The 555,643-nt window shown below is 39.4% G+C and overlaps 3 protein-coding genes and 2 pseudogenes across 12 annotated transcripts; 2 read left to right on the top strand and 3 right to left on the bottom strand.

Annotated features, from left to right (window-relative positions):
- Nucleotides 1-22,540: 22,540 nt before the first annotated feature.
- Nucleotides 22,541-58,805, bottom strand: CEP78 (centrosomal protein 78). Of its 10 annotated transcripts, XM_050761119.1 has the most exons (18): nucleotides 58,277-58,781; nucleotides 54,826-54,998; nucleotides 54,657-54,729; nucleotides 53,214-53,317; nucleotides 50,635-50,809; nucleotides 47,527-47,640; nucleotides 45,936-46,000; nucleotides 45,418-45,529; nucleotides 44,025-44,042; nucleotides 42,237-42,369; nucleotides 41,021-41,066; nucleotides 39,251-39,379; nucleotides 31,242-31,319; nucleotides 29,902-30,068; nucleotides 28,693-28,864; nucleotides 28,334-28,381; nucleotides 27,533-27,794; nucleotides 22,541-23,391 (listed from the first exon to the last, which is right to left on the bottom strand). In XM_050761119.1, the coding sequence occupies exons 1-18, from the start codon at nucleotides 58,527-58,529 to the stop codon at nucleotides 23,381-23,383; spliced, it is 2,133 nt and encodes a 710-aa protein (XP_050617076.1). In that variant the 5' UTR covers nucleotides 58,530-58,781; the 3' UTR covers nucleotides 22,541-23,380. The 10 variants fall into 10 exon arrangements, with proteins under 10 accessions (XP_050617076.1, XP_050617077.1, XP_050617079.1 ...); XM_050761120.1 differs by lacking the exon at nucleotides 28,334-28,381; XM_050761122.1 differs by lacking the exon at nucleotides 28,334-28,381 and having other exon boundaries at nucleotides 27,533-27,619.
- On the bottom strand, nucleotides 52,232-52,965 carry LOC126937578 (U1 small nuclear ribonucleoprotein C-like). The gene has a single exon (XM_050761127.1). The coding sequence runs from the start codon at nucleotides 52,941-52,943 to the stop codon at nucleotides 52,464-52,466; it is 480 nt and encodes a 159-aa protein (XP_050617084.1). The 5' UTR covers nucleotides 52,944-52,965; the 3' UTR covers nucleotides 52,232-52,463.
- A 31,479-nt stretch (nucleotides 58,806-90,284) lies between the features above and the next one.
- On the bottom strand, nucleotides 90,285-91,720 carry LOC126937575 (argininosuccinate synthase-like; annotated as a pseudogene).
- A 31,598-nt stretch (nucleotides 91,721-123,318) lies between these two features.
- Nucleotides 123,319-123,984, top strand: LOC126937321 (putative synaptogyrin-2 like protein; annotated as a pseudogene).
- A 106,520-nt stretch (nucleotides 123,985-230,504) lies between these two features.
- Nucleotides 230,505-554,139, top strand: GNAQ (G protein subunit alpha q). Its single transcript, XM_050761126.1, has 7 exons — nucleotides 230,505-231,216; nucleotides 347,372-347,556; nucleotides 454,062-454,216; nucleotides 471,497-471,625; nucleotides 474,552-474,681; nucleotides 541,752-541,905; nucleotides 548,891-554,139. Exons 1-7 carry the CDS (start codon nucleotides 231,081-231,083, stop codon nucleotides 549,079-549,081), a joined length of 1,080 nt encoding a protein of 359 aa, XP_050617083.1. The 5' UTR covers nucleotides 230,505-231,080; the 3' UTR covers nucleotides 549,082-554,139.
- The last annotated feature ends 1,504 nt before the right edge of the window (nucleotides 554,140-555,643 follow it).

The following is a 555,643-nucleotide window of genomic DNA, read 5'->3' as shown; positions in this document are numbered from 1 at the left end:
TAGGCCAACTCCTTCAATTTCTGGTAAGAAAAATGATGCAAGGAGGTAAAGTGATGCTGCGAGGCTGGGCCAATTCTTCCACCTGTGGCTTCACACATGGACGTCCTGGAACCTACTGACAACATATTTTTCCATTTCATAGAAGGAAAAGCTGAAACTCAAATCAAGGATTTGTCCAGGATCACCAGGAGTCTGTTCTGGGCTTTGAACCATGGAGAGAACATCAAATCACTGCATTTCTATTCCAAAGAATACAACCCTTTTTGTTAGGCACACTGCCCTGTTTTAAAAATCACTTAAAGTTGTCAGTAAAGTCATTGAAATTGTCCCAGAAGAGAGCAAGCTCTGAGTAATACAAACTGAACCTGAGCAATCAGATGGGATCTAAGAAGTCAAGGGTGTGAGCCAAGGAAGCTGTTGCATAAGTGTATGACATGTCCTGCCTTGCCCTGCTGCCTGGGGATGCTGCCGCTCCCTCAATAAAATGCTGCATCCTTTCCAAATGGGAGACAAGGGCCTCAAAGAGTGCTCCTGTGGCTTTTTATTCGTGATGCCCCCCTATCCTGCCACCCCCAGATTTTATCCAGAGTCTCTTAAGCAGCCTGGGTTACGGTTTTCCATTTTTCTCTGTACATTTCCTCTTTTCATACTCAGCTAATTCTTACCTCTCATTGTCTGTTTAACATCAAGTTAGTTGTGGCCATTGTCCTGGACTTCAATGTTTCTGCGACTGCTGAGTGCCATAGGGAAATGTCTAACCATCCTAGGGATATGGCTCAGTGGAGAAGCTACTGGTTTGCAATAAAAATCTTGAGATGTGTTTATGTAGAAGACCCAGTGAACAGAAGAGTCTCTCTCCTTCTCTACTGGTTGAACTTGACATGTTTATATACTGTTTAGTACCTGAAGAAACATCTGATACTTTGCCTTTGTTTTTCTAGATCTCCTTCTGTAGGAAAAATGTTAATAGCATTTGTTGTTCCATAACGGTTTTATCCCTTTTAAGGTTTCCTGAGGCAACTGTGACACATGATCACTTTCTTTTTTTTTTTTTTTTTTTTGAGACGGAGTCTTGCTCTGTCACCCAGGCTGGAGTGCAGTGGCGCCATCTCAGCTCACTGCAAGCTCCGCCTCCCAGGCTCAAACGATTCTCCTGCCTCAGCCTCCCGAGTAGCTGTGATTACAGGCACGTGCCACCACGCCTGGCTAATTTTTGTATTTTTAGTAGAGACAGGGTTTCACCATCTTGGCCAGGCTGGTCTCAAACTACTGATCTCGTAATCCACCCACCTCTGCCTCTCAAAATGCTGGGATTACAGGCGAGAGCCACCACGTCTGGCCACATGATCACTTTTAAATGTTCAAATACTACAGAAAGTTGGAGTGTAGAAAGGGAAGAACCAGAAAGTAATTCACCCAAGATTAACCACACATTAATGGTGGGAGTAGAAAGCAGATCTTTTTCCTTTGCTCTTAGTCTAGGGTTCAAGATACTTTTCCTGCTACTCCTTGTTTTCTCATGAAAGGCAGGCAATAGCCTAGTCCATCTTCAGAGGAAAGTCTCCTCCACCCTATAGGAATGCTGGGTGGCCTATGTCTAATGCCCTGAGCTGTATCCCTGGACTCTTTTAATTGAAAGTGACAGATATCCAACTCCAACCAGCCTAGGCAGAAGAGAAATGTATCCATGCATGGAACCTGAAACCAAACCTCAGGGTGAGCAGACAAGGGTAAGGCTGCACTTCTGGGTCAATCCAAACAGAAAACCAAAATGCTGTGAGGTGTGCATCTCTGTATGCTTTATTTCTGTTTTGTTTGTTTGTTTAGAGACAGGCTATTGCTCTGTTGCTCAGGCTGGAGTCCAGTAGCATCACCACAGCTCAATGAAACCTTGAACTACTGGACTCAAGCGATCCTCCCACCTCAGCCTTCCAAGTGGCAAAGATTACAGGCACATGCCACCGCACCTGACCATCTGTGTATGTCTTTCTTTGGTTTGGTTTGATTTTCTCTCTCTTTTTTTTTTTTTTTTTTGAAATAGGGTCTTACTCTGTTGCTCAGGCTGGAGTGGAGTACAGAGTGGCATGATCTCAGCTCAATGCAACCTCTGTCTCCTGGGTTCGAGCAATTCTTCTGCCACATCCTCCCTAGTAGCTGGGATTACAGGCGCCCATCACTGTGCCTGGCTAATTTTTGTATTTTTAGTAGAGACAGGGTTTCACTATGTTGGCCAGGCTAGTCTTGAACTCCTGACCTCAGGTGATTTGCCTGCCTCGGCCTCCCAGAGTGCTGGGATTATAGGCTTAAGCCACCGCACCCAGCCTATGTCTTTCCTTTCTAACTGTGCTTCTCTCTTCACATCATTTTATCCACTCAAACTGGCATTCTCCTCAAGCCTATAACCATGGCCAGTGATTGTATCATCTTTGCTGTGAGAGAAGAAGGAACTCTCTTCCCTTGTTTCCAGGTTAAACATCATCTCTCAAGGACTTCAATGCCTTTGAGTCACACACCCATCCTGTACCCAAGAAAGCAGAGCAATCAGATTGGCACCCACTGAACCACAATACTGAAGTGAGGTGGAAACAGTTCAACCCTAAAAGGGGATGCTCTTGGCAGAAGAACCACAGATGGCTGGGAAGGCAAACGCTATATGCACCTCCCCTTCCCTCCTCCTTTACACAGCTCTGCCCAGTGACTCCATCTCAATTTTCATCAATGATCTGAATCCTAAGGTGTTTTGCTGATGTATGCTGTCTCCCAGAGAGTCCAGTTCATCATCCACACAAGTAGACTACTTAGAATGAGTTACGAGCCCAGCAGAAATCTGAGTTTCAACAGAAAAATCAATAGTTAACATTTTATCCCAAACCAAAGTGCCAGGTAATATTACAAAAGCAAGAAGTTTTTATTTTAAAATCACTGAATCCTTATTGCTCTGAATTGCACACGACCTCAAATGACTGAACTCAGAAGACCATACCTCATTGAGAAATATTTGCCATGCAAGAATTCTTTATCTATCCAAGAGCTTTAGCAAAAAGCCCATCTTTGCTGCACTCCCTGTCCTGTCATCTCAGATTGAACTACTGAGATTTATTAGTTTTATATCTCTGACTAGGACAACTCAAAAATAATAAATATTTCACCTCTTTCTTTTGTTAGGAAACTACAGAATTGTTACTTCTGCAGAAATCTCAATGAATCTTCACTTCCATTTATGAATTGCATTGTTACAGATATTTTTCAGCCACAGGATTCGAGCTTCCTCACATCTGACTAGTTTCAAATTATATGAAGGCCAGCAGTAGTGAACATTCAATGCTCTTCCCTCCACACTAATGGGGGCTCCTGTGTTCTGAGCTTACTGCTTGTTGGCCACAATTGGTTGCTTCAGGATGGATCTCCTGATCCTGGGGGTGTTCATCAAAAATGTTTCCCAAGATTTTTAAAAAATTGTGGTAATAAACACTTAACATTAAATTTACAACCTTAAACATTTTTCAAGTGTATAGTCGTGTTAGGCACATTTACACTGTTGTGCAATCAATCTCTAGAACTTTTTCATCTTGCAGAGCTGAAACTCATTAAACATTAAAGCTGAAACCCATTAAACACCTCTCCATCTCTCCTTTCTCCAGCCCCTGACAACCACTATTTTACTTTCTGTCTCTATGAAACTGACTACTGTAAGTACCTCCCGTTAAGTGGTATCATATAGTATGTGTCTTTTTGTGACTGGCTTCTTTCACTTAGTGTAAGGTCTTCAAGGTTCACCCATGTTGTAGCATGTGTCAGAACATCCTTCCTATTAAAGGCTGAAAAATATTTCATTGTATGTATTGTATATACCACATTTAAAAAATCCATTCATCCATCTGTGGACACCTTTGGGCTCTTGTGAATAATGCTGCTATCGACATGGGTGTACAAACATCTCTTCGAGCCCTTGTTTCCGGTTCTTTTGTATATATACGCAAAAGTGGTGTTACTGAATCACATGGTAGCTCTATTTTAATATTTGTTTTTTGTTTGTTTTTGCATTTTAAAAGTTTAAATAGACATAAGTTCTCACTTTGTTACTCAGGCTGGTCTCAAACTCCTGGCCTCAAGTAATCCTCTCAAAGTGCTACAATTATAGGAATGAGCCACCGCATCCTGTTCTATTTTATTTTATTTTATTTTTTTAGGAAACTTCATGCTTCTTCCCATAGCGGCTACATCATTTTACACTCTCACCAACAGTGCACAAGGATTCCAATTTCTTCATATCCTTGTCAACACTTATTTTCTGTTTTGTTTTGTTAATAGTAGCTATCCAAATAGAAGTAAGATACTTTCCCAGGATTTTTAACTGGAACTGAGAAAATCAGTTTTTCCTATGACAGAAGGTATGCTGTGGAGGTGGTACTCTAGAGTTAACTGTTATGTTTCTTTTTCTTTTTTCTTTTTTTTTGAGTCAGCATCTCACTCTGTCGCCCAAGGTGGTGCGATCACACACAGCTCACTGAAGCCTTGACCTCCGCAGGCTCAGGTGATCCTCCCACCTCAACCTCCCAAGTAGCTGGTGAGAGGTGAAGCCAGCTGGGCTTCTGGGTCGAGTGGGGACTTGGAGAACTTTTCTGTCTAGCTAAAGGATTGTAAACACACCAATCAGTGCTCTGTGTCTAGCTAAAGGTTTGTAAACACACCAATCAGCACTCTGTAAAATGGACCAGTCAGCGCTCTGTAAAATGGACCAATCAGCAGGATGTGGGTGGGGCCAAATAAGGGAATAAAAGCTGGCCACTGGCGCCAGCAGCAGCAACCTGGTTTGGGTTTCCTTCCACCGTATGGAAGCTTTGTTCTTTCGCTCTTTATAATAAATCTTGCTGCTGCTCACTCTTTGGGTCTGCACTACGTTTACGAGCTGTAACACTCACTGCCAGGGTCAGCGGCTTCATTCCTGAAGTCACCGAGACCATGAACCCATCAGGAGGAACAAACAACTCCAGATGAGTCACCTTTAAGAGCTGTAACACTCTCTGCGAAGGTCTGTGGCTTCACTCCTGAAGATGGCGAGGCCGCGAACCCACCAGAATGAAGAAACTCCAGACACATCTGAACAGCTGAAGGAACACACTCAGGACACACCATCTTTAAGAACTGTAACACTCACCACAAGGGTCTGCAGCTTCATTCCTGAAGTCAGCAAGACCATGAACCCACCGGAATGAAGAAACTCTGGACACATCTGAACATCTGAAGGAACAAACTCTGGACACACCATATTTTAGAACTGTAACACTCACCGCGAGGGTCCACGGCTTCATTCTTCAAGTCAGTGAGACCATGAATCTGCCAGAAGGAACCAATTCTGGAAGGTGTGTGTCACCACACCTTCCTAATTTTTGTATTTTTTGTAGAGACAGGGTTTTGCCATGTTGCTCAGGCTGGTCTCAAACTCCTGGGCTCAAGTGATCCACCTGCCTCTGCTTCCCAAAGTGCTGGGATTACCGGAGTGAGCCACCATGACCAGCCACTATCATGTTTCCTGACATGAATTAAGACGATCCACGTTGAGTGTTTAGGGTACTAATTAATACAATCCTTCTCCCCTCCAAAGTTCTGAATCCCACTGAAACCTGTTCACAGAAGCACAATAGACTCCAATAAAGATGGTAATAGCAGCTTCAGTCCTTTTTAAGGTGGATTGGAGACTATGACTGGAAGCCAAATCCAGGTTGGTCTTCCCATTCCTTTTCCCCCAGCAAATGGAATTTACTTACAAGGTAGTGGCAGGCCTGCTATGTCCCACCTTGCAACAGAGGCAGAGAAGGCCCCCATGAATCAGCTACAGAAAATGAACAAAACCAAAGGGAAAACTGCATGCTACTTGGGGACAGGCAAGATCCAAAAGAGAACCAGAGGAAGGAGGCCCGTATGCCTAATGAGCCTTTGCCAATCTCGGCAGCCTGAATGAGTCATTCCTTCGTCCTGGGAGGATATAGGGAGTCTGATAAGAAGAAGGCTTCGTCCCCAAAACATCTGAGGAAGCCAACACTCATCTTTATGGACTCAGACTGACACCTGAAGAGAAAGGGAAATGTCCCTCTTCCTTGCCTCCCCAGTGTTGCTTATGTTTGGCTTTCTTAGTTTTTGTTTTTGTTTTGGAGATAGGGTCTCGGTCTGTTGCCCAGGCTGGAGTGCAATGGTACTATCACCGTTCACTTCAACGTCCACCTCCGGGACTCAAGCGATCCTCCTACCTCAGCCTCCCAAGTAGCTGGAATTACAGGCATGGACCACCAGGTCTGGCTAATTTTTATTTATTTATTATTATTTTTTAAATTTTTATTTACTTTAAGTTCTGGGATACATGTGCAGAATGTGCAGGTTTGTTACATAGGTACACATGTACATTTTAAAACTTTTTGTAGAGATGGGATCTTGCCATGTTGCCTAAGCTGGTCCCAAACTCCTAGATGCAAGCAATCCACATGCCTAAACCTCCTAAAGTGCTGGGATTCCAAGCGTGAGCCACGGAGTGTTGGCATGCTGGCTTCATTTGGCTTTCTTAACCCCTGTGGTGCAGCACAGCCAGATGCAGCTGTTGCCCCTGGGTAAGGGTGCTGAGTGTCCCTAAGCCTTCCCCCTCACCTGGAAGCCTGCTCCAGACCGTCATCATGACTCCTGCAGGAGTCCTCCTGAGGTCAGTGGTGGGACGCTGAAGGTTCTGAAATGGGTAAGAACAGAACATTGGTTGCATTTACGGAAGGTCGTAAATGCCCTAGACGGGAAATTCACTCCCCAATCTGTTCTTCATCTTACATTTTCTCAGGTAGGACATTCAGTGGAGCTCACTGGAGATTATGCAGTGAACTCAAATGAAGGCATAAAACTTCTCCAAATAATAAATGCCAGCAATATTAAAATGCCCTGATTTGAACTATATGAAATACTTCACATTATTAAATTCTCAGGGAGGTATTAAGGTCTTAAACCAAATGTCATTTTTCTTGAAAATTGAGGTCTAAAGAAATTAAAAGTCCAAAAATGATTCCCTCTCCAATTTTTTTTTTTTGGTTTGGGGTCAGCCAGAGGGCTCATTTAGCCATGGTGGTAGACTCTGACTCCTTCTGCACAGCTGCAGTCCCCTGCAGAAGAGCCTTAGCTGCAGGCTCTCCAAAATGCCACTCAAGATCTTGGGCAGCTGTCCTGAGTCCATGACTTGTGAACTTAACTGGGAGAAATCCAGTCTTGTGAATTCACTCCTGCTGCTCTGGGGCCCTCCCCAACCCTGGCAGAAGTCCAGGGCTGGCTGAGGCCTGTGTTCCTGCTGGGATAGCTCTCCTCTGAAGCTGCTGCTTCTCAAAACCATTAAAAGTAAACCCCCTTTTAAGAGGCATCTCTGCCTCTTTTGAGGTAAGCCTTTCCCAGCTGTAGCAAGTACCTGCCTCATCCACATGAGACTGTGAAGTCCTTGGAGAAATGAAGTTATTTCTCATTTCCCTGGGAGTTTCTCCTGATAGGAGGCTCACTGGTGCTTCAGCCTGCAGGGCTATGACAGATATCGGAGGCCAAGGACCAGCAAGGCCAATGCTTTCCAACTAAGGCCAAAGGCATGAGGCTTTCCTTCTAGAAAGAACAGGTGAGACAGAATAGCCAGAAGGGTAAGAATCGTGTTATTGTAGAGAAAAATCACAGTTTCCTGATGACAAACATGGCGAAATCCTAAATGATTACAATTGTTGTAAACTGTGAAGATGATTTAACTCAGATCTGTGGAAAGTTTCATCATGGTGCTCTTTAAGAAAGCAATCACTTGAAAAGCATGGCAAAATCACAGGCAATTGACAGTTTTAGACCTGAAGCTCTATTTTAAAGTGAAAGGTCTAAAATGTTAACCCCAGTAAAAGATTCAGGGCAAATCTACTGGTTTTTTTTTTTTGTTGTTTGAGATGGAGTCTCGCTCTGTCACCTAGGCTGGAGTGCAGTGGCTTGATCTCGGCTCACTGCAAGCTCCGCCTCCCGGGTTCACACCATTCTCCTGCCTCAGCCTCCCACGTAGCTGGGACTACAGGCACCTGTCACCACACCTGGCTAATTTTTTGTATTTTTAGTAGAGACGGGGTTTCACCATGTTAGCCAGGATGGTCTCGATCTCCTGATCTCATGATCCGCCCGCCTCAGACTCCCAAAGTGCTGAGATTACAGGCGTGAGCCACCGCACCTGGCCCAAATCTACTCTTAGTAGTGAGAGAAAACACCGCACGGTAGCTTGTCTATTATATTCAGCATCTAGGCCTTAAATGCTATGGACTTCACATGTAAGATGACTGATTTCGGGCTGGGCTTAGTGGCTCGTTTACTTGAGTGTGAGCAGAAGTGTGGACCTGGGTAGAACTCACTGCTGCAGTCTCTCTGATATATAGCTCTGATCTGATGTTATAGTCGGTGACAATAAATATTTGTGGAATAATATTTGTGCGGGAAAGATGCAAAGGTCACACGGTGAAGAAAACAGATTTGGAAGTCAACAGATCCTGCTTCTGCCTTGTGCTACTTGAAGCCCTCAGCCAAGTGAATCAATACCTCTTGGGCCTCATTTCTTCTTCTTTAAAATAATAACACTTTTTACTCCTTATAGGTTTTCAAGATTTGGAATAATATACAAAAGTGTCTCCTATCTGGTTACAATAAGGAACTCAATTCTTAGGTAAGATTTAGGTAAAGTTTGGATTTAGTATAAAGAAATTAGAGCTGATTATTTGGCAAACTGATTTTAGTGTTTTCAAACCCTACTCAAATTTTATCATTTTTAAGCTAGGATTATCTAGCTTTCAAGATTTTGTGGAGTTTTCTTGTTTTCTTAAAGAGATAAAATGCCTTCACATTTCAAGGACTTTGAGGACCATCTTTCTAACACATTAAAGAAACCAACTAATCTTCACTGGTCTCTCTGGAACAAGCTAATTATTATTTAATCTATAAGTGGGTCCTTATCTATTTCTAAACTACCAAGTTTGCCTTTTTTTTTTTTTCCTTCAATTCACAGTGGTTTAAAATGTACAAACTGTACTAAGAGAACTCGGGCATTCTCTGAGCCCTTTCAGTCCCTGTCGCTCACTATGTGCCTTTGTGAGCAGCCAGGCGTACCTTCCGAGCACCTCAGTAGCAGGGCAAAGTCTTCTGATTTTTTAACTTTTTGACCAAATTGTATGTGAAAACTCTCAGGTAGATGTATCAGTTTGAAAACTCAGGTTTTCAGTGTCACAAAAGGGTTCTGAAAAGGGAAATCTAAAGAGAATTACCATAAGACTATGGAGAGTTAAATAACTCAAGGAAGTAATTTGCAAATGCAGAAATGACTTTTAGCCATAAAATAAAACAAATGTGGGAAAGACTTGCATCGTGCCACGAGTAGCAGTTTTGTCAGGGGTAAACAGAGCAGATGTTTGAAACACTCTAGCCAGTGTTTCCAAACCGTAGGACATGACCCATTAGTGGATTGTGAAACATACTTCGTGGGTTGCCAACACAATTTTCTTTAAAGGCATGGAATAGAACAGAACATGAATTAGTCACTAGAAGTACAATCAGAGTTGTTTGATTTCATTTTTCCATTAATTATATGTGCACACAGGGAAGGTGGGGCCAGGACTACTACTTTTTACTTTGCAGAAAACTTCATTTTTACTGTGGGTTGTGGTTAAGTTAAAAACATTTGACTATGCCATGTAGGCAACTCCAACACTTCAGGAATACAAAGCTCTGAAAAGAGGTTGTGTAGCAAAGCTCATTTTCATTCGCATTGATAAGGAAATAGGTCAGACACATTTTTGAAGAAAAAAATGGACAGAGCATAAAGGATAGCAGAGTACACATTTTCATTTTCTATGATGAAAAATAATTTTAAAATTTGTCTGTTCTACATAAAAACATGTTTCTTTTTTTTCAAATCAAATAACCTAGAATCAAATGGAGTAAAATGTGAGAAGCCCCCTTTATTCCTCCTTCAGCCAACAAAACCACTGTCAACAGCCTGATATGTATTATCACAGACTCTTTTCTAGGGTGCACACACGCATATATGCTACGTATAGGTAAACAGGTTTTAACTATACAAATGTAAACAGGAGTGTGTGCCTACTATGCAACTTCCTTTTCCTGTCAATGTCTTAGAAGTATTTTCATGTCCACAGTAGAGAGCTATTGTCTTTAGCTGCTGCAGTGTTATATGTCAGAAATTGGTATGTATTAATTCAACAATTTCTGCATTTCTGTACATGTATGCTGTTTCTAATTTTTTATTATCTCAAAAAACACTTCACACAATCTTGTATCTGACTCTTTGGGCACTTGTGTCAATATTTCTTTAGGCTGGATGCCTACAATTAGTCATTAGATCAAAGGCTGGAGACGTTTCACATGTTGATACACATTGTCAGACTGTCCATCCAAAAGTTGTACCAATTTGTACAATGACTGAGAGTACTCCTTTCCTCACATTATCTCCAGCACTATTACTAATCTTTAATATCTGCCATTTCAATGTATTGAAAAATAGTATCTCCTGTTAACTTCAATTTTCCTGATTGCTTACGAAGTTGAATGTTTTTTATGTCTGTAGTCTGTATTTCTTATTTGTAAAATATTTCCATGTACTTTGTCCTATTTTTGTTTGTAGGTGCTCTTTATATTAAGTATCTTAAATTTTCTGTTCTATTACCTATATTTTCCCACTCTTTTATTTATGAAATCTAATTTTATCAAAGTTTTGTAAAAAGTGAAAGGTTTTACTTTTTAAAAATATAGTCAAATCTATCATTTTTTTTTCATGGCTACCGGGTTTTGTGTCTTGGTTGGGAATGCATTTCTTACACCGCATTTATTACAATTTTTTTCCAATATTTTCTTCTAGTTATTTTTAGATTTCCATGTTTAATTCATCTTGATTTTTTTCATCCATGATATGAAATAAGAACTAGTAGTAAATAACCTCAACATCATTTACTGAATAGTTCAAACCCTTCTCAACTGACTTGTGATGCCATTATTTAAATACCAAGTTCCCATATATATACATTGCCCTGTTCCTAGGTTCTCAGTTCTACATCTGTAGGTGATTATTCCTTACACTAGGGTAAATGAACAGCATATTTACCCTAGCTCCATGGATTGTTTTGAGATGTAATCAAAATTGCTTTATGCCTGATGTCTTTCAGATTAATGTGATAATCAAGTTATTACTTCCATTTAAAAAGCTTTACTGTGGTTCTATGAAACTGCTTTGACTTTATAAATTAACTTGGTAGAACTGATATACTTATTATGTCGGGTCTTATACATGGTATACCTCAATTTTTGTGTTTCTTTTATACCCTCTAGCATAGATTGACCATTTTATTTATATAGGCCTTACATTTCTCTTGTTAATCTTATTTCTAGATAATATTTACTTCTTGTAGCTATTGTGGATGTGAGTCTATTTCCTCATACTTTTTCTAACTGGTTATTGCTGGTGTACACACTTTTCATACTGGTGTGTTGGTGTTGTGCACAGCTTCCTTACTAAGCTTTCTTAGTTGTAATAGAATGCCAGTAGATCATCATGGGGGGTTTTTGGTCCAAAAAAAAAAAAAAAGACCCCGTATTTACAAACAACGAGAGCCTTTATCTCATTTTCCAAACTGTACTTTTTAGTACCGTTTCTGTCTTCGTAAAAACTTTTCACCAAGTTTGTTTCCTGTAGATTTCTGTTAGGTATATTTAATCAAGCCAAGAAGCTAAGCTAAGGAAGTTTCCTTCTATTTCGAGATTGTTAAGAGTATCAGAGGATGTTGAATTTGTCACATGCTCTTTCAGCTTGTGAAGATGACTACAATCCTTTAATCTGTTAATTTAGTGAGCTACAGTGAGTTACTCTTGACTCAGTCTTGCATGTTTTGGTATAACTCTTACTTGAAAATGATATATCTGTTACTACACTGCTGAATTCAAACTGCTAGTTTTATTTTGGATTTTTGCACCTACATTAATTGAATATGGTTTAGTTTTCCTTGTGTTTTATTTGTGCAGTTTGCTCTAAGGATTATGCTAACCATATGGAATGAATTAGGGAGCTTTACATCTCTTTCCTATCCTCTGGAATGGTTTACAAATAAATGTGCCCCTGGAAGGTTTTTCTTTTTCTTTTCTTGAGTCAGAGTCTCACTCTTGCCCAGGCTAGAGAGCAGTGGTGGCATGATCACAGCACACTGCAGCCTTGATTCCTGGCCTCAAGCGATCCTCCCACCTCAGTCTCCTGAGTGGCTGGGACTACATGCACGCACCACCATGCCTGGCTAAGTTTTTGGTTTTTTTTTTTTTTTTTTTTTTTTTAATTTTTGTAGAAATGAGGTCTTGCCCAGGCTGGTCTCAAATTGCTGGTCTCAGCAATCTTCCCCCTTTGGCCTCCCAAAGTGCTGGGATTACAGGTATGAGCCACCACACCTGGCCCCTTGAAAGTTTTTCTAATTATATTTGTCTTTTTTTTTTTTTTGGAGAGTTTCCCTCTTGTCTCCCAGGCTACAGTGCAATGGCGCCACCTCAGCTCACTGAAACCTCTGCCTCCCAGGTTCAAGCAACTCGCATGCCTCAGCCTCCTGAGTAATTAGGATTACAGATGCCTGCCACCACGCCCAGCTAATTTTTGTATTTTTAGTAGAGACGGGGTTTCACCATGTTGGCCAGGCTGGTCTTGAATTCCTCACCTCAGGTGAGCTGCCCACCTCGGCCTCCCAAAGTGCTGGGATTATAGGCATGGGCCACCGCGCCCAGCCTCTTTTTAAAAATAAGTTCTTGTCCTATTTTCCAATTTCTCCTAAGATGTTTCATTTATTTACATTTTCTACTTTTTATCAATTTTTACAATCCATATTTTTACAAAGTCATCACATTTCATCTAGTCTTTCAAATCTATTGGTTTAACACTATCCAATCATTTATAGTAAACTATAAATAGTACTCTCATAATTAAAAATATCTCTTCAATTTGTAGGCATCCTCCTCAAATTATTCCTAATAGTGGCAATTTTTGTTAATTCTTGCTTTTTTTATCATATTTTACAAAGGTTTATCTTTCATTTTTAAAACCCTGTGTTTCACTGATCAAAATTGCTGTTTTATTCATTTCTGCTTTTCCCAATTCCTCACCTTTCTTTTGGTTTATCTCTTTCTTAGCTTTATGTTTTTAATTCATCTCTTTTGTCTTCTTACTTCCTGGAAAGTAAATCAAAATCTATACAATTTCCTCTAACACCTATTTGGTAGAATTCCTCAGCTTTAGAGAAGTAGTTTTTATTAATTCTAAATAATTTGCAATTTGTTTTGATTTCTCCTTTACATGAGTTATTTAGAAGATCATTTTAAAATTTCCAAGTGGACAGGGGTGCCCAAGATGGCCAAACAGGTTCAGCTCCAGCTCCCAGCGTGAATGACACAGAAGATGGGTGATTTCTGCATTTTCAACAGAGGTACCAGGTTCATCTCACTGGGGCTTGTCGGACAGTCAGTGCTGGTCAGTGGGTGAAGCCCAACCAGCAAGAGCTGAAGCAGGGCGAGGCATCGCCTCACCTGGGAAGTGCAACGGGGAAGGGAATTCCTTTTCCTAGCCAAGGGAAACTGAGGCACACAACACCTGGAAAATTGGGTAACTCCCACCCTAATACTGCACTTTACAGTATTAGGTCTTAGTATTAGGTCTTAGCAAACGGCACCCCAGGAGATTATATCCCACGCCTGGCCTGGAGAGTCCCACGCCCACGGAGCTTCCCTCATTGCTAGCACAGCAGTCTGAGATCTAACTGCAAGGTGGTAGCGAGGCTGGGGGAGGGGCACCCGCCATTACTGAGGCTTAAGTAGGTAAACAAAGCCTCCAGGAAGCTCGAACTGGGTGGAGCCTACTGCAGCTCAAGGAGGCCTGCCTGCCTCTGTAGACTCCACCTATGGGGACAGGGCATAGCTAAACAAAAAGCAGCAGAAAGCTCTGCAGATGTAAATGTCCCTGTCTGACAGCTTTGAGGAGAGCAGTGGTTCTCCCAGCACGGAGGTTGAGATCTGAGAACGGACAGACTGCCTGCTCAAGTGGGTCCCTGACCCCTGAGTAGCCTATCTGGGAGACATCCCCCACTAGGTGCAGACTGACACCTCCCACCTCACATGGCTGGGTACACCTCTAAGATGAAGCTCCCAGAGCAAGAATCAGACAGCAACACTTGCTGTTCAGCAATATTCTATCTTCTGCAGCCTCCGCTGCCGATACCCAGGCAAACGGGGTCTTGAGTGGACCTCAAGCAAACTCCAACAGACCCGCAGCTGAAGGTCCTGACTGTTAGAAGGAAAACTAACAAACAAAAAGGACACCCACACCAAAACCCCATCAGTACGTCACCATCATCAAAGACCAAAGGCAGATAAAACCACAAAGGTGGGGAAACAGCAGTGCAGAAAAGCTGGAAATTCAAAAAATCAGAGCACATCTCCCCCTCCAAAGGATCGCAGCTCATCGCCAGCAATGGAACAAAGCTGAACGGAGAATGATTTTGACGAGTTGAGAGAAGAAAGCTTCAGTCGATCAAACTTCTCAGAGCTAAAGGAGGAAGTACATACCCAGCACAAAGAAACTAAAAACCTTGAAAAAAGAAAGGAAGAATGGATAACTAGAATAACCGATGCAGAGAAGTCCATAAACGAACTGATAGAGATGAAAACCATGACACAAGAACTACGTGACAAATGCACAAGCTTCAGTAACTAACTCGATCAACTGGAATAAAGAGTATCAATGACTGAAGATCAAATGAATGAAATGAAGTGAGAAGTTGAGACAAAAAAGAGTAAAAAGAGATGAACAAAGCCTCCAAGAAATATGGGATTATGTGAAAAGACCAAATCTACGTCTGATTGGTGTGCCTGAAAGTGATGGGGAGAATGGAACCAAGTTGGAAAACACTCTGCAGGATATTATCCAGGAGAACTTCCCCAAACTAGCAAGGTAGGCCAACATTCAAATTCAGGAAATACAGAGAACGCCACAAAGATACTCCTCAGGAAGAGCAACTCCAAGATACATAATTGTCAGATTCACCAAAGTTGAACTGGAAGGAAAAAATGTGAAGGAAAGCCAGAGAGAAAGGTCGGGTTACCCATAAAGGGAAGCCCATCAGACTAACAGTAGATCTCTCGGCAGAAACTCTACAAGCCAGAAGAGAGTGGGGGCCAATATTCAGCATTCTTAAAGAAAAGAATTTTCAACCCAGAATTTCATATCCAGCCAAACTAAGTTTCATAAATGAAGGAGAAATAAAATCCTTTACAGACAAGCAAATGCTTAGAGACCCTGAAGGAAGCACTAAACATGGAAAGGAACAACTGGTACCAGCCATTGCAAACACATGCCAGAATGTAAAGACCATCGATGCTAGGAAGAAACTGTATCAACGAACGAGCAAAATAACCAGCTAATATCATAATGACAAGATCAAGTTCACACATAACAATATTAACCTTAAATGTAAATGAATTAAATGGTCCAATTAAAAGACACAGACTGGCAAATTGGATAAAGAGTCAACACACATCAGTTTGCTGTATTCAGGAGACCCATCTCACATGCAGAGACACATACAGGCTCAAAATAAAGGGATGGAGGAAGATCTACCAAGCAAATGGAAAACAAAAAAAGGCAAGGGTTGCAATCCTAGTCTCTGATAAAACAGACTTAAACTAACAAAGATCAAAAGAGACAAAGAAGGCCATTACATAATGACAAAGGGATCAATTCAACAAGAAGAGCTAACTATCCTAAATATATATGCACCCAATACAGGAGCACCCAGATTCACAAAGCAAGTCCTTAGAGACTCACAAAGAGACTTAGACTCCCACACAATAATAATGTGAGACTTTAACACCCCACCGTCAACACTAAACAGATCAATGAGACAGAAAGTTGCCATGGATATCCAGGAATTGAACTCAACTCCGCACCAAGCGGACCTAACAGGCATCTACAGAACTCTCCACCCCAAATCAACAGAATATATATTCTTCTCAGCACCATATCACAATTATTCCAAAATTGACCACATAGTTGGAAGTAAAGCACTCCTCAGCAAATGGAAAAGAACAGAAATTATAACAAACTGTCTCTCAGACCACAGTGCAATCAAACTAGAACTCAGGACTAAGAAACTCAATCAAAACTGCTCAACTACATGGAAACTGGACAACCTGCTCCTGAATGACTACTGGGTACATAATGAAATGAAGGCAGAAATAAAGATGTTCTTTGAAACCAATGAGAACAAAGATACAACATACCAGAATCTCTGGAACACATTTAAAGCAGTGTGTAGAGGGAAATTTATAGCACTAAATGCCCACAAGAGAAAGCAGGAGAGATCTAAAATTAACACCCTAACATCACAATTAAAAGAACTAGAGAAGCAAGAGCAAACACATTCAAAAGCCAGCAGAAGGCAAGAAATAACTAAGATCAGAGCAGAACTGAAGGAGATAGAGACACAAAAAACCCTTCAAAAAATCAATGAATCCAGGAGCTGGTTTTTTGAAAAGATCAACAAAATTGATAGACCGCTAGCAAGACTAATAAAGAAGAAAAGAGAGAAGAATCAAACAGATGCAATAAAAAATGATAAAGGGGATATCACCACCGACTCCACAGAAATACAAACTACCATCAGAAAATACTGTAAACACCTCTATGCAAATAAACTAGAAAACCTAGAAGAAATGGATAAATTCCTGGACACATACACTCTCCCAAGACTAAACTAAGAAGAAGTTGAATCCCTGAATAGACCAGTTTCAGGCTCTGAAATTGAGGCAATAATTAATAGCCTACCAACCAAAAAAAGTCCAGGACCAGACGGATTCACAACTGAGTTCTACCAGAGGTACAAGGAGGAGCTGGTACCATCCCTTCTGAAACTATTCCAATCAACAGAAAAAGACGGAATCCTCCCTAACTCCTTTTATGAGGCCAACATCATCCTGATACCAAAGCCTGGCAGAGACACAACAAAAAGAGAGAATTTTAGACCAATATCCCTGATGAATATCGATGCAAAAATCCTCAATAAAATACTGGCAAACCGAATCCAGCAGCACATCAAAAAGCTTATCCACTATGATCAAGTGGGCTTCATCCCTGGGATGCAAGGCTGGTTCAACATACGCAAATCAATAAATGTAATCCAGCATATAAACAGAACAAAAGACAAAAACCACATGATTATCTCAATAGATTCAGAAAAGGCCTTTGACAAAATTCAACAGCCCTTCATGCTAAAAACTCTCAATAAATTCAGTATTGATGGAACGTATCTCAAAATAATAAGAGCTATTTATGACAAACCCACAGCCAATATCATATTGAATGGGCAAAAACTGGAAGCATTCCCTTTGAAAACTGGCACAAGACAGGGATACCCTCTCTCACCACTCCTATTCAACATAGTGTTGGAAGTTCTGGCTAGGGCAACCAGGCAAGAGAAAGAAATAAAGGGTATTCAATTAGGAAAAGAAGTCAAATTGTCCTTGTTTGCAGATGACATGATTGTATATTTAGAAAACCCCATCGTCTCAGCCCAAAATCTCCTTAAGCTGATAAGCAACTTCAGCACCAAGTCTCAGGATACAAAATCAATGTGCAAAAATCACAAGCATTCTTATACACCAGTAACAGACAAACAGAGAGTGAAATCATGAATGAACTCCCATTCACAAAAGCTTCAAAGAGAATAAAATACCTAGGAATACAACTTACAAGGGATGTGAAGGACCTCTTCAAGGAGAACTACAAACCACTGCTGAGTGAAATAAAAGAGGACACAAACAAATGGAAGAACATACCATGCTCATAGACAGGAAGAATCAATATCGTGAAAATGGCCATACTGCCCAAAGTAATTTATAGATTCAATGCCATCCCCATTAGGCTACCAATGAGTTTCTTCACAGAATTGGAAAAAACTGCTTTAAAGTTCATATGAACCAAAAAAGACCCCACATTGCCAGACAATCCTAAGCCAAAGGAACAAAGCTGGAGGCATCACGCTACCTGACTTCAAACTATACTACAAGGTTACAGTAACCAAAACATGGTACTGGTACCAAAACAGAGATATAGACCAATGGAACAGAACAGAGGCCTCAGAAATAATACCACACATCTACAGCCATCTGATCTTTGACAAACCTGACAAAAACAAGAAATAGGAAAAGCATTCCCTATTCAATAAATGGTGCTGGGAAAATTGGCTAGCCATAAGTAGAAAGCTGAAACTGGATCCTTTCCTTATTCCTTATATGAAAATTAATTCAAGATAGATTCGAGACTTGAATGTTAGACCTAATACCATAAAAACCCTAGAAGGAAACCTAGGTAATACCATTCAGGACATAGGCATGAACAAGGACTTCATGTCTAAAACACCAAAAGCAATGGCAACTAAAGCCAAAATTGACGAATGGGATCTAATTAAACTAAAGAGCTTCTGCACAGCAAAAGAAACTACCATCACAGTGAACAGGCAACCTACAGAATGGGAGAAAATTTTTGCAATCTACTCATATGACAAAGGGCTAATATCCAGAATCTACAAAGAACTCATACAAATTTACAAGAAAAAAACAACCCCATCAAAAAGTGGGCAAAGGATATGAACAGACATTTCTCAAAAGAAGAGATTTATACAGCCAACAGACACATGAAAAAATGCTCATCATCACTCCCCATCAGAGAAATGCAAATCAAAACCACAATGAGATACCATCTCATACCAGTTAGAATGGCTATCATTAAAAAGTCAGGAAACAACAGGTGCTGGAGAGGATGTGGAGAAATAGGAACACTTTTACACTGTTGGTGGGATTGTAAACTAGTTCAGCCATTGTGGAAAACAGTGTGGCGATTCCTCAAGGGTCTAGAACTGGAAATACCATTTGACCCAGCCATCTCATTACTGGGTATATACCCAAAGGATTATAAATCATGCTGCTATAAAGACATATGCACATGTATGTTTATTGCAGCACTATTCACAATAGCAAAGACTTGGAATCAACCCAAATGTCCATCAGTGACAGACTGGATTAAGAAAACGTGGCAAATAAACAACATGGAATACTATGCAGCCATAAAAAAGGATGAGTTTGTGTCCTTTGCAGGGACATGGATGCAGCTGGAAACCATCATTCTCAGCAAACTATCGCAAGAACAGAAAACCAAACACCGCATGTTCTCACTCATAGGTGGGAATTGAACAATGAGATCACTTGGACACAAGAAGGGGAACATCACACAGTGGGGCCTATTGTGGGGAGGGGGGATGGGGGAGGGATAGCATTAGGAGATATACCTAATGTAAATGATGAGTTAATGGGTGCAGCACACCAACGTGGCACGTGTATACATATGTAAACCTGCACATTGTGCACATGTACCCTAGAACTTAAAGTATAAAAAAAAAAATTTCCAAGTGGACAGGCCTTTTGTTATTATATTATACAAAGAACACATGATCTGTATGATCTTTGAATTTTGTAAGTATTTTTCCTTCATACAAATCATTTATATGAATGTTCCATTGGTTTTCCAGGAGAATATGCTTTGTATTCATGATAGACACAAAATATTTATGTTCAATGGTATCTTTCATATCTTGATGGCAAGAGGGATGAGTTTTTCAAGTTCTAATATTACTATACAGTAAAACTAATTTTTTTGAGAGTGTGCAGTTCTATAAATTTTAACATATGTATAGACTCATCTTACCACCACCACAATCAGGATACAGAACTGTTCATCACCAAAACAAACAAACAAAAAACAAACTCCCTTGTACAGCCTCTTTGTAATCAACTTCCCCCAGCTCCAACACCTGGCAACCTCCAATCTGTTCTGTCACAACAGTTTTGTCTTTTCAAGAATGTCATATAAATGGAATCATACAGAATGTAGCCTTCTGAGACTGGCTTTTTCACTCAGCATATGATGTTGAGATTCATCCAAATTGTGACGTTTGCCATCATATGGATGCATCTCTATCCATTCACCTGTTGGAAGACATCTTGGTGACTATGAATGGCGCTGCTATAAATATCCATGCACAGGTTTTGTGTGAACATAAGTTTTCATCTCTCTATATACCCAGGAGTGGGACTGCTGGGTCATATGGTATGTGTATGTTAGCATTTAAAGAAACTGCCAAACTGTTTTGAGTGACTCAGTCATTTTGCATTCCTACCAGCTGTGAGGAACTCCAGTTGCTCTGTGTATTTATCAGCATTTCAAAATGTTAGCCATTCTAGTAAGTGTGGGTGCAGCAGTAGACCCACTGATTCTGAAAAGAGATGTGTTAAAGCTTCTCATTATAACTGGTTTGTCCATTTTTCCTTGTATTTCTAAATTCTCACCCTATAATTTTAAGATGTTTTTGTTTGTTTTGAGACAGAGTCTTGCTCTATCGCCCAGGCTGGAGTGCAGTGGTGCCATGTCAGCTCACTCCAACCTCCGCCTCCCAGGTTCAAGCGATTCTCCTGCCTCAGCCTCCCAAGTAGCTAGCTGGGATTACAGGCATGCGCCATGACACCCAGCTAATTTATTTAGTAGAGATGGGGTTTTGCTATGTTGGCCAGGCTGGTCTTCAACTCCTGACCTCAGGTGATCCGCCCACTTCGGCCTCCCAAAATGCTGGGATTACAGACGCGAGTCACCATACCTAGCCTAACATGATGTTTTTAAATTGCAGATATAGTTTTTAAAAAACCTTCTGCAACACTGTACTTATCAGCCAAAAGAGTCTTTTGTCAACCCTTTACCAATTTTCACGTTGGGTTCTATTTAGTCTGAAGTTAGCACAGCCACATTTACCCTTTAGCATCTGCCTAGTATATTTTTGTCCATCTCTTTATAATCTATGGCAGTGTTTTAGATTGTGCAAATAGCACACAGTGGGATTTCGTGTTTTTACTCAAGCCTAAAGATTCCAGAATTTAACCTGTTCATGTTTATTATGAGTAAAAAACTTGACCTTGCTATATTGTGGATTTTTTATTTATATGTAGCTTCTTTTTCTTTCCCGTCATGCTGGATCTAAAAATTCCATTCCCTCTTTCCAGGTAGTTCTGTAGCTATTAAAGTTGTTGACATATATTTGCTTCCCTCTCTTCTCATGGCAAATGGCAATTCTGCACTTCCCTGGTCTGCTGAACTTGGGCACAGCCATGCAACTTTCTTTGGCCAAAGAAATGTGAACAGAAGTGACATATGTCACATCTAGACAGAAGCTTTAAGTCACAATATATGCTGCATCATACTCTCTTTCATTGGACACCGGAACCAGCAATGTTCCAAATATTGACGTTCCACCAGCCTTGCTCCCAGACTGAGGGTGATATTGAATAGGGGCCTCTAGCCAATCTGCCAAAGGCAAATTGCATGGGCACAAATAAACCTATGTTGTTGAAAGTAATTAAAATTTGGGAGCTGTTAATGCAACATCATCTAACCTATCCTTACTAACATACCCTTAACTTTATATGTATTTTAATATATTTTTTCAATCAATACCTAGAATCAAACACTACCTATATCCTTCCCATGAATAAGACAAGATCTAGGACAAGCTTTCATTTTCTATGTCCTGTCCTGCCTCCATTCATGTTCAAACCTAGAACTTTAGTTGGACTTTTTCACATGTCATTAGTATTTATTTAGACTTTTTCTGTCTACAGTCACCTCTGGTGATTATAGTGGATTTGCAGGTCACAAAGCCAAAAGTAGTTTGTCTCATATCTTTATCCGTTTATTTGATCTAAACATCTTTCATGGGGCTGGGCACAGTGGCTCAGGTCTGTAGTCCCAGCACTTTGGGAGGCCAAGGTGGGAGGATCATTTGAGGCCAGGAGTTCAAGACCAGCCTAAGAAAGAACCCATCTCGGCCAGGCACAGTGGCTCACACCTGTAATCCCAGCACTTTGGGAGGCTGAGGCAGGTGAATCACCTGAGGTCAGGAGTTTGAGACCAGCCTGGCCAACATGGTGAAACTCCATCTCTACTAAAAATACAAAAATTAGCCGGGCATAGTGGTGGTGCCTGTAATCCCAGTTACTAGGGGGGCTGAGGCAGGAGGATCACTTGATGGTTGCAATGAGCTGAGATTAAGGAGGTTGCAATGGGCTGAGATGGCACCACTGCACTCCAGCCTGGGCAACAGAACGAGACTCCGTCTCAAAAAAAAAAAAAAAAAAAAAAAAAAAAAAAAAAGAAAAGAAAAAGAAAAAAGGAAAAGAAAGAACCCATCTCTACAATAATTTTTTAAAACTTAGGCATGGTGGTACATTTCAGCTACTTGGGAGGCTGAGGTGGGAGGATCATTTAAGCCCAATGGTTCCTGGTTACAATGAGCTGTGATCCCATCACTACACCCCAGCCTGGGTGACATGAGTGAGACCTTGATTAAAAAAAAAAAAAACAACAACCACACTTTAATGGATTCATTGTTCATTTTGGTTAGTTACTCTGAGGAAGATTTTTTCTAAGTAATTTAGTTGCTGATGAAATGTCTAATACCAATTAATATCTTCCATTTCATAAATTTAAGCTTCAACTGAATCCATTCTGCTGTGTAGTCCATCTTCTGAGTGTTTCAGTTTTATAATCAAATTTTTAATTTCCAGTAATCTGCTAAATAATCCGCTAAATATTTTTTCATGGCATCCTATTCTTTATGAACGTAATTATCTTTATGAATTGCTGAAGATTTTGATTCATTAATTTAAAAATTTCATGTTTCCCCTAGTAACTATCTTCTTGAACAGGTTAATTTTATGCCTCCTTTTATGTTACTGGTTTTCTTCAAATTTGATGATTTTTGGCTGTCCATATTTACAAATGAGGGCCTAAGATTAAAGTTTGAAGTATTGTTTTTTCATCCAGATGGGAATTCTGGTTCACTTTCAGTGAACACAAATGATTACAGGCACTTATATGGTGATTATAAATGGAAGTGGCAGATCATCATAGTCAGAGATCGATCACGTGGGCAGCTTAACTTCAGTTCCTCTTCATAGCCATTTTGGGTAATTCCCTTATTCTCTGATCCCAGCATTTCTTGGGTCAGAGCTCCCACTTCAGATGGCCGCTTTCTTAGCCTGGTGGCAAACTCCAGAATTAGATGCTCCAAAGATGAGTGGAATGGCTTAGCTGTTCCACCCTTTAATTAACTGGTACTTAGATCATCTGCTTCTTATCTTCCAGAAATTCCACACTGTTCAATTTCTGGTTTTCCAACTCTGCTATTATTTTTATTTTAATATTTCTCCAATCATTTCAATGGGATTCTAGAAGAGTAAAAGAATGTGTTCAGTCATCCACGTTAACGTTCCAGCACGTAGTGTATAATCAGAATTTTTCAAAAAACCAATCATCTCCTATCATGCCGATCCTCTGAAAATCAAGTGTTACTGTCTTGAGATTAGAGATTCTCTAAATACCCATTTGAAATTGGACGAACAAATTATTGGATATAGAACTGGATGGGCAAGTTAAGAGTGATGATTTTTGACCACTAGTAACTATGTGTGAATTTAAGGCAGGATGACAAGCTCTTTGCTACAGTATCACATCTGACTGTTTTCTGAAAAAAGTCCTGTTTGCATATGGATTGTATATGTTATGGTAAGTACTCAGTAAAGGTGCATAGTAATTTCTCAGTAAAGGAACATACTTGTACCTTTCTCTAAACCAAATGAAAATATCGTATTTCAAAATTAAATGATATTATTTCAGGTATATTGAAAGTTTAACAATTATTTGCAGGGCTAAAATTGTATATATTAAGCAGCAAAATATCCACATTTATAATTCTTAATGTTATGGTTTTAAATGTTTGATAAAATATATGTAAAATATGGAAGAATTTTAAAACTATAATTATGTGTATGTGTGTAGGTCTTGTAAAAATCCATGGTTAAAGAAAATTGGGGATATCAAGTATAAACTCATTTAACTTCCAGTTCTTCCCATTTTTGTCTCTGTTCACACTTCCCAGGATCCCCCAACTCTACAATAACTTTTACATATTTTACAACGTGACCCCATCCCTGCTTTTATTTTCTTATCCGTATTTCTTTCCCAGATTCTCTAAGTTACTTATCTAACCATTTTGCACTCATCTCAAGTTCATTAAGAATTCAAATATGTACATCCCCATCTGTTCAGATCTGTTTCTTTTAGTCTAAAGAACATTAAAGTATCTCATGCTCCCTCCTTGTCTGAGATCCTGCTGCATAAATGAGCCTCTCCTTCTTTGCTTGGTTCCTTCCTTTCACCTTACAAACATTTAAGTCTTTTTTACTCTAAAAACTTCCTCTTCACCTAACTCCATTTCCTCTTACCATCCAAACTCCTTCAAAGAGTAGCCCTACACCCAAACTTCATTGTCCCCTCAGGGTATTCCTGCCCTTCAATTTACTGCAATCTGGTATTTTCACCAACCAATTCAGTGAATTGCTCTCATTAAGGTCACCTGGGACCTAACTGCCAAAATCCCGTGGACACCTATTCTCTGCCAGGTGACACTGTATTCTTCTTCCTTCTTGACACTCTTATCACTTGTCTCTCTCAGAATCCTTTCTTTGCTTAGCACTTAAACTTTGACAGTCCCCACAATTCTGTGTTCTCATCAACTTTACGATTTTAACTACTGCTTATATGTGCTGATGACTTTCAAATTCTTTATTTCCATGTCTTCACATGCACATCCAATCATCTAGCAGTCATTTCCTCCTGAAATTTACAGGTGATGTATTCAACCTGTCCCAAACTAAACTCTTCTTTCCAAAGCAGTTCTTTATCCCATATTCCCAGCCTCAATGACACCACCACCCAATCTTAGTCACAGAAACACAAGTCCACCCACTGCCCTTTTCCTTATTTCCCATAACCAAATCTTATTTAACTGCCAAAATAAGATTAAAACTTATTCCCTCCCTTCATCTATACCTTGTTTTAGATCCCCTTCTCTTCTTGCTAAGTCATAAGTTACCAAACTGGCATTTCGTGGCACCAATTGTTAGGCACTCCTATTTAAAAAGGATTCTATAAACAAGTATATTTGAGAAGGGCTGCATACCATATCTTGAAGGCTGCATACCTGTCTTGAAGAGTCAGAATGAACATTAGCCTCTAGCACCCCTGAGAAGTACTACTAAAGAAACCTGCGGCCGGGCACGGTGGCTCATGCCTGTAATCCTAGCACTTTGGGAGGCCAAGGCGGGCAGATCACGAGGTCAGGAGATCGATACCATCCTGGCTAACATGGTGAAACCCCGTCTCCACCAAAAATACAAAAAATTAGCCGGGCATGGTGGCGGGCGCCTGTAGTCCCAGCTACTCAGGAGGCTGAGGCGGAGCTTGCAGTGAGCCAACATTGCGCCACTGCACTCCAGCCTGGGCAACAGAGCAAAACTCCGTCTCAAAAGACAAAAAAAAAAAAAAAGAAAGAAAGAAACCTGCCTAATTCTATTTATGCATGGGTCTCCTTTATGTTGGTCTAAAAATTATTTCAGTAGGAGAAGAAGTGGGAAGATAAGTCCCATTTACAAATCAAAGACAAACGCTCTTCAGAAGAGTGTGGAAAACTGATCTCCATACTTCTTTAATGTATCAGCCTAAAGCTAATGATCTTAAATGCAAGCCTGAGCATATCATTTCCATTCTTTACTAGCTCATTATTTACTGAAGAAAAAGAACCAGCTCCATGCAATGTGGATTATAAAACCCAATCTCGTTCCCCTAGCTGCCTCCTTGAGCGACATCTGCCAGTGCCTGATGACATTTCGGTAACTCTCAATTACTTGTGTTTGTGGTTCCTCAAACACACATACTCACACTTACAGCTCTGTACTTCTACTCATGCTATTCCCTCTGCCCTGAGTATCCTTCCCCTTCATCTCCTTATTCACCAACCTCTAATTCGTCCTTTAAGACTTAGCTTAGAAATTAACATGACCTTTGGTCTCTTTAGTTGGCCTTTCTTGGCCCCACTGCTCTCCTCCTTTTTCCCCAAACACTGACTAAACTCCCTCAGCATTCCCACCATAGAACGTAATATACAGTATTACACTATCTGCTTGTGTGTCTCCCCTTCACCCGACTGTTAAAAGGCCAAGATTACATCTTGTTCATTGTTTCATTCCCATAACAGTCAATCCATGATTAATGAACTCAGTAGTAATGTAGTAGCCCTTTTAATAACAATCAGGCAAGACCATCCAGAAGAAATCCAACACTCCAGCTTTTCTCTCATCTCATCTCTCAAGTCATAGTCTGGTTGTAGGAAAGGACTTACCTATGCATATTTTACCAGGGAGGGATATTTACTCCAAAGATTTATGTCCATACTCTTACTAACTCTGCCTTTAAAAAATTCTACCTAGGTGTGCTTTCTGATAGCGCCACTCTTTTCTACTTATAGTGTTCATTGGCTTTTTTCTTGGAATCATCCTTAAGTGGTTCCTCTCTTAACAGTGAAACACAATAGCTGCTTAAAGTATGGGTTCTGGTTCAGATCCCAGCCCTACCACCTATTTACAGCAGTGCAACTTTGGGCAATTCACATAATCTGTCTCCTCAGGCTCCCCATCTATAAGATGGGCATAATAATATTAATAGTTCCCTATCTTATAGGGTTGCTATAATCCATGAACATGCTTAAGCATCTAGACATGTTTACTGCTCTGGTTATATATTAGAATATGTCAATGGCTTCTGGCCATGTGATATATATTTATTTCCACATTTAACCAAATGGTAAAATTATTCCATTTATTCATTCCCATCCCTTTCTATTCATCATATTCTCCTTTGTTGTTCTGTTTTCTCCCTCCACAGAATATTAGTTCCTTGAGAGTAAAGGCTTTGTTTTGTCCACTGCTGAAAGCCATAGCACCCAGAATGATATTATACATACTAGCCCCTCAGTAAACAATTGCTGAATGAACGTTGTAAACTATCAAAGGGAAAAATAGACCAAAAATTTCATTATAATAAAAAGTACAGAGAAATCTTCCTTTAGTGGCTTCCAATCCTATATTTTAAGACACCATATGCCATAATAAAAACATAAGAAAATTTATTAAAATTTAAAGGCAAAAACATAATTTCAAAATATTTAGTCGTATGAAAGGCGTGATAGAGAATGGATGCTTTCTTGAAATTCAAAATCAGATCCAAGAGTATCACTTTCAGAATGTTCTAGTGGACTGGATTTACTTTTATTTGTCTTGGATGAAACAGTCACTATTCTATTTTCTTTCTTGACAGAAACAGATTTTTTCAAAGACCTACTTTTAATTGATTCATTAACCAAAGAACTAGTTTCCCCAGTTCCTTTGCTTTTCCGGTTTTCAGGAGAGTCAGAGCAGGAATGCAGGTCCTTTCCAGGGTGTTTCTTACCAGAGTGTTTTTTGGTATATTCACCTGTTTTGGTCTTTTTCTCTGAAGAAGATCTGCTATTTCTGGACAACTCCTCTTCTTTTCTTTGACTTCCAGTTCCAGAAGTCGCATCTGGTAAAGGAGAACACATTCTAGCAATGAATCCCTCAAAAGACTCCTGCCGCTGCTCAGCGGCTGGGACTCCCAGGTTGTCGTTGGAAGTTCCTAAGGTCTCTGGAGTAGAAACTGGGACAGGGAAGGAGTCGAGAGGCAAAGGAATTCTAGCATCACCTGTAATTTTCTGAAACTAGAAGGAAAAACAAAACAAAAATTTAGTGACGAACAAAGCCAACCATTAAAAAGTCAAGTTCAAAACATCAATGTTATTCTGTGATCTTAGAAGATTTCCAGGTCATTTTTCCCCTAATTATATCTTGCCAAGTGATTGCCAACTCAACTTAGCTATATCCAGAGGTAGGTCCAGCACATTTTCAGACTTTTGTGTTTTGCGTAATTATTACTAATTTATCACTCCCTCATTAAAAAAAATAGAACCTTATTCTATAAGAAAATTAATTTCTTTCCTATCCTCTATGCACATGTGAGCAGTATCCAATTTGTAAGCAGACTGAGTTTTCAAGTCGTCAGTTGCCAAGACCAGTCTGAGACTGGCTGAGATGGGAGATGGGGGCTCCAAGTAAGGCCAGAGGAAAAGCAGCAGGGGATTCCTGTGGCAGACAAGTTTGCCCCTCCCATTCCCATAACTAGATGATGCGTATAATATACTGCCTGTTTGTTATATATGAATTACTTATTCTGAAAAATTATCTATATCAGTACTTGTACCTTCATTAGTGTTCCTTCATTGTAAGCTGACTGCATACAAATAGAAACCTAGATGAAATATGAATAGAATAGACATTTATAAAATTTAAAATTTAAAATATTTTCTCTACTCTTTCATTTCTTCACTGAGGATAGTCTACTTTAAATCATAAATTTTCAAAATAACTTTCTTATTTTTTATTTACAACAATACAATATAATGAAATGGGTACAAACTTACTAATCTCAGTCTTGGAAAGGACCCCAAAGATGCTTCTGGTCCCCAAGTATGTGAACAGATCATTATTCTTTTCTCTCTTAGTAATTCCCTTTTTTGCTAATCACTTGTAGAATCACTAAGTTCTGTTCTATTCACTTACCTGGATATTTTGCATCTGCCCTAGGGCATTCTGCTTTGGTTCTGGTCTTTCATCTTCAAGTGCCTTCTTTTCTTCTTTAGGTGGATTACTAACAGTAGAAGTCATCTGGGGATGACCTAGTAATTGAAAATCTGACTGATCTATCCCAGCCATTGTGGCAAGCTGCCCAAGCCTGGTCAAGAGAAGAAAAGGAGGAAAAGGCAAGGATTACTAGAATCACATAAGAACAGCTTACATTTCCCGGAACCTATGACCATGAAATACTTCTAAAATCTTAAAACCCATTATCCTACTCCAGACCACACCCCCATCCCTCCCAGTTTCTCAGATCTTCCCACATTTATCCTCTGAGATGAACCAAATCAGATCGTACAATCCTTTAAGCACTGTTTCTTCCCCCAACAATGTATTAGATACCTCTTGACTTCATTTCCTTACTTATTCCCTATTTTACATACTGTCTCAGTAGAAGCTGCATTTTCTACCGCATACCTACTGCCTCTCACCTTCATCCCCACACATCTATACCACCTTTCCTCCAGTCCTCAAGAATGTTTGTTCCTTCCCTCACCAAACTGTTCACCTACAAAACATAACTCTATCAATTATCTACCTCCAACTCTCTTTCAGTATCTTCTTTTAGCAAAATCATTCTTGGTTGAGGACCACTGATCCATATCTCTATCTATATCTACCCTGCAGATTAATAACAATTTTAATGTCTAAGACAAAGTTAATTTTAATTCAAATTTATTTAACAAGCAAAGTGAATAAAATAAAAATTCCTATACATTCCTGAATACTTTCAATTAAAACTACCTTCAATTTAGTCTTTAACAAGAATTACCCTTAACCAATTACTCTATCTACAGCTTACTCTTTTTTTTCTTTTTAAGAGATGGGGTCTTGCTATGTTGCTCAGGCTAACCTTGAATTCCTGGGCTCAAGTGATCCTCCTGCCTCAGCCTCCCAAGTAGCTGGGATTACAGGTGCAAACCACCAAGCCAGGTAAGTTTACTCTTTCATATTGGGCAGGTTTGTCATTTCGCATTTCTTTTAAAATTAATTCCACATTTAAAAAATCAAGTGTATTACTTATAATTACACAGTAAATATGACTTCAGGAAGCTATAAAAATTACTCAAGTTCCTCAGCAAAACACCATTAAAGTCATGGAGGGACGAATGTCATAGGGAGAAAGTAACTAACCCAGCATCTTTAAGGAGATCCAAAAAAGCATGAAACTTCTGAAAAGAATTCTCAATGCTGCCCAAAACACCTTCATCATCCAGGATCATATTTGTCAATGACTGTGCATGAAGGGCTTCAGACAGAGAGAAATTTATATTTCTTAACTGGGCATTTTCATGTTCCAGCTATAAAAGAAGATTGAAAATGTGTGACATCATTTTCTCTCATTATCACCAAAATAGTTTTTATGAAACTAAAATAAAACATTTTAAAAATGTAATTAATTTGCAGTTAATCTAACTCTCCACCAGTAAAGACAGACCATATTACATAACAATCAAAACCCGGAGATAAGTGGCAAAACCTCCTACATAAACAATATAAACAGTATTTCATTAATGATCTTTCAAAAAGATCACATTTCTAACAGGTTAAATACATACCTGGATCATTCTATATTTAAAAATTAGCTGTGTAAGGTTTCCCTCAAATTAGACAACGAAATAAAGAGTAAGCATATTACAATCTGGCTGTTAAGAACTAATTTTTGCCAGTAAAATGCTTAATAAATTTAAAAGTCCTATTTCAGACCCAATTTACTAACTGTACAATTACCAATATTCCCCCTTTGCTTCTTGAAAATATGTACTCTCCTGCACACCATCCCCCTTTATCATCTATTTATTTAATACTACACATAAGTCTAACTCTGGTATTTCTCAGAAAGGCCATTGTGTTCACAATGCACCTTTTGCCTTATACAATCAGGTGCTCAACTTTTACTGAATGATTAACTGTCTTACAAACCAATGCATATACTTTCAAAAATTCCTCCTTAAACTTGCTTTGTAATAATATAGTTATATAGAATGTTCTAGCTTATGCTGTGCTCTTATGCACATTCACCTAATTTAGTCCTCATGGTATAGATTTTTATCTTTCATTGCATTCTTACCAGTTTTCCATTATCTTTTACCTTATTTATTCATTTTCCTAATTCACCATCAGTAGATAGTCTCATCCCCATCTTTTATGTAATTGTATATCAGTATAAGCCTAATAAATGCATTCTTGAATTGATGCATCATGAACAGAAAATAAGCTCCAGTCATATAAAAGCACAGGAAAAGAAAACAAACTACAAGTTTTACATTTTTAAAAAACATGCTTTTTGGAATACACATCACATGATCACCAAATATAAGTAAATACAAACATTAACATAGTGTGACCAATTTGCAATATACTGTATTGTCTCACTTTAAAGTTTATAAAATGTATGTATGTATGTATGAGTTAAAGTTAAACCAAAACAAAAACAAAAAAAACTCTCAAAAGGTAAGAAAACTTTTATTTACCTCACTGACTCGCTTATCAGCCTTAAGCCTTATCACTCTTTCCTCCTTTAACTGCTTTAGGCACTCCTCCAGTTTTTCCTAGTATTAAGTAATAAAGTAAATATTGTAATTAATTCCCAATACGATCCCCAAAACTCTTCCAGCTATTGAGCTTACCAAGTGTTTAGGGACAGAGCCAGAAGTGAACTCAGATATCAGGATTACAACCTACTGCCTGTATAATATCATACCATGCTAGGGAAATTAATTACCAAAAACATATCAAATTCTCACATTACAGATTTAAATCCCACTCTTTCCAAAATAAATTTGTGATAGCTCACCATAGAAGGCATACACATATGTTTATTGAGTCAGAAATAAAAATTAAGGCTATGAAAAAGAAATTCTATTCTTATTTGTGGATCCATTATAATAGGAAGCCCTAGTAACACACTTAACACACCTGAATTATGTAACAGCAAATTAAAAATCAAGTAATCAATTAAAAGGGATAGGGCTCTTTCTGGTAAAGATTGAAATACAAAAGGAATTAGCCATGATGGAGATTCTCCAATTCCCTCCAGAGTGAGGGAAGGAACTCTACTATATACCTACGTTAGGAAAGGAAATTGGTACCACTTTCTGGAGTCGTCTTCAGTAAATACTACCAATTCTATGTCTGGGAATTTACCCTAAGGAAATCACCAAACATGCGGACAAAGATTTATCTACCAACATAATGTCATAGGACTGTTTGTAACTAAAAGCCTCCAAATTGTGATTGTTTAAAAAAAAAAAAAAGCACATTCATATGATGAAATGTTCTATGGAGCCACTAAAAACAATGATACGGGTCTTAAGCAGAGTTAATGAAGGTCGTTTTTCTTGGGAGATGGTCCATAAGCTAAGTAAGATTCTCTGATGTGGAAGAGCATTCAATGATGTGACAAAATATTTTGATACCTTTTTGAGATAAAAGTGCAAATTACAAAATATCCAGGTGTGTGTACCATGCAGAGGTGGTTTTTATTTCCCTCGATGTTTTTCACGATTTTCAAAAATTTTCTCAAAGGGCATGTATTTTTACACTCAGAACACGTTTGAAAAATCAGTAAATGCCCTAATAACTACAAATTCTTTAATGCTTCATTATCAGTTAAAGCCAACCAAGTTTTTATGGGAAAAAGGAAAAACAAATTGCAAAATTCCTCTACTTACTGTTTACATAATGGTTTCAATATTTAGAACTGTTATCAAAGAACTTCTAACCAAACATGCAAATAAGCAAAAAACTTATCACAACTGGAGAAAGAAGACTAAAATCCTACATTCCTAACTAGTTCTAAAAATCACATCAAAGCACAATTACATGAAATTGTTTCTCCCTCTAGTGGAGGAAGTGAGAACATAATGTTACATTTTTATGAAAGCACCCTCCTCAGTACTCCTTTGAAGAGTAATTCAGGTTCCTTAAAGAAAATAAGGAAATATGAAACGAAACAATTAGAAAGTAAAATCACTTAACATTCCACTACTTAAAAATGACTAATGATAAAGTGTTGTAGTAATTTTCCTCCCTGACAGCTGCTCCTCTTCCTCCCTTCTATACATGGAAGAGTTGATTTTTTTTCTGGAATGCAACCCCAGAAATATCAAATGTTATACTGTACAACAACCCTTGAACATCAAGGGCTTGAAGTATGCAGGCTCATTATATGCAGATTTTTTTCAACCAAATGCAGATCAAGAACAGTATTCTGGCTGGGCACGGTGGCTCACACCTGTAATCCCAGCACTTTGGGAGGCCGAGGCGGGTGGATCATGAGGTCAGGAGATAGAGGCCAACATGGTGAAACCCCATCTCTACAAAAAATATAAAAATTAGCTGGGTGTGGTGGTGCGCACCTGTAATCCCAGCTACTCGGGAGGCTGAGGCAGGAGATTCACTTGAACCCAGGAGGCAGAGGTTGCAGTGAGCCGAGACTGGGCCACTGCACTCCAGCCTGGCGACAGAGCAAGACTCCGTCTCAAAAAAAAAAAAAAAAAAAAAAAAAAAAAAAAATACAGTATTCTCCTATGCAAAACCTCATACAGAGGGCTGACTTTTTTATATACCCTGGTTCCACAGGCCAACTGTGAGGCCTGAGCATACATGCATGGATTTGGGTACATGCTGGAGGATGGAGTCATGGAATAATAACCTGAGTAAACTGAGGGAAGACTGTATATCCAATTTTATGTTAGACATTCTTCCATTTAACATTGAATCAGAGAACTCATAACTTTGACTTTTTTTTTTTTTTTTCTTGAGACGGAGTCTCACTCTGTCGCCCAGGCTGGAGTACAGTGGCCCGATCTCGGCTCACTGTAAGCTCCACCTCCCGGGTTCACGCCATTCTCCTGCCTCAGCCTCCCGAGTAGCTGGGACTACAGATGCCCACCAACACGCCTGGCTAATTTTTTGCATTTTGAGTAAAGACGGGGTTTCACCATGTTAGCCAGGATGGTCTCCATCTCCTGACCTCGTGATCCGCCTGTCTCAGCCTCCCAAAGTGCTAGGATTACAGGCGTGAGCCACCACGCCCGGCCAACTTTGACTCTTTTAGTGGGCTACAAAATATTCCACTGAGCCAGCTTATTAGTTCATGTAATCATTCCTTTATGGCTAACAAGACTGTTTTCAACTTTTCAACATTATAAGATAAAATAATCACTTTTAAGCATGAAGGATTTGTTCTCCCATATTTAGAATAATTTTCTTGCAATAAATTAATAAAAAAGGAATTTTAGGTCAAAGCAAATAAACATTTTTAAAGCTTTGCAATACTTACATCCAAATTGCTTTTCGAAAGATTTCTAAGATTTTATACTGCTCCTGGCAATGAAACAGTCTATCACTTGGATATATCACCTCTACTCTAACTGTTGGCTTACCTTCCCACTTAAAGTGCAAGATATTCAAGAGAAGGTAGTATATTTTATTGTTTATCCCCAGCATCTGTGTCTACCACAAAGCAGACAACCAATAAATAATTGCTGAATAGAGAAAATCCCTGCCAATATAAGATTTATGTGTGTGTTAAAGACAGAATGTGTGTTTTTCTCTAATAGATAAAAGGTTACTGTCTTCCTTAAATGTGCATTTCTTTGCTTACTAATTAGTACTTAAATTTCTCGTTTAGGTTATTTTTTGGAAATTCAGATTCTCTGAGAAAAGTTCTGGCCTTACCCATCAGCTGTATAACCTTGGGCAAGTTCAATAACTCTAGGTCTTAATTTCCTCATCTATAAAATGGAGATAAATTCATGTATCACAGGGCTCTTGAAAGGAGTAAATTAATTAACACACACATAAAACCAAGAAGAGTGCCTGGTGTATATAGAGTATGTTCAATCAATGCAAAATGAATAAACATACAAATAGAATTAGTAGCGAAGAGCTTAAAATGGAAGTTAATCGTCTCCTCCTCACTCACACACACAGTTTCCCAGAGGCAACCATTTCTTCAAGCAGGTTTTTTATTGCAAAATATGCTAAACATACTGAAAAATACATAAAGCACACTATCAGGGAATACTCATGTAGCCATAAACCCAAGTTTGCAAGTACAACCAGCCAGCATCTCTGTAATCCCCCATATCTTCTACTCATCACAAGCCCCTCTCCTCCCAGAATTAAACACCATCCTCATTTTCCTAATGATCATTTCCTTTATATGCATGCATCCCTAACAATCTAGTTTTGCCTACTTCTAACTTTATGCAAAGAAAATCATAGCGAATGCAGACTTCTGTATCTTCTTTCTTTCAACATTGTTCTTACAATTCATCTGTTGTTGCCTGTAGCTCTTGTTCATTCAATTTTATTACTTTTATAATTTTCTCACTGTACAAATACAATCTAATTTTTAATTCTTAATGGACATTTAGGTTGTTTTCAGGTTGGGCTATTACAAATAATGCACGTGGACCCTTTTGCATCTGTTTTTCTGGTGCATGTACCCTTGGATGACTTGTTGGGTCACAAGGTATTTATATACTTTCAATTGACAGACAATGCTAAATGCTTTCCAAAGTAGGTGTGCTGACTTATACTTTCAATATAAGCAGGGTGGAAGATTCTTATTACACTCCAGGTCTACAATACCTGCCACTACAAAATTTTATTTTTTGCCAATCTGATAGGAGTGTAGTTGCATCTCATACGGATTTCAGTTCATTTTTCTCTGATTACCTATATGGTTGAATACTTTTCCATATTTATGGGCTACTCGGCTTTTTGTGTGGGGGAGGTTTAAGTCAACCATTCTTCTTTTTAATCCTTCTCTAGTTCTAAATAACATACTATTTAACTACTATATGACCGAATTTCAGACATTATTTACTAACTTTCTGCTTTACTAAATAAAAGTTTGGTTCATTCTTACTTATTTGCTTACTTATAGCCACTCCTCTCAATAAAGTTATATCACCATTAGTTTTTCCATTGGTCATGATCTCTTCAACTTCTAGTGATATATATTACTTAAAAATCTAAATTGTTTTATCAACTCTAAACTCTCTCAATGCACTGCTTTGTAAAATAAGGACAACATACTTTTTTGTCCCTTCTTTCCACCTGTGTCCACCTTCCAAACTTAGCTTTTACACTGTTAAAATTAATAATATTTATATTCTGTTTTATATGCTGAGTTGTTTGTTTTTTGAGAGACAGATAGATCAGTGTTTAAGAGAACAGGCAGAAAGCTTAAGCTCAAATCCCTGATCCAACTCTAAATTTAAGTCCAGCTTGGGCTTACTTAAATTTAGCTTCTTTTCTGAAAAGTAGGACTAATCGTAGTAACACCTACCACAGGTTATTCTGAGGATCAAATGAATTAATATAAGCAAAACACTTAGAACAGTGTCCATTACCTGCTAAATGTGACACTAGTTATTATTGCTATTACATGCAAATTGATAATCAAAGCCGCAGACCACAGCAGTATTCCCATTACATGATTAAATTAATACTGCCTACTGCAGAGTTATATTGTATCTCCATGTATATACAGATTACACTGCCTTCTATACAGTTTCAGTGTCACAGCCCTTGTATAGCATGACCGCGTATTTTAAGTTGCCCTGGACTGTTCCAGTTTACAACCCTTGTCTTGATAGTGTTAACAGCACCTGCTTACACTATTAAAAAGTGTTCTGGTTTGTACAACAAATTAGATAGGTGGTCACTGACTGCTGTGCCACTGAAAAGGGCGGACAAGCTCAAGTGGAATTTTTCCCCTTTGTACATCAGTGGTAGCTCAAAAACTGCCATAGTTTCATTTGCTTTATCTTCCTGCCAACAGAACTTTCTCCTCCTCTGGAGTTTGATTCCCTCCCTTCCTCTTTTCTTCTCTCTCTTTCCCCCTCCCTTCTAATAGTGCCTAATACATAGTAATATGCTTCAAGGATTTTTTTAAGCTCTGAGTCACACAACCAGTGGAAGCCTCTCAAATCCAGACCCGCTGCTCTCCACATTGAAACCACTGATCCCTGATATCCTATTATCTTCCTTCTTGGTTTATACCCTCATTTTGATGGACTATGTTTTCAAATAACAAGAAAAAGTATAGCACAGGAGGTCCAAAATGTCCCATTCAGCCCCAACTTACGATTGACAGTTTGGCTGGATGGAAAACTCCAGGTTGACAATTATTTTAAAACTTTGGAGGTAGCTTTCTAATTCCAGGATCCATGGTAGCTGATGAGAAGTATAATAAAGTCTGGTTTTTATTGTTTTTAGGTGACTGGTATTTTTCTCTCGGGAATTTCTTTCTTTTCTCAGTATCTTGAAATTTTACAATGAAGACTGTCTACTTATATGTGTCTATCTAAGGCAAACTTTCTTCTGTTCTATCTACTGAGAAATTTCCTTAATTCCTACCGAATTTATTTCAACCATTATAATTTCCAAGCGACTACCCTTGCTTTCTGCTATTCCTTTTTAAACGACACCCTATTTCTTTCTTTTTTTCTTGTTTTTTTTTGAGATGAAGTCTCTGTCGCCCAGGCTGGAGTGCAGTGGCACTATCTGGGCTCTGCCTCCTGGGTTCACGCCATTCTCCTGCCTCAGCCTCTCGAGTAGCTGGGATTACAGGCGCCCACTACCACGCCTGGCTTTTTTTTTTTTTTTTTTTTTTTTTTTGTATTTTTAGTAGAGACAGAGTTTCACTGTATTAGCCAAGACGGTCTCAAGCTCCTGACCTTGTGATCCACCAGCCTCAGCCTCCCAACACCCTATTTCTTTTTTACAGGCGCTGTATCTTTCATACTTGTACTTAACAAACCTAAGGATGTTAAGTAGGGTTTTTTCTTAAAGTATTTTTGTTCTCTTAATTAGCTCTGGTCCTACCAGGACATATTTTTCATCTTTTATTTTCCTTGTCATGTTGTGAGTTTTATTCAACTATCAGGTGAATCATGGTTATTTTCTATTTAAGAATAAGGGAGCGGAGGATCACTGGGAGCTGATGACTGGCTTTTCCTATGCATGAAGAAGTGGGTAGCCAGTATGGCAGGATATCCTCAGCTACCCTTTTCTAGGGTGCAAAATCCACACTATCTACCCTAGTTCTCCCCAGTTACTTTACTGTTTTTCAAAGTCAAATGATCTCATTTCAGGAGAGTGCAGGTAAGGCTGGGAGTCAACTCTTCCACATACAAACTGTCAAGGAGCTCCCTCTATGTTAGTCACGTTTCTAGTTCCCTTCTCCTTTTTCCTATATGCATATCTGTGTATGGAGCCATTTCTGGAGTAGGGATTAGATTCCCTCTGAGCTGTAGGCTTCCCCTGTGCATATTCTAGGCAATGGTTTTCCTCTGTTCTACTGATTCGGTTTCATACTCATTTCCATCTGTCGCCTGTATTTCAAAAATATGTTGAAATCTCTTCAATTCTCTTGATTATTGTAGGCTTACATGTGTTAGAAATTTTGATAACATCATTTTAAAGAGTTCTTAAAATAGAAAAGAACTGAGAAAATTCTCAGTGCCTCTTGAATCAGAAATTCCCAAGTTGTATTTTGTAACCTTCTTGGTCTCCTCAGTGGCTATAATCATTTTTAGAATACAATTTCCTAATCCCCAGTGAAGAAAATAAATACAACACATTTAAAACAATAATGAACATGAATGAGACATTCTAGGATTTTGTTTTTCCTCTGGAACTTAGCAATAAACCACGCAGGTGCTACAAACTATAGGTGCTCATTTATAATAGGGACAATTCTACATTATCTATAAATTTTTCCCTCTAATGTTCTATCATTTTTATAATTATCTTAAAATTTTTCTATATAAATACTATTAATTTTAATATTAAAAATGAAAATCAGGCTTCATTTTTTTGAAAATCAAAAAGTGATTTCCATAGTCACATAAAAATAAGGTAATTGCCCTTCCACCATGTGAGGACATGGTGAAAAGCCATCTATGAACCAGAAAGCAGGCCCTTGCCAGACATCAAATCTGCCTGAGCCTTGATCTTAGACTCTCCTGCCTCCAGAACTGTGAGACATAAATTCCTGTTGTTTATAAGCTAAATGTAAGTATATAAAAAAGGGATAATTATTTCTATATTTCTAAGTTTCATATAAAAGAAAATTATATTAATTCTAAAAAATTAATTGTGGACTTTCTAGCACACACAAAAAAGTTAAGGCCTCCCAAAGAGCCCTAAATCAGCTGGTTACATTCATTCAGGGCTTAATTTCATCGAGTTTATCTTATGATCATTAAGGCCTTCCCTAAATCTAATATTCTATAATTCTAAGGAAAGGAAAATAGATTACTGATGACATGTTTCAATTTTTATTTCTTAGAGTACAGATGTCCTTCCTTTTACCTTGTTCTATGATAAAGAACCATTCAAGGGATATGAGATAGAAGGATTCCCATGCAAGCTGTCCAGTGCCTAATCAAGCTTTCACCAGAAACTAACTAGAGTTTGAAATAATCTTCTCCATATCTTTAAAGTGATAGCTTTGTACCTGTAATGCTTCTTGTTTTATGCTAGTTTTCTCAGGCACTTCATGAACACTCTCTGAAGAATCATCAACCTCTTCAATTTCAGAGGATGAAGGACTCTCTACTGTCACAGTCACAGGAAAACCTGGTTGCTTAAAGAAAGAGAACAAGATTGTATAATAATATAAACCAAATACCAAATACTAAAGGACATCTAATCAAAGTGATCTTTCTGAAGTGTTAAGTCATTCTCTATAAATGTCTATCACTACTCCTTAGCCTAACACAATCAATAACAAAGTAAAAAGACACTATTCTTGCTATGTCATTGAAATAATTCTCTCATACAAGGTTTATAATTAATACTAGAATCGCCCATTTTTTTTTTTCTTAAATAAAATCTTTCTGAAAAGAACCTATATTATTTTATTACACTTTTTTCACATAAACCAAGCGAGGAGGCAGGGTAAACATTTTTTCTCAGATCAACTGCAGATGAGAAATCTATTCTCTACCATCACACACAGAGTCTTAAAGAAAGTATGATTTTTAGGAGAAAAAATCCATCAGTGGAGGCCTCACAAAGAAGGAAGAATAATTTAAACTGTGAATAATAAACACTAGAATGGTCTGTAATCCCAGCACTATGGGAGGCCAAGGCAGGAGGACTGCTTGAAGTCAGGAGTTCAAGACCAGACTGGGCAACATAGCAAGACCCTGTCTCTACAAAATAAAACAAAAACTAGAATTAAAAAAAAAATTAACCAAATACATGCACACAACTAAAACTGAGACATCAAAAACCTCATCTTTTCCTCATTCTTAAGCCAAAAACTACTGTAATAACAATGCAATTCTCCTATCAAGTTTCAATGCCACTGGAATGTTGTTCAATATGATATTTCCAAATATTTCAAAATTGACTGTGTCACAATCCCATAAAAAGTCCACAGATCAAAAAGAAGAGTGCCGGGATACATAACTGTACAGAAGAGAAGTCACGAGAATGCAGTATCTACCACAAGCATAAATCCTGCAGTACCTGAAAATCCTAGATGGTAGAATGAGATGCACGCCCATACTTTTGGCTATGCAAGGAGCAGTACCGACACACAGGTGCTCCTTCATCTCAGTAGTGCTACCTTTTACAGAGAAATTACAGTCTCTAAAAACAATTGAAAAGGAAAACCTGATACTCTGAAAGAATTGGCTTGCTCTAATACCATGATGCAGAATGACAGGGAATGTGTTTGATCCTGACAAGGGAGGAAGAAAAACTCTGAGAAAGCAGAGGCTTTAGGACTGGTTGCTTTATTGTGGATTTAGAATCTGGAATTTTTATATACATTTATATATAATTTATATACATATTTATATATATATAATTTATATATGTTTATATATACATATAATTTATATATTTTTTATATACATATAAAATATGTATCCCCAAAAAACATTTCTTTTAAACTTAAGGACATTCTTGACTATGATAACTCCATGTGCCAGGTGAGAAATGGTGGTCAAATTTGTTTCACTAGGGGCAACAGCTAATTTGCAGACCCAGAGAAATGACTTCCTGTCTACATAGATGAAACCACAAGGCCTCCATTGTGTGACATAGCCACACGATTATACTGTGGCACTGGGAAAACCCAGAAAATTTTAAATGAATTTACTTCAGGGAGGGAAATGTTTTTGTAAAACTCTATTCCGTTTAAAGAGCACAGAGAATGATTTTCCACCCTTCCCATTCCAACCCCCTACATATTATAAACACGGTAACTACGTACCTGCAACTGATTATATATATCACGTGTTTTGATTAATGGGAAACCCCTAAAGAGATATTGATAAATTAAGTTATATTTTGATGTAAATACACCACCAGTTAACACTAGGTAATAACACTTGCTAGTATTATGTAGACTATCCATACATAACTGTGCATAGAAATAAATCACCTCCAGATAAGGGCCTGGAAAACTCTGCTATGGAGAAAATTAAACAATTTAGCAGAATGGCTTTGGGATAAGTCTCTGAAGATGCATGTAGTTCTTATGTTCAGGATGGTTCAGATTTCCAATTTAACTTCTTTAACTGGTGATATTAATTGTTCTCTAATTCACAACTCCTTGTGACCAAGATGGGACTTGAAATGAGTAAGTATCTCAAGAAGACATGAAACTGCAGTTATTAAATGTAAGTGTAAAGACCAGGGCCTCAGCACTACAGTTTATGCAATAATAATTCACATTACCAGTTGTAAAATAAGTATAGTCATCAGTTGCCTAATAAAGATTATACATATTCAATTTAATCTGAGCAACTGAACAGATATTTCACATAGCACCTATTTCCAGTCCTATTTAAAATCAGTTCTCTGTCTTCTTAAGCAATTGTTAATCTCCAATTTCTTGAATACTAAAAGTCATTTGAAAACAATTTATAGTAATCTAATTCATTTATTAAGCATAAAATTATAGTACAACATTTTAAAAACATTCTTCTGACAAAAATTACTATGAATAGCTACCCCCTAGGTAACTGGCTAAAACTAGTTATATCTGGTTTGATTCACTAAATATGATTCACTAAAATGAGTTAGGCCAGTTGGCTAAGTTAGATTAAGTCTAATCAACACTCTCCTATGCTTTACAATGCCCTTTCCCCAATCTTAAATATCCAAATTCCTACTTCTGTCCTATAGGACTTGGTTTAACTGCACATGCTTTAAATGAAACCTTTCCTCACCTGCACAACTGGAGATAATTTCAGTTTCCTCTGGACTCCCACAAGGATACAGCTTGCTGTGACACTTAATAACTTGAAACCCTACTTAAGATTATTTTTTGTTTTTCTTCCTTAAAGGATTCATGAGGCAGAAGCCACATGAGTCATTTTTACCCTATAGACATAAGCAGAGAACTCTCACATAATAGAAGCTCCAAAATAAAGAATTTTGAATCCCATTTTTATCCTAAAAGATAGAAAATAAAAATACCCTACCTGTGCCTTTTTGCACGTTCTGCAGTACGCCATGGCAAGAAACCAGACACACCAGGTGGTAGAGGTGCGGGCGCATATTCTTTACCAAGGGAGTGTTTTCTGCCACTACTTACAGGTTTCTTTGTAGCCAATCCTACTTGAGAAAGTGTTAAAAAGAAAGAATTAAGATGCACTAAAGGTCTACAGATTAATTAGCACATGTGCATACTCTTAAAAGAATACCAATGGGCACCTGACAATGACACCAAGGCCATTAAATCAGGATCAATTTGTAAGTATCTTTTTACATAGGCCACTAATAAATATAAGAATAAATATATTTTAATATATTTAAATATAAGTAAAAAATGTAATAAATATATAAAAATTAAAAATATAAGTTGTCTAGAGTAACAAGTTATCACTTTAACTAAAATATAACTTTAATATATGAGACATGCAGAGCATGAAAAAGTAAATAAAACATGTAACCCAAAGAATGAAAGATTATATGTGATACATTTCATTATGCATTATGCAGAAATATTGTTATTAAATCTCAGAATATTTTTGGCATTCCTGAATCTCAAGGACAGAACATAGACATACCCATGACTCCTACCAAACAGAACCTTCTGAATTGGACCAAAATTTCAATGTGAGATTAATTTTATCATGGAAAAATTATCCAAGTTATAAGAGTGAAGGTAGCTGGACTAATTTTATAATGTAAAAACTATCCAAGTTGTAAGACTGAAGGTAGCTGGGTAGTAGGTGAGTCAATGTTGCCACCTGTATGTCTGTCCACCTTCAGTGTTCATTTGCTTTTATAGAATACAAAACAAACACATGAAACCTATTGGATAAAAGAATGAAGCATAAAGTCTTATCCTACATTTCAGTATTAAAGAGTCAAGTATCTTTTTATGAAACATTTGGTAGCAAAAGCTAGACCTATTAATATTTTATTTAAAACAAATTATATATTAAAATTCACATTTAAATATATGTTTCTGATATCGCTGAGAACAAATAATACAAGTTTATTAAAATGGTTATATTTATCCTTCCAATCTATTTTACTATGTAAGATCTACTTTAGCAGCTTTAGGACAGCATCTACAAGAACGTGTATGTGGTAATACAGGACAAATATTTCCCATAGTGTAGCTTATTGATAATCACCACATCATGTTGTGCCATTTCTCTGGACAAATTTATATACCTCTTAAAATATATAGGAGCTCAGTTCATTGTATGCTGTTATTAATATAATTATCCCAAAAAAAAGTTCCTGTGTATTGTTTGTGGTGTGTGTAGAAAGTAATGCAAATATAATTTTTTTTTTTGGAGGAGTCTCACTCTGTCGCCCAGGCTAGAGTGTAGTGGCACAATCTTGGCTCACTGCAACCTCCACCTCCCAGGTTCAAGCAGTTCTTCTGCCTCAGCCTCCCGAGAAGCTGGGATTACAGGTGCACACCGCCACACTCAGCTAATTTTTTGTATTTTAGTGAAGTTGCCCAGGCTGGTCTCCAACTCCTGAGTTTAGGCAATCCACCCGCCTCGGCCTCCTAAAGTGCTGGGATTACAGGCGTGAGTCACCGTGCCCAGCCACAAACAGAAATTTTAGTTAAAACCAAACTAATTTACTTATCTTGTTAGATGATGAAAAAAATTATAGTGGAAGTTTCCTATCTTCTGTCTGCACACGTAATTGCAATATGAATGTAACATAATTTACATAAATTATATAACCCCTATACTCACTGACACCTATTAAATATATAGCCAGACACTGATTTGGCTTACCTCTGTGTCTCCAAATAACTGAGGCAAATACAAAAAAAGCCCAAGAAATAAAGTTACTCTTAAAATAGCTCAGTGAGCTTGTAAACTTCAGTTACATTTCCAATTTCTTTAATCATGCTAAGAAAAAAGATTTTTTGAATTCTTATTCAATGATGTCCAATTATATACCACTAGCTACTAAAATTATAGTATTTCCAATGTTTTATATTTTATGTTAAATTGTTTTATATCTTAGCCATTTTTAAGCATACAGTTCAGTGATATTGTCAAGTGATAGCTTTTAAAAATTTCAAGTAGCATCCAAATAAAAGATTATCTGGTATTAATTGTTTGGTGATCGTAATGTACAGGGTATGTAACTAAAGTCACCACAAACCTTTTTCTGGGAAACTGGCAGATTATAAACATAAAAAAATTATTTTGTTTCCTCTGTATTAGTCTTCATGGTTTTACTGTTTCAAAATTCAAAGTTACTTACAAGAAAAGGTCACTTTCATATTAGATTTGGCTTAACTTATTCCACTGTCACTCATTCTTATCAGTAAAAAAAGGCTACTTATGACTAAAGATAATGTGTTCTAGAAAATAAAAGTTAAAGACTCTTTAAAAACAAAACGAAAATATCGGTAGAACTAGATTATACCAAATTTATATATTCAGGAGAATGTGAAATTTATGTCATTAGTTGATAAAGAGTTTATAAAGTTTTCTTTCATTACTCTTTGTCACAAAATTATAGACAATTTCAAAATTCTAGACTGTTATTTGGCAGATTAAATAAACTATAAATAGCAAACATTTACGGAATGTTTGTCTAAAATGTTCCATCTCTGGGTAATAAACTTACCTGCAGTATTGTTTTATAAGGATTACATACGATTTAAGGTTTTTTCATCATTGAAAGAAGCAAGGTGCTACCTGATTCAACAACTTTGGGTAAGAATTTGCAAGGAAGGAGGAGGAAACAAAGGGAAAAAAGGGAACTGGGAAGAGATTTTGTTTTCTATAGTATGAAAGGATAATTTTTCATTAACAACAACAACAAAATCATACAAACGCACTGCTGCTAAAACTGTCATCAAAGTGCATCCCAAATTTCAACTGCAAAGTATCAGAAGTAATCATCAATCAGAAAACATATCTAAAATCATCAATGTTGTATGAAAAACAAATAAGGGTAATTTTTAAAATGGAAGCACTAGCATCCCTTTCCTAATGATTCATTTACTATTTCTACATTCCATAAATTCTCATAATCAGAATAATTATAGTCCTAATAATATGCACAGAGTCAAAATTGGTTGTTACCGTCAATATCATAAATGAGAAGAGATTTTGATTTTAACACACTAGAACACTAGTAGCATTAAAAAGCCAAGACCAAAAAGGTTACCAATTCTAATAGTAGCTTTTCCTTTGTGACCACTTCCTAGAATTATAGTTCTCTTTTTCTGTTTAGCAGTTTTGGATGGTTCCTTCACTGATGGAGAAGTTATCCACTGGTACTAAAAGAGAGAGAATAAACACTACATTTCAGTTACAGATCATTTATGAGGGTTAGATCTTAAATGGAAATTGTTAAGATATTCTAAGTTAATAAAAGGTTTGCAATCAGCAGTTCTGGGACCCAAAATTAAAGAATCGTATGGTATTTACAAAAACAGAAAAGACATTTGATTTGACTGTAAATTTAAGATGGCAGAAAAGTGCCTTAATAGTTTCATCTTATTAAAAACAGACAAAAAGCTGGGTACAGTGGTATATACCTAGAATCCTAGCTACCTAGGAAGCTGGGAAGGGGGAAGATCGCTTGAGCTCAGGAGTTTGAGGCCAGATTGGGCAATATAGTGAGATCCCAGAAGAAAAGCAATTAAATAAGAATTATTTCTAGAGAAATAAAACATGATATACCTCTGATTTAGCACTGCTTCCATTCTGAAGAACTTTTTTGATAACTGCTTTCATCATAGAATGATCTAAAGTAAAATAAAAATTGAAATTATAGTAATTGTTTCCCAATGAGCGGCTATTCCCATTTAAAAACAAAAGCCAACTAATTATTGCTTTTCCCATGAAATTAAATATGAATTCCATATAATGTAATTATATATCTTTTCCCCCTTTGATTATTCTAACTTCTTCCTCAAAAACAAAATAAAGTATGCCAACATGCATATTGTCCCTATGGCTACTATTCTGGCAGCAGCAAAGATCAAAGGTAAACACTTTGGAACTAAAATAGCTTTAGATACCTCTGAATAGGAAATCAAAAGCCTAGACACTGTCCAGACACTTAGATGCCTAAAAGGCACCAAATATACACAAATCAAAGTCATGATGCATCCCCAAAGCTGCTCTTCTCCATAGCCTCCTTTTCTCTATAAACAGTACCACCCAGTTGTATGCAAAATCATCTAGGACTTGAAAACAAAATTATTATTTCCTTTATACCCCACAAGTCTTGTTAGCTACACCCTGCTTCAACCACTTTTTACCACCTCCAATCTTCCACCCTAAGCGAAGCCACAGCCGTCTCTAACTTGGATCAGTGTGAGTCTCCTAACTGGTCTCCCTCTTTCCCTTTTATAGCTCCCTACAAGTCTACTCTCCACACTAAGTCATCTGATTGAATTACTACTTGGAATATAACCCTTACCAGCTCAAAATCCTCCCATGGTTTTCAGCTCATTTAGAATTATCTAAGTCCTTACCATGACCTTCAAACCTTACAAGATCAGGCCCCTGGCTGGTTGTCTGACTTCGTAGCATACCAGGCTCTTCCTCACTCAGTGCTCCCACCATGTTGGCCTTCTTGCTTTTCCTTAAATACTCCATCCACCCTGCCACCTATGTACCTACATATTCATTGCTTCCTCATCACTGGAATGTACTTTATCTGCATCTTTCATTGCTTGTTCCTCTCCTAATCAGGTCTCTGCTCAAATGTCACTTTTTTAGTGAAGCTGTCTCCTAACAAACCTATCTAATATAGTCCCACCTGTCCCTATTTGTCTTCTTACCTTAATGTATTTTTGCACTTCCTACTATCTAAATTACATTACCTATCTGAGTTCTGATATAACTCCCCCACTAGAATGTAAGCTCTAGGAGACCAAGACTTTGTCTAGCTGGTTTACTGCTACATGTTTAGTGCCTAAACCAGTATCTAGCAGATAGAAGTATTCAAAAATTACTTGTCAAATCAACAAATGAATGAAATACTATTTCCAAGAATTCAGAAGTTCTATAGGAAGAAAATAATGCACTTGGTGGAAGCAGATTTATTATCTAGGTTCACTTCTATTCAGAGTAGCAGCCAAGAGCAATATAAGTATAACTCTTTTCATCAGTAAATTATCTACTATAAACATAAGAAAGTGCAAGATTAGAAAAGAGTAAGATTAGGAAAGCAAACACATTATGTTTTCGAAACTGTCAATACATGAGAAATTATTTTTGTTTTGCTATTTGTTAGTCAATAAAAAATATTGTAGTGACATACCAATGAGTGGATTTTTTCTTATATCCAGAACGACCAGAGTTGTATTGGTTTCAAGGGCCTCTAGCAAAGCCTTTGCTCCTTCATTGGTGAGGCCGCACTGTTGCAGGTCAAGAGCTTTCAAGAAAAGACAAAAGGTCACTTGCTAATTCTATACAGATTTTTTTTTTTTTTTTTTTTTGAGATGGAGTCTCACTCTGTTGCGCAGGCTGGAGTGCAGTGGTGCTATCTCGGCTCACTGCAAGCTCTGCCTCCCGCATTCACGCCATTCTCCTGCCTCAGCCTCCCGAGTAGCTGGGACTACAGGTGCCCGCCACCACGCACGGCTGATTTTTCTGTATTTTTAGTAGAAACAAGGTTTCACCATGTTTGCCAGGATGGTCTCAATCTCCTGACCTCGTGATCTGCCTGCCTCAGCCTCCCAAAGTGCTGAGATTACAGGCATGAGCCACCTCTCCCGGCCAATTCTATACAGATTTAACATACAGACAACTCCCACTTAATCACACCTGGAAGACTCCTGCCCAAGACTACTCATGGCCAGTTTTCAATCTTGGGTATCGAAAAAATAAAAAATAGAAAACCACATGCACACACACAAAACAAAAAAGAAACCCTCTTCTTAGATGTGCCATGATTACCCTCCCTTTAGCACCAATAAATTACCCAACATATTTTACAATTACAGAGTTGAAAAATAACTCTATATAAAACATCACAGGATGAATATCTGTTCATAATTAACAAGAATGCTAGTGACAGTGTAAACCTCATAGGCAAAAACTGGGTGGAGCTCAGAAATTGCACTAGATTCATCATCAAATTCAAATTCAAACTCCAAGTGACTCTCAAAAAATGACATTAAAAAAGGGAAAAGAAAATAGAAAAAGGTAAGAACTGTTAGTTTTAGAATAAAAATGACAAAGAAAGAACTCTAAGGGGATAGAAATAATGAATGCAAAGAATGTGTGAATAGAGATTATATACTAAAAACCTATCAGGAAAAAATGATGGTCACGAACTCTCCCTCAAGTAAAAGGTCAAAGAACTAAACAAATGCTCATGAATACTAGTAACACTGAGGCTGAACAATCTACTCATTTAAACCCAAAAGGATTATCACAAAAGTACAGGTATAAAAAAAATTACATCAGAGCAAAAGCACTGTGTATACCATTACATTAAAAGAACTGAAGTCTTTCAAAACCTCATGTTATGGACTACATGTCTGTATTCCCCAAAAATGCATATTGAAACCCTAACCCCCAAGAGGGTAGTAGTATTAGGAAGTGGGGCCTTTGAGAGGTAGTTAGGTTTAGTTGAGGTCTTGAGAGTGGAGCCCTCATAATCAGATTAAAGTCCTTATAAGAAAAAAAAAAAAAGAGACTACAGCTCTCTCTCACCACCATTTGAGGATACAAAAGTCTTCCATAAGCTAGGGAGAATGCCCTCACCTGACAGCTATCTACTGGCATCTGGATCTTGGGCTTCCCAGCCTCCAGAACTGTGAGAAATGAATGCCTTCTCTTTAAGTCACCTAGAATATAATTGTCATATGCTTCTATAACAGAGTATAATAGAATATACTATGAAGCCCTAAGACACCACAAGACACACAGAAATAAGTCAGATATATGGATCTGACAGAATATGGTACAACCTTTACAAACTCTTGCTGCAGAAGAATGAGCATAGGATGCAATTATCCAACTAGCCAAATTAATAAAAATAGCCAGTAAATCTCACTAGTAAATCAAATGAATATAAACTAAAACAATTAAATGTGATCATGCTTCTATCAGATTGGTGAAGGTCACATTTTTAAAAAACCCTTAAAATGTGCAGACTCTGTTAACACAGCAACTCTCCTTCTAAGAATTTGCCAGAAGGAAATAATAAGAGACACGGACAAGGACACGTATTAAAGTACTGTTTATAACAATGATAAATTGGAAATAGCTTATATATCTAATAGGAATGAATAAGCTAAGTGTTCTATGGCATATTAACATAATGGAACTCTGAAGAGGCACTAAAAATGATATGGTAAATGTAAACTTATTGATTTAAGATATGCTATACTAAGTGAAAAAAGTGATAAAATTCACAGAGCAATCCCATTTGCATTAAAAAAGAAAAAGCAGGGAGTTCTCATTTCTGTAAAGTTTAAGGTTTTAAAATAGACACAATCCAGCATTTATGAGACTATAATATGGCACAACATTTCTGGAAGGCAAATTGGTGACATGTATCAAAAGTCTTTAAGAAATACATTATACTGAGTTACTTGACATTAGTAATTTATCCTACAGAAGTAAATTCAGGCTGGGCGCATTGGCTCGTGCCTGAAATCCAGTACTTTTGGGAGGCCAAGGCGAGAGCACTGTTTGAGCCCAGGAGTTTGAGACCAGCCTGGGCAACACAGCAAGACCATGTCTCCACAAAAATACAAAAATTAGCCTGGCGTGGTAGTGTGCACCTGTAGTCCCAGCTACTCAGGAGGGTAAAGTGGGAGGACACTTGAACCAGGAGTTTAAGGCTACAGTGTGGTATGATTACGCCACTGCACTCCAGCCTGGGCAACAGAGAAAGACCCTGTCTCCAAAAAACAAAAGTAACTTCAATGGACACAGAGATGTATACATAAGGAGTTTACTACAGAGTTGTTTATAATAGGGGAAAAGCATAAACTGTCTAAATATCAAATAGCAGGGAATTAAACTATTGTGCCTCAATGTAATAGAGTACTACGTGATACATCATTAAATAAAAAAAGCAGGGTTACAAAATGGTAAGTGCACTATAGTTCTGTTCTTGTAACTCTAAGCACACAAATACACGTGCAGGAAAAAACAATACTGAAAGTATACACACCAAAATGAACAGTTTATCTCTAGGCATTGAGATTATATGTAGTATTATTTTTTTGTTACTTGGTATCTTCTATAAAGAATATATGTAACTTTCATAAAGGCTTAAAAGCAAAATAAAACCTATTAGAAAAAAGAGGCTTTTTTAAAAACCTTAGGACAACATTACTGTGCCAAGAATGAAGCATATTTAATATCAAAAAATTCAATATTTTCCATCTTACAAGTTCATTTAACTTACCTCTCAGCCATAAATCCTCACTGAGAGAGTCTGCAAAAGCACTTGCACCTAGGTCACCAATGAGTGTGTTGCAATTCAATGTGATACGTCTTAAGCCAGCCATACAGTCAAGATCAGGTCTCCTATAGCGAAGACTCTCAGCCCAGGTTTCTTCATGCCTTCTCATGGTCTGATACTTTAAAGATTTAGTAAGATGAAATTAATACACTTGAATAAAGAGATAGGAACACCAAAAGGAACCAAGTACAGCTGATTACATCAGAGTTTTACACACACACCAGGTACATATGCCAGGTGGGTTAATCTGAGAGACTGATTAAATAGTAGATTTTGAGTGAGGAGTCCAGTGACCCAGATCCTAGTCTGCCACTGACTAGCTGTGTGACCCTAACCACTAATGACCTGTTACTGATTATTTTACGTAAACTGACAACTTAGTTAACTTCTAAGAATTTTATTTTCTTTACACGCCAAGTGAAGGTATTGGTTCTAAATTCTATCATTGCCAAGCCTCTAAACTATATCATTCTGTCCTCTAGTGGTCTCTAAACACTTGACTGGATATCCCACAGGTAAACATTACACATATATGTTATTTATTAATAAACTATATACAGGAAGTTCTACATACATATTTTATGTATATTACAAACCAAACAGAAACAACAGATATTTTTTAAATGATATAAAAATATAGAGGTTAATATTTTCTTCTCCTAACCCAAGGGATCTCACATATTTCTTAGGGTATGCACACCAAATTTAGAGGCCTAGAATATACAAAGCAAGGCTGATATGCCTTAGGAAATTGGTGGTTTGAGTTTTAACCACAGGTACTATCTTAAAGACATAATCACTTCTCTATATCCATAAAGTAAATTTTGGTAACAGGGAACACTGATTTTAAGAGAAAAAAAATCTTATTACATTCTAAAACAACAGAAGATTCAAAGTTCCTATGACTCTGTCAAATGAAAATTGTGTCATTTGCTATTCATAATAACTGTATAAAAGCAATAAGAGGAAATAACAGCAAACACTTAGATAGCCAAGCACTATTTTATACACATTAGGTCATTAAATCCTAAGAATGATAGACACAGGTTTTCTTACTATACACATTTTACGGATGAGAAAAGTGAGGCACAGAGAGGTTAAGTAATTTGCCCATGGTCACAAGTTATTAAATGGGAGAGAGCTTGGGTTTTAACCTAGGCCATCTGGCTTCAGAATCCACATGTGTAACCATTATCTATCCCAAGGAGAGTGGGCTTGGGCTGTAGAGGCCCCAAAGTAAACATTTTCAGCTCTGTCGGTCATATAGTTTCTTTTGCAGCGACTCAACTTTCCTAGTGTAGGGTGTAGCAATAGTTAATATGTAAACAAATGTGCATGACTATGTTTCAAAACTTTATTTACAAAAACAGATCACAGGCTAGATTTGGTCCACAGGCCATAGTTTGACTACCCCTGGTCTATACCATCAAATTACTAAAAAGGCTTCATGTCACATTATTATGTAATTTTATCCTAAATACAGTAGTAATAACCACTATAAAGTTAAGACACCTTTAAAATTATTGTTTTACAAACCACATTTTTTTTTTAATTGAAAGAGTTGACAATTTTATTTTCACATTTCCCAATATAAATGAAAACTGCATCTTTTTTGTCCCACTTCTCCCCTCCAAAACTATTCTCTCTTTGATAGGACAGGGGAGCAAGTCTTCCCTATGCTGTTTAGAAAACTCAGTATCACAGCAGCATGATCTCCTGGTGAAGCAGAACAGGTAATATAAAACTGATACAATGAAGCCTCCCCTCTATCCTTATCTGTCTGGTCGAGTCATTCCGGGCCGAGTGGGCACCATCATGGGACGGGCAGGAGGTCTCATCATTGGGGGCCCAGGCATCATTGGCATGTGGCTTCCCATGGGCGGCCTCATTCCAGGAGCAGGTCCCACTGGCATCATCCCAGGAGGAGGAGGGCCCATCATTGGCATCATGGGAGGGCCCCCCATATGGGGTGCTGGCATCATACCAGGGCGAGGAGGACCCGGAAGGCTGGGGGGAGGTGGTATCATCGCCCCTGCAGGAGGAGGAGCAGAGAATGGAGTAGGAGGTATCTTTCCTTGTTGAAATGCAGCCGTTGTTTTATCAATCAGGCTCTGAGCCTGCTCTTCCATCCATTTCTGATAATAGTCTTTCACGTTCTCTTTGTGTTTCCTTCCACTGCAGTGTGTCTTTCTCACAGATGGAGAGTCATGGGTGAGGTATGTATCACAGTAGTCACAATAAAACTTGGGCATGTTGCTCTGCAGGCCGTTGGCCACTCCACAAACCACATTTACAGAAAAACATAATTATTATGTTTTAGATCTCCTATTTGTAAGATTAAGCATACTACTTTTACTAAATGGTAGAACTCCAGTCTGAAAATCGGTCATATTCTTTAAACAAAACTAAAACTGCAATCCCTGTATGTATCAAAAGACAAAAATAACTGCTGTCTTGTATCAAAATATTAATGTGTGGCAATCATATAACACATTTTCATGAAAGTTGGAACATAAAGTTACCTTTAAGATCTTGGCCATGTGATCTGCTCCCTGCCATGTCAGATTACATCCTGTGAAGTTGACCGTCTTAAGAGTGATAGAGCTCTTTATACCTTGACAAATAACTAAAATGGAAAAAAAACCATATACAATAAGACGAAGAGTCTATACAACCTAGTCAATCTTGATTTATTTGCTCTTCTTGTATCTTTTCTATTTTATAGTTGTATTCTTAAAATCACTATCTACAATCTACCTAGGCAACTGATTGGTCCATTCTAAAATATGTCAGTAACAAAGTGTTACTCCAGTTTATTGCAATAGCTCAATTCTATTTAGATGCCAAAATTGAATAGACTGAATATTGCAACCTTACTCCCGACCACAGTACAGTTCTACATACTTTTTGAGACATCTGAAAGAAAAACATAAAAAACACAAAACTCTTCCTATTTTCATTTCCAACAGCAGACCTCAATCTGTTATCAACCAACAATTCAGTGTCAACTATAAACCCAGAATTGTATTAGGTACTACACTAGAGCACCTAATGTACTAGAACAATAGAAGACAGAGGCCTTTAAACTCTCTGCTCCCTCAAATTGAAATGCAGGCTTCCTTACCCCTCCAGACCACTATTCCACACAATGAACACAGGTCAAGACTTCAGGATCCCAACCAACAGTCACCTTCTGTGAATATTTCCAACACCCCACCCCCTTCCCCGAGTCTGCCAGCCTTTTATATGCTCCCATACAGCACTTTCCCTATATTTCCTATTTTGGAACATACCATAGCGCATTAAAATTGATTGTATATATGTTTTAATTATTTAAAATAATGATGATTTTTCTCTTTTTTTTTTTTTTCTTTTTAGATGGAGTCTTGCTCTATTGCTCAGGCTGGAGTGCAGTGGTGCAATCTCGGCTCACTGCAACCTCTGACTCATGCCATTCTCCTGCTTCAGCCTCCCGAGTGGCTGGGACTACAGGCGCCTGCCACCACGCCCGGCTAATTTTTTTTGTATTTTTTTAGTAGAGACGGGGTTTCACCATGTTAGCCAGGATGGTCTCGATCTCCTGACCTCATGATCCACCCGCCTCGGCCTCCCAAAGTGCTGGGATTACAGGCGTGAGCCACCGCGCCCGGCCTCTTTACATCTTGCTATTTCCTTCCCATAAATATTTCTTGAAGAAAAACTCTAAAATATGAACAAACACAAAAAACAGAGAACACCAGATGGTATATATCTGTGTGGTGTGTGGTTTAACACAAACGTAAGTAAAGTTAGTTCAGATTATATTCAGCATGCCAAGCTTTCATGGTAGACTTGAGACTGGACCAAGGTTTGAACAAGCACATGAGGCAGTAGTAAGATAAAGGTACAGATGGGAATTAACATGGCATGTAGGGAAACATGAAACCGGCCTGACAGGACAAGAGTTAAATGAGATTTAAACTCACTTTCTAAACCTCCATCTCCAATTGGACAATTTGCAAGAGACAGGTGCACCAAAGAAGTCGATTTATTCAATCCCTTTAATGAGGGGGAAAAGTTAAAAATGTTATTGAGGTTTTTTTTCCTCCAAAAGCAACTATCAAATGTCTACAGGCCAAATTAGACAAAGCTTACCTTTGCTAAAATAGTTAAATCCCTCTCTCTCAGAATTAGTCCATTTAGCTCCAGGTTCTTTAGCACACTTGATATACTTAAACAGCCTTTAAGAGCTTTACACAACTGGAAGGTCACATCTTTGTATCTTATCGCAGGAACACGACTTCTGCAAAATTTATTTATGTCAGAACCTAAAACAAAGATAAAGGAAAGTTAGTGACTTCAATCATACAATGTATCATTCAAAAACATCTGCTCTGTGCTAAGACACAGAAATGAGCCATGTCCTTAAAGGCCTCTTAAGGACAGACACATGTAAACTCAAGCCACATGAGATACATCAAACTACCTACATAGAGGTTCTCATGGAAGCAAAGAAGTTGCACTGAAAGGATGGCTTCAAGATAATCCTGAAGCTGAATCTAGAAAGGTGAGAACAACAACATGTGGTCAGAGTGGGTGATGCATTAACCAGAGGAAACAGCAAGAGCAAAGTCATCTAACTCTGACACCTGCCGGGCACTGGAAAACTGCAGGTGGATCTGACTAAAGCCCAGAACTGTAGCAGGTAGAGTCAGAAATTTACAGAGAGGCAGGGAGAAGCAAGCCTGCGAGAGTTGACTTTTACCTCACAGGTGATGAGGACCAGGGCTACCACTGACACATTAAGGACACCCCTAGCAGGTCAGAAAAATGTACCTCACTGTTGGAGAACCAAAGAGATAAAGGAAATGGGAAAAAGCTCCCTTTCCTCAAAACCAACCCCAGGAAGCTTAACAGAACACAGCTGGGATTTCAGTGCCTCTGTGCAGAACACAAACAACCAATACACACCGGTCCTGCGTGGGCATGCCACTTTAAGCATGTCTTTTCCTTTTAGAAAGATCACTTGAACCAAAGTAGGCAGATGAACTAAGAAAAACCAAGCTCGGGGGCAGCAAAACTAGCTAGGAGCTTCTGCAATAGTCCAGGCAAAATGTAATTAAGGATGGACAAGCAATATGTAGGTTAAAATCTACAACCTAGACCCACTGGATGCAAGAGATAAAGAAGGTTCAGTGAAGAATATCTTGACAAGAATGATCTGTAATACCTTTTTCTTACATTCAGTGCAAAATATTAGGCAAGATCTAGTAGGCTAGCCTTGACTCTGAGGTCCCTCCCATCTTTAATTTCTTTTGGTTCCTGTTTTTTTTTGTTTATTTTTTGTGGGGGGAGGGTCATGGATAGGGTCTCACTCTGTTACCCACGCTGGAGTACAGTGGCGAAATCATGGCTCACTGCAGCCTCAACCTCCCAGGCTCAAGAGATCCACCAAGCCCAGCTAATATTTTTTACTTTTTATAGAGACAGGAGTCTCACTATGTTGCCCAGGCCAGTCACAAACTCCTGGCCTCCCAAAGTGTTAGGATTAACAGTGTGAACCACTGCACCTGACTTGGTTCCTGTTATTATTTTGATTAAGTAAAGTCCATTCAGAGGTACAGAACAGTTCCTGCACCTGAATGAGATGTAGAGAATAATCTGACTTATTTTCAGAAGCAGATGTGTTGAACTGTCCTTGCAGAAGAGATGGTGCTAACTCCAGAGCCTAGAAAAGGGCCGAGCACACAACAAGCGGTCAGGTTGTTTTTAAATAAATCAACAATCATTTCCTGTCCCAGATCACACATCCTCCCTCTCTCTCTCAGCTTATAAACATATTCACATCCATATCCACTTAAAAAACACCTTTCAGACCTACAATTATCCGGATCTTCTTTGTGGATAATCTACGTCCCTCCCATGCCTTCAAATACCTGTCCTCCCACAAAGCCTAAATCTTGGTTCCAGATCTGCCTAGCAGACATATTTGGATGCCCCACAGACCCCTCTTAAAACATTAAAGACAAACTGAGATCCTCTTCCCACGCCCAATCCAACCCTTCTCTTTTTTTTTTTTTTTTTTTTTTTTTTTTTGGAGACAGAGTTTTGCTCTTGTTGCCTAGGCTGGAGGGCAATAGTGCAATCTCAGCTCACTGCAACCTCCACCTTCTGGGTTCAAGCGATTCTCCTGCCCCAGCTTCCCAAGTAGCTGGGATTACAGGCGCCAGCCACCACGCCCGGCTAATTTTTTTTTTTTTTTTTTAGTACAGATGGGGTTTCGCCGTGTTGGTCAGGCTGGTCTCGAACTCCTGACCTCAGGTGATCCACCCGCCTTAGCCTCCCAAAGTGCTGGGATTACGGGCGTGAGCCACAGTGCCCGGCCCCAGCCCTTCTTCTCTATACCTTAATTTGGGCCATTAGATTACAACAATTCACCATCCTTCCAAATTTAATTTGCCTTCCACATGGAGGTTAGAGTGAGCTCCTCTAGAAATTCCATCTCATCATCGTACATTGGTTTCCCAAAACCTTCAGGATAACCCATGACAGGACAAACAAGGACCCTCCCTGTTTCGCCCCCACAAGGTTTCCAGCCTCAACTCTCTGCTCTTTCTCAAACCCTAAATTCTAGTCCTGTACCTCAGCTTGCCATACTCTCTCCTAATTCCAAACCTTCGGCACAAACTGTTCCCTTCTGTTACCTAGCTAGCCTCTATAGGAAGCTGCCTCCATTATGCACAAAATGCTAAGTGCTCAAAGGAATAAAAGCATTTTGTCATATATCGTGGTTGACCTAACATATTTTCCGAATAATCAGAGTCTGGATCCCTAATTATACCACCATACATTTACAAATGGCTTCTATTTGTAAAGCACTTTACAAACTTCTTATATATACCTTAAAAAACGAAGACAGGCCGAGCGCGGTGGCTCACGCCTGTAATCCCAGCACTTTGGGAGGCCGAGGCGGGCGGATCACCTGAGGACAGGAGTTCGAGACCAGCCTGGCTAACATGCTGAAACCCCGTTTCTACTAAAAATACAAAAATTAGCCGGGCCTGATGGTGCGGGCCTGTAATCCCAGCTACTGGGGAGGCTGAGGCAGGAGAATCACTTGAATCCAAGAGGCGGAGGTGGCAGTGAGTCCAGATCCCGCCATTGCACTGGATCCAGCCTGGGCGACAGAGTGAAACTGTGTCTCGGAAAAAAAAAAAAAAAAAAAAAAAAAACGAATGAAGACAAAGGCTGACATATATTAATTTCCTACCTGCTTAGTTCTCTATCAGGCAAATTAAACTCATTCAATAAAATAGGTAACATCTGTCAAATGTTTAATGACGTCCCAAACTGTGCTAAGAGCTCTGCAGGCATCAGCAGCGCAGGGAATCCTTGCAAAGGCGCACATAACCTGGGTCTCGTTATTAAGCCCATGTTACGGATGAGCACAATGAAGCCCTAGAGACCTTAAGCCACTCACCTAGTTGGTGAGTTTCCAGGCCGCACACCCCGTCTATTGCACACATACCCCGGCAATGGACACCACCCACCTAAAAACCCACTTCACCGCACCGACAGAGGGGCCCTGGAGGCGGGAACTACAAACCTGTGTCCCCCAGCCAAGGCTGGAAGAAGCTCTTGATGGAGATCAAGGGTAGGTCTTTATTGATCTTGAGAGTGCTCAGCAGAGGTGCCCAGTCCACCCCGCGGAGGCGGTCGGCGTTGAAGTCCAGCACGCCCTCCCGGAGACATGCGCGTACGGCGGGCAGCGGCACCGAGTCCTGCAGCGCGCACAGGTACTCGTAGTGCGAGAAGAAGTCCGCCGCGCTGTCGCGGCGCAGCTTCACCGAGTCGATCATGGCCCGAGGGCGGCCTCGGGGGATGCCCGCCGCGGAGACGCCGCCCGCGCCCACCCAGGAACCCTGGGTCGCCGCCCGGCCGCTCCGGCACCCACGGCCAGGCGGTGGCGGCAGCCGCGCACCGGGCTCAGGAGGGGCTATTCGGTCGGAAGACGCAAGGCCAGAGCCCCACGCTAGGCCGGTCCCTCAACGCCCAGCTCCCGCGCTGCCTCCCGCCCCGCGGCCCAGGCGGTTGGCGCCCGCCTCATAGTCCTCTGAGGCGCCGGGATTCAAGCCGGTGGGCGGTGCCGTGGAACGGTGCGCGAAGACGTCAACGTGCTCGCTGTGCGTCGGCACGCAGGCCCCGCCTCCTGAGAACGGGCGGGCTGGCAGCGACCCTAGATAGTGGTCAGGAGAGTGTGAGGGTTTACGAAAGTGTTTACTGATCGATCCAAATAAAAGTGAAATGTGTGGTCGGGTGCGGTGGCCCACCTCTGTAATCCCAGCACTTTGGAAGGCCGAGGCGGGCGGATCACCTGAGATCAGGAGTTCGAGACCAGCCTGGCCAACATGGCGAAACCCCGTCTCAATTGAAAATACAAACATTAGCCGGGCATGGTGGCAGACGCCTGTAATCCCAGCTACTCGGGAGGCTGAGGAAGGAAAATCGCTGGAACCCGGGAGGCGGAGGCTGCAGTGAGCCGAGATCGCGCCATTGCACTCCAGCCTGGGCGACAAGAGCGAAACTCCGTCTCAAAAAAAAAGAGAAGAAAAAGTGAAATGTGGATGTAACAACGCACTTTTAAAAAATAGTCTAAACATCTGAGGAATGTGTCTGTGTTTGCAGCGTCCAGCCAGCACAGAGATTGCTCTCAAGGGATGTAGGAACGACTGATTGAACGTGAACTGCGGTCATTAAATCTTTTATGTCTGTGTTAATGTCTACAAATAAGCCTTAATTTCTGTAGTTGCTGCATATCTCACACGGCTCCTGGCAAACTGAAGAGTGTTTCATGAATTCAGGACTTCATTGTGTTTGCTGTGAATCAGTTTGTTTTGTACTGACGATGATGTTGGCTAACTCCCTGATAACCAGTACTTATTTGAAATAATGTTCTCGGGATTATTTTAAGCACTGTGTAAGTATGAAATCATTTCATTCTCCTAACATCTCCTCAAAAAATATACTATTATATTCTACTTTACAAAAGGGGAAACTGAGGGACAGGAAAGTTAAGTGGAAGCAAAGTGGAAGAATCCAGATAATTTTATCCGATTGCTAGAGCAATGATATTCCGCGGGTAGAGCCTTAGACATTGTGTTTATCGCATTCCTCTTCCACCCACTGCATTCCGGATACTCCAACTTACTACCAACACACACACATGCACGCGCCTCTAAAATTCCGGAGATGTGGTCACCAATGATTTCTATGTGCTACGTGCTCAAATCATAGTAAGCACTTGTATATTCATAAACCAGCTTAAGAAGTGAAACATTACCATTCTTGTTGAGGAGCCTTGTGTAACCACCCTCCCAATCACTACTACTCTCTAACTGACCCTGAGATAACTGCTCTTCTGAACTTGGTATTCATCATTGCAATGTATGTCTTTATGTTTCTGCTACATACGTAAGTAAGCAGTATATAATATTCTATATTTTCTTTTCCTACTTTATTTTTCGTTACCTTTACTAGGTCCATCCGTGTTGACATATAGAGATATTTATTTATTTTCCCTGTTGTGTATAGGAGTTCCATGTAGAAACATGCAGTAAACATACAGTAATGTGTCTGTTTTTCTGTTGATGGAAATTTAAATTGTGTCCAACTTTATGATATCCAGTTTCTTGCTAGTCTCCAGCATCAATTAATGTAGTGTCCCTACCTTCTTAAAGCTCCCTCTTCCCTGTTTCCCATGAAGCCACCTGATTTTTTTTTTTCTTTACCTCTCGAATTTCTTCTTCTCAGTCGTATTCTTGGGCTTCTCTTGCTTACCCATTCTAAATGTTGCTGTTCGTCAGGTTTCTACCCTCAGCTTTCAGCCTTCTGACATTGTACAATTTCTCTGGGTGTTCTTGTCTTCTGCTCAGCTGTAATTTCCCCACTGTAGACAGATGACTTCTAACACAGATAGTTCTCTTCCTCCATCAAATTGCCCCCCAGAAAGCCAAGATTTCTCGTTGCCCTCAGGATCAGATCTGTATCACATAGCTTGACATACAGGCTTCTTCATAATTTGACTACCTCTGTTGTCTCTCTCCTTGCTACGTTCTTCCTGGCATGTCTTCTCTAGATACACAGAACTGTTTGAAGTTTCTGATGTCCTATTGTTGCTGTCTGGGCCTTTTCATAGGCTGCTCCTTTATTTAGTGGGCTAACTTCCATTCTTTTCCCAGCCTTGGTTTGGGGCTTCCCTAAAAACCTGTTTCTCTCTAACCCTCATCTCTCTTCTCGTGCTTGTTTAGTACCTCACTACTGTGCTCCCTGACACCCTGTAGCATAACACTTAGAACATCCAATGATAAGCCTCTTTTTATATGGTTTTCCTTCCATAGTCTGTAAGCCCTTTAAAGGCAAGAACCATGTCTCATTCATGCTTACATTCCCTATGCGTAGCACAGCGTTAGCACAGGGGAAGTGCTGAATAACGACTAATTGTAGGAACATTCTTCCCTATTATCCTCACAAGCTATTGTCAGCACCCTGTGACCACTGCCTGTGAATGCAGCTCAGAGAAGACTTCTTCATAGTAATAATCATTTAACATATTCATTTAAAATTTATGTTTCCTGTGCTTACTTATTTTTAGGATGGCAAGATTTCCTTCAAGGACTTGCCTGATAATCTCAGAGTTCTCTGCGTCAGTTAAATTGCGACTTCATAGTTGCTTCAAAAAAAAAGTGGCTTCAGTTCTCCTTTCAGCATCTGGTGGGTTCACCCACACGCTTCCTTGAACACCAAATGAAAACTGCCTCTCTGCAGCACCTCTGGGATCCTCTGACAAACCAGGCTCACACCTGGCCCAAGACAAAATGCCTTGGCTTCCTTGCAGGTGCATGACTTGGGAGGGACGTTCTACTGGTATAAGAGATGAGCTCTCCTCCTTCAGGGGATCTGGTGAGTGTTTGAGTAGAATACAGCTAAATGGTATCGTTTAAGCTCTTATTCGCTGTGCTCTGCTCCCAGTCAATCCAGACAATGTTATACCCAGACTTCCTAGCTCACTTACCTTTCCATAAAACTGCAAGTTCGTCTGCTCATCTCTAACATTCATCCTCTTTGTACTTGCCTCCAGAGCAGTGAGGTTTGACGGATCCAGGCACAGAGCAATGTCAACCTGGCCAGCAACATAAGCTGTCTTATTTTAACGGACATGTGGTCCCCATTTCTTTTTCCCATTACCTTCCTTATGGCTACTCACAATGGCTGTTCCAATTCCTTCTCCTTCATTCTTTTCATGTTGCCACTTGATATAGTTTGGCTGTGTCCCCACACAAATTTCACCTTGAATTGTAATAATCCGCACATGTCAAGGGCAAAGCCAGGTGGAAATAATTGAATTATGGGGGTGGTTTCCCCCATATTGTCCTTGTGATAGTGAATAAGTCTCACAAGACCTGATGGTTTTATAAACTGGAGCTCCCCTGCACAAGCTCTCTTGCCTGGCGCCATGTGAGATGTGCCTTTGCTTCTCCTTTGCCTTCTGCCATGATTGTGAGGCCTCCCCAGCCATGTGGAGCTGTAAGTCCATTAAATCTCTTTCCTTTATAAATTATCCAGGCTCAGTTATGTCTTTATTAGCAGCTTGAGAACAGATTAATACACCATGACACTTCATTCTACATCCCTGCTCTGTCACCTGAACAGGACACCTCTTACTTCACCAGGGAAACAAGTTCCAAATGTAAACTTTCTTGTCTTCTTTCTTCTGACTTTAGCTGCCTTCCAATCCATGCTCCACACTGCGGCCGCCACCACCTCCTCTGAAGAGAAGAATATGTGGTTCTGGCTCATGAATCATGTAATGAACCCAGCCGAGACGCTGTTGGACACAAGTCTCCTCCACTCCTCTTCAGACATCAGATGAGTTTTCGGTACTTGTTTGGAAAGTTCTCTGGGTAACATAACATGCCGGTACTTGTAGTGCTCCTCGAAGTACTTTTCCGGGTAATAGATCTGCTGTGGGCCATCCTGCTGGCACGCTGCAGGAAATGAAAGGCGAGCGCTAAGAGGGGAAATGAAAGAGAGTGCGAAGAGGGGAAATGAAAGAGAGCGCGAAGAGGGGAAATGAAAGAGAGTGCGAAGAGGGGGTGCAGAAGGCAACATGTCCCCGTCCGGCCAAGGCAACGATTGATTTGCGAGAGACTAACCGGATCCCGCATCTCTTGTGGGTCCCCATAGACACATAGCAGATGAAGCAATCAGACAGGATTTTTATGCTCAGAGAGCTAATATGAGACCTGTCCCCAGTGGAGATAGGCACGTGTCCAGAGAGGGGCTTCAGCACTGTGCTCCCCCCCCCAATGCCTGTCCACATGGGAAAACGTAAAGGCAGAAAAGCTAACCAGCTGAATAATGGTGAGGAGACGACCTTTTCACTAGGGAAACTTGTAAATGCTTTGTGCACAAACCCAGGGCTCACGGAGGTATTAACCCAGGCACTATCATTTAGTTTGCCAGGGTTATACGGAGAGCACAAAAGCTGCACCTCAGCAGTTGTCACTGACATTGAACACACGGGAATGGGACTCCCTGCAGTTCTATACCACCAAACCTCACATCTCACACTAATGTCAGGGCAACCAGTGCGTGACTTGGCGGGCACCTTCGGAGGGAAGAAAAGCCCTCAGCATCCTCATAGCCCAGCTTCCTCACAGCCCAGCTTCATGGACCACAGATTTCTTTAACATAGCATAAGCAAGTGGATGATTGTTCTAGATTGTCACTAGTGTTATGTCAAACCATATCACTGAAGTCCATTGAAAGCTCTCTTTCTAGCAACAAACACACAGGAAAAACATTTGCAGCTCTTGTTGCCTTTGGATATATGCATTCCCAGAATAAACTCCTTCCTGTGAAACTAACCCTAGCACTTAGTCTGGGCAGAAAGGAATTCTAACTCCAGTACCTTTCAACATGCGGTTAAGAATATGCTAAAACTTAGACAGTCACATACTGCATTATGACTTTTCAGCCAACAATGGATGGCAAATATGATGATTATAATGGAATTGAAAAAGTACACAATCATGTTTTATGATTGTGTCTATGACATTACTGTACACTATTGTAGACTTTATAAACACTGTACACCTCACGTGTCTGTGGTGATGCTGATATTAAAAACCCTACTGTCCTACCTATGAATGTATAACACATACAATTACATATAGTATATAATACTTCATAATGATAATAAATGACATGTTACTAGTTCATGTATTAACTATACTATGGTTTTTATTGTTATTTTACAGTATACTCCTATTTTTTAAAGTTAACTGTAAAACAGCCTCAGGCAGGTCCTTCAGAAAGTATCCAGAAGAAGGCATTGTTATCATAGGAGATGACAGCTCCATGCATGTTATTGACCCTGGAGACCTTCCACTGGGACAAGATGTGGAGGTAGAAGACAGTGATATTGATGGTCCTGACCCTGTGTAGGCCTAGGCTAACGTGTGTGTTCATGTATTTGTTTTTAACAAAAATTTTTTTTTTAATTTAAAAAAATGTAATAGAAGAAGTTTGTAGAATAAAGATAAAAAGAAATAAAATATTCAAAGTATTTGTGGTGTTTTTTTGTTTGTTTGTTTTTGAGACAGAGTCTCACTCTGTCACCCAGGCTAGAGAATAGTGGCTTAATTTCGGCTCACTGCAACCTCCATCTCCCGGGTTCAAGCAATTCTCCCTGTCTCAGCCTCCCAAGTAGCTGGGACTGCAGGCACCTGCCACCACGTACAGCCAATTCTTTTTTTGTATTTTTAGTAGAGGCAGGGTTTCACCATGTTAGCCAGAATGGTCTCAATCTCCTGACCTCGTGATCCGCCCACCTTGGCCTCCCAAAGTGCTGGGATCACAGGCGTAAGCCACCGCGCCTGGCCGGCCCTTTGTGTTTTAAGCTTAGTGTTTTAAGCAAAAAATCCAAAAAGTTAAAAAAAAATTAAAAGTTTATAAAGTAAAAAAGTTAAAGTAAGCTAAGGTTAATTTATTATTGAAGGCATTTAAAAAATTAACAAATTTAGCGTAGCCTATGTGTACAGTGTTTATAAAGTCTACAATAGTGTACAGTAATGTCCTAGGCCTTCTCATTCACTCACCACTCACTCACTGACTCACCCAGAGCAACTTCTAGTCCTGTAAGCTCCATTCACGGTCAGTGCCCTATATAGGTGTACGATTTTTAATCTTTTATGCCGTATTTTTACTGTCACTCTTCTATATTAGATACACAAATACCACTGTGTTACAACTGCCTATAGGATTCAGTACAGTAACATGCTGTACAGGTTTTTGGTCTAGGAGCAATAGGCTGTACCAGATAGCCTAGGTGTATAGTAGGTTTTACCATCTAGGTTCGTGTAAGTGTACTCTGTGATGTTCAAACAATGATGAACTCGCTTAATGATGCATTTCTTAGATCCTATCCCCATTGTTAAGCATGTATACATGTACACAATCATGTTTTATGTCCCAGGATACAGTTTGTATTTTCTAAAAATAACCATAGCACTATTTCCAGTCCCTCATTGTCTTCCAGAACTTTGCTACCCTCCACCAAACGTTGAAGACGTATTACCTTTCCTTTAGAGTTGGGTGGAATCCATTGCTGTCTCGGTGACCAGAATGCAGCAGACATGAGTGCATTCATTTCCTAGAGCTCCTGTAACAAAGTGCCATAGATTGGGTAGCTTAGAAAAAAAAAAAAAAGAACAGAAATGGATTCTCTTACAGTTTCTGAGGTTAGACATCTGAAATCAAGGTGTCAGCAGGGTTGGTTCCTTCTGAAGCTGCTTAGAACAACAGAAATTTATTTTCTCAGAGTTCAAGAGGCCAGCCGTCAGAAATCAAGGTATTCGCAGAGCTGGTTCCCAGCTTTCCCTGGAGGCTTTGAGGGAGAATCTTTTCCTTGCCTCTCTCCCCTTTTCTGCTGGTTGCCAGTAATCCTTGGTATTCCTTGGCTTGTAGATCATCATTCCAATCTCTGCCTCTACTGCCACATGACACTATCCCCCACCTATATCCTGTGTCCAAATTTTCCTCCTCTTATAAGGACACCAGTCATTGGATTAAGGCCCATTCTAATGCAGTATGACCTCATTTTAACTTGATTATATCTGCAAAAATGTGATTTCCAAATAAGGTCACCCCCAGGGGTGAGAGTTCCAAGGTTAGGTCATAAAAGAAAATCCCTCTTCTGCCTGAATTTCTCTCCCAATAGATGATCACCATTGGAACGCAGCTACTATTTTATGGGAAAGCCTAGAACATATGAAGAGGCCACATGTAAAAGATCCAACTGACAGCCCCAGCGAAGGCCCCAGCCCACAGCTAGACATTTAAGGGAATGGGCCTTCAGATGATTCCAACCCCAGCCTTTGAGCTGTGCCAGCTGAAGCTGAGTAGAGCAGAGAAGAACCACCCCCACTCACCCCTGCCCAAAAATGCAGATTCGTGAGCAAAATATATGTAATTGCTCTTTTAATCCACTAAGTTTTAGAGTGGTTTGTTATGTAACATTCAATTACTGGAACATTACCCAATGTCCACTGCCCTACATGAGACCTTTGGAATCTCCTGTGGTAGGGTCACCTTTTGTCATGCGATCACGACCTGGGGATCTTGCTGTGGGTTTCTTTTGAGTTCAACCATCCTTCTCTCTGGACATAGTATGAAGCAGTTTGGCTAGATACATAGGTGTTACCGGCTTCAGCCTGGCTTAAGTAAAGATGTAGCTAAGTACTGACAGAATTTAACTACTTCTTTTGCTGGTGAGGTAGCTCTCCCAGCCTCTGGAGGACCAACCAGTGGCACAGAAGCGTAACTCTGATACTTACTAGTTGTGTGATCTGAGCCAAATTCCTCAAATTCTCCAAACTTTCTTTTCCGTCTGTAAAATTGGCATAATGATAACCATCTCATTTATGTAAGCTTGTAGCTCAATGTCTGGCTTATTTTAAATGTTCAAGAAGTAATAGGTGACTGTTTTAATTGAAAGTTAAAATGTTCAAAAATTTTTTCCTCTTAATATGTAAAATAACCTCATTAATGGAGGTTGTATAAACTCGTAAAACATATCCATACTTAGTAACCAATTGTAAGACTACGCCACTCTGGAATCTGGACTTTTCAGCATCAAGTAAGGGACAGTAAATATTTATAACAGCAACATAATCCTTGTTGCCACAGCTCACAAGGGCTTATTTATTAAAACAGGTGGCATTAAGCCAAGAGTGACTATTAAATTTGTAAGTTGAAAAGAATTTTCTTTGAATAGCGATAGTCCCCTTACTAAGCAAAAGAAGACCAAAAAAAAAAAAAGGCCTACACCAAACACTTGCGAATTTCTAACTAAATAGTTTCTTTTTTGCGATGGCAAGATTTATTCCTTATACTAGAAACACATGTGAGACCATGAGACTATGAATCCATGGTATGGGTTTGAAGATTGCAGAATTAACTGGACCTAGGGAGCACTTAGTTGATCCTTGGATCTCAAGTGGGGGCCAAATTTAATGCTTCTGAGTAATGTTATTTTTATATATGAGATTCTATGTACTATTTACTAGTAATTTTTTTCAGCTTTGTGCATGCATCGAAAACTCAGTCATTTTACAAATTGCAACATAAATAGGAATTCCATCCACACAGTTTTTGAAAGAAAGACGTTTCTTTTAGCGAAGTCCACTCAATTTTGCTTGTTTCATTTTCCTATTTGCAAGTATATACTAAGGAGAAGCCATTCTTACTGATATTGCTGGCCTTTTTCAAAGATCCTTCCCACTTGCCTCTTACAAACTGAGGCTCTACTGACAAATGGCTTTTTCTTCCTGCATTCTGTGGAAAGCTCACGGATGCTGAATGCTAAGTGGAAGGCAACCAAAACCCAAATTCACAAATCTGTGCACTTGAAAATGTGCCGTTGGAGTCAATCCTTGTCTGGAGCCTGGAGGAATATACTCGATTCTGTTGCTAGGTGGCAATGTTCCTTTACCAAAAGGGTGGTTATTAGCGTCTGCTCTAAAACAGAAAGGAAAACGCTGCCTTCTTGACCTCTCCTTAGCAACTTTTTAACCAGACTTCTTGGTTTAAGACGACAAAGAGACATCAGTAACAGCCTGGAGTACACAAACGAAAACTTATTCCCCTGGTCACTGTACCTTGGAAACCTCTGTGATATAAAGCACATGATTGCTTCCAATGACTGTAAAAATCCTCTCTAGGCTGGGAGTAGAAGTCTATTCCAGGCCTTAGTGAACAAGTAATATAATCTCAATGTCCAATGATCAGTGGTATAGTATTAATTTTATTTATGAAAAAACAGCCCTTGCATTGAGATTCTTTTTTAAAAAAGGAGTTTCTTCCATCCCATTATCAGTTAGGGTTACCAGATTTAGTAAATCAAAATACAGGACAGCTAGTTAAATTTGAATTGCAGATAAACAATGAATACATTTTTTAGTATAAGTATGATCCATGCAATAATTTGCAACCTACTGCTACTAAAAAAAAGTATTTGTTATTTATCAAAAAAAGTTCTGAATGAATGGGCCTGGTACCTACATTTTAACAAATACTTATGGTGTTTCAGTACAGATAATTCTCAGATCACACTTTCAAATAGCAAGAGTCTGAAGCTGTGGGATCATGAATCTCTTTGAGAACCAAGTCTTTTCCCGGAAGGCACTCATATAAGCTCAGTACTCTCACACTTCAGTGAAAGAACTGAAATTCAGAATTGCCTAGAGCCTACAAACCTCATGAACCCCAAGTTAAGCACTAGCCTTAGTAATCTCAAGTGGTTTACTGAAAAGCTTAGGTCTTCCACAGAAGTGAGAGGAGAACAGGCTCATTTTGAGCCCTCCCACTTGGCCTACTCCTTGTCCTTCCCAACACTTCTCAGCACAAGGAGCTTTTTTTTTTTTTACTTTCCACAAGAAATAATATCCTGCAACAGTGTGAGTTCCCTCATACTGTTATGAGGGACATACTTTTTCCGTAGTGCCTCCCGGTTAGCTCTGTAAAAGGATCGTTTGGAAATAGGGTCTGCCTGAATGAAGCCTAGAAGCTGTAAACAAAATTCATCTTCATCAATGATGCAAGTAAACAATTCTGGGCCAAGCTGAACCACAGAGAGGCCATCTTAAATGCCCATCAAGCCATAAAAGGGTAGCCAGGAGATTGAAATGTTACACCCGTGTAAGGCAGGGAAGTAATTCTGTAGTTAAAATAAAATAGCAGGCTCATACACTTGAAGAGGGTTATTAAGCAGAGGTTCTCACCTTAGCTCTGTGAGAACTAGTCTTGCAGATGCCTTGAGAAGGCGTCGTCTCAGCGTGGGACTCTGAGGGCCTTGGTGTGCTGACCCTGTGGCAGAGCCATTGCCCGCTACACACTAGCTTTGGGTGGGAAGTGTAGAAGTTGCAGTGAAGTCCCGCACTCATGGAGCAGCTGTGGTGCTGAGAAAGTGTCTTAGAAGGTTGTGTTCAGAGATAAGGCACCCACGATACCCTTCTGAAGGCCCTTTAAGCTGCTCATCTGGCCACCTGTAAAGCATCTAAGGCACCCTGGCCCCAGGTTGGGGATGGAACCACAGTAAGGCTGTGGTATTACTGTCCCTTGGAACTGAAATAGTGCTGGGTAAGATGGCACTGGGACTTGGTTGAGTCACTAAGGTAGAAGTCCCAAGGCCCTCCATTAAGTTGCTCCCACCTGAAAGTCCGGGCCTCGTGAGGGTAAAAACTGATACACAGGTGTCTCTGAAGCTGCTGGAGCTCCCGCTGGGCTGGACCACAGCCCTTCCGTAACCTCGGCACTCTTGCAAGAGAAGGCAACCCCGCTGTATTACACTCTCATGGGCTGGAATAGGCCTGAGTCCCAGGCTTCAGCGCTTTGGGTTTATAGGGATAACCACTTCTCCAGATGTACCAAGGTTAATTTATTTCAATGACTCTATTGGTTAGCCTCCTACTGGCTCTCAACCCAGCCTCATGGACCTCTTTAATTCATAAAGGTAGGCTGGCATGGGGAGAGTATTGCTCCATTTTCCTTTGGAGCTAAAAGTCTTAGTATATCTTAATTACCAGACAATGGAGTCTTCATTCCTTCTTTAGATTTGCCTAACCAAGAAAACCTCAGAGTAACATTCCAAGAGCAAAGATGAACATCTATCCTGAAAACAAATAAACAAACAAACAAAAAAGCTGCTTTTGACTACAAAGCTATAGCAGGACACTTTCTCTGCAGTGAAATGACTGAGTCAAAGGATACGGGCATTTGAAAAGCCCTCTTTTGTGTAACCACTATGTGGAATAAAGACAACTCATGTGATGTAATTGTAAAACAATTTCTTATTTCCCAGTGCCTCCTTAACTCTTTCGTTCTTCCTCTCTCCTGACTGAAAACTCCTATGGATCCAGGTGATGATCGAAACTTTAATCTTCATTCAAAGGTAAATCACCCTTCTTTTCCCACTGTGGTACTGTTTCAGGACATGGTCGACTTGGCTCTGTCCTACCCACAGCACTTTCCCTCCATCTGCCCATCAAGGCTGTCTTGGCTTCCTCAGGCTGGAACTGGGAGGGTGGGAAAGGAAGTGAAAAGGGCAAGAAAGTTCTTATTTGATTGATGTTGTCAGTGGATGGCTTCTGCTTGCTGGAGCGTGAAGCTGTTTTTTTTCTCTTATGTGCATTTTTTCTGGGTTCTCATGAAAGCTGCCATTGTTGGGGGATGCTTCTCTTTCCATTTCTTTGATGTGGGCAAATGATGTCTCTTCTAGCTGGTCACTGGCAGCTCCTCTGGCGACCTCTCACCATCCAGTGACTCATGGCTAGCTTCCTTCTGCTGATGTTCGCTTAGTCTTCAGATAGTCCTCAGAAAGATTCTTGATGCTCCCAGACCGCCTACCTCTCAAGAGTGGTACAAACCTCTTCCTCAGGAAATACACTTTCTTTGGCCACAGCCACCTCTCCTAGATCAGCTACTAAACACTTCTATCTCATTGTGTTTACGTTTCTTGGTGGGAATCAGATACAAGTATAGTCCTGTAAATCAAGCTTGTCCAACCTGTGGCCATAAACTTTTTAAAACATTAGATTTGTTTGCGAATTTTTTTAAAGCTAATCAGCTGCTGTTGGTTAGTGCATTTTATGTATGACCTAAGACAATTACTCTTCTTTCAACGTGGTCCAGGGAAGTCAAAAATTGGACACTGCTCCCTTAAACTGAATGTAGTACATCTTGAATTCTCTATGTGGGCTTCTTAAAACCATTAAGTGGGAAACATCTTCTATTCCTCACCCTTGTTGAGGTATCTAGCACTCCAACATCTATCTCCAAAATCCTTCTCCCAGTTTCACCTTCAACTTCCATGTACTTCATCCTCTTCATATTTTTAATGTGTGTGAGGGATGAGATCTGTCTTTGGTGTTCAGATATTTCTTTTGAAAATTTGTATTTGGTTTTAGCAACTCACTTTGAAATGCAATATATATTGTATCTTGATTCCTCAGTCAAAATCTTCACGGAACAGCCAATTGCATAAGAAAGATTTGCTCTTGTCACATAATCATAATTTCATATCAGGTATAAACCTGAAGGATTTGCAGGTGATATCATTGCAGCTGCCATTTACTAGCCACCCACAATATTCATTTACTCATGAGAGATTATTCATTGGTGGCCCTATGGAAACCAGATCCTCATTTGATTTCTCATTGATGTCGTCATTGCTAAATCTTTGAAGGTAGAGATCAGCTTTTCCACTTCTTCCATGAGCTTCTTCAGCTCGTCCACAGAGGCATAGAAGTAATGAGAAAACTGGTTGATATGGTTACCATTTTGCTTATGCCTCAAAAAATTAAATACAATGTGTTTATTAAAGCAAAAGTTGACTGATGACTTACATATAATAAAAGCCATACACATTTATCACAAAAAGCTCAAATTGCAAAGAAAATTAGAAAGTGGGAAAAAGTAATGCATGGTCCCAACACCCAAAGAGGTAATGAGATAGTCTTTTTACTTAATTGTTTTCATTTTTTTCATAGATGTAATAATAATGTACTGATCCCTGGGTCCTGCCCCAAATATTCAGATTTATTTGGTATGGGTGCATGTTCTAGACTCAGTGTTTTTCAAAAGCTCCTTAGTTGATTGCGACATGCTTAGTTGATTGCTTGCTCTGGGTGCCTGCCATTGACTTGTTCTCCATGCTTTTTCTGTATTCTTGGTTAATTAGGCCATGCAGAATGGATCGTAGAATCCACTGAGAATCAACTGTAATCATAAGTGTGTGTCAACATGAGAGGGAACCAGTCTTCTAATTACCAGTTCATACTGGATGCACATCTACATCTGGCCACTCATGATGAAGGATAATGATGGATAGGGATAAGTCGGTTTCCTTATCACCATGAGGACAGCCTGACTGCTTCCCCAATCCCCAACTCCCTCAAGGCTGGCATCAGAGACTAGTTAGCTTTCCATGTCGGAGGATTTACTGCAAGTGATATCACTGTGGCAGTCTGACTCTCTAGGGGTCACAAGTCATAGTTACAAGGGTTTTTAAAATCCAGTGACAACTTTTAGGTTGCACTGAACTGTGAGAAAGGATTTGGAAGAGTCTTGGGGCTTATTTTATGAGAAGTCTCAAGGAACCTTTTATGGTTGGTTGCACCCACAAACAACTTCATAATCAAAATGACTTGCTCCATCATAGTTTCAGAAACCTTGGAGGGGAGGACAGAAATGATCAGGACCCTTCTCAATGCTTTCTCTTCTCAGGAGGCTACGTATCAGAAACAGATGTGTTAGCCCTCAGATCGATGGTGGGAAAACGTGTCAGGAGACTCAGAATGGAAATACACGTGCTCACATCGCATACTGGTTTTGCAGATAGCTTGTATTATAATTTGTAATAAAATTATGGTAGTTAGCCCAGCTGCTAGATCTTGTTATTTATTAATAAAGCACACATATTACATAGTATTGTAGTATTTTGTCAATGGTATTTCAATGTTACTGATATAATCATAGGTTTTTATATTGTATTTACAAACATAAACAGGCTTTTGTTTCATATTATTTTGATGAGTGATGCATGTCATTTTCGTTTTTAATTTAGAGGTGATTTTGGAATTGGGAGGAGAAAACTAGCAGAGATAACTAGGAAAATTTACATTGTTATAGCTTCTATTTTTTAAATTCTATACTTTATTTCCTGTGTTTCCAGGATACTTTTTCATCTGATATTATGGCTTACATATGCTCATTTGTTGCCACATTTTAATTACCTTTCCCAGTGAATAATTATTTGCTTCCAGATAGTGGGCTGGTACGATTCCCGCTGGTTCTATTTTGAAACCAATGATAAGGTACATTAGCGAGGCTCAAAGTTGCTCCCACGAGACTGTTTTCCTTTTCCCATGATGTGGCCTCTTCTTTTCACAGTATTAGAAATTGTAACTCAGGCACAATGCTTATTAGCTTATTCTCTTTTCCCTGGGTCACAGATGGAGATGTGGTTTTTAAAATATCTCATATTAAAAGTTCCAAAATCAAGAGCAGGGTGATGTACCACCACCGCCAGGTTGATATTCTAGGAATAAATGTCAAGAATAGAGATAGAAATTACGTATTACAGGCGGCCTCATCATAAACATTCTCAGGGCTGTTTTTCTTGCGTAACGTGCTGCAACCCTGCTCCTGTACGATTTTCTCAGAAGTACACAAGCGAGAATGGCGTCTTAGAGCTTTGTTCTACCAGATACAAGAGAAAACGAAATTTATATTAGCATTAGTGAAAGTTAATATTAAAAAAAAAGTGCAATATGTTTCTTTTTGTGCATTTTAATACCTCCCCATCTAATGGAGAAAACTGTATTTCCACTACTTGCAACATCGAATGCACCACCATACACATTCATCATGATGTATTCCGTCATTTGTGAGTCCTGTGTAATTCCCTTGCAATTGTCCTGGTATGATACAAGGTCAACTCATTTCCTATTCAACATATTTGGTGAGCTATCTAGAGACAAAACAAAGTGTGCAGGAGCAGATTAGTATGTCATGCTATGTAGCTAAATAGTTCTTTTTTTTATTATTATACTTTAAGTTCTGGGACACACGTGGAGAACATGCAGGCTGGTTACATAGGTATACATGTGCCATGGTGGTTTGCTGCACCCATCAACCGTCATCAACATTAGGTATTTCTCCTAATGCTATCCCTCTGCTTGCCCCCCTGAGAGGCCCCGGTGTGTGATGTTCCCCTCCCTGTGTCCATATGTTCTCATTGTTCAGCTCTCACATGTAAGTGAGAACATGTGGTGCTTGCTTTTCTGTTCCTGTGTTAGTTTGTTTAGAATGATGGTTTCCAGCTTCATCCATGTCCCTGCAAAGGACATGAACTCATTCTTTTTTATAGCTGCATAGTATTCCATGGTGTATATGTGCCACATTTTCTTTATCCAGTCTATCATTAATGGACATTTGGGTTGGTTCCAAGTCTTTGCTATTGTGAACAGTGCTGCAATAAACATACGTGTGCATGTGTCTTTATAGCAGAATGATTTATAATCCTTTGGGTATATACCCAGTAATGGGATCACTGGGTCAAATGGTATTTCTAGTTCTAAATCCTTGAGGAATCATCACACTATCTTCCACAATGGTTGAACTAATTTACACTCCTACCAACAGTGTAAAAGCATTCCTATTTCTCCACATCCTCTCCAGCACCTGTTGTTTCCTGACTTTTTAATGATCACCATTCTAACTGGCATGAGATGGTATCTCATTGTGATTTTGATTTGCATTTCTTTAATGACCAGTGATGATGAGCTTTTTTTCATATGTTTGTTGGCCACATAAATGTCTTCTTTTGAGAAGGATCTGTTCATATCATTTGCCCACTTTTTGATGGGGTTGTTTGTCTTTTTCTTGTAAATTTATTTAAGTTCCTTGTAGATTCTGGATATTAGCCCTTTGTCAGATGGATAGATTGCAAAGATTTTCTCCCATTCTGTAGGTTGCCTGTTCACTCTGTTGAAAGTTTCTTTTGCTGTGCAGAAGCTCTTTAGTTTAATTAGATCCCATTTGTCAATTTTGGCTTTTGTTGCCGTTTCTTTTGGTGCTTTAGTCATGAAGTCTTTGCCCTTGTCCTGAATGGTATTGCCTAGGTTTTCTTCTAGGATTTTTATGGTTTTAGGTCTTACATTTAAGTCTTTAATCCATCTTGAGTTAATTTTTGTATAAGGTATAAGGAAGGGGTCCAGTTTCAGTTTTCTGCATATGGCTAGCCAGTTTTCCCAACACCATTTATTAAATAGGCAATCCTTTCCCCATTGCTTGTTTTTGTCAGGTTTGTCAAAGATCAGATGGTTGTAGATGTGTGGTGTTATTTCTGAGGCCTCCGTTCTCTTCCATTGGTCTATATATCTGTTTTGGTACCAGTACCATGCTGTTTTGGTTAATGTAGCTCTTTTGGTTCCATATGAAACTTAAAGTAGTTTTTTCGAATTCTGTGAAGAAAGTCAATGGTAGCTTGATGGAAGTAGTGTTTAATCTATAAATTACTTTGGGCAGTATGGCCATTTTCAAGATATTGATTCTTCCTTTCCATGAGCATGGAATGTTCTTCCATTTGTTCGTGTCCTCTCTTATTTCCTTGAGCAGTCATTTGTAGTTCTCCTTGAAGAGGTTCTTCACATCCCTTGTAAGTTGTATTCCTAGGTTTTTTATCTCTTTGTAGCAATTGTGAATGGGAGTTCACTCATTATTTCACTCTCTGTTTGTCTATTATTGGTGTATAGGAATGCTTGTGATTTTTGCACATTGATTTTGTGTCCTGAGATTTTGCTGAAGTTGCTTATCAGTTTAAGGAGTTTTGGGGCTGAGATGATGGGATTTTCTGAATAAACAATCATGTCATCTGGAAACAGAGACAATTTGACTTCCTGTTTTCATATACGAATATCCTTTATTTCTTTCTCTTGCCTGATTGCCCTAGCCAGAACTTCCAAAACTATGTTGAATAGGAGTGGTGAGAGAAGGCAGCTTTGTCTTATGCCAGTTTTCAAAGGGGAATGCTTCTAGCTTTTGCCCATTCACTGTGATATTGGCTGTGGGTTTGTCATAAACAGCTCTTATTATTTCGAGATACGTTCCATCAATACCTAGTTTATTGAGTGTTTTTAGCGTTAAGGGTGTTGAATTTTATCAAAGGCCTTTCCTGCATCTATTGAGATAATCATGTGGTTTTTGTCATTGGTTTTGTTTATGTGATGGATTACGTTTATTTACTTGCATATGTTGAACTAGCCTTGCATCCCAGGATGAAGCCAACTTGATCATGGTGGATAAGCTTTTTGATGTGCTGTTGGATTCAGTTTGCCAGTATTTTACTGGGTATTTTTGCATTGATGTTCATCAGGGACATTGGTCTGAAATTTTCTTTTTTTGTTGTGTCTCTGCCAGGTTTTGGCATTAGGATGATGCTGGCCTCATAAAATGAGTTAGGGAGGAGTCCCTCTTTTTCTATTGTTTGGAATAGTTTCAGAAGGAATGCTACCAGCTCCTCTTTGTACCTTTGGTAGAATTCAGCTGTGAATCCATCTGGTCCTGGACTTTTTTTGGTTGGTAGGCTATTAATTACTGCCTCAATTTCAGAATTTGTTATTGGTCTATTCAGGGATTCGACTTCTTCCTGTTAAATTACATCTACTATTGGCATCAAAACTCTTCAGGATCCATAACCTCTCTCTAATCTTCCCAATACAACCCTACCCACAGCACTGCTTCCAAGACCATCTATGTTTTTCTGAAATGATGTACAAATTTAAGTTTAGTTATCAAATTTGCTTTATATTGTACTTCTATTTATATTGACATTAAGCACTCCAGGCCTGGGCAACAAAGCAAGACTCTGTCTCAAAAGAAAGAAGGTTGGGCATGATGGCTCATGCCTGTAATCTCAGCAGTTTAGGAGGCCAAGGCAGGCAGAGTACCTGAGGTCAGGAGTTCCAGACCAGCCTGGCCAACATGGAGTGAAACCCTATCTCTACTAAAAATACAAAATTAGCCAGGCATGGTGGTGCATGCCTGTAATCCCAGCTACTTGGGAGGCTGAGGCAGTAGAATCGCTTGAACTTGGGGGGCAGAGATTGCAGTGAGCGGAGATGGCGCCACTGTACTCCAGGCTGGGCAACAAGAGTGAAACTCCATCTCAAAAACAAAAAATAAAAGAAAGAAGCCCCAATTTTTCAGATGTAGTGATACATTTTCGCTCACTACTGCTTCTTTTCTTCCATGTGTTACCCCCCTTTATTCTTCCTGGAGCACATTCTTCCTTACTTTTTTATAAAATAATTATGGATGATAAATTTTATGGAAAACATTTCTTCAGCAATCATCCTTAAATACTGCTTTAGATTAAAGAAGAACTATGGACCAGAATTCCCACAGAAATTTGAAGACATATTCCTTCTCCCTCTTGCGTACTGTACTTTAAATGAGTTACGGGTCAATTTGATTCTTTCTCCTTTGTACTTTTTTATTCTCTCTGAGTAACATAGGATATTCATTTTATACTTAAAATTTTACTAGGCATTTGTAGGTATTTTCATTATTTTTTAAGGTATTTTTAATTATTTTTCTTGCTCACCATTTAGTAGACAAACGCTTCTAATCTGAATATTCAAGGCTTTTTCCAAGGCAAGAAGAATTTTCTATTCTTTGATTCTTTCTTTCTTTCATTCTACTCCTAAAACTGAGACATTAGAACACCAGGGATCTATCCTCTGAGTCTATCTTTTCTCTAACATCTTTCATTTTTTCTCTTTTACACATTCTGCACAAATAAGGTAGATTGACATTCCACTTTACTAATTCTGTCTTCAGCAGTGTCCCTCAGCCCTTCATCGAGTATAATGTGTTTCAGCAATTATGTCTTTAATTTACAAAATTCCCGAGTGCTTATATTTCACAATAGCCTTCTTTTCCTTGATAACGTATCTTGCCAAGTTCATCTAAAGTTACATCTATATTCTTCATCTATTCTCTGTATTGACTCTACTTCCATGAGGATTAGTTCTATTTGTTGAGTTTGGAGCCTCTTTCATGCAATCAATTTTCCCATGAGTAACTCTTTCTCTTAACTCCAACTGTTTCTGAGTTTGGCAATATTCCAAGGCTCTTGTTGTAGTATTCACTTTTTTCTCATAGGAAGTTGAGAGTTTCTCCCCTGGGTTTTGTCATCAATCTATTTCCTCTTGGATCTTCCAGAAATCCCTGATGGCTTTTGAAGTATGGTGCATATCTTCAGGCCTGTACAATACACAAGTGTAGGTTTATGGTTGTATATGATTCTTGTTTCTATTTATATTGACATCAAGCACTCCAGGCCTGGGCAAGAAAGCAATAATAAAAAATTATTTTGTTTTCTCTTTGGTTATTGCTTCTTGCATATATTTGGTCTGAAATCCCACAAGGAGGTGAAGTGAGCATCCGGGAAGGACCCTTTGATTCTTGGCAGTAATGTCATCATTACAGCATACAAAATCCCTCCTTCCCAAAGCCCATGCATATGGACTACCAGTGAGGGTCATGTGGATAGCTACATAAGAACTAGTATTGGGGGCAAAGTATCACATAGGGAAGAATGAGGTCCTTGGTGTACCTGTGACAACTGATACTGTAACTCGAATTAATATTAGTTTTTAGGAAAAGAGATACTTTGGAGTCAGAAAGTGCTCATCTCAAAACAGAGCTTCCATATATAAGTGTTTTAGGTCTGGCAAGTGGAGTAATTTTTAAAGAATTTTTCACCAGAGCTTTTTTCCCCTTTATTTTATTTCTCAGGCAGGACGGTGGGCCAGTATTTTAATCTGTAAAAGCCATTTCATTCCTAAGGACTAGAGAACACTAATGTGTGAAATATTTGGAATTTAAATTCTCAGTGCACTAGAATGGTAGTTTCAAATCTAGTTTCTCTTTATGCTGTTTTGAAGAGAAGGCAAGGAAAAGAAAATCACTGTGGAATTCAGCTTTGGATTCATGTGGCTTGTCCTTAGGTCCTGGAATTTACCACCTGGCCCCTGCCCATCAGGGTTTCCACCAGCATATGATCTCGTGCTGGTTCTCACTTGTTCATTTCATAAGCGCAAATCTTAGATGTGAGCCCAGTCTGTGGGGTCAACTGTGGTGGGTTGGAGCTGGGGGTTGGCATGAAGGTGATCTTGTTTTAAATAATGAATGTGTAAAGACAATTGGAAACCCGTATATTAGTCAGGTTGATGTAGAGGAAAAACTCAGTGTCATTCTTAAAAGTTCAAGAGCTGAAGAGGAAATTTAAAAGCCTGTGCCCAAACACTGTGCCTCCAGGATGCAGGTTTGCTTCAAACCCCAAAATGGAATGTGATTGTCTCATGAAACAGGTGTTGGTCATACAGTCATGACAGGCAGAATCTGAAACATGTCTTCTATTTTCTCTCTCTTGTTTTATTTGTCTATCCACCTTTCCCAAGAAAACATTGAGTGCCTGCTATGTTCTTTGACTGCCAACAGCAAGGTGGTCTGGATTACACCATGTGCTGAGATCTAGAGAAATAACTTTGCTTGGAAGCAAACTGCTGTCACAACTCCTCATTCGCTTTATTTTGTGGGCATAGGCTAACCCACTGATGTTCTTGCAAGTTCTGCTGATCCTTTTGAGTGTCAGAAAACCAGAGTGGTGAAACAAATGGGTTTGGATTAGCCCTGTTTTAGAGGTGTTTGAGGGAGCTCCACCCATCCCAGTGGAAGATTTTCCAGGTCACAGCTTCTGAAAAAGGAATTGAAACTCCATCTGAGTTTAGCAACTCCAGCTGAAAGCGAACAACATAAGAAGTGAAGATGGTGAGAATAACAGACCATAATTTCTTTCAGATTTTAATTTCAACCAAAGGAGATAGATTCTGTTTCTCAGCTATAATTTCTCTCTAGTGAATTAAATGGGAGAAAGTTCATATTGTTTCAAGTTTGGGGTATTCTTTATTGCATTACTTTGGCTTGTGGAATAAACTCCAATGAGCTAGTCTGAATATCATGACTGTGCATAGGAAATAGAAAATGGAATAGGAGTGAATTTTTTCCTTTAAGTACTCTGCAACCTTTAAGTTAACTTAATATCCCATTGTGATTCACTTCGGGGTCTTTTGGGGGCAATAGTTAAACAGATTCTAGGAGGGTTCTAAGGGACAAGAGATGATATAATATAATGTCATCTAGTGGGTAGAAGCCAGGTATAATATTGGGGGAATTTCTCCAAGTCTGGTGGAACCAAGCTACTTTACAATACTGTTGGGTTCTGACCAATTGATACTGTTTGCCTGGGACTTATTTTTTCTTTCTTTCTTTTTTTTGGGGGGGGGTGGGGGACAAAATCTCACTCTGTCACCAGGCTGCAGTGCAGTGGCATGGTCTCGGCTCACTGCAACCTCCACCTCCTGGGTTCAAGAGATTCTCCTGCCACAGCCTCCCAAGTAGCTGGGATTATAGGCACACGCCACCACGCCTGGCTAATTTTTGTATTTTTTTGGTAGACATAGGGTTTCACCATGTTGGCCAGGCTGGTCTTGAACTCCTAACCTTGTGATCCACCCACCTCGGCCTCCCAAAGTGCTGTGATTACAGGTGTGAGCCACCATGCCCGGCTGCCTGGGACTTTCTTAATTTTAGTGTCCCAGAAACCCTCACCCTATCCCTGTATGAGTGGAGGATAGCTCACCGTCCATGGACCTTAATCCCTGTTTGCCATCCCTGGGGGATGAGAGACAATCAAAAACAAAGATGAAAGTAGAGGGGACACTTTAACTATCTCTGCCCACCTGTTCCCTCAGAAGGATAAAGGGAGGGGTTTTTTAGTGGTCTTCTTCTTCAAATTATTTATTTATGTATTTATTTATTTATTTTAGAGAGAGAGAGAGAGAGACAGAGTCTTGCTCTGTCACCCAGGCTGGAGTGCAGTGACACCGTAACAGCTCACTGCAGGCTCAACCTCCCAGGCTCAAGGGATCCTCCCACCTCAGCCTACTGGGTAGCTAGGACTACAGGCATGAGCCACCATGCCTAACCAAGAACAGAGATTTTAGTCAACATGGTAAGACCCCCTGGGCTTTCATCAAGTGATATGTTTTTTTGTTTTGTTTTACTTTGTTTTTGAGATGGAGTCTTGCTCTGTCACCCAGGTTGGAGGCTGGAGTGCAGTGCTACGATCTTGGCTTACCGCAACCTCAGCCTCCCCGGTTCAAACAATTCTCCCAATTCTGCTGCCTCAGCCTCCCAAGTAGCTGTGAATATAGGTGTGTGCCATCATGCTCAGCTAATTTTTGTATTTTTAGTAGAGTTGGGGTTTCACCATGTTGGCCAGGATGGTCTCAAACTCCTGACCTCAAGTGATCTACCCGCCACGGCCCTCCCAAAGTGCTGGGATTACAGGTATGAGCCACTGTGCCCGGCCATCATCAAGTGTTTTTTTTTTGTTGTTTTTCTTTCTAGACGAAGTCTCGTTCTGTCCTCCAGGCTAGAGTGCAATGGCACGATCTTGGCTCGCTGCAAGCTCCACCTCCCGGGTTCATGCCATTCTACTGCCTCAGCCTCCCAGGTAGCTGGGACTACAGGCACCCACCACCGCGCCCAGCTAATTTTTGTATTTTTTTTTTTAGTAGAGACAGGGTTTCACTGTGTTAGCCAGGATGGTCTCGATCTCCTGACTTTGTGATCCACCGGCCTAGGCCTCCCAAAGTGCTGGGGTTACAAGTGTGAGCCACCACTCCCGGCCCATCATCACGTGCTTTTTTACTTGTGGGTGGAAGTACTGCATTCTAAAAGTCTGCACCCACAAAGGAACTATTCTCTTGCTTTCCTGCCTCAGAACAAAATTGAATCTACTTCCCAGAGACCCGCCAACCATTCTGTTCCCCTCTAGTTTCCAGGGGGATTTTGGCCCCCAGGGGACATTTCTCAATGTCTAGAGATATTTTAGGTTATCACAACTGGGAGAGTTGGGTGTGCTACTGTCATTTAGTGGGTAGAAGCCAGGTATGCTGCTGAAAATCCTACACAGAACAGGTCAGTACCTCCTCACCTCCGCCAACAAAGAATTATCTGCTCCAAAATGCCGTTAGTGCCGGTTGTGAAACACTGCTCCTCACTTTTTTCTATGCCATGAGATTATGTATGTAAGTGAACCGGGGTATGGGCCATACTTTCTTTGCAAATACACTTGAGTGTGTTGCTTACATGTGGGGAAGCAGGAAGTCTTACTTAGGTTTCCAGGTCTTAACCATGTTTTTGAACATAGGTTTTGGGAGAGCCTTGCATTGTCTATCGTGTCTAATGATTTAAGAAGGAATAATAGGTTTCCCTTTTGCTGGTTATTCTTCATATTTGGTTCCCTCTTGATATGATATCCCAAATCTCGTACTGAATTGTAGCTCCCATCATTCCCACGTGTTGTGGGAGGGAGTCGGCGGGAGATAATTGAATCATGCGGGTGGTTTCCCCCATACTGTTCTCGTGGTAGTAAGTCTCACGAGATCTGATGGTTTTATAACAGGAAACCCCTTTTGCTTGGTTCTTATTCTCTCTTGCCTTCCGCCATGTAAGATGTACCTTTTGCCTTCTGCCATGATTGGGAGGCCTCCCCAGTCACATATAGCTGTGAGTCCATTAAACCTCTTTTTGTTTATAAATTACTCAGTCTCCGGTATGCCTTTATCAGTAGTGTGAAAACAGACTAATACACCTCCATTGGGAATTCCGCAGGGAAGAGTGATGAATATCAAGCTATGACATGGGTATTCCTTGTTCCTGGGCTATAGGACCATCATAATATCATGAACACTTTGCCTCCATCCATAGCTCCTCCTCTATCCATGTAGCATCAACCTTTCTCTCTATGCACAGTCTTTCCTACGAATGGGAAAACATGCTCATATTTCCTCCTACTGTTTAACAAATAAAAAAATGTTTAAAGCACAATAAAAAGCCCCTTTTCTTGATCTCACATCCTTGTTCTCTTCTTCATTTAATAGTGACGTTTTTAAAAATTAGTTAAGAAATGGCAAATTTAACACAACCAATAAGTGTTCCATTAATATGTGGTGGTGGATGAGGTGAACCTGTGCTCAGACACAGACCAGATATGTGGCCACAAGCAAAGCATAGGTTATTGCTTTCATGCAGCCTACTCTTAGTAAATACTGCTAAGGATGAATTAAAAAATTAATCAGTTGAATCACCTTTCAAAGCTCTTGCTAAAATCTGGACGTGGAAACATTAAGAAAGTAAGGAAAATTCAAAAGTTCAGGATCTTCTGGGTTGGGAACAGATACTTCCAACTCTGAAAGCCAGATTCTCATCTTCCCTGGCTCCCTTACAACTAGGACACAAGCATGTGACCTACAACTCAGCAATCAGGCCCTCGGAGTCAGACTTTGACCCAGTAACCAGCAACACAAAGAGGAGTCAGGGAATCAACGACTGTGCATAGTCAATTATCAGGATTGATCCTGTGAGAGCCCCCTCCACCTTCCAGAGGCAGTAGTGATGTTTTCTTTAGCCAGGTCAAAGGTCCAGAAGCAGTGATGAGACCTCTACTGGCTAAGTTTCTTATCCAGTAGTGGAGGCAAGTGTGGACTTTGTGGGATCACTTTTGTGGACTTTGGATGTTTCTTGCTACATAGCCTCTAGACCTGCTTCTTCAGCTTTCCTGGATATGAAGAAAGCTTCTAAATATCATTTAATACATTAGTTTCTGATTCAATTGTCCAACATTTGTTTCTATTGTTTGCCACTAAGAACTCTAATTGGTACCCAGCTGAAGCTCCTTGGCCAAGTGGCAACCAAATGTGGTATAAATAAGACATTGTCAGGCCCTGTTGCAAAAAGGGCAGTCAAGCTAATTGTTGGACAGCAACACCATTTTTGATTAATTACATTTTGTCCCTGATTTTTCCTTCTCTGTTCGCTTCTTCCCCACTTGTGGTAGCTGTATCTGTTAAAATAAGAGTGGTATCAAAATTCTTTTTTGGATCTTAAGGTGAAATTTCTTCTCATCCCTTAAGCTATACTTAAGCCTTGGGCACATCGTAATAGATGAATAAAAAGAAAAGAAAAGAAAGGCAAAAGTAATAGGAAAATAAAGGAGAAATGATAAGAAATATGGATGTAAACTGCTCAGAATTCAATATTCTAGGTCAGGTGTCTACAAGCATTTATTGTAAAGGATTAGTAAAGGGTTGCTATAAATATTTTTGGCTGTGTGGGCCATAGGTTTTTGTCACAGTGATTGAACTCTACCATTGAAACATACAAGCAGCCATAGATAACACTTAAACAGATAGGTACTGTTGTAAATAAAACTTTATTTATAAAAGGAAGTGGTAAGCTAGATTTGGCCCACTGGTCATTGTTTGTTGACCCTTGGTCAATGACATGGTAGGTGCTAGGTTTTTTTCTGTTTATATTTAGGGTCAATACTCTTATATTCATCCATTCATCCATTCTGGAATCACTTCTTGAACACCTATTTTGTCCCACCGTCCAAGATTTCTATAACTGAAGGAGCTCACATTCTGGGATGGATCAGGTGGCAGTAGTGCCATGTTGGTGCCCTGTCTATGTTCCCTCAAACTTAACTCTTCAGTGCATGCAGACCCAACTTCCTACTGCTGGCACCTTCATTTCTTTGCCTGGGAAATTTCTCTGGTCATGATTGTATACAGTTGTATTCCTCAAAATATTCCAGTGTACTCCTCCTGAAGCTGGATGGGCTCTTTGACTATTTTGAGCAACAGCATATACAAAAATGAGTCCATGGACTATTTGGCCCCAGACTGGAAAGGGTTAGCAGCCTGTATTTCCCATTTTGGGGAACATTTGCTCTTAGAATCTAGCCACCATGTTGTAGAAAGCCCAAGCAGTCACATGGAAAGACCCATGTGGAAAGGACTGAGTATCAACTTGCTAGCTTTGACAATAAACCATTTGGGAAGTTATCCTCAAGCCCTCATCAAACCATACTAATTAAAGCTGTGTAGAACAATGGTAAACTATCCCCACTGAGCCCAACCCAAACCCCGCAGATTCATGAGCAACATGTACGCATAAAAGGTAGTTGTTTTAAGCCTGTAAATTTTGAAAGGATTTTAATGCAGTAAAACCCAGGCACTCACCCTAGCCTAAAAGTAGTTATTATCAGCTGTTAACAGATGAAGGATAGGAAGTTTAGAGAAAATAAGCACACCTTGTTCCAAGTTCTTCACAACTAGTAAATTACAGATTAGGATTTCAAACTCAGGTTTTTCTGATCCTAAGGCTCAGAGTCTTTACCTTGTTGCCTGTCAAAACCAGCAACTAAACTGAAAAGAAATGAAATAAGATAAAATGAAAGAAAACGAGGTAATATGAGTCAAGTCAACATGATAGGTGCTTGCCAAGCCAAGGTTGTCCAGTGTCACTTTTTTGGGAAATGTTCCAGAATGTTGCTATCCCCACACTTTGGTCCTGCCTGTGTTAACTGTATGCCCCCGTATTTAAACTGCTGTCCTAACACTTATCACATACTTTATTGTCCATCTCCACACTTGGGTGAAGCTCTTCTAGATTTCTTACGTCTATCACTATGCCTGGCCTTGTTGCAGATATTCAATAAATATTTTGGGGATGGATGAATGAATTATGGAATAGATTGTGGATGCACAAAGAACCTTATCAATTAGACTAGAGATACAACTATTAGACATGTGCTGTCTATAACCTGGAGAACAATGCAAATATGTTTAAAGAGTTCATAAGCTCTCCCACTCCATTCGTCCCCACCCACACCTGCCTCCCCAAGGTAATCCATGTTAATAACCTGGTTGCATCTCTCCACACCTTTCTTCACAGTCATACAAATTTATAAAACACATTGTATGGTTTGGGGGGTTGTTTATTGTTATTCCAATGTTAGGTTACTTTCTGTTTCTCTGAAACTTGTAAGTTGGATAAAAAGCACAGGTTCTAGAGTCAAATTAATTGGGCTTAAATTCTGTCTCCTTGTTTACGAGCTCTGGTATCTTTGGCAAATTATTTAACCATCTTTGTACTCAGGTTTCTTATCTATAAAGTAAAATAGGGGAAATAATGGTTCTCATCTTATAAAACTGTAAAATGCACAGCACTGCCATCAATAGGTAAGGATCTAACTCTTTTAAAATAACTGCATAATATTCCACAAAGTAGAAGTACCAACATTCATTTGACCATTCCTAATGATGGCCATTGGTTATTTCCAGTCTTGTTACTGTTATAAACTTTGCTTCAATAAACATTATTGGACTTAAATCTTAGTGCTTTTATTTCCATAGAATATATTACTCAAAGTGGGATTTCTGTGTCAATTTAATTGAATGGATTTGTACTTGGCACAGGGAGAGGTATATCTCAGGGAGAGTGATATGGTTTGGCTGTGTCCCCCCCCAAATCTCAACTTGAATTGTAGCTCCCATAATTCCCACTTGTGGGAGGGACCCAGTGGGAGATAACTGAATCACAGGGGCAGTTTCCCCCACACTGTTCTTGTGGTAGTGAACAAGTCTCACAAGATCTGATGGTTTTATAAGGGGTTTCTGCTTTCACTTGGCTCTCGTTCTCTCTTTGCTGCCATGAAAGACGTGCTTTTGCCTTCCACCATGATTGTGAGGCCTTCCCAGCCGTGTGGAACTGTGAGTTCATTAAACTTCTTTTTCTTTATAAATTACCCAGTATCCGGTATGTCTTTATCAGCAGCATGAGAACAGACTCTTCGAGGAGTGTTCCAGGAATGTGGTCAGAGACTGGGCAGTCATTGCCCATAGAAATCACATGAATTGCCATGAGTCATATATCCATCTGACTTTTGGTTTAAAGTTCACATAAGTTCCTTTGGTCTAGGATTCATGAGAATTTTGTCTTTTTTTGGGGGGTAAATTTATTTTAATCACCATGCAGTCGAGAGTGTTGAAGAAATGCTCAAAAACAAAATCACACTGGAGCTACCAGTTTCTCTAGCTTAGTAGAGTGGCTGTATAAAATTTAAAACTCAGAATGAAATCATAAGCCAATCCCCTACAAATTGGGTATACCACATTATTTTAGATCTCTTGTTTTATGTGACTCAGTCTGTAACGGATCTTCCACTTGGGAACCTATTGGTAATTCAAACAACTCTCAATAAAAACGTGTGTTGCCTAATACAAGATCTGTGTCCAGTGATTCTTCAGCACAATAGGCTCTTTTTTTTCTAAATGGGGTTCTTCTCCTTCTGTATTTTTCATTTCCCCTTTCCTTTGTACTTAGATGTCAGATCCTTGGTAGGCTCATAGTACTATCACTGAGACTTAGAAATAGATTATTTTCAAATTGCCATTTCTTTACCACAAAAGAAGCTTTTCTGATTTCTGGGCATTAAGCACTTCCAAAGGTCCTGAGACAGAATATCCAATATTCCTCGGCATGTTCCTGCTTATCACTGATCTTCCCTCCTAAATATTTTTTAGAAATATTTATTGCTCCCCTTCTGTGGGACAAAATTGATCTGGCTTCTTTCTGCCACTTTCTAATAGAAACGAATACCAATATGCCTCCCAAAATAAATAGGCCTCAGGCACCCAGGCACACAAAAAAAGCACTCAACCATACACAGGTATTTGAATCTGTACTCAGCAGCAGTTTTTTGCCAGTGTACAAACAAAACAAAGAGGCCAAGCGCAGAGTCCTTCTGACTTACTCCTGGCTGCGTTTTGTCAAACTGAAGCTGAGAACATGGGACCACACGTACAAGAAGTATGAGAGAAAATGAGGGATTCTAACACACTGGTTTACTTTACTATTTTCTATGAGAGACTTCAATCATAGACATATTCTTTAGTATTCTCATACTAAAGACTCTTTAGTATTCTAACAGACTGGTTTAGTTTAGTGTTTTCTGTGAGAGACTTCAAGAACAACAATATGGCTTCCAGAAGCTTGGCAGAGCCCTAAAATGGAGGACTGGTATTATTTGCAGGCACGCACCATCATGCCCAGCTAACTTTTGTATTTTTTGTAGAGACAGGGTTTTACCATGTTGGTCAGGCTGGTCTCGAACTCCTGACCTCAGGTGATCCACCCACCTTAGCCTCCCAAAGTGCTGGAATTACAAACGTGAGCCACCATGCCTGGCCTGCTTGCTTGCTTTTTTTTTTTTTTTTTTTTTTTTTTTTTTTTTGTCTAAACCTCTTATTTTCTTGACCTCCTTTCTATTTTCACTCTGACTTCAGGCTCTCCCCACATTCCCTTTACTTTTTTTTTTTTTTTTTTTAAACCTGCTTATTCTCACTTCTGGTTTCTGGTCTTCAAGGCAGAAAGGAGGGAAGTTGGGAGGCTGCCCGGGCCTCTTCCCACTGCCTGATGCGTGCCTACTGAGCACAGCTCTTGAAAAGTTCCTTAGATTAGGTCTCTTTCCAGGATGTCTTTGTCTCAGCCCAATTGTCCAAATTGTAAATAGACTTAGCAGCCCTTTTGAAATACAGACAAATGGGCCACTCAAAACTTCTCTAATTTCTTGTGAAAAGACAAACTCTTACTTATGCCAATTTGTTTCTTCTTATCTTTTCTAATTTCCCTGCTTTTCCAGGCCACTTTGTACAGATGTAAAGAGGATGCGGCATTCTACAAGCAGGAAGAATAAAATGTCCATAATGAAAGTCCATACTGGCTTTCCAAAAGGGTTGCATACATCCCTTTAAAAGCAAAACAAAACAGAAAGTTAAAATAAAAGGAAGGACAAAGTTGTGTTAGGTAAAGACAAACAAAAAACAAAATGTGTTACAATATTTAGTTAAACATATCAGAACGAAAAAGCAAAAAATTAAATTAAACTAAGAAGGGTTTATTGAGAAAAGGTAGGATCCTCCAAGAAGATGAGAGTTACAAACCTTCGTGCCCCAAGTGACATAGAGCCAAAATACATAAAGGAAATACTGTTAGGAATGCTTAGAGAAAATGAAAAAGGCAGGAAAAATGTGCAATTGTAGCAAATTGATCTGCTGGGTGCAGTGGCTCACACCTGTAATCCCAGCACTTTGGGAGGCCAAGGTAGGCAGATCACCTGAGGTCAGGAATTCGAGATCAGCCTGGCCAACATGGTGAAACCCCGTCTCTACTAAAAATACAAAAATTAGCCGGGCGTGGTGGCGCATGGCTGTAGTCCCAGCTACTCTACTCGGGAGGCCGAGGCAGGAGAATCGCTTGAACCGGGAGGCAGAGGTTGCAGTGAGCTGAGATTGTGTGACTACACTCCAGCCTGAGTGGCAGCGCGAGACTCAGTCTAAAAAAAAAAGAAAAAAAAATTGATGTATGAAGTACTCAAAATTTAAATAAGACTATAAGACATTGCAAATTAAAATATCCAATTAGTAAGAACGATTTAATAGCTGTATTCTTAACTATGTTCTCAATAAACAGAAAATTATGTTCTTGTTTTTTTGCCTTTCAGCCAGATCCGCCATCTTCCAGTAATTCGCCAAAATTACGAACACAAAGGGAAAGAGGAGAGGCACCCGATATATGTTCTCTAGGCCTTTTAGAAAACATGGAGCTGTTCCTTTGGCCACATATATGTGAATCTATAAGAAAGGTGATATTGCAGACATCAAGGGAATGGGTACTGTTCAGAAAGGAATGCCCCACAAGTGTGACCATGGTGAAACTGGAAGAGTCTACAATATTCGCCAGCATGTTGCTGGCATTGTTGTAAATAAACAAGGGCAAGATTCTTGCCAAGAGAATTAATGTGCGTATTGAGCACATTAAGCACCCTAAAAGCTGAGATAGCTTCCTGAAACGCGTGAAGGAAAATGATCAGAAAAAGAAAGAAGCCAAAGAGAAAGGTAAGTGGGTTCAACTGAAGCTCCTGCCTGCTCCACCCAGAGAAGCACACTTTGTGAGAACCAATGGGAAGGAGTTATGAGCTACTGGAACCTATTCCCTATGAATTCATGGCATTGTAGGTGTTTAAAAAAAAGACCTCTGGGCTGTTCTTTGAATAGCCTTGAAAAACATGTAACTCTGGACCAAACATTGGGCTATTTAAAAAACTCAATAAATTCTAGGGAAATCTACTAAGTTACATTCTTTGACAATAATCAAATATAATTTAAAAGTCAATATTAAAAGGTATTTATATGTGTATGTTTAAGTCATACAACTGGAATTTAAAAATAGTTTTCTAAGCAAATTATGGGTTGCAGATTTTACAAAGCTAAATTACCAGTTAATTGTAAATCAATGATTATCAGAAGCCCATGTACTGTCAATAGGATATAGCCAAAGATACAGAGAGAAACACATTTATTAATAAATAGTAATGATTAAAAAATAAAAGCAAAACAAGACAAAGAAAGGAAGTGATCAATAAAGATATGAGAAGAAATCAATACAATGAAAAGGAAATTAATAGTTCTTTTTTTTTTCCTTTTATTTGTCATTTTATAGCTCTCCACCGCATCTGCCCCCCACCCTTCCCTTTGATGACGACGTTTGCAGGTTTCAGGGGGACCAGGGAACAAACAAAGCTGGGGCCTGGCAGCCGCACTACTCTGCCAGCCGGGGAGAGCAAGTCACAATTACAAATTATCACAACAATTAGCTCCTGTACTTAGGGGATCTGCACATTGAGGAGGCCCCAGCTGCTCATTGTACAGGGGTCTATTTGGCAGTGACCTTGCTCTGGAGACGATGATATTCCCTCAGCCTGAGGGAACTGATGTTGACCAACCCGGTAGCATCAGTTGGCTCACAATTACCCTGCACTTCCATGCTCACCAGCTCCTGGTTGTAGATAGACAGTGGGACTCCCGGCTGAGGATGTACACCTGGCCCTTGAGGATGGACTCCTGCATTTTTCCCTTCCACTCGCTCCTGGAACTTGGCGATGCAGTGGCGGACAAATTCACTCTCAGGGCTGTACCAGAAACTGGTACACACCAGCTCAGCAAATTCCAAGCCCAGGCCTTGTTTGATTTTGCGCACTTCCCGGTCCATGGTGAAGTCCTCGATGTCTAAATGAGCGTGGTAAATGATGGCGCCTGCTGGGGTCTCATAGATACCTCGGGACTTCATTCCAGTGAAGCGGTTCTCCACAGTGTCAGTGCGGCCACGCCCTGCTTGCCCGCGACTTCCTTTAGGTACATGAAGAGCTCCAAGGCGGTCTGGTGGGTGGTGCCATCCTTGACATTGGTCACCCTCACAGGGACCCCTTTTTAAAATTCAATCCCGAGAATATCAGGGGTGTTGGGGGCTTTGGCTGGGTCATGGGTCTTCGTGTAGAGACCTGGAGGCGCTTGGTTCTTGGGGTTCTTCAGGATTCCAGCCTCACAGCTGATGTGCATGAGGTTCTCGTCCATACTCCACAGGTTCTTAGGAGTGACCAGGATAGGAATCCCGTGTTGCTTTTGTGTATTCTTCCACCAGGTCATTGCGGTCATTGAACCGGTTGTTCCTACACCCGCAATAAAGGGAACAATGACCTTTATCTGGGGGCCCGATGAGTAGCAGGTGAGCTCAAATCGGACCTGATCGGTCCCCTTTCCCGTGGCGCCATGGGACACATACCTGGCCCCCTCCCGCTGGGCAATTTCCATTTGTTTGCAGGCAATGCAGGGCCTGGCGAGACAGGTGCCCAGGAGGCAGCGGTCCTCATACACTGTGCTGGACTGCATGGCTGGTCAGATGAACTCCTCCACAAACTCCCTGCTGGCATCCTCAATGAACACCTTTGTGGCCCCAAGCTTCAGTTTCCTCCTGGCTTCCTCCAAGTCTTCCTCCTGGCCAATGTTGGCTAGGTAGGCAATGACATCATAGCCTTGTTCCTTCAGTCACATGAGGATGCAGGAGGTGTCCAGGCCGCCACGATAGGCCAGAACATGGAGCCTTTGCTGGACATAGCTATGTCTGGGATTGGAGGCATGAGTTGCTGGCGTCTGGAATCTGTCTTCATGGTGCAGTGAACCACTCAGGCTTGGGCAGCCCTGGCAGGCAACAGAGCAGCGGAAATTAATAGTTCTTGAAAGGAAACTAAATGCTTATTCTTTGATGAGTATAATAAAATTAAATAGACAAACTTTGTTAAGATTGATCAAGAACAAAAGGAAGAAGGGACCCACACATAAACTCATTAGGAAGGGAAATAGAATTTAAATGCAATCAAGAACATTTAAAAATTAAAAAGAATAATATGTTAAACTTTATGAAAATAAATATTAAAAAATTTAGAGGAAACAGATTACTATCTAGAAAAATATTAATCACCAAATAAAACAGAAGAAAGGCCACAAATAAAACTGCAAGATAAGACAGGCACGGTGGCTCATGCCTGTAATCCCAGCACTTTCGGAGACCAAGGCGAGTGAATCGCCTGAGGTCAGGAGTTCGCGACCAGCTTGGCCAACATGGTGAAACCACGTCTCTACTAAATACAAAAAGTTAGCCAGGCATGGTGGCACATGCCTGTAGTCCCAGCTACTCCAGAGGCCGAGGCAACAGAATCACTTGAATCTGGGACCGGGAGGTTGCAATGAGCCGAGGTCGCACCGCTGCACTCCAGCCTAGGCAACAGGAGCGAAACTCTGTCTCAAAAAAAAAAAAAAACCTTCCAGATAATCAAAACTTCATCTTCTTTCTAATAAAAGGCCCCAGACATAAATGGTTTTATAGCTGATGCAAACAAACTTTCAGGAACCAGGTAACCCCTATGTTTGTAAGCTCTCTCAGAACATTATTAAAAATACAAAGTTCCCCCAAATTATCCTGCAAGGCTGGCATAACCCTGCTACCAAAGCTCACGAAGACAATAGAATTAAAGGAAACAAACAGAAATTACAGAATAGTATGACTTATGAACAGAGGCGAGAATTCTTAATAACTTTCTAGCAACTAAAATATAGCAGAATATTTTTTAAAATGCTTCTAATTAAATAAGTAGATTTTCCACTATGAATTTAAGAATGGAAATCTAATAGTATAATTCATTACGTTTTTGAGCAATAGAAGTGAAATTTATGATTATCTCACTAGATACTAGGTAAACATTTGATAAAATTCGGTGTGATTCTTTTTTGTTTTATAAATTCTAAACAACCTGGAGGAAAAGAAAACTTCAGGCTGCGTTCTCTGAAAGCAGATGCTGAGACTGCGTTCAATGTGCAAGATATGTATTAGGATTCACTCCCTGGGGAAGGGAGAAGGCAGCAGGATTTGGCAGAAAGAGAGAGAGAGCCCGTCAGTGGTGTCCTGCACTGAACCTATAAAATCTGGCTTTTATACCCCTGCCTCGATCAATAATTGGATGCCCGGCACTGCATGAAGGGTGTACTCTTGGCTGAGGCAGCTCCCTGAAGTTGAGGAAATCCCCAAAGGAATTGTAGCAGCAAGTCCTTCCTTGAAAGGGGATGGGCAGTGCATCTCCTACCCATCACTATTCGATTAAAGAAAAAAAAAAGCAACTTAGCATCACGTCTAGTAAAGGTAGACATGTTGATCCTTACACCACCACTATTCATCGTAGAAAATCATAGACAATGAAATAAAGCAGAAAAGAAAACTGGTATGAGGTACACATGTTGGAAAATAGGAAACAAAATTATTATTTTCAGGCAATATGACTGCATGTACAGAAAACCAACCCCCCAAAAATTGAACTTTTATTTGTTCCACAAGATACACAGAATACAAAATCAACAGACAAAACTTTTCTAAGTAGCTTTTCTAAATACCCACACCCCCAATTATCATCTGAAAAAAAATAATCATTAAGTGTATTAAATAAAGTTTTTTTAAAAAGCTTTAAAAACATTTTGTTAATATGGTAAGTGAACTAATATGGACCCCTCTCCCTCAACCACAAGCACATTGAACTGCTGGATAAAATATGGGTTTAAAAAAGTCAATACTTAACAGCTCAAAACAAAGAAGAAATTCTCCAGAGAGCTCAGATGGAATACAGTCTCTAGAGGCTGCCAGCACCCACCAGGAGGAGCTGCAGTATGATGTGAATGGCCACCATAGCACAGCTCCCACGGGGGTCAGATTTCCCTAGATTTGGGCAAGAAAACAGCCTTGTTGAAAAGGGTAAATTCTAGATAAAACCAGGATTCTGGAAGGGCTGCCACTTCTGGAAAAGGAGAGCTGAAAACAACTATGTCCCTGGTTCTGGGTGACCAAAAGATCACTTGGCTCTATGAGCCTCCAGGTAGGGGTTAAACACGCCTACTGTAAGAAATCAAAGCCCCACATTTGGACCATGCATAGGGTGGAATAAAAATGTATATTACACATTTAGTATGGCATTCCTCACATTGAAATATTAATATAAAAACATGTTTCAGGCAAGGCGTGGTGGATCACGCCTGTAATCCCAGCACTTTGAGAGGCTGAAGTGGGTGGATCACCTCCCACTTCAGGAGTTGGAGACCAGCCTGGCCAGCATGGTGAAATCCTGCCTCTACTAAAAATACAAAATTAGCCAGGCATAGTGGTGCACGCCTGTAGTCCCAGCTACTTAGGAAGCTGAGGCAGGAGAATCACTTAAACCCAGGAGGCAGAGGTTGCAGTGAGCCGAGATCATGCCATTGCACTCCGGCCTGGGCAACAAGAACAAAACTCCATCTCACAAAAACAAATAAATAAAACAGGTTTTGGATTAGGGAAGCCTCAGCTGAAGTAAATATTTAAACAAACATAATAAAAACACAGACCACTTTTATGGCTCTGTGTTTATAAAATTCCCACCAGGGAAAACAATTGCTATGCTCATTATAAGAAAATTACATGCCTCATGGGGAAGTGATCAACTCTGAGACAGTCAAAAGATAATATAGGAGGATTATGACCCTAAGAATGAAAGTAATAAAAGAATCTGAACAATTCTTTAAAAGAAGTATTTATTAATATTTATATAGTTAGATTTTCCTAAAGGAATAAATGCTATAATAGATACTATTGATTATTTACCGAACAGCTATTTCTCCCAATTTCTAGCTTATCACAGATGTTATTATACTTTTTTTTTAGATTTTAAAGCAGCTAGAGCTCCAGGGGAGCCTGGGTTACTGCCCAGTCAGAGGAGACAGATTGTGATTCGTGTAAATCAGTTACGGTAATTCCATCTCTTTATAATTTAAGAACAGTGTGCAGCACAATTGTAGTCAACAAGACATGAGGAAAATCTGCTGTGAAGTTTGTGGAAAAGTCTTCTTGGTTCATACACATGGACATTTGAAGTAATATCCTCTTTCTGCCACTAGACAACCTATGTGAGGATGAGGTGCTTGGAGCTGCTGCTGCAGCTATCTTGTGAACCATGAAGGGAAAGGCCCAAGGCACTGTCAAACATTAAGGATGGAGAATAGAAACATGGAAGGACCCTGAGTCCTTGATGATATAATGGATCCACTGAATTTAACTACTCTGGAGCTGCCCTGTCTTTGAAATTTTTATTGTGTGGAGTATACTTCTTATAGTTCAAATAATTTGCACTTGGTCTTTTATTACTTATAGCCCAGATCAAAACAACTGATAAATTGTACCAGTAAAAAGAGGATAATGGAGGTGGGGGTGGGGGGGATGAATTGGTGATGTTTGTAAAGAACCAAATAATACTTATAGAAATGAAAAATGTGAAGTGTTGAAGTTATAAACTTGTTGGGCAGATTAAACATCTGACTACTCACAACTCAAGTGACAGCTAGGTAAACAGAGGACAGATCTGAGAATGCACACAAAATACAGCCTAAAATAAGAGAAATATGAAAGACAGTGGTAAACTGACAGATAGAAGGAAAAGGTCTAATTTATATCTAAGTTCTCCAAAGGAGGAAAATAAAGAGAATAATGAGGCAATATTTACTTAATTAATAATGGGAAATTTTCAATAATTAATGAAATACATCCATTTCCAGATGAGAGGGAAATTATGAATCCTAAGCAGGATAAAAATACTTCCTCAATGGCTACATCATAGTGAAAGAGAAAAGAGGGAAACCTTAAAAGTAACCAGAGAATAAAGTAGGATTATCTATGATGAAAAATATAATGGCCCCCTCGCCAACAAGTATCTTCCTGACTCCACATACCACTGGCCTTCTTTTGAAAATCTCATTAGAACGCTGATTTTGTTCAGATGTTGATTGAAGACTTCTTGATCTCAGGAAAGGTACACTTCATGTGGGAGAGGGGCTCTTGCCAATGAAACATGAGAAATTTCCAGCCATGATGAGATCATTGGTACTATACTCTCATGGCTAAAAAAAAAATAAAATAAAATCTATTGTGACTGTTTTTAGACTTTTTTTTCAATAGGTATTCCAAAACTGTGATCCCTGAGAGAAGGGAAATAAATACAATGAGACCCATAAACACCCTGGGTTTCTGTACAGACACACGTTCTGCATATTGGTGTGAGGACAGGTGGCCCAGACAGAGCACAGCAGTATCAATGAGGTGAGGAGAAAGAGGCTGTAATTCAAGAACCCTGAGATGTCCAGAATTTTCCTGGAAGAAGAGAGTGGTGTTGAAAAGAAGATCCAGAAATCTGCATAGTACGCCAGACACTGAACTGGTCATGCACAGGGTTACTACACATGCCCAGAAAAGAACTATTACCAGGGAAAGAACGACTGTCAGTGTGCTGTGAGAAGAACAATTTCCAGGGCTAGTGAAAGGGTCAGGGACATTTGAATCCTGACCACCCTGAGCAGAGAGAATGTACTGAACACCCAGAGTACGCAATAGAGGCCTGAGAAAGGCCATAACTTAGGAAGAGGGCTAATTTAGCATGAAAGAGGGAAGCACCGCTTTAGACTTTCCCAAACAAATCTTGTAAAGATGACTTGGAAGGATTAAACTAATTCTCAATAAATTGCCCGCCTTTCAGAACAGAGCTCAAAACCCTGTTAAGGAATCAACAAAATCCAGATACTCAAGAAAATAGCAGCTAAAATCCAGCATACAATACAAAATTTCTACTTATGTGAAGAAGTAGGAACATTTGAACCATATCTAGGACAAAAATCAATAAAGTTTGAAGAAATTGCCGAGAACAGCTTGGTAGTGGAGACCCTAATTCAGTGGCACTAGAGGAATTAAAAACACATGCATAGAAATACAGGGTGTGGAGTGGGAAATCAGGGGTCTCGCAGCCTTCAGAGCTGAGAGCCTCAAACAGAGATTTACCCACATATTTACTGACAGTAAACCAGTCACAAGCGTTGTTTCTATAGATTATAGATTAACTATAATCTATAGATTATAGGAAACAAAGGGATGGGCCAAAATAAAGGGATGGGTTTGGCTAGTTATCTGCAGCAGGAACATGTCCTTAAGGCGCAGATCACTCATGCTATTGTTTGTGGTTTAGGAATGTCTTTAAGTGGTTTTCCGCCCTGGTGGGCCAGGTGTTCCTTGCCCTCATTCTGGTAAACCCACAACCTTCAGCGTGGGTGTCATGGCCATCACCAACATGTCACAGTGCCCCAGAGATTTTGTTTATGGGCAGTTTTGGGGCCAGTTTATGGCCAGATTTGGGGGCCTGTTCCCAACAGAAATCATGCTTGAAAAAATTTTCATGTTTGGTGACAAGGATAACCCACACATCCAAAGAGTTTAATGAACCCTAAGCAAGGTAACCATGAAGAAAACCACCTAAAGTCACACGATACTCAAATTGCTGAGGACCAACACTAATTTGAAAATCTTTTTTTTTTTTTTTTTTTTTTTTTTAAAGACAGAGTCTCACTTTGTCACCCAGGCTGGAGTGCAGTGGCGTGATCTCAGCTCACTGCAAGCTCCACCTCCCAGGTTCACACCATTCTCTTGCCTCAGCCTCCTGAGTAGCTGGGACTACAGGTGTCTGCAACCATGCCCAGCTAATTTTTTCGTATTTTTTTAAGTAGAAATGGGGTTTCACCGTGTTGGCCAGGATGGTCTCGATCTCCTGACCTCATGATATGCCCACCTTGGCCTCCCAAAGTCCTAGGATTACAGGTGTGAACCACTGAGCCCGGCCTGAAAATCTTAAAAGTAAGCAGAGAAAACAGTTTATTTTTTACTCTTTTTAAAAACATTTTACTTATTTATTTATTTATTTTGTTTACTTGACAAATAGTAATGATAGATGATAGATAGGTAGGTAGATAGATAGATAGATAGATAGATAGATAGATAGATAGATAGATATAATGGGGTACAATATGATGTTTACACATGAATATATTGTGAAATGATTACATCAGGCTAATTAACACATCCATCACCTCACCAGCTTACTATTTTTGTGTGTGTGGTGAGAACATTTAAAATCTACTCTTCTGGCAATTTTGAAATATATGACACATTATTATTAACTCTAGTCACCATGCTGCATAATAGATCACTAAGATTTATTCCTCAGGTGTAACAGAAACTTTGTACTCTTTAATGAATCTCTCTCCTTTCCCCATCTTCACCCCCAGTCTCTGGTGACCACCATTCTACTCTCTGCTTCTGTGAATTTGACTTTTTTAGATTCCCCATGAAAATAAGATCATGAAGTATTTGTCTTTCTGTGCCTGGATTATTTCACTTATCATAATGTCCTCTAGGTTCATATGTGCTGGCAAATGACAAAATTTCTTCTTTTTAAAGCTGAATAGTATTCCATTATGTGTACATATCATATTATCTTTATATCTCCATCTATTAATGGATATTTAGATTGCTTCCATATCTTGGCTATTGTGAATAATGCTGCAGAGAACATGGAACTACAGATATCTCTTGGACATTCTAATTTCAGTTCCTTTGACTATATACCCAGAAGTGGGATTGCTGAATCACATGGCAATTCTATTGCTAGTTTTTAAGAACGCTCATGCTGTTTTCCAAAATGGCTGCACTAATTTACATTCTCACCAGCAGTGTACCAGGTTTCCCTTTTCTCCACATCCTTGCTGACCCTTATTATCTTTCATCTTTTTTATGATAGCCATTCATTCTAACAGGTGTGAAGTCTTACCTCATTATGGATTTAAATTGCATTTCTCTAGTGATTTGTGAAGTTGAGCATGTTTTCATCTATTTGTTGGCCATTTGTACGTCTTCTTTTGAGAAATGTCTATTCAGGTCTTTTGCCATTTTTTTACTGGGTTATTTGTTTTCTTGCTATTGAATTGAGTTTCTTACATATTTTGTATATTAGTTACTTTTTACTCTTAACAGCGTCTTTGGATGAACAGAAGTTCTTAAATTGAATATGGTCCAATCATCAATATTTTCATGTATAAATTGTAGTTTTTGCCCACCTCAAGCTCATGAAACTGTTTTGTTTTACAACAGTTATCATTTTATGTGTTATAGTTCCTGAGTGCTTGATTTTCATTCTCAATATTCTCATGTTCCCAAGACACTTGCTGGAACATCAGCAATAATGTACACACGCCTGGTAACAGGAAGAAATGGAGTGGGAAAGACAAAATGGTATACCAAAACATCTACCCATATTTGAAGCATCTGTCCCAGAAATCTCTCCTATCAATGTCTACATATAGTCTACATGCAGTTACATGACCATAGCAAGCAGCAAGAGAGCTTTTTAAAATTTCAGTTAAAGGTATTGTTCTCTTAAATAAAACTTGCTTCTATTATTAAAGATGGGAGAAATGAATATTGGTGGAGTCTTCTGGCTGTTTACTGAAATCCAATCTTACCTTTTCCTTGGCACATGGCTGTTTAGCTAACGGTTACTTTCCTAGCATATTTTATTGTTCTCTGTGGCCTTGTCATTAAGTTCTGGCCATTGTAATGTGAGTAGAAGTGGTATGTGCAACACTGACTTTACTAGTAAAAATAAAATCTTTTACTTTGGTAATTTCCTTTTCTTCTTCCTGTGAACTATAATATAGATATGCCTGCAACCCAGCTAAGAAGATGCATTTGAGGAAAACCCTTTAAAGATGGAAAAGAATTAAGATGAAAGGAAAATTGGTTTTCTCATGTAACAAAATAATGTGAGATCCCTACCTCATACCATCTAAAAATATAAATGCCAGAGGGATCAAAGATATAAAATGTGATAAAACAAAATTTCAAAGACTTTCAGAAAAAAATCTTTATGGTCTCTGGATCAGAAGAGATTTCTAAATAAAATATATAAATAAAAGAAAAGATTGAAAATTTTGACAACATTAAACTTCAAAATTGCTTGATGATAGAGGAAAATATAAACAAATTTAAAAGACAAGATAGGCTTGTGGCTGATCTCTAATATGCAAACTATTTTTACCCAATGACAAAAATTAAATGGCCTAAATAGAAATATAGGCAAATATTTGCACAATCAATTTAGAGACAAGAAAATTCTAAATGGCCAAGGAACAGCAGAAGTTAGCTTGGCCTTGCTGTTGATCAGAAAATGCCAATTAAAGCAACAAGGTATTTTTCCTCATAACAAAGATTGTAAAGATTGCAAATATCCAATGCTGTCACAGAACAAGAAAACAACCTCACTATAAATACAGAAATCATTGCATAAATTGGCAAAGATTCATGCTACAAGATATTATGCAGTTATTAAAAGAATGAGGTAGCTTCATATTTAGAGATCTGTTTCTGATCTTTTTAAATGAAAAAAGCCTAGTACAAAATAACAAGCATAGAATGATATTATTTTTATAAAATCAGACAACCCTCCTTCTTGTAAGCAAGCAAAACAAACCTCTGTAAATGTGTGTAAAAGAAAAACATTGGTTGATATTAAGTGGGTCCATTTACCAACGTAATTCCTGCATTACGGTATGAGAGCTTTCAAGCAGCTATGAGCAATGCACTTTTTGGCTATTGGCACTGCTATCTCAATTACTTGTTTTCCATTATTTATAAAACCTAATATACAAGTTTTGGCTTTTATGGTAATACCATTCCCAAGGGCACATTGATAAAGTAGATGAGGCCTTAGCCAAGCAACATGCACAGGCTTGGATGTTGTTAGTGCTTCTTTGATATTTGTATAAATGCTTCTGAAACCTTTCAGCAGAGTCAGTGGGCAAAAATGTGCTGCCTGTGCCTGTTCATATCCAAATCTTCAAAAGTTGAATCTGTTGAGAATTTTGTTCTCAAAATCATTTTTATGTTATTCTGACGTTGCAATAAACCAGCTTTTTAAAAAGGCTATTAATCTATGAGGCAGAATCTGCCATGTAGCCAAATCACTTTCTTTCAGTATGTTTGACACTTGGATAGAAACATTAACATGTTCATGCCATTTAGCATACTATTATTTAGTGCACCAGTAATGGCTAAATGCTTCTCTGTGTAACACTTACTCCCGGGGAGATTCTTGAGAAGAACAGAATTCATTACGTTCACTGATGCTGTGATATTAGGAATCAACAGAGAAACACAGCAATCACAGGGAGATACACAAGCTGGAGAAGGACAAGGACACGGGCCGCATAATACAATAGAAAATACGCTCTGCTTGCTGGGGCTGGAGACCTGTACTGTAGACCCAGCTGTGCCATTCATTGTCTAGCTCTCTATGCTGTCGTCTTCCCATCCAAGAACAAGGAGCTTGTCTTAGATTGTGGCTTTTTAGGTAACATTTCTCTAATTTGTAGGCTTCTCGGGAGTGATTGTGGGAGATGTACGTTAGTACGTTAGAAGTACTAATGAAGATGGGGCACTAATCTCAGGTCTGGTGAAACCAGAACAGCTCTGCCTATCTTTGCTTTTTTTTGTTTTGTTTTGTTTGAGACGGAGTCTCATTCTGTCACCCAGGCTGAAGAGCAGTGGCTCGATCTTGGCTCACTGCAACCTCCACCTCCTGAGTTCAAGTATTCTTCTGCCTCAGCCTCCCAAGTAGCTAGGATTACAGGTGCCCACCACAATACCCAGCTAATTTTTGTGTTTTTAGTAGAGACGGGGTTTCACAATGTTGGCCAGCCTGGTCTCGAACTCCTGACCTCAAGTGATCTGCGCCCCGCTTGGCCTCCCAAAGTGCTGGGATTACAGGCGTGAGCCACCATGTCTGGACTTTTGTTTTTTATATTAGTGTTCTATGTAACATTTGGTATGAAATAAAGTTTGAAAACCCCTACACCAGATTATTTACTTGCTCTCAAGCAGTCCTCAAAATTCTGTGGTTTTAAGTACAGATGGAAGATGTTACCGTGGACTTTCTTTAATGTGCAGTCTTTACTTTGTCAACAGGAATGTTTCCCAAAGTACATTCTTTGGAACTCTGTTTGATGTTAATAGAAAAAAAGGGACGGGGGGGCTATTATGCAGACAAATATGTCTCATAATGTTTTCATTGCAGGACTTCTGAGTCCAATGTGACGGGATCCCTTAAGCGCTTTTCCCCACATTTCTTTGTACTTTATCTTTTTGATCTGATTCCCACTGAACTCCACCTTCCCACACTTTTCCACTATGATCCCAGGAAGCTGGAAGTTAGGACTTCTACTTGTGAATTTGGATGCTGGACGGGGGACCACAATTCAGTCCATGCCAGGAGTCATTTGTTACTGGGACATAGCCTAGTGTCTCCTCATATACCATCTACCTGCTTGCAGACACCAATATTTGGAAATTACCTTTGACTTCTTTCACCCTTCACACAAATATATTAGCACGTCCTGTAATATTTATCTTTTGAAGATCTCTATAAAATGTTCAGTATCTTCATTCTCACAGTAGTTAGCTGGAGTCATCCACAAGGAGCAGTCCTACATACTCAATGATGTTTCCCATGCCTCCAGTCGAATCAGGCTCTTTCTCCCAGAAAAGAGAGCTGGGAAACAAGGATGCTAGGTAGCCCCAAGTGGGCGTGTGCAGTTGAACATGATGTGATGAAGAGGAAGCTGTGAGCTGTGTGCAGGTGGCACAGAGAAACAGTTTCTAGGGAAAGAGAGAAAAAAGCAGACACAATGAGAAGGGAGAACAAACCATGTGCAGGTTGGGAGAGGGGGAATGTAGCTGTCTCTGTGCCTGGTAACTTTCCTGGTCCAGATTGCCTTTTTTATTTTCATCTTCTTCTTCTTCTTTTTTTTTTTTTTTTGACAGAGTCTTACTCTGTCACACAGGCTGGAGGACTGGAGTGCAGTGGTGCAATCTCAGCTCACTGCAACTTCTGCCTCCCGAGTTCAAGCGATTCTCCTGCCTCAGCCTCCGGAGTAGTTGGTATTACAGGCACCCACCTCCATGCCCAGCTAATTTTCAGATTTTTAGTAGAGACGGGGTTTCACCATGTTGGCCAGCCTGGTCTCAAACTCCTGACCTCAAGGGATCCCCCCGCCTCAGCCTCCCAAAGTGCTGGGATTAGAGGAGTGAGCCACCGCAGCCAGCCCTACTCCAGATTTCAATCCCTGGCTGCACTTCTTCCCTTGCCTCCATGTTTCTGTCCTGGTTTCGCTCCTGACAGCCCTCTTCCTCCTTTCTGGCATTCTCTAGTTCCACTTCTACCTTGCTAAGCAGTGTGCCAGTGCTGAGGGCAGCAAGACTCTTCCTTGCAAATCCTTCAGAGTCAGAATTCCATCCCACCATAACAGTACTTCTAGGGTCCATCACGAGTATATGTATTGTCAAGGAATTTTATGAAAATTTTCCAAAACTATATTCCATGAAAAACAGAAATTTCCAAAACTTGAAAGCAGCATTTCTTTCTTGCTACTTAGTATAGGATGCATTGTGTCCCCACAAAAGAGATATGTCTAAGTTCGAATCCCCAGGACCTCAGAATGTGACCTTATTTGGAAGTAGGGTTGTTGCAGATATAACCAGTTAAGATGAGGTCGTATTGGAGTAGGGTGGGCCTTTATACCAACATGGCCATGTGAAAACTACTTGAGGACACGCAGGGAGATGGAGGCGAAGACTGGAGTGGTTCATCTACAAGCCAAGGAAGGCCAAGGATTGATGGCAAACAGCAGAAGCCAGGAGAAGCAAGGAAGTTTTCTCCCCTAGAGACATCAGAGAGAATACGGCCTTGCCACTACCTTGAATTCAGACTTCTAACCTTCAGAACTGTGAGAGAATAAATCTGTGTAGCTTTCAGCCACCTATGTTTTGGGACTTTGTTCCAGCAGCCCTAGGACACTAATACCCCAGTGTTCTGGAGGTCCAGGGCTGGGAGATGCCATTCTCTCCTCACTTGAAGGATACTGAGTCCTCCCTGGGCCCTGCCACTCACCATGCAAAGACCAAGGCAAAAAAGATGAGAGTGCAGGTAGATAGGGGGAGGGCAGGCAGCTCCTCCTCCCTCCTGATCCACAGCAGACCCCTTCGACTTCTAAGAAGGAAATGAGGAACTTTGGTTCCATCCAAACCTCTAACTCCACCTTGCTTCTCTGTTCTCTTCTCCCTGACCCAAGTGTCAATACCCACTGCCACAGCCTTCTGTGTCTAAGTTTTTAAATAAAATTAATTAAAGGAGGTTTGAGAATATCACACTCATCAGTATATGATATGGAAGTACAACCACTTAAGATAATGGAGAAGTAGCTGATAGATTTGGGCCCAGTGGCTGAAAGCCATTTATTCATCCCAGGCCATGGGCCCCTTAACATCTCTCAGAGTTGTCTCCTAGGCAGCCTCCCTCTCCTTGCTCTTTCCCCACAGTCCTGGACTGCCACCCTTCTTGGTTTACTAGCTGCACTCAATGTGTCTTAGAAAGCCACTTTCTTTTCCCTGTAGAAACCAAACTGTGAATACACTGAGTCAATAAATGTCCTTTTCTGGCCGGGTATGGTGGCTCACGCCTATAATCCCAGCAGTTTGGGAGGCCAAAGTGGGCAGATCACCTGAGGTCAGGAGTTTGACACCAGCCTGGCCAACATGACAAAACCCTGTCTCTACTAAACATACAAAAAATTAGCCAGGAGTGGTGGCAGGTGCTTATAATCCCAGTTACTCAGGAGGCTGAGGCAGGAAAATCACTTGCACCTGGAAGGCAGAGGTTGCAGTGAGCCGAGATCACGCCACTGCACTCCAGCCTGGGGAATAGAGCAAGACTCTGTCTCTAAATAAATAAATAAATACATAAATGTCCTTTTCTCTGGGAACTTCCAGATCCCTGGTGAACACCTGCTCCCTTGAGTATTGAGAATAGATTTGAAAAGAGTGAGGAAAGAAAAACAAAAAAATAGTGCATCAAGTATAAGCCTGATTACTTCTCCAAAACTGGCTGGACAGATTCCAAGTCAGATCACCGGGGTAGGGCTTCCAGGTGTGCTAACAGGCTGCGGCTCCTCTGACTATGTCAATAGAAGAACTTCAGGATTCCAACAGCCACCTGGCAACACCAGTGTTTTCTCTGGAGTAATCTGATCCTGCCATAACACAAGTAAGTAGCAACAATAACTAAAGCCAATGCAGATACAAAGACTCTGGAAGGAGACACAGCAAAATGTTAACTATTGTTTTCTCTAAGAAGTAGAACTAAGAAGGAGTTTTGCTTCTTTTGTTCATAAAACTTTCTGAATTGTATGACTTTTTTCTTTTTCTTTTCTTTTTTGTTTTTATTTTTTGAACAATAATAGGTTTCTATTTTAAATCAGACAAATAAAGGGGTCTCAAATTTGTAAGGCAACCACTGTCACCCAACTCAATGTAGAGAATGGGTAATATGATGATTTAGCTTAACCAGAAAGAAAATTTCTTGATTAGCTGGTAAATAAAAACAAAATAGAAAAGTGGGCATTTATCTGCCCATTTTACTAGCATTGATTATTAGATTGCTGTGTTCATTACAAGGCTGTAGACTATAAGCTTATCATGGATATACTGAAAAGTTTCTATGGTTCAAGGTGCAGAACATATGACTAAAATGGCTTAAATCATAGAGGTTTATTCTCACATAACCAGAATGTGCAGGTAAGGAGCACTAGCTTCAGCTTCTCTGCTATTCTTTTGGCCTTTCCTGATGGCCTCAAGCTCCCCATCTTGCTGGGGGTCCTGCTGGGGCACACGTCTGCCCTCCTGCAGGGTGCCCAGTCCTCAGCACACTCCTTGTTCGGAGTCTGTGCAAACATTGGGTCCCTCCGCATCACCCAGTTGTGGGAAGGAGGCTCCCTCTGCCTGGTCGTGGTCTGGACTGTTGTCCTCTGCCTTTTGTAGATACCTGGATAACGTGATCAATGTGACGAGCTGATGGGTGCAGCAAACCAACGTGGCACATGTATACATATGTAACAAATCTGCACATTGTGTGCTTGTACCCTAGAACAACTACTGTGGTCGTTCCAAGCCTTATGCTTTTGTCAGGGAAAAAAGCAAGAAGAAGGGGAGGGCTTCTACATTATTGAAGAAGAAAATCGTTCCTAGAAGCTTTCCTAGCACATTCCTCTCAGTTCTTATTGGCCAGAATTGGGTCACTTGCCCATTCTCTGACAGCAAGGGATGCTGGGAAACAATATCTGGCATCTTCCGTCTGTGGTAAAAAGCATTCTCTTCCCACTAAGGGTCATCATGAGCACAAAGAGCAGAGAACTTGGAGGAGGGAATCCAGAGATAAATATACCCACAAGTATTAAGTCCTTTATAAAATCTTTTATAAGCATCTGAAATGTCTTAGCCTGAGTAAAAGAAAACTAAAGATCAGATTAATAACATGCTTCAACGGTTTGACATTTTTATATCATAGTTATCTGCCCACTATCATATGCAAAGGATGATTCTTAATGCTTTAAAAAAATATGAAAGTGTGAATAAGGGAAGGAAAAATAGCTACTACATGCTCACCCTAAGTCAGGCACTGTCGCAGGTGATTTAAATATTTTATTTCAGTGACTCCTTTAAAGGAGCTACTGGATTTATTTTATAGATGAGGAAATGGAAGCCTCAGGGAACTAGAGCATTTTTGCCACGTTCCCTTCCTGGGACTTTACACCTCCTACCAATTCTACAACTAGCAAGACCTCTTCTAGGAAAAAACGCAACCAGATTACACAGGTATACATAGAATATGACTAAGTAAAACTGTGAGTTTATGCATTGATAAAAGATAGTGGAGGTAAATATGAATGATCTCAAAGCTGGTTAGGCTTTGATTATTCTCCCTTTAAATTTTCTCAATCCAGGCCGGGCATGGTGACTTCAGGCCTGTAATCCCAGCACTTTGGGAGGCTGAGGCAGGTGAATCACTTGGAGTCAAGAGTTCGAGACCAGCCTGGCCAACATGGTGAAACCCTGTCTCTACTAAAAATAGAAACAAACAAAAAATCAGCCAGTCATCATGGCACCTGTAATCCCAACTACTTAGGAGGCTGAGGCAGGAGAATCACTTGAACCCAGAAAGCAGAAGTTGCAGTGAGCCAAGATCACACCACTGCACTCCAGACTGGGTGACAGAGTGAGACTCCATCTCATAAATAAATAAATAAATATTCTTAATCTTAATGATGTTTTAAGAACTTGTCTGGAGGTTCTAGCAAGGGAGTACAGCTACTCCCTTGACAGAAGCTATACCCTTGACAGTAGTACCTAGACAGTAGAGCTATACCCTTAACAGAAGAATGGTCCTCCTCCATAGAGGATCAAAGCCCTGATCAATCCCAGGGCTGTGGTTGGGATGCAGCTGGAGCAGTAGAAATGGGACACCCACCTAGCTAGCCAGATCAGCTGAATCAACCCTGGCAATCAATGAGGTGACAGATGTCACAACCAGATTGCCCTCACATCCCTTAATGGTGTTTTGAAAGTTGAAAGAACTTTTGGAAGTTTTTGTATAGGTCCAAGCTAAGTTGTAAAAGCACTGGAATACTATGCAGCCATAAAAAAGATGAGTTCATGTCCTTTGCAGGGACATGGATGAAGCTGGAAACCATCATTCTCGGCAAACTATCACAAGTACAGAAAACCAAACACTGCATGTTCTCACTCATAGGTGGGAATTGAACAATGAGAACGTAGGGCAGGGAACATCACATACCAGGGCCTGTCGGGAGGTGGGGGCTGGGGGAGGGATAGCATTAGGAGAAATACCTAATGTAAATGACGAGTTGATGGGTGCAGCAAACCAACATGGCACATGTATACCTATGTATCAAACCTGCACATTGTGCACTTATACCCTAGAACTTAAAGTATAATAATTTTTTTAAAAAAGACGTAAAAGCACTGTGCTTGGCTAACTGGAATAGTTTATTTCCATATTTATGTTGTTTCAATGATTTAAAAATAGGAGTTGTTACCTTATATACATTATGTTCTTATATTCATTAGCATATGATACATCCCATTATTAATACTTTAAATTAGTTTGATGAACAGTTTAAATATATACTTTTTGCCCAGATAAGTAAAATACAGTTGTTTAAAAGGTTGAAGTATGTTATTTTTCCTCTTAAAAATGTATTCATGTAAATTATAGAAACTTTTGCAATTAGAAAGAAAAAAAATCATCCATTTCTTACATGATATGAAGATACTGAATTTATCCAGAATTTTATTTTTAGTTTTTTATAAAAGACTGTTTACTTTTTTTTTTTTTTTTTTTTTTGAGACAGAGTCTCGCTCTGTCGCCCAGGCTGGCGCCCAGGCTGGAGTGCAGTGGCCGGATCTCAGCTCACTGCAAGCTCCGCCTCCCGGGTTCACGCCATTCTCCTGCCTCAGCCTCCCGAGTAGCTGGGACTACAGGCGCCCGCCACCTCGCCCGGCTAGTTTTTTGTATTTTTTTAGTAGAGACGGGGTTTCACCGTGTTAGCCAGGATGGTCTCGATCTCCCGACCTCGTGATCCGCCCGTCTCGGCCTCCCAAAGTGCTGGGATTACAGGCTTGAGCCACCGCGCCCGGCCTTTTACTTTTTTAATAAAATAAAACATCTATAATGTTTATAAAAACAGCCATCTACTCCCCACACTTCTACTTCCCAATTTTTGTTCCCCAGGTGCAATTCTTCTAAATTTAACTTTTTGTCTTCTATTTTAAAAGAAAGGTTAGATATTATCTGTTGACTTTCTCCTATGGAAGACAAAAGTTCACACTTTTGTTTCTTTCCTGCTCCTTGCCTCCCAAATATGCACTTCTCCTCCCTCAATTATCCCAACAGAATTATATCACAGCTCAATATGTATATTCCATATGTATATTATTATGATTGTGCAAATAATATTCACAACTAAGCCATGAAATTAACTTTGATTACATTTTCTTTATTGTACAACTTTTTGTATTACACAGTGTAAATATTTTCCTTGATTTTCTGCTTGCTTCATGTTCTATGTTATCATTAAAAATTTATTCTTAAATTATCTGAAAGAAGCATAATCTGAATTTAATTAATTACAGCAGGAAAATCTGTCCACTTCTTTTCCTTTACTCTTTTCTTTTCCTTATTTTGTTGTTTTTGGAGTCACTCTTCCTGAAGCCCTTTGTCCTCCACCTCCAATCTAGACTCCCTGGTCTCCTTTCAACGATATTTGGAACGGGTATAAAATTCTAGGTTGAAAAGTCACTTTTCCTTAGAATTTTGAAGACACAGTTTTATTATTTTCTGGCTGCCTTCTAATTCCCATTTGTATGTATGGACCTGATTTTTCTCTCTGAAAGCTTTTAGAATTGTAGTTCTACCCCTGATAATCTAAAACTTTGTGATGATATCTTTTGATGTGGAACATATTTTTCATCTGAACCCCCCAGTTTGCTGGGCACCCCCCAGTTTGCCCTTTCACTCTGAATTTCTATCCTTCAATTCTGGAAATTCTTATTTGGATAATTCCTTAATAATTTTCTCCTCTTTACTTTCTCTGTTCTCTCTTTCTAGAATGTCTGTTAGATGTCGAATGTCCTGTCTGATCTTCTAATTTTCTTATCTTTTCTCTTCATTTCTGTCTCATTGTCTTTCTGTCCTAATTTCTAGAAGATATCCTCACTTTTTCTGCAGCCATTCTATTGACTTTTACATATCAGCTATTGTATCTTTAAATTCAGTACAGCAACCTGACCCCATTTTGAATGTAATAACTTTTCTCCTATCTCTGAGGATATTAATGATTTGGAGTCTTCTTCTGGTTTTGGAATTGACTACTTTTGGTATTTCTTTTTATTCGCATTTGAGCTGGTCTCTATGCTTAATTGCAGGGGTTGTTGTCAAATGGCTGGTGATTCTTGGTTTTCCAAACATGTTAATATGTGAAGGTCTCAAAAGCTGACTGGAAGCTCTTTGTGAAAGTGGGTGATGGGCTTTCCTAGAAGACAGCCTGGCTATTCTGTGAGGGAATCTCCACTTGTCAATATCTTAGGCCTTTTTTCATAAGCCAGAATAGAGAGGAATTCAGCCTTCAGTCTTAAAAAAGTATATGATCTGACAAGCTGTGTTCTTGGAGATAAGTAGAAGAAAATAGAACAGGAGTGCTCTTTCAGTCACTTAATAGCTCTCTTTTTCCACTATGACCCATTTGATAAATTATCTGAATACCTTGACTTCCTCTAGTTTAACTTTCTTCTCAATAAATCTTGTCTTTTACTAGGGATTGTCTCCTGACTATGAAGGTAGCAAGGATACATAAAGGGTCTAAATGTTTTTAAAATAGACTTTTAAGCAATTCTGAACCTCTGCCATCAAAGATGATCAGCTTTATCAATTCCTCAGCCTTTATAGAGTGTGGAGGCATGAACTGGCCTCCTTATTTCTCCCTTATTTCCTCAGCTTTCTCTGGTTTTTCAATTCAGTTACCCTATCTGCTTTCCAGAATCTAAAATTTAAATAAAGTCTCTCATCTTCTAGCGTCTCTAACCACATTTTCTTTGACCTCTTGGTTTATTGTTTGTTTGTTTTTAAACAACTATTTTATTGTTATTTTAGTCTGGTTTCAAGAGGCAGCAGGAAAATGCTCGCGTTCAGTTTATAATATTTAACCAGAAATCTCATCTAATATTCCATATGCTTTTGAGTTTGGTTTACACAGTTTTAATCATATCGAGGAATACAATTTAGTATCCTGCTTTTAAAATGTATCATTTATCATGAGCATTTCCCAAGATAATGTGTCAATACTTTTTGAATGCTAGGATGACATAGGATATTTATAAAATTCCTTCTTATTTCAAGTATATAGCTAGTCTAGTCTCTAATAAGCCACTGTGTTCTTCTCTCTCTCTCTCTCTCTCTCTCTCTCTCTCTGGGAGTGTGTGTGTGTGTCTGTGTGTTAGATATGCACAATAGTGTGAGTAATGCTACCAAATCATTTGAATATGGCCAATGAGTTACAGAATATCAAATAATAATCTCCCGTCTGTCGTATAGTATCATGGAAATAATGTTCATGTTCCTTGAAGAGGGAGAAATGAATTTCAGTTCATTAAGCATTAGGGAAAAAAGTGATCTCTTATCTAAGAAAAAAACCTCACACTCAGTAATTAAAAGCAACCATGAACTTGCCCTTAATGATACGGGAGTGGTGAAACCTACTAATTTCACTACTTTGCTCAAACACATGGAGAACTTTCTACACATTGAACATATTTCTGAGTTTGAGCAAAAAAAAAATCGAAAGACAGACTAAAGGTCCTGTTTGGCTTTTAAAATATCCAAATTAGCACACAGGTTGCTTAAATATCAGTATCAATTATGTGTGTGTGGCAAGAGGTGTAAAGGTTTCTGGTCTTAGGCTCTTTTGTAAAATAAACTCTGTATTTTTGTACCCACTTTAGTTTTCTGCTCTGACTGCTCTCTGTGCACCAATCTTCCAATCGGTCTGTTAGCATTTGGTCCTTTCACATTTGATATATAGGACACACACAACCAGATACTTTTTAATGCAGATGTATACAGTCCTTTTCTATAAACGTTATATACATTCCCAGGAGTCAATATGTGTCTGATATAAAATTATGGTCATGGAACATCTAATACAGCTTTCAAATCATTAAGACTCACAAAATTCTAATCAACAATAGAAGCATGGGCCCTGTTTATATTTACCAGATGCCTGAAAACAACTGCTTCCACTCCTGTTTTCCTCCATTTACATGAACAAACCATCTTTCCTAAAGTCTGAGACTTTTTCCTCCTAATCAAAGAGGTGGTGGCTGTTGGCAGTGTTGCCTGTATTTTGCTGCCTTACGCTTGCCACGTAATATAATAAAGGGCAAGAGTTCTGAGGAAAATAACAGACAATCTTTATTCAACTGTGTCTTCAATGATGACACATTGCTATCTAGAAAGAGCTTTATTCCATACTAAAGCTATTTACATATGTCTGTTCCGTCAGTCAACATCAGTAAAATGAATTCAGAAGTCATTTGGATGAAATTAAACAAAGACACAAATAGGGTGAATGTTATAAGAGAATATATTTTACAAACTGCCTCAAAAATGCTTCCCTCATGCAGATTACAAAATTGGACTAGAAACAAGGTATAAAAAGGATGGGGAGCTTCTCGCCGAGCAGACACATGTCTGTTCAATGTCCCATTCTTCTAAAAACAGAGCACTGGCAAATTCTGCCCTGTTGATCACTTTCTTTCAAAGTGGCCTGTGGAAGAAATGAGGGGAAAGACTAACTTGGACCTAATTCTTAAGAACAAGGAAAAAATTATCATGAAGTAGAATGATAGAATTCTGAGTACTATCAATGTGAAGAGTATCAGGATGGAGGACGGGAAAGCTGAGAAATAATCATGCATATCCCTTAAGACTATAAGAAAGTAGTTTAAAAAGATAGAAAAAGCTGGGCGCAGTGGCGCACGCCTGTAATGCCAGCACTTTGGGAGGCCAAGACGGGCAGATCACGAGGTCAGGAGATTGAGACAATCCTGGCTAACATGGTGAAACCCCGTCTCTACTAAAAATACAAAAAATTAGCCAGGTGCGGTGGTGGGCGCCTGTAGTCCCAGCTACACAGGAGGCTGAGGCAGGAGAATGGCGTGAACCCGGGAGGCAGAGCTTGCAGTGAGCCGAGATTGCACCACTGCGCTCCAGCCTGGGTGACAGAGCGAGACTCCGTCTCAAAAAAAAAAAAAAAAAAAAAAAAGACAGAAAAAAAGATAATCAAATGCCCAGGGAATAAGGGATTCTATAAATAATTTTTTTTCCTGTCGAATCTGGAATGTTTTTAATGCAAAAGAAAGTTCTTAAATATACTTGATGGTATAGAAAGCCAATTGTGAGTTTATACTTTAAAAGAATATGTAGAGAAGTTATTTCCCTTATAATGCTTGAATTCCAGGAAGGTGAGACATAGATTAGTATACAATTGCAACAGTCACACTTCTTACGTTAGGAGTTTTTACTAGTTATTAAAATATCCTCCTCATTTTTTTTTCCGGCCATGAGGCACTAAGAGTCTGCAGTTAACCTCTCACCACAAAAAACTAGGAAGAGGAATGAAATTTAGGAAATACCTATATTCAGACATTCAACAAAAGTAGCAATGAATTTTGATTCCTGAAAAAAGAGAAATAAAAGAAGTGAACCCTACCACTGCCTAGATTTTTGTTTGTTTGTTTTTTGTTTTTGAGACAGAGCCTCACTCCGTCCCCCCGGCTGGAGTGGGTGACGATCTCAGCTCACTGCAAGCTCCACCTCCCGGGTTCATGCCATTCTCTCGCCTGAGCCTCCTGAGTAGCTGGGACTACAGGCGCCTGCCACCACGCCTGGCTAATTTTTTTTTCTTTTTTCTTTTTTTTTTTTTTAGTAGAAATGGGGTTTTACCATGTTAGCCAGGATGGTCTTGATCTCCTGACCTTGTGATCTGTCTGCCTCGGCCTCCCAGCACTGCCTAGGTTTTTTCTCTCCTTGAACTGTGACACAGAAAGAGTTTGGCAATCTTCATTAATTAAGGAGACAGAGATTATATTTCAGGCAACTAGAATTTGTTGGGCAGAGTATCCAAGAGAACAGATATACAGAGAGAATAAACTCTATAAATTCACGTAGATGTTTCCTCACATTTTGACAAAATATTTATCTGCAAATGTATATGATGAGACCCCATGGAGCTGGGAAAGAACAGCTCTGGAGGAAGAAATAATTACTGGGGAACTGTAAGATGAACCATCCCCAGACTCACGCATAAATTATTAGTGTTTCTTACAACCAAACTGGAGAGACACCGTTGAGTACGTTTAGTACCACTCAGATACACCTCAGAAATGGGATGAAAGAAATTAGTTCCAGAAAAAGGCTCTTCTAGACCCCCTCTGAAAGAGTGGATCTTAAAACAACCTCAAAAAGTTAAAGCCACATTGCCAATAACCTATCTATCAGAAAGAAAATATTCAACATTTTTAAAGGAATACAACATTCAGCCTTAACTATATAAAATTTACAACGTCCAGCATCCAATCAAAATTACTAGACATACAAGGAAGCCCAAAAATGGGAACTGTGTAACCAGGAGAAAAATTATTTACTAAAAATAGACTCATAAATGGTAGAGATAATATAATTAACAGAGTAGAAGATTAAAATAGCTATTAAAAATGATCAATGTTAAAAAAGGTAACATACAAACATGATTAGGAGAGAAATTGATAATATATAAAAATAAATTAGTCCGGGCGCCATGGCTCCCACCTGTAATCCCGGCACTTTGGGAGGCTAAGGCTGGCGGATCATCTGAGGTCTGGTTTGAGACCAGCCTAACCAACATGGAGAAACCCCATCTCTACTAAAAATACCAAATTAGCTGGGCGTGGTGGCACATACCTGTAATCCCAGTTACTCGGGAGGCTGAGGCAAGAGAATTGCTTGAAGACAGAAGACAGAGGTTGCAGTGAGCTGAGATCATGCCATTATACTCTAGCCTGGGCAACAAGTGTGAAGCTCCATCTCAAAAAATAAATAAATAAATGAAACAACTATAAATAAAATCAAAGCAAAAATCACATTGAAAAATATATTAGATAAAATTAACGGATTATAGACATTGCAGAAGAAAAAAATCAGTAAACTTGAATGCAGGCAAGTTTTTTGGAGCACAGAGAGTACAGAGAAGACAAAAGTACCAGGAAAAAAAATGCACAGAGCATCAATGAGCCCTGGGAAATATAAAAAGACTAGCATATATATAACTGGATTCCAAAAAGAAGAGGAATGGAAAAGGAAGAAAAAATATTGAAAGAAACTTTAGTCAAAATATTTCCAAACTCTATGAAAACTAAAAACTATAGTTTTAATAAAATCAATGGACAGCAAACAGAATAAAAAAAACTACCATGAGGCACATCAGAATCAAATTGCTGGAAACAAATTGATAAAGAAAAAAATCCAAAAAGCTGCTTGAGAAAAAAAAGACTCTGTATGTACCAAGGATCAAAGATCAGAATGACCTCAGATATTTCTTCATATGTTCTGCAAGCCAGGAAACACTGTAGCAACATATTTAAAACAAGTAAAACACTGTCAACTGAGATTCTATAACCAGTGAAAATATCTTTCCAAAATGAAAACAAAATAAAGGAAGTTTCAGAAAAGCAAACGCTGAGAGAATTCACTGCCATTCGTGAGGCTCTTGCTATATGCAGGAAGTTGTATGATATTTGAAGGTAAAATGTGACAAGATAAATATTTTATCGTAAACCCTAGAACAACCCTAAAAACATAAAACAATATGTTATGTTTTAATAATCCAATAGTGGAAATAAAGTGGAATCATAAAAATACTAAACAAAAATGTGCTGCCAAGAGAAGGCTGGAAAAGAGGGAAGAAATAAGGAACATATTTAAAGAGAACACAAATAACAAGATGGTAGATTCAGATGCAATCATATAATCAAATGTAAATGATTTTAAAACTTCAGTTGCAAATCAGAGATTTTAGACTCCATAAAACAAATCATAGGTATCTACATAAAAACTACTTTAAGTATAAATATACAAATAAGTTAAAGGCAAAAATTTGGCAAAAGATAAACCATATAAACACTACTGAAAAGAAATTTGGAGTGGCTATATTAATATGAAAGTACATTTCCAAGCAAAGATAATTCTGCGGATAGGAAGCAACATTTTATAATGATAAAGGGATCAAATCAACATAAATACTTAGTAATATTAATGACTATGCACCTACAATTAGAGACTTAAACTATGTGAACAAGAAACTGACAGACCTGAAAGAAAAATAAAGAAATCCACAATTCTATTGGATGTTTTCATAATTAAGTAATAAAACAAGTAAAATATCAAAAAGGCTATAGGGGAACACTGTTAACAACTTGACCTAATTGACATTCATAGACTATTCTACTCAATGACAGGAGTAGAATGTTCAAATCAGATGGAACATTCACCAGGAAATAACATTTCCTGGGCCATGACGCAGGCTTAAAATTTTTCTAAAGATTGAAATAATACAGTGCATATTCTCTGACTTCAAAGCATGAAACTAGAAATCAATAAAAGGATGATAGCTTAAAACAACACCCTTTTACTAACCTATGGTTCAAAGAAGAAATCACAAGGGAAATTAGCAAATATCCTGAACTGAACATTACCAGACGCAACATAGCAAAATGTATGCAATACAGTTAAAACCCTGTTAAAGGAAAATTTTAGCATGAAATATTGATATTAGAATAGAAAAAAAGGTAACATCAATTATTTAAGCCTCTATTTAAAGAAACTAGAGAAAGAAGAGCAAATGAAACCTGAAGAAGGTTAAGAAATAATAATGAGAAAAAAACAAATGAACTAGAAGACAGAAAAATAATAGAAAAATTGAACTAAACCAAAAGTCGATTCTTTGAAAATATCGGTGAAATAAACATCTAGCCAGACTAACCAGAAAGAGAGAAACCACAATTGTTCAATATCACAGATGAAAAAAGGGACATCACTACAGATGCTAACAACCTTACAATGATATCAAAGGAATATTGTGAATAATTTTATGCCAATAAATTAAATATCTTAGATGAAATGTACAAATCATTTGAAACACACAATTGCTAAAGCTCACTCAAGAAAAAAAAGAATAACTTCAGTAGCCCAATATTAATTGAAGATATTAAATTTATAGTTTAAAAATCTTCATACAAAGAAAACTTCAGCCCCAAATTGCTTTACTGGTAAATTCTACCTAACACTTTCATTAAAAATTTCACCAATCCTACCGTAACTATTCCAAAAACTAGAAGGCACACTTCCCAACTCATTTTATCAGGCTAGCATCACCCTGTTATCCAAACTAGACTGCAGTATTACTAGAAAAGAAAACTACAGTCCAGTATTCCTCATGATCATTCCCTAACAAAATATTAGCAAACTAAATTTAAAAAAGGAAAAATAATAGTTCATTACCAAATGAGGTTTATTCCAGGAATGCAAGGTTTGTTTGATGTTTGACAATCAACCAATGTAGTTTACCAGGTTAATATATTTCAAAACTCATGTAATTACCTTAAGATATACAGAGAAAGTATTTGACAAAACTCAACACCCTTCATGGTAAAAACTGTCAGCTAACTAGGAATAGAAGGGAACTTCCTCAACCTGAAAAAGGACATCCTAAAAACACCTATAGCTAATATTACATCTAGTGGCAAAAATTGAAAGCTTTGCACCCAAGACTGGAGAAAGGTAAAGATGTCTGCTTTTACCATTTTAATTCAATTTGGTTTTGGAAGTCTTAATGCCATAAAACAAGAAAAAGAAAGAAAAGCCATACAACTTGGAAGGAAAGAATAAAACTGTCATTATTTGCAAATATTATCATGCTCCTAAGGAATCTTAAAAATTAAGAAAATATATTACTTAATATAAAGTATGATTTTATGTTGTAAATTACAATTTATAATTGTCATATATGAGCAAAACATCATATATTACATTATAAAATTAATGTTAAATAATTATAAAAATATAAATAATTATAATTAAAATTAATAATAGGAAATTCTTTTTCTTTACTTTTATTTTAGGTTCGAGGGTACATGTGCATGTTTCTTAGATAAGTAAACTTGTGTCACAGGGGTTTGTTGTACAGATTATTTCATCACCCAGATACTAAACCTGTATACCTAACAGTTACGTTTTCTACTCCTCTTCCTCCTCCCACCCTCCACCCTCAAGTAGGCCCCAGAGTCTGTTGTTCCCTTCTGTGTGTTCATGAGATCTCATCATTTAGTTCCCACTTATAAGTGGGAGAGCACACAGTATTTGGATTCTGTTCCTGTGTTAGTTTGCTAACGATAATGGTCTCCAACTCCATCCATGTTACCACAAAAGACATGATCTTGCTCTTTTATATGGCTATATGGTATTCCATGGTGTGTATGTACCACATTTTCTTTATTCAATCTGTCATTGGTGAGCATTTAGGTTGATGTTATGTCTTTGCTGTTGTGAACAGGGCTGTAATGAACTTTCATGTGCATATGTCTTTATGGTAGAATGATTTATATTCCTCTGGGTATACACCCATTAATGGGATTGTTGGGTTGAATGGTAGTTCTGTTTTCAGCTCTTTGAGGAATCACCATACTGTTTTCCATACTGGTTGAATTAATTTACTTCCGCCAACAGTACTTTTCTCCACAGCCTCACCAACATCTATTTTTTTTTTTTTTACTTTTTAATAATAGCATTCTGACTGGTGATAGATGGTATCTCACTGTGGTCTTGATTTGCATTTCTCTAATGATCAGTGATATTGAACTTTTTTCATATGTTTGTTGGCTATATGTATACCTTCTTTAGAAAAGTATCTGTTCATGTCCTTTGCCCACTTTTTAATGGGGTTGTTTATTTTTTCTTGTAAATTTGTTTAAGGTCCTTACAGATGCTGGATATTAGACCTTTGTGAGATGCATAGTTTGCAAATATTTTCTCCCATTCTGTACATTGTCTCTTTGCTCTATTAATAGTTTCTTTTGCTGTGCAGAAGCTCTTAAGTCTAATTAGATCCCATTTGTCAATTTTTGCTTTAGTTGCAATTGCTTTTGGCATTTTCATCATGAAATCTTTGCCCATTCCTATGTACAGGATAGTATTGTCTAGGTTGTCTTCCAGGGTTTTTATCATTTTGGTTTTATATTTAAGTCTTTAATCCATCTTGAGTTGATTTTTGTATATAATTAAGGAAGGGGTCCAGTTTCAATCTTCTGCATATGGCTAGCCAGTTATCCCAGCACCATTTATTGAATAGGGAGGTGTTTTTTTCCCCCACAATGCTTGTTTTTATCAGCTTTGTTGAAGATCAGATGGTCATAGGTGTGCAGCATTAGTTCTGGCCTCTCAGTTCCATTGGTCTGTATGACTGTTTTTGTACCAGTACCGTGCCATTTTGCTTACTGTAGCCCTGTAGTAAGTTTGAAATCAGGTAACATGATGGGCCCAACTTTGTTCTTTTTGCTTAGGATTGCCTTGGCTATTCAGGCTCCTTGTTTGGCTCCATATGAATTTTTAAATGTTTTCGTTTTCTAGTTCTGTGAAGAATGTCACTGGTAATTTGAGAGGAATAGCATTGAATCTATAAATTGCTTTGGGCAATGTGGACTTTTTAATGATATTGATTGTTCCTATCCGTGAGCGTAGAGTGTTTTTCCATTTCTTTGTGATATCCCTGACTTCACTGAGCAGTGCTTTGTAAGTCTCATTGTAGAGGTCTTTCACCTTCCTGATTAGCTGTAATCCTAGGTATTTTATTCTTTTTGTGGCAATTGTGAATGGTATTGTGTTCCAGATTTGGCTCTCAGCTTGGCTGTTGTGGATGTATAGAAAGGTTATGACTTTTGTACGCTGATTTTGTATCCTGAAACTTTGCTGAAGTTGTTCATCACCCGAAGAAGCTTTTGGGCTGAGACTGTGGGGTTTTCTAGACATAGAATCATGTTGTCCACAAACAGGGATAGTTTAAGAAAAAAATTGTAAACGCACCAAAACGTATGAGTTTCACAAGGTCAATATATGAAAATCAATATTATTTCAATATAAGAACAATGAGCAATTAGAAATGGAAATTTCTTTAAAAATAGCATTAACTATAGCGCAAAAAACATGAAATACTTAAAGTTAAATGTAATAAAATATGTTAAAACCCGTATAAAAGTTGATTCTTTGAAAAGATCAATGAAATAAATATCTAGCCAGACTGATCAAAAAGAGAGAAAGCACAATTTTTCAGTATTACAGATGAAAAAGGAGACATCACTACAGGTGCTAATTACCTTAAAATTATAATAAGGGAATATTATGAATACCTTTATACCAATAAATTTAAAATGACAAAAAATTACTAAGTTAAGAGACCTAAGGAAAAGGGGAGATATACTATGTTCATGAATCAGAAGACTCAGTATTATTAAGATGCCAATTTTCCCTAAAGTGATCAATAGATTATCTCCAAACACAATAAAAACAGCAGTAAAATTTTTGGTAGGGATATTAAGCTGGATCTAAATCTTATATGGAAACACAAGAAACAGAATAAGCAAAAACGATTTTGAAAAAGAACAAAGTTGGAGATATTTACCTGGCTTAAGGCTTACTATAAAGCTTCAGTAACCAAGACAATGTGGTATTGGCATAAGGATAGACATTTGTATATGTTTAAATATTTATATCTATATCTATCTATAGCTATACATCTTCACAGAACAGAATACATACCTGTCAATCGATGTCTATCTACCTACCTACCTACCTATCTGTCTACCTAGTTATCTATCTATCTAACTATTCATAGAACAGAATAGAAACTCCAGAAATAGACCTATACAATTGATTTTAGGGGGGGGGGGGGCAAATGTTCTAAGGTAATTCAATGGGAAAAGTATAGTTTTTCAACAAGTAGTAATAATAATTGGGTCCAAAAAACGAGCTTCAACCCTTATCCTCACACCATATACCAAAAATAATTCTATATAGATCATGGAGCTAAATGTTAGAACTAAAATTATGAATATAGGCTGGGTGCAGTGGCTCATGCCTGTAATCCCAGCACTTTCGGAGCCCAAAGCAGGTGGATCACTTGAGGCCAGGAGTTTGAGACCAGCCTGGCCAACATGGTGAAACCCTGCCTCTACTAAAAAATACAAAAATTAGTCAGGTGTGGTGGTGCATGCCTGTAATCCCAGCTACTCAGGAGGCTGAGGCATGAGAATCACTTGAACCCAGGAAGCAAAGGTTACAATGAGCCTTGATCATGCCACTGCACTACAGCCTGGGTGACAGAGCAAGACTCTGTGTCAAAAAATAAATAAATAAAATAAAATTATAAATATTCTTGAATAAACTACAGAGGGAGATTTTGTGATTTGGGGCTAGGCAAAGATTTTTGGTAGGACACAAAAAGCATAAACTTTATAAGAAAAAATGGATAAGTTGGACTTTTAAATGTTTGCTTCTCAAAAGACTTTGTTAAATACATGGAACGACATACCACAAATAGGCATGAAATCTTTACAAAATATATATGTGATAAAGAATCTGTATCCAGAATTATGCAGGACTCTTACTATTCAATAACAAGAAGAAACTAGTTCAATTTTTTTTTAATGTACAGAAGATTTGAACATACGCATCACAAAAGCTATACAAATAGCAAATGAAAAGACACTCAATTTCTTCAGTTATTAGAGAAATATCAACTAAAACCATAATGAAATACCATTACATATTCATTATAATGACTAATTTTTTTTTTGAGACAGAGTGTAGGGAAAAGAAAGCGCTCAGACTGTTTCTGTGTCTATATAGACAGAAGTAGACATAACAGACTCCATTTTGTTCTGTATTTGAGATGCTGTTAATCTGCAACCCTACCCCCAACCCTGTCCTTGCAAGAGACATGTGCTGTGGTGACTCAAGGTTTAACGGATTTGGGGCTGTGCAGGATGTGCTTTGTTAAACAAATGCCTGAAGGCAGCTTGCTGGTTAAAAGTCATCACCATTCTCTTAATCTCAAGTACCCAGGGACACATACACTGCAGAAGGTCACCGGGACCTCTGCCTAGGAAAGCTAGGTATTGTCCAAGGTTTCTCCCCATGTGATAGTCTGAAATATGGCCTCGTGGGAAGGGAAAGACCTGATCGTCCCCCAGCCTGACACCCGTGAAGGGTCTGTGCTGAGGAGGACTAGTATAAGAGGAAAGAAGGCCTCTTGGCAGTTGAGATAGAGAAAAGCATCTGTCTCCTGCCTGTCCCTGGGCAATGGAACATCTCGGTGTAAAAACCCGATTGTATGTTCTATTTACTGAGAAAGGAGAAAACTGCCTTAGGGCCGAAGGTGGGACATGCTAGCAATGCTGCTCTTTACGCACTAAAAAGGTTTATGGAGATGTTTGCATATGCATATCAAGGCACAGCACTTTTCCTTAAACTTATTCATGTCACAGAGATCTTTATTGATGTCTTACTGCTGACCTTCTCCCTGCGATGATTCTATTATCCTGCCACTTCCCTTTTTCTAAGATGGTAAAGATAATGATCAATAAATACTGAGGGAATTCAGAGACCGGTGCCGGCGCGGGTCCTCTGTATGCTGAGGGCCGGTCCCCTGGGCCCACTTTTTCTTTCTCTATACTTTGTCTCTGTGTCTCATTTCTTTTCTCAAGTCTCTCGTTCCACCTAACGAGAAATGCCCACAGGTGTGGGGGGGCAGGCCACCCCTTCAACGGAGTCTCTATCTCTGTCGCCCTGGCTGGAGTGCAGTGGCGCAATCTAGGCTCACTGCAAGCTCTGTCTCCCAGGTTCAAGCCATTCTCCTGCCTCAGTCTCCTGAGTGGCTGGGACCACAGGCGCCCACCACCATACCCTGCTAATTTTTTGTATTTTTAGTAGAGAAGGGGTTTCACCATGTTAGCCAGGATGGCCTGGATCTCCTGACCTCGTGATCTGCCGGCCTCGGCCTCCCAAAGTGCTGGGATTACAGGCATGAGCCACGGCGCCCAGCCAATAATGACTAAAATTTAAAAGGCTGACAATAACAGCATAGGCAGGAATATGGTGCAATTGGAGTTCTCAGACATGGCTGGTGGAAATGCAAAGCCACTTCAGAAAACAGATTGGTCATTTCTCATATATTTAAACATATGCTTACTACATCACCCAGCAATTTCACTATTAGGTATTGACCTGACTTAAATGCATACAGATGTTCATACAAAGAATGTAAAGCTTCACAATGGGCTTTATTCATAGTAGCTCCAAACTAGAAGCACCCCAAATGTCCAACAGGCTTAATGAACAAACAAATCTTGATTATTCACAAAATGGAATACTAGTAAAGAACAATAAAAAACAATATGATTTATGCATAAACATAAATAAATCTCAAAACCATTAAGCGCAGTAAAAGAAGCCAGACTCAAGAGACTATCTACCTTATGATTCATTTTTATGACATTCTAGAAAAGGTTAAACTATGGTGACAGAAATCAGATCAGTGGTTGCCGAAGAGTGGAGGTGTGAGAACAGAGTCGAATGTTATGTGACAGAAGGCAATTATAGTGAGTGATTAACATATGCTATACCTTGACTGTGGTGGTGGCTACATGACTACATGCATTTGTCAAAACTCATCAAACAGTACATTTAAAAAACATGAATTTGGCGGCGGCGACGGCGACATGGAGAGCGGGGCCTACTGTGTGGCCAACGCGGGCGGCTCCTTCCACCTGCGGCGCTTCCTGACGCAACCGCAGGTGGCGGCGCGCGCCCTGTGCAGGATCTTTGCCTTGATCGTGTTCTCCTGCATCTATGGCGAGGACTACAGCAAGTCTAAGCAGATGTACTGCGTGTTCAACCACAACGAGGACGCCTGCCGCTACGGCAGTGCCATTGGGGTGCTGGCCTTTGAGGCCTCGGCCTTCTTGGTGGCCGACGCGTATTTCCCCCAGATCAGCAACGCCACTGACCGCAAGTACCTGGTCATTGGTGACCTGCTCTTCTCAGCTCTCTGAACCTTCCTGTGGTTTGTTGATTTCGGCTTCCTTACTAACCAGTGGGTGGCCACCCAACCGGAGGACGTGCCGCTGGGGGCCAACTCCACGCGGACAGCCATCACTTTCAGCTTCTTTTCCATCTTCTCCTGGGGCGTGCTGGCCTTCCTGGCCTATCGGCGCTGCAAGGCTGGCGTGGAGGACTTCATCCAGAACTACATCGACTCCACCCCAGACCTCAACACTGCCTACGCCTCCTACCCAGGTGCATCTGTGGACAACTACCAGCAGCTGCCCTTCACCCAGAATGCGGAGACCACCGAGGGCTACCAGCCGCCCCTGTGTACTGAGTGACGTTCGGGGTGGGAAGGGGGGCAGAGAGGACCCTCCCCTCTGCCCTGGACTTTCCCACGAGCCTCCTGGAACTGCCAGTCCCCCTCCTTCGCCTGTCCCATCCTGTGCAACTCAACACACAGCTAAGGAGCCTCCCAGCCTGGGGGGCTGGCAGAGCCACAGTGCTTGCACCCAGGGGGCTTTAGTCAGACACACTCTTCCAGGGCACTTTTAGGAAAGGGTGTTTAGCTAGTGTTTCTCCTTGCTTTTAATGACCCCAGCCCTTCCTGGAGTGGCTAGAAGCCAGCAGGCACCCATGTGCTACTGACAAGTGCCGCTGCTTCCCCCCAGCCCAGGTCAGGCTGTGGGAGGCGCTGTTTTCTGCCAAAGACGCGGGGGAGCCCTCACACCTGCCCTGTGCAGTGGGGCAGGACCAGGCTCCTGTGTCCTCACTCAGGTTTGCTCCCCCTGTCCCCACTGCTGTATGATCTGGGGGCCACCCTGTACCAGTGCTCTCTGGTCTGCCTCCCATGGCGTGGGGGTGGGGCTCGAGACCACAACACTTCCTCCTTGCTCCCTCTCCTGGCAGCAGGGAAGGGCTTTGCCTGACAACACCCAGCTTTATGTAAATAGTCTGCAGTTGTTACTTAGGAAGCCTGGGGAGGGCAGGTGCGCCCCATGGCTTCCAGACTCTGTCTGTGCCCAGTGTATTATAAAGCCTTGGAGGAGATGCCCGGCCCTGGGATGCTGTTTGAAGATGGAATAAACGTTTTCTCATTAAAAAAAAAAAAAAAAAGAACAAAAACATGAATTTTATGTTTTGTAAGTTATACCCAATAAAGCTGATTAAAATTTCTAAAAATATTCTGTTCATTTCTACCTTTTACTCCCTCACATTCTGTAGTAGTTATTAGTGCTGTTCATCAAAGATTCCCAGCTCCCACTTTCCAAGCACATAATAGGTTTGTACTTCTTGGTTCTCTTCTGATTGGATGGGGCCATGTAACTAATTAGGGCCATTGAGTTGTGAGAGGAGTAATATCACTTCCCTATGGGAAAGCTTACATGACCATGCAACAAGTTCCAGGACCCTCCCTCTCCCTAGGCCAACAACCAGCAATTTTGAGATTATGGTTGCTCTATCAGCATGGGCTTTGATAGACTCCAAAGACAAAGTTTCCTTCTGAGCTAAATAGATATGAAACATGAATAGGAAATAAATTCTTGTTGTTTGAAGCCACTGAGATTTTAGGATTGTTTGATGCCACTGTATAATTTTTCTTTTCCAGGATGATAAAGAAAATGGTACCCAGAATTGCTGGGGGTGCAATTTAAAGAATTATATACAAGTGTACATATGTAGATAGATACTACTTATATACATGCTTAGGAGAGGCAAAGAATTTTTTTCCAGTATGGGAGAATGCTTTCCAGATTTATGTGAGGGGGAAATATATGTTTAACTGTTACCTAAGATAACTTGGAAGGTAGATTTGTGTTCTGAATTAGTTCATAGGCCTGGGGAAGAGGTTGAAAAACAGAAAGCACTTGTTAATTATTGTTATTATTATTATTTTTATTTGAGATGGAGTTTCACTCTTGTCGCCCAGGCTAGAGTGCAATGGTGCGATCTCGGCTCACTGCAACCTCCGCTTCCCAGGTTCAAGCAATTCTCTTGCCTCAGCCTCACCAGCAGGTGGGATTACAGGTGCCTGCCATATTAATTATTATTAAATTAATTTGAGAAAACATTAAAATAAAGGCAAGAATTCAGTTTATTAGAAGAATAAAAGAGAATAGAGAGAGTTCAGAAATTCAGGGACTCGCAGATTTTGAAAAAGTAACTCTTTCTCATCTGCAATTGGCGAAAGAAGAAAGCGGGAAGACCTTTGGGTGAAAGTCCAAACAAAAATTTGACACCTCAGTTTCTTTTAACTGAATAATAAGGCTCAGGAAAAAGATAATGAAAGCATGACTTTCCCACCAGAGCCTGACAGACTCATGTACCCACAAGCAAATTGAGAGAGTTACGAGAATGAGAAAGCCTAGGAATATTGCAAATGTAACATGCATGTCTAGAAAATAACTTGAGTGTGGCTACTGGCACATTGGTGTTGATAGGAGTCAAAAAGATAAATAGTTTGCTACACTTTTGGAAGCATCATGAAGCAACAATTTGGTTAGGGACTTGTTCTTCACATAGAGGGCACATGGAACACTGATGTAGTAGACACTTTGGAGTATGCCTGTTAGGGCAGTTCTATCATATGGCCACACATTTTTTGACCCTCTTTTTATCTGTGCTTGTTACTGCTTCGACCAATAAAGCACAGCAGAAGTGACACTATGTTCCTTGTTCACTGGAATACTCATTTTTAGAGCCCCGAGCTGCCGTGTAAGAGGTCCATCTTACCTGAAGAAGCCCAAGTCAAGGAGAGGCTACTCATCTAGCTGTTAGGTCGACAGTGCCATCTAAGCACATCCTGCAGCCATTTCAGCCCAAGCATAGAATATATGAGTGAAGAAACCATCTCAGAAGTGAATCCTGCAACCCAGCTCTTTATCAGCACCCCGCCATTCCATCCATCCCAGTCCATCCCAGCTGAGACCCAGACATCATGGAGCAGAGAAAAGACTGGCACACAGTGCTCTTTCTGGACTTCCGACCTACAGAAACCATGAGCAGAGTGAAATTTTGTATTTTACACCATTTGTTGAAGTGATTTGTTAGGTAACAATAGATGTTATGGGCTGAAAAGTGTGTCCCTTAAATTTATATGTTGAAGCCCCTAGTACCTCTGACTGTAACTGTATTTGGAGATAGGGCCTCTATAGAGGTAGTTAAGTCAAAATGAGGCCATTTGGGTGGGCCCTAATCCAATTTGACTGGTGTCCTTATAAGAAGGAAAGATTAGGGTGCGCAGAGAGGCACCAGAGATGAGTGAATACAGAAGAAAGAGCATGTGAGGACACATTGAGAAGGCTCCCATCTGCACGCCAAGGAAAGAGGCCTCAGATGAAACCAAACCTGCCAACGCTTTGATCTTGGACTTTCATATAGTTTGGATATTTATCACCTCCAAATTGCATTTTGAAGTTTGATGCCCAGTCAGCCAGCATACTTGTACTTGACTTATACTTGTAATCCCAGCACTTTGGGAAGCCAAGGCGGGAGGATTGCTTGAGGCCAGGAGTTTGAGACCAGAGTGAGCAGCATGGCAAGATACCATCTTTAGAGAAAAATTTAAAAATTAGCTGGTCATGGTACCATGCACTTGTAGTCCTAGCTACTTGGGAGGCTAAGGTGGGAGGATGCTTGACGCCAGGAGTTCAAGACTTCAGTGAGCTACGATTGCACCACCACACTCTAGCCTGTGTGACAGAGCAACACCCTGTCTCAAAAAATAAAAAGAAAGAAATGCAGCCAGGTGCAGTGGCTCACGCCTGTAATCCTAACACTTTAGGAGGCTGAGGCGGGTGGATCACTTGAGGTCAGGAGGAGTTCAAGTCTAGCCTGACGAATATGGTGAAACCCCATCTCTACTAAAAACACAAAAATTAGCCAGTCATGGTGGCATGCACCTGTAATCCCAGCTACCTGGGAGGCTGAGACACCAGAATCACTTGAACCCAAGAGGCAGAGGTTGCAGTGAACTGAGATCGTGCACCACTGCACTTCAGACTGGGCAACAGAGCGAGACTCTATCTCAAAAGAAAACAAAATTTTTCCTCAATATTGGAGGTCACGATGAATGGCTTGGTTCCGTTCTTGTGGGATTGAGTCCTTATTCTTAGTTCCTGTAAGAGATAGCTACTAGAAGGAGCCTGGCATCTCCTTCTCTCATTCCCTCCCTTGCTTCCTTCCTCTTACCATGTGATGTCGGCTCCCCTTCACCTTCTGCCGTGAGTGGAAACTCCCTGAGGCCCTCACCAGAAGCACATGCTTCCCGTACAGCCTGCAGAACCATGAGTCAAATAAATTCATTTTCTTTATAAATCATCCAGCCTCAGGTATTCCTTTATAGCAACACAAAAAGACTAAGACGGACTTCTAGCCTCCAAACTGTGAAAAACAAATTTCTGATATTTAAGTCACTCAGTCTGTGATACTTTGTTATGGCAGCCCTAGCAAACTAACATATACAGATAAGTGGAACCACTGCCAAGCTCAAGAAAAATATTTTCTCCCCCATTTCCAGCCGACTCTGCCAAAAACACAGAGACTCCCGTATCCTTTCTTTTTAAAACTGTGACCTTCATCCTTAACGTTTACTTAAAATCTAGGCTTGGGCTCATTACTAAAGCCTAAAGAATGGGATCCTCTCAGATGGAAATTGGTTTTAGGATTCAGAGAGAACTAGGGAATTTCCTCACTGTGGGCCCAGGAGTAGAAAAATCAGAGGTGAGCTCACGGAGCAGACGCTAAGGAATAAGCAGGTAAAACTGACTGGGCAAGTTCTGTAAGATTTTTCCATTTTCTAATCTAGAAGAACTTTTTTGAGGGGCAGCTATATTCAGTCTCTTCTGAGAGATAGCCGAGCGTCCTTATTGTAAACTCTCAATCTTGATTAAGTTAGCTCAAGTTGGTTTCTATGACTTGCAGTCAGGAAATCCTAAATAATCCAAGTGCCAGCTTGGGCCCAATAACTGTGGACATCCTTGGGATGGAGGCCTGGACAGAAGCATGTGAGGGGACCCCTATTCCCAGCTTTCAGCTCACCCCTAACATGCCCAGAGATGACTGGAGAGACCTTTGGGGAGGTCAAGAGGTCTTACATGAGCACTTGGGCAAGATGGGTCAGACAAATATCAGTTATTACGGTAAATGTGACCTTATCCTCACAGCCTTCAGAGGCCTGAGGAAATTTGAGTTACAGAGAGATAGATGAAAACAATTGCAGAAATCTGTGGCAAGAGTGCCAGGCAGACCAAAACCCAGAATGAGCTGTGGTTTCCAAAAAGTGCTGAAGAAAAAAAAGTCACTTCAGGAAGAAACACAAGGCAAATTGAATCCTCTGGCAGTGTACTATGAAATGGCTGACCACAACGAAAAATCAATCAATCAGTCAAAAAGTTTTTCAGGAAGAAGCTTCATGAGCCAAAAAGGAAGGCCTCTGATCCAGCTGCTAATAGGAGAGGAAAAGGAAGCAGACCACAATTATTCTTTGTCAAGCCTGACCTAAGGCTGGTCAGGCTACAGCAGGCCCAGACTCCACAATGGATTGGTTCTGTGATGGGATGAGGAGAAGGAGAAATGCTGGAAAGCCTGGCTTGGAGAGAATCCAGGAGGTCAATACACTAGTCAGCAATTCAGTCCTAGCCAATGACTCAGAAGCTTCTTGTCCCTATGCAGTGACACATATATCCTGATAGAGAAGCAAACATGTCCTGATAGGCACATAGACCCTGATAAAGAGCTACATATTTCCTGATATCAACAACACATATGGTAAATTTAATGATCATCCCTGAATACTCACATCCTAAAGAGGACAATATTTTTCTGCACCACTGATTCCAGGCCAATCCATGAGATTAGCTCTGGCCAGTGAAGTGTAAGCAGAAGTGGCATGCGTCATTTACAGACAGTCACTTTTAGACCTGGTGTGTGATTTGCTATTTCTCCCTTTTCTCAACCACAAGACTGGTAGTGTTCTAGATAAAGGCCTATCCATCAGCCTGTGTCCCAGGGTGAAAGGAATATGAGCAGAGCTGCAATGATTTGTAATAATCATGAAATGTAATGAGAAATAAATCTTTGTAACAAGGCATTGCAATTTGGGGGATTATTTGTTACTGAAGCATAACCTTGTGTATTAGTCCACTTTCACACTGCTATAAAGATACTACCTGAGACTGGGTAATGTACAAGTAAAAGAGGTTTAATTGACTCACAGTTCCTCATGGCTGGGGAGACCTCAGAAAACTTAAAATCATGGCAGAAGGCAAAGGAGAAGCAAGTGCCTTCTTCATAAGGCGGCAGGAGGAGAGAGAGTACAGGGGAAATGTCAGACACTTATCAAACAACCAGCTCTCGTGAGAACTCACTCACTGTCATAAGAACAGCGTGGAGGAAACTGTCCCCATGATCCAATCACCTCCCACCAGGTTCCTCCCTCAACATGTGGGGATTAAAATTCAAGATAAGATTTGGTTGGGGACACAGTCAAACCATATCACCTAGCCTCTCCTGCTCTTACAACCTGCGAAATCAATAGCATAGCACGGTGATGAGAATAGAGCATTTCTCATTACCAAGAGGAATCTGCAGGCTTCAGGGGATGGCAGGAAAATTGTATTACAGGAAGTACTGGGGCAGCCCATCAGAAGTTCAGGAGTAAGATACACGTGAGAATTTGTTTGTAAAAGCACAGCATCAGAAATCCCCTGAATAGCAAATATATTATTTATTTTTACTCCAACTGGAAAAATAATGGGCTGATGAAGTCGAATAAAACAGAGGTTATATTGTATTACTGAAAAGGATTTTGTTTGTTTTGCTTTGTTTTTTAGCTAGGTTTCAGGCCAAAAGGAGATAAAGAAAAGATTAACCTTACTTAATTGAGGAAGAAGCTAAATGGTGACAGATTATGAGAAACAAACTCACCCGTTTAAAACCAAAGAATGGACTCAGAGACCCAGAGAACAGTGAAAGTAAGACTTTTAATGACAGTTTTGCAAGACTGGGTGTTTGATGGGCAGGCACACCCAGCACATTTTTTTCGTTTTTTTGTTTTGTTTTTTTTTTTTTTTGAGATGGAGTCTGGCCCTGTTTGCCCAGACTGGAGTGCAGTGGCGCAATCTTGGCTCACTGCAAGCTCTTCCCCACCCACCCCGGGTTCACGCCATTCTCCTGCCTCAGCCTCCCGAGTAGCTGGGACTACAGGCGCCCGCCAGCACGCCCGGCTAATTTTTTTGTATTTTTAGTAGAGACGGGGTTTCGCCGTGTTCGCCAGGATGGTCTCGGTCTCGATCTCCTGACCTCATGATCCGCCCGCCTCGGCCTCCCAAAGTGCTGGGATTACAGGCGTGAGCCACCGCGCCCGGCCCAGCACAGTTTTAACAAGCACTTTATCCCCTAGTGTGCAAGTCCCTCCCCCAGTGCCTTATAGGCTGAGTACTATGGGGTCACAATCCTCCCGGATGTTGCCTATTGATTGTTGGGTAGGGGCTTTAGGTATTTTCTTTAGGGTTGTCTTGCTGCATTTTGTTGCAGCCCACAACGCATTGTGATCCTAGTTAGCTCAGGGGCTCTTTAAGTGTTTGACTTACACCTAAGTAGCTGGGCAGGCTGATAAGAACAGAAAAAGTGAGCTATTTTGCAGGTTAGTAAACTTTATCTTAGACTAAACTGTTTTGGTTTGGGTGACAGCAACCAAGGTGGGGGCTGGGAGCTGACAAGCAGGCATTGGCTAGCCAAGCAGGGGCCTAGTATATCTTGTTTCCTCTGTAGTTTGCTGACTTAAATTGATTTAAGGCACTTTGTCTTGGAAATGGACCGCTGTATGCATTGTTTCCTTCACAGATGTACCCACAATCCCTATAACTACTGTTGGTTTTGGATATAGTCTTTTGGATGTAGGACTCAGGTAGTCCATTGGGTGTGACTCCTTTTCACATACAGTTTCTGTCTCCATTATCAAAAAGCCAGTTCTGGTTCCCTATTTATTTTTCTATTCTTCACAGCAGACTTACCTTGCTTTAGGCTGCTCCCTTTCTGAGGACGGGAAATGTGTCCCTGAACCTTTGCTTGGGGGCAAGATCCCAATTTCCCTGGGTCCAAATGTCCCTTTGCTGTCTAGCTGCCTCTTGGATTCTGATGTCCCACATCTGGCTTACTGCCCACTTGTGAAGACACCAGTACCATCTTGGAACCTTCTGTCTTCCATCTCCTTGCTGGCCCTTTGCCTGGAATGAAACAGAAACGGTTGGGACCCTAGGTCACCATTCTTTCCTTGCTAACCTGAGACTCTGTATTTGTCTCAACATTCAATCTCCTCTGTGTTGCTCCTACCCAGTAGTAACTCTTGTTTCCAGCTCTTCTCTACCACTATGAAGCTGTGCTTGTCACATCAGAATGACAGCTGATCTAAATTAATGGGAGACTCAATCTTTAAAATGACCTCAACTCGTTTTCATAAGTTATCTAAACCAATAGAAAAGAAAAGACTCCAACAGGAAAGTTTACCTTTTTTTTTTTTAAGAGATGAGGTCTCACTATGTTGCCCAGGCTGGGCTCTAACTCCTGGGTAGAAGTGGTCCTCCCATCTCAGCCTCCCCAGTAACTGAAACTACAGGCTTGAGCCACCACATCCAGCAATGAGGAAGGTTTTGTAGGCACACTCAAAAGTGGAATGCCATGACTCCATGATGGGGAAGATCCGGCCTATCTGTTGTTCATAAGAAATGGGCCTGAGGTATAATTGGATTGACCACAGGAACCAGTTGTGTAGCTGCCAAAAAGCTTTCCAAAGAAAACAGGAATTCATCTGTCTTTAAAATATTTTTGCCTATGTCTGGAGGAGGCTGTAGGCTCTTACTTATGAGGTTGAGGTTGGTCAGAATGGCTCGATTAAAACATTGAGACCAGTCATGGTGGCTCATGCCTGTAATCCTAGTACCTTGGGAGGCCGAGGCACCAGATTGCCTGAGCCCAGGAGTTTGAGACCAGCCTGGGCAACATAGTGAAGCCCGGTCTCTACTAAAAATACAAAAAATTAGCTGGGCATGGTGGTGCACGCCTGTACTCCCAGCTACTCAGAAGGTATGAGAATCGCTTGAATCCAGGAGGCAGAGGTTGCAGTAAGCCGAGACTGCACCACCGAACTCCAGCCAGGGCGACAGAGTAAGACCCTGTCTCCAAAAAACAGAAATAAAAAATAAACATTAACTTGAGCAATGCCATAAAATTCACATAAAGTTGGAGGAACTATTCTAGATTAAAGAGTCATGAAAAACAAATGCAAATGTGAGATCCTTTATTTGATTCTAGATTTAAAAAATAGCAGAAAGCATTATTTGCATAATAGAAAAATTGTATATGGTCTGTACCTTATATATTATTAAGTGTATTAAATTACTGTTAATCTTCTTAAGTGAGATAATGATATTGTGGTTTTGAAGACAATGTCCTTGTTCTTAGAAGACACACACTGATGTGATTTAGCATGAAATGGCATGATGTTAGCAATTTACTTTCAAATGATTCAGCAAACATTTTATATATGTATCTTACATATGTATAAAATCTAGGTGAAGGGTATATAGGTGCTCATTGTACTAGCCTTCACATTTTTGGCAGGTTTGCAAATTTTAAAGGGAAAATTTTATCTTGAGAAACCGTTAAGAGATAATTTTTGCTTAAAGAAATGAAGAATGAAAGAAGTTAAGATTGCTCTGTTTAATTATGTGAGGAACTACATCAGAAAAAAAGGGATGAGATTTCAGAATGTCTCCAGAGAGCAGAGGTAGCATCTAGGCACGGGAGAAACCAGAAAGTAGATTTCGACTCAAAAGAAAGAAAATGATGTAATAAGACTCTTGCTCCTTGGCTACAGCCAGGCACTCTAGTAGCAGAAGAGAAGACATAATTTTAAAGTGAGAATGTGTTTGTCACTAAATATGATCTTTGCATTTTTATTACCCAAGAATGACCAGAAAAATCCTGGGAGCTGCCTGATAAGGGAATAATTTCCCCAATGAATAAGTTAAAGAAGCAGTGAATATTTGATATGGTTTGGTTGTGTCCCCACCCAAATCTCATCTTGGATTGTAATCCCCTAATCCCCATGTGTCAAGGGAGGGACCTGATAGGAGGTGATTGGATCATGGGGACTGCTTCCGCCATGCTGTTCTTGTGAAATTGAGTGAGTTCTCACAAGATCCGATGATTTTATAAGGGGCTCTTCCCCCTTTGCTTTCTCTTCTCTCTCCTGCTGCCATGTAAGACATACCTTGCTTCCCCCTCACCATCCACCATGATTGGAAGTTTCCTGAGGCTTCCCCAGCCATGCAAAACTGTGAGTCAGTTAAACCTCTTTGGTTTATAAATTACCCAGTCTCAGGTGAAAGTGTAAAAATGAACTAATACAATATTCTAAAAAATATTCTTGAGTAGAGCTTGTTCAAAATACTGAAAGCTTTTGTTCATAATTTAATTATTATACACTATATTAACTGATTTTCAAATGTTAAGACAACATTGCATTTATGGGATAAATGCACTTAATCATGATGCATAATCACTTTTATATGTTGCTGAGACTCATTTTCTAATATTTTGCCAAGAATTTTTCCACCTATATGCGTGAGAGATATTGATCTATTGCTTTATTTTCTTGTCTTTATATACATACCACTTTTTGAGTTGGAAACAATATTATATATGTGCACCTTGAGATCAGGAATACAACAGTGAATACCATAGACCTGGTTCCTACCCTCAAGAAGTTTACAGTCTTTTGGGGAAAGTCAGAAATAACAAAAGAAAATAAATGTATGTATTTGTACATTTGCAATTACAGTTGTGATAATACTATAAAAGAAATAAATGATGTTATATGATTTTTAAAGTGATGGAACCAAGTAGGGAGGGGTAGGGGGACTCTCTTAAAGGGATGATAAAGAAGATCTCCCCAAAGGAAACTAAAGAATGGGTCAGCTGGGGCCAGGCATGGAGGCTCACGCCTATAATCCCAGCACTTTGGGAGGCTGAGGCGGTGGATCACTTGAGGTCAGGAGTTCAAGACCAGCCTGGCCAACATGGTGAAACCCTATCTCTACTAAACATACAAAAAATTAGCCAGATGAGGTAGTGGGTGCCTGTAATCTCAGCTACTTGGAAGACTGAGGCAGGAGAATTGCTTGAACCCAGGAGGCAAAGGTTGCAGTGAGCTAAGATCACACTACTGCCTTCCGGCCTGAGTGACAGAGTGAGATGCTGTCAAAAAAAAAAAAAAAAAAAAAAAAAAAAGAATGGGTCAGCTGGAAAAGGAAAAGGAAGTAGGGGTGTGAAGTGTTTCAAACAGAGGTAACAAAAGGTACAAAGGCCCCAGGCAGGAAAAACCTTGCAAATTAGAGAAACTGGAAAAGATGTGTTTAGACCTTAAGACAGATAGAGAAGGAAAGACAGACAGCTCAGGAAGGACATTCTAGGCCACAAAGGATTTTATATTTTATTCTAAGTGTTATGGGAATCCATCAGTGAATTCAGAACAGGAATGTGGTTGGCAGAGTAGGTTTAATTATTTTCATCTTACAGATTATGTTACTGAGTCTCAGAGAGGTTGACTCATTCAGGATCATAGAGTAAGTGGCTGAAAACAAAAATAATTCAACTCCTAATGCAACACTCTTTGGACTATTACATTTTGATTATTGTTCTTTTTTTTTTTTTTTTTTTTTTTTGACAGAGTCTCGCTCTGTCGCCCAGGCTGGAGTGCAGTGGTGCGATCTCAGCTCACTGCAAGCTCCGCCTCCCAGGTTCAGGTCGTTCTCCTGCCTCAGCCTCCCGAGTAGCTGGGACTACAGGTGCCTGCCACTGCGCCTGGCTAAATTTTTTTGTATTTTTAGTAGAGACGGGGTTTCACCATGTTAGCCAGGATGGTCTCGATCTCCTGACCTCGTGATCCTCCCACCTTGGCCTCCCAAAGTGTTGGGATTACAGGCGTGAGCCACCGTGCCCGGCCTGATTATTGGTCTTAATGATGACCTCCACTTGATGCTGGGGACTCAAACTCGAATTTGTCATATCTGCCACTTGTGAGCCATTTGCTTAAAAGGCCCACATAGAGGGGAGCCTGAAAGCTGGTTACAGTGAGCCTTGGCATCGTCTGTAGATTTCACTTATCCATTCTGCCCCCAGAATACAGAACTAAGCACTTTTCAGGAAAAGATATAGATGGATGAAGGAGATGATCTTTATAAAAATTAATAATAAAATACAATTTTTCCTTTAATGGTGAAATCAACTTAAGATTTATTTTCCAAAATGGTAATCCAGCACCAACATAGGAAGATAGAATTTTGAGTATTGCAGGCATAAGTGTATTAAGGGCTGTGTGAGTTTATGGGGACTGTTAGGGGCAAGACTTGGGAAGATGAGCTATTTTTCAGACCTAAAGATTAAAAAGCTCTTTATTGAGGGCACAAGAAGAGAAAACTGGATTTTGCACTTAGGAAATTTAGACTTTGTCAAATACCACAGGAATGCTATGAGGGACCTAGAAGGAAGGCACCATGGTGGCATTATCAGAAAAGTGGTGATTTGCTTCTTGGGAGGCTACAGCTTTCTCAAGAGACTGCAGGTGAAACGCTACTGGACCAAAGGTCAGAAAACCAGGAGTCCGAGTAACCCTTCCACCAACCAAATGTGTCACCTCGGGCGAGTTTTCTGGTCTTGGCTTTCTCATTTGTAAAGCCAGAGTTTCAAAATAGTAGGTCTTTGAAGATTTTTTCAGGTCTAATATACTACAATTTAGAACTTAGAATTCAGTTTTCTAGCCTGTGTATTCAAACCATACTGTCAAGTCTAATTTTTTTTTTTTTTTTTTTTTTTTTTTTTTGAGATGGAGTCTTGCTCTGTCACCCAGGCTGGAGTGCAGTGGCGCGATATCGGCTCACTGGCAGCTCCGCCTCCTGGGTTCATGCCATTCTCCTGCCTCAGCTTCCCGAGTTGCTGGTACTACAGGCACGCGCCACCACGTAATTTTTTGTATTTTTAGTAGTAACGGGGTTTCACCATGTTAGCCAAGATGGTCTTGATCTCCTGACCTCGTGATCTGCCCACCTCCGCCTCCCAAAGTGCTGGGATTACAGGCATGAGCCACCGTGCCTGACCTGTCAAGTCTAATTTTTCAAACAATAGAAGAATTCAATAATTATCTAGTGATTTTGAGCATAACTAGCTAACCCAAATAAATGATGGCAAAATGATTGATTGAATGTTTCAGACTGCCACTAATGCTTGCTCAAGTCCTGGTATTACTTTAGCTAAATAGTAAGTTTCAACTCAATTCAACCCCAAATCTTCAATGTTATCCTTTGTTTCTTCTTCTTCTTGCAAGGTCATCCCAACTTCTATAACTATTTCATTTGTAGAGAATACAAATGGAATTGGAAATATCTGTGGGAATTTAAAAATAGAAGTGGCACTTTGGTTTCCTTTATTTTCACATTATTTAAGACACAAATATTTACTGCAACCCCTTCCAAAACACACAAAACATACATCTATATACACACGCATTGACCAACACCTAGATCTCTTCATATTTAGTAAAACTTAACCTGTTCAGTGGTCACTAAAAGATTTCAGAGCCAGAGACATGAATGATTAACGATTGGCCTAGAGGGGATATTCGACTGAAAGTTTGAAAGGCCCTACTTTATATTCTAAAAGGTATTGAATTTTGCCCTGAGCAAAATGAAAGTGCTAACTGAAGAAGTCAAATGGTTTCCTGGATGGAAAGATAACTTCCTATCCTGTCTCCTATGTCACTGTGTGGTTCTTAGAGGCCAAATGAGATGACACATTGACAAACATTGAGACTGATCTGACCAAAAGTGACTTAACAGATTTTTCAAACATCATACACACTTAAGCCCAAATAAGGGAAGCCTGCCCACTACTATTTGCTGGAAATTCTTGTATAAATAGTTCAGTGTGGCTTTTATTCTTTGATGCTTCTAAGGGTTTTTCTGGCACTTGAGGAGTTACATACCCATTCATCTGTCAAAACTGTAAGAGGAACATTATTCAAGAGAGTGTTCACATGTCTGAATAAATGCAGCAACATAAGACAAGTGAAAAATGGCTCAGTCCTAAATGCCCTAAGCATTCTGGGAAGCGTGTGTACATTTTAAAACTGATTGCTTTTTTAATTTTCTGTGTATCATGTTCATGGCTTTTTAAAAAATTTACTGATTTTCTTGATGAAGAGTTTAGCAAATGCAGAAATTGAATCTTACTTTCCAAATGCTTTGATTGCTTCTAATTGCCTTTAGTTTTTTTATGTGTGTTAGTTTAATACCACAGAAAGCTTTAGAATCATTAGCTCTAGAAACATAAGCCTGCCACTTAATCACACAATGAGTGAATCACTGGCATCCAGGCTGACCAGAGAGCCAGACCTGGAGCTGTCTGTTCTAAGGCTCAACTGGGAGATTCACCTGTCTTAGCCTGCTCAAATCACCTCTTGTCTTAGTGGAAATTTTCAGAATGCCCTCAGAGCTATAGATTTCCAACATGGTATAGAAATTCATTAGCCTACCACAACTGACTATTCTAGGGAGTGGAAGAAGTTTTAGTTATATTCATTTTCTGAAACAAAAAGAACTCTTAATGGCCTCATGTCTATCTATCTCCTCTCCTTTGCTACCCTACCCAAGAGCAGCAATGGTATAATGCGAAAATAGCCCCCAAAATTACATGTACCAAAGATTATGAATTAGTCTCGTCTTAAGAGCACAAACCTCAGAATTAGACCTGGATTCAAATCCAGCCTCCCCACTTTTAGTTTTGGGCCCTAGGAAAAGTTGTTGACTCTCTGTTAGCCTCAGTTTCTTCATCTACGTAATGGAGGAAATAATCTCCACTTCAAGTGGTTGGTATAAGAATCAGATAAGATAATATATAAAAAACAGACAGCTCCTGGCAGGGACTAAGTGCTTTTTTATTTATTTACTTTTTTCTTTCGAGACAGGATCTCGTTCTTTTGCCCAGGCTGGAGTTCAGTGGCATGATCACAGCTCCCTGCAGCCTTGACTTCCTGAACTCAAGGCATCCTCCCACTTCAGTCTCCCTAGTAGCTAGGACTATAGGCACGCATTACCATGCCCAGATAATTTTTGTATTTTTTGTAAAGACGGGGTTTCTCCACATTGCCCAGGCTTATCTTGAATTCCTGAGCTCAAGCAATCTGCCACCTCAGCCTCCCAAAGTCCTGGGATTATAGGCATGAGCCACTGCGCCCGGCCATAAATGCTTATTTAATGGGAACTATTAATGTTGTTGATGTTGTTGCTATGGTTGTTGCTAAGTTCTACCTGCGAATTATTCTATACTCCCAACAATCAATGCAAGTCTTTGAATCTTATCAGTGGAAAGGAGTTTAAAAATCTTATCCCCCCAATCCACTTAATTAACAGATCAAGAAACTCATGTTTCTGTAAAATATTCAAGAGGCCACACACTTGTCCAAGGTCACATAGAATGACCTGCAGGATGGCAAAGTCTCTTGATTTCCAGACCACAGTTTATTCTGCATGCAGTGCTCATGTATGATACTTTGATTGTTCTTTGGTACATGCAGTATTATTTCTCCTACTTTCATATCTTTCTGATCACTTGCAGTTTTAGTTCCAGCTTGCTATTATGTGGAATCTTAGACCAATATATGCATCTGAAAAAATTTGAAAACAGTGCAAAATAATTAGAAGGCAGAAAACCTAATCAGAAGAGAAACATTTTGAAAATAGTGTGTAAACAGTGCAAAATAATTTAGAATACCTATCCAAAGAACTGTTGTAGGAGAATAATGACTTTGTTATGAATAATGATAAACGGTTTTCTTTTAGATTTTCTAAAGAAATATTTCCAGGAAAAATGGTGTTAGATGCAAAGTCTAATATACATTCTCCATACACGTATCTTTGTATATATTACCAAAAAAAAACCTATTTTTAAAGTTTCATTTTTTCTTCTAAACGTTTCAGCTAAACAAGAATGAAGGTTTTGGAGAGAGGAAGGAAGAGAAAGGGACCTAGTGTTATTTTTCTCCTGCTACAGGAGGGAATTTACCAAGAGATAGAAAATAGATGGCTTATTATTGGATTCTGGCTAAATAGTTCTCATTGCTGGAAGGACTTCCACTGAAGCCCAAAGCAGAAGAGGGAATTAAGTAAGTGATTCTTGCTTAAGCTGAATCTCAAGTATCTTGCTGGTAGCTAGAACATTAAAGAGGGAGTCGAGGAGAAGCTATGACTCCATGCTCCTCTCTTGTGCTAGCACTGGCTCAACTTTGTTCTCTTTGGCTGGCAGCCTCCTGCCCTCAGTGCCTCTAACCCACCCCTGCCCTGGGAGAAGGGGCATTGCCGAGGATCTCTTTTAGCCTATAGGTGCCCCCTAGGAAACCTTACTGGACACAGGACAACAGTCATAATACCGCTATGGTTCCTGGATTCTATTAAGAAAGATTCCTTTTATTCTTATTCATACAGCAAAATGTGCTTGTCATAAATAATATAAATAATGTGAAACATGTTATAGAGAGTAGAAAGCTAAGTACTCTTTGGCCACAGTACTTAATGTTTGCTTTTTTTCACTTGACGTATGTCTTGGAACCCTGTTCCATAGTCAATAGAAATCTACCTCATTTTTAAAATAATTTTTTTCAATACTTACTTTCAATATAGTATTCCATAATATAAATGTGCAATAATTCATTTAGTCCTTTCCTGATTGAGACAAATTTCTGTTCCATTCTTATTTTTCTTTACTAAAAATAAAGCTGCAATGACCATCCATGTTTATTTACTTTACAAACATGTGTGAATATTTAAAATTCTTAGAAATGGAATTTAAGGACTTGAAGGATATGCTTATTTTAAATTTAGATAGATATTTCTAAATTATTATTTTAAAAAGCTTGATTTACACTCTTGGAAGCTGTGTGTGAAACTGCCCATTTCCACCTGATAATACTGGTAGCAATCTATTGGATTTTTAATGAACTGATTAGTTGGTAATAAAGTGTATCTCACTGTTTATTTTGCATTTTCTTTATCACTTTTGAAATTAAGCATCTTTTCATATTTTATTTCTTAATTTTTTGTGAATTGTCTCTTCGTTTCTTATGCTAATTTTATATTTTTATATCTTTTCATGATAATTTTAGGTGCCTTTAGTATATTTTGTATATTATATTTGGTTTCCTATATATTACAAAGACTTTCACGGTGACCTTTTATTTTGGTGTCTTTTGTCACGCAGATCTTTGCATTTTTTTGGCATGAAATCTGTTGGTCTTTTACCAGTGGCTCCTGGAATTTGTGTCTTTCTTAGGACAGCCTTTATCAACCCCCAACATTATAAAAACTGATGTGCAGTATCTTACTCTGGTTCCTTTCTGCTGTGTGTGTGTTTTTTTTTAATTTGATGTTTAGAATGTAATTCATTTGGATTTTTGCATATGATATGATATAGGTATCTATTTTTTTTTTTTTTCAGTATCTACAAAGTTCTCAATATTTTGTGTGGTTTTTTTACTGCTGTTGTTTGTTTGAGACACAGTCTCACTCTGTCGCCCGGGCTAGAGTGCAGCCACATGATCATGGCTCACTTCAGCCTTGACCTCCCAGGTTTAAGCGATGCTCCCCTCTCAGCCTCTCAAGTAGCTGGGATTATAGGTGCGAGCCACCACACCCAGCTAATTTTGGATTTTTTGTAGAGAGAGTTTCCCTGTCTCTATATGCCCCAGGCTGGTCTGGAACTTTTGGGCTCAGGCGATCCACCCACCTCATCTCAAAGTGCTGGGATTACAGGCGTGAACCAACATGCCTGGTCTCAGTATGGTTTTTGAACCGTCTGTCCTTTCCATGCTAAGTTGAAATGCTATCTTTTTATATTCTAAGTGTTCCTTTATGCATAGCTTTGTTCCTGAATTGCTTTTTTGGTTCCATTTGTCCATGTCTTTATTCTGAGCCAATAAAATATTGTTTAATTAATAAAACTGTATATTTTGATAACTGAAAAGTCAGGTTTTCCCTTGTTTTTCTTTTCTTTTTGTAAATTTGGTTGCTTGTTCTGAGGTATTCTCCGTTTTGAACTCTAAAATCAGCTTTTCAAATTCTATAACTCTCCTGGTTAAGATTTTTATTAGGATTGCGTTGAATTTATGGATTAATTTGAAAAGGTGACATCTTAGGAATATTCACTCTTTCATCTGGAAACATATGTAGCTTTCTGCCTTTTCAGGTCTTCTTTTATGTCTTTGATAAGATTTTATAGTTTTCTTCATGCAGACCTTGCACAGTTCTAGGAGATTGTTTTTTAAGTCTCTATTGCCATTGGGAATGAGATCTGTAGAATTTATTTTTCTGAAGAGAAAGGGGTAAAAGAAGAAAAAGAAAGCAGGAGTTGAAAGAATATGATAGAGAAGAAAAGAGAAAGAAAAATCAAAAGGGGAAGATGGAATGGTACAAAAAAGGAAAGAGGAGAAAATTTTATTTTTATTGAGTATCTATTATGTGACACACAATGTGTTAGAGGTGTTCACGTGCATCATCTTGTGTGTACTTTCAACCAGCTGGCTTGTTTGACAAAACTGAAGTTTAGAAAGATCAGCAAGGGATTAGGGAACAGGAAATGGAAAGAGAACAGGTTTGGAATGAGACCTGGGAACGGATCCCAGATTCTGCTCTCACCAGCTGTGTGATCTTGCTCCCTTTACCTAATTACATTCCACATTTGTAAAACTTGGATAATAGCTGCTGAGGTGACTGTGAGGACCAAGTGAAACAGTGTATCTAAAGTGCCTGCCACATAAGGAACTCATCATAAATGCTGGTTCCCACCCATCAATCATCTCTTCTGACCCCGTGGCCTTTCTGCCCCTTGCACCAGCCTGCCATGGAAATCCAAGTCTGCCCAGGACAACATGGAGCCTTAATATAAATGTGCTATGAGATGTTGATTCCATGAGTGCGTAACACCCAGGAACACATACCAGCAGTTCTTAAGAAACACGATAGGAAAGACAGTTGTTACGAGTTGTGATTTGATTTGAAAAAAAGTCACATAAGCCTGAAAAAAATAAATCACCCATTACAAAAGAAGGCATTGTTGAAATGTGGATCCTTATTTGAGCCTAAATCCCCATTGAGAAACACCCTCTATTTCTACTCAAACAATAGTTTCTTGTTTGGGAGACAATGCTGGCTGCATAGTCCTGGAAAGCATCAAATCCCCATGGCAATGGCAATGGTCTCTCCTGCAACACTGAAACAGTGTCTGGAGGAGCAACTGCACCACCTGGCCAGGACCTCAGCCATTGGACAGAGGCTCCAGTCTCAGCCTGAGCTACAGGAACACAGAACTGGCCCAGACATCTTGGCTACACCTTATATTTGCTGCAGGGATCTGACCATCCAGAGGAGTTGTGCTCATGAAATGGGAGCATGAAGTAGAAAGAAAGATAAAAATAAGACATAACTGAAATGCCCCACATGAATGTTCTCTTGGAAGCATGTACATTTGTTCCCAACACCTCTTGATCATGAAGACAATTCATGAGCCAGCCTGGATTTAAATCCTCCCCCTCTGCAGCTGGAGGCTCTTGAGGAAATTTGCTCACCTCTCCGAACCTCATTTACTTCATCTGAAAAATGGGGTTAATAACACAAACTGCAGGGAATTGCTGTGAGAATGAAATCATACAAATATAAAAATGCGCTCTATAAAACCAGAATTGTTCTTTCATCATATAGGGAATCGCATTCAGAGCCTATGAATGTCTTCAATGCTTCTGGGTTTCACTTTTCAGGGAGAAATTTGATTTCTTTAGTAGCCAAATGTCATATGATCCTAGGACTAGTAAATGATGTATGTGATAAAATGTTTTTAATTTTTTTTAAAGAAGTGAACTCTCTTAAATACTGAGCCTGGTTTCCATACATGACTTGTAGCCTGATATTGACCCATTGGATCTATATTCAAATTGTATCCAGAACCTAATCACTTCTCACCACCTCTTCTGCTACCACCTGGTCATATCAAAGCCATCACCATCATATTTTTCCTGGATTATTGAAAGTAGTACCCTAACTGATTTCCCTACTTCTACTCTTGCCAGAAACATATTTTGAGCAATGGCAGTATCCTTGGAATAAATGTATCATCTCCCCAGAGGAGAGCCTTGGTCATCATTGATTGAGTGTTTATCTATTCAACAAATATTTATGGAGCCTCAACCAGATGCCAGCACTGTTCAGGCTCTGGAAAAAAAAATACAGCAGGAATCGCAACAGGCACATTGTGGAGCCTTATGGAGCATACATTCTTGAAGGGTGCAATGACCAATAAACAGACAAACAAGAAAAGCATACCCTGTGCCAGATGGTGATGCGTGATGTAGAGGAAAATCATGCGGAGTAAAGGGAGGAGAGGGGCACAGGCACAGTGAGTGGGAAGTAGGGACTGTCATTTTAAGTATAGTAGCTGGAGAAAGCCCCCTCTAACAAGCTGACATTTGAGTAGAGACCAGAAGGAGAGGAGGGAGTGAGCCCTGTGGTCAGGTGGGAGGAGGGAGAGGGGAAGGTGTTGTGGACAGAGGAAACAGCAGGTGCAAAGGCCCGGAGGCAAAACGAAGGGGCCGGAATGGCTGAGGCACAGTGAGTGAAGGGAGAATAGAGAGAAAGGGGCTTACACAAATGGGAAAGGGATCAAGGTGGGCCCTGCAGGCCATCACAAAGACTCAGGATCTTACTGAAATGAGTTGGTAAAGGCACTGGGAAATTTTGAGGGGAGAAATGACCATGATCTGATTGACTTTTTAAAAGAATTATTTGGCCACTCTATAGAGCAGAGGTTCGCAGACTTGAGCATGCATCGGGACCATATTGGAGGTCTTATTACAACACAGATTGCTGGACCCCAGAGTTTCTGATAGACTAGATCAGGAGTGGTCCAGGAGAATTTGCATTTCTAGCAAGTTCCCGGATGATGCTGATGCTGCTGGTCTGGTGCCACCCTGTAAAGACCACTGGTGTAGATAATCATTTGTAAGGGGCAATCGTAGAAGCAGGGAAACCACTTAGGGGGCTATTTGAGATAATCCAGATGATGATGGCTTTGATCGACCAAGTGGTAGCAGAGGAGGTGGTGAGAAGTGACTGGATTTGGAATACAATTTAAATATAGAGCCAATGAGATTTGCCAAATGATCAAATGTGGGGCATTATGAGACAAAGAAATGAATCAAGAATTCTAGATTATGCAACTAGATGAATAGAATTGCCATTTAGTGAGATAGGCAAGAAAGATGGTTGGGGTGTGGAGGAAGAATTTAGGAGTTTAGTTTGGGAAATGTTAAATTTGTTATGCCTGTTAAAGATACCCAAATGGAGGTGTCAAGTAAGCCTTTCTTTAAAGGAGTCTGGAATTCAGGGGAGAGTCCTGGTCTGGAGATAGAAATGCAGAGATCGTCAGCATACAGATGGTATCAGAAAGCCTGAGCTCATCTCTGGAGGGAATGAAGGTAGAGAAAAGGTTCAAGACTGAACTCTACGACAATCCAATGGTTAGAAGTCCGGGTGATGAAAGGAACCAGTAATGAGAGAGAAGTGGCCAGAAAAGTTAGAGGAAATCCTGGACAATGTGATGCCCTGGATGTCAAGGGAAGCAAGTATTTCAACAAGTTCAGGCTTCTTTGCTACAAAGCCATCCTGGCATAACAATTACCACCAAGAATCCACTGTGAAGGAGGCACTACTGGCTGTGATAAGCTATGCTACATTTTGACCTTATGAAGAAACAATTCCAACCAGAAAAGACGGTCACTAAGATAGAGATTTATTTTCTTTTTCTTATATACTTTTGAGCTGATTTCATTTTGGCAACCAAAAAATACAGCATTGACCCAATTTAATCACTGAAATAGACTGGACTCTTCTTTCACCTTCAAGTGTTCTTTGTAATTGACATTTTTCCTTGAAGCAAATACTCCAATTCTGAGAGATGGAGCTATAAATCTGAGTGGTTATATTTGTGGTCAGACTGCTGGGAATTTGTATGGGTAAATTTGATAAATGCTTCCAGAGGTACAGTGCAGGCACTGTTTTTCCTACCCTTCTCCTTTTATTCTCTAACAGTGGTTCTTGGAATTCTCTGTTTATTCAACAGTAAAAACAAATTAATATTTCAAATTGCTCATTCATTATCTCTGTGCAATCTGGTCTTTAATTATTTACTTTTTCTAAACAGGTTAGGAGCAGCCATGCCTGTAATGGCTGGCTAAGACTAGAGGTGGAGCCTGGATGGGATTTGGGGTTGGTGACAATAGGTGGGAAGAACAGGATCTGGATTTCTTTTGGAAGCCTGAAGCTTTGGGAGCAATCTATTATCAGGGTTGAGATAGGTTCTGCCATCCATCCATGTGGGTTGGTCTAGCCAAGTAGAGGACATGAAGAACACATGGCCCAGAGCCCCATGCTGCTCATCCCGATGAGATACAACTATAAGCACATCAGCTTTGCTCTCCACACTGAGGCCCCAGCGTTCTCACCACAAAGAACTGTCAGGCTTGCTTCTTGTGAAAAATACAATTGCTGGCAACTCAAGATGCACAAAGCAGGACCATTTATTGCATCTCTTATCAAGGCATATCTGATGACAAGTCAGCCTTACTCAGCAAAATCTCATTACAGAAAATTCATCTCACACAATTTTACACTCCTTCATTTTGTGAGTTACAACTTCAAGAGACTCATCTTTAAATTTAAGTAGTATATAAAAACATACACCACAGACCATGTATTGCTTCTCACTGTAAGGAAAAATACCACTTGTTAAGTCAGCTTTATTTCCCCCAAGTAAATTAGGTAAATAAGACAATGCCCAAATCTGTGCATTGCAACTCTGCAGGTGATACAACTGCTGGGGACTTGACTTCAGAAGAAGGGGATGAGGACAGCACATTGCTGTATGCTATTTCTCTGGGGAACGGTAGGTGCTGGTATTCGGCACCGCTGCATGTAGAAGCTGCGCAAGCACAGGCTTCATGGAGCTATAGTTTGCTTCTCTATAAGGAGAAAACAGCTGTTTGTTATTCAGGTTTTCTTCTCAAATGAGTTATTGAAATACTTATGGCTTGACATGTAATCTCTCCATGTCTTGTTCGTTCAACAGGCAATTCTTTTACATGTCAGACACTGATCTATGTATTTGGAATATGTTACAGAAACATAGAAAGATACAAAAATTCTTGCTGCCTTGGAGTTCACGTTGGGGGAGAAAAAGTAATTAAAAATGTAATAAATAGTTAAATTATATAACATGTTGGAAAGCCATAAAACACCATGGGAAAAGTGAAGCGTGATAAGAAGTTTGGAAGTACAGAGAGAGCAACAGGTTGCAATTTGAAGTAGAGGAGACAGAGTAGCTTCATTGAGAGGGTGACTTTCAAGAAAAGATTTGTAGGAGGTGAAGTAGTAAGCTAGGTGGATTTCTTGGGGAAAATGCTCCAGGCAGATGAAAGAGCCAGGGCAGAAACAAGTTAGGCACATGTTAAGAAGAGCATGGAGACCAGTATAGCTAGAGTGGAGTGAATGAGGGAGAGAATAACAGGAGTTGAGGTCAGAGAGGTGATGGGGCCCTGCTTGTAGAGGGCCTTGCTGGCCATCTGAGGGACTTGGCATTTAGTTTGAGTGAAATGGGAAGCCTTGGAAAGATTTTAGGCAGAGAGATGATATGATCTGAGTTACATTTTAAGAAGATCATTCTGGTTTCTATGTTAGAAATAGTCTCTTGGAACACAAGTTTGACAGCAAAAAGACTAAAAGGAGGTGGTAGCAATACTCTAGGTGAGACAGGGTGATGACTTAACCCAGGGTGGGAGTGGAGGCAAGTGGTACGAGTGAGAGGGAGGTCAACAATGACACCAAGGATTTTTAGTATGAGCAATTCGGAGCTTCTGTCATCTGAAGTGGGAAAAGCCTCTAATAGAGTAGATTTGTGGGAGAAGATGAGAACCCCATTTTTGGACATGTTAAGTTTAAGGGGTCTCGGAGAAATCTCAGTGGACATATCAAGTAGGCAACTACATATATGAGTCAGGGATTCAGGAAAGATGTTGGTTACAATATAAGAAATTGGAGTTCACTGGCATATTGACAAAGGAGTTTATTAAGAAAGTGAGTACAGGGTAAAAAGAAAACCAAGGACTGATTCTTGGGGCAATCCAAACGAACTGATCTGGGAGAAGAGGGAACTACAATGAAGACCAAGAAGGAAGAATCAGTGAGATATGAGGTAAATAAGAAAGAGTGTGATGTCCTGGGAGCCAAGTAAAAAAAAAAAATGTATTAAGGAAGAGGGTGATCAGCCATGCCACTGGATTTGCAGATATATATCCTCCTCTATAAAATTTAGGTCCCATGTTATTTGGATATTGGGGTACCCTGTTTAAATAATTTCCAATTAAAAGCTTTTTATTCATTAAAAAATAAAATAAAGGCTGGGCACAGTGCCTGACACCTGTAATCCCAGCACTTTGGGAGGCCGAGGAGGGCAGATCACCTGTCAGGCGTTCAAGACCAGCCTGGTCAACATGGTGAAACCCCATCTCTACTAAAAATACAAAATTAGCCGGGCATGGTGGTGGGCACCTGTAATCCCAGCTACTCGGCAGGCTGAGTGAGGCAGGACAATTGCTTGAACCTGGAAGGTGGAGATTGCAGTGAGCCGAGATTGTGTCATCGCACTCCAGCCTGGGCAACAAGAGTGAAACCCCGTCTCAAAAATAAAAATAAAGTAAAATAAAATGCAGGTAGTGATAGTGTCTGCCTGATAGGCTTAAATAAGATACTGTATGTGAATTGCCAATCACAATACCTAATGCTAGTATGGGCTAAACTATACCATTTATTATTTTTATTCCTAACATCTCCGAGAAATCACTTATCACTATAAGGCTGTTCACTTGCCAAGCTAGCCCCAAGAGGGCGCTCAAAGCCTTTCCTTCTTCCCCATTACTTTTCTTACAAAAGAGAACTCAAATTTAGATGTAGGACAAAATGGACTCTCATTGGCAACTGAACAGTTTTGCAGCAAAGACTGGAAAACACAATGCAGCAAGTGTCAAACTTCAGTGTGGATAAGAGTTACTCGAGGAGCTTGTTAAAATGCAAGTCCACGGCAGGCCCAACAGATCAAATAAATCGGAAGAGAACTTGTTTTCCCACCCCAGATAATTCAAATATATGTATTCTCCTGATGCTCTAGTATGGGGCGGAGGGTGGGGGTGGTAAAAATAATAACTAGCCTGGAGTAAAACTTCTCTTCCTCTTTTCTTCTTGGGACCTTGAAATGAGTTTTGCTCCTCCTTTTTTTCCTCTCTTCCATGTAGCCAGTGAGGTAAGCCATCCCTGGTGCTTCCTTGGACTGGGAGGTCCTAGCAGGACCAAGATGTTTCTACAAAAAGCATACATGGAGAGGGCGGCTTGGGCTAGCTTTTGGGTTATCGCCATCAGAGGACACAAAGTGATGCCTGCCAGTCCACATCTGGCCCCCAGATCTGTTTTATTTGACTTGAACAGAATTGGCCCATCTTTAATAAAATTTGAATTTGTTTACAACATTTAAAACTCAGGAGATTTCACATACAAACCCAGATTTCCTGCTTCTCTGGAACAAGAAGAAGATGTGAAACCTGGCCCCGTGTTCCTACATGGCAAAGCTGCTTCCTTTAGATGGCCCTGGACTCTGAATCTGCTGCCATCCCCTTCATTCCTTATTGTTCTCCCCAAAGTCAGGTGTCAGTTACTATTTATCATCATACGTACACTCCTTTTTTCCTTAAAGTTGGAGAAAAAGAAACATTTCTTTAGAAAATGAGGATATAACAAGAGGAGCTAGTGTTTTCAAAAATAAATCTTCTTATACCAGACTCCTTCTCTTGTTTACGTTATTGGCCTGGCTTCTCTAGGCATTTAAGTTTGCTATCTCAAGTCTAGCTCTTAATCCAGAGTTGAAAAGGTGTCCTTATATTAAAGAATGATGTGGAATACTACAACAGTAAAAAGGAGCAGAACTAGTAATGCACAGCAAAATTAATGAATCCCAAAAGTTAGGCTGAGCAAAAGAAGTCGACACAAAAGCATAATACTATATAATTCCATTTAGATGAAAAATTCTAGAAAAGTTGAAACTAAGCTATAGTAACAGAAAGCAGAGCAATGGTTTCCTAGGACAGAGGTTGGCTGCAAAGGGCATGAGAAAAAGTTTCTGGGATGATGAAAGTGCTCTATCACCTAATGGTAGTGGGACTTATATACAGAGATATATATTTGTTAAATCTCATCGATGTGCACTTTATATTATATTATTATTATTATTTTTAGATAGTTTCTCTCCTGTTGCCCAGGCTGGAGTGCAATGGCCCGATCTCAGCTCACTGCAACCTCCGCCTCCTGGGTTCAAGCAATTCTCCTGCCTCAGCCTCCCGAGTAGCTGGGATTACAGGCATGTGCCACCATACCCAGCTAATTTTGTATTTTTAGTAGAGACTGGGTTTCTCCATGTTGGTCAGGCTGATCTTGAACTCCTGACCTCAGGGAATCCGCCCACCTTGGCCTCCCAAAGTGCTGGGATTACAGGCGTGAGCCACCGCGCCCGGCCTGATGTACATTTTAAATAAATGTTTTTCTTGCACGCCCATTATACCTAATAAAGTTGATTTTTTTGTTACCTGATAGAATTGCCCAAGGAAAGAGATGAAATAAAATGGGCCCTTGCCTAGGGCTCTTTTTTGCATATTGCTGTCCGGAATTTACTATAATAGGTGGCAGGACATGATTCAGAATTTCAAGATTCATAGGCATTGTGACCAATATTTACGTCTCCTGGAGATGTAAATAACATTTGGCAGAAGGCAGCTGACCCAGTTGAGAGTTGAGTTGGTAGAGGAGGTATGGATTGCGGCACAAGTTCCCCGGAGACTTTAAACTGCTGCAAGACCTGCTATTCAGTCTCCTTCCAAGTGAAGAGAGCCTCCCGGTGGCCCTGGAAGAGGAGCTAGTAAGCTGGATGAGGTGCTGGCAGAAATGTGGGGGCTTTTCTTTGTTCCCTTCTTTTCTTCCTCCTACTCCTTCTTTGATAAACTCACACTCCGGAACCTCAATCCACAAAGGCATCTTTTATTCGTAGTGGGCGACATTCCTTGGTGAGAGCAAAATCCGGTCTGGGCAACCCTGGACATCCTCCTGGAGGACCAGGGCAGGCTCACCTCCAAATACACAGGGCTTTGGGGTGTAAGCTTTTGGCTTGGTTGTATCTGACATTGCAGGCAAATGCCCCATCTTTCCTCCTTTCTTGTGTTTCTTAGTCAGGATTGAGAAACTGACTTGCACTGTAAAAAATGCAAAGCAATAGAATTTTTATGGTTGACTTGGCCAACTTACAAGAACTTGACAGAGCTCTCAGTAAATTCAGAACTGAAGAACTCATTACGTGGGAGTATTAACAGATGCTATGGGTACCCCACCCATATTCTCTTGCCCTTACCACTTCCTCTTAAGCTGTTTGCTTTTCTTTGCCTGCATTTCTTTGCCTGAGGGTTTTCCAATGTGGTTGTACCATTGTGCATTCCCACCAACAATATCTGAGAGTTCCAGTTGCCCCTCTTCTTCAACAGCACTTGATATTATTGTCAGGTTCTTTTTTAAAGTTATTCTAGTAAGTGTAGCATTGTCTCATCATGGTTTTAATTTGCATTTCCATAATGACTAATGATGTTGAGCACCTTCCATGTTTATTGGCTACCAATATATCTCCTCTAGTGAAGTATCTGTTCAAAACTTTGCTATTAAAAAAAAAAAAAAAAAAACAAAAAAACTTGGTCTTTTTTCTTGAGTTTCGATAGTTCTTCAAGTCTTCTGGCTTCAAGTTTGTTGTCAGATGAGTGATTTACAAGTATTTTCTCTCGTCTGTGGCTTTTCTTTTCTTTTTCTTTTTCTTTTTTGCGTTTTCTTTTTTTTTCTTTTTCTTTTTTTTTTTGAGACAGGGTCTCACTCTGTCTCCCAGGCTGAAGTGCAGTGGCTCAGTCTCGGCTCACTGCAACCTCCACCTCCCAGGTTCAAATGATTCTCCTGCCTCAGCCTCCTGGGTAGCTGGGACTACAGGCACATGCCACCACACTCAGCTAATTTTTGTATTTTTAGTAAAGACAGTGTTTTGCCATGTTGGCCAAGCTGGTATCAAGCTCCTGAGCTCAAGTGATGTACCTGCCTCAGCCTCCCAGGGTGCTGGAATTACAAGTGGGAGCTACCATGCCTGGCCCATCATTTTGTAACGTCTTTCATAGAGCAAAAGTTTTGCATTTTGATGAAGTTCAACTTATTGATTGTTTTTCTTTTATGGCTGTGCTTTAGGTATCAGATCTGAAACTATTTGCCTAATCCAAGCTCACATCCAGATTCAACACCTGTTTTGGATTCATTTTGAGTTAATTTTTGTACATGGTGTGAGAAATGAATCAAAATTCATTTATTTGCCTAATTCTTCCAGTTATTTATTGATTATATATTTCATATAAGTTCTTTTTCCACCATTATTCCACTTGTTTCTCCTTTCTTTGCTCCCCAGGCATAACCAGTCTCAAGAATTTTATGCATATCCTTCTGATGCAGCTTTTACATATTTGGGTATAAATATGTGTCACTAAATACATATAACATAGTATTTATTTTTACATGTTTTAAGCTCTATTCATCTTGATACACATAGATCTAGTTTATTCCTTTTAACTGCCATATAATATTGCATCATATGAGTGTACCACTTCCATCTCTTTATTGATGGACATTAAGGTAGAATCAATTTTTCACGAGTACAAATGCTGCTACAATAATCATCCTTGTACATGTTCCTTGTGCTCATGTAAGAGTTTGTCTAGGATATATAATGGAAATTCAGTGGCTAAGTGCTAGGATGTGGGTTTTTACTAAAACGGCTGAACCAACTGGCAATCCCACAGCACAGTATGATTTATAGTTCCACAGCTTCACCAGATCACAAGACTCTGAAATCACTGCCAATACAATAGGTATGAAATAGGTTTTTTAAGAAACTGGCATTCATCTGATTACTAGTGAGATCAAGCATCCTTTTAAGTGTTTATTGTTCATTTCTGAATTGGCCTTTTCTGTAAGTTTCTTTCTCACGTAAGTTTTTAATTTTGGTAGATATTTCTCAGTATTTTTCTATATAGAACTTTGTATATCTTGTTTAAGCAATACTTTTCTACTCTGAGCTCATAAACAGATTTTCTTATTTTTTCCATATATAATTTTTCAGTTGAGTAATTGCCCCCAAAGTTGTCTACTGAGATAAATCTTCATACAGTGAAATACACAAACCTTAATTACAATGTTTTGTCAGTTTTGACAAATATATACTTATGTAATCCATACCTCACTCAAAATATAGAACATTTTCATCACTCTAGAAATTTTCCTTGTGCCCCCTCCCAGTAACTCCATTCTCTGAAGCCACAGCTGTTCTGATATTTTTCTAACGTATATGCCTATTCCAGAAATTAATGTTTAGAATCATATAATATGTACTATTTCGTGTCTGGTCCAGCTTTTTTCACTCAATGCAATAGTTTTGAGATGTATTCATATTGATGCATGTATCAGTATTTTATTCTTTATTGCTAAGTAAATGTATAGATGTATTAGTTTGTCCTGCTGATGGACATTTGGGCTGATTCCAGTTTGAGGCTGTTATGAATAAATTTACTATGAACATTCCCATACAAGGTTTCTTGTGGACTTAGTTTTTTTCTTCCCTTACATAAATATTTAGGAGTGAAATTGCTTGGTAGCCACTTGCATTTTAAGTTCACAGGTGACGGTCACTGGGCAAATGGCTTTGACTGATAGCACTTGGTAAATAAAAACCAAGAAGTTTTCCTCTCTTTTTCTCTTCATTTTTTTCTGCCTATTCCCGTCTCAGACTCCCTCCCCTCCAAGGCCAACAGCTATAACAGCAATGTGATTCTAGATTATAAGACATTTATTGGAGTCTGGGAACACTACTTCAACTTGGAAAACACTGTTTTATAAGGCAACAGTTTTCAAAGTTTTGCAAAGGGAGTGAAACCTGTTTTCCAAATGAAATCTTCTGAGGAGCCCCAATATTTAAAAAATGCTTTGTAAATACGGGGCTACTTTAGTTTTGGGGGGATGCCACTCTGCTTGTACCTACCATACCATCCTTGTTAAGCAACTCCTTAATTTCTATAGAACATATTTTGAAACACTTTGATCTAAAGAAATTCATATTTAGGCTGTGGCTAATTTTGTGTTGTCTGAATTTTATGGGTGTGGGTTGTTATGATATTTTATGTGTTCAGCTGATACTGTGAACGTTTAGAAAAGTGACATACATGAGAGAATTAAAATTGGAATTCTCTAACTCTGGAGATTCTGAAAGAGCGACTTGTTTCTAATGGAAGGTTCCCCTGGCTAGAGCTGCCAAATAAGAGAATTTGGTGTTTAAGTGGGACTCCTCTGGATTTTGTAAAACTTTAAATTTTCTATGATAAAGAGAAATGGAATCGTCAATGAGATGTATGTGTGGGTGTGTTACTGAGTTATCTTAATACTGTAACATCATACTCATGAAGACAATATATTGTTTTGCTGTAAAACCTAATCAAGTAATTTTTTTGTTATGCTTAGTAGATGGGAAAGAGACTGGAAGGGCCTCCTTTGTTTAGTGCATAACATGACTTAAAGTCCATAATGTGACTTGAAGTGAATCACATTCGAGAGCATATTTCAGATACATTAAAGCATCATTCACATATGGATTTGACAGCCTGAGTTGTCCAAGTCGCCGGTCTCAGATAAACAAGAAGACTGATGGTACAGGTTAAAAAAAAGCTGTTCTCTTTTGACATTCAGCTGATATTCCTTTGTGAGGTAGTAGCAACCATGTCAACTCTGGTTGGTCTACAGTGCAGCTGGGTTAGTCCAGGAAAGATCAAAATAGAGGGAATATTAGCGCCACATGCGAACCCCTAGGGAGCACTGAAAGTTTTATATCTTCCCTCACCACCTCATTATCCCCTCTAGGGGTGGATATAGGTCAAGGACAAAATATAGGTGGATATAGGTCAAGGATAAAATGGACACCAAGGATGAATTTAAGTCACTGTACTAGGGAACAGAGTTCTAGTGGGAGGAGAAAAGGGATTATAAATAAAATAGAAGTGAGGCAAACACACTCTTGGACCTCTTTGGGAGTGTTTTACCTTAGAACTCATAAAGATACATGGTCCTTAAGCTCCTTTTTATGCTTGAAAAGAAGTGCCCCACCTTTGAAACATGGTCTGCCTATGCTCCCACTTGGCTCCCATTCAGTTCAGCTTTTTGCCTAGGGTTTGTCCTTTTCTGTTTGTCTTATTCCTTGTTCCTGCTCTTTGCTCACTTATCTTGATTTCCCTGACATTCCTCTACATTCTTGACGACTCAAGTTTGGGTTCACTCTTCTGAACCTCTCCTTTCCTTGTCAACTCAGGAAGCAGCTTCAATTCTACTTTGTTCCCCTCTCCCTGACCTCAGACACTGGCATTAATGCACCTGCATAAATGCCTCACTTGCCTGACTCTTCTTGATTTAGACACCAATAGGGACTTCAAATTCCATGAATACTTGTAGCAAATTTTGAAAAATAAGCACTGTCATTGCCCTTAAAGGATTACAATAAAATACCAAAATAAAAGATTGAGTGTGACATCAGCAAAATCATGTAAAGCAATTCTTTCTTTTTTTTTTTTTTCCTTTTTCATGAAACCCTGCTCTAGCACAGGTAAAGCAATTCTTATTCAGGGTAAATCTAACCTGGTTCACTAATCCTAGAGTTATCTGAATTCATTTATTGCCTTGGACTCATAAGATAGCTAAAATTAATTAAATACTTAAGTAAACTGGCATTGTGGTAGCATTTATTCGAAAAAAAATTTGATCTGTAATTTCAACACATAAAAAAAGTTAAATTAGAGTTATAGCTGTATAGCAGAAAGGATTCTTTGAAAACACTTTTAAGGAAAAGGTAATTCTCAAATTTAGATTTAAATCAACAGAGGATGTATATCAGCATTCAATTATTAATTTAACGAAATGACAAATATAATATTATTTGCGTTTTGTGGGGTTTTTTTGTTTGTTTGTTTTGTTTGTTATTTTTTTTGGTAGGGACAGGGTCTCACTATGTTGCCCAGGCTGATTTTGAACTCCTGGCCTCAAGTGATCTTACCTCGGCCTCCCAAAGTATTGGGATTACAGGCATGAGCCACCACATCTGGCAGATAATATTATTTGTGATTATTATTGTGGGATCAAAAAAATTTATCAAATTCATCTAGCCCTTAGATGAATCTCTTAGCCCTTACAACAGACGTTGGTAATTACATGACACACTTTGTCAAATTGAAGCTTGAACACAGGTTCTCCTCCTAAAACCAGGAAAATTAGAGCTACTAATATGGTCTGTGATGATTATTTACACAACTAGGTGCAATGAAATGAGAGAAAACCATTTGGAATTAAATTTACCGATTATTTTCGAGATGCCATCTAGCAAGTTATATTTCTCCTCCCCCTTTAGTTTCACCTAAATTAACATGCATTCTGAATTTTCGATAAAATGTCTTCTAACGATTTTCTGTAGGCCCAACTAAATAATGATAACTAACTCCAAATATGTTATTTAAGGTGCAATATAGACTGGGTGCAATGGATCTCACCTGTAATCCTAGCATTTTGGGAGGCCGAGGTAGGCGGATCACTTAAGGCCAGGAGTTTGAGACCAGCCTGGCCAACATGCTGAAACCCTGTCTCCACGAAAGATACAAAAATTAGCCTAGTATGGTGGTGCATGCCTGTAATCCCAGCTACATGGGTGGCTGAGGCACAAGAATCAAGTGAGGTGAGAGAATCACTTGAACCAGGAGGTGGAGGTTGCAGTGAGCTTGAGAATGCACCACTGCACTCTAGCCTGGGCAACAGAGCACAGACCCTGTCTCAAAAAAAAAAAAAAAAAAAAAAAAAGGTGCAATATATTTGCTCCCAGGATACTACTAGAAGATCAGAGAGTTGAATCACAGCCTTGTGTCTAGTTCCTGAACTGTTTCAAGTCAAAAGAATTCTAGCAGCCTATCAACCCAGTTTCAACTGGTTTGTACCAGGTTATCTCGGAAAAATCTCTTCTCTATTCAGTTCTTGTTCAAAAAGACTCCTAAATAATGATTCAAGCTCAGTTTGAGGAGGAACACCATGACCATCTGGACTGGTTTTCCGTTCAAACCCTCATTTAATTTCATCTTCTCCCTCACATGCTGCAGGACCTTTATTAGCTAACCAAATAGACTTTAAGCTGTTGAACAAACATGAGGTTTCAAGTATCATAAAAGATAAATCAAGTGCTCGAAACCACAGCATTCAATAATTTTTGCAAGCACACATTAGAAAAAACAATACACTTGCTTGTTTTTCTTTCCCATGTATTTTTTCATGAACTGTCTCTTTCACCATTCATAGAAATTTGCTTATCAACTTTGATTCTAGTTAGAACAATTTGTCTAAAATTTGTCTAATCTTTTTACATCTGCAGTGTCAACCACCCCTATTTTTCTTATAGTTCAAACATTATAAAAGATACTAGCATGTGTTATCTAATTTCCTGATCTTTCCCATTGTGACATCCTGTAATAATTGCAAAATCATAGCTAAATACCAATATTATGATGCCATTTATTGCTTTACAGTTTGTTAACTTGGTGGTACAAAAAACATTTCCAAAAAAATATATCTACCTACAAAGTTAAAGAGCAGTCACAGGGGTGTAGAATTTTAAAGTAAGACAAGACCTTACAAAGAGCAGTGAGTCCAACATCCGCATTTTACAGATGAGAAAAATGAACAGAAAGTGTAAATAACTGGTTCAAGATCTTTCAACAGTCTTCAAAATATTCTTTATTGTATCCAAGAAAGTTATAGCAGCATCTCAACATAGCCCAGCTCACTCCTTAGTTTCAGCATCTCCCCATGCCTAAGATTTAATCCATCATTAGATCTTACTCATTTCACCTATTGATATCTCCCACATCTGTCTCTTTTTTCCATTTTCAACATCACTATTACATTTTAGGTCATCATTGGCTTCAAGATAATGTCTACACTGCTTACCTTAGTAGGAGCCTTTTGTGGGCTTATTCTTGTCAATCTCTCTACTTTTATGTCTTCACCTCCCTCTTTCATTCTATACCCCCAAAAATGATTAACTACTTACAGTTCTTTGAGTAGGCCATATCTTTTTCATTTTAGTTCCTTATACTTGTTTTTTCAACATACAGTTGCTTCATCATCTTCTTTCATCCATTTATCGTTTTGGTCTTAGCTGAGATATCTCTACCATTCAACCTATTCTCATTTGAGGCCCTTTTTATGTATTCTCATGACACCTGTATTTTTCCCTCTTACAGTATTCAGGACAGTGTATTGTAATGATCAGGTAGCTTATCAGATCTACATTTAGACAAGGACAGATTACATCTTGTGAGTTGTTATGCCTTCAGAATCTAACCTAACCAAAAATAAGTAGATATTCAATAAAGAATAATAGCAACCACATCAATAACAATAGCTAATTTTTATTATTTATTTCCTGTGTAAGACACTGTAGGAAACTTGCTACCTGCATTATCAGTACTGCTTTCATGATGGTTAATTTTATGTGTATAGTTGGCTGAGCCATGGTGCCCATATATTTGGTCAAACACATCTGAATGTTGCTGGAAGGTATTTTTTAGATGAGATTAACGTTTAAATCAGTAGACTTTGAGTAACAAATGTGGGTTGGCCTCTACAACATGTGTTGGCCTCATCTACAGTTGAAGGCCTTAGGAAAAAGATTGATCTACCCCTAGGTAGAACTGCAACATCCAGTTCTTCCATGAGTCTCCAGCCAGCTGGACTACCCTGTAGAGCTTGGACTTTCCCAACCCCATGATCATGAGAGTGAATTCCCTAATATAAATCTCTCTCTGTCTCTCTCTGCCTCTCTCTATGTCCTCTCTCTCTCATTCTCTTTTCATGTGTATATACACACACACTACATATATACATCCTTTTGATTATCTAGAGAAATCTAATATACATTTCCATAGCCCTGTAATGAAGATAATATTATTGTTTTCATTTAGAAATGAGAAAACAGAGCCACAAATAGGTCAATAATTTAATTTTCCAAGGTCATTTATCTAGTGTGTGGAGAAACCAAGACCTGAATCAAAGTCTATTTGACCATAAAATTAATGATCTTATCTACAGTATGCTAGGAATAAATGAATTATTAAATGAATGAATCAAATGCTAAATGATACTAGCTAATTACTCATGTCAACTTCATAAGTAGTTAAAAGTAATATTTCTAATTGCTGTAATGATTCACAATCTTCTATCTGAAATATATCTACAAAAAATCATCTAGTCACTCAATCTGTTGTTTTACTGATGAGAAAACTGAGGCACACTGTTGCTATCCAGTTAGTGAGTTTCTTGAGAGTTATAAATTACAGGTCTCTTGAGGGTCAATACTAGAATCTTTCTATTAGGTCAACACAACCTCTTGCATAATAACATTTGGTCATCAACTCCAATTTTCTATGAGAAATCGATGATGTAAGCAGATGTTTCTGGAGCAGGATCCTGGGGCCACCATGCTGCTCAAATCCAGGGAGCACCATTTCTTCTCTTCTTTCCAAAAACAACCAAACCAGAGATCTAATACATGAGAATTCCAACGTAGCCAAGGCATCCCTCAAACCACATTATGGTTTAACATCTGGGGCAAAACAATGGCGTAAAGAGGAAGAAACTTCACAATACAAAATTGGACTCACTGAATTCTTCACCCACAGTTGATAGCTTCCCTTGTTCATTTTTCACAGACCTTAGAACAGAACTCTGAAATTTTATCCATCACAAAGGCTTTTCATCTTTTGTTGACCATTAGTGTAATGGTGCTTAATGGTGCCTGTGACATTTTCAGTCTTCACAAAATATACACTCAGTGAATATTTATTCAACAAATGCCTATTCGGAAATGATGGTTGAGCCTATTTGACTGATGGAGGTTTCAATACAGCAGGTAGTTTCACCTTGACTCCCCAAACATGTTTTTTCTCTCACAGCCATCAACATGAGTGCCTTAAAGCTGCCCAAATATTAAGGAGAACTCATGAAGATATGCCAGGAGGGGCATCTTCTCTGCCTTCTAGAAAAACACATTGCGATATTTTCTTCCTTGATTATTCATTACAGTGCTCTTTTCTATAGTATAATGAGATCTCTGGTCTTTGTGTTTAAGAGATAATGTAAGTGTGGTGGGAACAATGAGATGCAGTTACGAGAAGAGGAAAACTGATAGCAGTTTGAACTCTGGGGAGAGAAACAGGAACTATCTCAGGGGAAATTTTATCTTTCCTTTAGAAAGATGCTTCCATGTTTCTGTTGGTGGTGAAAGAGACTAGCAGGGATGGAGATATTGCATAAAGAGGAGGCTCAATTCCTCTCCATGATAAGATAATAGTGAAATCCAGATGGGCTCCTGGTACTTTGAGAGAAATAATTGGGACAAAGGCTTACAGCAGAAATGATAGGTTCCCAGCCTGAGTAACATGGCAAAAGCCCGTCTCTATGAAAAAATACAAAAATTAGCCAGGTGTGGTGGTGCCTACCTGTAGTCCTAGCTACTCCGGAGGCTGAGGTGGGAGGAATGCTTGAGCCCAGGAGGTCAAGGTTGCAGTGAACCATGATTGTGCCACTGCACTCCAGCCTAGGCGACAGAGCAAGACCCTGTCTCAAAAAAAAAAAAAAAAAAAAAAAAAAAAAAAAAAAGAAAGAAAAAAAAAAAGGAAAGAAAAGAAAAAGAGAAAGAGAAAGAAAGAAGAAATGATAGTTCCCAACGCATAGCCAACATAGCAGTTGACAGAGATATGAAAAGTGGCAGCCTGAAAGAGATTCTCTCTGTCAGAGAAGGGCAAGGATTTTAAGACCAGTGATATCCACTCTCCACTGTTGGTTGTTTCTTATCCTGAGGTATAATTCATCTCCATTATCCCTACCCTTAATAAAACCTGAAGCACACAGAGTATTGTGATAGTTGTGCTTCAGGGCCTGATGGAGAGGGAATGAAAGAACGTGGAAACACAGAGCTGCCCAGAAGCAAGCAGAGGGCATGAAGGGGAGGCCAGAACATCGTCTCAGAAGGCAATGTGAGTGCATCACCCTGGTAATCACTCTCCAGAATTCACAGGAGGTGTGGGACATTTCACCATTACCCAGGAGAGCTCAAGTATAAATAAGGGTTACTCGAGCTGCCTGGAGACCTTGAGGACTTTCTATCTAGATAACACAAAGTATCAGTTAAGATGGCTGTATTAGTTCATTCTCACACTGCTATAAAGACATACCTGAGACTGGGTAATTTATGGAGAAAACAGGTTTAACTGACTCACAGTTCCACAGGCTGTACAGGAGGCATGGCTGGGGAGGCCTCAGGAAACTTACAATCAGGGCAGAAGGCAAAGGGGAAGTAGGCATGGCAAGAGCAAGAGAGAGAGAGAAAGTGAAGGGGGAGGTGCTGCACAACTTTCTTTTCTTTCTTTCTTTCTTTTTTTTTTTTTTTTTTTTGAAATGGAGTCATGCACTGTCACCTGAGCTGGAGTTTAATGGCATGATCTCGGCTTACTGCAACCTCTACCTCCCTGGTTCAAGTGATTCTCCTGCCTCAGTCTCCCAAGTAGCTGGGATTACAGGTGCCCGCCACCACACCCAGCTAATTTATTGTACTTTTAGTAGAGACAGAGTTTCATTATGTTGGCCAGGCTGGTCTCAAACTCCTGACCTCGTGATCTGCCCGCTGCGGGCTCCCAAAGTGCTGGGATTACAGGCATGAGCCACCACGCCCAGCCACAACTTTTAAACCACCAGATCTCATGATAACTCTACCTTGAGAACAGAAAGGGGGAACTCCACCCCCATGATTCAATCACCTCCCACCAAGCCCCTCCATCAACACTGATAATTCTGATTCAACACGAGATTTGGGGTGGGGACACAGAGATAAATTGTATCAACGACTATTGCAATTTAAGGCAGAATTCTGGGTAATTATTTACTTGTCTCACTCCACAGCAGTGAAAAAAAAAAAATCCTTCCACTGAGAAATAGAGAAACAGGCAGAGACTCGCAGAGAGAGACAGCTAGGGAGAGAGAATATTCCCTCTTGGGGAGCTTGGGTGTCTCTCTTGCCATAGGAGAAACAGGGATTCCTTTCTGCCCATGGCCCTCACTTTCTACTTAATAACCAGAAAACTTCTCATCTTTCTCTCCTATAAGAGAATGATAATACCTAAGTGCAAGATTGTTGAAAGAATTAGAGCTAAAATACTTTTCATAATGTTTGGTACAAATAGATACTCAATGAGTGCTATCTAATGTATTTTCTAGTACCATTTCTAAATAAAATAATAAAAAAAATAGCAGTCTGGCCTTCTGAGCATGAAGAGAGCTGAAGGAATAAGAAAAAAATATTTCTTTGCTTGTTTCTGGAACCTCTTTTTGTCCTTTGGAACAATTAAGGAAAATAACAAAGAAAGGGACGGGGTGGAGGGGAGGCACTCTAGAGTATTAGGTATAGTGAGTTTAGATTCTAGTTTCCAGGAGTTGCTGTGAAATACTTCTGTCCTGGGTTCACACCATCAGTCTCATATTCACTAGGCCAGATCATCTCAGTTTACATAGGCATTATTCTTTTGTATTTCTGCTCTACTTCTCTCCTTGTTGGGGTTGTAATGCTGGCCAACATTTTCAATTAGCTTGAACAGCTATTAAAACTCATCCATTAAAATTCACTTCCCCACAGAGCTAAAGAGTAATTTTCTGCATAAGCCTCTTAGGGTTGTTACAAGGATCAAATTAAAGAAAGTGTGAAGAAGCCTTGTGCAGGCTGTTCTGCTGAGAGGGCAGAGAAGTAGAACATGACCTTTAGAATCAGAACTCCTTTATTCAAAGCCTTCTGATTGCTTCCTTTGTAGTCTATTCCTTGATTTTCTTGCTTAAAAAAATAATGATAACTACCATTTATTGGATGGCTTCCATCCCATTGATTAAATTCTGATCACGCTATATGGGTCAGATATATCATTTGGCACTCACACTCTTCCTAAGAAGCATGGTTCTAATACTTTTTTAGGTTTACAAATGAAGAACTGATGGTCAGAGAGGTTAGATAACACTTAAAATCACATAGCTATTGATACAGCCATGAGTCCAACTTTGATTTAGTTGGACTTCAAAAAGTCGTGCTGCTTAGTCCGCTGTTGTAAAGACCAAGTGAAATAATGTATGTGAAAGGCCATTTTAACCCGCAAAACTTTATGGCCTTGCTAGCAATTATTATTCTAGTTGAAAAAGCTTATCCTCAAGTGAAACAAGGTATTCAGAATCAGCCCTGCATAGGCAGAAGGAAGAAAGAAAATTCAAACTAAAAGGTCCTGTGCCTTAAGTTAGTTTATATAAAAAACAGAAGAACTCTGTCTTGCTGTAAGCAGGTACACTTTTTAAAAGTCATAGATTCATTATTATCCCATTGAATGAATATTCACTGTGCCGCACACTGTATGAGATAGTGTAGGAAATGGGATCTAGTTAGGAGAGAGGACAAGCAAATATGAAAAACACAGGGATCTGCAAAACAAAGCAAATTTTCATAACACAATGCTAAGGCACACACAGTGAGGCCAACTTTGGAGGATTAATAACGATGTCTTATGGAAAATTCTGGAAGGTTTCGAACAAGGAAGGTTCAGTGTGGGAAATTGTGGACATGGCATTGGGCACACAAAATGGCCCATGTCCCAACACCGGGAAGATGAAGGGATGGAAGAAGGGAGCTGATATATAAGAGCAGCTAGGATGAGTTAAACATTGTAATGTTTGCTTTATTTGTGTTGTCTCATATATATTTCATGACCACCCAGGAGGCAAATGTGTTCATTAATTCATCCATTTTCCTAACAATTATTTATTAATGTCTATTATATGCCAGGATTTGTGTGAAGTATCAAAATATATAAGATGGATAAGAAACAACTTCAAGAAACAGCAAATCTAAACACATAAGATTTATTTTGATATCTCCATTTTGATTTTCTCCATTTCCAACGAGGAAATTGAGGCTCAGGGAAGTTATATAATTTGCCCAAGTTCACCCAATACAGTAAATTATTGCCCGAACTAGGATTAGAACTGATGCTCACATCTTCATTTTCATGAACTTAATGTGAGCAAGAACTTATGCCATGGTAAAAGGTGAGGTGCCTGCCACTTGCTTAATGGGGCGAAGTGTGAGGATTCAGCAACACTTGGTGGTGGTAAAACAAGTATTCCTTCCTTATTCTCAATAATTGTGCTCTGAAAGGTTACATAATGAAGAAGATATTTTTAAAAGTCTACTTGGTAACCTCAAGTACAACCTGGAAATATTGGCTTGATATCATGGATCAAGTGAGTTAATATCACCAGACATCTGCTGTTTAAAATAAGGAAAGCATTCGGTTTCTGTTTCTGAGAGAGGATCTAGAATGATATGGCTTTAGATTGACTAGACTTAGAGTAGTTTCCTGAATGGAATGAAAAACTTGTGATCATGGGCTCTGTGGTGAAACGAGTTCCACTGAATGCAAGTGACAGAAACTCATTTCAACATACATTAAGCAAAAAATGAAAGATTATTTGCACACATACTGGGACATTAGAGTGAATCCAGGGACTCAACTGATGTTCTCAGGACTATTTTTCTTCTCTTCTCTAGTTGGCTTTAATTTCTCAATCTAATTTTTACACAGCAGGATTTCTCTAGAATGGGGAAAATGGCTGCCAGCTTTCCCAGGTTTTCATCATCACAGCTCTATATCCACATATCAAATCTACTGATTGGCTATGCTAGGATCGTATGCTTTCCCTTGGATCAATCACTATTATCCAAGCAATGTAGCACCATAGTTGATCAGGCCTGGACATCATGCCCACTACTGTGACCATTGGTGATTGAGAGCCTCACCAAAATTTCATGGAGATCTTGTCCCAAAGAAAGAAATGATGGGAAGGAAAATGAACAAAACAAAACAAAAAAATCTATAATAAAATATCTCTTCAAATACTATGGCCTTTGAGGCCGGGCACTGTGGCTCACACCTGTAATCCCAGTGCTTTGGGAGGTCGAGGCGGGCAGACCATGAAGTCAGGAGATCTGGACCGTCCTGGCCAACACGGCCCCCTCTCTACTAAAATTACAAAAATTAACTGGACATGGTGGCGCGTGCCTGTACTCCCAGTTACTCGGGAAGCTGAGGCAGGAGAATCACTTGAACCTGGGAGGCAGAGGTTGCAGTGAGCTGAGATCAGCCACTGCACTACAGCCTGGAGGCAGAGTGAGACTCCATCTCAAAAAAACAAACAGGCTGGGCACGGGGGCTCACGCCTGTAATCCCAGCACTTTGGGAGGCCGAGACGGGCGGATCATGAGGTCAGGAGATGGAGACCATCCCAGCTAACACGGTGAAACCCCCTATCTACTAAAAAAATACAAAAAACTAGGCGGGTGAGGCGGCGGGCGCCTGTAGTCCCAGCTACTCGGGAGGCTGAAGCAGGAGAATGGCGTGAACCCGGGAGGTGGAGCTTGCAGTGAGCCGGGATCCGGCCACTGAACTCCAGCCTGGGCGACAGAGCGAGACTCCGTCTCAAAAACAAACAAACAAACAAACAAAAAACGATGGCCTTTGAAAGTTTGATTTAGCTAAAAGTGAGAGAAAGACTTCGGTGACTTGAGATTTGCTGATTTTTAAAAATTTTGTAATGTTTATGAACTGTAGGAGGGAAACTGCTATACAACTCAGGGGCACCATTCACATGATCTGCAATGAGTTATATGTTGACTAACACGTGATTTGTGTCCCCTGAAGTTACGCAGTGTGATGGACCTGAACTAGAACAAAGTGATTAGAAATGGGTCCAATTGAGGTTTGAATCTTTGTTTAGCTGTTTGCATATACACATAAACTAAACATGCTATTTGTAGCTTTAGTGCATTTGATTGGTTGTTGACAACAGTGTTTACATCCTGAGAGAGCAGAAGAGCAAATTGTTGCATAAATTGCTGTCAAGTCTGACTTATTCTAGCAGCCGAGTTATTTATTGACTATAAAAAAATCTTGCTATTTCCATCTGGCTATGTCTGCTTGATGAAACATATTTCCAAATAAAATGTAAGCAGAGGAAAATCCCTTTTGTTCCACCTAAAAAACATCATTGGCTTCTAGAACATAAATACTATGCTCACGTGTAAACCTGCTCCAAGGGATACATCTGAAGATGGTTATTTAATAGCTTTAGCTTTAGAAGAACGATTAGGGTGGCCAACAGTTTTCAATATTTCAAGCACAACTCTTTTAAATAGGTATCAATCTCAAAGCAATGTAGAAACTACCCATTTTCTTGAACTTTTGTCTCAATCAATGCTGTTTAAAGTATTTTAAAAAATAAATTTCATAGAATATGAATTAAGTATTAAGTCAAATGATTTGCAGGGCATGAAGGACTTTTATGCATTTAATAATTTGCTAAGATGAGACTATGATTTACTTGGTAAAAAAAAATTATAGCCCACGAATCATTGGGTTACCATTCGCAAGTTATTATTGACTGTGTTAGGATAGTATTTCACAGAAGAAAAATATCATGACTTTCACAGTAAAGTAAGCATTACAGTAAGAATGACAATTTGTTCATGAAAACTAGTAGCAGAATTGAAAAGGGCCTCTGGGGCAATTGAGTTTCTCCCCAAATTTGTTGACTGAACAGCTGCCATTATTCTTCAGGGCTTTCTCAACAGGTGGCTGTCAGATCTAGGTCTGCATGCTATTTCTGACAGCATTTCTTCAACATCAGCCAGCATCAGGCCCCATTATCTTTAAATCTTTATAAACTTTCTTTCCTTCAGCTTCAAAATTTCTTGCATTAGTTCATAGTCTTTCTTGCTTTTACAGGAAAATTCCAGATATCTCTTTTTCCATATCAAATTGGATCTGTTGATAACATATAGCATGTACATATTTAGAATGTCATCTTCCCCTTGCAGACTTTCAGTAAATATTTTATTGTCAAGGTTTGCCCACAGTTACACCTATCCAAATCTGATTAATCGACTTGCTGAATGGTACGCACTATGAAAACTTGGTCCTGAATGTTGAGTCTTTAAAAAAAAATTGTCTAGTTATTTGCCCATTGATTCACCCCTGCATTCTCTCACACACACTCAGAAACTGGCACACAAACTGCATACACAGTTTCTAGAGGCTTGGAGGAAGCATCAGTTAGAGCCTGCTCCCCAGAACTGCCTTATGTTGTGATGGAGACACACATCAAGTTTAGAATCAAGAATGTTAGAGCTGAAAGTAGCCAATGGAAAGCTAAGGTCCAGACCTGTTACTGTGATGTGCCTGAGCCATGGTCACGTTGAGTGAAATCACGTTGAGTGCACCTCACCTTCTAGGTTAGTGCTTTGTCTTTCTGCTCCCCTTGTTTTCCTATGTGAATTTGATCTTGAAACTTAGCTATGTGTGAAGCAAGCCTAAATCAACCCTCCTCTGTAAAATAGACAAGGTGAATTCAAGATTACTGTGGCTCAGCTCTTAAATTCTGTCATTTAATGATCAACATTTCTGTGAAGTAAATAATTACTCCTTAATTCATATTCTTCTTCTTTTTTTTTTTTTTTTTTTCTCTGTTGCCAGGCTGGAGTAAAGTGATGCGATCTCAGCTCACTGTAACCTCCACTTCCTGGGTTCAAGCTATTCTCCCGCTTCAGCCTCCCAAGTAGCTGGGCACTACAGGCATGCTCCACCACACCTGGCTAATTTTTGTATTTTTACTAGAAAGGGGTTTTCACTATGTTGGTCAGGATGGTCTCGATCTCCTGACCTCGTGATCCACCCGCCTCGGCCTCCCAAAGTGCTGGGATTACAGATGTGAGCCATGTATTCTTTTTTAAAAAATAGAATTGTAGTTTAGAACATCTTTCAATGTACTTAAGTTTTGCAAAGATAGTACGGAGTTCTCATACACCCCACACCCAATTTATTCTATTACTAACATCTTTTCCTGTGGTATATTTGTCACAATTAAGAAGTCAATGTTGATATATTATTATTAATTTTATCTTATTTTGTAACATTATAGTTTGGATTTACATTAAGGGAGATGTGCTATCATTTTTGAAGGGAATGTATAGTCTTATCTGATATGTTAAATGAAAAGTATCAGCAAGTCATTATTATTTAACATTATTCTTCATATTTCTGACCTTGTGTCCTTTTTTCCAATGTACAAAGCTTTCATCTATTTGTTAATCAAATACTTATGTTGTGTTTACTGTGCATCAGACACTGTTGTAGGTCCTCTATAAACAGTAAGCATTTAATCCTCATAACATACCTACGTATTATTATCATCCTCAGTTTGCAGATGGGAAACTGATGCTCAGAGAAGTAACTTGCTCAAGGTCACACGGTGCAATCTAGCTCCAGAGTCATGTTCTTCATCTCACATGTGCTCCTATGCTTCTTCTCTAGGGGACAGAATCCAGCCTTACCTTGTTTATTTCTAAAACCCTTTGCCAACTCCTGCACCATAACTTGCAAGTGGTATGGTAGATGTATTACTCCACTCAAGCTGCTGAAACAGAAAGCCACATGCTGGGTAGCTTACACAATAGAAATGTACTTTCTCACAGTCTTAGAAGCTGGAAGTCCAAAATCAAGGTGCCAGCAGGGCTTGTTTCTGGGAAGACCATTTTTCCTGGCTTGGAGATGGCTACCTCCTCTCCATGTCCTCACAGGGCCTTTCCTCTGTGCGTGATGACTCCTGATATCTCTTCCTGTTCCTGTAAAAATGCCAGTCCAAGGCTGGGCGCAGTGACTGACACCTGTAATCCCAGCACTTTGGGAGGCCGAGGTGGGCGGATCACAAGGTCAGGAGTTTGAGACCAGCCTGGCCAACATAGTGAAACCCCATCTCTACTAAAAATACAAAAATTAGCTGGGCATAGTGGCACATGCCTGTAGTCCCAGCTACTTGGGAGGCTGAGGCAGGAGAATCGCTTGAACCCAGGAGGCAGAGGTTGTGGTGAGCCGAGGTCACGCCACTGCACTCCAGCCTGGTCAACAGAGCAAGACTCTGTCTCAAAAAAAAAAAAAAAAAAAAAAAGAAAAGAAAAAGAGAAGACAGTCCTTTTAAAATAGGACCCTATACTTGAGCTCTCATTCAACCTTAATTACCTTTTTAAAGGCCCTATCTCCAAACAGTCACACTGAGGGTTAGGATTTAGGGCTTTAACATGGATTTTGGAGGTGGGAGATGGGGGTTGGAACATAATTCAGTCCATAAAAATAGGCAATCACAAATGTCTGCTAAATTGAATTTACATTTTGAAGCAATGCACCCAATATCCAGTAAAGCAGGCAGTTTTTGTTGTTGTTGTTTTAGTTTCTTTTGAGACAGCGTCCCACTCTGTCACCCAGAGTGAGGCACATATCACTATGCCCAGCTAATTGTTGTTTCTTTTTTGTAGAAACAAGGTCTCCTTATGTTGCCCAGGCTAGTCTTGAATTCCTAGGCTTAAACCGTCCTCCCACTTCAGCCTTCCAAACTGCTGTGATTACAGGCATGAGCCACTGTGCCCAGCTAGTTGTTTTTGTTTTTAATCACCTCAGATCCGTATTTGCAATAATATTACAGTTATATCCCAAGTCTTTTATTCTGCACACCATCATCTTCATAGTTTATCTCTTATTCTTCCCAAGTCGTTTCCAATAAACAAGACATTTGCTATTGAAATTATTGTTACAACCATGTGCATTTGTAATATTTTTCCCCATAAGCTTTTGTAAACACATCATAGTGAGATCAAGGCAGTTAATTTATCATTATAAAAAAAAAATCGCTGGGTGCAGTGACTCATGCCTGTACTCCCGGCACTTTGGGAAGCCAAGGCAAGTGGATCACCTGAGGTTGGGAGTTCAAGATCAGCCTGACCAATATGGTGAAACCCACTCTCTACTAAAAATACAAAAATTAGCTGGGCTGTGGTGGTGCATGCCTGTTATCCCAGCTACTTAGGAGGCTGAGGTGGGAGAATCACTTGGACCTGGGAGGTGAAGGTTGCAGTGAGCACCACTGCACTCCAGCCTAGGGAACAAGAGCTAAACTCTGTCTCAAAAAACAACAACAACAACAACAAAAATCATTATACTGTCATTTAAAGCAATTCACTTTTGTATTTTAGATGCTAACTGATGATTTATTTACTTATTATCTTTAGGAGCCATCTTTACATTTCAAAGGTAATGAATTGCAAACAACTCAGACAATACAGAAAAATGTAAAATAAAATATGTCATCCTTCCTCATTGTCTCCATCCCACCCTTACCAAATTTTCTCCCCTATTTTAACCACTATTAACAATTAGGTGGCATTCTTCCAGATTTTTCTATGCATGCTACATAGATAGATAGATAGATACATACATACATACATATAGTTTTATTTTTAATCTTTTTTAAATGGTCATACTACACTTGTTGCTCTATCATTTATTAATCAATGATACGTCAAAGCAATGGTCCCTGTCATCACGTAAAGATCTGTAGAGCAGGTTATCTGAACCAGCCCTAAGCACATGTCTGTGGATTCTATTGACCACACATTTCTTTTCCAAACCAGAATGTCAGGATCTGTAAGGTAGGTAAAAAAACTCTTAGAGATTAAGGTCCCTACAGACTTAAAATCAAATTTGTTGCTTTATCCTGCTCCCCGACACCTCTTCCAAATTTTTCATGTATTTAATTATTTGTGGCTTATGTATATATGTGTGTATTTAAGTTTCACTTGCTTCACAAATGATTTTTATGAAGCTTGTTCTCACTTATCATGGAGAGCAGACTAATTCCAGCTTCCAGAGCAATTTCACCTTCCGCACTGTGTACTGCCACAGAAGGAGGTGCAATACGGAGCAATAGGAACCAAAAAGCATTTAATTATCACAACAATATACCTCTTAATTTGACTGCTGCACAGCTGTCAAAGAAATTGCCTAGAAAAATAGGAAACAAATTTAGCGTAGATAGAAAGCTGAAAGGCATGAACAGATCAGGGCATCTCTTTTCTGCTTAACAGCAAGACAATGAGTCATTAGCGGCAATAACCAGCCAGTTCTCTCTCTCTTTTTCCCTGCCTGATGCTCACAAACCCCCTTTCTTGTGGAAATGCAGATGTAAGGCAAATTCACGGAAGAGGAACTGATGAATAGAAATGAAAGTGGCAGCCTCCAAAAAGCAGAATACTGCCATCAACTTTGGAGTAGATGGTTATGGATTAGCAAATTGTATAGCTTATGATATTCTATGAATCTACTCCAAGGTGGTGATATCAAGCCATCCACACTCTTTTGAATGATTCTTCCGCTCTGCCAGGGGTGTATTGTGCTCTTAGACCTTGTGTTTTTTTCTACTGCAGTTCCTCTTCCCCTGTAAGTTTCCACAAAGTTCAACATTCTGTTAGAGTCTGTGTGCTTCAACTCCGCTCCATCTGATGGAGGTATCTCTGTTTTCCAGATTCATAGCATAAGTTACCTATACCAATCACTTGCCAAGTATGTAAGCATTTTTTGACATATATAGTTGTCTTGTAATGGGATTTAAATTTTACCAGTTTTACTTAATTCCCTAACTATGAAATGAACTTTCTTAAGGCTTTGCACTGTGTGTTTTAGAAACTTCTGACAGTTTCCAGCGGGCTTCCTCGAGGACCAGCTCAAAAGGTACATTTTCTGTGAAGACTTGCTCAAGCAGTATGGTGAGATTCATGGCTTCCCATTTCACCAGTGTGAGCTTGAACAGTCCTTCTGAAGTAGGAAATGAGAAATAATTGTATTTTTCTTAAATGCTTAAAGATGTCAAAGTTTAAAGTTGGCAAAGTAGAATGATTCTTGGCTGCCATTTAACACCTAGTGAAAGCATGTAGTAAATGAGAAATTCTGATTTAATGGGCAGCTAGTCAATGAAACACACAGACTTGCAGACTCGGAAGCGGGAGATAAAGATAGAACCAATGTGTTCCATTAGTACACAGGTGGCATCCACTAAAAGAAGATCCCGCTGTTTATCTTAGGACCATGTTTCCATGAACAGCAGTCCACTTACAATTAGATACCATAATAGAGTTGGGCCGTATCTCAGCTAATGCGGTAGAATTTTCTCCAGTTTTGATCCCTTCCTATTTCTTCATGGTACATAAATATATGAGCTTAGAAGTGTCCCCCCACACACATACTTGCATACTTACACGAATACACATATATATTCTAAATGGTCATCCTGTAGCTTAATCAAATTGAGTCATTTTCTCCCGTTGTTTGACAATTTACCTTGTCTGATTACATAATTTCAATGATTTTCTTTTATCTCTGAAAATATGAACAATTTTATAGCTTTTTAATATGCAGCTCTCATGTAGAGTAATTCTGTATATATCATAGGCACACTAAGATAAAAGAAAGCATCCTAGATCATTTACCGTCTAAATTATGGTTTTGTTTTGTTTTATTTTGTTTTGAGATGGAGTCTAGCTCTATTGCTCAATCTGGAGTGCAGTGGTGCAATCTCAGCTCACTGCAACCTCTGCCTCCTAGATTCAAGCGATTCTCCTGCCTCAGCCTCCCATGTAGCTGGGACTACAGGCACATGCCACCACGCCCGGCTAATTTTTGTATTTGTAGTAGAGACAGGGTTTCTCCATGTTGGCCAGGCTGGTCTTGAACTCCTGACCTCAGGTGATACGCCTGCCTCAGCCTCCCAAAGCGCTAGGATTACAGGTGTGAGCCACGGCGCCCAGCATTACATCATGTTTTTTAAAACTTCTTGTTTAAAACAAATCACAAAGAAAATCAAGTGTCCCTCCTCTGAGAGCATACTGCTGAATTACACTTACTGAATTATAGTTCACAGGATTTAGTAGACCCTCAGTATTCAAGAACATTAACATTTGTGGTTCTAAATACTTACAACAAGCTTTGGGAGGCTGAGGCAGGTGGGTCACCTGGGGTAAGGAGTTCAAGACCAGCCTGGTCAACCTGGTGAAATCCCGTCTCTACCAAAAATACAAAAATTAGCCGCACATGGTGGCTTACACCTATAATCCCAGCTTCTCGGGAGCCTGAGGCAGGAGGATCACTTGAACCTGGGAGGCAGAGGTTGCAGTGAGCCCAGATGGCACCATTGCACTCTAGCCTGGGTGACAGAGTGAGAATCCATCTCAAACAAACAAACAAACAAACAAAAACTTACAAGCAACCCTGAACCCTGAAAGTCTGTGACCTGTAACTATTTATCATTTTATCTGACACACAATTTTGACTTTTGAGAGTGATGAGCCTGGCATCCAGAATCAAATTATTTAGGTAATCAGTGAGATTAACCAACACTCAACACTGTTGTTTCCACATGACCTCATGGTTTTCTACTTACTACAATTGCCCTGTGTGATTATTCCTTTCAAGTAGGTGTCTTTGTTCATTCTGGCTGCTATAAAAAAAAAAAAAAAATGTCATAGACTCATAGCGTATAAACAACAGAAATTTATTTCTTACAGTTCTAGAGGCTAAGAAGTCTAACATCAAGGTGGTGGCAGACTCAGTGTCTGGTGAGGGCCCTCTTCCTGGTTCATAGATGGGCCATGTTTTTGCTGTGTTCTCACATAGTGGAAGGGGCAAGGGCTCTCTCTGGTGTCTCGTTTGTAAGGGCACTAATCCCATTCATGAGGGCTCCACTTTTCATGTAATCACTTCCCAAAGACCTCATCTCCTAATACCATCCCACCGGGGATTAGGCTTTAACATGTGAATTTAGGGGAACACAAACATTCAATCTAGAGCAGTGGAGTAATGATACTTCCAAAGTCTAGGACATCTTAAATTCCAAGGCTCTCTTATTTCTCTTGTTACTGGAAGGTAAGTTCCTTTAATGTAAACGTATTAGGCTTTAGCACTATGGTAACCCCTGGTGCTTAGGACACTGCCTGGAATATACGTGTTGGAAAACTAACCTCAGCCTCCAAAAGACACACAGTGGTGCTCACATGCACATTTGTGCACACACACACTCCCACATAATCCGTATATAATAGAACCATGATTTCAAAATAAGCCGCTCTTTTGGAATCTATGTGCCTCTGCTTTATTCCATTAGGATGGACTATTGAGAATTGATTTAACATTGCCAGGTATGATTATTTGCATTGCTCAGCATGTTGTTATAAGGCAGTGGTTCTCAAACATGGCTGTATGTTGGCGCTACCTAGGAAGTTTTATAAAAATCAAGTGTTTAGGCTGTACCCCAGATCAAATAGTCAACTTCTCTGGGGACATGACCCAGACATTAATATTTTTAATGCTTTCCAGGTGATTCCAATATGCTGCCAACGTTGATCACTGCTATAGTAGAGATTCTTTCATAACAAGTGGAAAGAAACGTAAAGGCAACATCTGGAGTGCTGGAAAGAATGCTGAAGAGAAGCTGGATCTAAGCTCCAACTCTACTGACAAGCTGCACGACATTAGGCAGTGATCCAGCTGCCTGCTCCAGTGTAAAAACTACCCCCAAAATCAGTCAAGTAAAACAACAACCATCTCATTATGCTCAGAAATCCCATGGTTGGGAATTCAAATAGTTCACTGTAGGCATGGCTTGTCTCTGCTCCAGAATATCTAAGGGCTTGGTTGGGAAAACATAAATAGCTGGGACTGGAATCATCTAGAGGCTTCTTCACTTACTTGCTGGCTACCTGGGCTGGGACTCAACTGGGGCTTTATACTGGTTCCTCAATGGCTTGGGCTTCCTTATGGCATGGCAGCCTCAGGATAACTGGACTTTGTACATGGCAGCTCAGGGTTTCAAAAATGAGTACTATTTCTTTCTTTCCTTCCTTCCTTCTTTCCTTCCTTCCTTCCTCCCTCCCTCCCTCTCTTTCTTTGCTTCTTTCTCTCTTTTTCCCTTCTCTCTCTCTCTCTTTCATTTTTTATTTTTTTGACAAGGTCTTGCTCTGTCACCCAAGCACAGTCATGGCTCACTGCAACCTCAACCTCCCAGGCTCAAGTGATCCTCTCCTCTCAGCCTCCTGAGAAGCTGGGACCACAGGCACACACCACCACACCGAGGTAATTTTTTTGTTAGTCTTATTTTTTGTTGAGATGAGGTCTCATTACATTGCCCAGGCTGGTCTCAAACTCCTGCACTCAAACAATCCTCCTGCCTCGGCCTCCCAAAGTGCTGGGATTACAGGCAAAAGCCAATATGCCCAGGCCAAAAGTGAGTATTTCAATCAAGGTAGAAGCTGAATGGCCTCCTACAACTCAGCCTTGGAAGTCATATAGCATCACTTCCAGGATAACCTATTGATGAAAGTAATAAAATGCCTGCCCAGATGCAAATAAAGGGGACATAGAACTCACTCCTGGATGGCAAGAGTGTCAAAGAATTTTTGGCCATGTTTTAATATTTCCACAGATAGTTTACACTCTGCCTCAGTTTATCTCTGGTATTCGTTATCTATTGCTGCAAAACAAATTGCCACAAATTTACACATTTGTTAGATGTTTATGAAACAATACACACTTACTATCGTGTAGTTTCTTTGGGTCATGAATCTAGGCAGGACTTAGATGGCTTCTGTACTTCAGGGTCTCCCACAAGCTGTAATCAAGTATTTGGCTGGGCTGTAGTCATCTCAAGGTTTCACTGGAGAAGGATCCACTTCTACGCTCACATGGTTTTTGGTAGCATTCAGTTCCCGGTCATGAGGACCTCCCCAACACGGTAGCTTGCTTCCTGCAAGAATGCAAGCTGAGAAGCAATGAAGAGAATCTGCTTCTAAGACAGAAAGCACAGTCTTTTCTAATCTAATCATCAAAGGGACATGCAATCACCTTTGCTATATTCTTTTCATTAAGTATAAGTCCCTAGGTCCAGCCCACACTCAAGGGGACATAATTACACAAGGACATAAATGCCAAAAAGTGGGCATCCCTGGGGGGACAATCTGAGAAGCTGACATGCCAAACCCCTCTATAAAATGCAATATTAACCCTGGGCCTGCCCACCTCACGGGGTTTTTCTGGGAATCCAGTAAGCTGGTATGTTTGACAGTGCTTTTCAGCACGTGTGTCACTATAGAAAAGTGAGTACTTTTCAACAGAGAATAGATTGTGACTGTCTCACATCAGCCTTTCATCAGACGGGGAGGGAGTCTCTCAGTGTGAACTGGCACAGTCAAAGAGTGGGAAGGGGATTTAAGTTCTGTTTTAATCAGTGATTTCTGTGTGATTTTCTTTTTACTTATAGCTACCTAACATTGTTCTATTAAAGAATATGACCTCTTATCCCCAGGAGAAATGGAATTTATTTTTTATTAAAAGTATTTACTAATGCTAAGATCCATCATATCTTGTACATTTCCAAAGCAAACTTAGCAAAAGGTCAATGTAAATGTTCCTATGAATCAAATTCTAACATGTTCACATCCTATAAAGGCCAATCTGGAGATAAAATGCCGAGAAATTCTTGTTTTAAAAAGTGGGCCTTTCTAGTTCTTAAGCTAGAGAGAATTTCTGAGGTCCAGAAAATATTGACTAGTATGTTTATGTGTGGATACCTATTTTTAAAAGGTAAATAAATGCTTCATTTTTTTTTTACTCAATAGCTCTATTTGCAGATGTCAAATGCCATTAATAAAATGTTATGCAGTGTGTAAACTGAAGCCTAAAAGTCAATCTTTAAATTTTTTTTTTTTTTTTTTTTTTGAGATGGAGTCTTATTCTGTTGCCCAGGGTGGAATGCAGCGGCACGATCTCGGCTCACTACAACCTCCGCCTCTCAGATTCAACAGATTCTTCTGCCTCAGCCTCCCAAATAGCTGGCATTACAGGCATGCGCCACCATGCCCCACTAATTTTTGTATTTTTAGTAGAGATGGGGTTTCACCATATTGACCAGGCTGGTCTTGAACTCCTCACCTCAGGTGATCCGCCCACCTCGACCTCCAAAAGGGCTGGGATTACAAGCGTGAGCCACCATGCCTGGCCTAAAAAAATTTTTAAGTGAAAATCAGAGATGATAAGGTATAAAAACAAAGTTCTGCATTAAGATATACCACATGATTCTAGTATTTTACAAAAAGTAGATTTAACTTCTATCTATACATAGGCAAGATAGACACCAAAATGCTAAAAGTGATTATCTCTAAATACTATAATAAGGTGTTGGAATATTTTTATTTTATTCTCTTTGTCTTTTTGTGACTTTTCTACAAGAAACACTTTTATTTTTATAGACACAGAAAAACTGTAAAAAATTAAATGGAAAAGAATCTATATGTTTCCAATTCTAAAGTAATCGTGTCTGGTCAGAGCAGTATGGTTACAGAATGATGCAGTTTCCCCCATGGTGATGGAAAGAGGAGTAGGCTTTAGGCCCAGGGCACTCCTGCCCTCCAGAAGGCCTGGGGGACCCTGGCTGTAGCCTTGGGATGCTTCTCAGCATGGGTTAGAGCCCTGTGCAGGCAAACCAGAGCTAATAAGACTGAAAAATACCACCCCCGTTCCTTTTTTGATTCTGATTTGGAAGTAGACTTCTGAAAGCACTACCACGGAAAGAACTACCTCTTGAGCCACTTCTGGTTAATACTTAAAACTCTGAGTTGCATTCATTTCAAACATCTCTGAAGTTGAAAACGGGTAAGATAGGTTTACTCCGGGTGGCTGCTGTTCCTTCTCTAGTATCTATAGGGATAAGGTGATTTGTTTCACATCTACTCCCAAATCAGGCCACAGCAAAGCCTAGCCCCCTCTTAAGGTTACTCCTTGCTACTGCATGGTAACTGCCTTGTTAATTTTGTTTCCCCAAAGGACAGCTCTAGATTTGAGAGGTGAGAGAGCAGAATGTGTCTGCTTCATAGAACAGGATCAACTGTCTCTCAACACCAATGAGCCGTTCTCCGCCACAGATATCTCTCCCAGGCCATGACTCTCCACCAGGTTAGTCATTCTCCTCTTTCTTCCCAGCTGCCCTAGCACAACCCCCAAACGTCTATTTATTGTTTCATATAAAGCAGTGTCACCCCCAACTACCTCACTGCCCTAGCAGCACCCTTAAGTCCAAATTGGTTTTCAGGCCCACATTTGCACATTTGAAAGCACTGTAACATACCAAGAGTCACTTGCTCTCTGTCCCCATCCTTAGCCGTACAAAGAACCCGGAATAGCTTTGAAATTAGTGGGGCATCCTTTTACTTAATTCACTTTGGGTTTTTGCTGGCTTGTTTGTTTTAATTTTCTTTGAGATTTTTTTCACCCCAATAATGTATATACCTGGATCAAATTTGCACACAGACCTCCCATCCCATCCTGACAAAGAATAGATCCCAGTGGTGAGGGTTTCTCATCACTGTATAAGCTGTGCTTTCTTTCCATTGCATGAGCTCTTTCTGATGTGACTAGTAAGTCAAAAACCTTTAAATAATAATAACTACAACAAATATTTTTTGAGCATTTACAATGTGCTAGGAATTGTGCTAATCCTGAAAATGACCCTAGAGGTTAGACATTACTACTTTGGGTTTCCAGATGAGGAAAACGAGAACAGAGAAGTCAATGGACTTTCTAAACCACAGAGATTCAGTAAGAAAACTTGAATCCTGGATTGTCTAACTTCAAAGCCATCACTCTTCTATGACATCAAATTTAATCAGAAAGTAATTATGGGATTGAGGGTCCAAATTGAATTCCTTTCTTCCTTCCAACCACATCTTACTGAGAGGATGTGAACCTTCTCCCTAAACCTCTCTACAGCTAATTAAACCTGTAGAACTCCACTCTTGGTGCATAAAAGATTATCCTATGGTTTCAGTCACCAGCATGAACCCTGTACCACATCAATTAATTACCATGAGATCCTGCTCAGCATAGCCGTGTGGAATCCTGGGTTAAACTCTAGAGCTAGTTTCAAGATGATTCCTTCAGGGATAATACCTTAGGATACTCAGTTAAGCGACTTGCACCTTGAGTTCCTATTCTGTAAAGCCAGGTTTCCGGATAATGTCTAAGAACTCTAGTTGGTCTTGATTTTGTGCATTTCATTTGCATAATAAGTAGTTATTCATTCTGTTTCCCAAGGTCATTGTTGTGAGAGAATTCTATGTACCCCTGGGGGTACTTCGCAAGAAAGACTTCGCAAGAAAGAAATACTTTCAATTTAAAACCCAACAGGATGATATTGAGCGGTCCCCTTCCAATGGGACGGACAATAAAGAAAACAAGGAGCTCAGGCACTGTTCACAACAGTTAAAATACTAAATGTGTTAGATTAAACTATATTATATTGCTGATAGTCATTTTTTATTTACAAAAGTAGCAATTTCATACAGCTCAACCTAATAGTGAGATAATCATATCAACAATGATAATCATAATAGCTTATGTTTGCTAAGGGCTTACCATGTTCTAGACTGTGCTGGGAGGGTGAATTCCAGCAAGCCTGAAATCGCCGTGACTTGTATTACTGAAATAGGAAATACACTTGCACAATGCTAATGCCTGCCCCAGGCATGAGTTGTTTTTTTGTTTTTTGTAACTATGGGTCTGAGGAATTTGGGGGCTGGCTTGTCAGCATTGTTTATTGCTAATAATGAGATAGATTATTTGCATCTAATCTTGGCGAGATACCCACCCCATCCTGCTCACCACCACTGTAATACACTGATTTTCATTTCTCTGATGACCAGTGATGATGAGCATTTTTTATATGTCTGCTGGCTGCATAAATGTCTTCTTTTGAGAAGCGTCTGTTCATATCCTTTGCCCACTTTTTGATGGGATTGTTTGAAATTTTTCTTGGAAATTTGTTTAAGTTCTTTATAGATTCTGGATACTAGCCCTTTGTCAGTCCATTTTCACACTGCTATAAAGACATACCCAGGACTGAGTAATTTATTTAATTAATTATTTATTTATTTTTATTATACTTTAAGTTCTAGGGCACATATGCACAATGTGCAAGTTTGTTGCATATGTATACACGTGTCATGTTGGTTTGCTGCACCCATTAACTCATCATTTACATTAGGTATTTCTCCTAACACTATCCCTCCCCCAGCCTCCCACCCCACGACAGGCCAGAGTATGTGATGTTCTCCGCCCTGTGTCCAAGTGTTTTCATTGTTCAACTCCCACCTATGAGTGAGAACATGAGGTGTTTGGTTTTCTGTCCTTGCGATAGTTTGCAGAGAATGATTGTTTTCAGCTTCATCCATGTCCCCACAAAGGACATGAGCTCATCCTTTTTATGGCTGCATAGTATTCCATGGTATATGTGTGCCACATTTTTTTAATCCTGTCTATCATTGATAGACATTTGGGTTGGTTCCGAGTCTTTGCTATTGTGAATAGTGCCACAGTAAACATACATGTGCATGTGTCCTTATAGTAGCATGATTTATAATCCTTTGGGTACATACCCAGTAATGGGATCACTGGGTCAAATGGTATTTCTAGTTCTAGATCCTTGAGGAATCACCACACTGTCTTCCACAATGGTTGAACTAGTTTACAGTCCCACCAAGAGTGTAAAAGCGTTCCTATTTCTCCACATCCTCTCCAGCACCTGTTGTTTCCTGACTTTTTAATGATCGCCATTCTAACTGGTGTGAGATGGTATCTCATTGTGGTTTTGATTTGCATTTCTCTGATGACCAGTGATGATGAGCATTTTTTCATGCATCTGTTGGCTGCATAGATGTCTTCTTTTGAGAAGTGTCTGTTCATATCTTTTGCCCACTTTTTGATGGGGTCTTTTGATTTTTTCTGGTAAATTTGTTTAAGTTCTTTGTAGATTCTGGATATTAGCCCCTTGTCAGATGGGTAGATTGTAAAAATTTTCTCCCATTCTGTAGGCTGCCTGTTCACTCTGATGGCAGCTTCTTTTGCTGTGCAGTAGCTCTTTAGTTTAATTAGATCCCATTTGTCTATTTTGGCTTTTTGTTGCCATTGCTTTTGCTGTTTTAGTCCTGAAGTCCTTGCCCATGCCTATGTCCTGAATGGTATTGCCTGGGTTTTCTTCTAGAGTTTTTATGGTTTTAGGTCTAACATTTAAGTCTTTAATCCATCTTGAATTAATTTTTGTATAAAGTGTAAGGAAGGGATCCAGTTTCAGCTTTCTACATATGGCTAGCCAGTTTTCCCAGCACCATTTATTAAATAGGGAATCCTTTGCCCATTTCTTGCTTTTGTCAGGTTTGTCAAAGATCAGATGGTTGTAGATGTGTGGTGTTATTTCTGAGGCCTCTGTTCTGTTCCATTGGTCTATATCTCTGTTTTGGTACCAGTACCATGCTGTTTTGGTTACTGTAGCCTTGTAGTATAGTTTGAAGTCAGGTAGTGTGATGTCTCCAGCTTTGTTCTTTTTGCTTAGGATTGTCTTGGCAATGCAGGCTCTTTTTTGATTCCATATGAAATTTAAAGTAGTTTTTTCCAATTCTGTAAAGAGAGTTATTGGTAGCTTGATGGGGATGGCATTGAATCTATAAATTACCTTGAGCAGTATGGCCATTTTCATGATATTGATTCTTCCTATCCATGAGCATGGAATGTTCTTCCATTTGTTTGTGTCTTCTTTCATTTCATAGAGCAGTGGTTTGTAGTTCACCTTGAAGAGGTCCTTCACATCCCTTGTAAGTTGAATTCCTAGGTATTTTATTCTCTTTGTAGCAATTGTGAATGGGAGTTCACTCATGATTTGGCTCTCTGTTTGTCTGTTATTGGTGTATAGGAATGCCTGTGATTTTTGCACATTGATTTTATCCTGAGACTTTGATGAAGTTGCTTATCAGCTTAAGGAGATTTTGGGCTGAAACAATGGGGTTTTCTAAGTATACAATCATGTCATCTGCAAACAAGTAAAATTTGACTTCTTTTTTTCCTAATTTAATACCCTTTATTTCTTTCTCTTGCCTGATTGCCCTGGTCAGAACTTCCAACACTATGCTGAATAGGAGTGGAGAGAGAGGGCATCCCTGTCTTGTGTCAGTTTTCAAACGGAATGCTTCCAGTTTTTGCCCATTCAGTGTGATAATGGCTGTGGATTTGTCATCAATAGCTCTTATTATTTTGAGATATATTCCATCAATACCTAGTTTATTGGGAGTTTTTAGCATGAAGGGCTGTTGAATTTTGTCAAAGGCCTTTTTTGTGTCTATTGAGACAATCATGTGGTTTTTGTCTTTGGTTCTGTTTATGTGACGGATTATGTTTATTGATTTGCATATGTTGAACCAGCCTTGCATCCCAGGGATGAAGCTGACTTGATCTTGGTGGATAAACTTTTTGATGTGCTGCTGGATTCGTTTGCCAGTATTTTATTGACGATTTTTGCATCGATGTTCATCAGGGATATTGGCCTAAAATTCTCTTTTTGTGTGTGTGTCTCTGCCAGGCTTTGGTATCAGGATGATGTTGGCCTCATAAAATGAGTTAGGGAGGATTCCCTCTTTTTCTATTGATTAGAATAGTTCCAGAAGGAGTGGAACCAGCTCCTCTTTGTACCTCCGGTAGAGTTTGGCTGTGAATTCGTCTGGTTCTGGAATTTTTTTGGTTGGTGGGCCATTAATTATTGCCTCAATTTCAGAGCCTGTTATTGGTCTACTCAGAGATTCAACTTCTTCCTTTTTTAGTCTTGGGAGGGTGTATGTGTCCAGGAATTTATCCATTTCTTCTAGACTTTCTAGGTTATTTGCATAGAGGTGTTTATAGTATTCTCTGATGGTAGTTTGTATTTCTGTGGGATCAGTGGTGATATCCCCTTTATCATATATTATTGTGTCAGTTTGATTCTTCTGTCTTTTCTTCTTTATTAGTCTTGCTAGCTATCTATCAATTTTGTTGATCTTTTCAAAAAACCAGCTCCTGGATTCACTGATTTTTTTGAAGGGTTTTTTGTGTCTCTATCTCCTTCAGTTCTGCTTTGATATTAGTTATTTCTTGCCTTCTGCTGGCTTTTGAATGTGTTTTCTCTTGCTTCTCTAGTTCTTTTAATTGTGATGTTAGGGTGTCGATTTTAGATCTTTCTTGCTTTCTCTTGTGGGCATTTAGTGCTATAAATTTCCCTCTACACACTTCTTTAAATGTGTCCCAGAGATTCTGATATGTTGTGTCTTGGTTCTCATTGGTTTCAAAAAACATCTTTATTTCTGCCTTCATTTTGTTATTTACCCAGTAGTCATTCAGGAGCAGGTTGTTCAGTTTCCATTTATTTGTGCAGTTTTGAGTGAGTTTCTTAATCCTGAGTTCTAATTTGATTGTACTGTGGTCTGAGAGACAGTTTGTTGTGATTTCTGTTCTTTTACATTTGCTGAGGAGTGCTTTACTTCCAACTATGTGGTCAATTTTGGAATAAGTGTGATGTGGTGCTGAGAAGAATGTATATTCTGTTGATTTGGGGTGGAGAGTTCTGTAGATGTCTATTAGGTCTGCTTGATGCAGAGCTGAGTTCAAATCCTGGAAATCCTTGTTAACCCTTTGTCCCGTTGATTTGTCTAATATTGACAGTGGGGTCTTAAAGTCTGCCATTATTATTGTGTTGGGGTCTAGGTCTCTTTGTAGGTCTCTAAGGACTTGCTTTATGAATCTGGGTGCTCCTGTACTGGGTGCATATATATTTAGGATAGTTAGCTCTTCTCGTTGAATTGATCCCTTTACCATTATGTAATGGCCTTCTTCGTCTCTTTTGATCTTTGTTGGTTTAAAGTCTGTTTTATCAGAGACCAGGACTGCAACCCCTGCTTTTTTTTGTTTCCATTTGCTTGGTAGATCTTCCTCCATCCCTTTATTTGGGCCTATGTGTGTCTCTGCATGTGAGATGAGTCTCCTGAATACAGCACACTGATGGGTCTTGACTCTTTATCCAACTTACCATCTGTGTCATTTAATTGGGGCATTTAGCCCATTTACATTAAAGGTTAATATTGTTATGTGTGAATTTGATCCTGTCATTATGATATTAGCTGGTTATTTTGCCCATTAATTGATGCAGTTTCTTCATAGTGTCAAAAGTCTTTACAATTTGGCATGTTTTTGCAGTGGCTGGTACCGGTTGTTCCTTTCCATGTTTAGTGCTTCCTTCAGGAGCTCTTGTAAGGCAGGCCTCGTGGTGACAAAATCTCTCAGCATTTGCTTGTCTGTAAGGGATTTTATTTCTCCTTGACTTATGAAGGTTAGTTTGGCTGGATATGAGATTCTGGGTTGAAAATTCTTTTCTTTAAGAAAGTTGAATATTGGCCCCCACTCTCTTGTGGCTTGTAGGGTTTCTGCTGAGAGATCTGCTGTTAGTCTGATGGGCTTCCCTTTGTGGGTAACTGACCTTTCTCTCTGGCTGCTCTTAACAGTTTTTCCTTCTTTTCAACCTTGGTGAATTTGACAATTATGTGTCTTGGGGTTGCTCTTCTCAAGGAGTATCTTTGTGGTGTTCTCTGTATTTCCTGAATTTGAATGTTGGCCTGCATTGCTATGCTGGGGAAGTTCTCCTGGATAATATCCTGAAGAGTGTTTTCCAGCTTGGTTCCGTTCTCCCCATCACTTTCAGGTACACCAATCAGATGTAGATTTGGTCTTTCATATAGTCCCAAATTTCTTGGAGGCTTCGTTCATTTCTTTTTACTCTTTTTTCTCTCAACTTCTCACTTCATTTCATTAATTTGATCTTCAATCATTGATACCCTTTCTTCCACTTGATCGAATTGGCTACTGAAGCTTGTGCATGTGTCACGTAGTTCTCGTGCCGTGGTTTTCTGCTCCATCAGGTCATTTAAGGTCTTCTCTATACTGTTTATTCTAGTTAGCCATTCATCTATCCTTTTTTCAAGGTTTTTAGCTTCCTTGCAATGGGTTTGAACATCCTCCTTTAGCTCAGAGAAGTTTGTTATTACTGATCTTCTGAAGCCTACTTCTGTCAACTCGTCAAACTCATTCTCCGTCCAGTTTTGTTCCATTGCTGGCGAGGAGGTGTGATCCTTTGGAGAAGAAGGGGCTCTCTGGATTTTAGAATTTTCAGCTTTTCTGCTCTGGTTTCTCCCCATCTTTGTGGTTTTATCTACCTTTGGTCTTCGATGATGGTGACCTACAGATGGGGTTTTGGTGTAGATGTGGTTTTGTTGATGTTGATGCTATTCCTTTTGGTTTGTTAGTTTTCCTTCTAACAGGTCCCTCAGCTGCAGATCTGTTGGAGTTTGCTGGAGGTCCACTCCAGACCCTGTTTGCCTGGGTATCACCAGCAGAGGCTGCAGAACAGCAAATATTGCAGAACAGCAAATATTGCTGACTGATCCTTCCTCTGGAAGCTTCGTCTCAGAGGGACACCCAGTTGTATGAGGTATCGGTTGGCGCCTACTGGGAGATGTCTCCAGTTAGGCTACATGGGGGTCAGGGACCCACTTGAGAGGGCAGACTGTACATTCTCAGAGCTCAAACACTGTGCTGGGAGAACCACTGCTCTCTTCAGACCTGTCAGACAGTGACGTTTAAGTCTGCGGAAGTTTCTGCTGCCTTTTGTTCAGCTATGCCCTGCCTACTGACGTGGAGTCTATATAGGCAGTAGGCCTTGCTGAGCTGTGGTGGGTTCCGCCCAGTTCGAGCTTCCCAGCTGGTTTTTTTTTTTTTTAGTAGAGATGTTTTTTTTTTTTTTTTTTTCTTTTAACCTACTCAAGCCTTTTTTTTTTTTTTCTTTTTTTTAAGTAGAGACGGGGTTTTGCCATGTTGGTCAGGCTGGTCTTGAACTCCTGACCTCAAGTGATCCACCTGCCTTGGCCTCCCAAAGTGGTGGGATTACAGGCGTGAGCCAGTGCACCCAGCCATATATGCAATTTTTATAAGTCGTTTTTTAAAAAAGGAATTCCCCAGTGAGATTCCACATCAGTTGGCCATAGTGCAACCTGTTACATAGTCTGCCTTTTTTTTTTTTTTTTTTTTTTTTTTTTTTGGCTTCATTCCCTTAACTGTCTCACTTTCACACTCCCTTACTGATGGATCCTGGAATCACCTCAAACAGACTACCTGAACTCACATCCCATGACAGCACTTTTTCTGGGAGAGAAAAAACCTAAAATAGAAAACTAAAGGAACAAAATGCTCCCGCCAATGGGTGTAGCAAATCGTGTCTAAGGCACTGGCCTAGAGAAGGGATGCTTAGCAAAATTTTGCTTACAAGTTTGAAAAATATACTCAGCACTAAATAGATGCTCCCACAACTGACGTGGCTGCCTGTTGCAGCCAGTAGTCCTCTATTTTGCAGCCACATCAGTTGCCTTGGATTATGTCATCTGTGGTGATAGAGGCTGCAGCCATTAGGTTACGCTGTCCATGTGGCTTAACTAATGTAAAGGGATCCAAATCCCAGGCCATTGCTGTCTGGCTAAATTTTTGTTTTTGATCGAAAATTGTTCTGAAACAAAAGACAAAGACCAGCAAAGGAAATAAGATAACAAACAGTTATGTGGTTTTTTGTGACAGGAAGAGGGCAAAAGTGTCTTTGAAAGGAAGATTCAAAGCATGATTCATATCTCTAAGCTAAGTAGATGATGCAGCTCCTGGCAACTGCTTTCCATTTAGGACAACTCCACGAATGTTTGCTGAGTGAGTGAATGAATGGATGAGGGGATGTGTGAATTCATAAATAAGTGAATGGATGTTTGCTCTGCCAAAGAATCCCTCTTATTGCCCATTCCTGGAAGATGAAGGGAGGAGGAAAGAGCATGGTTACCTTCACAGTTAAATCATGTAGGAGGCTTTATGATGTATCTCAGGGCAGGGTAGAGTTGAAAGCTCTCTCTCATCTTGATAAGGCCAGGGTCGATGTTCACAGAGTATAGAACCAAACTTCTGAGAATAAAAAAAAAAGTTGAAAACGTAAACCTGACTCGACATGGGAACAAGTTGTAAGAAAACCTTGAGTAATGAGCAGTGCATGACTTCAGATGTTCTAGAGGAAACTTTATGGACTTCTGGACAGTGAAGAGCTGTAACTGGAGAAATAATCTTTTTGATCCTCTGATGCTACCTGTAGAGAAACCAGCCTCACAGATTACACTTAAAATAGTTTTCATCTCCCAACCTAAACTATTTCTCCCCACTTTTCCTCCCTCCCTGCTTCCCACCCAGCTTCCTTCTTTCCCTCCCTACTTCCTTCCACCTTTTGTTGCAGTTCCCCTCTTACCATCCGCCCTCCTTTCTTCCTTCCTTCCTGCAAATAGTTAAATTACAGTTAAGAAAAGTGGCTGTTGACTAAAATGAGATGTCAAAAGAAGAAGAAACCGTGCTTTCGAGAGGAGCAGTAGATCAGGAAAGAACAATTTATAGAAAAGTCATTTGAGGGGATCATCAAATAAAAGTTCTAAAGGGAGGACCGAGGAAGGGAATTGCAGAAGGAAGTGCTGAGTGTGCAAAGGAATGGAGGAGCTGTCCAGGCACAGGCTGCTCCACGTGGTGAGAGTAAACAATGAGCGTGGGTAGGTGCAGAGGATGATGTCAGAGAGTTGACAGGAGCCAGATTTTTAAAAGGCTCACGCCTGACACCATCAATAGCTGTTCCCAAATGTGAACAACTCCTGATCCACTCCCCACCAAATTCCCTTGTAAGTGTACAAACACATGGACTGGCACACCCTTTTTTCCATATGACCGATACAAATTCATATACTATTCCTGATGTCAGGGCACCTTGGATTTTGCCATCTATGGTGACTGAGGCTGTAGCCATTAGGTGATGCTGTCCATGTAGCTTAACTAATGTAAAGGGATCCATATCCCAGACTATGACCCAGCAATGCCCCTCGGGTCACATGTTTATGTGTCAGGGAGGAAGGGCCGTGGAATGTCTCTCCATTGGGGTGGGGTTGGCCTTTTGATCCATCTATTGTCCCTTGTAATTTCTGGCAGTGACATCAAAGATCAGCAGCTCAGTCAATGGAAGGATTTTATACAGGAATTTGATGTAATCAGATTTGCATTCTAGACAGAAAATTTAAGACAGTTGAGAGAACAGCAACTTTAGTTTAATTTACGCTCAGACTTTAGAACTGAATCCCCTTGTAATATGTGACTTCTTAAACCGCAACAAGAAAGAAAAAAATCTCCTGGCATGTATTAAAGGTACAGAGGTTTAATATTAATGAAACCAAATAAACACTGTGGAACGCCCCACCCATTTGCCATCAACACACGAGAATCGATAGTCATCTTAAAGCTAGCCTGGCATGACCACTTGGACATATGGACTTTCTTTTCTTCCCGCTTTGATGTTAGCTCAGCGGTTCTCAAACTTTCGTGTTTAGTTAGATTGTATATGCAAAACCATATATGCTGTGCTAGATGGGAAATGTTTGAGTCATTTTGACTCTTTGAGACCTTTGCATTATATACTCTCTAGCCTCTCCCCTAAGTTTAAGTTTCTCGTCTCTAGTCTTGAGCAATGGTCCAGGAAAGAGATAAGAAGAGCAGAACTCAAGGCAATGGCTGCAGGAATGTGAAAAACATCTATTCAGGAAACTGGAGCTTTGCTTCCTAACTCTGTCTCCTGCTCTCTAGTTTCATCAGTCCCACTTCTTGCTTTTGACCTACATTCCCTGTGCCTTCACTCTGCCCCACACTTGCTAGCTGTTGGGTTAGATAACGAGCCCTGATGTGGATACACATTCATTTTTCTGTCCCTTCTCTCTGTAGAAACCCGATACCTATGGCAAATTCCTGACCTCAGTGGGTTGACTCATCTCACACAGATTAAACTAAACTGGAATGGATCTCCCACAATAAGTATAATCTTTTTAAAATTTCTTTTCCAATTTCCTCATTGATGAGCTGGGCATAATAATAATAGAGACTTCGTGGTTGTCAAAGGATTAAACTGCATGATGAAAAGTAACATTTTTGGCATACTAACCAGATAGTAAGTTCTCAATACATCTTTGCTACTTCTTCTGTCCTAATGTCTAGGAGTTTTTACAGAATAATATGCTTGTTATTTTTTATTTAAAATTTTTGTAGATATGTAGTAGTTGCACTGCACTTATCTTTAAGTTTATGCAGAAGAGTAATATTTTCAGATAGTGAATATAGATACACTTATGTTGACTTCTGCCTTGATATTCTGCCAAAATTTGCTCTTTGGCTCTGGTTTCAATCTTTGTCTTTGGAAAGCTGAAAAGCTGATTGCTCTTTTCACTCTCATTCCTCATATTTTTAAACTTGTCAATGACCAATGATCATATATTCAGGTACTTCACCATCACACATAACCAGCATAACAACTTCAGTTATTCCAATAAGACCTGCCACTCAGATTTTTTTTATGACTATCTAAATATTTTCTTTCATTCAACATGTAACTTAAAGTGAAAAGTACCCTTATGTGCTTTATATATTGGAATTTTATTAGTTGAAATAAATGCATATTTATTACAGTAAGTTAACATGCTATGAGAATTAAAGACAACTGTTAAAGTCACTAAAATTATGTACCAAAGTACAAAACAATTTTTAAATACTTAGATGAACAGGAATATAGACTGATACTTAAGAATATTAAGAGAGGAAAATAGCTGGAAACATTCAAGAAGAGTATCATACTTTTTGAGCCAACATATCTTATAAAAATTTAAATAATAAAGAGTATAATATTCAAGATTAGATTAGACCATAATTCAACATATGATTCTTGTTTGAATCTGAACCAATGCCTTTGAGATTATCATGGAATTTTAATATAAACTTAGTGTAACATAGCATTAATATCATTGTTAATTCTGCAAAATTGTTTGATATACTTTCATTTATAACTTTACAGAAAATAACCTTAAGTTATTACATTCTTAAATTCTTAAGAATTGGATGTAATCCAATCCATTTTCATTTGGGCCATGAATATATACAGGGAGATTCTTGCTTATGAATTCTTCTCATCTTACAGGGGAAACTAAAAGTAGAATACTGACTTTACACTTCAACATTTCACAGATAAGAACATTTTAAAATTATATATAATTACACCCATGATGAGCCAACTTTAATTCCAGAGGTAATAAAGAATATAAAGAAGAAGGCCGGGCATGGTGGTTCACACCTGTAATCCCAGCACATTGGGAGGCCGAGGCAGGTGGACCACCTGAGGTCATGAGTTAGAGACTAGCCTGGCCAACATGGTGAAACCCCGTCTCTATTAAAAATACAAAGCCGGATGTGGTGGCAGGCGCCTATAATCCCAGCTACTCAGGAGGCTGAGGCAGGCGAATCACTTAAACCCAGGAGGTGGAGGTTGCAGAGAGCCAAGATCGTGCCATTGCACTCCAGCCTGGGCAACAAGAGTGAAACTCTATCTCAAAAAACAAAAAAGAATATTAAGAAGAGAAGAAAGCAGCAGAGAAAATGCCTATTTACAGATCCCCCACAGTGAATGGCACTACCTAGTATTGTGTAGTGTATAACCTGTGCAACTGTATATGGTGGTCATATATGTTCAGAGTCAAAAATGCAGACTAGTGACAGGCTGGCAGTGCTGAGAAACTTTCATGCCTACACTGTAATGTCAAACATTTTGATTACTAAGATTGTTTAAAACAAAATTTTCATAATAATGACTTTTAAGTTAATATTTTTGGATTTATTTTTAGAGGCCAGAGGTTCATCCTGAACTATGATTGCTGTCCTCAGCAGAATATCTATTTCACCCCATGGCCATTTGGCAATTAGCCAAAATGTGTATTCAGCATACCTCTAACAACATGAGGATTTATTTTCTGTATTCTTTTTCTTGTTACCATGATGATAATCATACTTCATCTTAATGCAATACTTATGTGCAAAAATGTGATTCTTTATTTTTCTCCAATCAAACTGAGCCCAGCTCATATGAGCTTTGATTACTTCTAAGAGAAGAAAAGGTAAACTGACCAGTTCAAAGCAAACACAACTTCTTCTAGGTTAAAATTTCAGCTTCTTCCAAGAAAGTAATTAGTCCAGTTGCAGGCTTCTATACTCTCGCCTCTTCTTTTCTTCCTAGGAAAGAGCTGAGATCTAGAGTACCATTTGGCAATGCTCAGGATTAGCCAATTGTCCACACTAGGACTCAGGGTTGCCCGGTCATCTCACATAATGACAGAAGGTGGTGATCTAGAATTTTATATAAAAATGCTTACAGCTGGGTGTGGTGGCTCACGTTTGTAATCTCAGCACTTTGGGAGGCTGAGGCGGGTAGATCACCTGAAGTCAGGAGTTTGAGACCAGCCTGACCAATATGGTGAAACCCTGTCTCTGCTAAAAATACAAAAATTAGCCAGGCACTGTGGCGGGTGCCTGTAGTCCCAGCTATTCGAGGGGCTGAGACAGGACAACTGCTTGAACCTGGGAGGCAGAGGTTGCAGTGAGCTGAGATCGTGCCTTTGCACTACAGCCTGGGCAACAGAGCGAGACTCCGTCTCAAACAAAACAAAACTTGCATTTGTAATTCTGGATCAGTTTCTGCTCCAGCTCTGTGTCGGGAGGCTGGCTTTTAGGGATGGCATCAATGGACTTCTTTGCCTGCTGGTTTCCTGTTGGGCTCCTCCTGTGGGAGTCATCAGTCATGAGTCATGCAAAGGTAGAGGACACTGAAGCAGGACCCTCTCTGCAAGGCATTGGGTTGGACTGCGCTGGCCATGACTGTCTCCTCTACCATAGTCTTCTGTCCAAAGCCCTTCCAGACATGGGGGTTGTGATTGCTCTTGGCAGTTACAAGCACCAAAGCATTTTTGCCATACTTTGCTGTCTTCTCTTAACTCTGTTCATACCTTTAGGAAGAGCTTGTTTGAGAGTGTCATCTGTTTCCTACCAAAACCCAGACTGATTCACAGACTACTTAATATTTTCTTTTCTTTTTTTTTTTTCCACTCTATGGGTCAAATAACACATAAAAAACTGGGTGGGCCAAGTAAAACCATGTCTATAGATCAGATTTAGCCCATGGATTATAAATATTTTATTTAGAGCACCTCCTAAGACATATTCTTGCCTTAAAAATTAATCTGAATTCAGTCAGAATGTACATCTACCTTCCAGTTTAGGGGAAATAAGAGAGATAGAGGAACAAGTTAAGTGACATCTGGAATATGGGACATTGCTCTACAGGGCAAATGACTCCGCTTCTCCAACAAACCCAGGACATGGGAAAAGGAAAGTTGAGCAAGAATAAAATATAGAATAAAAGACATTTCAGCGACAAAACTACCAAAATCAACATGTGATTCTTGTTTGAATCTGAACCAATGCCTTTGAGATTATCATGGAATTTTAATATAAACTTAGTGTAACATAACATTAAATATTATTGTTAATTCTTCAACTTACTTACCAATTAGAGATACTTAATAAAGAACCAGCTAGAGATGTGTGATGAAGAATGTGAAATGCCTGATGTATGCTGTGACCTTTAAAATACCCCAGCAAGAATAATAGATGAAAAAGTAGGTGCAGGATAAATGAAAGAAGAATGGCAGAATTGTGACAATTGTTGAAGTGAGGTAATGATACATGAGGGGTTATCATTTTCTTCTCCCTACTGTTCTGAGTGTTTGAAAAATTTCAAAATAAAATGTTTTTGGAAATGGGAAACAAAGATTTATTTGTTTGTACTCAAGCAAAATTCCGCTAGAGAACAATGTCATAATCCACACTCTGTTCCAGCTTTCACTCTTTATGAGAAAGGTCCCTGTGTGCCCCACAGCTCAGGGAAGCCTATTCTCCTTCCATGCAGCTTCCATTCAAAATTTGCTCCCTCAGTTCTGATGTCCCATATCATATTCTTTTGTTTGCTACCTGGCTTTCACTTCTCTGCCCAACTCACTGAACTGACCTTTCTTTCTGTCTGGCTTGATTCTGGGCTTATCCCTAGATATTGGGTCTTCCTACACCTTGACCTCTACTATTTGGGGCAGGAGTTGGAAAATACCATGTAACCTAAAAGGCTATCAAGTTAGCAGGAAGCTACCAAGTTAGCAGGAAGCCATCAAGTTAGCAGGAAGCCATCAAGTCTTTTCTTTCTGGGATGATGGAGACTTCCCCATCGATTTTTATGACACATTCATTTTCTTGTATTAGCGTGCAAAAATCAGTATCATCTTCATTTTATAATTGGAAAAATGATAAATACAGCAAAAAAATAATAAAAAGCTTGACTGAAGACAACAAATAAATCTTTGGAAATGTTGACGTAAGTCAAGATGTTTAACCATCAGGCATTATTTATAATCCGATTTTAAAAATCAGTAAAAGCCAAGATCTACTCCTTAAGGGCACTGCCCAGTAAAATTTAAAGCTGCACAGTTTTATACACACATGATACACACACACACATGCATGCACACACAGATGCACGCGCACACACACACACACACCCCCACACACATACACACACATATCTTTTACCCTCCCTTCTAGTTCAAGTAGCCTTTTTAAGAATATACTTTTACTCTTTGAAATATACCATTTTAAAATTTTCTATACAAAGGTCATGTTATTCATAAAATATTATTTCTACAAAGGCAACCTGATATAGTTTGGCTCTGTGTTCCCACCCAAATCTCATGCCAAATTGTAAACCCCAATGTTGGGGGAGGAACCTGGTGGGAGGTGATTGGATCATGGGAGCAAATTTCCCCCTCACTGTTCTCATGACAGTGAGTTCTCACAAGATCTATTATTTGAAAGTTTGTAGAGCTTCCACTCCCACTCCCGACTGCTGGCCATGTGAAGATGTGCCTGCTTCCTTTTTGCCTTCTGCCATGATTGTAAGTTTCCTGGGGCCTCCCCAAAAGTAGAAGCCTGTACAGCTCTCAAAACTGTGAGTCAATTTAACCTATTTTCTTTATAGATTACTAAGTCTCGGGTAGTTCTTTATAGCAACGTAAGAATGAACTAGTACAGAAAATTGGTACCCGGAGAGTGGGGCATTGCTATAAAGATACCCGAAAATCTGGAAGCAGCTTTGGAACTGGGTAATGGACAGAGGTTGGAACAGTTTGGAGGGCTCAGAGGAAGACAGGAAGATAAGAGAAAGTTTTGAACTTCCTCGAGACTTGTTGAATGTTTGTGACTATTGACCCAAAATATCTCACATGGGTCTCAGTCAATTTAGAAGGTTTATTTTGCCAAAGTTAAGGACGCTCCTGTGACACAGCCTCAGGAGGTCCTGATGACATGTGTCCAATGTTGTCAGAGCACAGCTTGGTTTTATACATTTTAGGGAGACATGAGACATTAATCAATATATGTAAGATATGCATTAGTTTGGGCCAGAAAGGCAGGACAACTCGAAGTTGGGAGGGGGGTTTCAGGACATAGGTAGATAAGAGACAAACAGTTGCATTGTTTTGAGATTCTGATTAGCCTTTCCAAAGGAAGCAATCAGATATGCATTTATCTCAGTGATCAGAGAGATGACTTTAAATAGAATGGGAGGCAGGTTTGCCCTAAGCAGTTCCCAGCTTGACTTTTGTGTTTAGCTTAGTGATTTTGGGGTCCCAAGATTTATTTGCCTTTCACATGACCAAAATGCTGATAGTGATATGGACAGTGAAGTCCAGGCTGAGGAGGTCTCAGATGGAGATGAGGAACTTAATAGGAACTGGAATGAAGGTCACTCTTTACTATGCTTTAGCAAAGAGACTGACTGCATTGTGCCCCTACTCTAGAGATCTCTGGAACTTTGAACTTGAGATGATTTAGGGTATCTGGCAGAAGAAATTTTTAAGTAGCAAAGCATTCAAGATGTGGCCTGGCTCCTTCTAACATGTAAGCTCATGTGTGTTCAAAGAGATTATCTGAAACTGGAACTTATCTTTAAAAGGCAAGCAGAGCATAAAAGTTTGGAAAATTTGCAGCCTGATCATGTGGTAGAAAAGAAAAATCCATTTTCTGGGGAGGAATTCAAGCCAGCTGAAGAAATTTGCATAAGTAAAGAGGAGTTGAATGTTAATAGCCACGACAATGGGGAAAATGCCTCCAACGCATTTCCGAGAACTTTGTGGCAGTCCCTCCCATTACAGGCCTGGAGGCCTAGGAGGGATGAATGGTTCTGTGCATCAGGTCCAGGGCCCTGCTGCTCTGTATAGCCTTGGGACATGTGGCTATAAAGGGCCAATGTATAGCTCAGGCTATGGCTTCAGAGGGTGCAAGTCCCAGGCGTTGGTGGCTTCCATGTGGTGTTAAGCCTGTGGGCAGAGGGCAAGAGTTGAGGCTTAGTGGCCTCTGCCTAGATTTCAGAGAAGTATGGAAATGCCCTGATGTCCAAGCAGAAGTCTGCTGCAGGGGCAGAGCCCTTTTGGAAAACCTCTGCTAGGGCAGCATCAAGGGGGCATGTAGGGGACTATGCTCTCTGGATTTAGCCATGCTTTGCCACATTACTATATTTGATGACACTCTACAAAAGTCATTTGACTTGGGTCAGAAGAATTCAAGCTTTGGTTTTGCTGATTAGCAAATATGAAATACCCATGCCTATGATATGACATTGGGCATGTTCTTTGACCAATTTTTCTTAGTTTCTACATCTATAAAATGCAAGTATAATATAATATGTCCAACATTTAGTTAAAACACAAAAGGTGTTTGGCACTTTGGAAACACTCTCCTGTGTAACTCTCAGCTATTATTATATATCTATGAGTTAGTCTTTTCTTTGAATCTCACTTTTCATCATGGCAATGAAGACAACACCTCCTTTACTTGTTAAGAACTAAATGAAATAACACATAGGAAAGTATGCCATAAACTATATTTGCTCTGAAAATGTGGGTTATCATTTTGATCACATGCCAAGATTCATGCCCAAACATGTCTTTGACAGTATTTTCTGCTCTGAGGAAAGAGAGATAGAGAAATTGAGAAGGAGGATTTTTTAACCAAACACTCAAAACACCTTTTGTAAACCAAGCCTAAAAAATGACCAGCCATGTTGTCTCTTAAGTGATGAGTGTTTCTAAAGCAATGCCTTGCTGGAAGATACATATATATACATGCATACAAGGGAGATGTGGACTGGTTTTGGTGGGGAAGGGTTGAGTTGGTCTGTCTGAGTCAAAGAGTTTACAGAGGAAGTAAGTGAGCCCATTGATAACATCAACATCTGCTTTGAATATGTACATTCAACATGACTCTTTCAATTGCAAGTGGCACAAGCCTACCTAGCTCAAATTGGCTTCAACAACAGGAATTTTTATTGGCTTATGTAACTGAAAAAGGCTACGGTTAGCTTATCTGTAAGCATGACTAAATCAATAGAGAATAGTTTCCTCGAGGAAAATCAGCAATCTGGGCACCAGAAGATTGATGAACAAACACTGGGGAGCCAAAGCAATATATGTCCATGACAATAAGAATTCCAGAAATGGTTTAGAATGAGAACAGTGGAACTCCTACTCTATCAATATATTTGATGGACACACTGATATTTAAGTCTTGAAGCCCTATCAAAGTTCTCATGAGGACGTAGATTCCATGATGATATCATTGGGACAACTTTTATTTTAGAAGACACAAATATTCTCAGGATAATAAGTACAAATTGCCTAGTACAAGACTTGGTGCATCATTATATAATAGTATATTTTCTTCCTTTCTCACCCTCTTCTATGCTCACTGGAAACAGATTTGCTTTAATAATAAAAAAAAAAGTCAAAGACAATACTTTTGGTTACAAGCATCAGAAAACCAACATGGCTAAAGATAATTGTGCCACAGCTCGCAATAATTTTCATCTTCTCAACTCAAGAGGCCAATTCAGTTCTGAAATGGAAATTTCAGCCCCAATTCCAAATGACCAGGAAAGCCTCCGACTGGCTGTGTAAGTACAGAAGCTAACAACAATCCACCAAGCAGTGATGGCCAGGGAGACTGGGTCACATGCTATGAAAATGACACACATGCCCACCTTTAGGCCCCTAAGTGGAAAAGAGCAGATATATTCAGAGAAGTGGAAATCATTGTGAGAGGGAAACACACGCAAAAGTGTCTGTGGGAGACTATTTTTAAATGCTAATGAGAGACTCCTCTAATAAGGCCCTGTCCCTTTAATACTTCGGACATATCAATGGATTCAAAACAGGGACTGGCAAGGATACCATCAGCATTTCTCCTCCATTTAGCTACGGAAATCTTCAGGCTGTGAATTGGCCTAGGAGAGTTAGCAATCTGCCATATCCAGGAAGGCAGCCAATTCACTGGTCAAAGGCAACTGAATGCCAAAGAGTCAGAGAGACAACATGGCAAGAGAAAACATAGCGTTGTATCCAGGGGACCTGTAAATACTCCATCTGCTGTTCACAGGAACTCTTTTACTGCAGTGACCAATCTTATAACCTAGAAATAGATGACAAATAACCTCTTTTTTACTGAGTAAAGGGCAAAATAATATAAAAACAAATGGAAAGCAAAAGCGAATCACCTCCTTTCCTAAGTCCTAGCTTTTAAAAATTGAATTATTTGTTTTAGAATAGTTTTAGATGGATGAAGCTGGAAACCACCATTCTCAGCAAACTAACACAAGAACAGAAAATTAAACACTGCATGTTCTCACTCATAAGTAGGAGTTGAACAATGAGAACACATGGACACGGGGAGGGGAACATCACACACTGGGGCCTGTTGCGGGATGCGGGACTAGGGGAGGGATAGCATTAGGAGAAATACCTAATGTAGGTGACAGGTTGATGGGTGCAGCAAACCACTATAGCACGTGTATACCTATGTAACAAAACTTCACATTCTGCACATGTACCCCAGAATTTAAAGTATAATAAAAAATTTTTAACTTCAAAAATAAAAAAGAATCATTTAAATGTACAGAAAAATTGAAAAATAATAGATAATTTTCATGTACTCTGTATCCAGTTTCTCTTATTTTTAATGTCTTACATTAGGATGCTATGTACTGAATGAAGTCCATATTTTATTCACATTTCCTTAGTTTTTACTTCATGTTATTTGTCTTAGAATCCCACCAAGGATACCACATTACATTTACTTGTCACATTTTCTTAAGGTTTCCAAGACTGACAGTTTTTCCAACTTTCCTTATTTTTGATAACTTTGACAGTCTTGAGAAGTTCTGGCCACAGATGATGTAGGATGTCTATTTTGTGGTTTGTCTGATGTTTTTCTCATGGTTAAGATGAGGTTAGGGTTTGGGAAAGGAACACCACAGAGGTAATGTACCATTCTTATCACATCATATCAAGAGTTCATACTATCAACATGGCTTATCACTCATGATATGAAACTTGCTCATGTGGCTGAAGTAGTGTCTGTCAGGTGTCTCTACTGTAAAGTTACTCTTTTTGCCTCTTTTTTCTTCACTTTTTGGGAGGGTGTCTCCCTGTGCAGCCTATACTAAAGGGATGGAGAATTAAGCTATCCTTTCTTGAAGGGGCAGTATCTACATAAATTATTGGGAATTCTTCTGTACAAGAGATTTAATTATTCTCCTTATTTGTTTATTCATTCATTCAAACATTTATTTTGATGAGTATGGATTCCTGGGTATTTATTTTATAGTCTGGGTTGGATTGTGTCATAATCCAACACTACCTTATTTATTTTGTTGGACAAATTGTTCCAGCCTTGGCTATTGGGAGTTCTTTCAGTTGGCTTCTATGTTCCTTTGACATACCCCCATCATTTTGGTATTGTTTTTGGCACTTTGTTACTTTCTGGCACTGCAAGATGCTCCAGGCTTATCTTGTGTATTCTCTGCCCCAGCCCAAAATCAGTAATTTCTCCAAGGAGCCCTGGTTATTGGAAAATGGTATTAGAAACCACGACCTGGGTAGTAGATGTGCTGGTTGCTGTTGGGGTGTTATTTCTAGGCCCTTCAAGTGAACAGAGCTTGAAAATACGTATGTTTGTCCTAACCTGTGTATATACACATATCTGTAGTTACTTCTGTATTTAGCCATCTGTACGTTATACTAAGCTAAATGTGAGTTCATGCTGATGTCTTCAACTCTAATTCAATACCATATGGTTTGTGCTAGCCTCCTCTGTGTGAGATGCCTCGCTACCACTATTTATTCTTCATTTACTTATTGTTTAATCCCAAGTTCACATTTGAAAATTAAAAATAAATAAATATACACTCAGATGGGAGATGAATATTGGCTCAAATAGGCCTCAGAAAAGTCTGTCCTGAGGAAGGAAGTTTATTTGTTCTCATTCTTACTGCTTAATCTGAAATTTTCACAGTTCTTTTTTTTTTTTTTTTTTTTTGAGATGGAGTCTCACTCTGTCACCCAGGCTGGAGTGCAGTGGCATGATCTCATCTCACTGCAACCTCCGCCTCCTGGGTTCAAGTGATTCTCCTGCCTCAGCCTCCCAAGTAGCTGGGATTACAGGCATGTGCCACCATGCCTGGCTGATTTTTGTATTTTTAGTAGAGATGGGGTTTCACCATGTTAGTCAGGCTGGTCCTGAACTCCTGACCTCAGGTGATCTGCCTGCCTCGGCCTCCCAAAGTGCTAGGATTACAGGCATGTGTGACGGCGCCTAGCCAGAAATTTTCATAATTCTTGACCTTCCAAAATGTGTTGTGGAAACAAATGCTTAATCAGAGGGCAACTGGTTATCTGATGACACTCTTAGTTTTTAACTGGAATAGAGTTGAAATTGAGCATATTTACTTCTTTTTGTTTTGTTTTGTTTGTTGCTGTTGTTGTTCTGAGACAGGGTCTTGCTCTGTCACCCAGGCTGGAGTGCAGTGGTGTGATCATGGCTCAGTGCAGCCTCAATCCTGGATTCAAGCAATCCTCCCACCTCAGCCTTCTGAGTAGCTGATACTACAGACACGCACCACCACACCCAGCTAATTTTTGTATTTTATATTTTTATTTTTGGTAGAGATGGAGTCTCGCCATGTTGTCCATGGTGGTCTTGAACTCCTGGGATCAAGTGATCCACCTGTCTCAGCCTAACAAGTTGCTGGGATTACAGGCATGAGCCACTGTGAACAGCTCATATTTACTTCTAATTGGACCTCACAGGGCAGCCAGGAAATCAGTAAATGTGCATTCTAGAGATATCTTGGTCACTACTTACATGACTATGATAGTCACTTTACCTGCCTAGGCCTTAGTTTTTGCATCTGTAATTCATTCACTTAACAGACATTTATTAGGTGACTATTCTTAGTCATTAACTGTGTAAGAAGCTCTGCAGAGAAATGTAATGGAAGGCCCAGTAACGTGGCACTCAAAAGGTTTAAGCTAGGAAATTGCCGTTTTAATCTTGTTAGCAAAAATATTGAAAAGGTAATGTCCCGTGAACCCAGCAATTTCACTTGAAAGTATCTGCCCTAGAGAAGCTCTTCAAGGACGTTCACTGCAGAATTGGTTGTAAGAGAAAAAAAAATCGAAACAATGTAATTATTTATTGTTAAAGTACCAGATAAACAGACGTTTAATTGTGCAGTAGAATACTATACAGGAGGTAAAATGAATGAAATATATAGATATATATGAACATGGCTATATCTTAAAAACATAAAGTTGAAAGGAAAAAGCCATTTTCAGAACAATACATACAGCATAATGCTATTTCTGTAAATGATAAAACACATAGAACACCACTATAGATGGTTTATGAAATAATTCATTTGTCGTAAAAGTATAAAACTCTGGATAGGGAGAATACAGATCAAGTCCAGCTCAGTGGTTACCTCTGGGGAGAGAGGAGAATGAATTCAGGAAAGAGAACAGAGGGCTTCTCCCTAGCTCTGTAAAAAGGTATATATTAAAAAGAGTAAAGTTCAGAATAATACAGAATTAGATGTTGATAGCTGTTACTTCTGGGTTGTGCACGTACATGTATATTTAGTGCTGTTCTCTACACTTTATTCATTTGCTATGTTGAAATATTATTTTCCAAAAAGTATCATACAGTTTGCTTCAAGAAATGGGAATTCAAGTCACCATGGAGACGATTTTTTGTGAACATCTGAAGTCAGCCGTGAAGATCATCTCATTGTCCCTTCATCTCAAGAAGTGCCCATTTTCTGCCACCTGTTTGGCTCGTCTCTCTGGACTCTCCTATCTGCTCCCTCTTCCTCAAGAGCCAAAAACAAATTTCCCTTCCTTTTTCTTTTTTTTTTTTTCTTTATTATACTTTAAGTTCTAGAGTACATGTGCACAATATGCAGGTTTGTTATGTAGGTATACATGTGCCATGTTGGTTTGCTGCACCCATCAACTTGTCATTTACATTAGGTACTTCTCCTAATACTATCCCTCCCCCAGCCCCCCACCCCTTGACAGGCCCGGGTGTGTGATGTTCCCCACCCTGTGTCCACGTGTTCTCATAGTTCAACTCCCACCTATGAGTGAGAACGTGCCGTGTTTGGTTTTCTGTCCTTGTGATAGTTTGCTGAAAATGATGGTTTCCAGCTTCATCCATGCCCCTACAAAGTATATGAACTCATCCTTTTTTATGACTGCGTAGTATTCCATGGTGTATATGTGCCACATTTTCTTAATCCTGTCTATCATTGATGGACATTTGGGTTGGTTCCAAGTCTTTGCTATTGCGAATAGTGCCACAATAAACATACGTGTGCATGTGTCTTTATAGTAGCATGATTTATAATCCTTTGGGTACATACTCAGTAATGGGATTGCTGGGTCAAATTTCTAGTTCTAACTCCTTGAGGAATTGCCACACTATCTTCCACAATGGTTGAACTAATTTACACTCCCACCAACAGTGTAAAAGCATTCCTATTTCTCCACATCCTCACCAGCATCTGTTGTTTCCTGACTTTTTAATGATCATCATTCTAACTGGCGTGAGATGGTATCTCATTGTGGTTTTGATTTGCATTTCTCTGATTACCAGGGATAATGAGCATTTTTTCATGTGTCTGTTGGCTGCATAAATGTCTTCTTTTGAGAAGTATCTGTTCATATACTTTGCCCACTTTTTGATGGTGTTGTTTGTTTTTTTCTTATAACTTTGTTTAAGTTCTTTGTAGATTCTGGATATTAGCCCTTTGTCAGATGGATAGATTGAAAAAATTTTCTCCCATTCTGTAGGCTGCCTGTTCACTCTCATGATAGTTTCTTTTGCTATGCAGAAGCTCTTTAGTTTAATTAGATCCCATTTGTCTATTTTGGCTTTTGTTGCCATTGCTTTTGGTGCTTTAGTCATGAAGTCTTTGACCATGCCTATGTCCTGAATGGTATTGCCTAGGTTTTCTTCTAGGGTTTTTATGGGTTTAGGTTGTACATTTAAGTCTTTAATCCATCTTGAGTTAATTTTTGTATAAAGTGTAAGGAAGGGATCCAGTTTCAGCTTTCTGCATATGGCTAGCCAGTTTTCCCAGCACCATTTATTAAATAGGGAATCCTTTCCCCATTTCTTGTTTTTGTCAGGTTTGTCAAAGATCAGATGGTTATGGATGTGTGGTGTTATTTCTGAGGCCTCTGTTCTGTTCCATTGTCTATATATCTGTTTTGGCATCAGTACCATGCTGTTTTGGTTACTGTAGCCTTGTAGTATAAGTATAGTTTGAAGTCAGGTAGCGTGATGCCTTCAGCTTTGTTTTTGTACTTAGGATTGTCTTGGCAATGCAGGTTCTTTTTTGGTTCCATATGAAATTTAAATTAGTTTTTTTTCCAATTTTGTGAAGAAAGTCATTGGTAGCTTGATGAGGATGGCATTGAATCTATAAATTGCCATGGGCAGTATGGCCATTTTCATGATATTGATTCTTCCTCTCCATGAGCATGGAATATTTTTCCATTTGTTTGTGTCCTCTCTTGTTTCCTTGAGCAGTGGTTTGTAGTTCTCCTTGAAGAGGTCCTTCACATGCCTTGTAAGTTGAATTCCTATTTTATTCTCTTTGTAGCAATTGTGAATGGGAGTTTACTCATGATTTGGCTCTCTGTTTGTGTGTTATTGGTGTATAGGAATGCTTGATTTTTGCACATTGATTTTGTATCCTGAGACTTTGCTGAAGTTGCTTATCAGCTTAAGGAGATTTGGGGCTGAAATGATGGGTTTCTCTAAATATACAATCATGTCATCTGCAAACAGGGACAATTTGACTTCTCTTTTTTCTAATTTAATACCCTTTATTTCTTTCTCTTGCCTGATTGCCCTGGCCAGAACTTCCAACACTATGTTGAATAGGAGTGGTGAGAGGGTATCCTTGTCTCGTGCCAATTTTCAAAGGTAATGCTTCCAGTTTTTGCCCATTCAGTATGATATTGGCGGTATGTTTGTCATAAATAGCTCTTAATATTTTGAGATACATTCCGTCAATACCTAGTTTATTGAGAGTTTTTAGCATGAAAGCGCTGCTGAATTTTGTCATGGGCCTGTTCTGCATCTATTGTGATAATCATGTGGTTTTTGTCATTGGTTCTGTTTATGTGATGGATTATGTTTATTGATTTGTGTATGTTGAATGAACCTTGCATCCGAGGGATAAAGCTGACTTGATCTTGGTGGATAAGCTTTTTGATGTGCTGGGGGATTTGGTTTGCCAGTATTTCATTGAGGATTTTTGCATCAATGTTCATCAGGGATATTGGTCTAAAATTCTCTTTTTCTGTTGTGTGTCTGCCAGGCTTTGGTGTCAGGATGATGCCAGTTTCATAAAATGAGTTAGGGAGGATTTCCTCTTTTTCAATTGATCGGAATAGTTTCAGACAGAATGGTACCAGCTCCTCCTTGTACTTCTGGTAGAATTCAGCTGTGAATCTCTCTGGTCTTGGACTTTTTTGATTGGTAGGCTATTAATTATTTCCTCAATTTCAGAACCTGTTATTGTTCTATTCAGAGATTCAACTTCTTCCTGGTTTCGTCTTGAGGGGGTGTATGTGTCCAGGAATGTATCCATTTCTTTTAGATTTTCTAGTTTATTTCCGTAGAGGTGTTTATAATATTCTCTTATGGTAGTTTGTATTTCTGTGGGATCGGTGGTGATATCCCCTTTATCATTTTTTATTGCATCTATGTGATTCTTCTCTCTTTTCTTCTTTATTAGTCTTGCTAGCAGTCTATCAATTTTGCTGATCTTTTCAAAAAACCAGCTCCTGGATTCATTGATTTTTTGAAGGGTTTTTTGTGTCTCTATTTCCTTCAGTTCTGCTCTGATCTTAGTTATTTCTTGCCTTCTGCTAGCTTCTGGATTTGTTTGCTCTTGATTCTCTAGTTCTTTTAATTGTGATGTTACGGTGTCGATTTTAGATCTTTCCTGCTTTTTCTTGTGGGCATTTAGTGCTATAAAATTCCCTCTACACACTGCATTAAATGTGTCCCAGAGATTCTGGTACATTGGGGCTTTGTTCTCATTGGTTTCAAAGAACATCTTTATTTCTGCCTTCATTTCATTATTTACCCAGTAGTCATTCATTCAGGAGCAAGTTGTTCAGTTTCCATGTAGTTGTGCAGTTTTGAGTGATTTTCTTTATCCTGAGTTCTAATTTGATTGTACTGTGGTCTGAGAGACAGTTTGTTGTGATTTCTGTTATTCTACATTTGCTGAGGAGTGTTTTACTTCCAATTATGTAGTCAATTTTAGAATCACTGTGATGCAGTGCTGAGAAGAATGTATGTTCTGTTGATTTGGGGTGGAGAGTTCTGTAGATGTCTACTAGGTCTACTTGATGCAGAGCTGAGTTCAAGTCTTAGAAATCCTTGTTAACCCTTTGTCCCGTCGATCTGTCTAATATTGACAGTGGGGTCTTAAAGTCTGCCATTATTATTGTGTTGGGGTCTAGTTCTCTTTGTAGGTCTCTAAGGACTTGCTTTATGAATCTGGGTGCTCCTGTATTGGGTGCATATATATTTAGGATAGTTAGCTCTTCTTGTTGAATTAATCCCTTTACCATTATGTAATGGCCTTCTTTGTCTCTTTTGATCTTTGTTGGTTTAGTGTCTGTTTTATCGGAGACCAGGATTGCAACCCCTGCTTTTTTTTGTTTTCCATTTGCTTGGTAGATCTTCCTCCATCCCTTTATTTTGAGCCTATGTGTGTCTCTGCATGTGAGATGAGTCTCCTGAATACAGCACACTGATGGGTCTTGACTCTTTATCCAACTTACCATCTGTGTCATTTAATTGGGGCATTTAGCCCATTTACATTAAAGGTTAATATTGTTATGTGTGAATTTGATCCTGTCATTACGATGTTAGCTGGTTATTTTGCCCATTAATTGATGCAGTTTCTTCATAGTGTCAAAGGTTTTTACAATTTGGCATGTTTTTGCAGTGACTGGTAGTGGTTTTTCCTTTCCATATTTAAGTGCTTCCTTCAGGAGCTCTTGTGAGACACACCTGGTGGTGACAGAATCTCTCTGCATTTGCTTGTCTGTAAAAGATTTTATTTCTCCTTCACTTATGAAGGTTAGTTTGGCTGGATATGAGATTCTGGGTTGAAAATTCTTTTCTTTAATAACGTTGAATATTGGCTCCTACTCTCTTCTGGCTTGTAGGGTTTCTGCCGAGAGATCCGCTGTTAGTCTGATGGGCTTCCCTTTGTAGGTAACTCAACCTTTCTCTCTGGCTGCCCTTAACATTTTTTCCTTCATTTCAATCTTGGTGAATCTGACAATTATGTGTCTTGGGGTTGCTCCACTCAAGGAGTATCTTTGTGGTGTTCTCTGTATTTCCTGAATTTGAATGTTGGCCTGCCTTGCTAGATTGGGAAGTTCTCCTAGATAATATCCTGAAGAGTGTTTTCTAACTTGGTTCCATTCTCCCCATCACTTTCAGGTACACCAATCAGATGTAGATTTGGTCTTCTCACATAGTCCCACATTTCTTGAAGGCTTTGTTCATTTCTTTTCACTCTTTTTTCTCTCCTCTTGTCTGCTCACTTTATTTCATTAATTTGATCTTCAATCACTGATATCCTTTCTTCCACTTGACCGAATCGGCTACTGAAGCTTGTGCTTGTGTCATGAAGTTCTCATGCTGTGGTTTTCAGCTCCATCAGGTTAGTTAAGGTATTCTCTACACTGTTTATTCTAGTTCGCCATGTGTGTATCTTTTTTCAAGGTTTTTTAGCTTCCTTGTGATGTGTTAGAACATGCTCCTTTAGCTTGGAGAAGTTATTACTGACCTTCTGAAGCCTAATTCTGTCAACTCATCAAGCTCATTCTCTATCCCGTTTTGTTCCATTGTTGGTGAGGAGCTGCAGTCCTTTTGAGGAGAAGAAGCTCTCTGGTGTTTGGAATTTTCCACTTTTCTGCTCTGGTTTCTCCCCATCTTTGTGGTTTTTATCTACCTTTGGTCTTTGATGTTGGTGACCTACAGATGAGGTTTTGGTGTGGATGTCCTTTTTGTTGATGTTGATGCTATTCCTGTTTGTCGGCTTTCCGTCTAACAGGCCCCTCAGGTGCTGGTCTGTTGGAGTTTGCTGGAGGTCCACTCCAGACCCTGTTTGCCTGGGTGTCACCAGTGGAGGCTACAGAAGAGCAAATATTGCAGAACAGCAAATATTGCTGCCTGATCCTTCCTCTGGAAGTTTTGTCCCAGAGGGGCACCTGCCTTTATGCGGTGTCTGTTGACCCCTACTGGGAGGTGTCTCCCAGTCAGGCTACATGGTGGTAAGGGACACACTTGAGGAGGCAGTCTGTCTGTTCTCAGAGCTCGAACGCCATGCTGGGAGAACCACTGCTCTCTTCAGAGCTGTCAGACAGGGATGTTTAAGTCTGCAGAAGTTTCTGCTGCCTTTTGTTCAGCTATGCCCTGCCCACTGAGGTGGAGTCTATACAGGCAGTAGGCCTTGCTGAGCTGTGGTGGGCTCCGCCCAGTTCGAGCTTCCTGGCCACTTTGTTTACCTACTCAAGCCTCAGCAATGGTAGACCCCCTTCCCCACCAGGCTACGGCCTCACAGGTCGATCTCAGACTGCTGCACTAGCAGTGACCAAGGTTCTGTGTGTATGGGACCTGCCAAGCCAGGCATAGGAGGGAATTCTCTGGTCTGCCAGTTGCTAAGACTATGGGAAAAGTGTTGTATTTCGGTGAAAGTGTACCATTTCTCCAGATACAGTCTGTCACGGCTTCCCTTGGCTAGGAAAGGGAAATCCCCTGACCCCTGGTGCTTCTCAGGTGAGGTGATGCCCCACCCTCCTTGGCTCACCCTCCATGGGCTGTACCCACTGTCCAACCAGTTGGAGATGAACCAGGTACCTCAGTTGGAAATGCAGAAATCACCTGTCTTCTGTGTTGATCTCACTGGGAGCTGCAGACTGGAGCTGTTCCTATTCGGCCATCTTCTCTCTCCTTTTTCATGCCCTGCAATTCAGCCATCTCCTGTGTACCCCTGACACCAGCTCTCAGTGTCTCACCATTAACCCAACAGATTTTCATCAGATTTTTCCGTGACAATTTCCTCCTATGAGGAATTTTGGTCCAAATTGTGAAATAATAAATATTTCACCAGCTTTGCATTTGCATAAGAAAATTCATCAGAAGGAGCACTTTTTAATATGTAGGTGTGCATACAATCACTGCTCAGGGAGAAGGAAATATCCAGAACTGTTCTGCCATAGCAAGTGCCCCAGGTGGCAGCTCATAGAGAGAGGGAGCTGTGGTAGCCATGATGAGGCACTACCCAGTCCTTCTTCAAGGAAAGACTTGCTGCTCAGCTTCTGAGAGTACTGTTGTCAGTGTTCTGCTGTCAGCTTCTTCAAAGACTGCATCAGCTGCAAAAAGCCACCTCACCCAAGGTCACACCCTTTCTGAAGCAGCTCTCACCCACTGACTGATAATGGCAAGTGTATAAAGGCCTGGTCACTTGGCCGAATGTGGAACATTACTTATGACCCATTTTATCTCTAGAGCTCCCAGGAAGACAGCTGAGACTGTTGTCAGGCTGGCATTTTAGTTTCACCTTTTTCCCACACCCAATCCTGCTTCCTTATCTCCTATCCACAAGTGTTGATCCCAAGGGAACTCTAATAAGCATCTTGCACACAAGACTTCATCAGGTACCTTCCTCTCTTTCCTCCATACTCACTAGTTATAGAGTGCATTGGTCAGCTATTGCTCCACTAGTGTTGAATAACAAACAACTCCAAACATCTCAGTGGCATATAACAACAGACATTTATTGACTGTCATCAGTCTGGAGATCAATTTGCCTTTGCTGGGATTGTTGATCTTGATTGGGTTTAGCTGGACTTGGTTCCAGGACACCATTCAGTTTCAAGTCTAGTCCACTGATCTTTCATTCTAAAAGCTAACCTAAAGGAGTAACAGCTACCTAGGGCATGTCCTTCTTGTGAATGGATGGCAGAGCTGTTGGAGGAGTCATAAGACATCAGCTCAGGCTGGGCGTGGTGACTCACACCTGTAATCCCAGCACTTTGGGAGGCCAAGCCAGGAGGATCACTTGAGGTCAGGAGTCACAGACTAGCCTGGCCAACATGGCAAAATCTCATCTCAACTGAAAATACAAAAATTGGCCAGGCATGGTGGCATGTGCCTGTAGTCCCAGCTACTTGGGAGACTAAGTCAGGAGAATCACTTGAACCCGGGAGGCTGAGATTGCAGTGACCTGTGGCACTATACTCCAGCCTGGGCAACAGAGAAAGACTCTAAAAACAAAACAAAACAAAAAAAACCTCAACTCAGAGCTGAAACTGTCACTACTATTATTTTTGTTCCTTTGGCCAAAACAAGTATGGCCAAGCTCACCATCCTTAAGGATGGGGAGATATACTCCACACTTAGCAAAGGAAGGCAGGAACAAAGGACTGTGAGCAAAGAATGCTGTCTACCACAAGGAACCTGAGAGATGGGCAGATTTTCCTAAAACCAAGGAGCTTTCTGGGAAAAGAGGGGTTGCGAGTCAGGCTTCTTTACTTGGAAGATTCAGAATTACTAAAGCACTATGGGAATGAACTGGGATGGTCCTAACGAAGGCCAGGTGAAAGAAGGGGCAAAAAGTCTCCTTATATAAAAGACCATAAGAATAGAAATAGATGAGATTAGTGGAAGCTAATTCTATGTACACATTTGGCCACTACTAGAACACTTCCTGAACATCTTGGGGGGAATGATTCTTTCTATGTGTATAAACTGTCCCTAAAGTAGCTTTCACATCGGGAGTCCCAGCCCATCTTCTGCATCCCAGCACCTGTGGAGAACCAGGCAAGGCTAGTATGATTAATGGTGATGTGGGTATCTTGTACCCTCGGTGACACCACTAGGCAATGAAAAGACCCACAGAGATCTGGCTGATTTTCCCTTTCTACTTTTTGGGGCAATAGTAAGCTAAATTGACCCCTTAGCATAGTAAGCACCACAACCCTAGAGTCTTTGGCCTTAGCATGAAGGACTTGGGGAGCAAAGACATGCTTGCAAAACAAGAGACTTTCCTTCTCAGAGGGGTTACAGTGTAAAGAGTATAAATTATTTTGCATGACAAGTACAAAGAAGCAAGTCATATTGATTAGGTTAAAATAAATAAGACATTTTCCCTACCCTCTAGAATTTTAGAGTCTTTATAGAAAATAAGAGTGCAAGTATATACATTTAGCATCTCTTCCAGCTCCACGATTCTATAATCTTAAGATATGCTGCATCTTCTCTGTATAATACTTGTTTAGCAGGCCAAATGTGCGGCGGAGTGCCAAATTTAACAAGCTGTTTCATGCCAATGTCAGCACTCCCTATAGGATAAAGATTTGAGTATCTACTGATCTAAAACATCAACTACCTGATTGCAACATCCAACAGCAAGCTGGAAGGCTTGCCAACTTCTATGAAAAAGTACCTGACATTTCAAAATGTATAGCTCTGGGCAAGGCTGAATCCAAGGTCTGACATCTAATGGGATTAATTGCTCTTATGACAGTAGACAAGTCCCTGTTTTACTCTATCGACTGAATTAGTATTTTAACACCAGAAAAAGAGATGTGTGAAAACAAAGGCAATATTATTATCAGTCCTCTGCTTCTTGGCATTGTCAAGGCTCAGTCAGTCCCTCAGTCGTTTGGGAGCACAGCAGTGAATTCACTACAATCTCCATCCATGTCAAAAGTGGGCCCACGAGCTACTGTGTTTGCTCTACAGAAAGGTCTGACTTTCCATTACTTTGATTACTTGATTCCTCTCTAGGTCCTCTGAGGGGACTTAGGTCTTAGGCTTAAGTCCATGCCATTTGCTTGGTCCCCAGCTCTGTCCAGCTTCCTTTCTTCAAAAGTTAGTTCCAACTGTCATAGTTCCCGGTGATGAATAATATTCTGCTGAAATTCAGAAGCTTCGTGAGCCCATGTATCTTTGAGTAATAGTGCTGCAAGGATGTGCCTTCTGTAATATTCTTCTACTACCTGTGCAGATCCCTTGGAGGGAGAAAGTCTGAATCAATACTGAATTAGCCACATCACTCTTGACTCTTCTATCCAATAATAGGGGCAAATAGTATGAATAGCAGAGCCCTTCCTAGTCCCGGGGCCAATACTGAAGTCCCAACATGCTTCCAAGCAGACCCATTCAAGTTGGGAAAACCACATCTGTGTGTGCCTTCACAAAGAAAAATAAATATACTCATGTTAAATACATACAATGCCATTGGCATCTTATTTTTTCTTTTTCCTAATGCTGTGTTAGCATCAGAAATGACAGCCCTCTTAAGATTTATGCATGTGACTGTTTTTGCCCCTGGATTCTACTGAAACATTTATTAGAATCTTGAGAAGTTAGATCCCCAAATTGCATATGGATTATTTATTAGGATGGTGAAATTATTTAATCAAAATGTAAAAATGTAAAAATGATGAGACTTGGGACTCTTACTGAATCAGTGATCAAATTACTGTTACATAATATGAAAATTATCTGCTTGAAAATTTCTAGAGGTTGCTGTCAGGCACTTCATGCAGCATGAAGAAACCAAGGGGTAATTGTGGAAATGAACATTTCAAAAGCGGAACTATGGCTGGGAACAATGACCTTTGTTTTGGTTAATAAATATATTTTTTCAAGATAATATTTTAATCTATTTTTTCTGTGTTTTAAAAATAAGCCAATAGCTGGGCACAGTGGCTCACACCTGTAATCCCAGCACTTCGGGAGGCTGAGGTGGGTGGATCACTTGAGGTCGGGAGTTTGAGACCAGTCTGGCCAACATGGTGAAACCCCGCTTCTACTAAAAATACAATATTAGCTGGGCGTGGTGGCAGGCGCCTGTAGTCCTAGCTACTTGGGAGGCTGAGGCAGGAGAATTGCTTGAACCCAGGAGATGGAGGTTGCAGTGAGCCAAGATTGCAGCCACTGCACTCCAGACTGGGTGACAGAGCAAGACTCTGTCTTTAAAAAAAAAAAAAAAGAAAGAAAAAAGCTAACATTGATATAGCATTATTAACTAAAGTCAATAGCTTACATTAGGGCTCATTCTTTGTACTGCACATTTTGTGGGTTTTGACAAATGTATAATGACATGTTTCTCCATCCTTACAGTATCATACAGAAAATTACATTAACCTAAAAATACCCTGTGCTCCACCCATTCATCCCTCCCTTCCTCCCCTGAACCCCTGGCAGCCACTGATCTTTTTACTATCTCCATGGTGCTGACTTTTCTGGAATGCCATATACTTGGAATCATATAGTATGTAGCCTTTCAGGTTGGCTTCTTTCACTTAACAATATGCATTTAAATTTCCTTCATGTCTTTTCATGGCTTCATAGCTCATTTCTTCTTAGTGCTGAATAATATTCTATTGTCTGGAGGTACCAGAGTTTGTTTATCCATTCACCTGCTGAAGGACATCTTGCTCACTTCCAAGTTCTGGCAGTTATGAACAAGGCTGCTGTAAACATTCATGTGCAGGTTTTTGTGTGTACGTAACTTCTCAACTCATTTGGATAAATACCAACAAGAGCAATTGCTGGATCATATAGTAAGACTATTGTTAGTTTTGTAAGAAACTGCCAAGCTGCCTTCCAAAGTGACTGGACCATTTTGCGTTCCCACCAGCAATGAATTAGTTTCTATTACTCCACATCCTCGCCAGCATTTGGCGTTGTCAGCATTCTGGATTTTGGCCATTCTAATAGGTGCGTAGCATCTCATTGTTTTATTGTGCGTTTTTCTGTTGACATAGGATGTGGAGCTTCATTTCATATGCTTGTTTGTATCTATATATCTTCTTTGGTAAAGCGTCTGTTCAGATCTTTTGCCCAGAGTTCTCTTTTTGCTTATTCTTAAGAGTTCTTTATATATTTTTGGATACCAGTCCTTTATCAGATATGTGTTTTGTAAATGCTTTCTCTCAATTTGTGGTTTGTCTTTTCTTTCTTTGTTTTTTAACTTTTTGAGACGAAGTCTCGCCCTGTCTCCCAGGCTGGGGTGCAGTGGCGTGATCCCAGCTCACTAAACCCCTGCCTCCTGGGTTCAAGTGATTCTCATGTCTCAGCCTCCCAAGTCGATAGGATTACAGATGTGTGCCACCATGCCCAGCTAATTTTTTGTATTTTTAGTAGAGACGGGGTTTCACCATATGGGCCAGGCTGGTCTCAAACTCCCAACTTCAGTTGATTCACCTGCCTCGGCCTCCCAAAGTGCTGGGATTACAGGCTTGAGCCACTGTGCCTGGCCCGTGGTTTGTCTTTTCATCTCTCAACAGTGTCTTCTTCAGAGCAGAAGTTTTTAATTTTAGTGAAGTCCAACTTTTTCTTTCATGGACCACATTTTTGGTTTTGTATCTAAAAAATAATTGCCAAACCCAATGAGGTCACTTAGATTTTCTAATAAATGTCTTTTTATTGTGATAAAATATACATGAATGGTTACCATTTTAACCATTTTTAAATATACAGTTCCATGGCATTGAGTGCGCTCACCTTACTGTGCATCTAATAAATGTTGGGTTTTTTTGTTTGTTTGTTTTTGTTTTTTGAGATGGAGTCTCGCTCTGTCACCCAGGCTGGAGTGCAGTGGCACGATCTTGGCTCACTGCAACTTCTGCCTCCTGGGTTCAAGCGATTCTCTGCCTCAGCCTCCTAAGTAGCTGGGACTATAGGCACATGCCCAGCAAATTTTTTGTATTTTTAGTAGAGACAAGTTTCACCGTGTTAGCCAGGATGGTCTCAATCTCCTGACCTCATGATCCGCCTGCCTCAGCCTCCCAAAGTGCTGGGATTACAGGCGTGAGCCACCGTGCCTGGCCAAATGTATTTTTAAAAATTTATTTGGCGGAGGGGGCAGGTGTGGTGGCTCACACCTGGAATCCCAGCAGTTTGGGAGGCCAAGATGGGGGGATCACCTGAGGTCAGGAGTTCGAGACCAGCCTGGCCAAAATGGCCAAATCCTGTCTCTACTAAAAATACAAAAATTAACTGGGTGTGGTGGCATGCGCCTGTAATTCCAGCTACTTGGGGGCCTGAGGCAGAAGAATTGTTTGAACCCATGAGGCAGAGGTTGCAGTGAGCCTAGATCGCACCACTGCACATCAGCCTGGGTGACAGAGTGGGACTCCATCTCAAAAAAAAAAAAAAAAAAAAAAAAAAAAAAAAATATATATATATATATATATATATATATATAGGGGTATTTTTCAAATTTCAAAAGTAAAATGGTTTTATTTTGAACAAAAAATACAGATGAGCAAAAAATATAAAGTAAAAATTAGCCACAATCACCCTCCTGAGAAATACAGCTGCTGATATTTGATGCACAGCCATCTAAGCACATGTACATACTCCTATTATGTATATGTGTATATGCAAATTTTTAGAACATAATTAGGATCATCCTTTCACATCATTTGATACCTACTTTTTTATTTAACAAAGAATTTTATCTGACATTACTTTTTCCACTATTGTTAGGTATTTTTTATCTGGCATGATAATTCATGGTTACTTCATATTCCATCGTATGGATATGGTATAATGTATTTAGCTAATTCTTTAATATTTGACTCCTGGGTTGTTTCCATATTTTGTGTAATCTGTTTTAATTGTGATAAACACTCCACAAATAAATATTTGTTCACATCCTGTTTATATCCTTCAGATAAATTTCTAGAAATGTCATTGGTAGGTCAATGGGTATGTGTATTTTTCAGGCTTTATTTTTCTGTTGCCAAATTTCTCTTCAGAAAAGGAATGCCAATTTATAAGATAAGATGATGCCCATTTCTTCATACTATCACTAATACTTGACAATTAATTTAAAAAGAAAAATAAATCTCCACCAAAGATTATGAATTAATACAGTTTGCAAGATGAGAATAGGAGGGTGGGGGGTTATATCCAGGAACCGGGAGATCAAAATTAAAATAATCATCTTCTAAAAGCACCAAAAAAATGGAAGAAATTAAAAACCTCAGCTGAAAATATGCGAAATAAGAACTATCCCCTTTAAATAAGAAGATATTTTTAAGGAAAGCCTTACTGCATCAGTCTTTTAAATGTACTCAATTTTTGATTTCTTGGCTATAATTAGCCCGTATTTTAAAATCTCCAATGTTTTAAGCTGTATCTTTTTCGACAAAGCACTGAGCCATTAAAATACAGAGCCATGGGAAATGTTAGGCCTTTTGAGTTTGTTGATGCTCCTAACTACAACTACATTCTCAATGAATTGGGCATAAGAGTGTGACACAAAACAAGATTTCATTGTCTCCAATTTTGCAACAATTACTATGAGATGGCTGTGTCATCATTTTCAGTCCCTGCTTGAGAAGAAATGATGCCAGAATTGCTTTTCTAGTATGAACAATATTTGTTACATGAAGATAGAATGTCAGCAAAATAAATTATAAAGTATAAGACTTTCTACTTTTGGTCAAATTAACTGAATTGACCATTGACAAGTAGAAAAAGGCCTCTGAGGGCATTTTTTTTCCCCCGTTTTAAAGACTTCCTAAGATTTGCAAGAAATTCATCACAAAGTTTTTCTGGAAATACATTTGTATTTCTTCAAATTTTTAATAAATGTCAAATATTTTATTTTTATCATACACATCTTCTTTTGAAAGAATAAAATTTATAACAGTTCTTGTAGCTGAGCAAGAAAGGGAATTAAATGTTTTAAAGAACAAAGTACATTTCTAGGGCTCTTCATTTTCTCACACTTTGTTAAAATATGCAAACACTTATTACTTGGCTCACAGTTATTTAAATGATCCCATGCAGACAGAAATTGAACCACATACTTACTTTGGTCAAGCAGTTCACCACAATCTATTCAAGAAATAAGTGAAGTGTTGACCATGAAGCCTGTTTTCATAACCCTAACCTTTTGCAAATCAGTTAAGAAGCCTGACTTGTAGACTGTCTACTGTTAATTAGCCAAAATATATCCCATGTTGGAGAATGTTTCTAGCTCATACTTTCTGCTGGCACTGACATGACATTTGCATGGTGCTATAGTAAAATAAATAATTCCTGCAGAATTTACTTGCTTCTTTCCCTCCCCTCTCTTTAGATTGGTTGAACTACATCTAAGTTAGAAATCTCTTCATTTAGAAAAGCTTATTATGGAGAGAAAAGCCACACGCTTCTTTCCTGTTAACATGCATGTGAAACCAGCATTTTTCTGAAACTTTCTAAGATCCTCCAAATTTGAACTATGTTTAAAATAAATGTCTTGGTAAGTGAGCACTTACTTTCTCTTGTCATTTTGCTGGTATGACTGCATCATTGCTGAAGGTCAGGAGCTGCACCCTGCACAGTCCCAGGAGCACAGCAGATGCCCTACAAATACTTAGGCATTATAAAGTGCCCAAGAAGCCCCTCCAGAAACTAAGAGTCTGTCATTTTGTCCACCAGGAGGAGATGACAGGGTGGCTTTTTACTTACCTTACTTAAAACTAAATTTCCCAAATTAATCTGAGATAAACATGCCTTTTGATATCATTCAGCTGTTTGACATTATTATGTATTTGAATGCACACAGATGCCTTTATCCCCCCAGGAGAGCTAAATTGTAATAACTCTGCTTGGGGAGTGTCAGTTTGCCAACAAGTATCTAAAAGTATGAATTTGAAGAAGGGTATGAATTTGAAGAAAAGTACAAATTTGAAGAGAGGTAAGATGACCACCCTAACAGCCAGGGCATGCTTAGAATTCCTTGGATTCAGTCATGAGCTTAAGGTGCCACTGCTGTGGAGCTTCTGTAACGACACCATCCCACAGAATCAGCCCTGTCATGTCCATGCTCCTCCTTCTCAAGCTCTCAGTTGGAACAGGACTGCTAGTCTGCTGAAGATTAAGCCCCATCAGAATTTCCAGAGAAATAGAAGCTTGGACTCCAGGTGAAGTTATAGTTAAATGCCTTGAATTTTCTCCCCTTGACAGCATCTCCTCTTTAGAATTTAGCATTTGTCATTACCTGGTAGCCACTGCTAATGCTCACGGAAATTCTCATTTCTCCTGTTTCCAGTCACATGGTCCACTGAAGTTAAGCATGGCCATGTGACTTGCTTTGGCCAAGGAAATGTGAGCAGAAGTGAATGCATCCCTCCCAACTAGAGCATTTAAGTGTCGGTGCTGCACTGTCCAGTTCTCTCTTTGCCCCCTGCCTCAACTATATATGATGTAGATCATTAACCTGGGATTCCAGGGTGAGGACAATGTGGTTTGGAACCCTCCTGTGACATGCGGTGACCAGGCAGTGGAGGAAGAAGTATAATTTTGTTGTAAGCCATTTAGATTTCAGGGTTATTTATTACCGCAGCATAGCCTAACCCAATCTAACTGACATGCCTCCCCCTAACTGGGATTTGTACTCCAGATCATTTCTTCATTTATGTGAGCCCCAAGTCAGCACTTTTTCTCATTCTGTAAGAGTGGGCCCAGGCCTAAACCTGTTTCTTTGCTTCCTTGTCTAACTCTAGCCACTTCCTGTTTGTACAGGCTGGCTCCCTGCTTCTGAACTCTAGTCTGAGCTAACCCTATGGACGATCTTATGTGTAATTCTTGTCTACCTATTCCCTCCAGAGTACTCATTCTGGATTCCACCCAGCCAGCTCCTTCCATATGCTAGAGCAATGCTACCTTTATTTATGCTCCTGTTCCTTCCCATAGCCCTGTACGGTCACAGCTCCTGCTGTGCCCGGGGGATGCCGAATCTGATCATAGCTGTGCCTTTATGCTCAGTCATGCAGCTCGAACGGCTCCTGCAATGCACACCTAGTGTCCTTTAGTGGTTGCAGGTCTGGGCCTTGGCTTCCTCTGCTGTTCGCCCTATGCTACCAGGTGGCATTTCTTCCAGAGTAAACACCGTAAGTGTGGCAGTGGCCAGGCGGGAGGAGAAGACCAACACAGCAGGCTGTGGCAGACGGTAAGAATCACGGAGTTTGTTTAAGATGAAGAAACAGGACTATCTCCTCTATTTTGGTAAATTTCCAGTTTTGAAATAAGTCTATAAAAGTATTCTTTGTTATGATGAGAATCCCCTGTCCTACTCATTACAGTTCCGACTGGAATATCAATTCAGGGATGCTCACAAAGATTTAAGACAAGGGGCTGGGTGCAGTGGCTCACACCTGTAATATCAACACTTTGGAAGACTGAGCCAAAAGGTTGACTTCAGCCCAGGTGTTTGAAGCCACCTGGGCAACATAGTGAACCCCCACCTCTACAAAAACTAAAAAAATCTAGCTAGGCATGGCGTATTCCTATAGTCCCAGCTACTCTGGAGGCTGAGGTGGGAGGATAGCCTGAGCCCAGGAGGCCAAGGCTACAGTGAACTGTAATTGAGCCACTGCACTCCAGCCTGTGTGAGGGAGCAAGACCCTGTCTCAAAAAAAAAAAGATTTTAGACAAAAGATATCCGTGATAGTGTGTGCTACTTATAATAGTGAGAAGAGGAAGGCCATGGCGACTCGCACCTGTAATCCCAGCACTTTGGGATGCTGAGGTGGGGGGACCACCTGAGGTCAGGAGTTTGAGACCAGCCTCAACAACACGATGAAACCCTGTCTCTAATAAAAATACAAAATTAGCCAGGCGTGGTGGTGAATGCCTGTAATCCCGGCTACTTGGGAGGCTGAGGCAGGAGAATCGCTTGAAACTGGGAGGCGGCGGTTGCGGTGAGCCAAGATCACGCCATTGCACTCCAGCCTGGGCAACAAGAGTGAAACTCCGTCTCAAAAAAAAAAAAAAAAAAAAAAAAAAAAGTGAGAAGAATAAGTCAATGTGCACCAAAGGGAAAAAGGTGAATATAGATTATTAAATGCTCATACGATGAAATAACATCATGTTATAAAATATGGATAAGAAAAAAACATGTTAGATTACTAAGTAAAAAGAGCAGAAATTCAAAATATGTATTTAATTATATTTTTAAAAATTCATGTTTACTTTGTAAGCATATAACAAGAGTAAGATAGACAAGTGATATATATAGCAAAATACTGACCATGGTGGTCTTCGGCGTATTTCATTTTCCTCCTTAATACTTTTTGTATTTCCCAAATTTTGTATAATTAGCATGTGCCATTTCTAATCAGAAAATCCTGTTATGCAATATGATAGGAAACATGGTATTTACTTTGGATATGGTCTCCACTATTATGCTGAGACTTACTCCCCATCTGCCCTTCCTTTACAATCAAGTATCATCAGATATTCTAACAGGTTCCTTTCCTTTTGTGTGTGTGTGTGTGTGTGTGTGTGTGTTGTTCCACTTTTCATAAGAAAATTTTAAAAAATTACTATATACTAACAATTACCATACAGAATAAAATATGGAGAGTTCCAGAAATGTTTTTCTGGGGTTGAATTTTATATCCTGGAAGCAATATTAATACTTTTGAAACTTCATGTTTTTTTTTTTTTTTTTAAACTCACCTATAAGTAAAGCTTTGGAACAATACATCCATTTGGGTTTGGTACCTTTTTAGCCCAGAAATGTCTTTATTTGGAGAAAAACCAAAAGGTGAGGACCAGGCGTGGTGGCTTATGACTATAATCCCAGCACTTTGGGAGTCAGAGGCAGGTGGATCACTTGAGGTCGGGAGTTTGACACCAGCCTGGCCAACATGGTGAAGCCCTGTCTCTACTAAAAATACAAAAAGTAGCTGGGCATGGTGGCACATGCCTGTAGTCTCAGCTACTCAGGAGGCTGAGGCAGGAGAACCCCGAATCCCTTGAACCCAGGAGGTGGAGATTGCAGTGAGCCGAGATCGCACCACTGCATACCAGCCTGGGCAACAGAGTGAGATTTCGTCTCAAAAAAAAAAAAAAAAAAAAAAAAAAAAAAAGAAGTATAAATGTTTAATATCGAAGAAATCTAAAGTCTTTGGAAACTTGTTTTAAGTCAATCCAGAACTAGTACTTACTAAGCTGACCGTGCTTGGAAAGGGAAGAAAAGAATTGTCAGGCACAGGTCCTTCTGCCAGCTTCCTCCAAACAGCACATGGGGCCATTTGGTGCCCAGTGCAGGTATGGCCCATCTCCAGCTCCCAGGACCAATTCAGGACTGTCTGACTCTAGTCCTGTTTTCTGGGGATCAGCATCAGATTCACTGTGATGAATCTCAACTCTGAGGTAGTGCACCAGATTTGGCCCCTACCTGTTAGTTCTATTCTGCTAACCTGCCCTGCCTTGTGGCCAACTTTTTTTTTTTTTTTTTTTTTTTTTTTTTTGAGACAGAGTCTCACTCTGTTGCCCAGGCTGAAGTGCAGTGGCGTGATCTCAGCTTAATGCAAGCTCCGCCTCCTCAGTTCACGCTATTCTCCTGCTTCAGCCTCCCAAGTAGCTGGGACAACAGGTGCCTGCCACCACGCCTGGCTAATTTTTTGTATTTTTAGTAGAGATGTGGTTTCACCATGTTAACCAGGATGGTCTCGATCTCCTGACCTCCTGATCCACCTGCCTCGGACTCTCAAAGTGCTGGGATTATAGGTGTTAGCCACCACGCCCAACCATGCTCAACTTTCTTGATACTGACTTGAGTCCTTCCGATCACAGACTTCTTCCTCTGAATAAAACGACTTCATACATGCATGAATAAAAAGAATGAATGGGGTTATTGGAGCTGTAAGCTCATATGGTTGTAATCCTTACACACTGTGTAACACTGAACTGCTGTGGGCAGAATCTAGAGCAGGATCTATCTTGTCAGGCCTCAGTGGGCAAAGTAGCATGATCCTCGACTGCTGTTGAACTCTCTCCCATTATCTTGATACTAAGTCTACTGGGTCCTAGTAATCCCATAGTTAGGTCAAGGAGTTTGAGGTTCCTTTGCAAAGAAATGTCTATTTTAGTCTAAGTTGACAGATGTGGCCTAAGAATAAATAATATTAAATCATTTGAATATGCTGCATTGGGGAGACACAAGTTATTTCCATTTTACCAATATTCAGCCTTCTATATAGTCAGGGCACCAACCTCCTGCAGATCGATCTGACATTGAGGTATTTCTCACGGAGAAGAGAAGAGAATGATCCTGGAATCCTCAGATAACCTTTCTTTTTCTACTCCTGCCTTGAAGAAGTTTAGAATCTGTAGTCCTGGAATTGCAGTTAGTGGAATTGGCAGCCTTGCACCTATCCCTGTAGAAAGATGTACACTGAAATAAATACCTTTGGCACAATGACATGGCTTAGATGGCATTTCAGAGCTAACAACAGGCATCTCAGCAATCTGCCATCTCATTGACATTCCACCACATGCCTCAAAATTCTTCAGGCAGGCCCTACTAAAAAATCTTGCAAGGCATGTACTTCAGGTAAATTCTAACCATAATTTAGGTGCATTTGAGTGATTCCAGATCTTCAGATATTCATCACTTGGCAGGACAAAGAGTCCAAAAGAAATAGTGTGTGATGACTTTTAAAAGACTTGAACAATGAATGGTCAGGAAGAGTTCTCAGGAAATTGCTTTACTCTTACTTAATCCAGCTCTTAGTTTTTAAAATTAATTCAAATGTACTATATTTGAAGATTTCCTCTACAAGTACAGTAGTAGCAAATGCACAGCATGTAACCTGTGACATAACAAGATAGATACTAAAAAGGACTCTATATCTTCCTGGGGAGCAATTTTTCCCCCAAGTAATTGGTAACATCCTTTTCTTGATCTCTGCAAAATATCACCATTGAGATCTAATCTTCACGAAGCTGAGCACTTTTCTTGAATTCCCTGTGAATGAATGAAAGGGAAGGTTTAGCCAGTAGAATTTTTATTCGCTTTGGGCAAGCTACATTCCTAGATGCAAAGAGTTAAAAGGGTATGTGGGGCATCTGCAGAATAAAGTTTTGGAAATGCCTATAGAACAAGATCAAGGTTTTCTTAAACTATAGGGTCTGGTGGATTTGCATTAAAAGGAAGCCTGGAATATTTTGGATTGTACTGTCAAGCAGACTTTTCACTGAATTATGGGTTTTATTAGAACGCCCCAAAATAAAGAGCAGCTCATTCTTTAGACTTCCAGCTTTTAAAAACTCAGCTTATGGTTTACAATTTAGTTATAATAAAATCCTGGTTACAATGATTTGTAGATAGACACATAGATTTATAAAAGTCTCCGAAATTATTAAAGCCTCAGAGTAGTTTATAATGATGGAAAAACCTCCCAAAATTAGTTAGAAAAAAATCACCAGCATTTTGACACAAACCCATTCATAATTTTACAATCAGTACTTGTGTTTTAGCAAAGATGGGGGAATGAGACTTTTTATATGTTGCTGGTGGGTATAAATTGCTACCAACTTTCTGGAGAAAAATTGGCACTATATATCAAAAGCTTTAAAAAAGTGCATGTTCTTTGGCCCAATAATTCTACTCTGTGGAATTTATTTTAGGGACATGAAGATACACACACAGATTGATATACAAGTATTGTTCATTGCAGCATCATTCATAATGAAAAAGAATTGAAACAACATAAATGTCTAACAAGACAGTATTGTTTGAACAGATTATTATAAATTCAAGCAATGGAACACCAAGCAGGCACTAAAATAATCTTGGAAGCATATTTAATAAATAAAAAAATCAGGGGAAGAACAAAGGACTAAATGCATAAATATTTATTATAGAAGTAATACTCGAAACAAATATCTATAAATAATGGACTGGTTGGGTCCCGAAGTTTGAGGCTTGAGCCCAAGGGTTCGAGACTACAGTGAGTTACAGTTGTGCCATTGCACTCCAGCCTAGGAAAAAGAGCAAGACCTTGTCTTAATAATAATAATAATAATGGACTGCTTAAGAAATTGTGGGGAATCTGTAATAGAATGCTATGCAGTGTCAAAAAGAAAGAGTATATGATAGGGACCCATCTCTGATACATTGTGAGTAGAACAGTAAATTACAGAATAGGTTGCATAGTATGCAACCATTTGTGTAACAAAAATATACATTTATGTCTATCTATGCACAGGAATTTCTGGAAGTCTGCCAAAGAAACTAGTCACACTGGCTGCCTCTGGGGAAGTGAGAGGTGGGTTGGGGGTGGGAGGGAGACTTACTTCTTGTGTAAAATTGAAAAAAAAAATTGAAGAAAATGATGCAGGGGGAAAAGCACATAAAAAATGTCTCAAGGTCTAATGGGACAGCAGGTGAGGAAGGAGAGCTAGCTTGGTTCTAGTGAGCACTGAGCCTAGTACTGGCCTAGTCCTAAACGGGACTGCCTTTACTTCCCTGTCTGGATGTGTAATTATGGCTACATCATCCACTTACTGGCTGAGGCTTGCACATGTAATTAGTTTTATTGCTGTAACTCAGTTGTTCTCAATCTTGCTTGCATATTGGAATACCTGGAGGCATAAAAAAATATAAAAACATACCAAGCTCCACCCCAGACCAATTAAATCCAAGTATCTGGGGTAAGAATCTGGCATCCAGTATGGTTTAAAGGCTCCCCAGGTGATGCTAATGTGCAGCCAGGGGTCAGAATCATTGTTTTAATCTGGGGCCTTGATTTGATTGAAAATGCAAATGCTCCTACAAGGTCTCTGTAATTTACTATCAGTAAGTTATGGACTTCCTGAGAATAGGTAAAAGGTTAAATGAACACTGATCCTTTCAAAAAGATGAACACAAATGTTGAGGTCAGGAAAGGTGGAGACCAAGGAAGGGGAATCAGGAAAAGAAAATTCAGAGTGAGATAACCCATGTCCTAGTCCGGCGTCTGGCACTTCTTTTTATTTTTAATTTTTTCGAGACAAGGTCTCACTCTGTCACCCAGGCTGGAGTGTAGTGGTGTGATCTCAGCTCCCTGCAGCCTTGACCTCTCAAGTTCAAGCAATCCTCTCACCTCAGCCTCCCGAGGAGTTGGGACTACAGGCACACGCCACCATGCCTGGCTGATCTAAAATTTTTTTTTTTTTTTTGTAGAGGAGAGGTTTCACTATGTTTCCCAGGCTGATCTCAAACTCCTGGGCTTAAGGGATCCTCCCACCTCAGCCTCCCAAAGTGCTGAGATTACAGGTGTGAGCCACCACACCCAGCCTCTGCCACTTCTTGGCTGCACGGCCTAGATCAATTTATAGACCCTCTCAGTGTGATCCTCTGTGGCAACTGTATTAGTGCAGAGGTTTTGAAAATGGCCTCAGAGAAGAGGAAAGAGGAAAGACGTGGGGATTCCATGTCACCTTTACCCTTTTGTAGACTGGCTTTTCAGTACACTTTACTTTTAATAAATGATTGCCAGATTTAAAAAAATTCCTAAATCACATAGCATCTGATGTCTCTTTAGTCTAAGATCTTTGCTTCTAAATGTAAGCCAAATAGTGAGCCTAAATGTAATGCTTTCTGTATTTTTCTCATCATTTTGAGTGTTGGAGAGACTGTGGAAACTTCTACTGCTTTCATTTGGACAACCAATGGCTTTTCAACCAAGTTCTTTTGTTCTAGTTCCATAGGCAGCAATAATATATATTTTTAAGCGGTAAAGAATAAATAGCCCCCCACTGCTCATTCCTTCCCTAGAGTGAGAAGTTCTCCAGTTTGTAGGCCAACTCATGCATAACTTCTATACCAGAGCTGGGACCGGGTGAGGCATTTGCCTTGGGTGCAAAATATAAGTAGCATCAAAAATCTCAGTAATCAGGATAGGTAATATTTTAATGTAATACTTTAAAAATCTATATTAATGCAAAAACCCCATGATAAACAAATAATCAACATTTTATTTATTTGTCTTTTTGAGACAGGGTCTCTACCTGCCCAGGCTGGAGGCGGGATCTCGGCTGTCTGCAACCTCTGCCTCCTAGGCTCAAGCAATCCTACTGCCTCAGGCTCCAGAGTAGCTGGGACTACAGACATGTGCCACTACGCCTGACTAATTTTTAAATTTTCTGTAGAGACAGGGTTTCACTATGTTGCCCAGGCTGGTCTTGAACTCCTAGGCTCACATGATCCACCTACCTCAGCCTCCCAACATGCGGGGATTACAGGCGTGAACCACTGTGCCCAGCCCAACATTTTAAATAGAGACAAGATCACTAACAGTTCTGTGCCGTAACAGACAAAGCCTAAGCCAACCAACCAACCAACCAACCAAACAAACAAAAAATCTTCACTCATCTCATCTTCTTCCAGACCCAATTCCATATTGTCCAATGCACTCACCTCAAAGCTAACATTTAGGAATTTGTATAAGAATGTATAGCTGGAAAACATTAACAAGTTTGGAAGAAGTATTCGGAAATTTTGTGGCTCAAATAGATTTTGGTAGGCCGAAGAGACAGAAAAAGACAAGAGAAAAAATAAAGCAATAGAGAACACTTTGGTATCTAAATTTGTGGTTAGGAGAAGATATTTTATATTTATCTAAAATTTAAAAGCGATTACCTTTTTTAACATCTTGATAAAATTCAGAATGGGAGGTTGAAAAATTTAGAAGGATAACAAACTGAAAAATTCATATTAAGACCATTTCAATCATTGAGAAGGCGGAACAGGCACTTTAATTACTTATGTGTTTTCCATCAGCACGTGCTGTGTTTCATTAATTTATCACACACTGAGCAATTAACAACTCTGACTATGTATCTTGTCAAGATCTTCAATGTATAACCTGCATGTGGTCTGAAATGAATTGGTGATAGGAATATCAACTTTCCTACAAAGTTGATTTAGGTGGAATTAATATAGGCTTTCATCTGGGTTTTGAACAAAAATATTGCTTCCCAACTTTCTGAATACTCTAGTGATGGCTAATTTTCCTTGGTGAACTCATTGGAGGCAAGATTTTGAAGCACAGGGTGGAAGAACATTTTACAGAGGGAGACAAGCTTTGGTGCACACCATCTGGCTAAGAAAAAAAAAAAAAGAGAGACAGACTGTCATGTGGCCAACATGTGGCTTCTTTTACTGGACGATCTAATTTTCATTCATTTAACAAATGTTTATTAAGCATCTATTATACTACTGGCATTGTTCTAGGTGCTGGATTCAGGAGTGAACAAAACAGACAAAAATCTTAGCCTTATTGAGCTTTACATGAGAAATCATCAAAAGGAGATGAACGTAATGGGATAAATGATTATTTGATTTAGAAACATACAACAAAAACTGAGAAATAAATCAATTCCCTTGATCAACCTGACATGAGTAATGCCCAAATCCAGTCCTCTTCCAGCTCACTGTTTTAGGTCAGAGGCCCACTTCCAATGTCTACAGGTATGGCATGTTACTAAAAGCAGAGTGTAAATTGATCTAAGTGGTGCTGAAATGGGAAGTAAATTAGGCTGGTGGGAAGCACTGTCATTGGAATACAAGCCTGGGCTTGCTAGATCATGACCAATAACTTCAGATTTTTATGTGAATCTCTTGACATTTTTGTGCTGGCAGCTAATTAAAAAACCTCAATAGTACCACTGAATCAAAAACAACACTTCTGCAGGCTAAAGACCACGAGTTTACACTCTTGGTCTTAGGTTTGAGTTCAGCAAAGCCGGAAAGTCTTCAAGGATGGGGGGGTCCAATTTGTAGTAAGTGCAGGGCAGTTAAGAAAACTCCTAAACTACCTAAATCATCCTTGATCTGCTGGGTCCCAAATAGATGTTTTTTAAAATTTTTAAATAAAAAGAGTCCCACTGTCATCCAGCCTGGAGTGCACTGGCACGATCTTGGCTCACTATAGGCTCTGCCTCCCGGGTTCAAGCTATTCTCCCGCCTCAGCCTCATGAGTAGCTGGGATTACAGGTGTGCGCCACCACACCTGGCTAATTTTTGTATTTTTAGTAGAGACAGGGTTTCACCATGCTGGCCAGACTGGTCTCAAACTTCTGATCTCAAGTGATCAGCCTGCCTTGGCCTCCCAAAGTGTTGGGATTACAGGTGTGAGCCACCACACCTGGCCCCAAATAGATTTAGATCATGATTTTGGGTGACCTGACATCTTACTCTCTGATTTTAGTACATATTCATTCATTTGTTTATTCATTCATCAAACATTAGCTTCTCTGGCTGAAACACTATTCTACTCAACTTAAAATGAGCTCCCATCTGACAAGCCTCTTAGAGTCTTCCAGTCTCCTGGGACTTTGGTGGCCCTTCAAACTGTAAAGTACAGTGCTTCCCTTGATATTGCCAACCCTGGATAAGCACAAGATAGATATATTTGATTGGAATAAGAGTATTACCCGGGTGCATTTTCTGAGCTTGGTAAAGGAAAGATGTCACTGAGGTACTATGCTTCATTTAGATTCTAGAATATCTGCTACATGACTTGTAATGTGGATATTTTCTCTTTTAGAAGATGCTTCATCCTAGTTTTTCATCTTCAACATGTTGGCCCTGCTCTTTCCACTGGACAGTTCCACTTAAGAATCTCAGTTTTTCTGCTGTTACAAGAATGTTCCTGTAGGTGGTGCCATTTGCAGCTCTCAGCGTCTCCCTGTGTCGGCTTCTCTTTCTTTCCCAGGAGCAAATCCACTTTATTACTTGGCCAGACAGCTCTTTCCCAGCTCTTGTAGGGTCTACAATGCTCTTCAGGCTGATTTCTAAATGGTCTTCTGGGTGACCAGCGTGTGTCTCCTCATACTTTGGGCTAATTTGAATGGCAGCTTAGGGAACTGCTTCTCTTGAACTCTGCTAGCAATCCATTTTCCGTACTGTATGTTAGCAACGAGTGCTTCTCATTTTGTATTGTTTATTCTTTGAAGCGCATGGCCCGTCTCACCAAATAGATTATAAAGCCTTTAAGGGCTTTGTATGCCTCAGGCATCTGGGATAATACACTGCCTGGGACAGGCAGTCTGCAAGTGTGTGTTTGTTGACGATGTAGGTGGTAGCATTCTTTTGTTTATTCATTATTTACTGAGTAGCTGTTCTAGGCTAGGCTCTCTTTCTGGTGCCTTGCAAACAGTTATGCAAAACAAGGTCCCTGCTCTCAAGAAGCTCCTAATTCAGAGGGGGAGAGGGCAGAGAGAAAGAGAACACTAGAGAATGACAGTGAGATGGTACATATGAAGCAGCCATGCTAAGTGACTGGGAACAAGAGAGGTACTGTATATTGCCTGTGTCTGATTACCTCTATGGGCCTTTCCTTCCCCAGGAGATCCTTTTAGAAGAGCACAGCCTTTTCATTCTTTGACTGCAGAACCACTCCTTAAGACTAAACTATGCCTTTTACTGTTTTTCTTTTCCAATCCCCAAAGGACAGGGTGATACGATCGTGGGGTTGGAGATCCATCTCAGGATACCATAGAAAAGGTGACAGTCTTCCTATTTTTCTCTGAAGTTCAATGTTCCTTGGGTATTGCAATTTGCTTTTCAGCTCATTAGTCCTTGAATTCTCAAAATGGTTTATCATCTTACTGTCTGTGTGAGGTGACATGAAATTGCTGATTTACTTTAAGGTGATGTAGGTACCTATTTATTGAAAACCTTTTCATTCTTTAACATGCATCTCAATGCCCCTTTTCCTGCCATATCTTTTCCAGTTCTCCCCTTCCTTTTTATACCTTTATATTGTTACTTCTATCCCAAATTTTATACAAATTTTTAGTCTTTCATTATAGCTGCTTAGAGCCTCATTCTAAGACTATAAGCCTATGGAGGGTAAGGACTGTATTTTATTCATTTTAGTATCACTCTTATCCTGCACCTTCACCTGTTATTTACACATAGTAGGCAATGAATAAATGCTTGTTGACTGAATGAACTGGGATTTTGTAACGTGATCCCTGTTTAGTTGCATGTTTTAGAGTATGTGCTTGTAGAACATGGTCAACTGTCAGTTGTTTCTGCATGGGTTCTATTTGTTTGACTTAGTCTCTAGGAATATTTGCTTGGCAAATGCTCTCCAGATAATATGAAAAGGTTTTTGGATAGATCTGGGCTCAGACTTGGAATTTCTTTTCCTGTTTCCTTCTTGACACCCATATATGGCTTTATCACTGTAGCATGCTGGTTTTTCTTACTTCCTGATTTCTCCCCAGTATTTGAAACATTCTCCTATTGATTCATTGTATCCATTCAAGTATCTAAGTGCCAGGGAGTGTTTCTGATGTTGGGGGGAAACAGGGGGGACAAAACAGACTCTGACTGTATCTACAGCCTGCTGAAACAGGCAAATTCATCAAATAATAGGACAATTCAGTAAAAACAGATGACCTGATAGCCTGATGACTCATTTTAAAAGACATTTTTGAAAGTCTCAGAGGATCCTTGGGTAGGAAACCAGACACTTGAAGCTTTCTGTCACTTGGTTTTTCATTGTTTTGTGTCTCTCCAAAGCTCATATACAGACATATATTAGGAGGATGCAAACTTAAAATTTTCTCTCCTGAAGCTACTATTTTTGCACACTGAATTTCAATCTTTAATTTCTTTAGTCACTTGATTTTAAATTTTAATTTCATTGCAAGTCTAGCTGTTCTTTGTAGGCATTCACATACAAGGGTTGAGGTTTGCCCTCTCTGCTCTCCAGGCCAAGGTGAAATTTAATTATTTTCTAGGTTTTAAAGAGAGAACCTAAAATGTACATTTTGTATCTTGACTTGCTTGATTTAAATTCTGGTTTAGAGTGTGTGTATGTGTGTGAAAGGGTGGAGTAATGGCAAATGAAAGAAAGAAGGAAGTTACACACCTGTTGTCTAAGAACCCTATATGAATTCTTGATCTGTAGCAAAAGCAAAGTCATGACCATACCTTACACTCTGGATCAGCAGGTTGCACCAGGGACACTTCAGAGAACACATGAAACGTGAAAAAGCGGTTCTCGTCATAAAAGACAATTTTCTTTGAAGATCTCAGGTTCCTTTAAGGCAGGAAGCAGTATGAGTTTCACCTCCTGGACCTGATTGAACGAGATTATTTTCGTGTGCTATTTATCAGCAGACGATCACAATGAAATATGCACACGACACTTAACTGCCTCAATCAAATATTGCAAACCAAAAAAACTAGAATGCCACTTTGCTGGGGCCACCTTAGTTTCTCTTCTATTTCATTGTTTCCTTTCCGTTTATTTCATATTATTTAACATTTTCCCATAAGTCATCCATAATTCAATCTCAGTCTAGAAGGGTAAATTCGATTACTCGGCGGTTAAACATTGTGTGCCTTGTCAGAAACAAGAGAACTTGTGAAACAAAAACAAAAACAACTTAAAAAAAACAGAAACAACCAACAACCACCAAAAAAAGGCATGAAAAGTTGGAACCTATCGGGAGGCTGCTGGAAACTTGGGCAGCTTCCTTTCTCTGCTCAGGATTTAGATTTCTATCTCTCGTTACTTTGCGGACAGCTTCGCCTGTGAATCTCCCCCTGTGCCTCCGGGCACCGGTGCCAATTCTTTCCCTTCCCCAGTTGCCCCCCACAGTATAGAGGATCTTATTTTCTAAGACTGCACCGGGGTCAGAGGTGACACGAGAGTTTCTAACCGAATGGCGTTTTAGAAATAGGAACGGGAAACCCAGAAGCGGCTGAGGAGCGTCCCCGCGGAGCACACAGGCACAGCGCGAGAGCCGCGGACGCCAGCGCCAGCGCCGCAGGGAGCGCGTGCGGGGCTCCGCGGGGCCGCCTCCCGCGACTTCAGCAGGGGCCGCGGCCGCGCTCCCGGGCCGGTGGGCTGAGGCAGGCAGAGACCGCCATTTTCCCGCCTCACCACGCCCGGCCGGACGGCAGCCGCAGGTCGGCGGCGGTCCTAGCACGCAGCGGCGACCGCCGGCTCGGGCTGCACGTCGGCGGCCGGGGGCGGCCGTGACCGCGGCGCCAGCGGGCTCTGCCGAGGGTACGGGAGCAGTCGGCGTCCGCAGAGCCCGAGAGAGCCGGCCCAGCCCGGGAGCCGCGCGGGCGAGGCGAGAGCCGCACTGGGAGGCGCGCCGCGGCGGCCGCGAGCCCAGGAAAGCCTTCCAGGAGGGGCCGGGCGGCACCGCCTCCCGGCTCCCCTCCTCCCGCGCCCGTCCCCTCCGCCTCCTCCCCTCCTCCTTTCGCCGCCGCCTCCTCCCTCCCGGATCTGTGCTCCAGTTCAGAGAAAGAAGAAAATGTGTGTGTGTGGCGAGGGGGAGGGCGCGCACTGAGCAGCCGCTCCGCGCCTGGCAATCGGGGCAGGGGGTGGGCGTCTGGCGGGGGCGGGGGCGGAGGCGGAGGCGGAGGAGCGCGCGGTTGCCGGGCGGGCCGGGAACCGGGTCTGCGCGCGAGCCGGGCGGTGGGCGCGGACAGGGCCGAAGGCGCCCGGGAGCCGTGTCAGGCGGCGGCGAGGAGCGGGCGCGCCGGGCGCGGGGAGCCGTCGGCGGCCGCTCGCTGCGGGGACACCCCGGTGGATGAGCTCTCGCCGCCAGGCGCACGGCGTAGGGGAGCCTCGCAGGCGGCGGCGGCGGCGGCGGCTCGGGGGGCGAGGCGGGCCGCCCGTTCCTGGGGAAGGAGGCGCGGGCGTCTGAGCGAGGCCGGGCGCGGCGGCCTTCTCTCACGCGCCCCCCGAGCCAGCGCCCGCCTCCCGCGCCCGCCTCGCTTCTCCCGTCGGCCCAGGCCATCCGCTCCCACCGCGCCCCCGGCCCACCTGGTGGCTCCGGCTCCGGCCGCTGCCCCCGCGGCGGTTCCCGGAGCTCGTCCCGGCCGCGCGCCCGGGCGGCGGGGGCTCGGCGGCCACCGCTGCCTCGGGGGAGCGAGGGCGGGAGGGTGTGTGTGCGCGCTGTGAGCAGGGGGTGCCGGCGGGGCTACAGCGGAGGCACTTTGGAAGAATGACTCTGGAGTCCATCATGGCGTGCTGCCTGAGCGAGGAGGCCAAGGAAGCCCGGCGGATCAACGACGAGATCGAGCGGCAGCTCCGCAGGGACAAGCGGGACGCCCGCCGGGAGCTCAAGCTGCTGCTGCTCGGTGAGTACCGCCCGGGGCCCCGCCGGGCCTCTGCGCCCCCAGCCCACCATCCTTGGCCCTGCGGGACAGCTGCCCTCTCGGCGTCCCCCGCCCCCCGGCGCCCCCGGCTAGCCCCTACCCTCCCGGGCGCGCCCCCGGCCACTGCCTTCACCCGCGCGGGCGCGCGGGCGCGTTACACACACACACACACACACACACACACCCAGATACACACACGCAGGCGCGTTACACACACACACACACACACACACCCCCACCCACCCAGATACACACACGCAGCAGAGGGGTCGCGGCTGCCCTGCCGGGTGTCTCGGCTTTTTTCTTTTTGGGTCCCTGAGGGCTGTGCCTTATCTGCTGTGCATCTGCTAAATGGCAGATCACTCCGGCCAGAGGCGCGGGGGTGGAAAGGTGGGCAGAGGGGTTGAACTTCCAGTGTCGTGGCCGCGGCATCCCATGGGGTGGTGGCGCGGGGAGCCGTGTGTGTGGCCCAGCGGGTGGCGAGCGGAGCTGGGGCACGTTGGGAGATGGCCTGCGGTGGGGTGGCCGGTGTGCATCCATTATCAGTGCCCTCTGGGGTCAGGAGGGAATGGGGGAACGGTGGGCAGACTCGCAACTGGATTCTCGGAGCACTGATGATGAGGAAGCCAAGTGGTTGGCCCTCCAAGGAAAGGGCCTGTGTATTGGGGGCGGGGCGGGAGGGTGAGCCCAAATGTGTCACAGAAGTGCTGTTCTCTAGCCACCAGACCATCGAAAGGAGGGAGCCTAGAAGAGTTTCTTGGCTAGTGGATGGTGACAGGCGTGATTCTCGTCTGCACCATTGCTTCTAGATAAAGATGAGGGTAGGGGAGTGTTGTGCTGTGTGGTTGTTGACAGCGACCGGTATCTTTTGTTTAATGAGGCAACCCAGATGTAGGCCTGAATTCACAATAGTTACTGCCGAAAACCAGTGCAGTCTCTCAGTTACTCTCTTGGCAACAAATAGAAACCTTTTGTTTAAAACACATAGCATTTTAATATCTTTGGAATCTGGGCTAGAAGGAAAACGGGAAGCATACAGGAAAAATTTTCCTCTAGTCTTGAAAAAAAATTCTGCTTTAGCTCTAAGTTAGCAAGAAAATGCCATTTCTCAAATAGAAATTTATTGATGATTATCTCAGAGAGGATGTTCAGAATCAAGCGATCAGGATTCACATACAAGCCACAGTGACAGAACCCTGAGCTATTGTGGTGGGAAGAGCAAACAGCTTTGCAGTAACAGGCCTGAAAAATGTCTTGTGTTCTGGATATTTGCATGTATAATAAATGTGTTTCTCAAACATTTCTGTAAGAAAAGAATATTGTACTGTCAGTTGGTGTTTGAGAAGCATGCATTTTCTTTCTTATCTTGAGCATTCCATTTGCTGGCTCAAGGAACCAATTGCCTTTGGGAATGAACTGCTTATGTACTGGATCATTTACAAGCAGAAACAAAATATACTGATCACACACATAGTTACTAATAGTTAATTCACATGACATGCTTTATGTCTTCATTTTGAAACTCAGATAAATGGGCACATGTTTATAAAGAACTGAAGGCGAAACACTAGATGAAAGAGGTGGGCTTAGGGGAATGAAGCCAGGGAGGAGGCAAACTGCAGTTGGAAAGTAAAGATTTTTTTTTTTTTTTTAATTCTCATTTTGAGCTACTTCTAATGGTTGAAAACAGGCAGTTGAATGTTTTCTGAGTTCTCAAGATTGAGAAGAAAATAAAGAACAAAAGAAATATGTAGAGTGTTTAAGTGCATGATTAAGGGGAAAAGCACGTATTTTAGAGAGACTTGTTTTAAGAATTGTTTTGTTTCTTCTGTTGCCCTGTTGACAGTCTTTGTTTCTGTTTAACTGTGAACTGGGCAGTTGAGGTCTCTCCAGCCAACCCTGTTTGCCTGAAAAGTGACAGCTCTGAGTTTCCCAGCAGCTAAGAGTTGAAGCCCAGGGAACCGGTTTGTCAATGGGCCTAGGTTTGAATGTTTAAGGGAAGTACACTTACATGGATGCTTAATTCCATACTGTGTGTTTAAATAACACTGTGCTTTTAAAAATGAACTTGGAGATAATTTTCTGAGAAAAAGTGTAAACCAGTTTTACTGCTAAAGTGGTGGTAGTGTGGAGAACTTTTTTTTTCCACTTATTCGCGGAACATCATGCAAGTATTGTTACTGCTTCATGTTCTTGGTATGTTGCCTTTGCAACATAAATACCACAATACACTATATAGTAATGTACGCTAAATGTGGATTTGTGCGTGCATGTGTGTGTATGAGTGTGATTTCAGGAGTTTTTGAATCCAGGATGGTTGATTTCAACAAGGAAGATATTAGGGAAGGATTTCATTTGAGGAATTCCTGATTTGCTGCTTTGATGAGTAGACTGAATGTTCTGGTTCCTTCTATCATTTAAACAAAACCTGTCCAGAGGAGATTGTAGAATGTATCCATTCACAGTTTAAAGATCTACTAATATTTTTAACCAGTTTATGGAGGAATAACTGTATTTTGAAATGAAATTCAGTATAAAATTGTTTTCAAAGTAAATTTTAGTTCAAGACTTGATGCCATTTTAATGGAAAAGGATTTGTTTGACAGGGATAAAAGTGGGTACCCTTGCATTTGCTCATACAATTATTTACTTTTGTATATTAATAATATGGAGACATTTAAAAAGGCAAGTAGTAGGTACCTGACTAGATGAAAGTATGGCAGTAAAATTTGGGCTATTTTGATTTATATTCGGCAACTGTGCTAATCTTCCAAATTTATTCCATATGCTTATATATTATATATTTTATTTTAACTTTAGAAACGTGAACCCTGAAATCTACCACTATAAGAATATTACATTAAATTTTGAATTATTTTCTTGTTGTCTTTTAACTTACTCATTCTTTGAATTCATTTATATTAGTGTTTATTTTGACACTTAAAACTTAGTTTCTGCATTCAATGTAGATACACAAGAGCATACTTCATTTTTACTTGGTTAATGTTTTTGTGTATTTTGTAGGTGTAAAGCACATATTTCCTTTAATTGATTAATTTTCATGAATATTCACTAAATATTTCTATTGGTGGTACGTAGATAACCTCATTTAATGTAATTTGTCTGTAAGTCTGTGTAATACAAATGGCCTTGAATGCCTGCTTCATGTTACATATAGTTATCCTGAAATTTTTTTCAGTTCCTAGAAGAAACATTTTTTTCCTATTAACCTGTTCTTATTTTACATGTTTTTGAAGTCTTTTACTCTTTAGATCTTCATTATCAAATAGGAGGATTTAGCAAACCCCCTTTAATTGATTGAATTATCGCTATTGAAACAGGCAAAGTTTAGGCCAGTCTTTTTTTTTTTTTTTTTTTGAGATGGAGTTTTGCTCTTGTTGCCCAGGCAGGAGTGCAATGGCTTGACCTCAGCTCACTGCAACTTCTGCCTCCCAGGTACAAGCGATTCTCCTGTCTCAGCCTCCCAAGTAGCTTGGATTACAGGCATACACCACCACGCCTAGCTATTTGTTTTTATATTTAGTAGAGCTGGGGTTTTACCATGTTAGGCTGGTCGCGATAGGCCAGTCTTAAATGGAAGACCTTAAATGCTCTTGGAATTCTGAACTGAATTTTGTATATGAGCATAGATTTTCTTCCTGTTGTACACTGCAGACATATGAGAGTATGAGTTGTGTCTGTTTTACTCACTATTAAATCCCAGCTTCAAGCACAATATCTAACTCGTAGAATGTTCTCAATAAATATTGGCTGAGTAAATGAATTTATTTATTACCATCCTGCTGGAAATTAGAACAGACAATAATGAATACATTTATAGAAACATAGGAATATATAGTGTTTTTATCTGTGGCAGATATAATCAGGATCTTAAAAAAATTGTGCGTAACTCTTTGAGCCAATTGATTATAAATGCATTCCAGGATAGGAAGTGTTAATGTAAGATGTTGCATCACACATTAAATCAGTGTATTACAGTTCTGTACTGGATGCATTTGAGAATGGTAACAGTCATGCTTAAAGCATGAAAGTTTAAAGAAAAGAAAAGCCGTTCTATATTTTTATTACTTTTTATCGTGTAGAGGCTAGTTTAACCCTCTCGTCTTTTTACCATACAGTTTTCTCCATGGTACAGGGCTCAGTGAAGTTTTAATATTCTGTAGACCACAGGTGATGCCTAACTGAGTGTGTGTGATTGACCTATACAATAACATGAGCAAACCCACCATAATTAAATACAGAATTTCAGGAATTGCAGTTAAAACATTTTTAATATGAAGGATATGCATTTGTACTGAAAGCTGTACAAGAAAGGGCTTGGAAGGCTGGAAATGCTGTAGCGAATTTAAACTGTATGGGGAGTTAATTTCTAAACATCTGGAAAAGAGCACGCTTTCCACTACCCCTCAGTAAAGTTCACTGGAGTGGGTGTGTTGATTGCCTGGATTAACCTAGAGGTCAGTGCCATCTAGGATGGTGACTTAGAATCGTTGAATGAAAGCCTTGGTCTAAGTAGCCTCAATAACAACAGCTCCCTAGAAATAGCAAAATAATGGTGTTTATGAGACTGCTTTAAGGACTAACAGGTTTTATTTTTTGCTACTCTTTTAGTTTCCAAGTGTTGAATATGTTTCTGAATGTCAGGATTTATTTGGATACAGTTCCCTTTTTTTGTTGTTGTTGAAACAAAGTACTTATAGTTTATATCAGAAGAGCAAAGTGGGAATATCCTCCATAAAAATCAAAACTGTGGCTCTGACTGTGTAACAAAGCCTTCAGAGTAAGATTTTTGCATTGAACTATGTAGATTCATTGTCTGGATCTCCATATAATGTCCCATCCTGTACCCCTATATGCTATTTCTTCATATGGCAAATCTGGCACAAATTAAAACCCTGCTGAACAGTGAAAATATTGCAGGTTTATCTATTCACATATTTTAAAGTAAGTTTAGAAAGGAGAACCAGAAGACTAATTCAGTAGCTATTTTGTTTAATACAAATAAATTTGATATAATCTTTTTCATTAAAAAAGAAAACCAACTCAGCTCTACTTTAGGAGAAATGGCTTATGTTCAATTTTCAGAAGTGCCTATTGAAAACAGTTACGATTTTTATTACAGATGAATTTTTTAGGACCTGAAACAGGCTTTGCAGTTGTGAGGCTGCGTGCTATGCTAAACTTAGCAGAAAAAAGGAACAGATTTTTCTTTATGATCCAGGCAAACTTAACTTGAAAAGAAATTAACACGATTTTCTAAGAAAGGTTTTGATTCCAGCATTCATATTAATTTTTCCTTAAGGGGAGTTATTCGTTCCATTAATATTAGTGGAAATGTTGATTGGATGTTGTAGAGGGAAAATGGGAGCTCAAAGGGTACATCTTGGAAGAGAGAGAAGCCATTTTATAAGGAGGTTAGGATTGCTTTCTCCCTGAGAAGGTGGAGGGAATCTGTTTCCTCTGTATTGGGTTGAGGAAAATACAAGTATGTGAAGCAACAAATTTAAAAGTCGAATTTCCTGGTTGGAGCGGGAGGCAGTCACATTTTTCAAAGGAAAACTTCTGTAATGCCTTTTAAGTCATGTTAAGATCTCTGTAGACTTAATCCTAGGGAAGTGTGAAATAGCACTAGAAGGTAAAATGTGCGATTGTTGGTAATTAAATCTGTGGCAATAACTGACTACAGTAAACCGTGAACGTTTACTCTTGTTCTGCCAAATGGAGTAACATTAAAGAAAGAGCTCCCTTCAGACCCAAACACAATTTTGTGTGAATAGCTGTTACTAATAAAATTATAGGAAGTTGTTCAACAAGCACCTTTGATTTGTTACATTACCGATATGTAAAAATCTGTCTGATTTCTCATCTAACATGTAGTAAAAAGGACCTAGGCATACTGACGAAATTAGTTAACACATCCTAGGTGGTCATCAATGTAGGCTTTACAAACAAAAATAAATGTCCATATTGCGGTGCCGAGAATCCCAAATTGGATTCACTATGCAGCTGTGTTGTTAACGTTTATACATAGCCATAATCAGTGCAGAATATTTTGTTAAAAACCTTTATGGTTAATTTTAAAGAACAAAATTAGTATTATTTAAAAATCAAATTATGAAGATATTTCATATCCATTTTTTCAACATGACACTTGTCAGTTATTAAAAAATATTTCTTCTAATTTTTTTTTTTTTTTACCAGGCATAACTTAAGAAGGAACAGTTTCATGACAGAATGCTAGTCAAAGGAACAAATATGAGCACCTAGTATGTGCCAAATAATGTGCTGTATGAAATGCTCCTTATGTCTTATTTGCCAACAGGAAAGACTAAGCACTTCGCACAGTTCTTGTTTTGTAGCTGATGTCCTCATACTGACATGCCCTTCTGACTTTTATCCTTCCTGGCTTTGGCTTTTCTATTGGCATACACAGAAAAAGACAGAATAGTCTGAAGGCCATTGTAGGAGCTTCCTGGGGATCACAGGACTGGGGAATGCGGACGATCTTGAGAATCTGAACTCTGTCCTTTGGAATGTATCATTTTTTGCCTTTATGCATGAGAAACTGCTTATGACCACTTACCTTGTGTTTCTAAGTGGATTGGAAGCTCCATGAAGGCAAAGATCCTTGTTCCTGTATCTTTATCTCAGTTGCTGATGATTCTATTATCAGTAACTAGGGATGTGTGTGGAAAACTGGATTTCAAAACGAATGGAGGGTAATCGGAGGAAGTGAATTTAAATTCCCTGCTTTCTTCTAATAGGCATCATCCATATGTTCTCCATTTTCCACTCCTCTTTGCTGTTTTGTGGGCCACTGGGGGCACAGTAAAAGGAATTCTGTTTTAAAGATGGAATAGTTTTTGTCTTCTTGCCTGCCTCTCATTTGTTCTCTAGGGACAACGTTTCAGTTGAACATTCTCAGTGTTTCCAGTTAAAAGCCAATAGCAATTGATCCAGCTGTTTCAATGGAAAGCTGTTACACACACAAGTGTTTTGAAATTTGACAATCCGTGCACCTAATTTTATTACAGGATTAATCATGGATTGTGAACTATATGTCTGCTTTAGAAATAAAGTAGTTGTTTTCAAGGAAGTGTGTAATGGATTGTGGTGCAGTTGGAAAAGAAAATGTTACTAATGCCATTATATTGTGTGTGTGTGTGTGTGTGTACACATAATAATTAACCCACAAATTAAAGAAAAAGAGATCTAGCCAGACTTTCTGGTTCTGTTACCAGAAGCGAACAGTGATGTTTAGAAACATAGTTATATGTATTTCTAGGAGATAGCCTCATGTTTTTTCCCTTTGGAAAACTAAAATCATGAATTAATTGTGCTTTCCAAGAACCCGACTTTTTTTTTTTTTTTTTTTATCAGCATCACTTTCTAAAAAATAGAAATAGAATTTTTGTTTCTTTTATGTTGAAAGTTTTTTTTTTTTCATTTTTATTGTTTCTTTTCTATATTTTCTTTTACTGTAGGGGCAACAGGGTGATTGGTGACATCTTCTACCAGCATGTAGTTACTGGTAACTGCAGGCATCTAGTTGCTTCTAAAGAGGACTGCTTCTGTGATTTACCCACTTACTTTTCAGTCTGCCAGTGATTTCTGTAGCCCCCCTACCCATCCCTTCCATGTGAATACCATCCACCCATTTAATTCCTCATCAGATCTTTCTTAAATAAATGCTAAAGAGATTCCTCAGATTCTCTGACTTGCACATTTCCTTATGATTTAGAGAACTTCCAAGTTAGTGCTTCTGTGAGACATCATGTGGCTGTGAGCTGGTGAGAGGGGAAGTTGGGTGCTTTAATACATTTCAAAGGAAGGAATTTGTGAATGTGTGTTTAGGAGATGATTAACTTTCTTTTGCAATACTTACTCTGGTCTGCAAAGCAAAAATAAATTGTTACTGAACACAATGTAAAATTCTCCTTCCTTTTCCAGAGGGCAGGGACTTGAGATTGGTTCATGATTATCAACACAGAGTTAGTGAGCCCGTGCTGGATAATCTATCACAGGCCAGTGGGTTTCAGAATTGGATGCAGTGCATATGCTGGAAGAGGGGAGAAGGTGCTGTAGGCATGTGTAGGCATCTTTCTCATTTAATGATTTGAAAATCCTTTTCTCATATTTTCCTGATTATATTTCCATACAGGTAGTTAAGGGTGATGGCAGTAGCAGTGGCCTTTACTTTCGTTATTCCCAATCAGCCTGAGCACATTTTTGGGATGGGTTTGTTTTGATATTTTCTTGCCATGTGAATTGATATTTAGGACCTGCGCTTTGCAGAGCTCCTTCATTATAGTATGCGTTCTTTCTGCAGATGGCAAATGCAATTTTCCCCTTGTCCTAGAGAGATGACCCATTTCCTGTGACTTGTTCTAATAATACAAGATGACTTTAATTCTTGTTCAGTTTGCCTTTAAAAGATTGCCAGGTTTAACTCTCTTGTCTCCGTAACTCTTGTGATACATTTTTGAGCATTGGTAAGTCATGCAATAATTTAAAAACGATGGCAGACTGGTTTTGTGAAAGTTTTTTATGTTTAATTTTTGGCTAAATAAGCACCTTCTATGGCTGTGCATTTTGGATTTGTTACATACATCTTTTCTAAAATCTGTGACTGAAAGTGGGGTGAAGTGTTCCTACCCTGCTTATGGAATCTTTTTTTCCCACAGAACTAACCTCAGGGTATTTTGATCATTTGCTTTTTCTATAGAAACCTGTAGATGAAGAGATTTCACCAGATGATCTCTAAGGACCATTTGAACTTTGAAGCTTTTTCTCCTTCTCCTTTGCGGCTTTGGCGTCTCGGCCGCTTTCTGCCCAAACTCACCCCTGGAGGAGGGGTCTGAGCTTGCTGCCGTCTCCAGTGGTGATGGGCTCTACCAGGAGGCATTGCCAGGTCTGGTGGCTCCTTCAGACTGGCCTGGCTCTTCTCTTTGCCCTCTGTAATAACTCCGAGTGCCCTGCAGTGGGGATCACTTTGACGGGGGCCTGTGAATGAAGCCTTAGTGAGTCTGTGCGGAGCTCCCCTGGTGCCGCCTGGCATGCTGCTGATAGTTGCAATGTCTTCACAAGAACTGGTATCAGAAACCTCCTGTCATATCAGCATGGGTCTCTTGCTTCCTGCGGGAAGGGCGATATCCTGGGAGGCACAGAGGTGGAGCCCAAGAGACGCAGTGTTCCATCGCTGCTCGGCTCAGGACTGGGTCTTTTCTTCCGTATCCTCACGCAGCTTCCTTTGACTTACTACTGCTTTTTGTTTGTTTTTTTTCTTCATTGGTCATTAAGCATTGCTTCTCTTTAGTGTATGTGTGACAGAAGCCAAGCACAACATTGCTTTTCCTTTGCCTACAAATAATCTTGTTGCCCAAGCCCATCTCTGCCATTTTCAGTGATAGCTGGTTGGCCAGTGAGCCTGAGCGCTGGGAATGCCCAGTAGGGCACATCTAGGGGGCAGCTTTATAGTTGGAGCTAGCAGGTCTCTTTTCTAGGAATTTCTAGGAAAGATTTAGAATTAAACATTGGATGGATCTTGTGTGTTCATTTCTTTTTCCATCACTGTGCCCTTAACTTTCTTGGGGCTTTCATTAAAACCAGAAAAAAAATAATGGTAGAAACATCTGTAGCATGCATTCAAAGAAGTAAAGGATTTTTATAATTTTTTGCTTTAAAATATATCTAATGCTATGGCCTCTGAGCCATCCTCCGTTGGCATGACCATGATCAGAGAAACCTTAAGAAATCAGCTTTGCCAGGTGTGATGGTTCACGCGTGTAATCCCAGCACTTTGGGAAGCCAAGGCAGTGAGATCGCTTGAGCCCAAGAGTTCAAGACCAGCCTCGGCAACATGGTAAGACCTGGTCTTTGCCAAAAATACAAAAATTAGCAGGGCGTGGGTGCTTATGCCTGTGGTCCCAGTTACTTAGGAGTCCGGTGGTCAAGGCTGCGGTGAGCTGTGATCGTGCCACTGCACTCCAGCTTAGGTAACAGAGTGAGACCTTGTCTTTAAAAAAAAAAAAAAAAAAAAAAAAGAGGCAGCTTTCTGTGTCCCTCATTTGCATTCTGGACAAAGACTCTGTGGCCAAAGAAAGAGCAGCTGGACTCTCATGCTAGTTCTGGAGAAACTGTAAGAAAAGCTTAATTCCGCTGGAGGTGCCAGGCAGGCAATTGGCATTCCTAGGCCCACTTTACTCCTGGCCGAGGGCCTTCTCCTCATCATCTTATCAGCGTTGGGCTTCCTTACCTTGATCTCACATTAGCAGTTGAATGGGTGCCAGGGAAAGGAACAGGCGTAGATAGGGTAGAGTAATAGGCAGTCCCATGGGGCTTGGAAGGGCAGAGGGTGTTGATGCCAATAGGGGTAGTGCTGTTGTGTCTTTGCTGGGCTCTGGAGAGGAGAGAAGAGCAAAGGAGAGGTGCCTCATGCCTTGGATTGATGTTCTCAGTCACGAAGAGCCAGACCAATGCTGCCTCTTCTGGCCGCCTCCACCATCCTACCACGTGTTTTCATCCTCATTGTCAAATCCACTGTGCCCTTCCTCACCCAGATGGTGGGTTGGGAGAGGAGCAAGTAAGTGTAGAAGCCTTGGTGGGATGGGAGTAGTTTTTGTTGCATGTACTCATTCCTGTCCTTTTGTTCCCAGAGGTGGTTAAATAGGTAAGTGTAGAACTCTCAGTAAGCTGTGTCCTGAGAAAAACCGGTGACAGAGTATAAAGAAAATTTGCAACATGTTTCCTCCATTTTTTTTTTTTTTCTGTCAGCTGTTTCAGGTGATAGAAATGCATCTATTACTGTTCTGAGAACTCTGCTAATCCTGTGATGGGTTATGAGATGTCTCTTGAGACATCCTTGCGCAGGAAATCTGCTTTTGCTTGACTTGCATCTCCTATAGTAAAATAGCTTTCAGTTGCCCACGGCAATAAATAAATAAGCAATATCATGAGATATTCTTGCCAGGTAGAGTCATGCAAAGTGGAGGCATATAATGTAGAAATAACACCTTTTAGCTGAGAAAAGGCACCTATCAATTGAATGTATGCTCTTGTGTCTTGTTCATATTCTGGGCCATTACATCCAAGCCTAAGAGTAGACTTTTTCCCTAGGATTTTTAAAGGTTCCTAAAGTCTCTTTCTTTTCTTTCTTTCTTTCTTTCTTTTTTGATTTGGAGTCTCACTCTGTCACCCAGGCTGGAGTGCAGTGGTGCGATCTTGGCTCACTGCACCCTCCGCCTCCCAGGTTCAAGTGATTCTCCTTCCTCAGCCTCCCAAGTAGTTGGGATTACAGGCGCCCGCCACCACACCTGGCTAATTTTTTGTATTTTTAGTAGAGATGGGATTTCACTATGTTAGTCAGGCTGGTCTTGAACTCCTGATCTCAGGTGATCCACCTGCCTTGGCCTCCCAAAGTGTTGGGATTACAGGCATGAGCACCGTGCCTCGCCTAAAGGTTCCTAAAGTCTCTTTCTAATTATGACTGATATTCAAAATGAAGCTGCATATATTTTGGACAATTTGAATAATTTTTTATAATTTGAGAGAAAAACTCGGTAATGCAGAAACAAAAGGTACTTGAAATGAAACTTTATATTTTTATTTATCAATTACTTCCTAATGGTCCAAGAATTAATGAATTGCCAAGCATTATCTCCTTTTGGAGTCAAGTTTGGCTCTGACATGGAGTATGGAGATGGAAGGTTCTTGCTGTCTTCAAGGGCTAATGAATGGGTGTCCTCAGAACATTCTACTTTCTCCTATTTTGCCGTGGGTTACCATCTAAGATGTTATCCAAATCACATTAGAAACGATTACAAATTTTGTGCACATACCACTTCTTGTAGTGATGAGTCCCATGCATTTTCTCATCTTATATGGGAGAAAATACCTGTATGTTGCTTTATCATTTTCAGAGAAACAGTTTGTGTTTCCTTATCCAATACATCTTGGTAAAGAATGGCATTGTAATGGAGGAAATTATAGGACTTCATCAATATTTTGTTAGGGAAATCCTGATTCCAAGTATATTTTCATCAAAATCACTAGCTCTGTCCTTTGAGAAATGTATTTTCTGTAGGGCTTTCTACTCTAGGCCATGCTTCTTAGGGGAACAGATTCTTCTGTAGTAGGTGGGAAGATGTTTCTAAACCCCTGGAGTCTACCTGTGAATTGCTACTCAAATTACAGTGTATCCATCTCAGAATTAATTAATGTGTTGTTCATCCCTAGTCCTTAATTGTGGGTTGACACAATGATTTCTATTAAAAATATTCTTTATGTTTTATACTATAATGTATCTTTAAGCAGTATGCTATGGCCTGAATTTACGTTGTCTTTTATTCTCTTTTTGGAATGACATAAGAGCACCTGAGATACTGTCCTTTGGTGGTTTGGTTGTTTGTTAAAATAGTAAGAAAAAAAAGTTTAGTAAGGAGAAAAACTATTGTGCTTAATAGACAGTCCAAGTTTGAGTCGAGAAGAAATGTTTATTTTCTTCCACTTAAGAATTTTCTGATGTTCTTAAGAAATACATTATGTTGTTTTCATGCTAGTCTTTGAAAGAATGACAACCCACATTCTGTTATTTAATTACATTTTTTATAGCCTGTTTTTCAGTGATTTTGAAATTTTACAAGTAATGCAAATTTTTTGCACAAAATTTAATAAAGCGTTTTAAAATGTATTCATAAATTTATCAAAAATATACCAGTCTAACCTAAGAACCGTGCTCTCTTTTTGCACATTCCTTTATAGTCTGTTTTATTTTTCTGTTTTTTTACATAGATGTGATCAATTTAACATTAGGTTGTAAGCATTTTTTATGTGGCTATGTAGACTTCATATTAGCATTTGAAAGGACTGTATAAGATTCTTTTGAGAGGATATGTATTGTTTACTCTTTTTTTTTTTTGTACATTTAGGTTTCTCCCAATGATTTCGTTGTAAAAATAATGCTGTGATGAAGTTCTTGGTGGAGATAGCTTTTTAAAACATGCACTCAGACAATTTTGTTAGAATAGATTCATAGAAATGTTATTTCTAGGTCTGAGGATATGAAAAATTTTACAGCCTTGGTTATACATACCCAAAACATGTTCTGAAATGATTTTATACAGTTTGCAGCATCATGAACAATATTATTAGAATACTAGTAAGTTAGTAGGCAAAAATGGTACATAGTTCTAAACTTTGCATTGATTTGACCATTTTCCTGTATGTTTGTTTCTAGTTGAATTGCTTCTTTTATGAATTGTTTCATTTCCTTTGCCTATTTTTGAGCTCCAGACCTAGAAATGAAATTAGCCTGTTGTCATTTTTATTGCCAAAAACGTAACGCCAGTCTGTTGTTTTTCCTTTTCTTTGTTTTGTATTATTTGATACAGAAGTTTTTAATTACTATAAGCCAAAACTGTTGATCTTTTGCTATTCTGTTTTAAAATAAAAATCAAGATCTGCTTTAGATATTCCATGAAAGCTAGATTTACTGCCATTGTTATGGGCAAAACTAGGTTGAATGTAGTGTGTTATACGTCACTGATGTATGGTTCTTTTTCTTTCAAAATAAAGATGAAATGTACATATAAGTTTCAGTGTCACAGATGACACAGCGTAAGCTGTTCTATGTGTAATAGGATTTTTTTCATTCAGTAATACGTAGAATGTCTTGCCACGTTAATATAAATATTTTGGATCCTATTTATGGCTTTTTAGTGTTTCCATGCATTTTGAATCATACAGTGGTGTGATGCAGCTAGTTTGTACCTGCTCACAAAAGCCAGTTTTGAACATTTTTCTGTCTCAACTCTACATTTAGTGAACGAACTTTGGTAGCTTGAAATCAGACAAGGTGCTAGGGTTTACAACACAGAAATTGGCAGATAGAGATTAGGGCTTACTCCCGTCTCTGGAAGACCTCATTGTTAAATACCAGCACACTGCCATTTATACCTGATACCTTTTAATGAATATTTACTTTGATTCTATTAAGAAAATGTTATAATCAGTGCTACAGTGAACATTGTTGGGTATTTTTGCATGCTTGTATGATTGTTTTCATGCACATTTTTTAGAGTTTGATTATCAGCTGTTTTGGTCCATAACATAACATAACGTAACATAACACAACGTAACATAACACAACACATAACAGTTTTAGCTGTCATTGGATTATGTCAATTTAATGGGTAAAAAAAAAGACATCTCGTGTTTATTTGCATTTTATTGAATCAATATTCATTTTACAGTTTTTATTTTCTAAACTGCGTACAAAATATACTAACAAAATCACAAAATATGCCTACAAAAATCATTAACAGATGCCTCAACTTATCATTTGAATTAGATTTTCTGTCACTATTAGCTTTCACTTTATTTCTATATTTCTTTTTTTTTTTTTTTTTTTTTTTTTTTTTGAGACGGAGTCTTGCTCTGTCGCCCAGCCTGGAGTGCGGTGGCGCAATCTTACCTCACTGCAACCTCTGTCTCCCAGGTTCAAGTGATTCTTCTGCCTCAGCCCTCCCGAGTAGCTGGGACGACAGGCACCTGCCACCACGCCTAGCTAATTTTTTGTATTTTTAGTAGAGAGGGGGTTTTGCTGTGTTAGCCAAGATGGTCTCAATCTCCTGGCCTCATGATCCGCCCACCTCAGCCTCCCAGAAGTGCTGGGATTACAGGTGTGAGCCACTGTGCCCGGCCTAATTTATGTATTTCTAAAAATTTGATGGTTTTCTTTATGGAAGGATGGAGTGCCCTAGGACAAATGTCTCCAAGGGGGAAAAAAACAGAACTGATAAGATTAGATGATAGATTTGGCTATATGCAGAATTGTTCTGAAGCACAACAGTTTTAAATGGTGATGAAGTCCAGTTTATCTACTTTGTAAGACTTGCTTCTGTTTTTTGGTCTCATATGGAAGAAACCATTGGAAAAATCCAAGGTCACAAAAATTTACCTCTCTTTTCTAAGAGTTTGTAGTTTTAGGTCTTACACTTTGAGTTGATTTTTGTATATGGTGTGATGTGAAGTTTCAACATAATCCTTTGCGTGTGAATATCCAGTTGTCCTATGTTGAAACAAACGTATTCTTTTCTCATTGAGTTTTCTTGGTATTCTTGTTGTTAATTAATTTTTCTTATCTTTATTACTTTTTTCTTGCAGTTTTTCTGGATTTATTTTTTACTTTTTCTTGAATTAAAGTTCTTAGATTTTTTTTTTTTCGAGACGGAGTCTCACTCTGTCACCCAGGCTGGAGCGCAGTGGCGGCGCGATCTCAGCTCACTGCAAGCTCTGCTTTCCGGTTCACACCATTCTCCTGCCTCAGCCTCCCGAGTAGCTGGGACTACAAGAGCCCGCCACCATGCCCGGCTAATTTTTTATATTTTTAGTAGAGACGGGGTTTCACCATGTTAGCCAGGATGGTCTCCATCTCCTGACCTCATGATCCACCCGCCTTGGCCTCCCAAAGTGCTGGGATTATAGGTGTGAGCCACCGCACCCGGCCAATTCTTAGATTATTTTAAAAAATACTTTCTCAATTTGAATTAGTAATGTTTAAGGCTTTGTGTTTTTTTACATGTCTCTGTGTAGCATTCTTATCCTTTTACAGATATTCTAAAATTACAATTTCTAGTTTTATTTTTGAACCAGGATTGTTTAATATATTTTAAATTTTTCAAGTGGTTGTGATTTTTTTTCAACCTTTGTTATTTATTCTGAGGTCATTTTGATAGAATATGGTCTGTACTGTTTTTAATTTTTGAAATTTATTGTAGTCTAATATATATAGTCAAGTTTTATTTCATGGGTACATAAAATGCATACGTGTGTATGTCTTAAAACCATAAATATATGTGTATTATATAATTTTATTACTTAGATTTGCTGCTAATCTCCTTTATATTGTGTGTGAATCTGCCGAGTACTGAGAATTCTGCAGAAGTCTTTCATGACTCTCGTGTTTGTGGCATTTTCTCCTATTTCCAGAAATTTTGCTCTATGTAAGTACAGTTACGTGTTGCTTAACAATGGAGATACCTTCTGAGAAGTTTGTGGCCAGGTGATGTTGTTATTGTGTGAGCCTTCTAGAGTGTACTTACACAAATCTAAATTGTATAGCCTACAACACACATATAGGCTGTGTGGTAAAGCCTATTGCTCCTAGACTGCAAACCTGTAAAGCATGTTATTGTACTGAACACTGCAGGCTTTTGTAGCACAGTGGTAAGTATTTGTGTGTCCAAACATATCTTAACATAGAAGAGGTTCGGTAATAAAAGATAAAATATGGTATACATAGATTGCACTTACCATGAATGGAGCTTGCCGGCTGGAAATTACTCTGGGTGTCAGTGAGTGGTGAGTGAATGTGAGGGTCTAGGACATGACTGTACACTTTTGTGCAACTGGCAGCTCGGTAGGTTTGTTGCACAAGCATTACCACAAACATGTGAGTAATGTGTTGTATGATAGCTACGATGTCACTAGGCGATAGGAATTTTTCAGCTCCATTATAATCTTGTGGGACCACAGTTATTTATGTGGTCTGTTATTGACTGAAACATTGTTATGTGGTGTATGACTGTATTCTTATGAGGAACATAAAAAAATCGATGAGAATTAAAAGTTTGTCATGACCACATTACCTTTTATGTAAGTTAATGCTATTATATCTTGAACTCAGCATTGTTGAGTATTATTATTGTTCTTTTGTTTGCATTTACTTGATGTATGTCTCTCATTTATTTTCAACTATTCTTTGTTTTTGCTACCCTCAAAAGTTTGGTTTTTTTTTGTTTTTTGTTTTTTTTTGAGACTGAATTTGGTTCTGTTGCCCAGGCTGGAGTGCAGTGGTGTGATCTCGGCTCACTGCAATCTCTGCCTCCCGGGTTCAAGCAATTCTCCTGCCTCAGCCTCCTGAGTAGCTGGGATTATAGGCGTGTGCCACCACACCTAGCTAATTTTTGTATTTTTAGTAGAAGCAGGGTTTCACCATGTTGGCCAGATTGGTCTTGTGATCCGCCTGCCTCGGCCTCCCAAAGTGTTGGGATTACAAGAGTGAGCCACCACGCCCGGCCTAAAGTTTTTGTTTTTTTAAACCTCAGCTTGAGTGAGTCTTTTCCTAAAATAGTTGAGTTTATTCTTCTTACACTTGATGTATGATGAATATGGTTAGGGTTTATTGGCATCTGATTTCTGTTTTCTGATTCTTTTTTGATTTCTTGCAGCTACCCCTATTCCTCTTTCTCCATTGTTTCCTTTTGTCTTTCTCCTTTGGGATTTGTATTGGGTTTGTTGTGCTTTCCACGCTGATAATTTGAAAGGTATGTACTCTGCTTTTAATTTTACTATTGGTAGCCTATATAACTTTCAGTAGTCATATTCAATCTACGTTTCTCAGTTTATCATCTTCAGAGACCAGATGGTATTATATGTCCCTCCCCTGCATGGGAGGGAAATTTTTTTTACCCATACCGGGGATCATCAGCAAACTTTAAGGGTTAGATAGTAAATATTTTTGGCTTTTGGGCTATATGGCCTCTATTAGAACTACTCAACTCTGCCACAAACAGTTTGTTAATAAATGAGTATGATTATGTTCAAATGCAATTTTTTTTACAAAAACAAACAGAAGCTGGATTTGGCATTCTGGCAGGTATTTGCCAACCTCTGATTACTCCATTTTCCATTTTTTTTGGTATTTTATTTTCATGTATTAACTTTTTTGTTCCTGTCTGTTATAGACAAATTCGCAATACCAGCCTTAGAATGGTTCTCTAAATCTTCGTGGTAATAACATCAACACATTTTATTTTATATATTTCTTTAACAGTCTTCTCAGAGGCAACATTGGATATATCAGATGATAAAAGTCTTGTAAGAAAAACAAAATTGTCAGTGGCTAAGGGCGTCTTTCTGAAGTCTAGGATTTATTGATGGTTATTAAAAGGCTAAACATAAAATTGAAATTACCTTAATTTGAATATAATATGGGTATTTGTGTCAGATGGAAGGAGAGGTGTTTATGGTGTTCAGATCACTTCCACATTCATTGCTCTAATTTACATTTCCTTTATTCTGTTCTTCCTCCTGATTATAGATTCCTAACTATTCACCTACATCTGCCCTCTTAATCCTGCAGTAATTTGCTCTTCTTTCCACTTACGCCCCCTTTCTTCACTCTTTGTTCATCTTTGTTAATCAAGTTAACATTTGATCTTGCAGCCAATGTGATCTTTAATGTTTTGAAAGTGATTCTGTAGTAGTCTCAAATTTCATACCTAGAGTTTATTTATTTTCACACTTTCTAAAACTCTTAATCCTCTGATTTCATACTGAATATGTGGGATGATCACAGGGAATCATAATTAAACCTAAGGAACCTCATTTAAGTATATTGTTATTTATCGCTTTTTTATTCTGTTTTCTTTCAGAAATTGTGTACATATATGTGTGTGTATATATATTTGTGTCTGCAATTAAGATGCATATTTAGCATTAGTTCTGTGTTTAAATGCTTATCATCAAATATTTCTTCTCTCAATTTAATTATATGCTTTTATTTATTTTTATTCATCTATGAGTTGGCTAGATTATACCTTCAGATAGGTTTTTAAATGATGGGTCCATGGGTGATATATTTCCTGAATTCTTGGGTATTTGAAAATTCCTTTCTGAGGCCAGGTGACGTGGCTTACACCTGTAATCCTAGCACTTTGGGAGGCCGAAGCAGGTTGGATTACGAGGTCAGGAGTACCAATCTGGCCAACGTGGTGAAACTCCGTCTCTACTAAAGATACAGAAAAATTAGCCAAGTTTGATGGTGTGCATCTGTAATCCCAGCTACTTGGGAGGCTGAGGCAGGAGAATCACTTGAACCCGGGAGGCGGAGGTTACAGTGAGCTGAGATCGTGCCATTGCACTCCAGCCTGGGTGACAGGGTGAGATTCTGTCTCAAAAAAATAGAAAATGCCTTTCTGTGGCATGCATATATTAATAACAACTTGCATGGGTATAGAATTCTTGGATTAGATCTCTTCTTTACCTACCGTGCTTGCCCTGTAGTAGATTTTTCTCTGTTGTTTCTCAGCAGATAGATTTGATAAGTCTCTGGCCAGCCTGAATATTTTTTCTTCGTGATTTGCTTTTTTAAAAATTTGGTTATTTGTTTCTTTGTTTCCATAACATGAAAGCTTAACAACTACTCCAGGTCATGCTTCAGTGTTTTATAGTTTTTGTTATTTATCTTGAAGCACTGAACCCACTCCATCTCTATGATATTCTTTCATTTCAAGGATCTTCCCCGTTTTATCATTGAATATTTTTTTTATATTCCACAGGAATTGTTTTTCTTCTTTTTTTTTTTTTTTTTTTTGTGAGACGGAGTCTGGCTCTGTCGCCCGAGCTGGAGTGCAGTGGCCGGATCTCAGCTCACTGCAAGCTCCGCCTCCCGGGTTTACGCCATTCTCCTGCCTCAGCCTCCCGAGTAGCTGGGACTACAGGCGCCGCCACCTCACCCGGCTATTTTTTTGTATTTTTAGTAGAGACAGGGTTTCACCGTGTTCGCCAGGATGGTCTCGATCTCCTGACCTCGTGATCCGCCCGTCTCGGCCTCCCAAAGTGCTGGGATTACAGGCTTGAGCCACCGCGCCCGGCCATTTTTCTTCTTTAGGTACACCAGTCATTCATAATTGAATTTTTGTTGTTTCTCTGCCAAAGCTGTCAGCTTCCCTCTAATTGCTGTATCTCTCCATTATTTGTATGGTTTGCCCAAATCTTGTGTCTGCAATGCTGATTTGGCACTGTTTGGAATATAAATGTCAAGTGCCAGTAAGTAGGTATCAAATGAATGAAGTGCCTGCTGTATCTTTGATGCTTCAGATTCATTTTTAAGTTCTGCAGTATTGTTTTTTCTCATTTCCTTTCTTAGCTCTGATAATTTTTGTTTCACCTTATTTTCTAGAATGTCCTATTTCAACAATGCACATTTTGTTACATTTTCTTGATATAGTGCAAAGCAATTATAGTCCATTTTTTTCTTCTGTTTTCTAGAGTAAACCTTTCAGAGCGTTCTCTTCATTTTTCTTTTGCATGTCCTTCGCCTTGTCTTCATTTGTGCTTAGGAATGCTCCAAATTTTGTCTGGCCCTCGTATTTGTCCAAAAATAGGGTGGGTGGAATCTCATTGACTTCCTTCCCTATTTGTCTTGGGTCTGTTTGTATCTTTCCCTTAGCACTTGAACTGGAGGACTGGAAGATGATGGTATATATTCTATTTTTAGCTGTTCAGTTGTCTGAGTAGAGTGGTAGGGAGGGCTCTCTGGCAGTGGCTACTATGAACTTTGCTTCATCTCACAACTGATTCTGTTTGTTCCTTCTCTTTTGAGTGAGCCAGCCACTTTGATGAGAAGTCATTCAGAATGGAGCCTTGCTGTTTTGGGGATTTTTTTTGCTATGCATCTATAGGGTCTTTTTCTCTGCATTTCTAGACCACTTTACAAAGTAGTCTTGCTTTTGGCCCTCACCTTTTCCAGTAAATAAGTCAGGTCAGAGGGGAAAACAGATCTGATGGCTATGTTGTTCCTCTTTAGCCCCTTCATGGCTAGAATAGGTTGGAATGTGAGTTCTAATGAGACACTACTTGTTCCTTGAAGTTGGGGGACATAGGGTGTCTTTGAGAACCTTTGCCACTTATTTCCCTCAACACTGTACTATTTTTACAAGCAGAAGAGCTCTGTGTAGACTCCCAGCCGCTTCTGTTTGGTCCATTTGTATTACTTCTGGTTGATAGGTCCATTGCTATTGTTAATGTAGATGAGGTTTTTCCTTATCCTTTTTTTTGTTTTTCTTTTTGTTCATCTTGAGGGGTAGAAAGGAAGTTTCTGTTTTTAGAGGGCTGCCATCTTTCCAGGAAGTGTGCTTTATGAGTCTTGATGACTGTAATTAACACATGTGAAGTCTTTCATAGAGAGTTATAATTATAGAATCTCAGGTAAGAATGTGCTTTAAAGTCCAAGCATGCACCCCATACTTGAGTGGCTTCTGTAACATCCCCAATTTGTCATTAAGTCTGTTCCCCTCTACATTCAATGATGAGAACATTACCCCCTAATTAATTCCATCTTCAGTTATCTGTGTTTATTAGAAATCTTTCATTGAGCTGAAATCTGTGGGTTCTGTTCCTGGGGAACACGGAGAGACTGGAACCCACTGGAACACATCTTTTTCTCCCAGTAATTGAAGTTGGCCTCATGACACCCTTGGGGATAGCTTTTTTCCTTTTATGAACCATCATGAGTTCTTGCCATCATTTCTCATAAAGCAGGAATAAAATCTTGTTCCTTAATATCCTGATTGTTCTCATCTTTTAAAAATTACCTATAATGAAACCCAACACTTGATGTGTGCCTTGATGAAGTCAGAGTAGATATTTCTGTCTTTCCTCCCTGAGATTCGTGTGACTCTTGAAATCTTTGTCTTTTTGTCTAAATAAATAATCCCAAGAATTACAGCAATTTTTGTGCAAAGGGCACTCAATAACTTTCTCTACCAGTACCAGTTCATGTTTGTTTCATTTTTCTTGATACAACATTGCACTGCTAGTCCTGTTTTTGATCTGTGGTCATCTGTGATGTGTACATAGTCTTCTGCATTTTTCCTTTTCCCTTTATCATGTATTTGCATGGAATTGTTTTCAATTCTGAGAGTTCTTATTCCTATTGAATTTCGTACTAATTCTGTGGGGACATCCTTCCAAGATCAGATTCATTTAAACTTTATTCTCAATTTCTAGCATTTGTAATTCTACCCAGTTCATTCTCTAAAGGAAAGTAGAGGGAGCTATTACAGTAAGATTCGTAGTTACATCGGGGAGAAACAAGTATTTTTGTTAATACTGTCAGTAAAGATATGGAAGTTTTTAGATTTCAAGATGGATTGCCATAGTCTGTCATTCCGTATCAATCTCCAGTTGATTCCAAGGCTTTGTTTGTTACTTTGTTGTTCACTTAATAGGCATGAAGCCAACAATAGGTTACCCACATTTGACTTTGCCACTTAACTTGTCTTGGTATAAAAGAGAATAGAGAAATCAAGAGAGAGGGACGTCTGCTCTTGGCTGTGGCACAGTCTCCTGTTGTAGGAGGAAATCAGATTGGCCTTCTGGAGTGGGCTTGTTACATGTCACAGCTGTGGTGGTAGTGGTGGTGGCAGGTGAAGGGGTGGCACCCCTGGCAGTGCACATTGTTGGTGAACTGTTTTAGTCTCTCCTGATAACCTGAAGTTTAGGTTGCCAGCCAGTTGATAATAGCCATTATTGTTAAGGAAGGAAGAAGTATTTTCTTTTTCCTTGTTTTCTGTGAATATTAATTTCCATGTAGAAGAAAAAGAATATTTAGGAAAAGCGAACTTCGTTTGGTGCCTATTTACTTTACAGCTAAATAGATTTAATCTCCCTTTATCCTCCTCCTAAGGCAAGTGATTCTTAAAGAGAGAAAGCCAGCTTAGAAATCTGTATACTTTATTTGACAGTATGCCCACATTTTTAGCAATAACATTAGCTAGTGTCAATGTTTAAATTTCTCCTTTAAGAAATTCGATAGTTGGCTGGGCGCAGTGGCTCACACCTGTAATCCCAAAACTTTGGGAAGCCGAGGCGGGCGAGTCATGAGGTCAGGAAATCTGGACCATCCTGGCTAACACTGAAACACTGTCTCTACTAAAAATACAAAAAATTAGCCGGGTGTTGTGGCACACACCTGTAGTCCCAGCTTCTTGGGAGGCTGAGGCAGGAGAATCGCTTCAACCTGGGTAGCGGAGGTTGCGGTGAGCTGAAATCGTGCCACTGCATTCCAGCCTGGGCAACAGAGCAAGACTCCGTCTCAAAAAAAAAAAAAAAAAAACTCAATAGCTAAGTGAAAGTTGTATTATTCAGTGTATACGTATGATTATTTAACAAAATTGAGAAAGGATCTTGCCCTCCCTCCTTTTACCCCATTCCCTTGACCCCATCTCTTAATTGAGTCTGACCTGAGCCCATGTGGCTGGCCACCACAGGTGGAAGGCCCTTCTTCACAGCAGATGTATGATGATTCCTGGACAGTGGTCAGGATATTGCTTTTTTGTGGAACTTTTAACAGAAAAGGTGCCTGGGTGAAGGTTTGAGCATGTCCCCTTTACAGGGGCCATCTTTCCTCCACCTGTGTAGATGTACGTGGGTCTTCCAAAGGCTCAAACAACACACCTGAGTGTCGTTGAGTCTCACCTTGTTGTGAGTGTTGCTTGTAAGCAGTGTTGTCACTAAATTTATTTCTTCTTTAATTTGGTAATTTACCAGAATATCTTCTTTTCTAGCCTCAATGATTATTATAGCTCATTGAAATGCCTGAAGTCATTTTTGTTTTCTTCTCTCTCGCTCACGAGAATTATTCCAAAAAAAATTTTGGCCTTCACACCAGTGTTTAAAAATTGTTCTGTACCTTGGTTTATAGTGGGGGTACACCGTCTTAAATCTAGTTATGGTTAACAAGATTTATATTCTTTTCTGGAGAGTTCAGTCTTGGAAGCCAAACCTGAGTTTTTAAAATGTGCTGACTGCATGTGGATAAATTATTGCCCCGTTCCCAGATGTCTGGGATCTCACAAGATGGGGATTGGATGGAGAAGTATCCCTGATTTGTCAAAGTGCTAGTCTAAGAGAGCTGCCTTTGTTGTAAGTGTGCTGCTTGTGTAATTTCAATGATCAGGATTCCCTTTGAGAAAAAATGTGGTTGTACTGACATTTACTTTGAGCAAATGAAGCATAATTCATATCTGTTGAAATTGAAATTAATAATGCATGGCTATGGCTATGTGAGTACTTTTTTCAACCTTCTTTGTATGTTCTTGCATATAAATTTTTAGAACCCGTGGTAAATCAGATGGTGTAGAGGCTGTTTGATTTTTTTTTTTTTCCTTCCTTGTTTTCTAGGGGGTGACTTGCTTGAGCAAGGGAATGCAGTGAATAAGTTTATCAGCATTAGAATCTGTGTTTATGAAGTTATATCACTTATTAAAAATTAAATATTTTAGTTAAGTTTTTTTTTTTTTTTTTTTTTTGAGACGGAGTCAAGGTTTTTAAGTGTCCTTTGCAAAAAAAAAAAAAAAAAAAAAGCTTTTAGATTGCTCTTTACTTGTTCTTTCCCAGCTGAAAAGGAAAGGTAAGGGACAAATATTAGTATCAATTCTTTTATTTGCATGCGTTTTCTCTAATGGTTGTTCCTTGCCTTTTAGTCCTTGTGTGATGAATACGTTAGAGGCAAATCTCACCTATCTTGAAACCATAAAGACTTAGTTTCTGTACTACTGCTTTTTAGGTACAAGTGCAGTCTGACTTCTGAATGTAGAACCAGTCATCAGAATAGCCCTGGATTGCACAGCGGGAAGAATCTGCATTGGCTAAGTACTCTGGTGAAGCTGAACAATTCCAGGTTGCAAAGAGTACTTGGCTTGTCTCTCATTTTCATGAGGACTAACATCACACACAATGCTAAACTCCACTAGAAAAGAAGTGAAATGTACTCCTGACAGGCCAAGAAATGCATCCAGTAACCTCAAGTGATCTTTTACCCCATCAAGCCAAGGCCATATCTCTGAGGTTAAGAAAATTGTACATTACATTGCAAAATCTTGTATTTGTGAGTTAGAAGTCTCAAACCCGACTTTGTTACATTTAGACAGTTCTAAGTTAGCACACATATGTAAATGACTCAATTTTCATCATAACTTTGCAGTAAATTTCCAAAAGGCATATTTCAGGAGACCTTAAGATAAGCATTGTTTCTGAAAGCATGATCAAATAAAGGAAAAGAAGGAACAAACACTATCCTAGTTTGAATGATGCTTGGAAATGTTTTAGTCCTGGGATTTCAGATGATTTAGTAGTACCAATTAGGCATATGCTGAGAATGGGGGAAAGCAGCAGTAGGTTTACTTCTTATTGCCTTGTGAGTATTTTTCTCTAGGATTTTTTTGGTGTGTGTTTACAAAACAATGTTTTTGGTTGGTTCTGTGTCTCAGTTGAAGACAGTCCTACTGAACTGAGATCTTATGGGTCAGGGGGCAGTATATTTCCTTTTTATTGACATAATTGCAGCCAGATAGAAATAGGTAATTATATTTCTTATCACACACATAATGGATTTGTTTCATATTGTGTTATTCTCTGAAATTAACTGACAGATTAGAACAGATTGTATGTATATTTCACGTACCCAACCTGTACTAACTCCCTCAGATTCCTATTTATGACAGTTTACCTCTGGGAATTAGCTATAGCATTGAAATCAATAGCATGATTAAAACTCAAGGTCCAGGAATCCGTTTATGACCCTGTACAGGAAAGAGTTAACATAGTAAACCTGCATGCAATAACTTCCCTGGAAGACATTTCATGTTTATTGTCACAACTGGTTGTTGGCAGCATTAAGTGTGACCCTACTTGGAGAGGACTCATGGAAGCTTGTGTCTGGTTTCTTCCAGACTTCACCCCATATCCTTTTCAGTTTGCTGATTTTGCTTTCTTGTAATACATTGTAGCCATGATAAGACTATATACTGAGACTGGTGAGACTTCCAAGTGAATCATTGAGCCTGGGGGAGTGGTCTTGGGGACGCCTAACGCATGCCCATCATCAACTGCTGAAGGCCTCCACTTGGTTAAGGTGGAGTGCTCTGGGCTAGAGTATTGGCACTGCAGCCTTGACCCATGCACTGCTGCACCAAGTTTGTTGGGAGGAACACATGAGATGGTGTTGGTAAAAGCTCCTTGAAAACACCACATCACTATCCAGATGCACAGTGATGTGATTATTATTTTGCTTCTTCCATGATATGTTTTGGTAACGGCTGTGAGTAAGACATTATTATGCACACATAGAACACTCAGTTGTTTACCCTTCGGTTAGTATTGGGCCTCCTCCTTCACATGAGGCCGGGCAAACTCCCACTTCCCCAGACAATGGGGAGCACTCTAGACACTAATTCCCCACCCTTCCTACATTTTTCATGTTGCTCTCTGGTTACTTTTCTTAACCTACGTTAATTACAGTTGGCTGGGTACAGTGGCACATGCCTGTAATCCCAGCATTTTGGGAGGCCGAGGCGGGCAGATTGCTTGAGCCCAGGAGTTCAAGACCAGCCTGGGCAACATGAAGAACCCCATCTCTACAAAAAATACAAAAATTAGCTGGGTGTGGTGGTGCACACCTGTTGTCCCAGCTATGTGGGATGTGGGAGGATCGCTTGAGCCTATGAGGTGAAGGCTGCAGTGAGTCGTGATCACTCCACTGCACTCCAGCCTGGGTGATAGAGCAAGAGCCTGTCTCAGAAAAAGAGAAAAATTGTGGTTTTGTCATCTGTCTAAACCATTAATTACTTTGCGTTCGTTGTGAAATAAAGGCCAGATATCTTTTTTTTTTTTTTTTTTTTTTTGAGACGGAGTCTCGCTGTGTCGCCCAGCCCAGGCTGGAGTGCAGTGGCGCGATCTCGGCTCACTGCAAGCTCCGCCTCCCGGGTTCACGCCATTCTCCTGCCTCAGCCTCCCGAGTAGCTGGGACTACAGGCGCCCACAACCGCGCCCGGCTAATTTTTTGTAATTTTTAGTAGAGACGGGGTTTCACCGTGGTCTCGATCTCCTGACCTTGTGATCCGCCCGCCTCGGCCTCCCAAAGTGCTGGGATTACAGGCGTGAGCCACCGCGCCCGGCCGGACAGATATCTTTATCTGTCAGTCAAGTTTGTCTGATCCTACCCCGCCGTCTAGCCTTATTTCTTACTGCTTGCCTTCAGGTATTTGACACTTTGGCTGAACTAGGGCACTAACCCTTTTCCTTCCCCTCCTCACATATTTGTTGCTTTCCTCTCTTCTTTCCCACCCCTAGGATGCTTTTTCCTCCATTGCTCCCTGTGCAAATCCTACCATGTTTCAAAACCCATGTTAAATGGTGCCTCTTTCTCATTGTCTTTTCTGATCCCTCTAGTGGTCAAAGTTTCTGTTGACTCCTATGACGTTTTATGTTTGTTTTTGTCTGAGTTTTTTTGATATGTGCAGGAGGTGTTGGTGTGCAAGTGGAGAAGTGAGATAACTAAGGGAAGGCAGCCAATAAAGGTGCATTATTAAACCACTAATGGCCTTGGACTGTTGGAGGTCAAGCCTGGGGAGAAGCTCTGGGAGATGATGTCATGCAGGACTTCTCAAACTTCCATGTTCATGAGAATCTAATGCAGGTTCAGACTCAGGTCTGGGGTGAAACCTGAGAGTCTGAATTTCTCGTGAGCACCTGGTGATAATGTTGCTGTTGGCATGGGTCCAGAGACCCTGCTTTGGGGAACGGTGATGCTATAAAGTTGTCCCACCTGAAGGGTAAGGTAGCTGGAGCATTTAACTTAATTTAATTATTATTATTATTATTATTTTTTGAGACAGAATCTTACTCTATCACCCAGGCTGGAGTGCAGTGGCTCAGTCATAGCCAACCGGAGTATTTGTATACCAACCTTGGATGGTCGTTAGTTGGGGACTCTTTGGGGGCTATCAATTCCTGCCACCTTTGGCTTCTCAGGTGGCCATCCCTACCTTGGAGAAAAGTCCTCAGGCAGAGAGGTGCAGATATCTGTAGTTGGAGGTCAGCTTTGGGTGGTTTGGGCAAATTCAGCCCCATCTTGTAATTGTGATGATTTATAGACATTTGTTCCTCCATAGCAATCTATCAGATCCCTGAAGGCAGGATATGTAATTTGTCTTGTGTTGTAATAGCATTTAGCAGATATTATGCTTTTTTTGTGTTTGCTCAGTGAGTGAGTTGATTGTTGGTGCTTTCGACTTTGGCAAAGTGTTACAAGTGCAGCTTATGGTACAGTTCAGACTCCAGCTTTTTTTTTTTTTTTTTTTTTTTGTAGACAGTCTTGCTCTACAGCCCAGACTGGGGTGCAATGACGCTATCTAGGCTCACTGCAACCTCTGCGTCCCCGGTTCAAGTGATTCTCATGCCTCAGCCTCCCCAGTAGCTGGGATTACAGGCGTGCATTACCACACCCGGTTGATTTTTTGTATTTTTAGTAAAGAAGGGGTTTCGCCATGTTGCCCAGGCTGGTCTTGAACTCCAGGTCTCAAGTGATCTGCCCGCCTCGGCCTCTCAAAATGCTGGGATTACAGGTGTGAGCCACTGTGTCCGGCCGTAGCTTGTCATTTTTAGTCTCAGTGTCCAAGATAAAGATTCTACAACACAAAAGCCTTCTTCCTGGTTCGTCATCTCTAAAGGTATCAGTGGCCTTGTCCTCACTGGTCAGTGCTAACAGGTACAAGAGAGAAGAATACCATGGAAGAAAGCAAAAATTCACCCTTCAAGGACTTCTGGGTTCTGTTTATTTTTAAGGTGAAGATAGAGAATGTGACTCAAGAGAAAGAATTCTGGTGAGAAACTTTGGGGATAGCTAGTGCTCTCTCTCCGAATTTTCCCTCTTGAAGGCACTTTTCATTCCTTGAGGGATTTCTGTTCTTTCTTTTTTATTTTTGGATGTGTTCCTTTATATTTGGATGGATTTCCCATACTATAGACACAAATTTGATTTTCTAATTATAAGGCTAAAACAAATCTTTTAACTTGGTTGCTGAATTTCCTCTACCTTATCAAAGCTCTTTTTATTTTGAATACCCTTTTCCAAATTTCATTTTTTCTTTGACTCATAAAATCTAGTGTTTTAAAAATTTCTTACATGGAGCTTTCCTTTGATGTTTTATATGAAATAACTACTATGTATTTATTTGAGACCTCCTGTGTATCTAGTTCTGTACTAGGTGCTGTGATAGACTGAAAGGAAATGTGACGTTTTCTACCGGCCCTCAAAGAATTAGTCATTTAGGTGGGAAGAAAAGGTAGTTGATATGATGATAGAAAACCAATTGTAAGTGTTAAGGGATATCCAATGACAGTTGGATGTCTTTGAATTTTTTTCCATTCAGTCCTAATTTCATGTATTCCTTCATGCTGTCATACTGTATAAGTTGTGGGTTCAGATCCTAGTTGAAAAGATGCAGTCCCTGTCAGATGTAGAAACTTACGTGCGGGTAAGATTGTGGGTCAGTGTGGTTAGGGAGTATCACAGAGAATGTACAGTTTTCTAGGTCATCCTTTGAAAAGTCAGCTGACTTAGAAAAGGCCACGCGGAGATCAAGGACCTTGTGGCCATTGTTCGGCTCTGTACCCAAGGGCTGGTTTGGTGTCCGGAGGGGCCCTGAAGTTAGTGGGAGAGGCCACTGTCTGCTAGGAAAACCAGCAACCAGATGAGAATTCTTGATTCTTTTTCAGCGTATCTTTCTAGTGGTTGTGTGTCTCAGTGTGTGGGTGCGTTCTTCTCTTTGTGTCTGTAAATATTTTAAATATTAATTTCACAATCCTATTGACTTTGACTCCTTTCAATCTTTGACAACTGGTATAATCTCTGTGCATAGATTCTTTCTGTGAGGTGGCTTAGGGGAGTAAATGATAAGGGGGTTATTTCTCAATTAGTTCACTTGGGGAGGAAATGTGCCTTCCTCTGATTAATTCACATCACTTAACTGAATAATGTGTGGAATGGTTGACTGCTAACGTCAAAGGAATGTAAAGAAAAAAGTGCACATCACAGAAAAATGGTATCAAGTTTCTTCATTCATGGCCTTATATTGGCAAATCTTTATCTTCTGGATGAATTTACAACCCTTTTACTTTATGACGCCCTTTCACAAGTGTGACTTCATTTGAAATAGAAAATTGTGATGAAATAAGCATACAGTCCTCATCTAAAGTGACCTGGAGAGGTTGTATGAGCTTGTGTAGTAGAATCTTCCTAGTTGAAATCTTAGTGCTATTACTTATCAATCTTGGAATGTTGGTTAAATTTAAGGCCTTGAAACATAGCTTCTTTATTTGTAAGCTAAGGAAAAATAATACCTTCTTTTAGGGGTTGTAAAAAATAAGACAGTGAGGCTGAACTCATGAGAGGGTCTCAGTAAACATTCCTTCTCCTCTGGTCTAAGATTCCAAGTACTAGAATCTGAGGCCAGAGGAAATCGGTGTTTAACTCAGTCCGTGACTTCTTAAAAAAAAAAAAAAAGTACCAAGAGGCATGAAAATTCAAAGTAACATTTACTTTTATAATTCTGCTGACTGAGAGTATCTTGTGATCATTGGTAGAATCTCTACTTATTAAATGCATTCTAATGATCCACCATTTGGGGATATATCTTGGTGCTGTAGCCAAACTTAGAGGCACTACTTCCTATTTCTTTTTTTTTTTTTTTTTTGAAACGGAGTCTCGCTCTGTCACCCAGGCTGGAGTGTGCAGTGGTGTGATCTCAGCTTGCTACAGCCTCTACCTCCCAGGTTCAAGCAATCCTCCCACCTCAGCCTCCTGAGTAGCTAGGATTACAGGCATGCACTACCACACCTGGCAATTTTTTTTTTTTGTATTTTTGGTAGAGATGGGGTTTCACATGTTGGCCAGGATGGTCTCTAACTCCTGACCTCAAGTGATCTGCCTGCCTCGACCTCCCAAAGTGCTAGGATTTACAGGCGTGTGCCACGGTACCCGGCCTTTCTATTTCTTACCAAAACCCAAGGCCCTTAGTTCCTTGTTTTATAGAAATTGTTGTCAAGACAGAAATGCCTTTGTTTAATTTCTTTATTTGCTGTTTTCTGTGAGATTTGCGTGCTGCTCTGATACCTAGCTAGTCACAAGGTTACTGCAAAGTTACGTTTTTGATTTTTAATCTTGTGTTTATTATGATTGGTTAGTGCATTTGTTCTGATTGGAAGATGTGTACTGTTTGTTTATTAAATATTTTGAATCTCACTGGGTATTACATATTTTTAAACATTTTTTTTTCTTTGAGGGTTTTTGGATGTGCCTTTTAAGAGAGAAGGTTATTTTAGTAAGTTCTACCAAATTAAAAGATGAATGTAAGAATTTGCTAGTATCCTGTTTATGGCTGAATCTGAGCAAGCGTTTACAGTTATTATCTAAAATAATCTTGAGTTAATGTTAATGGAACTATGTATTATCAGTCCCACACTGGAAAGCTAATTATCGGTATGTAATCTTAGCAGAATTATTATGCTTGTTGGTGTAATCCATGTCAGCAAGGTGACACATTATAATTATGTATTCATTTTCCGCTTACTTTTCTCATCTTCTGCATGTATCATCAGACAAGCTTTCTTTATTACAGATGTGGTTATTTTAGGGGCAACCATTTTCACTTGAATTGACATAAAAACCATCCCTCATCTCTGGGCCACATGGTCTTTCCTGAGACATAAATGTGATGTAGTATCTGCCACATAATCTTTCTTAATGATATGTGTGTAGACACCCGAATTCGCTCCTTTTGTTTCTGTGTCTGAACTGTTAGGTCATCAGCCTGCTTACCAGAGGACTGACATGTTTCTTCAGGTTCTGCTGGCATTAACATTTGGGGCCTATTTTTCACCGCTCTACATTTGATTTCCCTATAGTTTTCAATTCAGGAAAAAAAAATTTGAATTTTTGATGCTAATTACCCTCTTTTTAATTCTATCATTTGTAATTTAAGCTGATATATTAGATTTGGGACATTTATAGTTTATGTTCTCTAATATTTGAAACTATTAGATGGTTTTCGGTAACAAGTGTCTCATGCAAGTACATTTCTCTTTTAATGTGTGGTTTTAGTACTTTCTGTGCATATTAACTTCGTATTTTCTTAAGTTATGATCTAAAACTGATGAGAAATTAACCTGTTTTGGCTCAGAGAAGCCTAGATACTCACTAAATGTTACCCTAAATTAGAGTTTTTCCTGCTAGGGTACTAGCACTGTTACAGGAGGTTATTATTTCCTCATTTTTATTGGCCTCCAGGTTTCCATATTTGGTGATTTTTGGCAGGGTAATATATGAAATTTGATTTTAGTGTTGGCTTAGAGCTTCAGTAAGAACAAATCATTTCTTTGTTAATCCTGTTCATCCATATATCGTCAGCTCCTAGCACAGTCCTAGGCCCAGCATAGATGGTCAGTAAATGTTTGTTGAAATAAGTAGCTTCCCAGAAGCTTGCTTGAATCTTTCCCTTGTTCAGTCACCTGGGAAGAGAATGAGATCTTTATACTGATTTTATCTTAGGAGGCCTAATTCCTTAGTTCTTGTGCAGATCGGCATTATGTAATTTTTCCACTATTAGATAACATTTTCTGTGACAGCTGACTCCTTTGGGTGAATGAATTTCTCTATCAGATGTTGAAGTACTGAGTTTGGGTTTAGAAAAATGCAGAAACATTTGTCCATCAAGCCTAAAGAGATTGTTTAGCACAAGAGAGGGGAAGTATTTAAATCATAAAAATTTGCTTTCTATTTCAGATTCTTCTTAGCCCTCCAGGCTGGCCGTAACTTGCTGGATGGAGTAAATTCTTTTGTTAGATGACTAGAATTGAATCGTATAAGCCAAAATTATTTTGCATGCTGATTCTGTTTGCATTTTATAAGAGAGGATAATTCTAAACATTTATGGGTAATCTATAGTTGTGCCAGATTGACTCTCTATTACAAATTCAACTTTTTCTTTAAGTCTTTTTTTTGTTTGTTTGTTTTTGAGACAGAGTTTCGCTCTTGTCGCCCAGGCTGGAGTGCAGTGGCATGATCTCAGCTCACTGCAGCCTCCGCCTCCTGGGTTCAAGTGATTCTCCTGCCTCAGCCTCCCAAAGTAGCTGGGATCGTAGGTGCCCGCCACCACACCTGGCTAATTTTTTTGTAGTTTTAGTAGAGATGGGGTTTCACCACGTTGGTCAGGCTGGTCTTGAACTCCTGACCTCAGGTGATCCACCCGCCTTGGCCTTCCAAAGTGCTGGGATTATAGGCATGAGCCACCGTTCCCGGCCCTTTAAGTCTTATTGCAGTGGTTATTAAATACAGTTGGTAAATATGTTTGTCTTTGGTTTCACATAGTATAAAAAAAATACTAATAGTTTTATTCATCAGTAGTTCTGTGAACCTCATTAATATTTTGGTTTATTTTATCTTATGTAGTGTGTACTTTCTGTTCATAGATATTGAAGCAATGGGAAATAATTTCTAAGTAACTGCATTCATTAGGTAATTTGAAGACTTATTGATAATGGAAGTGGTATATGTGTACCTTTTATAAAATCAGATTCAGCTGTTTGCAGTGACAGTCCAGATGTGAAGTAAAATGGAACATGGAGAACAGGGATGTTGTTACCTTTTTCTTGCATAAGAACTGGAGCATAGATTTAGGAAGAATCGAGGAGTGCTGTTCAGCATTAGGCAATGGTTTATGCAGTTCATGATTTGGGTATTTCATAGAAACCAAATTCTCACTTCAAATCTGTTTGAAAAAGTAGGTATCATGTAAATTATATTTTTAAAAATGCTGCAGACAAAAAAGGCAGTATGAGAGATGCTGTTGCCCTATCTCTCCTCATTTGTTGTCTGCTCTCGCCAGTGAACTGTGAGTGTATCCTGCTCAGTTAGTGGGAACGCCTGAGGCGAATTTCAACAGGAAGCTGAGCAGCTTGACCCTGCCCTTCCTGCACATGGGCATTGGAGGGCTTGGTGCTCTGGTCCTGGACCCTCGCCAGCGTGTGTGTGTGTGTGTGTGTGTGTGTGTGTGTGTGTGTGTGTGTGTGTGTGAGAGAGAGAGAAGTGGGGAAGAAAGGAGGAGGAGAGAGAGCAGTTGATGGATTGATTCTGCTGGCTGTTGTCAGTGCCTTCAGTTAAGGAAGTACAGCAGTTCTTTCTTTCCGCCAGCTCCTTGGCCCAAGGCACCTGATGTGGCTCATCCTCTTTCTGATGAAGTCACTAACCATATTTATTAGTAGTGTAATGATCATTTACATGAAACTCTGCAAACTCTCTTGAGATGCCCTTTGGGACGAGACACAGTGGTGCCTAGGGACTGCCCTTGCCCGCTGGGTGCCCGTGATTAATGGCTTGGAATGATAACACTGCGAATCTGGGTCTCCAGGGAGGATCTAGGCCAGTTCCAGCCTTGAGCTGCAGACTGCTCCTTCAGGTCCTACATTTATTGATGTGGCAGAGCAGCCTCCTGCTTGGGGCCCTTGTACAGAGAATCAGGCTGGCGTGGCTCTTGACCACAGGAAGGGGATCCTTTTCTGAGCACCTCACCTGACTTACCTGCACCTGTACCTGACTTTACTTGCACCTGTACCTTACCTGCTAAGGTGTAGATGCCAAGCCCTGATGGGGAAAAAGCACAGCAGCATCAGGTAGAGAGCAAGAGGCAATTGGAGACAGAAAATTCGATGGCAGAGGAAGTTGGAGCTGGAGGTCACAGAGCAGCATTTAAGCCCTGAAGAATCTCTGGAGATATGAGAGTGGGTGGGAGGGCAGGCATGCTGATTGAATGTAGGAGGGGGCCGAAGGCCTTCTAATTGACATTTTATAGAAAAGGGTGACTGTACAATATGGAGGCCTTGAGGATACTCATATAAGTTACCTCCGTGTTACTGTTAACATGCTTGCTGGGGCAGCTCATAAATTATGTTTTAGGATGAAAGAAGCATGATGGCTAAAGCTATGGGCGCATGCATCACCTAACCTGGGTTTGAATCTTGACTTCAACATTGTCGTCTCTGTAATAAAAGATAAAAGTCACTTTCCAAGCTCAGCTGCCTTATCTGTAACATGGGAGGTAAATCACAGTGATTGTTACAAAGAATAAATGAGGTAATACATATTGAATATTTTGCACAGGGCCTAGGAGTAGTAAATACTCAGTAAAAGCTAGCGGTTGTTGATCTTTAATGCTATGTATGTCTGACTAATGTCCATAGAAGGGAAGAACCTGTAACAATTGTGGCAGACACTGCTTATTTGTTAGTTTAATGAGATCAGAACAGTGTGGACTTCAGCCTGGATCCTGTGGAATATAAGGGTTGCAAAATTAAATTTTGTGTGTGTAAGCAAAGAAAAAGACATCTTAAAATCTTAATTTATCTGACCCTTGCATTGTTTTTTTTCTTTTTTCTTTTTTTTTTTTTTTTGAGACGGAGTCTCGCTCTGTTGCTCTGGCTGGAATGCAGTGGCATGATCTTGGCTCACTGCAAGCTCCACCTCCCGGGTGCAAATGATTCTTCTGCCTCAGCCTCCTGAGTAGCTGGGATTACAGGCATGTGCCACTATGCCCGGCTAATTTCTGTATTTTTAGTAGAGATAGGGTTTCACCATGTTGATCAGGCTGGTCTCGAACTCCTGACCTCGGCCGGGAATGTTACGTTGGACCAGGCGTGGTCATGCTTGTAATCCCAGCACCTTGGGAGGCTGAGATGGGAAGACGCTTGAGCCAGGAGTTTGAGACCAGCTTGGGCAACATAGTGAGACCCCATCTCTACAAAAAGTTTAAAAAAATTAGCTGAGTAGGTAGCTCCCAGTTACTTGGGAGGTTAAGGTGGAAGGATCACTTGAGTCCAGGAGTTTGAGGCTGCGGTGAGCTGTGATCCCACCACTGCACTCAAGCCTGGGCAAAAGGACACCTGTCTGGAAGAAAAAAAAAATATGTTAATGCTTCTGCCCTCACCGTCTCACCTTAATATCCTACCCTGAATTGCTGAAGATTTTTTTTGATGCCTTTCCTCAGCCTCTTCCCTCACCTCTATCCCCAGTTGTACCAGTCGTAATTCTTGGTCATTAATACTGTTTGTATTGTAAAAATTAAGAGAAGTACTGTAAGACAGTGGTTAAGAGTGTGGACCCTAGAGTCATAGAACCAGAGTTTGAATGTGAGTTTGCCGTTTAATAGCTGTAGCATCTTTGAGGCTTCAAGGCTTCTCTTTGCCCCAATTTCTTCATCTGTAAATGGGGGTATTATTATTAATAGTGCTATCTCATACAGTCATATATGTAGAGTACGTAGAGTACTTAGAATTTGTTTGGCACATGGTAAGGATTATGTAAATGTTCTATTTTAGAGCATTGTAATAGGGTAATATGAGCTGCTATAACACACATACCCCATATGACTTAATTCACTAGATTATTTCTCACTTTATAAAGTGTAAAAGTGATGTTCTCGACAGGTGGGTACTTACCAACCCAAGTGACACTTTTTACTATTAAGATGTTACAATATCTACCTAGAAAGTGGAGAAATTTAAGATAATTTGAGCTAATCCTAGCATTAGTCATATGTGGCCCATATTTAGGCCAAGAACAAAAAAGCTGCTCATAAAGATTTATAATATAGGAATGTTTTGAATTTTCAAGTAGAGGTTTAGGCTTTATAGGAGGTAACTAATTATTTTTAATGGGGCAAATGAAGTAAAAGTAAGCTCAGATGCAGCAGAAACATAGAAGTAACTCAGGCTAGATAGGAAGGGAAAATTGGTTCATGTTAAGCACAGGAAGAAAGAAGACCTTTGAGTGTGGAGCATTGTTAGTGATTGAGGTGGATCATAAGTGAATACAGCAGTAGGAGTTGATGAAAGTTAATATGGCCGCCAGAAACCAGTAACACATCATGAAATGGATGAATCTGAGATACTAGTAACCCAGTAGGAAGGATGGATGAAGTGTTCCACAAAGTTCTGAAGGAATAGTAACAGATTCCTAAAGCAGATAGAATGATAGGGCTAATTAAAGAACATTCACATATTCCTGATGTTAAGAAATAACTATAGATATATCTTGTTTGTTTAGAACACATGTGGCTAGATGAGGTGACTCACGCTTGTTATCCCAGCACTTTGGGAGGCCAAGGTGGGAGAATCACTTGAGCCCAGGAGTTAGAGACCAGCCTGGGCAACATAGTGACACCCATCTCCACAAAACATTTTAAAAGAATTAGCTTGGCAAAAAAAATTAGCCAGACATGGTGATGTGCGCCTGTAGTCCCAGCTACTCTGGAGGCTGAGATGGGAGGATCACTTGAGCCCAGGAGATCACAGCTGCAGTGAGCTGTGATCATGCCACTACACTCCAGTCTGGGCAACAGAGTAAGACCTTGTCTCAAAAACAGACAAACAAAAAACCAAAAACCCCTCAATATATTTGGGTTTACAGAAAATTATGAAATGGTTTTTCATTTCTTAAGGATTTTACTGTAGATTTTTTTATACCTCACTAGTTAAAACATGATTTTATTACCTATTTTAGCTCTATATAAATCATTTCAAAATGATATTTTACAGTTTATGTTCATGTATCTAAAGTAGTCTTGAAATGTCATTTTTTAATTTTTCCTTTTGGAAGGTTTCAAGCACTATTGTGAGTACCTTTATAATAAATTATAATTTATCTGCACCTTTTTTTTTCTTTCTTCCCCCGAGATGGAGTCTTGCTCTGTTGCCCAGGCTGGAGTGCAGTGGCCCGATCTTGGCTCGTTGCAACCTCCGCCTCCTGGGTTTCAGCAGTTCTCCTGCCTCAGCCTCCGGAGTAACTGGGGTTACAGGCGCGTGTCACCACACCTGGCTAATTTGTTTTGTATTTTTGGTAGAGATAGGATTTCACCTTTGTTGGCCAGGCTGGTCTCGAACTTCTGACCTCGTGATCTGCCCGCCTTGGCCTCCCAAAGTGTTGGGATTATAGGCGTGAGCCACCACGTCTGGCCTATCTGCACTTTTATATTCTTTTTTCTTCTTAGATTAATGCACATAAATCAACAGTGTGTTTATATTCCATTTGTTTGCTTTTTTTACTTATACTGAAGGCAAATGCTAAAATATCTGATAGAGTCTCTATGTATTATGTATCAACTGTTAATATTTTCTGACAGCTAATTAAAAAATTGAATACCAAAGCATATTTCTCCATTAAAGAGAAGGCATACCATAAATTTTGTGGTTTAGACCTTTAGAGCCTATTTAGAGCTGAATGAAGTGGACTTGCACTGAATTTAATTAGTTTCAAATCCAGAACAAAGGCACTGTGTTTTATGTATAAGGTTGCCATTAAGATAGCCAGGTATTTTAGCTAACATTATTGGAATGTGTTTTGTAGAGGATAGGGAATGTTTTGATATTAGAATAGAAAAATAATAAAAATGAATTCCTCCTAATATCTATATTTTTCCCTTTTTTTTGTTTTTTGTTTTTTGAGCTGGAGTCTCGCTCCTGTTGCACAGGCTGGAGAATAGTGGCTTGATCTCGGCTGACTGCAACCTCCACCTCCCGGATTCAAACGACTCTCCTTCCTCAGCGTCCCGAGTAGCTGGGATTACAGGCATGTGCCACCACGCCTGGCTAACTTTTGTATTTTTAGTAGAGAAGGGTTTTCGCCATGTTGGCCAGGCTGGTCTCAAACTCTTGACTTCAGGTGATCCACCTGCCCTCAGCCTCCCAAAGTGCAAGGATTACAGGCGTGAGCCACCGTGCCCGGACATCTTTCCTCTTTTGTTTCAAATCTGCTAGCTTTTCAGAAATTATGTAGAAAAAATAAGTTATTTCATACCCTTTGTAGAGGTTACTTGGATCAAGAATTTTCTGTCTTTATTTTTGAGGAATTTTTTTTTTTTTTTTTTTACATTTTTGGTCCTTTAGAGAGATCCCTGTCCTTCTGTCTCTTAAAAGTCCAAGAAGCTTTAAAAAATTAAAAAAAAAATTTCCGTATTTTGTGTTCCTTCTTTTCAGAATAAAAATCCTGCATATAAGGCATTATAACACTTGGTGACCTTAATCTTTCCAGTCCACGGTTAACTTGCAAGTGATGGAAATGCCAAAAGTTGAATCAAAACTTTTCTGTTACGGAAATTAAGGTAATTGGCTAGCCAATTTTAAATGTTTCTTGCATGGTTCCACTTACAGGGAAATTATAGAAAAATGTGAAGAGAGAGGTAAAACAAGAGGGAACACTCTGAAACACTGCCAGTGGGAAGGTAAACTAGTACAACCACTGTGGAAAACAGTATGGAGATTTCTTAGAGAACTAAAAGTAGAACTACCATTCGATCCAGCAATCCCACTACTGGGTGTCTACCCAAAGGAAGAGAAGTCACTGTATGAAAAAGATGCATGCACATGCATGTTTATAGCCACACAATTTGCAATTGCAAAAATATGGAACCAGCCTTAATGCCCATTAGCTAGCAAGTAGATAAAGAAAATGTGGCATATATACCCCATGGGATACTACTCAGCCATAAAATGGAACAAAGTAACAGCCTTTGCAGCAACTTGGATGGAGCTGGAGGCCATTATTCTAAGTGAAGTAACTCAGGAATGGAAAACTAAGTATCATATGTTCTCACTTTTAAGTGAGAACTAAGCTGTGAGGATGCAGAGGTATAAAAATTATGTAATGAACTTAGGGGGCTTGGAGGGAAGCATAGGAGGGGGGTGAGGGATAAAAGACTGGGTACAGTGTATACTACTTGGGTGATGGGTGCACCAAAATCTCAGAAATCACCTCTGAAGAACTTAACTACATCACCAAAAACCACCTGTAGCCCCAAAACTATTGAAATTAAAAAAAGATTGTTAAGAAGGAGGGAGGGGAATACTGAAAGGAGTTGAAAAGGGAATGAGCAGGGCTGTGGAGATGTGGAGGTAGAATATTAGAAAAGACAATCTCGTAGTCTTCCTGTTTCCTGGTGTGGGTTAGCATACTGGTTCTAATTAAGGACTGTGGTATTGTTGAAATGTGACTAACGTTAGGGCTTTTCTGGTATTTGTGGCCATTCCACGGTGGTTTCTATCTCTTAAGTACATTCTGTGTGCTAAGGTGAAGAACATCACCGAAAGGACACTAATAAAGCAGAAATAGGTCAACTGATAGTGCTGGATCAGTTTAGTTTGAAGTTACCACACGAGCCTCTGAACATCTAAATTCCTTTTAAACCCACCTGCTTTGCTTTGAAGGGTTCTCTGAGTGAACAAATGATATGTCAGTTGTCAATGGCAAATACGCTCAAACTGGTGTAGAAGCAGTTTTGTCACTAAGGTTTGTTGTTTCACTTTGTGCACCTTGTGTCATGGATACTTGAAACTTGAAAGCAATTGCTGTAGTTGGAATATATAAGTTGCCTTGAAATCCGAAATTAATGTGACACTATTAAATACATTTCGAAGAAATTTTATTTGGCATTGAGATAAGTGACTCCAGTAGAGAGTCAACACAGAGTTACCCAAGGAATGCATTCTTAGGTCATGTGCATCTGAGAGAGCAGGCAAATAAACATCTCCTTGTGTGCTGAGAGGGAGAAACTGCTCTTTATTGGCTTACCGTAACTACACTCAACTTTTATGAAACCATTTTATAGGAAAGCAGTCTAATGAAATGGTTAGGCCAAATTTTCGATTCCAACACTCTTTTTTTATACTTAAGCTATTGTCTCTGATAACATTAGATTCACATACATGTGTGCTTGTATATATACACACATACACATACATATATTCAAATTTGTACACATATCCACCCCAAAGGGTTCTTGAGATACTAATGGAGGGTAAAGTGTGAAAAGCCTGGAGCCTTTGACAAGAACTCTGGAAAAGGCCTAAAAGAGGTTGGATGTAGTGGCTCAGGCCCATAATCCCAGCACTTGGAGAGGTTGAGGCGTGAGGATCACTTGAGCCAAGGAGTTCAAGACTTATTCCAGCCAACATAGTGAGACCTGTCTCTACAAAAAAAAAAAAATTAAAAATTAATGGGCCGTGATGGCATGCTCATTTCGTGGCCCAGCTACTTAGGAGGCTAAGGCAGGAAGATTGAACCCAGGAGTTCAAGGCTGCTATTATTGTGCCACTGCACTCCAGCCTGGGTGACAGAGTGAGAGCATGTCTCTAAAAAATTAAAGAAAGAAATAAAAGATCAATTTTTAACAAGAATCCTCCAATTCCATGAAGCACTGAATACTTACAGAATGAAAGCACAGCTCAGAGGTTGCAATAAATCTTTCCAGCCTTCTTATTATCGGAATACTATGGGCTTATGTAGTCATGGAGTTTTCTTTAGCTTTTGTAAATAACTACAAAACCAGAGTAGATGTAAGTTTAATAAAAATGAAGATATTAGTTTTTAAAAATCTCAGACTTTACTCAGTTCATTTATGAAATTTAAAAGTGATTTTTCAGAAGGGAATATGTATTACACTTATCAAAAGAAGTAAATAAGAGGGGAAAGGTCATCTGTTTATTCATTTGTGCAAATGTGATGTCATTTATCAAAATAAATTTTCAACTGTAATACTGGATTAAAAGAAATTAATAATCATCTATGAAACAGTGTTTCAACAGGCTGCTGGTAGCAGAAACACCGGATTCTAATTGGTTTCAGCAAGAAGGAAATGCATTCCTTCATGTAAGGACCAGTCCAGTGGTAGGGAAGGCTCCAGATGTCAGCTCAGGGCCCTGTCCCTCTTTGGGATTCTGTTGCCTTAGGCCCTTAGCAAGCCCGCCACAGGGCTTCCAGCTTCATAGCCATATGCAGTCAGACTAGAAACAAAAAGGTCTCTCACTTGCAGTGTTTCCTTCTTGGAAGCAAGGAAAACTTCCCCAAAGCCCTTCTAACAGGCTGCCAATATCACATGGCCACCTCCAATATCAGTTCTTCCCTGAGTCTCACAGTCAGAACTGCCGTAGGCTCAGCTCAGTCACTAGGGGATTTGGACTTGCAGTGATGGTTCAATTCAGAATTCAACATTCAAGTCTGAACTGAGGGCAGGGACGCCATCCTTTGATATACGTGAGGGGATGGGTGCCTAACTGATTTGGGCCTTTGCTGGCAAGTGTTTAATGAAGACGGGATGTTGGGTAGGCAGCCAGAGGTATTTGCTTTTATAAACAGAAAATGATGGATGAGAATGGATTTTTGAAAAGAATATGAAACATGTCTATCAAATAAAATATTTGGTTTTCAAGATTTTTAAAAAACATTTGATTTCTGTAAAGACAATGTTGCTAATAAGAACTAAAGAGAATTTTACTAAAAAAAAGTTTTAACAGAGAATTTATTTAGAAAAATAAAGTAGTTATCCAGGAATTCTTGTGTAATCTCTGGCATAGGGCTTGAATTGAACAGCGTTTTATCTTTATCACTAGGAGTATGGAGTTCTCAGTCCATAGCTGACACTGATCTCTGATCTTCTTAGGAGTTACTGCCATCCTTACTAAATCTTATGAAGTAATAGTCTGATGAAATATGAGTATTTAGACTTGCATTAGCTTTCAAAAAAGTCCCCAGTATTTGAAGAGGGTATTTCCTGTGGTTGGTTTGGCAGTTGAGATTAGTAAATGAGGAAGATGCTACTGTCTTCATTGACCTTTTATAACATGTGTTTGACAAAAGCCTTGAGTCTTCTATAATAACAACAATGGTAATAGCCATTCTTTGTCACTTGCATACTCTGCCAGGCCCTATGCTTAATGGGTAGTATGTTAGTCATATTTATTTATTTTAAAGGGAAGACATAATGTGTACCATGCTTCCCATCCCATAAGTGGTGCAAGATGAGATTTGGAACCAGATCTGTCTGCCCCTGAATCCTGTTTTCGATATACTTCTTCAAAAGAAGAAAGATGAGAAAGCAGCAATTATGTGCTTCATTGATGGAAGATAACAGATCAAATGCTTTGGCAGATTAATCAACCTAATCCCATATCCCTTTAGGTTGCAGTGTAGGACCCAACCTATACTATTTCCAGTGTAGCAAGTACTAGAGGAAGTTCTGGTGTGCAGCCATTTTCCTGGTATTCTTTCTGCAGCAGTCAGTTATCCTGCTAAAGCATAAAGCAACTGTGTTGTTATTCTGTGGAGAACCTTGGATCTCTCTCTGAGTTGAAGCTAAAATTGTAGAGGGCCTGCTGGCCCTGTACTTTCTCTTGCTGTTTCCTTCCATTCTCTGACATCATCTCCTTCTACTCTTCTCTTTATTGACTCCACTCTCTGCTCTGTCCTTGCTGTTCCTTGAATCTACTAACCTCTTTTTTTGTCTCAGGGACTTTGACCTTGAGGTGCGACTGTCTGGTTTGCTTTCCCCACCAGGAATCAGCATGGCTCATTCCCGCCTCTCTTTTCAGCCTTGACTTAAGTTGTCTCAGTGAAGACTTCCTGACCACAACAGCATCCCCCACTCATGGGATGCTCTAACTTCTTTCTTCTTCTTTTCTTCCTAGATGTTTTTAGTATTTTCTTTCTTTTTTAGAGATGGGGGTGTCACTGTGCTGCCCACACTGGACTTGAATGCCTGGGCTTAAGTGATCCTTCTGCCTCAGCCACCCAAATAGCTGGGACTGCAGGTTGATGCCACTGTGCCCAACTGGTTTCCATATTTTATATACTGTACATTTATTTTCCTAATACTAGAAGCTCCCTGAGAGATTTTGTCTATATTGTGTATTGCCAGATCCTAAGTACCTAGAACGGGACCTGGTACGATGTTGCTTAGTAAATATTGCTGACCGGATGAATGAGTGAATGACTCATGCATAGATTAGAACTCTGGCTGTGATCAAGCAGGTGGACTGCCGAGAGATATTCACAAGGACATAGTGTTACTTAATTGCAAAACTGCTTAGATGCTTCAATTAGATTAGTGGTGTCCAGTCCTTTTCTGTCATCAAAAGAGTGAATCAGAGTGTCTGGTTTTATTCAGCCTGTGTTACTCTGATATGCCTCAAAACATGGGAATTATATATAATTCTCAACTGCAAGGATTTTTTTTTTTTGGTCTAACTGACTCCTACCATTTCAGAAGTCCTTGAAAGCAAGCACCCAGAGGCTTTCATGTGCCAACGACTCTGCAGACCCAAAGAGATACTTGAGATAATATTGACACTTTAATAGTCTGCATGGTGCTGCTTGCAGATGATAAGCCTACATGCCATAAAGCAGAACTTCATATGGAATTAGTATTGTTTTTGCTTTCCCAACAGCATGATGACAGGCAAAGAAAAGAAAACGAAGGAAGAACAAGTGGTCCTCACATGCCAGACCAGACTGAAGGTGCATGTAGTGATGGTAGTAACCAGTTTGCACCTTTAAGATCTTGGATTAATTCCATCCCTTAGGAACCATGTCCTTCGTATGTATGATGTGCAGGTGCTGTGCTAGGCCTTATCAATAGAATGATAAATGAAAGAATAAAATCTTTATCGTCATGGAGTTTCCAAACAAGTAGAGAACAGTTACTAATACACTCATATGTAAATATTTTAAAAACCCTTATCAAAACTCTGAAGAAATGGTTTAAAAAGAAAAGAAAAAAAAAAAGAAAAGGGCCAGGTGCCATGGCTCACTCTTGTAATCCCAGCACTTTGGGAGGCCAAAGTGAGAAGATTGTTTGAGCCCCGAAGTTCGAGACCAGCCTGGGCAACATAGTGAGACCCTCATCTCTACAGAAATAAAAAAAGTTAGCTGGACGTGTTGATGCATACCTGTAGTCCAGCTACTTGGGAGGCTGAGGAGGAAGGATCATTTGAGCCCAGTATGTCGAGGCTACAGTGAGCTGTGATCGCGCCACTGTACTCTAGCCTAGGTGACAGAATGGGACCTTGTCTCAGAACAAAGAAACAAACAAAAACTCAACAGGCACTGTGAGAAAGAATGATGATAGGAGGAGCCAGGGTAGACATCTCTTAGAAACTGACACTTAAGATTTGAGCTTTGATTACGTTTGAGGGTTGCTGCTTTTATAGAGATTATTTTGTTGTTACATTAGCAGCAGTCACAGTTAACCTCAAATGTCAAATCCAAATCTCTGGACCAGGGTGCACAATAATGTGAAACTCAGTAAGATTCAAAGGTTACTTAGAAAGAGAATGGCTGTTTCTGTTAGGCTAATAGTGTTGCTTAGAGCAACATGATTCTGTTGGATGGGAAATCTGTATGTAAACAGCAGGTATGAGTCGGATATCTTGCAGCAGCTATGTGGCAAGGCAAAGGTGGTGGTGGCTATAATCTGCATGGCTGAAGAATAAGCAAATATTGATGTGGGACTTTAAACTATGGCAATGCTAGGAAATTCTAGGAAGAAGCAGCAACAGTAGAGGTGGATTGTACTTTCTAGTTTGGGTATCTTTCTGACTGCTTCAAATATTAAGGCTGTATACAGTCAAACTGTCCAGAAAAAGGAAAAGAAAAGTCTTTGTGTCAAGAAGATCAAAGTTCATTTAAATTTGAATGACAGCTAGTTTTAAAAAATCATACTTAGGCCAGTTGCGGTGGCTCGTGCCTGTAATCCCAGCACTTTGGGAGCCGAAGTGGTGGATCACCTAAGGTCAGGAGTTGGAGATCAGCCTCACCAACACGGTGAAACCCTGTCTCTACTAAAAATCCAAAAAATTAGCCGGGCATGGTGGTGCATGCCTGTAATCCCAGCTACTCAGGAGGTTGAGGCAGGAGAATCACTTGAACCCGGGAGGCGGAGGTTGCAGTGAGCCGAGATCACGACACTGCACTCCAGCCTGAGCCACAGAGCGAGACTCTGTCTCAAAAAAAAAAAAAAAAAAAAAAAAGTTGTACTAATCTAAAAACACACAATCAGTTACTATATTTTAAGCTGGGAAGCTTAACACCTTGTACTTTGTTAGGGTATGTAATATTTAAATGACATACAACTTTATCCTCTACTTGGGGAACAGGAATTTCTGCAACAGTGACTGCTCACAATTAATGTCTTCAGTCTCTTCCTTTATGATGTGATGTGGATCCCCGTAAGAGGAAAAACAAAACAAAACAAAACTCCACAAACTCTTTTGTTTGTTTGTTTGTTTTTCTGAGATGGAGTCTTTCTCTGTCACCCAGGCTGGAGTGCAGTGGTGCGATCTCCGCTCACTGCAAGCTCTGCCTCCTGAGTTCACGCCATTCTTTTGCCTCAGCCTCCCATCCTGTAGCTGGGACTACAGGCAGCCACCACCATGCCTGGCTAATTTTTTGTATTTTTAGTAGAGATGGGGTTTCACCGTGTTAGCCAGGATGGTCTCGATCTCCTGACCTCGTGATCTGCCCGCCTCGGCCTCCCAAAGTACTGGGATTACAGGCATGAGCCACCACCACCCCGGCCCACAAACTCTTTTGAAAACCACGTAGGAGGAACTAGTGTGTGTCCATGCCATAGAATTGCCGTTTCCTTGCCATAGTATTGGAATCCTCAAATAGTAGTCCATTTTGATTTTGTAATTCTCTGCTTTTCTCCTCTCAGCTCTTAAATACCTGAATAGATGTTGGAGGATTGCTCCATTCTTCACTTGGGAGCCTGGTCCCTTTGTCAATGATAATAAGCGAATCAGGGAGTTTCTCTCTCTGGCTTTGCTCTGTGCATTGTAAAGCAGAGTTTCTCAAAAAGTGGAATGAAGCCCTGCATTAGAGCACCTGCACTGAATTGCTGGGGACACTTCTCTTAAAACTGCAGGTTTCTGGTTGTATAATGTTTTATGAAGGGAATTTTTACAAAGATAATGTTTAAAAAAGATCCTTCAAGACAATAAGGAGCTATTTGTTTGTACAAGAGTTCTACAGAAACCAAAAATTATGTGAATTCATACTTTTGGGAATTTTATCTTTTCCAAGGACTTTGTTAATTATTTCATCAACTCTAAGGCAGTTAAGAATAAACACAGTTAAACAGGTACTTCAGGCTGAACGTGGTGGCTCACGCCTGTAATCCCAGCACTTTGGGAGGCTGAATTGCTTGAGTCCAGGAGTTCAAGACCAGCCTGGGCAACATGGCAAGACCCCATCTCTACAAAGAATACCAAAAATTAGCCACGTGGTAGTACATGCCAGTAGTCCCAACTACTCAGGAGGCTGAGGTGGGAGGATCACTTGAGCCCAGGAGGTCGAGGCTGCAGTGAGTCGAGATCATGCTATCGCACTCTAGCCTGGGTGACAGTGAGACCCTGTCTCAAAAAGAAAAAATAGCAAAAAAAATCTCAAAAAGCTACATACTTCAACTAAAATTCAAAAACTTTCTGCTTGTGCCCTACCTGCCTAGATGACCAACTTCATCTTAGGTGAAAATTTTTTTTTTTTGTCTCCAAAATTCTACTTGCATATGCAGCAAAAATCCAGAATGACTTTCGAGGAGAGAGAGAGAGTCTTTGAATAAAAGCACAGAGTGTTAGAACTTTTATTTCTGTATCCCTCAGTTCTGAGCAAAATGACCACACGGTGGGATCTCAGTAAATCTTCCTGTCTGTTGGAGTGGACTTCCTTTAGGATACAGCAAGTTCTGACTGTGACTTCCTAGGAAAGAGTCCTCCCCACTAAAAGAGTGGAATAGAGTCAGTGGTCATTTCAGTCACTAAATTCTCTGGCTGGTGATGCCAAAGCCAAGGCTAGATCTGCTAGTGATGCTGATTTTAAGGGCACGGGTCACTGTTACTTTGCTGTGTTTCCATAAATGCCAGAAAATGAGCTGCTCAGCCAAACCCTGTGCCACACAGTAAGGGGAACCTTGAAAGAAAGAAGCAAAAGGCACATACACCAACTATGAGGAATAAGGCAAATGGCTCTTTGAAGAGGCTTAAGGCCATACTAGTCCTCTCGGTCCCAGAGGAGTCATCTCCCAGCAGGGTGAGAACCAAAAGGTTGGTGAGATACTAAGGCTACCCATGGAGGAATTTGGGAGGGAATAAACAGCTACATCCAAACAAGTCCTTTAGAAGATTTTTAGCAGCAAGAGCTGGCTACTAGTAGGCCAGCCCTCTCTTAGCTAACATGATGCAGTTGCTTTTGTGAAAGTATGATTTTGATGTTCAGCACTCCACAGATACGTACTGTGTAAATGTTATCGCCATGCACGAGTTCATACTGTTGCATAGAACGAGCTGGCAAGTGAGAAAGTGCCAGTTTCTATGTAGGCAGTCTTTCCACAGTCACTCCAGCCCTGTCTACCCCAGGACAGCAGAATTCTGGGTAGTATAAATAATTGACGAATTCAAGTGTTGGTACATTATATAGGGGCCAGTTAGAGACCCATGTAGGTATTTTCTCTGTTACGCTTCTAAAAAGATTTTTATCTTGTTAATACTTACTGGTTTTGACTTAAAAAAAAAAACAAACCATGGAATCAAAAGTTGGACACAGGTAGAGGATTCATTAATGAGAATGCATCTTTCACTACTGTGCAATGAATATTTGATGGCATTTTTATTCCCCCAGAATGTTCAGGTGCTGTAAATACTTCTGAAAAAGCTTTTCAGTGAGTTCACATTACGTCTCAGAATAGGCTAGTGTTGGTTTGTATCATAATTCTAAGATAGGACTGTGGTCTCCCCGTCCCCCATGTTGTCTGTCTCTCTCACATAATCTGACAACCCCGGGGGAAAGCTGTAGAGAGATTCTCCATGTGGAAGATTCCTATGAGGTTTCAGAAGCCCATAACACTATTCCCATAATTGATTGGTCTTTAACTTGCCATTCTTAGGTGAGAGGATTCAATTAAAAAAAATTTTTTTTTTTTAAATTTTGCCAACATCAGTGATCAAGTGTTTCTCTCATTTGTTTTGAACTGTGTGTCAGGAGTGGAATTTGAGCCCACACCTCCCTACAAAGACCAGAATCATTTCTTTTTTATAAAACTGAGAATAGTGATACTGCTTTGCCAAAAATGAAAAGACTTTCTGTAAGCACATAGACAAACATGATGACTGGGTATGAAATGCTTACCAGTAATGGTGATCACAAGTTGTGTAATCTTTCTGTGCTAAGAGTTAGCAGTAGGTTGGCTAGTCATTGGCCTGGGATGGCTTGATGTGACCCAGCTTTCAGGTAAGAACCTGAATCAGATATCAAGAGACTTTTCTACCTCAGGTACCTAAACACAGAACAGAGCGCCCTCCTCAAATCTGTCAAGTCAGTTAATTGTAAAATTCATAATTCCACAGTTCGTAATCACTCTTATGGATGGTTAGGCAGTTAACTAGCCATATGGAAATGATAAGGAATTCCAATCAAGGTAAAATTGAGCAGCAGAGTGAAAATGCAGCAGCTTTCTGGTTTTTATTCTATATGAGAAAATGAGTTCTGGAGCTGCGAAGAACACCTGGTTATTCAGTTCTTGAGACATGCCTAATAGCTTTTCCTTGAGGCTAGGGACAGGAGAAATAATCATGGAATTTGAGAGAAAGGAGATTTAAGATAAGGTTGTCAAAAGGGATGAGTATTTTAAAGCCACCTCAGCCCACTGGACTTTTGGTTGCATACAAAACAGAATATACACCCTGAGAGTTGACAGCCAGCTATGAACTTCCTGATTCACAGTGAATGTTATTTTTTGCCTCTGCATGCACCTCCCTCGCTCTGACTTGCCCTGCCATGCTGTGGCCATCCACACCTTCTGCATGACTGGACTTTGCCTTCAGTGTCTTCAGATGGCCTGTAGGGCACAGCCTCTTGCAAAGGAAGTGCTCAGAGGGTATACTTAGAAATGAATTTCCTAAACAGTTGAAAGTATCCTTCATAAGCAAAAGGACTGATTATATTTTTTCCTCTCTTTTTTTTTGATGATTAAAAGCATTTTAAATACTATTTTTTTTTTGGTCCCAATTGATTAAAGGAAATACTATCTATGGCAGAATATTGGCAGTGAGTAGAAATACAAAGCAGGCTTAATATTGACCTTATGGAGAGACGGGGAAAGGCCAATGAAATAATGAAAGTAAAGGCTTACATAATATTGTTATACTAATGTAATTAAATGTGGAAAAATTCATGTATTTAAATGGGGGGTCTAAATCTAACACCTCACCACTCACTTTCTAATAGAAGCTATTTTTGTAAGTGTGTAGGAGTCTGGCAATATCCTTTTGGATAGAAATTGTTGTAGGTTTAAATCACTGATATAGCATGGATTAAGCAAATGAAAGCAATGAAGGAAGAGACTGTTTAGATTCCAGAGAATAAAATTCATAGAACTGTGAGAGGTGGAGCTTGAAATACTGCCACAGTTTTGAAGTTGTTTTAGTGACATCATGTTTCTATGCATGATTCTTACATATGTATCAAAGTGTGGGAGTATTCATCTTCCAGAAGTCTAGAATTCATGATTTTGCAATCTAGGCTATCAAGTGATTCATATACAAAGCCTTTCTTTTTTCCTGAGCTGTTGAATTTGGATAAATTGTGAATTGTGGGTTTTTTTAAACTAGTAAAGTGCTATCTTTTGGAATTGCTTCTTAATTGTCTATGGTAAGGCATGAGGCTTGTTGCATGTTGCTTGTCAAAATAGCTTGATATGATAAGGTACAGTTCAGAATTGTAATAAAAGAAGGGGCTATTTTTAATATCCCAGAGCGTTTAATTATAAAATAATTTTGTAGTAACATGATCTTTGACCAAATTTCTGTCTATCATTGTAGATCTTCATTTTGTGTATTTTCTTTAGTTTTATGACAAGAATAATAATACTCGTCCCCCTCCCTGTATTTTCTTAGGACCTGAATAAGTATTACAGCTTGATGCTCAGTCCTCCCTTATTATGGCTAATTTGAGAGACACTTGATACTGAAATGCAAAATCTGGTGTTATTCAGCACTGGTTTATGAGCATCAGGGACTATGCTTTTTGCTGTATACACATCATGGTTTGCCTTCATAGTATCCCTACAGGGGAGCTGGTATTGTGCCTGTTGTACAGGTTAAGAAACAAAGGTTCAACTTCAGTAACTCTTTGAGGGCTTGAAGTCACATCACAAAGAGAGTAGTTTATCCAGGATTTGAATTCAGCATTCTCTTACCCCACAGCCATTGCTCTTTCTGTTGAGAAGCATTTTTTCTTTTGTAACTTTGTGTATTTTCATAAATTATCTCTAGGAACAAGCAGCTTTCTCTCTTCTAGATGTTATGACCTATTTTCTGTCTAATAACATGGCCAAGTACATAATTTGAGACTGTGTTTTTTATTGTTTGTCTTACATTGTTTTTCAGCAAATAAACATTAACCAAAATCAGGTAGCCAAGATGCCAAATCATGTAGCAAACCTACACATAGGGGGAACAAAGAAAAACTGAACATGCTAAGTGAGCATCTTTTCACCTAGCATCTTAATTGTAAGGCATATGTTGCACGTTGCTTGTGAAAATATCTTAGTATCATAAGATGCAGTTCAGAATTGTAATCAAAGAAGGGGCTACTTTTTAATCTTCGAGAGAGTTCAGTTTCCGCGCTTGGGCATGCACCTTGGGGCTTTGGGATCTCAGAGGTTCTTTTTATTAGCTTAATTGTTTAGCTCAATAACTGTTCCCTTGTGCTTTCCTAGTAATGGGCACTTCCCTACTCCGGATAGTATTCAGGTCATATGAGTGTAGTTTTGATTGAAAAAAACCAAGAACAACATGTTCATAAATATTGGCCATGACAGGTAGATATCAAATAGTGGTTTCATATATTTTTTTTAAATTTTTTTTTTTTTTTTTTTGAGACAGAGTCTTGCTCTTGTTGCCCAGGCTGGAGTGCAATGGCGTGATCTCGGCTCACTGCAACCTCTACCTCCTGTGTTCAAGCGATTCTCCTGTAATCAAACGATTACTCCCAGCCTCAGCCTCCTGAGTAGCCGGGATTACAGCCCCCCGCCACCATACCTGGTTAATTTTTGGATTTTTAGTAGAGACAGGGTTTCACCATGATGGCCAGGCTGGTCTCGAACTTCTGACCTCAGGTGATCTGCCCACCTCGGCCTCCCAAAGCTCTGGGTTTACAGGCGTGAGCCACTACTCCCCGCCAAGTTTTTATTTTTGAGATAGAGTCTCACTCTGTCACTCAGGCTGGAGTGCAGTGGCACAATCTAGGCTCACTGCAACCTCTGCCTCCCAGGTTCAAGTGATTCTCATGACTCAGTCTCCTGAGTAGCTGAGATTACAGGCCTGTGCCAGGACGCCCAGCTGATTTTTGTGTTTTTAGTAGAGATGTGGTTTTACCATGTTGTCCAGCTGGTCTTGAACTCCTGACCTCAATTGATCCGCTCACCTCGCCTCCCAAAGTGCTGGGATTATAGGCATGAGCCACTGCACCTGGCCCATTTTTTTTAAAAGTAAAAAAGCAAACTAAAGTGTGGTATAGTTTTGAACATTTAGTGGAGTGTAAGAAAAGAGAACCCATTTGACTCTTTGAGGTTCACTGATAGAGGGTTCTGTTTCCTTTTCTAGGAGCTGAGCATTGCTCTTGGTTTTGTGGGAGGTAATATTTACAGTTATACCGTTGTGGATGTAGCTAAATAGTGTATTGGTTAATCCCCACACAAGACAGGAAAGATGTAATTATAACTACAGAGAGAAAACAATCACCAAGATTTTAAAATCTAGCAATGTGAAGGGAGTGGAAGAGCAGACAGAAGCCTAAGACTAGAAGGCAGGAAAAGTGGCAGGAGAGAGAGGGATCTCGGTACTCATATTCTTCTCTTACATGGTGGGATGTAGAGAAATACTGTGTAATGCTGCTGAAACAGGAAACAGAGCTAACCAATTGAAGAACTAAAAATAGTATAATCAAGAAAAGTAGAGACAAAATAGAAGTGAAGTAAGTGTGAATGAGTTAGATATGGGGAACGCAGTAAGTCCAGTAGATACTGTCGAGGTTGACAAATCAGGAATAGAGGCCTATCATTTAGTTAAGCTGATCACCATAGAAGGACTGTAAAAGCAATAATGGAAGGGAGTGGAAATGGGGAATATGGGCTCAGAGACACTTACTTTCCACTTTTTACCGTGGTTCTGTTTAGGACAACTTATCTGCACGTATATTACTTTTCATATAATTTAAGAAAAAGGAAGAATTTCAGCAAATTGTAGATGTACAGTGTCAGGAATAATTTTCCATGCATACTTGTGACATTACTGTTATTACTAGGGTACTAGGGACTGCTATTGCCACTGGTGGAGGGTTCTGGTTTCCAAAGAATCAGGACAAGGGTTAAGTTGGGGCAAGGTGACAGTAACTACACCCATGATCCCATTCAAGTATTCAACTGGTTTCATGGTTGGATCCTGATGAAAATATGGCAGAAGTCTTTAGATACAAGAAACATAAAGGAAAGAACCCCACTAGCCTTCTTCAAATGTGCACAGTGAACAGGTTCCTCCTATCAGGGGCTGCTGGGGAAGCCCAGCACCCTGGCTAATGCTCCAGGGCTGCAGGACCCTGCTTCCTGTTCTGGGATGCCGTGGCCATTCTGGAGAGTGCATGTCTGCGTTGCCTTTGTTTTCTCTGGTCTGAGGAGTGGCTGAGCTTCAGGGCACTGACTTCCTCCCAGGAACTTCCTGAAAGAGGAAATTTCGACTTTGCTGTATGAACACTGAATGCCTGTGGGTTGAAACAATGGCAGCTGCCGTTTTTTTCAAGAGGGAGCTCAGTTTTGTTTTGACCTTGGAAAGTGTGGATAGTTGTGTTCATGGCGCCTCCAGGTGGGCGGTCAAGGAAGAGAATCTTGGGGTAGGAGCCTTTGGAGAATGAAGACTTGAGTGTTCGATTTTTGCTTTTGGCCTTAATCTGTGTTGTGGTGGAGACAGCAGTACTGAGATGGGGTTAGGGTGGGGAATGGAGTGTGAGAAGGGCCAGGGAAGGAGCTAACTAGAGAGTGAGTGCCAATAGCTGAAGGAAGCACTCTGCCTTAGGAGGCTTTATAAATAGATGCCTTTATCCAGTGTGTCTCATTTTGCCTCTCTCAGGCCTAATTTCTAAATAATCCCATTTTTCAAGATAAAGGAGATAAAAAGGGGTACTCTGAGATTCTCCCAGCAGGTGTGAAATCCTGCCTAATAATTGTAGCTGCAGATTTCTCTATCAGGAATTGATTTGCTGTTAATGTAGTCTAGTGTTTGCAAAGTCATATTTGGGATTCAGGCAGGTGGTTTTAAATGAGTGACACTGGGTGGGACCTCTGGCCAACTAAAACCTTACGGCTCATTGAAGCTGTTGTTCAGCTTTGAATGTTGCCATGTATGGAGAGCAGGTTTTTAGGGTGGCCAGAGCTTCCAGTTTTTCCAGATAAATAAAGTATCTGCTTTTTATGTGAAATCTCTTGGATTTTAAATGTTGCCAACTAATTGAAAAGCTTAAAAACTATTGTCTAGAGTTAAAAAACAAGCCTGGGCCGGCCGCGGTGGCTCACACCTGTAATCCCAGCACTTTGGGAGGCCGAGGTGGGTGGATCACGAGGTCAGGAGTTCGAGACCAGTCTGGCCAATATGATGACACCCCGTCTCTACTAAAAAGACAAAAATTAGCCAGTGTGGCGGTGTGTGCCTGTAATCGCAGCTACTTGGGAGGCTGAGGCAGGAGAATCACTTGAACCTGGAAGGCGGAGGTTGCAGTGAGCTGAGATCGTGCCACTGCACTCCAGCCTGGGCGATAGAGCGAGACTCTGTCTCAAAACAAAACAAAACAAAAAAGAAAACCCCAAGCCTTTTGGGTGGATAGTTTCTGGCTGCCAATTTTTACCACTGGTTAGGACTCTTTAACACCTGACCCCAATTGTTCTTCAGCCTTGATTGTTGAAAATGAGCTGAACATTTACTGGGCACTTTGTGTTCTACCTTTTTCTAAAAGCATTTAAAGATGCTTTGTTAAATATAAACTAATACATTAAAATTAGAAGCAGGTGGAAGACAAAAAGTTAAAACAACTGCAGGATAGTAAATGGAATCAGAATGAAATGATATATACACATAACGTCAGCGGACCTCAAACTGGGCATGGAGCTTGCTGGCAATTGGCATAACACAGAAGCCTCATCAGTTATACCACTTGTAGTATCTTTAAAACAAACTGTTTAACAGTGACACAGCTCTTCCTGATGCCAGGATCAGAAGGACACCTCTCAGAAGGGTCTTCAAAAGAACACACTGAATCCTATGACTCTCACTACAGTGAGAGCTTTATAGGATTGTTCTTTCTGTTGCTCTCCATTAAAAGGCTGATAGTGGGGCTGGGGGTGGTGGCTCACGCCTGTAATCCCAGCACTTTGGGAGGCTGAGGCGGGTGGATCACGAGGTCAAGAGATCGACTATCCTGGCCAACATGGTGAAACCCCGTCTCTACTAAAAATACAGAAGTTAGTTGGGCGTGGTGGCGGGTGCTTGTAATCCCAACTACTCGGGAAGCTGAGGCAGGAGAATTGCTTGAACCTGGGAGGCGGAGGTTGCAGTGAGCTGAGATCGCGCCACTGCCCTCCAGCCTGCTGACGGAGCGAGACCTCGTCTCAAAAAAAAAAAAAAAAAAAAAGGCTGATAACAGTAAAAGTGCAGTCTGGGAAATGAGATACTAGCAGTGGGACCTTTGGTAAGTTGCCCTATTTTTCTAAACCTGTTTCCTTATCTGTGTAATGAAGATAATTATATTAATATAAAGCAACCACTCTCAAAGGACCGTTGTGAGGCTTAACTGGTACAGTTTGAATAAAGCACTTACTGCAGTTCTTGGTATCCAGTAAGCATTCTGTAAAAGTTGGCTGTGGTGAGTTAGAGAATTGCTAGCAGTGAGAGCTTATTTGTCAGAATGATTTAAATGTGACTGTCCAAGATTTATTTACGGCACTTTAATGTTTTCGTTTGCCACAATGCAGTTTTTTATTCCACTTAATCTCTGGTCACCAAGAAAGTGTTGAGTTACTTATGTACAGAAGATTTTGCAAGGCTCTAGGGGATGGGCCCTGCAGGAAACTAGGTAAAGACACAACACAAGACAGGGAGCACCAAGGGCCATCTGAGCAAGGCTGAGTCGATCCATTGAGGGGTTGTCACAGTGGGCTGATATCAAACTAAGACTTCACAGTGATCCACTTTATTATTTGGCAGGTAGAATTTTATAGTTTGAATCATTCCAAACACTGTACAAGAATATTTCAAGCTATGCAACAAAGTAAAATGAGGATTTACCTGAGTATTTTTTATGAATCATTATAGGAGCGAGGTGAACAGCAACAATTAGTCATGCTTTGCAATTTGTATTAATTAAACCTTAGAACGTGGGGTAGTTAGGTTGAGCCATCCTTTGCATATTTTTTCATTACAGAGAGTCTTCTCAGCTGGCCTTGGAGCATACAGAGAGATGGAGATCTGCGTAAGCAGGTACAGCACTAGGCAGCCTTGCATCCTGGGTGTTGAAAGTGCAGGCCATTATCCTCCACTCTGACCTCCAGGATGTTAGGTGGCCTTTCTGTGCCTCAATTTTATCATCTGTAAATTGGGTGTGATTATACTAGTGCTTAGTACATAAGGAGTGCTGCAAAGATTACATGAGTGTCTTTAAAGTCCTTACAACAGTATCTCACACATAGTAAGCATGGCATATGTTAGTTACTATCATTAGTCCCTCTTGGAGCAATGTATATTAAAAATTTAAAGACAGCTCTCTGGTCAGGATTGGACATGCAGTCTGTAGTTTCAGAACAGAATGCAGCTGACTGTGTACATGGGGATAACTTGATGATGCTCTGGACCTCATTAGCTCATGGCTGTGGAATGGATGGGGGCATCTGGAGGGTCCCTGTTTCAGACCCAGAAATTGAAAGCTCAGCCCCAGCCTCAGCTCCAGCTCACTTGCTCTGTTGATATATGGCGAGTTCTTCAGTGTCTTAAAGTTTCTTTGTGCTTATAAAACAGGCTTAACCCTTCCATTCTTGGTGTACGCTAAATTTTCATAAGAAATTCAGGAATATAATGGTTGGATGAATGAGTTATATTTTAAAGATTCTGTTAAAAATTAAAGGAGATGCAAATGTAACAACTAAATATTATTGCTTTGACTTCTAGGTTTTTGTAGGAATCTAAATATATGGTACTCACCATATGAGAAAATTAAGTTTTGCCTAATTATATAATAACACAATAAGGTCTTTAATTGTTCAATTAAAAAAAAATTTCCTGGAAATCTTTAAGATTGAGCATGAAGACCCAGAAAATGACTTCATTGCCCCCTATGTTGAATCTTACTCTGTTGCCCAGGCTGGAGTACAGTGGCACAGTCTCAGCTCACTGCAGCCTCTGCCTCCTATATCCAAGTGATTCTCCTGCCTCAGCCTCCCAGGTGGCTGGGATCATAGGCACACACTACCATGCCTGGCTAATTTTTGTATTTTTAGTAGAGGCAGGGTTTCATCATGTTGGCCAGGCTGGTCTTGAACTCCTGACTGTAAGTCATCTGCCTGCCTTGGCCTCCCAAAGTGCTGGGATTACAGGTGTGAGCCACCGCACCTGGCCATTGCTCCCTATTTCTGTGTTTTCCTCAAAGAATTGACTTGAATCTCAGTGTGGTTGTGAACTCTTCCTAATCAATTTCTGCTCCTTGTGCTGACAGCATTTTCCATACACGTTAGACCTGCTTTTTTGGGAGAGTTGCTCTGAAGTGAGTGGTTCACAGAGGTGAGGGCATACACCGGCTGCGTGTCAAAATATGCCCCTGCCCTTACTGCTGCACATGCAGGGACAGGGATTGGGGAGCCTTGCAGTAGAGCCAGGTGCTCAGCCTACTTGTGTTTAAAGATGTGGGGCTGATGTCGTGAGTTCTGTTTAGGAGTAGTTCATTTCATGTTCTCCTTAAAGGATAATTCTTGGCCATTTTCACACATTTATTTTTCACATAATATTAAGAATCATTTGTTAACCTCTAAAAAACCCCATTGGTTTTGAATGTGATTGCAATAAACATATAGATTAATTTTGGGGAAATTTATACTTAAAGTTCAGTAATGTGGTATGTCTTGCTTTTTTTTTTTTTTTTCTTTTTAAATGTCTTCTCTCTTTTACCTCAGTAAAGGAATTATTATTATTTTTTTTTTGAAATGGAGTCTCGCTGTTGTCTCCTGAGCTGGAGTGCAATAGTGCGATCTCTGCTCACTGCAGACTCCACCACCCAGATTCCAGCAATTGTCCTGCCTCAACCTCTTGAGTAGCTGAGATTACAGGTGCCCACCACCATGCCCGGCTAATTTTTGTATTTTTAGTAGAGATGGGGTTTCACTATGTTGGCCAGGCTGGTCTCGAACTCTTGACCTCAGGTGATCCACCTGCCTCGGCCTCCCAAAGTGCTGTGATTACAGGCGTGAGCCACCGTGCCTGGCCAGTAAATGAAATATTGTCCTTTTATTTATATGGGTCCTACATTTCCTGTTAAATTTATTCCTAGATATTTTATATTTTGTTTTTGATTGCTGTAGTGAATAGACTGTTCTCAAATTGTATCTTGTAACTAGTATTTACTTATTATAGAAAAGCTGTTGGTTTTCTTACATTTATTAGTGGGCTTATGAAGCCCATTTACTGAATTGCCTCAAAATGGAACTGATGTTACCTGCATTTGTTTTGTGAACAAGGGAAAAAAAAACAGTATGAGAAACGTATATTGTAATTTTATTCTCTGTTAGACTCTAAAGTACATCCTGGGTCCCTCTTTTTTTTCATTTTTGTGTCCCTAGTACCTGCTTCAGGATTTGCCATGGTGCATGCACAATTAATATTTGTAGAATGTTTCTTAACTTTCTTAATTCCATAATAGCTTTTTCTCTTGGCTTTTTTAGAGAAAAGCAATTATATCATTCCCCAATACTAATGATTTTGTTTTCTTTCTAGTATTTTTTTCATTTTAATTGTTATTAGTTTGGCTAGAACTTTCTGTGTAATATTCAGTGATAGTCACCGTAGTAGACATCCTTATTCAGTCCTGATTTTAATGGGAATAACTTTAATGTTTTACTCTTTAATGTTTAATGTTTATAACTTGTTTCTCCATATCTTCTAGTATTTTCTTCAATTGCTAGAAAAATCCCTGTTATTCTGGTAATCTGTTACTGAATTTAATTTCTGTTTTTCTTATGATTTTGTTTGTACTCACATTTTCTTTATTATTTTTTGTTTATGCTAGCCTGATAAAGTGAATTTAAAATTTTTCCATTTTTTTTCAAAGAGTATAAATCATGTAGGAATTATCTGGATGGTCCTTGAAGGTTTGGCAGAACTTACCTATAAAACTGGCATGACTGGCAGCCTTTTATTTATTCTTCCTTCTTTCTTACTATTTAATGCTGTACAAGTATTATAGGAAGAAAATTTAGAATGTGGCAGATGACTAGTAAGTAGACAGATTACCTGAATTTCGACTCCCCTATGAAAAACACTTATGAACATTTTGGTTTACGTCCTTCTAAGCATTTTCCCCATTCATGAATACACATAAATAAATATATAAATTATATTTTTTATAATTTTTAAAATATTATATTTTTATAATATAAAAATTATATATATTTTTATATATAAAAATTTATATATATAAAAATATATATAAATTATATTTTTTATAATTTATATATTAAATTACATAGGTTGTCTTAAAGAATGTTATTCTATGTTATGCGTTATTTTGTAACATTTTGAACATCTTTCTACATCAGTTAAAATAAGCCTACATCATTTTTATGGGCTGCATAGTATTTCATTACATAAATATGTAATGTATTTAGCTAGTTTTCTCTTAATGAGTATTTTGTTTCCAGTTTGCTTTACTACATAAAAACTTGAGTGATTGTTTTTATTTAGACATTTTTTGCTTAATTTATCTGATTTTCTTATGGCATAGTGCTACAAATATAATTACTGGATCAAAAGGTAACGAATATTTTAAAGTACATTTGGCAAATTGCTTTCTAGAAATGTTACATTTACAGGTATCAATTACAGGGTATCAAGGTATCATTTACCTTTAACTGTCACTGAAAGATTTCTAAAAGAAAATTATCTTTATTTTTAGAAATAAAGATTTCTAAAAAGAAAATGATAATTTGACATGTGATTGCAGCGGGGCTCATTTTCCTGACTGGGATGGGTGAGGAAAACCTGGAGTATTGCAGGCACTGATATTCACCGTGTTAGTCTAATTAAGTACATTGCACTTAGGCAGGTTTCAGAGGCTTATGGACTGGTTGCCAGTCCCACACTCTTTTCCCTTTTGTCTGAACAAGGGCTAAGAACCCACATTTATTGTATCTCTCTTGCCACCCTCCCTGCCCTGAGAATGCCAGAAGGAAAAGCCAAAACTTTGGAGTAACACTTTAAAAATTCTAGGTTGAGTATCCCTTATCTGAAATGCTTGGGAACAGAAGTGGTTAGGATTTTGAATTTTAGATTTTGGAAAATTTCTTTACATACTTACCAATTGAACATGTCTAACCCGAAAATCTGAAATCCAAAAGGCTCCACTGAAGATTTCCTTTGAGCATCATGTGGGTGCCCAAAAAGTTTTGGATTTCTGAGCATTTTGGATTTTATGTTCAAACTATTTTTTTTAATATCAAAATAAAATGTATTACATGTGAAAAAAAAGTTCAAGGAGTACAAAGGCAAAACAGAGATGGAAAATTTCAACTCCAGTTTCTAGAAACAAACTACCACTTGCAATTTGTTTTCTACCATTCCAGGCCTAGGTGGCTGGTTGCTTTTGTTGGCTGGCTGCTTTCTCCTCAGGAGCATCAATTGGGGAAGTGTCATTTTATCTTTGTATCTATGTTGCCATTGACAGCAGGGGAACTAACAGGGACTGAAAAAAAAGGCTTTGTTTACTTTGTTGTATTTAATTTCATAACATTTCTCCTACTAACATGCTATTTTACATTTGGAGAAATGGGAAAGAGTTTAAATAGCTTATGTAAGGTGGATAGATAATAAGTGGCACAGTTGGGATTTGAACCTAGTTTGTTTTCATGATACTTGTTCCACTATCAGGAGCCTCGTTTGCCCAAACTTGTGCTAATATGGTAACCACTAGGCACATGTAGTAGTTTAAATTTAAAGCAACTAAAATTAAATAAAAATTAAAAATTCAGTTCCTCAATTGCACTGCATTTCAAATGCCCAGTAGATACATGTGACTAGTTACTATTAAATAACATAGATAAAGACCAGATAGATAAAGAATATTTGCATTATTTGGAAAGTTCTATTTGACAAAGATGGATTCACTAAAATCTGAAAAACACGGATATGATAAAAATCATGGCTCTTTTTAAAAATTTAAGCTCTATGCTAGCACATTTAGGAGATCTGTATGTTCTATATTTAGAAAGATAGTTCTGAAAAACCTAGTTGTTCTAGAAATGGGCAAACCTGCTAGGTCCAAAATTTGTTTAATTTTTAAATTTTTCCACACATTTTCTTTTATTCAATATTCTTTATATTTGAAGTGGATTTCTTGTAGAGAGCATATAGTTGGCTCTTGTTTTTTGATCCATCTGATAATTTGTCTTTTAATTGGTTTATTCAGTCCATTGATGTTCAAAGTGATTTTTTATATAATTGGATTACTAGCTTCATATTTGTTACTAGTTTCTATTTGTTGTGCTTGTTTGCTTCGTATTTTTTTGTCTTCCACTGTTTTTCTGGCTATTGTGATTTTAATTGAGCAGCTTATCTGCTGTTTTCTCTATTAGCATATTATATTTCTTTTATTACTTTTTTTTAATTATACTTTAAGTTCTGGGTTACATGCGCAGAATGTACAATTTTGTGACATAGGTATACACGTGCCATGGTGGTTTGATGCACCCATCAACCCATCACCTATATTAGATATTTCTCCTAATGTTATCTCTCCCCTAGCCCCCCACACCCCAGAGACCCCAGTGTGTGATGTTCCCCACCCTGTGTCCATGTGTTCTAATTGTTCAACTCCCACTTAGGAGTGAGAACATGTGGTGTTTGGTTTTCTGATCTAGTGATAGTTTGCTGAGAATGATGGTTTCCAGCTTCATCCATGTCCCTGCAAAGGGCGTGAACTCATCCTTTTTCCTGGCTGCATAGTATTCCATGGTATGTATGTGCCACATTTTCTTAATCCAGTCTATCATTGATGGACATTTGTGTTGGTTCTAAGTCTTTGCTATTGTGAATAGTGCCACAGTAAACATATGTGTGCATGTGTCTTTATCGTAGAATGATTTATAATCCTTTGGGAATATGCCCAGTGATGGGATTGCTGGGTCAAATGGTATTTCTACTTTAGATCCTTGGAGGAATCACCACACTATGTTCCACAATGGTTGAACTAATTTACACTCCCCCCAGCCGCGTAAAAGCGTTCCTATTTTTCCACAGCCTCTCCAGCATCTGTTGTTTCCTGACTTTTTAATGATCATCATTCTAACTGGCATGAGATGGTATCTCATTGTGGTATTGATTTACATTTCTCTAATGACCAGTGATGAGCATTTATTCATATGTCTCGTTGGCTGCATAAATGTCTTCTTTTGAGAAGTGTCTGTTCATATACTTTGCCCACTTTCTGTTGGGGTTGTTTGCTTTTTTCTTGTAAGTTTGTTTAAGTTCTTTGTAGATTCTGGATATTCGGCCTTTGTCAGATGGATAGATAGCAAAATTTTTCTCACATTCTTTAGGTTGCCTGTTCACTCTGATGATAGTTTCTTTTGCTGTGCAGGAGCTCTTTAGTTTAATTAGATCCCATTTGTCAATTTTGGCTTTTGATGCCATTGCTTTTGGTGTTTTAGACATGAAGTCTTTGCCCATGCCTATGTCCTAAATGGTATTTCCTAGGTTTTCTTCTAGGATTTTTATGGTCCTAGGTCTTACGTTTAAGTCTTTAATCCATCTTGAGTTGATTTTTGTATGAGGTGTAAGGAAGGGGTCCAGTTTCAGTTTTCTGCATATGGCTAGCCAGTTTTCCCAACACCATTTATGAAATAGGGAATCTTTCCCCCATTGCTTCTGTGTGTAAGGTTTGTCAAAGATCAGATGGTGGTAGATGTGTGGTGTTATTTCTGAGGCCTCTGTTCTGTTCCATTGGTCTATATATCTGATTTGATACCAGTACCATGCTGTTTTGGTCGCTGTAACCTTGTAGTGTAGTTTGAAGTCAGGGAGCATGATGCCTCCAACTTTGTTCTTCTGGCCCAGGATTGTCTTGGCTATGCGAGCTCTTTTTTGGTTCCATATGAAGTTTAAAGTACTTTTTTCCTGTTCTGTGAAGAAAGTCATTGGTAGCTTGATGGAAATAGCATTGAGTCTATAAATTACTTTAGGCAGTATGGCCATTTTCATGATATTGATTCTTCCTATCCATGAGCATGGAATGTTTTTCCATTTGTTTAAGTCCTCTCCTATTTCCTTGAGCAGTGGTTTGTAGTTCTCCTTGAAGAGGTCTTTCACATCCTTTGTAAGTTGTATTACTAAGTATTTTATTCACTTAGTAGCGGTTGTGAATGGGAGTTCACTCATGATTTGACTGTCATTGTTGTATAGGAATGCTTGTGATTTTTGCACATTGATTTTGTATCCTGAGACTTTGCTGAAGTTGCTTATCAGCTTAAGGAGATTTGGGGCTGAGATGATGGGGTTTTCTAAATGTACGATCGTGTCATCTGCAAACAGAGACAATTTGACTTCCTCTTTTCCCTATTTGGATACCCTTTATTTCTTTCTCTTGCCTGATTGCCCTGGTCAGAACTTCCAATACTGTGTTGAATAGGAGTGGTGAGAGAGGGCGTTCTTGTGTTGTGCCGGTTTTCAAAGGGAATGCTTCCAGTTTTTGCCCATTCAGTATGATATTGGCGGTGGGTCTGTCATAAATAGCTCTTATTATTTTGAGATACGTTCCATCGATACCTAGTTTATTGACAGTTTTTAGCATGAAACGCTGTTGAATTTTGTTGAAGGCCTTTTCTGCATCTATTGAGATACTCACGTGGTTTTTGTTGTTGATTTTGTTTATGTGATGGATTACGTTTATTGATTTTTGTGTATGTTGAATCAGCCTTGCATCCCAGGGATGAAGCTGGTTTAATTGTGGTGGATAAGCTTTTTGATGCGCTGTTGGATTCGGTTTGCCAGTATTTTATTGAGGATTTTTGTGTCGATGTTCATCAGGGATATTGGCCTAAAATTCTCTTTTTGTTGTGTTTCTCCTAGGCTTTGGTATCAGGATGATGCCGGCCTCATAAAATGAGTTCAGGAGGATTCCCTCTTTTTCTATTGATTGAAACAGTTTCAGAAGGAATAGTACCAATTCCTCTTTGTACCTCTGGTAGAATTTGGCTGTGAAACCATCTAGTCCTGGACTTTTTGATTGGTATGCTATTAATTATTGCCTCAATTTCAGAACCTGTTACTGGTCTATTCAGAGATTCACCTTCTTCCTGGTTTAGTCTTGGGAGGGTGTATGTGTCCAGGAATTTATTCATTTCTTTTCGACTTTCTAGTTTATTTGTGTAGAGGGGGTATAGTATTCTCTGATGGTAGTTTGTATTTCTGTGGGATTGGTGGCGATATCCCCTTTACCATTTTTTATTGCATCTATTTGATTCTTCTGTCTTTTCTTCATTAGTCTTGCTAACGGTCTATCAATTTTGTTGAAAAATCAGCTCCTGGATTCACTGATTTTTTTTTTTTTTGAAGGGTTTTTTGTGTCTCTATCTCCTTCAGTTCTGCTCTGATCTTAATTATTTCTTGTCTTCTGCTAGCTTTTGAATTTATTTGCTCTTGATTCTGTAGTTCTTTTAATTGTGATGTTATGGTGTCGATTTTAGATCTTTCCTGCTTTCTCTTGTGGGCATTTAGTGCTATAAATTTCCCTCTATACACTGCATTAAATGTGTCCCAGAGATTCTGGTACATTGGGGCTTTGTTCTCATTGGTTTCAAAGAACATCTTTATTTCTGCCTTTATTTTGTTGTTTACCCAGTAGTCATTCAGGATCAGGTTGTTCAGTTTCCATGTAGTTGTGTGGTTTTGAGTGAGTTTCTTCATCCTGAGTTCTAATTTGATTGTACTGTGGTCTGAGAGACAGTTTGTTGTGATTTCTGTTCTTTTACATTTGCTGAGGAGTGTTTTAATTATGTTGTCATTTTAGAATAAGTGCGATGTGGTGCTGAGAAGAATGTATATTCTGTTGATTTGGGGTGGAGAGTTCTGTAGATGTCTATTAGGTCCACTTGGGCCAAAGCTGAGTTCAAGTCCTGGATATCCTTGTTAATTTTCTGTCTCGTTGATCTGTTTATTACTGACAGTGGGGTGTTAAAGTCTCTATTATTGTGTGGGAATCTAAGTCTCTTTGTATGTCTCTAAGAACTTGCTTTATGAATCTGGGTGCTCCTGTATTGGGTGCATATATATTTAGGATAGTTAGCTCTTCTTGTTGAATTGATTCCTTTATCATTATGTGATGGCTTTCTTTTTCTCTTTGATCTTTGTTGGCTGTTTTATCAGAGACCAGGATTGCAACCCCTGCTTTTTTTTTTTTTTTTTTGCTTTCCATTTGCTTGGTAGATCTTCCCCCATCCCTTTATTTTGAGCCTATATGTGTCTTTGCATGTGAGGCAGGTCTCCTGAATACAGCAATCCGATGTGTCTTGACTCTTTATCCATTTTGCCAGTCTGTGTCTTTTAATTGGGGCATTTAGCTGATTTACATTTAAGGTTAATATTGTTTTGTGTGAATTTGATTCTGTCATTATGATGCTTGCTGGTTATTTCGCCCATTAATTGATGCAGTTTCTTCATAGCGTCAATGGTCTTTACAATTTGGCATGTTTTTGCAGTGCCTGGTACCGGTTGTTCCTTTCCATGTTTAGTGCTTCCTTCAGGAGCTCCTGTAAGGCAGTCCTGGTGGTGACAGAATCTCTCAGCATTTGCTTGTCTATAAAGGATTTTATTTCTCCTTCACTTATGAAGCTTAGTTTGGCTGGATATGAGATTCTGGGTTGAAAATTCTTTCCTTTAAGAATGTTGAATATTGGCCCCCACTCTCTTGTGGCTTGTAGGGTTTCTGCTGAGAGATCTGCTGTTAGTCTGATGGGCTTCCCTTTGTGGGTAACCCAACCTTTCTCTCTCACTGCTCTTAACATTTTTTCCTTCATTTCAACCTTGGTGAATCTGACAATTATGTGTCTTGGGGTTGCTCTTCTCGAGGAGTATCTTTGTGGTGTTTTCTGTATTTCTTGAATTTGAATGTTGACCTACCTTGTTAGGTTGAGGAAGTTCTCCTGGATAATATCCTGAAGAGTGTTTTCTAACTTGGTTCCATTCTCCCTGTCACTTTCAGGTACACCAATCAAACGTAGATTTGGTCTTCTCACATAGTCTCATATTTCTTGAAGGCTTTGTCTGTTTCTTTTTACTCTGTTTTCTCGACTCTTGTCTGCTCACTTTATGTCATTAATTTATCTTCAATCACTGATAACCCTTTCTTCCACTTGATCGAATCAGTTGTTGAAGCTTGTGTATGCTTCATAAAGTTTTCATACTATGGTTTTCAGCTCCATTAGGTCATTTAAGGTCTTCTCTACACTGATTATTCTAGTTAGCCATTTGTCTAACCTTTTTTCAAGGTTTTTAGATTCCTTGAGATGGGTTTGAACACACTCCTTTAGCTCGGAGAAGTTTGTTATTACCGACCTTCTGAATCCTGCTGCTGTCAACACCTCAAACTCATTCTCCGTCCAATTTTGTTCCCTCGCTGGCGAGGAGTTGTGTTCCTTTGGAGAAGAAGAGGCGTTCTGGTTTTTGGAATTTTCAACCTTTCTGCTCTGGTTTCTCCCTGTCTTTGTGGTTTTGTCTCCCTTTGGTCTTTGATGTTGGTGACCTTTGGATGAGTTTTTGGTGTGGATGTGCTTTTTGTTGATGTTGATGCTGTTCCTGTTTGTTAGTTTTCCTTATAACAGACCAGCCCCTCAGCTCTAGGTCTGTTGGAGTTTGCTGGAGGTCCACTCCAGACCCTGTTTGCCTGGGTATCACCAGCGGAGGCTGCAGAACAGCAAATATTGCTGCCTGATCCTTCCTCTGGAAGCTTCGTCCCAGAGGGGCTCCTGCCTGTATGAGGTGTCAGTTGGCCCCTACTGGGCGGTGTCTCCCAGTCAGGATACCCGGGTGTCAGGGACCCACTTGAGGAGGCAGTCTGTTTATTCTTGGAGCTTGAACGCCGTGCTGGGAGAACCACTACTCTCTTAAGAGCTGTCAGGCAGAGAGATGTAAGTCTAGAGAAACTGTCTGCTGCCTTTTGTTCACATGTCCTGCCCCCAGAGGTGGAGTCTAGAGAGGCAGTAGGTTTTGCTGAGCTGCGGTGGGCTCCATCCAGTTTGAGCTTCTCTGCTGTTTTGTTTACATTGTGAGCGTAGAACCGCCTACTCAAACCTCAGCAATGGCGGACGCCCCTCCCCCCACCAAACTTCAGAGTCCCAGGTGGATCTCAAGGCTCTGTGGGCCTGGAACCTGCAGAGCCAGGCATGGGAGGGAATCTCCTGGTCTGCCAGTTGCAAAGACCATGGGAAAAGCTCAGTTTTTGAACAGGAGTGTATCGCTCCTCCAGGTACAGTCACTCATGGCTTCCCTGGGCTAGGAAAGAGAAATCCCCTGACCCCTTTGCTTCCTGGGTGAGGCGATGCCCCGCCCTGCTTTGGCTTGCCCTCTGTATGCTGCTCCCACTGTCCAACTAGTCTCAGTGAGATGAACCAGGTAACTCAGTTGGAAATGCAGAAATCACCCATCTTCTGCGTCGATCTCACTGGGAGCTGTCGACTGGAGCTGCTCCTATTGGCCACCTTGGAAGTGACCCCTTGGTCCAAAATTTAAAGTGAATTAATTATTGATCACCTGTTTTTATCCCAGTGGGATTGGGATACACATGTTTTAAGGAACATGTTCACTGGAAAGTTTGGACAAATCTGTAAGTGGGACATCCAGAGCAAGAATGTCCCCTTTTATCTTTATTTTCCCTGAAAAAAGTAAAGGTGATATATATTAATATTTTCCCTACTGTATGTATATAGCCTCTTAACCAAGTGTTAATCTGTGTTTTTAAAGGTAATGTTTTAAGGGTGAATTGGCACAATGGGAAGACTGCCTCTGCCTTCAACCCCAGGTTTTGATTATAGCCCACACTACTACCTTTGAAAAGCCCTAAGTGCCTCTCTTCCTGATGTGTGTGTGCAGTTGGACTGTTGGGTAACTTTTGATAACACTGAATCAAGTTGGGGAAGAAAACTTGTGTCCAGGGCTGATGTGATGCAGGTTTGCATCGTGGAACTGAGCATGAGCATGGGGCAGAGTAGAGAGGAGGAGTTTGTGACTCAGTCAGCTTTCTTTTTTTTCTTTTTTTCTTTTTTTTTTTTTTTTGTGGAAACAAAGTCTCACTCTGTCGTCCAGGCTGGAGTGCAGTGGCATAAATCTGGGCTCACTGCAACCTGCGTCTCCTGGATTCAAGTGATTCTCCTGTCTCAGCCTCCCGAGTAGCTGGAATTACAGGCATGTGCCACCACACCTGGCTAATTTTTGTATTTTTGGTAGAGACAGGGTTTTACCATGTTGGCCAGGTTGGTCTCAAACTCCTAACCTCAGGTGATCTGCCTGCCTCGACCTCCCAAAGTGCTGGGATTACAGGTGTGAGCCATCACCTTCATAGCAAGGTTCAGATCTTTGGCTTATAAAGTTGCTCATGAAGAATTTGGTGGTGTGTTAGAGAAACGGGTACTGGTCTCTGTGTCTACAGAATGCATGCCTGAGACTAAGAAAACACTTGGCTCCTTTTGCCTTACATTTAGTAGTCATGTATTACATGCCTGATGAATATATGAATCTGATGCCTTTACATATTTAAAGAAGGAACTGCCCCCAATTTCCTGGAAAATCCATAGTGTTGAACTGTTGATGCGGCTAGAAAGTAACCTGGGTTGTTTTCCAGTGCTCTTCAAACTACTGAAAATTTTGCTGTGCAATATTTAAAACTGTTAGTGCTATTAGTAAAATTCATAGTATGTACTAATATATATATAACATACATTAGTATAATCTATATTATATATAGATTAGTGTAATCCCTCTTCCATCATCTGCATTTTATGACTTTTTGTTTCTAAGTTGGCCTTAATTGTATTCTTCCATGTCAGGAAATGTTAAATTGGCTGTCACATCAGGCTAATTGTATAGGGAGGCAAGATGTTGGGCAGTAAACAAGATAATTCCTGAGTTTAAATTGGAAATGTTGATGATTGCATTAACTTTCAGTCCAGCAAAAATTCTTAAATTGATGCTTTAGGGTGCTGGATGGTAATTCGGGTGTGTTAGAAAATTACAGGGAATCACAGGAATGTGAAATCATTAAGAAAACCACAGTTGTATTTACCACCTGCCAGGTGGCAAGGCCAGAGGGAGAACTGGGGTGTTGAATAAGACTGAATGGGCCGCTTGGCTGTGTTTTGAAGGAGTTACTGTATCTCCCTGGGTTAGAAATAACAGACCCAGGGGTGCATGCAGACCAAGGGCAAACCTCAAAGAGTAAATATACTTTAATTTCTTCAGGGAGAAAGTGAAGTCCTACCATGATTGGTTGAAAATATTTTTATCTGGACTAAGCTCTTGGCTCTGCCATCACACATCACTAGGGAGAGGAGCACTGTCCATTAAGGTGCCCTCACCTGGGTGCATTTGCTGGTGGCATCACTTCCCCCAGACTCTCTGGGAGCAGAATCAGCTTGCCACAGGAGGTGATTTCCCATAAAATCCCCATACTTAGGGATTACTTTGCCAGTGAATGCTGGCTTTGGTGTTCTCTCTGAGTTCCTCTTTAAGAGCCCTGGCATAATTGTGTCTCTGTTTTGGCAAATGACACTATCTTGCCTTTGGTTTGGTACACTTACGAAAATTAATTTGGAATGAAATGTAATTGAAGGCCATTTACATCTGATGGCCAGATCTATTAGAACAGAGCAGTGTTGTGGATTGGGAAATGGAAAGCATTTGAGATAGTGTCTGGGAAATACATTCAATGCATAGAATGTCCCTGCCTTGTCTAATAGCCTAATTTAAATTACTTTTTTGCTTTGCTATTGCATTAGGTTGTTCCAGGTAAACTGTAGTTCAAGAGGAAGAAAACTGATGGTAAATAGTTAGGTATCCTGATACATCTATTATCATTTGTATAAGAATTGGAAAACACTTTAATGAAATTTGTAGTTTTTGATTCCTCTGATGAAAAAAGAGGACTATAATTCACCTTTTGAATTTATTGGTTCATTTAGCCTGTAGGGATTTAATTTCATCTAAAGTGGTCCTAAAATATTTTATTCTAAGCAGACAACATCCTTGGTGTTTTTATTTCTGCCTTTCTACAGTTTCAGTTCTTTATCTTTAAAAACAAATTTGAGATATAATTTACATAACATAAAATTCACCATTTTAAGTATACTCAGTGATTTAAGTATACTAATCACTGAATTATAAAGTGATTGTAATATATACAATTCAGTGGATAGTATACTCGCAGTGTTGTGCAACCATTACCACCATCTAATTGCAGAATATTCCTTTCATCCCAAAGGGAAACCTAAACAGTTTATTTTCTTTGTTTATTATTATTGTTTTTTTAGATGGAGTTTCATTCTTGTTGCCCAGGCTGGAGTGCAATGGTGCGATCTTGGTTCACTGCAACCTCCACCTCCCAAGTTCAAGCAATTCTCCTGCCTCAGCCTCCCAAGTAGCTGGGATTACAGGCATGTGCCACCATGCCCAGCTAAGTTTGTATTTTTAGTAGAGATGGGGTTTCACCATGTTGGCCAGGCTGGTTTCAAACTCCTGACCTCAGGTGATCCACCCGCCTCAGCCTCCCAAAATGCTGGGATTACAGGTGAGAGCCACTGCGCCCAGTAGACCTGAACATTTTAACAGTCACTCCCCATTCTTCCTTCCCCCACCCCTGATAACAACTAATCTACCTAATATGCCTATAGATTTGCGAGTTTTGGACTTCTCAAATAAATGAAATCATACAATATGTGGCATTTTGTGGCTGACTTCCTTGAGTTACCATGATATTTTTAAGGGTTATCCATGTTGTAGCATGTGTCAATACTTGAATTCCTTTCATTGGTCTTCCAGTGGCTAAGGAGGGAAAACTGAGCACGAGAAGAGGGCGCTTTGAGCACAGAGAAAGCTGGACCCAAAATCTACCAACAAGAGCAGAACCTAAATCTTGATGGAGAGTGGCTGATTCTAGGCACAGCAGGTGGCAGAAGCCTAATAGTTGTGCAGGTGATTTTATAATGTTAAAAGCATGGAGTGACCACGGTTGGATCTGACCTTGGGAACTGAATCTTTTCCTCCATGTGAGAGCTGTTGTCAGCCCACCAGGGGTATAAATGTACCTGGCACAGGGCAGCTTTCCATTCTGCAATAGTGCATGATATCCTTTTCCTGAGATGCGTTCAGGGTTAAAGAAGATAGTTCACCTACACGTTAGATTTCTCATGGAGATGAAAAGTCCAAGTTTTGAAAAGCAGAAGGAGTTCTAAAAAGAAGTGAAAAACAGCCATGGGGAGAGTGATGAAATAAGTTTCTGAGAAAGACTGTGAAGAGTGGGTCAAAGCGGCAGCTGATGGACTGCCCGAACCTAGGCCAACAAAAGACCTGGGGCAAGAATTGATGTTGACGGTGGCAGAGGCGGTGGACCTGGTGGGCAGCACAGAGGAAAAGGAAAAGGCCTTTGGCTTGCTGAGAAAGCTCTTCCAGAGACTGAACAAGAGCATGGTTTGTTGGAGAATGGAGAGGTCCACAGTCCATGTCCTGTGCCAAGGATTAGTATTTCATTTCAAGAAGCAATTTGGTAGTCATAGACTGAATATTATTATTTTACACAAATTCATTACCTCTTTCCCCTCATGGGTATCTTAGCATTGAATTTCCTGACTTTATGATGAATAAACTTTGTTTTAGTGTTTATTAATGCCCTGTTTACTTTCCCCTGGGTGAAGTTTTGGCTAGTAATAAGATTCTGTGTCTCTGCTGTAGTGAGGCATTGCTGTAGTAAGCCAGATCTAAGAAAAATGAATTTTGTTCCTTTGGGGAAGCATAATTACCTTTAAAAAGTTTAAAGTGTGGTTTTCAACTTAGTAAAATCCTATTATAAAGAAAAACGTATATAGCAAAAATTTTGCTGGTAGGTAATACGATCCTAGTAAAATAGAATTTAGATTGTCCCTTATAGTTTGTTGTAATAACATTTTGTAATAGCAGTTTTTTTGCAATGTAATTGATGCCCAGTAAGTGGCACATATTTAATATGTAGAATTTGATGTTTTGTCACTTATATGCGTCTGTGAAGTCATCACCACCATGAAGGTAACGAATATATTCATCAAACCTGAAGGTTGCCTGTGCTTCTTTGTTATCCTCCCTCCCACCTATCTCCCCCTCCGAACACTGATCTGATTCCTGTCACTGCAGACTAATTTGTATTTAAGTTTTACACCTAAGGGACCATACAGTATGTCCACTTTGGCCTGCCTTTTTCCACTCAGTCAAGTTATTTTTAGATTCATTTATGTTATTGCATGTCAATAGTTTGCTCCTTTTTGCTGAGACATATTTTGTTGTATGAATGTACTACATTTTCTTTATCCATTCATCTACTGATGCAGACTTGGATTGTTTCCAGCTTTAGGCTACAACAAATAAAGCTGCTGTAAACATTCATGCATAGGTCATTGATAGATATGTGCCTTTTTTTCCTCGGAGTAAATCCAAGGACTGGAATGGCTGGAACACATGGTAGGGGTATGTTTTACTTTTTAAGAAACTGCCAAGCTGTTTTCCAAAGTGATTTTTAATATTGTACACTGTATGAGAGTTCCATATCCTTGCTAGCACTTGGTATAGTCTTTTAAAAAAAAAAATTTGCCATTTTAAATGGGTGTGAAGTATCTAATTGTGGTTTTAATTTGCCTAATGACTGATGTTGAGTAATTTCTCATGTGCTTTGCCATCTGTGTAACTTTTTTGATTAAGTGTGAAACCTTTTACTGATTTTTTTCCTTTGGATTACTTGATTTCTTATTTTTTTCCATATTAATATTTTCTGGGTACCTGTCTATATGTATGCTTTGCAAGTATTTTCTCCTTGTCTGTGGTTTGTCTTTTTATTCTTCTTTCAGTGTCTTTTGACAAGCAGCTTTTAATTTTGATGAAATCCAATTTTGGTGTTAATTTGATGGGTAGCAGAGTATGATGGGCTGGTGGTCGTAGCTGATTTTAATAGTATGGGAAGTTGAATGATTTTTGAGGGTGAGGAGACAGGGTTGATTCATGAGGATTCTGTGGGTGGGGGTGCTTTATATAATTATGGGTGTTGATTGGTGGTAGTTGCTGGTTGAGCATTGTTTATTGGTGTTTTATGTTGTGATTGAAATTACTCAGGGTAACAGGTTAGATAATTAAGAGTAAAGTAAAAAAAGGGTGGAATAAATAAAGAGGACATAAAATTTAATTAGGCCTTTTTGAGTAGTTACAGTAGTGGAGGCTGTGATCTGGGTTTGTGAAATTGTTTTTGGTATAGACTTTTCTAGTCATATTAGGTCTAATAGAAGTGATACCAGGTTTTGGCTTGTGGATAGACTTGAGTGAGGGGTTGTACAGTGTATTGTAATTGCGTAAAAGCCCAGTATATTAGAGAAGTTGAACACTTGTAATGGGTATTTTATCTTAAGATTATTAGTTATAAAAATGAGTTCTGTATTTTTAAATACAGGTGTCTGGTACCTGTTTCCCTCTAAGTACAATGTCAGTGGTATTTCACACTTAATATGTTGTTTTCATTGTTACTTAGTTTCTAATACTTTCTAATTTCTCTTTTGATTTTTTTCTTACGTGTTACTTAGAAGTGGTTTTTCTTGTTGTTTTTGTTTGTGTTATTTTTAGTTTGCAGATATTTGGAGATTTTTCTAGATATCTTTCTGTTACTCATTTCTAATTCCATTGTAGTCTGAGACCATATTTTATATGACTCTTCTAAAATTTATTGAGACTGGTTTTATAGCCCAGAATATAGTTTATCTTGATAAATGCTTCATGTGCACTTGAAAATAACGTTTTTCATTCTTGTTGGGAAAGCAGCCTATGTCAGTTTGGTGAAGTGGTTAACAGGGTTGTTAAAGTGCTCTATATCTTTGATGCATTTCTCTCTACTTGGTCTATTGCTTTTCTTTCTACTTGACCTATTAAGTATTGAGAAAGGGGTATTAAAATCTCTGAGTATGATTGTAAACTTGTCTGTTTCTCTCTGCAGTTCTATCGTCGTTTGCTTGTCATATTTTGAAGCTTTGTTATTGGATACATAAACATTTAGGATTGTTACGTCCTTTTGATAAGTTAACCAGTTTATCATTATGAAATGAGTGTTTTTATTTCTGGTAATATTATTTGCCTTAAAATCTACTGTGTTATTAATATGAGATGACTTCAGAAATTTTGTGGAAATATTGGTTAAAAGATAAAAAGTATTAACTTTATTTCCCAACATAAGCCCCATCAAGTTTGAAACACTTTTGTAAGCAATGATACTAGCCACGTAGTCCATCTCTAAAGAACTGAGGGTCCTGATGATTTAACCATGTCAAGGCAGTCTTTTTTACGTTATTAACTGTAGAAAAATGGGTGCCTTTTAAATATTTTTTTAAGATTAGAAAACAGAAATAAGTCAGAAGAAGCCAAATCAGGACCATAAGGTGGATGCCTAATAATTTTCTGTAAAAATTCTCACAGAATTGTCCTTTTTTTGATGAGAGGGAACAAGTAGGAACATTGTTGTGGTGAAGCTTTCCCAGGCATTTTGCTGTTAAACTTTTGACTAACTTTCTCAAACCACTCTCATAATAAGCAGGCGTTGGTGTTCTTTGGCCCTTCAGAAAGTCAGTGAGCAAAATGCCTTCAGTGTCCCCAAAACCTTTTGTCATGACCTTTGCTCTTGACCCTTCTGCTGCATTTGCTTTGACTTCCACCTGTTGGTAGCCATTGCTTTGATTGTGCTTTTTTTTCAGGATTGTACTGGTAAAGCCATGTTTCATTTCTTGTTATTCAAATAAATGCTTCAGGCTCTTGATCCTACTTGTTTAAAATTTCCACGGAAAGCTCCACTCTTGACTGTAGCTGACCTGGGCACCCACTGAGTGAAAAGTTTGCTAAACTTTAATTTTTCAGTCAGAATTATGTAAGTTGAACCAATCGAGATTTCTGTGGTAGTGACTGTTTCTACTGTTAATTGTCAGTGCTTTTCAATTAGGGCAAGATTAATTTTTTCCCACAGATTGATGTGGATGGTCTGCTGTTGTGGGCCTTATCTTCAGCATCATTTCATCCCTTCTTAAAATGAGATATATCCACTTATAAACTGCTGATTTCTTTGGGGCATTGTCCTCATAAACTTTTCATAAAGCATCAGTGATTTCACCATTCTTCCATGCAAGTTTCACTATAAACTTGGCCTTTGTTCTTGCTTCAATTTTAGCAGAATTCATGTTGCTCTGATAGTGGAATTTTTCAAACCAGTATCTTATTCTTCTTAGTGCCTCAAACTAGATCCTGTTCAGATATGTTATAACAAGTCTGTATGAGTTTATTTTTGGTACAAACATTTTTGAAATCCATGCATAGTTTTTTTATAATACACATTTTCCATGCACTCCATGCACCCAGGCTGGAGTGCAATGGCGTGATCTTGGCTCACCGCAATCTCTGCCTCCCAGGTTCAAGTGATTCTCTTGCCTCAGCCTCCCAAGTAGCTGGGATTACAGGTACCCGCCACCACACCTGGCTAACTTTTTGTATTTTTTTAGTAGAGATGGGGTTTCACAATATTGACCGGGCTGGCCTCACACTCCTGACCTCAAGTGATCCGCCTGCCTCGGCCTCCCAAAGTTCTGGGATTACAGGTGTGAGTTTCCGTGCCTGGCCTTCCATGCACTTTTTGAAGACCTCTTGTATATATCCACTATAATTTTCTTCTGATTAGTGTTAGCATGGTGTATCTTTTCCCATGCTTTTATTTTTAAGCCATTTTAATTTTCATATTGAAAGTGTGTTTTGTAAGCAGTAAATAGTTGTGTCTTTCCATGTAAAGTGTCTTTTTCTCTCTGGCTGCTTTTAGGATTTTCTCTCTGTTACTGGTTTTCAGCAGGATGATTATGAACTGCCTCGTGTGATTTTCTTTGTTTCTTCTGCTTGATGTTTGTTGAGGGTCTTAGATTGGTAGTGTTATAACTTTCATTTGATTTGGAAGATTTTCAGATATTGTTTCTTCAAATATTTTTCATTTTACATTCCTGCCTTTCTCTCTTCTCCTTCTAGTACTCAAATTCCAAGTATATTAGATAACTTGATTTTGTTCCACACTGAGACTGCTCTTTTTTTTTTAATCTTTTTTTCCCATTGTGCTTAATTTTTGATAATTTCTATTTCTGTGTCATCAGGTTCACATATGTTTTCTTTTCAGTCTCATCTGCTCTTATTTCCATCTGTTGTATCTTTCATTTTAGATACTGTATTTTTAATTGCCAGAAGTTCATTTGGGACTTTAAAAATATGTTCCTTTCTCTTTTCATCATGTTTATGTTTTCCTCTACATTCTTGAAGTGGTGGAACTTAATTAGTACTGCTTTTTGAAAAAACATCCTTGTCTTCTGGGTCTAAATTTATTGAGTTTTCTTGGAGTTATGGGTCACCTTTTCCTGTTTCTTTATTTGCCTGATAGTTTTAGATAAGATGCCAGACATTGTGAATCTTACATTGTTGATTGCTGGATATTTTGGATTGCTTTGAAAAGTGGTGGACTTTTTTCTGTCGTGCAGCTAATTTACTTGGGATCACCTCAATAATTTTTAGTCTTGCTTTTAGGCTTTGTTAGGGTAAGTTTAGAGCAGCCTCTCTTCTATAGTTACTTAAACTTCACTGTTACGTTGATACCCTTATGAAAACTCACTGCTTCCTTCTTTGTGGTGCACATGAACCTGTGTGAACCTTTGGAATTGTTCAGACTGCGTTTTCCTGTGTTTCTTTCTCAAGTCCCCTGGAGATTCACCCCACTCACGTGTAGATCGTTATTATTGAGCTTCACGTTCGAGGGCACCCTTCTGCACATCTCAAGAGCTTTCTCTCTGTTCAGCTCTCTCCTTTCCAGCATTCTGTCATGCACATTTTAGGCTTCTAAGCCTTTCTCAATTCTGATCTCTGTTTCTTCAACCCAGTTTAGAGCACTGGGTTCTTTTTGGGGTCCTCCTTGCCGTGTTGTTGGGTGGAAACTGAAGCCGCGTGGTTATGTGGAGACAGTCCTAGGATTTACCTTGTTTGTATGCCTGTGCTCCCTGTTGTCCAATGTGTTAAAACAATTGTATATTTTATTTGATTTCCTGGGCTTTTTCCCTCATTTTATAAGTGAATGAGTATAAATTCAAAGTCTGGTAATATCCATTAGGTTCTTTCCCCCCATTTTATAAGTGAATGAGTATAAATTCAAGTCTGGTAATATCCATTAGGTTCTAAAAGCATCTACTTTTGTTATTTTAATTTTAAATATAAAAGTGTTGCCAGACATTACTTTTAAAGGGAAGAGTAAATGGTTAGAATTTGAACTGTTCTGTTTGTTGGAATCCAAACTATGTGTTTCAAATAATGAAATGTATTAAGGATATGTCATACAGGGAGTGATCTCATATATCATTTATGAAATGGTTGCTTGTGCAGAGTGATTTCCAGGCCCCCTGTGCTCGTTAGTATTTTATTTAAAAGATAGCCATGAAAAATACAGGAGAGGATGTAAACTCTTAAGTGTCTGATTTTTCTGTTTATTCTAGTGCTAGTGAATAGATCATTTTTTTACAGTTAAAATGATATTTTAGATTATTTGTGGTCTTAATGTAGCTAGTTTTTTGCATCTTTTATAAATGATATTTTGTATTGACTGTATTTTCTTATTTTCTGTATTCTCGATGATCCGGCATTTGGGGCTTTGCTAATCCTGAAGACTCTGCCCTCTCTGGGCTAGCTAATTCCTAGAGTTAACAAGTGACTCCCTGCAGTGCGCCTTTCCTATGCAAACCAATCAGTCCAGAGCACACACCCACCAACCACTTCCTTTAACTCTCAGAGATTGACCTGGGATCTCTCTTCTGTAATATCACTCCAGGGCCGGGGTAACAGGGCAACTAAGGACAATCCCTACATACCATAGTGCACTGAAAATATTCAAATTAACTAGTTCTAATACTGCGGACCTCGCTTTGCCTGTTTCTTTCTGAAAAAACTACAATAAAGGCCCTGATCCATGCCTTCCCCTCTCTCCCTCTGCCTCCTGACCCGTTCTGGTGTCATGACCAGCCAATATCAGTCCTTTTGTCAATTTCTTACTTTCTGAGGTGGCTGGAAGAGAAGGAAATAAAGATAGTAGAAAAAATACAATACAAAAATAAAATACAATAAAAGAAAGATGAGCAGGGTGATTCCAGTGAGCATAGAATTAAAGCTTCCTTACCCCTAGTAACAAAACTAAAGCTGTACCCGTTCTCTTGGTTAAAGAAAATTATATGAATAAAAAAGAAAATAAATGGTATTGAGTGAAAAGGCAAGGAATCCATTTATCATCTACTGTCATCCTGTTTTCAGAGGATAGAGGTGACATAGCAGGTCCAACTTAGCCTCCACGATTTGGATTTTACAATCCAAGGGGCTGAGGCATGGCTGGAACATGCAGGATTCCTAGAATTGTGGTGCCACCTTTTTGGGGGGCCTGAATCTTGACATCCTAAGTTTCAAAAATTTTGCTGTAGAAAAACTGATTAGCATATAGATTTGCAGCAGTTGTTTGGCAAGGAGACTCTTCTGATTTTTTTTTATACTTTACTTTGAATAATGGTAAAATATCAAATATTGTGCAAGGTAGGAAGAGAAAAACTCAATGATTTTTAGCAATTAAAGAGATAAAAATAATTGAAGCAATAAAACAGTGAGTGAACGAAATATACTGTGCTACAATGTTTTGATAAAAATATTCAAAACTGACTTATGTTATTTCCTCAAAAACATACTTTCATGCAGATTGAAATTTGCAAATGATAGTTTAGAAAATATATCTACAGAACTATTTCTATAAAATCCTGACTTGCAATGGCAGTCTGTTTTTATTTAAAGATTTATTTGTGTTTTATGGAGATTTAGAATATCACACATTTACTACTTATAAATTTCACATTATTTCTGAGTATGAAGGATGAACTAAAACATATAAAAATAAAAGTTATATGTGGAAAATAAGATAAAACAGTTGATTGCAAACTAATGATTCTTTGGATTAGAATACACCAGAAGAAAAGAAAATATTTTATCATAGACTGAAAGTTGGGATATGTAAATGAAGCAAGAGACTTTGGAATGACAGGACAATGTGAGTAGAACAGAAAAACTTTACAAGGTAAATTAATTATTTTAGGGAGAAATGCGTTCTCTTTAATGCGTGAAGAATCACCTGGAAGCTTACTAAATATTGAACTCTGGGGCCCTCTCCCTGCGTGATTCTGATGGAGATGTTTATACACCACACCTTTCAAATGGGCCACACCTTTGAAGAACAGTGATATTGAAGCTTATATGCACAATAAAATGCTCGTTTCTTTCTTTATCTCCTTTTCAATGAATTGTCTTAGTACTAAGTATTATACTAGTATCAGTTTGGAGTACCTCTGAGTTGGGAAAAGGGAAAAATCATGAAAGAATTGAGGAGTTTGTCAAGGGTTGCAGACTGCTGGTTTTGGGGTTGAAATCAGTCTGCAAATGTATTTTGTTTTGCATAGCTGGTGGTCCCCCCTCCTCCATTGCATTTGCTTGGCCACAGTCCATACTACTCCCTGCTACCCTACACTGCACCCATGGCTTCATGGATTTCCTTCACCTGCCTGGTTGTTAATGGTATTAAATTGTGGCTGACCATAGAGGACCTCAGTGACAGACATCTTGGCAAGGAAATGATGGCCCAGTTAAAATAATGTGTCCCTAACCTTAGCAAATAATTTAACCTAAACTGGTTTCTTGAAAAATATTTGTCAGTTTTATGTATAACCATTCTTACATTCTGTCAATTTTCTAACTTTCAAAGGAAATCCTAAATTTTCCCATTAGTGAATAGGACAGCAATTCACAATATTGAAGAATATGAAAAGTCATTTATTGTTATTTTAGCAGTGCATTTCATGGCTGGCAGCTATAGATGTACTTTTCTAGTTACTTTTTTTTTCCTTTTCTGGTCAATTGTTAAAACTAATCTTTATTCTGTTCATATTACCTGTCGGATACAGTGGAGACACAGCCCATAACTGATCATGGAAAAAGTACAGCTATATGTAGAGTTTTAAGTTCCAGTCCTTGAAGGGATTTTGAGAAATAATGAAAAATAGAAAGCAAAGCCAGCATTTACTGATAATTTACATCATTCCAGACACCAAACTGAACACAGTATTTGTGTTTTAACCCTCCCAACAGATTTATCAGTTAATAGCTACTCTACTATTCCTGTAGATGAGGAAACTAATGCTCAGAAATGTTAAGTAATTTGTCCACATTGCCTTTGTAAAGGCAAAATTTGTCTTTTAAGAAACATTTGTAAAGGTGACCATAGACGAATAATACAGTATTTGATCTTGTAAGAAAAATGCCTGCCTGCCATTTAAAATGTGGCTTATCTTTAAGTTGCCACACTATGTAAGTTGCCAGGAGATGGACATATCACATAGGCCAGCAGAAATTGTAGCAGGACGAGCTGCAGACAAAACTCCTCAGACACTGAGTTAAAGATTATTCGGCCAGGGGCATCGGCGATTAGTAGCGAGAAGCACGTGCCTAAACATGTCCTGCCCTCTCGCTTTCTGACTGGACTTTGCCCCTGCACTTCCACAGTTCCCTCCCTCCAGCAGGTGCAGAATGGCCTGTTCCTCCTTCATCCTATGATGCTAGTGACCTTCATCCTATGATGCTAAATAAGATGGGCTCCCTTTTGCCTGTAGCCTCCTCTTTCCTTACTTCTTCAGCTTGCAGATATATCTGACCTTTCTTTCACTCAAATTACTCATGAAATCCCATTGCCTCTGTGAATCTGACCTAGTTGGAAAAAAAAAGCAAATTCCCCTTGCTTTTCTCCTGCTGTCAGAGTGTTCACTTCTCATCAGTTGCTTGTCATGCAAAGGTGATTCTGTGCCTTCCCTTGTGTAGTGCAGAGTTACATGATGAATGCCTCTAGGGACTGGGCAAGCAAGGGCTGTAACTGATGTGGATATTATTATTAAGGTTTTGTTTTTGTTTTTGTTTTTTTTTGAGACTGAGTCTTGCACTGTTGCCTGGGCTGGAGTGCAATGGCGCAATCTCGGCTCACTGCAACCTTCACCTCTCGGGTTCATGCAATTCTCCTGTCTCAGCCTCCTGAGTAGCTGGGATTACAGGCACACACCCCCACACCTGGCTAATTTTTTGTGTTTTTAGTAGAACTTCTGACCTTGTGACCTCCTGCCTTGGCCTCCCCAAGTGCTGGGATTACAGCCGTGAGCCACCACACCCAGCCTACTATTAAGTTTTTACATTGCCAGCATTTATTTCTCTCATTCTGTTCCCAGCTGTACTCTTAAATGAGACTACTTTATTAGTTATCCTAAGTACTGCTTCAGAATATTCTTACATGGTCCCTTTGCTTGTCCATCTGGGTCACCTAGACACATTACTATTTCAAACCCCAAATAAATGATGCTTCCTTGAATTTGGCTTTTTGTATCATTCAGGTGTTACAGAACTGTCTCACCTGCTGTCTTTAAGGAAAGAGACAGTGTGTCCCTGGAGCCCCGCAGTGCACAGGAAGGGCTCTCACTCAATGTTGAGTAGATATTGCATATGCAGAGGAAATGGTCCCCTCCACCTCCACGCCCCTGCAGTTAGTTTACTCAAGTTCTCTTCCTTTAGCTGAGTTGGGAGCAGGTGTTTTCCCTCCTCCCGCTTCCTGGGGCTCTGAACTCACCATTGAGGAGAGGCTATATATTAGAATTTGGAATACTAAGAAGAGACTCCATGACTGAGGCAGTGCTAATCCAAGAGGGTTGCATTGTCTGCCCCGGGATTCATGTTCCTTCCCTTAGGATATATGGCTTTGAAAGTGAGGGATTCTATACTAAAAGGGTAATACTAGTGTTCTGGATTTGGAAGCCATTTTCCCAGCTCTTCCTGCATTCCAAGGACATGAAAAAGGAAGCTGGGCATTTGTAGTGAGTAACAGGATCGTGACAGGGTCATAACAAGATAGCTAGGAATCTTAAATTTGTACAAATAATCAAGAATTGTTTTTCTAGTGGTTCCCTTCATATTCCCCCTCTTTAGGGCCTATACATTTTGGCTTCAATTTTGGGGTCTAATTAGTGTTAAGATGAAATGATACTGGATTTCTATGTAAAATAGTAGTATTACCTAACTTGATAAGGTTCTGGGGGGGTTATATTAATTAACATATATAAAACACTTTGGAATAAGTCCTGGTAAATAGAAAGTGCTCAGTATACATATTATTGCTATTACTATTTAATAACAGAAAAGATAATATTTCTTTAAAAAACTTAATAAATCAAAAATGTTTCAGATGTAGGTTTTGATTTATTATGTATGTGCCCTATTCATAGACCCACTAAGATAACCAAGAAATTGCCGTGGCAGGAATTGCCATCGGAAGAGAAACATCACCTCTTGGTCTTGAATGGAAATAAGTGATTCCTGTCATCAGTGTGTCAGACAGCTTTATGTGATAATGATTTTGGACAGACCTAATGCAAGAAGTCTGCTGAATATTTAGTCAGTTACTACTAGAGAGCACTTTAAGTCCTGTAAATCTAAAGGTTTAGACTTAATGTTCCTGTAAAGCTAAAGGTTTATAATAGCTATAAAAAGAGTTTAGATTAATTCATAAAATTAATCTACTAAGTGATTTGAAGTAGGCAAATTAAAATTTTGATCTTTTCATATTTATACTAGTCAAAATTTAATGAATTGATTTGAGCTTTTTGAGAATTACTGAACAAAATTCTTGGTTTACCAAATTTTGCATTATTAGAACTCTTAATGTTACTATTACTGAAATTTGTTTTGCGTAGGAGTAGAAACCAAGTATAGCATTATGTTTAAAAAGTGCTTAAATGCAGTTATATAACTTTCTTATTTTCTTTCATGATTTCAGTCAGGAGTAAAGATTCTTGGCCAGGCACAGTGGCTCACACCTGTAATCCCAGCACTTCGGGAGGCCAAGGCAAGTGGATCACAGGGTCAGGAGTTCAAAACCAGCCTGGCCAAGATAGTGAAACCCCTTCTCTACTAAAAATAAAAAAATTAGCCGGGCATGGTGGCGTGAGCCTGTAATTCCAGCTACTAGGGAGGCTGAGGCAGGAGAATTGCTTGAACCTGGGCGGTAGAGGTTGCAGTGAGCCAAGATAGTGCCACTGTACTCCGGCCTGGGCGACAGAGTGAGTCTCTATCTCAAAAAATATATAAATAAATAAAAATAAAAGAAAGAAAATAAAAGATTCTTGAAAGCCTCCCCACTCCCACTTATCTTGGAGCAACTGCTGTGGAGTTCAAACATTCTTAGCTTTGCCAATGTAAGCATGTCATACCTGCATCTTTAAACTACTTCAGGCTTATGATCTGGCCAGCTATTATTTGATGGTTATGCAGGAGAGGCCTGGTTTAACAGAAATCATGCAGTGGTCAGGAACAAATTTAATGAAAATTGAACATGTTACCCAGAGTGCTAATATGGCATTTTCTCTGGTCACCAGTATTGCCTTCCTCAGAAGGTTTCTGTTATTGTATTGGTGGTTAACACAGCAATGACTGGTGACGTTTTGTCAGCTTAATAGCACCTTTGCAAGATTCAAGAGACCCTTTTGCCAGGCCATTAGCCAGCTCGAGGATGTAGTCTGATCTCTTAATAGCTCTGTGCCTTAGCTTATGTCTTTAATAAATGAGGAATTCAGGTAGAGGAACTTGAAGGCCTTTTGCAGCTCTGGAATCTCAATTTTGTGTCATTAAACTCTAACATTCTTTGAAATATAGCATGCTTTGTTGAGTGCTGATCTGAATTAATTAGGATTTGATGTTAAACTGGCCAGGAAATTCTGAGGCATGGAGGAGGTGACACAGAGGGTGTGCCCAACAGCATGATTCTTTGTATCATTCTCCTGTTTTGTCAAGCATCAAGATGCTTCTGAAACACAAATCTAAAAATTGTAGTGCTCTCAGTTCTTCTCTTCCTTAAGCCCTACTATGGTGGCGCTGTGCCTAGGTTGACAATGTACTAGCACACCTTGCTTTGCTTTGACACTTACTATGTGAAAGGAAGATGACTTTCCCTTAACAGGAATTCTCTGACACCATTTGGCACATGGTTGAGCTGAACAAATTGGGAAGGAAAAATAGTCCAAAATATTCCAGAGAGCATAGTAATCTTGTTACAGTGCCTCTTGCAGTGAAACGCAGCTGAATGCTGTGTACGTGATGCCATTACTTACTTCCCGGTATCAAATGTGAGCAAAGGGTGAAATTGGACTTTTCAGGATCACATGATAAATGGAGATGATAAGGAAGTGAAACAGTTTTCATGGTGGAGTTTCATCTTAAACCTTTTTCTGGAAGAAAATACAATGTTTTTATGCCACTTGGTAAAGTGGGATACAAAATATTTGTGACTAGATTTTTTAATTTGATAGGAATAGATAATTAAATATTTGATCAATGAAGGAAGATAACAGTGTTGGGGATGACAAATTCTAGGGGCCAAATTGTCTGTGCTGCAGCATGTCGGCAGAAGGCTGGGTCACCTGTGCAGAGTTCTTTGTAATTGTTACTTGGTTCTCTTTGCCAACCAGCTGTATTTGATTTACTTCCTTAGTTTTGATAGCCACAACATTTATGATCTGTTCAAATGCTGGCAGATTAAATACCACAAGAGGATTACTTAACAAAGCAGTCACAGATGAAGTATCTGTTCATATTTTGTTTTTGTGTTAAGAAAGGCGGCCTGCCACTAGGTTTGGGTGTGCAGGGATTCATTGCCTGGTGTGCATGTTGGGAGACCTTCGCCGGGCCCTTGAAGCCATTTCTAATTCCGGCTCATCCCTTTCACATATGTATACAGCAGGGCTTGCCTTCATTAGATTTTGTTCTGGGAAAGGTCCAAGAGGAAAACACACCTCTCCTCCACGCAATTTTGTAATCCAATTTACACCAATGTTTGGATATTGACTTAAAGACACTGAATGATTTTCAAAGCATACAAATCATTTTCTTTATTTCATAAACATGAAAATAACATAAACACCCAGAGATGATTTTGTTGAGAGACATGAACTAATTAGGGGTTCTTGCACTTAAATGCACTTTCATATCATCTCAAGAACTTGTGTAAATAGACCTGTTCCTACATCTCCTGGGATGGGCTGTGCTGAGGTCACCTTTCAGATAGGCTGGGTGTAACTCCCAGACCAGCAGCTTAGGAGCACTTGGCCTTACCTAACCTCTTGGGACCTCTGTTTCTCCACGTCCAAATGGTTAGCAACGATTTCCAGCTGGTAGGCTTCACAGAGATGCTGTACTTGGAACTGAACAAAACATGATACTTTATTGGATTGTATTATTTTATCCATAATGTAGCTTGAAAACAAGTTTTCTGTGTTTATTAAAACCTCTGTATAGTGAATTAACAACAACAATTGCTGATGTTTATAGGATTCTCAAAAACATACCTAATATTTGTCTGCTTTCTTTTTTGGAAGTGTTTTTCATGTTTTCCCAGTTTCATTCTTGTCTTTTGATATGAGTCACTAGCATGAAACCTGATATTTTGTTTTATTGTTTATTAATGGGCTTCTTAGACACTTACCAATGAATAATTAAACAATACAAGGAGTGAAAGAGATGTTGGGTTTAGTAGTCAACTGACACTTTCTGATTTATCATGGTAAACTGAATTTGGAAGATGGTGGATAAACACCTAATGACTATTTTGCATTGAAATTTAATAACGAGTAACTTTATGAAAGCTAAAACTTAACTTTTTTCTGCAATTCTTATTTTTTCTTCATTTCTTAACTGTTCTAAGGCAATCATTTGAAAACAAAATGTAATAAACTTAAGAATAAAGTTTGGAATAACAGCACAGTTGGATACTGCTAACATATTTAATTACTTTTTTATTATTTGTGTGTCATAAATATTTTTGTTATAGAATGACTAAAAGTTGGAAGATAGAAGTGACAACTTCTTGTAAAACAAGTATTCTTTGTACTGTTTTTATATTAATTTTGAATTTGACATATGCAAGGAAAAGTTTTGAAAGTACAATGAAAAAGGTTTCTTCCATTTCTTCTCTTTTGTAGAACTGTTGGGTCATACTCCACTCCTGTGTGACTTTAGAACAACAACAACAAAAATGTTATTTTAAATATAAAAACTGAGTATATTTCCTGCTTTGAGTCAACCCACCTTTGAGCGTATTTTCTCACTTTGTTAAGTGGGTTAGAGAAATAGAAAATACAGATACTACCTAAACCTCAATTTCAGGCTTCCCAGGAAATGTTTTTTAACAACAGGGAATTGAATGTGAGTTTTGTCTATTTGCCCACTCATGATTATCCTGCTGGTCATCAGAATGCCTTTCGGCTGAAGCTAGACGGAATGAGTGTAAGGAGCAGACATTCCCTATAGTTGAAGGCCTGAGATTCGTGGGAATGAATGCTGTGTGCCTTGTCCTAGGTCTGTAGACCTGCTTTGCGTCACATGCACTAATCCTAGGGACAGAGTGAACGTTGAAGAAGCTTATTTAGGAAAATTTGAAATGTGAATTTTGAGATCATTCACATCTCTTGGATCTGATAACTCATTGAGATGACCCCCTTCACCACCTTCCCACAAATGGAACAGAGAGAATCATAAGGTTAGGTGGTAGAGAGGCCTTGGAGCTCATCTATGCAGCCTCTCCTCCTTAAAGTAACCCCTTCTCTGGTGTTCAGATTGAGGGACCTATTCCAACCATGGACTGAGAACAAATCAGACTTTACAAAAAGAAGTTGACGATATACATGATTACATTTTTAGGTACACAGCTAAGTAAATAAACTATAAAGTTGACTAATTTGTCTTGTAAAAACAAACCAAATAAGTAAATAAACTATAAAGCTTGACTGATTTTCACAAATACCCGTGAAGGTGTTTGTGAAAGATGAGTCCAAACATGTCTTTAGCAATGGCCAATTTATTAAAATAAGTGAATGGGCTGGATGAAGTGGCTCATGCCTGTAATCTCAGCACTTTGGGAGGCCAAGGTGTGCAGATCCCTTGAGGCCAGGAGTTCAAGACCACCCTGGCCAATATGGAGAAACCCCGTCTCTACTGAAAATACAAAAATTAGCTGGGCATGGTGGCGTGAGCCTGTAATTCCAGCCAGCTACTAGGGAGGTTGAGGCAGGAGAATCACTTGAACCCAGGAGGCAGAGGTTGCAGTGAGCCGAGATCAAGCCACTGCACTCCAGCCTGGGTGACAGAGTAAGACTCTGTCTCAAAAACAAACAAAAAAAAACACTTGACTGTGTTCAGTATTCATATTTTATAAATGTGCCCTAAACAAAGTATACTGGGGTGAAGATACAGGATGTACATCTTGGCCTCATAGTGTTTTTAATCTTAAGAATGTAGCTTTTTTTAAATTAAAACGTTATTTTATAACCTTTTAAAATATATTATAGATGTTTGCAATGACAATATAGTATTTTTAGCAGGTCCCCAGTATTATGTTTTATAGATGTATTCTTATTTATTATATCAAGGCGCTGTGTATTGATTGATTTAGGTGTTTCCGGTTTCTACCTATAATTTTTTACCCTGTTTTTCCTCCAGTCATGAGAACATTGTAGTGATTATCCTTGTACCTATGTTTTTTACACTAATTAACTGGTTTCTTTCGTAAAAAGTGTTTAGTGAAAAACAAATGCTGTACATGCTCATTAAAATTTCAGATGGCACAGAACTGTATGAAATGAGAAGTGAAACTTCCTTCCCTTTCCGCATTTCCTCCCTAGAGATAACTACCTGTAAACATTTTCTTGTTTATCAGTACAGATGTTTTTTTTATCATACATGAGAAAGCAGATACTGGAACTTCAGTAGATGGGCAATAAGGTGCAGAAACGGGTGTGGGAAAGTAGCTGTATGCTGAATGGGAAAGGCTTGTGGGAGCAAACGGCTGCTGGTGTGTGTGGAGTTGAAGGATGGGACAAAAATGTGTTATAACGTGTTTTCCTGCATCAGGTAGTGACAGCCATGTAGTGTGGAGGCACAGAAGCACTGAGAAGTGAGCAAGCTTAATAACGTACTGCAGCTAGAAAATGAGTTACTTCCCCCAAATGGGAAATTCTCTTTGTAAGGAATTGAGAATTTGGTGATGAGTTTAGAGCTGACCAGCCCATGGATATGAGCTTAATGGAATCATTTCCAGTTGCCTCCAGAGAAGCAGAGTTTCAGGAAGGGAACCTGGTAAGAACATTATAGTAAGTAGTTTAACCCAGATATGGCAAGTTTTTTGATAAGAGAAGAGTCAGGGTAAATAGGAAGGTTCATCTGTAAGACATAAAGTACAGGAAGAGAGAATGGAGCTGGGGGAGCGGGGGCATTATGTGAGGGTTGTTTTACACCAGATGGGGCAAGACGTGGCCACGTGAATCTGGAATCTTTTTTGAGGATAGCTTCCTCCAAGAATTCAAGACAAAAACCAGATTGCAGGAAATTCGAGGGGGAATTGGAGAGTAGGATTCTGAACCAAAGTGGAGCTTTCATTGAGTTGGAATATGAGTAAAGATATGGAAAATATGGAAAAGTTTCCTGCCCACGAGGAGAAAGCGCGTGTGAATCTCTCATGTTTCCCTTTAAAAATAAAATGAAGCTCCCAGCTCTGGTAGACCTGGTGTTAGCCCCACGTCTTTTCCTGCAGACAGAGCAATAGGTCTTTCCCTTCCCCTAGCTCACCTATGCCAATTTTCCAGAGCTGTTGGGCTAGGGCTGAGATACTGGTTGTGGCTCTGCCCCAGCTGCTGCTGTTCCCTCGTGGCTGCAACCAAGGGCTTTAGGACTTGCGTGGCCAGTACTGCTGCTCACTCGTGGTGGGGACCATGCTAACCAAGTTCATCTCTGCTGGGAGCCCTCTCTAAGCCCCAGGAGCATTCCTAAGCCCCTCTCTCTCCCAAGAGATTCAGAATTTGAATTCTGCTTTGGTTCCCATTGTGGGATACTGCTGTAACAGTCTGTCTCACCCCTCAGTGGCCTCTGAACCTTGTGTTCCCACCACACTCATTTCTGCCCCTAAGGACTGAAGTTCCATCCTTTAACTTGCCTCTGCACCAGGGCTGAGCTGTCTTTGCTTCTGGCCTCATGGTGTGTGGCTGTTGCTCTGTGGCCTGGTGGTTTCCTGGGTTCACATACCAGTTTTGCCAGTTAGTATTTCTTTGGGTTCAGGCCAGGTATTTAACCTCTTAGTGTCAGTTTCCTCATTTTCTATTTTAATAATATGAATTTTCTGTCATAAGAAGAAGCTGCTTCAGTAAATGCAAGGGAATTGATTGAACACAGGCCTCGAGGCGTGTGTGAGATCCTCTTGGGGAAATCCTGGGGTCCCTGAAAGGAGTTACAGTCCTGTGAGAGAAGTGGGCTGTGTGTATCAAGACATTGTAGGCAGAGGAATCAACACCAAGTTCCAATGTGACTCCCAAATGGAAAGTATCTAGGGGCAGCTGCTTCACACGGAGCTGTTGGTTCTTGGTCAGGTGTTTGCCTGTTCATGTCCTGAGGGTCCAGGTTCAGTGGCTGTAGGAATATTCATTTTAAAAGGGTAATAAATCTCCTAAACAATGCTAGGGAGTCTTCCCAGGCTGCAGAATCAGGAAAATAAAGTTTACCTCACAGGGTTATTTATAGGACGAATGGCATGATTTGGGCCTGACGAATAATGGATGTTCGGTCAACAGTAGTGGTTGTTCTTTCTGCTGTGCTCTGCCCGCTTCTTAGGACCCTGTGTTAATTCTTGCATGCACAGGCCTAGGCTGCCCTCCTGGCTGAACCCCACAGTCATCGGCCCCCACTCTGTGTCCTCCTTCATCCATGTCCTCCTCCATCCCTACCTCTAGGTCCCCCACCTTCTGAGTAGTCCTGTGTCAGGCCTCAGTCTCCCTTTCTTTGCTGGAAAAGGGTAAAAGGCCATCTCTGGCTGATGAGTGCCAGCAGTTTGTGTCCTGTGTTGGGATAGTGAACCTGCAGTCCAGTGAGGTTTCTGCGAGGAGCAAGATTTGGATGCAATTCTTCATCGGTTTAAAATGACTGTAGTTTTAAATATTATCTGTCTTTTACTACAGTTAGGTCCTCTGAGGATTTAAAATAGGTACTATTTTGTTAATTGTTCATACTATCTTATAAACATGTTAATTTATTCACAAATAGCATTTTATTCAAAAGCTTTAATTTATGCTGTTTTGAATTGTTCCTTTGTATGATAGGTTCAGGAGATATTCAGAAATAAATATTAATAACAGTAGTTAACACCTGTCTAGCACTTTCTTGTGCCACATATTCTTCTAGCTAACTTCACACATGTTCATTCATTTAATCCTCAAGAACCACCCTATGAAGTAGGTGCTCCTATTTTCTCCTTTTTATGGGTGGTGGGAAAAGAGGCCCAGAGATTTTAAGGACGTTACTCTAAGTCACACAGCTGTTAAGTAGCTGGGCTGTGAACAGAGGCCTTATGGCTCTGACACCTGTGCTCTGAGACCTGGCTACTTCCATGACGCCAAAGTGTTGGCATCACCTGGCCCCTGGTTAGACATGCAGAATCTCACGTTCCATCCCAGAACTGCGGAATCAGAATGTGTGTTTTAATAATGTTCCCAGGAGATTCGAATGCACAGTCAAGCTTCAGAAGCACTGCTCTAAACCACTCTGCCTACTTACTGTCTCTCCGCCATGAGAATTTCATTGTCGTGGGGGAAATAAGGAGACATGTGTGGGTAATAGCTGCCCTTCTGACATTTCGGTGAAACAGATTGAACACCAGTTGAGTGCTTTAGACATTTCAGATTCCTTCCCAGATAGCCTCGTGTCACACACTTTTGTTTCTTGTACCCACACATGCATACACAGCCAGTCACACATGGCTTTTGTGAAGTTTAGTGAATTTAGAGACAACATGGGATGGCACTGGCATAGGGCAGAGTCATGCTTGTGGTGTTTTGAAAACTTGTCCTCTCTTCCTTTTAGGTTGGGGCCCTTCCCACAGCCTGTGCCCCTGGGAAGTACAGCCCAGCCCAGGGCTCACTGCTTGCCTCTTCGTGGAAATAGCTTGGATAGGCTGGTCCTCGCCCTTCCCCCTCATTCCAGTAAATAAATGTCTTTCTCATTACATAAGTAATTATAATCCAAATGTAATCACATAATAGACATAGAAGGAGCAGCCAGCCTGCCTCTGGGGAGTTGGCCAACTTAAAGGACAAGAATGAGGGAGGTTTTGCCCGGCAGAGAAGGATATTTGGGGAAAGGGAAGTAAAAACCCTGAAGGTCTGAAAGAACATAGCTTGTTACTTGGGAGAGTTGGTCGTAGCCTGGAGAGGACAGATGAGGCTTTATTGTGAATGGCTTTATTTGTCATAATAAGTTACAGCATTTATTTTGCGGCAGTCACTGCTAAGGGCTCTACCTGTATTTTTTGCAAACAAACCCTGTGAGCTAGGCATCATTATCCTCATTTTGCAGATGAAGAAAAGAAAGTGACAGGTTCCTTAACTTGCGCAAAGCTACCTAGCTAGTAGTAGTACCTGAATCTGAAACCCTGGGCTTTAACTCATGTGTTACTGTTGATCAGTATAGCAACTGCTGTAAGGCATCATAAATACAGGTACTGTGTAAAACAAAGACTGCCATTAACAACAATGCAGAGAAGGTTTTATTTTATTTTATTTTTGTTTTATTCTGCATTGCCTATTTGAAGAGACTGGTTTTTCCAGCTGTCAGTGGTGGAGCATATGACTGCTGGGTCATCCGCCCAGGCTTTGCACATTGGTTTGCAGGCTGCAGGCACTGACTGACTAGTTCTAAGATGTATGTGCTTTTGATGGAGTTTCCTTTGCCTAGGTGTTTTTGGGGTTTTTGGAAATGTGGAATCTTAAGAGGATGAAAACACATTATTTGTAGAGCTGGAAAATGTTCTGTTTATTCTCAATCCTTTATTGACATAGTGGTTACTCTGCTGTTTTGGTTGGCGGTGTGATTCTATCTTAGTTTCAGCAAAAATTTCTTTTGTCAACAGGTAGATTACTAATAAGGATATTTTACTCACCATGAAATTCCTAGGAACCTTTTTTCTGGACACATCAGACTTCACAAAATGTTTCTGTTTTCTTTAGTTCCTGTTGCTTCTCTCTTCTTGCAGTATCAGCTAGCAGCATGGTGGTTGTTCTGTAGGTAGTGATGTTACCATCTCACCATTTGGTCTTCTCTCCTCTGCATCAGTTAACTTCCCATCTAATATTTGGTTCTGTGAACTATTCCAGGAATGATTATCAAGCCCTCGTCCTCCACTTAAAGTAGCAAGGCATGCTAGCATTTTCTGTTTAGGACTGAAGAAATGCCTGCAATTCAGGAAGTGTGGCAACCTTATAAGTAGTGGGAAAGTTAGAGGATGTAAACGTGGGTGATTCGCATAACTTCAGTAGACCTCAGTTTCCTCATTTATAAACAAGAAGGCAGTCAAGAGCCTTTAGATGAGGCCTTTAAGTGTCCCTTGGATGAGGTGTAAAGTTCATGTTCTCAGGGATCTTCACCACTAGTACTTGGCTGCGTTTAATAGGTCTTAACACTTCTGTAAATTTAACTATATTATCCCTTTGTCCATTTACAATTTATTAATAGCTTTAATGAATTGTGAATGACAGTTTAATTAGATCATCCATGTATAATTAGGGCAACCGGGTTTTTTTCTCCTAAGAGGTGTATTTTTCATCCGTGAGTATGTAGCTTACCTCTAACCTAGGTAATTAAGCGTTTTAAGGCGTTTTCCAAAATAAGAAGGCTTTTTATGTTTTCCTGATAAACACTTTATTGAAAAGACACATGCATAAAATATGGAGGGCGGTTTTGGTCTAGGTTTTGCGTGTAATCATAACCCAGACAGACACAACCTGAGGCAATACATTTAGTTTAGTGGTAACAAAGCAGTGTGGAATTTAAGAAATCTCTCTCTCTCTCTCGCTCACTCCTCGCTCTTTTTTTTTTCTTAAACTACTTGTTTTCTTGCTTTTTGAGTAAAGCAACTTTACAGATACTTCATATCTGTTTCAAGTGCTAAATCTTCAAAGCTGGCAAATAGATTTTTAAAGTGTTATCTCTTTTGTGAAGGTGCCACATTAAACACATAAAGAACATCAGCCTTATCTGATGGATGATCCCCAATTAATAGCCCAAGAACCAATTTGTATTTGGCTTTGTGATGTGTTTTTCTACTTACATTTGAGTATGGGTGTGCCTGATATTCTCGGAATTTACAGTACTTCAAACAAATAAGGAAGTTGCCCTGTGAAGACAGACTCAAAAGGAACTGGAAAGCTGACAGATAGACCTTTGTGCTTCCCCAGCCGCCTTGCTAAGTTCTCTGGGGTGGGCTGAGGCCCCTGGTGTTCTGGGATGGGACAGCCCACATTAGCAGAGTGGCTCTCCCTTGTTTCCTTTGCTCTCTGGATTTATCTAGTCCTTCCAGAACTAGATGTTTCATAAAGTATTTAGACTCTGAATACCTGAATTATTCAGATCTTCTTGTCACTCCAATCACAAACAGGTAATTATGGAATCACAGCTGCTTTAAAGAGGCAGTGTGTCATCTTGTGTTCCTTGAGTATTTGTACTTCACACAGTTAATTTCACACTGGGCAAGCTAAGTTAGTGTCAAAGTGGCAGACCAGATTTGTCTTGCGTTACAATGAGTGACAGAGGTTGGAGCAATGCCTCAGTGGAAGAGATGGTGGTTCAGAGTTATGCGAAGGGCGCCATGAACTTCCACCTGCTCCCAAACATATTTTCTACTGGGTCTGACCAGAGGGGCCTCCGAGGTTGTTGAATGCTAAGTTTGGTGGAGGAGGGAATAGGAATGGTTTGGTTTCTGGTCTAAAGAGGATATATGGGGTGAGGTGGCTTGATGGTGCATGGATGATTGAGTGTTTTAAACGAATGGTTTAAGTGACAACCTGCATCTTGTATACACAGCTTCATGAAACAGGCTCTTACTGGTTGGTTGATAGAGCCAGATGATCTGTTATGGCTGAAGATTTGTGAGCCCCATTGGAATAATTCTAAAATGCTTTTATTATAGTTTTTGATTATGAAAGTAATTTATTTTCAAAATGTACCAAGTTTTTAAAATACAGAAAAGATTAAGAAAAAAAGTACTAGTATTGCCATTAGCTAGATATCCTATTGTTAATATTATATGTGTATTCTGAATGAATCAGTAGATTTTGAACAGGTATCATTCGTTCATACTGCCTACCTGTTTTCTCCTCTAATATATGAGGAACATATTTTCTCACTATTAAATGTTCTTCTAAAGCAGTATTCAGGTGGTTGCCTAACACCACATGGGACAATTTTAAAGAAGTTAGTCACTGGCCATGCACTATGGCTCAAGCCTGTAATCCCAGCACCTTGGGAGGCTGAGATGGGTGGATCACTTGAGGTAGGGAGTTGGAGACCAGCCTGGCCATCATGGCAAAACCACATCTCTACTAAAAATACAAAAATTATCCAGGTATGGTGGTGTGTCCCTGTAATCCCAGCTACTCTTGGGAGGCTGAGGCAGGAGAATTGCTTGAACCCGGGAGGCAAAGGTTGCAGTGAGCCAAGATCACGCCACTGCACTCCAGCCTGGGCAACAGAGCAAGACTTCGTCTCAAAAAAAAAAAAAAAAGTTACTTCCAGCATAAAGATACTTTATTTTTTTTTCCAATTTGCATAGTAGAGGAAATCAAACTTTAATTAAGGGTGGTCTCACATGAATGTGCATACTAGAGATTTATATCATTATAGAAAGAGAAGACACTTTTGAGTTTATCCAGTCTGACTCTCTTGTAAATATGGGAGAATTGTGACCCATATTTTTCCTGGACTACTGAAAGTCAAAACATTTTAATTGCAGAAAAGGGACTAACATTCCCAATGTTCTTACCCGTGTCATGTTATATTTGAGAAATCTGTTATAACATATTTTTCCATTTCTCAAGACACGTTGAACATGTGTCAGTATATACTGTAGTTAATATCTCTTAAGTTTCTTTTGTGGTTTGTAGCTTGGCTTTAAATTGATCTTGAGGCTCAAATTTGGCTCATGAACCAAAACCCCTGAGAGGAGCCCTTCCCTTGGTTCCCTGGGTTAGAATAATCTTCAAATCTATGTTGACCTGAGAGCTTTTGAGGTTAGAAATGGGTTCTGCAATGCCCAGTATCTGCCATGTGAGGTTATTAGTCTTATGTGCTAACTGGGACTAGTGGAACTTCTAAAAATAGTATTTTTTTTTTCACGGATTTTGTTTCTATCCATTAAGAAGTCATCACTCCCAACCTATTTGATGATAAATGAAACCCAGAAAGGTAAATTCACTCATTTACAGTCACATAACCAGTTGGTTAGTTATTGGATCCAAGTGCAGCAGATTTGCAAGGATTGCAAAGATTGCTTAAAATTTAATTTAATAAATGCTTGTTAGAAATTTGTAAAATACAGACAAAAAGATCATATAACTTGTATTTTTACAAGCCAGACACAGCTATTGATCACATTTTGGTAGATTTCAAGTGTCTTTATTTTTCAAAGTTTTCTACGCACGGATATTTGAAGGGGTGCAATTGAGATAATTATGTATTACCCTTTTTTCTTTGAGCCTCTACTGTGTTTAGGGTCCTGAGGTCAAGGACTATGAGGAATATATGTAGTGGGGGTTGATTGATTTTCTACTTTTTGGTGAGTTTCCCAGTAAATCCATTGGGAGTGCCCTATTTTTTGTTTCCATTGATTAGGACAAGGGTTACTAACTTAAAGACTGTGGTTTTCATCTAGCACGCCAGTTCTGTTTCTGCTCTGTCCAGCCAGCCATTTTGCAAATATATCATAGTACTTACAAAGCAGAGTGATGGATGGATCACTGCAGAATTAAGAAAAACAATTCAACCCAAAACATGTTCTGTTAATGGCTCACTAGTAAAATCATTCCATTATATAATATTCAAATTCCTTTATATAATACTTGACCACTCTCTGACATTTTCTTATATATTTTATCTCAGTTTTATCGTCACAAGGTTGGTCTTAGAGGAATTCCAAGTACAGCCCCAAACCACCTCACCTTAGACATCTTCTGACTTAAAGAACATGATCTTTTAGCTCTATTACCAGTTTTGTTACATCTTTGACATAAAGTTCTTGTAAGGGGATTTAATTTTTTTTTTCCAGTTTCTTAGCAACTGTTTTATTTTTACAAAATATACCATTTTAATTTGTTAAATTGGGAAAATATAAGTTAGCAATAGGAAAAAGAGAAGTTATTCATCCTACCATCCAGAAATAATCACTTTCAACACATATAAATTTTTCTACCCTACCTCTTTCTATATATTTTGTGTTTGTGTGTGTGTGTGTGTGTGTGTGTATGTGTATAAGTATGTGTGTATGTAAGTGCACATTTTCGAGAACTAATATAAGGTTTACATATGAATCTGCAGTCCACTCTTTCCATCTGGCAATATATTATCCACAGTTTTATTTAGTTAAATGTAATAAAACACTTTTTATTTAGTTAAATGTAATAAAACGTTATTTCTCATAGTTGCATAGTCTCCCATCATATGAATGGACTATCATTTATGTTCCCCATTCCTTATTGTTGAATGTTTAGGTTTTGATTTTTTGATGTTTTTAATCAACTATGAATACACGTCCTATAGCTAATATTTGCAACATACATGAGCATTTCCTTGGGGAGAGTTGCTAAGAGTGGAATCACTGGAGCAGAAATGTATACAATATTTTAAGATATGGTAGCTATTGGCCGGGCACAGTGGCTCAGGCCTGTAATCCCAGCACTTTGGGAGGCCGAGGAGGGTGGACGAGGTCAGGAGATGGAGACCATCCTGGCTAACACGGTGAAACCCCATCTCTACTAAAAATACAGAAAATTAGCCAGGCGTGGTGTTGGGCACCTGTAGTCCCAGCTACTCAGGAGGCTGAGGCAGGAGAGTGGCATGAACCTGGGAGGTAGAACTTGCAGTGAGCCAAGATCGTGCCACTGCACTCCAGCCTGGGCGACAGAGCGAGACTCCATCTCAAAAAAAAAAAAAAAAAAGATATGGTAACTATTGTTGAGTTTTTGCAGAAAGCTTTGTGGCTGTTTGTATTTCCCACATTGGTGTATAGAATTCCAGTTTTGCCTTAGATTTCCACATCCTGAATATGAGCATTTAAAAGCATCTTTGCCAGTTTACTACTTGAAAAATATTATGTCATTGCCATTTGAATTTGTTAATTCTTTTAATACTTGTGAGGCTAAATTATTTTTCAGTTGTTACTTTTTTTCCAGTTGCCCTTTTCTTTATTGGGAGATTAAAAAAAATATGACTTGCAAATTTTTAAATACATTTCACTATTAACTCTTCGTACTATTTTACAGATATTTTCTCCCAGTGCGTTAGATCCTTTTTAAAATTTAATTTAATTTTTCTGTTTTAAGAGATGGGGTCTCTGTCACTCAGGCTGGAATGCAGTAGTGTGATCTCTGCTCACTGCATCCTTGACCTCCCAGGCTCAAGTGATCCTCTCCCCTCAGCCGTCCAAGAAGCTAGGATGCCCACCATGCCCAGCTAATTTTTTAATTTTTTTGTAGAGATGGGGCTTTGCCGTGTTGCCCAAGCTGGTCTCAAACTCCAGAGCTTAGGCAATCCACTCACTTTGGCCTCCCAGAAGTGCTGGGACTACAGGTGTGAGCCACTGTGCCCAACCTAGGTCCTATTTTTAAAGGATTGTTTGTTATGGGAGTTCATACACTTTTTATAATCTGTAATATGTACTGTAAGGGGTATTAGGACTATGTACTCCTGCTAATATTCAGATTTTTTTCCATGCCCTATATTCTTCACCTTTATAACTTCTCTTCAGCTTTTTAAATGCTCTTTTACAACCTTCTTCTATTCTAGAATACTTTTAATAGGATCATATGTATGTCCCAGTTTGCCTAGGACTATTGTGGTTTACACATATTGTCCTAGTATAATTTTTAATAGTACCCCTTTTACTCTTAGAAATCATCCTTTTAGGATGATAAATTATATGGTCACCCTAATCATTAAGTGTCAGGACATCGGTGAGTACATAACTGTGAGGTAATTCAATCAGAATCACTTTCTTGGATTTGGTTAAAAAGGGGAGGCTGCAGAAATCAGGTTTGGCACACAGTCTTGTATTCTTAATATGCAAAAGAGTTCAATGGCCATGTTTCAAAACACGCAACATTTTATGATTATAAAATATTCTCTATATGGCATTGTCTGTTTGATTCTTACTAATTCTTGGACAGAATAATTACTTACTCTAAAATTAGGTTGAAATCAAAGTTCCAGAATGAGTTTTTTCACCCAATTGATTATCTGTTATGGCTATTGACTTGTGGTTTGTATTTTTTCTATTTTTTTCTTCGCTTTCTGTGTTACTCATTTCTGGAGATGAGTTGGGAGAGAAAAGGGGGGAACTTATTTAGTATTTTAGAATTATTCATGCTTTATACTATCTCAAGGTGGTGAAATTTATGAGTTTATAGTCAGCAATAGGTTGGAACATCAGCTGTACTCTTCAATTTTTAATAAATTAATTTTCAGTAAGGTGACTAAAATATTCCTAGTGAGTTTTGAGTAAACATATTTAGTTCTTCATGATGCAGTATCAGAATTTTCGTATCAAACTGAAGGCACATGACTCATGCCTAGCCGTTGCATGTATTAACAGAATTTGGAAATTTACTTCTGGCCCAGTGGAGGCTCTGAGGTAGAGTTTCATGGCTATTGCCATAAAAGACTTGTAAATGTGTGTATTTATTCAACATTTCTAGAACCTTCCTTGCCCCTTATTCCATATCCTTAGGAAGGTCATGGGGACACACCTGATATAAGAGAACAGTGAGAAAAAGGTGACACTGGAAGGTGGGATAAACTTGATTTTGTACCCGTGTCTCTCCCAGGTCAGCCTGGGCAGACCCTCACCCACAGAGAACCCTCAAAGCTGCCCTCTCCTCCTTCATGCAGCCATTTGCTACATTGCAGAGGAGCAGGGGGCCCTCTCAGTCCCATCTGTCAAGTTCCACTGGTCCTCCCACCAGATCTGAAACCTTGCATCAACCAGTATCCAGATTATTTTGTTTCCTGCTTTGAATATTCAGCTGTGCATGCTTAGCAGCGTTTCCCTTCCAATGCCACAGGAAGAAACTTTCCAGAATTGAGATTCTAGCCTCTACGACCTGGAAATGCATTAGACAACGTAACACAGCTAAAAGTGGCCTATCAACTTCACCCTTCACCAGTTTTCCTTCTGGACCCCCCGGTGGTGCTAAAGGCGCTCCCATTTTCTTGGACTCCCAGGTTCAAGCCGTGCTTCTTTCTTGGTCTCCTCTTTCTCTCACTGCGGCACAGACTACAGCCACAACCTGCCTGTTCTATCTTTTCAATATTAAGTCCTTCCTTCTTGCCCATTTTCACCACACAATTTCAGGCTCTTACCTCCTACATGGGCCTTGCGGTAACTTTCTTTGGTCCCATTTCTTTGTTGTGTTTCTTCCCTGTAAAATTGAACTCTGTTTGTGCCATGCCACTGTCTTCTTCATGAGTCCTATAATGAAGTTCCTACCTGCTCAGAACTTTTCAATAGCATCTCGTAGGCTATTGGATCAGATCCAGACTCTGTCATGTGTTACACAGAAAAAGAACAAAGCAGTTAGATCAGAGCCCCCATATAAATATATATAGTTGGCCTTCTGAATCCATGGGCTGTGTGGATTCAACCAACCTCGGATGCAAAATACTTAAAAATAAGTAACAATAAAAAATAACATAAGTAACTACAGTATAACAACTATTCACATAGCATTTACATTGCATTAGGTATTGTAAGTAATGTAGAGATCATTTAATGTATACAGGAGGATGTGTGTAGTTTGTATGCAGATGCTATACCATTTTGTGTATTAAGCATCTGCAGATTTTGGTATCCATGGCAGGTGTGAGGTTTGTCCTGGAACCAATCCCCTTGATACCAAGGGACAACCGTACTTGAAAGCCAGAACAAGAAGGAATGCATTTAGCAGCAAGCTTTTCTATCTCTTTTTAAATTTTATGTATTTATTTATTTTTGAGACAGAGTTTCACTCTTGTTGCCCAGGCTGGAGTGCAGTGGCGTGATCTCAGCTCACCGCAACCTCCACCCCCCAGGTTCAAAGGATTCTCCTGCCTTAGCCTCCCTAGTAGCTAGGATTACAGGCACACGCCACCACGCCTGGCTAATTTTGTAATTTTAGTAGAGATAGGGTTTCACCATGTTGGTCAGACTGATCTCAAACTCCCGACCTCTGGTGATCCACCTGCCTCGGCCTCCCAAAGTGCTGGAATTACAGGCGTGAGCCACTGCGCCCAGCCAAATTTTTCTATCTAAGTAGTGTGATGTTTTGAGTACTTAGGTATTTGACAACTCCTTAAAAGTCTCATTACCCAAATGAAAATGTTCTAAAATGGCTTGTGGTGATGCTTGCACATATCTGTATATATACTAAAAATCATTGAACTCTACATTTTATTTTATTTTATTTTATTTTATTTTATTTTATTTTTGAGATGTAGTATCTCTCTGTCTCCCAGGCTGGGATGCAGTGGCGCAATCTTGGCTCCCAGCAACCTCCTCATCCTGGGTTCAAGCGATTCTCCTGCCTCAGCCTCCCAAGTAGCTGGGATTACAGGCATGCACCATCACGCCCAGCTAATTTTTGTATTTTTGGTAGAGATGGGATTTCACCACATTGGCCAGGCTGGTCTGGAACTCCTGACCTCAAGTGATCTGCCCGCTTCAGCCTCCCAAAGTGCTAGGATTATAGGTGTGAGCCACCACGTCCAGCCAGAACTCTACATTTTAAATGGCTGAGTTGTAGGGTATATATATGATATCAATAAAGCTGTTATTTAGAAAAAAGTTAATTACCTGTACTTTATAAAATTCCTGTGGCATCTGTTATAGTACAAAACAAGCAATAAGTAATGACTTAATTGTCTCAGCAGTAATATTTATTAAGAAGAATATGTGGAAAAGAAAGAAGAATACTTCATCATTGGAAATTTTCCCACCTCTATATTCTCAACTCTAGTTTGTGGAAGATCTAGAATATTGTAGCAGTCATTTCATTTAGTATGTAGTGTATTGACAGGCTCTAAAAAAAGAGTTGATGGTTAGTATACTTGGGAAAGCCTAAGTACACAGCAGGATAAGAAAGGAATCATTCTAGGGTCAGCATTAGGCTGCAGCTTTTGGTTTTTGAAGCCCTGCCCCAGGGTGGGTGTGAGTACGGGGGTATGGGTGTGATTTCACAAACATCTGGAAATATCACCCAACTTAGTGATGCCTAGTGATTCAATATTTTCTTTTTTTGATTTGTTAAAGTGTTTTGCATTTAGTTGATTTAATTTCTGTTAACTTCCTTATTGGTTCAAGTAAGCAGGTATAGTCTGTGTGAGCCACTGTTTTCATTAGATGCCTTAGTGACTTTTTTATCTTTTCTATGATGAAACATTTCAGGGGAAAGGTTGCATAAAAGACAACTGGTTTCTGATTGTTTTTGAAAAAACAGAAACCATGTTTATTATGCTTCCTCCAATGTTATTTTTATGTAGTATTGGGTCAGTGTATTAAAAATAATGTCTGAGTATATACTGCTATAATTCAGGTAGCATTTGTTGGGTCATGAGGCCTAAAACAAGAACTATTCCAAGAGCCATACATTATATCTTGGATTATGATGTCTCTTCCCCTTTAACTCTAGTTTTTGTTTCTTGGATCACTTCCATGGGTTGTGGAGCAAGAGGAGAGGCTCAGTTTAAATTAAGAGGCTAATTGGTTTCACTTCCTCATTTTTCAGGCAAATGGTAGGAAGTCATCATATGTGCAGGCTTTACTAAACATTAATAAAATGCACCATTGTATTTTCTTTAATTTTACTTTCTCAAGGAGTAATTCTGGTTGTAAGAGTGTCCTTTCTTCTTTCCTGCCTGCTTGTTATACATTTCAAGGTGTGATACTTCCGAGCAAAGAGATCCTTCCCTTTGCAGGAAGAAGGCATATTTCCATGTACAATTTATTTAACAGTAAGGAAACCCGCATTTATTTATTTTAGGCTCAGGTTGACTATTGCTATTTCTGAAGAAATTGAAGGGGAAAGATGGGAAGAGAGACTCTTGCTCTGTTACCATTTTGTTGCATATCTGTTCCTGTCACTGGATTGAATACTGGAGGAACATATGGCCTTCAGGTGAAATAAATTAGAGGACAAAATTTAAACTAATGAAACAGACCATAGTGTACCTTTTTTAACTGACTGGTGAAATTGTCTTGACATCAAAATTGATGGTGCCAGACGTTTCACCTCTCTTTTGGACAGCACATGTGAACACACAAGAAGCATCATTGGACTGCTTTGGAGTAATTACAACCTAAAAGAACAGGGACATTTCATGTACCTATCTTCGAAGTCCTCTGAGCATTCACTACCAAGGGGCAACTTCTTATCTCCAATGGCAGATGTTTCGGCTTTTTACAAAAGCTGAATCTTAAAAATTTTTTTGTTTTAGGAGAAGTGAGAACCCAAATGATTTCCTAATGCATCTCTTTATGACGTAGTTGGAGTCTGCCAAGTAGCCATTTGGAAATGATTACTTTCAAGAGTCCTTGCTGAGTGGTTTAATGCCAATAATGATACCCCCAGCAGGTACTGTGGTTTTTGATCAACATCAACATTTCCCCCCAAGAGAGAATTTTAAACTTTAAAATGTGAACAATGCACAGATTTGGCCTGCTTGTACGTGTGTGTTTTAATCATGTTCTTTTTCTTCCTTTAAGAAAAGGGAAATATTTCTTTGAGTATAATTTTCCTTTTCTTTCTTTTTTTTTTTTTTTTTTTTTTTTTTTTTGGAGACAGTGTCTCACTCTGTCGTCCAGGTTGGAGTGCAGTGGTACGATCTTGGCTCACTGCAACCTCTGCCTCCCGGGTTCAAGTGATTCTCCTGCCTCAGCCTCCCGAGTAGCTGGCACGACAGGCCCATGCCACCATGCCTGGCTAATTTTTGTATTTTTAGTAGAGACGCGGTTTCACCATGTTGGTCAGGCTGGTCTTGAACTCCTGCCCTCATGATCCACCTGCCTTGGCCTCCCAAAGTGCTGGGATTACAGGTGTGAGCCACCGCGCCCAGCCCTCATTTTCTTTTTAACTGACTGTTAGATGCCACATGAACAGTGGACTTCTAAAAGTCCTTAAAGGTCAGTAACTGCTCTGCATGTGCAGATTCAGTAGCTTTTGTTTTCCATGATACTTTCTGTCTTCCAGATCCTTTTGTGGTTTTATGCGTATTAGGCACACTTGGAACATATATAAGTCCTTCTTAGTATTCTCAATGTCATTATTCGAAATTACTGGGATAATATTAGCCCAGAAAGCATGCCATGTTCTGCACTCTGAAAATCTGCATATTTTTTGAGACTTCACAGATCATTGCTTCTCTTAACTGGGGCAGTACTTGGCTGGCTCCCTCTAGCACCTTAATTCCCCTACCTCGAAAGATAATTATTTTTAGAGGCTCAGAGTGAAGAGCCACGTGAGTAAAAGAAAAAAAAAAATCTTGACATATTAACCTTGAAAGAAGACTACTGTAGTTTTTAGTCAACTTATTTGGATTATTATTTGAACATATACTAAATATGAGGTGATATTCTTGTGAGAAATTTAATAGTTTTTAATGCTGTATAACAATATACAGAGAGGGAAAATGATCATAAAATCCAACGCTGGAGAGAACCCTTGAGGTTATCCAGGCCAATTTGCTCATCCTCAGCTTTCATTGGCCAAGTGGCTATGTGCGGATCCTTGTCTCCTGAGGGCAGGGCTGGGGGGGCCCCTGACTTCAGCTGGTGTTCTTTCTGTGCCACACCTCTGCCTGTAGTGATATCTTGATGAATATGCAATAAGGTGGAAAATGGCATTTCAAATCCATCTTAGGCCTTTTCCTCTGTTATAAATGAAATTCGTTGTTCTCTTTTGAGGAGGGCCACATGAGCCGTTCTATCCTGAGGAAGTATTTGCAGGGTTAATAAGGACTTCAGAGTGCTTTTCAAAAGTGAGTCTCATAATTTCCCAGCCACTGCATTTTTAAAGTGTGCAGTTTATCTTTATGTGTGACCTAACAATCTGGATTGCGTGTGTCATATTTTTTATTATCTGCAAAAAAAATGTTAAATTTTGTGGGTGGTGTATTAAGTTTGAAGGGTTCTTGCTGCTTAAAATCTGTTATTAGTATGACTTTATATTTTTATATCTTCCTGCTTCCCAAATAATGTACAGTGAAGTCCCAGTTTTCTCTAAAAGAAGCGTGCATGTAGCAATGGTGCCACTTTTTTTTTTTGAGACAGGGTCATCCTCTGTCACGCAGGAGTGCAGTGGTGCAATCTCAGGTCACTGCAACCTCTGCCTCCAGGGCTCAGGTGATCCACCTCAGCCTCCGGAGTATCTGGGACCACAGGCGTGCACCACCCCGTCTGGCTAATTTTTGTATTTTTAGTAGAGATGGGGTTTCACCATGGGCTGATCTCTAACAATTCACCCACCTTGGCCTCTCAAAGTGCTGGGATTATAGGCATGAACCACCGCTCCCGGCCAGATGACTTTTTAAATGTGTGTGTGTGTGTGTGTGTGTGTGTGTGTGTGTGTGTGTGTTAAGTGTAACTTTAGAGACCAACAAGTTTCTTACCTTTTCTTTAGCTATGGAGATTTATCTCATAGGAAGTGAAATTGCAACCCAGGTTTTGCAGCCTGCTCTGACTCACACATTAACAGATGTTCAGTCATGTCTGTGTCCTTGCCTTTGAGGCCCAGAGAATGTAGGACACAAATCGCATCCTCTGTTTCATCCTACGTGGGTAGCCTCCACGTCGATGCAGTGAATCTTCTAGGTGTACAAGAGTGCTTTTTATTGGGATGAACACACATTTCAAACTTAACGTCCTCTCGTTGCAAACCCTTTCCTCCTCAGGCTTCTCTAAGAAGCTAGTGCCTCCATCCATCAAGCCAGACATCAACGAGTTCTCCCTATGCCGTCTCCTCCCTTTTTCACTTCATCCATCTCCAAACTATCCCTCCCCTTGTCAGCCCCACACACACTTTTTTAAGGATTATTTTTGTTTGTTTGGATTGTTGGAATACCCTATTAACTTGTTCTTAACAGTCATCCATTCTTTACTTAGCATAAATCAAGGCCTATTACTTCCCTGGTTCATACTTTCCAAAGCTGTCCAGTGCACTTAGAATAAAATCCAACTTGTTTCGTGAAATATAATGCTCCAGGTGACTTGGCTGTTGCTTCTGTAGCCTGTGCTCCCGCCTTGCCCCCTACCTCTTTGCCATCCACAACCACACTGACCCTCTTGTTGTACCTGCAACATGCCAGCTAAATATGTTCCCACCTCAGCCTCCAGATCAGCTGGTTAACTGCTTGAAATGCTGTTTCCTTCTAATTTTCTTGTTGCTGGTTGTTGATTATTAGCTTTAATGTACCTTCTTAAGAGGGTCTCTCAAAGCGGCAGTCAGGTCAGTCTGTATTTCATTGTCGTTTAATTCTTTAATGCATAGCAGCCATCTCCATTAGATACTTTATTATTCATCTATCAGTGAATCATCCGCTCACACTTGCGTGTTACCTTCGTGACAGTAATGACTGTGTCTGTCCTGTATCCTTGATACTGGAAGGATGTCTGATATGCAGTCTATATCCAACAAAATTAAGACTAAACAAGCTAAAAAATCTCCAAACACTGTGAATGTAAGTACTGAAATGCTGGTGATGGTTATCTCAGTTATTTTGAGAATGGAGAATTTGAGTCAGGGCTGAGACTAGATAAGGTGAATAAAAGCACTTGCCACTGGATCAAAACCAAAGGCAGCTTCTCAGTTGCCAATATGGTGCAGCATAGTACTGTTAATGATCCTGTCTTTATTTTGTTCTTTGTGGATTTGGGGTATTAATTTTGACTTTTAAAAAATTACATTAAAATATTATTTCTCTTGACTACTGAGGTTTTGTTGTCCCCCCACCCAACCCTGCCCTATAGCCTTTTATCAGACTATTCTCTCATTTTTGCACTTGACCTTGCATTGTAAATTATAGCTAACATTTATTATCTATTTCCTACCAGGCACTGCGTTACTTGGATTAACTAATTGAAAACTCAGAGCAGAGCTGTGAACTAGGTGATGGTATTTGCAGACAAGGAAACAGGCTTAGAGAGGACAGGTAATTTACCCAAGTCCACAGGGCTATTAAGAGGAGGAACTGGAGTAGGTAGCGTATGCGTAACATGTAAGTAGGAATAGATGTATAAAGTGGAAGAGAGTATTTAACATCCTGGAATATTTTCACTACTGTTCTTGAGAGTTCTTTTTTTGTGTGTGTGTGTTGGAGTCTCGCTCTGTCACCCATGCTGGAGTGCAGTGGCGCGATCTCAGCTCACTGCACACTCCGCCTCCTGGGCTCATGCCGTTCTCCTGCCTCAGCCTCCCGAGTAGCTGGGCCCACAGGTGCCTGCCACCATGCCTGGCTAACCTTTTGTATTTTTAGTAGAAACGACGGGGTTTCACTGTGTTAGCCAGGATGGTCTCGATCTCCTGACCTCATGATCTGCCCGCCCCAGTCTCCCCAAGTGCTGGGATTAAAGGCGTGAGCCACTGCGCCCGGCCAGAGTTCTTTAAATAAATTGGCAGTGAGCAAAAATCTAATGCTTAGGGATGGAAATGCGGACCTGCTGGTTGTGTAAGGAAGAGAAGGAGGGAACAGAATGAATGTCATTGAGATGCTTGTAGGACAGTGGTCCCCTATCATTTTGGTACCAGAGACCAGTTTTGTGGGCAATTTTTCTAGGGATGGGGGTCGGGCTCGGGGGTTGGTTTCGGAATGAAACTGTTCTACCTCAAATCATCAGGCATTAAATTCTCATAAGGAACGTGTAACCTAGATCCTTCGCATGCACAGTTCACAGTAGGGTTCGTGCTCCTATGAGAATCTAATGCACAGGAGGCATAGTTCAGGCAGTAGTGCTCACTTTCCTGCCGCTCACTTGCTGTGCAGCCCGGTTCCTAACAGGCTGGTGACTGGTGCTGGTCCGTGGCCCTGGGGGTTGGGACTGCTGCTTTGGGATACTCAATATGCTTCATATATTTTTTTGATCACCATTTAGGGGCACATTAGAGGATATGAAAAAAATTCCTGTTGAGGCCAGACACTCCTGAGACCATGTGACCTTAAAGTATGTAATGACTTTGAGAAAAAGTTTTTTAGTAAAAAAAAAATCACTGCATACCACACATCAAAATATGTGTTTTTATTTTGTTAGTTAATTGTAAAAGGTAAAACCTTGAAAGCTAGAATAAAATATATATGTTTGAGCCCTTTTTAAGACATAAATGAAAGAAATCACTAAAGGAAAGCTTAGATGAATGACTGTAATCGTTTCTTTCATAGTGCAAATTTATGCATCAGTTTTGTCAACAATGAAAATAAAATGACAAATTGGGGAAATATTTGTAAATGAGCATTAATTTTGTGTTTAAAAACTACATTGTTTTAAAAAACGAATAGGAAAAACAGCAAGTCCTGAAATGAAAAGGGCAAGTTCATAGAAGAAATAAAAATGAACAAGAAAAGTATGAAGCATGTTTCTTCTCAAAAGTAAAGATGTAAATTAAATTTAGTTCTGTCTCTCAGATTTGTAGGAGTTAAAAAATACAGTATTTTCAAAAGTGGGATGGGGGATGGGTCTGTGCTTGAGTCAGCTGGTACAGTTACAGGACTGCCAGATCCTTCACAAAGATTACATCCTTGGGCTAATACATTTCTATGATACTCTCCTAAGGAAGTAGAGATTGAGGCAGAGATTTTTGTTTAGGGATGTTTACCAGAGCATTATTCACAAAAGCAAAAAATTAGAAACACTCAAAATGTGTTATGACGGGGTAATTTTTAAATTATCACACATCTTTATGATTTTTTTTTCAGATAATTATTAACCATTTCTGAAGAATAATTAGTATCAGAGAATAATTGTCACAGTATATTAAGTGAAAAATAACAAAGTACTGTTGCAGGTTTAAAAAAAAATGTTTTTTTGTAACAGGGTCTTGCTTTGTCACCCAGGTTGGAGTGCAGTGTCTCGATCTCTGCTCACTGCAGCTTTCCCTGCTTGGGTTCAAGCGATTCTCCCACCTCAGCCTCACAAAGAGACTACAGGCGCACATCACCACACCGGGCTAATTTTTTTTTTGTATTTTTAGTAAAGACAGGGTTTCACTATGTTGCCCAGGCTGGTCTCGACCTGACCTCAAATGTCCCACCTGCCTCGGTGTCTCTCAGTGCTGGGATTATTGGCATGAGCCACCACGCCCAGCCTGTTGCAGTTTTATTTTAGAACTAGAACAGGAATAAGTACATTTACCTAGAAAAAAAAAAAAAAGACTGGAAAGAAATACATCAAAATGTTCAAATTTTAAAATAATATTCTATAACAAATACTTGTAAGTTTTATTAATAGGAAAAATGTTTAGTGTATGAGGACACAAGATCAGGAGCTCTGGACAGATAAGAGACCTTGGTAGGTTCCAGTCTTATCTTCTCCCTCATTAGCTGTCAACCAGCAGAATCTGTGAATGAGTCAGTTCCCTCCTTTATAAAATCAGTGGGTTCAGGGCTTCTCAAACCTTTTGTCCAAAATACATCCAGAGGCAGAGCAGGTGAACATGTACTCTTAGGGGGAAAGAATGGGAATAAGTTGAGCAGATTGGCTCAAAGTAACTTGCTGAACAAGTTTTAGCATGAAAACTCATGTAATCTTCCTGTTCTCCTAATTATACTGATGCTAGTTTTAAAAAATTTAAAACTTGAGATATGTATATACCGTAATTTACCATTTTATTTTTATTTATTAGAGACAGAGTCTCACTCTTGCCCAGGATGAAGTGCAGTGGTGCGATCTCAGCTCACTACAACGTCCACCTCCCTGATTCAAGCGATTCTCCTGCCTCAACCTCCCGAGTAGCTGAGATTATAGGCGCCTCACCACGTCTGGCTAATTTTTATATTTTTAGTAGAGACGGGGTTTCACCATGTGGGCCAGGCTGGTCTTGAACTCCTGACCTCAAGTGATCCGCCCACCTCAGCCTCCCAAAGTACTGGGATTACAGGCGTGAGCTACTGCGCCGGGCCGAAAACTTACCATTTTAAATGTACAAATTTATGTTTTTTAGTATATTCAGGAAGTTCTGCAATCAACTGATGTTAGTTTTTAATACACAAATGTTTACTACCGGCACTGCAAGAAAATGCTCTCATACCTTTGAGTAACCTTGGATGATCAGGTGACTCTTCTGGGAGGATTGTACCACACTGAGAAGTCCAGGACTACATGACCTTCTGATACATTCAGTAAATGAATTTTCAGTGTGTTTTGCCTATCTTTTCCTTTAAAACAACTTAACTGGATTAATTATTATTAATAGTCCTGGTTACTACTAAATTAATGTCCAGTTTCCACTTGTAGTTGGTTATACTAAATTCAGTTCTGTTCTGTGTTACATTTTAGAAATTGTCTCGGATCTTCTGCAAGACCATGGTGGGGACAAATGGTTAACTGTACTCAACTCTTGCCCTCAACAGACAGTCATTAAAAGATGGGAAGTTATGGCGACTTTAGTCTTAGAGCTGCTGTGTTTCAAATGCAGGTTTTTAATCTAAGTGGAGGAAAATGTGCAGAAAACAGAATACAGATATTTTAAAGGAGATATAGCCTGGAATGTGGACAACACATGGATTGAGTTTTGACTCAGTGCTATTGAATACTTTTATCTTTGCAGATGTGGATTGATGATGTGCTTATTGGTAGAAAATTTCTCCTTGAAATTTCTAGTTCTGCTTTTTCCGAGTGTATGTGAAAGTAGCCCAAGTTCAGATGAGGTGGTGCTGAGATTTCATGTTTCAAACTGTTAGCTTAAACCAGTGGACCTGAAGTACAGTTACTCTATAATTCAGCTCTGTGAGTCTTGGGTTTTGTTCTTGGCTGTTGTTTATCTGGGTACTGGCCAGTTAAGAGAGTGGGGCGGGGACATTTGTCCTGAGCTTCCCATTCATTAAGGTCTTCAGATTAAACTTCTGATAGTTTGACAATATATTCAGATACAGTCATGAAAGGCCCTGGCAGTGTGAAATAAATACATTCATTGTATAGCTTTAAATGCCACCGTTTTGGTAACTGTTTTGGCATAACAGAGACCCTTGGAAAAAAAAAGTAGAAGTGGTACAGGCTTCCCTCAGTCTGTGAGAGGCCCTGGTAAGGTGTGTTTTCTGCCCCACCCCCTTTTTTTATTCTTCAGAATAAAGATGATGAACCATGTAGACCCTTGAAGTTCCTGGTAGTATTCAGTGATTGTTTTCAGGGCCCTTGTATGGAAATGGGCACCAACATCCTTCAGAGCATTGGCAGTAATAACTGACATTTTTTAAGCATTGAGCAATGCTTCTGCATATGTGGTTTGGCCTTGGCAGCTCTTTTGATAACATAATAGCCCAAGCTTGAAGCCAGTTCAAGTGAGAGAAAGAACCAATAAGTCCGTGCTTTCAACAATAAATGCTAATTTATTACCGTTAAGAAGGTAACATGTAATTGGATTTAAAATGGTCATTTTTGACAACTATTTGCAGACTACATCATGCAAATAGGCAAAATTATCAGTGTTAACATATATATGGTTTATGTGAATCAGACACATAGAGTAAATACAGATTTGTGGCAGAACTTGTATGTGGGAATCCTGTTGTGTTGAAAAGATCTTGGGGGGGATTAAAAAAAGGCCTAAAATGGAAGCATCAGATTGTGTGAGAGGGTGTGTGCCTAATGTGATGTATTCTTTTTTTTTTTTTTTTTTTTTTTTTTGAGAAGGAGTCTTGCTCTGTTGCCCAGGCTGGAGTGCAGTGGCACAATCTCCACTCACTGCAAGCTCCGCCTCCCGGGTTCACGCCATTCTCCTGCCTCAGCCTCCCGTGTAGCTGGGAATACAGGCGCCTGCCACCGCGCCCGGCTAATTTTTGTATTTTTAGTAGAGACGGAGTTTCACCGTGTTAGCCAGGATAGTCTCGATCTCCTGACCTCGTGATCCACCCATCTCGGCCTCCCAAAGTGCTGGGATTACAGGCATGAGCCACCACGCCTGGCCCTAATGTGATGTATTCTAACAGTTTACAAAGTGATACACTGTATCACAGTATATTGAGTTTGTGTTTGATGTTTGTTCTGATGGAAGGAGATATGAAATGAACTGGGGATTGCTGTCTGTGCTTTATCCTGATCTGGCGAGTAGGGAAGAAAAATTAGTATTCCTTACAGCCAATTATGCACACTGGATGAAGTGGCCTTTTTCATAGCATGGTTCTTAAATAGTCTTATTTCTGGGTAATCTCATTTCTGGGTATTTAGATGAGCTGGGATAAGGAAAGGCAGAGTACTTGCCTGAAGGTACAAATAACGTTTATGGGGATATTTTCAAGTCATATTTATATAGACCATTGAAAGAAAGAGCAGGGTTTTTCCTGGGACTCACACCCTTGTGTGTGTTCATTTGCTTGTTAAAGTTATTAAATAACTTGATTGGGGATATATTTAAACTAGCAAAAATGGGATCCTTATCCCTCCGCCAGACTTTTTATGTAAGGGCTTGTCGCTAGATTTTATAGTACCAGTGGTCTTGGAAACAGAATCATATTTCTTTAGATTGGTCGGAGTTATTTGTGCTTTTCATTGCCCTATGCTGTGAAAAGACGTTAGTCATCACTGCATTCTTGAAATAATCTACTAGTAGAAAAGTCTGCTTTTTTTCATTCAGAGATAGAGAATTGTGAAGTCTCTTATACTTTTCCTTTTCATGTGGCCTTAGGAAACAACATAATTTTATGTAATTTGGGAACAGCTGTTTTTTTATTATACCAAAATTTTTCATACTAATCAGGACTAGATTGTTAAAATGTCCATTTCAAACTCAGAGTATTGTATAATTCTATAAAAATAGGAGAATGACACATGAAATTTGGCTTATACATTTGTTAAGAATAATTCATTTATCTGTCATAGAACTGTATGGAACAAAGAAGCTGAGATTTTTTCTTTGTTGATGTTTTAGTCCATATGCATTTGGCCTTCCCTATTTGCGGGTTCCATATCCATGGATTCAACCAATGTTGGATAGAAAATATTGTATAAAAACCATAAAAACAATACAACAGTAAAAATAATACAAATGACAATACAGTATGACAGCTATTTACATAGCATTTACATTGTATTAGGTATTACAATTTAGAGATATTTTAAAGTATATGGGGGATGTGTATAGGTTATATGCAAATATTATACCATTTTATATCAGGGACTTGAGCACCCTTGGGTTTTGGTGTCCAAAGAGGGGAATTCTGAAACCAATCCCTTGTGGATACCAATGTATGACCGTGCTTTTTGGCTGAATTCTGTTCTAGTGCCAAATAATACCTTAATTTCCTACTTGTATTACTCTACCTACAATATGTGCATCATGCAGATTTTTCTTACGCAAAGGTTTGCCTTCACTTTGAATTCACAACATTTGTATAATAAAATCAAAGTGTAAACATTAAGTTCTTGAGTGAAATTTACCTGGAACTTAGGGCTGGTCAATTGGAAGATGGCACCAAGATTCAAAATGGGTTCCTTTAATTGAAATAGTATTCAGAAATTCGAAATTAGCTTAAAGGGAGAAAAAAATGGGTTTAGTCAAAGCCCGGATGAGATATTTTTAAATTGTGGGCAATAGAAGTGAATTATCCTGGATTTAGGATAGTTGTGAAAATCATGCCCAGCCCTGTTTCTTTATCATGATTGGCTTCCAGAAGTGTGTCATGAGAATGAGTTACTGAATAGAAAACACTTTGTAAATAAAAGATTTATAGAGAACAGGACAGAGGAGAAAGAGAGGATGCCCTCCATTCCCTTGTATTCCTTGTCCTTCATCTGATTGGTATTTGTACTAGTCAGAGTTCCAGAAGGAAGTGGATGGCACACTCCAGTGTGGGGATTGAGGAGTGGAGTAGGTGTAAGTAACTTGTATGAGCTGGTGCAGTTACCTGGGGCCAAGCAATAGCTGGACAAGGCAGCAGTTGTTGGAACCCAGAGAGAGCAGCGGTATGGAGAGGGCCACCCAGCAGGAGCTGGAACCTCTTGAAGTCAACATAGCACACCTGTGCTTACTGCAGAGCGGAAGCTAGGAGAATAAATGCCCTTTCCTTTTTCTCCTGCTCTCTGGTTTCCTGTTGGCTAAACCCAAGCAGAAGGCAGAGTATAACAAAGCTGTTGAAATCCCTATTGGTCAGCCTCCTGGGGGTACCCAGCAAGATGAGATGGTGGAGAAAGGATCCCTGGGCGTGTTTCTGGCAACAGGAAAATATCTTAGGGTTGATTGTTTGATTGTTTTTTCTTTTCTTTTAATTTCTCCTAATTCACTTATCAGTCACATGTTTGGCCCCTACTTGGAGTCTACATTAGTGTGATATCCAGTGTGTGGACAGTGCCCAGGGACTTGGTGACTAGATCCAAAGAAGTGCCAAATGTTGACTGCTCTTGCCCAAAGTGATTTCAATTAACCACATACCAGTGTGCTTATACTTCATGTGATACTTTCTCTTTTTTTGTGGGGGTAGGGTAGTTACAAGTATATGCAGGTGACCAGGAGAAAAAAGGTCCTGTTGCCTGATATTAACCTCACAAATCAGGATTTCTTCTGTTTTTATTGTGAATTAATGGTTGTTTACACTTAGGCCCTCAGAGCAAGCCTTTGGCTGTGGGATCGTGATAATAAAGAAGCAATCTATGGGAGAGTAAATATACTAGTTTCTGCAAATCATTGGTTGATAATGAGAAACAATTTTAGTAGCTTCATTTCTATTAGAGAAATGGTAGGTTTCAGCCACTTTATGCTTTTGTCCACTATTCATGGTTGGAATTATAAAATACTCATTTTAAACTTTCTGAATTAATCCTGTTAAATTGGGGTGATAGCATTCACATTACAGCTGTTAATTTATATTTCTATGAGTTCCAGATCACTTTACTAAAAGTAATAGGGAAATTATTATAAAGGAATCAGCCACTGCAGGACTCTATGGCTAGAAATACCTTTCATTGTAACTGTGTGAGGGCTATGTATTTACCAAGACATCTGCAGTCATTTAAGAGGCTTCTGTGAAAACTGTAATACTTAATTGAAATTTTGTGATTGTTTATAAAGATAGTAATGAAATCCAACCATCAGAAAAACAAAATGAATTTAGGACAGATGGCGTATTACTAGCTTTTATTTTTTTTCTCCCTCCTTCCTTCCTTCTCACTCTTCCTCCTTTCCTTCCTTTCTCTTTCTCTTCCTTTCCTTCCCTTTCTTTCTTTGTTTTTCTCAGCTTTGTAGTGAGGAAATGGCATTAAGGACCCTGGTGATAATGGCCATTGTGTGTTTCATTCTGTATTCCGTCTTTAATATCCAAATTGGCACTTTTATTTTCTTCATATTTTTGGGGTAAGATAAAGACAGTTACTGTTTTGGAGATCTCAAGGAAATTTGAGAGGGAGTGAGAAACAGGCCCTGAGAAAGGACACATGAAAATGACCACTTACATTTAGAAAAATGAAGTTTTTCGATTTGGATTCATTGTAGAAGAAATATGCTGTCATTTTGTGAAGTGATCCCATTTTTCTGTCTTGTCTTCTTCCCAGCGACATGCATAGCTCTGTTAGGGATTACCTTCAGGCTTATGGTAACAGAAAAGTAATATTGAAGATGTGAAAAAGGAGATAGTACAGAAGGAAAAAAAGCTAATCACAGTAAAAAGAAGGAGAAAAAGCTAATCACAATACATTTCTATATAATGTTACTAGTCAAGAATGGGGAGAGAGAAGAAGAACCACCGTTGCTTTCCTGAATTAGGTGATTCCTTGGAATAACTCAGTCAACCAGCCCCCTACCAGAAATAAATTCAGGGGATATGTGGTATCTAGAAAAATGATTCTTCTTCTTGCCTTACCGGGATACTGTGTTCTTATGCCTCATTTTAATATTGGAGAAAATGGGCTGGGTGTTGGGAGGCAAGGCTGGTGCACCCCTTGAGGCTAGGAGTTCACAGCCAGCCCAGTCAACCTAGTAAGAACCTGTCTCTACAGAAATTTAAAAAAAAAAAAAAAAAAAAAAAAAATTAGCTGGGCATGGTAGTGCATGCTTGTAGTTCCAGCTACTTGGGAGGCTGAGGTGGGAGGATCAAGAGACTGAGATGCGATTTCTTTATCTTAGGAGTTCAAGGCTGCAGTAAGCTATGATCACACCACTGCGTTCCAGCCTGCGTTACAGAGCAAGACCCTGTGTCTAAAAAAAATAAAATAGAGAACGTGTCTAGAAATTTTTAGGCCTTTTTTTTCTTATCTCTGTCTGAATACCTTTTGTGTAAGTGCACTGTCATTTCCAGATTCAAATCCTGGCTAATCAACCCAGTGTCCTGGAAGCGTTTCAGATATTCTCCAGGGAACAGAGCTTTATCAGGTTTTACCATGTTCAAAAGATGCTGTTGTCATTGTTTCTTGCAAGATACATGGTTATAAATGACTATCAAAATTCAGTGCTGAGTGGTTTCCAAAGAGGTGACAGGTTTGGGTTTTTTGTTGTTGTTGTTGGAGGTCATCTGCCTTTGAAATATACTCTCTCCTTCTAATTTTGCTGAATGTTCACCATAGGTAGCGTTTCCAATTCTAAAATTGCTCCTCTCAGCAGGCCATCTGGGGATGCTAAACCAAGGCATGGTATTTGGTTTAGTTATCTGAGAGACTGAGATGGCGCTGTGGTCTGATGAGCTGCTATTGTTCCTCTTTCAGGGACAGGAGAGAGTGGCAAGAGTACGTTTATCAAGCAGATGAGAATCATCCATGGGTCAGGATACTCTGATGAAGATAAAAGGGGCTTCACCAAGCTGGTGTATCAGAACATCTTCACGGCCATGCAGGCCATGATCAGAGCCATGGACACACTCAAGATCCCGTACAAGTATGAGCACAATAAGGTAGGTGCGATTCTTCATCGGAGCAGTCGGCTGAATGGTCCAGGTGTTCACAATAGTGTGACAACACGAGTAGTGTCTTCACATGTCTGGAGTGCATAGGGGGATTTGGAAATACACATTTTCCATCCCATCATAAATGAGACTTTTAATAGATAATAAGTTTTTGATAAATGTCTTTTTCCTAAACCTCTAGAGTTACACCTATAAAAAACAGATTTTTATTTTTAGTGATGTCAATGAAAGGCATATTTGGATGTTCAGCAATAAATATTTTCAGGTTTAAAATTTGGGGAAGCACATTATGTTAAGGAGACAGTTTGTTAAGTATCATAAATTGGCCAAAGTCAGGGATTTCAAAGAGGTGGTGGTGGCCTTGCTTTTTAACAAATTGAAAAAAGAATGAAAACAACTTAAAACCATTCAGTCTGGTTTAACTTTGAATTTTGTGATTTTCTTTCAGTAGTACCACAGGCTTCATTTGATTTCAAAATAGGCCCATCGATCACTTCCAATAACCTTTCCAACACATTTCCCTGCCATTCTGTTAAAGTAACAGAAACTTCTAAAACCACTTGAAAAAGGATTGGGGGAAAAACCCCTCAAAGTTTAGCTTTTTAGAAAATAAGCACACTTCCAGTATCCTCTAGCATTATTTCTTGGTTGAAGTAAAATACCATCCCCCTTCTCCCCAACATGAAAATAAATGCTATAATTGCTCATCCTCTAAATATTAAAGAGATGTAATACCAAACAAGATTGGTATATCTGAGGGTTGCCCATGTTTGAATTTATGCTGCAGTTGTCCTGCATAAAGCTCGTAGGCAGGACCTGGACCTGCACCCAGGGTGTGACTGTCTGTGCTGAGGCCCCCAGCCCAAGGGAAGGGATATCCATTTGGAATTTGTTAGAAATGTCTTTGTTGTCTTCAGAAGTCTTCATTGCCTTCCTGTTAATCAATACATCCCCCATAGGTGCAGTCTTTGCTCCTCAGGGATTTTAGGTATGCTGATCCTGTAAGTAAGCCTTGCCTTTTGTTGATAAAACCCTGCATTTATACCTGTAATTATTTTAGAGTCTTCAATAAGAAATTTTCATTCTCTCAGTACTTTTGATAAATCTACTGTGAAGGATGTTTCCATGTACCAAGATCAGTAGGCAATAGCAAGAAGTTGGGATGTCCAGTGGGACTCATAGATTTAACTCACAAAATGAACCCACAGCTAAAATAAGGCAATTCTGTATACCTTTGCCTCTGTTACCATCCAAAGGCTTCTATAATAAAGTACCAAATCATCTGAAAATCAGGCATTTGTTTTTCGTAGATGGTTCCTTGAAATTAACACTGGTTTCTTACCTAACTGATACTTTCATACCTGGTTTTCCAGTGGCAACAGGAATCTTTCCACAAATAGCAAAGAGACCTACCACAAATAATTCCTCCTGCTTTTATTTTCAAGAGTGAAAAAGAACTGGGCAAGTTTTTGAGCCCAGGAACATGGTAATTGAGCCAGAGTAAGCTGCATGGATACATCTAAGTAGTCTGAATTTGAGAGAATCAGGGTTCTCCCTGCCCCAAGAAATCTCAGTGGTTTTTGAAATCGTTAGCATGCTTGTTTCCTTGTAGTTGTAATTGTGTTTATTTTGTTTGTTGTTTATTTTTTTAATACCAGCGAGTTTTCCAGTTTACAGTCAGTTGGTAATACGATGATCTTATGAATTCTGCCTGACTTACCGTATGTGTGCTATTGTTTTTTATATATACACACCATAGTGCCAGTTTACACACTAAAATATAATCTCCCTGAATTTTATCCCCCAAAATCTTATTTCTTAGATGTTCCAGAAGAATCCTTCAGGACCTTGCCCTGTTGGTAGATTTTCATATGAAGATCATTTATTATACAGTCATGTAGATGTTAAAGATGGGGTGGAATTTATGCCTTATTCACGTAACACATTGAAGAATATTTAACACTGTGTGTTATTTGAACTTTTCATGTCAATTTTTTTTTTTGTTTTTGAGACGGAGTCTCACTCTGTAGCCCAGGCTGGAGTGCAGTGGCCCGATCTCAGCTCATTGCAAGCTCCGCCTCCCGGGTTCACGCCATTCTCCAGCCTCAGCCTCCCAAGTAGCTGGGACTACAGGCGCCCGCCACCTCGCCCGGCTAGTTTTTTGTATTTCTTAGTAGAGACGGGGTTTCACCGTGTTAGCCAGGATGGTCTCGATCTCCTGACCTCGTGATCCACCCGTCTCGGCCTCCCAAAGTGCTGGGATTACAGGCTTGAGCCGCCGTGCCCGGCCTGTTTTTTTTTTTTTTGAGACGGAGTCTTGCTTTGTCATCAGGCTGGAGTGCAGTGGCACGATCTCAGCTCACTGCAACTTCCGCCTCTCAGGTTCAAGTGATTCTCCTGCCTCAGCCTCCCAAGTAGCTGGGACTACAGGTGCGCACCACCACACCCAGCTAATTTTTGTATTTTTAGTAGAAACGGGGTTTCACCATGTTGACCAGCATGGTCTTGATCTCTTGACCTTGTGATCTGCCCGCCTCGGCCTCCCAAAGTGTTGGGATTGCAGGCATGAGCCACCGCGCCCGGCCTCATGTCAGTTCTAATTGAGTAGACATTACTGTGTTGAATAGTATTTCAGTTATAAATTGACATCATAAAAAGTTACAATATATGAGTTTTCCTCGGATACCATAATTATCCTCATAAATCCTCCTACATATCATGACTTTAGTGTTTGATGACCTCCCAATTTCCCATGTTTAACCCCCTTTCATTCATGATACAAATGACTTTCACCTTTGTTTCTTTTTCTTTATATCATATACATGTTCTAAAGTGTCACTCTCCCCTTGCTTCATCCATTAACTTTCTGAACTCTGCCCACTCCTTGCCTTTGTTTATGCTTGTTAAGGACATCATGTCTACTCCTTCCTGTTCAGCATAGCGACCTCTTCTTCCTAGAGTTCTGTAATCACCTGCCAACCCCTCATAGTGTTAAGTAATCCTACACTTCTTTAGCATATCCATAGTGAAGTGTTGGTAATTGCCTAGCTTGTATTGATTATGGTGACTTGGGTGTTGATCTTATTTTCATCACTAGATTCTGAGCTCCTTGAAAGTCAGTCTTCATCAGTTCCATCTTTGCATTCTTCATTGTCCCTGGCATTATATCTTGTACATAGTAGGTGCTCAAAAAATACTTCTTTTTGAATAGGTAAATTATTTGTGGCCAGGTATGGTGACTCACGCCTGTAATCGTAGCACTTTTGGAGGCTAAGGCGGGCGGATCACCTGAGGTCAGGAGTTTGAGACCAGCCTGGCTAACATGGTAACCCCGTCTCTACTAAAAGTACAAAAATTAGCCAGGCGTTTTGGCACATGCCTGTAATCCCAGCTGCTTGGGAGGCTGAGGCAGGAGAATTGCTTGAACCCTGGAGGCGGAGGTTGCAGTGAGCTGAGATCATGCCACTACACTGCAGCCTGGGCAACAGAGCAAGACTCCATCTCAAAAAAAAAAAATTATTTGTGAGCTTAACAATTGAGAGTCTCTTCGTCTGCCCCAAAGTTGTCAAAATGATTATTCAAATCAACAAATAACTCTTGACATCTCTATGCATAAGGGAATAAAGGCTATATACTGTCAGGGATGCAGAAAAGTTCCATCAGGGCTGGACAGAAATTTACAATCCAGAAAGGGAGAAGGGCAGATCTGAGGGAGGGACACATTGGGGAGAAGGAATGGCTATAGTAAATGATCAGAAGGGATTTGCATGTGATGTAGATATCTGCCAATTTAGCTTGAGTGGAATTCTTATAGAGGAGGACTAGAAAATGGTTTAGGATGTTTCATGAACGATTTTGCATCTGGGCTAAATTTGGCTTTTATTTTCTGTGTTTATTATCTTAATAATAATATTTTATGTTTTGGTTAGAATTTTCTGTAGAAATTTCTGTTTACAAAGGTATATTATAATTTATAAATAGTCTAAGGAATTTGGTGTATATTTGATTAACAGTTACATGGAGGTATCACATTCTGATTTATATTATTGTGACACTAAAGATATAAAATAACTATTTTGGAAATTTGGCTTTAAAACAACCATTTGATTTTTTTAGTAAAGCTTCTCTGCACCCACCATCACGTTGGCCATAATCTATAGTAGCATAAATGAAGATACTTTCTAACATTGTCCAGCATAACTTTGTACTTGGCTTTTGAGCTCCTGTATTTTATAAAGCAAAGCATGGCCTATACATTATATGAGCTCTTCTGAACTGGGGAAGTGTTCAGTTTTGTTTGCTGTGACATTGGTTCTGACTTTAGAAATGCCACCCCAGAGTAACTGAGGTTTCATTTGCTCCTGCTTCCTTGTTATTGCTTGAACTGATAGTCCTGCCTGGTTAGCTGGCCGGAGGATGCTGTGGTCAGGGGGAGTCCAATCCACAGTCTCTGGACAAAATGGTGTGACATTGCATGCCCTTTGTCAACAGATTGCAGAATTAGTAAGGAGCTTGTAATTGCACACTTTACCAAAAGAAATATGAATTCTTCCCCGAGTGTGTATCGGTTGTCCTGTTCTTGTACTTTTTTTTTTTTTTTTGTCAAACAAGCACTGTTTATAGGTGAGCTGCTTGGACTCAGCCCAGGTGAGAGAAGACATACGTCTTAGGACTTCTGAATAGTCTGTGAACTAGGGCTTTTTTATTCCTAAATATTATTTTGCATTTTCCCTGAACACAAATATTGACAACTAGTGATAAAAAGGGATTAAGTATTTGTCACTCAGTCAAATCAAAAGCCATATTTAAGGCTCCATTAGGTGCAGGGCATTTGACTGTGAGATAACTCTGTCATTTCTTAGTTTCCAAAAGAAATAATTTTTATCCCTGTTATTTTATGGCTTCCTTTTTTTTTTTTTTTTTTAAGTTTATTATTTGAGAACTTTAGGTTCAGGGGCACATGTGCAGGTTTGTTAAATAGGTAAACTTGTGTCACGGGGGTTTGTTGTACAGAATATTTTGTTACCCAGGTACTAAGTCTAGTACCCAATAGTTATTTTTCTTCTTCCCCGCAACTGCCTTCTACCCTCTTTATATACCGATGTGCTTTTCTGATGAATGTTTGCTTTGGTATTGAAATCAGCTCTTAATTAAAAAGGGAAGGACATAAAGTGCCTGTGTTTATATGGCTAAGGAACTGTCTTGAGTTACAGCTGAGGGAGTGGATCTCAGGGTTTGGAATCCCTGATTTTTTACTGTCTGCACCTGGCAGTTGGGGTGCTTCCTGTGTTGCCTGTTATTAGTTATTTCACATTTGTTTACCTTATTTTCTCAATCAGATTGAAAATTATCTTACACTAAGCAAGCTTCTTCCTTTATAATTCTTTATCTCCTCCATAACATGCCAGATATGTTGTAGAAGCTTTTGTTTATTGAGTGAATTACTCCAGATAGCGGATCATAGTATCCTTTGATAGTTGGCTTATAATCTCTGTGAACTGTGAAATAAGGGTGGTATTGTGGCAATTTGAAAGTATTGATAGGCCATTGCTCCCTTTGCCAGTCCTGGGAAGAGAAAAGAATCTGATACAATGCTTCTTCATGTAGTGAATTTTAAGACAGTTGTCCAGGAGAACTCAGCCTCACCTTTGTTGAATGTTGAGTGGACAGTTGCACCTTTTTTTTCATAAACCAGTTTTTCCTTTTAGACTTGAAAGTCCTGATAACCAGGGCTCATTTAGCACTTCAGCTGCAGCTGTCTCTGACTAAATAGCCAGGCGTTTTGAGGCCTGACACCTGTGTTTCCCTTTCGCCTAGCATGGAGGGGATATGAGACGATGTATTGCTACAGTGCCTTTTGTCCTCTCTGAGCAATTCTGAGAAAGAACTTGTCACAGGAAAGTACCTCGTTAAACACATTTGGCACTTTCTGAATTTTCTGTACTTCTTGAATAATCCAATGTCCCAGAAGCCATTTTTCATTTTTCTGAAGAAAAATGTAGCCAAGATTCTGGAGAATTTGCCAACTTATTGTTGCCCTTGATCCAGGAATAAAACATTAGTACTTTGTTCAACATGAGTGAATTTTCTTAGCTTACAAAATGCCAATAGGCTGATTTCATTTTAATATTTCCCGCCTATGTAATAGATACATAATAGAGGCAGAATTAATAAATACATATTCTTATCTACCCCTCTGAAGAGCTGTATCAGTTAAGGTTCTCTGCTTGCAAGCAACAGAAACCAACACTGGCTAACTTAAGTAGAAAATGAATTTATCTGAAAATGGACTCACTGGGAGAAAGGAGTAGAAGCTGAAGGATGGGCTCTTAGAAACTAGGGCAGGCTCAGGGAACTCATCTGTGAAATGGATGAATTCTGACCATTTCCAATCTTCTGTCGCCCACCCAAGATTCAGATTTCTGGGAAAAAGTGCCGATTTGGAGCAGCCTGGATTCTTTGCTAACTCTTTAAACAGGGGAAGGCTCAACAATATGATTGACAGCCCCTGAGGGAAATACCGGTACAGTTGGTGGAAGAAGGGGAATGATGGTGGCACAAATTACAAATCTTCACTGTGAAAATACACAGCTTGAAAAATCAAATGGCACATGAATTCTTCATAGAAGCAAGCCCTCTGATTTTACTTAGCATTTGCTAAGTCTTTGCTAAAATAAATACTCTGGATGGAAAGAAGTAAAGGGGTTAGTGACTTAGTTATATACAAAGTAGCTAGCTGAATTTGACCCTAAGGATTGAATATAATAACCTTGGGATTATTCCATTCCCCCTCAGCCTCAGTTGTTTTAACTCTCTAAGCCTTGAATTTTTCCATCTGTAGAATGGGACAAATAATAATAGGATTATTTCAAGGGTTAAATAGATAATGTATGTGAAAATGTCTCATAAATGATTTTTGAAAGTTTGGAAGTTATAAAAGGAATTGTCATTGCGTAGAGAATGAATACTACTAACCTTCCATCTTTTTAAAGAATAAAACAAAAAAAACAATGTGACCAGATTTAGGAGGTATTTAAGGAAAACCTCAGAGTCACTTCAGAGTGACAGTCATTGAAATGGGATACCAAAAGAGGTACAGAAATCTCCTTTTCTGACTGTGTTCAAAATAGAATGTATTTTTAACATGTGAATTTCTTTAAAGCACTTTTGCTAAAATAAAGCTAGGAATGTAGTAGACAACCTCTAAAATTCTTCTCAACACTGTTTTTCTTCATGTTGATTTTCTAATTCTAAATCTCTAAAAAAGAGATGAAGCTGTTATTAAAATTATTTTCTTATATTTTGAAGCTTCTGCCTTTCTTGAACTTTGTCACTTCTATAGCACCTATGAAAAATTTTTAAAAAGACAATAAACAACAGATTTGCTTTGACAATGGTCTCCAGCCCAATAGAGATTTTTTTCTTTGTATCTAAATCCCATATGTGATTGCGTGATTGCGGTGATTACATCTACGTTGATTTTTTTTTAAGTGTTCAAAAGTTCAATATCAGATTTTTTTTTTTTCAGTGTTTAGACATTCAATATCAGATGAAGGTTTTTGTGGGTGACAGTGATTTTAATTGGATTGTTGGCCACAGGGTACCAAAACAGCCTGTGCCTTTTCATAGGGAAACTTTCTACTCCTGCTTCTGTGAATCTTTGAGAGTTTTCTCATCTTTTTTTGTTTTTGGAGACGGAATTTCGCTCTTGTTGCACAGGCTGGAGTGCAATGGCGTGATCCCGGCTCACCACAACCTCCACCTCCTGGGTTCAAGCGATTCTCCTGCCTCAGCCTCCCAAGTAGCTGGGATTACAGGCATATGCCACCACGCCTGTCTAATTTTTTGTATTTTTGGTAGAGACGGGGTTTCTCCATGTTGGTCAGGCTGATCTCGAGCTCCCGACCTCAGGTGATCCGCCCGCCTCAGCCTCCCAAAGTGCTGGGATTACAGGGGTGAGCCACTGCGCCCGGCCTCTTGGCTTTTTAATAGTCTAAAGGAATCTATGGACTTTTCATGGCCAATTTGAAGAGTCAGCCACCTCTTTTTCTAAGATTGGTTTACTGCTTTCTCCCTTCTCTCCAGGACTCTTGGGAGTTGAATCACCATGGAGTCTCTGGTAACTATATCAACTTTCAAAATCCCTTTCAATAATTTCTTTTCTCTTTTAATATCTTGCAGATACTTCCTAGCCACATTTTCTTCTCCTTTATCTTTGGAGTTCTTTATTCATTTTATACCCATGATGGCCATGTAAAAATAGCAGATGAATATGAGATTTTTAAAATTATTTGTTTTCTTGGCTAAAGTTAATCCGTAATCCCAAAGCATGCCATATTGCCTATCTAGGATGTACATCTAAGTTCATTTTCATCAGAGGAGGACTCTGAAACAAAAGAAGACTTCAGCAGTAGACTGAGACTGATTTTTTAAAAATTTTTGATAATAAAAAGATTTCAGAAAGATACAGAAGAGTTGCACACATCATCAGTATTGAGTCTCGTGTGTTTTTCCGTTGTCAATACATGTGTATCTAGATTTTTTGATCTGGATCAATATGACCATAACCTCAGAAGACTCTTCACGCTCCCTTCCAGTCAATACTCCCAAGTTCCGAAGGATGACCACTATCCTGACTTCTAGTAACATAGATTAGTTTTGTTAGTGTTTGATCTTGGTATGAATAGAGGCATACAAAATATATATTCCTTTGTCTCTGGTTTATTTTACTCAACATTGTGTTTGTGGAATTCACCCACTTTGTTAACTTGTAATTCCTTTATTCTCGTTGCTATGTAATAGCAATGCCTGACAGAACTTTCTATGGTGATTAAAATGCTTTCTATCTCTTCTGTCCAATACAGTAGCCACTAGCTACATGTGACTATTGAGTTGTGAAATGTGCCTAGTATAACTGAGGAACTGAATTTTTACTTTTATTTAATCTTATTAATTTACATTTAAATTTACATGTGACCAGCAGCTACTGTACTGGACAGTACAGTTGTATGACATTTCATTGTATAAATATACTATAATTTGTTATATATATATATATATATATATATATATATATATAAAATTATATCCTATTATAAATTTGGGCATTTCTGGCTGATAAAAATACTGCAAATATAAACATTCCTGTAGCTGTCTTTGGTGAACATAAGTATGCATTTCTTTGGAGTATGTATCTAGCATTTGGAATTCCTGAGTCAGAAAGTATGCATATAATCAGTTTTAGTACGTAGATACTGCCAAAGAGTTTTCCAGGGTGATTGTACTACTTTACATTCCCACAAACTGTGAGAGTTCTAGTTGCTCCACATCCTTGACAACAACATTTGATATTATTCTTTTTGTTTTAGTTATTCTCATGGCTGGTATTACTAGTTTTGGTTTGTTTTTGAGACTGGGTGTCAGCTATGTTGCCCAGGCTGGTCGAGAACTCCTGGGCTCAAGCAGTCCTCCCACCACAGCTGGGATTACAGGGGTGTACCACCTCACCCAGTAGTCTTTTTAATTTAGCTATTCTGATGACTGGATAGTGGTATCACGTTGTTTGAATTTGCATTTCTTTGATAACTAAGTGTCCTGAGCACTTTTTTAAAATATGTTTACTGACTATTTGGTTATCTCTTATAAAATTAATTTTTTACCCTTTTTCCATTGGCTTGTCTGATTTCTCATCATTGTTTTGTAGGAGTTTCTTTTATATTAAGGACATACATCTTTGTTGAGTAAATGGATTACAAATGTCTATTTTGTAGCTTTTTATTTTCTTAATGGTTCTTTAAGTGAAAGTTCTCAATGGTAAGATTGCCCAGTTTATAATTTTTTCCTCTTCTAATAATTACTTTTTTGTGTCCTTTTAAAGTAATCTTTGCCTACTTAAGGTCATGTAGATAATTTGCTGGATTTTCTTCTAAGTTCTTTATTGTTTTACATTTTACATTCAGACCTAAAATCCATTTCAGGTGGATTATAGAGTATGGTATGAGGTAAAGGTCAAGTTTTTGTGTTTTTTATCTGGATATCTAACCCAATTCATTTATTGAAATGACCAACCTTTACCCACGGCAATACGGTGTCACCTTTGTCACAAATCAAGTGAATGTATATGTATGAGTTTGTTTCTGGACTCTCCATTCTGTTCCATTGGTCTATTTTGTATATCTTTGTGCCACTACTCTATTAATGTGCTCTATTAATGCCTAAGCCTTGCAATGTTTTAATATTGGGCAGCAGTAGAAGTCATTCAGCATTGTTTTCCTTCTTTGGGATTGCACAAGAGCTGAATTTATTCCTGTGTACTTTTAAGGAAGAGCATTTTTTTAAACTGGCAGGTAGATTTCCTAGGGTTAATCCAAATGTATTAATTGTTCTCTCTAATGCAAACATCTTCCTTTTTCTTGAGGCCTCAGTTTATTTCCTTATCCAGACTGTGTTAGCTGCATAGCTCAGTAAAAGGACTTTTATTTCTCCTAGTTTGATAATATGGTTTTCTTTCTTAGATCAGTGTCCTTATTTATGAAGGGTGATGGTGGCTTCATTATTATTCAGTGATGTTCTTTCTCACTTTAAACATTTCCTCTAACAAGAGTTGGAACTGGACACTGAGTGCAATGGAGTTCTACAAATTCCCCTTCCACTAATCACTTTTTGGGCCAGCATGGCTCTACAGCACCAGATTTTGCATCAGAATCCCTTCAAGTTTCCTATCTTCACCATCTGTAGCATTTAGATTGAAAAGGCTTACCTGGGTTTTCTTTTTTTGTATTTTGTGATCTCAAGCTATTGGAAGTAGACCAATTCGTGTGGCTCAATATGAGTGCTAAAGTTACATTAGAAGGTAATGAAAACTGATTTTGCCGTTTTATTTGCTATAGTATTTTAATCCTGGTATGTAAAATTGTTATTCATTTGTGCCTAATGCTGATAATGGGAAGCAGCTCACTGTGGTAAGAGTAGGGGCATTAAGCACAGGTGCAACTGTAAACATATGTATCCACATACACACGTGTGTACACAAACTCATGAATGCCAGCAATGACCTTTGGACACTACATTGTATATATATCTAGGAATAAAACTGATGGAAGTCCAGTATTATCTGTAAATTGTACACATGCAGTGACTGTCTTTGCATAATGTTCCCCCAGCTTATGCTTGGTGGCTTATCTGCATTGTTATTCATCTCATCTCAAAGTAACCTAGCTCAGCTTGTCTTCAGTTCATTCACAGCTTCCACATCCACAGCTCAGTTCATCTTCAGCTAATCCACATCGTTTAAAATTGGATGAAAGGAAGAGAATTAATACTTGAGGGCAGAGATTGGGCCTTAATTACTTAAACCTAGTTCAGTATTTGACATGTGGTTCTACTCTGTTGGATGAATTAATGAGTGAACATTTGTTGACTGTGATGGGTTTTGTGTACTTTGTGGTATACACACAAGAACACAACTACTGGAGTCACACACGACTTGGTTTGAAACATACTCTACAACAAAACCATTGTGTGGTATTAAGCAAATTAATGTCTCTGAATTCCAGTTTTCTTATTTGTAAAATAGTGGTGATTCTAATGCCTGTTTCACAATGTGTTTTGAGAATTACGTAGTCTGGAAAAGTTGAAAGTGTTGTCCATTGTTAAATGGAGATGATGTTCTTTAGTCATTCAACAAATGTTTGCTAAGTACCTCCTATGTTGTAGTTAACAGAAACTGATATGGGTGATCTAAAAAAAAAAAAAAAAAAAAAAAAAGCACTCCAAGGAACATTACTGATCAGTCCAAACACATGAGCGAACTCTGCGTTAGCAGTCTGGCTCTAAACTGCTCTCAGCTGCTTAGGCTAACCTGCGCAGAATGACCAGGAATTGACAGCCACCATATAAAACACATGTGGCATAGTTTAATGCATTTTAGTAGGAAGTTGTGAAGCTGGTCATTTGGCTGTTCTTGGTTAACTCCTGGCAAAGCATCAGATGGATACTTTTCTTGTTCTTTTAAACCAAATAATGTATTGTTTTCCCTTGTTAATTTTAAAACAATGCATCTATTTTCAACTAGAGGCAGAATATATTTGTTGGAGCCAAGGAAAGTGAATGCCTGAATAGAGGTCGAGGGAGGGTGTGAGAAATGCTGGGGCATTTCCTTCTCATTTTTACGCCACTGGAGAAGTCATCTCAGTGATGCACTTAGTTTTTGCTATTGTAGAAAATTAGGGTAGTGCTTACTTAATATTTAGTGAAGCAGTAGTTTCCTTCATTTTAATAACATGTATCAAAACTTAAAACTCTTGTTGCTTCTCAAATTGTAGTCTTATTCTTTATTATATTGTTTTACCCTAAATTACTTAAACCTGCTATGCAATTATGTTTTTAAATAGTATGTTGTTTACCTACTCATGATTTTCATTAGTACAAGCGTGTATATCCAAACATGAATATCAGCAATAAATGCACTTTAAAAAGTGACTTTTTATGTCATTTCATGTTATATTATGCTTTTCCTTTCAAGAGAGAAAAAGCTCTTCATTAATAGCTACAGTTACTCATTTTGGCTATTCCCATATAAATTTATGCTTTTACTACCTTTATTTTCCTGATTTTATGTTTCTTAAAGTGAATTTAAGAAGATACCTTTAAGTTATTGCTACCACTTTGTAAGATGTATATGCAGTTTTGTTTGTTTGTTTGTTTGTTTTTTTAACTGTCTTGTGTTACTTGTTAAAACTGAAATGTAACAGAGAGGACTGGCATATATCAAGAAATGTGATATCCCTGCTGAGATGAGCAGTAGTATTAGATTGGCTGGTAGGTTATCTGCTTCTGTCAATGTGCACACTTCCTTTGTGGTTAAAAAAAAAAGTATAACGGTTTTGAACTAAAAAGAAGACTGTACCGAGTGTTGTCGACATTGGCCTGTCTGTGAGGTGGTGAAAATTCCTTAAATACAGTGCTTCTGTGGAAAGAGTTCATCTAATTAGGTGATTGTGTATGCATTCTCAAAAGCACTAGCCTAGTCTTTGGTCTCTTGACCGTCTTTAAGCCATTTTACTACCAGGCAGCTGGTGGATTGCAACAGGATGAGATTGTATAGCTGTTTGATCGTATTAATGGAACACTGCAGTCAACGTACCTCACTAAAGTTGGGGATTAAAATACTTCCAGATTCACTTGTCTTTTAGTTGACCTTGATCCTTGGCATAAAATAATCAATACCATATGCTTTGTGGGTGGCCTGCATCAGTGTTGTGCAGTTTTTTGCCAGCCATGGAGGAGAATGGTGGCCCAGAGGAAGGGGTGCCTTTTTCTCTCGACAGCACTCTCTTTTTGCCAGACTGTATACACAGAAAGTGGAGAGGTGGGTACATTATTCTAATATGCATAGAAGTGCCACATACTCCAGTGACAGCTTTGGGTCTTCCTAACTGAATGTGAGGTTGAGAACAGTGATTTTGTGTTCTAGAGTAGTTCTTATCGAACTTGAATATGTGTAAAAGTCATGTGAGGCTCTTATTAAAATGTCTCTTTGTATTTCAGTGGATCTGGGGTGGGCCTGAGAGTCTGCTCTCCTCACAAGCGGCCCGAAGTAGTGGCCTCTTGGAAATAACTGACTCTCTGCCACCAGAGGCAATATGAAATCAGTAGGCTACCTTTTATAGAGAAGATCCCAGAAATTATACTTCAATAGGATTTTGGCCATGAGACATTCAGCAATTTATTTAAACTCTCTATGCTATGCCTTCCTTGTAGGAAATGTGAGGAGATAATAGTGTTCACTTTGTATGGTTAGTGGGAGCGTTAATGGCAATATATAGTTGCAAAACTTTTGGGACAGTAACATCAACATAGTCAGTATCTACTAAATGGTTGTTGAATTCTTCCCGGAAAGTGCTAGGTCAGGAGAGATATGTATCTGTTTGAAGAAAGTGCATAATATTTGAGAAGAAATTGCTTATTGTTTAAAGACATAGAAGAAGCTATGATCCAAGAATGAGACTTGGGTTCCCATGATCAGGTGCAGCAGTGGTTTCTTGGGAGCAGCGGCTGGCCTCTGGTCGGATTTAAGGCATCAGAATGTAAATGAAACTAGGGGCCCTTCTGAAGGGGTTCATGGATTTCTGTCACTGCTGAGATAAAGGAGTCTTCACTTTTCTCTAACAGTCGAAGTGTCTTGTTCTCTTGACTTCAGGGTGTTTGTAGGGTAAGGAAGGAGGCAGACAGTTGAATAACGAAAAAGGCAAAGGGACAGAAGAAAAAGGGGGAGAAATAACTTTAGCCAACCACTTCTGGGCCTTTTTTATTTAATGTGCTTCAAAATGTGAGGTAGGTAGTAGTGTTCTAATTCTACAGATGAAAAATGTTTAAAATACATGCCCCAAATAACTCAATTTGTAAGTGTATGGGACTGGATTAAGCTCAGCCCAGAATTAGGCTTAATTCCCTAAAGGCAGCTCATACACTTGACTCCTTAAACACCTTTGGCACCTACGACACATGTATTTAATTTTCTTGTGCAAAAGAGTAAATGGAGTTACCTGTGGCTACCCCGGCTCTCTTTCCACCACTTCAGCCAGCTAAAGTTACTGCTGTTTCCCCAGGACCTAGCAAAGGGCCTGACCCACAGTTGGGCTCAGTAAATACTATGGAATTAATGAGTCCGTATTTAATCAGAGAGCTGTTCACATGATACCACTACTATTATGGATCTTTTAAACTTTTAACTCTGATAACCAGCTATTTGATTTCCACTTCTTGACTGTACACCCTTTTTACTTGTTCTTTATGTTTTTTATTAATCCACACACTTCATATCTACTTAAATAATTTTTAAAATCCCACCAAGTATTTTTTCATTTCTCTTCGAGCCAGAGGAAGTGTAAGATGTGTACTTTGCTTATGGGGACTTGCAGTCTCATTGGAGAGGCAAGATACTTAACAAAATTATTTAGTTCTTTAATGTACAGTCAAGGCAGAGTTTCTATAGGAAAGCTCATATATTCTTTCTTTCTTTCCTTATTTCCCTTTCTTTGCCCCCCTTTCTGCTATTCTGGATTTGGTGCATGTAGTGATGCATCTGGCAGCGCTGGGGGTTTGTCCATTTTCTGACCATTTCCCACAACGGTATCTTTGTTAGGAGCCAGGGAAGGCATCTTAATTACTGCTGCAATCTTGGGATCATGAAATGCGCAACTCTATGAAAAACTTGGTCACAAATCAAGAAAGTGATTGGAAAGCTTATGCAGCAGAAAAATAACTTGCCCATGAATTATTAAACACCTCTGGTATGAGAACATAGCTGTAATACTTGAAATTAAGAAGCTTGTTTCCATAAATACTAGACCCATTTTCCTTTTTCTCAAATAGAAAAACATTTTTATAAATATAAAGATAAATGTGTTCATTGTGAAAATTCAGATAACATAGAAAAGCAAAAGAAGAAGGTAAAAATCACTTGTAATCTCACTGTGTGAGAAAGTGACTGGATTTTATGGTATATTCACATACTGAGATTTAACTGCACGTATAAATGTAGGTTCACTATCCCGCATCTAAAACTTCTTGGGACAGTTTTCTTAGATTGTAGAAAGATAATGTGAGAAAACCCCCACTGAGGTTTGGAGTTGTACTGTGTAATCAAATACATTAACATTTCAGCAGCAAAGTATGTTAATATTTGCAATTAGTGGAATAAATGAAGATTGTAAATAGCTTTGCAGCAAGTCACGTTTCCCATAAAATAATTACAAAAAAAAGTCTTTTCAGTTCTTGGAAATTTGGGGATTTCAGCTAATAAGTAAGGGAGTATGGACTTATATACAAAATATTGACTTTTTTGTATCAAGTATGCATCACGAGTACTTTTTTCTGACTTGTTTTCTCACTTATGCCATAATGAACATCATTGCAGGATAAACTGCTGGTAATGGAATTGCTGGGTCAGAACATACACACATTTTTGAGGCTTTTGATAAAGATTATGACATTGCCATCCAGAAAGATCATACCAAATTACAGTGTGGGATCTGAACTTGCCCGTTTTTTACCACGTCTTTACCAACTCAGTTTTATTAGTGTTTTAGGTGTTTCCAATCTAATTGGTGAAAGTGATACTTTAATCTACATTTTTGAATATTGATGATGTACTCCATTTCATAAATGTTTGGCTGTAAAATTTCCTCTAGATTCATTCCAGAGATTAAGATATTTTCAAATCATTAAACTGGGGCTATTATCTTAGGTTGTTTTGGAGATGCTAATTACATGTCAGGTAATAGCAATTGCATTGGTTATTTTATCTAGAAATTCATGTATTTTAACTTTAAGTTCCAGGATACATGTGCAGAAAGTGCAGGTTTGTTACACAGGTATACATGTGCCATGGCGGTTTGCTGCACCAGTCAGCCTATCATCTAGGTTTTAAGCCCTGCATGCATTAGGTATTTGTCCTAATGCTCTTCCTCCCCCTAATAGCTCCCAGTATGTGATGTTCCCCTTCCTGTGTCCGTGTGTTCTCATTGTTCAACTCCCACTTACGAGTGAGAACATGCGGTATTTGGTTTTCTGTTCCTGTGCTAGTTTGCTGAGAATGATGGCTTCCAGCTTAGAAAGTAAGTTTTGATGAAGAGCAAATGTTTCCGTAAGTGCCGGCAATCCTGAAGGACTCTTCCAGGAATCATTTGGACAGAATTTTTCTGAATATGAAAGCAGTATTTAATGGCATTGACAGCTAAAGGCTTCAGCTTGAATTATCTCCAAGTGTATGATCAACTTTTAGGTGAGAATAAGCAAGTTTATACCTCATGTTCCTGTGCAGTTATCTCATGCAGTTTTCTGACAATGTAAAAATATTACAACCCCCACTGCATGCTTTAAAAGAGAAATTTTGAAGTTTTATTCTTTCATTTTGTAGAGTCTGAAAAGTTTTCCCCTAAGCCTGAATCTGTGGTAAGCTTTGGAATCACCTGGGGGGCTTAATTATCATGCAGACACCTGAGCCGAGCCACCAGAGACTCTAATCCAGTAAACCTTAGACAGTCTTTTGAGAAAGGTAGCTCAGCTCTGATTTTAATCAGATTATTAGAACAATAGTAATACTCATAGGAGTGGTTTTATAGTTGTAAAAACAGGAATTGTGGCCGGGCGCGGTGGCTCACGCCTGTAATCCCAGCGCTTTGGGAGGCCGAGGCGGGCGGATCACAAGGTCAGAAGATCGAGACCACAGTGAAACCCGTCTCTACTAAAAATACAAAAAATTAGCTGGGCGCGGTTGTGGGCGCCTGTAGTCCCAGCTACTCGGGAGGCTGAGGCAGGAGAATGGCGTGAACCCGGGAGGCGGAGCTTGCAGTGAGCCGAGATCGCGCCACTGCACTCCAGCCTGGGCGACAGAGCGAGACTCCGTCTCAAAAAAAAAAAAAAAAAAAAAAAAAAAAAAAAAAAAAAAAAAAACAGGAATTGTTACTATAATAGCAGTACTAATAATTGTAAAAATTTCTATTAGTGGTAATATTATGAATCTTTTAAGTATATCTGATAACTCAGTGATGTTCATATTACTATCCACATTCAATGAATGAGCAACTTTCGGATTCATCTTTCTTAACATCTAACTTAATTTCATTTCTTGGTAATAGAGAATGAGTACTTGAAATAAGGGCCATTCTTAACTTTTGAACACAGAGAAAACTTTTTTTTATCACAAAAAGGCATTTTGGGAGGGAGAAATTAATTTTCTTTAGCTGAACAATAGGCTATTACAGACAAACCAGAAATTTTCTTATTGCCATTATGTCACTTTTGTATAATTTATTATATTTTGTATTTCCTTCCTCTGTGTGTGTGTGTGTGTGTGTGTGTGTGTGTTTCTTCGTGTGTCTTCTTTTAAAATGATCCTGTATAGAATCTAGCTGTTTTAAGCATTGTTCTGACCAATTTATACAAAAAATAACAGCTGCATCATTTTCAAACATGTTGATGTGGTTTAGCATTCTGGAGTCAAAGAAACTGAAAAGAATGTTAGGCTACACCAGCTTTAATTTCGATCAACCCAGAAGACCTGCTAATGATTTTATCTAAGCACTGATTATTTTGTGAACCTTATTCTTAAAACATAAGCAGGTGTGAACTTCTGTTAACTCCACTGCCCATATCTCTTTTGTTCTAGAAATTGATTATTTACAGTCTCCACGTCAGCTTTTTGCTGAAGTAAAAGTGTAAGTATCCCAAAATGTCGTACAAGAGAGCAGGCTTATCATCCAAGTAGAAGCAGGATAGATCATTAATCTTCCACACACTTGCTCCAGCACGTGTTCAACCTACCAGGCAAAAGGGCTGGGCTGTATCTAAGATCAGCAAGTCTGATCCAGCTTGCCAGAAAGCCAGATTATCCAAGGTGATATGGAAATTCCAAAAGGCATCCCATCATGTCCTTATAAGGGCATTTACATTTTGCCTAATTTGAGAGTAATTTCATAAGATTTTTTTGTGTGTTTTGTTTTAGGGTTTCCCTAAAATATGGAAGGTAGCCTGGCTGTCAGGCATGAGGAAACAGAGGTGTGGATTTTAGGTGACCTCCCAGAAGTCACACACAACCCTGGAGTGGCAGTTAGAAAACTGGGAGTTCACTTCTGAGCATTTTCTTTCTTTCCATTAAAAATAAGGTGTGTATATATGTGTGTTTGTGTGTGTGTGTATATATAATATATATATGTATAAAATTAATTATGATATATATTATGATATATACACACACACGCACACTTGTGCTTTAACGAAAGCTTTGGGCTAGAAATGCTAGTGTCAGAAATTATTTTGCTTTTCACCCTTTTTAATCTCAACTTCCCACAAGAGTGTCACTTGCCTGCCTATCAACCAGATAGAGCCTGCCTGGAAGAGTCACCTTTAGCCCCTGGGGAAAGGAAGGGAATTATCATTTAGTGAGAACTTCACCCTTGCTGGGCTGTCCGTTCCCCTTCAGATGTTCTAGGATCTTCCTTTAAACACTTAAACATTTTCCATTTTCCTCCTTACAGTCCCTGCTACTATTCTCTCCCTTCCATAAGTGAGGAAACTGAGGCTTTGTGAGGTGAAATACAATTCAGGTTGCAGAGTGAGGATGAGGCATCTCTAACGTCCAACACCCAGGCTGCCTTCCCTAGGGAATAGCTTCCATCGGGCAGCTGGGCATTCAGGTCCATCCTTGCGGCATGAGTCTGTGACCAAGTCCACTTATGGAGTAGGACCTGGGGCTCCTCAAACTTTAATCTTGTATATCTAGTCTACTTCTCCTCCACAAGTTCTGATCCTGCCATTCTGGGCTGACCTCTCTTCTAATGACCTGTGTTGCTCATGAGATCTTCCCGCCCCTGCCCTGATTAGCTGAGATACCAGGCACTCCTTCCAGGCTTTGCTCACCTCTTCATCTAACAGACCATTGACACCTGCTTGGAGATTGGTGACAGCTACAAATTTTACTATAACTCCTAAGGTTATAAGTTGCCTGTGATACTAAGACCTGGCCCAAATTGCAAAATTATTAAAGCAGAAACTCCAACTTGCATGTTGAAGGGATAAGTGAAGTAAAAGAAAGCTGTGAAATAGGCTAACTCAGTTACCCTGGCTTATGGTTAAGGAAGCTGCACCAGCTGATTGGGAAGCAGTTGCACACTCTCTAGGACCATTAATGTCATACTTGGGTGAAGTTTTGCAGTCTCCATTCAAATTTATCCTGTTTTGTCCAAAAACAAATTGGCGTTCATTTTTCTAACTTGGGTTAGGTTTTGTAAACCCTGTTCTGAAGACTAAGATCAAAACTCATTATCCATAACAGTTTGTGGATTCCTGATTTTATGAAAACCATCTTGATCTTTCTTCCTTTATTATTTTTAGCATTCTTGTTTTCCTTTTTAGTATTTTAAAACTAAACGTTTTAGCTGATATTCCATGTCAAACCAAGTATCTCATCTTGTGATGTTGTAATCTGTTAAGACATTCCTCTCAACTTTGTAAGCAAGGCTTTTATTATGTAAGTCAGCAACAAAGGTGGGATTTTAGATTAAGGAGGATGCTAGTGCTAATTGCCAAAGTAATCATATTGAAAAGCATTCTTGTTGAAACTTAGACATATACCACAAGTATGAGAAAATGGTATTCTTCATCAGATGAAATATTTGGAAATTAATTATGATGATAACAAATTAAAAGCAAATAAAGTACTCCTTACAAATATATTTTTACAAATTTATATCTTGTTTAAGGTGTAAGAACATTCTGAAAGTGTCATTTTGCATCATCCAGTGAGTTTTAATGTAATGCTAGGACATGGAGGTACTGGTAACCCTATTTATGATAAATATAAATTCAGAAGAGTTAGGTAACTTGTTATGGTCTGAATGTGTGTCCCATCAAAATTGGTATGTTGAGATCCTAACCCCTAAGGTGATGGTATTGGGAGGGAGGGCCTTTGGGAGGTGATTCAGTCATGAAGGTGGAGCCCTCAGGAATGGGATTAGTCGTCTTACAAAACAGGCCCAAGGAAGCTTGTTCCCTCCTATCCAGTGAGGGCACAGCAAGAAGCTGCCATCAGTTGATTAGGAAACTGGCTCTCAGCAGACGCTGAGTGTGTCTGTGCCTTGATCATGAACTTCCCAGCCTCCAGGACTGAGAGAAATAAATGTTTGTTGTTTATAAGCCACACAGTTTATGGAATTTTAAAATAGCAACCCAGAAGGACTGAGACTGTAACTAGACTGAAACTGTAGAAGTATAGGATGGTAGTGTTCACACCACGATTTCTGGGGTAGCTGTGTGAGGAGTGCAGAGGTGAGTGAGGTTCTTTGCCCCCAAGGTATGTGCCATTTTGTGAGGGACACAGACACTTACAAGACATTGAGGGAGCCTAAAAGGAAGAGTAGCTCCAGCTCTGCCTAAGGAGGAAGAGGCAGGATGGCTCTGCCAGGTGATGATATCTGTACTGCTCTTGAAGGTGGAAGGGTTTGGACAGATGAATGGGAGCGGAGTGAAGGCAGAGAGTAAGAAAGTACAGGAACAGTCCCAGGAAAGTTGAGTAATTTAGGGACTAAATACACCAGATGGGCCAGGTTTTGTGGTGAGAGATAAGGCTGTAAAGGTGTAGTAGGGGAATTGGATTGTAAAGAGCCTCCAGTTCCACATCCTGGAGGTTGATTCTTACCACTGTGGGGGCTGCCCAAGAGCCATTGGGCAGGAAAAGGAGGCGATGGGAGTTTGTGTTTTTGGAATACAGGTGGCATGAGAGTGTGACAGTGTGGTACTACTATCTGGTACTGCCCAGGTGGTACGAGGGTGTGGTACTGTCTGGAAACAAGATCCTGACCAGGACTGAGGAGCTGGAGTGAAAGGATGGACATGGAGGAGAAATGGCAGCTTGAGGATTCAAATAAGTGCTTTTATTTTGGTTTGCTTGTTTGGTTCTTTAACTTCAGTAGAGAACCGAGTGTGTTTGTTGGTCAGTGGAAATTTGCTGGTAAAGAGGGAAACTGTTTGACACTATACAAACAATATAAAATATAAAGATCTGGAGAAGCAGGACATTCATTGCTTTGAAACTGTTGGGAGCAAGCAGAGAATTGGTGAAGTTTAAAGTTTTGAGAAGAAGGCAGCTTTTAACAGTGCTAGTCAATTGTGTCTGAACTGGTAGGGTCTTCTGCCAAGAAAGAGGGGTAAGTGGAGTATGGGAGTAAGGATTGTGGGAAAACATGAAGGAAAAAACTGCATGGAGAAGCCAGGTGTTGTAGCACACACCTGTAATCCCAATACTTTGTGAAGCTGAGGCAGGAGGATAGTTTGATCCTAGAAATTGGAGTCCAGCCTGGGCAACATAGCAAGGCCCCATCTCCACTGCATGGAATGTAGATAATTGGGAATTAGTGAAAGGGAGTGAACCTGAGATGAATAAAAGAATTGACTGTGTGTCCAGTATCTAACCACAGGTAGATATTATCAGCCTGCCCTACTGGCTAGTGAGATTCTGTATAGTTATCCCACAGTTTTCCATGATAGTGGAGAACATGTATAACATGAATAATTAAAATCTCTAGATCAGCTCTAAATCTCATTTTAGCAATAAGCTTCTATTGCAATAAAGTGTCTTAGTGTCTCCTGATGGAGTGCCAGAAGGATCTTTTTTGACTGTGTTATTCGTACATGTGGTTCTGTTAGAATGTGGAATACCTCTGGCCTCCACATTCTGAATTTCCTACTTATTGAAACTTAGACATATACCACAAGTATGAGACATACACCACAAGTGTGAGAACAGCTCAGCAGTCTTAGATATCTCAAAGACCCAAGGATTACTGATTGACTTACTAAATAACTGTATCGGGCCAAGGAAGCCTGATTGAGTCAAGAAATAGCTTTGAGTACTCTGTTAACTTGGTGAACAGGTGGACTCTGGAAGGGCTGAGTACATTCCAGAGTGGACAGGTTGGCACCAGGTAACAAAATGTAAAGGGCATATTCTCCTTCAGGTAGCAGTTCCACCCTGAAGAATTTGCTCTGCTAGAATGCAAGCTTTGAGGCTGCAGGGATCATGTCTTTGTTCTTGCTCAATCAGCAGCACCTAGCACAGTGCTGTACATTTGATATGTGCTTAATACATATTTGTTAAATATGTGATTGAAACACTCACAAAAGTGCAGAGATGCCATTCTCTACCCGGGTTTTCTGAGGTGCAGCCAGATGGTCTTTTGCCTCTGACCTCTGCTGTCTTTCCTCCTGCACTGCCTTTGCCCAGGCCACCGACCTCTTCATTCTTCCAGGTTCTTTTATGAGATACTTTCATATGATTATATTCCTTTTTTTTCCTAGTCGTGTTGACCATTTTTTGATTATATTTTTGTTAATGTGATTCTTTAAATAATGCCTGTCTCTCTCCTTAAGTGTGGGATAGTATCCACTCACTCTTATATCCCTAGAACAGGGCCTGGTAAAAAGCAGAGTATACACACACACATACACACATGCACGCACACATTAGTGAATGAGACCGGGCTCGGTAGCTCACACCTGTAGTCCCAGCACTTTGGGAGGCTGAGGCAGGCGGATCGCTTGAGGCCAGGAGTTTGAGACCAACCTTGCCAAGATGGTGAAACCCCATCTCTACTAAAAATAAAAAAAATTGGCCGGGTGTGGTGGTGCATGCCTATAATCCTAGCTACTTGGGAAGCTGAGGCAGGAGAATAGCTTGAACCTGGGAGGTGGAGGCTGCAGTGAGCCCAGATTGCACTACAGCACTCCAGCCTGGGCGACAGAGCAAGATCTTGTCTCAAAATCAAAAAACAAAACAATTAAACAGGTAAGTGAGATTTGGTACAGCATTGTTTATAATAGTGAAAATTTGGAAATAAGCCAAATGTCTATCAATAAGGAAGTAAATTATAGTACAGCTACTCTTTGGAATTCTTTTCAGCTGAAATAAACAATGAAGTAGAACTATATGTCCTAATCTAGAAAGTAATGCATGATATATTAGGTCTTTTATAAAGCACGTTGCAAACTATCAGGTATAGTGTAATCCTGTTTTAATAACATTGTATGCAAGAAAGAAACAACCTCAAAATGTATATGTTGTAAAAAATACTAGATGGATATAATAAACTCTTAATAGCAGTTTATTTCTGGGTTGTAGAATCAAGGATCAGTTTTTATTTTGTTTCCCATTTGTTTGAAAAAAACTCACTTTTTCCTGCTATAAATTGTATTCTCTACTCTTTTCACTTGTTCTTCCATCTATCCGTCCGTCCATCCATCCATCCGTCCATCCATCCATCCATCCATCCATTTTTTCATTCATTCTTCATCCATTCATTCCAGATATTTAAGGAGCACCCATGTGCCATGCATTGTGCTAAGCAGTACATCTATAACTAACAGATAGGTTACTCTTGAATTGCCAACCTGCTAGCTGGGGTACAAGCAAGTCCATAGGCAATTTATAATACAGTGCAGTAAGTGTTACGGTAGGAGAAACTATAGCATACTCTGAACAGGCGATAGCCTAGAGGGGAGGGACAGAGAGGCTCCTTAGGACTTACTATTTTTATTATTTTAGCTAAAAATGATATTTATTGAGTGTCTACTCTGTCAAAGCTTTGGGTTGATTTAAGCCCAGTCACTTTCGCCTAAGAGCCCAAAAGCTGTTGGAGAGGGATGATGGCAAGCTGGTAATGTATTATGCCTTTTATTAGCATTAAGTAACAGCAATGCACAGCATGTGGGATAATGACTTCAGATTGTAGAGAAAGAGGGAGAAAAGCCTGGATTATCCAGTGACAGAACAGTTGCCCTCTTGGTAATTAAGAATGGTTCTATTGTTTCTACAGATATTACTTGTCCATAGACTAAGGGTATGTGATAATTCTGAATAAATTTTATCATCCCACTTTCTTGGCCCTTCTTACAATTCACTTTATTTTAAATGAAGTATTTCTTGCATTGCTTTTTTTCTTTTTTTTCTTCAGGGAAAGGCTTTTAAAAGTTAGTAAACAAAAGTTCACTAACTTTTGTTGTTGTTGATAATAGTAATTTCTGAACTAAAATAATGGGTTTGAATGACTGACGTGGGGGAACAGGGAGTGGGGCAGGGGAAGCCCCAGCACCTTCCAGCCTCACATTGTGGCCCCTGGCCATCTTGGCACTTGCAGCAGCTGCTCAGATCCTGAGTGGCCTCTCTTCTCTCAAACGTACGTTTTTTTGGTGTTTCAGTTTGTAGACTATAAACCAGGAGCATAAGAAGGAGACCGTCTTAATGAGAATCTTAGGGGACACCCCCACCCGAAGTTTTGCCCGGGTGCTACTGTGGAGGCTCATCAGCCTGTGGCAGGAACCCAGTGCTGAAGGGCAAGCCGGGCGAGGGCAGGCCAGGGAGAAGCTGCATCCTATGAAAGCAGAGGCCGTTCCAGCATTATGCTGCCCCTGGTGGCTTCACTGTGAGATTAAATTGAATTTGCCATTCGAAGTTGGCCAACTCTCACTTTTTTTTCTATAGCCCTGACAGTCCTTGCTGGTTACAAAAAGCCCTGGCTCCCTCACCGTGCTCTCAGCAAAGATTTAATAGCTGTGCTGTGCTGCAGCGAGGTTTCATGTTACTAAGACTTCATTATTATTACAAAACATTCAATAGAGCTTCATCATAAATAATTTTAAAACCCCTGACAAAGAAGATGAGCTGAGCACATTCTGTGATCCAGGAAACTGATTTTCCCCTGCATCATAGTCGTCTGTTAGCCTACTAATTCCCCAAACTCCATAATTAACAGTGGGCAGCTCTGTTCTGCAGAGAATTACCCTGGTTTGGCACGGGTGCCTCCTTTGTAATGGGGCAAAGGGGTGGGTTGGCAGGGTTCCTACCAGTCTCTCAAATAGGACTTAAGTGTGTTTCCCATTATAATTAAGTATCATTGTAATAACAGACATGGTTAGTCCTTAGTAGTGTAGATAACTTCTGGAGGACAAAACACAGCTGCCCATGCAATGTGTCATATGTTGTGATTTTCCTCTTTTATGACGAATAGTAAGGGAACAGAAATAAGTATTTGAAGCTAGAAGGTGTCAGCTTGATCCACTATGTTCTGATGTGCATAGTAAATAATTAGGGGCATGAAATGAATAAAAATGTTTGCAAAATTGAGCTAGTACCTTCATGGAGCTAATGGCTTGATAAAAAGGGGAAGTTGAGGAGGAGCTGTTCTTTGTTAAAATCTAGAAGAGACAAAATGTTGTTAGTGCATGTCCTTTGTTTGTATCCTGATTTGAACAAAGAAACAAGAAAAAAGAAAAGAAAGATAATTTTTAGGTAATCGGTGAAATTTGAATATGGACCAGGCTTGATACCAATAAATTATTCTTTCTTTTGTTAGGCATGACAGTGGCATTGTGGTGGTTTAAGAAAATGTCTTTCTATTTTATTGTTCATATTAAAGCAGGTAGGGATGAGGGACAGCTTTACGACAAATAGGACTTCCTCTGAAATACTTCAGCAAAACAGTTTTAAAACGTAGAATAAGTGAAGCAAATAGTGTAGTATGGTAAAATCTTAGTGATTTTTGAAAGGTTTATGGGAGTTTATTTTACAATTCTCCAAACTTTGATGTATGTTTGAAATTATTCCTGCTGAGTGTTTTAAAGTGACTGAGTTCTAGAAGGAAATAGCGACTGAAGTTTGTTAAGTAATTCACAAGTGTTCCAGTTTTGCTTCTTTTGTTTTAAGTTTCTACTTTTAAAAATGGAAATCGTGTATTAACTAGATAAGTGCTAGTAAACTGCCCTCCTCCCCACAAGATTTGAAAGAAAATCTGTGAGTAGGTTTATATCCAGCATGTCTTCTACCACTTTGTAACTAAACGCAAAATTTTAGGTATTTTCTAATTTAGGAATTGTATTAGTCCATTTTCATGCTGCTGATAAAGACATACCCGAGACTGGGCAATTTACAAAAGAAAGAGCTTTTGTTGGACTCAGTTCCACATGGCTGGGGAGGCCTCACAATTATGGTGGAAGGCAAGGAGTAGCAAGTCCTATCTTTCGTGGATGGCGGCAGGCAAAAGAGAACTTGTGCAGAGCAACTCCCGTTTTTTAAAACGGTCGGATCTCATGAGACCCATTCACTATAATGAGAACAGCACTGGAAAGATCCACCCTCATACTTCAGTCATCTCCCACCAGGTCCCTCCTGCAACACATGGGAATTATGGGAGCTACAAGATGAGATTTGGTTGGGACACCAAGCCAAACCGTATCAGGAATGTTCTGTTTGCGTTTTCCAGTCTGTTTCTTGTCATCTCTCACAAGGAGGAAGAGAGGGTATCAAGAGCTGTACTCCAACTTAAAGGCCATGTTGGACTCTTCTGAGGGCCTCAAACCCTGCAGACCAAGAGGAGGTTCTCTGTAGGGTGTCTCCACCTCCCTCCTCAGCTCTAAGGCTTCCTCTAACCATCTGTGTAATTAGAGTCAGTTCCCTCAATTAGCAGCAGGATAGTACAGAGCCTAACACTGCAGTCAGAGTCCCTTCACCAAGACTGGACCTCAGCACCACCACTGACTAGCTGTGATCTTGGGCAGATCACTTCCATTCTGTGTGCTTCGTATTCTCCGTTATTAAAGGGGAATGATGAAAATAAATAGGTAAGTCACAGGGTGGGTATTAAATGAACTAATACCTGTGAAGCAATGACCAGAGTGCCTTGCACAGAGTTGATGTTTGCTGCCATTCTTTTTTTTTTTGAGATGGAGTCTCGCCCTGTCACCCAGGATGGAGTGCAGTGGCGTGGTCTTGGTTCACTGCAAACTCTGCCTCCCGGGTTCATACCATTCTCCTGCCTCAGCCTCCCAAGTAGCTGGAACTACAGGTGCCCGCCACCACGCCTGGCTAATTTCTTTTTTATTTTTATTTATTTATTTTTAGTAGAGACGGGGTTTCACTATGTTAGCCAGGATGGTCTCAATCTCCTGACCTCGTGATCTGCCTGCCTTGGCCTCCCAAAGTGCTGAGATTACAGACGTGAGTGCCTGGCCGCTGCCATTCTTTTTTTAGTTGATTGTTATTTTACTTAAGAAAAAATATTTTATTGAGGTATAATTAACATTCTTCTTAAGTTTATTATATAAATAAACACTTCTGGAAAATAATGCTCTTGATCAATGAAAACAATAATAGTTATTTATTCTCACCATCTTATCACAAGCAAATCCATTAAAAAATATTCTATTAAAGGCTGGGGGCAGTGGGTCACGCTTGTAATCCCAGCACTTTGGGAGGCTGAGGTGAACGGATCACAAGGTCAAGGGATCGAGACCATCCTGGCCAACATGGTGAAACCCTGTCTCTACTAAAAATACAAAAATTAGCTGGGCATGGTGACGCGCACCTGTAGTTCCAGCTTCTCAGGAGACTGAGGCAGGAGAATTGGTTGAACCTAGGAGGCAGATGTTGCAGTGAGCCTAGATCGCGCCACTGCACTCCAGCCTGGCGACAGAGCAAGACCTTGTCTCCAAAAATAGATGTATATATTTTTTTCTATTAAATATATATATATAATATATTCTATTAAAACTGTATTATTAGCAATACTGCTTCTTTTATGACTTAAATGAAACCTTTTAAAATTTAATTATATTTTAGGAATACTGTAGTACCCTTATCTGTGTAGTACAGATAACAGAGAAATAGCATGAAAGACATGGCATTCTGGAAAGAAGAGTTGACAAACCAGACATCTTGATTGGAATGCTAGCTTTGTTACTTATTTGCCATGTGAGATAATTTCTCTAGGCCACATTTTCCTCACCTCTAAAATGGGGGACACTGGAAGAGCCCTGAAGCCCTCAAGCAGTGCCTGGTATGCCGGAGCCGTTCTGAAAACATATCAGAGAAAATGTATTTCAAGAGTTCAGCATGGTGTCCGCAGGTGAGAGTGGGGAGGAAAAAGGTGTCAGACAAGACTGGGGCTCCTGCGGGGAGAGCAGACTTCACCTCTGATGGATGCTGAGGCTGTGCCCTCTAATGGCTTAGTTGCAAGGACCTGATTTCCTTGAATTCTTCTTAAGGTGCCAAATAGACAAAAATCCATAAATTTACTTAAAGCTTGTACTTTAAGTACTTGTATGACCTACTAGTTCATCTCTTTTCCTTACAACTGAGCTTTTCTTCATTGTTACCAGAAAGGGGTCCCCATCCAGACCCCAAGAGAGGGTTCTTGGAGCTCGAGCAAGAAGGAATTCAGAGTGAGTCCACAGAATAAAGAGAAAGCAAATTTATTAAGAAAGTAAAGGCATAAAGAATGACTACTCCATAGGCAGAGCAGCAGCACGGGCTGCTCATCTGAGTATGCTTATAGTTGTTTCTTGATTCTATGCTAAACAAGGGGTGGATTGTTTATGAGTTTTCTGGGAAAGGGGTGGGCAATTCCCAGAACTGAGGGGTTCTCCCCTTTTCAGACCATATAAGTTAACTTCTGGACGTTGCCATGGCATCTGTAAACTGTCATGATGCTGGTGGGAGTGTCTTTTAGCATGTTAATGTATGATAATTGAGCATTGAGGATGATCAGAGCTCAATTTCGTGGACATCGTAGTTTTGGTGGGTTTTGGCTGGCTTCTTTACCACAACCTGCTTTATCAACAAGGTCTTTATGACCTATATCTCGTGCTGACCTACTATCTCATCCTGTGACTTAGAATGTCTAATCTGGGAATGCAGCCCAGTAGGTCTCAGCCTCATTTTACCCAGCGACTTCAAGATGGAGTTGCTCTGGTTTGAAACCCTGTGGCATCATGACCCTGCTGGAGCTTTCCAAGCCTAGTAGATTATCCATAAAGTGAGCAGTTTACCCTTAGATAATTAGGTAATGGATGGAACAATAAAACCCTTTGACATTTTGATAGAGTTATCTTATCTACTACATTCAAATATGCATATATTCCCCCATTCTTTTTAAATTTTATTCCTATTCAAGAGGTGAAGGGAAAACTTTGAGGAGCCTCTTGTTTACAAAACATGACAAGGGATTTTCTTTCTTTTCAAAGTATGTATTATTTACTAGTTTCCAAAAAGGACCATTCAGTGTTTTTAATCTCACAGATTCTTATCTGTGCCCTATAAATGAAGCTTTATTCCAGTGAGAATGAGTAGCATATGTTTGATTTCCACATCATTTATGCCACAGAATAAAGCCCAGGTCATGTTAATATTCAATAATGCTCTTCATCTTCTATTTTTAACAAAACGTTGCTAATGACTATTGTTAAAGATCACTCGCAGCACCGAGGGCTTCACTTCTCTGAACGGACTGTTTTTATGAAATTCACTCTTGTAAGATAGAACTTTATTTATATATTCTGAACACTGTCCATGTAAGTGGGCATTGACCTGGAAGAATCCAGTGTGCGTGTGATAGAAATCAGTATTGAACCCATGAGAAATCCAAGACAGTGTCCTTCTTTGTGTTTATTTTGTGTTTGATGATCAGTTGCAGTGGTTGTGGGCAGAGCTGGGAGCCTACTTAATGCATTTACATGGCATAGGGAGTGATAGGAGGTACATGTGAAGGGGAAAGAGCTACAGAGGAGTGAGGAGGGTGGGTTCCACATTAGGGCTGGAAAGCCTCATGAAGGCAAAAGCAGGGGAGAGAGGCCTGAGTGTGACAGATAATGTTTCAGAAGAGCTCAGTGAACTCAAAATCCATATGCTAGGCTAGAGTTAAGAATCCCTAGATGCCACAGAAGGACAACTGAAACTAGAACCTAGTATGTTTTAAAATAATAATATAATTTGCTGCTCAAGACCTATTAGCAAACAAACAAAAAACCTGGGGGTTGCTTTCTGGTTATAGAATCTTGGCTTTTGAAAAAAGGCAGGGTTTGGTGAGATTAGTATTTAAAGGCTTATTTCTCATCTTGTTTCATGCCTGGGGCGATGACCTGGCTTCAAAGCTGTAGTTCAAAGGGGTTTGTCCACAAGGATCAGTTGCTTAGAGTCTAAAATGTACTTGAAGGGGAAAAAGAAAAAGCTGAGACACTAAAGGGAATACACGCTAATGAAATCACACTGGAAGAGTGAACAGCAAGCACTGCACACAGTTGTCTGGTTTGTGTTATTGGTATGGAGGCCTAGCTAATGAGAACTAGTATGCCTTTCAAAGCTCTGACGTTACATATCCAATAGGGCAAGCAAAATGGGAAGACAAGCTATACTTGGGGCAGTGAGTGGGCCTCAAAGAAATGGCAGAGGCGGAGCCCTGAGGCTGGGGTGTTGATGAAGTCCTTGATGACAATCATATAATATATTCATATAAAGACAGAGCAATAGCAACATGTCCTTAGCCTTACAAAAGGAACTTAAACGTGAAGTTGTCTTCCAAATTATGTGGTGGCAAGGTTAGTAAATTGCTTTATTTTTAAGATGTAAAATTAAAATAACCATTTCCCGATCTCCTACTTCCTCCCCTCCCCAAAAAACAACCTATTTTAGGTAAAGGAAGTAATTCAACAAAAATATACAGAAACCCTTTAAACGTGCAGAGAAAAGATAAGAACTGCTGCTACAGAAGAGAGCAAGAGATGGAGAGAGAACGTGTGATGGGGCTGGCTACTGAGAATAGGCAAGAAAAGAATAATTTAGATGAGAATATGTATGAGGATATATAAATGCCTAAATGGATACAGTAAAAAAATCAAAATAAGGAAAACTAAAGGTTCTCATTTTTGCTTAAGTGCTGACTTCAGTGCATTTTATCTTTGAATATTATGTTAATGAATTAGAAAGTTAAGCTCTGAAACAAGGATACATAAAGTAAGAAACAGATTATGGAAATTTAAAACACTCTCTTGTTATACCATATCTTTTGCATTTCTTCCTTCTCCTACTCCTCCAGGGAGACAGGGTCTCACTAGCTTGCCCATGTTGGTTTAGAACTCCTGGCCTCAAGTGATTCTCCTGTCTTCGCCTCCCAAAGTACTGGGATTATAGCCATGAGCAACCGTGCCCCACCTATACCATGACTTTTGAATAAGATACTCCCATTTGACCAGTCTCTGGGCAAATGATTGAAAACTGAGTATCCCGGTCACGTCTCCTCAATGCATTTTTGATGGAATTTTTGTTACTACAGCTATGCTGTGGTGTTTTTAGACGGAGTTTCACTCTTGTTGCCCAGCATGGAGTGCAATGGTGCGATCTCGGCTCACCGCAGCCTCCGCCTACTGGGTTCAAGTGATTCTCCTGCCTCAGCCTCCCGAGTAGCTGGGATTACAGGCATGCGCCACCATGCCCGGCTAATTTTGTATTTTTAGTAGAGACGGGGTTTCTCCGTGTTGGTCAGGCTAATCTTGAGCTCCCGACCTCAGGTGGTCCTCCCATCTCGGCCTCCCAAAGTGCTAGGATTACAGGCATGAGCCACTGTGCCTGGCCTTGCAGTGCTGTTTTATGACATGTTTCTAATTCTGATATTTCTATGCCCCCTCTATTTTCAGGATGAAATAAGAACATTTAGAAAATGACTGCTACTAAAGCTTTCTTAGGCACAGCTTAAGTAATGCCAGATGGCTTTGATAAATTTATGAAATCTTTCAGTCAAACTCTCAAGTTCTTTAGGGGTCTGAAAGAAGTACTATGGAGGATTCTCGGAGTATGGTATGCCTACCCAAATAACCAATACAAAGAAATGCGCAAATCGACAATTACATTGGGAACAGAGTTAAGATACATTATAACTAACATAAATTATTTCAAAATTTAAACTAATTTTTTAATAAAGTAGAAAACCTACAAACCCATGTCTATTTGGAGGATTAGTTACTATGTGTTTTGTAAGCAAGTAGATAAAAGGAACAACTAATTTGTAGTTTTACTTGTTTTTAGTATGCATGCTTTATAATGTCTGCATGTAAAATTAATACAATTTGACTTTGACAAACATTTCTGATAACTGGAAAGATCAAGGCAAATGCTTCATTTGGGATGAAATGTCAGTTTATTAAAATTTCTAGGCCATGATAATTTAAGAGTTTGGTTAAAAAACACAAAAGAACAGCTATAAAGATAGTTGTGCATTTGGTTAGAAATAAGCAGTGACGTATTTTGACAAAGAGAAGCAAACTAATTGAATGCAGTGGACAGGACTCATTAGAGACTGTGATAATAAAGAGAAGGGAAAAAGCAAGAAACATTTCTGCCTGATATCAAGGACTTAACACAGACAGCAAATTGGAAATGAACTTGCCGCAGCACTGGGGATCTGGATCAACATGTGTCCAATAAGCATTGGATAGTTGATCCTTCTTTGAGAATATTCTGAAAACCCTGCAATTTACAGACAAAAGCAAGATACTAGAAACAGATCAGAAATGAATAAACATCATAATGAGACATTAAATGGATGAAGGATTTTTTTTTTTTTTTTTTTTTTTTTTTTTGAGACAGGGTCTGGCTTTGTCGCCCAGGCTGGAATGCAGAGGCAGGATCTTGACTCACTGCACCCTGTGCCTCCCAGACTCACGCAATCCTCCCACCTCAACCTCCTGATGAGTAGCTGGGACTACAGGCACGTACCACCACACTGGGCTAATTTTTTTTTTTTTAAAGATGGGAGTTTGCCATGTTGCCCAGGCTGGTCTAATTCCTGAGCTCAAGCAATCCTCCTGCCTTGGCCTCCCAAAGTGCTGGGATTACAGGTGTGAGCCACCATGCCCAGCCTCAGGGTTGAGGAATTTTTTGAAATGTTTAATTCGGTATGTATGGCATGACTAAGTAAAGTGAAGGAATCAAAAGTTGTTTTGAGGTGTATTTAAAAGATGATATATGGTGATTCAAAGGAAACTGGGCATTCAAGATGTAGAATGACAAAGGGGAGTTCAAGCTTATGGGAAGAATGAAAAATTTTTTGATTTTCTAATTTGATTCTAAATGTCATGCTGAAAATGGAATCTCTTCCATGTCCTCTCCTCTACTCTGAGGGAGCAAGTGGCTTTAGTGCTTTGATGCGTCAGACACTCAAGGGACTTTGCTGAACTAGTTGTTAGTGAATAATCCAGAGGCTTCCATTCTGCTGCTCTGATTTACAGCAATGATTATTTTCCTCATCTTTCTCATAAACCTCACTTTTTTCCAAAAGCTGACACTCCTCTCAGCCAGTGTTCCACGTGAAGAATAAACAGACTCAGTATGGATTTTTCAAGACTCAGAGTACTTTTTTTAAGGCAAGCAGAACTCCAACCTTAGGAAAACCCAAAATAAGGTTTAAATTGTAAAGATTCATCTTGTCCTGAGGCATTAGGGGATTGTGACAATGAATAGACATTTTAAATATTTTCACTCTTACAGCAAGCCACTTTTCTCCTGCATTTACCCCACTCTACTCAGGAAAGTTGTTTAGTGAGCTATTACTGCTGTACTTTCCTATTTAGGTGTTTTCTCTTTGAACACTAATTTTGAAGGCCGAGAATTCCAGAAGTGGTTCAAGAATTAGTATTCTGAAATCTGTGTGGTAGCAGGAGGAATTATTGCCAGTGATCTGGAATGAGGATTCTCAAGTGTTTCAATCTTAGCACCTCTTTACACACTTAAAAAATTATCATAGATTCCAATTATGAGCTTTTATTTGTATTTATTTTATTTTAATGTCTATTGATATTTACGTTATTGGAAATTAAAATTGGGATTCCAGCAAAACAAGTGTGTGCAAACACCCATTCCATTAGCCATCAGAAGGATGGCATCATTGCATGTCTGGAAACCCCATTGCACAGTCATGAGAGAATGTGAGCAGTAAAGGCACAAAATGTCTTAGTGTTAGTGTGAAAGTAATTAGGCCTCCCATACCCCCTTCAAGGGTCTTGGCAATCTCTAGGAGCATCCCAACTTTGAGAACTACTGATATAGAATAATTGCTAAAAGAATTATTCATGTGCCAGTACTCGGCTCATAATGTCTTTAGTAAATATTTATTGAAAGGGTGTGGACAAAATGATAAAAGTAAGAGTGCAACAGAAGCCTTGGAGAATAATAGTATGTGTATATATGTATATTAAAAACTTATGTTATATATTATACATTAATATGACATCTAATATATGATTTATACTTTTAATATTTCTAAGAATATATGATAGAACAATAATATGAACATTCTACTTTAACTGGGGGGATTAGAAGATTAATATTCTCTGAATCACAAGCAGGGACTGCTGGAAGTTCGCTAATAGCGCACTCCAGCAAAATGCCTACAGTTTATCTGGTGTTCCTTACCTATGTCCATAGACACAAAACTACATATAGAACTGCAGAAACTCTTACTGTCTTTTGAGATAGAAATGTATGGAGTAAAGCAAGCAAATAGTAAAGCAAGCCTAATAGGCTGGGGCTTGGCCCTAAAAACTGTTTCCTTATTTTCTTTGATAAATGAAGGTAAAAGGCGTATTAAATCCATTTTGGGTTTAAAATTATAGACTAAAAGAATAGGTAAATTTGCTTTACTATCTTCACCCTGAAGTATATAAAACAAGTCTTCGGTTTTTAGTAACATTGAATGTATCTGCCATTGTTCAGGAATTGTGATTCCTTAAATCATCAGTCAAAGCAAGCTCAGAGCTATTTCCCAAACATGGGAGACCCTGCTCAGCCTCTCTAAGCAACTGCATATGTTATGTTATGTTATGTTATGTTATGTTATGTTATGTTATGTTATGTTATGTTATGTTAGAGACAGAGTCTCTCTGTGTCATCCAGGCTGAACTGCAGTGGCGCGAACTTGGCTCACTGCAACTTCCACCTCCCAGGTTCAAGCGATTCTCCTGCCTCAGCCTCCGAAGTAGCTGGGAGTATAGGTACCGGGCACCATGCCCAGCTATTTTTTGTTTGTTTGTTTGCTTTAGTAGAGATGGGGTTTCACTATGTTGGCCAAGCTGGTCTTGAACTCCTGACCTTGTGATCCCCCTGCCTCAGCCTCCCAAAGTGCTGGGATTACTGGCATAAGCCACCATGCCGGGCCCCATATTTTATTTTTTTGAATGGCTAACGTGCTAAGCGCTATCCATAGCTTGAGCCAGATAGTTAAAAGGTTCATGGGCTGGTAGCTTTTCTTTACAGTGTTTTTTTTGTTTATTTGTTTGATTGCTTTTATTGTTGTGATTGTACAGCCAAAGATGATATTCAGTTCACAATAAAGTTTATTTTACATCATTTACTCTTTCATTTGTCTTGTAAATACTGTATTGTCAGATGATAGAAATTTGACTGTCCTACTAACCAAAATATTTCCTGCTAACTAGCTGCCTTTGTTTTAATCCAATAGAATCCTCTTTTTTAAAAAAATCAGAGCTCATTCCAGGAGTCTGTGGGGCATCCTTTTTGAACTATAGCTCCCACTTTCTGGGGAGAAATGGTTGGAACACTAGAGATTAACCACTAAGATGCTTTTTTTTTTTTTTTTCTTGAAGAGCATAGTCACTGCTCTAAACTTAAGAAATCGATTTAATAAATCAATTTAATAAAATTGTGTAAATATATTTTCTGACAGATTTCTCCAGATTTGTTTAATTTTACAAGTTAAAAAATGGCTGTGACCGGGCGTGGTGGCTCACACCTGTAACCCCAGCACTTTGGGAGGCCAAGGCAGGTGGATCACCTGAGGTTCAGAGTTCAAGACCAGCCTGGCCACCATGGTGAAACCCCATCTCTACTAAAACTACAAAAATTAGCCAGGCAGGTGCCTGTAATCCCAGCTACTCAGGAGGCTGAGGCAGGAGAATCACTTGAACCCAGGAGGTGGAGCTTGCAGTGAGCTGAGATCACGCCACTGCACTCTAGCCTGGGTAACAGAGCAAGACTCTGTCTCAAAAAAAAAAAAAAAGGCCCTGCCTTTCTTTTTAAATGCTGGGGAGACTGTATTAGAGCATTTTAATAGATCACTAAATTATATTAGAATTTTAAACCTTAAGGGGAAGGCTTTTATTTTAATATCAGCGTTTATTGAATTTGAATGTAGTTTCACCAAAAGACAAATTTTTCACGTTGATAATAACACTTCCTTTTTTTTTTGGTTCTTGTCCTTGTTCTTTCTCTTCCTAGTTTTCTCTTTCATTCTCATTAACAAAAAAGAAGTTTTAGGAAAGTGTCCAAAATTATGAGTGATTTTTAGTTAATTCGGAAAGAGGCTTTTCTTTCCATCCCTACTGAGACAGTAACCTCAGATTTGGGGCCTGGTGTTTCAAAATCATAAAAGCAAGGGATTGTTTTTGTGGGCTATAAATGTAGAATGCTGTAGCTACTGGGAAGGTTAAACAGAAATCCCATTTATACTTTTTTTTTGTCTTTTCTCCCTTTCTGAACTCAGTTGCTAAAGCACAGTTAACTCTCGGATAGTTGTGCTGGACAGGGATGACCCTGTTGCTGTGTGTTTGCTTTTTTCTCCCCTTAACAAACAGAAAATAGTTCATTAAAATCTACTGGACCCTCACTTTTCAGCAGAGCTCACTTAGAATTCCAGTTTGTTCTTGGGGTTTTGCCTGCATCCTAATTTTCACCTGGCTGTGTACCTGGCTGGGCTCAGCCTTCCCTAGCTCCTTGAGCTTGCTGACTTCCTGAGCTTGAGTAGAGTTACACTTCCGTCAGGGTACTCCTGCGTGATGAGGCACTGGGAGGTTCCGAAAAAGACCACGACTTTGGGCACATTTCTTCATCACCCTTACCTTTGGTTTTCTTAGCTATAAAATGAAGATGTGGGACAAATATCTGTAAAACCCATCCCAGCTCTGTTATTACTGTAACCGTAATAGTCCCTCACTTTGGACAGCTTGGTATAGGCTAGGAATCTGTGTAGCCTTATTTAGTCTTTAGAAACCCAGCAGGTGGGTTCCATTATTTTCTCCATTTTACAGATAAAGCTTTGAGAAATGGGTGTATTTCCCCAAGATCACAAAGCTACAAAGGAGAGTAGTACTTTCTTTTCAAAATCTCCCTCTCTGAACTCTGACACCTACTACAAGTGATTGCTGATTCTCGACCAGTTTCTTAACTCACAGTGCTCTTCGGGCATTGACCTCTCCCAGGTAAAAGGAGACATTTATAGTTAGGGGAATGCTGATTGAAATTTAGACTATGATGGGGTGGATGGGTGTACTGAGATGCAAACTATACTTCACGAGCGAACAGCCACAGCCTGTTCTGCTCAGGAAAGAAACCTTATTAGAGCAGCCACCAATGATGACAACAGGTATAGGTGTAGTTTTAGCTTCAGTTTGAGGGGGGTGGGGTGGAGAACTTATTCTCCAGGCATCTCTGGCTTTGCAGCTAGGATTCCTGGTTCAGATTCCTAACTCCTTACTCACCATTATGGGAAGTCGCACTTTTGTTGCAGCTTGCTTCGTTCATTGTTTTCTTTCAAGCTTTAAAAATTTTTCCTGCTTGAAATAAGCCTTCTTTTGGTTTCCTAATAATCATTTGCCTTTTCTCTTCCTCTGAAATGTAGCAGAACAGAGAAGTCAGGCAAAATGGCCAGCAGACCGATTAGAGACAACTGGCACATAGTGGTCTTCAAGGCAGCTGGCTCAGCAGGCAGATTGGATTAGAACAAGCCTTCACACCCCCACAGGGGCTTGCCAGAAGCAAGTGCTGGAGGAGAGGAGTCACCTACACAGCTTCACAGAGAATCTTTTTTCCCCTCCCAGTTCCAACCCTGAAAGTGTTTCTAAAGCTACAGAAATGCTAGTAGCTCTGAGCATCTTCTTGGGCTGGCTGTCTCTTTTTGTCAGTTGTTGCATTATTTGCTTCTCACCCAGAGCAGCCACCCATCCTGAGATTTTATCTGCAGTTAGAGAATTCTCCCTCCATTTCTGTTTTGAGAGCATACTTGTTGGTCAAAGACATCCTCTTGTCTTCAGTTAAACCTGTTTTTCTGAAATACCAAAATCTTGAGAAGAATTTGAAAGCCCATGATAGTGTTAAATAAACTTGGCAGTTTCTATTGGATGAATTATCAAAACTACTTTGGTGGGGAATGGACAGGGAGCAGGAACTAGACAGTTTGGATTTGGAGTAAGTGGAGGAAGGAAAGATAGGGTGTGACCACATGGAACAGAGCACATTTTCCTAGAGATCAAAAACTCTGATTGTACCCTGGTTCACAGACTCAGTGCAGAAGCAGGTATATTAAAACCCAAGCCTTATAGTAGACACTGGGAATGCCAAAAGCGAGGAGGGTGGGTGCGGGGCAAGGGTTGAAAAATTACCTATAGATTCAATGTTCACTAGTTGGGGAATGGATACACTAGAAGCCCGATCCCCGCCAGTGTGCCATATACCCATGTAAAAACATGCACATGTACTCCCTGAGACTAAAATTAAAACAACAACAACACAGAACTAAGGCTTGGAAGAAAAAAAAATAAAACTACCCCCTTCTTTCTCTATAAGAAGCAACCACTGTTCCTCAGCCTACATAGAAAAGCAGTCTGTTCTGATTCATGGTTTCTTTTCTCTAAATCAGGCAAGGAGAATGAAGGTGCATGAGGTGTCTGGATGTTTTCGATGCTGCTGTCACCATCTGGAGACTCCCATATAGGGCCCAGTGTCACTTCCCTGGCTGCTGGCGGAGGCTACGCTAGCTGGGGACACACTGTGGAGAGAGTCAGGGTAAAGACTTATTTACAGAGAGAAATGGAGAGATGGGACATCAGTTATATTTCAGTTCACCGCTGGAACACGTCCCTACTTAAACTTCCAACGACTGTGTTTTTCCCAGTGACTTAAACAGTTTCTTTCACTAATCACATCTGTTCTCTTGTAAGATGGTTTCTAGGGTTAGTAAGCTGTGAACTGAAGTGTTTACATTTTGATTTTAAGAATTTGATTTTTTTCTCAGAAGGGAGCTAACCCTGTTTGATATGGCTTTGATATATGTGTATGGTAACAACAGTAGACTTATTGGTATGGCAATCATGGGAATAAGTTAAGTGCTCAGATAGTTTCACTCAGAATCAGTAACATATTCCTGTGTATCTCATCTGCACAAGGGCACTTTAAAAATAGTTTATTACAAAAATAATTTAGAAAACATAGACAAGTGAAAAAGAAAAAAAAATCCCATCAAGTGTCATTTCTTGATAGGCTTATGAATACTTCTAAAATAGTGTCTTTCTAGTTTTTTTTTTCCTGTGCTTTTTTTCTGTCTCACCAAAAATTGGATCTCAGCACATCATTTTCATGAGCCTCGTAGTGAATACCTTTCCATGTCATTTGGCCGTCTTCTCTAGCCCTGTGTTAGTGACTGTGGACTTTCCCATTGTATATCTTTAAACAGCTTTCATAGTCAACCCAGGTTGTTGGACATTTGGATTACCTCTGGTTGTTCACTGGTATAAGCAGTAATGCAGTGGAATTCTTGAAAACCTTTTATCTTGTTTGTTTGCAACCTTTAGTTAAATTCCTAGAAGTGTAATTTTCTGGGTCAAAGGTTTTGCCAAACTGCTGTCCAGATGGCTTATTTTTTTAAGATTCTGGGTTCAATTTGGGTTATTTAAATACAAGATCTGGAACAGTAATTCTCATCTCCCATTTTATGTACCACTTTTCTATGTTTGGGGAAAGAGAAAGGACCTCAGATCAACTCATATATCAGCAGGGTCTTCTGGTTTTCATAGAATTATGTATAAAGCTATGACCATAAACTCATACTGCCATTTTTTTGTTTGTTTTTTGTTTGTTTGTTTGAGGGGGAGGGAGTCTCGCTCTGTCTACCAGGCTGGAGTGCAGTGGCTCGATCTCAGCTCACTGCAACCTCTGCCTCCCGGGTTTAAGCAGTTCTCCTGCCGCAGCCTCCCAAGTAACTGGGACTACAGGCATCCGCCACCATCCCCAGATAATTTTTGTATTTTTAGTAGAGACGGGGTTTTACCATGTTGACCGGGATGGTCTCGAACTCCTGACCTCAAGTGATCTGCCCGCCTCAGCCTCCCAAAGTACTGGGATTATGGGTGTGGGCCACCATGCCTGGCCCATGGTGCCATTTAAAAGAATTCTTGGCAACTGATTCAGTCAGCAGCAGTTTTCAGACTTTGATCCTCTGTACACCTTTGGTTAATACCCATAAAAACTCAATGAAGGACCAGAATTGGGCAGAACACAGGTTGACTGAAAGGGTCAACCAGCTGTTCCGTTAAAAAATAATCAGCCAGCCAGGCATGGTGGCTCATGCCTGTAATCCCAGTGCTTTGGGAGGCCAAGGTTGAGGGACAGATTGAAGTCAGGAGTTTGAGGCCAGCCTGGGCAACATACTATAGCAAACCCCTGTCTCTACAAAGAACAGAACAATTAGCTGAGCATAGTGGCATGTGCCTGTAGTCCCAGCTACTTGGGAGTCTGAGGTGGGAGGATCACTCAAGCCCAGGAGTTCAAGACTGCAGTGAGCTATGATAGCTTGCTGTACTCCAGTATGGGCAACAGAGCAAGACCTTGTCTCTTAAAATAATAATGATAATATTCAACCAATGGGACACTTTTCATTCATTCACCAATGAGCTTTTGGCCCTGGCCATGTGCCAGGCAGTGTTCGGGGTGCTTGGGATACGTCAGTGAACAAACCAGACAGTGGCTGCCTGCCCTTGTGCAGCTGACATTGTAATGTGTGTCTGTGTAGATGTGAATATATTGCCCCGGGGCAGGGAGGGGCGGCATAAAATAAATGATAAATATAATTTGTGTAGTATGTTAGAAAAAGGTCTATATTATGGGAACAAAATAGATAGCAGTGTCAGGGGCTTGGGACATATACAGAATGAAGTAAGATTTCAGCCTCACTGACATACTAGCATTTGGGCCAAGACTTCCAGTTGGTAGAGAGGGAGCATGCTAACTCATATGGTGAGCCTGGCAGGGACGTGCTGTGGTCCAGAACTTCAAGGTCTTCAAGCTATTTTTGCATACCCATAAGCATAAGCCCCAAAAATATTCAGTCCCAGTTCCTTCATTGCTCATGGTCCTCTAAAGCGCTGTCTTCAGCCTCAAACCTGTCATGCAGGGACAGACCTTGGGAAGCATGTCCTTTTCATGCAGTGAAAAGTGCAAAACACACTCCAGGCATAACCTGTATCAACAGGGGCAAACTAACAGAAAATGAATTGGTTCCAGAAGGAACAAAACATACTTTGTGATGACTGAAAATTGTTTTTCACACTTAGCTAAATAGAATTTGGGATGTGGGGTGCCATGTGCAATTAATGAAGTAGGCTTTCTCAAATGAAAATATGCCATCCTGGGCAATATAATGAGACCCTGTCTCAAAAAAAAAAAAAAAAAAAAAATCATCCTGGTGTGGGGCACATATCTGTAGTCCCAGCCATTCAGGAGGCTGAGGTGGAAGGGTCGCTTGATCTCAGGAGTTCAAGGCTAAAGTGAACTAGGATCACAAGACTGCACTCCACCCTTCCAGTTTGGGTGACAGAGTGAGACTGTTTCCAAAAAAGAAAAGAAAATATGGTCCAGCAAGATACCTTGACTTACTGGCTGTCTTACCTGTGTGAGAAAAGGTATAAATAATTCCACTGGAGAGTGGAACTACAAACATTGTTACAAATTCCTAAATGCTAAAGGATCAGACAGGACATGTTTCTGAACTCTCTCCTTTTTTATGGTGGGGAAACTAAGGCCCAGGCAGTTTAGTGAACAGTTCAGCTGTTTCTCACACCAGGTCCCTCCTGGGGCCATGGTGTTGCCATCAAGCTTCCTTGTTCATTAGAAGAGCTGATTGATTAATACTTTTCTAAATACCATCAGTTATGAGATAATTTCCTATCACCTTTCTTTGATGTGATAATTGACTTTCTGCTCACTAATGTGCTGTGTGGCATGCTTGGACACTAAACAGATTACTGAACTTTGTAATTTTCTTGAAGGAAATGTAATGCACACATAATGAAAACCAGACAGGGACTGTAAAATAGAGCTAACTGGGATTTTCAAGCCTCGCCACATTTCAGAACCAAAAGGGCAGAATTTACCTTTAACCTTAGTGAACTGGTTAGGTGAGTTTTTTCAGATATGGTCTGTTTTGTTTCTAGCCAAAATCTAAGTCTTTCTGTTGAATCTCACTGTATCATATCTGCCTCTGAAGGGGCTACTTTGCAATACTTTGCAAAGGCATTAAGTATAATTTTAAAAATATTTTAGGCCTTATTCACAAATATCCATTAGATATCAAGTGATTGTCAAGAAAATAATCAACAAAAGTAGAAGATATGCCCTTATAGTAAGTCTGGACAGATATTACTCATATATATCCAGTAAGAAAAATCCAGCGTCGGCTGGGCGTGGTGGCTCATGCCTGTAATCCCAGCACTTTGGGAAGCCAAGGTAGGCAGATCACTTGAGGTCAGGAGTTCGAGGCCAACATGGTGAAACCCCGTCTCTACTAAAAATACAAAGCCAGACATGGTGGTGGGTGCCTCTAATCCCAGCTACACTGGAGGCTGGGGCAGGAGAATCACTTGAACCCGGGAGACAGAGGTTGCTTAGATGGCACCACTGCATTCCAGCCTGGGCGACAGAGCAAAGACTCCATCTCAAACAAGAAAAAAATTAAAAAAGAAAAATCCAGCATCCAGTAAGAACAATTTCAGGGTGACAGACAATTCTTAAAAAATAGTCCTTTTTAAAATTATAATTAAAACTAGTCTTTTCCTGTATTTTTTTCTATTTTTCAGATGCTCTTAGTTCGTTATTACTTTCCATTCTCATCATTATCCTTATCTTATTTTTTTTATTTTTTGGTTTTTAAAATTTGTTTATTTTGTTTTTTTGAGACACAGTCTTGCTCTGTCACCCAGGCTGGAGTGCAGTGGTACAATCTCGGCTCACTGCAACTTCCTTCTCCTGGGTTCAAGCGATTCTCTTGCCTCAGCCTCTTGAGTGCCACCACACTCGCTAATTTTTGTATTTTGGGTAAAGACGGGGTTTCGTCATGTAGGCTAGGCTGGTCTTGAACTCCTGACCTCAAGTGATCCACCCACCTTGGCCTCTCAAAGTGCTGGGATTACAGTTGTGAGCCACCCTGCCTGGCCATTTTCTTCATCTTATCCCAAATATCTTACCTTTAAAATGTCTGTCTCAAATATTTAGTTTAAAAGCACCAAAACACATCTTAATTTTTACCCTCTTTTTTTTTTTTTCATGAACCTTATTACCCGAATTTCTTTAAATCAAATAATTAAAGGTTGAAAATGCACCAACATATTAGGTGCATTTTATGGCCCAGGAAGTGCATTGGCATTTTATATACAATGTATTCAATTTCAAAAATCGTGCTTATTAGGTGTTACTAGGTGATATGATCATCTTAGAGATGAAGAATCCAGCCCAAGAAGATGAAATTGCCCAAGTCACAGATGTGTAAGGCACAGAGGTGGCATGTAAACCTTGGCTATTTTGAATTCAATCCTTTCTCCTGCCCTATCTGCCATTACCCTGGGCCATTTTCCCTAAACTGAGTTTTAAATTTTTGAGTTGGATTGTAGGTTTTTTTGTGTTTGGAAGCGTTCCCCCCCCCCCCCCCCAAAAAAAAAAAAAAAAGACACCAAATGCCTTTTCCACTTCTTTGCGTAACTCCTACCAGAGAGCCATCTCATATTCCTGGGAACTGGCAGTCAAGGTAGAGACTAAACAAAAACAGTAATTCATTCAACAATTACTTGTTGAACATAATGCAACTAAAAATTCTGCCGGTTGCCAGCAGTATGAGACCTATCGTGTTCTATCTTCATGGAGCACGCAGGCTAGTGGGAAAGAGGGACATGGTAATTGAAAGTGTGGTGGACAGTTCAAAGGGGAAGTAAATGGTGTTAGGGAAGAGGGCTAGACATTAAGTTTTAGTCAGTGGAGTGGACTGAAAATGGACTGGGCATTCGGGAATGGAAGTAGTTGGGGCAAACTTGTTGGAGGTACTAGAACTTGAACGGCAGGGCCATCAATAATTACAATAACAGAGAAATGAGCATTGCAGATGGGGCTGCATTGTTTGCCATGCAATTTAAACCTATTTTCTCCTGCCCTTGTCTCATAAAAGTGGGTCATTCCTGTTAGCCAAGAAGAGATTATACTATTCAATCAAAATCTTTTGAATTTGTTATTTTAAGTACAGAATGGGATCATATACTTGTATGTGAAAATCAGTAATTTTAAGTAGGTTATAGTAATTGTTTTCATACTCCTCCTCAAATAAAAAGCATAATTTGGTGGAAGATATACATTTATTACCCACCAATATTTTTTCCCTAATTTGAAAAATAAATACAAGAGTCTCAATAAATGTGCAGAATCCGTGTTTGAAAATATGTGAACTTGTCTGTCAGCAATTCAGCTTCGATTTTCAAGTGTTCTTGAAAAAAACTGATGAGTTTTTACCTATTCTCATCATTACATGGGGTGGTGAAGAAGCTATTTCTGTCTCTGAGACTATTGTACTTAGTATTTATAATGCTAATACAAAGTTCATGAAAACCAATAATACCCTTATAATGATAGTTTCTATGACATGGAATAGGGAATATAAACAAATTATATAAGTACAGAATCTTTGAATATTCTTTGGGGAGAGTTGGTTTACAAGACAAGCATTGGAGGCATTATTAGGTGTAGAAAAATGTGACAGAGTAATTGCAGTTACCCATTCATTCGTAGGACTTTCTAATCATTCTTGGGAACATCCCTATTGAAAATGGATAGTCTCAAATGATTCCAAGTATGAGTTTTTTGGTTACTGTGTTGAAAATCTAGTTGAATGATTTGTTACATTACATTTAATTGATGATAATAATAGATATGGCCATCTGTTTTAACTGATTTTTCCTCAGTTACTCTGTGTGGAGAATTTTGACCTTTTAAGGTTCTATTTTGTGGCTAAGAGGTAATGAAAGTCAAATTGAGACTATCACTGTTGTAGATAGCTCACACTCCTACAGCTCTCCACAGTTGTTAAATGCTTTCTCAGAGACTGGAGTTGAAGCCAGCTCACTGATTTATTACTGAGTGACCTGGGGCAAGTCGCACTTTCTTCTTTTGTAAGTAGGGATCCTAATAATACTTACCATATAGGGTTATTGAGAGGCTCAAAGAGATAAGGATCAAATGAGAATTAATGTCCAGTGCTTAGCATAATGCCTAGCACCTAGGAAGCAAATCCCTTAATAAACAGTGGCTAAAAACAGTGGGTTTAGGGCGATCCTGTGAAGGAGATATGTTTGCTTATCTTCATTTGAGGGTTAAAACAGCAGCAACAACAATTATAATAGGTCCCTTTCATCCAGCAGGTAAAGTGCTAAGTGCTCCATGTACATTACTGTATTTCATTTGCTCTCTACAACTACTGTAAAAAGGAAATTTGTTGTCATTCAGTGGAATAGAGTGATTAAGCAACTTGCCTAAACTCCCCCAGACAGGGATGCGGTTGGTGCTAGAAAGTTAACCCAGGTCTGGCTGACAAGGCCTCGTTCTCCATCAGCCAGTCAAAGGAACAGGAGCCCTGCATCCTGTCCTGCTCAGTAGGGGAGGAAAGGAGACAACTCCTCCTGGGAATTTAGAGGAATTTGCGTTCTCTGCCTGAGCTGGCTTGGGGCCAACTTTGTGGAATCCTGGTGCCAGTTCTTTTTCTGTTTCAGGGGCTTTAAAAAAAAAAAAAAAATCAATAGTTACATTTTATGTTTACCAATAGATTTATATAGCAAATGATATTTGTTTTTTATTTAAAGCCATAATATCAAGTGTCTTTTTAAAATATAAGGTAAATAATAATCCTCATGGTATGCAGATGTAGCAGAAAATTGTGCAGGCGGTATGTGGGCAACTGGATTTTGGGAAATGCTGCTGCATGTCGTGCACCTCTCCATATGTAGGTTTTTCCTCTTTATTTTCTCCCTCTTTTCAGCAAAACTCTCCCCTCTACTTTCCCACTGAAAAATAGCAATGGTGAGTTAAACTAGTTAGTCTGATCATGGTGTGGGCAATGGGTGGGTGAAGATTCTTACTTCATTTGATTTGTCCATCGAGGCCTTCTTGTTATATCACTGACTTTGAGTGATTCCCATTGGGTGCATGATTGAAGTATAAAGGGATGCCTTTAGCATTGTGGCTTCTGTGATTCTCCTAATTTCCAGGAAAAGGGCGACCAACTCATGAGCTCAAATTCTGAAGCTCTTTAGTGGCATTAAACCTGGCTCTGATCTTGAAAGTGGACATTCCCAAGGCGTTTTTCCCATTCCTGAGAGCTCCGTGGAGATCATATTTGCGGGAAGCAAATCCATAAAGTCATTAGCAGATAAGTAGATGGACCTGCCTGTGGTGAACACCCAGGCTTTCAACCTAATAGTTTGTTGGCCTGGTTCATGGTTCCTGCTGAAAATCTTTGGGGATAATTGGCACAGCTGACTGTTGCTGAGCCAGGTAAAAAGTTAAATTATATTTATGTTTACACTTATTCCAGTGGCAAAGATACGGACTCATGTAACTTCTTGCCTTTGACTAAAGAGGTTCATTTAGTTTGTGTAAAGGATTTAATTTCTTAAAAAATCGTGGTGTTTAATTTCATTCTAGTAGTTCTAAGATGCAGGGTAACCAGCATCTTTAGATTTGAGGAGTATGAGGGAAGTTAGTTACCAGAAGCAACGATGAAGTCATCTCTGACATTCTCCTTTGCATTTAGCGTGCTGTTTACTCAAGCCTAACCAGAGAATTGGGTTTTCAGAATCTTAGTGGGTCAAATAAATTACACTGAACCCGATAGAGGTGGGAGGGTTCTTCACTATCTCATCACCACCCCCAACCACTTCCACTTGGTCATGACCTTTCCTTCATCTGAGAGGGTTATTTTAAACTTTAGGTAAAAATGTGTGAGGTGGCTCACATGTGTAATCCTAGCACTTTAGGTGGCCAAGGCAGGAACATTGCTTGAGTGCAGGAATTCAAGCCTAGCCTGTCCAACATGGCGAAACCTCTACTAAAAATTCAAAAAATTAGGCATGGTGGCACACACCTGTATTCCCAGCTACTTGGGAGGCTGTGGTGGGAGAATCACTTAAGCCTGGGTGGTGGAGGTTGCGGTGAGCGCGCCATGACACTCCAACCTAGATGACAGAGTGAGACCGTGTCTCAGAAAAAGAAAAAAAAACTTTAGTTGAGTTGCTTAGCTTAGTCATCCTGAATGTAAGTAGACATGGCAGCTTCCAGAATTCAAGGGACTTTGAGGGACATGGGGAAGGATTGTTGCCCCAAATTCTCTCTCCAGACTCCTTGAAATGACCAGTTCCTTTCTTTTGAAGCTCCTGGTATCTAATTTTATCAGCAAATTCTTAGGCTAGTGGGTTATAATAGAACAGATTGAGATGGGGTGGGAGATATAAGGATGTGGAAGGAAGAATATCTTGGAACGTGGACCAGTGCCCCAAGAGTTCATGCCTAGGCCAGAAATAGGTAGGAGATTCCACAGAAGACAAGTGGGACCAGGAGGAAAGACTCGTGTGCCTTTTTTATGGACTTACCCAAGGGACGCCCAAGCCTAATAAGCTGTGTGAAGTACCCATCACGGACTACCTGTGTTCTATACTTACGAAAAAGGAATGCCAAGAAGACTTTAGATATATTTTTTTCCTTTCTTCTTTTTTTCTTTTTTTTTTTTGAGATGGAGTTTCACTCTTGTTGCCCAGGTGTAGTTCTATGGCGCGATCTCGGCTCACGGCAACCTCTACCTCCCAGTTCAAGTGATACTCCTACCTCAGCCTCCCGAGTAGCTGGGATTACAGGCATGCACCACCACACCTGGCTAATTTTGTATTTTCAGTAGAGACGGGGTTTCTCCATGTTGGCCAGGCTGGTCTCCAACTCCCAACCTCAGGTGATCCCCCTGCCTTGGCCTCCCAAAGTGCCGTGATTACAGGCATGAGCCACTGCGAAGGCATTAGATATATTAATGAGAACTACCATGATCATGAAATCTGAATGCAAACGCAATAGATGTTTCATTTATGTCCTTAATTCACTCATTGCCTATGCACAGAGCTGCTTTTGGATATCTTGCTTCCCCTCGTTGCCTGGCCCAGAAGCAGTGTTGTGGCCAACTTTTGCTGTCTTTCTCCAGGTATCATTTATTCTTCCCTGGCTACGCACTGCCAGTCTTTCCCACCCCTTCCTCCCCCTTTCTACTTCTTGCTACCCCTTCCTTATTATTATTTCTCAGGAGATGTCACTGAAACAAGGACACCTGCCCACAAATGCCTAAATACATTATTTACAGTACGGAGATCAGCTTAGTGATTGGGTTCCTATATATACTTTTATGCGGGGTCAAATTTTCAACTCCTGAGAGCACTGCAAGTAAATACAAAACAAATAGGCATCTTTGCTATTAGCCCTATTAGAGAATACGTAAGCATTTATTTCCCTTGGGAATAAAGCTAAGCCTAAAAAAGGATAATAAATATAATAATGTAATAAGGTTCATTTCCTTTTTGTGCCCAACCACCTAGTAGGTATTGGCTGTTCTATCTTGCATGTGCAAACAGAAAAAGATATTTCATTGTGCTAGTAAACATCTGTTTGCCACCGTTATTACAATTCTGTTTCTATTCTTCAGCTAGCTTCGGCTAAGTGGAGTGTTTGAATGTTGTAACATCTTGAAGATTAGACCCCAGGGGATGAATACAAAATCTTATTGTATTATACTTTCCAATACATTCTTCTTTCCAGCGAAACAAATTTGCTTGCTATTCCTTCCCTCTAGTGTCTTTGTGGGAACATTCTCATGACCTAGAATATCCTCTTATTTTCCTCCAAGCTAGATCTTCCTTCTGCCAGACTCCACCTTGGACTTTCTGTTTTTCCTTTCAAATTGGTCCTTACCCAGGGAGAGTGCACTATCAGTTTGTAAAACCTTCAGGTGTATTGTGTTGGTTTCTATGTGTACTTAAGCCCCTTTCTTGTGTCTGTGTATTGTATCCCTGAAGAGGCTGGTATGCTATTAAAAACACAGAAACAGGAGTCAGAAACCCTGAGAGTCTTGGTGTGTGAATTTGGACTTTGTCTTTGTTTCTCTGGGCTTCAGCGTTTAAATCTGTGAAATGGAAGATAATCTCTTCCATGCCAGTCACACACATTCGTAGTCAAGAACTAAGTGTGCTGAGATGTGTTAAAATGTGCTTTATATTCTATACCCTGTTATGAAATATATGTTTGTATTGTGGGTTTCTTGAAGGCAGGAGCAGTTTTTTATACAGTAGAGCTGTATATTATAAATTTATATGTATATTAATTATAATTTAGCACATGGTAAATTCATTTTACACATTGTGTTTCCTCTGAAGCTAAACCTTGGCTTCCATTGCCCCAGGGAAGAGAAAGCTACAGTTGAGATGCTAACAGAAACAAAAGAAATGATTATTTTTTGTCTTTTAAGCTTCCAAGAACTCAGATCCTAGTAGTTTAATGGTAATTTGACAGTGATGTTAGGAATTTTCACATGGTAATTTGACCATATGTAATTTTTAAGTGCTGCTTTACAACCAAACCACAATGCATTTGCACTGCATATTGCGTAGTTGCAATTACTTACCTCAGTGCTGAGTGGATGTTCAAGAAATATTGAAGAGCATATAATAAAATATGGTAGAAAGTTATAAGAATTTAACAAACAAATGATAGCATTTGCCATTCAGGAAATTTTGGATGCACATGCTACCTATTATTTGATTTGGAAAAACTGCTAAAACATATATCTTATTAGCCCTGGAATAAGAGTCTGAATTCCATGTACATGAGATAATAATTTAGGGCATAGCAATGTTTTGTCCAAAGTTTCGGTCTCTTCCCTTATGCCCTTGCATATGGTCATTTGTGAAACCATACCTCTCCCTCACCCCATGAAAATCCAAGTGCTGCACAATCAAAAGAATATTAAGTTGTCGTATAGGAAGATTTTTCTGTTATGCCACTTGTCCACTTAGGAAGTAAAATTCTGCAATTCTATTATAGATCAGAAAAGAGTGATGTTTTTATAGTACACTTTGAGCAACTGACACATCCTTATTGCTCCATCTGGGAGCTGCTGGTGGAACAAAGCAAAGTAAGGATATGGGGAGGAAGCCACCAAAAGACAGCATTTAAATCCCTGGCCTTTGAAGAACATATTGAAAGGGATCAGAAAAGCCCACCACTGTTGAGGATCTCTCTGAGATTTCATAAGAAATCATCCCACCTTCCTACCCCTAAAATACAAAACACAAACCATGTCTGTGATTTAGAGAAGCAAGGAGTAATTTAAACCAGTCTGGGTGTTTTGAAAATAACCTTTCTCAGCTTTATATTTAATCTGTCTCACCTGAGTAGACTGGTGGGCTGGCTACTCTTATCCCTGGATCCTAAGTAATGAGTACTAATTGTGATTTGGAAAGACAGTGCTGGGTAAAGGAGTATTTATCTTCCAGAGAATCCAGAGGACTATACCTTAAGAAAATAGTCCCATAGACTACATCTTAAGAAAATTGCCAACTAGATTTTAGTTTCTTTAGCTACCATGTGTAATTGTAATATGGATTATGTTGGAGGCAGAGTCATAACCTTTAAAAAATGTTTAATTGACTTTATTTGAAATATAATTTGCATTCAATAAAATATTGCCTTTTCCGGTGTACAATGTGAGGTGTTGTGACAAATGTATGAACCATGCACCCACCACTACCATTAGCATGTAGAACATTTCTATAACCCTGAAAAGTTCCCGTGTACATTGCAATTAGTCTCCTCTCCCTAGACAACTAATTGCTTTCTGTGATGACAGATTCATTTTGCCTGTTCTCAAATTCCATAGGAATGGAATCTCATAGTATCTATCATTTGTGTTTGGCTTCTTATATTCAACACAGTGTTTTTGAGGGTGTTTTTTTTTTTTAATGTGCTTGTATCAGTTTATTATCCTTTTTTATTGGTTAGTAGATATTTTATTTGGAATGTACCACAGTTTATCCATTCACCTCTTGATGGATATTTGAATTGTTTGTCATTTTTGACAAAACAAGTATTTATCTCAAGAGGAACGTGACTGGAGTGAGACCTAGCCATTGGTGGGTAAAAAGCTAGCACCAAAAAAAGGCGTCAAGCTTTCTTGAGGTTTCAAACTGCTTCCTGTAACCTCATTTATATGTAACAAGTGTGTTTATCAATATCACATAACTAAATTATCCCCAAAAGAAATTACTCAAAGATTCTCTATTAGCTGATAAAGCTCCCATAGCCTTCTCAATGTAGAAGATCACTTTGTGTCCCAGTCTTGAAAACTGTCAGATCAGCGTACTCGTTTATTACCTTAAAGATTTATTTAAAAGAACCAGGTGATAGATGGAAGCAGTTATTTTTCCTATTATTCTGGCTGTATTTCTGATTGCAGGTGATTCAAAGACCTTAAAGAGAAAGTCCCTATTATGAAGACGTTATCTAGAAGAGAATCTATGTCTATACGCATGTAGATATAAACATTATAAAATTTTCACATACTTATCCATTTACCTATCAAATTAAAAATTCTAAATGTTGCCAGAGTTCAGTGTAGCTGCAGGGCAAGAAAAGGCTAGTAGCAAAGGAGACCTTGTCAGGCCTTGAGGACTGGGGAGTGGGGAGGGCATTCCCAGGAGATGGATTTGACTACAGGCAGGGCAGTGAGGACCACTTAGAGGAGAGTAAATCAGGGCAGCAGATCGTAAAATTATGTAGGCAGGAAGTGGCCAAATTAAGGAGTATTTTATAGGCTGCATTTTAAAGTTTGGATTTTATCCTAGAAGCATTTGAGAGCAGCTACGAATTTTTCTAGAGAATAATGATGTCATTAGAGTAGTATTTAGGAAGGTCTCATTCCTGTCTTCATCTTTACTTTTTTATATAGCAAATATGGTTGTTTACCAATTCTGGTGACTAAATTATCCCAAGAAGGAATAATTCAAAATTCTGCATAAGCTGATTGCATTTATTTAACCTTTTTAACACAAAAGATTGTTTTCTTATACACCCAGTAAGCGTAGCTTAGTATGACTTATTAATTTCATCAATATTCTTCTGACATTTTCTTCTTATGCACTGGGGTTGGGGCTAGTTTTTTCCACTGAAATGAAAATGGCTCAAAATTGAAGAAGCGGAGAAAACGTAGGTTTTTATTTCTTTCAATCAGTTTTGTCCTATTAATTAGACAGCTAAATTTCCCCTCTACAATGTCAATTTTTTGTTTTTTCCTATTGAAATGATGATAGAATGAATAATTACTTACATGATTAGTTTATGTAGAAATCAAAATTTTATGTAAATATTGACAAAGACAGTGGAGAGACAATTGAAATAATGTTGTTTATAATATGAAATATATTGACTGAGTCCCTAAATTTAACTTGTCCCCTGGTATTTAGCATTTATATTTCTTCCCCTCTTCCCGCCGCAAGACAGAGTCTTACTATGTTGCCCAGGCTGGAGTGCAGTGGAATGATCTCGGCTCACTGCAACTTCCGCCTGCTGGGTTCAAGCAATTCTCCTGCCTCAACCTCCCGAGTAACTGGGATTACAGGCATGCGCCACCATGCCTGGCTGATTTTTGTTTGTTTGTTTGTTTTTTCTTTTTTGGTTTTTTGTTTGTTTTGAGACGGAGTCTCGCTCTGTCACCAGGCTAGAGTGCAGTGGCCCGATCTCGGCTCACCACAACCTCTGCCTCCCGGGTTCAAGTGATCCTTCTGCCTCAGCCTCCTGAATAGCTGGATTACAGGCACGTGCCACCGCACCCAGTTTATTTTTGTATTTTTAGTAAAGATGGGATTTCACTATGTTGGCCAGGATGGTCTTGATCTCTTGACCTCCTGATCTGCCCGCCTCTGCCTCCCAAAGTGCTGGGATTACAGGTGTGAGCCACTGCTCCCGGCCAAGCATTGGTATTTCTCAAAGAGTTAAATTTTATATTTAAAGCTGATTTTGGGAAATGTCATCATTCCAGGAGAAATTTAATAAACTGCTTCCTTATTAAAGGTAAGTCCATTAATTAAAACTATGCCACAAATTGTTAAGTATCCTCTGATTCATGATTGATAATGTTTGGTCTATTTCTACAAGGGTTGGCCTTTTGCTTGGAAACGTTTATTGCACATGTACAAAAGTGACCATTAATATTGAACACCAAGAATGTTTGGATTGGATGGAGTAGGTTATTTTGAAAAGTGTAACCATTTGCTATTATTTCTATTACTAAGTATATGTCTGTTTAGCATACACAGAGGAATACTGTATTCATATGCTATATGCTGTGATATACACATGTACTTATAAAGTCTAAAGTATATGCCAGTATATACTGATGCTTCTCCTTATTGCATCTATGACAAGGGATGATCATAGATGCATATAATTGACCACCCTTAAGCAAAATCAGCTTTACTTAGGTCAAGGAGGGCTGATGTTTATGCTGGTGGGCTGGTAAATTTTACATTGCAAAGCTAAATTGTTTGCCAAGTTTGATAAGTTGTTTATGCTCATAGCATATTTGATTTCTTCGAAAGGGGCTTAATGATGATGTGGCCTTTGAAAAGCTTTATTCCTGCATGTCTTTTTATACCTGTCTCTAGTCCTCTTCCATAATACCATGGTTTGGAATAATCCATATTGGATGGGCCAGCTCTTAATGGCATGCAGCCTCACTTCTTAGAAAGGACTGCAGTTGAGAATCCAGATTGTTTTCCTGCACATATGTACTTGCATGTGATGCTTCCATACACAGTTACTGTTGCTCTTCCTGAGGGCTGCATACGGAAGGATTGGCGCCTAGGTTTAAGCCTAAGCATGCTCTCCCTCTGTGTGACTTTACTCAATTCACACACTTTGGAGTTTGTTTCAGATGAATATATAATCTTAATAAATTATGATTTGACTGCAGAATTTTAAATCAATCACTTAATATTATAATAATGTTATAATAATGTTATAATAATCACTTATAATGTAAGACTCTACCATATATTTAGGGCACAGCCCTGGTCCTTTTTGGAGATCTTTAATTTTGTTTTTATACTTTGCCTTGATCTAAGAGGATTTTAAGTAGTTTATAAGGAGCAATGTAAGTTGGAAGTATTATAGTTTAGAAAAGGAAAGCAGTAATTTGGGGATCTGGTTCAGGCTTCTATAGAATTTTTCGTTTACTTGAGGAAATACAAATTAATTTTTCAAACAATAAAAAATCCTTCTGTGTTGATTGGCTCCAGTGAGTTAGCACAGTGAGCACTCTTTGAGAGTCCAAGAGAGTTCCCAAGGCGGTGGAAAGTGGGGGCCAGGGGCATTGTAGCTGGGATGCTCAGGCAAGGAGATGGGGTTTGAGCTGCGTCTTGCAGTGAAGGGTAGGGAAGATGATGCAGTCGATCTCTGAACAGTGATAAATGTAGAAAGGATGTTCAGAACACACTCTGTCTTACTAAAGGAGCTCTGTTTTCAACTGGTACATTTTTCAAGCTCAGTAACTACCTACTTTAAAATTCAGTAGGGAAGCATCTTTTAATTCTCAGCTTAAGATGCAAAGCATAAATATATTTCTTTAAAGACAGTACATTAATTAACTGTAGAAAATAATAAACTCCAGATGACGATTACCTTTTAATAAAACTCATAACTTTATATACCTTCATTTTAAAAGGTGTATTTTAATTTAGACAAAATATTGTCTAAATTTTATAACAGCTAATTTCCAAGCTTATTTTCATTTTCAACTCAAGATAGTGCTGTTTAGTTTACATTTCAAGAATACTCAGTTTTTATTTTTATATTTTTTTATAACTCATTGCTGTATGCATCTAAAGTTACTGTGTGAAATTTCTAGAGAACTACTCCTGATTGGGTTATTTTGTCCATCAGTATGATTAGTACATGTGACTGATAATTTGGTAATTTGCTCAGCTATAGCTTTTGTTAAAGACTGACAAGATATCACAAGTAACCCACTTAGCTGTGATGATTTGGTTTAGTTTTAATTTTTAATTTATTATTTATTTATTTATTGAGACAGTACTGGGCTCACTGCAACCTCTGCCTCCTGGGTTCCAGCCATTCTCTTGCCTCAGCCTCCCAAGTAGCTGAGATTACAGGCACCTGCCACCATGCCCAGCTAATTTTTGTATTTTAATAGAGACGGGGTTTCACCACGTTGGCCAGGCTGGTCTCGAACTCCTGACCTCAAATGATCTGCCCACTTTGGCCTCCGAAAGTGCTGGGATTACAGGTGTGAACCACCACACCCAGCCTAAATTTTTATTTTTTTAAAATCACTGCTCAACTTTAATTTTACCAGCTAGTGATAAATATTATGAAGCAGAATTCATCAAGTATGGTTGCTTCTTTCTTTCTAGGAATATTAGAATGAAACACAATTGTCTGAGTCCTAACTGAACTTCTGTAAACATCTATTATAGCAACTTTCACAGTTTAATATATATTCCTCTTCTAAACAGTAAGCTCTTCAAGGGTAGGGATACTGTATCTTAATCATTAGGTATCTTAATCATTATATTCCTAGCACTGGAAACTGTAGCCAACATAGAGTAAATCTTTAGTAACCATTGACTCAGTGAAAGCTTTAATGAGCATTGCTACAACTAATTATAATCAGCCTCACCCAACTCCATATTACCATTTTGCAGCACTTGCCAACTCAGTACTTCATAGACTCATACAACACGAGAGATGGAGTGATTTTTAAGGTGACCTAATTTCCTTTTTTAAGGATGGAAGAAAGCTGAGATCCAGAGAAAAGATTGACTTGCCATGGGACAGACAGCCTGTGACTGGCTGAGCTGAGCCTGGAATTCTGGGCACCTTGTGGTCAGGCCTGTCCTTATGCCACTCCTTGCTACTGCTTACTGACCATTCAGCCACCTTTCTCCAGCAGTTAAACTTGTCACATGGTCGGTGACGCTGCTCTTTACACATAACAGCTCCACGGACTTTGCTCTTTGGTATTTACAGTGTTTAATTGGGTTGCTTTGAAATAACATTTTTCTGACAAAGGCTGATATCTAACCTAGTCAGAAATTTCCTAAAGTTTCAGGATACAGATTATATGATGCAGATAGCTTTCTTACTGCATGAGTTTAGTAATTTCATAAAAATCACATAGGTAAGGAAGAAGAATGACCCTTTATTCCTGTAATACTATAAGTCAAATGTAGTTTCTTGAAATGATATTCTGAAAAAAGTGTGCACCAAATGCCATCATTTCGAACTGACTTTATACTGACTCTTGATTTGATGATTGGCCTTGATGGCCTTTTAGGTAGGAAAAGAAGTATGGAAGAGCAGAGTGAGCTGTTTGTTAAGTTCAAAGAAATTCATAGATTACTAACAAATGTGGAGGCATTGTAGGTTTTAATAAATTTGGCTCCATTTGCAGCTTAGGATGAAAGGGGTTAATTTTCTTTTAGTAGGTGAAAAGGTGTTAATTTTTTTTTTGATGGGGAAAAAGCCAAATGATAAGGTAGGAGGGATACGTGATTCCAAATTCCAACAAGGGCACACTCAAAGTACCCTAGAGTAGGGTTTATTTGTAAAGAGGCTGTCTACAAAGGCATGGGTACGGGAACCACCAAGGAGATTTCATGATGTGGTACAAGACAGTTTGTTTCCTCCCCAGGCCTGAAAGGAGAACAATGAACAGAACCAGAAAAGAGTGTGTTCATTTCCTATTCTTGCTGTAACACATTACCACAAGTTTAGTAACTTAAACCATTGGAGACTTCTGGAGGTCAGAAGTATGAACTGGTCTTACTGGCCAAAACCCAAGTGTCACTGGGGCTGCATTCTTTTTTGGAGGCTCTAGGGGAGTGTCCATTTTCTTGTCTCTTCCAGGATGGTCCCACATGCATTCCTTGGCTTGTGTCCTGTTACTCCATCCTCCCAGGCAGCAGCAAGAGTCAGGTCCATCTCACTTTGCATCACTCTGACCCCCTCTGCCTCCTTCTTCCACTTTAAGGATGCTTATGATTACATTGGGCCCACTTGGATAATCCAGGTTAACCTCCTTATCATAAAGTCAGATGATCAGCGACAGTAATTTCATCTGCAACCTTCCCTTTGCTATGTAAAGTAACTTCTATGGTTTGGATATGGTTTCTTTGCCCTTGCCAAGTCTCATGTTGAAATTTGATCCCAAGTGTTGAGGTGGAGCCTCATGGGAGGTGTCTGGGTCATGGGGGCGGATCCCTTATGAATGGCTTGGTTTCCTCCTCTGGTAATGAGTGCATTCTCTGTTAGTCCCTGAGAGAACTAATTGTTTAAAAACAACAACAACAACAACAACAACAACAACAAAAACCTGCCACCTTCCTCCCCTCTTTCTGCCTTCTTCTCTTGCCATGTGGTGCCTGCTTCCCTTTGCCTTCTGCCATGAGTGGAAGCAGCCTGAGGTCCTCCCCAGATGCAGATGCTGGTGCCATGCTTCTTGTATAGTCTGCAGAACTATGAGCCAAATAAACCTCTTTTCTTTATAAGTTACCCAGTGATATGGTTTGGCTGTGTCCCCACCCAAATCTCATCTTGAATTCCCATGTGTTGTGGGAGGGACCCAGTGGTAGGTAATTGAATCACAGCAGCAGGTCTTTCCCATGCTGTTCTCGCGATTATGAATAAATCTCATGAGATCTGATGGTTTTAAACACGGGAGTTTCCCTGCATAAACTCTCTCTCTTTGCCTGCTGCCAGCCATGTAAGACATGATTTGCTCCTCCTTGCCTTCCATCATGATTATGAGGCCTCCCCAGCCACGTGGAACTATAAGTCCATTAAACCTTTCTTTTATAAATGGCCAAGTCTCGAATATGTCTTTATCAGCAGTGTGAAATGAACTAATACAGTAAATTGGCACCAATAGAGTGGGGCACTGCTGAAAAGATACCCAAAAATGTGACAGCGACTTTGGAACTGGGTAACAGGCAGAGGTAAGAACAGTTTGGAGGGGTCAGAAGAAGACAGGAGAATGTGGGAAAGTTTGGAACTCCCTAGAGACTTGTTGAATGACGTTGACCAAAATGCGGATAATTATATGGACAGTGAAATCCAGGCGGAGGTGGTCTCAGATGGAGATGAGGAACTTGTTGGGAACCGGAGCAAAGATTACTCTTGTTATGTTTTAACAAAGAGCCTGACAGCGTTTTGCCCCTGCCCTAGAGATTTGTGGAACTTTGAACTTGAGAGAGATGATTTAGAGTATCTGGTGGAAGAAATTTCTTTCTTTCTTCTTCTTCTGCTTCTTTTTTTTTTTTTTTTTTTTTTTTTTTTTTGATATGGAGTTTCGCTCTTGCTGCCCAGGCTAGAGTACAATGGTACAATGTCAGCTCACTGCAACCTCCACCTCCTGGGTTCAAGCAGTTCTTCTGCCTCAACCTCCTGAGTAGCTGGGATTACAGGCATACACCATCACACCCAGCTAATTTTGTGTTTTTAGTAGATGGAGTTTCTCCATGTTGGTCAGGCTCACCTCAGGCCCATCTCAGATCAGGAGTGGGCCCAATGGAATCACAAGAAATTCTAAGAAATTTCTAAGCAGCAAAGCCTTCAAGAGGTGACTTGGATCCTATTAAAGGCATTCAGTTTTATAAGGGAAGCAGAACATAAAAGTTCAGAAAATTTGTAGTCTGACAATGATAGAAAAGAAAATTCCATTTTATGAGGAGAAATTCAAGCCAGCTGCAGAAATTTGCCTAAGTAACGAGGAACCAAATGTTAATCCCCAAGACAGCGGGGAAAATGTTTCCAGAGCATGTCAGAGACCTTCTCAGTACCCCTCCTATAACAAACCTGGAGGTTTAGGAGGGAAAAATGGTTTCATGGGCCTGACCCAGGGTCCCTCTGCTGTTTGCACCCTAGGAACTTGGTGCCCTGTGGTCCAGCTACTCCACTAGTAGCTGAAAGGGGCCAAGGTACAGCTTGGGACGTGGCATCAGAGGGTGGCAGCCTCAAACCTTGGCAGCTTCTGCATAGTGTTAGCCTGCGTGTGCACAGAAGTCAAGAATTGAGGTTTGGGAACCTCCACCTAGATTTCAGAGGATGTATGGAAATGCCTGGAACCAAGGCAGAAGTTTGCTGCAGGGGTGGGGCCCTCATGGAGAACCTCTCCTAGGGCAGGGCAGAAGGGAAATGTGGGGTCTGAGCCCCCACATAGAGTCCTTCCTGGGGCATCGCCTAGTGGAGCTGTGAGAAGAGACCCTAGTGGAGTGACAAGAGATCCTCTAGATCCCAGAATGGTAGATCCATCAAAAGCTTGCACCATGCACCTGGAAAAGCTACAGACACTCAACATGTGCCTGTGAAAGCAGCCAGGAGGGGGGTATGCCCTGCAAAGCCACAGGGGCAGAGCTGCCCAAGACCGTGGGAGTCCATGTCTTTTTTTTTTTTCCCAGACAGAGTCTCGCTGTGTCCCCCAGGCTGGAGTACAGTGGCCTGATTGCAGCTCACTGCAACCTCCGCCTCCCAGGTTCAAGCAGTTCTCTTGCCTCAGCCTCCTGAGTAGCTGGGATTACAGGTGTGTGCCATGCCACCATGCCTGGCTACTTTTTGTATTTTTAGTAGGGACAGGGTTTCACCATGTTCGCCAGGCTGTTCTCGAACTCCTGACCTCGTGACCCCCTGCCTCAGCCTCCCAAAGTGCAGGGATTATAGGCATGAGCCACTGCGCCTGATGTCATGCATCATGTGTCAGCATGACCAGGATGTGAGACATGGAGTCAAAGGAGATCATTTTGGACCTTTAAGATTTCACTGCCTTACTGAATTTTGGTCTTGTATGGGGCCCATAACCCTTTGTTTTGGCCAATTTCTCCCATTTGGAACAGCTGTATTTACCCAATGCCTGTACCCACGTTGTATCTTGGAAGTAACTAACTTGGTTTTGATTTTACAGGCTCATAGGCGGAAGTGACATGCCTTGTCTCAGATGAGACTTTGGACTATGGACTTCTGAGTGAATGCCGAAATGAGTTAAGACTTTGGGGGACTGTTGGGAGGGGATGATGGGTTTTTAAATATGAGGACATGAGATTTGGGAGTGGCAAGGGGCAGAATGATATGGTTTGGCTGTTTCCCCACCCAAATCTCACCTTGAATTCCCACGTGTTGTGGGAGGGACCCAGCCAGAGGTAGCTGAATCATGGGGGCAGTTCTTTACTGGGCTGTTCTTGTGATAGTGAATAAGACTCATGAGAACTGATGGTTTTAAACACTGGAGTTTCCCTGCTCACGCTCTCTCTCTTTGCCTGCTGCCATCCATGTAAGACATGACTTGCTCCTCCTTGCCTTCCATCATGATTGTGAGGCCTCCCCAGCCACATGGAACTGTAAGTCCGTTAAACGTCTTTCTTTTGTAAATTGCCAAGTCTTGGGTATGTCTTCATCAGCAGCATGAAAATGGACTAATATATCCAGCCTCAGGTATTCTTTTATAGCAGTGAAAGTTGGCTTAAGACAGTAATATGTTCACAAATTCTGGGGAGTAGGATAGTGGATATCTTTGAGGGGCTGTTATCCTGCTTACCACAGAGAGTGGGAGATGAGGAGAGTTTGTTGCCTTAAGTGGAGTCATGAACTTCAGCTGGGAGTACATCTAGCCTGAGGCAACCTCCACGGAAAAGCCAGGGAAATAAATGCTCTGCCTTCCAGTCCTGTGGGGACTGTTCAGTGTGTTATAGAACGGGTTGCCAGCACCCCAGGCCATGGACCAGTGAGCTGTGGGTGAACTAGCACTCACTACCTGAGTATTACTGCCTGAACTTCGCCTCCTGTCAGATCAGTGGCGGCATTAGATTCTCATAAAGTGCAAACCCTATTGTGAATTGTGCATGCGTGGGATCTAGGTTGCACACTCCTTATGAGAATATAACTAATGCTTGATTATTGGAAGTATAACAGTTTCATCCCCAAATCATCTCCCCGCCCACCTCACCTACTCAGTGTCTGTAGCATTCCACAGTCTTTGTAGCAACAGAATACCCGCTGGGGTGGGGTGGTGCAGTCAGCCTTTTTTTGAGAACTGCTTGCAGTGAGATGGGGTCATCTTTAGAGTCAGACCAACCTCCTCAGGGCATTGTCTGGCAGGGAAACTAGTCAGAAAGGTGGGCTGTCTGAACAGGCCTAAGAGAGCACAGAGAAACCAAACACTAGTGAGCTACCTTCACTCTCTAACTCAGCCATGAGCTCCAGCTAACCCCCACTCAGACGCCTGTAGCTGCCCAGGTGGCCATGGGCCATGCTACTAAGAAGTAGCGAGTCTGCTGTAGGGAAGCTTTAATATGAAATCTCAGTCTAGGAATATTTTATGGCTTCTATTAAATGGAGATGTTAGACTCCTTTGAAAAATTTTGCATGAAACACACTGAATCATTTCTTTCCTTTCTGTTATAAATTATAGATGTCTGTGCATTTATTTTATTTTATTTTATTTTTATTTTTATTTTTTTTGTTTTTGAGACGGAGTCTCGCTCTGTCGCCCGGGCTGGAGTGCAGTGGCCGGATCTCAGCTCACTGCAAGCTCCGCCTCCCGGGTTTACGCCATTCTCCTGCCTCAGCCTCCCGAATAGCTGGGACTACAGGCGCCCGCCACCTCGCCCGGCTAGTTTTTTGTATTTTTTTTTAGTAGAGACGGGGTTTCACCATGTTAGCCAGGATGGTCTCGATCTCCTGACCTCGTGATCCGCCCGCCTCGGCCTCCCAGAGTGCTGGGATTACAGGCTTGAGCCACCGCGCCCGGCTGTCTGTGCATTTATGTAGGGATTTTTTTCTTTGCCCAAGAAGAACTTAAACATTTTTGTCACTAAATTTTTTTACTAAATCCAGCGCAAAAAGTTATAATTTTGCTAGCTTACTAGTAGCTTGCCAGGACTGATGGGAGCTTCATTTTTTTGAGACCAAGAGGAACTGTAAGGTAGGTTCAAGCAATTACTCTTCATCCTACATAGCCAGCCTCATATTTTACTGCATTCTGTATGGCTGGTGCTAGTCTAAAGGTACTTTAAAATACCATGTTAAAATTGTGGCTTCCACTGAAAAGCTGCTGTTATGCAGTCTGTCCAAATCTATAAACAAATGAACATCCTAAATGGAGCTAATTTTCTTGAGCTTCAGATCTTCTTATAACTCTGGGTCTTATGGTTACCAAGGCTTAGAGTTGGTGTGTTTAAGTTGAAAGGCAACCGTTGTTTCTTTAAAGCAAAAATTCCAGTTTATACTAGTGGAGATAATTCTTTTTAAATCATATTTTCAGGTTTCATACTAATGACTTATTAAGCTTGATATGCTTTTTACTATACATAGTGTATCCAAACAGATAAATGGATCTAAGTGTAGGATTGATTTAATGAAATTATTAAATTTATCATTATTTCACATCTATCTCCTTCTGTAGTCAAAGCAAAACAAATCCATTAAGGAAGTGAATAGGATAACTCTTCTAAATGTACTGTAAGAATATACTTTCATTAGCTCTTTGTTTCTGGGTTTCATTTTTTTACTCATCAGCAGCGTACGAGGTGTCACAGTTACATTATAGAATAGTGCTGGAAAGAATAGAGGCCTAGCATTCAAGGAGACCAGAGAAAATTTACAGGAGTTAGCGCTTAGAGCAGGTACTTGTACTCCCATAGGCCATGTGAAATTGGGGATATCAACATGGAAAGATCATTTTAGGTAGGAACAGGCAGGACTCTGCTGCTGTGTTTGATGTGTTAGGCAAAGAAGTAAAAACAGTCCAAGAAGCTGACATTTATAGCTACTGTGGTGTGGCCTAAGTATGGAGATGGAAAGACACGAATGGAAACAGGAAAATACAGAGGCGCCAAGGAAAGGAGTGAATTGAGGTGAGATGCCTGCAGACCATTACAAAACTCAAGTGTTTTGAAGAGGACCTGAGTTAGGGAAGGAAGAGACTTGGCTGTTACTTGTGTACAGGTGATAGCTGCAGCTCAGAGAATTGCCAAGATGCTCAGTGGATTAGTATGAAGAGAAAAGTAGTGGGCTGGGCATGGAATTCTGGTAGATGGTTGCACATGGGATCAGTAAAAGGAAAGAAAGCAGCCAAGCAGAGAAAGGAAGCATGGCTGGAGAGGCTGGTGGATAACTAGGCAGCATTTCCAAGAAAGGGGTGACTGATGGTGTCAGACACTACAGAGTAGGGTGAAGACTGAGAAGAAACCACACGTAGACATTTGGAGACCTCTGAAAGAGTTGTTTCCATGTCATTGAGAGCAGAAGATTGATTGAGAGAGAGTGATTAAGGTGATTAAGAGAATAGGGAGAAGTGAAGACAACAACTCATGATCTGGCGTGAAATGAAGGTAGATATTGGTCTCTCTAAATGGTTGAGGGGGGCTGATGGGGGCAACAGAAAACCCTGCCTTCTTTGATTCTCTCATTCCTATGGATTTAGAGCAATGGTCTTCAACTAGGTCAGGCTACGTATTGTATTGAAAAGATCTCCCAGGTTATGTGGTCAAAGTCCTGTCTCTGGGTTGGAATCCCAGTGCTGGAGGATGAAGCACAGAACCCACACTGCTGCTGGGTTTGGAGACTGAATCTCATGATTGCGCCAGTGCTGAAAACCATCTCCTGCCCTGAAATCCTAGATACTCCTCATGCCAGGGTTGGGGTGAGCAGAGAGAGCTGCTGTGGAAAGCAGGAAGGGGAGATTGAAAAGCAGGGTTTGTAATGGAAATGCTGCAGTAACTTTCCCACTTGGTACTTGCTCTCATCCATGGGCTCTTTGTAAATCAGGGACTGGAACAAACAGAGCTGACAGCTCTGTTTAAAAAAGCTTTTGGGGAGTTTGCAAAGAAATAAAAAGAAGCCTGATGCTATGTGAAACATGTAACTTCAATTCAGAACTGGAAAGAAAAAAACCTTTATTGCCTTCTCAAAATGTTTTACCTATAAATTGTTTTTTCATTAAGTTAAACAGGAGAAAAGAAAATGGCCTTGAAAAAAAAAAGAGTATAAAAGTCTTTCCTCTTATTATTAACAGGCATTAACATTCAGAGCAGAAATTTAGGTAGACTCCTTCCTCCCTTCCCTGTTTTCCTTTCTCTCCTTCCCCTCCTTCCCCTCTTTCCCTCCTTCCTTTTCTTCCCCACCTTCCTCTCCTTTCTTTCCTTCCCTACCCTCCTCTCCCTTCTACCCTTCCCTCCCTCCCTCACTCCCTTCCTTCCTTCTTTGCTTCCTCTCTTCCTCTCTTTCCCTTCCTTCCCTTCCTGCTCCCTCCCCATCCTTTTAGATTGGAATACAGTGTGTACTACATATGATCTGGATCCCTGCAGGTTAAACGAAGATCTAGGTAAGAAGTGTAATGTTAAAAATGGTATTTCAGGGAGCTGTACGCCACCGATCTTAACAAAGCTAAGAGATGTAGGTCGAGCTCTAGATGCCTGTTGAAAGTGATTGAATTTCACAACAGAGTAATCCATGTTTGGTAAAGAAATGGGCCCGCGGTTGCAAGATGCTAATACCAGCAGTGATGAAGAGAATCTGGTCAATGCCATGTTTGGGTTTTTCACCCACTTGAGACTTGACAGGTCTGAATTTCACTCCACTGCTTTGCCTAGCATGTCTTGCTGAACCTTTCAGCTTTTCTGTAGTTTTAGAGGTGATGGTGATCAGAATGCTAAGAAAGTCAGCTCACAGTTTTCCTTGAGGAAGAGGAGGGCATGGTGACAGAGGGAATTTGGAAGAGTGGGTCCAGATGGCACTAACACCTCTTGGTTTCACAGACTATTTCCACCCTCTTTACAAATTCCCTTTCAGCTAAACAAATATTTAAGAGAACTGCTGGTACCAGGTCATGTTAAATATTTCTCTTATTTATTTCATGATACTGCTTTGCAAGGTTAAACAATGAAAAGTAATAAAGGCTTAATACAGCCTAACTAATTTTTCCTGGAGGAATCATTAATTTCCTGCTAAGCAGATGCATTTAGAAAGTATGCACAGTATATATTATAAAAATAATTTTAAAGTAATTACTTATAAAGAAGTCTCCTTAAATTTGGTAGTCTTTCTCAGTCTTTCCTCTTCTGCTATAGTCATGTTGAAAGTCTAAAGTTCGGGGCAAGGCTTAGTCTCCTTAAGAGGGTCTCCATCAGAAAAGAATCACTTAGATGTTACCTGCTGCCAATTGTAAATTATTGTGTATGAGGGATATTATTCACTTACTCTAGAAGAAAATCCTAGTTTCCCCAGTTTATTAAAAAGTTAATTCACTTGTAATAGTTAAAAACACACCCACCCTATCCCTTCCTTCCTATAGAAATATATATGTATTTTGAAATTTTCCAATTCTTTCTATATATAATACATCAATCATTGGCATATAAAATGTTCGTCGCCCCTGCTCTGGGGTATTGCACTTGGCTTTCCTAGGAACCAGCTAAGTCTGAAATCACAAGATTGAGAACCTGGATGCTGCTTCAGTTCCTCCAGAGCTGGAGAGAATCACTTACAGGGTAAACCACACCCATAAATCACAGCCTCTGCCCCCATCAGTCAGATAATGAAAGTATGTGTGTAGGCCCAAGAAGGCCTTTCATTGAAAAGCCAGCACTACCCATGCCAAAATATGAAACACATATAAATGATGTGTACATTATTATTCATTCAGCAAATAGTTGGTAAGCAAGATCTGTAAGCTGAGCCCTATGTCAGCAATTTAGCTATCGTCTGTGTTATGTTTCTTGTTCTTTTGACTAGAAGGTTTGTTGTGTTATGTGCATATATAGATACATATACATTAACCAAAGTGTGTATAAAATATAAGAACTAAATTAAAATATTCTTAATGCAATTATAAAGTGACAATAGATGCTTCTGTTAGAGTCACTTTTAGTTATCATATTATAGCCAGTCATGACATTTATAGCAAATGGCAGAGGCCTTTTTTTTTTAAGAGTTCATTTTGTTGCATTTTTATTGGTAGGTAGTGAAACTGACTTTCACTAGGAAATTAAATCTCAGCATCTTTTCCCTGAAATACTTTAATACATTAACATTGAGTGATGGCATTTGTTTTCTTACTGTGGGTAATCATATTTATTTCTGCATGTTTAATTATAGGGTTTTTATTCCATCATAGACATGGGCTATGTTTTCATATAAAACAGACCTTATTTCGAAGAGCTGAAAGAGGGTGAAAAAAAGATGATACACTTGGGCTAGTTGTATAGATATACTGTGCAAAATCAAACTATAAACCTGCAAAGTCATTTTTTGGGGAACTGCGATTTAAAACACAGCTTAATATCTCTAGCCAGGAAGCCACGGGTTCTTTTGTTTGCTTTTATTGATTTTTATTTTTTACAAATGGGGACTTTAAAAAAAATAACTGCTTATTGGCCTTTAACTAGGATCTCTGCATTTCTTTTAATTTATTTATATCCTCTGTAATTAGTTTTCCTTTCTTTATCCTAATTTTTCTTGATTCCACTCCATTACACCAATTTTCATGTCTCCTCTTGTTTCCCTTCTAAATTTTCATTTATGTTTTCAGATAAATTTATTCACTATGATGCCATCTGACCATTCTTGTGATACAAGGTAGTGCAATTTCTTTCAGGCTTGAAACAAGGGCACACTAGGGCACACTATTGATACTGTCATATGTTGCCACTGACGTCATTTCTGGGATAAGAGACAGTAGTAACCAGTAAAATATCTGCAGAGCTTTATTAAATATTCTCTTTTCCTACTTTTTAAGTACCTATTTCCCAGAAAAACTGGTTATTTGTTCTATGAAAATGTAAGCTTTTTTCAATTAAACTTTTCCATCCCACACAAAACCCTGAACTTCTAGGTAAGCAAATCTTATTGTAATTATACTCTCTTAATAGAAAAGCAGGATCGATACCATTGTCCTGCATAGCATGCCAATCTATAAAGTATACTGTGTGCCCCTTGGTCTCTGTAGATTGCATTAGGTACACTGCTCCAGGAGAGTTTGAACTTCGTGGTTGTGCTGGTTATAGTATATGGAGAGAGGAAATAAGCTTGCCTCGGCCTTATCTTCTTGAAAGGCATTCACACATTTGTTTATGAATGAATAGGGCCGTCCAGGGCAGAGAAAATAGGACATTTATACCTCTTGCTGATTTGTTTCTGGCTTCAGGGGCCATTTAAAGAGAAAGAGTAAGCATGAACAGATCAAACCTGAAGCAGTTAATGAGCAGATAACTTCCCAAGCATGAGCATCACTGCCACTTAACCTGTGTTTAGTCTTTCCTCATGACAAATCTTTCCTTTCTTTTTAACATTTCCTGACAATAGCACGTATTTTCAGAATTCTGATTTTGAAATTGATGTGACCTATAATTCCTAAGCAATAAGTAGGGGTATCAATTGCATTAGGTCAAACCTCAAAGTTGATTGATTCTTATTTCTCATGAGACATTGTTCTTTAGCCATTGTATCTTTAATAGTCTTTTAAACACATTCATCTCTGGGCTAAAAATGCTTTTTAAAAAACCAAAAATTAGTACTTTTCCAGAAGCAAACTTCATTGTCCTCTATATTATGTACTTATGGATCTTCATGTTAGAGTTATAAAAATATACAGGATGTAAGACATGCATGTGACCCATATGAAATAATGGATCTATATTTGGGTTGTAGGATAAAAATCAGAGATTCTTCCAACTTAGGTTCAAAAATAGTTTGAGCCCCAAACTCATTTTTTCCTATAGCAATGGCTTATCATCATATCAACAGATTTCAGAAACCTCTGTCCTCTTGCCTGGAGGCGCTTCAAAATTCATTTAGGTGGTTTATGTAATAGTGGAAAGATTCTTAGAAATGGGACAGGGTGGATATAAGGTAATTGCTTTTTTTTTTTTCTGATGAAAAAGTGCCTGTGGGTTTTTTTTCGTTTTTTTTTTTGGTAGTAATTTCACAAAGATCCTAAATTGAAATTCGATGGAATAATAGGACACACAGGAGTAGCCGCTGTTCTCTATTACATACAACATGACTGTATCTGTGACCTATGGTTGTGCATATTGTAGGTTTATTTTTCTAACTGCCAGTTAAGATTTCCTGGAGTTTGACACAAAATGTACAATCACTGAGCCTGTACTGATACATTTTTATTGTCAGGAAGGCTGTTGAGTACTTGGTCAAATGAATGGCTTCCATGATTTTCTTTCATAGTGAATGGTTTTGGAAATAAAATTGTATGCTCATACTTACTGAGGTCAGAATCCTGAAATTTCATCCAGTAGTATAAATAATAATAATATGTCACAAGGTATATTAACCCTTTACTTTGTACTAGGCCCTGTTACTACTATTTATATACATCATTTCACATAGCCCTGTAACATCCCATTTGAGATAACTACTCTTACATCCTTATTTTCAGATGAGGAACTAAGAAGTTAAAAATATGTCCAAAGAGCCACATAGTAGCATTAACTCCAGCTCAGAGCTGACTCCTGGCAGCTGCCAACAAATTCTCTTTGTTCTTCTGGGTGGAAGACCATGAAACAGGAAAGTATTAACAACATGTAGGGTACTCTTTTCTAAAATGTTCTTCCCGTTAATATAGTTTGGTTGGTAACAATTCTTACCCACTTTTATCTGTCTCTTTTACTTTTCTAAAATACCATCCATTTTTATAGAAAGAGACAAAGGAAAAATGTCTCCGTCTGGACATTCTTGAAGGTATATGCTGAGAGAACCATTATTCTGTAGTGTGCCTTACCACTGACAGCCTGGGTATATGTTCTTCAGCCTTATTTTGTTTGTTTCTCTACTGGAAGAATGAAGATGAAATCACTGTGCCTTGCTATCAAAGTAGGGATGGACTAATGTCCTTCATAATTACAGACAGTATAATTATAAATAGTAGGCCAGGGATATAATTGTAAATATAAAAATATGAGGTTTCCTCATGAGATATTGAGTTATCCGAGCAGCCTGCAAAAGGTGCCGTGTGTCAAAGGACGTAGAACAGTGGGAGGAGAAAGAGCAATGAGCGATCACATAGTCCCAAAGCTGAGCAGGGATGCTTTCAGGAGAAGCATACCTGGAAAGAGGATGTAAATTCACCTTGCTGTGAAGGACTGGAGGAGCCAGCCTTTTAAATCCTGCGGCTAGTGGAGGGTCTTCAGTGTGCCTTTGGGGCATGAAAGCCAGGAGCCAGCACACCCTATTTAGCAGACATGTGGCTCCAGGGCCTTGGCAGGCAGAACAGGTTGATTATGCATTGCCATGGTTATTCTGCCACTGAACAGTTATACTCCAGCCCCTTTCTTCATTGCTCTGCCAAAGCACTTATGCCTTGGAGCTCTGAGTCCAGGCATAGAAGGGACTGTCCTTAGTGGGTGAAGTGGTCAGGATGTCACTGCAGGCACTGGGAATTTATTAAAATGAGGATGAAGCAGAATGGAGGGTTTTCTTCTCTGTATTTGTGAGAGCTTTCTTCCAGTGCAAGAAGGAAACCCCATCTAGTTTCATGAAAACATGAACCTTCCCTGACCAACGTGGCTTCAGGCAAACCAACCCTGCCCCCGTGTTTTGAAATTTGGGCTCTTTCCTCTTTCATGTTCTTTTTCATCAAGTGTGAACTCCTGATTCTGTGTCAGCAGTTGATCCCCATTACAAATAATCTTCAGCAGAATCTTGTTTTCCATATCCTATTGACTTTGGCACCTGCTCTGTTTACTTAAGCTCTCAATTGATAAGAACTGGAATCTTTGCTGATTTTTACCTAGAGCTAGAAGAGAAAGCCTTTCAAGCCAGCAAAAATAACCTTCCTCTGAAACAATACATCAAAGGAGTGGTGCCAGCTCAGTTGGTATTAGGTTGTGCATTGCATGGGTTGAAAACGATGGAGTGTAAAGAAAGGGGGTCTTTGCAGCAGGAAGCAGTAAAGCAACAACAATTAAAGTAAACAGAGCAAACTTTCCACAACATACTGCCGCCAGCATTTATAATAACCCCCAGGACAGGACCCTACTGGAAGACGGGTTGGCCAGTGGGTTGGCCAGTGGGAAACGGACAGGAGGGATCAGGAGGGAGGAAGCAGGACATGGTTACTACAGCAGAGATACATGATAAAGGCTTGGAGATAGAAACAAAAGCAAAACATTTAGAATGGTTGACACTCACTTGATGTCACTTACCTATCCCAGTGAATTTGGGTTCTTTTCAGTGCCCTCTGTAAGGACAAGAATGACATCAGAGCATACGTCCCGCTCTACTTTCTAAGGAGCCACAGATCTTGGATCTTCACACAGGAATACTCAGAATATCCAGATAATGACACATATCAGAAACCTTATCACTGAACATTTTAAATTCCATGCTGGGGAAGGAAGCATGTCCTACACAATAGGCATCCTGTTTTGGGGGAGGTTTATCACGAAAACTTTTTATTGATCACTGAGGGGAAAAAAATGGGGTTTTCATCTGAAACCGTGGGTGTCTCAGTCTTTTTCTGTCAGATTTTGGGGTAGCCGTATAACTAAGTTGGATTTACTGTCTCCATTTTCGGTGGAAGAAATGACCTTGTTAGGTAAAACAAGTATGTTAAGTGTCGATTCATAAACACAGGTTTGTATGGAAAGAGAGGATATGAAATTAGACATACCTGTGAAGATCTGGAGATGGGTGACATCCTTTTTTTCCCCAGTAAACATGTATTGATCCTTTATGAGGTACCAAGCACTTTAGTAAGAGCTGGGGAGAGGAGAAAAGAGCAATGGTGGTCCTTGTTCCCCAGGCGCTCTCAGACCCTGTGTGAGACAGACGTGGGGGTAGAGATGTGCCATGGCGGTGAGCAAGCAGGAGTGATGGTGCCTGGGAAGAGGCAGGCGAGGGTCACGAGAGCCTGCAGAGAAAAGGAGGAATTTCAGTCGGTCGTGAAGGACACACAGCAGTTTTTACAGGTGGACAAAGGACATGAAGGCAAAGGAGAACCTCAGAGAGAGAAAGTACGGACATCTGGATGGGTTTACCAGGTCTGGGGAACTGAAAGGAGGTCTACTATGATAAAGACAAAGAGTGGGAGGTGAGGAGGCTAGGAAGTTCTAGAGGGTTCAAATCAGAAATGCTTTGTCCTGTAAATCATGTGGAGCTGTGGGAGAGCTTTAAGCAGGTGAGTGATGTGATTAGGTTTATGTTCACGAGAAATCGTTCCATCACACTGTGGAGAATGGACTGGAAAAAGATCTTCCTGGGTGCAGAAGATGAGCATAGACACTGTTGCTGTGGCCCGAGCAGGAGAGAATGAGGCCCAGATCCAGGGCAGTAGAGGTGGAGTTGGAGAGGAGGGACACAGTGAGAGAGGGATGGAGGAGACTGAAGAACACTGAGTGAGTAAACTGGAAGTGGTGGATGCAGGAGACCAGGAGGAGCCAGGGTTGTCCAGGATTTCTGGCAGAGGTGACTTGGTGAGTGAGGGCATTATTGACTTTGACAGATAAATGAGAAGAAATCAGCTTTTGAGGGGTAGTGGAAGCAGATAGGGGCATGTGGGGCATGTTGGGACGTGTTGGGGCATGCTGAGATTGAAGGGGCCTGCGGCCATCAGGTGAAGTGTGTAGCTGACATTTGGAAGTACTGGCCTAGAGCTTAGGTGAAGGCCTGGCTGGAAAGGTAAGGTGCCACGGGTATCATAGAATGAGGAGAAAGTAGTATCAGAAAATCACAGAAGAATGTGGTTTTAGACAGAGTGGTCAGTACAGCATTATCAAATACTGCCAAGGGCTGGGCAAGGTGGCTCATGCGTGTAATCCCAGCACTTTTGGGAGGCCAGGAATTTGAGACCAACCTGGGCAACATGACGAGACTCCATCTCTACAAAAAATTTAAAAATTAGCCGGGCATGGTGGCACGCCAGTAGTCCCCAGCCACTCAGGAGGCTGAGGTGAGAGGATCGCTTGAGCCTAGGAGGTCAAGGTTGTAGTGAGCCATGATCGTGCCACTGCTCTTCAGCCTGGGCATCAGAGAAGGCAAGTAAGAGAAGAGCTGAAAGGGGTCCATTGGATTTGATCATCTCCCGCCAACTCTTGCTTTGTGGAATTGTCGTGAAGGTGGAAAATAGATTACAACAGGCTGGAGGCGGCAGGGTAGGACGCAGGTTGATAAGCCAGTACGGATGACCAGATGACCATTTTCCTTCAGTTTAGCTGGGAGAGGATTCAGAAAGCCCTGGCAGGTAAGGGACCCAGGGGGTCAGGTTTAAACAGTCATTCTAGTTGTAGACACCATATGGCTCCACGTTGAACTCCTGACCCCACTCCAATATCAAGGCTTTGTCTCAGTATTGTCTGTGGCTGAGAAGTAGTGCACTACCAGCTCTATATAATCTCTGGTTACAAACAACTCTTATTATTTCTATTTTTTAGATAGTTTTAGGATGCTTGAGAGTCATGTTTTAATTTCCCCATCCCTGCAGTGAGATGTTCAGTTCCTTTCTGGAAAACCTTTGGGAGTCATCAGTTATCCTCTTCCACAGTTAAATAATCGATGTCCTTTGCTGTCGGCTGGAGCAGGGGATGCTGTCCTGTGACTCATGTGTTCTCATTCACAGCATGTTGAGCAATGCACTTGGTGCTAGTGCCTAATAAAGCATGCTGAGGATGTTGTCACTGAGCTCGAACTTTCCTCAATGGGGCTGGATTTCTGTCACCACACATTTTTCTTCATGCTACGCTCTGACACTTCTCAATGAAACATTTGTCCTTTTTTCCTTTATTATGTCTAGAATGGTGTCTTCTCTAACTTAGCATTGCATTTTGCTGTCAGGTTTTTATCTCTGATTCTGAATTGTATTTTTAGTGTTGCTTGTATTCTTTCCTTTTTCTTTTTCCCCAACAAAGAACTTCTTGGAAGGTCTTCCATCCCTCTCCCTCCAGACTGCCTTAAGGAAGCAGAGCCATACACAGTGAGACTTATGATGTGGACACTGGCTCTGATGAGAGGCCAATGCCACAGCCCTCAGAAGGGCAAAGGCTCGGCTCCCTGGATAGACCACGCCTTGTTCCCACCACACTAATTAATTGTCATCTCAGAAGGCAATGAGACCAATTGTTCCGGCATTGACCTGGCCAAGCCAACTCTGGAAGAGGCAGCGAGCTGCCAGCTTTTCTGCTGTTGGCCAGGAATCTGTATCCCAGCAATCTGTTAGGGGAAACAAGCCAATTTGGGGTTTGAAATGCTGTCTTAGAGATGCCAGCAGTGGGGTTGCTTGTTAAGAGAGTTGCACCCTAAGACTCTAGTGAAATAGCTTGAAGATCCGTGAGAGTGGTTTGAATTCCGACACATGAAAGTATGTGCTTTGCTTGGGAAGTGGAAATTTCCCTATTCAAGTGGGCTAAGTCCCCTTTGCCACTTAGCTTGTCACTGAACTTAAAATCTTTGTTCTTTACTTTCAACTTTACTGAGGGGGAAGAATGTGGTGTTAATAGATGTGAAAGCTGTGTAGGAGATATTACTGGGCACATCAGAGAAAGAACTGTGATTTTTAGATTCTTGGCAGTGGCTTCACAATGGCCCTAAGGAGACAGGGGCAGGTGGGACTGTTCTCATTGATCCTGATAGAGAAAGTGAAGCAGAAAACCACTTACATGATTTGTCTAAGGTCCTGCCTAGCTGACTGAAGTCCAGAGCATCCAGCACGACTACATCACCTGACACCTAAAATGGCATGGCCTTGAAGGGACAGAAACTGAAATGGACAGATACTCAATTGCAGGGCTGCTGCTATCATAGAGTGCCTTTGTGCAAATGGAAAAGGAATCTCTAGGCCCCATGGGCAGGCAAGTTACACAAAGGTGCTTCTTACTGACTAACCAAGGCACATAGCTTGGTGAGCAGAATGGCTGGTTCCAGGCCCCAGGCTGATCTCCACCACGTCCCTTTGGCAAGGCCCAAAATGCACAACCATACAGGGAGGCCCTGCATAGACGTTTGCCTTGACAGTGGACTAATTCATAGATATTTGTAGCCAGTTGACCAAATCCTTACTTTATCTCCCCAGTTTTCATTCCCAAGGTAAAAAATAAAGTTCATCTATTAAAAAACTAATTGTAAGTGCCCCACCTTAACAGTATTCTTAAGGAACTCTATTTTTTAAACCACTTTTCTCTCCCCGTAAATTATACTACCCACCCTTCCTTTTTGATATCTGCTGTAGCAAATTGTAAGGCAGCACTCTGCCCACAGGACGTGGTCTTTAAAGGAGTCATTTCCTCTTCCATCTCCTCCAGGCCATTCCCATCGTGTTTTTCGTGGCACTGGCAACAGGAAGGCACACTGAATAGCAGCGCTGAAAAAGCACTTTGTTGTTTATGTTATTACTGTGGGTTTGTCTCTGCCTAATAATTAGTGTTTCCGGCTTTCTGAGTTTATTTGCCAAAATATTTGCAGGACTTTCGTGAACAAATAAGGGATGTTTCTTGACATAACTGACCACTGCCTTGCAAGGCTGAGCAAGGGATATTTCTAGGCATAATAGACCACTCACTGCCTTGCAAGGCTGAGCAAACTTCTGGCTGTCAGAGTGTTTTTAGATGAATTTGCTCAGGGAAAGATTATCCTAGTAAGGGAAACACCTTCTCAATCACTAATCTGGCATTGATGCTATCTCAGCGACCACAGTTCAGGAAGGTTGAAGTATTCCAGTGTTCCTTTCAGGACAGGGTAGGTCATTACTGAGGGGTGGCAACTTCTTGGGTCCCAGGGGCAAAGGCCTAGTCCTGTCTGAATTCCCTCCCAGTGAAGTTCGTGAGCCTCAGCTTCCTCATATGCAATGTGAGATAATCGTATTTGTCTGGTCTGGCTCAGAATTGCGGTTGAGGGTTAAATGAAAGAAAATGTATGTAGAAGTGCTTTGCTAACTCTAAAACATTACAAAAATGTTATTTATATTAGACTCTAAGGATACTGTTCTCTGAGGGAGGATGAACCAAGGAGAGAGCCTTATTCACTATATTTAGGTTAAAAGGGACGTGCTTCACTCTCGCTGCATTTTCTCCTCATGTAAAGGAGAAAATAAGATGATAAACAGTTCGGCCATCTCCCTGGCCCCTTCCTGACCTGCCCTACCCATCTAACTGATTCCTTCTCTGCCTTGTTCTTTTGAAGAGGTCTTCTTGGCCTACCAGGATTGCCCACGTTTCTTTGGAACCATTGCACACCCATATGGACCACCCCCTTCATTCTTCTTTTATCCTATCATAATCAGCCTCTCCTAACCAGCTTGTTTTTCTAGCTGGGCAACAGTAACTCAAATCCCTACAAGTGTGCAGGTGAATGGAGCAGGCAGGGTGAGGAATTGATGGGATTGAAGCAGGCAAAAAGTGCTTGCCCCTCCCAAGGGGCAGCTGCAGCTTGGCTGCAACCAGCTCTTGCCTTGTGGAATTGAAGGTGCTGACTTGCCACACATCTCTTGATTTTTCAAGAGAAGGCAGAAATTAGGATTTTTAAGGGAAATTTCCTCATTTTTAATGTTGGAAGCTATTTCAGTATTTTTAAAATTATATTATGCAAATCAACAGAGTGTGGCCAAACAGCATGTTTGTGAATTGTGTTTTGCCCACAGACGGCTGATTTGTGACCATCTTCAGGTCTTTGAGCACAAGTGTGCCTCGTTTCCTCAAAGTTAATACACATGGATGCAGTGCTCAGCTAGAGCATCGCCTCCTGGCCTACCTCTGACTCTCTCTAGTTTCACTTGGTCACATTTCTCTTTGATCTGCTGTGACATGACTCTCACTTTAAGCAACAACTCTTTCTTTAGTTGATGGTGACATTTTTTAGGACCCTCTTATCTATACTAGCCTTGGCCTTTCTGCCCTCGGTCCCTGTGCTAGACCCTCCAAGATACCACCCTTTTTTCAAGCTGGGTGATGATTGCCCATGTCAGTCACTCTCCATCTGTTGCAGATTGTTTATACTGTGTAAATCTTTACAGTAAGTGTCTTTGCTTCTTTCAGTGTTTCTAGATGAGATGGTCGTCTTTCTTTTTATGAAGAGATGGTTGTGAGACTCTGAGGAAGGATAGATGTAAGCCCTTATAGTGAGCTTGGAATTGTGTTCTTTATGTACATATGGAATTGTGTTCTTTAAAGTAACTTTGGGGGTTCATATGAGAATATAACCTTGCTCAGAAGAAATTACTTTTAAAATAATATCCACAAAGGAACTGGTTAGATTTTCTAATGTGTTCTGCAGATATTTACCAGTGTAACCTACATTTTTTTCTTGATGCCATATAGATTGTAAGGAATTTCCATTATTCCATCTCAAGTTTATAATGAAATAATACACTGAAGCAATTCACCACCAAGAGTTTTGTTTAAAAAAGGAAGTTCCAGCTCCAACTTAGGTTCAACAATTGATTCTGACACTTGCCAGTGGCTCACTATAAGAAACAAACAATAGACATTACCAGTGGAGAGAGAAATGCAATACCATTTTAGATTTTCTGACAAGAAGTGGAGCCAAGGACTCCTTCAAAATGGATTGTTTCTAAAATCTCCAGTTCTTTGAGTTATATTTCCAATGAGTTACAGTTTTGAAATGCTTTAAAAAAAAAAAAAGTAATTTCATGTTAGAGTAGTACTTTGCAGTTTAGAAACTTTCATATATATTATTTAACTTCATCCCCATAGTTTTGTAATAAGTAAGATGGTTTTTTAAAAGGTTTCTAATTTTGTTTTATACATTAAAAATAGGCAGATTCCCAGTACTTCAGGAGGCTGAGGCAGGCAGATCACCTGAGGTCAGGAGTTCAAGACCAGCCTGGCCAACGTGGTGAAACTCTGTCTCTACGAAAAATACAAAAAATTAGCTGGGCGTAGTGGCAGGCGCCTGTAATCCCAGCTACTCGGGAGGCTGAGGTGGAATAATCACTTGAACCCGGGAGGTACAGGTTGCAGTAAGCCGAGGTCGTGCCATTGCACTCCAACCTTGGTGACAAGTGAAACTCCATCTCAAAAAAAAAAAAAATAAATAAATTTTAAAATAAATAAATAATTTAAAAAGCAAGGACACACAGCAGGTAGTCTATTGAAATTCTGATTCACATCTTCCATTTTTAATTTCTTCCTACAATTTGTGGTTTTCAATATCTTAGGGATCCATCTTGGCAGCTGGTTGAAGCCTGGAATCTTCTGATCAGAATTTATTCTGATGGTTTATTTTATTCCTATGCATTTGTCTCTGGTTATATAGAGAAATAATATAAAGAAAAATCCTTTAAGCCAATATGGATTTTTCATTTCTAAACATGATTTTAATGGAGGAATGGCCCAGAGTGGATGGGGTTGTTGAGGAAGAGAACAGTGGGCCCCTTCGTGGCCTCTTTCAATTTGACGTGGTCTTGTCCTCTTGCCCAGGAGTAGGATCATTATTTTAGAGGTAAAACCCTTGGTAGTTTCCATTGTTTTCTGCCAGATGAAGGCTTAAAGGGACCAATTAGTGCACCACAACCCTCTGGGAAGTAGCCTGTCGTGACAACTTGAGATTAGTGTTCTGTTTCAAATCCCAGGATCTCCACACCTGGAATTTTGTAAGTTACCCCAAAAAGAAATTGAGGCCAATCCTGGGAGACGTGTCCTTTACTGTTTCCGTGGCAGATTGCATTAGAGTAATTTGGCACCTGTTGGATTCTGCCAGAATTGTGGGGTGTGGTCAGGATAAGAAGTTTCTGAGTTATAAGGACCTGATATGATAATGAACCCAGACACAACCCTCTGAGTCATAGACCCTTCCAGGCCCTCAATTAAGGGCCTTGAGATGGAACTGCAAATGGAAGCTAAGGGTTTTAGGTGGCTTAGTCTGATGAGTAAGCCATGACTGACCCCATGCAGAAAACATGCCCAGGAATAGCTGTTTAAATTGTGTTACAAAGAAATTACATCCCCATGTTTGTGTGTGCATTGTATTTCCAAACAGACCTTTAGGTTCCCTGTAGACTTCCTTTTACTTCTACCTCAAAAACCAACTTCAGAATAAATGGTTCACCTGACACCAGTTTCCTCTGACTTCCTAGGGCAAATGTGCCAAACTACTCTATCCAAGGGGTCAGCGTCCATCCCACCCATGCCTCTGCACAAAGCAGAAGTTAGTGGTTCTTATCTAGGAAGACTGACAGCTGGCGCGTCCTCCATAAACAACAAATCATCACTCAATTATCTGGAATCACTTTGGTGGGCTCTGTGGAAGGAATAAAGAAATTATTTGGCCTTGACCAGTAAAACCAGGCCAGCTCTGAAAGGGCTGTATCTCTCACCTTAGCACTCTACCACTCACTCCCTCTGTCCCTGCCTCTGCAGCCTCCTTGCTGTCCCGCCTAATGCTCTGCCCATCTGCCTGTCTTCCCCCAGATATCTGCATGGCTCAAGGTGGAGGAAGCAGGCCAGCAGGAGGAGCAGGGAGATGATCACATGTTTTGTTTCAGTGCCACATTAATGTTTAAGGATGGGTTAGATTGATCTTAGATAATGATATCTAACTTTTGTAAGATCCAGTTAAGTCTTTCAAATTGTATTATTAAGAAGGCAATAATGCATTAAATAAAATATGATCAGATTACACATACCTTAGTCTGTGTGTGCTTTTATTTCTGTATATTTCTTTCTGCAGATATCCAAAATAAAAGGTTTGAGCTCAAAGATTTTATGGTCTATCATTTGAGCCCCTTCAGTAGGGATGGAAGGACTGGGATTGAGGGACTGTGGATCTTTTGGTGCCTCTCTTAATGGGTATCTTTGCATTGAGATTATATGTAGAATTTTAGGAGCCTGGCAGAAGGTACATATACCCATTGGATCCTTGTTGAAGATGCATATGCTCATCAAAGTATCCCAAGGTTCCAAAGTCATCTCTGCTTGGGTTGGGCCATGTGCCTGGAGGTCCCTGATGGATGCTGCAGAGGTGCTATTCATCCAAGACTGAGAGAATCCCAGCATGGGAAACCAGGGGAATCTCTCAGTGTCTCAGCATCCTCAGCCTTGGAAAGCATGCTGTAAGCAAGATGACCTGTATTTCTCCACAATTCTGTTTCTCTAGGCAGTCTTCAACAAAGCGCCTCCAAAACATAGCAAATATAAATCAGAATTCAACAAGTATCTTTTCTCTAAAACAAGTTTGTTTTTCATTCCTAAATATTGAGGTTCCCTCTACATTCCACCCAATAGCATGTCTGAACTGGTTTTAATGAAAACCGATTTATTTTCTCAGCCAAGGAATGTTGTTTGCCAATTCTGTGCCCTTCTGCTCACATGGTACTGTCAGGATTGATCAGACCATAAAGAGGGAGCCTGGTTGATGGTTTCAGTTCAGCTTTTCTTACTACAGTTAGAGCCTTGAAGCCCAAGTGGTAGTTCCCATCCCAGTGCAAGGCAGTAGCTACTCCCATCCTTTCCTACTAATAGCTAGGATTAGAGGAAAGCCAGAATAGGGGATGGGAGTTGCAGCTCTGATGACAGCTCTCTGTGAGGGGAAGACAGTCAAGGAGTTCACCTTAATATAATTTCTTAAGGCAGAGAACTCCCCCTAGAGGGATTTGATTTATTGAAAACTAAACTTCTAGGTCACATAGTTATTAACTAATTTCTAAGCTATACACTTGCGGAGGAGTGAAAAGGCTATTCTCATTTTTAATATTTTGGCATAGATCATACAAAGTTTTGTGATAACCAAAACGGAAGCCATGCTTTTGGGCAGTAGAGGGCACTCCCAACTTGAAGACACAGAATAGAAGCACTTTACCTTACCAAGAAACCACTGAGCCTTCCTACTAAGAACTTACTTATGACTCAGTTTCTCCTTGTTTTTAAGAATAAAACTTGAGTATTAAGTATGGTGCCTAGTCAGAGCCTTCCATATAATGAAGGTGGTCCTGTGTCAGAGGACTTTGACCAGTGCCAAACTGTGTCTTAAATCGTTTCCATATTATTTGTTTTACTTACTCATGTATATGTTTACGTATAATAGTTGGGCACAACCCTTGATAAATCTAAAATAATAATGATTCTTGTAGCTTCATTTTATATAAAAATTCTAGGATGCAGCTAATTTGGAGGAAAGGGGGAACAAGAACCTTAGAATAAAATATAATGTTTACTTGGAGAAATACACCTGAAAGGAACATTTATACCAAATTGCAGTGATTTCGTCCAATTTATTGTGAGAAAATTGCCGAATACTGATTGTTCCATTGCCAATCATTTCTCTGTGGCCGTGCTGGTTTAAATATATACCAAGAGCTTTGGGCTTTTTTCCTCCCATTTGCCCTTGCAGGAAATGTCAATGTAAAATTTGACTCCAGTGTGAGATGCTGGATAATTTTTTATTTAAATGCTTCCAATGTCTATTTTTAATGCCAGCCTCTCACCACAAAGCAGTTAAGAAAGCTTTTCTAATATACGTGTTATACATTCAAAGTTTTCCCTTTTTTTTCATTTATAGGTAAGCATAAACTCCCATGGGGGCAGACAAATATTACTGAAAATTCTTTGTGTTTGTCCGTGCTTCAATACAATTTGCTTTTGCTGTTTTGTTTTTTTTTTTTTTTTTTTAACATGAATACACGAGGCATGATATCTGGGCTTCATGTGTAACAGCTTGAGCTCAGCAGTGACTGGTAGAGGGAGTGCTGTTTCTTCTACCACGTGTCCTCCCCGGAGTCCGGTTAATACTCCTTGTATAGTGCTCAGGAGTGGCCTATCGGTCTGCTTTCCCTACCTGTGTCCTTTTCATCTCTCTCCAGTGCTCTCCCTGAAGGGAAGAGTATGAATTGTGACCCTGGGCCCAGATAAAGGAACTGCCCCACCAACTCAAGGTCTATGCCCAAATCATCATCTTCTCACCGCTTCTCTGGAGACAAACACATTGTCATGACCTAGACTATAAAATCAACAATGGAAGACTGAAAATTCATTTATTCTTTTTTTCTTTTTTGTTTTAAAGTATTTGGTTCAGGTGTAAGACCAAACATGTTATGTATGTTATGAAACAATCACATGCAGCCAGGTGCGGTGGCTCACTCCTGTAATCCCAGCACTTTGGGAGGCCAAGGCGGGTGGATCACCTGAGGTCAGGAGTTCCAGACCAGCCTGGCCAACATGATGAAACCCCGTCTCTACTAAAAATACAAAAGTTAGCTGCGCGTAGTGGCGCTGGCCTGTAATCCCAGCTACTTGGGAGGTTGAGGCAGGAGAATTGCTTGAACCTGGGAGACAGACGTTGCAGTGAATTGAGATTATGCCACTGTACTCTGACTCCATCTAAAAAAAAATTAAAAATAAAAAAAACAAATGCACACATCTGCACCAATACCCATTTAAGAATGAGAACAGAGATAATAAGCTTGCACATACCTACATGCTAATTCATTCATTGTTTTTTGAAGGAGGTAGTGTTCTATTTAGAAGTATACAAATTATTTCATATCACCAGACTATGTCTTTAGAAAAGCTATTATTCAATCACCATTTACTGAATATGCATCCAAAATGGCAGAGGAAGAATTGTAACATTTTCTTAAAAAATGAAACATGTACTTTGGAGCATTTGCAGAGGAAAACGTCCCGGTTCCCAGACAGGAAAAATGAATTAAAGATGAATCACTGAGTCATTTGGAAAGGTTACACTCTCCATTTGCCTGTGAAGCAAATAAAACAGTCAAAAGTTGAACTTGGCTCTCAGAAAGCTCAGAAGTGTTAAGAAACAGAGCTCTCTGTCATCATAACTTGGCACAGGAATGCTAAAGTATTAGGGAAGGCATTTTTGGGTTAATGTTCTAATTAGATACATAGTTCTTGTGTATTTTTCAGCACTTGACCCACTATGGAGTAAGGTACTTATTCTTAAAAAGAAAGCTTCCACCCACCTAAATTGAATCCAGTGTTTCCTCCAAGTTAAAGTATAGCCACTCTAGTGATCAACCCATACCTTCTTGCCCTTCTGGTTATCTCCAGTTCTTGGAGCCTTGTTCAAGTTATGGCCCACGTGATGCTTCAGGGCAGGCAGCACATGCTGCTGCTCTATCGCTGGTGGTGCCACGAGGATTTCAGTACCACAGGGAAGCACATACTGGAATGCAGAACGTTACCTTTTTTTGGGAAACCCGTATTTAAAATCAAATGAGGAATCTGAAGGCTGTAATTTGGAAGTTTGAAATCTCTTACCCTTCTCTCCCCAGTATACTTAGCCCAGGACTTTTGGTTCCTGGTACCAGTCTCTGGGTAAAGTTGAGAGATGTAATGATTTATGGATAGTGGAAATTATCATATCAACCCTACTTTAATTATCTTAGTCTCAAACAAGCTAATGAGGGATTGTCTGAAATAAAGCAGTTGTTGAATGGCCATCCCATTTTACTGTAAAAATTGAAGCTCTTGATCAGTCAAGTCTGACTTCTAGTTTTGGTTAACACATGATTCAGTAAGAACTTTGATTATTCACCAGCTGCTGTAGCAGCTAACAACATACTGCTGTTCACCACGAGGCCTGGGAGAAAAAGAGAGATGGAGTCTGAGAACTAGAAGTGAAGGTTCTACTAGAGGCATCAGGGAAGGGAAAGAGGCAGTCCCCAGCCCAGCCAGTATGGACCCCAGAGAAGATGGTGAAGAGGGTACCAGATGAGTACTCTTCTCCTCATGAAGAGTCAGCTCTCAGAAATTAAAGTTTTGGGATTTTTTTTACAGTAGAATTTTTTTTTCCTCATAGGAGTCACAAAGACTATCTAGAAATCATCTTCTCTTCAGAATTGCCACTAAAAATCTCACCAGCACCCAAGTGATAATTGTTAGGGTTCTCTTTTTAATGTATACATTTATATGTATATTAAGTTACACAAGTAATGTAGCTCTTTGTAGACAAATCAGAAAATGCTGCAGCAAGTATCAATTTAAAAATTCTTGTGGCCCTCACGCCTGTAATCCCAGCAGTTTATGAGGCCGAGGTGGGTGGATCACCTGAGGTCAGGAGTTCGAGACCAGCCTGGCTAACATGGTGAAACCCCATTTCTACCCTGTTTCTACGTGGTGGTGCATGTCTGTAATCCCAGCTACTCGGAAGGCTGAGGCAGGAGAATCACTTGAACCAAGGAGGTGGAGGTTGCAGTGACTCAAGATTGCGCCATTGCACTCCAGCTTGGGCAACAAGAGTGAAACTCCGTCTCAAAATAAATAAATAAATGCCTGTAATCCCAGCACTTTGGAAGGCCGAGGTTGGTGGATCAACTGAGGTCAGGAGTTCAGGACCAGCCTGGCCAACATGGTGAAACCCTGTCTCTTCTAAAAATTAGCTGGGTGTGGTGGTGCATGCCTGTAGTTCCAGCTACTCGGGAGGCTGAGGCAGGAGGATCACTTGAACTTGAGACGCAGAGGTTGCAGTGGTTGCAGTGAGCTGAGATCGCACCATTGCACTCCAGCCTGGGCAACAGAGCAAAACTCGGTCTCAAAAAAAAAAAAAAAAAAAAAAAATTAAAATCAGTATCTCGCTGGGTATAATCACTCTTAATATTTTGCTATATTTCTTTTAGGAATTTATGCATGTAGATTTAAAAATAAAAGCAGTGTTTTATAATCTACTTTTTAGTTCCAGTATTCATTTTAGCATCTTTTCATGCCAATATATTTAGAAGTCATTTTGATATTTTTTTAGAATAATTGTATTCCCTTTTTGGAAAATGGTACACTGTTGGTTTTTAAAAAAAATCAATCATATGATGAAACAGCATTTTTTAAATCTATTTATTTTTTGAGACAGAATCTCAATCTGTCACCCAGGCTAGAGAGCAGTGGCATAATCTTGGCTCACTGCAACCTCCACCTCCTGGGTTCAGGCGATTCTCCTGCGTCAGCCTCCTAAGTAACTGGGATTACAGGTTAGCACCACCTCACCCGGCTAATTTTTTGTATTTCTAGTAGAGACAGGGTCTCACCATGATGGTCAGCCTGGTCTTGAACTCCTGACCTCAAGTGATCCACCTGCCTCGACCTCCCAAAGTGCTGGGATTAGAGGCGTGAGCCACCATGCCTGCCAGAAACAGCTTTTATAAGTCATTCAGAATTCCACTTCTGAGAAACAGCTGTCATCAGCATTAGGCTAATATCATTCTAGATGAATAGAGAGAAAGACCGATTAACTTATGTCTTTCCATGTAAATATATGTATGTTACTTAATTTTACTTGAACTAAGAAGTAATAGAAATTCAGGAGACCCTGAAGAAAAGCCACTGAATTTTGTATGTCCATTTATTCTCACAGGAAATTAATTCCTAAAAGTTCCTCCTACAAGATAAAAGAGAACATACTTAATTTTGAAATTATTTCTTTAAACCATACATTTCAGCTGAAGCCTCATTTATTTACTCGCTGCCATGAAAGATAGAAAAATGGAAAACTTTTATGTCCTATCTCTCCTCCACCTGTGCTTCAGTATATGATAGTTAATATTTTTACACTGGCAACTATTTAAACATAATTTTCACAATTTAATTTTAGTTGTATAGATACAGGATTTAATACTAATTTAAATGGATATAGTTTAATAGTAGTAATTATCTATAATATAAATATATGATAGTTTGCATACTACTAGATTCAGCAGATACAGGATTTCCTACTATTCATTTCTCCATTTTTAAACATCTTGTAGTTGTGTTTTTGTTGTTTTGAGAATGGTTGATGCCTTCTTGCCTGTTGAGAATCTTTGCTGAATTCCCTCCTTCCTTGTACTCCAGTGTCTTCCAGCATTGGTAATTAGAAGACGAGGGGCAATAAGATTTTTCTTCCATAGAACCTGGTTTGCTTTTATGCCTAGAGGTTTGTTGTATAATTTAAAGGAAGAAATAGATTATTTCAAACAGAATAAGATTGCCTAAACAATGGTGTATTTTCTGCTCTAAAGAATCTTTTGCAAGCATATCTGCATTTCCAGACTTGAACGTTCACTTGCTAAGGAAAGAAATCCTACAACTTACTTACGCCTGCTGGGAATTTGACCAAGTAGCACAGTTAGGGAATACCTGAAAGGATATTGGATTTCTTGGAATTGGAGGAGAGAGCTTTGACAGATCCAGGGGGCTTTCCATCATAGGGAGTAGGAAATAAGGGCATTTTGAGGGGAAATAATTAGGAGAAGGCTTGCAGGCCTCATTTACTACACCCCATGACTTCCATCCAGTCCATGTCTTCAGTCATAGTTTCTCAAGTTTACCTGTCTAGATTGGTTATTTTGGCCATAAGTTTAGTGCATGTTCAGTGAGTAGTGAATGTTCAAATTTCGGATTTTTTTCTTCTTCGCTTTTCTCAACACCTTAAAATCATCTTACTAGAAAACCTATTTTGCAGTCACTTTTGGAAACGTTCTCACTATACCAATAACCTAGAATTACTATCTTCAGCTTTTTAATACAAAAAACATACACAAATAACTTTTGCTGTATCTCCATTATTGGTGTATCATTACGAGGTAGGCACTCTGGAGCCAGCCTTACTGGGGTAAATCTTGGCTCTGTCATTCCTAGGCAAGTTATTTATCAATCTTCCTGTGCCCCACTTCAGTTTTCTGAGCTATAAATGGGTCTAATAGTAGTATCTACCTTATATGGTGACTGTATAGATTAAATGCATATTCTGTGCTAACTGCTTAGAATGGTGCCTGCATGGTATACAGTCCATGCTCAATCAAAGATAGCTATTTTTTCTGTCTTTATATGATTTTACATATATGATTTTATGCTACATAAAATTTTTCTCTCTACTTGGTTCAAGATGGCCCTGTGAAAGTTATATTCTTATCCAAGTATTATTAAATCATTAGATTTAAAGTATTAGATTTCCTCTCCTCACTAGCCTTTCCTTTCTAGTCTGAAGAGTTAGTAGCAGCTGCATAAATTTATAAGGTCATTATTTTTTGTCTTGGTTGAAGTTTAGCCGTTACTTAACAACTTGAAAAAGAAATACCACCACCCCCAACAGTAGATACCCCTTATCTGTGGTTTCTCTCTCCATTATTTCAGTGACTCGTGGTCAAACATGGTCCAAACATATTAAATGGAAAAATCCAGAAATAAGCGGTTTATAAGTTTTAGATTGCATGCTGTTCTGTGTATTGTGATAAAATCTTGCCCTATCCCACGTCACCCTGCCCGGGGTGTGAATCAGCCCTTTGCCCAGTGTGTCCATGCTGCACAGTTATGTATGTATAGGAAAAAACGTATACTAGGATTCAGTACTGTCTGTGGTTTCAGGTATCCACTGGGGGCCTTGAAACGCATCTCCCTCAGGTAAAGGGGGAAGTACTGGAATATGTTATGCTGACCAAAAGTTGAAAACTCAGCCAGTATGATGACAGCCCTTGGCTATGTACTTCTCTTGAAACTCATTGCATTCAGAGACCTGAAAGTAGATCTTCACTATTTTCCTTTCCATAATTTTTTTAAAAAGACATATTGGGAGTGGGGCATACGGTTTTATCTCTTTGGAGAACTGTTCTTACTGCCATGTACACAGGAAGAAGGTTCTTGATAATCTTATGGAAATGTCAGAAGTCACTATCTTTCTGGTACCTACAGGCAGCTCTTGCTCCCACCAGCATCTACCCTGGGAATCTGATTGCTTCAGGATATTTTAAACAACTGTGGGCAAGGCTTTGTCCTCAAGTAAGGTTTGTAGTTCCTTCTAAAATCAACCAAGATTACAGAATATGATGCATCAAATTTGGCTAACTATGTAGAATTCCGAAGTATTCTGTTAAAAAAGTAAAGAATAGTGTATTTGAAAGAACAGTCCCCAATTTTAAGAATTCTTTAACAAAAACCATTCAAACCATACAGTCTCAATTCAAGTTGGCCTAAAGATACAAAATCATATCTACTCAGACTCACAAACCTTAAACAAATGAGTAAAAAAGCAATATGCTACTTCATTTAGCAGTTCATGTTGTTTGTCATAATTAATCTCTCTAACCAGGGTTTCTTGAAAATGGTTGTAAACTACAAGAGAACAAAGATGAGGAAGTGTAAAATATTGTAACTGAGCTTCCTCCATCAAAGCCCACCTGCTGTGCATTTAAGGGCCAAGACTAAAATCTCAAACTGCTGTATTTCAGCATTCACAAATACATAGTTGTGGTGTGACACTAAATCATTATTGTATAATTATTATTACTTATTTCCTGTTTTAATACTGTGAGAAATTTAGACATTGAATTTCTAAAACTGTTACTAATTATTGGTACACAATCAATTTCTAACTGTATGATTACATATTTAAAAAATTTTTTCTCTATGTTAGAAAAAAATTCAACACCATTTTCCATGTGGTTTTAATTATATCAAAGTGTAGGAATTTTGGAAACTGTCTTTGCCTACATGTTGGAAGAAAATATTTTTTCTGGAATAGCCAAATCTTTCATACTTTAACTATTGGATCAGCTTCTTCTTGTGTAGAGTGTATATTTCTACAAAAGAAAGGGTGGCAACTGTAAGCTTTACATAAAACATTTACAGTTTGCCTTATTGAGCAATTTGCCTGCTTAGCAATAGAATGCAGGTTTAAAAATAGATGTATGTCATGGCACGTATATACCTATGTAACAAAACTTAAACGTTCTGCACATGTACCCCAGAGCATAAAGTATACTAATAAACAAAAGGTGTGTATATGACCAGACTAATTTCTCAGAGAGCAAGTGGAGCATGCTTGCTTCCTTGCTCTCCAAGGCCACTCTTAATATGCAAGAAGTTTTACAGGAAAACTTGTCAATTCTCACTTTATCTTCAGCACAAGCGTCTGAACAAGTGGAAACTAAACTTTAAGCCTAGGATACGTTTGTCTTTTCAAGAATGGTTTAGTGTCTACACATAGCCAAAGGCAGCGATATGAACTGGACAACTCTAGAAAGTAACAAGAAGTTTTTCCAACTCACCCTGGAGACTTGTCATTAACCTAAAGTGACTGAGTGCCAACTTACCAGTTGCTTACTTTGTACTTTGGAGCCACACTGGTACCTGAAACACGGGCATTCAGAACTAGCTAAGGGAGTCCATTTAGAGAATTGGACTGCCCAAGGTAGAGAGGTGCTACTACCCTTTGGGGAAAGTCTAGCTAGTAGATGATATTTTAAAAAATAAAATGGGCCAGGTGCAGTGGCTCACGCCTGTAATTCCAGCACTTTGGGAGGCTGAGGTGGGTGGATCACATGAGGTCAGGAGTTCGAGATCAGCCTGGCCAACATGGTGAAACCCTGTCTCTACAAAAAATACAAAAATTGGGTGTGGTGGTGCATGCCTGTAGTCCCAACTACTTGGGAACCTGAGGCAGGAGAATCGCTTGAACCCGGGAGGTGGAGGTTGCAGTGAGCCGAGATCATGCCTTTGCACTCCAGCCTGGGAGATAGAGTGAGACTCCATCTCAGTAAAAAATAAAATAAAAATAAAGCAAGAACAGCACAAGGCAGTATATAATGAGCTGTTCAGTTATGTAGCACATGCTGCAAATGCTGTTCAAAGTCAGGGAAGAGAAGTGTTTCTGAGCTGGTACAGTTAGTGCCTTTCCTTCAGTCCTGCACTTAGTCTGAGCAGTGTCTTGCTGTGAAATTGAAAAGGCCAACCTGTGAGTGGACACAGCTTGTGTGTGTCTGGCCAGTAGCCTGCAGCTGTAAATGTAGCTCCCCCTCTCTCTTGGATTAGGGCCTTGTGCAGTGAATAATTTGACAACCATACAACATAACCACACTAACCTAGCTTCCTTCTCTGAGCTTCCTTCTCTGCCTCAGAGATTTAAGTGTTCAGATGGACATGTGAATAGCTCCCAGAAGGATTTGCATAGATCCCTGGTATATACATTTTGGAGGATACCTTTTAATTGAACCCATCTTTGTCCATGTCCTTCCTTTTGTTTTTGTTTTCCCATCTTTCCAACCATTTTTGGTATCTCCTAATGTGCCAGTCACAGTGCTGTGCACAAACTAGGTGCTTAGATAGGTATTAAATAAAGTATTTCACATACAATAACCCATAAATGATGAAGAGAATAACGTTAAAGGATATTTTATAACACTGGGAAATATGCATTCAGTTAACCTTAATGAGAAGGGGGACAGATGATACTTGTAGATTTGAGTACTACCAAGGTCATGTTTTAGGGATTTCTTTGGTGCTTTTCTAAATACACAATGTAATGTTAACTTTATGGATGCTGTGTTTTCTCACCCAGATAAAATACTATGCTGCCATACACTTTGACTCCCAGCATCTCCTGCCTCAATCCTCTTCCAAGTGCACCACATCAGTTTCTTCCCACCCTGTAGTGTAGCACCTCAGCATAGTACATGTAGCTTTACAGAGCTGGGTATCTAGTTTGTATCATAACATTCAAACCAGACCACTTTGTGAATAACTGAAGCAAGAGTTTTGTTACTGGACATCTGGATTTAAGGAAAAATAAAGTGTCCCTGTAGTTGAAACTTAGCCTGGATTTACTTTTTTCATTTTCCAGCTCCTCTCCGTTATCAAGTAGCAAGCAGGGAGCAAGTCATTTCCAGTACAATGAGTAGAGGAGTTGTGATGGGTACAGTATGGAAAACATTAAAATCATGATACTTGGTTTTACTTTTTATTTTCTGTCTGAATTTTCATTCAGATTTTTGTGCCCCATATTGAAAAACAGAAAAGTGTTGGAAAAGCCAAAAAAAAAAAAAAAAAAGTGCTCTAATCTCTCCAAAGGATGTCGGTGACCTACATGTGCTATACCCTGAGAGTTACCCAGAGCAGAGGCACCTCAGGTGAGAGGAGCACATGACACAGAGCCAGTGGAGGATTCTTCTGCTGGTTAATGCATTATGAGAAGGAGCTGGCCAGGGCAATTACATACAACCAGTTTAGGTCACATGAGACTCTGACAGTCTTAGAAAACTGAAGGGCAGGTATATAGATACATAAAAGTGTTCATGAATACTTATTACCTGCAGCTCATCCATTTTCCATAAAGATTTTCATTTAAGGGTAAAATTTCACAAAATCATGAACAGTATTTCTGTGATCAGATAAGATGTATTCTCTATATACCAGTGTCCATTATATCACATGGGCATTTTTACAGGCACAGTAATATTAAGGTCAAGATGTTTAGTGATTCCAGCAACAAAACCAAATATTAATACACGGAGTATGAAACAGATAATTCTGTCACATTGAAAGCATATGTCATCTGGTCCTCAGAATGCTGTCTAGTAGTTTTCCACTGTACTATATTTAACAGAGGCTTTTTATAAATACAATGATACCAATTAATAATTTTTCCACTTCTGGTGGGTGACCATCATAGATACTAGAACACATTATCAATGATATGAATGATGGTTTTATATTGCATGGGTGGAAATTGATCCTCCTGATTTTGGTGTAGGATACTACTGAATACCCAGGGTAGACTGCCTGTTAAACTGCATGTGGTCCTAACTTTTAAAATCATGCACCTCATCAATAAAAGTTAGTTTGGCTTTTATTAAAGTTCTATGTGATGAAAATTTTTAATCCTTTGTGATAGAAAACATTTTAATTTTTTTAATTGATTAATCATTTGTGACACTTTAATCCAGTGGTCTGGTAGTAAGTTCAGCTTAAGTCAGGCCTTAACTTTGAATGCCTCATAAATAAAAGGACATCACACAAGATATGTAGTTATAAATGGAAAGAGTTACTAACTCTGCTTACTACATCATGATTCTTTTTCAGTGTTATTCACCAATTATGCAAAGGGTTTTAATTGAAATTTTGCTAATAAATGTCCATCCTCACTGATGTCAGCTGTTCTTTCAAACTAACTGAAAGATGTTGCATTATTCATGTTTAACAAATGAGTTTAAAACCCCACTGAAACTCTTTCTTTAAAGGACTTTTTCTCACGTTTTACAAGTTTATACATAGATGTGTGTGTTGGGGGGGGGGTATAACACCTTAACAGTGGTTTTGACAGCAAAATCACACCACAGTGGAAACATATTCAAATATCCATTTTCAAAATGCTTTTTTTGCAGCACAAGTTTTCTAGCAATTGCTTTCACACTCATTGTTGAAATGCTCTTTGGCCTTGAAGGGATAGATGAAATGTGTTCATACAAAAATCTCTGCCAGATAGGCTGCCACTTCAGCCCCTTGTCATGACAACAACAAAAAAGGTCAGCATATTTGGAAGACTACCATTTTGTAAAAGAAAAATGTGTTTTTAAGTTATCTTTAAGTTATTCAGGTCTTTCAAAACATAAAAAATCTCTTATGTTTTAACAAAGATACTTAGTAATGACTCCTTAGAACTCCTGGACATGACCACATGTCCCTGTGATGACCACACAGGGACATCAGACAAGTCCTGGCACCATTGTTACTCTGAGCATTAAATATGACAAAACGTACGATCTTTGTCATCCTCAGATTATACACATAGGTTTTGATAGTTTCTCTCTGTGCCCCGTGGATGATGTGTGCCCCATACTTCAGATACCAAGGTCTCTACCAGTGTAGACCACTTAGGGGGGCATTAAAAAACCTTGGCCAGGCCAACCACAGTGGCTCACACCTATAATCCCAGCACTTTGAGAGACCAAGGCAGAAGGATGACTTGAGCCTGGGAATTTAAGACCAGCCTGGGAATCTAGATCTTGTCTCCACAGAAAAATTCAGAAATTAGCCAAGCATTAGTGTATGCTTGTAGTCCCAGCTACTCGGAAGGCTAAGATGGGAAGATCACCTGAACCCTGGAGATCAAGGCTGTAGTGAGCTATGATCATGCTGTGTACTCACTTCAGCGTGGGCAAAAGGGTAAGACCCTGTCTCAAAGAAAAAAAATTGGTCACGTCTCAGACCAATTAAATCATAATGTTCAATGGTGAGATCTAGACATCAGAGTCTTTTTTTTAAGCTCCCCAGGTTTTGCTGATGTTCAACCCAGTTTGAGAAGCACTGATCAGCACTTTCCAAACCTTAATCTGCACACACATCACCTGGGAATATTGTTAACCTGGAGATCCCTATACAGTGGATCTGCGGAGAGGCCTAGAGGTCTGCGTTTCTTACAAGCTCTAAGGCGATGCAGAAACTGCTCATGGGTGGACCACTTTGAGTCCAAGAGCTACGCCAGCCCTCCCCTCTGTTCTCTGATTCATTCTCTCGGACTCTCAAGGCTGCGGGTGGGCCACGAAGCTGCAGCTGTGTCGAGAGGAGCCTCAAGCTGCAGTCATTGCTGCTTCATGCCACAGGGAATTTTATTGTGAACACTAAATAACATTTTTCTCATCTGTAAAAGCAGGATAGCAGTCATATGTGTCCTTGGCTTTTCCACTTTATTTATTGAAGAAAGCAGGGAACATAGTATGGTTTTGGGCTCCTTATTGCGAGATGAGTTTAACACTACTATGGAGAAGCCAGGAATTGTTACTTGGCTGCCTCAAAAAAGGTTGAATTATAAGGATGTGAAGAAGAACAATCAAAAAGATTATTGATAGCATTGATGGGAATTTGTTTTTATTTTCAGATCTTTAAGCATTCGTACCTTTCACATAAAAATAAAAACTTTCAAATAAAGTAACACTTATGACTCTAAGGTGTTACTTATATGTTGGGTTAGTATTCAGCCCCTACTATTGATAACACCATACCTGTGTTAAAATGTTTTAAAAAGTATAATAATATAGCTGCTTTCCCAAGTTCCATGAATGGCCCCAGCAGCTCTGGTCCCACCCCAGGACATCCTGGCCTTTTTGTGATCCAGCACCTAAAAGGCTGATGTGAGGCATGACAAGGAAAGTCCGGGGCCTTGCTCTGTTCTATTTGACCGGTACCAATACCATACCACTGGTTAAATATTTTAATTTCACTTTAGCCATGTTTGAATGTGTAATCATAAACGCAAGGCATCTCAGCCATTATATAAAGGTTAAGAGACTGGTCCTAGACCATAATAGAGGCTCCACCAGGCCTTCCAACTGCTTTCTCTGTCCTGTACTGGTTATTGTATCATCTTTTCCTCAGTCTTGTTAGATCACATTTCTGGACAAATATATAAGAGGGCAAGACAGCACAGCTCCATTGTAGAAATATTTATTGATCTAACATGAAAATTGTATTAGACTGCAAGAAATATTAGACAGTCTCTGACCTAATTTACTGCATTGTTGGAAATCCTTTATGTACAAAACATGATCAGTTGAAAAGCAATGACAGCCACGATATAGCTTGGTGCCTGACAGTTGTGCTGTGAAGATTGTGAATGGCCCAAAAGAAAAAAATAATCAGGAAAGGCTTAATTACAGGAAGATGGATAGGATTCTGGAAAGTCTGAGGCCCTACTACACATCCATTCTTCACCAGATCTATAGGTTAGCACTTCCTGTGCAATGTTTACTGGCAACCCACTCAGATTGTTTCTGCTTAAAATTTTGAATATATTACTTGAAATTGCCCTTTTTTACAAAAAAAATTTTATTGCTATATAATTCATCTATCTTAAATCTGCTATTAATGAATAGAAAATAGAATAATATTTTCATGAAATGATAATTAACCCAGGTAAAGGATTCAGAAATTTCTGTCTATATATGCAGTGGTTTATCACCTCATACCACCATATCAGCTCTGTTTTCACTGCCCCTTCTTTTCTTTTCTTTTCTTTTTTTTTTTTTTTTTTTTTTTTTTTGGGGGGGGGGTGGGGGAGATGGAGCCTCACTCTGTCAGCCAGGCTGGAGTGCAGTAGCGCCATCTCAGCTCACTGCAAGCTCCGTCTCCCAAGTTCATGCCATTCTCCTGCCTTAGCCTCCTGAGTAGCTGGGACTACAGATGCCTGCCACCACGTCCGGCTAATTTTTTGTATTTTTAGTAGACACGGGGTTTGTTTTCTTTCTCCTGAGTCTTCTGCCTTAGGTTAAAAGAGATGAATTTCTTCCTCTAACTCATATTTTTTAACAAGAGATTGGTTTAATAAAAAATGTTGATGCTCTGGAAAGATCGATATTTCTACCAACAAGTGAAGGGAGTTTTTAAATATTTAAAATGTACGTAAGTGGTGCCCCTAGAAATGAGAGAGAAGAATGAAGCGGTCATTATATTCTATCCATATACACTCCTTGTTTGCAAACACAGAAGAGGTTAGTGAGAGGTTATCTTTCCTCTGAGAGGCAGTTTCTGTATAGGTTCCTCCGAGTGAAGATCAGAATGTTATCAGACACTGGCTGTAGCTCAGATGACACAGTAAAAAGGAAGTAGGGGTTAAATTTAGAAATTACATGAAAGCGTTTCAAAAATAGATGTATAGCTAAGAACACATAAAAGAAGCAATATGCATTTTTATCTTCTTGAAAAAACAATGCAAGTTGCTAAGTTTTTGTTTTTGTTTTTGTTTTTGTTTTGAGTTATTTAAACATGGATTTGGTTTGATTTCATGACCACTGCTGCATCACCAATCACTTTAGCTTTTCATGGGAAGCTCATCAGAATTCAACGGGAAGAGCATGCGTGGATATACTCTCTGGTAAAGTCTTCATGCACATATATTTCCATATCTTAAACAAGGTTTTGTTCAGGTTGTGGTCTTTGCCTGTTTTAAAAACTCAACGTTGAGATGCATGCAATGTAATAAAATTTGGCCTTTTCTGTAGAGAAAAAAAACTGTTTCTATGTCACTTTAAGTCAACGTGCTTCCAGTTGCAGAACAATTACAACTGTAAAATAGTCACTGTAATTATTATATGTAACCCGTATCTTGAGAATTTAAAATGGCATTTTCTTAAACTAATAGTGCTGCAGCATGTTGGTAAAAACCATAGAAATGATTATTTTTGTAACAGATGCCCAAAAGATCTTACACTCAAAAGGGTTGTTTTACTGAATACAAAAAAAGGGTTGTGTGAGGACATTTCAGTATCATTCCTCCTGAGTCATATCTGACGTACAAACTAAGGATTGTTTCTGTTTACTGACCCATTAATGTGTGCCTATTACTATACTGTTTTGTATATATTATTACATTTAATCGTTACAACAGTGCTGTGACATAGTTATCATTACCTCATTGGAGGGATAAGGAAATTGAGGCTTGGAGAGATCCCAAAGCAAGGAAATGGGAACATGGTTTGATTCCATGTGTTTGACTCCAAAGCCGTAGACCCTTATCCACGTGCATGTGACCACCCTTGACAACCCAAACTATGTGGTACCATTTGGCACTTAAGGCATGCCTTAGTTGCCTTGTTCAGATTTGTGTGTGTTGGAACTCATAGCACAAGAATCTAGGGCATAAATTAAAGGGCTGGTGGGGAAAGAACATTAGATGATCCCAGGTGCACATTTTTTAACTGATTCTAGCCAGGAAGCTGAGAAAATGCCCACTCGTAGGAGTCAGATTCAGCATAATTCTCAGTTCTATTGAGAGTTCATAAGCTTCCTCATCTCATGACACAACAACGACACCAGACTTATGGGGAGTTGGGCATGGGGGTAGGGTGCAAACTCATTATTTCAGGGTCAGGCAGGTAATGAGAAGCTGGCCAGGTTCTATTATTTGCCACAGCATTGTTTGTTTTTGCATTATAGAACATAGAATATTTTTCACCTTTATAAAAATTTATGTACTCTCTCATTATTCTTGACAATAGTGGGAAGCTATTGGCAGTCTTCTTAGCTACAGCCTGTTGTCCTCTTGGAATATGGTGCAGTGTTGCTGGGACTTCTAATCTGTCAAGAGAATTAGGACATCTGTTTTTTGGGTGTGTTTTTTGTTTTTGTCGTTTTTAATGCTAATGCTCTCAATTTTAGATACTGACCCCTTTACAAAATTTTGCTGTATCAGGTAGATGTGCAGACCGTTATCTCACATTTAGGCCTCTTATATCTTGCTCAAGTCTTCCCCATGGATAGGTTGATCGTAAGTCCTAGTTTGCCTGAGATACTTGTGTTTACACCTGTTGTCCCTGCCTCCCACCTGTTTAGCATTTATTCCAGTTTTTTTATTTTTTAATGAAGCTTTCTTATTAATAGCTGCATTAAAATAATCCAGGATGTATTTAACAGACATCCACTTTGTATTTCTAGATTCTGCCTTTGCAATTAAACAGATTTCTCACTTTACACTTGGTTGAATCTGATATCCCTTCCCAGATGCATTGTAACTGCATCTCTCTTTCAAAGACACTATGTGGGCATTCCTGCTAATATGGAGTAAGCTGGGACAAAAGTGACTAGGGACAGCCAAACTCTTCCAGTACTTGTATCCATCAATCATGGTCTGGTGTGTAGGCTGCCAGGTCCACGAAGACACCACACTTCTATGAGAAGGGTCAGTGGGCAGTTGCTAGGTATATGTGAAATGTGTGTGGAAAATGAAGGCTGAAGCAGTCTTACTGTGGAGGTGTGAAAGATTTTGCAGTATCATTTACTGTTTGATGTAAATCTGTTTTATTGTTTCATAATGCTTTTATTTTGCAACATATCTTTTTGGCCATAATTTTTTTTCAAAACTTGAAAATGCGTGTTTAAGAAAAAATTAAGTACTGTATTTTTGTTTCTCAAGAAAGTCGATAATGTGTAATTCATATAAAATTATTTATCAATACTTAACATCCACCATTGTAGCCATGAATATAATCAACCACACAAAATACAAAAGACACAAGTCTTCAGAAAGAGTATCAACATCTATTTCAAGAGTTTGCTGTTATTTTCAGAACACTGTGCCCAAAGATGACATTGTAGCTTGTGCAGCAGCAGAGAATGCATTTTTATATCACTCTGAGAAGCATGACTTTTCTTTTAGATCAAATGACTTTCTTTCCAAGTTAATTTAGCTCATTATTTTCCAGGTTTTCTTATGCATGTACAAAAAAATGAAGCAATAGCAATTAATCTGTTAATTCTCTTAGCAGAAGAAAAACTTTGCAGGTAATTGATGGTTTGGTTTTTTCCTTCATTAATTCATGGAATCAAGATGAAGCTTTTAGAAGTTCATGCTGATAAAGTGAAATATCCAACATGGTTTTGATTGCTATAGTAAATGCTTTTTGCTTCTTTAAAAAATTTTAAAAGTCAGTGTTCAAAGTAATGTATTTTGTGGTACTGATATGAGTGTAGTTTTTCATGGAGCATAGTGTCATGGTAAAATACTGTATATATTAAATTAATAAACCAATGGACCAGAAATATTCTTAGAATAGTTATGGCTTACGTCAGTCACAGTTGTATCCAAACAAGCTGCAATAATCTGTTTATGAGTTTCATCTCCTAAACGTATTTGTGAAATAATAGTATTCTGAACTAATACCAAAATATAGTTCTATGAAAATATTTGAATTGAAATATTTGTCCCTCCATTTGAAAAACATAATAGAGTGAGATTACTTACCATTCAGCAGACCTTGTTCAAAGCTTACCAAGTATCTTAGCCAACAAGAGAGACTGTTTCTGAATTAAAACTATTAAGGTCTACCAACAAGAGCATGATTGAAAATGTCAACAGTTTCAAATTTATTGACCTAAAATGGTTAAGGCAATTTTTAAGAATGTTACACACAATTCTATGAAATAGTTAAATATATAATATGTCAATATTGAAAAAATACAGTTATCTGAAGGATGTTAGGGACATGATATTAGAGATACGGCTAAGAACATGACTAAAGTACATGAAGTACATAAAGTACAAGAAAAATATTTCTGCTCATTTTTTACTTTAAAGTCTATATTGATATATCAAAAGTTTATATTTTAGGAAGAATTTTATATTTGAAAAAAAATTTTTAATGCACACACTTCCTTGAATAATATCAATGTAATAACATAGATTTGCCAGTCAATAAATACTTTAAAGACATACAACATTGTTATGGTTTGGCTCTGTGTCCCCACCCAAATCTCACCTTAAATTGTAATCCCCACTTGTTGGGGGAAGGGCCTCGTGGGAGGTGATTGGATTGTGGGGACAGATTTCCCCTTTGCTGTTCTCATGATAGTGTAGTGAGTGAGTTCTCACGAGATCTGATCGTTTAAAAGTGTGTGGCACCTCCCACTTCTCTCTCTCTCTCCTGCTCCACCATGGTAAGACGTGCTTGCTTCCCCCTCACCTTCCACCATGATTGTAAGTTTCCTGAGGCCTCCCATTCATGCTTCCTATACAGCCTGCAGAACCATGAGTCAGTTAACCTCTTTTCTTCATAAATTATCCAGTCTCAGGTAGTTCTTTATAGCAGTTCTTTATAGAACAGGCTAATACAAACATTAACTAGTTTGGTAGCTTTTTTATACTCAAAAGTGTATAGTAGACTAGAACTATTTTATTATACTCTCAATGGAAAGTTAACAGTTTCTCAACACTGGTCCAGGTAACTTTTTACACTTCTTATCTATAATATTTTCAAACTTTGGGTCTTTATTTAAAGTGACAAATTATATAATTTGTTACCAAAAAAACCATGCCTTGTAGAATGTGAGTTATTTTCCTTCCCTTCTTCCTACTTAAATTCTAGGCCGGGCGTGGTGCCTGTAATGCCAGCACTTTGCGAGGCCGAGGCAGATGGATCACGAGGTCAGGAGATCGAGACCATCCTGGCTAACATAGTGAAACCCCATCTCTACTAAAAATACAAAAAATTAGCCTGGCATTGTGGTGGGCACCTGTAGTCCCAGCTACTCAGGAAGCTGAGGCAGGAGAATGGCATGAACCCAGGAGGCAGAGCTTGCAGTTAGCCGAGATAATGCCACTGCACTCCAGCCTGGGTGACAGAGCAAGACTCTGTCTCAAAAAAAAAAAAATTCTGACTGCTTCATTACTCTTTTTCATAGGATAAAGAGGTATTGCTTTTGTTTCTTTCTGTATTTTTATTAATAGAACAGTTTCTTGCTCGTTAAAGGGGCATTTAAGCAAGGTATTTTAAAAGTTCCATTCCTTCCCCAAGATTCTGGGAAAGTGAGCCTTTCACTTTCAGTTTTTCCCAACACAGTTTCTTGAATGTCTGAAGCTTCAGTGGTCAGATTTCACATGGGATGTTCCAGAAAGATATTTCCTGTGTAAGACTTTGAAATTCTTGGGAGCATTTGGGCCTTTTTTTAATCGAAGAGCTTGTTCTTTTTATTTTTTCACCTGTCTAATTCTCCCAACTGAACAGGGAAATCTTCTTTATCTGTTTTTCCTGTTGTCAAATAAAATAAAATTCCAAACCAGCAGCAACATACTCCTCTGGTTAATAACATTGTAGGAGCACAGACATTACAAAAGACTAAAATGATTAGGCTTTTTCTGAGATGTAATATCAGGAAATGAACCACATAACATTATGTGATCTCAGAAATGAAGATGATATGAATCTATAAAGCAGGCATTTACCTGTTATGCCAAAATGGGGAGAAATCAGTCAATCAGTTGTTTCGTTTGTGTAAAATCAACCTATAGTTGGTTGTTAGGAGTCTCAATCTCTAGTCAATGTTTTCAAAACATGGTTTAATACACCACCAGTCTCGTCAACAGATCTGGAGGCAAAAAAAGCTTCCATGGTCAAACAAGTTTGGAAAATCCAATAATATCCCCAATGCTAGGCTCATGGATTTAAGCCTTTCTAGGTAAGGGCTATTGCTTTATTGTAACTCCTGTGTTCTGCAGCACAGACATCTGTTTGACTGTTTATAACCATTATTCTCTCCATTCTCTTACTTTGGCTTCAGAACCCATTTGTCAAATAAATAACTATTAACATTCCAGTTAACTTAATTTTCCATTAACATAATTAATGTTCCTCAAATACTCTTTGAAAGTAGCCATACAGACCATACCCTAATTGTTTTGAATTTTAATGAATATGCATATCTTTAAAGTAATCGCTCCTCAATTTTTTAAAATCAACTGTGACTTTGTATAAACTCTCTGAAGATAAACTAGTTTTTTTGGTGATATTAATAATGCACACACACACACACGCACACAACACCCATACTAGGATACTACAGCATCATAATTATGAAGATAATAGTAGAACTTCAGAGAGTGCAAAATTTTACATTGTACCCCAAGATTTTATAGACCTGAAGGCAATATTCTTTGTAATGGGATCATGTAATTATATCAATCAACATACTCTGGAAGTGTTTGATGTAGGTTTTGTCATGCTGCATCAAGCATCTGACCTACAATGTCATTTATACTGATAATTACGACATTACAGACAAACATGAAAAAGGAAAATGTTAAAGAACCAAATAGGAGAATATTTACACGGAAAATGGTAGTGGTAGGGCCAAGAAAGAGATTGAGTTCTCTGAAAAGAAAAAAAAAGAATTTTAAACAATAAAGGAGGAGTATTTCCTCTACCCAAGAAGGAATCCCCATTCTATGTTGGAATGTGCAAATAAAGCCTATAGGCCAACAAAACCAAAAGGAGAATCATAGTTCCAGCAAATATTTTTTGGGAAAGACGGTAGTCTTTGATTGCCTTGGTGACCATAATGAAGATTAAAAATAAAAATCTAATGATAGAAGAAACAAACTTAATAATGAGTTAATAAATCAATTTGTGAAGTCTTAAAGAACGGATATGTGGCAGTTTAATAAACTTTCTTCTTTAACATTGTAATCTAGAACATTGTATTTAACATACATTCTCTATTGGTGTCTTGTATATTGCCTAACACGTGAGTGATAAATATTTGTTGAAATAGTTAATTGTTAATGGTACTTTTGAGATACCAGAAGATTTCATAGTAATTACAATATTTGTACTAGGCATTTTAGAAACATCTCTTTTACTTTTCCTAACAGCCCTACAACAAGTTGTTCCATCTTATAGATGAGGAAACTGAGGTTCAGGAAGGTTGAGTGACTTGTCTAAAGATACAGGGCTGGTACATGACAGAGTTATTATTGAAACCTGATTTGGTGTCAGGCTGTTGTTCAAGTTCTTCCTCTTTGCTACTGTGGTTCCCACAATTACTAATTTGAGATTCAGTAGTTTCCATCTAATACCAAGTTTAAGAAGGATGTGGAAGCTTAGCAAAGAAGAAACAGTGGATCCTTACCACTTAAAGACTCCACACAGAAGATCTTTCGTTTTCATGAGGAGCTTCAAAAGGCTGTGTCATGTAGTAATTTCTAATTTTGCTGAGCCACATGTTGAATCATAAATGTGGAGAGGCTGTTTTATGGGAGTGAGTCACTCACAATGAGAACCCAGCCAGCAGCAGTTCAGTATGACTTTGCTGTTCTTTGTCATTTATGCAGTAATGCTCAGAAAAAGATACAGCAACAACTGTCACTCTGCATATAATGTGCCTGAAAGAAGGTCAGCTGTTCAGGTTCTAATGAAGTCAGAAAATGTGAAACAGTCTGATAAATACAGTTCATGTCCAAGTTTTCTGCAGGAGATTTTATGCTAAGCAGTATTTGCAAATTTGAGAACTCAGAGATCTATTATCCAGTAAGGGCCTCCAGACTGTAATTTCACATTTGAGCAAATTTAGGCTTGAATGACTTTCCCAGTGTCACAAGAATCTAGTGGGTATTTGTACCATGGTTTATATTTTTTGTACTATTTTTCCTTTTTTTTTTTTTTTTGGCATTTTAAGTGACTAGTAGCCTCAGGTGTCTGGCTCTTCCTTCAAGTATTTTATATGTGTTCTGTAATTTAACCCTCTAAAATAAGTGCTATTATTACCTTCATTTAATGAGTTATGAGAGGGAGGTAATTAGGAAGCAGAGGTTGAGGATGTTAAATAACTTGTACAAGATCACAGTCAGCTAGTACTGTTGGAAGTGGATTTACAACACAGTCAGTCTTGTCTCAGCATCCATCATTTCACTCTGTACTTTCTTTGAGCAGAAGAAAACAAAACCAAAAAGGCTGAGGCTGGTTTTTTTTTTTTTTTCACAGTTCATTTAAGAGTTTATGATTTTTTTCTTTAGAGTCAAATGCCAAAAGGAAATAAGCACTTAGAAAAAAAGTAGGAAGATGTGTGCTGCAGTTCAGAATTGAGATGAACTCTGATGCTGGCTTGTACTTTTTCTGATTTTGAGGTCGTCTGTGTGTGTTGGGCATCCCTTCAGACAGAGCAGGCCTAATAAGCTGGATATTTGTGTCTAAGAGCTTCCACAAATGTGGAAGTTACCATTTGACTTTCTACTTCTGGGTAGGTGTGACATTCCAGTCTAAAGCCACCTTCAAGCTGTTAATGAGATTTTGAAAATTCTTCCAAAGTGACTATGAGATCTTTTTCATTTCACCTAAAGGCTTGGCCTGCTGTGGGCAGGTTAAGACCCACTGTGGTAGGACCTCAGTTCCTTCTTCCGTTTGCAGAAGCAAACATGGAAACATCAACACATCTAAGATTTACCTGAATTTTATGACGACTGAATTCTGAAAACAAGACATTACCACATTGGCACATCTTGCGGTTTCCATGTGGTCTTTCCCTAGAATTCTGCCAGAGTTTCTGAGAGTAGCTACTTAGTTCTCACAATGTTCCCTCTAAGCCTTGCCACCAACTTGCTAAGAATTCTGAAAGCTAGCATTCATCATTAAATATTTCCACCCAGTATATTTTAACTGTAACTTAAAATGAAATAAAATTATATTTTACATTTTGTTTATGTGATTCATTAAATCATACTAGGATTTTTTTTTTTTTTTTTTTTTTTTTTTTTTGTAGCGATGGTATTTCTCTCTGTTACCTAGGCTGGAATGCAGTGGCGTCATCATAGCTCACTGTAACCTTGAACTCCTGGGCTCAAGTGATCCTGCTGCCTTAGCCTCCCAAGTAGCTGGGACTACAGGCACATACCACCACGCTTGGCTAATTTTTGTATTTTTAATAGAGATGGGGTATTGCCATGTTGCCCAGGCTGGTCTTGAACTCCTGGCCTCAAGTGATCCTTCTGCCTCAGCCTCCCAAAGTGCTAAGATTACAGGCATGAGCCAGCATGGCTGGCCCTCCCTTGCTTTTCTGTGCACAATGTTCAAAATAAACAGGATAGTCTATTGTAATTGACTTGTTATTTGTAATATTTGAGTTGAGTTTTTTCCTTTTCATCAGTCTTTTTCATTAATAATTGTTTAATTTAGCATAACTACTTACAATTTTTACTACTATTTCACATTTGACATTTGGACAAATAGAAAAAAGGGTCTCATTTATCTTCCTATTCTAACATAGCTAAAAAAAATACTGTTTCCACATACAGAAGTTTTTTTTTTTTTTTTTTTTTAAACAAGAAATTGAGAGTATTGCCTTTCCATTGGGAACGTTTATATGCACAATTTAAAAAATCTGTATGTATTTTGTAAAATGCTGTCATACTTTTAAATAACTTAGAGAATCTGAGATGAAAGCTCTTACATAAATGCAAATTATGGTTGATTATATTTGAATGTCATTTTCCAAAACAGCAAGGATGGAATGAAATAACAAAGCTTAGGAGGCAGTAAAAGTGACTTAGAAATTCCAACCTGGGTGAAGGCAACATGGTGATTGCTCTGTTTTTGAAGGCAATATTCTCTCTTAGTTTTGATGGAGGTTGACTTCTGAGTAATGGGTTTATAGCAGAGACAAAAGCTTACAGTGTAGAGGTTAATTTGAATTCAGAGTCAACATGAAACTTTCTCACAAGACAATTTTTTTTTTTTTTTTTTTTGGCAGTCAAAAGAAGGTAGCCTCTTTTAACTGTGAAAAGTGGTCACAGTTTTTTTAAAGTGCCATGTTTATTTTGTCCATGCTGCTTTTGCTTGGAGGGGTCATTCATCTTCATCTTTACCTGCCAGCTAAATCCTATCTTCTCTCTGACACCTTGTTTGTCCTCCTCAGTCCATACACAGTTGCACTTATGCCACCCCCCTGCAGCATCGCTCATGTGCATATGTAACTGCATTCTGTCCTGTATTGTGTGATACAGTTATTGTGTAATATAGTAAGTTCATGTTTTGCTCAGGGCTACTGGGTGCTCCCAGAGGGACAGTGTCTTAACATTTTGGTGCTCTATGCATTGTAGATGTATTCATTATATATTTACAGTCATACAGCTTGTGGCTAGATGAGCTCTTTGGTGATTTGGTTCAATTGCCTTTTCTTATGAACACAGAAAATTAAGTTATAAAGAGGAAAAGTAGTTTCTCCTAAAGGTTATGACCAGTGTTATGGGTAAAGCCTGAATTAGAAGTTAGAATTCCTAATTTCTAGTGTAGTTCAGTTCTTCCCTCCCTCCTTCCCTCCCTCCCTCCCTCCCTCCCTCCTTTCCTCCCTCCCTTCCTCTCTCCCCTTCCCTCCTTCCCTTCCTTCCTTCTTTCCTTCTTTCCTTCCAACCAACCAACAAATATTTGTTGAACATCTACCACTTGCCAGGCACCTTGCTAGGCCCTGATTATGCGGTGTTGAGCCTGTCTTGGAACTTGGAACTTAAACCATGATTAAAGAGAAAGATAACAAATATTACACTGCCTAAGAGGTAGAGCACAGCAGTGGGGATTCATTGAGGAGCCAGTGATGCTCTGTTTTCAAAGGGAGAGTCTCAGAGGGGAACGGTAATGGAGGTGGGCCCCACCTGGCATGGGATTCAGGAACAGGACTCCAGGCTGGTAAGATCATAGGTGGGATAACATGGAAGACTGCCTACACAGGGACTCAGGACAGAAAGCAGCTACAGGGATTCATTTTCCAAAATCAGAATACCAGCAAGTGCTAGGGCTTCTCAGTTCCTAGATCCAGTTGTCACAGAACAGAGCAAATAAGAAAGGTGATTTCTTCAGTCTCAGTGTGTTGAGCTTCCTAAAACCTTAAGTCAAGATTAGTCTATTGGCATGGGGCTATTCCCACACAAGAGAAGAGAAGGAAGGTAAAGATTGGGAACCAGACGGGGCCTAACTGGATTACATTTATTAACATTCTGTCTGCTTAATATTCTGTGAAATGAATAGTTTGGCCATGATGTCATCATGATAGCCATTCACTAACCTTGTTTAGAAGTTTGTATTTCTGCACAATATCAGTACTGTTTCAGTAATTATCAACCGTCTGCCTCCAGTGTCCAACACAATTAGTTATTTGTGTTTAGTTGCGTATTTTTATATGTATACTTTGTGTATATATATTGCATTCCATAAACCCTAGTTTAATTTTGATTGTTAGGCAGTGGTGTATTCCGGCTAATTTGAGGGTTGATCATAAAATATTTTCATTGCAATCTTATTTAAAAAATTTTTAGTCTCTTTATCTCCTTCCTGCTAAATGAATATAACCAAGTTCTTTTACATTGTTAAAAGATTGAATGGGGGTACTCAATCTGATAATGTAGATAAGACAGATAAAAAACAAATATTTTGAAAGTTTGGGTGCATAAGAGTGGAGAGGTAATTGTCATTGTTGTCCAGATTAAATTACTGCTATTAATTGTTCTTCTAATGGTTTTACACCCTATTCTAAAAGTGAACTAGAGAAGCTAATCCTGATTAGTTCAGGATTCTGATTGAGTTTTTGCTTAGACATACAACACCCATACGCTGGCTATATTATGTGTTAGATTATAATAAACTATAAACATAGAGGAATAATTACTCCTGCCTCCTTTTCTTTTAATATTATTTTAGGATTATGATAATATGTAAAAATAGTGGTCCGTGTAAGCATAACATTCTCATTGTTCTGATGGGAGAGCCGAATATGCCACCTTCCTCTAGTTTCCTCTAATCAAATCTAAGTAACATCAAAGTTTACTCTAGAGGGAAAGATTTGGGACTGAGTTCTCGCTAAGAAAAACAAAAAATATGGAACATGACTTTATTTTAAACCAGTTTAAAGACCAGTATATGAAGGAAGTTGTTACCTGAATTGTATGTAATGTAATATGCAAAGCAAAGAAAATTTGGAAAGTAGTAGATTATTAAAACTGCCTTTTTTTTTTTTTATTTAAACAGGCTCATGCACAATTAGTTCGAGAAGTTGATGTGGAGAAGGTGTCTGCTTTTGAGAATCCATATGTAGATGCAATAAAGAGTTTATGGAATGATCCTGGAATCCAGGAATGCTATGATAGACGACGAGAATATCAATTATCTGACTCTACCAAATAGTGAGTATCTTTCCAGGAGGCCCTATGGGTTTTTCTCTTTACTTCCATTTGGAGGTTTTGTGATTATCATAACTTCTTTATTCTGTCCTGTGTATGTCATACACGATTCAAACTTCAAAAGTTAGGGAGCATAGATATTGAACTTATGCCAACCTCATAAATCTAAATTAGATTATCAGGGACTAGTATCATGAGTCAGGGAGAATATTTCTTTTACTGTTTTCTGTTTGAAAAACAAACTCTAGGAATCTGATTTCACCAACCTATCTCCTCCCCCAAATTGCAAACTAGCAATTCTCACATATGCCATTGTGATTTGAAATCTTGTAATAATAATTTTTGATACAAAATTCAGTCGTATTCATGTGCTAGAAGACACCTACACACATTAGCAACTGCAAACAAAAAATATGTTTGATTATGGCTTCTTAAAACATCAGACTTCCTGGTTTCCAGTTTTCAGATCCAGAACTTGACTGCTTTCTGGGAGCCACTATTATGTTGATGGATAGGTTTTCCTTTGCATGAAAATTTCATGTGAGTCTAATTTCTAATTCCAGAATTATTTTGTGAGGTGTCATTCAAACTCATGTCCTGGGAAAGATTTGCATCCTAGAAATCTGTTACTTCTCTGCAATAAATCTCACCTAACAGAAAGGAAGTAAAGATTTGGCAATCATTGGATTAATGTGATCAATGTAGTCAGCAATGTAGATAACCAGGCACCTGAATAGTGAGTTTTCTTTTGGTAGTATTTAGCCAGGTTTCTGTCTACATTAGTTATATTAATACAGCATCTGCCTCTTGTTTTTTGGTTCTGGGAAGACAGAAGAATGGGTAGAAAATAATCAGCAGCCTTATGCCAGTTCATATGATAAAGTGATCCACTGGATGAGAGCGGGCCCCTGGGGAAAATAAGAGGCCCTGATAGGCTGCTTGACATCACTCAGAAGTGCATGGAAGATTCTAAGAGCTATATGACTCTGTTTTTTCAGTAAAATTGTCATGCTTTTACTCTTAATTCCAGGCATTTATATAAGATATGATTCACATCAGCCACAGAAATGTTGCCTGATCAAACTATTTTTTGTATTCTTATGGTAGATTTGAATTAGGCCATTCTGAAGTGTGGCACAATGCTCGTGAGCACCATATTTGTAGTAGTTAATATTTTAACTAGCATTAACCCCCTTGCGAGCCTCTGAAATGTGTACTTTCTTCATTCTTCCTTTCATCGTCCTTCCACACCTTCATATAGTTCTTCTCATTTCTGGTCTTTCTCTTCTGCTTTCCTGCCTGCCTGCCTTCCATTTGGCTCTTCTCCCTCCCTCTGTCCTTTGTCCCTTTGTTCCTTCCTCCTGGGCTCCCACTGTATAAGTTTCTGTGAGTACAGAGATGAAAAAGATGCATTCAGCTCTTGTCTGTTCTAAATTCTGCCCCCTCAACCTTTGACCAGCTGTCTTTTTTACTCCTGCCCCCTCTGTCCTTCTGTTTCTTTTGCCATTTCAAATTCCATCTATCTCCCCATGTTGCTGCTGTGTCTCATCCATCATTCCCTGTTCCCATTCATTGTGTCTCTTCTGTCTGCTTATTTACCCTCCACCCTCAGCTCTGAATCTCTCTGGCTCTCTCTTAATTCCTCTCTGTTTCTCACTTTGCTACTGTGATGTCTTGCCCTAGCCTTTAAGACTAACTCATCATCTATTATAAAGTTACATTTACTGATAAATTCTTCACCTTGCATCATTTTTCTTCTAACCTCTATCTTTTAACTTTTAGTTTCAGTCTTATCTTTTCCCCTCCCTACCTGTTGTATTCTTTACCTGTCATCTGTAACTGTTCTCCCTACAGAGAGTCCGCTACTGGGCCATCAGAGCCCCCCAAGTTACATTTACTGATAAATTCTTCACCTTGCATCATTTTTCTTCTACGCTCTATCTTTTTACTTTCAGTCTTATCTCCTCCCCTCCCTACCTGGTCTACTCTTTACCTGTCATCTGTAACTGTTCTCCCTACAGAGAGTCCTGCTACTGGGCAGTCAGAGGCCCCCAGTATCTAGTAATTATGTGCTTACTAGGGTTACATCTCTCCCCTTAGGGTTTGCCTCCTCCTCCTGGGTTGGACCTTCTGAGAGAGTCCTCTTTGCACCTAGGACACCTCTATTGGACTATGGATATGTTCTTGAGACAAGACTTCATCATATCTCTGATGACATACCCTCAGTTTAGATTTGTGAATTTCTAGACATGGAACCATTAGTTAGTATGAGAACTGGATGCTGCCACATCTAACTTGCTTAGGGCAGGAGCTCTCCTAGACAGTTTCTCCAGACCTGTCCATGCCGTGATCCTGGGAAAAGCTGCTGTCCTAGAGTTCTGTCAGTGCAGGCTTAGTCTACCGTAGAAACGGGCACATTCCTTATGATAAAGCAAGACTAAAACATGGGGCCATCTAGCACAGGCTGATCTAAACTCCTTCAAATGATTGTTCTTTAAATAGTTCTACATTCCCCTAGTGGGAATGAGGATAAATTGATTTTCTAAATTATATATATGTGGGCCAGGCACGGTGGCTCACACCTGTAATCCCAGCACTTTGGGAGACCAAGGTGGGTGGATCACCTGAGGTCAGGAGTTTGAGACCAGCCTGACCAATATGGTGAAACCCCATCTCTACTAAAAATACAAAAGAAGTAGCCAGGCGTGGTGGGGTGCGCCTGTAGTCCCAGCTACTCGCGAGGCTGAAACAGGAGAACTGGTTGAACCCAGGAGGGGGAGGTTGCCGTGAGCCACGATTGAGATCGGTCACACCACTGCACTCCAACCTGGGCGACAGAGGAAGACTCCATCTCCAAAAATAAAAATAAAAAATAAAAGTAAATTATATACATATGTAGACATACATAACCTAAATCTTTTTTAACCACACTTTATGCTGAAGTAATAAAGTGAATTCTAACAACATGTACTTATATCCTTAGATGTATCAGTATGTATCTCTTTTTTAAAAAAAGTAGGACATTTTCCTACCTAAATAATAATACATTATTATACCTAAAATTAATTAACTTCTTTTTATCATTCTGTACCCAGTTCATATTCAGATTTCCCAAATTCTTCCAAAATGTCCTCTAGAGGTGGTTGATTTCAGGACTTCACATTGCATCTGGTTGTTATGTCCCTTAAGGTTCTTTTAATCTAGTAGAGACCCATTTTGCATTTCACTGGCATATTCAAGAGATTGGCCTAGATTTGCCTGATTGCTTCTCATAGTATGATTTAGTTTGCTCCTGTATCTCATGGATTTACTATAAATTAGAAGTTACATTTAAAGTCTTTATTAGATTCAAGTTAAACATTGTGACTAGAATGTATTATAAGTGATGTTGTACCCATGGTAGATGAAGTTAAGATTTACCACAGTATCAGGGTAGTGGCACTCTCCATTATAAAGTTGTATTTTACTTGTCTCTTGTCGTGTTAGTTTGTCACTGAGCAATCTCTAGTTCTTCATCAGCTCTTCATCTGATAGTTTTACTTCCAACTGATAATTCTTGCCAGATTTAATAATTCCATTGGGATTGGTAAAATAATTATTTTCCTCTTTTATCAGTTGGTGTATCAGTTGGTCTACATTGGCATTCTTCTGCATAGAAGATTTTATCTCTTCAACTATTTGATTAATCATCTGAACCAGGACACATTGAGAAAGAGGAGGCTCTATTAATAATTATAGTGAAATAGCAGGCATAAACTGAGATTCTCCAGGACAGGCAGGGACGTTTGGTCACCTTAGCTAAGTGAAACTGAGAGAAGGAGGTTTGTTTCTTTCGTTTTCTGTAGAATACTCTCTTTACTTCAAAGGGAGTAGAATCAATTTATTCCTGCCAGTTATGTAAGGGGTTGTCTGTATAAACCAGAGTTAACTGGACCCACGTTTCAGGTCTCCTCCTGGCATGTTTTGGTACCACCTATACATCAGTGCCCAAGCAGCCTGTCTGATTTACCTTAATCCCACTGTGCCAGGAGGCCTGAGTGTTAGTTACTTTATTCTTCACCGTCTTAGTAGTGGGCACTTTACATTTTCCTTAGCCAGGTAAACCTCTCAACAGAAATAGGACCCGGGTGTGATAGAGTCACTCATTTGCTGCTGTGTTCCACATGTTTCTCCAGTGTAGTCACAACAGATGCTCCAGGAACTGCAAAGATGACAGCACTGGCAAAGATGTAGGTCCCATATATTAAACATTGCTGATTTCCCAGTACTAAAAATCATGTTCACGAATAACTCAGAATAATTTTTCTCTGTGTTTGAGATAATTGTTATCCCTTTTCCTTTCTGACTTTTTTGTGTATATTACCCTAGTACATCTTCAGTATATTATCTTGCCTCCTTTTCTTCATATAGGGTTTCTATGTTGTTCCTATCTTTATAATTGAAACATACTTCATCGTTATTCTGGACCTAATTTCTTATTCAGAATATCACCACCTTACAGAAATATTTCTGAACTTAGGACCAACTTCTTTTGGTGCTGCCTGTCTCTAGTGGCAGGTCTTCAGAGTAGATTTAGGGAATACATAACATCTAAGTTTCTGGTATTAGAAGACTCTCCCTGCCACACACACCTGCTTAAAGGTTGTCGTGTAATAGCAGATCTGTCCACAACTCTGGTGGTTGTGAGATTCAGTGCAAGCAACTTACAAAAAATACTGGGAGCAGAGGCCAAGCATGCCTGTCTTCTTTTCTCTCTAATGAACTCCTATTCATCCTTTAAGACCCGACTCAAGAGTCACCCTTTCTGAAAGCCTTGCCCAACACCAGTGACAGTAAGTCACTATGTCATCTGTCTTAACACTGTGTACATATCTCTTTTATTTCCATCATCACGTTTACTAAAGTGCCTCTCTCCTCTACCCTCAGTTCCTGACAGCAGTGCTCATGTTTGACTTTCACAAGTGATTATTTCATGAAATAATAGATGGGTAATTTCTACTATTTTAATGACCTTGGTATAGGCACCATCTCTCTTTGGCTGTTAAAGATTATGAAGGTTCAGAACCGAAGGCATTCAAGTCTTGTTTCCTGCTGTTGTTGAAGGTCTAGGATCTGAAAAGCCTTATCAAAGACAATAATAGCTGCTATTTACTGAATATTTACTATATGTTAGATTCTGTGCTTAGTCATTTACATGTGTTATTTCATTTAATCCTCAAAGTCACCTGCAATGGTAGATAGTTATTAGCATCCCCATCTAACAGAAGAGGAAACTAGGATTCAGACTGAATAATTTGTTCAAGGCCACATACTCAGTAAGTGAATGCAGTAGGATTTGAATTCAAATTTGCTTATTCCAGAGCCCAAGCTTTTAACCACTGAACTACAACCTCACATAGGATGGATGGATGGTTGGATGGATGGATGGATGGATGGATGGATGGATGGATGGATGGATGATTGATAGATAGATAGGTGATTGACAGTTTTTAGATAAGATAGATGGATAGGTAGACAGATGAATCAGTAGATAAATACCTATGATTAGGTGTTTTATAAGTCACTTACCATGAAGAACAAATTATTAATCTTTATCAATATTGTCTACAGATAGTTTCATATTTATAAAGTCAAGAAGGAAAATTATATAAAATTGACTGGAAAACAAACCCAACAGGTTTTTGGTTATCATTATGAAAAGTTAGCCATGTTTAGATAAGCAGCAGTTATCCATACTAACATGGAAGATGTTCTAAGTCACAGATAATTCAGGAATGTTATTTCTTTGTTTTAACCTACAGTCTTTATCTCTCAACCCCTCTTCCCCAAAATCCAGCCAATCACTTTTACTGGAACTAGTGAGAAGGACACAATAAAATGATTTGAGCTTCCCTTCTACTTTGATTAGCCAACTTGCCTATCATAGTAAGTAATCAGATGACTCAAAGGACAGGCGGCAATGATAGAACCAAGGAGATGGGAAATTCCAGATAATGGATAAGCAGTTGTGGATACATTTGCAGTTGGCCTTAATTTGGTGAATTCTTCCAATTCTATTTAATGAAAGAATAAAAAGCATTCAAAGATCCTAGGGAGTTTTGTAGATTACTTTATTAACTTTTTCGTTATTGATAAAAAGCCTGAAGGCTCTGAAAATGATTAAAGAGCACAAAAAACAGATGGTTGTAAGTTCACTTTTTTCCCCCTAGATTTCACCACCTACTTTAATACACTGAGACATCAGGTCAAATGAGTTCACTACCTACACTACCAAAATCTCCCTGACATTAGCCAGAGGACACAAGTCTCAATCACATTGGCATTTAGTGAGAAAAGGCCTCATATGCAGGCTTTGGCTAGTCTACTGTAGCTGTGTTTGCCTTAAGAGACCAAATAATTTCTAATCTTACTTCACTGAATTCCCCTCCAGGGAGTTGGGTAGATCAGACACCTTCTTGAAATTTCCACATGATCCGGAGCCCATAAAGAACATGAGTAGATTGGCTTTTTGGCATAAGTCAACATTGGAGTTTCACCTTCTAAACGCATGCTTACATTTTTTGAGTCTGATTATGAACTTGCACCAGTATATTATGTGCCATGTTGAATTTAACAAAAGACATTTCAAGGATAGGGTAACACACATCCACCTGACTTAGGGCCAGTCCTTCTTGAAGAGGAAGTACCTTGCTAAAAAGTTGCTGACTGAAGAGTCAAACAGTTGTAGTCCAGGGTATATTGGTTTGGCTGTTGTATCCATCCACATTTTCCTCTGACAGTTTTTTTGAAAAAGTTTAAGCCTACTCCAGGCTTTTGAAGGCAGATAAGACCATTGTATGGTGTGAATATTAGGTCAAGGTCCAGCTGGAATTCCCTCTGCTACTCACTACCTCGGGAGCATTGACTAAGCCTCACTTTCCTCAGACATGGATTACATGTGATATGTAATCCTTAAATTCTCCTCCTAAATTCTCAAGTCCTTTGATTCTGTTGCAGTAGATTCCCTTTATCTGAGAAGTCATTATCCTATGCAGTCAAATGAAAACCTGGCACTTTAAAATTTACCTGGAAATGTAATGAACAGAGAAATTATTCTCTACATGATTAAATTACTAAAAATGCTATGTTTAGCCAGGTCAGAAGAGGGCATTGACCTTGCATATGTTTGCTCTTTTTTAGAGTGACAATAATAACAAAAGTGTCGTTCTTTTCACTTGAGTGACATATTTAATTCTCTTCATGTTTTGTTATCTAGTGGGCCACATTTTCCAATCTTTAGTAAAACAACAAACAAAAAGCCCTGCATTTGTCTTCCTCAGTGAATGCTGATGATTCTAAGATGTGGTCTTTATTATTCCCTTCTCAGAATGCTCTTAGAGGTAAAAAGATAAGGCTTAGATATGCTTAACTCTCCTCTAACCTTTATTACAGAGAAGGAACAGGAAAAAGGGCTGGGATTAGCCCCAGTTTATCATTTGTTCACTCTGCCTAAAGGGCAGAGTGGATGTGGGCAAGTCAGTTTGCTGTTTGCTCACATTTTAGTGGGACGTTTGTTTGGACTTTGAGTAGTTTGGCCTCTTCTTTGTAGGCCTTTCTACAGTCTTTAATCAGGATGATGATGTGCCTAGTAGAACAGGGATTAGCGTGCCTATTTTTATAAATAAAGTTTGGTTGGAACATAGCCATGCTCATTTGTTTATGAATTGTGTATAGCTGCCTTGGACCCAACAGGAGAGTCAGATAGTTGTAACAGAGATCATATGGTCCAAAAGTCCTAAAATACTTATATTTACTATCTGATTTTCGTTCTCTCACACACACAAATTCAAACCCCTCTTAGAGGTGAAGAATGACTATTAAAATGCAGTAGCATTCTGCTTATGCCCTTTAGATAAAACCTAGTTTAAGACTCTGATGCTCTGAATTAACCCAGAGATATCTTTTAGAGTACTGAGTGAAGCGATGGCCTACATTCCTTCAGCAGTCCTCTAGAAATACTGCTTTGCACAATGAGACATTTGGTAGGAAGTGAGCAACAGAAAGTTCTAGATAATATTTCCTGGAAGTACCACTAAATGCCACACAAAGCATGTCTAGCACTAAAAATGGCATGAATGACCAGAAATGTTCATTGAGTTGATTTGGCTTCTGAGTGCAAGGATTGTGTGTCATATGTGCTTGACTTGTAGTATCTGGTATGGTATGGTGGTATGTTGCAGCTGATGAGAGGGTTTCATAGGATTTAGCAATCAATTGAAGCAGAGATAGGAGTGACAGTCTTTTGTAAGAGGGCTAATAGAACATGCACATGACTAGAAGACAACCCCATCCCACTTCCAATCACAGGGAACCAAAGAATCCTGCTGTCTTCATGTAACTCATAAGGTCATTCAGCACCTTTTTTGACTCCCCACTTACCAAGAAGCCTTGCTGACTCTGGTATTCTTGAGTTCATTACCAGGTTGAAGTCTTTTCGGTTTAAAATAATGAATTGAATTTTGATTTATAATTAGTTTACGCTAACTCATGTTAGCATGACCAGCTCTCCAGACCTGATCATCCTTGTCAAAACAAAAGTTCTGATCTCACAGAACCAGTATCCAAATTAAGGTGACATAACTGACATGACCACGGGAGACCCACTTACATCAGTATGACCTTTTGCTCATTGCTCTTGGCTGCAATCACTGGAACTTGAACTTCTCTTTTGACCCACATTACATCTGCATTGTAGTATGGTTATTTATAACATGTTTCTCTTCATTGCCAGACTATAATCTCCTTGAGGACATGATTTGTGTCTTTTTTCCTTTGTAGTTCACGCTCAGCCTAAGCATAGGGCCTAGCTTATTGTAGACCTTCCATAAAAGTTGTTGAATGAATGATAGAGGAAAAAGGAAATTCTGTACCTTTCGTAATTTCTTCTCATCTCTCCTTTTCTGCCTGTTCAAATCCCATTCTGTCTGCACAGGGTAACCCATCCCCCACCTCTACTGCACACTATTCTCCAGTGACTACAGTTCATAATCATCTCTCCCTTCCTGTTGCATTCATCATTAGCAGCTCACAATTTGGCACTTAATTGTTTCTTAATTGATTCATCGGTGCTCTCTTTGCTTCACAGGTAGACTGAAATCCCTAAAGGCAAAGAAGGTATTTTAACATATTTTGTACCAGTTCTCTGTGCCAGTCTCCCTCCATCTAACACACTGCATTAGAGTTTAATGTATAACAGATTCCCAATAAATATGTGTAATTTAACTGAAGTAAGCATCGTCACCCAATTGCAAGGCAGGCAGACCAGAATTAAAAAGTAATCTTCAGCTATTTCTTGATATGTTTTAGAATTGTATCAAAATCAATAGCTTTGACAGTTGTCATATATAAAAGGTGAATAAATTAACAAAGCCAAATAGGCAAATTGAAAAAGACTTCCTTCTTTCTTTTCTCTCTTTCTCTCTCATTGCTATTGTTTTGTTTTCGTTTTCAATTACAAAGTTGATTTATTTTTTTGAGCACTACCCCTGAGAATCTGTTGCTGTGAGCCCAGCCCTGGCCCTGGCATCTGGCAGACACTTAGATGTCTGGCCCTTTCCCTGTTTGGCACTAGTGTTCTCTTTACATCAGACTTCAGATTCATAAGATAATGAAACTATTTACCAAATGCAGTGATAGAATCTTTTTAGGAGATATTTAATTTAGTTTTAAAAATGTTATTTTTCTAGATTGGGTTAGTTCTTTGGTAGAGGGAAATTGAAATGCATAATCTCGAAGACTTCTCTTTTATCCTCCAGAATGGTCTCCCTTGAACAGCTTTCAAAAATGGTAGGATTATAACCCATCTGATACCACTGAGTGATCTTTGTTTTGAACCTGCAACTTTGTATTAAAAGCAAACTGCTTGGCCGGGTGCAATGGCTCATGCCTGTAATCCCAGAACTTTGGGAGGCTGAGGTGGGCGGATGACGAGGTCAGGAGTTCGAGACCAGCCTGACCAACAAGGTGAAACCCTGTCTCTACTAAAAATACAAAAATTAGCCAGGCATAGTGCTGCGTACATGTAATCCCAGCTACTTGGGAGGCTGAGGCAGGAGAAATCACTTGATCCCAGGAGGCAGAGGTTGCAGTAAGCCGAGATCGCGCCACTGCACTGCAGCTTAGGCGACAGAGCGAGACTGTGTCTCAAAATAAAAAAAAGTAAACTTCTTATGAACAGAATGCCTATTAATAAATGCTGCACATCTTTGAACTCTAACATGTATGCCAGGTATCAAAAAGGAAAAAGGAAAGTTGATTCGTTCTCTGCAAAATGAGCTTTTTAGGAGATGGAAGTGTTTGTGGAGTGAGCAATCTTCTGCTGCTAACCATCCTAACCAGACTATCAGCCAGGCTCCTGTCTGCCACAGGATTTGCCATATGAGGAAGGGACTAGCGTATGTCATGCAACCAAAATCTCTCCTTCACTGTCCCCTCAGGATAGCAGTTTTGCAAAACTGTTACTTCTTCCTTTGTTTTTGCAGGTCACTGTACAATTTTTTTTTTCACTTTTTTCCTTTGGACCTTTGTGGTCATACAGCAACTGCACGATAATTGTGTGTTTCTGATTTCTCTTTAGCTTCCAGTGTTTTTGACAGTGTCAGACACCATCTCATGGCATGATCTAGCTTTCAACTCCCCAAAGACTGTTCCTCTCGCAATGAGGTCTTCTTAATTTTTTTAAATGAAGTCGACCTCATTTTTCTAACCTTCTTTTCAATAATTAAAAATGTGAAGACCTACCCAGAATCATTTTCTGTGCCGTGACTTAATCTTAGTGTTTGATGTGAACTGCAAATTTGTTACAAATGCAGCCTCTCCATGGGAGGCCCTTACATAGGGGTTAAAGAGCTCCCCAGCCTCCAACACACACCCCATGTCATGCTACATTGAATGCCCCAAGATGCTGTTTCGTTTATCTTATTGTGTCTGGTCTGATTTGTATGAAATTTCAGAGATTTCTGTTCATACTTAACTACCCACAGGTACTTTTTGCCTTTTGGTGTAATTACTGAGGGTTGTGTGCCTCTAACTTTAATATATGTATTTAGAGTCAGGGTCTTACTATGTTGCCCGGGCTGGAGTGCAGTGGTTACACCCTGAAACTCGTGGGTTTAAGCAATCTTTCTGCCTCACAGCCTTCCAAGTACCTGGGACTGTAGGCAAATGCCACCACACCTGGCTTATAAAATTTATTAATTCTAGCTGTAATGTGATATGTTTTACCTGCCAGCTCATATCTCTAAGTTTTAATTTTTTGTTTCCTTCATTTAAGAGAAAACAAAAGCACTTGAATTTTTAATTTCTCTGCTATTCTTCATCTAGATTTTCAGTTACTCTTGCAGTCATAGGTGGGGGGGTGGTTCTTTTTAATTTTAAAAAGGATACTTTTTAAAATCAGTTTTCATTCATGTCAAATGGGAGCATAAATTAATTTGAAGTTCAACTCAAAACTGTTATTGATAAAATGTTGTTAAAATTAAGGAACAATTGGAATATTTTTTTAAACATATACAAGAGAGAAAGTGTTACATATAATATTGATTTGGGCATATTATTTTAGAGAAGTTGAAGCTTCTGTCATATATTTTAATCATTTAAAGTAGTGGATTATGTCCTGTCTGTGAATTTATTTTTCTGTGAATTCAGCATGTAAAGAATTTATCTGTTCACCATGAGAATTTTCATGCAGTGCAGCCATACTACACAAAAGAATGTTTTGAGGATTATCATCAAGGACTAGAGATTGTTCGAACAGGTTCCCAGAAAGTGACTGTATCCAAAATATATAAAGGTTCATTTCATCTCTGTAAATCTCACCATTCTTATTTTTATGTAACCCTTATTTCTCCACAAGTTGATAAACTCCGTGCAGGTAAGGATCATATCCAATAAATCTTTCTATCTGTAGCATCTACCATAATGTCGTTGCCAAAATATGTTGTTTAATTCCAGATGACTCTGCATTTTGCTTATGGTCAGAAAGGAATCATTGAAACATTAATACACAAGTGTCTTTGTTCCCTCACTTTTCATTGAAAACCATCAAAAACCTCTTTTTTCCGAAGATTGTGTCAGAAATGTCTGGTTGATAAAGTCCCATCTCCTCAGTTTGCACTGTATTAGACAGAATGCTAAGGCCTGAAAGCTTGAAACAGATATAAAATGGACATACACATTGCGTCATTCTCTAGCCAGGACCTAAAGAATAGCAGGAAGCAAATCTACTAAATGAAGTTAAATAATGCTTTTTCTTTCTCTGTTGTCTTTATCAAGAGACATTTTTATTCAGAACTTGGTTATGACATCACGCAGGCCAGTAATAGCCAAGAGAAGTAATTTCGTAAGGATGGATAGCTAACAACCTCTTCTCTCCTGTGTTTTTGCCTTTCTAACCACTACAGCACTTCCCATAAAATAGTTTTAATTTGGGTCCATGCTGAGCACCTGCAGTGCTCCAGGCCCTTGGCTAAGTGTTGTTGATACAGCCATGGACGAAGGCACTTGTGGGTCCTCACCACCGAGTGTGAAGGGCAAACATGTGGAAGAATATTGAGTTCGGGGTTTATTTTTTTAAGTAAAATTATAAATTAATAATTTATAATGTCTCAGCACAGTGAAAAGTCATTAAATCCCCATGGAGGGTTTGGAGTAAGGTGGGTTTAAGAAGCTAAATCTCCCATTTTCTAACATGAATAGCTTGTCTCCTAGATACTTAACAAACCTGATGTAAAACATGGGAGCTTCCTCTCCCTGACATCAGGAGAGAGTCACTGCCAGATACTTGTTACACATACATTGCCTTGGAAATGTACCTGTGCCTGGCACCATGGCAACACCCTTGAGAATGACCTCGACAGCCACTCAGAATCATTCCTACAAAACAAATTATGGCTATAATTAACTCTCTGAATTTACTCTACAGTATAAATTTGTTCAGACCTTGGTTGTTTTTTGTTGTTTTTTTTTTAAGGTTGAATGAATGGAATAATTTAACAAGAACCCATCCCTCATATTCCACCAGATTTTTTTTCAGAATAGAAAATGCTTCAATGGAAAGTACAATTCAGTTAAGAGATTATTTTATTACCTTTTCTCAGTATGTGACGAGGACCATCAAATGAGGATGTTCTACTCTTATCATGCTGGAACTCTAGTTCTAGGGGAACAAAGTGCCTTTTTTCTCTAGCAAATGTGAGATACAGAGAGTGCTGAGTCCTGTGAGCCCATAGTGAGGGGAGTTGCATGGGATTGGGGGTTATGCGGGCAGCAGCTCTTTGGTCCCTTCTTGGCAATGAAAAATGCGAGGTTTTTTTGTTTTTTTGTTTTTGTTTTTGTTTTTTTGAGACAGAGCCTCACTCTGTTGCCCAGGCTGGAGCGCAGTGGTACAATGGTGGCTCACTGCAACCTCTGCCTCCCGGCTTCAAGCGATTCTCATGCCTAAGCCTCCCATGTAGCTGGGATTTCAGGCATGCATCACCACACCTGGCTAATTTTTATATTTTTAATAGAGATGGGGTTTCGCCGTGTTGGCCTCGCTGGTCTCAAACTCCTGGCCTCAAGTGATCTGGGCCTCCCAAAGTGCTAGGATTACAGGTATGAGCCACTGCGCCCAACCAAAAATGCGGTTCGTGGTCTATACATTTTACCTGCTTCATAAATTGTCTGTAACATATCTTCACTCCTGGGTAGCTTCTCAACTCCCCAGATTTTACTCTAGGAGAAAATAGTTTGTATGTCTTTTGTTTAGTTGGAGGTTTTGTTGTTTTTCTTTGCCTTGTTTTAGGTTTTGGTTTGGTTTGATTTTTGGTTCTAGATGATGTGTTGCAACTAGCAGAGCTAGATACAGTTCCTCTTAGTCTTTTCTTCTGTTAAGATAGATTAATTTAACTCTTTTACCCCAAGCAAAGTGAGCCTTCCTCTCTGTCATTCAACTGAGGCAAAGCAAAAAGAATGGCAAGCAAAAACTGTAGCTTCCTTTTAAGTTAACCAGAAATTTATGAAGCATCTTTAATGGCTGTTTCTTTGCTGTGATCTGTGTTGATACCTGGGCAATGAACAGACAGAACAGAGCCTGGCAGGCAGCAGGTGCTCAGTGTTAGTTGTTGTTATGCTGTTGTTGTCATTCTCTGTGATCTATACTGCCATTGAAAAGATGAAGAGGAAAAAGTATTCTTGCAAGTATGAATGTCTTGGATATTCAGTTCAGTACCTTGAACTTAGGAGTGATACCACTGACAATTTTTTTAGGGTAGCCTTTAACGCCTTTAAGTGGAAAGTTTTCTAGTGGCAGGTATGTGCCTGATTCCATCTTATCCAAGCAATGTGACAGGTAATTTCCCACTTCATGTACTGGTTCCTTAAATTACCTTGTGCTAACACTCATCTGTGCTTTAGTATGGAGTGGCAATGAGTAATCTGTTAGGTTTATCTTCAGAAAACAGAAAACCACACTTTCCCTTTACCTCAGGAACAGCACAGCACCTTCCATTACAAGAATCAACAGCCGTCTGTTCTGACCTCTGTGTGTGGTGTTAAGTGAGTAGAGATGGTTTATCGGGCAATATATTTCTGAGCAGCCTTGCCAGTGGAAATTTCAAGTTATTTGATTCCTCTGAAATAAATTTTTGTATACAGTAGTTAAATGGTGAACTTGTAGATTTCAAAGTGTACATTCAGGTTTTTCAAATCAAGAAGCTGATAAATTAGAAAACTCCATCCATACAGAGTAGCTATCTGATTTTTTGTTTATGATATAATGAGCTGGTTTATCAGTAGAGTGAAATACAGATCACTTCCTGGAACATGTGCTCGTTAACTCTATCAGACGACTCCATGATCATGGCAAGATATTTACTAAAATTCTGGGTCTGGTTCATTTTACATTTCCTTTCTGTCTTTCACACCAGTATTCTCCCAGCCTCCCTCTATTTGTCTTCCAACCAGTTTTATAATAGTTGGAGATATCAGACTGGTTCTGTTACTCCATAGAGAGCTGATTGCCCGCTAGAGAATCATCAGTGTATCAGGTAAAAGGGCCCTGGAATACTAATTAGTTGATTTGCAGTAGGAATTTCTGGGCTGATACTTTTTTGTCTTAAAGAATTGATAACACACCTCCAAAGAGGCAGTAATTTTATTTCTTTGTTAAAGTCAGACTTAACTCCTGGTTAAAGTCAGATTTAATCCTCCTACTTTATGATTCCATGAATCTTGTAGATTTAACTTTTTTTTTACATTCAGTTTCCAATTTAAGGGTATCATTCATACAGAAATACCACTAGTAAGAATGCTATTTAAATAATGCTAAAACTAAATCTCAGCATAGGAAATCATCAGTCCATCCAACATATATTCATTAAGTACTATTTACCTGGAATTATTTTTAGGTACTAAGGCAGAAATAAAGATGGGTAAGTCAGAGTCCCTACCCTGAGTAGGTCATGTCCACTGAGTATTTGTTATTGCTCGGTTGTGACATGCTATGCACAAGGCATTCATTGTTGTGTATCTCAGAACTCACTTCTTGTTTGTGGGTATAAAGAGTTGAAGATCTAACCCCTTCCCTTTCTATTAAGGGTCCCACCTTTTCTTTAATCTGGTTCATAAGTTAGTTACTTTGTGCATATACTCTGTAGTTGTCTGTTTTGAAACCATGTCTGTGCCCCATCCTTTCCAGGACAAAGGAGAACACAGTTACTCTTTGAAATCATGAAGATACCACTCAATTCTATCAAATTGTGTCATTCTCAACATTTCAGATTATTTTTTACACTTTGAGAAAATGAAACATGAATAGAATAAAAGATTCTTGACATGGCAGAATTACACTGATGAAGAGCATATGTGTGACTGCCAGGGGTGAATGGAATAAAAGATTCTTGACATGGCAAAATTACACTGATGAAGAACATATGTATGACTGCCAGGGGTAACACAGGTAGTGATAGAACAATTCTGTGTCCTGATTGTGGTGGTATTACACAAATCTCTACATATAAAATCTCATAGAAATAGATACCCCCCATAATACGGTCAGCCCTCTGTATCTGTGGGTTCTGCGTTTGTGAACTCAACAACCTATGGATCAAAAATATTCAGAAAAATATTGTATCTTTACTGAACACGTACAGACTTTTCCCTGTCATTGTTCTCTACACACTACAATATAACAACTATTCACATAGCATTTACATTTTAAGTAACCTAGAGGTGATTTAAAGTACAGGAGAGGACTATGCATATGCATACATTATATGCAGATACTGTTCCATTTGATATGGAGGACTTGAGCCTCCAGGGATTTTGGTATGTGCAGGAGGTCCTGGGTCCAGTCGCTCACAGATACTGAGGGATGACTGTATACACATATACAATATATAGCATGTGAGTATGTAACAACGGATGAAATTCGTAAGGGCTGTAGTTTTGTTAATAGTATTGTATCAGTGTCATTTTCCTGGTTTTGATAATGTACTATGGTTATGTAAGATGTTATTGTTTGGGGAAGCTGGGTAAAGGGTACAGGGAAATGCTCTGTAATATTTTTGCAACTTCTTGTGAGTCTAAAGTTATTTCAAAAGAAAAAAAATTTTTAAGGGAAGGGAAAAGTATCAAGTATCATAAAACCAGATAAATGTGAAGTTAAGGTGTGGTGACTCCAAACATCGGGAATATCTGACCTTAAGACACATTATTACTGCAGTAATTAGAAATGTCATGGCTTCACATTAATCATGAATGACTTAGGCTCTGGACAGAATTTAGGACACTGTAGCATGCTGTCTTCTCTTAGGGGAATAATGAAATTCATTCCAGGAAGACTCTGACGTTCTGCAAAAAAAAAAAAAAAAAAAAAAGGCATTCTGACCTTATGTGCAACTCTGTTATCTTAAAAACTGTTTTAATCTTCTGCTTTGGCAACCAAGCCTACTAAACAAGTAGAGAATAGGAAACTAATTTGAATTTCTTTTTCTCCCACCCCCTGCCTCTGGGGAGTATGAGTTCTAATTGATAATAAGAGAATAAATGAGAACTATGGTGTGTATGTAATCCATAGATGGATAACCTTCCAGTAATGGAAGGTTGACTTTATCTTTCTTTTCCACAGACTTCTCTACCACTTTCTGATATTTTTCTTTCTCTTCTTTACTTCTCTGTTAGGGCTCATTTTTGTCCTTCCCTTTCCGTAGACAGCTTTGGTGTGATGGTGTCACTGACATTCTCATTGTGTCTTCCCTCCTCTAGCTATCTTAATGACTTGGACCGCGTAGCTGACCCTGCCTACCTGCCTACGCAACAAGATGTGCTTAGAGTTCGAGTCCCCACCACAGGGATCATCGAATACCCCTTTGACTTACAAAGTGTCATTTTCAGGTAGTAATTGAGTCCATAAAACCTATTTCCCAGCTTTTTATGCCTTGAGTACATTTGGTAAACTCTATAAATACTGGAATCATGTATAAGCTTTAAAACAAGATAGCCTTTTTACCAATTATTATTAGTTACACAAATAAAATGACATATTCCTGAAGGAGGAAACAACAGAAAGATGTACTGGAGGCCGGGCGCGGTGGCTCACGCCTGTAATCCCAGCCCTTTGGGAGGACAAGGTGGGTGGATCACCTGAGGTCAGGAGTTTGAGACCAGCCAGGCCAACATGGTGAAATTCCTTCTCTACTAAAAATACAAAAATTAGCTGGGCGTGCTGGCGGGCGCCTGTAATCCCAGCTGCTTGGGAGGCTGAGGTGAGAGAATCACTTGAACCCAGGAGGCAATGAGACGACATTGCACCACTGCATTCCAACCTGGGTTACAAAGTGAGACTCCATATCAAAAAAAAAAAAAAAAAAAAAAAGGAGAAAGGTGTACTGTCCTGGAACATTTGGCATTTCAATTTAAATCATTAAGAAATCAATAAAAATCTTAGTTTTGCTTGTGGTTGAGTAAAATCGGTTAATAAACCATTGGTCTTAACTGTAATTTCTTGGGCAATCATTTTAACTGTAAGGACAATGGATATGTTTTTAGAATTATGTAAGCTATGAATGATCTTATGGTGTTGTCAAGCACAAATTATATAGTGTCAGAAGTTTTCATGCTGGTGTTTTCCCCGGGTCCTCTGGTACCAATGCAAAATTTTTCAGTAGCAAGAATAATATGTGATATTTTGTGTTCATAAAATATGTTGCTTAAAAAATTTTGAAATACATGATTTTGAAAATGGGTTAATTAACCTAGTGTACATTTACCTAGCAAAATAGAATGAAATTTATTACCTCATCTCTCACTGCTGCTGTTCTGTCTGGATAATACTTCAACAGAAGCATTCTGTTGTTTTGTGTTTAGGATGAGAAAAAATAAACAATACTGATGTACTTTCATTCGATCTCTTATTACGCAATCACTCAGTTCTACTTTTAGTTAGAATACAAACTACATGGTGCTTTGAGAAATGAGAATGTGTCTTGGAGTGTGGAGAGTTGATTTTCTAGGAGCGCCCACCTCGTTGAAGATGGATGTGTGCAATATTGGTTATGAAGTAGAAGTTATTATCTCCTGTGTCACTCTGCCAAGTGATTCTGATTAGCAGGCCCACCTTCATTCCTTGCCGTGACACTGTGTTTTCTTCTAATCGGCCTCTGTACCTGAGGTCAAATCTGGCTGCCATACATTGCTCTAATAGATATTGCCACAAAGCAGGTGGCATTTTGAAACTGTTTCTGAGCCTCAGTTTTTTAATCTATAAAATGGTTGTATTGCATTAGATGATCCCCAGGGTTCCTTGTAGCTCCAGCATTCTATATTACTTACGTTTTAAGTTTATAGTATATAGATTTAGAAATCTTTAATTTGAGACACCCAGATCTCCTTCCTCCATGTTACAAAATATTTTTAGAAAACATTGCATTTCATGGGGATTTTCATCTACTTATTGCTTCGCAATTAGTGGATTCTGAAACCAGATTACAATTACATGTTGTTTTTTCCATGGTTTGTACACTAGCTTTTGAAGTACGTTTTTTTGCCACTACAGTAAAAGTAATGGCTTAGAAGTATAATTTTCCACCACCATCAGAAGCATCTTTTAGGGCCCAGTGTGACAGAGTTTCATGGAATGAGGATTTCATGTAAATTAGTAGCATATTATTCACGCCTTGGCATTGGGGAAGAGCCAGCATTTTAATACTTCTGAAGATCTAAGAATTTTGACTTCGATGTCCATAGTACGTGGATCTCCCTGGATCTGTTGTTTTGCCCCTTAGATCTGTCTCCTGTGCCTTACTAGGCTTACAAGCAGTCACTTAGAAGATCCTTGAGTTCTTAGTTTAGGTTAATGCCAGGAGGCAGGAAAACACCAGGAGCGACTACAGTTTTAAACAAATGTTTAAAGAGCCCTACTTTCAAATTTTTGTACCTAAACCGCTCATTCTCTGAGACTATTTTTTTCCTGTGAACATTGTGTACAGTTCATCCAAGATACAGATTCAACAATTTGGACAAACTTTGACTCAGTGCCAAGCATTGCTAGATATTTTCACACATACATTGTCACTCAAATTAATTGATGTCAGTGTTGGTTTCTGAGCAATAATTTAGCACAGAATTGATGTGTTAAAAACAAATGACTGAAATGGTTCACATGATGGCTTCCATCTTGTACCTTGTAGTATCTTCATTCACTCACACTTCATTTCCAGTAAGTGACCTGACATGGCTAGACCTGTGCCAGATTCTTATCAATATTGGGAAGAAAAAATTGCCCAAAATGCCTACTCTGCTAATGAAGGCTGAGTGGGGTCGTATCTGCATTTAGTGGAAGCATCATAGCACCCATATTGAAATGTATAGCATGTCACATATTTTAAGTGTACTTGTAGTCATATCAGCATCCATAAAAAATACATGAGGATCTGTTTTCCGATTTTATAGGAAAAGAAACTGAAGTTCAGTATTTGCCAGTAGGGCTTAACACAAAACTCATTCAGTTTTGGACTCTTCAGTTCTTCATTAAATAAAATACCATTTTGCTTGGCACAGATAAGGATTTTTTTTACAGTGTTACAGTTTTCGTACACACTGATAACTTTCTTAAAACCATCATGATGTCTTACCCAGAATGTCTTGACTTTGAATATTAGGTAATAGGAAATTAGTAATTATTCAATAAGTATTAATTGAATTGACTTGGATGATCATTGTGATTCAAGAGAATATTTTCCCCAAGTTTGTAAGTAGTGCTATATTTATGTTGACTTTTTAGTTTTACATGTTATTAATATGAGTATTGTTAACCTTGCAGAATGGTCGATGTAGGGGGCCAAAGGTCAGAGAGAAGAAAATGGATACACTGCTTTGAAAATGTCACCTCTATCATGTTTCTAGTAGCGCTTAGTGAATATGATCAAGTTCTCGTGGAGTCAGACAATGAGGTAAGTGTTCTTTAGACAGGCAATGGATTATCATTTTATTATCTGATACAAGTAAACGATAGGAAGTAGGGTATGGGGAATGGAGTGAACTGACTTCTTTGCTTTCTTGAAATTTGATTTTAAGACTTTTAAAATAACCAAAAATAATCCTGTTACCACATGGTACACTCAAAGTGGCAAGCTCTTCTGTCAGATGTATGAGCAGGTCTGTGTGTTCAAATCTAATTAGAGCCTATTTGATACTTTTTAACACTATGCAGAGGTTCTAAAAATGAAAATAACATGGAAATCCTAGGCTAATCATCAGATCATTTTATAGTCTTCCTCCTACAGGATAGAACTGGGAGTGTTGGAGTGAGTCATCCTGTTTTGTTTTGTTTTCATTTTGTTTAAATCATTGTTTGTGTGATGGGTGTGTCCCAAAGAGTACTCAAAATCTCTCTTGGCAAATGTGAATGACTTTGCAGCTGGGCTCTAAATCAGTTCATTATGAACCATGGAATGTCTTGGTGAGGCGGCCTTTCTGCTCTTATAGAATTCTCTAGGCTGCTGCATAATTTTGTCTCTATTAAGCAGAGAGCAGTTGAAGAAGTGTCCTTAATATGCCTGTCTGGAGAACGAATTCAGTATTGCTATCTCCTCCCATTTACAGGGAAACTTAATAGGTGTAAATGTGGATTTTGAGGATGGTAAAGACCTGACTATGAATCAGTTGATTATGGAAGATAATTAAGGGATGTAGAAATCCGTGCTTCTGAGCTGTAGTTGTGTGCTTGTGTGTGTGTGTGTGTGTGTGTGTGTGTTGGGGGAACAGAGAAGACACCATTGATACCCTGTTAGAGGCAGAGTTTGCAGTGTGATAGGTTAATAATAAATATTAAATATCCTAATAATAGGGTAGAAAAAAAGAATGAAGTGAGAGATCCCCATTTGCTGACTAAAATAGGATCTAGCATATTATGCTTTTAATACAGTACGTTTTTTAGGTACATAAGAATTCCTGACTTGTTCTTTTAAATATTATTTCTGCCAGTATTAATATCTCCATTAAAATACATATCCAAGCTTCTATAGTATTTCTTTTATGTATAGGATTGATAAAGTTTCCATGAACCAATGTCTCATATAGAACCGAGAGTTACCTGTTGATGCATTTCAGAATCACTCCTGAGTTGCGAGTATATCGGCTTTGGAGTCAACCAAATAACTTCTGTTTAAGAATGAGGCTTCTTTATCAATCAGTTGCCCCCAATAACTATAAAGCAAAGTGCCTAAAAGCATGCTACAATATACGACAGTAAGTTACCACGGTATTAGGCAGTTACTGTCAGAATTTTAGCTATGATATCTCTATCTGTATATCTTTATGTCTGTGCTTGTTTGTTGTTACATAATTCCTGGATGTAGTATTTTAAACGTACTGCATATTTTGGGAGCAGATCTATTCTAACACTTCTGATTTTTTTTAATGTTGTATCAAGACAAAAAAATATTCTGAGGGCTTCCCTACTATATGCTCGGTACCAGAGTATCTAAAAAGACACAAAAATGGAGAAAAAAAATCAACTCTCCACTAAAAGACCTTATAAACTAGATGTGCTTTTGGTCAAAATAAGCCATATGGGGAAAGGTAAGCCTTTGCTATGTAGGTTGTCATATCTCTTCTTTAATTTGCCATCCAATAAAATAAAATTTGCATTTATCAATTACACAAGAGATATAAGAAGCAAATGTGAACTTATTTCTGATGTTTACATTATAGCTAGAGGAGGATAAGTGTTTATCAACACACATTTTACACAAGATAAATGTATTATATATATGAAGAAATAATGTCATGATTTAATACTTAGCAATTTACCACTTTAAAATTATCAAAATGGAAAAGAAAGTAGATTCCTTTGGCAGCTCATAAACTAATTCAGTTCAACCGAATTGAATCTGGTTCTTCAGTTACCTGAACATTACAGATCATTTATTCCATTTTTCATCAGACATAGCTAATAGTGACTAGATTTTTATATAAAAGTATATTATGTTAATTAGAATAAAATGGCATAGTTTTTATTATCATGTGTCATAATTTAAGTTCCCACAGTAACTTGACATTCAATGTACAGGTACTAAGAACGTCTAAAAATATTGCCCCAGTTCCTTTGATTCCTATGGTGATGCCTTATGCTCCTTTTAAATAGTTACAAATTAAAATAATAAAGCTATCATTTTTTCATTTGGACTCCCTTATTACTTGTGAATCTTTTGAAAGTCTAGGTAATTCTATAAGATAAAAGTCAACTTATATGTTGTTCCTTTCTGAGCCCTCTAGTCAAGCCTGATGATAGTATGGGATCATGAGAAAAGTACTATTCATTAATTGCTTCATCCATGTTAGCCACAGCTGTCACCGTCTATAATTAGGAAGTACTGTCAAACATATTTTTTAATGTTGGCATGTAGTCGCATTATCCCTTTTTTTCCCCCAGTTGTACTAATGTATGATAATATCATTGCCTCTCAGCTTCCTTAATCATTAAGAAAATTCAGAACTACAGAATTCTAGTTTCCCCAGATTTTTTGGTTTTGGTAAGACAAAACGAAATAAGCTCCAGAAACATTTTGTTCTTGGTTTAGAAGTCTAATGTTCATAACTTTAATCCAAAACAGACTTTGTTGTGCCTCCCTCCCTTGGTATATATTTGTGAGAAAAACCTAGGAATGGATTCTGACAGCTTTTCTTTCTATCCCAGGAAACTGGAAAATGCATTGCAGACCACAGACAAAAGCAGCTAAGGGAAGCATTTTAGATTATTGCTTTTGCTTTTTAATATTTCTAAAACCTTATATATTAATCTTCATAATTTTATGTAGGTCTTTTTTCTGCCTAGATTCTCAGCCTTTCTATTGTTTGGGGAATGAATGTCTTTTTTCCTTCAAAGAAGGGAATATATTATCAAATAGTGGCTAGAATACCCAGGGTGGTAGAACTTTGTTCATCTGTGTATTCCCTTTGCTGTCTTATTTTTCCTGTGATAACACACCAGCATGGAGTCCACTATTCTGCTGTAATCCTTTCATGGGTACATGATTTCAGTGCTCCCGAAAGCCCAAAGCACACACTAAGACATGCTTGTAACATATTTTAGTTTATCAGTGTGTATACAAACACTGCCTTTTAGTCTTTATTTTTCTGATTTTCTGTTTCACGAATAGCTGAGCACTACTGCAAAGATGTTTTCTCAGACATTGTCTCAATGACCGTCTTCCAGGCGAAGTTTTTTGTAGAATCACAAAGACTGAGATCTTTTTCTCCTCCATGTCCTTTTTGAATGTGAGCTTTGAATTTATTAATCATCTTGAAATGGTCATGAGGAATTATGTTATCATTTTATTAAAACTCAAGATAGTTCTCCCTACCCTAGGCCCTCCTTTGATCAAGGTGGATTCCCTGACCTTGGTTCCCATAAACATTTACTCATCCTTCAAACCTGATTTTTGAAGTTGCTCAATTGATAAAGTAAAAGGAGAGCGTAGACGTTTATAATACCATAGCACTTTATACCCAAAACTTGCTGAAGCTATTACTCATCGGAATCTACCAGCTGACCTCCCCATGGAGGGGACAAATCAGGTTTGATGATGTGCGTCATAATGATGAGGTTACAGGAATGGAGAGATGGCCTGTGGCCGAGGTCACTCAAGGCCAGGTCCCCTGCCCTTCCAGACCAGGTCCCCTGCCCTTCCAGACCAGCTTTCTTTTCCCTCCCTCACAGTGTCTTCTAGATGTTAGAGACAAACTTAAAGAAAAAGCAAGAGGAGCTATAAGGCAGCAAAGAGGGTGGAAGTAGAATGAAAATCCTGCCCTTTCGTGAAGGAGTTGAAGTAACTCTCCTCTACCTCTAAGTTCTTCTTACACAGATTGGTAGTAAGACAAGCCAGCGATCCTTTACCAGTAATTTAGAGTTCCTGTATTGCTCATTTGATTTTGAACTATCTTAAAACAGTTAGTCTAAAATGTGCATTTCCTTTGGATATGTCTCTTCTAGTAGGTTTTTAAATGGAGCCATTTTGAAGTTACTCAGATGCAATCAAAATTTGAACATTTTCTTTAAAAAGTGTGAAACATGTACTTTGTTCTGCTCTAAAAATTGTTGAGTGAGCTTTTGGGAATTTTTTTCAAATGACATTCAGCTTTTGGGGGGAAAACCTGACTAAAAATTGAGGAGAAAAAAACTCAAACCCCAAAGGAAAGACCTAAAGAACATTTATAAGTAGTTAAAAGTAAAAGCTTAGGTTAAGATACCTGGTCTCTGATCGTTAATTGAATTGAATCAAGCCCGCCTTTATCGAATCTTAATCAAATTAGGCCTTTGGTACACTTGGCTCAGATTCATGACCTGATTCATAAGGCTATTCCTGAAAGACACCCAGCTTTTATATTTAACCTCTTTCCTGTTTCCTCATTACTTTGTTCATTTTCAGTCACTTGTCCCTTTTTTAAACTCCTCCTCTCACCTTTCATTCTTTGGCTTTTTTCTTTCCTCATTATTGTACTCCTTCTTCAACTCTTTGTTCTCCTTGCTTCCCTTATGCTAGAAGGAAGTTTTCTGATTACCCAATTATGAGTTTGAATCAGAGACCTGGACTTAGTGCTGCTCAGGGTATAGGAAGCAGACACACATGAATGCTTTTTGTATGCATAAAATTTGGAAAGGTTTTAAAGAATTTACATTGAATTTATACAGTATAATCTATGCAGTAGCTTTTTTTTAAAGATGAATTATGTTATGTGAAAAAGGCCAATTGTGGAATAGTATATTTAATATAATGCAAGATTTGTAATTACAACTAATTATGAATATAAAATTATTATGTGGATGATTATTCACCCCTTTGCAAAAAGGAAAGGAATTTGGAAGATTTTCTACCAAGGCTAAGGTGTACACAGTGATTGTCATTGTCACTAGGTAATAGCATTAGCAATAATAATTTAAATGATACTTTTTTAAAAAAGGTAAAATAAAATAAGACTTCAATTTGAGAATTGTAGCTCTACCATTTACCAACTTTGTCCGTTTTTCCTTTGGGTTATCTTTTTCTTACTAATTTATAGGAGTTTCTTATTTTCTTTGGATGTGAGCCTTTTGTGCATGTATTACAAGTATCTTCTTCCACTTTGTAGCTTGCCATTTATTCTCCTCATGGTATCTTTTGATGAACTGAAGTTATAAGTTTTAAGGTAATTAAATTTTTATGGTTATATGTTATTTTGTGTGTAGCCATATATTCCATGCCCAGTGGGATAAAATAAATCACATGAAAAATCTGGATGAAAGGGCAGTAAGGATTGGATGGTGAGATTAAGAATTAAAATATGAATCACACAATTGTGTACCTTTCCTAAAGGTAGGCCACAGATTTAATCAAGCATCTCTTAGCAACCAATGAAAGGAGATAATCAAGGCCTGTTACAAGAGTCACTGTGTCATTAACATAAAAAGCAAATAGTTACTCAAATTAACTTCTTCAGTACTGAGACACAGGTGACTTCTCCTGCAGCTTGAGAAGGAGATGCCATGGAAGGAAGTAAATCAGATTCAGGATAATATCCCTCGAGGGAACCAAATGTTAGAATTCATAAGGGCTGTTTCTTTAGCTTCCCTCAATGACAGTGCCATAACATGAAAGTGTGTGATGGGCTAATGTGTGTGGTCTAAATACACAGCTTGATACAAGCATGAAACTTAGAATAGCACAGAAAATGGGTTTTGTTTACTTCTATCTCCATAAACTGAGTGAGAGAAGAGAGTATATAATTATAGAGAACTTAAAATTTTGACCTACCTGCTTGCAGTCTTCATTTTTCACACAAGTAAAATGATACAGATAAAATTAAAGACCATGTGTAGCCCTCCCTCATTCATTGTTCCTCTTCCCCAGAAGCCACTGGCCTCATGTTGGCATTTATCATTCCTAGCCATAGTTTTTCACTCTTTTACTACATGTGTATGTGTCACTGAGCGATACTGGATTCTAAATATTATGCATGATTATACATTTTATTAAAATGGTTTCATTTTGCAGTTTGGTATTTTTTCACTTAGAATTGTTGTTGAGTTTTTTTTTCATGTTACTACACGTGACTCTGTTTCATTTATTTAAACTACCATATCACCCTGTTACGTGAATATTCCCTGCTGTGTTTCACATGCTCCTCAGGCAGTTGGGTTGTTTGTAATGCACATTACCTTTTCTTAGTCTTGCTTGGTCTCCCTCTCACCCCAACCCGTAATGGAGTTGTCTTTTTGTTTTTTATATATACACAATTGAAAATGTCTTCTGGAAATACTGTTACACATACGGAAATTATCTGTCACTACATGGTTTGTCTTTTTCATTTTGTTTATTTTTCAGAAGGGCTTGGGGTTTGTTTTGTCTTGTTTTTTGAGACGGAGTTTTACTCTTGTCGCCCAGGCTGGAATGCAATGGTGTGATCTTGTCTCACTGCAACCTCCGCCTCCCGGGTTCAAGCAACTCTCCTGTCTCAGCCTCTCGAGTAGCTGGGATTACAGGCATGCGCCACCATTCCTGGCTAATTTTTGTGTGTTTAGTAGAGGCAGGGTTTCACCATGTTGGCCAGGCTGGTCTTGAACACCTGACCTCAGGTCATCCACCCGCCTCCGCCTACCAAAGTGCTGGGATAACAGGCATGAGCCACTGCGCATGGTCAGCAGAAGGGTTTTAATTTAATGTGATCAACTCATTCATTTCTTTATTGGTTATATTTTTGTATTTTCTTCAAGAATTCTTTTTCTTCCCTAAGAATATGAAGATATAATCTCTCATTTTCTAGTAAAATTTATAAGGTTGTGCTTTTCATAGGCTTCCTGCATACATATAATTGATTTTATGCATGGCAGGAAGTAAGGATTTAATACTTCCTTGCTATTCTTCTATCAGTTGTGCCAATACCATTTATTGAATGAGAAGTTGATCCATCTTTTCTCCACTTTTTTTACCTTTTTAATTGTGAAATACACACACATAAAGAAGAGTACACACAAAATATACAGCAGTGGTTTATCACAAAAGCAAACATCTGTTTAACACCCCTGTCAAGAAATAGAACTTTGCCAAGACCCTTGATGCTTGCAGGTGCCCTCTCCTACCAGGTAGCCACTATTCACTCAGGTAATTATTTTCCTTTTCTTGTTAGTTTTTCCCCCTCCCCCTTCTTTTCAGTTTTAACACTTAAGTGTGCTTCCCTAAATACCATAGTTTAGTTTTAACTTGTGTTTAACTTTTATACAAAGAGAATCAAGTAGTGTATTTTTTTAACCTTGTATAGACAGTATATTATTTTAAACTTTTATATAAAGGATAGCAAAAAGTGTATTTTCTTTTGTGTTTGGATTCTTTTGCTCAATATTATGTCTGTAAGGTATATGCATTCTATGTAATTCACTCATTTATACTGTCATCTAGTATTCTAGTGCATGAAAATTGCACAATTTATTTACCCATTTTACTATTGATGGACTTTCTGGGTGTTTTTCCAGTTTGGAGCTATTACAAATAATGCTGATGTGAATACTCAGTTATGTGTCTCTTGTTGCACATAGGTGTACATTTCTGGTGGATATGTACCTAGTAGTAGTATTACAAGCACATAGAGTAAGCATACCTCCAGATTTAATAGATAAAACCAAAGTATTTTCCACAATAAATGAACAAATTTACCCTCTCAGCAATGTCTGAAAGTTCCTGTCATTTCACATCTTTGTCAACCCTTGGCATTATCAGTCTGTTCCATTAGCCTTCTGGTGACTAGGTAGCTGAGCTGTAGTCCGTACCTGTGCCTGTTTACTCAGGCATATCTTCCTGGTGAATAGCCGTAGTGCAATGCAAAGATGCTTCACTAGAGTCCCATCCCTTCAGCCTCTCAGCTGCTGCTTCCAGAATCAGCAAATACCTCCATGGGAAAATTGACCCCAAATGCTGGGCTCACTTCTCTAGACCTATTCTTTCCCAAACCTTGGCCTGGTAATTCTTCACTACCTTTTAGTTCTCTGGGGCCTTTAAGCAGATGTATTTTTAAATTTGTTAACTCTTTTTTTTTTTTTTTTGAGACAGAGTCTCGCTCTGTCCCCCTGGCTGGAGTGCAGTGGCGTCATCTCGGCTCACTGCAACCTCCACCTCCCAAGTTCACACCGTTCCCCTGCCTCAGCCTCCCGTGTAGCTGGGACTACAGGTGCCCGCCACCACGTCCGCCTAATTTTTTTGTATTTTTAGTAGAGATGGGGTTTCACCGTGTTAGCCAGGATGGTCTCGATCTCCTGACCTCATGATCCGCCTGTCTCGGCCTCCCAAAGTGCTGGGATTACAGGCGTGAGCCACAGTGCCCGGCTTGTTAACTGTTCTAATTGTGCTCCTTCCCATTGATATTAATGATACATGTGACGTGTATCAAGCTTTATTATGCGCACAAGTCTTTTTCTGGGCTGTTTGGTTGATCTGCTTCTGCTATACCAATATAAAAGTTATCAAATCACTAGTTATAATAATCTTAATATCTAGTAATTGAAATCTGTCCATCTTGTTCTTTGGAGTTTTCTTGGTTGTCTGTCCTTTACTCTTCTATTTGAATTTTAAGATCAGCCCATCAAATAAGTACTTCACAAGTGCTTCAAATTGTGATTTCACATTTTGGGGTGCAGTTCTGTATTATGTCTTTTATAACAAACTAATTGGATTATTTAAATTTTAATTTCTTGTCTGCATGATCAGTTAACTGACAGGAACTGTCAGATACTGACAGTTATTTTTATTGTTTTTAATGTTTTTATTGGCATATACATGTATAGAAAAGTATACAGATTGTAAGTATTCAGCTTGATGAATTGTCACAAAGTGAACACATCCATGTAGTTACCATCCACCACAAGAAATAGATATTATCAGCAGCTCCCTGCGATGGTTCACAGGGAATACATATGTTCAACTGTGGTAGATACTGCCTGTGTTAGCTTCCTAGGACTCTTGAAACAAAGCACCGCAAACTCAGTGGGTTACAACAGAAACTTACTCTCCCCAGTTCTGGAGGTTAGAAGTCTGAAATCAAGGTGTTGGCGGGGCTAAAATTCCTCCAAAGGCTTTAGAGGAGAATCTCTTCTTTTTCTCTTCCAGCTTCTGGTGACTGTTGGCATTCCTTGTGGCTGCACAACTCCTATCTCTGACTCTGTCTTCACATGGCCTTCTCTGTATTCACCTTCTCCTCTTCCGTGTCTTCTAAGGACTTGTCCTATAAATGTGGGTGGGATTTAAGGCCCACCCACATAATCTGAGATGATTTCATCTCAAGATCCTTACAGCAAAGACCCTCTTGACAAATAAGATTGCATTCACAAGTTCTGGGGTTAGGGCATAGACATACCTTTCTGAGAGTCACTATTCAGCCCAACGACACTGCCAAACAGTTTAAACATTAGAAGAGTTGGCACTCCCACCAACAGTGTGTATGTGTTCTATTTGATCCATATCTTAGACAGCGTAGATCAGTTTTTAAATTTCAGACATTCAGTTGGGTGTATAATAGCGTATCATTGTGGTGTGAATTTGTCTTTCCCTATTTAAAATCAGATTGAGTACTTTGCCATGGGAAATATTTTTGAAGTGCTTATTCTATGTCAGTGTTCGATTGATCTGCCTTTTTTATTATTAACATAGAGGAATTCTTTATAAATCAGTGATGCACGTCCGTTGTTAAGTTCACTTTTCAAATAACTTCTGCTCCTTCATGACTTGCCCTTTCACTACATTGAATTTATCAGTCTTTTAAAGTTTGTCTTTTATCATGTCCTTCTTAAGGAATCTTTCCCCCCAGTTGTAGTGTATAACATTTATATTTTATAAGTAGATATTTTAGCATACCGATTTTTTGTTTTTCAGTTATATTATCTGCATAGTTTCACATTTTATAAATTTTGTCAATTCTGAATACACTGAAAAAATACTATTAATAAAAACATTGTAACATCATAAACGTTTGTACCTAACCACTGACATAAAATTTTTTTGTCAATACTGAGATCATTTGGGTAGAAATTACCCATTTATGTAATTTGGGAACTCTAGGGAAAATAGAAATATATTAAACTTTTATTTTAAGATACACATTTATCTTAAATAGAATAAAAATATATGTAAAATATAAATTGTATACACTGTGTGATATAATGTCAAATTACCTTCCAAATCTTGTGTCATGAAAGTATTTTGTACAGCTTGGTTGGCTCATAAAAGTATACCAAAATGGATCTCTGGCAGGGGAGAAAAGGAAGAACTATCCACTCACTTTTTTGTAGAAAAAAAAATAAAGCCCTCTGAAAAACAAAATGTGCATTTGTTTTCCCCTCAATGACTTATTTTCAAATCTCCCACTGTAATTGTAAACTTATGTATTTCTTCTTTTAATTCCATACCTCTACTCTATTTTTGAGGCTTCTTTATTATGTGTGTTATTAGTTTGAAATTTTTATATGTTTCTGATAATTTATTCCTTTTGCCATCAAGAATTTTTTTTAAGAGACAGAGTCTTGCTATGTTGCCCACATTGTCCTTAAACTCCTGGGCTCCAACGATCCTCTCACCTCAGCTTCCAAGTAGCTGGGAGCTGGGATTACAGCCATGAGCCACCATATCTGGCTCAAAAATAATGCTTTTTTAAATTCATAAGTTCTCTGTGCCAAAATAATGCAGTTATACAGGAAGCAAACTAGAAGTGCTAGTATCCTGCCTCTCAGCCCTGGGTTAGAAGACAGAAGAAGATCTGTGTTTTCCTAAGTAGTGAGAACTGAGCAGTGGGAAGGTAGGCAGTGGCAGCAGCAAGGTCAGAGCAGCAGTGGGAGACCACACAAGCAGGCGGTGACTTGAAGAGGTTGGGACCAACGTGAGAAGGAAAGACGAAGTGAAAGAAACAGAGTCTGTAGAGGCAGAACAGCCAGCTATAAAGGAAGTACAAAATATTAAATTGAGTTTTAAAAACATAACAGCTTATTGAGGTATATTCATATACCAAAAAATGTACCATTTTAAAATGTACAATTCAGTGACTTTCCTATGTTCACGGAACTGTACAGTCATTACCGCTATTTAATTTTGTATACACACAGTTTATGTTTTAGAGGAATTTTAGGTTCACAGCAAAATTGAACAGGAAGTACAGAGATTTTCCCCTATATCCTCTACCCCACATGCAGGAATAGCCTTCCCCACTATCAGCATCTGGAACCAGAGTGACAAATTGTTACAATCAATGAAACAACATATATACATCATTATCACCCAGTTTACATTAGGATTTACCCTTTAGGTGTATGATTGATGGGTTTTGACAAATGTAAAATATTATATATTTACCATTATAGTGTTATACAAAATTGTTTCACTGCCCTAAAAATGCTCTGTGCTCTATTTATTCCTCCCTTCCTCCTGCCGTTTGGCAACCACTGATCTTTCTACTGTCTTCATAGTTTTCCCTTTTCTAGAATGCTAGTAGTTGGAATCACACAGTTTGTAGCCTTTTCAGATTGGCTTCTTCCATCTGGCTTCTCCTGATATGCTTTTGAAGTTCCTCCATGTCTTTTCATGGCTTCATCATTACTTTTTAGTACTGAATAATAGTTCATTGTCTAGATGTAACACAGTGTATCCATTCACCTGCTGAAGGACATCTTGGTTGCTTCCAAGTTTTGGCAGTTTTGTGAATGAAGCTATAAACATTTATGTGCATGTTTTTGTGTGTACATGTTTTCAGCTCCTTTGGTTAAATACCAAGGAGCACGATTGCTGGATTATATGGTAAGAGTATGTTTAGTTTTTTTAAGGGAAACTGCCAAACTGTCTTCCAAAGTGGCTGTACCAGTTTTCATTCCCACCAGTGATGAATGAGAGTTCTCTTGCTCTACATGCCCACCAGCATCTGATGTGGTCGGTGTTTGGGATTTTGGCCATTCTAATAGGTGTGTAGTGGTATTTCATTGTGTTTTTTATTTGCATTTCCCTAATGGCATATGATACAGAACATCTTTTTATGTTTATTTGCCTTCTACATATCTACTTTAGTGAGGTGAACGGATGTACATATCTTCGGCACATTAGAAAATTTTAGAGCATTTTTAATTGAGTTGTTCATTTTTTATTTGTTACATTTTAACATTATTAGTTTAACATTTAACATTATTAATGGTACATTTTAACATTATTCTTCATATATTTTGAATAATAATCTGGCTATAATCACTTAATATTTCCAGGAGTTTTTAAGTTAGCTTTTTTCAGATGAGAACAGAGACAGTTTTCTTCCTTCTCAATCTGTGTACCTTTTATTTCCTTTTCTTATTTTATTACATTTGCTAGGACTTCCAGTTCAGTGCTGAAAAGGAGTGTTAAGAGGAGACATCCTCACCTTGTTCCTGATCTTAGAGAGAAAGCTTCTAGTTTCTCACCATTAAATGTATTAGCTGTAGATTTTTAAATAGATGTTCTTTATGAAGTTGAGGAAGTTCCCTTCTATTCCTAATTTCCTGCAAGTTTTTATCATGAATGGGTATTGGATTTTGTCAAACATTTCTTCTGCATCTGTTGATATGACCCTATAATTTTTTTCATAGCCTATTGGCCTGTGGATTACATTAATTGATTTCCAGATGTTGTACCTAGGTATCCCATTGCATACCTAGGATAAATCCCACTTGGCTATGGTGTATAATTATTTTTATACATTGTTATATGTGGTTTGCTAATATTTTATTGGGAATTTTATATCTGTATTTATCAGAGATATTGGTCTGTAGCTCTCTCAGAATGACTTTGTCTGGTTTTGGTATTAATGCTGGCCTCATAGAATGAGTTAGGAGGTATTCCCTCTGCTTCTATCTTCTGAAAAGAATTGTAGACAATTGCTAAGATTTCTTTCTTAAATCTTTGATAGAAGTCACAGTAGCTTCCATGTCTATAGCCAACTGATTTTTGACAGTGTTCCAAGAACATACATTGGGGAAAGGACAGTCTTTTCAATAAATGGTGTTGTGAAAGCTAGATATCCACATCCAAAAAATGAAACTAGACCCCCACGTCCCACCCTTTACAAAAATCAATGCAACATGGATCAAAGACCTAAATATAAGACACAAAACTACTAAAGGAAAACACAGGGGAAAACATCAGGACATAGGTCTGGGAAAAGCAAAAATAAATGAGATTATATCAAACTAAAGAGTTTCTGTGCAGCAATGGAAACAACAGTAGAAAGAACCTACTGGATAGGAGAAAATATCTGTATTCATCCAACAGGGGGTTAATATACATGTAGAATACACAAGGAATTCAAACATCTCAACAGCAAAAAAAAAAAAAAAAAAAAAAACAAAAACCAATTAATGCATGAGCAAATGATCTGAAGAGACATTTCTCGAAGGAAGACACACAGTCAACAAATACATGAAAAAATACTCAACATTACTAATCATCACGCAAATGCAAATTAAAACCACAATAAAGTATCATCTCACTCCAGTTAGGAAGGCCATTATCAAATAGACAAAAAATAGCAAATGCTGGTGAGAATGCGGAAGAAAAGGAACTCTTGTACACTGTTGGTGAGAACGTAAACTAATATAGCTGCTGTGGAGAACAGTACGAAGATTCCTCAAAAAACTACAAATAGAACCACCGTATAGTCCAGCAATCTCACTATGGGGCCTTTATCCATAGGAAAGAGAAGTTATTATATCCGAGAGATCTGCACCCCCATGTTGATTGCAGCACTATTCACAGTAGCCAATGTAACAACTTAGGTGCCTATCAACAGATGAATAGATAAAGAAAACATAGTGTGTGTATATACACAGTGGAGTACTGTCCAGCCATTTAAAAAAAAAAAAAAAAGAAATCCTATCATTTGCAGCAACATGGATAGAATTGGAGGATATTACATTAAGTGGAATAAGCCAGGAACAGAAAGCTAAACACTGCATATGCTTATATATGAAAAAAATATTGTAGATCTCATAGAAGTAAAAAGTGGAACAGGGGGTACTAAAGGCTCAGAAGGGTACGGGGAGGGAGAGATAGGGAGAGATTTGTTAAATGATACAAAATTACAGGTAGATAGGTAGAATAAGTTCTAATGTCCTATAGCACTATTTTATTGTAGTTCACCATAAAATGTTATATATTTTGAAATACCTAGGAGGATATGTTCCCAACACAAAGAAGTGATATACGTTTGAGATGATGGATATGCTGATTACTCTCATCTGATCACTATGCATTATACATACTACTATATTACTATGTACCCATAAATAGGTGTGATTATTATGTGCCAATTTTAAAAAATTGTTTAAAGAAAAAAAGAGATCACCAGTGACTCCATCTGGGCCTGCTGTTTACTGTTCGGGAAGGTTATTAATTGTTCCATTTCAGTTACTGAATATAGGCCTATTCAGATTGTCTGCTTTATTTTATAGGAGTTTTGGCAAATTGTGTTTCAAAGAATTGGTCTATTTTATCTAGGGTGTCAAATTTGGGCCTAGAGTTTTTCTAGTGTTCCTTCATTATCCTTTTAATGTCCATGTCATCTATAGTGATCACTCTTTCATTTCTGATACTAGTAATTTGTGCCTTCTCTCTTTTTTTTTGTTTCTTAGTTAACCTGGCTAGAGTCGTATTTGTTTTGTTGATCTTTTCAAAGAATCAGCTTTGGTTTCATTAATTTTCCTCTGTTGATTTCCTGTTTTCAATTTCATAGATTTCTGCTCTAAATTACTTATTTTCTTGTGCATGTTTGGATTTACTTTGCTCTTCTATTTCTAGTTTTCTGAGGTGGAAATTTAGATACTGATTTTAGACCTTTCTTCTTTTCTAATATTTGCATTTAATACTATAAATTTCTCTCTAAGCATGGATTTTGTTGTATTCTGCAGATTTTGATGTTGTATTTTAATTTTTCATTTAGTTCAAAACACTTCTTAAATTCTTTGACTACTCATGTGTTATGTAGAAGTGTATTGTTTAATTTCCATGTATTTGGGGATTTCCAGCTATCTTTTGGTTGTTTCTGGTTTTATTTCATTGTGGTATGAAAACAGACGTCGAATAATTTCCATTCTTTTAAATTTGTTAAGGTGTCTTTTATGGCCCATAATGTGGTCTGTCTTGGTGATTATTATGTGTGAGCTTGAGAAGAATGTGCATTCTGCTGTTGTTGGATAAAGTAATCAACAGCTGGCCATTATATCTAACTGATTGATGGCATCGTTGAATTCAGCTATGTTCTTGATTTTCTGCCTGCTGGATCTGTTCATTTCTGATAGATGGATGTTGAAGTTTCTAACTGTAATAGTGGATTTATCTGTTTCTCCTTGATGTTCTATCAGTTTTTGCCTCATGTATTGTGATGCTCTTTTGTTAGGGACATACACATTAAGGATTGTTATAGTTTTCTGGAGAATTGATCCCATTATCATTATGTAAGGCCTAATAACATTCCTTACTTTGAAACCTGCTCTGAAATTAATATAGCTACTTGTCTTTTCATTAGTGTTAGCATCATGTATATTCCTTCATTCATTTGTTTTTTATTCTATTTATATCTTTATGTTAAAGTGGGTTTATTATAGACAAGGTATGTGGTTGTGGTTTTTTGATCCATTCTGGCCATCTCTTTTAATTGGTGTGTGTAGACCATTGACATTTAGTGTTTAGTGATACGTTGCAATAATATCTACCATCCCCATTATTGTTTTCTAGTTTGCCCTTGTTCTTTATTCCTATTTTTGTCTTCCATTCTCTTTCTACCTCTTGTGGTTTTAACTGACCATTTTATAAAATTTCATTTTCTCTCCTTTCTTAGCATATTCGTTATACTTCTTTTATTTATTTTAGTTGTTGCCCTTGAGTTTGCAATATACATTTACAACTAACCCAGGTCCACACTCAAAGAATACTATACTGCTTCATGGATAGCACAAGTACCTTGTAATAACAAAATACTTTTAATTCCTTCTTTCCATCCCTTGTATCATTGCTGTCATTCATTTCCCTTATATAGAGGAATACGTGTGTGTGTGTAAACATGTATAAAAGTATGTATATATAAAAACACACATAATTGAACATTGTTGCTATTAGAACTGTTATCTGTTAGATAAATAAGAGAAAAAATAAAAGTTTTTATTTACCTTCACTTATTGATGGATACTTGAGTTGATTATACTTTTTGGCTATTACAAATAATGTTGCTGTGAACATTCATGTACAGTTTTTTCTGTGAACATACAATTCAAATTATTCAAATGATTTTCTCTTCTCTTGGATGTATTCCTAGGAATAGAATTCCTGGATCATTTGGTAATTCTATGATTAATATTTTCAGGACCTACCAAACTGTTCTTTATGTGGCTATACCATTTTACAATCCTACCAGCAATGTGTTAGGGTTCCAGTTTCTCTTTATGCTAGCCAACACTTGTTACTGTTTTTCTTTTTTCTTTTAGTCATCCTAGTGGTTATAAGATGGTATCTCATTGTGATTTTTATTTCCTTAAAGACTAATGGGGTTTTCAGGTGTTTATTAGGCATTTGTGTATCTTCTTTGGAGAAATGTCTGTTTAGATGCTCTGCCTATTTTTAATAGACTTGTGTTTTTATTGTTGAGTTGTCAGAGTTCTTTATAAGGAGACTAGACTTTTATCAGAAATACAATTTGCAAATATATTATATTCTATAGGGATTTCACTTTCTTTATAGTGTCCTTTGAAGCACAAAGGCTTTTGATTTTGGTGAAGTTAAGGTTATCTATTTTTTCTTTGGTTCTTGTGCTTTAGGTGTTATATCTAAGAAACTTGCCTAATCCAGGGTGACAAAGATTTACACCTGTGTTTTCTCCCAATAGTTTTGTAGTTTTAGCTCTTACATTTTAGTATATTGTTCATTTTGAGTTGGTTTTTATAAGATGCTCTTTGATTTACAATGGGGGATTATAGTTTCTAATGAATATATATTGCATTTCCACTATCATAATGTTGAAAAATCTTAAAGTGAACCATTGTAAGTCAGGACCGTCTTCATATGGTGTAAGAAAAGGCCCAACTTTATTCTTTTGCATGTGGTTTTCCAGTTGTCCCAGAACCATTTACTATAAGACTGTTCTTTCCGCATTGGATTGTCTTGGCCCCCATGTTGAAAACCAGGTGATCATGAACATAAAGGTTTCTTTCTGGACTCTCAGTTCTATTACACTGATGCACATGTCTGTTTTTAAGTCAATACCACACTGTCTTTTGTAGTAAGTTTTAAAATTAGAAAGTGTGGGTCCTTCACGTATATTCTTCTTTAAGATTGTTTTGACGATTTGGGTCCTTTACATTTCCACATAAATTTTAAGATCAGCTTGTCAGTTTCTGCAAAAACAAAACAAAACAAACAAACAAACAAAAAAAACAAGGCACCTGGGATTTGATAGGGATGATGTTGACTATGTAGATCAGTTTGGGGAGTACTGCCACCTGAACATGCGAGAAGATGTATATTCTGTTGTTGTTCAGTAGCGTGTTCTGTTGTTACATGTTAGTTGTAGTTGGATTACAGTATTTTTCATCTTGTTTTGTGGATATTCTGCCTTTTTGTTCTATACATTATTGAAAGTGAATCTTGAAGTCTCAAACTATTGTTGAATTGTCTGTTTCTTCTTTCAGTTTTGTCAATTTTTGCTTCATGTATTTTGGGGCTCTGTTCAGTGCACCCATTGTTATTGCACTGTTATTGCACATAAGCATACAATTGTTATGCCTACTTGATTGACTTAACCTTTATTATATGTACGTATTTGTCTCTAGTAATAATTTTTACCCTGAAGTCTGTCTTATCTGATATTAGTCTAGCTCTCTTTTGGTTACTGTTTGCATGGTATGTCTTCTTCTGTCCTTTTTCTTTCAACCCATTTAATGTGTCTTTTAATCTAAATTGTGTCTCTTATAGCCAGCATGTAGTTTGGTCGTTTTCTAATTCATTTTGCCAATCTCTGCCTATTGACTGATGCATTTAGTTCATTTACATTTAATATGTTACTTTTGGTTTTCACAGCTACTGTGGCTGAGAAGCTGTTGGTTTTCTAGGCTATTGCAGAGCTGGAAAAGGGAGATGGGAGGAACACAAGTAGCACAGAACAAGCTGTTGTCACCTAGATTCAGCTGTTTTTCTTGAATAAATGTTATGTTGTTGCAAGCCTGTGGTTAATTTCCAGATATCTGAAAAAGTTGATATTGACAATTTTTGCCACTTTTGTGGAAAGGTAGATTTTTAGAGGTCCTTCTTCCACCATTCCATAAGTTTGTCTCTAAATTAAATTTTTTTTGTTTTTCTTTTATTTTATATATTTTTGATACAGAGTCTTGCTCTGTCACCCAGGTTGGAGTGCAGTGGCACATTCTCGGCTCACTGCCGGTTCCACCTGCTGGGTTCAAGTGATTCTCGTGCCTCAGCCCCCCAAGTATCTAAACTGAATTTGAAAGGTAAATCTCAGCATACCATAATTACGGAAACACAGTTGATGAGTGAAAGTGCCTTTTTATTTGATAGAATGACAAAGATAAAAAGAGGGATGAAGAGAAGTGAACATTCTTAGATACTGCTAATAGGAGGATAAATTGGTACAATCTGCCAATAGTATGACAATATATAAAATCTTTTGAGGTGTTTATATCCTTTGATCCAGTAATGCCACTGCTAGAAATGTTATTGCTAATTGTAGTTAGTAGGTTACATGTCCCAAAGACAACATTGCTCAAAGTTGTTAATAATGAAAATAATTAAATTATCCAATTGTAGGAAATCTATTAAAAAATTCAGAGTACACCTAAAAAATAAAATACATTGCAGATGCTAAAAATGGTAATATAGATGTATAATATTGGATGGAAAGTTGCTCATGATATATTGATGTAAATAAATAATTTCAAAATAGCATGCATCTGATTTTTAAAGACATATAATACAGATATTTATTATAGGTGCATACCTAAATGTCTGGAAGATTAATTCAGACTGTTAGGGATTTTTTCTGAATAGTTGGGGTAAAGGTCATTTTGTTTTTGTGTTTTATTTATTTTACTTACCTGCATTTTTAAATTTTTACATGAACAAATCCATTTTACATGGATTAAAGAAATAATGATTATCTTAAAAGATAAATTAAGAAATCATAAAGATTAAAATCTAATTAAATAAAAGTAAGCTGAGCTGGGCATGGTGGCTCAAACCTGTAATGCCAGCACTTTTGGAGGCCAAGGCAGAAAGATGACTTCAGGCTAGGAGTTGGAGTCCAGCCTGGACAACATAGTGAGATCCTGTCTCTACAAAAAATATAAAGAAAGTTGCTGGGCATGGTGGCACACACCTGTAGTCTTAGCTACTCGGGAGGCCAAAACCAGAGGGTCCCTTGAGCCCAGGACTTTGAGGCTACAGTGAGCTCTGATTGTGCCATTGCACTCCAGCCTGGGACAGAGCAAGAACCTCTCTCTTTTTTCTTTTCTTTTCTTTTTTTTTTAAAGGCATTGTAGGCAACTCTGTTTTTCTGATTGGTTTCAGAAAGATAAGATGCAGTTACAAGCAAATGGAGAAATTAAGTACAAATGTCTGTTAAAAAGAAGCTTAGCAAACGTAACAGTATTAGAAAACATCCATTTTCTGTCAGTTTACCGAAAATATCTTCAAAACTGATACATCTTTTAGAAGTAATACAAATTGAAGAGTTCATTGAAATAAAGGAGATAGTTTTATGACACCAAGATTTATCTCCACACTTGTTCCTTCATCTTAGATGGAACAAATGCAGAGAGTTTAAAGCTTAAAATAACTATATGCTCTACATCGTAGATGATCAAATGAAAATGCTGTGGTCTCAGAGCCAGAGGAATGTGGACCACTTTGGTGGCCAAATTTAACCGACTGAGGTCTTTCTTGAGTACCATCTAATTGTTGCTTTAAAAAAAAAAAGGAGAGAAGAATTTGTCTTTTAGCAGGGAATCTACATTTTATAAAATTTAAAATCATTAGCTGCGGCTTTGTTATTCTATAGAAAAAAAAGCACATTGGTTGGGACACCAAGCTCAATAATTAATAAAGGGTCTGGATTTCATGAAATGTTCTTCAGAGAGCCTAGATTAAGATCCAGGGGCAGGATGATATATCTGGCATTCTTCAGCTCTTATTCTGCCTCAGTTAATCTGCTACAGTAACATCTCTAACATGTTTTCACACGGGAACCTATGAAGAAAAGCAGTATATTTTTGAATTGCCAATGAATATAATGTGAATCGTCACTTTAAAATGGGAACAAGAAAAAAGGGTAATGTCTTTTGTGGAACATTAGACAACTGTGATGTACAAATGCAAGGCAGTCCCTGAAGAGACAACAGGGAAATAGAATCAGACTATCTTGGATTAAATCACAGCTTCACCCATTTCAGGCTGGTTAATCTTGCCCAAGTTAATATCACTGTGCCTCCCTTATAATGTGAAGAATGAGGATATTATTACTCTTAAAGTGTTGTGAGGATTACTAAAATAGATAACATACAAACTTTCTGGAACACACAGATATTCAGTAAATTATAGTTCATATTATCAATTTTAAGGTGCTGTTATTACTGTTGGTGCTAAGTTACTGTTATAACTTTCATTTTGAAACATTATCATCTATGGCTAATTGTCTTAAGAGAACTCTTTGATTTGACATTTATGCCTCACAGCCAGAGTCATAAGCTTAATCATTATTTGTTAAATAAGATTAAAATATGGGGAAAAGTATTATTTGTATAAGTTCTGAAAAATAAGGAAGCTTTGGTTTAAGAAAATTTGTTTTATAATAGGATGAAAAGGTTTAACACGCCCCAGAAAAGGGACTGAAAACAATATTTTTAAGATACAGCTACTAATATCTATAACAAGCTTGTCCAACCCGTAGCCTGTGGGCCTCACGTGGCCCAGGACGGCTTTGAATGCAGCCCAACACAAATTTGTAAACTTTCTTAAAACATGAGGTTTTTTTTGCATGTTTCTGTGGTTTTTTTGTTTTTGTTTAGCTCATCAGCTATCTTTAGTGTTAGCGTATTTTACATGTGGCCCAAGACAGTTGCTTCTCTTCCATTGTGGCCCAGGGAAGTCCAGAGATTGGACACCCCTGATCTGTAACATATATTTGTTATCTGTTTACATGTTTTATTACAGTGTTTGTATTAGTCATGGCTTTGTTGTTGAAAAAAGACAAAAATTCTCACAGACTAGCTGATGTAACCAGGAAGAACCAGGGTGAAGATGCTTTATTGGTACCTTGAACCAGGAGATTGGTTGGGAATCTCTTTCTCTCTTCTGATTTTTGTTTTGTTTCTCCTCAAACAGTCCTGAATTGCACCTGCTCAGCCTTGCAACCCAAGAGAAAAGGGAGTTTCTATTCCACTCCAAAATGAAAAATCCCAGGAAAGGGGGATGTAGTACTGGGTTGGCCTCAGTGTAAATTAATATTGACCCCAGTGGTCAGAGGCAGAATGTATTCGAGGAAGACTGGGGGCAGGGAGCAGAGCACGCTTGGTGGAGAAAAACAATGGCCAGGTATCAATCTTTTTCAACCTGGGAGTTTCCGCACAGCAGTGAATTAATTCCATATGATGGGGTCATGAGCAGCATCTTTAAAAAAGTGAAATAAATACATTTAAATGAAATTGAATAGAAAATATTAAAGGATATCACAGTCAGGTGAATTATTATTTCATGAAACTTTCATTTCCATTATATTTACATGTGTGTGGGTGGGGGGACTAGGTACAATATAAAACATAGTTGTTAATATGGGTCATAATTTTTAGTTTACAGGTCTACACTGTACAATGCTCTTCAGTTGTAAACTACTGTTGTAAATGGGAAGGTAATCTGCTTGCTACTAGGATCTTATTCTTCACTCCAATCCAGGCATTGGGCGGAAGAGTGAGTGCAGAGTGGCACACAGCAGCAGATGGGAAGTAGGTGGCTCCTCAACCTTACAGGGTGGGTTTTTTGTTGTTGTTTTTGATTGGAGAGTCACGTGGGTAGTTGCTGTTTTTCCCCCTTTCTGTGACTCAATTTAAGGTAAAGTAATTTTCAGAAACAACCATAGCCATAAATGCAGCTCCATTTGTATGTTTCAGTATACAACATTTCTTCCACTAACAAGGCCAGCTTCACAGACAGGCAGCCTCATGCAGTTCCACAGGGCCCTGCACTTGGTTTAATACTCTGCTGTCTGTGGCTATCTTAAACGAGGACCCCACATTTTTATTTTGCACTGGGACCTGCAGATTGTGTAGCCAGTCCTGTCCACTGAACAGTAAAATGAGAGATTGGTAGTCCAGAATCATTTTTTCCCCATGCCCAGAGAGCAGCAGACATCCTTGTCTTTGCCTGTGCTCACAGAGCACATGACACTTACAGGAGGAAGGTATCTCTCATTCTCTGTTAAATTTAGTTTCACCTGATGCCTCTTAATTTTAATTCTCTTTTAGAAAATGACACTAAACGTGCTCTTCCTGATTAATTTGCAGCATGTTAATACATACTCTAATTAGCAGCTGATTTCCTCCCTCACTTCCCCAGTGGTGCCAGGCTGATGTGCCCAGTGAGGGCATTCACAACTAATCATTGAATCCATGGCAGCCCAAACTTATAGTTTAATATATGCCCCACTTTTCCCATCCCCATATGGCCCCCACATCCCTTAAATAGACTGTCAACTTACTAAAAGGAAAGAGCATAGAATTTAAAAGAGCTTGCATTCAGGTTATGTTTTCATTAAACTGAGTTTCTAAAGTAGGTGTTAGTGATGCCAGTGATTCCTCCTCTTCTCATCTTAGAGTTGCCCATTGAACTGGGATAATGGATAGACCCACTTACCCTCCAAAAACCGACTTACTAAAAACTATGTAAGAACTGGGTGAAATGTTTTATTTTTCATGATCTGAAAAATAAAAATCTTAAGCAGTGTTTGCTTAAGATCTTTGCTTCATGATTAAATTTCCAAATCGCCTGGTGCCCATTAAGAATTTCTGTGGCACAGATACAGAACATATATAATCTTTTTATTTTGTTTTGTTTTAATTCAGCACTCACTAAAGTGACCAGAGGTCCATGATGGTCAATTTTTCTCCCGCTGAATAGCAAGGTCTTGCCTGAGTTCTTGCTCTGGGAATAGTTAAGCCAAAAGGAAAAGCTTATAAAATGTTTGAGCTAATTTAGGGCAGTCCGAGCCATCTGACTAAATGATTCACAGGTTGGAATTTCAGATGCTAGTTCACACAGAAGTAGAGCTTCTTCTGAAGGGAAAGACAGTAATGAGCAAACACTAGTGGGAGGATCTTTTCTGACAAAGGCCTGTTGTTGACACTAATAATAAGCTCCCTGTGTCTTGTTGTTTTTATTCTGGCAGGCACTGGTCTCGAGTTTTCTGGTTTCAGCTGAGATTGTGTTTTTTTGGGTCTTGGGATGGGAAGTGAAGTCTTTACCTGTCTTTCCACAAATCCTGCAAGCACTGGGCACATTATAAACTAACCAGCATCTAATTGGATAAAGGTTCTCTTCATTATCAGACAATGAATAAATGTTCATCATTACATGTTATATTCTTTCACTTCTTACCCACAGAGAAAAAATCCTAAAATTGTAAACCTAACTTTGTTGAATTATATATACATACATATACCACTTTAAACCCTGAAATTCATTTATTTAGACTTCTTAATATCCTAGAACATATGCTAAATTCCCAAACCTGAAATTTCTCAAGTTATACCAATCATTTCACTAATTATTCAGTACCATTCACCAGTGTGCATCATTCTGAGGAAAAGCTACTACTTGTTGTTATATCATTACCCAAATACACAATCCCCATTAAGAGTTCTTGTCTTGGCCGGGCGCGGTAGCTCACGTCTGTAATCCCAGCACTTTGGGAGGCCGAGGCAGGTGGATCATGAGGTCAGGAGATGGAAACCATCCTGGCTAACATGGTGAAACCCCATCTCTACTAAAAATACAGAAAGAATTAGCTGGGCGTGGTGGCGGGCGCCTGTAGTCCCAGCTACTCAGGAAGCTGAAGCAGGGGAATGGCGTGAACCCGGGAGGCAGAGCTTGCAGTGAGCCGAGATGGCACCACTGCACTCCAGCCTGGGCGACAGAGCGAGTTCTTGTCTTTTCCACTAAAGAAAAGGGTCATTCTGGGTCATTCTTGTTGGAATTACTATGATCTGCATTCATTTTCTTTTCAACCGAGTAGCATAGTCTTGGTAGATAAGAAACACGTGCATTCTTACCTCACCTTCTTCCTGCCTGTGATACAGAATTAGGTGAATATTGAATGGAGTTTGCAGTTCCCATTTCTTTACTCCAGCAGCTGTGCCCACCCTTTCAATAATGTTTGGCAGATTTGTTCTTCCTTTTTTTTTTTTTTCTAAGGTAGTCTCGCACTCCTCCCACCTCAGCCTCCCAAGTAGCTGGGATTACAGGCACACGCCACCACACCTGGCTAATATTTTTATGTTTTGATAGAGACGGGGATTCACCATGTTGGCCAGGCTGGTCTCAAACTCCTGACCTCAAGTAGTCCACCCGCCTCAGCCTCCCAAAGTGCTGGGATTACAGGCACGAGTCGCCACATCAGGCCGATTTGTTTTTCTAACAGTTGCTTAGCTGTTTAACATGAGGTGCTACTTCAGTGGGGTTCAAGGATCAAAGGTTTACCTTGCCCTCTGTCTTCCCAGGCAACACAGTTCCTCCGTTTATTATTAGTGTCTGCATATCACTGGCAGAATTAAGGAATTCTCAGTGCTAGCCATCTCATTCTACTTTGTTATCAGAGTGAATTTATTCAGAATTTACTACTCAGTCAGAAACTCCACTCAGAACATTTTTGGAGTCATAATTAATCTTACAATAGTAGTCTTTATGATGCCAACACCAAGAGTTTCAGAGTGCCCTGGAACATCCTCAGTAGCCCAGTCTAAGACTACTGCTAACTGAGAGGTCTCTCCAAGCTTCAAAATCCACCCGGTTGCTTTAGGACTCCTGAGTGGTTTAGCAGTGTTGAAGTAGAACCTGTAGAAGAACGAGTTCTTAAACAGAAGTCCCAAGACAGAGTTCTTCAGAAAACACCTCTCAAAATAAAGGGATGCTTCACCTGCTTTTCTGCTTGCCGTTAAAATTAACCAGTCCATTGTCTTAGAGTGAAACTGAAGATGGTAATGCATCTTGTGGCAAGAAGGGGAAAGCCTTTGAACCCATGCTTTCAAGTCCCAAGCTCAGTGTTTCTTCCACAATATCTCACTTGAACATCAAGTTTAGGTGGAGACATTCCTGTCTCTGAGTTGAACATCACATGGCAGATAATTCCAGGGCCAAATATTTATTGAGCATTTATCATGATCTAGGCACAGAAATGGTCTTTATAAATCAAGTTCAGTCATCTTTTACAGTTGAGAGAATTGAGGCCCAAAGAGATTAGAGTATTTGGGGTTATTCAGAGTTAACTTCCCATTAGCAATTTTAGCAAAAATGCATAGAATTCTTCTAAAAGGTGGTTTTGTGTGGTGGTTAAGAGCTCAGACTCTACAGCCAGACTGCATGGATGCAAATCCCAGACCTGCCACTGTCTAGCTGTTTGACTTTGAGGCTCTCAGCGCCTTAGTTTTATCACCTGTCTTTGGGTTATTGTAAGGATTCAATAACTTAATATATGTGAAATATTTAGAACAGTCCCTGACACATAGTAAATGCGTGATTATTTTAATAATATAATGATTTCGAATCCAAAAGTCTACATATAATTTCCTTTGATAATTTGCTACTTATTTGGGGCTCAGACCATAAATGCTACAACCTCAAAACATTAAAACTCAGTAAACTCCTTGTATGTGGAGGGTATATTAGGGTACCCTTGCAGAAGAGGCAGGTTGTAGGTGGGCACCATGACTTCAAGATTTACTTAAGTGTCAGGATGGGCTGAGGGGACATAAATGTGGAGGAGGATGTGCATATAAAATCCTACGAAAACAGACCAAATTGAGATCTAAATTATTCTTTAAGTAGTTTCATCAGCTTTTAAGAGTTTTTTTTTTTTTTTTTTTTTTTTTTTTTTTTTTTTTTTACAAGAGGCTTTGCTTTAGGTATCAATAGTCTCATTTATCAAATTGCACTAGGAGCTTCTTGTAGAAATCTAAAAAGTTACACTCATTGTTTGCACTTTCAAGTGCTTAATCTTATACCCTGGCTTATATTACTTGCTGATAATTTCAGTGTAGATCTGAGTGCCTTAGTGAGATTATAAGCTCCTTGACAAGAGTAGCTAGTGATGCATACTACCAGAGCAGCTGACTGCCCACCCACATGGTATGTTTAGAGCAGTGGTTCTCAGCAGAGTTAGGGGGAGGCTAATTTGTCCCCCCATCCTGCCCCTCAATGTCTGGGGACATTTGGGTTCTCACAATTTGGGGGTGCTACTGGCATCTAATAGGAGAGGTTCAGGATGCTTCTGAACATCTTGCAGCATGCAGGACAGCCCCTCATAACACATAATCATCCAGCCCAAATGTCAGTAGTGTCAACGTTGAAAAACCCTGCTTTGGGGGAACCTAGAGGGCCACCGTATCTTTCTCCCAACCCTTCCCCTTGCCAACTCATCGACATCAAGACTTATGAAGTTAGAGGTTCATTTATTTGGTTTATGACAGTCCGTTTTAAAGTACCAGTACACACTAAACTTTGCCTGACATTTATGTGTTAGGGTAATTTAGTTTGTCCAAAATCTCTTTCCAAAGGTAGGTTTTATAGAGATTAAGTACAGGAGGTCAGAGAGTATTTCATAAGGCAAAAAAAGCACTGGAGAGGGCTTATTAAAACCTAAAGTTAATTAATTTCTGCTAAAGTTAATAAATTTCTTTTTCTAACCCCCCAGGCAGGTCCCACATAGCCACCTTGTTCAAAACAAGAGCAAAGGGCATTCACTCAGAACCAATCTTTCCTTGTAGAGTGTTCTTCCCTTCTGGCAAAGGCAGCTCCAGTTGTCACTAGTTTAACACCCACACTTGGACTGCAGACTATGGTAGCAAAAAACAGTGCATAACAGCACCCCAGGCATCTGACATCCCCAGCCTCCCAGCCTACACCCCCACCACACTCCTCCTGCCCCGGTGTTGAGCCCAGCCTGGAATGGAGCAAACATCTTCACTTAAAATAAGCTCATTTCTGTTCTGGATCAAACTCAAAATCAGAGACACCCAGAAGTCTCATCAAATATGCATTATTTATTAGTCAAAAATCACAAGGGACAAAGGAGTTTCTTTCTCCTGGATTCTTAAAAATACACATTCCCCTTCTGAAAGTATTTCAGAAGTTATCAAGAATAATTCACTCTTTTGGCTGGGCATGGTGGCTCAAGCCTGTAATCCCAGCACTTTGGGAGGCCGAGACGGGCAGATCACGAGGTCAGGAGATCGAGACCATCCTGGCCGGGCAAGGTGGCGGGCAACTGTAGTCCCAGCTACTCGGGAGGCTGAGGCAGGAGAATGGCGTAAACCCGGGAGGCGGAGCTTGCGGTGAGCTGAGATCCGGCCACTGCACTCCAGCCTGGGCAACAGAGCGAGACTCCGTCTCAAAAACAAAAACAAACAAAAAAAATTCACTCTTTCTAATATATACTTTATAAGCTAATTATTACATGTGAACTATAAATCACTGAAAAATAAGGAAACAATGAAACAGAATTTCAATGAAACGAGCTTTCTCTAAAAACAGACTTCATTTTATACTTCACACTGATATGTTTTTTATTGTAAAATATACATATATAAAATTTACAATTTTTGTGTTAGGTACAGTTCAGTGATACTAAAAGCATTCACATTATTGTGCAGCTATCACCACATGGATCTTCAGAACTTCCATCTTCTCAAACTGAAACTCCATACCCATTACACAGTAATTCTATCCATCCCCCACAACCACCATTCAATCTCTATGAATTTGACTACTCTGTGTACCTCATATAAATGGAGTAATACAGTATTTGTTCTTTTTTTGACTGGCTTATTTTACTTAGCATAACGTCATCAAGGTTTATTCATGTAGCATGCATGTGTCAAGATTTCATTCCTTTTCAAGGTTGAATAATATTCCATTGTATGTATAAACCACAGTTTATTTATCCAGTCATCCACCCATGGACACTTGGGTTGCTTCCACCTTTGGCTGTCGTGAACTGTGCCACTCAAATCCCTGCTTTCAGTTCTGTTGGGTATACACCCAGAAGTGGAATTGCTGGAGCATATGGTGATTGTATTTTTCACTTTTTGGTGCATTGCCATACTGTTTTGCATAGCGGCTGTATCTTTTTATGTTCCCACCAGCAATGTACAAGAGTTCCAGTTTCTCTACATCCTTGCCAACACTTATTTCCTGGTTTTCTTTTAAAAATAGCCATTCTGATGAACGTGGTGTCTCATCGTGGTTTGATTTTCTCTAATGATTAGTTATGTCAAACGGCTTTTCATGTGCTCATTGGCCATTTATATAACTTCCTTGAAGAAATGTCTATTCATGTCCTTTGCCCATTTTTGATTCAGGTAGTTTTGTTGTTGTTGTTATTGAGTTGTAGGAGTTCTTTATATATTCTGGATATTAAACCCTTACGAGATATGTAATTTTCAGATATTTTCTTCCATTCCATAGGTGATACCACTTTTTAAATTATTTTCTTTAGTTTACCAAGTAATGGCATTCAGTCTTAATAAGAAGATAGATTCTCATATGTTGAATAATAGTTATTTTTTGGCCCTTCCTCAATTCATGGAGAATGTCCGTTAGATTTCCTTTCAGTTCTGATTTTTGTTTTTTAATAAGTTCTTTCCAGCACTTCTGTAAACTGAACTTTTTACTATTCTTAACTGCTCAAGTTAGCCAAATGTCCACTAGGTGGTACTCTCACTATGGCATGAAGTACTTGCATAAAACTTAAGGCAAATTCCCAAGTTATCCCGACAGGCTTTTTACTTCACAAAAATGTGAGATGTATGTTAATTTGAACAAATTAATCACATTTATAGAATGTTAACATGGAAGAGTCTGTTGGTTTCAACCTTCTCCTTGTAAAATGAGAAAACTGTGATCCAATGAGGGCAAATGACTTGCCCAAGATCACACACTGGTTGCTGATGGAGCCAGGATTTGATGCAGGGGTTTTATTCCTCATGTGGTTCTTGATTTGCATGTTGCCACTGCTTAACTATTAACAAGTCTTTTCAGAGAATCATAGAGTATGCTAGAGCCCAGCTTAGTGTAGCTTTATCCACGATACAGGAAACTGCAGATGTAGGCAAGATATTATATTGCTCTTGTGAAAGATCTTGGATTACAGATTAGGAAAACAAAATTTCAGTAATCTACCCATTGACCTTAGGGAAATAAGTTAATATTTGTGACTTGGTGCCTTTATCTTTAAATTAAGAGATTGCATTCAGAGATGATCCCTAAGTTCATAGTATCATGTAGAAATTCAGTCCTTCAACCCTGAGACTGGAAGCCTGAAATTTGCCTGACTCAATCTCACTTTCTTATTTAGGAGTATAGGTTTATATTTCGTTTTTGATCATAAAATGAATGGAACTTCCTATTAACCTTTTGTCATGGCAAGGGATAAAATCTGTCTACCAGCTCACTGCTTTAAAACTTTTTGCAACTCTTTTACTATTGTTAGTACTAAACATTCCCCCAAATCCAAGCCTTCGATGAAAACAAAACAACTAACAAAACACAACTATTTTGTAGCCATGTAATGCCGAAAGAATAAGAAAAGCTCTTTTGTGGGATATTTATAGAAGCTTCCTAGAGCAGCCTGCCATGCTAATCATTTACAGACTTTCACACACTGTTTCTCACCTGTCTTCTCCCTGAGTAAACTGCCTCTGCATTACCAATGTGCTTTGCTTCTTACTCCATGTTTGTTTACAGAATCATCCCACCAGACAGGACATTTTTGACTTTGTGTTTGTACAGCTCGGTCGTATTCACAGTAACAGTTTTTATTTACTCTTGTAATGAATGTAAATAATATCTCTTCACACTTGATCCATTGCAATACAATAATCCCTCACCAAATTCATAGTTATCTTCCTGAAAAGTACAGCAGTTAGCAAAATCGCAAATGGCAAGATCTTTGTCTCACAGAAAACAGGGGTGGGGTGAGGACAATTGAAAAGGCTTTACACTTATACTATTAATTATTTTTGTGGAGATGGAGGTCTTGCTATGTTGCCCAGCTGGTCTTGAATTCTTGGCCTCAAGTGATCCTCCAGTCTTGATCTCCCAAAGTGCTGGGATTACAGGCATGAGCCACCACACCTGGCTTTACACAAAAAAATATTATCACATGTAATAGTTGTGGAAGGCAAAGTGATGATAAAATCATGCTCCCTTTTCATGGGTTACCGTAACAGTACACACATTGCAATCTTGAGATTTGTTTTACAGATCATATCCTTTAAAAATTTTCCAGCCAGCTTCTGGGCCTCTGGCACTTACCTTTTCCTTTGTTTTTATTGTTTCAGATATCAGCAGAATATTTCTGTTCTTGTCTGGCCTTTTCACAAGTTATCTGGGGTTTAGGGCATAGTTTCCTAGGTTATGTATTGAAGGAGGAGAGCATAAGTCAGTCCAAACTCTGAACTGTGCCATAGACCTGCCACATGGTCTGCAGTAGAGGGAGCGATAATTACAGTCACGTGCTGTAGTTGTTGATGAAGGAAATCGAATTGGATTTTAAATGTTTGGCATATAAGTAGAAAAACATATTATCTCACAACTCTGCTTGGCAAAGGATTATCCCGTTTTTGTTTCCAGAAAAAAAATGCCTGATGTAAAATCATTTTGATATGATTGAATGTAGCAAAAACATAAAAAAAAGATTTTGGATTTGTCATGTTCATTTAACATCCAACTGTTTTATAATTCTTAAATGAAAGACAAAAATAATAGTTTGCTAAAATGTTTAAGGATATTAGAGAACTATAACATTATTTTTGCATTGAGTAGTAGTATAATGGCATTCAGTTCAGGTTAACAATATTGATAGTCACAATTTGCCAGGGTGGTTTGGAATGCCATTTTTACATTGCTTATGGTGATCTGTGAAATCAGAAATATTTCTTTTCAGATGAGTCTACAGAAATTCTGCTAAGAAACTGTGTCTTTAGAGACTCATACATATTCAAATTGTTTAATATCCTAAGGATACTCTATTGAGTTCATTTGTTTATTCTTATCGGTATGTTTAGTTTAATAGACTGCTTTTAATTTTTATAAACAGGATGATTTGTTTTTTTAATTAAGCATACAGCAGACTCTTGAGAATAAGTTTGGATTATCTTTCAAATTTTTAAATATACATGTTATTTGCCTTTGCATTTGTACTTATTTGTGTACATTTGTACAAAAACTTATGTGCAGAGATGGAAAACACTAGAAAAAACAAAATGAACATCAAGATGACTGATTCAGAAAATTACTCAAGCTCTTTAAAAATATATAAGCTACCTTTACATGTGCTGACATAGAACAGTTTTAAAAGCATATTAAGTGAAAAAAGCAAAGTATAGTCAATACATGTGCTACCATTTATCTAAAATTGTATGTACATAAATACATATATGTTTATTTGTAAATTAAATTTTTCTGAAATGACACAGGAGAAAATAGGAAACATGGATCTGAGGCAGAAGGTATTCCTACTTTGTATATATTTTGATGTTGAAATTTTCTACTATATACATGCATTTTTCATTTTTTTAATTATTATACTTTAAATTCTAGGGTACATGTGCACAACATGCAGGTTTGTTACATATGTATACATGTGCCATGTTGGTGTGCTGCACCCATTAACTCGTCATTTACATTAGGTATTTCTCCTAATGCTATCCCTCCCCCGTTCCCCCTCCCCACAATATGCCACAGTGTGTGATGTTCCCCTTCCTGTGTCCAAGTGATTTCATTGTTCATTTCTCACCTATGAGTGAGAACATGCGGTGTTTGGTTTTCTCTTGCGATAGTTTGCTGAGAATGATGGTTTCCAGCTGCATTTATGTCCCTACAAAGGACACGGACTCATCTTTTTTTATGGCTGCATAGTATTCTATGGTGTATATGTGCCACATTTTCTTAATCCAGTCTGTCACTGATGGACATTTGGGCTGACTCCAAGTCTTTGCTATTGTGAATAGTGCCGCAATAAACATACGTGTGCATGCGTCTCTGTAGCAGCATGATTTATAATCTTTTGGGTATATACCCAGTAATGGGATGGGTGTGGGTCAAATGGTATTTCTAGTTCTAGATCCTTGAGGAATTGCCACACTGTTTTCCACAATGGTTGAACTAGTTTACAATCCCACCAACAGTGTAAAAGTGTTCCTATTTCTCCACATCCTCTCCAGCACCTGTTGTTTCCTGATTTTTTAATGATTGCCATTCTAACTGGTGTGAGATGGTATCTCATTGTGGTTTTGATTTGCATTTCTCTGATGGCCAGTGATGATGAGTGAGCATTTTTTCATGTGTCTGTTGGCTGTATGAATGTCTTCTTTTGAGAGGTGTCTGTTCATATCCTTTGCCCACTTTTTGATGGGGTTGTTTTTTTCTTGTAAATTTGTTTGAGTTCTTTGTAGGTTCTGGATATTAGTCCTCTGTCAGATGAGTAGATTGCAAAAATTTTCTCCCATTCTGCAGGTTGCCTGTTCACTCTCATGGTAGTTTCTTTTGCTGTGCAGAAGCTTTTTAGTTTAATTAGATCCCATTTGTGAATTTTGGCTTTTGTTGCCGTTGCTTTTGGTGTTTTAGACATGAAGTCCTTGCCCATGCCTATGTCCTGAATGGTATTACCTAGGTTTTCTTCTAGGGTTTTTATGGTTTTAGGTCTAACATTTAAGTCTCTAATCCATCTTGAGTTAATTTTTGTATAAGAAGTAAGGAAAGGATCCAGTTTCAGCTTTCTACTCATGGCTAGCCAATTTTCCCAGCACTATTTATTAAATAGGGAATCCTTTCCCCATTTCTTGTTTTTGTCAGGTTTGTCAAAGATCAGATGGCTGTAGATGTGCGGTATTATTTCTTAGAGCTCTATTCTGTTCCATTGGTCTATATCTCTGTTTTGGTACCAGTACCATGCTGTTTTGGTTACTGTAGCCTTGTAGTAGAGTTTGAAGTCAGGTAGCGTGATGCCTCCAGCTTTGTTCTTTTGGCTTAGGATTGCCTTGGCAATGCGGGGTCTTTTTTGGTTCCATATGAACTTTAAAGCAGTTTTTTCCAATTCTGTGAAGAAAGTCATTGGTAGCTTCATGGGGATGGCATTGAATCTATAAATTACCTTGGGCAGTATGGCCATTTTCACAATATTGATTCTTCCTATTCATGAGCATGGTATGTTCTTCCATTTGTTTGTGTCCTCTTTTATTTCACTGAGCAGTGGTTTGTAGTTCTCCTTGAAGAGGTCCTTTACATCCCTTGTAAGTTGGATTCCTAGGAATTTTATTCTCTTTGAAGCTACTGTGAATGGGAGTTCATTCATGATTTGACTGTTTGTCTGTTACTGGTGTACAAGAATGCTTGTGATTTTTGCACATTGATTTTGTATCGTGAGACTTTGCTGAAGTTGCTTATCAGCTTAAGGAGATTTGGGGCTGAGACAATGAGGTTTTCTAAATATACAATCGTGTCATCTGCAAACAGGGACAATTTGACTTCTTCTTTTCCTAACTGAATACCCTTTATTTCTTTCTCTTGCCTTATTGCCCTAGCCAGAATTTCCAACACTATGTTGAATAGGAGTGGTGAGAGAGGGCATCCCTGTCTTGTGCCAGTTTTCAAAGGGAATGCTTCCAGTTTCTGCCCATTCAGTATGATATTGGCTGTGGGTTTGTCATAAATAGCTCTTATTATTTTGAGATATGTTCCATCAATACTGAATTTATTGAGAGTTTTTAGCATGAAGGGCTGTTGAACTTTGTCAAAAGCCTTTTCTGCATCTATTGAGATACTCATGTGGTTTTTGTCTTTGATTCTGTTTATATGCTGGATTACATTTATTGATTTGTGTATGTTGAACCAGCCTTGCATCCCAGGGATGAAGCCCACTTGATCATGGTGAATAAGCTTTTTGATGTGCTGCTGGATTCGGTTTGCCAGTATTTTATTGAGGGTTTTTGCATCGTGTTCATCAGGGATATTGGTCTAAAATTCTCTTTTTTTGTTGTGTCTCTGCCAGGCTTTGGTATCAGGATGATGTTGGCCTCATAAAATGAGTTAGGGAGGATTCCCTCTTTTTCTATTGATTGGAATAGTTTCAGAAGGAATGGTACCAGCTCCTCCTTGTACCTCTGGTAGAGTTCGGCTGTGAATCCGTCTGGTCCTGGACTTTTTTTGGTTGGTAAGCTATTAATTATTGCCTCAATTTCAGAGCCTGCTATTGGTCTATTCAGGGATTCAATTTCCTCTAGATTTTCTAGTTTATTTGCATAGAGGTGTTTATAGTATTCTCTGATGGTAGTTTGTATTTCTGTGGGGTCAGTGGTGCTATCCCCGTTATCATTTTTTATTGCATCTATTTGATTCTTCTCTCTTTTCTTCTTCATTAGTCTTGCTAGCGGTCTATTTTGTTGATCTTTTCAAAAACCAGCTCCTGGATTCATTGTTTTTTTTGGAGTGTTTTTTGTGTCTCTATCTCTTTCAGTTCTGCTCTGATCTTAGTTATTTCTTGCCTTCTGCTAGCTTTTGAATGTGTTTGTTCTTGCTTCTCTAGTTCTTTTAATTGTGATGTTAGGGTGTCAATTTTAGATCTTTCCTCCTTTCGCTTGTGGGGATTTAGTGCTATAAATTTCCCTCTATACACTGCTTTAAATGTGTCCCAGAGATTCCAGTATGTTGTATCTTTGTTCTCATTGATTTCAAAGAACATCTATTTCTGCCTTCATTTCATTATATACCCAGTAGTCATTCAGGATCAGGTTGTTCAATTTCCATGTAGTTGAGTGGTTTTGATTGAGTTTCTTAGTCCTGAGTTCTAGTTTGATTGCACTGTGGTCTGAGAGACAGTTTGTTATAATTTCTGTTCTTTTATATTTGCTGAGGAGTGCTTTGCTTCCAACTATGTGGTCAATTTTGCAATAAATGCAGTGTGGTGCTGAGAAGAATGTATATTCTGTTCATTTGGGGTAGAGAGTTCTGTAGATGTCTATTAGGTCCACTTGGTGCAGAGTTGAGTTCAATTCCTGGATATCCTTGTTAACTTTCTACCTTGTTGATCTGTCTAATATTGACAGTGGGGTGTTAAAGTCTGCCATTATTATTGTATTCCCGGGAGTCTGAGTTTCTTTGTAAGTCTCTAAGGACTTGCTTTATGAATCTGGGTGCTCCTGTATTGGGTGCATATATATTTAGGATAGTTAGCTCTTCCTGATGAATTAATCCCTTTACCATTATGTAATGGCCTTCTTTGTCTCTTTTGATCTTTGATGGTTTAAAGTCTGTTTTATCAGAGACTAGGATTGCAACCTCTGCTTTTTTTTGTTTTCCATTTGCTTGGTAGATTTTCCTCTATACCTTTATTTTGAGCCTATGTGTGTCTCTGCATGTGAGATGGGTCTCCTGAATACAGCAAACTAATGGGTCTTGACTCTTTATCCAATTTGCCAGTCTGTGTCTTTTAATTGGACCATTTAGTCCATTTACATTTAAGGTTAATATTGTTATGTGTGAACTTGATCCTGTCATCATGATATTAGCTGGTTGTTTTGCTCGTTAGTTGATGCAGTTTCTTCCTAGCATTGATGGACTTTACATTTTGACATGTCTTTGCAATGGCTGGTACCTGTTGTTCCTTTCCATGCTTAGTGCTTCCCTCAGGATCTCTTGTAGGGCAGGCCTGGTGGTGACAAAATCTCTAAGCATTTGCTTGTCTGCAAAGGATTTTATTTCTCCTTCACTTATGCAACTTAGTTTGGCTGGATATGAAATTCTGGGTTGAAAATTCTTTTCTTTAAGAATGTTGAATATTGGCCCCCACTCTCTTCTGGCTTGTAGAGTTTCTGCTGAGAGATCTGCTGTTAGTCTGATGGGCTTCCCTTTGTGTGTAACCCGACCTTTCTCTCTGGCTGCCCTTAACATTTTTTCCTTCATTTCAACTTTGGCGAATCTGACAATTATGTGTCTTGGAGTTGCTCTTCTCGCGGAGCATCTTTGTGGCATTCTCTGTATTTCCTGAATTTGAATGTTGGCCTGCCTCACTAGGTTGGGGAAGTTCTCCTGGATGATATCCTGCAGAGTGTTTTCCAACTTGGTTCCATTTTCCCCGTCACTTTCAGGCACACCAATCAGACGTAGATTTGGTCTTTTCACATAATCCCATATTTCTTGGAGGCTTTGTTCATTTCTTTTCACTCTTTTTTCTCTACACTTCTCTTCTCACTTCATTTCATTCATTTGACCTTCAGTCACTGATACTCTTTCTTCCAATTGATCGAGTCGGTTACTGAAGCTTGTGCATTTGTCACGTAGTTCTCGTGTCATGGTTTTCGTCTCTATTAGTTCTTTTAAGGTCTTCTCTGCATTGATTATTCTAGTTATCCATTCATCCATTCTTTTTTCAAGGTTTTTAGTTTCTTTGCACTGGTTACATAGTTCCTCCTTTAGCTCTGAGAAGTTTGATCGACTGAAGCCTTCTTTCAACTCGTTAAAGTCATTCTCCATCCAGCTTTGTTCCGTTGCTGGCGATGAGCTGCATTCCTTTGGAGGGGGAGATGCACTCTGAGTTTTTGAATTTCCAGCTTTTCTGCACTGCTTTTTCCCCATCTTTGTGGTTTTATCGGCCTTTGGTCTTTGATGATGGTGACATACTGATGGGGTTTTGGTGTGGGTGTCCTTTCCGTTTGTTGGTTTTCCTTCTAACAGTCAGGACTCTCAGCTGCAGGTCTGCTGGAGTTTGTTTGAGGTCCACTCCAGATCCTGTTTGCCTGGGTATCAGCAGCAGAGGCTGCAGAAGATAGAATATTGCTGAACAGCGAGTGTTGCTGTCTGATTCTTGCTCTGAGAGCTTCGTCTCTGGGGTGTACCCAGCCGTGTGAGGTGTGAGGTATCGGTCTGCACCTAGTCGGGGATGTCTCCCAGTTAGGCTACTCAGAGGTCAGGGACCCACTTGAGCAGGCAGTCTGTCTGTTCTCAGATCTCAACCTCCATGTTGGGAGAACCACTGCTCTCTTCAAAGCTGTCAGACAGGGACATTTACATCTGCAGAGGTTTCTGCTGCTTTTTGTTTAGCTATGTCCTGTCCCCAGAGGTGGAGTCTACAGAGGCAGGCAGGCCTCCTTGAGCTGTGGTGGGCTCCACTGAATTCGAGCTTCCCAGTGGCTTTGTTTACCTACTTAAGCCTCAGCAGTGGCGGACACCCCTCCCCCAGCCTCGCTGCTACCTTGCAGTTATATCTCAGACTCCTGTGCTAGCAATGAGGGAGGCTCCGTAGGCGTGGGACCCTCCGGGCCGGGTGTGGGGTATAATCTTCTGGTGTGCCGTTTGCTAAGACCCTTGGTAAAGCGCAGTATTAGGGTGGAAGTTACCCGATTTTCCAGGTGTTGTGTGTCTCAATTTCCCTTGGCTAGGAAAAGGAATTCCCTTCCCCTTGTGCTTCCCAGGTGAGGTGATGCCTTGCCCCGCTTCAGCTCTCGCTGGTTGGGCTGCACCTGTGGACCAGCACTGACTGTCCGACGTGCCCCAGTGAGATGAACCTGGTACCTCAGTTGAAAATGCAGAAATCACCCATCTTCTGTGTCGCTTACACTGGGAGATGGAGGCTGGAGCTGTTTCTATTCCCATTTTTCATTTTTAAAATTAGCAATTTAGTTCAGAAATTAGTAACCACTAAAACACAGGTATGTCAAATGGCATTTGTGCCATTTAAATATACATCTAGTTTTTCTTATTAATACTGTGTCAATGTATTATTTGAGGTTGTTTTAGAATATTTGTGATATTGTACAAGGCTTTCAATTTAGTTGTTGTTTCAGCCCTTATATGTTGATGCCTGTGTTGAGTAACCTTGAGGAAAATCATGTCAAAAACACATACAGCCTGTATTCAAAGGTTAATTTGAGGAAAAACTAATTTGAAAATGGGTAAAAATAAAACAGAAAGCAAATGTAGGACAAATGTCTTTGCATGGCACAGCACACAGAGAGTTAAAGATGGCCCCACCACTGGAGAAAGCAATCCTTTGTACTTGAGGTTTCCAGATAAACTTTTTTCTGACTTAAACTTAGCTTAAATTCATATAATATTTTTAGACTTTAGTGTTTAATCAAGAAGCATTATATTAATAGTTGGGATGATTGATGTACCTGTTAGAATTTTCTTTTTGCTTTCAGGAGCATATCTGGATTTAGCAGGCTTTAAAATTTCAAAGCAGTTAAAATGTGCATGATATTCATATGTTGGGGAGGAGTTAAATTCTCTCAATTGGGAGAAACTAAAGAAGGACTTTCCGTGTTGCTAGAACTGGATATTGGACTGCTGAAAATTGAAAGACCAATTGATATACCAATGGGAGGTTTGTGTGCAGTCAGTGAAACTGGAGAAATTTATGTTATTAATGGACTTACATAGCTATTGGAAGCCAGAAAGTTATGGTAGATGTGGTTCTTACAGAGTTGATAGGCAAGACATATTATATTGGGAGCACTATCGTGATAGCTGATGGTTTGGTAACATTAATAATAGTAAAAACATGTTATAGTGGGTGTTTTTTATGTTAGCACGAATTGGAGACCTGAGCCAGTAAAAGCAGATACTGGGCTCTAAGAGATACCGATGTGAAAGACATATTCGTAGTTTTCTTTCTAACAGGAAGCATTAATAAGCTAGGGGGAAGAAGGAGGGAGAAAGAGAATGACTTAGTCAATTTGAGCATAATGGTGGAAGTATAGGTGGAGATTTTTAAGCTAGTACAAAGTTAATGATTATTTGCAGATCTGGTGAAGGTTAGATATGAGGCTAGCTGAAAGTGAGATAAATGAGTATAGTCATCATAGGTTTTTAAGGATGGTTGCCTTGCTGGTTTAGAAAAAATAAAAAAGTTGGGGTCTTGTTTGTAGTGCTTATGGGGATAGATTCTTATCTATTTGGAAGACAGTTATAACAAATTTTCAGCAGTTTATGTTTTAATACAAGCAGGACTTAATTCGAAAGTTCTAGTTCGCAGGAATAATTTCATGAGACGTCTTTTCCTTTCCAGAATCTCATCAACTGAGGTAGGCACCTGAACTTTCAAATATGAACTCAATCCTTTAATTTAAGGATTTGATCCCTAGTAAATGCCAAAAGCTCCAAGTAGAGATAACAAGCTGTTATCAGTGTAAATGAAAGCTATGGAAGGCACAATGAAAGCAAACCTGAAGGAACAGAGTGCTGATTAGGGTGGGGTTGGAAAGGTCTCATGGGAACAAGAATAACAATGAGTCATAGCATTTTAGAGCCAGAAAGGATTTTAGTTACCCTTCTCATTTTACAGATAAGGAAACCTGAAGTTCAGAAACATGGAGAAATGAGGCTACCATATCCTTCTAAGTAAAATGTTTGCTTAAAGAATGTATTAGTCAGGGGACAACTCAGCTGCTATAACAAAGAGTCCTGAAAATACAGTGGTTTCAAGAATGCAGATGTGCATTTCTCTGTTAAGGAAGCAATCCAGTTCAGCAGAGCAACTCTGCCCCCTGTGGCCAGTCAGGAACCCAGGTTCTCTCAAGTCATTGTGCTACCATTCCCTAGGCCATGGTTATCACCTTGCTCATATTCCATTTGTAAGAACTTACTAACCTGCCCACCTGTAACTTCAAAGAATGCTTCCACGTGGCATCTGGCTGGGAAGTCATTTCTCTGGCTATAATTCTACTAGAGGACAAAGGAGAAACACATCTGGATGGAGAGTGAGTAGTCTGTGACATAGGGGCAGACCAGACTTTCAGTCAGGTTGCTGTCTGCAGTTATGGCTTTTCAGAAATCCATGACCATACCACATGGTTCCCACCCAGCTTGTAATTATGTTGTATTAGGGTTCTCTAGAGGGACAGAATTAATAGGATAGATGTATACATAAAGGGGAATTTATTAAGGAGTATTAACTCACACAGTCACAAGGTGAGGCCCCACAATAGGCCGCCTGCAGGCTGAGGAGCAAGGAAGCTAGTCCGAGTCCCAAAAGCTGAAGAATTTGGAGTCTGATGTTCGACGGCAGGAAGCATCCAGCACAGGAGAAAGATGTAGGCTCAGAGGCTAAGCCAGTCTAGTCTTCCGTGTTCTTCTGCCTGCTTTTATTCTGGCTGCACTGGCAGCTGATTAGATTGTGCCTCAGCCACCCAGACTGAGGATGGGTCTGCCTTTCCCATTCCACTGACTCAAATGTTAATGTCCTTTGGCAACACCATCACAGACACACCCAAGAATAGTACTTTGCATCCTTCAATCCACTCAATATTAACTGTCACAAATCCACCCGTTGTCAATTTGAACCCATACACATCTGAAATCATACATAATCTTCAAATAAAGACAATACTAAGGTCATAATTATGCCTAACATAATACAACTCTCCTTCATACAACCAGAAATGCACCAATCCTCAACCCAAATGCTGTTACATAAAGTTAACAATACTTAAATGCTGATATGAAGTCAGTAAATCTTATGTCACATGATAAAGAAAAAGGAAATAATTTCTTAGTACAGGTGCATACATGCACAAACATGTTCTTACCAAAATAAGGAGGAAATACTCATGACATATGTCCTTGAAGTTTGTTTTTTAAAAAAAAATTATGAGTACATAGTAGGTATATATATATTTATAGGGCACGTGACACATTTTGATATAGGCATGCAGTGTGTAATAATCACATTAGGGTAAGTGAGATATCCACCTCAAGCATTTAATGTATTTAACTAAAATACCTTTAGTTATCTTAAAATGTAAAATAAACTGTTGACTGTAATTGCCCTGATGTGCTATCAAATACTAGATCTTATTCATTTTATCTAACTGTATTTTTGTACCCATTAACGACTTCCCCCAACCCCACTACCCTTTCCAGCCTCTAATAGCCATCATTTTGCTGTCTCCATTAATTTGTTTAATTTTTAGCTCTTACAAATGCATGAGAATATGCAAAGTTTATCTTTCTATGCCTGCTTATTTAATATAATGTCCTCCAGTTCCATCCATGTTGTTGCAAATGACAGGATCTCATTCTTTTTTAAGGCACAGTAGTACTCCATTGTGTATATGTACCACATTTTCTTCATCCATTTGTCTGTTAAGAGAAACTTAAGTTGCTTCCACATCTTGGCTGTTTTGAATAGTGCTGCAATAAACATGGAAGTGAAGATATCTTTTTGATATACTGATTTTCCTTCTTTTGGGTATATACCCAGGAGTTGCATTGCTGGATCATATGATAGCTCTATTTTTAGTTGTTTGAGGAACCTCCATACTGGTTATATCTCCATAGTGGCTGTGCTAATTTACATTCCTACCAATAGTGCACGAGGGTTCTCCACAACCTCACCAGCATTTGTTATTGCCTATGTTTATGGGCCTCTTAAGGTAATGTCCTTGGCAGGTCTTGAAACCACCTTTCCTATTAATGACTCCTCTTGATCCCCAACTCCTCTTGATCCCCAACTGCTAGTGCAGAACACTTATATAACAAAATATTACCTGGTTATGACAGGATCGCATTATAACTGCTCAGGACCACATTATATCTGTCATGAGGTTCTGTTAATACACCTAGGGCTGGGAGTGTGATTATGACAGAACAAGGGAATCTGCAGCTCATAAATGCCTTTTTGCTCTGTTTACTGGAATCATTAAAAGAAACATAGCTGTTATGATGTGGGAACTTGTTATGAGTGTTAAATGAGGTAATACATATAAAACACCTACTTACTTTGTCAAGAAGTACAGATGGAGTGTCCCAGGAACTATGTTAGATGCTTGGGATGCTAGTGAGCAGGGTATTTTCCCTGTTCTTAAGAAGCCCCTGGCCCACTCAGGGAGACACTAAAGTGGCAGCCAGAATGCAGTGTGACAGGAAGGCGTTTTCATAGCAGTAAGTACAGGTGCTGTGGGGACAGAAACCTGTCTTGGGAGAGAACCAGTCTTGAGGAAGGCCTGCCTATGTGATGCCTACAGTAGCAACAAAGAGACTCTAAGGTGCCATCCACACTGAGGCTAACTCAGAGGGGCCTTGAGTGCTCCTTTTAATTTGGTTTCTTTACACTTCTCCAGCATCACTTTCAACAGTCCTGTCATCAAAGCTTACAGGGAAAAGACTCAGATTTTGCTTTCAAAAGAAGTTTTTTCCCTCAACTTTATCCCAACACACAAACAAGAGAAAGTGATTTTAAAGATGCCATCCTGACAGGCAAGCAAGTACACAGAGTAATTTAATATCGTTAAATATTCCACTGTCTTATGAGCTTTTTAATTAATTCAAGTATATGGGTTTTTCAAGGGAGACTAGCCAGTGCCTTTTCTGTTGTTCATATTGTGCAATAATGGGCTTAGGTAGCATGCTGGAGAATAATACTCATGATCCACAGGTAGATACCAAATTAGTATTTCGAGATCTTTCTAGGGAAAATGGAGAAATTTTTTTACATCGTGTTATTTATCATGCTATACTTCCTCTGTCACCCTCAATCATATCAACACATGCCTGAGGATTCTTAGGAATATGTTTATGGGCCTAATAGACATCCTTGACTCTGTGAAAGGTTATTTGTTCACTAACTGAAAAGAAGCTCTTAGTCTTACTCTTCATCAGTCCAAAGGCAATGGTATCCATAGAGCTATCTGGAAGGAAAGCAAGCATGACTGACTACTTCACAAAAGGACTGTTTATCATCTTAAACCTCAGAAAACATGTTAGATGCTGATAGACGTAAATGCTAAGATGTGCCTTCTGTAGCTATTTCATATCTTACCCTGAACCTTTTTCTTCAGGGTGTGTGTGTGCGTGCGTGCGCGCGCGCGTGTGTGTGTGTGTGTGTGTGTGTTTGTGAATGAGTATACCACCTCCCGATGATCATACTGAAGAACATTTGCCTCGGGTATGTGTCTGAGCCATGTGTCTTCGAAATTGAACTTATATCCCATTTATGAAAAAACTCAATGAAGCCAACTAAATCTTTTTTTTTTTTTTTTTGAGACGGAGTCTTGCTCTGTCACCCAGGCTGGAGTGCTGTGGCGTGATCTCGGCTCACTGCAAGCTCTGCTTCCTGGGTTCATGCCATTCTCCTGCCTCAGCCTCCCGAGTAGCTGGAACTACAGGTGCCTGCCACCACGCTCGGCTACTTTTTTTGTATTTTTAGTAGAAACGGGGTTTCACCATGTTAGCCAGGATGGTCTCAATCTCCTGACCTCGCGATCTGCCCGCCTCGGCCTCCCAAAGTGCTGGGATTGAAGCCAACTAAATCTTTATCAAAAAGAATGTTAATTTTGAAATTGCTCCAAATTTAAAGTCACTTGGGGAGAAATAAAATTCACAGGCATACAGAATAACGTCTGTAGAAACCCAGTGACATTGCACAAATACTTCAGTGTTAAGAGGTGTAGTAACAGACACAGGCATTTCCATCTAAGAACACAAGGAAACAAAAGAGCCTTGGAATGAAGGTTGAGAAAACCGAGTTCTAGTCTTGGCTTCACCAGAAATACTTTGTGGGTTTGGGAACAAGTTACTTAACCTGTGCAGGTTGCAGTTAGATCAGCTGTAAAAAGAGGAGATTGGATTTGAATGAACTCCACATTCCCTTCTAGCTTCATTCCTGAGTGCTTGAGGGGGAGTGTGAAGCACGCATTCAGTACCTACTCTACCTCCCAGTGCAAGTTACTGCAGCACGTGAATGAGACACTTTTTAGTCAGTGTAGACTCAGAGTAGTCACTTCCTAATAAGGATCTAAATGAAACATTAGAACTCATCTTAACCTTTACAGATTTTCAAGTTTTCAAATTTCTGTAATACTTTGGAATACTCCTGCCATGTTTACTGAGGTACATTAACTGCAGTTTTGCCTAGAGACCTCTCTACACCATGTTTATTTTGTTTTATTATCTGTTTGACAATTCAACTGCAAACAGAAATACTTGTCAGAGTGATTAACTTAAAGTGACTACAGGTTTTAAAAAATGAAGTTTTCCTTCCCACTGCGTGCTTACTGAGATAAAGTTGTTTTGTCATCCAGTTCCAAGGGAAGCATTTTGATAGATGAGTCTATCACACAGCCTGAACATGAGCACTGTGTACCTGCAACCATCATTTTTCAGGACAATGGCACCTCATTTTAGATGCATTTTTACATTTCCCTTGGCAGGGCCACAGTTCTTGTGTTCCTATTAGAAGTTAGAATTAATATAATAACTTCACTTCAGTAACCTGTTTTTTTCTATTTTTTGTTTTGTTTTGTTTTTGTTTTTTTGGAGGTCTCTCTGTTCCTTGCCTCATTTCCTAGTTGTCCTAGCAACAGCCATCAAATTGAAATTACAGGAAGTGGAAGGTCTTACTACTAAGGAGAAGGAAGAGCTGTTGACTCAGATACAGATTCTAATTTTTGGTATCCACATGGGGGCAGCATTGCTTTAAGTGAGGTTGTAGCTCTTTCCGTGTCTCTGTCTGTCTCTGTCTGTCCCCAGCCCACCTGCCCACCCCATTATAAAATTTCTGTCTGCTTCTAGGCTAACCACACTTATTCATGTCTTTTCTCTACTGGGCTTCCTGAAGTACACTCAACTATCTGAAGAGATTGCATACGAACTTATTACATGAAAATTACAGCATCTGCTTTTCATTTTACTGGTTACATGCCAGATATGTATGTAGAGTTAGTTTCAATACAGGAGTATTTCAGGCCCATGTATTCAATTAAGGAACCCACCCAGCCCATTCTAGGATATTTTTATTCTTTTAGCAATACTTTCAGAGAAAATGTGAAATTCTTGCAGATCTTAGCAAGGCAAGACCACAAAGCAAGTTCAGCAAAATCTTCCAAAAATCAAGGCATTAGGCAGTGGTTTGAGGGAAAAGGCAGGCCATTCCTAATTTCCCATGCCTGGAATAATATTGAAAGCAGATGCCTAACAGCCCTTGTAATCACCTTTATTGCTAAAATGGGATTCACTGACTTAACATGATAGATGCTATTTACTCTACAAAGCGGGGAAGGATTTGTGAAGGAATACACCAAAAGGGAAAAACTTGAAAAGGCAAAGCAATGCTGGGTCTCCACTTAGTAGACTCATGAGTTGGTATGTATTTAAAGCACTGTACAGTAGCACTGTCTTCACAGGTTAGATAAATGCCTATTTTCACTGTTGTTCAGAATGTTCATTTCAACCACCAAAAATTTATTGATCACCTGCCACAGCAAGGTGATGTTTGGGCGTTGGGAGAGAGTAGAGAAATAAGCAAGACACAGCCTTGAGCTCCAGGAAGCTCAAAGTCAGTCAGGGTTGGTATAAAACTTACATGAACAATTACAAAGAAAAGCCCAGAGAGGTTAATAGAGCAAGTGTTCTTAACAAGCCATACGTGATTTCAGGGGAGGGAGGGATTCATTTCCAGCTTGATGACTGGGAAGACTTCAAGAAAGAGTTAGAAATAAAAGTAATAAAACAAAAAATATATAAGCATATTCAGGAAGGTTGAGCTGCGCCATTTGGCTGGAGTAGGAGTTATGAGGTCAGCTTCTGTATACCATCTTGAAAATGACTTTCACTGACTCATAAATTTTCTAAATTACATAATGATGATAACATGATCATTACTAGTGGGATTATATTATCACAAAAACCTCTTACATTTAAAATGTTCTTATTAAGGCCCCATCTGTATTTGCTAATTAAGTAAAACTGTATTATGATTAAAACTGCAGGGAAGAGGCAGAATGCTTTGTTTGCTTTGTTTTCATATTTTACATTTAAGAAAGATTGAATATCAAAAACATCTGTTTCTGATAATCCTATAACAAAGTTTTTAGTCCATGCATTAGAAATCTTTTGGTATTGGTAGAAAGGAATTGTAAGATTTCTTCTTTAATATTAATTTGGTATTTATAAAAGAAAATACGTTTATAGCTGATTTTCAGTGGAAATAATATTTTTTAAAGATGTACCTTATGTGACTAATGAAATGTTCTTTGCCAATCTGCACATCTGCAACCAGATTTCAAAACTATATATTCATTGGCCACAGAGACTTTGTAGCCCAATCTTGCAAAATATTTGCTATTGTAGTATAATTGAGAATACAATAGTCTAAATTAGTGAAGAAATACAGAATGTGAACAATTACAATGTATGAAAGAATATACACTTTTTTTTCATCACATCAAAACCCATTTACTGGGTCATAAAATCAATGTAATAGGTCTTGTTAGCATATTTTTTATAGGGAGGATGGGATGGAATTGAGGAGAATAGCGTACATTGCATATTGTAAGGAAAGGTATGGTTTCACGAAATTATCTGTGCTTCTGTGTGTGAATATACTGAATTGCTGTGTAAACTGTATTTCTTACTGTGGATTGTTATCATTAGTTTGAAAACATTATTTTAGAGACATGTCAATTTGTGCATAGTACGTGGAATTAACCCAGCACCTACTGGCCTGGAAGACCCATCCAAGTCCCAGTATTAGCAACTAGAGAAAAATTATATGCATTTAGTGTATTATTTATGGAAATAAATGTTTCTGAAATCCTCAGTTCTCAGCAAAATCTTATTCCTGTACAAGACATTCCTGGGAAACCTAAACAAAGAGAAAAGAATGGATAGAAGGATCTCCTGACATATTCAAAGCCTTCTGCCTGTTTTCCTGAATAACATTCTACCACCAGGTTAAGGGTGTTTATTTATAGCAAGGTGTACACGGGGGTGAAATGCCCAAGACCCCTCACTTTATAAGGTCTTAACTGGCATCAGCTCATTGCTTCTGTATAGTGGAGCCTCATTCCTTACAAGGTATTGGTTAGAGTGCGATGTTTTGACTTAGACCCAAAGCAAGAATGGGGCCATGGCAGTCAGGGAGAGAGAGAAAATGCCAAAACTATGGAAAGGATAGAGAACCTGGCGACAGTGAAGAGTGAAGATCCTGCAGCCTTCCCAAATGCTGAGGTCAAGAACATGGGGCAGGGAGATAGTCTAGAGCCAAAGCTTGAAGCCAGAAGTGTTGGATATAGTCAACCACTGGAAATCTGTCAGAAGCCAGGGTCCCGGCCAGAAATATGGCCTTCCTTCAGAACTCCCCCTTTCCCTTTCCTGCCCTGAGGAGTCATTCCATCCCTGTGTTCAACTTTTTTATACTGGTGGGATCTGGCTTATAATAACAGGACCAGTCTGATACAACATCTGGACTGGCTCCAGTACCTGGGTCATACCTCACTGGGCCAAAATCCACTTATTAAACACTTGTCATTTATATTTACTTTGTAATTTATTAAACATTTGTCATATTCATGCTGTGCTACCTATTTTCATATTCTATCTGACAATAACAGTTGACGTTTTCTCTCAAGAAGTAGGGAGAGCTGACCGGGCGCAGTGGCTCACGTCTGTAATCCCAGCACTTCCGGAGGCCAAGATGGGCAGATCATGAGGTCAGGAGATCGAGACCATCCTGGCTAACACGGTCAAACCCCGTCTCTACTAAAAATACAAAAAGTTAGCCGGCGTGGTGGCGGGCGCCTGTAGTCCCAGCTACACGGGAGGCTGAGGCAGGAGAATGGTGTGAACCCGGAAAGTGGAGCTTGCAGTGAGCCGAGATCACACAACTGCACTCTAGCCTGGGTGACAGAGCGAGACTCCGTCTCAAAAAAAAAAGAGTAGGGAGAGCTGGAAAATTCAGCAAAGAAGAGTTAAATAACTTTTCCTATTAGCCAGTGCTTTCAAAGATGCCCCAACCCTAGAATTACAGATTTTACCACTTAGGCTACTAAGCTAGGCTGTTGTTTGAAACTGACCTGTCACCCAGGCTGGACAAGTGTTTAATAAGTTACATTTAAAATATAAAATAAATGTATTATTAATTTCTTATAATATATTTATTATTTTAATAACTAGGTAATATATGTTCATTATTTAAAATTCCACATACATAGAAGGCTACAAAAGAGAGTGAAAACTCTCCCGTATTTCCACTCTACCTCCCCCATTTTTAAATTTGGGTAACTACCACCAGCAGTTTCATATGTATCTTCCCAGAACTTTTACACCTGAAACAGTGTATCTTTTTTTAAGTTTAAAAATCAGTTTGTATTTTTATCAAATAATGGTTTACAAAGCCAAATAACTAAAAAAGACATAAAAATTTTAAAACAGCACTTTCTCAGTCACCATCACCACCACCCTCTGATAACCAGGGGACTGCCCTTAACTCCTAACTCTTAGTTTCTGTTATTGTCTTCATGTCTCAAAATGGTGTGCTTTTACTCTTTTTTGCTTGTTTTGTCGATTTTATTATCTTCTCTTACGGTAGATAAAAATCATGCTGTCTTAACATTCCCACATTTTTCTCCCATCTTTTCAACAGTTATATAACCCAATTTTTTGATAATTTACTGTTTACACTATTTGACAATGTAAATGTTGTTCATTGATGAGCTAAGTAGTAAGCTGTAATTTCATTTTTTTATTAACTTTTTTTCCCATGAGTTAATTGCCTTACATTTTAATTTTCTTTGTGTGTATCTCTAGCTGATTCTTTTCTAACTCATTGACAGATCTGTGAAATCTTTCAAAACATGGTCAACATATAAGATAATATATCAGTTTCTTTTTTTCATTTTAAATCAGAGATCTCCCTTTTGGCTTTGTCTTTTCTAATCAGGACTGGTTGTTCCCTTGCATTTTATACAGTTGTCATCCTGGGACCTTGCTTCGCTGTTGCCCCAGGAGTTCATTTACATCTTTCCTGTATTGAGTTCCCTGTTTCTGGATCCTACGTTGTTTTCTTCCTTGGCTTATTTCCTTATTTTACTAGGACATATCCTTCTGTAGCTTTCTGAGTAAGGATCCAAGGAACCCTTGGAATAATTTTTAAATTCCATTCATGTCTAAAAATATCCCTATTCTGCCCTCTAACTTAACTGATATTTTGGCTGGGTATAGAATCTCAGATATAAATCATTCTGAAAACACTATTTCATAGTCTGCCAATGATCCCTTTCAAAAATCCACGGCTCTTCAGCTTCCTTATTCTTTATATATAGTGACCTATTTTCTATGAAAAGTTTTTAGATTCTTTTATTTATCTAAGATAAAATTCTGAAATTTAAGGAAGGATCTGTTTTAGCATAGGTATTCTTTCTTCTTCTTCCACCCCCAGCCCTTCTGGGGCCCTTTAACCTAGAGATTTAATTACAAGAAATGTTCATTTAGTATTCATTTGAAAGTTTCTTCCTCTCCATTTTCTCTTGTGTTCTGTTACTATAACTTCTTTTAGCTGAAGAGGAAACTACTTTTACTAATTCTTTTTTTAGTTTTCTGAACTTTTCTCTCCAGTTTTCTATTGCTTTTTCTGCTTCCTGAGAAATTTTCTAGAATTGTCTTTCAAATTATCTTTGTTTTTGGCTTTCATAGATTTTCTTTTTTTTTTTTTTTTTGTTCATGACCTGCTGAATCAGAGATTTTTTTTTTTGAAACCCTAAGAGATCTTTTTATTCTCCAAATGTTTTCTTTCTGAAGTATCAGTATCCTATTTTTCTTTCAGAAAGAGCTGAGGATTTTTTTTCCACTTTAAAGTATTTTAAGTTTTCTGCATTGCTCTCTTTACACTGATCTCTGTTTACTTCTCCCCCTTCCCTACTCACTGCCGGTGTGTTTGCTAGGTCTCAGTATTTTCTGCTGGAGATTCTTCAAAGGTTTGGTATTCCTAGGTGTTTTACAGCAGTGAAGCACTAAACAGCTTTTCTCCCTGCCTCCTCTCCAGGCAGTTCCCTGGGTTAGGAGTCTGGGTGTTGGAGAGTGTAAAGATGGCAGAACCCAGATGTTTCTCCCATCTGTCCTGCCTCTTGTTCAGCCCAGTTACAGAAGTAGGTGCCTACTGGGCTTTTCCCTGCCTCTCGCGGAACTGAACCAGTTCGGTCCTCCACTCCTCTGTGTTAATAAGCATTATCACTTCAGTGTTTCCAGAGCCTATCGTTTACTCACACAAATCTCAGCCTGATTGAAATATGGAAAGGTGATTTTTTTTTTTTGAGGGTAAAACCATTTTTATTTTATTTATTTATTTATTTTATTATTATTATACTTTAAGTTCTAGGGTACATGTGCATAACGTGCAGGTTTGTTACATATGTATACTTGTGCCATGTTGCTGTGCTGCACCCATCAACTCGTCAGCACCCATCAACTCGTCATTTACATCAGGTATAACTCCCAATGCAATCCCTCCCCCCTCCCCCCTCCCCATGATAGGCCCTGGTGTGTGATGTTCCCCTTCCCGAGTCCAAGTGATCTCATTGTTCAGTTCCCACCTATGAGTGAGAACATGCGGTGTTTGGTTTTCTGTTCTTGCGATAGTTTGCTAAGAATGATGGTTTCCGGAAAGGTGATTAATAGTATTCAGCATCCTTTCTGGGTTCACTGCAGATACCACATATTTGGCTAACATCCTTCCACATCTGTGTCTTGAATTATTTCCCAGTTTCTTCATTAGGTTTTGTTGTTGCTATTGTTATTTCATTTTATTGGGGTTTCGGGGAACAGAATGAAGTAAATAGTTTTTTCCTGGAAGTTCCTGGAGATTTTTATTCAAATATAAGTTGCCCTGGGCATTTTTCAGAAGTGTTGAGTCATTTTCAGTTTTTACCTTTAGTTATTTAACAAGTTTTGAGTACCTACTAATAGTAGCATACAAGTTATTCTTACAAGTTATTATATTACCTAATTATCCTTGATTATGTAATTTTCTTCATAATCCTCCACCCACCCCATTTTGTCCTTTTAAAAGTTTAAATCATTGGAAAGCTTCCTTTGTAGTCACAGTGATTTTGGAAATTCCCTTTCACCTTCATCAGAATGCATTGGATTAAGCAAACCAAATAATCTCTTTCAGTCTGTCTCAATCTTTTAGGACTGGTGTTACTTTTAGAGACACATGCTATGTAATTACACAGGAGAGTCGCATTGCTGATTGGTAAGAATATAGTTGTAAGTGCCCAGGAAAAAGGGGTTGGGGGAGAATTAAGAGAGAGTTAATTATCCAAAAGGCTCGGGCTGCCTTCATGAAATGAAGGCATGCAGTCAAATAATGTGATGGAGAAATCGGATCTGTTGTTCCCACAGTTGGTCCTGGTTCCTGGATGCCTCATGTAGTGTGAGAACTTCTCAGTGCAAAATGCAAGCCTAGTTCAGTGACACTAATTCTTGTTCAACAAGGCCCCTAACTACAAACACAAGACAAAACCAAACTTCATCCTTCACTACAGTAACTATAACTTTCCTGCCACTCAGAGAATGGCAGTCTGCATTCAAAACATGGAATGGCAAGATGGTCTCATGGTCACCATGGGGTGCATTCAAAATGTACTTTTTAAGGGCAGTTTAGACTATGTATGATTCCTTCCTTGCACTCTGATCCAAATTGCTATTAAATTACATTCCTAAAGTCAGAGGAAATACATAAATCTGTGTACCTTTTATTTTATCACAGCTGTCATGAGCACATGGTCACTGCCAGAATTTCTTCTGCTTTCAGTTTCTGACTTCCTCTGGGAAGCTGAGAGTTAGACCAGGAGCAGCAGTTCCTTAATCACTTATTCAAACCTTAAGGAAGATATTGGTGGAGGGTGGCAGAAACAGTTTGGGGAATTTCAGATGTTTTTGTAGTTGAATAAAACCTTACAGCTTATAAACTTACAAAACCTCAGAAATGTACTATTCAACAAATATGGCATATCTATCAGTCAGTTTAAAAAAAAAACAAAACAAAAGATCAGCCAATCCAAGTGGATATTAGCCATAAACTGAATGTCAGCCAGCTCATAATACACATTCTTCCTCAGTAGTTGAACTCTTACTGCCTCACTCTGTCTCTGTGGCAGCTTTGAGATCTTCAGTACTCATTTCCCTCATCTGGTCTATTTCAGCAGTAGAATTGGTTCTGATCCCTTCTCCCTTTATCCTTATTTAAATACTCTAGTTTTCAAGACACTTGTAGGTTCAAAAATGTTCCCACTTATTTCTATTCTCTGGATACCTGAAGAGTTACCTCACCCCAGAGGTTTTAAGTGTGCTCTACTCTTTCATGGTTCTGTGCCAGCTGTGGGCCTCTCCTGCTGATATATATATATATATATATATATATATATTTTTTTTTTTTTTTTTTTTTTTTTTTTTTTTTTGAGACAGAGTCTCACTCCGTCACCAGGCTGGAGTGCAGTGGCATGATCTTGGCTCACTGCAACCTCTGCCTCCTGGGTTCAAGCAATTCTCCTGCGTCAGCCTCCTGAGTAGCTGGGGCTACAGGCGTGCGCCACCACGCCCAGCTAATTTTTGTATTTTTAGTACAGACAGGGTTTCACCATATTGGCCAGGGTGGTCTCGATCTCTTGACCTTGTGATCCACCCGCCTCAGCCTCCCAAAGTTCTGGGATTACAGGCGTGAGCCACCGTGCCCGGTCTCCTGCTGATCTTTGTAGTAGCACCTGCTATAGTCTGTGATTCTGTGCTGGTGACTGTGGAACAGCTCTCCCTCATCTTTTACCCAGCATTTTTTCCCAACTGAATCACTGGCATTTGTTCATGTATTCATCTCTCTAGGTTTTCCCTCAGGTCTTTCAACGTTGTCTGCTTTCTTCATGATGCTTGAATGATCTTCCATTCCACCCCACAATCCTTCACTGTAGAAGGAGCTTGATTGTCTGATTTGTATGTTTCTGTTAGTTGTATTTAAAGGTGTGTTTTTGTGTTGGATCTATCACCCATCACACTTGTTTAACAGCTTCTGGAAGAGATCTCTTAACTTCTTAACACAGTACAATTTTCTTACCTAGTGGAACATTGGGTTTTTTTTTTTCTCTCTTTTCTTTTTTGATTGGGGCAAAATACTGAAACCTTAAACCTTAACACTTTACAACCATTTCTTAATTTTTCATGGGTGTAATTAATGCCTTTTGTCAAAAAATATGTAGTTCTTCCTAAATTTTATACCATTTTCACATTCTATATTAATTAGTCACATGTACATTATATGGAATGCTGGGTTTAAAAAGGAGGTACAGAGAAAAAGCTCATTTTTTTCTCAAAGCTTGTTAGTGCAAAGCTAACTGAGCACTTTACAGTTTGCAGGGAAGGGGGGCCTTTTCAGTAAACCCACATGTATTTGAGTGAATTTGTTGTACCTACAAGTAAGTCAAGATGATGACACTGATTTTTCAAGCAGACAGTAAACATTGCTTTTAAAGGTGCCAGGGGTCTTGCTCTAGTGTGCACTGTCAGAGGCACTGGTAATAGAACATGGATAAAACAAATCATTGAAGTCTACAGATAATGTAAATATGTAACAAGATTTTAGCCAAGAGTTTACCCAAAAAAATCTCATAATCGTACCTTTTAGTAGATACAGAAACCAAAGCTGAGTGATGTATCGTCCCTGCCCTCCTTCACTTGTCAGTCATTCTCCTGGAAGAATCAAGAGGAAAAGCAGGGATGGAGTAAATCCACATGCAGATTATTATTAGTCTCTCATTAACAAAGAATGTTTATAGAATTTTTTTAAGCTGCTTAAAGTATTATGAAAAGTTTACCTATGTCTTCAAATGAGGACTGTTTTACAGTAATTTTACGGGTTTAAAATGCCAAATATATGGCATTAAAACATCTGGAAAGCCATTTTTTACATGTGTGCAACATCTGGCTAAATATAATGCCCTAACACTAAAAGTTAAGTGAATGAATTAAAACACTGATTGTCTTTCCTATGTTGCATCCTCTGTGCCATGGGAAGAAAGAAAATGGATGCTTTTTGGGGGGAGAAAAAGCAAAGAAAGAGACCTAATATCTAACCAAGAATTACGGGGAAAAAAAGACAAGGAGAAAATTAAGGCTCAAAGATACAATGACAGATTTATCAGGGGAGACCTTACTTTTGCTTTTATTTCCATATGTGTGCTTTGTTGTACATAATAAATTGTACAAACATAAGTAAATATGGCCAGACTTTTAAAACGTATATAAAAATTGGAATGTTGCTACTAATTCAAGTAGCTGTGATAAATATTTACCTTCCTTCTACGTGTGTTACTCAACTTCCTTTTTATCAGTCTTCTCATGCCATACAAGTATTCAACGCTGTTATACAGCAAGAGTCAGTAAACTCTATGGCCCACAGGCCAGATCCAGCCCACTGTCTGTTATTGTACACTTAGCAAACTAAAATTGGTTTTTACATTTTAAAATGGTTGAAAAAAATCAAAGTAAGAATTTTTATGACACATGAAAATTACTTGAAATTTAAATTTCAGCATCCAAACAAAGTTTTATTGGAACCCAGCCACACTCATTTGTTGCATATTGTCTAGAGGTGCTTTCCTGCTACATGGGCAGAGTTGAGTAGTTATGACAGAGACAGTATGGCCAACAAGCTAGAATATTTACTATCTGACCCTTTATAGAAATGCTTGCCAATGTCTTTTACACACTAAAATGCTCTTAGCATTGTCTAGTGTATATGTGCACTAAACAATGCTAGTTATTAACATTGAGCTTCATATAAAATAACATTTATATAGCCAAAAATACATATCAGAGTCTAAAAAATTTCATCCTGTATTGTTCCTGAAAAGACTAAAAAGAAAACCAACTATTAATTATATAACAAATTCATTATTATTTAAAAATAATGTAACATGGCCTTAAGGAATATAATATGCTAAGCTCATTTTAAAAGGACTTATATTCAGAATATTTTATGTATTTTGTATGAAAAAATTTTTAAGCCAGCAAGTTACACCTGCTTTTTGTCATTTGATCAATGGATCTGCTTATTGCTGTTCTTCAGTTCCAAACTCACTCTGATTGCCTATGTTATTTCTCTTTTTTACCTACTGTCTGATTTTCCTTAATGGGAACACTCGCCATATGCTTACAGTCTTTGGTGGGTAGACAAAGGGGAGAGAAAAAACTTAGAAACCAAAAGATAAAGAAAAGAACTTCAGTGTGGACATAGTCATGGGCACATCAGGACAGTGGCAACTCACTGAGCAGGGCTCAGGTGTCATACAAGTCCTTTAAACTTACCTCTTTGAACACAAGGCAGACCAAATTCTTATCCACTGATACCACCCTATCATGTTGGCCAAAGAATCAGGCAACCACGTGTTTCTGGGCCAGACTGACCCATCCCTAAAAATACTTTGAGACAATTAAGGAAATATTTTACTGAATTGTTTTGGGTTATTTATTTCATCCCTGTGTCCCCCAAATGTAGACTTTCCTGGCCTAACACGCTGAGAATTTGTTCAGATTCTGTCTGATGTACTGATACGTGCCTTGTTGGTTTATTAGCTAGAACAAATCTTCCTGGTACGTTACCAAGGTATTTAGTGTTTCTTTGCTCAGTTGTATCATCTAAGCCTGCTTTCTGTTTAGTCTCTTATTTCTGCATCCTCACAGTGTAGTTCCACTTCTCTTTATCCAGAGTCTCCTGTAATTTGGCCAAGTCACTATTTATCAACTGCAAGATCAGAAAGTGGACAAGTGCAATGAAGGAAACTGACATCCAAACACACTTTGCTCCTGCGAACAGCTCTCCTAACAATTTGCAAAATGCTATTTCAGGATGAGCAATGGCTTATATTCAGCAAGTTAGGTAGTGCCATAAACTGAGCTGACTTTAAGGAAAGGACCCATTGGGAAATTGACATTTGATTTTTGTAAAAGTAGAACTGTTTTCTAAGCTGGGAAAGGTCAATCTTAGAAATATCAAAGCTGTTTTAATCTTATTTCAAACATTCTCCTAATAACTTCTTTGAAACACTCAAAATTCAAAATAACAAGTTGGTAAGAAACATTAAAATCATGGTTAATGACTTCAGTATATAAAGACTGCATTCAAATTTATAACAAAACAGTAAGAGCAAAAAAATCTGAGCAGACTGATTTTCATGGACAAAAAGACAGGAGGAGACAATTCTCAAAAAGAGAAAATACTACATGTTAGTAAGTAATCTGTTGGAAAATCTTCAACCTCACTGCTATTCAAAGAAATTCCAACCCAGACAGCAAGCTATCATTTTTTCACCTTGATGTGTCATTTCATGCCACATGTAATTTGATATGAAAAAGATTCTAAAAGGGTAGATCTCCCGCTTAAGAGGAAACAATCAAATGAGTAAGTTCACACATCACTACGAGATGAATAAGTTTGTTCACCTGCCTGTGGAAAGCTATTTGGTAGCCTGTAACCAAGAGCCTCAAAATTTGCAATATGCTTTGATAGGCTATTACATAGAAAATTTTAACCATGAAAATTTCTGTGTACAAAGTTATAAATTGTAGTGCTGTTTATAATAGTACCCAAAAAACTATTTTACAGTAGAAGTACAGTTAAGCCCACTATAACTTAAGAATTTGACCAAAAAAATGTTTAGACTATAATGTTGAGAGCAAAATACAGAACATAAGATTTACATCAAGGGGTCACAGTCCTTTAAAACTGCAGTAATATAGTAGCTGCAGACCCCATGTTACTTTAACTTTTAATTTTAGTTAGTTGAAGTTAAATAAATTTAAAAATCATTTTTTCGGTTGCATTAGCCACATTTTAAGTGCTCGGTAGCCACATGTAGCTAGTGGCTTCTGAGTGAGACAACAATTGTACAAAAATGGCTTTTCATTATCTCATAAAGTTATTTTGTATATACTGATATAAAATAAGCTCCAAAATTATGCATAGCTCAAAGACTAGAAGAAAACAAAAATTAACAAAAATACAATAGTTTTATGTGGGCAATTCAACCATGGGAATTTTCTTTTCCTACTGTTATTTTTAAAGTGTTCTATCATAACCACATATTCATTTTATAATAGAAAAAAATTGAATTATTTCAAATAATTTTTAATGTAGAAATGAATACAAGTATAGCTTGGGAAAAACCAGTTAAAATTTACTCTCTACAGTTGAGTGTACATGTGTGTGGTTTGTAGCATGCTATTATCATTCAGGTTGTATCAGAACTTCAGAAATTCACATTCTTAGGGAATGGAGCACTATGGAATTGGAAAGCACTCTTGCAGGTGTTAGCACACAACCATGTATACATGCAAATACATTCTACATGTTACAAATGGAATAAAAACTGACTATAGTATATTTACATTAAATTTAAAATGACCACACCACTGCATCCTCTGTTTACTGTTCTTCACAATTCCAAAGAGATAGGTTACAAATGCATTCTTTTGGCCTTCACTTGTGCCCTGGAGCCAACATTAAATGCTCACTGTGCCTCACTAGTGATACTCAAGAAAAAAAAGAGTCATTAGTGTCTACAGGAATAATCTGTGTTGTCTGTTTTAAGTTCATTTGTGTCTACTTCTGGCTAAATCTGGCAAAGAGATACTAAGCGAACCTGAGCAAATGAGCTATTGCTACAAGCAAATGACCTAGGATGCAATGGGAACATACCTGTTCAGCCAAGTTGTACCTTTGTGCTCTTGACACAGTGCTAATGGATCCATTGAAGTTCAAAATTAGGGTCCACCCATTCAAGTAGCCACTTACTATAGGTCTGTCTAGTAGTCTTCTTGGCTCTTTTGATGACTGGCTTGATGCAGTATCCCAAGACCACTCTGTTGGTTATTGCTGAAATATTGTTTTATATGAATGGGGACATAACCCAAGGAGTTGGAATAGGTTGGGATGCTGAATAAGTTATTGTTCTGACTGAAGTGTGAAGGTAAATCTATATCTTAATTATGCAAAAAAAAAAAAATGACTTTTCCAGTAGCTCATGGGAAACAAATTATAGCCGTCAACTTAGACAAGTTTGTAAAGTAGGAAGCATTGGTCATCATGAGATTCAGGCTGGAAGGAATGCCTGTTACACCAGCTAATGACAATTACCCATCTCCTAGATACTTAGTAGAGGGAAACGTCACAACATCACTTACAATGACAGTGACAACACATAGGATTTGAGTTTGCAGTGCAATAGAGCAGTGTTTAAAAGGCAGTGGTGGCAGTTGCTTTGGCCATCAGACATTACATCAGAGAGCAAGGAGAAGGGAGTCTCTCTTGAGCTGTTAGTGGCACTGCCACAAGATGATAGCACAGAATAATGGGTATGGAGAGAGTACTGGAAGGAGGAGGGAAAGTTCAGTGAATTGAAAAGTCAGTGTCATGAATACACAAATCATTAAATACCTGACTCAGCTCAGTAAGTAACCCTTATGAGAAAAGGAAAGGAAAGAGTTAAGGATAGACTGTATATAAGTCACGGATAGTCTTCGGATCCCTGACATCAAAGCATAAAGTATGGCACATGGGATACTTGCTAAATAGAAAGATCAGTGTGCTGTGCAGTAGACTCTGAAAGGATGTGGTTGGTCACTTAACTGAAATAGTAGAAAATACTAATCTGTTCATCTCTGTTAGTCCTGCTTCTGTAAGTTCTAAGACTGCAGGCTTCCACGTCGGAAAGGGTTACACATTTGTCCTGTTTTCTGTTACTCATGTTCTGGCTCTCCACTCTCCTTTGTTTCTCCTTGATCCCCAGTCTCTCATTCTGTCCTCCTTTTTTCCTCCTCCACTTGTCTCCTGCAACACACTCTGGTTTGCGGCAGTTCACTTTACAAGGGCCTCACATGTGACCGTATCTCATTGCTTAGTAACCTTAGACCTGGAGGTAATAGGCAAATATGTTCTATTTCTTTTCTTCTCCAAACATCCTATGCAGGTAGAATACATTGATGCATATGCAGAAACTATAATATTAAAACCTTCAGGAAGCCTAGAGAGTATGCCAAATTTGATCTCAAATAATTGCTTGCAAAGATTTGCCTAGAATAAGAAAATTATCAAGGAAATAATATCTATCCAGCTGAGTTTGACATTCCTATCATTTCTATCCTGGCTGTATGATTTGGATGCAAAAGTGCAATGCCTAGGAACCTGTCTTTAATTATTTCTCACTCCACCTACTCCGTTTGTAGATTGTATCTGTTGTTTTCTTGGTTTGCTCTGGGGTTGAGCATATTGAGCATCTTTAGAGATTTTGAAGATCCTCCCCTTTAACAGGTGGAGAATCTTAGGAAGAAACATTCTCTACGTAAGGGAAATTGGCAGAAACCTGGATGGCTTTCCAGTTCTCTATAAATCAGATGTGCCTGGATTTGATAACATGGATGAATTAACTATGTGCGGTTCCAGGGAAAGGAAAGATTTCACTGGGTTTACAGTTTGGTCAGAGATTTGAGAGAAGCAAATTGCCTCACCAGGAGGTTCTTATGTAGCAATTTTGCCATCAGTGATAGAGGCTACTGTGTGCTCAGGCCACAGCTAGGGGCTTGGCATGCATTGTCTCATCTATCCTCACAAACCCTGGGAGATACATGAAGAGACCAAGGCTCAGAGATGTTTAGCCACTTGCCCGAGGACACGGAGAGTCTTTGAAAGAGAGCCATGTTTCCACTGAGGTCCGCAGCTCACAGCCCTGGCCTGTCACCACTGGGCCACATTGCCATGTCAGTGTACTCTCCTTGCCAGATCGTCTGGAGCACATTTCCATACAGCAGATTCATGTGAATTCCTGTACTTTTTTCCTCTTCCTACCTCCCTCCCCAACAGCCGGAGTTTGGCACAGAATGTGTTTTGAATTCTCACAGCGTTGACATCAGATAGGACACATAACAATGTGATCCTGCTGGAGATACAAAGTCAAACACAGCAAGCTTTTCCCTAAACAATCAAGGGAGGAAAGAAGTATGTAGAAGACTAGGCTTGCAAATTTTTTTTTCATACAGCTTTGGAGTTATTTGTCTTCTGGGTTGTTGCATTTATTTACCCAGTAGACACAGACAAATGAGATAAATACCTGAAAGAGTATGTTCAGATTTTTCAAATTGTTCAATATTTGGTAAGCTACAAATGATAATATTGATTGAAATTTTACATTATGGATCATTACATAGAAAGTAAATCAACTGGTCTTGCTTTTTTAAAGTAATAATGACCTTTAATAAAGTAATCTATAAGGGTGTTCTTTAGTGAGTTATGTCTTACAAGAAATAGTCAAGCTGTTACAGCAATTAAAAGTGAAGAGTATGGGTTTGAAATGTCTTATTTAAAAAAGACAGTGAAGATTGTTATTTAAAACAGTCTTATATGAATTCTGGAGCATAAAACTCCTATATTCTGACAGTCTTATCAATTTCATAAGCAGAAGTGGTGCCAATAAAAATGGTACCTTGTATCAGCGTGTTTTGTCATGTACAGTGTACGGAATGAGGCCCTGTGAGCTACTTGGTATAAAAATTTAGAGTGTAGATGTACCCAGCAGATGTTGTCTTAACCTGTAACTCTGAAGATCTGTGTTAAAAAATATCATAAGGTAACAAACTGTGTGTTTTCCCCTTTTACTGAGCAGTCGACTTTATAGACATGCTCGTGTATTCGTTCTGTGTCTGTATATCTGGACTTCACTCATTGAAGTAGAGGGCATGATGGCTCTGGCCTTCTTTTTCAGCAGAAAGCTTAGGGGATACATAAGCACAGAATTGTGAACACAGAAATTATCATCACAGAATCACAGTCACCTGACTGGCTCCTGGCATCAATTAGTGAGTCTGTAGATCACTCGAGGTCACTGAACACCCTGTGTGTCTCCCTGAGACTCATCACTCAGCACCCTGTGTCTCCCTGAGACTCAAGAGCATCTGCACCCTGGAAATCTTCATCCCATTTTCTCTGGGGTCTATCCTACCTCAGGTCAGCTGAGAACAGCTCATAGATGACTGTCAGGCCCTCAGTGATGATTGTTATGAATGCCCTCATGACATTCTGCATGCTTATTTCTTAACAGTCTTGTTTTGCATTTAAGGATGCATTTCAGACTTTATGGGAAATGTAATTCAATGTGGTTTATCAATGTACTGATAGAAGAAAAAAATACCACCAGGGAGACAGGTGGATAACTTGTATCAGGTAAAAGAATTACGGGTCTTAGTCTAAATTTGTCTTTGCTAAGAAAATAAGTGCGTTTTGTGAGAATATGTTCTTATTGGCAAGATAATGAGGAGTTGCAAAAGTTATTGAAACAGATACTCAAATCTCTAGTTTAATGCTGACTTTTGACAGAGGGAAGCACCAATTTGGTGGAGAGGGATAAGGAAAGACAGTGTGCTGAGCACATGTTGACTTTGGTGACAGCAGGGATGCAAAGTGTATAGACACAAAATACTGTTCCTTTAGGCCCTTTGGTAATTGTTATGCAGAGATTTGTGCCAGACTGTAGCCTGAAGAAAGCCAGCTTCCAGCTGGGGTCTTGGGCCATGCCCACTGGATCCAACCTTTTCCTTAATCAGAGGGATGTTTGCTTTCTTTTCCTCCTTGCAAGCTCCAATTCATTTATAAAGATTCAGTTTGAAACTACCTTTCCTTTTAAACCTTCCCTGATCCACTGCACAGTCAAATCTTTCCTTCCTGTGTCACCCCAGCCTCCCCTACTTCTCACTGCTTTGGGCCCACCATGTGGGCCTGTGAGGATGCATTGCATGCTTGTCTTCTTTAGTCTTCCAGGACAAGGGCTGTGTCTACAGCATGCTCATGCCCTGCATCTCAGAAGCTCTCATATGTGTCCACTGAACCATTGGCACACTAGGGATAGGACACCCTGTGCTGGGGATGGGAGGAAGAAGCAAGCCCAGTGGGGCTTGGGGAAGAACTGCTTGGAGAAGTTGGGTTGACCTGGATATTGAAGGATAAGAAGTGGGGACAGCGTTGTGGGTCACAGGTCAGGAACATGCAGTCATGTGGCAGTGGTGACATGGAATCTGTTTATCAGGAAAAAAGACCATTTGTATAGGGGCTCAGATTAAAGACAGTGCCAAGCTGTGATTGCCAGATCGGAACTTGTAGCTTCACCCTGTAGGCAGCCTTAGTCAATTACATGTTAACAGGGAAATGCATTAAAAAGCAATGTGTTCAGGATATCAGAGATCTACATAATTTGATTTGAGATGTTAAATATTAGAGGTATAAGACCTTTTGTTGATGGCTCAAACAGGGCTTTCGCCGATGACTGGTCATGGTGGAACACTCAGGGGTCACACCATCCTGCTTGCAATTACAAAGCAGGGAGCAGGTACCCTATCCTTCTCCCTCAGGGCCAAGGATTGGGGTGAATGCTTCCCAGTTTAGTACTCTACCCTTTGGCTGGTTCCAGCCCATAGGAGGAATGACTTACCTATCAGTGTGGTCTAGGCGAGTCTGACATTTCCATGGCCTCATGTACCTGAAGCAGAGACCAACCAGGACACACACCATGGTCACTCGCTTACAGCCTGTCCTCAGCCTTTATGGCCTCTTTGGTCCTCCCTTCTCTGTGGAAGTGGAGCCCAGGCAGGACCTACTTCTGACAGCGCACCCTGTCCTTGTTCTCCCTGATCCAGTTCTCTCACCTGCACCAAAGCCACCCTTCATTGGGAGGGACAGTTGTTTCCAGCTCAAGAGAAGTGGTGGGTGAGGACAATTGGCAGTTGGAAGGCTCCTAGAGCCTCACAGTCTAGGCCCAACCTGTTAACAAGGAGCCCTGTGTTTGGGATAGTAAAACCTTTACTAGTATCCTGCAGGGTGTGGTGGCTTATGCCTGTAATCCCAGCACTTTGGGAGGCCAAGGCAGGCAGATCACTTGAGGTCAGGAGTTCATGACCAGCCTGGCCAACATGGTGAAACCCTGTCTCTACTAAAAATACAAAAATTAGCCAGGTGTGGTGGCGGGCACCCTGTAATCCCAGCTACTCCAGAGGCTGAGGCAGGAGAATCGCTTGAACCCAGGAGGCAGAGGTTGCAATAAGCTGAGATCACACCACTGAGCTCCAGCCTAGGCAACAGAGTGAAACTCCATCTCGGTGGGGTTGAGCAGGGAGGGGGACCTTTACTAGTATCCTCTGCGTGCATTTCCCAACTGGTTAAAACCCCAAGATAAAGAGGGCATGATTAACACCACCCCCCAGACTGCCTTTAAACCTGTCTTCAGAGTAAACAAAACCTCCTTGTTTTATATTATGGGTCATACACGTGGCTCGCACATCGATCCCTCTTGAAACGTCATGCTCTGGCAGATTACTGCAAAGCAGGTGCCACAAAGTCTCCTGGGACGTGCTGTTCCCTCATAGATTTCAATTTTTACTGAGCAAAGTGGATTATGCCTCACACTCTGCACGTTCCACTACCTTATGAGTCATTGTGAAAATCTCATTTAGTCCATTTAGGATTTAGTCCAGGGCTTTGATACAGAGCATGTTGGTTTGTAACTGTTATTCCATAAAGGAAAAGTCAAGGCATAAGGAATTTTTACTATGCAGTGGAAAACATCATATAGCATAGCATAAAGAATCTTAATTGGGTGGAAAAAAAAAAGTCTGCCCAGAATCAGACGCTCAGCTGTGTTTGACTTGCACTTCTTATCATGAAAATGGGATACAGCATCGCCTCCCTTGTTGTCCCGGGCTCGGCAAGCTTTCTTCTGTACCTTCCAGCTCAGTGCGGTCTTGTTAGAAATGCAGACCCTCGGGCTCCACCCCGTGCTGAAGCAGAAGCCTTGTTTTAAGAACACCCCATGTGATTCATAGCAACAGTAACTTGAATGTGCATTCACATCACCTAGAGGGCTTGTAAGAAGCAGATTCCTGGCATCTCCCCTCGGAGATTCAATTGGCAGGCCTGATTGAAAGCTGATCTCATCTCCAGTCATCTGCGCATTTTAGCCTTCCCCTGAGCTAGAAGCGCGGGCTTCAGTCCACCTGGCACCTGGTGAATGGAGGTATGTCCTTGAGCAGCCGCAGACTGCATGCATGGGTGAGCTGCCTCCAGAGCAGCCCCAGTGAGGCAGTACTGGGTACAGATGGCCAGCACCCTGGGCAAGTTGTCTCTGGAACACAATGCTGGGCTCAGTCACTCTCCTCTCCACTGCCCAGCAGGCTGGCACAAGGCTCTGTCTTAGCAGACTCCACTGGGGCTCCAGTCCAGTCTGGAAGTTAAAGATTTCCAGCCTAGTCTGGAAGTTAAACAGAGAGACATGGTACACCTTCTTCTATATCAATGCAAAGTCAGGCGCACCTTTCCTGTCTCTGCCCATGGTCTAGTCACTTCCCCTTGAAAGTCTCCAGCCAGAAAAGGCTCAACTAGGACCCATTCCCTTGGGAGCCCATCACGCCCCTTCTGAGGAATGCTAAATTTAATAAGGCTTTCTAATGGAGACTTGCTGGGTTGATGCCCAGGTGTACATACCTTTAGATGGGGAGTCTCTGAATACCATAGCATGACTTTCTAGAATTTCTCTAGCTATAAGTAACAGGGGTTTAAAAACAAACAAACAAAACACCACGCTCCCATCAGGGGTGTCACTAACTTTCTTTAAATTTTTTTAAAAAATTATTTGTTCTTATTAAAGCCTTTGTCTTCAGTCCTGAAACACTCAGCCTATAAAATCTCAAGCTACAAGATATCATTTCTCAGTGTTATTTCCAGGGCTTAAAATCTTATCACTGGCTACGAGAACCCTTAAAAGGCCTGTAGACAGTAAAGATATGTTTAAAGATATGTCTGTCCTATCATTTATATAAAAGAGAAATGTATGCAGTGAGATAAACACTGTCTTTTGAACCATGAAGTTATCTTTCATTATATCAGCCCACATAGTTCATTAATTTTAATTATCTATGCAATTGTTGGCACAAAATTAACAGGTTGAAGAGATTGGGGACAATGGACTTTGCCTGATTTGACAAAGATCTCCTTTGGAAAAGTGTGCCTTATCACTTAATTTGAATTGGCACACTTTACAGAAGAAAGGAAGAAGACGTATTCAGGATCCAGATTATTGTACTTGGTAAAAGCTGAGGTCCCTGGAGGTTTCCAGAACACCAGTCAAGGGCTACGCAGAGGAGCAATACATGGCCTTTGTAACTCTTCACTGAAATTCCAGGAGCATCCTACCGCAGGCAGGCAAAAGCTGAGCAGAAGGTGTTCATAGCCAGTCTATTCAGTCATTCTCGTTCACTTCCTTGTATAAGTTTGGAGGGGAGGATATATCCAGGTTTACCAACTGGAAGTATTTTGTATAATAAAAACCAGAAAAATATAGCCCCAACTAGTTGAAAAAATAAAAGGTTCTTTTGACTGATGTTCCTGACAAATCTAAAGGCATGACCAAGCTTAGCCCTGGTTGGAGCAAGAGGTTAAAAACCAGGTGAGCAGGACCCAATTTGTTTTTCGCTCACTTTTCAAGATGGCTGCTAAAAGCTCCTGAGGCTCCATGATTCCTCTTCCAAACTCTGCACGAAAGCAAGGTTCTCTGTTCCAGAGTTCCCAGCAAAAGTCCTCAAGTTAATTGGCCTAGTTGAGATGCTTGGCTAAACTGATTACCATAAATGAGCGGAGGGAAGCTCCAAGTGATTTGGGCCTGGATCAGAGCCCAGCCCCAAGCCAGCTCACATGGCAGGAAACTAGGATGCTCTGGTGTAAATCACCAAGCCTCCTCTTAGCAGCGGAGGTGGCCACAATCCCAGGCAGCCCTTTCCATTGCCACAAACCCAGCCATAACAGGGAGAAGTAAGAAGGGAGGTTGGAAAGTGTGTGCAGGATGAAGCATGCCCATGCATCCTGGCTTTTATCTCCTCAGGGGAAGGAGAATTCCCAAATCTGCTGCCTTCCTCTGTAACCCAAGTGTGGGAATGATTTAGAGAGGGGAGTCTATGGGAGAAGGAATGGTAAGGAGCAACGAAAGAAGCTCTGAGGCCCTCTAGCTTTTGGCTGATAAGTATGTTTTTTTCAGAAGAATGATTTGACTCAGGAACAGCCTCAAATAGCATCTTCATTTATAGTAGCAAGCTGACTAATTTTCTTGAGAATCCATTTAGGGTTTCTGTTACCAAGGTAGGCTTGAAAGTGTAGCTTCAGGTGAGAACACTTACTCACAGATGCTGAAAGTGAGAAATATTACATTTTTATCTCCACATAATTACTATGTGTATCTCCACAATTCTCTATTAATAGTATAGTGAAGCATAGGGAGAAAGCATGCACTCAGGAACAGGAAATGTATGATCTTACAACATTTTCCATGTGTTTATAAAGGGGGGGTGTGTGTGTGTGTGTGTGTGTGTGTGTGTGTGTGTGTAGAGTAGTAACTCTAGAAAACATCTAGAAATATAGATATGCTTTTGACAAAGTAACTGTTTTGATTGCTTAGAATAGAGTTAATTGTGAGGCCCCAAATAAATATAGCTTAAGAAATACAAAATGAAGTCATATCTAGTCCTTAGTTCACATCTCAAGTATTTAGTCATTAATGAATGATTTTTGGTGGGAATTTGTGACAGTGTGCCAGATTCACAACATGATTCTCTAGGCTTTCAATTATTTTCTCTTTCAACCGTAGGAGCTATTTTAGCTGATTTTTATTATTATTACTCCCTTCTGCTTGTCAACCTGAGAGTTTGCATAATGAAAACAGCCAATGCATATCATGAATCATTTGCATATAAATCCTGACAAATCCAACACAGGGCTACAAAAACTGGTTGTTTACAAAAGATGGGTTGGACTTATAAAATAAACACAATTCACAAATTAAGTAATCATGTAATGCACTCCTTATTTTTTCTGATTTTTTTTTCCCCAGAACCGAATGGAGGAAAGCAAGGCTCTGTTTAGAACAATTATCACATATCCCTGGTTCCAGAATTCCTCGGTTATTCTGTTCCTAAACAAGAAAGATCTTCTAGAGGAGAAAATCATGTATTCCCATCTAGTTGACTACTTCCCAGAATATGATGGTAAGTCAGCATTCATGCAACAGCTCAGTAGCTGTAAATAGGTTTTGTCTCCAAACCCCAGTGTGGGAGTTAACGCACTACAGTGCACCATTGCTGCCCTTGCCCTGTGCAGCCTGCATGTTGGGACTGATACAGTAGGAATTATTGTTTGCCCGGTCTTTTGGTGACACAAAACATTTCATTCCTTAACAATGCTAAAAGTCATAGAAAAAGAAACTCATGGCCTGGCGCAGTGGCAAGTTCCTGTAATCTCAACACTTTGGGAGGCTGAGGTAGGTGGATCACAAGGTCAAGAGATCGAGACCATCCTGGTCAACATGGTGAAACCCCGTCTCTACTAAAAATACAAAAATTAGCTGGGCATGGTGGTGCGTGCCTGTAATCCCAGCTGCTCGGGAGGCTGAGGCAGGAGAATGGCTTGAACCCGAGAGGCGGAGGTTGCAGTGAGTCGAGATCGCGCCATGGCACTCCAGCCTGGCAACGGAGTGAGACTGTGTCTCAAAAAAAAAAAAAAGAAACAAACAAACTCATCTGCTTTGAAATAGCAGATCAGAAAAAGGAACAATCCAGTAGTTTTGACCAATTATGTATTAACCCTTATAGTCTCCTCTGTCTCTCCTTTTCATTTGGTTACAGTCCACCTCTGCCTCTCTTCTCTCTGGGGGGAGAACACAATTTTGAAGTCAAGAGCCCACCACCGAAATCAGTCTACCCAGGTTCAGATCCCAGTTCTGACACTTACTATTTGTAGAACTACCATCAAGTCACTTGATTTTTCTGGGCCTTAGGACAAACTCATAGGATGTTTTGTACATTGTAGTGTATAACATATGTGTATATTTAGCATGATGCCTGACACGTAGGGCACTTACTGAATACTCAGGAAATACTTCCTTTTGAAACATCATAGCCCAATGAAGTCCCACCACCATTAGTAATAGTAACCCAGTTTTAAACTGTTTGTGCAGCACTTAGAATCTATAGCATCCACTTCACTACTCCTATGGCTTTGCATTATTTGCTTTGTTCTTAGAAAAGAATCTTACCCTCCCCAACTAAACTGTGAAATCCTGGACAACTAGACACCCAACCCATTCTGAGAAACACTTGAACACTTGGTGATTGGTAACAAAATGCATCCACATGTAGCCACTCTGTAAAACAAGTGAGAGTCATGACTGCTGCCCTATAAGAGCTGATGTGGCCAGGTGTGGTGATTCACACCTGTAATCCCAGCACTTTGGGAGACTGAGGTGAGAGGATCGCTTGAGCACAGAAATTCAAGCCCAGCCTGAGCCATGTAACGAGACCTCTGTCTACAAAAAATGAGGCAGGAGGTGGGAGGCAAGAGGTCAAGGCTGCAATAAGCCGTGATCCTGCCACTGTACTCTGCCCGGGTGATGGGAGACCCTGTCTCAAAAAAATAAAAAAAAAGTTTATTTGGCAAGATAATCACATCTCTCCTTGATGGCCCACCACCTGGTTTTATGAATAAAGTTTTATTGAGACATTGCCACACCCATTCATTATACACTGTCTATGGCTGCTTTCACACTATAACAGTAGAATTGGGTAATTGTGACAGAGATAAAATAGTCTGCACAGCCTAAAATATTCTGTGGCCCTTTACAGAGAAAGTTTGCCAAGCCGTGGCCTAGAGAGTTAAGAGCACGAGCTCTGAAAAGTTCTACTTTGCCACTCATTGGCTGTGTTGCCTCAGACAAATTTATTTAGCTACTCAAATTTATCCCTGGGCAAAAAAGAATTGAATGGAGTCATATGTAGATCACATAGCAGAAACCCAAAAGTATCTACCACAGAGGTGATGTAACAACAAGAGAAGAGACTAGTTTTAAAATTACATTGTCAACATATGATGTCCAGGATGGATATTGTGCCACAGTGTTTTGGTACTTCTAAAAGCTCCCTCAGAAAAGTACTTTAAAAACCAATATTAAATTTAGCTTCATAGCTTTCTATGATGATACGAACACATCAGGGATGGAGGTTTAGTCACCTTTTCATCCCACATGGATGTGGTACAGTCCTGGCTTGTGAAAGGGAAATGTTACATGTTTAATGAATTTATGTTCCCTTCTCACATACATGGAAGATCCTGAAGATTGGTGAATTGAAAATATAAACATTTGGGGATTGTTACCAGATGTTAGAAATGGTACCCTTTTTTGTTAGCAGTGTGTTTATATCCTCTCTTCAAGTACATTTTCCTTTGTGCTTTGCTGTTCTTTTAAAAACACTTTATCAGTCTAAACAATGTTTTCTCTTTCACTCCTTTTAATTTGCACTAACCTGGAAACATCATCAGTGTCTGAGACTGCACTTCTCAGTGTTGCTCAGAAAACTATGGAAGGAAGTGACTGTGTGGGCAGTTAACTTGCTTTCCTACCTCAACAGGCTTCAAAAACATGTCTACCTGAATACAGTAGGCATGAAGCATCTGGCTTAGATCTAAACACACTTGCCTGCCACACACACACAGACACACACACACACATACACACGAGATTCTTCTTAATTTTTCTTGAAACTTGGTAAGAATCAGCGTGTGAGAAATTGCCACACCATAAACAACACCCCATCTTGTGGGCTGGCACGTTCTCATGATGTGCTTGCATAAGGGAGGATGCAGATAGAGCATGGTGCCCACGGAGCTGAACCCTTCTGAGGGGTTCATTCAAACTTCTCGGATGCAGTAGACCTAGCCACACTTCACAGTTGCTGATTTTTCCGCAGTAAAAGACTTAGTCTGTGATCAGTGTTTGCAGTGCTGTTTTTTGATCTCTTCACATACCTCCTTTCTCCAGTAATTTCCCCAGATTCCCCACTACTACAAGCATTTTCCTTCCAACATGTGTCCGTTGTGAATATTCTGAAATCTGAAGATTTTTTTTCTGTTTTACTGTTACCATACCCCAGTATACATATAATGCACAGAGGAAACTTGGGCACAGAAAAAGAAAAAAGGCATTGATTTTGTTACTTACAAAGCCAGTGCAGCTGTCATTACATGGAACTCCAAGCCCTTGTAAGATGAGCAAAGACTGAAAAAATTGAGGCCCACTCTGCAGTGATGTCTTTGTAATAAACATGTTTATAATATTATAAACTTCACACTTCCACATTTCTGTACTTACAAGGTCTTAATCATAATGAATGCCATTTCTGTGTTTCTCTTCAAGAAAGGAAATTACCATTTCCACATGGACTTGAATTGCAAGAGTGTTCATAGAGACTGTGGAATTCTGCTCCTGCTGTGATGGCTGTAATGATTTCTTTGTAGTGTATGTTTATTCAAATAACAATTTATGCTTAAAAACATAACACCTTTCAAGTGCACTTCAGTGAACTTGGATCTAGTTCTTATATTCTGTAGGGTAAATAAAACAGAAAAAAACAAAAAAAGGTATAGTCCCTTCTTTCCCAAATAGAGTAAGTACAAAATCATACAGAAGTTCATTCATAAGCCAGAAATATAATGTTCTTTTTATGAAATGAGAGACTTCTCCAGCTCTGGGAATCTGTCAGTTTCTGGTTTTGAATATTTTTTATTACTTCTCTTGAGTTAATAAGTTCATAGTACATTGAAAAAGATGGAACATTAATTATATATTTGCTTGTATATGTATTTTACATATTATTTTTAATTGTACTTTTTATTTATTAAATATGATGCCAGCCATCTTAGTCATTTAAAAAAATTGAATTCTGGGCACCTACGTCAAAAATTAAACATTACTTTTTTAAATTGTACAAATGAGGATAGTCTACATGTTTTTATAATTCTTTCCTCCCATCTTCTGGCATTATCAGATATAAGTTTATTGGAGTAATCTCCAATTTATAAAAAGGTTGATTTGAGAATAATTCAAGTCAGCCGTCTGAAGCTCAGGGTGCATTTTGTTAGAAATGGTGGTCAAGCCCTCAACAGAGTTCTCCAAGATCTCTTTATCCCTACTAGTAGGTAAAAAGAATATTGATAGAAAAAGACCTGCTGGGTGCGGTGGCTCACACCTGTAATCCCAGCACTTTGGGAGGCCGAGGTGGGCGGATCCCTTGAGGCCAGGAGTTCAAGACCAGCCTGGTCAACATAGCAAAACCCTGTCTCTTCTAAAAATGCAAAAATTAGCTGGGCGTGGTGGTGCACGCCTGTAGTCCCAGCTACTCACGAAGCTGAGGCAGGAGATTCGCTTGAACCCAGGAGGTGGAGGTTGCAGTGAGCCAAGATCATGCCACTGCACTCCAGCCTGGGTGACACAGTGAGACTCTGTCTCAAGAAAAAAAAAAAGTTTCTTATGGCTTGGTATAGAGCTAACTTGAAAAAATGGAGGAAATGTATACATAAAGCGATACAAAGACAAATATATGATAGGTATCCAATACTTGAAATGTGATGGTGTTTTGATGTTATTAATTTACACTAAGTTTTAAATCAATGTATCTATCAGTACCTATTAAATATACTTTTAAAACAGCTTTGAGATTTATATACCATGTAATTCACTTAAAGTGTACAATTCAGTGGGTTTTGATATATTACATTATTAATTTTTTATTATAAAATATATATAAAATTTACCATTTTAACTGCAAAATTCACTGGTATCAATTACACACACAATACTGTACAGCCATCACCAGTATTTTCAAAATATTTTCACCACCCCAATTAAGCAACAACACCCCATTTCCTTCCTTCCCCTAACCCTTGGAAACTTCTAATGTACTTTCTGTCTTTATGAATTTACCGATTCTAAGTACCTCATATGTGTGCAAGCATACAATATTTGTTGTTTTATGTTGGGTTTATTATAATGTTCTCATAGTTCATGCATATTACAGCATCTATCAGAGCTTTACTCTTTTTTATGGCTGAATAATCTGTTTCTGATATTCTAATATTCTGTTTGGTTCTATTTGTTTTGTTTCTCCATTTATCTGTTGATGGACACTTGGATTGTTTTTGCCTTTTGGCTGTTGTTAACAATGCTGCTATTAACATTGATGTACATTGCTTCTCGCCCTTTTGGCTAAGATCAAGTGTCTGTCAGAGCCCCTGCTCTCAGTTCCTTTGGATATATACATTGGAGTAGACTAGCAGGGTCAGTCATGTGGTTATTCTATGTTTAGCTTTTTGAGGAACCACCAAACTGTTTTCACAACAGCTGCACCTTTGTACATTCCCACCAACAGTGCACAGGAGTACAAATCTCTCCACATTTTCCCAACCCTTGTTATTTCACACTTTTTTATAGCCATTCTAGATGTGGAGGGGTATCTCATTGTGGTTTTGATTTGCATTTTTCTAAATGATTACTGGTGTTGAGCATCTTTTCCTGTGCTTATTGACCATTTGTATATCTTCTTTAGAGAAATGTCTGTTCAAGTCTTTTGCCTGTTTTTTAATTGGGTTTTTTGTGTGTGTGTTATTGAATTGTAGGAGCTCTTTGTATATTCTGGATACTAAACTCTTATCAGATGACATGATTTGCAAATATTTTCTCCCATTCTATAGATTGACTTTTCACTTTCTTAATAATGGCGTTGGCCAGGTGTGGTGGCTCATGCTTATAATCCCAGCACTTTGGGAGCCTGAGGTGGGAGGATTGCTTGAGGCCAGAAGTTCAAGAACAGCCTAGACAACATAGTGAGGCCCCATCTTTACAAAAAATTTAAAAATTTGCCACGCTTGGTGGCACCTGTAGTTCCAGCTATTCAGGAGGCTGAGGCAAGAGGATCACTTGAGCCCAGAAGGTTGAGGCTGCAGTGAGCCATGATCATGCCACTACACTGTAGCCTGGGTAGCAGAGCAAGACCCTGTCAAAAAAAAAAAATAGTCCTTGGATACATAAGGTTTTTAATTTTGATGAAGTCCAATTTATTTTTTCTTTTGTGAAAAATATGACCTGGCTGTGGTGTCATATCTAAGAATCCATTGCAAAATTACGTTTTTAGTTTATCTTGCTAGATATATCACAATTCTTTTTCAAAGCATCTAGGACAATTCCTGGCACATAAGAGACTCCTTCTTAAATCAATGTGAGAAAATACAGGCCGCGTGCAGTGGCTGACACCTGTAATCCCAGCACTTTGGGAGGCCAAGGCGGGTGGATCACCTGAGATTAGGAGTTTGAGAACAGCCTGGCCAACATGGCAAAACCTTGTCTCTACTAAAAATACAAAAATTTAGCTAAGCATGATGGCAGGCACCTGTAATCCCAGCTGCTCAGCAGACTGAGGCAAGAGAATCGCTTGAACCTGGGAGGCAGAGGTTGCAGTGAGCCGAGATCTCATCGCTGCACTCTTGCCTGGGCAACATGGTGAGACTGTATCTCAAAAAAAGATAAACCAATTGTTTTATCATCACAAATGAACTGAATGCTACACAAATGTAGTGTGCTCATAAATACCAGAAATCTATGGAAGTGAGACTACCGAGGCCCACTGTAGACAGAGCTGACCTTACAAACAGGTGTTCTATTCTAAGAGGGATTGTCAGTCTGGAAGATGTAAAATGATCCATAATGTTGAGTCGTTTGGAGGACAGATTGACAGGAGAGCCCAAGGAGGCTGTGTCTTTGTGCACACTTATTAAATAGCTGAAACAAGCATAATTAACTCAGTTGAACAGAAGTAAGCTATCACTCCCCTGATGAAGAGCCTACAGTGGCTCCCAGTCACTCAGGGAATCAGAGTGAAGGCCAAGCTAAGAAATAGACTTAACCTTGGCCTTCAAGTCATCTGTCTGCTTTCACCTATACACAGTTTGTGAATGGGTGGGTACGTGGGTGGGTGGGTGGATGGTCAGACATAGTAGTGTTAGGGAAAATGATTATAACAGATCAAATCTGCAGTGCACATGTAGGCTTCATGAGCAATGACACAGTAAGTATTTATTGAACGAATGATAATTGAATACATTAGCAGATTAGGTAACAAAGTGTCCCTCTTGTCTCTTGGCCAAAAGGACCCCAGAGAGATGCCCAGGCAGCCCGAGAATTCATTCTGAAGATGTTCGTGGACCTGAACCCAGACAGTGACAAAATTATCTACTCCCACTTCACATGCGCGACAGACACCGAGAACATCCGCTTTGTCTTTGCTGCCGTCAAGGACACCATCCTCCAGTTGAACCTGAAGGAGTACAATCTGGTCTAATTGTGCCTCCTAGACACCCGCCCTGCCCTTCCCTGGTGGGCTATTGAAGATACACAAGAGGGACTGTATTTCTGTGGAAAACAATTTGCATAATACTAATTTATTGCCGTCCTGGACTCTGTGTGAGCGTGTCCACAGAGTTTGTAGTAAATATTATGATTTTATTTAAACTATTCAGAGGAAAAACAGAGGATGCTGAAGTACAGTCCCAGCACATTTCCTCTCTATCTTTTTTTTAGGCAAAACCTTGTGACTCAATGTATTTTAAATTCTCAGTCATGCACTCACAAAGATAAGACTTGTTTCTTTTCTCTCTTTCTCTCTTTTTCTTTTCTATGGAGCAAAACAAAGCTGATTTCCTTTTTTTTTCCCCCCCTAATTTATACTTCCCTCCTGATTTTTTTCCCAGGATACAATGACCTTTATCCTAGTTCCATTCTTGGTCAAGTTTTTCTCTCAAATGATACAGTCAGGACACATCGTTCGATTTAAGCCATCATCAGCTTAATTTAAGTTTGTAGTTTTTGCTGAAGGATTACATGTATTAATACTATGGTTTTAAATGTGTTGCTCTGTATACATACATAGTTTCTTTTTTAATAGAATGTACTGTCTTGTCTCACTTTGGACTGGGACAATGGATGCCCGTCTAACAGTAAGTGTCATTTCTTTTAGATGTTTACCTTCAGCCATAGCTTGATTGCTCAGAGAAATGTGCAGAAGGCAGGATCAAAGACACACAGGAGTCCTTTCTTTTGAAATGCTACGTGCCATTGTCTTTCCTCCCTTCTTTGCTTCTTTTTCTTTTTTTCACCCTCTCTTTCAATTGCAGATGCCAAAAAAGATGCCAACAGACACTACATTACCCTAATGGCTGCTACCCAGAACCTTTTTATAGGTTGTTCTTAATTTTTTTGTTGTTGTTGTTTAAGCTTTTCCTTCCTTTTTTTTCTTAGTGTTTGGGGGCCACAATTTTAAAATGACTTTTATTATGGGAATATGTTGCCAAAGCTGGCTTTTTTTCAAATAAAATGAATAAGAACTCAAAAAATAAAAGCTGGTATCTTAAAATATAAGAGAGTAAGACTGTGAAGCCTAAAATGACTGGCTGAGAATGAACCAGAAATGCCAATTGCCAAACAGTTGGTAACTGTAAATTTGATTCTCACGGTCCATTCTTTTATTTATCCTTAAGATGACATTGTTAGTGTTCACGTCCCATGTTCAGTGTCCAAACCGGCAATGTAAAAAGTATCCTGTGTGGTTTAACAGGAAATCTGTTTATGTCTCTTTATTTGAAACCAGTTTTACTCTCAATGGTTCTTTAAGTTCAATTAAGTCTGCCAGGAACATTGGTTGATAGTATTATTCTGACACCTTTAATTTCCAAAATCTGAAGTTCCTGCTGGTTAACCACCTTCAAGATCTTCTTGAACTGGTAACTGATTAGGTTGAACTTACAGAAGATTGTGGACTTAACTCAAAAGTAACCTCTCAGTGTTCTATAGAACATGTATTTGTGTAACTGAACCTACTAGGAGAAATGTTTGGAATTCTATATGTGCAATTTTTCAGCAAATGCAAAAAAATACAGCACATGTATTGACGAGCTTCTGTCAAGCAGCTTGAGTTGAAATTTAAGAAAATAAATCACGATTGTTTAAAGCTGCTGGGACGTTAGAATTAGGCCATGAGACTGGTCTCATTTTAACTATAGTGGTATTTGGCACTAGTCTAAACTTCCATATAAATCACTCTTTTGGAACAACAAAGGGGGAGGGAGAAAACTAACAGCCTGTTAGATGAGTACCAAAGCCACCAAACAGTAATGAAATATTCTCATTCTTGATTCTCCCAGCCTCAAACAACACAGGTTACTTTTTTTCCCTTGCTCAGAAAGCACCTGTAATGTAACAAGCAGACTGCCTGTAGGTATAGTGCAATTACAAATGCTCTAATCATTGTACATACATCTCTCTTGATATTGCAGCATCCATACTGGCTTTGTAATCATTAATTTTTTGGCAGATTGAATGTGCTGTATTGATATGTATCTATGTAATTGTATTGTATGTCTATAGCTAATTCACATTTTGAATAATGTTATTTTATTTACTTTTTTAAGAGAGGAGAATGTAAATTTGTCAGTTTATTTCTGACTAGGGATATTTTCTTTCCATTTAGAAAAGAAGAAAAAAAAAAAAACCTTACTGTCGTACAGAGCGGTACTAGCGTCGTGCTGTATAAAATCATTTGCACATTCCTGAGTAGAGGTATACTGATTATAAGACCCAAAGGTAATTTCATAGCAAAATACATAAAATCAGTCAGAGCTTTTATACAAACATGGAAACCAACTTTGTAGAACTTTTGCCATTTGATCTAGGATTGGAATATGAGCTTTTATACAATTCATATTCTTATTTGGCAAATGCACAGTTTAGTATTACCTCTCTGATGGCCTTTACTAGAAAGGCAGTTTTAGAAGCTATTGTGATCCACTAAGGAAATGTTTTAACAGCTAGAGACCACTGCTTGCCTGAAAGGGCGTTCTTAAATTTGGTGCAGCAAAAAAAAAAAAAAAAAAAAAAAAAGTAAAAACAACAACATTTGAAGGCCTACAGTGTGTATAGAGAAAACCTCATCACAAGATCATAAGTGTTACAGTTTTAGGGAATCAAGATATTCTATTTAATAGAGCTATAGTAGATGTAGTCAATCAAACCTGATCTCAAAGCTTGAAGAAGCTGAGCAAAACAGGGAAAGATTGTTATATTTGTCTTTATGAAATTGGGATGGAATTTGCTATGCAGAATTGAGGTTTGTGGCTTCACTGTTCCTGTAGGGTGCATGACAAGATCCCTTCTCTTGAGAAAGGAAAAAATTGATCACCCTAGCAGCAGTGATGCATAGAAACCTAATTTTAGCCACACTAGTCAATCAAAGCTAAAGGATTTTCTTTTTTGTTTCTTTGGGGTTTTATTGAAGGGGCTAAGGGCGGGACGGGATTCTTTTCAGTTTTGTATAAAACAAAGTTTACTCATGCTTTATATTATATTGTGATTGCAAGCGTTATAAGCGTGTGCCACTGGCCTCCTATTGTTGATGCTTAGGTAATGGAGGCCTGTGGTGAGTTTTATGGTGACTTGGGCATGTCTTATTCAAAAACAAAAACATAAAACACAGAAACCTTTCTTCAGCATACCAAGGCAAGCAGCCATTTCATGACTCACTTAACACATTGCAGTGTACCAGTTTACAGATGATTTTTCCCTTTTTGCGTGACATGGCAGTTCCAACCCCCAGAGAATTCCTTATTTGTAAATTGGAAGTTTCTACTATGCCTTACAGAGCTTAAATTCAGAAGTTTGTGCCTCATATCTGAAACAAAGGGAAACAACACACGTATTCACAAGTAAATAAATCTCCTAGATGTTTTTGTTTTTAATATTTCCACATAAAGAGCTCTGTTGAATGTCATGAATAGACTGGAAAAAAAAAATCTTAGGAACCTGCATATGTTGTTTACTAGCAGATGACAACTACAAAAGGAATTTGAAGAACATGTGAAACTTGTTTTTTTTTTTTTTTTTTTTTTTTGGTAGATTAGCAGGTCTATTTTAAAAAGGTAATTCAGCTAAAGGGCAATTTACTTTTTTGTACTTCAGACTATCTTGATTGTCAAAGTGTACGAACTGTAATTTTAAAATTTATACTGCCACATGATTGTAAATTTTAGTTGTCTTAAGTTAGGAATTGGTGAAAAGCTATTTATGCTGGATTTGGGTCAAAATGACTTATTTGCAAAAAAAAATAAATAAATAATGGGAAGAAAGGGCTGTATAATGAAATACTGCAAGACTCACCTATTGGTTGGAAATTTCCCTCAAATCACCTACCGATTACCCTTGATTTCCCTTTGTTTTCAGTTTCTCAAAACGAATGAAATGAAATATAGCAGAATGTTAACCCATATAAAAATAAAGTGTACCCAAATATTGTAATGTATATTGCTGCTCTTCTTCAAATTAAATAAGGGTTTAAAACCACTTAATTGGTAATCAACATCTCAATTGATACAAATAAGGTGTGCTTGGTATACATTAATATTTTCTTCCAAAGATACGTCTTTGGTCAGAAACACAAAAAAATAAAACTAGTAACATAGTATGTTTATCTATCTCTACATATTTCCAGCATATGTAGCGCTAATAGATCTGTCCTGGTAACTGTGTCTTTGGGATTTCATTTTGATGCCATCAAATTAGGAGAAGAAATGGCTTAGTTGTATATGATTAGCTAGAGATTTTTGGAGCCAGACACCTGCTGTTTATTAGATAACTTAGTACAGAGTCTAAACTTGTCATTTGTTTTTCTCACAGAATAGCCATTTCCTGCTGTCTTCCCAATGACCACTGCCCTTTCAATAACACTCTTGCCTCTAGAATCATATGTTGAAAGTATGAATACACACCTAGCACATAGTAGGTGCTCAAATATTAATTTCCTCCTTGCCTTCCTTATCTACCCTGTGTCCTCCTTTTCCCCGTATGATTCCAACCCAATAGCAAAGGACATTTACATGTGATGAAAACATCTATTGGGTAAAATCAGATCTTGGATAAAGAAATTCTGACTTTTATATAAGCTGTTGGTAAACAGAAAAAACAGGAAGGTATTCGTCGGTAGAACATTTTTAAGTGCAGGAAAGAAAGCTGGAATAATACTATGTAACTTTGTCCAGGTTACTTTGACTGAAACACGTTTTTGGTGGATTTCTTTTCCTCAAAGAACTCTCTAAATGCAACTCCTTGCTGGATTCCTCACCCATCATCCTGTTGGAAACCCTTACTAGACCTATGGATTTAGGGAGTTTTGTCAGAAAACATTTTTAACTTGCAGTATTTAAAAGAATATTTACTGTTCCTAAAATGTCATTCAAATGCATGTATTGTCTATTGTTTGGGGATGGGAACTAGTTTTGCAAAAAACACCTAATGTTGTATAATAATGCCCCAATGATCTTGCTGGTTAAAAATACAGTATTTTTGGCCATAATTTTGTACTATAGTATTCTTCATTGTTGAGTTTTGCTTCCGTTGAAGTTGCCCATGCCCCTCTCAGAATGTTTTGTATTAGCAGGAGTATTGAAATACATCTTTCCTTCCTTAACACACCTTTTTGTGCACACTGCATTTTCCAAAATAAACAAGTTTAATGGTTTCAAAAAAAAAAAGAAACACCAAAAAACCTTTTTCCTTCTGTGTATAATCAGAAATATCAGTCTCCTGTAGTGGAAATATACATATTGGTAGCATTTATCAAATGTGCTCTTTTAAAAAACTTGCCTTAATTTAGGTTATAACTAACGGTTAAAAAATATGAATAAGTGTCCAATAAAGACTTGAAAGGAGCCAGCAATCTTCAACCTGAGGCAGTTTTCTAATCCGTAAGGAGAATCCACACGTCTGCCCTGGCTTGCCGGGCAGCACACTGGACTCCGGCAGATGCCTGGCTTCAGAGTTTTGCCCATTTGAACACTGGCGGTGATACAGGTAGATTCCACATGGGAAAAATGGCCTGTCACAGGTGTGCTCTGTGACTTTTAGAAACACACATCTAGGGTTTCGAGATCAGCTAAAAACCAGCTGCTTCTAGGAGTATTATTAAGTGGAGGTGATGGTGACAAGTGGCTTTCTGGAAAACAGGTACTTTTGTGGGGACTTCACAGCAAAAGCAAAACCTGTTACTGTTACTTGTGATTCCGTCATTCCAACTGGCAGCCAGCCCTTGCCTATGGATTTTTGTTTTTCAGAATATGTCCCCTCTAAATACTTAGAGATGAGAGTGTCATTTTTGCTTAAAGGCCTTCAGCTCTCCTTGTGGGATTCAGAGACCATTTCCAGTAGATGGTGTCCTCTCTGTCTTACTGCTCAAGGAATGGTGTGGCACTGACTGTCATCTAGCACAGGCCTGGAGTAATGGTTCCCACACCCTAGTTCTGCAGACACTGGAGTGTTAAGCTACACAGGAGCGCTCCCCTCTCTTTGGCCTTCTAACCTGAGTTTGACCCCTTTAGGACCAGGATTTATTGTACCATCATTCCAAAGACCCCCACCCAGAGGGAAAAACACAAACTCACTGAACATTCATTGGGCCAAATATTGTAACTTGACTTTTTGGCTCATAGAGCAAACCCACGCCATCAGATTGTTTTCTGTCCTGTCTTTCTGGAAACGACAAAATAGTTGGCTTGAAAGCTTCTCTGCTTTATTCCCCATCTTTCCTGCCTTCTCCCATTTTTCTCTCTGGTTGTGATACCAAGTCCTGCCTCTTGAGAGACAAACCATAGCAAAAAGGTGGAACTTGATGCTAAGGAACAACCAGGTACACTGGATAATGTGTGCAGAGCAATTTCAGATGGTAAACTAGCCAGTTTCTTGCTTTTTTGTCTAATTTCAAATGATGATCATACTCATGAGTTTCTCGATATTTAAAACCCTTATTGAAATGTGATCGTGGGTGAAGAGTGAAAGGCAGTGGTTAGAAGTGACTTTCTGGC

This window comes from Macaca thibetana, chromosome 15, assembly GCF_024542745.1.
Source record: "Macaca thibetana thibetana isolate TM-01 chromosome 15, ASM2454274v1, whole genome shotgun sequence".
In the NCBI taxonomy this organism is placed as follows: Eukaryota; Metazoa; Chordata; class Mammalia; order Primates; family Cercopithecidae; genus Macaca; species Macaca thibetana.
The sequence above is the reverse complement of the archived record's forward strand: the minus strand, read 5'-3'. Positions and strand labels throughout refer to the sequence as shown.

What these genes read in the sequence shown, in the direction of transcription:
- LOC126937578 (XM_050761127.1), bottom strand. Translation starts at nt 52,943, where the DNA reads ATGCCCAAGTTTTATTGTGACTACTGTGATACATACCTCACCCATGAC.
- GNAQ (XM_050761126.1), top strand. Translation starts at nt 231,081, where the DNA reads ATGACTCTGGAGTCCATCATGGCGTGCTGCCTGAGCGAGGAGGCCAAG. An exon ending in TCGTGGAGTCAGACAATGAG is followed by an intron (nt 474,682 to 541,751) that starts GTAAGTGTTCTT and finishes TTTTTTCCCCAG; the next exon opens with AACCGAATGGAGGAAAGCAA. An exon ending in CTACTTCCCAGAATATGATG is followed by an intron (nt 541,906 to 548,890) that starts GTAAGTCAGCAT and finishes CTTGGCCAAAAG; the next exon opens with GACCCCAGAGAGATGCCCAG.
- CEP78 (XM_050761113.1), bottom strand. Translation starts at nt 58,529, where the DNA reads ATGATCGACTCGGTGAAGCTGCGCCGCGACAGCGCGGCGGACTTCTTC. An exon ending in AAGAAAAAATCCACTCATTG is followed by an intron (nt 46,001 to 47,526) that starts GTATGTCACTAC and finishes ATTTTACTTTAG; the next exon opens with ATCATTCTATGATGAAAGCA. An exon ending in GAAGCAGTGCTAAATCAGAG is followed by an intron (nt 45,530 to 45,935) that starts GTATATCATGTT and finishes TCTCTCTTTTAG; the next exon opens with TACCAGTGGATAACTTCTCC.